This window comes from Hippichthys cyanospilos, chromosome 11 (assembly GCF_059441005.1).
Source record: "Hippichthys cyanospilos isolate Australia breed blue-spotted pipefish chromosome 11, RoL_Hcya_1.0, whole genome shotgun sequence".
In the NCBI taxonomy this organism is placed as follows: domain Eukaryota; kingdom Metazoa; phylum Chordata; class Actinopteri; order Syngnathiformes; family Syngnathidae; genus Hippichthys; species Hippichthys cyanospilos.
The window spans coordinates 13991327-14478913 of NC_142379.1; the positions used below are offsets into that span (position 1 = coordinate 13991327).

The 487587-nt window shown below is 37.6% G+C and overlaps 9 protein-coding genes across 20 annotated transcripts in view; 6 read left to right on the forward strand and 3 right to left on the reverse strand.

Annotated features, from left to right (window-relative positions):
- The window catches only part of sidt2 (SID1 transmembrane family, member 2), a 14741-nt gene extending 11606 nt beyond the window's left edge, over positions 1 to 3135 (reverse strand). Inside the window, exons 1-5 of one of the 4 annotated variants that reach the window (XM_088427506.1) lie at positions 2846 to 3135; positions 2355 to 2598; positions 2164 to 2282; positions 779 to 943; positions 393 to 438 (exon numbers count right to left, since the gene is read on the reverse strand). In XM_088427506.1, coding sequence (XP_088283632.1) covers positions 393 to 438; positions 779 to 943; positions 2164 to 2282; positions 2355 to 2597 — 573 coding nt within the window. In that variant the 5' untranslated portion in view covers position 2598; positions 2846 to 3135. Of the gene's footprint in view, positions 1 to 392; positions 439 to 778; positions 944 to 2163; positions 2283 to 2354 lie in introns of all 4 variants that reach the window. The other 3 variants (XM_088427505.1, XM_088427504.1, XM_088427507.1) reach the window with 3 other exon arrangements.
- Positions 3136 to 3211: 76 nt separating this feature from the next.
- sik3 (SIK family kinase 3) lies at positions 3212 to 37629 on the forward strand. Of its 2 annotated transcripts, XM_088427498.1 has the most exons (26): positions 3212 to 4765; positions 11746 to 11862; positions 11963 to 12026; positions 12270 to 12431; positions 12588 to 12712; positions 13084 to 13207; positions 14902 to 15020; positions 15821 to 15931; positions 16121 to 16255; positions 17481 to 17558; positions 18079 to 18188; positions 20419 to 20575; positions 20703 to 20852; positions 20932 to 21005; positions 21638 to 21772; positions 24554 to 24692; positions 27779 to 27898; positions 28162 to 28220; positions 28333 to 28442; positions 31526 to 31692; positions 32177 to 32304; positions 33001 to 33770; positions 33860 to 34014; positions 34536 to 34665; positions 34750 to 34876; positions 35034 to 37629. In XM_088427498.1, exons 1-25 carry the CDS (start codon positions 4475 to 4477, stop codon positions 34869 to 34871), a joined length of 3852 nt encoding a protein of 1283 aa, XP_088283624.1. In that variant the 5' UTR covers positions 3212 to 4474; the 3' UTR covers positions 34872 to 34876; positions 35034 to 37629. The 2 variants fall into 2 exon arrangements, with proteins under 2 accessions (XP_088283624.1, XP_088283626.1); XM_088427500.1 differs by lacking the exon at positions 21638 to 21772.
- A 2457-nt stretch (positions 37630 to 40086) lies between these two features.
- tmem25 (transmembrane protein 25) lies at positions 40087 to 48026 on the forward strand. Of its 2 annotated transcripts, XM_088428492.1 has the most exons (9): positions 40087 to 40546; positions 41655 to 41761; positions 42915 to 43256; positions 44319 to 44609; positions 44688 to 44819; positions 44887 to 44920; positions 45946 to 46046; positions 47316 to 47402; positions 47520 to 48026. In XM_088428492.1, the coding sequence occupies exons 2-9, from the start codon at positions 41680 to 41682 to the stop codon at positions 47591 to 47593; spliced, it is 1143 nt and encodes a 380-aa protein (XP_088284618.1). In that variant the 5' UTR covers positions 40087 to 40546; positions 41655 to 41679; the 3' UTR covers positions 47594 to 48026. The 2 variants fall into 2 exon arrangements, with proteins under 2 accessions (XP_088284618.1, XP_088284619.1); XM_088428493.1 differs by lacking the exon at positions 41655 to 41761.
- A 3190-nt stretch (positions 48027 to 51216) lies between these two features.
- On the forward strand, positions 51217 to 53592 carry LOC148416079 (uncharacterized). 3 transcript variants are annotated; one of them, XM_088427967.1, is made up of 7 exons: positions 51217 to 51308; positions 51568 to 51637; positions 51728 to 51760; positions 51847 to 52041; positions 52676 to 52819; positions 53102 to 53169; positions 53260 to 53592. In XM_088427967.1, the coding sequence occupies exons 1-7, from the start codon at positions 51306 to 51308 to the stop codon at positions 53311 to 53313; spliced, it is 567 nt and encodes a 188-aa protein (XP_088284093.1). In that variant the 5' UTR covers positions 51217 to 51305; the 3' UTR covers positions 53314 to 53592. The 3 variants fall into 3 exon arrangements, with proteins under 3 accessions (XP_088284093.1, XP_088284091.1, XP_088284092.1); XM_088427965.1 differs by having other exon boundaries at positions 51568 to 51760; XM_088427966.1 differs by lacking the exon at positions 51217 to 51308 and having other exon boundaries at positions 51316 to 51760.
- A 1612-nt stretch (positions 53593 to 55204) lies between these two features.
- Positions 55205 to 61855, reverse strand: cd3e (CD3 epsilon subunit of T-cell receptor complex). 2 transcript variants are annotated; one of them, XM_088427985.1, is made up of 5 exons: positions 61731 to 61855; positions 58828 to 59019; positions 58617 to 58748; positions 58049 to 58086; positions 55205 to 56935 (listed from the first exon to the last, which is right to left on the reverse strand). In XM_088427985.1, the coding sequence occupies exons 1-5, from the start codon at positions 61735 to 61737 to the stop codon at positions 56876 to 56878; spliced, it is 429 nt and encodes a 142-aa protein (XP_088284111.1). In that variant the 5' UTR covers positions 61738 to 61855; the 3' UTR covers positions 55205 to 56875. The 2 variants fall into 2 exon arrangements, with proteins under 2 accessions (XP_088284111.1, XP_088284110.1); XM_088427984.1 differs by lacking the exon at positions 61731 to 61855 and adding an exon at positions 59310 to 60456.
- Positions 60999 to 75690, forward strand: LOC148416081 (myelin protein zero-like protein 2). Its single transcript, XM_088427983.1, has 5 exons — positions 60999 to 61239; positions 72369 to 72538; positions 73323 to 73533; positions 73646 to 73814; positions 74828 to 75690. Exons 1-5 carry the CDS (start codon positions 61194 to 61196, stop codon positions 74994 to 74996), a joined length of 765 nt encoding a protein of 254 aa, XP_088284109.1. The 5' UTR covers positions 60999 to 61193; the 3' UTR covers positions 74997 to 75690.
- Positions 75691 to 80993: 5303 nt separating this feature from the next.
- mpzl3 (myelin protein zero-like 3) lies at positions 80994 to 97359 on the forward strand. Its single transcript, XM_088426793.1, has 6 exons — positions 80994 to 81245; positions 82450 to 82616; positions 94790 to 95003; positions 95782 to 95938; positions 96431 to 96500; positions 96582 to 97359. The coding sequence occupies exons 1-6, from the start codon at positions 81134 to 81136 to the stop codon at positions 96660 to 96662; spliced, it is 801 nt and encodes a 266-aa protein (XP_088282919.1). The 5' UTR covers positions 80994 to 81133; the 3' UTR covers positions 96663 to 97359.
- Positions 97360 to 102203: 4844 nt separating this feature from the next.
- Positions 102204 to 115497, forward strand: gap43 (growth associated protein 43). The gene is made up of 3 exons (XM_088428385.1): positions 102204 to 102474; positions 109045 to 109663; positions 114315 to 115497. The coding sequence occupies exons 1-3, from the start codon at positions 102445 to 102447 to the stop codon at positions 114392 to 114394; spliced, it is 729 nt and encodes a 242-aa protein (XP_088284511.1). The 5' UTR covers positions 102204 to 102444; the 3' UTR covers positions 114395 to 115497.
- Positions 115498 to 118916: 3419 nt separating this feature from the next.
- lsamp (limbic system associated membrane protein) lies at positions 118917 to 487115 on the reverse strand. 4 transcript variants are annotated; one of them, XM_088427837.1, is made up of 12 exons: positions 486977 to 487115; positions 480693 to 480779; positions 441528 to 441657; positions 323583 to 323815; positions 207483 to 207561; positions 150192 to 150336; positions 148552 to 148639; positions 141155 to 141280; positions 128707 to 128838; positions 128208 to 128328; positions 124167 to 124315; positions 118917 to 123729 (listed from the first exon to the last, which is right to left on the reverse strand). In XM_088427837.1, exons 4-12 carry the CDS (start codon positions 323644 to 323646, stop codon positions 123632 to 123634), a joined length of 1002 nt encoding a protein of 333 aa, XP_088283963.1. In that variant the 5' UTR covers positions 323647 to 323815; positions 441528 to 441657; positions 480693 to 480779; positions 486977 to 487115; the 3' UTR covers positions 118917 to 123631. The 4 variants fall into 4 exon arrangements, 3 of the variants coding, with proteins under 3 accessions (XP_088283963.1, XP_088283962.1, XP_088283964.1); XR_015867227.1 differs by lacking the exons at positions 323583 to 323815; positions 441528 to 441657; positions 480693 to 480779; positions 486977 to 487115 and having other exon boundaries at positions 118917 to 121954; positions 122057 to 123729; positions 207483 to 207825; XM_088427836.1 differs by lacking the exons at positions 323583 to 323815; positions 441528 to 441657; positions 480693 to 480779; positions 486977 to 487115 and having other exon boundaries at positions 207483 to 207825.
- Between the last annotated feature and the right edge of the window lie 472 nt (positions 487116 to 487587).

Sequence of the window (487587 nt, forward strand, 5' to 3'; positions counted from 1 at the left end):
GGAGTAAACACATAAGGGAAATGTTTTATTTAAGACTGCTATAGTGCCCTCAACCATTTATTTTTTTACCGGTACTTCTTTTATGGCTATATAGTTTGCTTCATATATTTGATAACATCAATAAGGAAGGTCAATAATTTATCAGCAAGAGAATATCTAGCATTTGGTTTCAATTTGACATGTAATAGGCATTCTAAATTACGACAATGTGTTGGTAGAAACTGCAACTAACTGCTAACATCACAACATAAGCACATATTTTGAGGAACATGATCGAACAACCATGACTTCCTGTTTTTGTGTAACATTAAATATTCCCACATCTTCTTGCTGAAACTGCACTTCCTACACTGTTTCACTTTTCTTGTAATGCTAACCAGAGCGACGTATACCTGAGGTTGGGACGGGGATGCAGTGAAGCTGAATTTAGTGTCTGTCCTAGAATCAAAAAAGAAAACAAATCAATGGCAGTTGAGCCCTCATGCCATGTTAAATTCTCACACAAAAGTAATTTCTTGTCCATCAGATGGAATTCAACAATTGACAGCCCAGAAATAACTGAAGAGATTCTCATCTGATTCATTTTGCCGTGATGGCAATGTATTTTATTCAACTCTATTTTTATGTCCAATTTGAATGCAAAAATGATTTCTACAACTGCAACTGGCACTTCAAAGAAAGTGGGACAGTAATGAACCATAGCTATGGTGTATATACAGTACAAGTATGAAAATGTATACTGGGACATCTCATATACAGTATAAAAGTGTCAACTTACTGTAATATGAAGCTTTCAACGCGACTGACCCTAAGCAGGTAGTTTGTATCCTGGCTGGAAAGTGTCGACACGTCCACAAAGAAGTACTGGGTCTCCGATGCAGCCCGTGTTGGAGGCTGGCATAAAGTGCGGCCCAAGTGATTGTATGGGTACTTCCTCTGGTACCTGGAAACAACTCAGATATGAGTATTCATGCATATCTGAATCACTGGTGAAATTTTCCATTTTCCACTCACTATAAGTAGTGTATGTGCATTTGTTTTGCTTTGCATCAACACCTCGTACACTTCCAAAATTGGGTTACGGTGATGTCATAGGAGTGGAGCAGCACAATGAAAAGAGAACATTCAAGGCTAACATCATCACTGATTTTATGAGGCAGTATAGCAAAGTAAAAAAATGGAATGTAACATGTTTACTGTTAAGTTAAATAAAGCAATGGACACGTTTTGACAACTACTTTCAAGAGTCAGATGACTTCACCAGTCATTCGTTAAATAACTTAAGACGAAAAACAAAATGTCTAGGGAATTGTGTGTGTAAATGACTTTCCCATACTCCTGACAACATGGTTCACATTAACCAAGGATGCCAGGAAGTGACAGTCCAAGGGTTCTTAATAACACGCGACACGTGGGCGTTTGGCCCAGGGCCTGGACTGGCATGACCAAGGCAAAGCCACCATGCTGTTGCACAAATCCAGAGGGTGTAGGAGACAAAGATGACGTGATGTCAGTTTTCCAACTGTCCATTGGTAATGTCACATCACCAAGGGACCTCTAACAGCTCATGAAAACCAACCTGATTATGCAAAGTCTTCTTTTACGAACTTACTTGTGCAATCATATAGTGTTGTAGTTAGAAAATGTTCATATGCTGCTCACTCAACATGTGCATTTTGAGTGGGAACTGACCTAATGCTGGCTGCATCAAAGTCAAACTAAAATGACTTCAGGTTAAATGCAAACACTTCTGTTTATATCAATAAGCATAGGCAGAGCACACAATTTACTGATATGGGAAATGTGAATATTACGGTTTACAGGTGTGCACTCCTATATTTTCTTCAAGCGCCCCAAAAATGATACATTTTGGATAATGTGCTCCTACTGCACAGTCTGAAAAGCTGCAAGGTGAGTTAAACTACAGGACTAAATACAAAGGACAACCACATCAATTTGTACATATCATAAACATGTGGAGCTGTAAACAGTGTCAGATAAAATAGAGTGACTGACCCCAACCCCCAAGAAATAAAATTTAATTTCTACTCATTTTGTAATAATTTTACAAACTTGCTTCATTGTTTGCTTTGGTTGTAATATACTTGTGTAAAGCGTGACGAGATTTTATGAGGAGTGTCTGCAAGGAAGTCCATCACTTACAGGCCTCTGAGGATGAGGGGGACCTGAAAGGACAGCACAGCTTGTTTCTGTCGCACCACAAAGAGGATTGGACTCTTGAGGTTCTGCAGTACGTCCACAGATACACGCACTCCCTCCGTCTGTGACATCAAACACAGAAAAATCAATTTTACGTACACTGACACAAACACATCTGTAAGGCGCTCTCTTGCCTTGGTTCTGGAGACGGTGTGGTTGAACGCATAGATAGTCAGATTTTCACTCGTTACTGTGTCGTTGTAGGTAACGTCGAACTCGCCATCTATCAGGATGACATTTTTGGTCTCCCCCTGGGCACCACTGCCGCAGATCAACATTGCCACACACAACCACAGCAGGATTCTAGCAGCAGCTCCAAAAGTGTTTTTATATCGCGACTTCCAGTGAGTCCCGAACAGCATTTTATCTCTCACCATCCTTGAAGTGGCGAACAGAGAAACGTTGCGTTATTAAACTGTGAAAGGAATTGTGCAAGTCCGCCCCATTGACTCGTAAACAGTTTGATGTCAAAAGTGTGTCAGCTCCAGTCTTGACCCAAAATAACGACTGCTAGCATCCGAGCACTTACAGCAGCTTTTGTCGTTATCTCGAAGATACCCTAAGCCGTCCACTCAGAAGTCACACGTTTTAAGACAACAACACCGTAAGAAAGATTTGTTCTCACAGAAAAGGGGGCGAATCCTGTCAGGCGACTATGTTGTTTTGCTAATCTTAGCATAGTTGGCTAGCTAGCAGCTCCATGTTTGGATCTGGAAGTCCAGTCCAGGGACGTCGTTTGAATAATAAAGTAGGCCAGTTCGGAGCTTTCTAAGTCCAAGTGGTGCGTCCAAGTGTGTGGGGTCGTCGTGCCTTCATGTGGGTGTTTCTGTAGTGGTATTACAGCGTGAAACCATCTTCTTTGCCTTTCCTGTGCTGTGTGGGAAAATAAATGTGCATCAACTGCGCCCTCGTCCGGACACAACCTTTTGTCTTCATCCGTATGCAAAACAGTCGATTGCGCAACTCCACCTTTCGTCTCAAAGCACTCGATGCGCATACGATGGTACTGTATTTCCTAGTGTTATCACTAATTGACCTTGAATGAAAGTCTCTTGTGCCCTATATTGTGACTGTTTTTTTTGTGTTTGCTTATTTCAGCAAAAATCATAGCATACACTTCATTAATTTAGGATTGTAAACGTTTTATACAACGAATGAATGAGAACTATTTTAGCTAGTCTGCTTTGCGATTACTACCTTACCCAACATGAAGCCGCTTTTGTTGAGAACAGATGCCCGCAGTTGTTCTTCTTATTCTTATTCTTATTCTTATTCTTATTCTTATTCTTATTCTTATTCTTATTCTTATTCTTATTCTTATTCTTATTCTTATTCTTATTCTTATTCTTATTCGTAATAGTAGTTGATGTAGTTGTTGCTTTAAATGTTAGTGATTCAAGTGGGATAGCCGTAATAAGTGCGTGCACGTACGTGTTTGTGTGTTTGTTTCTCTTCTCGAACGCAAGTACACTAATCGGAATACGAAACACATTAAATTGGATTTTGGTTGATGTTACGATACGGGTTAGGGTTATAGCACGTTGCCTTAAAATGGTATTGTATTACTTGTTATACGTTCTTGACAGGTTGTAGTATGTAATTTTACCACGGGTGATACTTTGTACAGTGTACAACTTTGATGTCCGCAAAAGAGTAGAATAAGCGTGCCTAAACTGAGACCGTGTCCTTGATTGATTGCACTTTTCGCTTTGATACTATAAATAATTTATAGGTTTTGATCTTTGTATAGTAAATCTGTGAAGAAAGTAGCTAAGATAAAATAGCTAACGTCTATTTTTTATTCCTCTTACATTTTTAGAATTGTACCATGAGTGAACCGAAATCACCCATGTACCCAGCTGCTTTGTTAAGTCACCATTTATTTTCATTGACATAACACAACTTTAGCCTTTGGACATGAAATCAAAATGGCTCCATTTCATGTCTCACTGAGTAATTAGGAGGTGTGTGCTATGAATCTCTCATATTCCTTCCATCTGCGGGACACGTCTACTCGCGGTGCTGTGCAATTGATGACTGAATCATGGGGCGCAAGAGCGATAATGCGCAGTTCTTTGTTGCCCTGGCGACCACAATACGTTTTTGTGGATGAGGTCATGAGTTACGCTGTTCGTTTCCATAGTAACAGCCTAGAGAGGGCGCTGCGAGGGAGCGCGGTACGTAAAATGACGCAGGGCGGGGGCGTGCGCGCGCTGCGCAAGGCTGCTTGTTGTTCCCGCAGAGAGGCGAGAAGATGGCGGCCGTGTCAAGCGGAGGTGCAGCTGGGACTCCCGCGGCCGGGATACCGCACTCCTCCCGACCGACCCACGCAGGCATGGGCCCCCAGAACCGAGTCACGCCTTCCGCCGGGATCAGCCACCCCGGCCGTCCAGGCGCGGCCACCGGGTGCATCCCCAATCCTGCCCAGACTTCGACCACCAGGCCCCCCCCTGCGCGAGTGGGCCACTACGAGATCGAGCGGACCATCGGCAAGGGAAATTTCGCGGTCGTTAAACTGGCCACCCACATCATTACCAAAGCAAAGGTAAGGCCGCTGCTAGCGGAGCGTTTTAGGTGACCAATGGCAAGTTGTCATTGCGAATATCTCGCGTTTTTTAGCGGAACGCTGAGGACGAATCTGGGGCCTTCAAGCTCCCAAGACACAACGGCAAACTCGCCGTGGTGACACCGCTTCTCGTTGTCCGGTCATTCAATGCAGGACGTCTTTGAAAAACAGTGACACCAAACGCCCTAAGTAGAGACGAATCAGCGATGGTTCCACGCACTTAGTCAGCGTCATTGGCCCGCGGTTAATGTATAGCTAAGCGCAGAGGACGGAGAGAAGGGTACTGGCCAAGATGCAAGAGTCACGGAATATTCCCGTTGTAGCTGTTAGCTTAGCCGCGAATTAGCTGTTTGTTTGGATGGAGCTAGTTTTCAAGAATGTCTGTGCAATGCAACCATTTCAATGCTCTAGCTTGTTCTCCCACCGAACGAAAAGCTATTTGCTCTTGCTTCAGTGGCATTGCCAACTAGGGGGCCAAAAGATAAACGTTCCGTCAATTTAAGTAATCGCCCGGAGAGAATAAAACGTTTGAGCATTTTCGATTGGACGATAAACTTTTTTTAAAAGTATTATTTTAACATCTCAACTATTGTTAAACGGTTAAGTCACGCCTGGCAAAGAACACCAATCTGTGTTGTGGGACACACAACTCTTTAAAAGTTGTTGCACATCACAATTCGGTGCATGTTACGGCCTTTGATGATTCATGCGCACATATATAACTTACTTAATTGAAAATTCAAATCGAGAATAGTAGCAAAAGTATTACTTTTGACACACTCAGTTTGTGTTAAAGTTTCATATCTGATGTGAATTTGGCAATATAACAGCGTCAAATTGAAAAAAGGTTAAATGAGCAGCAGGTGGATAAACTAATATACAGTCATTTACTCTACATCTATAAAGTAGGAGTTACATGACTTGAGATTTATTTAAATTGTGGCTAATTTGATGAGATGTTTCAGTGTCCTTAAATTATTTTGTCTCAAATAATTCCCCCCTCACCTACTTTAATAGTTTGTACCATATTGCATATCAAAGGATTCAAACAGACATCAAGGAATATTGCGCAATGGAAGCATTTTGTTCTTTTTTTTTCTTTTTTTTTTTTTTCCACCCACAGGCAACAAAAGACCATCCTGGTCCACTTGGCAATACTTAGACATCATCAGGGTAAACATCCTGTTGCCGGTAAAGGCTGCCCAAGCCAAGAACTTGTGATTAAGTTGACAGCATGCTCAAAATGTCATTGTGGTACACTAAAGTGAGACTAGTTTTTATAACCCTGGTTTCAAGGACAATTACATTATTTTATTAATTATTTTAACTTATTTTGTTCTACACTATTTCATACAACTTCTGTAACCATCGTGCGCTGGTTGTCAGTGGTGTGCTTTGGCATCTTAAAGTCTTGGCACATATTGAGAAGCACTAGTATGCATTAAGTGAGGCTGTTATTTTTAATTTATCCTGTTCATAATGGTTGTCAATTTTGTCAAGACAAAAGAGAACATAAATGTTTTTGTTTTGTTTAGAAAATCTGACAACATTCTTGAGATTCATGCATGGCTACAGCTATCTAGTATTTTGTAATTGAATAGCCTACTGAAAATTCTATTGACTTATTGAGTATTCATATAGAAAAATAGCTTGATTCAAAAACAATTATGAACACAGAAGGCCAAATAACACAATTTCACTTAATTATGAATGACCAGTTTTTATAAGGTTTTATTTTATTTGATTTTTTACTGGAATTGAGTTTAGCCACTTTCTAATTTCCTATCTAAAATCGTTAGGGAGCTGGTAAATAAATCTCTCACCATACATAAATTTTGGTCTATGAAGTGACATCAGAACCACAGGATTGATTTTGTTGACTGAAACAGCACATTTGAATCAGCCAGGTTTGTTAAAAAGTAATGACTAGGAAAACCAACTGCCAGACTCTCAGCAGCAAAGTGTGCAATCATTTATGTTCATTAAACAGCTTTTGAAAAGTAATCAACTGATCCCGCAAGCCTATATAGGGCATCTGAACGCGCATGCTAGCCGCTAATTCATGCTAGATGCTTCTATAATGCTGGAGCTAAAGTGCGCACAATACAATCACAGCGTAATAAAGTATTTTTAGCACCTTGCAATGGCGATTGATCATGATTTCAGAACGTGTTGTTCCTTTCGGGATTAATACTGACGGAAATACAAAGACGTGTTAAGGCAGTCATTACGTAGTGCCAGGAACAACTTCAAAATAAAAACACACCAAGGCGTTCGTGTCCATGGATCAATTAGAAAGGTTATTGTTGGCCTGCTTACCACATGGGTAGTATGTTTCACTCTCGTGCAGAGCATCAACAGTTGTTGCTGTGATGGGTTTGATATATGTTTCCTGACATTTGCACTAAATAAGCTGATATCCGGGCAACTAATAAAATGCAAAGTATGTTTTTTTTGCACACTGGAACTCGAATTACTCAAGGACTCGTTTCAGCCCTAGTTTCATGGTGCAGGCACAATAGAACTTGTGATGTATGTCAATTATCCAGTGAAATTATTTGACATATTGAATGCCTTCCAGTTTGTATACACACAGTTATGTGTGCTATTGTATGTTTATGGTCATGTTTATGTATACTGACAAACAGACATGATTCAGTCTGTTTTGCATCTTCTGCTTTCAAGTCCAAAGCAAGCTTCTGTAGCATCATGTCATTTAATAGTGGTGTTAGGAATTTTGTATTAAGATAGAAGATTTATTTGTGAGATTTGATGGTGAGAGGTCGTGGTGAAAGTTAGAACAGATGCATGCCTGTGACTAGAATGCTTTATTCTATGTTCACGAACAAACAAATGTTGTTGTTGTTTTTTTTTTATTCTAGTTATTTACAAGCTTGTGGATTACATTATTAATGACAGGTTCCATCTCCAAAGCTCCATCAGCTCCGCTTTGCTGTAATGCCATAAAGGTCTTTGGACTTTTTTGTTTGTTTGTTTTAAAGTGGCATCTTTTTTATTTTAGAGAATAGCTTTATAGAAAAGATAGAGGTCACACATGGTGTGTCTGCAAAAAATAAAAAAAAATTCGAGTGGAAACAAGAAAATGGCCTATCGTTGGTTCTCTAAATGCTTCAAATATGGTCTTTATAGCCTCGTCTCCATCCACGTTATCAAACTGACTCAAATCTACTTGACAAAAGCAGTTTTCACTGCGAAATATACCTGGCTCTCCTACTCTACGCTACTCACTGGTATCCGTCGTATCGTGGTTTAAAAAAAAGTAGCCTGGTTATAAAACATACATTGAAGACCATTGATTGGTCCGAAGCTGATTCAAAAATGCGTCACAAAAATCTAGACTGGCAAAACAGCCACCATTATGGGACAAAGAGAAGCAAAAGAATGAAAAATGTTTCACTTCCACAACCTTATTTTGATAAATTTGAAGTCAATATCGTCTTCTGGTTGAAATCATATGCAGTGTGCGTGCTACTGTCACCGGTAACATGATGTCACTGGTTAGTTTAGGGGGTCCCGGGGAGTGACGGTGGCTTTGGAAATCCACTGGTGTCGAGTGGACTAGATTAGCGCAGGGTAGAAACTGCCGGTGGAGACTGAGCTTAACATTGTTTATTATAGTTTATATAATTGTAGGCAGAAACTTTTGGGTTTGACTTAGCCATATATTCCCCCGACCCTTGCGGTGATCTTCAACATGGCAGTGGTGTGCAATCTATGGGAGAGCAATTTATTGTCACCCAGTGATAGAATGTGAGTCATGGGAATTTAACGTTCATTTAGCATGCAAGATTGTGGGTTAGCAAATATGTACTGTACTATTTTTTTTTTTCGTTTTATATTTGTTGGGCATTCATGTGTAAAAACAATTGCCGTAAACAACTTTTGTGAAAACGGACTTTATGAAGGTGGTAGTGAGTTGTTTCCCAGGGGTTAGCCGCCCTGACCCTCCAAAGGAAAAAACTAGTTGATGCCCGTTCTTGGGATGCATGGAATGTTCATGTGATTTTTTTTTTTCAATTTGGTTCAGGTTGAAATCCCTTTCAAATTCCTTACATCTCAGATTTTCTAATATGAATATCTTACAAAAATGCTTATTGTTTTATGTTGGTTTGTCTCAAAAGGTCCACCTTCACACTCCCTCACTTCCGCTTTCTGTCAGCAACAGGAAGTCTGTCTTGTCGGGCTGTCTTTCTTTCTTGGTTATCAGGAAAAGGGAGGTTGGGATGGCACACAACAGATTTTGACAAAGGATGCTTGTGGTGTGTGTTTAAAGTTGGACAAGGACATGCATGGAATTTTCTCACACACACTTCAGCAGATGATCATTTATTTTTAGTAGAGGGTAAAATTGTTAAACTCTCCCATCAAATTCGCTTGGTTAAATCATCAAAGGAATCCTGCCATTCTTAATTGGCAGAGAAAAGCTCTGTCACACGCCGTCATCTTCCACACTGTTGGTCCCATTGTTGCGGACTTGGTAGTTATGCAATAACCTTACTGACAATCAAAGGTCATGGTTGCGGTCAATGGGAGTCCACGTTGTTAGTTTTAAAGGTCCCATGCCATCAAAATAATATTTTTTTCAAGTGTTTTATGCGTACCATAGGGTACTGAAAATGGCATTTTTGTCCTACATTTGGTTAGGAGTGTGCTTTGGTCAAAAATTAGGTCGCCATCATTTAAGTTGCCATGGAAGTTAAAGTTAGCTGATACAAGTTCAACGTCTGTCTTTTTTTAATTGTTTGCAATAGTTGATAAAAGATGCAATACATGCAAAATGAGTGGATCAGATTTTCGCTAGTCAATGGGTGGCTGGGGTCTTGCGAAAGAGTTCGCTGATGTTGAATATTATTGTTATTTTGGTTCAACAGCTCTAAAAGGGAAGTACACTCACCAGCTACACCAACTTACAGACTCCCCATTCTCCAAGGCCACTTCTTTTTGGTTCATTGGCAGCTCCTCGTGTTGTACATGTCACCTTGGCCACAGACTGCAATGTACTGCATTTTCTTTCCTCAAGCTACTTGCACTAGACTCTCTGTCCATGTATTGTGTGTGTAACAGAGAAAGCATAATCTGAATACCATTTGGCTTTGGAGCAGACATATCCCTATCTGAATTTGTAAATTCCATTGTAATCATGTGAGGAGACTAGCTCAAGTCAATTTGACTATAGCTCTTATCCAGAGCCTTCAACGACGGCTGCCCGTTTTCCTGACGAACAATGAAAGATGAGAAACTTAGAAAAAAAAAAAAGACAAACTAATCATTGACAGACAGTGGGTTTTCATTTGTCACTGTATTTGTCACACACTGGCAGAGGTGAGTATTTCAACAGAACTGTCACTGACAGACTTCCATTTTGCCAACGAGTGATGAGCCAAGCAAATATTAGGTCAATTCCCACCTCTGGTGGTGTCAGTTATGCAGAAGTGTGGGTAAAATGAAACTATGGTCTGACAATTATGTGTTCTGCGATTGACTGGCAACCAGTCCAGGGTGACCTTTGCCTACTGCCCTGGGATAGGCTGGGATAGGGACCAGCAAGCCATGGTGATGATAAGTGGCTATGGAAAATGGATGGATGGAGGGGGCCTGACGATTAAAGTCTCTTTTGGCTTTTAAAAAAAATGGTAGATTGGCAATGGCGGAATTAAGTCTAGGGTGCTGATAAATCATGGATGTAACAGCAAACGTGAAAAGTGCCCACATCTGATTATATCCTCAAACCTCAAAGGTTTTGTGCTTAAACAACACTCCTACTTTTGCATTAGCTCAAACAACATGCCTGCCTGCTGCTTTTGCTTGTGAATGTGCTTCACTGAACTTCCACCGAGAAATGAAATCCATTGTGATGTCATTACGGCGACTTTTGCTATCCGCGGTCCTTATTAAAGTTGCCCTAAACTTCATTGAATGACACGTATGCAGATTTTTTTCAATCTAATATAATGTGTTTTTTTTTAACGTTAACCAATACACTTTTACTTTGTGATTGATGGGTGACAATGCAGATGAGAAATTTCTGCCTTCCAGTGCAAAGGTGTTCCGTTCATGCGACAAGGCTGAAAATAGATTTGCTTTTGTAGCTCAAACACACAATCGCACCATGTAATGCCTGTGGCATATATAATGTATTATTTTACAAATCAGATCACAGATTGAAATGCAAGCCATTGGCCATACCAATCTTGATGTTCAGATTGATGACTTGCTTCATCTTTATTTTTTGTTTCCTTTTCTTTAATTAGCACTAGGGCTGCGATGAACAATTATATTTATAATCTATCAACTATTATTTTTTATTTGTCGACTAATTGTCGACAAGACATCCATTTTGTTTGCAGAAAAATACGATGTTAGCGTTAGCATAGTTCTCAGCCCTCTGCGTTTCCCTCTCCTTTGTTCACGGTTTCTATGCCACTGTGACCTCTTCTGGTCGGCCAGGTACCGTAAAGCGTCAGGTGGGCTCTGTAGCTGAGGGATGAGGCCAAGATCGTGGTTAAAATGGTTGTAATTTTGCAGTCCAATGTCCAAAAACTTCTGACTGATGTTAGATACAAAAGCCAAGCTGTTTTGCATCAACAGACCTGAAATGAGCAAGAATATCACTGCTAGCTAGCAAAATCTGGACGGACACTGAGACTCATGTTGTGTGATTCTTCCTCCGGGGAGACATGAATGTAGTGAAAGAATGAGGTGAGTGAGGGAATAGACTTCAACCCGAAAAACTTCCTTTTGAACTTCCTGATGCAAGAAAGCATTCGATGAGACTGAAATGACGCCTAAAATAAATTAAACTAGTCGACGATGGCAGAACACCGTCGACTAATTAACATAATAGACAATAACATTGTCAACGTTGACTATTCGTGTCTGCCCTAAATAGGGCCTTCCTTTGTTTCTCATTTATCCCAATCTTGTTTCTTTGTTACCAGGTGGCTATAAAAATAGTGGACAAGACGCAGCTGGATGATGAAAACTTGAAAAAGATCTTTAGAGAGGTTCAAATCATGAAGTTGCTAAAGCACCCGCACATCATTCGCCTGTACCAGGTGAGTTGGCAGGGTTTGCATAATGGTTTCATTCATCGGGTTAGCAATTTGTCAATGATAGAACTTCTTGTTTGCTTATAATGCTGCTTCTTGTGTTCAGGTGATGGAGACAGAGAGAATGATTTATTTGGTAACTGAGTATGCCAGTGGTGGAGAAATCTTTGGTAAGGCTAACCCCTCCATGTAACATGTTTTAGAAGATCTTTGATCTTCTGTTTTTGTGTACATTTAAACATTTTATTAATATTTGTACTGTAATTGAAAAGACTTCACATTTCTTAAGATTTCTAACTTGTTTAAAATCATCTGTGCTCAGAATTTATTCAGGATCGATTCTGTTTTTAATTTTTTTGTTAACACATACAAGTACAGCAGAATTCTAACTCAGTTGTGCTTTGCTTTTCTAGACCACTTGGTGGCTCATGGACGTATGGCAGAAAAAGATGCCAGGAAGAAGTTTAAACAGATAGTTGCAGCAGTCCATTTTTGTCACTGCCGCAACATCGTCCACAGAGATCTGAAGGCAGAGAACCTGCTTTTAGACCACAATCTCAATATCAAAATAGCAGGTCTGTGAGCTGGTACTACACAGCCTCCCTTGCTTTATTAGTTTCAGTCTGTTTAAACAAGTGTAGGCAAGTGCCAACATGTGATGCGAGTATTTTCCATATGCCCAGGGAAGTGCCAAGGGAATTAAATTAACCTCCTCCACTCTTTCCTGTCAGACTTTGGTTTCAGTAACCTGTTTTCCCGAGGACAGCTGTTAAAGACCTGGTGTGGCAGCCCACCGTATGCAGCACCAGAACTATTTGAAGGCAAAGAGTATGACGGACCAAAAGTAGATATATGGGTGAGTACAATAACATTTGCATTTTACTACAACAGTCTTATCAAGAGATGCATGTTTTGTCAGATCGAAGATTCAAATATCTCTTTAGAAGGAAACAGTTTAGTTTATACACCATTCAATAAGATATATTAAGTATGTTATGACTATTTTGATATGGTAATAAAACATGTATATAGGAATTCTAAAGTCAAATGTTTTTGTGTTTGATGCATAAACCATATTATTCTGAAGAAAATTTGGGGGTTGACTTGCCCTTCATCTTGCAAGAGGTTTCCACAAACTACTTCTACAAACATGGAAATTGTTTTGCATATAAGTTAATTCTTTGAGTTTTAGCATTTATAGTCCTTTTCTCTCTGTTTTCTGTTTAGAGTTTAGGTGTGGTCTTGTATGTATTGGTGTGTGGTGCCCTACCATTTGATGGCAGTACTCTACAGAATTTGCGAGCACGTGTCCTAAGTGGCAAGTTCCGTATCCCCTTCTTTATGTCTACAGGTAAGTCTTATTGAACCATAATATTACTAAATAAATCTCTATTTGCACACACAGTGTTCATACGTCAACTCACAATAATCGATGGTTAAAGAATTCAATGTTGGCTGACAAGTCAAATGCAGAAGTGCAGTTGTCCCAGCAGTCAATGTGCTTGCTACATGCAGCTCACTTTTGTAGCTACACTCTAGCACAATTTATCATGAAACCAGATTCTCCTCTTTCAGAATTAAGCTTTTGAAACTGACGCACTGCTGATGTTGAGCCACATCTTCTGCTGTGTGGTCATGGTCTAAGTCCTGTTTCTCTGCACTTTGAATGACATTTGCCAGGCCATCTTGAGTTTATTTTCTATTTGTATTGTTTGAGCGAAAAAGTGAGCATGTCTTGCAGTTTTGTACGACATTCTTCCACTTAAACCATATATTCTTACAGCACCTTAAGTTTTTCCCTTGTTCTAATATGTCAGTGTTCGATACTTCAGCTTTCTTTTTGATCTTGTAGGCTAGCCAGCCCTGGCTTCATCTCCTCCGTGCTTTCCATTTCTATCCAATTTGGCATCAGTTTTGTTCATATCTGTTTTGAATCATATATTTCCAAACCACGTCGTAAGTTGGCCTGTTATACAGACACCCAGCCAGGTTGTTGTTCATTGCTGCTAGCTAATGATGCTGAACATTAGAAGGGGCGCACTGGCTCCGATTCAACATTGTTGTGCATATTTCCCTTATCTACTATGTCAGTATCTTTTTGAATTTGAGTTATAACTTTAGCTTTTTCTTGTTTGGCCATGAACTCCTCCCATTTGCTGGCATACCGGAAGTCCCCTAATTAAAATTTTCATTTGCATAAAGCTAAATACATCGTAATAGTTATGATGTTGCTGGTAAATGCTAGCTGGCATACAGAAAGTCCCCTAATTAAATTTTCATTTGTATAAAGCTAAATACGTCATAATATTTATGATGTTTCTGGTAAATTCTAGTAATTTTTACACAATAAGAATGAGAAACAGTTGTGACATTGTAATTCTTTCATAAATGTCTCTACCATGTTTTGACTAAAGATGATTAAATATTTATATGTAAAGCATTTTTATCATGGAAGTATGGATCATCAAAACACAGACATGAATTGTGAGCTGATGAGTCATACTCCACCTCGCCTCTAGTATGAATGCATGATAACAAACCTTCAATCAAACTAACAGCTCTCCTCTTTATTATTCTAAAGACAACCAATGAAATTAGCTCATCATTTGGAAATGTTCACATACACGTGAGCAAAATCGCTGTTACCAATATGTTAATTAAATAATAAGAATAACATTTTTAGAAAGTTTTAGAAATGTTAGCATTATTTTTGTTTAACCACAATCTTTTTTTTTTAGGTAGTGATTTAGCATGACAGATTTAGCTGCCGTCATGTGAGAAATTTTGTCAAAATATCCATTGACTTTTTGTTAGTCAGTGATGTAGCATGACAGATTTTGCTGTCGTCATGTGAGAAATTTTGTCAAAATATCCTTTGACGAAAGCAACACTGCTATGCTTAGGTGGCTGCATTTTCTAATCTAGGGCTACCATCATTTTTATCCCTGCCTGTGTCAAAAAATAGTGCTTCACAATCTTTCTGCCGATCTGCGTTTGAAATGTGTATGCTAGAATATGTGCGTGTGTGTGTTTGTTTGTTAACAGACTGTGAGTATTTGATCAGACATATGTTGGTGCTGGAGCCCAGCCGACGGCTGACAATGGAACAGATTTGTAAGAACAAATGGATGAGACAAGGGGACCCGGATCCTGATTTCGATAGGGTGAGTTCTCCAAAAATTATTGTGCACCTCTGGATTCAAGAAAATTCATATTATTAACTGATTTAGAGTTAGGATTCCACACTATGACAATACAGAAAAAGTAATGTGTGCCTTGTAGCCAAAAAGAAAATGAAGTTTTTAGTTTTGTACCAATATTCAAGAGAACTGGCTCTATACCCGCATTATTTTTCCCCAAATCCTGGAATTTCAAATGATGATACAGCAATCCCTTGTTTTTCACTGTTAATGGGGACCAGAAAAAAACCCAGTGAAAAAGTGAAAAATCGCAAAGCAGTGACCCCCACCCCCCACCCCCCACACCCTCCGCTCGATCTCCCCATACACCAGACTTTACCATATGTACGGGGAGTTTCGCACGTTTATCTAACAGCGCACAGTGGTGAGTCTAGTAGAGTTTTTGCCTAACGTCCTCATTTAGTGCCAGATGCACTGAAGCAGTCGTTTAGTTCTAAGCAAAAGTAACTATTCGAACAAGATTGTTCGATTTATTAGGGTTGTTAGATTGCTTCAGACTCCAAGTTAGGATTGAGCGTAGGAGTGCTGCAGTGCATTGTGCCTGCTGTGAGGTGACGAAAAAAAAAAAAAAACGATGCATTGAGGGCGCAATAGGAGTGGCACAAAATAGCGATGAATCACTATGATTGAATATTTTTTGCCAGTTGAAAATTGTATTTTGGTATTGGCACCAGTACTTGGTGCAACGCTATTATTTGTAATTACTGTATTTATTGTGAATTTAATTTTTGAATACTGATTGATTCTTTCCTTCTCTCATTCAGTTGATAGCAGAGTGTGAGCTGGTCAAGACTGAAAGAGAAACTGAGCTCATCAATGAGCAAGTGCTAATAGCTATGTCTGAGATGGGACTGGACCGAGAACGTACAATTCAGGTCAGACAAATTATAACTGAGTATGATTATTTTATTTAAGACATGATTTGTTAACCATTTATGTATTGGTTTAAATCAGACAAGTGGTCTCAATATTGTGGCTGTAATGTTTTTTGTGTGGTGAAAATGAGTTTTTAGGCTGATACAATTAACACTTCTGTTTTAAATATACCTCCTTTCCTTCTTCAGTCCCTACAAACAGATGCATATGATCACTACAGTGCCATCTACAGTTTGCTCTCTGACCGTCTCAAGAAACACAAGACATTGCGTGTTGCTCCACCCACACCACGCTCTATTAGTTATCCCATTAACACTGTACAGGTGAATGCTTTCAATTTGAATTTGCAGTGGAACCTCTAAAGCTGACCACAATCTGTTTTGTAAGGCAAGCTGCTGTAGTAATCATAAATGCCTCCAACTTACTCTATCCGCGCTTTTTGACTGTCAGTCACAAATTTGACATACTGCTGTTAGGTTTGTGACTGGATGAGCAAGTGTGTTTAAGTGAAACATACCCCTACACACTGAGTAGCCTTCTGGAATCCACTGCCAAAGATTGGTTAGATAGAAAATTGCACCGGTAGTTTGAGAGATCTGTGACTGGATTAGTAAAGTGTGTGCAAATGAAACATACCCATACACAGAGAATTATTTTGGTTTGGTTAAGTAGAAATTCGGTTTTGATAGTTTGATATGAGATGATAAAATACAATGATAGAATTATGATTGGATGAGCGAGTTGAGGGCTGGGAGTGGAGTGAGTAAGCGTGTGTAGGCGGAACTTCCGCTTTCTGCCTTTCACTGTGGACGTTTCGTTGACTACTGATTCGATGGAGAGTTTTTGGGGATTTTTTTTTTGTTTCGTTTTGTTTTTTTGCATGTTGCAGCCAACAGTAACCTTTCTTTAATGAAATGCCAAAGTATAATGAGTATACATGGCTATATTTTTTATTACTTTTTTGTGGCAGGTTGCATCACATTGATTTCTGGGTAGATTAAAAAAAAATACCTACTGGTAGTTTTGTGAATGGTAAGATGTGTATATGTCAGGAGCCCACTTATTGTCTATTGAATGCATCATGTATACTTCAGGCACAGAGACGTGCTCGTTTTGTAAGATTTATAGTATTTTGCAACATCTCACACTGACATTTCAACCTTCAATAAGTATTTGTGGGACTTAAAAGGCATATTTTTACGGCAAATCTTTCCTCGTCATTTTCTTAGAACCTGTTTCTCAACTCTAGAGGTTCCACTGTTATTTTGAACATCTTGTGAATAACTACTGTAACGAGTGTCCCCTCACCCTACCTCACTGATTTTATGAAGTGATTTTGAGCTAAAAAACAAGATAATGATTTCAGTTCTGCATCCCTTAACTATTTAATCCATGCATTTTTGTATGTATCAAATGGCAGGTGTTAAAGCCGTGATGCTAAATTGAGGTGACTGACCTTAACCAATGTGCCAATCCCACTCTTCTTAAGCGGATTGTTTTGAAAATGAGTGCAATCTTCCCCTGACCTTTGTGTGTTCACTTGCGTAGATGGATCCACAGGGTAATCCAGTTAGCATAACAGTTCCTCATGTCCAGCTTATCAACCCAGAGAACCAGATTGTTGAGGTCAGTTGAGGATGATATGTATTTACACTATTGTACATTTTATTAACATTTTGTCTCGTCAAATCTTTACTTTGTTGTAAGGCCAATTTTCCTTAGGTTATTACAAATGGGTGTAACCAAATGGAAATAAAATGAATTTATATTTAAAGCAAAATTTTAAAATGTTATATTGCATTATGTTTTCCACTGTAAACAACATGATAGCTTGACTTTAAAATGATATGAGTGTCTGACATAAATATGTACAATAAACACGAAGGCGACAAGCCCATGGCCATCCCCTCCGGATAAAAAATAGGGGATTTTACTGCTTGATTTGAATTATTAAAAGGGAATATCGATCAGAATATTATTTTACTCGCTAGACTGCATAGAACATACAGTAGTATTATAAATACATTTGTAGAGGTTGACGTCAGCTTCATAGTATACAACTTGTACAATTCAGTTGTTTTTTTCCAGAAACAACAGTGATAATGTTCAAATATGTTGTTTGTTTTGTTTTTTTTTTTTTGTTTAGCCTGACGGCAATATGGCACTTGACAGTGATGAAGGTGAAGAGCCATCTCCAGAAGCCATGGCTCGGTACCTCTCAATGAGGCGTCACACTGTGGGTGTACCAGACCAAAGGTAATGCAGTGATATTTTTTCAGTCTGCAGTTTGTCATTACAACAAATATTACGACAGGGCATTGTTGATGTTAATTCAGTCACTTGGCATGGATCCTTGTCCTTCTATAAATACATGAATTAACTACTTTAACAAATACAAGTGTATTGAAACTTTGATTTTCCTCAAAATTGTTACCAATAATTAAGCCCATTGTAAACTGTATAAAATCCTTCGGATGGTAGTACCTTATCTTTATAGACTATGACTTTTTCACCAGATAATCAAAATTTGAGCCAAACGCTCAAAATGGTAGGCTAATAAAAGACCTTAATTTATCATATTGTGAGTGTGGGTTGGTTTCCCACTATTGTGCCCTGTGAATGACTGACCTGTACCCCGCTTCTCATACATTGTCATCTGGGATTGGCTGCAGTTTATCAATGTGATGAATATTGATGGAGGGACTGATCGTTGAGGTTTTGATTTGTAAACTGGTTCATGGTAATATGTATTCACTTGTCCTGAAACTGATCTTGTCATTTACAATTTGCGATCATTGCAAACCCCTTTAGGTTTGGGCAATATCAAAATATGTAAAACGAGATAGACACTGAATCAATATCAATAGAAATTGCACTTAGTATATTACCGATTAAAAATAAATACCGTATTTTCCGGACTGTAAGGCGCACTGATATATAAGCCGCAGCAGCAAAATTTCAGCAAAAAATTTATTTTTGTCATGGATAAGCCGCCGGTAATAACATCAGATCTGTACGCAAAAAGATGGTATATGAAGTTTATAAAAAAATGTTTTAGTTATTTAATTTTTTTTGTAATTGACGCCCAACAGCATCATCCTCTCTTTAACAGACTGAACATGCTTGCATGTTTAGTCCCAACATATTTATAGAAGATGGATGGATATCTGTTAGTTAAATAGCAGTTCAAAATCAAAATCCATATTTCAATAGCATCTTTTTTTGTCTCCCTTTGTTTGATAGTTTATTTTAGTGAACATAACACATTCTACATAATTCAATTCAATTCAAAATCACATATACTGTGTACTGTATATAAAATGCACACATCACAAATTTACCCCAAATTTTATACATTCCCCTATTAAATTTAGACATATATATATATATATATATATATATATATATATATATATATATATATATATATATATGATTCACATCTTTTCTTTCTTCTTTAGTTGTTTCATAAATTGGCAGATGTACACATTTGCTTGCTGGTGGCTAGTAAAAAAAACAAAAAACAAAACATGGATAAGCCGCACTGGACTTAAAGCCGCTGGGCCCAAAACATGAGGAAAAAGTCGTGGCTTATAGTCCGAAAAATACAGTAACTGAACCAGGACGTGCCTACAGTATGTTAGGTTTGTGTTGCATTTGCAAGCACCAGGAAATTGAATCAAAAATATTTTGTTATGAGTTCATAAGAACTGTTCATGTGAACCTGGCAATGAAAACATGCCGAACAACAGAAGTGCATGCATGCATGCATATGTGTGCGTGTGGCTGTGTGTGTGTTATATGTATGAGTCATGAAATATTGGCCTAACCTTTAACTTCCTTAAAATAAATGATGAGTCGCCTCCATGCAGTTCTTGTAATAAGATTGTTTTGCATGTTAACATAGTTAAACGTCTTTCGATAGTTTTCTACACGTAAAGGACCTGCTAGCTAGGCTGTAACAAAGTTTCCCAAACACTTTGGGAAGTCTGTTTTGAACAAGATTTAACTTTTTGCCCGTAATTACAGAATGTGTGTTTGGAACAAACACAAAATAATCATCACCAAAACAACATCATATGTCTAGTGAAGCAAGGTACAGTCTTGACAGCATTATACGTTAGGATAATTTTTCTTCACCCTGAAAAGGATCCTTACACTAAATGGTTGGAACAATACAAATGTTTCAAAATAGCAGTCAGATAGCACAAAGCCTTCAAGCCTTTTTTTGAATTTTTTCCCCAAGATTTGCAAAAGTTTTCTAGAAAACATTTCTGGGTTGTATAGTGCATATGCATACTGTAGGTAACATTATTTTAACCAATGTATCTTATTTTAACCTGTTTATCCATTTTTACTGAATCCATGTATTATTATATATTTTAGGCCAATTTATGATTTCTACAAAGCCACCCAAACAGATTCTGCTTTGCCGTAATTACATTGATCAAAAAAGTTTATTTTTTTTAAATAATGTTTACTATAGGACTGAGATGCAAGAAGACCTACAGAAACTGCCACCTGGTTTCCCCCGGGGAGCAGTGGCCCAGGTCCCTTTTCCTCCACTTACTCCTACGATGGGACAAATGCACACTCTCATGCCGACACAGAGCCTACAGCCGACACAGCAGTTGGAGTACAAGGTGCAGTAATTTATGTCTTGGATGTCCCCTTAAGTCATCAGATAACTTTCAAGGATAAGAAAAGTCACATTTTTGACCCAAGATCAATTCTGTTTTATTGATGTGTCTGTGCATATTTACATTTCAGGAGCAATCGTTGCTGCAACCACCCACTCTGCAGTTACTCAATGGCATGGGGCCCCTGGGCCGAAGAGCTTCCGATGGTGGTGCCAATATTCAACTACATGCTCAACTCCTGAAAAGGCCCCGGGGGCCATCACCTCTTGTGACCAGTCCAGTGAGTAGTCAGATGATTGACAATGATGAGCTAGTTAATGGACATTATTGTTGACCTGCAAACTCATCCCCTCTCATAGCACCCTATTCCTGCTGTTGCTCCGGTGGATGAAGAGGGATCTGACGGAGAGCCAGATCAAGAAGCGGTACAAAGGTAATTGAAGCGATGGTGTTGGGTTGTGAGATAATGTTGTACAGAGAGGTGAAGTTAGAACTGGATAGTGTGAGTCCCACGTTACCGTGATAGTTGGTGCCTGATTGTTAGTGCGGGAAACTTGGTCAAGGTAAAGGCTCTTAACTAGTCATCTTTGCAGCAGCTTTCGCTGGTGGCCCGGGTTGCTGGGAGTGTGTGCATCTAGGCTGCTTTGCTTTTTCCCCACGGGTGCTGGCCACTCTGCTGTGGCGCTCACCTTTGCCTCTGCTCCCTTTACCATTGTGCAAGTGCCTTTCTTTCTGGCTACAATTCCAGCCAAACACTTAAATCACCACTTAATCTGATTCTTGTGTCAATATATGCAAAATTACACTCTTTTCCACTCTTTCTCATCCAGCTTTGCTAACTCTTAAGCTTGCAAAGCCTGTTAAAATTCATCATATGCTGTGCTCATAAACTCTTACGTCATTTTGTGGTTTAATTTTGACAAGATGATAGATACCCCCCTTTGACAGTGGTGGAATGGGTGGGCCTTCCCCCTGTCCGTAGGAGCAATCAAGGGCAGTGAGTTGACCAGCACTGCTTCCTGTCTCCCACCCTCACCCCCAACCTCCTCCCTCCCTGCGGCCCAGGTACCTGGCGAACCGCTGCAAGCGGCACACGACGCACGCTCTCATGAGCACATCGCATGGCGATCCCTTGGCAGAACCCCAGCGGTCACAGGGCCCCCGCCAGAGGGTGGGATGGGCCCCTGACACACACACCCGGTGAGGGGATGCACCCACGCTGTGCTTTCTTATGCACAAACTGACTTAGACTCTGTATCTCTGTACCTCCGCACCTTTTGTCTCAAAAGGATTTTTTTTTAATGGTGTTGATATTGCTCCAGCATAAGTGAAGTTCATTCCCGGCTGAAATCTGTTGTAGATTGTATCTGGGCCTGGTTTGTGGACATCAAGAAGCTGTTTTGAGTCAAACCAGTAATGATGTGCCTGCTTCATGACACTCCATCAGTTTTCAGTCAGAATCAGTACTTAAAAAGACAGTGTATAGAATTTAGCACCATGTATTTGGTGAACTAAAAAAGTGTCCCTTAAAAAAATTAATCCAATGTCAGGTTACTATTTCATCAACATCAAATTTCATCATTTGTTCATTTTTTAATAAGACCCTCGGTCTAGTAAGCGCTAATTGTATTGCAAAAGTTGTGCCATGCCTAACAAGAGGCAGAGCATTTGTATGGTGTGGAAAATGGACTGCAAAATAATGCATAAAGTGGAAATAGCACATTTGTATGGTGTGGGAAATTCAACTGCAAAACAATGCACAAATGTAGTATGTGAACTAAAGAATTAAATAAAGTTCCCAGACTCAGTCGATCAGATCAGGGGTCTCCAACCTTTTTATCATCACAGACCGGTCAATGCTTGTGAATTTTATTGTGGACCTGGGAGGTGCGCAAATACAAATTGCACCAAACTAATGGAAGCCCTCAGCTTGTTTCACATAGATGGGCTATCGGGGGTTTGGAACATACTTTTAAGACGAACGTCATTAGTGGATCAGATCACTTGCAAAACGTAGTTGTATAAATATGGGAAACCTCCTGGGATAATTGGCTGTATTGATGGATGTCGTGTTCCCACTGAGTGTCCTTCATCAGAAGATGCTAATCCCTCCAGGTGATTGTCATCTGGGATACCTTTCAAAGGTTGTTGGTTTTGGATTATTCCCCTCAACAAGTGTCCCAGGTCATCGGACTAACTTGGTGTCAATATCAGAACGTGCGTGTATGTATGTATGTATGCATCATTTGAGAACATACATTTCATGGTGAATGACAAGTAAACTCAAACTGACATGAAATTAAATCCTATCTGAAATAGTTGGAGAGTCCTGTTGGTAAATTCTCATTTGATTCATCCATCCATTTTCTTTATCCACGTATCCTCACCAGGGTCGCTGTTCATTCATAATCCCAATCTTTTTTTTTTTTCCTGTTAACGAATCACGATGTTGATCTTCAACTGTCGGTATTTTTAAAGGATTTCCTTCAAAAGCTTATATTTCACAAAAAAATGAAGACCTTTTATTTTCACTTTCTCAGTGCTCGATCATTGGTCCCTGAGACACTGGTCTAAAACTACTAAATTGAAACATTGCAAAAAGCATTTGATTCAAGTGAGTAAAGTTAAACCTGATTAGTCCTAGTTTTGTTCAAGGTTTGTGTAGGAAACGGAACCGTCATTTCTTGTATCAAACACACAAGTAATTAAATATTAACACTTTTAACGGCCTTTGTGGAACTTCAAATGACCATCTTGCAATTCAGCATGTAACATAATAATACAGTTGATTCATGGCTGTGCGTTTATGAGCTCAGGCTAGCTTACTAGAAATATGATGAATATGTAGTAGTAGTAGTAGAAGTTTTGAATGTGAAATGCCCTAAAATGATAACTTGGGCAGGAAAAGTAGAAGTGCTGAACTATTACATTTTTAATGAGTTAAGCATCATCCACAGGAAAAATGTTTATGACTTAAATGATCACATTAGATAATAATCTTCAGTTCAAAATTTAAAGACTTATCTAGCTCAAGTAATTAATAGGCTTAGTTAAACTTTCAGATAAATATTACTTACCGGTATTTTAAATAAGAGGAAAAAGTAGCCTAAGTTACAAAATATAACTGAGGGGTGAGAGGAGGTGATCAATACAACAAAAGTATCGATAAGAGTGGTCAGGCATTGATTGTGGACTGAAAAATGACTAGCTCCGGCCCTGTGTTAAGCCAGTGATGTCTCAAGCTGTGTGATAAGCAAAGCAGCTCTCACATATGATTCAGAAGGCATCTAGTAGCCGCAATCACTATTGTGAATTGCACAGCATGATGACCAGCATAACTTAATTTGTGGTAATTCATGGTAATGTGTTACAGTTCTGTACAATAACAGCCTCACACACAAGCAGGGCTCTCTCCTCGCATTGGAGAGGGAAATGAAGCAGCCACTTTGATGTGTTTTTTTCTTTCTTTGAAGTATTCAGAACAATCACAACATAATGGCTATAGTGAGTTAGGAATCAGGGCTTTTAGTTTTATTTGGCACGTGTGTTGTCCTACTTAAATGCCTGTTTGCACAAAATGCGATTCAAATCATTTGCCTTTTGCAATACATACATCCATTGGTTCCTATCTCTACCGTATGTGTGTTTTGGGCACGAATCAATCCAATGAAGCACGTGGCTCCATTTTAAGCATTTTTTCATGTAAAATGAGTTCAAGATAAAAAAGTACATAGGTTCTTAAATGTCACAATGTATATCATGAACTTTCGAAATGTCATTGATACTAATCTGGTTAGATGTATTGGGAATTTTACCTAATCATTTGTATTTGTCTGTCTGTGTACCTTGTCCTTGTCTATGGCTGAAAATGTTTGTGTCTTATGTTTTCTTGTCATGTTTTTCCTGTGTGGCTGGTTTCTGTGTTTGTGTGTTCCCTTTGTGTGCTTGTACGATTTTTGTGCTCTTTGTTCTACTCCTCAGATCAAGCTATAAAGACTGTAACACACTTCATCTTCCTATGGAACGCTTCTCACCTGTCAGAAGGTTCTCTGACGGTGCTGCCACCATTCAAGCCTTCAAAACACATCTAGAGAACAGCCTCATTAAGCAACTCAAACAGGTACTGCTTTTATTGTGGTGGGATTAGTTGCGTTGACATTTTAACATTACCGTAATTCCCCAAATATAAGACACACTTTTGTTTTCCAAAAAATGAAGGCCAAAAGTATGAATGCGTCCTATAAATGTAACTTAGATTTTTTTTTTTGTTTGTTTAGTTTTTTGTTTTGTGTTTTGGCGCCATTTGAGGAAGATTGATCCATCAGCCAGATGAGTTTTGATGCATGGATTTGCTTTTTTATTTTATTTTTTTGCAGCCGTATTCTTACTTACAATTACTGTAATGGGTGGATGTCAGTTGGTGTGTTAGCAGCCAGTGTCTGTTGCAGCTAACAGCAGCTCTTGTTAGCTAAGGTTGTTATGACATTCATCCCCTGAACTGGTTCCCAGCATATTGCAGGGCACACAGAGACAAACAACCATTCACGTACCCAATCACACCTAAGGACAATTTAGTATGTCCAATACACCTGCCATCCGTGTTTTTGGAATATGAGAGGAATCGGTAGTGCTTGGAGAGAACCTATACGGGCTCAGAGAGAACATGAAAACTCCACACGGGAAGGCCCGAGCAAGGTGGATTTGAACTCGGGTCCCTGAACGGTGAGGCCGACGTGCTAACCAAAGAACACAGAAATGTATTCCATTTTACTAACTTTATAATCATTAACATGGTGGAACACAGATGGTGCATAACTGAGTATTTCACCGACTGCTTATAATGTGGGAAATCTTAAACAAAGAATAATATAATAAATGAATAATTTACAAAAGAGGAGATTTATTCTGATTTGCTATAGTTTTTATATTGTCACCAAACTCTTTGTGTGTCCTATACTGTACACGGTAACATCATTTTTGATTTTACCGTGTACAGTATAACAACATTTGATTTGACCCCCAAATCAAAGGTGCATCCTATACACAGGTGCATCCTAATTTGGGGAATTATGGTACTCAGTGGCCTACAAGTTTTACGCTAAAGCTTTTATTTTGAAGCCTAAATTATGTGGCCATTGCATTTTCAGTGTATAGCAAAATTTGGTCAAATGTGTATTCAAATGGTATAGCCACACTATTGTGGTTTCGAGGTGCAATTAGGTTCAGATTTTTTATTTATTTATTTTTTTTAAATAAATGATCATATAAGAAAACCAAGTCAATTGATTTTAATACTTGCACCACACACAACGCTTTTGATGATTATGGAAGAAGGACAAAAAAATCCAGTATTTCACAGAATTTGAAAATTATGACTAAGTTGTGGTGCCCTGTGTCTCACAGAGGGGGAGTGTACCTGCAAAGGTATTATTCCTCATCCTCCGTCAATTTAAGTGGGTTTCAGAAGCACAACAGTCAAGTCATGCGACTTGACTGTTGTGCAGAAAACCACCATAATTAACAGCCTCTATAAAAAGAAAATGTCTCAAAAATAAATTGCAAAAGGAGCTAGATGTTCACAGAATGCTTTATCAAAGTGCATGTATAAGTGTTAGGAGGAAGAGGATGACTCTAGCCTTGAGAGGATGGTCAAACAATGGCCATTCAGAAAGCTGAAGGAGCATCATTAGAAGTTGACTGATGATGGTGTCAGTGCACTAACAATAACAATATTCAGATGTCTGCATGACAAAGGCTATAGCTGTAGTATTTCATGCCAAGCCACTTCTGAACCTCAATATACCATTAGAAGCATCCAGACTAGGTTGAAGAGGGAAAAAAAAGTAGTCCTCTGGTCTCAAGTCCTCATTTCAGATTAAAATAAATATTGCATTTAATTGGGAAAATAATGTCCCAGAATCTGTAGGAAACCCGGAGAAGCACAAAGGTCGAGTTAGTGGTGAAAATCCATTGTGAAAATCCAGAGTCAATGCAGCTGGTTACCAGGAAATTTAAGAGCCCTTCATTCATACTCCTCACCGCTGATGAGTATTTGAGACAATTTTATTTTCCGGTAGGATTTAGCACCTGCTCATAAAGCTGAAACTAATAACACCTGGCTTGATAGCCAATCTTTAATTATTTTTTTCCAAAATTTATAAGGTGGTGTCAAGAAGGTGAGCGTAGAGAAAGCCTGAGATACAGACGATCTAAAGCACAGGTGTCGAACTCCGGGCCTCGAGGGCCGATATCCTACATCTTTTCGAACCTTTTCCCTCAAAAACACCTGATTCAAATGATTGGGATCATTTTGAAGCTCCTGCAGAGCTTGCTAATGAGCTAATCATTTGAATCAGGTGTGTTGGGGAAAGAAAATCGGAAAACATGCAGGATGCCGGCCCTCGAGGACTGGAGTTCGACACCTATGTACCATGATGCTGTAATTAATGCAAAAACAGACCCAGCAAAACAGAGGGTGTCGTTTTTGTTGGTTACCTTAAATTTTCCTTTTTTTTTTTTTTTTATCAAACTGGATGTTTTTTATGGTTGTTTTCTGTCCTATTCATTTACAAGGAAGCACTTGAATTCTGTCTTGATACTTTTGTCTAAATGCGATGATTTTTAATTGTCTGAGGTGGGAATTTTGTGTCTTTTGCTGCTCCCCTCATTTTCAGTCAGTACATGGATAACCTTCTGTCATCAGTGGTCTTTGAATTTTGGAAATTTACCCAAACTATAATCAACGGCACTTCCATCATCACTTCTGGCATTTCCGTCGTTTTTCTTAACATCCGTCATAACCTCCTTCACCAGCATCCGTTTCATCGTTCATATCATTTAAAAATAAACAACACAAAAATCGCCTAATTCTTTACTCTAAACATTGCATTTTACTTTAGGCCTGTACAATGAGCAAGTTGAGCAAGTTTGTGTACACTGCATTACACTTTTTGTTAGCCTTGACTCTAAAAAGCAGCATAAAAATTGTTTATACCTCCATGCAAACAGTTTATACATTCCTCAAAAAATTCTAAGACTGGATTGAGTGATAAACTGTTACCAATATTATGATAGACTAAAATGACGAAATTTAATTTTCCGTTGGGCTATCATTTATAAATGGTTTTCGTCATTTGGCGGTCCATCTGCAAAACCGTCAGTACTGACAGACTGCCTACCTCTGCTAATTGTCTCCTCCTATTACAGGAGTGTGAACAACTCCAGAAAATGTATGCGGCCCAGCAGGATGAGCGATTCCTCGAGCACACCCAACAACAGCATATCCTCTACCAGCAAGAGCAACAAATCCTCCACCAGCAAATCCAAGTATGCACTGGGTTACATTCCTAAACAAAGTCACGTCTTTGTAGATAAGAGCATCATGTAATGAAGGCACACGTTTCTGAATTCCTCTGCAACCAAAAAAAAATAAAAATAAAGGTGCCTTATTTATTTTTTTGTTTTTTGGTCCACTCAATTGGATGCTGGACAACTTTTACTGCCTTACAACACCAGATTTGGCTTGCCTTGCTAAATCAAAATTGGTATATATTATCAAAATCAAATTTTGCGAATGTTATTTTCTACAGGGTCTGTCTTTAGGCCATGGAGAGAGTCATCCCAGTCACCTAACCCACCAGCTCCAGAGGTAAAGTATATAGACAAGTGCAGCTAACAGTCAACTGGAAACTGCGGTGCGCAGTTCTCAATATAAGTGTTACATAATTGTTTTATCTATATTTTCTCCAACACTCTGTCAGGTTGCGTATCCAGCCATCTAGTCCTCCGCCAACACATCCAAGCAACCACCTCTTCAGACAGCCAAATCAGAGTTCTCCGCCTGGCTCTGCAGGCATAATGCAAGGGCATGGTTAGTATTCAGAATAACATACATTGTACACATAAACTCGCCGTTCAACAGCGGTTTCTCTTTACACAGTACCTAATTCGCTGTTATCCAGGCTCAAAAATCGACGTATAATGTAGTAATATCATAGATTGTTATTTTTGGTGTTCAAACGTACGTTTTTGTGCTGTGACATTCTCTTACCTTGTTCGTGACCTGGCACATGTCATCACAAAAGAGAACAAGGTTTTAACAATCATGGCTCTTTACTTGTTCCTTCTGCCTTGTTTGAAGTCTCTAATGTGACATCACAAAAGCAAAATAGATAAAATGTCTCGAATTTGCGATAAATTGTAAATGGCTACATACGAAAAAGATTTGCCTTTAAAAACCCTTACTTGTCATCTGACAAAACTCACATCTGTATTTATGGTTCTTTACTTGGGAGTGACAGTCATAATTCTTGGTGAGCAGTGAAAATTAGGTTATTATGGTGCCGCAGAAAGGCTAGACTGTGTATGACAAGACTACTGAATGTACATCGCAAAAGAGGGCAAACTTCTCAAGGAGCATTCTGGAAGCTAGGTGTGAAACACATCTTTGAGTAATGTGAGTGCTTAATTTAAAAGAAAAAAATTAGAGGATCTTTTTTTGACCGTGGGTAAGAATTTGGTGTGTCAGGCCATCATTTAGACATGTCATGGAAGCTACAAATACTCTTTAACAGACCGCCTATGCAAAGGCTAACATCAAAAGGAAGCCTTCTATATACACATTGACGTCAATGCAATAGCCTTCGGAAGCTCTTATTTTGAAGGTGAGCGTAGCTGCGCATGATGACATGCCGGATAGCGTGACACGTCTTTCCTACATTCAGCTTGCCTTACCACTTATCATTGGCATTTCATAATTGTTATAAACATCAAAACAACACCATCCCAAAATCCTATTAATGCCAATTTAGACACAATGGTGTGTCCATTTTTAATGGAAGAGGAAATGACTTAAAGTACCAAAATCATGATATTTTTACACTTTCCACAGTTAAACTTGCATGCATACAAATTACATGTGGCGCATTTGCAATTTAATTTCTTACTAAATAAGAGTTTTATGGTACTGACATTTCTAACCAGGAAGTAAAATGTCTCGTTGGAAAGCCTTGCTTCTCACCATGTGGCTGCCATGCCCCCTCTATGATGTTGTCCGTCGCACTACAAATTACCAAAATCGCCACTACAATTAAAAAAATAAATAAATAAAATAAAAAAACACAAAACAAATCCGCTTCCTGTCGGCCTCCGTGTAACAATTTTGGAGGCGCTCTGTCATGATGTCACCACGCAGCCTATTGTGGAAAGTCAAGCTTGCGAGGCAGGACACACACAAACAATGGAGGAATTTCAACCAGCCCATCCTGTGGAAAAGGGCATGTTTCTCACAAATAGCCGCCGACGAGAATTCTCGTCACGTAAAATACTCATGTTGCCTGTCACCTACATTGTTTTTTTTCATGAATGAATTGATGACATATATATGATGACATAAGACTACTGAATGTGCCCCTTTTAGTTATAAGCCAATCGAGCACTGTAGTGACTAACTGTGACTGTTTGATGGCAGCGTTGCTGGTTTGAATGACGTGGCCTGCTTGAAGGGGAAAAAAAAATAGCAGTGGAAAGCCATGCAGTTGGAGGGGGGGCACAAGAAAACTAGACCAAACAAGATGGAAGAGCAGAAATCAAGCTTAAATTTGCTCGCAGTCCAGCAACGTTTGTCTTGTAGGCCAAAAAATGGAGATCAGACTGATGAACTGGATTCTGAATAAGTGGTGGACGATGCATGCGTCGAGGACTTTGAAATCCAACGGCATTGTTTCCGCTGTGGTTTAAAAGAATTCAACAATTTCTGATGGGGAATTCAGCAGTGCCCAGTTTGATTGCTCAGATGAGTGGATTCCGACACCAATCCATTGATATCAGCAGAGATCGATGCCAGAAACTTCTAGCAAACAGCGAATGAAGGCGCTAACAATTAGCATAGTGCTTCTGCATATCGAGCCAAACACAAACGGATTTCTCTGAAGCGCACCGAAGACAAGATGAGCTTGAGATGAGATTAGACAAGCATTTTGCAATGTCCCCTTGCATCCAGGAGAATGTGTCACTATCACACAAAAATCAAGTATTAGGTTTAAATAACACATGCAAGCACAAATGCATGGTAATGTTGTCAAATGTGAGAATTTTGCTGTTTATAATGGTAAACTATAAACTATACTATGAATTGTTATTTTGCCTTCAAAACACATTTTCATTGCATGTTTTATCAAAGGGAAGGAGGACTGCTAAGATGTTTGAGGTGCCACTAAACCGAAAATAGTCACTGTTCTGCAGAAAACAAATCTTTTCATAAAAAGCGCATTTTCTCATTATTTTGTTCATAATCGGTTGGCGTGACCCATTTTCAAACAGTGTCCATAAAAGAACGAAATAAATTAGGCTTTTACTTTCTTATTCGAGGTAAAGAGTTGAATCCAATCTTTCATCTGGTACCACCAATGTTTATATACATATAGCACACCGTATTCTGTCATCCTTGAAAGATGTGTCAAAATTCTCAAAATCGCCTGGCACTCTACGGGTTGTCTTTTAACTCTTTCAGCATTATCCAAAAACCTAATAAATGTATAAAAAGACTATCGAAAGGTGTCCATTTACACCTTCTGTTGTTATTCTGTCTTGCAAAGCAGGCTGAAGTAGCATGATGATTTTTTTGCATATTTTGGATTGAAGCAAACATCATTTATTTAATCGAATCGTTTTTAATCGAAAATCATTTTGAAGCTCATTTTTAATTGAATAGAATCATTTGAATCCAAAATCATTTTCAGTCAAAAATCGATTCTGAATTGAACCGTAGACCCAAAAATTTGAATCAAATAGATCGTGAGAGTCAAAGATGCCCTCCTGGTTTGCATTTTAATTTTTTGCAAACTTAGGGAGCCTAAGAACTGGTCTGAAAAAAATGCTTGCTTTCAACATTTTCTTCATATCTCTTTTCCGTGTTAATTTTTATTATGTAATTTGGTCCTTGCCCCTCACTAGGTCCATCACCAGTACCATATCAGCATGGTTCTCCTTCACTGTACCAGGGCCAGAGTGGCAGCCCCCCTCCCACAGGGCTTCCAAGAGTGTCTCTACCAGCCAATCAGCAGTCAACGCCAGTACACCCTTCTGTCCCATTGGCTCAAGGTGTATCTCAACAGCAACAAGTGAGTGTTTGATATACTATAGTTATGTTTTCGCAATGTTTGGACAATAAGCCGCAGCTTTCCCCATGTATCGATTTTTCCAGGTTCCAGAAAACTTCACGTTTTTGTGAGGGTTCATGATTTTTTGATCAAATTTTAAAACTAATCGTCACTCAACACTCTGAATGAAAGCTGTGACCATTTTAGAACATCAAACACCTGTCACTTCAGTCTAACCACAGCAATTGCACATACAAATACATCCATTATTTAAGCAAACTCCTGGCATGTATTCTCTCTGTTCGATGGAAACAATTGGAATTAAACAATATGTGTAATGCAGTATCAGTAGCTTCCAATTTAGTGTGTACAGTTTACTGTGTCTATGTGCTCTGTAGACACATTTTATGGTAGCAATTTTTTGTTTTGACCTTGACGTTGGAACATGATTGTTATTTCCCTTTTTACAGAAAATTCTAAAGTAACCAATGTCTGATTTGTTCAGGTGACCATTCAGGTACAGGAAGTGGAATTAGGAATTGGGCCACAGAGACAGGGTAGCTTTTTGTCTACACCCTGTGGACACAGAGTTCTTGGGAAGCAGCTGAGTGCAGACAATGCCGAATCGCACAGGTGATATGAATCTTTCGATGCCGTGACTGTCAAAAGCCTACAATGCTAAAGGCTTGGTGTCCTAAATCACGACATATAACCTTCAGGATCCTGAATCTTCTCATTTCATTTTACAGGGCCTCTGTTTGACATGCTTCGTCCTAATCATACTATAATGTCACTTAGCATAAAAGTTTGTTTATATGTGTTTATATATATATATATATATATATATATATATATATATATATATATATATATATATATATATATGATAACACACACAGGTAACGACGACATTATTTGCTAGCACTGACAAAACAGTAAGTGAAAAAGCCTCCATGGATACTAATCGGATGACAACAACAGCGCTTGCGCCACCTCCGTTTCTTTGGTGAGTGGATGTACAGTACGTGTTGTGGCCACGCACGTAGACATGTCGACAGTTTCAGTAGGAGATTTGTATTGTGTTTCAGACGTGCACACCTCTGTTCTGCCTTTCCTGAGAGAATGTGTAACTACCCTTTCCTGTCTCTCAGTAAAGTGGACCAATCAGTGAAATTATGAGTGTGGGCAAAGATCTGACCAATTTAGTTAGCCTCCCATATTGAGTGATGTTGTGACCGGCTCTACATTGTTTACCAAAGTAAAATTTTAGTGCGAACTTGGTGTGATGTTTGATTTGTTAAATTTGCCCTTTCCTGTTCTCCTTTCCAGTCGTAGCCTTGGACGTTTCACATCAACCTATGAGCAGGCTCAATTCAATCCCAACCTTTTTTCTGGTGATGTAGCCACTCGCGGTGCCCCTGGAGTGCTGAGCTCTTATAGCCCTTACCTGCAGGGGGCCTCTCTCAATGTACCCGGACTGGAAGGCTACCAGAGTGGGGCTTTGGGAACCGGCAATTACGGCACCCCATCAGCACTACAGCAAGCGTTACTCTCTCCAACTCCACTGGACTATCGTCCCCCTCAACAGCATGTTACGCCTACTCTACAGGGGCTCCTGTCCCCCCGCCACTCTTTAACAGGCCATGCAGATCCTCGGTTACCACCGCAGGACCTGGCTGCACTGTTAAAGAGGCAGAGCCCCCGCTCATGTCCTGCGCCCCCAACACCACCCACTAGTACAACACCAGAATACGGAGAGATGTTACTTCTTCGCCAGCTGAGCCAGGGTGAAAGTTTGGAACCTCAGCCCTCTCAAAGTTCCCCAGCAGGCAAACACTACCACCACCTCCTCCAGATCCGACCGCCCGAAGTCCAGCCGCAACAGCACCCTGCCCAAGCACCTTGTCCAAGCTTGCCCCACTCTGAGAGCATGGAGGAAGATGAGGTCCCACCTGGTTACCATCATACGCACGAAGGCCTGCTGGCAAAAGCGGGAGAAGGTCATGAGCTCCTGAGCCCTCCTCGGGGCAGCACTCCTCCATACAATTCCCCCACACACAGACGCGGCTTTATCAGTCTGAGTCCTCCAGCAAATAGAGGTTGGTTTTACGACCACTAACTAGAGTTCGTGGTGTAATTTCCCCATGGTTAAGGTCACGATAAGTGTGCGTACCAATTGTGTTTTCAGACTCAGAGCATGTAGAATGCAGACAGACAGGGCAAGCTATGGAGGTGCCTGATCATAACGGCTTGGGCTATTCGCGAGGCCAGCAGGGAGAAGCTTACAGGTCCCGAGGGCAACTTCAGCGTCACCACACCATTCAAACCTGTGATGATGCATATGTGAGTGACTATATACACTGCCACACAGGACAAACTAGAATTGTAATACTCAATTTTGAAATGACATCCCGTGAAATTTTAAAGGGGCAGTATGCATATTTAGCAGTTTTCAGGAGCTAAAAATGCGTAGTTTGTCTGTAATCAAGTTGACAATGTTCACTTTTTCCACTTTCTGCTGACTGAAAATGACATCACATGTGCTCAAGTCTAGTTATGACCAATCACTGCCCACGTGTTGGCCTTATGACATTCATAAGCTGAGTTGGGATTCTTTACCTCAACCTCCAGTACATGTGATGCCATTTTCAGTTAACAAGACGCAAAATGGGTTTTTAAAAGTATCAATTGTACATGAAAAAAAAGTCATCAATTTATTTATAGACAAAAGGATATTTGCTTCTGAAAATGGCAAAATGGAGGACTATCCCAACAAAGGCCTCCAAATATGCTTCATGATTTACTGTACGTTCAGTTTTGTCTTATTTCAAACACAGTTTGGTGAAATGTAAACTTCTGTCCAGGATCAAGCTGACCCCATGTCTGGGATGAGCTTGTTGGCTGGGAAGGCGCTAAGTTCTGCTCGCATGTCAGACATTCTCAGCCAAACGTCACTGTCAGGAAGCCAGCAGCTGCACCAGCGGGAAGAGTCAGGTCAGCAGTAAAAATGCAATTAGCTAAAACATTATTGACTTTAAAAAAAATCCATACCTGCAATAAAATGTCTATCTCAAGCAGTATGTGACGTTGAAGGGGACCTCCACGCGGCGACCTGCTATCCCTCTTCTTGCACCACAGATATGCTTCTAAGCTATAAGCCCCCTGACTTGCAGTACAGCATGGAGCAGGCTGGGGTCTAGCAATGGTACGTAATCCTTTCGTCGGGCCAGGCGCAATTTTGGACATGGACGATTAAAATCCCAATCCTGTTACACATATCAGAGAAAGCTAAGAAGTGGCACAATTTATGCTTTGTTTTGAAGCATGTGTAAATGATTTCCTTGTTTCTCTTTTCTTGACAGGATGCGGTGTATCCTGTGTACAGTGGTCTATGTCAAGCATCCTGACTTGTGTTGACTTGAGTTGAGCTGCATCATGCCAAACCACCATCATCCATCCTTCACCATTTGTTCGTCGGGGGAGGCGGGAGGTGGGGAGGGACGGGACGCGAGTGTTGACATAACATCACAGTTGAATCAGTCGGTGTTCAAAATGTCAACGCGCCACCATTTCCTGCACAAACATCAATCATTTGTTACCAGTGGATCATTCTTTACCATGACTGTCCCACTCTACAGCAACCTCTTCTCACCCTTCATGCGCACATTGCTTTGTGCCTCATTGGCCGCCGGGAGCCGCTTTGACTTCCAAAGACACAAAGAAATGGACACACTGCTGCAACAGATCCAAAGTATTCACAATGCGTGTGTGTGATCATTTTTGCGCACACTGCTCAATGAGAGGCGTGGAGAAAAAAAGGACTCTTAAAGCTGCACACCGCTCTGCTCCCCCCTCTACCCCTCCCACTTGCAGACTGCAGAGGCTTTTCAGACTGAACGAGAATCTCTGCATCGGTGTTTGGAGTCGGCCGCCATCGCTCCATCCAAAGACCGTGCTCGGTGTCATTTACACAGAGGACAAACCAGCTTTTTCCTTTTTTATTTTTTGGTCTCGCCGTCACCCACCTACCCCTTTTTTTTTTTTAATATATATACATTTTATTGTCAAATAGTAATGTCCATGTTAGACATAATGGTCAATATTGTTACAGTTGTTATCATGGTTTCCAGTAAAATGTTGATGACATTATAGAAAAACAGCTTTTTGTTGCAAGGATGACAACAAGAGTAAGTAACTTAATTCTGCACTTTGGAGTTACACAACCTTTTCCTTCTTCCTCTTTCATGATGTCTTGCTACTTTTTGGATTCCCCCAACACCACTCCATCCTTATTTTTTTTCTCGCCTCCTGTTGTCTTGTCTCCCAAACCTCTCTCTCATGTCTGTGACAGTGTATTACATTACATTGTGAAGCTTTACCAGATTTTTGCTCCTTGTACAGCGATGCCATGTATAGAAGAACGCTTTTACAATTTCTGCAATTTGTTTTTGTTTTTAGACGTTTGGGAGGCTTTTTTTTTTTTAATAATTTTTCAATTTTAATTTTTCAATGTTTTCAAAATGTTTACTCGTTTTGTTTTGTGACTCTTAAAATTTCCTGCCAAAAGAGGACAGAGAAGAGAGATAGAGCTCTTTCTATGTCTTAAAACGATTGTTTATGTTTATTGAAATATCATATTGAGACACTTGAATAAGAGGAGACTAATAATTTGTGTTGCTTCTGAAGTACCGGTATTTCTTTTGTTGATGTCATTTGTATTTCTGTTGCGCCTGTTTTTGTTTTGCGATAGTGGTGGCGGGCTACACAGGGTCAGGTTATCGGCTTTGTCTGGGTTGGTTTGGGTGCTACAGACTTGATACTCAAGGAAAAATACCAAGCAGAAATCTAAAGGGAGTAAATTGACATATCATCCAAAACACAGCAAATATGAAGACACCATGTTGTTGTTTTTATTTTTTTCCTCTGCTGTGATCCCTCAGCTACCTTTTACTATACCATGTCACCTGGATGGCACTGTTTGACTCTTTACTTTAAATTGTTGATAGACCTGGACGATGGACTCATTGCCAAAATGATCAAAAAGAAACATACTCGAAGATTGTCTTTAAACCTAAATTGAGTGTGTCACAGCACGTTAATTTAAGATTTATTAGGCGCGGTGATATTGAGCTCACCTTTAAGACACCAAAGTGCTGTAAGCTGTTGGCAGGCTTAAACATGCTTGATTGAAACTAACACGTGACCGCAATAGAACATTTCTTAACAAAACCTCTTATCCTGTGTTCCTGCTTGGATGTCCTATTTTCCCTTCTGTAAATCCAACTAAAAACTGTCGCAGTGAAAAGACCTTTGGATCTCCTCACAAATGTTTGTACTGGCCCAATTGCACAATACCAGGCTGCACAGTTGACATTGAAACCGCAGTCATTGGTGTCATGCTGCGCTCATGCTTTCCATTTGCACTCTGCAACGTCCTACCAAGATTCTATGAACATTTACAAAGGTTCCAATTCACCCAACTCGCCTTGATTCCTCTCTCAGATTTGTGCTGCTGGCTGCTGCACCAAGTCGGCGCCATACCCGAGAGCACTGAGGAGGAGACGAGTGGAATAAAAGACATGCAAGTTGGACATGAAATTAAACCCAGGGCTGGGGACCTATCGCAAGACTCCGTGCCAGTGAATGGGAAGCGCTGCACACGATTCAGGCAGAGTGGGGGAGAGCTGCTTCACACATCAAGACTGAATCTACGAGTTTCCTCTTTTCTGTTTTGCCTCCTTGATGCCGCCCTCTAGTGTGTGTGTACTTTTCATCTCAGCCTTTCCTTCTCTTCAAGTCGGCTCTGCTCCACTCTTATTTTTCTCTTTTCATTTTTGCCTTAGTTTTTAATTTTGAATTTATGTTGAGTACAAAAATACTAAAGTGCAACAATGTTTAAAAAGATTATCAACTAAACTAAGATAAAATATATATATAAATAAATACTTTAAAATGGCATCGATGTGTGTGTGCGTGTGTTCTGTTTTTTTATACTGTACTGTTTCAGGAATTAAGCGATAAGAAATGTTAACATTTTACTCTCAGTTATCTCTTTCATGTGGCCCCATTTACTTATATACATGTAAATATGTATGTATGTACATATACGTGCCAGATGAAGGGACCAATTAACACCGTAAGTGTGACCCTCGAGCACGACATCAAACAGAAGCCAGATGGACTTAAAGCTGTGTGAAATATAGTGTTTACTCATTTTTCGTGGTTCACGGGGATTTAACACCCCCCCCCCCCCCCCCCCCCCCCCGCAAAAAGTGAAATCTACGAAGGAGGACCTTCACTAATTTTCATGCATGTCTATGTGTGTATCAGAATTTTTCAGAAGTACAGGTACTGTATTTATAGTTTACATATTTGAGATAAAGATTATTGTAGTAAACATTCACATAAATCTTTAATCAATAAACCTAAAACAGTAACTACTGTTATCCCTTCTCGTTTCCATCCATTGGCTGTAGTCGGGGAACACAGCGGGCCGGAGTTGCGCTCAGAGTAACGACCCCTAGACGTCGACCTAGAGTGGAATCTGTAGGAGACCAATTATTATAACACGCAGATTTTAGACTCAAAATTCCAATTTATTAGAAATTGTAACATTTTCCCGATGCTCTGTTTTGTCCTCAATTTACTCCTTCCGCCTGCGTTGTATGAGTTTCACTTGGAGACTGCTGCCTTAAGGTATAGCAACAGCTTGGACAGCTTGTTCTCCCTTGAGCGTGTGAGGTGGAGACTGCTTGCTGGAGGCAGTCAACGGCTTTGATAAGATTGATTGGCCAGACAATCCATCAATTGACCATTGTTGCAACATCGACCAATGAGGGCAGGAGTTGTAATCCACTCCTGCCCTCATGGCCGATATTGTGCCGGAAGCCAATCACGTGTTTTGTAGGAGTACCCGTAAGCTGATTGACAGATTGTCAAGCCCAGTGGTCAGCAACCGGTGGCTCCAGAGCCAAAAGTGGCTCTTTCATTTTGCAGCTCTCCGTGGGTTGGGAAAAAAAAAATGCTTGGTTCACATCGACTATGTGGAGGTCATTCATCTATAGGATGTTTTTGGTGCAACGGGATACGAAATGTGATGCAACACAAACAGTTTTGGGTAAGTAAAAACAACAAACATAAATGTAGCATGGCCTTCCAGACTAAAAGTACACATTCTTAAAGTAAGATATAACTGAACATTAAAAACTAAAGAGCTTGAAGAATTCTTAACATTAAATATGAATGTAAATATATTCTTAATGCCCCTGCATGTGAACAAAGATGGCCTCAAACTTTGAGTCAATCTGCTAGTTATTTTCTTGAAATGAAAGTAACAACCTTGAACGTAACAACCTTGGCTAACACAAACACCACAAAAAACTAAACGACAAACATAACGTAAACAAGAAAAAACAGAGTGGCCTTTGAGATTAAAGCAAATATTTCAAAATAAGATAACACAGATATGAGTAAACAATACAAACTGGAGTGCTTGATGACTTCTTCACGCTGAATAAATCTCATCTTAATCTTTTGTTTGTGAACACGTATATATATATATATATATATATATATATATATATATATATATATATATATATATATATATATATATATATATATATATATATATATATATAATTATATTTAAACAAATGTTTGTGCGACATGATTGAGTTACCGCCACAAATTACCACTTTTGTGCTCGTTTATCTGCAATTGTCTGAAAACCAGTTCAGGCTGTCCCCTGCCTACTGCCCAAAGATGGCTGGGTTGAGCACCAGCAAGACAGCAACCCTAGTGAGGATAAGAGCCTGTGGATGGATGGGTGGATGGATGGATGGATGGATGGATGGATGGATGGATGGATGGATGGATGGATGGATGGAATTCATGGATGTTAATTCATTCGGAATGCCATGTAAATAAAATATAAAGTATGAAAAGATGAAACTTTAAGATAAAAATGGATAAAAATAATGTTTCAATAAATTGAAGAAAAAATAAAAACAAAACTGCGTCAAACCTTTAAAATATCATAAATATTTATTGATTTGAGCATGTATTTAATTTATTTATTATTTCTACATATACATTTATCCTCTTAATTTATATTTTGTGTAGCCAAATGGATTTTAGATAGAAAATCCATGATCAAGCTTTTTAGTCACCATTAGGCCACAACGCCAAAAGGCAAACCTATTGCAACAATTTTATGCTATAAATCCCACACATAGCAACATTAAAACAAAGAAACTTAGGCAGAAGATGCTTCAGGAATAAAATGTATATGAGCTTTTCCCGCCGGAGTTTTCTGAATGCTGCTGCTTATGTCTGTTCAACTGCATTGCAGAGACATTCCAGTCTAAAATAATGGAACACTGAACAAGTGAGTGGTGTGCATTAGTGGTAATTTGATGGTCAAAAATGCTATGTTTGTTTTATTCTGCTGTTCACCGCAGTTCAATAAGTCTCCACCTCCTTCCTTTCCTCCCACCACAGAGCAATACCTTCTTTTCGCCTCTGCTTTATTCCTCTTCCCCTTCATCCTTTCGGCTGCTTGTCTCTTCCTTCACCCTCCCGCTCTCACCTCCTCTTAGCAGCGGCGTGACTTCCTGAGTCAGCTAGCTTTACCAGTGAGTGGATGCTGCTACTGGAGATGCCATATCCCGCAGAGGAGTGCGTGCGTACTTGTCTGTGATTGTGCGTGCGTGCGTGTGTGTGTTTGTGCATGCGTGTTTGACTATGAGTGGACACAGATGGGAGAGTGGCTGAGTCAGAGAGGCTGCCTTCCTCTCATCACCATCCTTCCCTCCTCTGCTGCCATGGAGCTCCGGCAGGCGGAATCGCAGCAGAGTCTGCAAAACGGCCTGAGGTAACACCGTGTGTGAGTGTGATAGAAGATTTGGGTCGAAATGTGTTAAGCACAAACATCTGTACTAGCCTGCATGCAGCCTTTTATATCCTTGTGGGCCTTTGCAGTAATTTGCACTGCCCTTCTGGATTATTTGTGGATCAACTGCTGGAGGTCCAGTGGGTGCAGAACATTTCCTTGTTTGTCATTGTGTTTATTTTCATGATGGCATCAAAACGCCTTATAATGATCAAATGATCTAAATAGCAATGAGAGTCTCTGCATTTAAATGATACACAATCACAACAAATATGTTTTTTTTTTAAATGAAAAACCCTTTTAAAACATTCTCCTTTGTGTTTCTCACAGCAAATCATCTACTGACTTCAAATACTTTATCATAAAAGCTTGTATTATAACCACTCCGAACAAGTAGTAACTAGCAGCGTCAGTGTTTTTCAAAAGTAGTGAATGCTAACAACAAGGCTAGCAGTAAGCACTCACTCCTGTGAGATCACAGGGTCACTGTTTTTTTTTTAAGTCAATTCACGCATTTAGTTTTTAGAAAATTACCTGATGAGCGATGAGTTAACACTTGACCCTTCAAAATAGCAAAAAAAAAAAAAAAAGATTAAAAAACACTTCTTTTAAGGAAATTGGATGACCTGTAATTTTTAGGGCATGGATTCTTTGCTCTTTTTTTTTTTTTTTTTTTTTTTTGGTGCAGGTTGACATTGGCACAGGATTCGGGGAAACTCTTAAAAGAAAGGAACATTTATTTGGTACATTTCTCATGCCCTTTTTCCTTTTAGTAGCCAGTGTTGTATAGCCACAACAGAATCTAAATATTGTAACCTGTGCATCTATCCATTATTCTACATTCAACAGAATAATAACTGCTCAACCACTACCAATCTGGAACAATACCAACTGACCTACGGTAATCAATTTAGTCTTGTATACAAATGTATACATTTTTCTGAAAAACTAGATTACCTGTAGTTCATTTTTATTTCAAAAGGTGTTGCTCCAATCATTTTTTCTTATGTAAAATATCCCTTGGCTCACAAAGATTTGCGAAGTAGTGTAGTTGCCTGTATTAAATAACAAACGCAATCTCTCCCTACAGGTAGTTTTTTGTGTGTTGTACAAACATGGGTAATGTTTGCAAGAGAAGGTGGTCATCAGGCTCCCAGGCCCTGGTCTTTCTTCACACACTGGCCTTATCTTGGGCAGGTGATATATGCTCTTACTTGACTGCTGTCATGCATGTCAAACATAAATGCTCTTCCTTGATCTATATGACAAGTTAAAACATTTTGAATAATTGATTTTTTTTCTGTGTGGTTCCAAACACATGATACATAAAGTATGATGTCTTGGTGAGGCATGAAGCACATCACACATTTGTTGAATGCTTTGACTAATCCTATCATCTTTGGTTAAAGCTTTCTAAATTATTAGGATCTTTTTTCACGGGTACTAGATTTGTTTTCACAGATACTAGATTTTTTTTTTCCCCACCAGAATTAGTTTGCTACATTAATCCCTGGGTGTCTGGGCATTTTTCACTAACCTGGCCTTATCATCACCTAACTTGGACTGGACATACTTTTGACCCCTCAAAATGTTCAGTGGCATCAGCCCTATCCATACATATCTAATTTTCTTTTGGAGGGGAACGTACCTATATGTTTAAAAATGTGCTAAAAGAAAAATGAACTATACTGTATGTTTATATATTCATGACATTGGAATAGGAATATCTATTATGTCATAATTAGAGTATCATAACTTATGAAGTTTTTTTTTTTTTTTATGGCATTTTGGTAGTCCAGGCTAAGCCAATCGTCAAAGTCATTGAAAAGCTTGCAAATGTCATAAGTTGGCGCCACCCAGTTGTTTTGGGTGTCAACACAAAAATTTCTATTACGCCCAGTTCGCAAGTTGTCGTTGAAAGGATGAATGCAAAAATCGCTGGAAATGCATGATAAAGCATTGAGTTTCCAATATGTCCAAAACTGACAATATTTCCAATTTTGAATGTCAGTAAATGAGCCCACCATGGGTTAAATTTGTACCTCTCATCCTTCCATTTGCAAGCATTTAGAAGGGTGGCGTATTGAAAATCATCATGTTTTGACAATCTATGAGATATTTTAGCCTCCCAATGTTTTTTTTTGGTATGCTTTTCCTTTGATGTCACACATCAAAAACATCAAAGTTGGGTCAAAATTTCCACCGGGTGTTAATATAGCACTCAAAATTTGCATGCATAATTAAACCTTAGAGTATGTATCTAAAAATCATGAATCCATCCCTCATTGAATATTTATTTTACTTCAGATAAAAGGAAAAGGAAAAAACAATCAACTTTCTGTACCCACAGGTGCTGTTGAACCCGCCCCCACAATAAATGGACATCGTCAAACAGTGATAACATTAAGAGAAAACATGACACGCAGGTTCAACTGTCATTCAGATGGTTGGCACACACCTGTGCCTACTTTGCTTTCCTGGTACTTAAATGGCGAGCGGCAGAAGACAGTCTCTCCCAAAGGGGGGCAGGTGAGGAAGCGGCATAAAGACTCTGAGCTCACGAGATTGGGAGCCAATCACAACAGCACATTCTCACTGCGGGCCAGAAAATGGGACAGAGAGCTGGTGTGTGTGGCACTCAACCCCAAATCGGGGGAGAGCTACAATGCTACAGTCACACTCAATGTTCAATGTAAGTGTTATCTACATATTTCCTTCCTCTGCTACAATGTATTTATTTGATGTATCTATTTTAAGCATTAGAACAGCACCTCTCACATCCATTATTTCCTTCTAGACCAGGTATGAGCAAACTAAGGCCTGGGGGGCATATGCTGCCTGCTAAGCTTGAACTTTTAAGAAATTAACAATCAGAGGAGAGTCATTACAATAAATAGTTTAATACATGAGACTTGGAAAACACTGTTGTAATGCTTTTGTTCATTTTCTATTGAAATCAAAGCACATTTTTTCCAGATATCCCATTTTTTTTTCTTTTATGGGGTGGATTATCAAAACAGTCCATCCATCCCCTGCTGGTCTGGCCCTTTTTTCAAATTTTAGAACCCTTTACGGCTCTCGAGGCAAAGACTTTGCCCACTCCTGTTCTAGAATCAGCTTCAAAAGTGATCAGCAATAATAACAAAAAAAAGTTTGTTACCCCTGCCAAGCACTAAACTAGTTTGTTTTTTACTTGTCAAACTAACACAATAACAACTACAAAACAAATTCTTCTACCTCTACTGTAAAAAATTGCAGTATCCCATTCTGTGCGTACTTGGGTTGGGAGTGAAATCCCATCTGACCTTCGTGAGGTACACCATAGACAATTGTAGTCAGGACACATTTTCCCCTATGTATATACCTGTTGACAATTTAAAGGCTTCAATTAAATCTATAATGCATGAGTTTGGGATGGAAACTCCAAACAAGCATGGGGAGATTTGCAAACCACACAAGTCAGCTGAAACTTTTGAATGGCTCTTTTTCGTGAGCAGTATGCCAATGAAAAGCCTTCGAAGAGGCCCATCACCTCTCAAACACGATCAATGAAAGATACAATCATGCTTGACCAACTCCAGGAACTATTCATGAGAAGCCAAAGAACATGAAGTTGCAACTTTGGCTGATTAATACATACAGATTGGCATTGTTGCCTACTTTAGGCCCATATCTCTTCTGTTACATTATTGACTGAGGTAAAGGCTAAAGAATGCTATCGTTTCTATTTGTAACCCTTTGCTCTATTTTGTAGTTCAGCCTGAGATCGTCAGGGTCAGCGCACACTCCAGTGAAACCTCCGACCTCGGCCTTTTGTTAGTCCTCTTTGCACTGGTTCAGTCCAACCCGCCTGCTACCTTCACCTTCGCCGACCAGTCTGGTCTACTGGTCGCTAACGCTTCAGACATTCTCATCCTCGACTCGCACGGCTACCCCTGGCTGACCAATCACACACTGAAAGTCTCTGTGACTGGCCTATCAGGAAATCTCTCGCTGAATGCCAGCAACAGTGTGGGCACGACGCAAAGCAACCTCACCCTGGCAGGTCGTTGACTGGCGGTAATCGGGACCAACGTTCACTAACATAGGCGGTTTTTGAAAGTCTTTCTTGTCTCTTCTCCAGAATTGCTGCAGTCTCGTGTGGAAGTGCCGATGCTGGGGATCGTAACTGGAGGATCAATGGCCTTTATGGCCCTTCTTATCCTCAGCCTGATAGTCCTCTGCCTCATGCAAAAAACAACGAGCAAGTCCATTGGTAACAAGTCCCTTGTATGTTTGTAACAATGCTGTAGCAGTGGAACCTAATTTATTTTGTGTTACAGATGAGCCAGTGGAGATTCTGATGACTAAGAAAAGGTAACATAGACGACAGGTGTCAAACTCAAGGCCTGGGGGCCAGATCCGGCCGCCACATCATTTTATGTGGCCCACAAAATACTAATTATGGCTTCAAGTTTCTGACTAAAAAAACAAATTTGCAAGTTGTCTTCAACTTTTAAAACGTTTTGGAAACCAAGCATTTTTTGTTTCCAATACCCCTTTTAAATGTTTTTCTTCAACTGTCCTCTAATTTCAATTCTAAGTAATTTTTTAAAGATCATACTGTACTTAAAATGCATTTGACTTTACAGTCATAACAGCCCCCCGATAGAAACAGTAACCTCAATGAGGCCCACGATAAAAATGAGTTTGACACCCCTGTGCTAGCCCATCATTCCCCGCCTCAAATTTATCGTTGATAGAATATGAGCATAATGCCATTTTACAACCCTTATTAACTCATTCCATCCCAAAGACATACTTTATTTTTTTAAAAAAAAACAGACTTTCAATCCCATGTACTGCTTTACATTTCTTTGGATTTTATTCAAGTGTTAGGCTAAAGGAGGCCGCAAAATTGGCTGATACGAAAGGAAATTAAGTACTCAAATAATCCATTACTTTTGGTAATAAAGCACGAAAATAATTGATTATTTAAATTGAAATTCAAATTTAAAATACACCTGCTGGTTTCTCTGGTTGTATTAATGCAAGCTCATAAAACTTGGAAAGCATTTGATGAGACTACATGTGGACAACCACATTTGTCAGCAGGGGGCAGAGATGTGATGTGGCATAAAGTCACTATTCAAATCTGAATCAGTCTCACGTTTTTTCCAGACAATACTCATGAATTGAAGGCACTGACTGCCCTGCTGCCCACATGTTGTCTCAACAAATATGTTTCCCAGCTTTTGTAATCTTGTTTTAATACAAGTGATGCGTCTCAGCACCGCGGGTACACTTAAAAGAGATGGGCTATTCGTGTTCCTTCATGAATATGTTGTGTACTTGCATCAGACCATATGAACTACACTACATTTAGTGTATTACCTGCACAGTGAATCAACCAACCTGAAAGCAGAGCGATATTACATCCCCAGAGAGAACATGTCACTTCCTTCCAATATGCAGCTCAATGACCTCAGCACTTTAAAAAAGGGTAAGTCTTGCCTCAAGTCTCTTGGGTTCAATTCCAACTCACTCATGAACATGTTCAACAGATTAAGATGGAGAATGTTTCATTTCCAAGACTTTTGCATGGAACAGTATAAAACATTTTGGACATTATGGACTAAGGGCCCCCTTTTCATTTGATTTTGATTGGTTATTTCGGAATGCAGCCACATCCCAATAATAAGAGTGTGAACACTTGTGCAATCAAATTATTCAGCTGTAGTTTTTACTTCGCCTGCCAAAGCCATTTTTTTTTTTTTTATTATTATCATTGTTTATTGTTCAAATTTATGGTCAAAAAGTCTAAAATAATTGGTTGTTCTTTGAGCAGAGGTGTGTAAACTTTATACCTATCTTTTGGGATGTCACCTATATTTACACATTTCCTATGAAGTATAATTGAATAGTTTAAAACAGTGGTTCTTAAATGGGGGTACTTGTACCCCTGGGGCTACTTGAAGGAACGTCATGGGCTACCCCCGATTTATATAAAACAAACAAACAAACAAACACAAAAATCCTTTAAAAATAACTACAGTATTGAATACATTTTTTTCAGGAAAGTCTACGTTCATAAAACACATTTTATGTTCAGAAAGTTATTCGACTTCATTTTTGTAAAAAGCCAGATTCTCCCCCATACTATAATAGTTAGAACCTTCTTGTTAGGTGCCACCTCTCGTTACCTGTCAAGTTACTTGTTGATTTACTTTTGTGAACGCATCTCTATTATGATACCAAAAGAGGACACATTAAGTTGAATATTTTTTCTGTGGACAAATATTTATTTATAATGATTTCTTTTTGAGAACAGGTCTGACACTTTGTTGATTATTTTTTGTGGAAAAGTATTTATTTATAATTAAGTTATTTCTTTTTGACAACAGATTTCTTCTATGATACAAAAAAAAGACACTTTTTGATAATTATTTTGTGAACCAATACATATGAAGTTTCTAGGAGCCTAAAATTGAATAAATCAGACACCGATGGCATGTTTTAAGTCTTCTTTTTTATATTTTAACCGAACAATGCTTTGCACTGCTTAAAGGGGCACTTGGCTAAAAAGATATTTCACAGGCGGTACACCACTGAAAAAAGGTTGAGAACCACTGGTTTGAAATATGCAACTATACAACTGAACTATCACCATTGAGTCGATCTACTTTCACGAAAATGATTTTCCATCAAACTCTACAACTTGCTTACGCTGTTTTTTTTTTTTTGCTCCATTGCTCATACATGCTTTTCAAAGCACGAGAGAACATCCAGCAAATCAGTGTGGGTGAGAAGCAAAAAGATGAGGAGGAGGAAGATCTGTCTTTGGCCTATGCTGCCAGAGGTCAGGTGCCTCATTTGCATTTACTACGCTCATATTTCAAAGTGTGGTTGTAATATAAACAAATAGAATTATGCTAATTTCTTTAATTGTCCAGTCTTGTTCTCCTGCCACTGCTAGGCTTCGCCAGATATCCAATGGTGGGGTACATCTACAAGGTCAACAGCACGAGTAGTGAGGAGATCTGGCTCTGACTTTCAAGGGCAACTCAAGAGCTATACAACTGCATGCATGACTATTTGACCAGAGACTCTGCCATTTGTCATCAAACATTTGTCCTTGATACAGTCGTCAAGATGGCTCGCACAATTGTCCAATTGTCATTGGATCACACAAGGCTTCAACAACTGTATCGACAAAATGTGTGTGATGTCCTGAAATTATGTATTTCAACGCCATCTATAACCATTTTCTTGTAGTATTCTCTTACCTGGTCTTATAAAAGGAATGCATTTGTTCTGCTATGCACACTCCAGAATGGTAATACCGTGTGAGATTTTACAAATTGTTTCGATGCGAAAATGAATTTATTTCTAAAACCATATATAAAAATATCATGCACTGTATGACAGTTTACATGTGAATACCTATACAATATGTGTATGCATATAAAACACTCAAAGTCAACATGGGACTGTTCATTTAGACTGTGGTTCTAATCACATCCGCAGGGAGGTGCTAAAAATATTTTTCTGGTTGGGACCGTCGGTGATCTGCGCTGAAACGTTCAAGTCGAGCTTTTGAGGCTTTTGTACTGTTAAGCTTCATGATTACGTTGTGTATGAACAGCATTTCTAAAGCCAGAACAACAACTGCAGAATCATATTGCTTGTTTGATTTCCATGATATGTACATGAATGTGTGTGTGTGTGTGTGTGCGTGTGTGTGTGTGTGTGTGTGTGTGTGTGCGTGTGTGTGTGTGTGTGTGTGTGTGTGTGTGTGTGTGAGTAAAGACCACCAGGTGCTGTCTCACTGGGTTTGATGCAGCCGTTCAGACAGGAAGCTGCATTGTGCTGTGTGTGGGTGAACGTTTAAGCTTCCTGCAACATCTCTGATGCACTTGGGAGGGAAAATGCAGTTTGCCAGAGAAGCAACAGGAGAATAATATTTGAAAGTGCTTATTTGGTTTAAATTGTAAATGTGTAATTTGTAGACGGTTCCCGCCGAATGTCAAGCGACTAACCAACTTTGCCTCGCTGTTTCACAAATCAAATAAGCAGTGCTGACGCAGTAGGTTGACTCAAAAGTTACATTTAGTATTTTTTTGTTTGTTTGTTTTTTGTTTTGTTTTACTGTTCTACATTCTACATTGTAGTACTTGCTCCTGCTTCCAGACCCGAAGTCCCACCAGACCCACCGAAGTCCATAGTGACACTATCTCGTTTGCTCTTTCAGGGAGAACACAGCAAGCAGTTTAACAGGAAACCAAGCAGTCAATCAATGTACTTTTAGTACCTCTGATTGGCTGGATTTGTGGCACATTCGTAAAGTGTGTGCCACACTGAGCACGCAGAGGACACAATTCGAGGAAGCGGAGAACTAGATGTTGCGCGAAACTTATCACTATATGTGAAACTGTCAAAACTTAAAAACAAAAGGAAATTTAAAATTTTGTGTCCACAAAGTTTTATTAAGTCCACCAAGAGCAGGCAAGCTTTAACTACATTGGACGCTAAATCACAAATCGCTGATTAATATAAGAATGTCATTTTATTAATTTACCATTAATTAGGTATGAACAAAATAAAATGACAAAATCATATGAAAAAATATATCAATAAAATGCTTGCACTTCTTTCTTTCCTCAATAAGACTTCAAATGACTATTTGGCTATTACAACTGTCTATTAACTCCATGTACACTTTCACTCACAGTCAACAGACGCCCACAACTGTTGATTGTGAAGGCCTCGGACAGATTTCATACAGCCTGGCAACACAAGTTAGCTGGATTATGATTGGCTAAAAACTCTAACCTAAAACATTAACATTGGAAAGAGCTTAACTAAATGGATATAATAAGACACAAAGAGAATATATATATATATATATATATATATATATATATATATATATATATATATATATATATATATATATATATATATATAGGGAAAAAAAAGACTTTTATTGTAATTATGATAATGATGTCAGGTTATCGAGAAGGCCTTGCTGGCTCTGATGGCCCACCACTGCATTGCGTCCACCATTAAGTACTGAAGTAGAAGTGCAGAAGCGTGTGTAAAACTCTAATAAAAAAGTAAAAGTATTGGTTACACTTTTTACTTGAGTAACTGTAAAACAAAGACTAAAAAGTACAAAGATATTTTTTCACCGTCAATCATTTAAGGCCTCATTTTAGGCCTCCCTCAAAAACTGTCCACATATGTACCAGACAAAATGAAAACAAATATATCTCTTCATATAGAAACATTTCTCTCAAGTGCTCGCCCAGAGAATAAAAACACTCACTGCACACTAGGGATGTGCAAAAATATTTTGGGGAGCCAGCAGCCAGCGCGAAATTGAGTAGCAACAGTAAAAACCCATTCAGATGAAGGTTGGATGTTGTGGTAAATCAAAACAGAGAACAACGATTTGCAAATTATGTTCCGTCTATATTCAATTGAATACTCTGTGAAGGCAAAACTTTAATGATATGTATTTACTGAAAAATACATAACATTTTTTCAGTAAAAACCGAATCGTTAACTTTGAATTTTATGGCTGCAACACATTTCAAATAAGCTGAGTTAAGTTCACCAGTGTATCCCATCACCTTTCCTTTTAAAATAACAGTTCATAAATGGAAACTAAGGACACTGTTGAAGCTTTGTAGATGAAATTATGTCCTGTTTTGGCTTGATATCCAGACTCAAATATTCACCGGTCTGGTGTCTTTGTTGATGCAATTTAGGTTTCATAATGCACAAAACAATTTCAAGGGGCAGGCCAGTTTGCCTGAAGTAATGTGCAGAATGCAATTTGGCATCATCTTGCTGAAATAAGTAGGTACATCTATGATAAAGACATTGCTTGGATGGCAACATAATTATGTTTCTGTGCCTCCCAGATGTGCAAGTTACCCATTTCATTAGGGTTAGGGTTGCTGGCTTTTGAACTTTGTGTGGTTAGTTCTGTTCCACTCCGGCTCGGGGGACATGATGGCCACGCTTTAAAAGCAATTCAAAATGTGGACTCGTCAGACCACAGAACAATTTCCCACTTTGCGTCAGTTCATGTTAGATGACCTTGGCCCACAGGAGCTGGTGTTTCTGAGTGATGTTGTAAATATCTACTCAACAAAGCATTTGTTCTTGCACTTCTTGTGTGGAGCTTCAAATGTAACACTATCAGCATTGCATCGTTGTCCACTTGCTCAGGTTCTCCATTTCAACTCAACCGCTGGAGGCATATGGCCACCCACACCGAGTTGCTCAGTTGTTTGCTTCTTTAATGTGTGAGGAGTGTGGATCTCGACCTGTTCCATATGTCAAGTGTCAAGAGATAATGTCTCTTGTGAATTGGTGCTATTTGAAGGGAATAAACAACGTGAACTGAATTCCATCACAGTATACTGTAGCAGTGTATCACTGCAGTATGGTGAGTGGTAGTGTGTGTGTGTGTGTGCAATCTTTAAAGTTTTCCCTCTTAGATAAAGAACAAAATTGAAATGTATTTCAATTGCCATTGTATATTAAAACAAACAATCAAACAAACAAATAAATAAATACATACATAAATGCATGGGGTTTTGTTTTTATATTATTTGAAATGTTGAAAAACACAGTGAAGCAGAGTGAAGGAGTCACACTCACTTCCTACTCCCACTCACACAGTTCAAGACAGAGACAAGAAATAAGAAGAAAAAGTGACAGCACCAGGAGCACGACTGATTTAAATTTTATGGTCGGTATATTTATCTCGATCTTGTATTGTGTTTGCCTTACTTAGCTTTCTGTTTAGATTGGCCTTGATGTCCAGTACATGTATGCATTTCAACCAAATATTTATTCAAAATTTATATCACTTGCTTGTCCACAATTTTACTGCAAACAGTGAAGGTAGTTTTTGTAGGCTTTTTAGTTAATATTATATTTCAACACTGGGCAATGACACTTTCTTCTGTGCTCTCAATGATGAAAACATCTCACTCTTTTATAACCAGCACAACTCAGACGACACAATGAATAGCTACACCGTTATACCTTCTTTTTTGGTTGTTTGGACACTGACTGGTAAGAGTTTACTATTCTGTCATCATATGCGTTTGGAGAAAAGTAATCTTAATGAGGCACTCGGTATATTCTTTTCAAATGATCTTTCAGAGACTGTGCGGTGTGCTGAAGATACGTCTAGAGGTGAGTTTCTTTTTAACTGTCATTTAACGAAAATACACCATTTCATAACGGGTTAGGATTTCATTCATGTTTTATATTCTTCACAGGATCGACCACAGAGTTACAAGTGATACCCGGACCTGGGGAAATAACGATTTTGTGTGGTGGAAGCAAATTTGTGTCAAAAGATAGTAAAAATGTAACTTTCCCTTTAAAATACAAAGATGAGCTTTCTGGAGAATACATCTGCATGGATCAAGCGGGACAACAAACTGGAGAGAAAATCTTTGTGAAATTCAGATGTAAGTACTCACACCAGCGTCTTTGCTCCAACATTTTGATTTGTGTTTCTACTTTTTATTTTCACTTGTTTATTTTATTTCACAGTTGAAAGAAAAAAAAACTGCGAACACGCACATCCTCCGGAGCTGCTCAGCCGCAATTCATGCTCATGCATGATAACGCATGATTATTTTTGTGCATCATTATCTGTTTTAATCCAAAATATGTATTTTAAGAACAAATCAGAAAAACAAGATCATGGGAACTTTCCATTATTTCATGCAACTTAAGGAAAAATGCTATATTGTGATATATTGGGGGCTAAAAATTATGTTATTTGACTTTATCGTTTTCAATTTTCAACAATGTGTTTACTGCTATTATGAGAAACTAGGACCGGGATGGTATGCATAGCAAAAGTCTACATCTTGTTAACTGTTTCTAGGATACTAAGCATGATTTTTTTCCTAGCTGGTCCGCTTGAGGATTGATTTTCCTCCATGCAGCTCCTGAGCTAAAATGAGTTTGATACCGCTGATATAGGGCCTCTATCCATTCTTTGTTCTTCTATTTGAAATGTTCATGATGTTTTTGAAAAAGAAAAATATTAGATGAGTATTTGCATTGAACACACTTGTGTTTGGTTTTGTCCAGCCTGCGATAACTGCGTGGAGCTTGACCTGGTGTCCATATCAAGTCTAGCTGTTGGAAATTTGATGGCCACCGTTGTGCTGGGAGTGGCTGTCTATCTTGTTGCATCACAGGCTCATGCCTATGAAATCATGTCTCAACGCAGAGGTAATGTCATCAATCAGTTTTTGTTTCAAACATTTATATCGGATGGTATATATAGGATAGTATAGGATTTATAGGATGATAAATTCAGCTTTTGGGAAGTGAAAAGTGTTAATTATCTAATTTAGAAAGACTGAACACTGTTGACACCAGCAAGCCAGCAATCCTAGTGAGGATAAATGGGTATAGAAAATGGATGAATGAATGAATGGATGGATGGATAAACACCGTTGATATTCTTTGACCTTCCTGATGTATACTACTTATGTGTATTTTCTCTTTCAGGCCCAGATAGAAAACATCTTATTCAACATGAGACACCAAGGAGAGTCTTAAATGATGACTACCAAGAGGTAAACTAACTCATAAAAACTAAATAAATACACAATTTTCTTGTTACAAAATGAATAACAACTGATGTTCATGTCTCTTTCTTCCTTCAGCTAAGATACAAAAGCGGTCATAGAGAAATATACAATGCTCTCTCGGACCATTGATGGAATGCTGGCATATCCAAATAAAATTGTGGGCTTTGTTGAAACTCGGCATCAGTTCCTGAGCACATACTGTATATATGTGTCTTTCTTTTTTTGTATGTCTGTAGCAAACAGTTTCATACCTGCTTTTGCTTTTCTTGTGTAGTGATGTCAATAAACATAATAGATACAAGACTTGATGTTACAGTATAACATAATTACATAACATAACATAATAATTCACCCAAATGTGAATAAGTACTATAGAGTTCGAATGCAACATAAAAAAAAAAAAAATTATCGCTGTATTATCGCTGCTAATGTGTGTGTGTGTTGTGTGAGTGTGTGTGTGTGCTGGAGCCAGGTTTGTACCTTTATGAGTTCAATGAATGAAAATGAATGAAAATTCATTAAAAGCGTTCAAAAATGTCTGTTTCTAGTATCGATTCCAACATGCAAAAGTCTTGTGGGTTTTGTGTCTCATCCCATCCCTTGTTTCAACAAGCCAATTTTTTGGAATACTTAAAGTACCTCTCATTCTAGGTTGTACTTGATCTACATCCTTGACGTGCAAGTGAGAGGGTTTTGGCTTTTCATAGTATGATGCAAAAAAAAAAAATGTCTCATCTACCCTTCATTGAAGGATTTTTCATGAGCTAACGATTCACAGTAGAGACCTTATATTTTAAATGTCTATCGACAAGTGTAACTTATACATTTTTCAAGAAATTCTGTGATGGTCAAGTGATTTTCATAAATTTGATGAAATCACACGGAATGACCCAATAATAAGGATACATTTAATTTTTGCCATGACTCAGCAAGTTTGACAGACTCCTCTGTCATAATTTGGATGAAATATGATGACATCCAGCACACGTCTGAAAAGCTCAGAATTTGTCTGCCTGCCATTACACCAAATGTGCCAATACTTAAAATAGGCATCGGGCGCAGTTTAGTCTACTTTCAGCCACCAAATTGTCAGATGTACCAAACACACCAAAGAAAATGCTAGAACATCCACAATGGTATAAGCAGAGAGAAACCAAACAGACAAGCACATTGCGGCTTGTGTAAGCATGAAAATCTAAATGTCAGACTGTACATGGAAATAAAGCCAGTGCATGCTGTGTTTAAATGCTGTTTTGCCACAAATGTAATTAAAAGTTTGTGGAACTCTTAAAATCATTGATGAAATGATGCAACAAGACACAGTTTCTCTACAAAGGCTGTCATCATATTATGCATCATATAAAAAAAACAAAAAAACTCCACATTGAGTGCTTTCTTTTACAGTAGTCTTACGTTCTTACAAATCCCTTGCTGTGAAAAAAGAATCTGCATTTCAAGCTAGCTTTTGTTGATTGTCATCTCAGTCACTTTGACAATAGACACACAAAGAACAGGTTGGACATGGATTTACTGGTTTAGGAGAGAGAGAAATTAAACATGTATACAGTGCGGGTGCGGCATTAGTAGAAGTACATAAAGGAGAGAAAGAAAGCCAAGCCCTCTCAGGAAATCTTAGGAGTTTCAATTCTTGTATCACACCTACTCAACACACATCAAACACTTGCATGCACTTTTGCATTAAGTGTGAGTTCCTCTATTATTACTCATGGTTCATTTATAAGCCTAACATGGAAACGTGACATTGAAGTGTCGGCATATTTAAAGGAAAATGCCGTAGTGACAAAATCAATAGCCAAGCCTTTAAGCACACAAAATAGAGAATACTGCTGCATTTTTTTCCCCTCTCACACAAGCAGGTGACAGCACCACGTTTTACGTGCACATGGCAGCTGAACGGATATGAGCTGCGGCTGTGGGGCATCATCACGTGTCGAACCGCCACGCATAGCTGTATGAGTATCACAATAATGTTTCCAACCACAAACATAAAAGGAAAACACAAGAGTAACTGCCTTTATTGAAATGTCCTTCACAAGAATGTTTTGAGAGACATTTGATAGTCAAACTATCGTATAATGTACACTCTAAGCATGCTTTTATTTACATTGGAAATATACATTTAGATCAGTTGAAAATGTCAAACTTTTTGTAAAGGATAGCATTTTACGATCAAGCCTAAAGTGAACAATAAGTGGTCAATAACAATAACAAAATTGTAAAATGGTAAACCGTTTAAAAACATTCACAATGTTTGTACATTTGATAGCTACAGTACACACATCTGTTTTGATATTTTAATACACAACAGTTGACTAATTTCTCCCTCTCATCCTTGGTTAACAGGTAAGAAATGAAGTCAGCTCAGTATTGATTTCCTTTCTGTGATAGTTTAAGCTGTTAAACTATATCAAATCATTGCTAAACTCATTCAATCTCAAGGATTTCTTTAAAGTGTTTGGCAAAATCAGTGCGGAGGGGGGCAGGTTTTATTTTTGTCATGTGAAGGGTAATTGCAATAACATAAGAATGTTCTTTTTTTCAAAGTTTCGGGCACTTTGATGCACTTGGTTATTTTTTATTGTTTTCGACTGAGATGTAACCCATATAAATAGTGTAAAAAATAATTAACAATTGTTAAATGTTTACTTTTAATGTTTTTTTTTCTTTTATTACTGCTAAAAAGGGTACAAGTTTAGGTATACAGTACCCATGCATTTTTTAACAGATAATATTCTCATTTATAGTTTGTGCTTCGACTGGGGGGGGGCAAAAAGTTTGACTTTTCTTGAGGGGGCATGGCAAAATATAATTGCGTAGCATTGGGTCCAACAATGGCTGATACTAAATTAATGAGTACTAAGTTTAACCAATCACTTTATGTGATGAAGTACTTTCGTGCCTCAAGTAATTGATGACTAGTACTTAAGTACACTGATTAATAGATGATTTTTGTATTTCAGTACCTTAAGTGATTGATGAGCTTTGTAATTAATTAATTAATCATTTTATTTAATTACCTAAAATACTTTAGCACTTGATTACTTAAAGGAATTGATTACTCCAGTGCTTAGTTGCCAAAAATAATCATTTATTTGAGTACTTAATTGCCTAAAATAATTGATTACTTCAGTACTTAATTTATGTTGTACCAGCCATTTTGAGACCCTCCTTTAGCCAAACACCTGAACAACTGAAAATTTAGCTTTGGGATTGAATGAGTTAATTAAGCTTTTATAATTGCGCCAGCCTGACTGTCCCATTTCTTTCATATGTTCATTTGCGTTTTACTTTTTCAAAACATAGTCATGCAGGATCCAAGCACACATAATACATATATATTTTTAACCTTAAAAGCCCCATTGTTGAGACTTTGTAGCCTTTTATCCAGATGCATGTCGACCATATGCATTTCAACTGTGTCTGTCAGGTGTATTTTGTAAGGCATGTACACATAATCAAATGGGCCCTTGTGCTGCTGCAAAATATGCCACTTTAGTTTTAGTATTTTTTCCAATGCAACAAGTTGAGCGGGATCCAACAGTGTTGTGGTCATTCATACTCATGATGAAAAGAGTGACCAGTAAACTGTACTGTAGCAAAAACTTTGCATCCTTCTCTTCATTCTTTTAGATTGTCTTCTCTTTAAACTTGTAACCTTGCCACAGTTGCCTCATCTTGATCTGCCGCTGCCGATAAAAGAGTACTGATCCTGGGTTTGTGTTTTCAGGTGCTGTCAACAAACAATATTCAGGGTTTTAGAAATGCGTTATTGCAATTGGCAAAATAAATCACAAGCAGTTTCAAACCCACCACTCTAGTTGTGCTGCATATATAGTAGGTGATTGATTTGATTTCTGATTAAGAATATCTGAACACACGAACACACATGGCTACAGTGGAACCTGACATAATGAATGTCGGTAACATAATTTAGTGGTTCTCAACCTTTTTTCACTGAGGTACCACCTGTGAAATATGTCATCATTCAAGTACCCCTTAACCAGTGCAAAACATTTTTGGTTAAAAAAAAATACATGGATAAAAAAAAGACTCAAAACAAGCCATCAGTGACTTATTATACTTTAGAACACTTCAAACTTCATTTGTAATCGTCCATAAAAATTAATCAACATAACGTGTCCTCTTTTGGATCAGAGAAGAGCCCCGTTAATATTTAAATAAATAAATATTTGTCCATGGAATATCCAAATTAAAGTGTCCTCTTTTGGAATCATAGTAGAGATCTGTTCACAAAAATAAATCATTAACTTAACTTACTTAACAGGTATCGAGAGGTGTCAAGTGACAAGTTGGGTACAACCATTCTAGTATGGGGGGAAAGCAATTTTTAAAAACAATGAAATAGAATAATCTACTGAACATAAAATTTGTTTTATGAACTTTTCCTGAAAATGTTTAATTAACTTAAAAATTAATTTTAAAGGACTTTTTCCATCTGTGTTTGTTTTATTTAAAATCTCAAGTACCCCCTGGAGTTCCTTTAAGTACTCCTAGGGGCATCCGTACCTCAATTTGAATTATGTGGAAACGGGCTTGGAAGCTTCAATTCGCAAGCCCTGGAGTAAGACCACTCACCTTCAATGCAAGACTCCCAACAATTATTCAAAATTTTTATACAATGCTACATTTTTCCCCATTGTCAATATTTTTTTAATAGAATTTTTCTAATATCAGAGGTTAACTATAGTGCCCCTGAAATGATTTGATGTGGCCTTAGCGATTCTATTGTAGTCTACAGTTCAACATGTTGAATTCTGTGAACGGAATTCCTGTGAGAACATGTTGTCGTGGAAAATATGTTGTGACGTCATCCTGTACTTACTTCGTAGTCGGGAGAAGGAGGGGCTGGGCCTGCAGGTCCTAAAAATGATTAAGGAAACATAATTAGATCACGCCAAAAAAAAGTTGGGTTGAAAATAACACAAGCATGACTCAAAAAAAAGTCTGACCCAATATTTGGATCAATTTGACCCAAACTTCTGAGTTGCTTGAACAAAACAATCGAATTGTTGTTGTTGTCTTGTACAAAATGGCAAAACTGAGTCAAATTGGATTGGGTCCAATTGACCAAAATATTGGTTGAGTCCCACGTTTGTGATTGAAATGTTAAAAATTCAGTTGTTTTTTTTCCTCAAATTACTGTTAATAGAAATTAATACAAAAATATGTATATATTCAAAAGTGCCTTTAAAGGTAATCAAAGCTGAATGTATTGCTTCTTGCAACACATTGATACAGATTCTCTGAGCTGTTCCAAAATTGACAGCATCTTCTCTTTTGTTCAAGTTGAAGTTATTGCTTTGGGATAAAGGCTCTTTGTTTAGAACTGCATCCAAATGACATGTGTGGGCATTATTACTAAACACTCACCCTGCGACAATGTTATTTACCTTTCGTACCCGATGAACTTTTCCTCTTGGCGAACTTGTAGATGATTGCCATCAATGCAATTGTTATGCTCACGTCTGCTACAATAATCATCCCAAACAGTGTTGCGTCCAGCTCAAAACATTCAGCACAGGCTGAAGGATGGTAAAAAGCAGAACTTGACATCAACAAAAACAAACATCACATATAAACGCATATACGGCGTGCACTTACCCTTTCCTTCCACAAAGAAATAATATTTGACATTGTTATTGTTCTCTTCATATTCACAATGGTAAAGGCCTTTGCTTTTGCCATTGACAGTCAAAGAACTTTTGGAAATTTGCAGGCGTTCTCCTTTTTCGAACCAAGTCCCAGATTTGGGGCATGTCATTGTGAAAGTCTCTCTCCAGAATGACACTCCACCTTATTTAACATAAAATTTGAGATCACAACAAAACAACAAAAACACAATTCTTTATTGCGTTTGTCCACGAAACACAACACTAATCATTGCATCAAAATACATTATCAACAGGCATTCCTTGTCAACGGCAATTTCATATAATTAGGCTAGATAACTAGAATTTTAAAGACAAAAATTTTGACTCCTCGTCAACTTCTGCAATGCTGATTTCGACCAATTTTAAAATTGTGAAAACGAGACAAATTCATTTTGAACATAATTATGTAGCCTGCAAAATGCAAATATTTACCTGTACCAGCTTCCACGGCACTTATTATCAACAAGTGGCAAAAAAGCAAAGCGCCGTTGTACATATTCTTCTGAAGATTATATTGCAGTACAGTTTTTTTTTTTTCTCCTTCCAAGTAATTTTCTTCAGCAGCCAGAGCTCTCCATGCATTCACTTCAATATTCTCAGAAAGTTGTGGGAACTCGCCGCTCTCTGGCTGACTTTCTCAAGCTGACTCTCACGCACGTATGTGCCCACACGCACGTATGCGCACACGCGCATACATATAAGCAGTCGCCCTGGATACTTTTATTTAGAAAAGTTTTCATATTATATGAAATGTATAATTATCGATAAATACTCATTCAAATGAAATCCTCTACGAACTCGAACGAATTACATTATAGTGTGGTACCGCGCAGAATTGGCTGGTAACCGTAAATTCCAGTGCAGTCCTGCCCTCTTATGGCTGAACGACGGACAACACATCATATACGTCGAACTGTTTTTCCCCTCCATTTTCTATAGCCGTTTATCCTCACTAGGGTGTTTTTATTTTTTTAAATTTTCTCTGAAAAGATTTCAATTTTACTTCAATTATCAAAATCATAAGGATCTATTGCATAAGAACAAAAAAACGTTAATTAAAGGAAAATAGAAGGAATGGCCTTCCATTAAATGTCAAGCTAGGCCACGCTTTGTCCAACTTAAAACAAACAAACAAACAAACAAAAACATTTCTATTCTTTGGCGATCGACTCCGTATGGGAGTCGTCACTGTTATTTTATTGTATTCAATTAATATTGCTTTATTATTTATATTTTTGTTTCTTAATTTAATTTATGTCATAGTTTGTTATTGCATGACTAATCGTATTCACAGCAATTTGTAAGCAGCAATAAATAATATTCAATTAATGTTCTATAAATAAAGATGAGTTCGTCAAGTTTATTTGTATAGCGCAGTCTCAAAGGGCTTTACAGGTGAAAACAAAATCACAGATAAGATCACAAAAAAACATTACAATTAATCAACGACATCTACTGAACAAAGCCAGTTGAGGTGATTTGATTTGCGAAAGTATAGGCACCTTTTGGCCAAGATAATAGCTTTTCGCATCTCGGATTTTTCTCAGACAGCTATGATGTGGATGGTTGGACTCGGGGAGTTGACTTTTATTTCGCAACTGTAGGCTACATTTTCAAGAAATATTAGCTTGAATTTCATGACCTTGACTGTCGAGTAAAAAGACGCAGTTAAAACTAATTTGAAATAGTCTTAATTGGCTGAAATTCAATTTGATTTGATTGGGAACAATGCAAATCTCCAATTCATACTGGCTAATTTACTATTCGTATATGAATATTATATTTGTTGTTGTTGTCAACGTTTCTATTGCCTCTAACTTGTTGAACTAATGTAACGTGACACCAAAATCTTCCTCGTTCGGTTATTGTTTTTTGTTAAGTTTATTACAGTATCCCCCATTTATGTGCACATGTCATGGCGTCATCTTTTCTTTCAAGAAGCGTGAATGTTCAGGCGCGTGTTTGCGTAACATCCATCTACCCGACAACAGAACAGGTTAAACAACCAAACATTTTTGCATTCGGAATGGACGTTTGGCGGACACAAGAGGAGGCAGTGAGTAGATGGAGTTAATGGAGGCTTGCCACTGAGGTGGTTTTTGAGGGAGGGGGGAGGGAGGGTGCTGCATGACTTGAGAAACATCAGTGGCGAGTCAGGACGCGTCCTTCAGAAGGTGGTTAGACGAAGTTATTCGACGTGAGGGCTCCCGATTTGATTTGGCCATAAAAAAAGAAAAACACTTTTGAGCATTTAAGTTTTCAGCGTGGGATCGCCGACAAATCAGTCTTCGTCGTCTATCACTGGACAGTCTCCCAATGTGCGTAAAGGGGATTATTTTCCTGTGTGGAGTCGCAGCCTCAGGTAAGTCGTTTATGTAACGTAATACTAGTGTAAAAAATATACATTTCTGATTGTCTTTAATGATAACCATTTCGTGATTATGCGCACAAGCTGGGTTATAGTCTTGGGATCTTCCAAGTAATTTTGAAGTTAGACAATACTGATAGTGTGAAAATCCCAGAGGGAGTTAAATGTGCGTCTTGGAACGGTCGTCATGCGTCATAACCTGGCGCAGTGGCGTGGGCTGCCTCCACTTAATAGCCTTTAGGGAGGAATCAAGGGTGGCAAGAGAATGGCCTGACAGTAATTGCCAATCAGCCAATTGTCACGTCCACGTTTTGTTTTGCCTCACTCGTTTCCTCCTTTTTACTGGAATGTACATTGAATGGCACCGTTTGACGCACACACTCTCAGGATATCCAGGATGTGCCCATTGACATCACAACATCTTACACCATGCAAGTACACAATGAAAACATAATAAGTTGCTTCCGCTTGTTAAAGCCACTCACGTGTCATTGCCCAATGCAACGATGAATCTGTCAGTAACAGTTAATTAGGGTTAGAATCACTTCCAAATAAGTTGTACTAACTGTAATCGATCACTGTAGCATCTTTAAGATGAACGCTTCCAAAGAACCATGCGACCGCAGAAGGAGCAGATGACGTCAGAGCGCTGAACAAATAAGAATACGTAGATCGGAAAAAAGGTGTGTTTAAACTGATTGCAAAGCCGTGGCACTACGTCACAACAATCACATCCTAGGATTTGTCATCCTGGCAGACATTCATGCTTGAACAAGCTCACAGTTGTTTTTGTGAAGTGTTGACCTGCTGGGCATGAAATTGCAAATGTGCTTCTTACAAATGGATCAGATTATCCACAATTTTGTTGTCAATTTAGTTCATCATACAAATGAAAGCTCAATAATTTTTTTTTTTTTTCATTTTATGGCTCTTTTTTTTCTGCATTAAAATAAATGAAAACAGAATTTATGTGTTCCATCTGCACAGGAAAGGAGCAGCAGAGATCCTAATTGGGATTGTGACACTTTCCAAGACAACAGATAAAAGCATCAATTTCTAATCGACAGGAAAAACAAACAAAAAAAGAACTGAAATAAGTGATGTATGGCGTGAATAATGAAAGAAAGCATAACTGAGCATTACACAAAGATCCCAAGAGTATTCTCGAACTGAAGCGATTATCTGCATTCCATTACATTTCAAGCAAAAATATAAAGTGATATTCCTTTAATTTCAATCAAATACAATTTTGACTTATAGGTGTTTTCTCTGAAGTGTTTTTTGCTTCAGAGGCATCAACTACCACATAGTGTGCATGTGTGATGGTCTTCTCACAAAACTAGGTCTGACCAAGCCAGCTAGCAAACAAATCCAAACAGTTGAACTCAGTCAGGAGAGAGCGCAGGTGACAAAGTACTGTAATTAAAAAAACAAAACAAAACAAAAAAATCACGCATATAGGCAAGCACACAAAGACTTCAATCTGGGCATACACTGCCCTGAGTTTTTTTACGAAACCCCCAAAGTGTTGATAGGATTATTTACTACTTAATTCCTGTTAGTTAATTCATGTGCAGATGGCATGAATCCAAAGATAAAAGGAATACTAGTCATGTGACATCCCATGAGCGTGAATGGGTGGGGGTCACATGACTAAACGTGAAACAAAAGTGTTTCTATTATACGTTTAACAAATACTTCTCAAAAACATGAGTTTCTCATGAGTGCGATACGTTTATATTTTTTTATTTGATTAGTTTGATTAGTTTACCTTTTACTCATAAACTAGTATTAGAATAATTTACTAGTTCACATTACTAGTTTGCTTTTGTGCAACTTGCATTTTGCGCAAATCTGAGTGTAATATGAACACACCTTTGTCAGAAATGGAAACCAGTAAGTACTTTTCCACATGGAATCGTTGTCCCTGAAGAGTGGGCCTTTCAGGGCATTGCTTTTGGGCTTTGGATTCTTACATAGCTTGTAGATGTTGAACAAAATTTCCGTCAGTAAAAAGATACATCTATATGAGGATTTTTGTCAGTAGTTGAGTGCAATGGGTGGCAATTGGGTGGTAGGTTGGGGGTGAGGGGATAGTATTTTATTGCTTTCCCTGATGTGATGATTTTCAACAAGAAACGTTATTTGAAATCATTCAAGTCAACAATGTTGACTTGCGCCAACCTGTCCTGACTTTCTTGTTTTACTCAAGCCCTTACGCACGTACACACACACGTGCACGCACACACACGTGCATATACACACACTAGCGAGAGAGAGCAGATGGCTGTTGTTGACTGCAGCATACCGGCGATTCCATTGGTTGTTTAGGCTTCAGCTTCATTTTGTCAGCACTTGTACTGCGTTGTTTATACTCTTGGTCAGGATGTAACTGTATTACAATGTCTGTAATCTAACCACAACAGTGAATCGGTCTAACAAAGCATCACTTTGATTGACCTGCTGAGTTGTGTTGACACGACTTGGAAGGATGTCTGACCTTCATGCGGGATCGCCTCAGGGAGTGTGAGAGTCAACTACTGTTCAAGTGTAAGATGGCAGTAATCATCAGCGCAGAGGACTTAGGACACATCTGTGAAGGAAAGATGCTCCTTGTGAAGTGTTTAAGACAAAAGGCTGCGTTCGCTTCAGACAGGAATTTGGAGTACTGTATTCACTGGACACGGCGTCCTTTGATTGAATCAAGGCGCATTCGTGTATCGTGGATGATGGATCTCCTGCTTTTTGACTTTTCAAGCTAGTGTACTGTTGCAGTCTGACAAAACTAAAATCTTAAAAATTTACCTTGTGAAATAGCAGTGCATGAGGTTGAGGTTATTTTGTGCATTCATCCTGCCTAGATGTTTGAGTGTGGCTAGTCATAAAAAAACAACCTGGTAAATTTCAGGTGCAGTATGGACATGGTTTGCATTTGTTAGAAATGAAAACATTAAACTTGTGAGCAAAAATTTGAGAAAAGAACGTGGACAATTTTGCTTAATAGAGAAGTAGTTTTTCAGGTTTGCTAGGCCAGGACACAGTATTTTTTTATACACTATTGTGCTGACGAGTGCCGTGACAAATAATGTTTTTTCTTTTTTAAATTTTATTAACGGTATTCACATTGTCATTTGCATTGTAAAGCGTGATATGACTCAGACAATCAACTGGTTTGTTTAGAGCAGCTATATCGCTGCTAGCAGGTGGATATGTGCAAGGCGGGCAAGCGGTGAGGTTAGGGTCAGGGGTCAGATGAAGCAAATTTGGGATAAATCAATAATCAAAAACACAATTTAACTTTTATTGTCAGTTTAGATTGTTTTTTCTTGGAAATGTTGTTTTGGAAGGAAGGAATGCAGTAAAGGTAACTGCTGTACACCTCTAGACTTTATTTATGAAGTTATGTTACTGGGCCCAATTTTCATTTCCAGCACATGTGAAGAACAAAGGGCAATCTTCGTGTAAATTCATGGTTGGAGGTTTCTTTCTTTTGACATTACCGCAGATAGGTGCAGTCAGAAACGGGCGTTTGCGCTGTTGTGAGACTGAATACAGCTAACTTGATTCCCAGCTAATTGAAACAGCTCACCAAATCCCTTCAAATTCATCGCAGGAGAGGTGATCAGTCTATATATATGGCAAAAACTTAACACACATGCTGGAATCCGTGCAGGATCTTCTTTAGAAAAGTATGTTCATGGGGAATTGCGAGAGGACCTCAAATTAACACCTTTTTTCAAAATCTCATTAGCTGGCACACCTAATCTACCGTGGTACATTTCATACTGGCTGTTGTGTTTTCTTGTTGGGTTCATGGCGAAGGTCATTTGTAATCTGAATAGATATACTGTATACAGTACTGTCTTCATCTGCACCATGGTTGATCAGTGTGGATCCACCCAACTCGACCACTTGTCACCACAAGGACATCTAACCTTTCAGGGCTAGTTTAGTTTCAGAGTTTATACATGGGAAACTGAAGGTCTTTTGAAGGCTACATATATCAATATAGTTGAGGCCTGTAGGCTTTGTGGTTGGATCGAAATGCTTGTAATTCTGATTAGTTGTTGAGTCAGCTGTGAGGGGACAACAGAGGGGTTTTATGGATTAAAACTCGTATCTGCATTCAAACGGCTTCGTTAAGATTTTCTGGGATTTGTTTTCTTCAGAGAAACGTGTACTGTACATTAGTATTTTCATTATCAAAATCTATTCGAATCTCTTGTTTGCAATGCCATTCCCAAATGAAAATCATTGAAAAATTATGCACCCATTTTCTAAAGCACATATCCTCATTAAATCAGCTAACTTTGGGTGAGAAGCGGGGTACACTGGCCCGGTTGCCACTCAAAAACATCTGAGTGCAAAAATGGCCAAAATGCTTCATTGAGGAACATCCAAGTGCATCTCAAATGGTCAATAGTCTTTTACTGAGGTGTGTGTTGTTTAAATGGTGTACACCAACATTCATGAACAAGCCTTTCAGCATCATCATATTCTCTTTGGCCTTTACTGCCAGTTGTCATCCACATTGCATTACATTTTTGGGGTGTTTAGTATTCCTCCTGATATCATCTTAGCTCTGCAAACTGTTGTAGTCACGACAACATTTTGCGATCAAAACCTGAAGGTTTGTCATAATACAGCAGTTACTCAAACATATACGATACATGTAGCATAGGCATTTCACAAACCTCCGTCCTCCTGGTCTGGGCATTGTTACCTGAAACGGTTCTTTCCAGCTTTGAATCCTGACCATGAAAGACGTGCTTGTTCCAAAAAGGAAGGGAAAAAAAGTCTGTGAAGCCCCTCACAACAAGAAGAGGCTCTTTGTAATACACACAGCTATTCATGTTTCATCCATGTCCAAAGTGTTTCCTCCACATTTGATGTAACAGAGATTCAGGTTTCCTTCCTTTATTTCTGAGCCATGATGAAGATGAGGAGAGGCACAAAGCACACTGGAATACGGTAAAGCTGTAGAATATTTGATGTGTCCAACTGTGAAATAACATCCTTTTGCCTAATTGAGACATCAGATGTTGCATCTCTTCCGTGAATTGCATTTACACCTGTTAATGACTAAACAGGATGGAATAAGAAACCAAACAATTATATGGGACCCATGTCACATGAGAAGAAGAACTCAGAAACTGAACTCGAAAACTAGAGATTGCCCAAAAAAAAACAAACAAAAAAAACATGAAGATCACGTAACATGACAGCTTGAGAGGTTGACTTGACTTAATATTTTGACAGGGTCACATTGTGCGTCAAACTGATCCGATCAGAAAATCTATAGTTAAAAAAAAAAAGGAACAAACTAGTCAGCTTACAAATTTAGTACCTGTATCACAACCAATTTCACAACATCCTGACTTCTGAATGCCATTGTCTGTTGACCCTAAATCCACTCACACTAAGTGCCCCTTCAGCAAATTCTAATAAGATCCAATGCAGGGCAATATATCACAATCATTAAAAAAAAAAAAAAAAAAAAAAGACTAAAACTGCTTGTAATGGGACTAAGGTTACTTTTTTTTTAGCTTGTTTTCCTACATGAGCATAAATGGTAGAAACAAGACTCAGTATATTTTAAGTTTTGATCTTTTTTGGGAGGGGGGCAGCATTAATGATGCACAAACACCGGTAAATGGCAGCAATGCCCCACTGTAGGTATGAAATTAATGCAGTTTGTGAGTCCACTCAGAGAAATGTCTGCATTTCGTGAAATCTACCGTTGTTCTACCGCTGATTATGAATAAAAACGTAAAATCCAGAATCATTAAAACACAATAACCGTTTTTAATCTCCTGGTGAGTTTTTTTCTTTCATTTGGTAGGTTTGGTGTCTATAAAATAAATAGTATATAAAGTCATTTTACACACTATCTGATGGATCATAACGTTGTAAAATGGCTGGCAGTGAATGCGTTTTTAACATTTATGATGGTAATTTGATTTTTTACTGTATTAGCATGTTTCTAAGACTAACAAGAATATTTTAAATAACATTGTACATATTTCCAATATTACATGTCTTTCTTATTCCAAGCATGATAACATAAGTCTATCCCGTGGTTCAAATGTTCATCCTGGTCTTAAGGTAACATTTTGGTCAGGATTGCAGGTGAATTAACTTCAATAGTGATACTATAATAACGTCTGTGAACAGGATTGCAGGAATTTCCAAACCATTCAACTGATTTTGGATATTATTCCAGTTTTAGCTGGTGGAAAGCTGTGGCACCGACACTGGAGCTACACAACAGAAAAGCTGGTGCTGTAAAATTAAACCAACAGCATCGGTGGTGGGGTTTATGCCCTTTGAGGCTTCTATATATTATTTGGAGTTAGAGAAATATTCATTATTATATCAGCAGGCAAAATCTGACTCCCCTTTTTTTTCCAGTTTCTTTGTAAGGCTTTTATACAATCATGGGATTCCGGCCAAGGCCAGCAAACTGAATCTCCCCAAAGTGGCCATGACTTATTTTGCACTGAATAAAAGCCCTAGCTTTCTTTGAGTTCTGACCGGCTCGTAAATCACTGCATCCTTCACTGTAGACATGTGATACAAGTTTCTTGTTTGCAACTTGGCTATTATTCAATGGACAAAAGGCAACACTGGTGATTGTAATCACAAATATATATACATAATCGTGCCACAGTTCTGTAGTATGGCACATAGCTTCATCCTAAATGTTTGTCTTTCCTGCTTTTTCCCACTAGATTGGGTGTGGTTGACATTAGCCAAGCAGGATGTTCAAATTAAACAGGGGAAAGATTTAGACCAGACAGAAAGATATGGTGAGTTGGAAGAATGGCCCAACAAAGACATAAACAAATAACTCTTAAGTTCCCGCACATACTCCATCATCCTGTTCTCGTTCATCACTTGAACTCATGTTCTAATTTCACCCGCCCACCCCACCAAGCCCCTTCTTCATAACCATATACTCACAGTAATTAACAATCAATAGTTAAAGATGTGCTTCTAACTCGAAGAATCTACTCAAACAATTGCGGTAGTGAGCGTAGTAGTAGGCCCTCCGCTATTTGTTCTTAATTGAAAAAGACCTCATTAACCTGAATTCTTAATCCTCTCTGTTATACTTGAAAGTGTAGATTAGCGACGTGTGTTTGAATTGAAGCACTTATTGGTTAAATGGGATATGCGTAATTATGTGTGATAGCTTTGAAGATGTGTTCCCTCAATGTTAAGGGAAGCCTGATGACTCAAATGAGATTTTGAACAGTTTGACTGGAGGAGGAATTGCACCACTGCTCATTTTAGTGGTGACTGATTATTTCCCTTTAGGAAAGTAGACTTTGCCCTTCAGGAAAGTAGACTTCGCCCTGGAGTATTTGCCAGTCAAATACCCAATGAGAGAATGTTAAAAACAGTTGTAGAAATGTTTATTCATAGTAAATACTCCCCTGATTTTGCAAGTGTAGGGGAAAAAAGTTGCTTGTTTTTGTAGCAACTGTAGTCGCATTTGACCATGCTGGCATATTTGTGTTTTTACTCTTGCAAAACTGATGGAAATATGTCAACATTTGTCTTCTCTCACGTTTCGTCAGGCCCATTTCAAACACAATACGCTGAAATAAGGATGTCAGAACCTAATGATGAGAGAGAGGGAGAGATGCCGTTTAAATGGTGTATGTGGGCCGTCTGGGTGCGCTGCGCTCCCGTCCCGGCCCACAGGAAACATTCTCCTGCCTGATAAGAAAGAGAACGTGCTGCCTGAGCTCCCAAGCCCCCGTTGACATTTTTCTGGCTATCTGCTGGTATTAAGGAACAATATGACTCAGACTGGCCCTTCTGAAATGTTTTACTGCTGGAACAACACTTTTAGCTCAGAGATATTTTTCTGCTATAAATATATATTATCCACTAGCAGTGCAGCTGTGTTTATTGCTAGCATGTCTGCCTCACAGACAAAAGCTCTTGGTATGAATCCTCTGAGCTTGTGTTTTGTGTTTGTATGTTCTATCTCCACTTGCATATGTTTTCTCTGAATTCCTCCAGCGTTCCAAAATCGTGAATGTACCTTGAACTAAGCCATATGAAATAAGAAGGGGAATGAAATATGCTTGAGGACCGAGACTTTGTGGATCAACAAAGAGCTAGAGGGTTAATGGTGCCTTAACTGCTTTTGGGATCGCTTTGGAGATCAGTTTAGTAAAGTATATAAATAACTACCGTACATAATATTTCTAATCATAGCTTCTGGGACCCTATCCTAGTTGAGTGGGCCAGGGTCCAACGTCCAGATTTTACCCATTACACCGTGGAGTGCTCATTCACACGGTACATAAAAAGACTGACAACCATTTACAATTAAATTTACAAGGTCACTGAGTGCTAGCTGAATCCACACTGGCAGCATAGAGTGATTTATTACACTGTTAGTCAGTTAAGCCAAATCTGCTCGATTATTATCATGAGGGTTAGAAACTTGCATAAACTCATGGTGTTGAAAACAAAAACAACGCTCTGCGAACTTCGGAAAACAGAAACATTCTCGAGTGTGGATTTGTCAAAATCTGGAGTGAGTTCCCATCAGCAGTCCAGTCTTGGCGGTCATGCGCATTATACATTTTCCTTTCATTTTTCCTTTTTTATACCTTTCCTTTCAGTAGCGAATTCAGACAGTATATTCTTTTCAAGTCATCTGAGAAATCCAGTCTTAAAATTAGCCGTTTTCTAGACCATAGTCCGGATCTGAGTCACCTGTTTTCAGAATTTGCCGATTCACAGTCCTGACCCGACGCCTCGGCAATGTATTTAGTTAAAAATCAAAGTGCAGTCAATTTGTCTGTTTTTTTTTTTGGGGGGGGGGGGGAACTACATCAACATGACGGTAATGTCTGAGAGAGCAATCAAGTGAAACTTCTAAATCCTGTTTATTGCACATCGGTGGTGCAGCTCAAAATAATGTTGCTAATACATTACTTACATTTCCTGTCCGACAATAGATAATAGTATTAGGAAAAAAATACTATAAATTCCACTTGTTGCATTAACACCTCAAGTGCCAAACATACAGTAATTTCTATTGCCTCACACATGCTGCACTGGATTTGATCCTCAAAAGTGCGGTATGCAAAGGTACATGCTATAAATTAAAACTAGCATCAACTCACTTTACAGTGAGGCTAAGAAGTGACATCGGACACAGAGACAAAGTGCAAATGCCTTATCAACACCAAGGTGAGCATTTCTCATAAAACAACAAGCAGGTAGTTACATAATACCTTTGTGAAGAGTCTGATACTGTGGCTCTAGGCCGAAAGCAAATGTTTTCTACCATGGACAAAGGTTGGTCATCCAACAATATTAATTTAGCTACGTTGTCTTTTTCACTGACTTTGGGCATTTTTTTTCTGTAAAGTTTGTTTCTGTCAACGTTGATTAACGGAGTGTCTTCACCTCGGAAGCATTAAACTAGTTGTATGAAAAGCAGCTCTATCTTTTCCGCCAGATAAAATGCTGATTATGCACACTTAGTAGTTCCACACGACGGACATTATTACAAATTTTCAGTTAGCTCCCACATCACGATTGTGCGTTTACCGGTGTTCTCCAACTGGCTGTGTTAACGTCCGGTGTTTACGGCTATGTTGCAACACCATAAAATGTGTAAATATTATTTTCTTTAGGCAATACTTGGGTACCTCTGTATTATTCCATTGATTTGTGGCTCTTTATCAATAGTAGTATTAATATCAAAAGAATAAATAGACAAAAACTCAATCATTACCTCCCGATTTCAACCACCCGAAATGATGTGATCGGGCCTGATTCCTGATCATGTGATCAGGGCTTCCCTACTTGAAATGACTGAAGTTGGCACTGATTTGAATTTTTATCTCAATCTGTTTGCCTCTTGCTGACACAGCATAAACCTTTCCTGTCCTTCCTCCTCCCATGTTAAAACAAATTGTATTTTGGGGTTTCATTATATTTGAAGCTCCAAATAGACACAAGCCTAAACAAGATCAGTGGTCTGTGAGAGAGTGCAGAGAGAAGTGGAAAAAAAACAAAAACATTCTTAGTCACACAAGGAAGTGAACTCCTACAGGAAGAAAACCAGCCCTAAACACAAAGAAATATTTCTCTGCTGAACTTAATGCATTTGTCAAGGTCATCTCCTTCTACCTTCAGAAAGAATCCTCATGTACACAAGTAAAAGGGTCTTTGTTCGCTGGCAGGTGGTTACTGAAGTTTTTTTTCCATAACATAATAGTCCCCTTTTCTTTCAATCGTTCCACTCTGTATATGTTCACATTTGTCTTGTATGACTGCTCCATCTGTATTGATAGTTATACATGAACTTTATATTTGCTTATTGTTTAAGAATGTTGCTCTTGAATTGTTGACAGTCCTCTATAACCTTCGCAATGCAAAAAAAAAAGAAAGAAAGGAAAAAAAAACATGGATCAGCTATATATTTGATGGCTTCCTCTATGGACAATGCCATAACATAACCTTAACCTATATTTTTGTGGAAATATTTTTTTTTTCCTTGCAATGTTGCTCACACACCCGGAAATTGCATTCATAAATCAGGGTATGAAAACGTTTCCTCCTTTTTTACACTTGGGAGCGATAATAATGGTGACTGTAAAGTAACACGTGCATGGAGCGTCATTGTTGTTTCTCAAGTTAATTGGATTTTGTAGAGTACAGACTTTTTGTTAGGGACCTTGCAGACGTTTTGCCCTGGCATTATACTTATTCCCTCTCACTGCCATAAGGAGGTTGAGGATTTTAAATTTGCATCCACGGAAGCTGCTCCTGCTACTGCTTGTGGCTGTTGATATTCACTGTTACCAAGATTTTGGGACTCCATTGTGATGGAGAAGTCCACAGCTCCTCAGTATGCATTTCATCACTCAAGGTGCTGCATATAAAATAAATGCCATGTTTATTGTTCTGGTTTTTTTTTTTTTTGCCTCAGTCCTCTTTGTTTTGTGCAGCCACTGTTGAGGTAAATTGGTACTCTGCAAGTACTCAAAACATTTTTATTACAGTGTACTAGAATAAGACATTTCTTATTACCGTGAGTATTCTCTTTGGTGTGTTTGTCTGAGTTGCAAAATGATCTGTTTTAGGTGTGCTGCAGGTCACCGGGATCCATATATATACCAATGGAGATGTCGAGGCAGTTAACGGGACAGATATTCGACTGAAGTGTACATTTCATAGTTCCTCAACAATCAACCCCAATGCCATCATCATCTCATGGAGCTTCAGGCCTCTTAAACCAGGACGAGAAGAATCAGTAAGTTTCTTCTGTGCACCTGTAACAAAGTAGTGCAAGCGTCCATCCCCTTGGTTTATTTCAGGGACGTCAAACTCATATCAGGTATAAGCATGTTATATATCTTAAGAAGTCAGTGCCAATTGTAGATTTTTCCTATGTGTGTTAGCCTGGTCCCAATTCCTTGCGACTAGTGGGGGTCAACTGTAAATATGTTGTTCAAAAGTAAATAAAAAAAAAAGATAATGTAATAAATTCCTGTTTGATCCCCTGTGTATCACAAATTTAGCATTTTACCTTAAATTCCATGAAAAGAATGGAATTTATCGATGATCTTTTCACCATTTGTTCATAGAATACAGTACATTATTCTGTAAAGAACATAAGATGAACTAAAAATAAACAAAATAAATACAATTAAAATACAAATAAGGACACGAAGGAAACTGTCCCGATCACAATAATTGACTGTACAACCTTTTTGCAAAGAGCGCTGCAAAAAAATGAAAAGTAAAATGTTACTCTAGTGTCTCATTTTGAACACCCGCGTGATGATATATTCGACAGAAGGTGTTAAAAAACTCAGGAAGAAGAAGTCATGACGTCATGTCAACTACATTGACGCTGTGCTAACTGCTGAGCTGTGAATTTAAAAAGACACACAAGACTGATTGCTTATAGTACAACAGGGACCAAAGATGAATGTCTGGTAATGGCCCATATGGCGACTCTCACCCATGGAGAACCATTTGAGAGTCTGAAGAATATTGTGAACAAACCAGTTAATTGGCTTTTCCCTTAATAGGTGTTTCACTACCAGCAGAAGCCATACCCTCCTCAAGAGGGCATTTTTAGGAATCGCATCATCTGGGCTGGTGACATCATGGGTCAGGATGCCTCCATCATAATTCGCGAAGTGAAGTTTACCTACAACGGCACTTACACGTGCCAAGTCAAGAACCCGCCTGATGTACACGGCTCAGTTGGAGAGATTCGACTGCGTGTCGTCACTACAGGTTAGAAGCTTTATTTTCTCACGTTAGGTGAAGAATTCACGTCGCATTGTTAATTTCGCAATTACATGTTCACAGATGACATAACTTTTTTTTTTTTTTTTTTTCCCTCCAGCATCCTTCTCCGAGCTTCTGCTGCTGGCGTTCGCCATCGGGGGAGGGATCGCTGTCGTGGTTCTCCTCCTCATCATCATCGTGTCTTGCAGGAGGTGCAAGAGGAAGAGACAAAGGCGGGAAGGGGAAGTGGAAGCCCCTCGCAAAGAGAGAAAAGACCCCACAGTATGGTAAGGCCAGGAGAAACATGGAGGGAAAGGGAAGAGGGGTGCAAGAGAGAGGAACAGAAGAATCATAGACTTCCTCTCTCGCTCGCCATCTGACTGTGGGCATCGGGCTTCCTGGGGCCTTTGACTCTTTCCCGCTGGACATTAAACATCTTCCTTCCTCTCCAAGCAAAATCTTTGGATCATATTGAAGGGCAGGTTCCAGTAAGGGGAGACCATGAGAAAGGGCCCTTACTGTATATCAAATTTGCAGACACAGAGCATTCAAGCTATTATAATATCACAATGTGCCTTTCACTTGTGCAGTGTTTTTTTTTTCTTTTCTAATCACTTGATCTTTTCCCATTTACTTAAATGGAATTGATTTCCTTTATCGACGATATGTATCCGTGATGTGGCATTTGAACAACTTTTCATCCCCAATTCTGACTTGCTGGCTAATACATTTCAAACACCAGTACAGTATAAGAAAGATGTTTGATGCAATCTTGTGCAAACAAACAAAAGGAACTGTGAAAAAATGCAGTTTCATATTATGGCTTTTGCAACAATATTTTAGCTGCTTTAATTTGAGAGTCGGAGACAGCGCTAAACCTTCTCACATCACCATTTGCTGTTGTGAATGTTTGGAACAACTACCAATTTTATGAGAAATGTCTTTTCTTGCCTGGGCTCCACTTTGCACTCTTGGGTTTTCAGATCTCCCTGTGAAATTCATATCGGTGAAGGTGAAGGCATTCTTGCCTCTTGTGAACAAGTGACTTTAAATGCGGGTGGTGCTTGCTATGGTCAGAAGTAAATCTTATTCATTATGATCACATTTAGACAAGTTCTTGATACCCTGTGTGACTTTAACCCTTTGTCCCTGCTGCTGTTTGTATCATCTGCTTGTCCGCGTCCTTTCCTCTTTGCCCGTGACGTCTTCTGCACATGCATGTCCATGAAACATGCATGCATGTATTTCACTGTCTGTGTGTGTAATGTGGCTTTTGTCTCCCCCACACCGCACGTCTTAGCCACCCAATGAGGGCCATCCACCTGTACCTATCCCAGACGTCCATAGAGATTGACAGTTCAGACGGAATGATCTCAGAGGCCAGCACTAAAGATCCAAGCTCCGACTCAGGGGGCGCGAGCTCAGATGATGACGACGACGACGATGATGACGACGACTTTTCAGACTAAAGAGGTGGGAACAGACAGAGGGATTGCCCCGCGTTGTGACCCGTGGCGTCCGTGGCCAGTTGCAGAAGATTGAGTTGTTGCCAGTGAAGCCACGCACACTGTCATCGTGAATTGAAGGAAAAGCCGACGGACGTCCTGGTTGAACAATCGAGAATAGGCACGAAAAGTTTGAGTCGTCGAAAGAGAATCAAAGGTGTTTTTTTTCTGTCTCTTCAGAAATATTCACAAGACCGAACAAAGGCTGATTTATGTCAGCAGGTGATTATTATTTTCAAAACCAAATTTATATGCCATTTGCTGGAGTTGCACTGTTACATACTTGAATTAAAAAAAAGAAAAACACTTTACTGCTGATACATCTAACCTGCAAACAAACTGATTGCTGGTGTTTGAGCCTCAGTATGCTCTTGTCTCAAATATAAGGGAGTGTGCGGTTTAGATCTGAAAAACCTTTGAATGCAAACTGTCCCAGTGACCATCTGCTCTCCATTTATCACATCCACTAACACATGACTGCATAAAATGTTTTTGTGATGCAATTTTGTACTTTTGTTATACTGAGCAATATACATCATTGTCTCTAGGTTTTTACATAATGCCTAAAGTATTTCAGTCCTTTTTTTATGTAGAGTATATGTTTGACATAGAATTTTTCAAAAATGATTTTTTAATAAAAATGCCTTTAAAATATTTACTCATTTGTGTTAAGTATACTTTGAATGAGTGAATAAATGAATGAGATCGTGCCCTAGTTTTTAAATACACTCACATGATTTGACATCCTTTTATCAAATTCATCTATTATGTACGAGAGTAATCTGTTTCCCACCATTTATTATGCATCATTATCTTTAATACTGTAAAACTGATTGCGTACATATGACATATACAACCTTCATTTGTTTACCTGAAAGCTTTCATGTTGTTTAACGCTGTGGTCTGCTGCCCTGACTTGAGCTGGATGAGGCGGTTCATGACTGCAAATAAGTTACCAGTCAAAAGTCAATAGATTTTTGTGTTCATGTGCATGCTTGTCAGCATATTTGTGTGTACAGACCAAAGTCTATCCCTTTGGGTGCTATTTAAGTTACTCTGTGGCAAGACCCTGTGTGGACATGAAAGCCTAGTTAACAGCGTAGACGAAAATTGTCCGTTCATATAAACATAATCATTAGACTATCGGATATAGATAATGCACGCCTCTTTTTTTATCACTGTGTTTTAATTGCTTTTGCAGAGCTTTGATATTTGCCCACATATAATTCCATGGGATTTTTCAAAGATGTAAGGGCGGCTCTTTGTTTAGCACATCCGCCTCGAGTCCCGAGTTGAAACCCACCCTGCTCGGGCCTTCCTTGTGTGGAGTTTGCATGTTCTCCCCAAGCCCGCGTAGTTTTTCTCCCGACACTCTGGCTTCCTGCAACACACCAAAAAACATTCATGGCAGGTGCATTGGACACTCTAAATTGTCCTTAGGTGTGATTGTGTGCATGACTGGTTGTCCGTCACTGTCTGCCCTGTGATTGGCTGGCAACGAGCTCAGGGTGCCCCTTTCCTACTGTTCACAGACAGGAAGTATAGACACCAGCAAGCCAGCATCCCTTGTGAGGGTAAACGGCTATAGAAAATGGACGGATGGATGGATGGATTTTCAGGGATCTATACTACCCAAACACAGCTGGGACAAGACCTTGCGAGTACAAGCGGTGTATATGTAGTACATAACTTCTAATGAGATGCTGTGGTGTGACCTCACGGGCAGTTCATTCTCAAAAACACTTCAATATGTAAATACAACCCTACAAAGAAGTGAATCCTCCACAGTGGTGTGAAAGACTCATCACCAATTATCACATCGTTTGATTTTGGTTCTTGCTGCTAAAGGTGGTACAACTTGCTATTAGGTTCAGGGTGCAATTATATTTTCACATAGGGTCAGAGGTTTGCGTTTATTTTTGTAAAGGCTCATCAAGATGCTTTTTGGTAAATGTGAGACGAGCCCTTCTAGAGTTTTTTATTTTTTTTAATGACAGCAGTGAATTTCGCCTGGAATCCTCTCATGGAAGCCATTTTTGGCCATTTTTGTCTTTCCTATAGTGGTAATGAAAACTGACCATAAGTGAAGCCAGTGAGGCCTATGTTTTGGATGTTTTTTGGGGTTCTTTAGTAACCTCCTGGATGAATCGTCATCAAATTCATGGAGCAATTTTCATTGGTTGACCGCTTCTGGGAAGGTTTGCCACTGGTCAGTTTTCTCCATTTGTGAATAATGGCATTGCTCTCTCAGAGCCTTGGAAATGATGGTGACAATCAAGTTTGGGTATGGCATGTGAAACTAAACTGAACTTATTTATCCTTGGTTGGGTTGATGAAAAGAAACCTTTGTGAGTGACAAATCAACTAAAAAAATAGAAATTAAGGGTCAAATAATTGTTACAGCATGAGAACAAGACAGAGGTTGGAGGGAGAGAGCGAGAGATGGATGCATGGTTGTAAAACCGATTTGTCAACAGAACGTGGAAGGGCAGTGCCTTTCCCACCTCGAATCATCACGGACTACAACTGCTACTCTTACTCACTTCAATGTGGTCTGCATTCCACACCTCTGGATGGGTTGCACCTGGCAAAGATATGTCTAAATTCCATTGCACACTCACTTGTGTGTGTGAACACAGGCAAACACACAAAAGCATGGGCTTGTCATCTCAGACTGAGAGAGAAATAATCTTTGCTCAGGAAGGAATTTCAAAGTGCTGCACTCACAAACAGCTTATCATTTCGTTCAGTCGATATCTCAATAAAGATGGACTTCCCTGATATGATGTATACATTCCTATTGACTGCTGAGCAATGCTGCTATACTGGTTTGTGAGAGACATTTCAATCTTGTTTCTCAGAGTTCAGGTCACTCATCAACTATTCTTGTCCACACAGTATCAGAGTCAATAGAGACTATTGAAAAGACTCCAGGCTTTTCTTTTCAAGGTCTATGGTTGCATTTACACTGTCTGGCACCAACAATTTATCCACCCCCCCCTTCCACCAACTTCTTCACAAGTGAAGCAGTCTCTCACAGTTTGATGCCAGTTACAAAACAACATACCTGATAGGACAAAGTCTTCTTTTGCGACAAAAACGATTTTAACTGAAACCGACACCGCACTGCTAACAGCAGAGAGACAAAGAGCCCCTGTTCTCATACACAAATGCATCTCAGCACAATGCAGGGCTGGTTGTGTAAGAGGCATAGAGGATGACGCTAACAAAGTGAAGCATATTAGAGGATATAAAATAAGGGAGACAATACACGTGAATGGCAGAAGTAGTCCCCTGTTGAACAGAGAAAGCGATATACTTCTACTCAGTGGGGGAGCTGTTGCATAATGTTTTATTATGATAGTGTAGGCAGGCAATGATGAGCTTGACACACACAAACTAACATTTGTCTAATATTTCATGGTCATGTTCTTTCGTAGAAATACAAACATGTCCACATTGTAAGGGTCCCACTGTGACCTTTGGTCAGTAACTATATCACCTGATGTGGAAAAGACGGAAATTGGCAACTGATGTCTGCTGATGGAAACGCTCAGTCAAAGTAGCATAAATATGTTAGCCGCGTTAGTTAGCCGCATTTACTACAGCTGTACCAAGTTATTGGCTGCAGCGACCAAAGAGTATAAGTCACACCACTGCAGGCTACTGTGCCACTAAATTGATGCCGTGATTGTATCTCATCCTGCGGGTCAAGGGTGTGAATTAGCCACCGAAATCCACTGCCTCCCGCCATCAAAAATGGCTTCATGTGGCGTACCATGTACATACCAAAATCTCATCTCATTTTTTCATTTTTTTGGGTCCAGTGGTGTCCAGTGGTGATGCAAAAGCGTTTTCCTCAATTGGAAAATTGACATGTTGCCACACAGATGATTTAAATGTAATCGAAGCATCCTGCATTTCTCCTTTCTCCTTTTCGATTAATGGCGGATTGCAAACAACGTTTAGGGGCATACCACCACCTACTGTACGAGAGTTAGCACTCATGCCCATCCATCAACCTCAATGCCCCCCATTAAACTTCTGGCTCAAGAAGTCGGACCCTCTAAAAAAATTGAAAAGGAAATGAATCTTGTGACATCTTGTGAATCTCGTGAGATTTTGTCTCGCAAGAGCCCGTCCCATCCCTAATATATATACTGTATAATATATAATGTATATATGAACACAGAGAAAGATAAAACCTGAACAAATACACAGAACCATTAGAGACAATTAGAGTAAAGACAGGAGATTGGAGAACAGGATAGCTTAGTGGAGCCACAAATAGCAGGCTAGTCCCAGAAGAGCATTCAGAGTTTGGCTGGCAAGGGAGATAAAGGAACTAATCGGGCCTTGGTGGGATCATAGACAACTCTGAAACCACTTATGGACAGTTTGTACAAAACCATATGTGCAGATTGCTGTAACTTGACTATTTTTTTTTGTTCACAAACAGATTAAATTTATCATGATCGATTAAAAAAAATGTGAAAAAAAATCAAGCCAATGGCATGATTACATGTGTCATCAGTAACATTAAAAAAGTTTATTCAAATTACATCTAAAACATCTCAATCACCGTTTATCAAAATGTAACATCATCTGTCCTCATTTCTCTTCATTTAGTGTTTGGCTTTTCAATGTTTCCATGTTGTCTGGCTATCAGTGTGGTAGTGGCATCATCTAAATGAACTCTTATGTTTTTATCTTTTTATGGAAATAATGAGCAGCCCAACAATTTGTATACAAACAATTAACCTATTTTGTGAAACCCGTTTTGTTGTTTTAATTACGTTTTGCCCACTTTAGTATGACACGGCGACAGCAAGCTTTACCCTACGTAGCCTCGTTAAAAACAAGGTTTGTTGTAAAAATGGTGATGCTGATGTGAAATCATTTAACAGACCGCAATCACACCTAATGTCACACACTCCTTGGCTTGGGAATCCCAGTGGTGACTAGCAGCGTAGGTGTGAGGAATTACATTAACTGTGGTCCTGTTTTATTTTGGGTTACGAGAGGCATGTTTATACTCAGGGCTGATATTACTTGATTTCTGCAAATTAAAACACAGTGCTTTTTTATTTTAATTAATTTTTTTAATAAGGCCCCTGTCAGTCAAAGCATCTTAACTCCATGTGGGCACCCCGGCTTTTTCCCATACTCCAAAAAACATGGCAGATGTATTGGACACTCTAAAATGCCCTTTGGTATGATTGGGTGCGTGAATGGTTGCTCGTCCCAGTGTGCCCTGTGATTGACTGGTAACCAGTCCAGGATGTCCCGATTTGAAAGCTTTTGTCTCTCCTGTCATCTATGGGCTTGCCTGCATTTTCCTGGGAAACTTCAGCTTCCTGACAAATTTAAAAAACCTGGCTGCTGAGTTCATGGAATTAAGACTTTAAAATGTCCTTAGAAATGAATGGATTTTTTTTTTCTGTAGAGAGAACTCAAATAAAGTGGATCTGCTTTTGAAGAGAACAATTTAGAATTTTCAAGAGTCGAGTGGAATTCAGTATGTGTCAACTCTTTTATTTTGATTGGGAAATATGAATGCTGAGCTGGTCAATACTTTGTCCCTGGGCTGCACATCAAATTCCAAGCAGGGCTTTTGCAACAGTGGCCTCTAGTGTAGCAATTTGTAAAATTGATTTTTGCCGTTGAGGGAAAAAAAAATCTAAAACCTCTTATAACTTTGCATCCAAAGAAAGAATACACTTTCGTCAACATAATTATTTTGATGATACATATATTTTTTTTCTGGATGATTGAGATACGAGCACTATTGTATAACATTTTCCACAATTGCTGATTAAAACGTGTTTTCTTTTCCAATCTTTATAAACAGTAAGGGAATTATTATACACACATACATTGTGCAATCGCTATTAATATTCTACCTGTAGAAGATCGCTGTATTCGTATCAACTATTTTACTCCCACAGATGATCCATCAAGTCGCACTTCCTGATCCACCTGTTTGTCAGGTAGTTCGTTTGGCTCCGCAACGGAGACTTGAGTCACGCCAAACTGCAACCAATGGAAGGACCATTTCTTAAGCTTTGACGCAGTTTTTTTTCCCCTTTCTTTTAATCCAAATGTTGTGTCTACCACAAGTGGATGTTTCGCCAACTCCTAAAATGTGTCGACAGTGCCGCAGGAATGGTTCACCCAAAGACGTACTACTGTTCCATTTGTTCGTTTTTCTCGGTGAGTAAACAGGCCATAGTTCGGCTTTCATGTTGTTTTGTCAAGAGAATTTCATCCACGCCTAGGTTATTTGTTTAATTTTTGGCGAAATAGCTGTAATGAAATATCAAAATGATTTCTTAAAAAAATTGCGAGTGTCGGGGTGCACCAAACCTTTATTTATATTTTCATATACTCGGGTTTTGCCATTGAACAAAAAATTGTATGCTGTTTGTTCGAGCAGTAGCTACACGACCGCACAAAATCACTATTTCTTGTTTTATTTATTTTGTAAAGTTTGTATATAGGCCTATTTGTATTTTCGCGCACATGGGGCGTCCACATGAGTATGACACGTGACCCTAAATGCACCTTTACCACATGCAAATGAAGCCACGTCACAGTAGCGAATATATTTAAGCATACTCATCTATTTTAAGTTGGTAAAATATTGTTTGAATGTAATAATAATTGTGATATATTAAAAATAATTTTGATTGTGTAAACAACTAGGGCGACTTGATGTAGTCATGGTTAGCACTTCTGCCTCAGAGTTAAGGCATCCAAGTTCAAATCCACCTTGCGACCCTTGTTAGGGGAAGCAGCTCTAGAAGATGGATGGCCGTCTAATCAGACAGTCTCTAATATACTTATTTGTATATGATCTGGGTGTCTGATAAATGTTGCTGTCATCAACATTTCTTGCATGTTTCGATGTGAATTAGCACTGATTTCTGATTATAACACAGCCACATAAGACAGTATATTTTTTGTGTCCTTATTAATTTCTTGTCTTGGTTTTGTACGGCTGCATGCTGTTGATCTATGTATTGTTCTTGGTATGTGGCGATGTTTGTTTTTAAAGTGCTTATGAAATGAATTTGATTTGATACAGTCGGACTAGAAGTTTGTACTGTGTATTCATTGCGCAACTTTCCAATTTTACAAGCTTACCATTTGCTAGCCAACACAAGATACTGTAGCCATGGTCAAAAGTCATATTCTGCATACTTTTTTAAATGTCTTTGGGGGTTTCATTTGTTTTTTTTTTTGTTGTTCTTTTTTTAATGATCCATCCATGGGACAAGTTTGTGAATATATCTACTGCACTAAACCTTTTGTTTTCTTCTTACTTTGCCAAAAGACTAAAACACACCTGCACAAACTCTTACTTTTGTTTTTCCTTCCATGTTCTTTGTGTGATATCTGTGTTTTTTTTCTGCAGCTCCTTCACTTGTCACCTCAATCACAGTGAGTTCTCCAGCAGAGCTCCATGCATCCAAAGGAGACACCGTCACACTGTCCTGCACTTTCACTTCCACTAGTCGACCCACTAGCAAAATGACTATTGATTGGTCGTATAGACCCCAGTCTGGAGGTCCACCACAGACCGTAAGTGAGGATCTTGTGTGCTGAAGTAAACACTGCTAGTAAACTAAAATAATTCAAGAATAAATATTAAAAGTAGCAGTGAGTTAGTCTGAATTCAGTTTACGTAATTATTTATAGCCTTTGTCGGTAATTAATCACAATGAATCACATTTATCTCAATAACAAATGCCTTTTTTTAACAATGGACAAACAGTTTGTCAACTTGGATAACAGTTGTTGCTGTTCTATCTTGAAGTTCTTTACTCTAGGTGTCATGTGGCATGTGTGTAAATTGTTGGCTGTTGCCAAAACAAAGATTAAGACATTTCAGATGTCTGAGGATTAACATTGCAAAACATAAAAGCAGAAACAACAACAAATCACAAACACAAATCAGTGTTTTACTTATTTGTGCAGTTCATTCCCATTCATCATGGTAGGTACCAGTAGTGAATGCTGGTCATTCAATGATCGGGAGCTTTTTTTTTTCCTGGCCTACATCATAAATGTGTTTATTTGTAAACATTTATATCTACATTAAGCTATTCCAGGGAATATTTATTGAAATTTACAAACTGCAGTACACACCACCTCATTTTTGGGGAGATAAGAGGGGAGCATTTCAAGGGAAGTTGGACTTTCTTTACAGTTTTAGAGAAATCGCTACTGTCGGACATGTTCTAGGTAATATATGGAAAACATTGTTTTATAATATAACCTTTCCACAACACATTTAATATTTAAACACACATTTTTAGACATGCTGTTATTCTATTTGAAAACAAAAAATGCAAGGATAAAATGTATAGTTAATATTGAAAACTACTGTGATACCTCTTTATGTCAGTAATGCCAATGTGTAGGATAAAATAGCAGAATATGATTTCAAGAGTAGAGATCAGGTATGTTCATGTTCATGAGTCAAAAGCCAGCTGTCTCTTTTTTTGCATTCTCAATGGCCACCTAACACTTTCCTCTCCAGTTTTATTTTCTCATTTGTCAGATAGTCTTCATCTCACCTCTTCTCTTCAGCAGGACAAGTGCTAGAAAATGGATGGCTGGACGGATGGATGAACGTCTGTCCGTCCATCCATTTTCTACCACTTTTCCTAGCTGACTTTTCACGCCAATTTGTCCGATTGCGCTCTGGAAATGTGGAAGGAAGGATTTCAACGCATTGTATCATGTTTTGAGTAAATCTTAAAGATGTGTTGTTATGAAAGGTCATCCATTACTCTCAAAACCCAATCTGCAGCGGAAGTATTACGGCAAGACTTAGACAACTGCACTGTTGTTAGAGAAACAGATTGAGAACCACTTCTTTCTTGAACTAACAGAAAATGAATTGAATGAACTGAGAAGTAAAATTGAGGTACATGTAGACTTTAGAATACATTTATTTCAGCTCTTCCTAAGTGTACGTGTCTTCTATCAAAAAGAAAGATTTTGTAATATATGTAGTTGTTTCTAGATAGAAGGTCAGAGCTTACTGGAACTTGTCACACAGGCTTTTAGCTTCCTGAGCTATCATCGTTCTATATCCGCATTCTGTTTCCACTCCTATGTTTTATACATTCTATTCAAAGTAAGCGATTATTTAGACTGTTTGTTTTTTAACTTTTGGCTACTAGAATTCCTTTTAAAATTGGCCGTACTCTGTGGAAATGAAAAGTAAAACAATGACTTCACTGCTGTGTGTATTTGGCTATGTTAAGATTGACACATGACAAAGTAAATATGTTGGCACTCAAACAGGTTCCTCCTTCACCCAAAGCCCATTTGCGCCAAAATTACTTCATTTCCTAGAACACAATGTAATATATGAATCCCCTCATTTGGTGTATATCACCAATGAACATTTATGTCAATGAGGCAGAAATCCCTGCATTCAAATATAAGACCAAAACTATACAAGGATTCTATTATAGGGTTGTTCGGTTGACCAAGTCGGGTAAGTCAACAGATTTGCACAGTGTTGCAATGGTGGCCACAAGTTTGGAATAATTTCCAAATAAAAAAAAAAAAAAAAAGAAATTATAGTAATCTTCGGTAATTGCAAAGTGGATCTTGACTTTTGTCACACTTAAACACAAAATATCCTTATGCAAAGACCACCTTGATGTACAACTCGATTTGTTGGCTAATGACTTGGTACACCATGACAACGTGACACTATTTGTGTGCTTAAAAACATATATTGGTTTAGTAGCAGATTTCTTTTTCGGTATTTCACAAAACGTATGAGGAACTTATTTTTGGCAATGACAATTATGGTACAAACAGTCAAAGCTCCCCGATGAAGTTCTAGATCCAGAGTAAGGTTCCTGTATTTAAAAATAAATAATGAATACAAATCAAAAAAAGACTGAAATCTCACATATTACTTCCATGTGTTATAAAGGCGACACCAAGCATTTTAATAGACTTGCATGCAATCATTTAATATGTTTAGAAAATCTTTAGACGAGAGCAGTTTCATTTATTTCACTCTAATCATAGCGATTTATAATACAACAAATTCTCCCACTGGATTGTCGCATTAGAGCCTTGACAGAAGGTTTTTATAACGTACCAAAATGGAATTTTGCATCAACTCTGTCTGCTTTGACACATCCTATTCTGTGTTAGTGTCATTTCTGCAGTGCAGTGGTCCACAAAATAACTGGGATCCTGAGAAGAAATTTGTGTTTTGGTAAAGTCCGTTTACGTTTATTTCTTTTAATTTATAGTTACAGTCCTTTCCATTAAAAAAAAAAAAAAAAAAAAAAAAAAAAATTCACTGCATGTGCATCATCTGTATCTGCCTTATGCTCATTTCCCATTTCGGCTTAGCCTCTGTGTATTTCAGAGGGTTCCCCTGTAAGCTTTTGTGAACAGCTACATGAATTCCTTTCCTCTATGGAGGTATTGTGGTCTTGCAGAACGCCATCCGTGTTTCCATTCCAGCCCATAACAGCACTCAATCCTCTAACTGTGCTCAATCAGGGTTGAGCCTCATTGACCAGTCCACTAAAAACTACCACATGATTTAAGGATTTCCTTTTGAGCTTGAAGGGAGCCATCAAGTGTGGTTCTGTGTAATTGCATTTGGACCACTAGAATACATACTGTGGTAGTTGCAACCCTATATGCCATCATTTCCTATAGGAGCACTCAGAGTGAAGTGAAGGCTAATGTTTTGTGGCTCCTACTAATGTGGAGTATTGTTGGTTTAGTCATTAAGAGACAAAGTTGCCTAGTCTCAAAGTGCATAGGCGGATGAGAAGAAACAGACTAGGGATTGATATGTTGCACGCGCATGCATGTGTGTCCCAACATGTCATAACCTCACAAAGCTCTTGAGCTATTACAAAAAGGCGCTACACCCAATCCAAATATTTTGTTTCATTTATTACAGATAGATACGCATTGTGTAGAAGTCTTGTCAGTCTGATCTTGTCTGTGAATGCAACCCATTCTGAATGTTTACAATTTCTATTTTCTGTCCAGTATTTATTCTCCATCCAATTTCATTAGGTGATTTAGCAGGTTTATATGTCTGAGTCTCCCTGGTCGTATATCACGGTGGCCCTGACTTTGAATAAGCATGTGAAAAGCTCCATCGTAACTACAATTATTCAGCCAAAGCTATCATAGTTGCCACAGTGCTTCAGTTGTCTGCTCAGTTAATTTGGTTCAAATGAGGATTAATTTGATCGATGGCGGAAGGCGAGTTGGTTGTTCAATTACATAACAGTGGAAGCGCATTGCCAAATGGAGCAGTGACCATCTGATGTCGAAAAAATAATGCTTAAACAACTGTTACTCTTGGAAATCATTTAAAATCAATCTTTATCATACATTAGTAATCGTTAGTCTTACGGCACCATTTCCTTTCTATAATAAATAATTACTCAAATGTAATCTCTGTTTTTAGCACATAGGGGGGCTCTATTGTATATTCAAAGACAAAGCTATTTTTACTCAAGTGTTAAAAATGGTGTATGTTTTTTTTCATGCTTGCAATTTAGCCATTTATCAATTTAGCAAGTAAGAGTGTGCAGTCTGGTTCTCAGGCATACCAATGGCATTTCCTTTTACTCATCTCTGCACGTGACAGTTTGGTGGTTGAAAGTACACTAAACCTTACATGAAACACATCTAACTATAGCAGCAGGTGGTGTGGCGAATTTGATATGGGTGCAGGCAGATAGTGTGCATTCTGTGCTTGGCGGACAAGTGTGGCGGATCTATTCCTGTGCTCAATGATAAAAAAAAAATAATAATAATATTAATACATTTCAGACAAATCATATACAGTATTCAATGTGGTGTTTAAAGTATCCTTTTAATTTAACCAAAAAACCCTTCTTAGGAGTAAGAATCCTTTTTTTTCCTTTATTATTTATACCTGCACATTTATGACACTAGACCTGGTGTCCATCCTGGAGTGGAGGATTGCGAGGTATGGTCATGTTACATGGATTTGCCCAAACATGCGATTGTTGTGGCCAAGCTAAGATGTTTACTTTGAGCTCTCTATATTCTCAATGATTAAATAGAATAGAATACTTCCGTTGTCATTGTACAGGTGTACACCGGAAAAAAAAAAAAAAAAAAAAGCAAGTTTTGGGCTTGTGCTGTAATCACTGGCAGATGTTTTGGAACCACTGTGTGTGAAAGGACTAAGCCGGTGCTAGGCAACCCCATTCCTAGATAGCTGCATACCTGCATGTTTTTGATGTCTTTCTCTTACATCACACCTGATGAAAAAAATAGGTCATAAGCAAGCTCTGCAGAAGGCTGATAATGAATGATCCTGATCATTTGAATCAGGTGTGTTATCGAAGGAAGAAGTCATTGAGTACATGCAGGATAGCGGTCCCCTAGGACTGGCAGTTTTCCATCCCTGAACAAAGCTAATATTGCTAATGCTGATTTGCATGCATTCTACTTACTTATGGTACTGAGGTGTTTTGACAACTCATAATTTTAGCTCACAGGTATCCTCTTACCCAGAGGCATGATGCTATCATTCATCGCCTTCTGACAAATGGAATTGTTGCTATGTCTTTATTTTTGGGCTTGATCTCCTATTTTTTGTGTGTTTTTCTTTCTTTTTTTTTTTCCTGTTCATTTTGTCTGGCTTGATGTTTTCCATTGTTGATGACCCATCTTGGATATTGGCAGCATGTGAGAGCTTTGTTTTATGTGGATTTCCTCCACCTGTCTGTCCTTATTGTCCGTCATGATGCTGATCTGGTTGTGGAGTATTCTGATTATGAATTGGTTTTTGTTTTGTTTTGTTTTTTTTGCTGAGGGATTTCTGATGTCACTGCTCGATGTGTCTGGGTTTTTTGGGAATGGTGATTTTGATGCTGCTATCTTCGTGATGTACAATGTGATGTACTGTATGCTTAAGTGAAGGATATTTACTTATTTTGTTTCTTTTTCATGTGTGAATTGTATGTCCAGTCTGTTTTAACTGTATTTCCACAATATCATCAATTTAAAATTTTCAGAGTGTAGGTTTATATTGCAGGTGGTCTTTGAATGGCTTTGATTTCCAAGTGCTCCTTGAAAAAATTGCTCACAATTGCGGAAAGCAACAATCAATATTGTCAACAAGGTCAGAGAATTTTCCTTTTGCTGAAGAAACGCTTTGTCTGAAAATTGGAAACTTAAAACCTATTTTAAAATATAAGACAAAGAATGATTTAGCTCAATTAAAAAAAAAAAAAAAGGTTTATGTTGCTATTGTCTTCATTATGCCATCCACGGCACAGCTATTGAGGGGGAAAAATACACACGCCATACACTAGCCGGATGGAAAGTGGTCATTTAGTCACAGCAGTGATCTGTGATCACCATGGCCAGCTTGACATCATCTGCCTATACGTTTTTTTGCGCTTTGACCTCCAGCAAGTTTGTGAGAGGTAAATTGTGTGTAGCCAACTGCATGCATCTACCGAAATACCATCACTTGGGATGACACGTCTCTCTGCACAGTTAGACCTAACTTCACCCCATACTTACTCTTGCCATGGATAGAAAAGCCTATGTTTGAGAAGTCACATCATCACCTAAAGAAGAGAGACACTTTCCATACAATTTCCATACAAATCTGTACACACAATTGTAGAAGGTTAAGGTTATATCAATGAGTATATTTACATTTGATTGCTTTGTCTGAACTTTTACAGGGGGGATATAAACTGTTGAAATTGCTTGCATTGTACCAAGTCTGAAATACCAATGCACATGTTTGCACTGCTTGGATTAGTGGTGCAAGGCTTAAATTATTGGCTGAGGTAAATTCATTGATGATGTTGCAGCATGTAGTACATTCAATTTAGTTGTTTTTTTTTCTCATTATATAAGTACAGTACTGATTTTTGGGTATAGAGCAGGGGTGCCAAACTTGCCAAAATTTTAGTTCAGGGACTACATGGAGGTAATTTTTCTCTCCAATGGGCTGGACTGGTAAAATAATGGTACACCGTATAACTTAAACGATTATAGCTTCGCATATATGTGGATTTTTTGGGGGCGGCACAGTGGAATAGCAGTTAGCATGTCGGCCTCACAGTTCAGGGTCCCAAGATGAAATCCAGTTTGTGTCGGCCTTCCCGTGTGGAGCTTTCCTGTCCTTTCCGGCTTCCTCCCACATTCCGAAAACATTCATGCTAGGTGTATCAGATATTCTAAATTGACCATAAAAGTGCCCAAAATAATTTCCATTCTCTGACCGTTGTTACTGACCATTCTACTGTATTGTAATGTTGGAAAAGCTGTGCACTTTCCAGCAGGCTCGACAGCACTCTGTAAATACTGTAGCGGGTGTTGCTCTTTATTTGCATTTGTTTCTGTCGCTTTAAGTGGGGAGACTCGGTGTGGGTGTTGGCCTCTAGCAATTCTTAAATGAATATGCATTCTGTTACCGCTTGTGGGAATAGAGTGACTGAAGAGCGTCAGCGATTGTGTCATACTGTCACCATACACGCAGGCATTAAAATATTTGTTAACCTCATCATAGTGCAATTTCCAGACAGCACATACCTTTGTAATGTTTCCTACTTGTAAGATCTGTTTCAACTTATGTAGTTCTTATCACACCTCCTATATTAGTCTTGTGTTGGTATCACAAAAAACACCAAAATGAAAGAGCAAAAGTTAGATGAGGTATGAAATCTCGTGTGCTTGTTTTGCAATCTGTTTAACATATGTAAAGTATCAAATGTTTTGAACATGGCATTTGGAAGTAATTGATGGAATGAGCACTTTTGTGTCAACCTGATAACTGATGACTTCCCCTCTGCCGCCAATGTCTTCAAATGAGCTTATGGAACATTGATCATTATATGTCCTGTTGACATGTATGCCTTTATGCTTCTAGCATTTTTTTTTTTTTTTGTGAAATGTAAGACAAGTATTGAAATTGGCTGGAAATCAATAAGATCCTGTCTAAGCTGCTTTGAGAGTACAGATGATGGCTCTTGGGAGTAAATCTTATTTGGCGAATAATACAAAAGCGTTTCAGTTTCCCATCTTGCTGATCATGTTGCCAGTTGGTAAGAAAGTTTGATGTCCCATGTTTTATAGAGTACATTCTGTCAATTGCAGTCAAATGTTTTTCATTGGTTCTTGACAAGATGGACTTGGTTGATGAAATGTCCCTAATAGTGTTGCTCCAGGTAATGGCAGTGGCGGGCCGTGAGTTTTGGACTTAGGCCTTCAGTGGGTTTTTAAGCTGGGGTGAGAATACGTGACTGTCTTGCGATTCAAATTGTCTCCGATTTCTTGTTTGTTTTTTGTTTTTTTTGGCTCTACTTTTTGATGCAGAATTGATTTTTGATTAAGAATGATTTGAATCGATTCAATTAATGATTTCTGCTTCAATCTATAGATGTACAAAGAATCATCCTCCTACTTTCATCTACTTTGCAAGACAGAATAACAAAAGGAGACAAAAGTGGTTTTTTTTTTTTTTAAACTTATTAGTTTTTGATTTGTATTTGTGTCCCTTTTCCCACAAAAACAAAATATGGACCACAACGGCTAATCTTTAAAGATAGTTATACATGTTCTAGGCTTTTATTTAAGATGTAACACATTTTTATAATATCCATTTTGCGACATTTAAAATTGAGTCAGAGTCTTTGTTGACGAGAATCTGTTTGAGAATTTTATGTGAGGGAGCTCAGTTGGGCCCCCCCCTTAGTATTTAGTGACCTAATCAACCTCTTAAAACAATGCCTTCATGTCACAGAATAATGTAAAAAAGAAAGAAAAAAGGCTAAATAACTGGCTAAATTGAGACTTAACTGCTGAAAACCACTTTGCAGACTCACAAACAATTGCCGGTAGAATCTTCTTTCCAAGAACTCCCGCAGCACCAGCCGAGAGGCCAAGGTGGCATTAAAAAAGAAAAGTTGAAATTGATCAATTTGAAAATCTCCACTCCTACCTACAGTAACTATCTTAAGTGCCAAAAACACATTTCTGGATTCAACTACTCCAACCAGAAACTGTGTTGGTTGACTTAGCCTCACAAACTCCAGTTTCCCTTGAAAAGGAAACCTTAAAAATACGTTTTCAATCATGGTGTATTTCTGCACTACACCGTTAATCCAACGGTGATGGATGCAGAGTTCAACCAAATCTGAATCTATACATTGCTGGACCACACAAGCAGCTCGGGACAACCTTATATTTTGTCATTAGCAAAGCATTGAAGAGATTTGCTTGACGTGATCAGCAGGAATGTATGTTTACAATGCAATAAAAAGAAGTCAATACATATAGTGGCATCTAGCATGTAAATTGAATACATGTATAGTAACATTTTAGAGGCTAGTCACGGTCAAAGTTTGGTCCATTATTCATGCTCCCTCTAGGTCTTTGTCAAAGATTAACTGTATTGAATGATTAAACTGTCTGAGATAGATGTGCAAGGTTATTATTATATAATAATAGTGAATATTTTTTCTTGAAAAATTGCCATATTGAAAATATAACAGGTGATTGAATATTTGTTGAGGAAACTGAAATATGGCCCCGTTAATATATAATCAAATCAATAATAATAATATAACACAACATAAAAGGAAATTGTAATTGTGGAGAACAGAAAGACAAAAAAATCCTTTTTTGTTTTCTTGTTTTGAGTTAAAATTTGTTTTGTTTTGGATATGTAACTTTTTTTTAATGTTGTTTCATCAAAGAATTATGACCCGCTACTTCAAAAATACATTTTAATCTGGCTCTTCATGGAAAAAAAGGTTGCAATGCCAGGCAACTAACAGTGATTCATTACTTTAATGAAATTGTACAATTACATTTATACTGAAAAAGATGTATAGAAAGTACAGTTGTCTCTTTAAAATGACAAGCAGTTGGGGCACAGGCCTATAGTGTTTCAATACCACAGTGGCATGATCAATTACTGCATTGTATAGTCTTTCAGATCTTAATGTGCGACTGTGAATAGTTACGACTCTTCTCATCATTTATGTGAGGCTATCTCTATAGTATGAGTTAATATTATGTATTACATTATTCAATATTGTTACATTTACTGTGAGTAAACCCAAACCCAGATATGATGACACAAAAGTGCTAACATGTTTTTCCCCTTCCTTTTACCAGTTTCTATTGAGATCAGATTTGTGTCCATGTTTCTTTCTGAACATTGGTCTCTTTACTGAGCTTGTCCCACCACCATCTGTTTCACCACCGGCTGCCAGACACTTTCTTTAGATGAAAATGTGTTGTTCATTAATTTAGAGTTATGGACAAATTTTCTTTTCTGATCATCAATGCAATAAAACTGCCCGTCACATAAAATTACTGGTCAATGTTGTGTGCCATTTCTTGTTTCGAGGTTTTTGAAACATTAACTTTAATCTAGCTATTCTCACAAGTAAGATTACAATAACTTTTATGATTGCTTTTATTGTTTTTCTTTTGTACTTTGAGATTTGCTTTTAAAATAAGTTGCTTTATAAGTGTGCAACACCATAAGGGTTTATGCAAAGCCAAGTTTAAGATATTCAGACAGATCTGCATTTAATTGACCATTTGTTAGCAACTTCCCGTTAAACATTTTCTTTATATGCCTCTCAGAGGAAATCACACCACGAAATTCTGGATCTACAGTACATGAAACTTTATCTCCCTTTTAGCTATTCGATCTTCACCATTTTTTCATTGATTTCCTAGGTGACATGTTTATTTATCTTGGCGTAGGTCTAAGTGCTCTTGTTGAAAAATAATATACTGTGGTGAATACAAATCAATGGCATGAATCTGGTTTTGTTTATGAATAGATTTGGGATCATCAACTTACTGTGCGGGGGCACCTAAGTTTACGGCAGAGTTCCATTTGCCTATTACTGACTTAAGCCAATTTTGTATATTGGTTGGAAGACACATTGCTCAGTAACAAAGTCATAATTATTGTCGATGTTTGTATGACAAACAACAAAAATTAGAAATGAAAAAAAGACTACTTTTGTGGTTGCCGCCCACAGTCAAAGGTGCGCAACTGTATTCATTTTGCACTGTTGTTGCTAAAATGCGGCCCTCATGTACTTATTGTTGCGTTTTAACATTTGAAAGCCTATTTTTGTGCCTTGTGTAAATCTATCATAAAATAAGGTCTAGCGCGCATGGATTAAGTTTTCTTCACTATTTCCGCAGATTAACTTGCTCGTCAAGCTGCTGATACCCCTCTACACCCCATAGCTGTGCTGCAGCCCAGAGAGTGGAGTGGAATGGGTGATTTCAAAACATATTGAAATCATGTTTTCAGTGATACAAAAAGTTTGAAGCATACTGTACTTTATTGATGAATAAAATACACTTATCTATCACATGTGCCCAGAGGGCAGAATCTTCATCACCATCAAATGCACTGGAATTGGGTTTTAGTACCTGGGTCACAAGCAGGGTAGTTTACTACTACTCTTAGCCACCAAATTTTCAAGTACACGGGAAGGTCCACTCGAATGCCATGCGGTCTGCAAAATACAGAAACACGCTAAGTGTGGCTTGCACCTGCTTAATAATCAAGATGGCGAGCTGGTGCTTCTCCAAGGAGTCTTCAGGCAGTAAGCGGGGGACACCCCGGTCTGGATACCAGCCAATTGCAGAGATGAATGACCACTCAAACTTCCATACACACCTAAAAGCAATTTGTATTGTCCAATACAGCCACTATGCATGTTTTTGGGTTTGTGTGAGGAAGCCAGACTACTCAATGTGAACCCACACAGGCACTGGGATATCATGAAATTTCCACACAGGAAGGCCAAAGCCCCAATCAAACCCAGAACTTCTGGACTTTGAGTCAGACGTGCTAACCAGTCTTCCACTATGCCTCCCGCCATTGTATACAGCCTCATTAAATTTCAATCAGTCAGCTGAGCTTTAAAGAGTTTCCATACGCTCCCTGCAATGTTCTCAAACCTAGTTGGGAAACAATGACATGAGAACCTAATTCGAGTAAACGAATAATTACTTCGCTTGGCAGACAGTTGAGCTTTAGTTTTTGAAAGGGAAAGAAGTGGCATCACAGTAAGAGCTGCAGCCTCTCCATTGAACAAAATAATATTGACGTTAACAAACCCTTTTTGCCTCCTCTTTTAAAGTCATTTGAAATAATTGACCTGTTTAGCCAGCCATTGCTTGGTGTAGAAAGTTCAGCTTTCGTGTAAAGTATTTTGCAAATATGATATCATAAGGCACTGTCAATCATTACATCATATGAAACTACATTATGCGAATTGAAGACAACTATACATCAGAATAATGGTCCTGCTGTCCTTCCTTGAAAAAGCACGTGAACAAGTATTTTGCTGTATAACCAACAAAAAAAAGTTGCTAGCACCATTGCCACTAGCGCAAAAATTAGAGCCATTTTAGTGTGGGGGTAAAAAAAAAAAATGTCTGCCCATCTTGCTGACACTGACGTACCATGTTAGGCATCCCTGCTTGTCCACCAATATATGAACCTCTAATATACTGCCGTTGCTTTGGCAATGGCAGACAGACTATTCTGTTTTTATGAACCAGTGGACCATCAAAATGGTTTTACTATTGTTGTGTGACAGAATTACAAGACAGTGTTGCCTATATATTTACCGCTCTTGACCACACCCCTTACCACTGTATGGAGGCATATTGATTGTTAATTCCTTTTCTGCTTTCCTCAGTTCTTCCACTTCTCCTCCCGTGCCTTCCCTCCTCTGGAAGGCCAGTTCAGGGAGCGCATTCAGTGGCGTGGAAGCCCGGCAAAGGGGGAAGCCTCCATCGCTTTGATCAATTCAACGCTGAATGATAATGGGACCTACACATGCTCAGTCCGAAATCCCCCAGATGTCCACGGAAACCCAAACTCGCATACAGTACTCACTGTCACGCCAAAGGGTAAGCTGTTCATGGATCTGCTTCAAATTACAACATCCATCCATCCATTTTCCATAGCCGCTTAGCCTCACGAGGGTCGCTGGCTTGTTGGTGCCTATCCCAGCTGTCTGCGGGCAGTAGACGGAGGACACCTTCAACTGGTTGCCAGCCAATTGCAGGGCACACAGGGACGAACAACCATTCAGGCACGCAATCACACCGAGGGACAATTTAGACTGTCCAATACAATACAATCCCAGGTAGAACCCACGCAGGCACGGGGAGAACATGCAAACTCCACACAGAGAGCCCGGAGTGAGCTCGACTTGAACTCGGGACTCTGAACTGTAAAGCGGACGTGCCAATCACTCCTCCACCGTGCCACCTCAAAAGATAACAAAGCAGAAATTTTGTTTTGTGCTCACACATTCAGATTGTAGCTGTCAAATCAGAACTCTTGCTCCCAAATGCACATTTGACATGAGCTTGAAGGTGGCTGTGTTTGCATGCAAACTATACATCAGAACGTGACACTCGGGCACGGCAGAGTGGAAACGTAACATTCCTTTGCCAACATGTATTTAGTGCAGCTGACTCATAAACAATTACTGTATTTGTGCATGTTTTTTTTTTTTAATTGACTCATACTATCAGCCTACCTACTGGAATACAAAAGAGTGTATTATCATAAAAATCCTAGTTGTGTAATAGATCACTCTGCGGTGGTGTGAAGAGGGTGTTTACTCTAAAACAGCTTGTTGATATGTATCTAAGTAGTTCTAATTCTCCTCCTCCTCAGCACCCAGTGTTCACTTCTCAGATATTGCAGTCCTCCTCTTTTTGGTCCTTATCCCTTCCACCATCATTGCCCTTATTCTGACTGGTCAGATGCTCTGCCCCGAGAGAGAGCGCAGCCAATCCAAGGGCTACAGATCAGCCATAGAGGTCGCAGATGGGTGAGTAGATTTGTTCAACCAATCATAGAAGTGAGTCCCTTGGGGTTTACCCAGCCTCGGGTTGGTATGGATTCACCTCTAAATTGCTTATTTTCACATAGGTTAAAGAATAATTAAGTTTGAGACAGGGATGGGATTTGAGGCAAGTTTCCTTGATAACACTGGCAGAATGAATGACCAATTAGCATTTAACTGCTTATTGCTATTAATCTCATGCTATAGGTTTCAGAGGCTGTTGGTGTTTAACAATAAATAGCCTCCAGATAAATAGCCTCAACTATTTTACATGGCAAGGCCACGGAATGAAGTGCCATGGTGACTTTATTCACCGAACTGGTCAGTTAAACGTGTATAATTGATCTTACGGTAGTTTACAACAAACCTGATTATTTCCTCGTCTCAAACAGTTCTTTACCAACATTTGCTTTCACTTTTTTTGACCTTTGCATTATACTGCAGTAATGTTCTCCGTGTCTTTTCTGTATTTAACAGAGAAGAGTATGACAATGACCAAGTGAGGGACAAATTCAGGGGGGCCACATGCTGTGACTTGGTTCTAACGGTAAAGTTACATCTGTTTCTCAGGCAAAAAATTTGCATTCGTCATTTACATGTCTTGTTTTCTCATTGTTTGTGTGCCCAGGACTCTGAGAGTGAGTATGATTACAGCCACGTGAAACAGAACATTCCTGGTACTGAAGGTTATGCTGAGTCCCAGTGCTAGAGTCCCTGGATTTGCTCTTTTGTAGATGTTTACACCTTCCAGTGCCTTTTACATGGTTTGTGCTGAATGGAAATCAATGTTGAATTAATGTACGTGTCAACATCTCAGGAGGTCACTTTGGTAAAGAGGTGCACGTGACGTTATGAAGGAAACCTATTTTGTTTAATTTATTGCCTGTGTTATAGCTGCTAACGTCTTATTGAGTTGTCACTTGTCACATCTCATGTCATTGTTTGATCTTGAAATAAATACTTCACTGAATGCCACTTAAAATTACTATTACTGTACATAATTTGTATATAGGATGTTGCTTTAGTTTTGTGAAATTATGATTTATTTTTTTTATGCAGTTGAACTATTCAGATTTGTTTTTGAGAAGCTTTCGCTACAGTACGTTTTAATGAACACATTATTTTCATTAATGAAGAACCATCCCTGACCTTTGAGTGAGATGCCTAGTCAGAATAAGATTCCTAGGGCAAACTAGTCTGTTGGTAAAGTTAATAGCATACGGCTGCAGTTTCCTCCTCGTTCTGTTTGTTCTGTTGAAGTATTCATGAATGGAAATGCTTTCGATCTTCATAACTGTTTGTGAGGATTCCTTTAAAAACTCTCAAGGACAGACTGGAGTTGTATGACATAAGAGTGATTACAAAAGGTCCAAATAAACTGCAAGAAAAGAACATGCACAAAGCAATGCTGTCTCATTTATTTTCACTTTCTTTTTCAGCTCGTTCTCAACCCCCAAGTGTTTAATAATTCAAGCACTGCCATGCGGTAATAATTATCATTCCTACTTCATCTGAACTACCATGGCAACAGCTTACTCACGCCAGGCAGAAATAATATTTTGGAAAATAATTCAATAAATAAACTATTACAAGGTCTGCTTAATTGTGTTAGTACAGTAGGTTATTTCACGGATCTATCATTCTGGATATGCGATCATTAAGTCAGATGAACAAATTAACATCTAAGCTCCTCAAATGACATGTTGCGTATGCAATATTTATGCACTCAAGTGTTTGGCCCAATTTGTTGCACTTAATTGGTATGTAGCAGGATGTGAAAGATGTAACCCAGACTGATCACCTTTCAGTCACAGCACTCGTACATTCAAATTCACAATGAGGGACTATTTGGAATCTTTAGTGGGGGGCAAACAAAAAATGAGAGAGAATCAGTCCACATGGGCACTACGGAAACACATGAACAGTGCCTACATTCAAGTTCAGTATCTGAAAGCCGATTGCGCTTACAGTATTGCACAATAAGAACAGATCATAAAGGCGCTATGTAAAGAGGAACATAGGTGGGACCTTGAACATGATTGATTGCAAGTCTTGCACAAACTGTAAATTAGCAAAGGTAATGCTGTGTAAATTAAGGTTGAACAATTGCTGAGTCAGCGGACTGACTTCTTGAGTTTCGCCAGACTGACACAGTGCAAGTGTACTTGTGTCAGGTGTAATGTCCTGTCTTGTCCATTGTCATTGACTTGAGGATGGCAGCAAAATTGATGTTGATCTCCTGAGTAATTGTCCTCTAAGATCAAACACAAACTATGGGTGGCACAAATAAAATGCACAATACGGATGACAAATTAGTGAATCTTTGTACGGATCAACAATAAATGTTAGAGAAAAGGATATATATATATATATATATATATATATATATATATATATATATATATATATATATATATATATATATATTAAATCGAATAGTTGACACACATTGTGCTGTTAGCCTACTAGTTAGCTAGCATGTCTTGGTGGCTAGCTAATGTGTCTCCCTTACACCATGCAACTTCATTACATTACTTCAGTACTGTAAAAGGAACTTCTATACTGTGGAATTATTGCTACAAATAAACGGAATGCTTGGAGTTACATTGTGCTGTCTTCCCTTTATTTTGTCTGTAGTATATTTTCAAAGTGTTCATGTGTTCACAGTGAATCACAGTGGATGAAAAATAAAACCTTTTTTGAACTATATATTTTGTTTTCAAGCAGCAAAATGCAAATGAGATAACATGTATATTAGTACAAATTCTTGTCACTTCACAGGCCATACCATGTACCCCAAAAAGTTTAAATTGATACAAACTTATTAATCCAATTTCCTTCCCGCAATTGACCTCATTAAAAATATACCACAAATGGCAACATAATAACACAATCAACTCTTGTCTGATGATGTATCAGTAAATGAATTGTAAACCTTTAAAGGGCTAAAATCTCATGATGTTCTGATCTGTTATTGGAGTATTTAAATCAAAAAGAAAAAATGAAGCAGTAATGAGGTCCCAGTAATGTCATTTATGAAAATGAAACGTAACATTTCAGTGCATTCAAGGTGTAATCGCCCTTTTCCCTCTGCAAGAGAATACTTTATGCCTGTTATATCCAGGCCTACTGAAGAAATGTAAACCAGTCAGTTATTAATAAAACTGTATTCATCCCAACAGCATCCGAGATGTGCAACACATCGCTGCATTAATTTCAAATTCCTGACAAAAAGTAGGGCGAATGCGAAAGCACACTCAGATAAACTGAAACTATTCTGTTTGCAAATGATGAAAGAAGCTTTTGCGGGTAAAGATAGAAAAGGAAATGGGATTGCATTGAGAGAAGTTGGTGTTCCAATTCTTAAATTTTTGAATAATAAAATGACCGATGAATGCTGGTATGAAAATAGATGGTTACATTTTGTATTTGGTCAAAGCAGTGGATTACAAATGTATCAGTTGGATCCTTTTCAAATGACCATCCCACAGATGCTTTTTTTGGGGGGGTCTAGTATCCTCCGACAAGCCTTGTTTCATGACTGTGAGATTTTCTTGAATGAACTCTGCCTCCACGTGATCTTAAGTGTTTTGCTATTTGCTGATGCCACAAACGCAGCAGAAAGTGCCAAGCAGGCATGATGAATAGTTTCTAGATGCTACCTAAAAAAAAACCTACATTTGGTGATAAAGGGTCAATGTGATTGAGTACTGAGCGAACTCAAATGATTTATTATTAAATTATTAAAATGTAAATGTACAACCAGAGTTGCTACATTCTTTCCTGATAGATTTCTCCAATGTCATATGAAAATTATACAACTCTACATTGTGATGATTTTTGACTAATTTTCTTATTTTCCGTTGAAGGCAATCAATGAAACAAGATTTATAACACCATGCTATAAAACTATCCTTGAAATAAATATTTCCCCTATATGGCAAGTTTCACATTCACATTATAATACAGGGAGCCAATCACTACCTTTTTGTTTTAATTAAAGAGTCAGTAGGTCATCATACACCAGCAGAGTTTTATGAAGTAAATCATCCTATTTTATTCTATGAATGTAAATATGAAATTAATATAAACAATTTGTGATGGGTATTAGAAGATCCAAGAGGAGCGCATGCATACAAAATGGAAGAAAAATCCCAGATATCAAGATTTCCCTTTGGGCGTGGGTGTGGCCAAGAGAGTGGTCAGATGGTGATAAGGGGTAGCCATGGCCAGTCCTGGCTACCATATAGCTCTGCCCTGACTCATTTAGTCACTAGATGATGTTTTCAATCATGCGGATTTCAAAGCGGAATAAAAAGACACACAAAATCACATATTTGCAAAAGCAACTTGTGGATAGAGACAAAATGAACAACCACTTTACGTCTTTTTCTTTTTTCCTTCTTTCTTTCTTTTTTTTGTAATCATTACAATTACAGTTTTTTTTGTTTTCTTTTTAATTGCCTACCTTATTATTTGCTTGATAATGAAATGTAGTTTGCTCCAGGAAGTGAACAGAACAAGAATTTCATTGTGTGGTTACTATGCATTTGACAATAAAACCTTTGAATCTCTTAAATCTTTAATCTTAAAAACAAGTTGCCTTTTTACACCAAACTTTAATTTTTCTCACTTGTCTGTCTGGCTGAGTCATATTACATGGGAGGCATTCCACATTTGGTTGCAATTGGTCGATGTATTTCATTTTTTTCTGCATTCATTTAATGTAATAACCAGAAAAGATGACTGTTATGTAAATCTTGTGCCTGTGTAAAAAGATGTGGATGCCTGTACTTTTACTTGTGTCTGCTAACTGAAATCTCGTACCTCATAGACTTTGTGTCACCTGACTGGTTCCTCATGATGTTACAAAATATTATAATGTTTATAATCACCTTGATTTTGTCTTGTACACAAGTTGTTGAAGGTACATTCGAATGCACAGAGCCTTAAAAAGTCAGTTGAAGCAGTCTGTGGCGTGTAAAAAAAAAGAGTGCTGGGAAAGATGACGCATGACACATAATGGTGATGCAGAAGAGCAATGTGATAGTGGCAGACATGTGTGGCAGTGCTGGCAACAAGCGGGAAGACTGTGGCTCAGGGGTGTAGGTCAATACTTTCCCCTCAGTGACGTGCATTGTGAAAAATCCCGTAAAAGAGAAGGCGAGTAGTACAACTTGTTCTTGTCTCTCTCCTCATTTTGTGTCCGTAGCATCTGCTGGAACTCAATAGTGTCAGAGCGGGGGTGGGGAAGTCTTGTGGCACTACAGTGCATGTTTGTGCTGTTATGAAAGGCAAACACAAGCATGGGTGTTTGCACACCTTCCTGCTTAGTGATGATTGCAAATGGTCGTAAATGCGGGGACAAATGAATACAAATAAAATGAGACTTGTGTTAAAAATGTGACAAGAGAGGTAAGGAGAAGTCTGCCACACCCGGCTCTCCTACCTTCATCTCTCTCGCTCTCTCTCTCTCCCTCTCTCTCTCTCCTTCTATCTCTCTCTCTCTCTTTCACACACACGCACACACACAAACTCACTCCTCCTCCTCTGCTCTCCAAGTCTATCTGCTAGTGTTTCCATGAGAACAGCGCACTGGGCATGGGGGGTGGGCTGGTGGGATGCTGGTGCGGGTGACGTGTCCTAAGAGCGCTGCGTGTATGCGTGCATGCATGCGCTATCATCTCTGCTCACTTTCACATTTCTCGACTGGCAAAAGTATGGCTGCTGGCAGTTCCAGAAAACATGCTTTGGGCATTGACTTGGCAATTTGCATGTTGAGTTAACACTAAATGGAGATCCACAGAGTCCATTGTACAGTCTGTGAGGTAGCCAGCAAGAAAAAAAAAAAAAGGTCCAAAACAGTCCATTTGCAAAAGCATCTATTAAATGAACAAATAAACTTAGCGTGTGAAAAGGTGGAGGAGTGTAACGATTGTTAAAGGAGGGCCTAATACAAAATACGGCCCTGTATTTTGGCCTTAGTATTATGAGTGGGGTGCGAGTTTTTGCAGTGGCATGACTAGAAGGTGGAGGAAATAAAGTAAAAAGGGGAATGCTGATGTGAAATTGGTGGTGGTGGTGTTGGGGGGGGTCTTTATGTGTGAGAAGAAGGGAATAGGGAAGTGGTGGATAAGGAAGGACAGTGGGATGGATGGGGCGAGGCAAAGGGTGGGGTTTTAAAGGGCGGTCTTGTAGTCATTGTCAGGCAAAGGGGGGGTAAGAGAGAGAGAGGTGCAACCAAGCAGACTGACTGAGGAGAGCGTGCATGTGCAGACTGGTAAGAGTAAATGCACAGGGCAGCATAGCTGTTGATACGGCCAGAGAGAGAGAGAAAGTGTGTGCGTGTGTGTGTGTGTGTGCACCAAAGCGAGCAAGTGTGTGCACGCAAAAGGGAGGGAGAGAGAGAGAGGGGTGAGAGAAGAAGAGAAAAGAAGGAAAAAGGAAAGAAAGAAGCCAAGAAGAAAAGGGAGGATACTACGATAACAACTATGCTGTGCTGCATAAGAAGAACCAAACCGGTAAACTGTTCTGATTCTTCATCCGTTGCATTTTTTCAGCTCTATTATGTGACTAAATGCTGCATCTCAACTTTGCTCTCAGTCAGACGTGGTAGAAGATGTTGATGTAAATGACTTGGACTTGGGGGCCCGGTTTGTCTTCGTGGTGGTTTCTCTACAGAGAGAGCAGGCACGCCTTGTGGTTGTTAATCTCCTCAATGAATGGATGTTGCAACCATGCTTCTCACCTAATCACGTATTTGCAGCCTGACTGTAATTTGATCTGGAGCGGCATCTCCTCCTATTGATCATGCACTTGTTAAAAGTGAAAGGATATCGGGATCCACTCGATAGGTTCTGTTTCGTCAAACGCTTATTTGTTAATATTAATTGCCGCTGAACTTTAAAGCCTTCCTGATACCTGGAGAGGACCATTAAATCATACTTTTTATTGTCATGAGAGTCGTGGGTAACACCCAAAAAAAGTACGTTTCCATAGTGAGGAGGAGAAAAAAATGGGTGGGGTGCAGAGTGAGTGAGCAGCACCATCATGTCAGCGGCCTCGGGGGATTACAATGGGAATAAATGACTCTAAATAGATTATCATAGCCCTCCAGCTCTATGAGTGGGTATTGCCAAAGGAGGGTACAATGAAGTGTGCACTCATTTAAAGGGTGTGAAAGGGTGGCGTTAGGTAGTTAGCTGAGAATACAAAAAAAAAAAAACGACAGACAAGGTGCTGCATGGAAATGGGTGGATCCAAATAGTGGAGGAGAAAGAAGAAGTGCTCATCACCGGATTAGCCTTCATGGGCATATTTTCAGTTTTGAGTGACAAAAATCATTTCCCCTCCACCCTCGTCAATCAAACGTGAACGTGAGCTTATCGGAGTCGTGGCATGTTAGATTTTCATGACACTTGATTGCTTCATTAATTTCTGGAGGAGTCTTATTGACTGTGGCAGGCAGAAAGAAATTAAGTAAGGCATGACATCTGAAGCAAGAGCAGAAAAAGCAGACGGCTCGTAAGAAACAGTCGCCGGAATGTAATATAACTGTGGAAGCATTGCTAGGGAGGGGGCAAAGAAGTGCTGCAGGTAAAATAATGATTTAAATGAGACTTAATGATGAAGTGGGTGCAGGAAAGCAGAAAGGAAACGCGAGTGGATGGTGGCAGATCGAGGGATGATGTTAGGAGGAGGTGGGGAAGAAGGGGCGGAAACATGGTTGAGGAAAAAAAGCCGGCATGCTGCTCATGCAGCCATGTGGTGGGTGAGGCACCGGCTTTTAGCGAGCTTTCCCCACTCCGACGGCCGTTTCGAGCATGCGGTGAGCATCCGTGTTCGTCTTTGACGGATCCTCGTTTTTCTTGTGAAAAATGTTGCGATGGGTGCTGCTATCATGAAGCATGATGTGATTAGGGAGTGGCTGTGAACTCCAGGTTGGTCTTTTGTCTTTGGACACAAATCAAACCAAGCATAATTCACAGGGCAGCCTTTCTTTTCGGCCGGGATAAGTAGGATTAAGTTATTATGTCCAGGAGCTGACTTTTAAGAAACTGAATTAAATTCAACCTTATAGCTTCTTCTCAGCTCCGCCCTGCCACCATTTGTGGAGTGAATCTTTATACTATCAAAACTAAACCTGCCTGTCATGTCTGCCTCCACCTTCCAATCCTCCCACTCAACCTCCTAAATCAAAAGCCACCCACCATTAATGATTCTTCACTCCACTTATACTCAGATTTAGCGGTAGCCACAGCCCACATTGCCTGTTCTGGTAATCTCTTGTGGCCACCACATCATGTCCAGCCATCCTTTTCCTCCATCTTCTCTCCTCCCCCACCTGCAGCTCTCCTCATCCCTTGCTCCCTTGTCAGATCACTGGCGATTGCAGAGCCTTTGTTCAGACAGCGAGTCAGTGTAATTGAATTAAAGGCTGCTCCAGAGGATGTAATGATGCTAACATATGGTCACATATAATTCTTTGCGAAGCGTTTGCCGTAAAGGAAGGCGCGCATCCTGTAACATCCCTTACTGACTGATGGCCAAAAAGGGGGGATGGCATGGGGATGGCGGCCAAGAGCTGTGGCCGTCGCCACCTGAGCCGCCCTACGCTCATCTGCAGGAGATAGTTGGCTACAAGGGTGTGGTGCTACGCTGAGTCTGCCTGGGCGAGCGAGACAGGGGGAGGAGAGAGAGTGTGCGTGAGAGAGAGAGAGAGAGAGAGAGAAAGAGAGAGAGAGAGAGAGAGAGAGAGAGAATGAGAGGATAGCTGCCTCGGTCAGAAACAAAGTGAAGACAGCACAGACAGCATCGGGCAGATGTTCAGCAGTACCGCTTGGTGTCTGGATCATTTCACCATCACTGACTAAAATCACTCTGGCGCTTTGATATTGTAACCAATTTCACTGTTCCAGAAAGGACGTGACAAGTCTGACTATTAATTCACTACCGAATCAAATTGTTTCCGTTACACTGGACTGGATGTTGTGTTGGAAAAAACAAATCACGTACCCTGACGTGTTAATTTTTGTGACAAATGGTTCCATGGCACATCACTCAGCTGGACGCTTAAATGTCCCATCCTTTCCTTCCTCCTTCTGAAATAAGTCCCTAATGGCAGGGGCAACGCTGCACGGAGGTGGCGGATTGCTACTAAGTCACTGTTGGGGGATGGGTCGGCTGTGTGTATGTATGTGTGTGTGGTCATCTATAGCCTATGATTCTGGGTGTGGTTCTCACGACAGCTGGTGCCCACCCAAGGGCAGAGGCAGACGGAGAGCGCAACAGACTGCAGATGTAAAAGACAATTCCAGTGGTCAGATTATGTGCTGAATACATTCAAACTCCGAATAATATGGTTAATTTGATCAATGTTTTGCATTTAGAGTCTTAACATGGGGTTGACGTCCATTCATAATTCATAATCATTTTGTAATCTTGTGTATCAGATCTTGTATGCAGATTATTGTTATTAAAAGCAATTCATGCCGCAAAAATTATGGATGAAACAGCTAACTGGTAGCAAGTTTGAACATTTCCTTCTCTTACGGCTAAGAAATCCATGTAAAATGATGATCTAGTATGAACTGATGGGAGTGGTCTGCTTGTGCCTGTGGGCCGTGCAGCTGGATTTTTGAATGAATGTGTGGCGCACAGATTCTGAGGGGAATAACGCCTGCAGCGGGGCTACGTGACCGGGGTTCAATTCTCAGTTAAAAGAAAGCAGACTTGCTGTGAGTGCTGTTTGAGGTGTTATTTAATAAACAATGAATGAGGACATTTTTTAGTTCTGACATATACATATTTTTTTAAGGTAGTATGCTTATTTTGAAAAATTGTCATTCTAGCAAAAGTAAAATATTGAATATGTGTGTAAAGTACAAACAAACAAACAATGAATAAATAAATAACATTGTATAAAAATAATTGTTAAACAAAATATTTAATATTTGTGTATAGCACAAACAAACAACTAAATAGATAAACAAAAACATTGTTCTTTTTTTTTAAAATTGTTCCTAGCATTTTACAGGGGTACTGGTAAAATATTACTGGTAAGATATTTTAAAGGGTATAGCTCTCCTCCTTATCATCCATGTATGCCAAGAAGGTTAAAAAAAAAACAAAAACTAATAAAACAAAGCGACTGCCACCAAATTATTCTCAGAGGTGGCTTATCGCGTCAACCCTGCAACAATAGTGATACAATATCACCGAATTACAGTGTCAGGCACATTAGACATAAAATATATACATACATATATATCCTTGAAAATAATTATGTGATTTGCTTTCAAAATAAATTCCAATATTATAACCTGTAACCTTTAGAATTACAGCATAAAGAATGGAAGTTTGAAAGTTAAATTTACTCTTGCTAAAATAAAAATGAGCACATAAGTTTGCCTTTTTTAAGTTTTTTAAGTACGTGCCAAACGTCATAATTTAATTGGTTTTATTGGTAAAGCTTATTCCAACCATCTCCCGGAAGTGGGTGACATCATCAAATTTCAACATATTCACTGGTTTAGACGCAGAAACATTTCATGTCCTTCAGCATGATGCTTTGGTCTGAAGAGGTTAAGACAGGCCTTATTGACAATATGATTGGAATCTAATTATTTTGAAAGAGGCTATTTGTTGAGTCAACTCTGCAAGCAACACATCATATTCAGCTCAGTTTAAACGCCCCCTTTATTAGATACGTAACAAGAAAAGCGCTCATTACTGGATACAGACAATATTAGCTGTTATCGAAACCTTTACTTTTTAACAGCGCGGTAAACAATCAACCCGGTTATCGGGCCATGCTAGTCCATAGTAAGGAGAAGTGCTGGCAAGCTGAGCATTTTAGAACGGAAACAACAAAATCAGTATCAATAATGCAAATGATGACGCTACAAATGCGGTCAAACCACGATGATGATCTTCCCCTTCATCCTCATAAACTCATATGAGATCACTGCTGGCACGTTATTACATTTGCACTCACACACCCTAATCTCTAAAGTAGCTGACAACCCCCCTGATCCAATAATGATGTCATACCACAATATTCCCAGACACCCTCGTCCATTGCTGTCTCCTTCTCTCCCTCTCTGATTCATTGTATGCAGCCAGTAAGTAATTCTATTTAGAGTTAAGTGCTTGGGTCAAATTTTGGCAATTGTAAGCACCAATGAGATCAGTCGTGATAAAAGGTCCAATAAGTCACCTGGGACCTCGCATATTACACGCAGGGTATGATGCTGGTTAGTACCGCTCAGTTTTAACACAAAGTAATGTACATACTGTACATACAATCACGATCCTAAACTTTGCCTTGTCTTGTTAATAGTATTGAGCTAAATATGGTAAGATATCAAATATTAGGACCTAAGGCAGGATTTACACCCATTGAACCCTTGGACCCGACCGTGACTATAGTTGCGCCTTGTTGTCACTGCTGCAATGTTGAGCTGACACGGGGACCCTGAAAATGACATGGTAGTTTTAGGGCCTGCAGCTACTCAATCATTTCACAGCGATGTGCTAGCATGCTGACAGATACAGACATACGTATATGGACGGAATCCTCATTCTTCCACAACTATCATGTTCAACCATTACCAGTCAAAAAAAGCAGGCTATTTTATACACTCAATAATTTGTAAAAGAACCCAAATCTGTATTGACCAACAGTACAGATTAAAAAAAAAAAAAAAAAACATTTATCAATTTTGATATGTACACATTATTCCTAGTTATTGGCCTCAACCAATAACATCCAATACAACATTGCGTCTGTAGACTTATGGAAGTGTTTGAAAAAAAAAAAAAAATCTCCCTCCCTCTCTTGACCCCTTCAACTTCCCAACTGCACTTTGACACTATCTCACACCCCCACTTAGGTCAGCTGATTCCAACCTCTGATTTATGAGCTCCGACTGGCTGGCAAGGGGTCAGGTACACTGCCGATCAGGAAAGTCTTTCACTGCACCAACCAGCAGACAGCACTGTGATGAGTTAGCACTTTGGTTGCCAAGGTAACCTTTGATAGTTGGAAGGGACATGGTAGTGAATGCTGAGGAAATTGAAGCAGGCGCCCAGTTCCCTTGCAGTTAAATGAAACTGAAGCTCATTTTTACAAAGCTCGACCCCATATTTTGGGAAACGACTTTTATGTCGGATTTTCTTTTCAATTAATAGGACAATAATGAGATATAGCGCACATTGTAACAATTGCCTTTCTCAATCGGCGTTTGACTATTTACTAAATTATTTTTTTATGTAGCATTATAACAACAATTTGTCATTTCCAGATTTTTTATGAGTCTAAATGGCACAGAACAGAACATGGAATTGAATAAAATCAGCCTACAATTTGTTGCTAAAAAAACAAAACACCCACATTAAGTTGATTCCGCAGCTTTATTGTTTGGCCTAATTTACGTTCTACTGCTTGCATGCACAATTTGCGTTGGCTTGATGTTGCTTATTCATATTTTTTTTCAATGGGTACATTAGATGTTTTGATTGGTTGAAAGAATATTTGACCTAAATTTGTTTGCTTATTTATTTTGAATATGTTGTAACATTTTGTTTGCATTTTCAGTGCTCATCATTCTTTCCTTTATTTGATTTGATTTCTTTTCATTAGATGATTAAATGACTCATAACACAACCCACTATTTGATGGACAGCTTTGGATCCAGTAACCAAAGGTAATATAATGGTGCCCTTTTAATAACTCCATGTCTTTTGCCTAACCATGGTCCTCATTCCGCCTTACGCCTACATCTTTCTCCCAAAACGTTGACCCCAACCTGTCCAGTACTTCTACTACAGACTTTTTCGAGTTCACTAACACCTGTCCTTTTTCATTTTTTTAAAACATTTACTTCTAGCCTTTTGTCTCCTCTGAACTTTCAACTAAATCTATTATTTACCTGTAAGGTAAATAAGGTATGCCGGCATGACAGCTTGAGATGATCATTCTCAAGCAATGTACTTCACCATTGTATAAGAAAACCTATGTTTACATTCATGGTGGTCACCTTTATGGTTTTCCCTGTTTATATTGATGTAACTCCTTCCTTGGTGATCAGGTGGAGAAAAATGAGGATGTGGACCAGAAGATTGAGCAAGACGGCACCACCAACAAACCCGAAGACAAGGCTCATAAGGCTGCAACCAAAATACAGGCCAGCTTCCGTGGACACATAACTCGGAAAAAGATGAAAGATGGAGAGGAAGAGAAAGAAGGAGACAATCCTGCTGCTGCAGAAGAAGCAACAGAGGGTGGCGAGGAGGTGAAGAAAGCAGAAGGATCCCCCGCTGAGGAGGGAGACGCCGCAGAAGAGAAGGGAAAAAAGGAAGAAGAAACGAGCCAAGCCAAAAGCCCAGCGGCGGAAAAGCCTGCTAACTCACCAGCAGCCGCGGCTCCCTCTCCTGCAGGGGCGGCGACATCACCTGTAGGGGCGGCGCCCGCCGCTGTCTCTCCCGCATCTTCCGAGCCCCCCAAAGAGGAGCCGAAGGCCGAGGGGAAAGATGAAGAGAAGTCCAAAGATGAGGAGGCCCCAGCTGTAGGGGTCAAGAGCCCCACCACGGCCACAGCTGATATGGTGGAGCAGGGTGAAGAGAAAAAGGAGGAGGCCAGACAAGCCGATGTGCCTGCTGTCAGCCCGGCAGCCGAAAAGGAGGAGCTTGACCAAACGAAAGATAAAGGTACGGATTAATGCTGTAAATGCTCATGTTTTTAAGATCAAAAACACGCGTATCCAAACCAAAAGACACAAAACATGAACAATCACGCGGTTCCTTGGCTTGGAGGAACCATATATGGTTCCTTACATAACGGAGGGAAAGGGGAATGAGTTTACGGACTAATATGATTATTGACACCCCACAATTAAAATGCCCAATAAAAATAATTGATGGGCTTTCCTTTCATCCACTTGGCAAGCAGCTCAGGAACTCTCTGCTTGCCATGTCTTCAAGATTTAAAGATTTCACTCTGTGGTTAGCACTGACATTGGCGCGCCACCTTTGATCAAACAAACTGTAAGAGATAAATCCATGCAGGAGACAGATAGATGTTGAGGTGATATAGATAATGTGCAGACTTCTAAGCACAATTTAAAAATATCAGCAAACTTCCAAATGCTGAGTTTTGAATGTAATGTGTACTATGAAACCACAAGGCAGAAACACTTTTCTTTCATTAATATTCTAAGGCCAGATGGAAAATGTCAAGTCCTGCAAGATTAAGCAGGAATTCAATGTAAACAAACATACTGGATGAAGAGAAAGCAATTACAGTAATTTTGATTTGCTTTTAGCAGAAAAATAGCAAATAAAAAGAAAAGACTTTGGTTAATGATGTGGAGAACACCCACCGCCTATTCATGCACTTCACATTCTGATTGGTTGCATGTCACTGTTTGTCCTTGGGGCAAAGCTCAAATGGTGAGAAGTCAGGCCAAAAGACTCCAGCATCTTTAATCTTCCCCATTTGAGGTCAGAAACATCCTTCCAAGTGGTCAAAATACATCTGAGCTCTCCACCAACCGCAGGAATATCTGTTGAGCTTATCTTTAGAACCATAACGTGAATCAGAGCTTCTGTCAGATTGTCGGGACCGTAGAAACGGGAATAAAATTGAGCTATTTATCCTGCTGGGTGAACCAGGCTTCACTATACATGGTCGATTTTTTTTTTCTTTGAAAAAAAAAAGCCCTGATCCCTTAATGATGTGACATCGGCAAATGAAACGAGCCTTTGGAACGGCTTTTCACTGTGAACGATGGGACGTGTGTAGTTGTGAAGAGCCGCTAATAATGGATCAGGGTCCGAAAAGGAGCCTTACCAGCACACAGTTGACAATTCAAAGATTTAAATATATGACAGAGGGAGCAATCAAGTCGACATTGCTTGAAAAAGTTAACAAACGTGAAGTTTCTATGCTGGATTATAACGAACAATAATATGCAAATAAGCATGTCATCATTTTCTAAGTTACATAGGCCCAAGTGGTAACTGCACAATATATTTGGTTGTGGCTTTTTTTTTTTTTAATCTCGAGAGCTTCAATCCCAATTTTTTTTTTTATTTATCAAGTGTTTGGCTGAGGTTCTAAGGTAATCAATTACTTTTGGCAAATGAGTACAAAAGTAGTCAACTACTTTGAGAAACTATGTATGATTAAGTCCTAAAGTAATTGATTATTTTGGGTAATTAGTACAAAAATAGTCATTGACTACTTTAGGACATAAAGTAATTCAGTACTTCAGTCAATTACTTTAGTACTTAGTCACATAAAGTAAATTATAACTTTCATACTTCATTACAAAGTTATTTAGTGCATTACCTAATGTAATTGACTACTTGAGCATTTAATTGCACAAAAGAATCACTCACTTAAAAACTTAATTCGTATGCAACTGCATAAAGTAATTGTTTGCTTTAGTACTTACTGACCCAAACTAATTGATTACTTTAGTATTGTCATTTCAGACCCTCCTTTAGCCAAATATCACATATCAAATGTCTGGACTCAAAAAAAGTTTGAGGTCCGCACTTGATAGAGCATCAATACTGGGGACCATGTGCCCCAGAAAAAGGGGTCTGGTGCCGCTGCATGAAAGGCACTTTGAAAAGAAAGAAAAGCAGTATTTCTGAAAATTATTCAGAGCTGCTATTTGTGGTCCAAGGGTTGTCCGGTCTGGGTCGGACAGGTACAGTACACTTTTAATGGAATTCTCAGTCTGGAATAGGTGGAGACTTGAGACACACATCCACAAACACGCACACCAACTGGAGTGCTACACTGAATCTAGGTCACCAAGCAGCACTGTCTCTGTGTTGTCATAGTTACCACCTCGATGGGATAGCTGGCCTTCATAGAGTAAAGAACAGATAACAGGTGTTCCGATTTAGATGAATGATTAATGATCCTTAGCGGTCACGATCCGCAATGGGGATGTCTGTCACACGCTAGGATCTGCTGGCCTCCATCTGCTTGAATAACAAACCTTTAGTCCTGGTGCATGTATTAAGACAATCGGGTTGTTTTGTGAGAGAGTGAAAAGGCTTTGTAAATGTAAAATGTCTGAAATGTCTTTTTTCTTCCTGATATGCTTGGAAATCAGTTGACAATTGTAATTACACAGTAACTATGGTCAATAATTATGAGATGTGGCATATTGTGTTGGCCATTTCCAAGTACACTGCACACAATTAGAACGACACATAATTAGAACGAAAATAACACTCTATTTTTATTGTAATGTGTGGTGTCCCTCACGATTTTAAAAATCTGTTTGTTTTCTTATTTTTTGTGGAGTTATATGGAAGAGGTCCGTTCTCTTATAGCAGGTAGTTGACCTCCATTGAATAGCTTATGTGGGCCATCCACATTACCTGGCATTATTAGTAGGGGGAAAAAAAGATCATTTGGACCAGCAGTTCTCACACATATGTTATTTTAAATGGGCCTCGTGTCCTCCAGGCCGAAGTGGAAACAGACCATCCCAACTGCAACCAACACAAAATTCAAAAGTTGGTTCTGATGGTTGTTTTAGGGACCATGACATGAGTAACTTGCATATCAGTCAATGCAGAAAGCTGGATCTTTTTTAGTCTCTGCTTATGTTAGGAAGCCAATCCACATTCTCCAAGTGTTACAACAGTAGGGCTTTTTAGTAAGAGTGTGAGACTGCCCTACCAGCAGTACAGACCCTTCTCCCATTGAACATTGAGCAATTGAGGTTGAAAATCAAACACAAATGCAAAATTATTTCACCTACATAGCTTCACCAATAAGTGTACTCTTTAACCAAGTGCTTACTGAGTGTTATATTGAAACGTGATGTAAAACAGTGGTAAATGCCCTTGTCCCAGCATTTTGGAATGTGGAGCAGGTATCAAATTTAAAAGGATTTAAATGAAAATTTGTAAAAAAAAAAAAGTTCATCAGTTTAAACATTAATTATGGACTAATAGTCAATTAAGTTGACTATATGTTGACACTGATTAGCAAATTATTGTATTGTTTTTAATTGTTTTACTCAGCAAATCAACCAATAGAATTCTGGCTTAGAGAAGCCGAAGCAGTGACCACACAATAAATGCTGTGAGCTTTTTTGAGTGACTTTTTTGTCCGGCAAAATGAGTGTATCATAAAGAATGTTCAATTCTCCTTACAGCTGTGTAGACCTCAAGAGCTCATGTCATTTACATTTAGAAACTATAGTCTGACAGTTGCAATTAATGCGTTAAGGAATTAGGTGTCAACAGCAAAACATGAACAAGCTAAGCTCTGCATATGCTACAACATAAACTGACAAACATACAGAGCCAATAGAGCTTTGAAGGACTCCATCCATCCATCCATCCATCCATCCATCCATCCATCCATCCATCCCTATCTATCACACTTTGCGCCCATTAGGGTCAAAAATATCTGTAACATCAAGACTGCCCCAAGAAAATAATGATGATGATGTGCAGGCACAGGATCTTTATACATTATGGTGAACTGTGCTCATATGTTAATTATACTGGACCTGAAAGTTCTGGGTAAATGACTCATAATGTCTTGAATCCTAGCCACATTTAAACTTTAATGTATAAGCACTTAGATATGATCAATCCGCTTCTCTTGGTCCAAATCCTCCTTCACACGAACTCTGAAGGGGACAGACACACGTCATCTTCACAGTTTCTATTACGATGATGTCACCTTTGGATCTTCTATTAAAAGCAAGTGATCTCATTGTTGAGAAGCCTATGACATCATCAGTTAGTTTTCGGGAGTTGAATAAGCTAGGGTGTGTCGTGAGAAACTAGTGAGATTTGCTAGTTTTACTGTAATACACAGATCAACATGATTTTAATCGTAAGGAAAAAATAACATGCTTTGCCATGAATCATTATTATATGTAAAATTCTCAAACTCTTTAAATGTTATGCCAGTGGTTTATACCGAGGCCATCACACAATATTAGATATGACAGGTTGGAGTACTTTCACTTTAAATATTTAACGGATCCATTAGGAGTATGCGCCCTGCTTATTATTTACAGCCTGTATCATATCTCTGACATGGGCAACTTCTGGCTTACACTCTTGAGCACTTATGTGTGAGAAATATCAGCTCACTCTTTAACTCAGTGTATAACAGTATATTCTTCGCAATGGCGTTTGAATCAATGGTCTTTGACACAAATCTTTGATGCTCCGAATCTCTAAGGGCCACATGGTCTTTTAACTTATTCTAGGCCTTGATGTGATCAAACCTTTATTCTCTGGCTCATTTTGGGGTTCCTTTAAAGCCCTCATCTGAATTTTATTTCTTTTCATTCCCTCCTTTACCCAGATGCTACAGAGGAGTCAAAAGCAGAGGGGGATGCCCCAGCAGATGCAGCCGCAGAGGCCACTGAGTCCAAGGATGACTGAGGCAAAGTCTAACCTCCAAACGAATTAAGAGAATGAAGAAAAACAAAAATCTAAAAAGGTTGCTCTTTGTCTTCCCAGTGCAAAGGCAGTCCGTTTTTATTTGTTTGTCATTTTTTGTGTGGCAATGATTTTCTCATGTTGGGGGAGTTTCCAGCGTGAAGTTTTTTGGCTCAAGCTAATATTATGATGATGTGGTGATGATGTTGTTGTTCTTGATGATTCTGAAATGATTGTTATGCTGATGAGGAGAAAGATTTGATTTCTAGCATCTTTTGCTATGTATTGTAGAAGGTTTGGCAGTGGATTGTGAAACCCCCAACTGGAAAAGTACACATTTAATATGTAAAGCAATTAGACACAACTGAATTTGCTTTGCAATGTCCTTTCTCACACAATGCAAATTAAATCCGTGCTTTTGCCAGTGCACACACAAAAAAAGCTGGATTTAATGTGTAACTAATTTTCCTACCTAATTTTTAATGAAATACAAAAATGAAAAGAATGTATTCTTAAATGTGTATCATTTCCAGTTGGAGAGCTGTAAACTACAGTATAGGACAAAACTATTACTCTTGTTACTACTCTGCTTGAGTCATTCAAGCTTGAATAACATCCCTTTTACAAACTGTCTTTACTCTCATTTGCAGAAAAGGACCTGTTGCCATCAATATACCATGATCGTATAATACACTTTGGAAATATGCTTTAGTATTATTACACGGAAACCTATATTCTGCCAAGCAAATTTGAGAGCAGTAGCATGAACCATCGAACCAGATGCATGATGGGAACTCTCCCTCTGAGAGGAACTTTTTCGCATTTAATGAAACTTAAGAGGTGTGGCGGCTTCTTTTTGATGTCTTTGGTGTTGTTATGACAGTTTATATGAATTGGGATAATCCTCTTGCACAGGTGTTAATAAAAACAAATAAAAAGGTGAAAATACAAATGAGCAAACAAACAAAAAAAACCCCTTTTCCTATGTTCCTGTGAGTGCAATGTCCAGTTTCAACTTCACAAAGAGTTACAACTTGAGAGGAAAAAAAAGACAAGTGGTTTCAATGTCTGTTTTCAAAATAAAGCAAATGTGCCAATTATCATCATTAATTGTGGTATTTGTTTCAAAAGTTTGTACAATGAGATGGATTTAGGAGAGAGGGGACGGAAGCCAAAATACTTCAATGATTGGCTCAGTTAAATGAGTTCAGCAGGAATACACAGTATGAAGTTTGCCCTGAAAAAAAATTGACTGGCAACAATTTGTGTGTGTTCCCTGCCTTACCTGCCACGCCTATTTAAGACGAGCGGTACAATATTATTTGGGAAGAGGACTTCCACATTCTTTTCTAGGTAAAATGATGCCAGCACAATGACACTTGCACAGTTGATCTCGTTTCACAAACTATAGCGTCACTATTCAAAAGTCTGTAGAAGAATAGCCCAGTGCTTCTCAAGTATTATTTGTGCAAAGCGCCTCCAAGGAAAAAGAAAATATTTTGCGACCCACACGCCCCCCTCCCTCCATTTGCTGCAGTAACTATAAATGAGATCATTACCTATGAAAATTATAGAAGTATACCTTAAATTGTATTGTTCTTTAACAATAACTAAAATTTTTAAATAGTCTTTCAGGAAATGCTATCTTCTTACAGGGGTTGTGCAGGTTACAGCTGGTTCGGAATCTTAAAAAAGAGCTTAAGTGCGCATCAGAGTCTGAAAAAATAAATGGAAATCCTTACCAAACTAGAACCATTTTTGATCAACTGAACGGTTTGATGCTGAAAAAAATAAAGGAATAAATAACAATAAATGTAAATTCACCACACACCAATATCTTCAACATTGTACCCTAAAGAAAATGGTGTGAAACACTGTGTTTAATTTTTCCTCTGAATCGAAGTAATTATTCATTAAATATGGAAAAAAATAATGTTGACAGAAATTGTAAAAGTTAAGCGCTCCTGCACACTTTGACTATGACAGCGCCACTGCACCACCTGGTGCCCTGCTCGGGCAGCGAACGGAAAAAGAAATTCACTTAGTGTTGTAGTACTATACAAGTGACAATAAACAAACAAATAAATAAACGATCTCTTTAAATTCACAGATAATGAAATTACACTACACAGCGAAGGAAAAACCCGTTTCCCTAATTTGCTCAGGACCAAAATAGGTGGTGGTTTTCAGTCGACAGCAAGTGGCAAAATGGCCGCCCCTTGAGATGGATAAAACATGTGGATTTTGATAATCACTATACTAACTAACTAACTACTTCCACTTATGTTTTATTAATATGATGACCAAGCACCATATACTACATAACCTAGACTTTTGCTGAGTTGAAATAATATTGCATCTCATTCTAACTGCTAGTCAAAGCAGCATGCCTTTAGTTATATAGGTATCCAAATTCTTTCTGCAAAACAGTTGAAATTAGATTTTTTTTGCTGGTTAAATAAAAAAGTCAATTGATTATTCCACAATTAAACTACCACTATCATAAAACCAACAGGCAATTTTAAACAAAAAGCAACAAAGGATGGGGTTACATGGTTTCACCTTGAGACTGATTTTTCTGCTAATTTAATATGGCTGCAGAATTCCGAGACAATTGACTATCCCGCCATAATACATTTAACATTAATTGCATATTTTCCCATGTAAAATTGATGAAAAAAGTATGAATCGGTTTTAAATAAAAAAGTACAGGTACATATAATTCTTAAAACCAACATCAATCAGTTTTTACTTGCACACCACAGGAAGTAAATGACAAAACAACATGGACAAGTCATTGTTTCATCACGTTCATGCAATATAGTTTTATACACAAAAATGAACACCCTACATAAGGCTTCCACAAACCCTCGTAGTAGAAGCAGTAACTTGAGTAAAAATGGAAGTAAAAAGCAACATTTAGAATATACGAGACAGCTTTCATTGTGCAGTTAGTTATGTGCGGTGGCTATTGGTCTGTTTGTTATTCTTTTAAGTGCTACTCAGCCATCTAGTGGTGTCTTCTATACAGTACATGTACTCTGCAGTATATACATTCAGACACGCTTGTGTCTCGTCTGTTGACTATCAGAGTTCTTATAGCATTAAGAACTATGATAACGTTTTCCACGATTGTGAAGAATTAAAAAAAAAAAAAAACTTGAATCGCGGATTGATTAGTTCATTCATATGGATTCATCTGCTTTGGATATAATTTATGACTTTTGGTTATAGAGAGTTGCTAGTCATCATCATTCTTGTGATAGGTGTGGATGTACTGGCAGGGGGATCCCTTCTCGTTTTACACAGACCACAAAACAGAGCCACACACCCCTGCAGAATTCCCATTTGGCGCTTATATCACCCGTTTCGATTTCTCCATCCAGAACGTCGGGCCAGGTGCACTAGGTAGGATTTACGGTCATTCCACTGAACAAATCTATTGAATAGATGATCATAGCTGTGTCTAAGATTGCGAGGGCTCACCAGTTGGAATCGGAGAAAAGGGCGATTGACCCCAATCAAATGTGATGTCATTTGGGAGTCAGCTGGACTCAATTTCTGATTGCTCAGAGGTTTTGGTAGCCAGGATTCAATCATTCAATCGTTCCATTCTTGGCCCCTCACGGTTCTGGACTTCACCGCTATGTGTGCAATCACATTTTCCAAGATGATTCACCTCCAGGTTGCCTACTCCCCTAAAGACTGTGACTTTAAATCCAGCACATTTTATGACTCAATGACATCCTCTCCAACCTGCTCTCAGACGATGGACCTCAGTTCATTTTGCAGGTCTGATGGTGTTCTGCTAAGAACACCCTGAGACCTATGAAATGAATACTGTAGGCTCCAAACTCACTCATCTGTTTTTATTTCCCGATAGTTCAATAGAGAACATTATACAATTACTGAAAAAGGACCTTTTGGGGATTGTTGATGCTATGAGTCCATCTGACCACACGATTAGACCAGGGTGACCAGGGTGAATTTTACAAGTTGATGAGTCATTGACTCTTTTTCCAAATCAATATCTCTAACCCCAGTTGCTTGCTGAATAAAAAGAATGGTGTTATTCACTGACATTGTGGTCAAGGTACATCAGATTTTTCAACCTGCATTAGAAGGTTTAAAAAAACAACAACAACCTAAAATAATGTTTTTTTTGGTCAAATTACGCCCAGATTGGCTTGCAACGCTTACTAGTCCTACTAGTATGTCACAGTGATCTAAGTACTGAGCAAAAATATGTAAAAAAAGTGAAAGGCCGTGTCGGAAAAAAGCTATTCTTGAAACACAGCCTAGTACAGATTAGACCAACTAACTAGTGAACAATTCTTAGTGTGCTCAGAATTGTTTTACTGGTGAGGACAAAAATTGTACTAGTACTTTTAGTACATGAATAGATGTCAGAGCCAACGAATGAATAAATGCTTAATCAGCTTTCCATACTGACAGTGTATATGCATGGTGGTGTGTGAAGTGATTGAAGAGCAGGTTTTCACAATATACAAAAGTGCCTGTCAGAGAGGTTGTAACAATACATATATTCTTTTATTAGCATGTTACATAGGAATAAACACAACAGTTTCAGTTCAGATTCCGTGTGTCTACCTCCAAAAGTTACACGACATCGCTAGTCACATTCAAATACATAACACTGATTTCAAACAACTTTTATTCTCTTTTATGAACATAATCTCGTTTACTTTTATTACATACCTTTTTTTTCAGAAACAGCAATTTTCTTATGCCATAATAAAGGTAAGTAAAATAGACAAAAGTGGGACATTGCTGTTCCTTAATGCTTGATTGATTTTTTTTTTTTTTAAGTACAAATGCAATAGTTACATTTTCAGATTGAGGTTTTGCAGCGTTTGGCTTTGCTTGAATTTATAACATTCTACCGTAGAAACATCACACTGTATATACACACACAGAGGACATAAAGAAAGAATTAGAAATGTTTGTCACCCTTGAACATTTGCTCGCCACTTGCCTCGTGTCTAGTTCAGCAGTGGTGAGATGTAAAACACGAACCAGGTGCTGACTGCTAACTGCAGGGACACAATTGAGGGAAAATAAAAGACTGATTGATTGAGTGTGCATGTCGTAAAGTTTCCTGTTTTGAGTAGCATCTATCTACAAACATGCATGATAGGCTAGTTGAGCATTTTCAATTCCACGTAGTAGTTTTGAATATCGTTTTTGTCTAAAGTGTACGTGCCCTGTAATTGACCAATGACCAGTCTTGGGTCAACCCTGTCTCGAGCGCACAGTCAACTGGTGCGTGGCTCACCCGCAACCCTGAACAGGATGCTCGGCAGAAATTCATTGGATGGATTGAGGTGCGTAATGCACCGAATGTCAACGTGGCGTTTGGCTCAGATAGCGTCATCATCTTAATACCTTGATGATTTAGAAACACCTAACGGAGGTAAAATGACATTTCCATGATGAATATATATCGGTTCCTGCGGCACAAAAAGAAAAACAACAGTTCGGAATAACTATCAGTGCATAATGAAAGCATTACAACCTATTAGCACATCACTTTGTGAATTACTCAAATGGAAATACATTTACCAGCCACAATATCATTACCGCTTCTAATGAGATCCAACCAGGGTTTTATCAAATAACTGACAATAATAAAAATAGCAATGCTTGATTTTGATTAAGGGTTGGAAAAGTATTAACTGATATGTTTATTTTTGTGGTTTGCTTTTTAAGCTTATGGAAGTGTACTACATCATAACGGCAGATGAGCTCATAATGTCGAATGCCATGTAGCTAAATGAGGTAACCACGTAGAACCGTTAAATGTTAGCATCAACTTTCAATATGATGTAGTGCCATTCTCCACCACTGCAAACTTTAGGCACAATAATAAACACATAGTTCACTTAATGAAGTACGTAAACGCGACCGTATTGTGAACAATCAAATAATATTTTCTTTGTTTATGTACAATTTGTGGTAGATATCTTGTAAAAGATTGTGAAAGTGGTTGTCATGGTCATCTTGGCATTATACTAGAATGGCACGTAGGGTGGTGGTCTGACTCTAAAATGACCTGTGAAAGCATCCTTCAGGAAGTTACATGGGGTCGTTTCTGATTTTGTTCAAGAAGCAGTTGCTTAGTGAAAATTCATCTTTGGTTGTCCATGTGGTCGATTAATGAAAGGACAAATATTCTGTCATGCGATTCTTACTCAGTGACTGACATAGGTCGGCTTACCTTGGTCAAAGTGGGGAGTTGAATGGATGGACACGTGCAACGCCTCAGTAACAGTCGCCAGAATTATCAATGAAGCATATTTTTTTCAAAATGAAACGTCTCACTATACAGAATTCCAGTTACTTAACATGAGCGTGCTTATGTTAGTTAAAATTAATTTGCTTAATTTGAGAGATGATGAACACATTTAGAAAGAAAAAGCTTCCGTTTAGAACGGTATTTCGCTGATATTTTCACTTACAAGGTGTGAATTATCGCTTAAATGTTTTTGTACACAACGAGCTTTTATCGCTTAAAATGAAAACCGGATCCGACAGTTTTACACGGCTCACTTTCATGACAGTGTAAATACACAAAAGTACAGTACTTGGAGTAGTCACAACATTGGGAATGTGACCAAACAGCATGCAAGTGACTTGAGGAAAACTCAAGACTTGGTGAAATAAATGAGGACCACAACAGCAACTGTTGTTACCTGTGGAAATACACATGTTGAAAGCATTGTAGCAGTTGCGTGGAGGGGATGTGCTGGACTAGCATGATGTGAATAAACATTCTGTTTTGCTGCCCCCATTTTGAATTCCCAAAAGTATGAATTGACATTCCACTGCCCATGTAAAAAAGGCCCAGTGTAACAATTACTTGGGGGGGGGGATGGATACATAATTGGATTACATTTTATATATAGTATAACGAATGGGTTACACTAGAGAAAATACAAAAAAAGATTTCAGTATTACAACATATCTGAGGTGGAATTTTCCAGATTTCTTTGAAGAAGAAAAATGGCAACAAAAGTCATTCTTTGAGTCATACATTTTGATCTGTTAGAGTACAGAAGAAAAGTCATGAGCTAAAAGCAGGTGGAGTAGTTTACTGCATGGAGCATAAAGTGGTTCAAGCTGCCTGGAAGTGAAGGCCACTGGCCATTGGCCAGTATGGATGCTCTTCAAACAGAAACAATGCAACGAGTTTCTCTGGTTGCCTCATCACAGAGGAATACAAAATGTTACTATGTACATAAAAATTACATTTAGAGTATTATTTTCAACCTTTTCCCATGAGAATCTTTGAAGATTTAGTCTAAAATTCCATTTAGTGGATTTACACATTCATTGTTACTCATTTGTGTAAATAAATCATAAACATGAAGGACACAAAAAACCTTTATGCGCACACACGCATTTATGCGGCAGGGGAGTTTTTTGAAGATGGACGAGCAGATTTGCACATGTACAGTACATACCGGTCCCAAGACATTTGAATGTTGACGAACAGTCCATTTGTAAATATTTCCATGAACCTCTGTAATGTCTTCACATACCCTAAGATGTAAGAGTACCCATGGTTAGAAAACACTGCTGAGGAGACCAAAATTCTTGTAGAGTGAATTTAGTTTTTTAATATGTCAATATCAAGCAACGTACATTAATGTATTATTGTCGACTTTCAGCGCGATCTCTCTTCCTCAACTCCAGAACCAAAACGAAACTAAAAGACGTGGATGAGGTCAGCGTGTATTTATTCTTGCGCAGGCAGTGCGCGGGCGGTGTAGGGGAGGTGTGAACTTCTTCTGTCCTCGTTAGTTTTTCTCAAGTCAGTTTATCGGCTCGGGTGGGGCTGCAAAAACAAGGACTGCTTAGAAATGCAAAAAAGTTGACTTTTCTTGAAAGGGTCCTTTTAACCGTCTTGTTCTCATGATTGTCACGGGTGTGCCGGAGCCTATCGCAGCAGGCTTTGGGCAGATGACAGGATACATCCTGACCTGGGTGCCAGCCAATCACAGCTACAATAATGCATGTTTTAATTTTATTTCTGTGTGTTCCTGCCAATTATGAATATCGAAACAAATAATGACTTGAAACACTTCATTTGGTGCTCGGTGAACTAATATGTATATATGTTTCAAAAATGTTTTTGAATTGAATGAACTTTGCTTCAATATTCTCATTTTGCCATTTACCAAATATAGTACATTGATAGAATTTGGATTTGGAGAAAATTGCAATGTTTCTTGGAATGTACAGGTGGCAACATTGTCAAGACAAAGGGGTATTTACGTGGGCCTAGTGAAAACTTCATTGCCTCATGTGCTTGACTTGCACTATTTGTATTTTGGTTATAAAATACTTGCGCAAGCACATGTGCACATCTTCCGTTTAGATGTCTGTATTTTTTGCGCTCACATGTATATGATAAATTAAAAACCAAAACGTTTCATTACCTTAAACCAATTTTCGTTTTAACTTAAAACAGGAAAAAATAACTAACACTTCTGTTACGAGATATTACACTTGCTTGACATTTGATCCAACGCCCTAAACAATTCTCATGAGAAAAGGCTGATTCAGGTGATTACAAGAGTATTGTAGCAAAAACCTGAAGTTGGAAAAAAAAAGGTTACGAAAGTAATAACATGTTGTATATGCAATATGTTGGTATCCATTTATCTGAATGGTGTCTAATTGATCTCCATATGACAACACAAATTCTGCATCTCGAAACTATTCCTACTTTCACTAGCTCATCATGTAAAATTTGGCAGATAATTCCAACTCATTAATGCACTCAATAAGCACTCGGTAATATCCGAGCTCTTCAATTCTTCTGGGGACCAACAATTGTTGGCGTCCTCCTAAGTGGAATATCTTTGTTTAATTCAATGAAGACACAAATACACCAGATTCTAAACCAGCTGCAGAAAGCATGAACAAAGAAGTGTGCACATATGTAAAAAGAGCAACAAAATTCATTAAAAGAGCACTGTTTACTTGTTCTGTCCTTTATATCTTTTTTTTTTCTTTTTAACTTTGCGTCTATGGCATCATATTCGTAACCAGACGCTTGACATAATATTTGAAAGCAGTGCTTGACACCACATAAGGTGTTGCTAATGATGCAAGCAGTCTGGGTGCGGTAAGGTCGTGTAGTAATAAGGATGTCGGTGAGAAAGTGAATGAGAAGGTCAAAGGCCAAGTGGGAAAAGAAGAAGAGGAGAAGTATTAACACTTGAAGAAAAGGCAAACGATGCAGGCCAGAAGGAGCCACAGTGATTGAGATACGCAAGCTGAGCCGCTGATATCTCGGGCCGTTCCAGGTCCTGTGCACACACAGACAAGGAGACCAAGAAAATTACTATAATGCATTTTTATTATTTGAGTGTGATTCGTTGATATATTTTTTTTTTTAAATCAAACTGGAATACTACTTTCTCCAAGCCGCGCTAGAAAGGATGGTAGTGAAAAAGATGGACTGCGTTGACAGTATTGTTCCACCAAGTGGCGTCAAAGGTGCAGCGATTTCAGCTCAAGTTAAAAGACGGCACGTCATTGTTCCTTACATGTCACATTCACAGCAATATGATGATACTGCATTGAAAATCTAGGACTCGGTGTTAAATCTCATGAGACAACGATAGCGTATTACGTTTACTCATCAAGTTGAATGACTGAGGCATAATCATAGCACGGTGAGAGCTTAATGACCTACTTCTGTGCAATTACTGTCAGAAAATAAAAGAATGGCCTTCATACTCACTGTAGAGAAAGACGCTGGAGTTTTGGACACCCAGTCGGTTTGAGGCCACGCAGGTATACTTCCCATAATCGTCTTCAGTGACACTAGTAATCGTGAGAATAGTATAGGTGCCAAGGACTTGGATATTCATGCCCTCGGCATTGGACAGCCTGCAGTAGGAAAACATTTTAAGTGAACCTAGACTGGAGTAGAACTCAAAAACAACGTTTTAAGCATGTGAGGAGACGATATGATGCCATTTTAAACTGTGACTTACACACTTTCAACACTTGTTAAAACCACTGTAATTGGCAAGCATTACCATGCTACTATCACTCCCCCCACTCATACTTAATGGATCCTAAATATCCTTTATATGATTAGGAAGATTTTATTTAAGGTGTGAGAACTTCATCCTGCTCATGTGTGGCTACTTCAAGCAGGGGTGGCGGAAGTTTATGCTGACACATACTGAGCATTAACATAAAAAAAGAAAATGAAACCCATAAACCTGGGATCACTCCCGCTGGGGCACCTTGGAAGGAGAGTGTGATGATGAGTGCATGCGAATGAGAAAGTGTAAGGATAAGCACAGTGCTTTTTCTTCTCAATCTAAAAGCTGCTGTCGTTGCCTTATCTTCATGACGAGAGAAAAACAAGCAAAAAAAAAAAAAAATGCTTAGAGACCCAAAAAATGCACAGCACTACAATTGACTGATGTCAATGCGATTTAAAAGGGATTTTACAGTTACTCTCACTTCAAACTTTGTTTGCCATGTTTGTACACTCTTATAATTAATTAACAACTTACATATTTCTGCATTTTCAAAATTAATGCTCAGGTTGACTCTGAAATAGCAATGACAACTTTTAGCAATCCATATCTCTTGGAGACACGCGTAGACACTTTCATAATGTTACGCTTCATTTTTATCTTTGCAAAACAGAGACTGAGTCAAAACGATCATAACACTGGCAAATATAGAACAGTAAACTGGACTTACATGAGAATCATGAAACAAGACTTTTGTTGGAGAAAATCCTTGCTGCAACAATTCTAGTTGCCACATATTCTTTTACTGTTTCATATATTTAGTTGCCAAATATTCTTTTACCGTTTCATATATTTAGAAAGAATGCATTCATTGGATCAATAGCACAACTGAGTAAACTGTGCCGAATATTCATTTCTTATGCTAAACACCTTCTTCCCAGGTGTAATCTTCCAAACACATAATGAGGTTTTATGTTAATTTATCAAGCTCAATTCTTTCTCCGCTTCTGAACATACAAACAATTCAAAATTTTGCTTGGAATACAGAATTGAACTTAAACTGACGAGGGAAGTTAAATATTTTAATCGTTGTTTTCTGGAAAAGGTTTGGCATGTTGTGTTTCACTAATTTCAATTTCATACACGTCTGGCTATTTTCAGGAGCATCTGTAATTACAGCACACTCTGCAGTATTCTAGTAAAAATGGGAATTGGACATCTTTGCGTTTTAAGTATGTGTTTATTTCAATTTTAAAAATAGGACTAAAGATGTCAACTATTATGAATACTTAAAATACATAGTCAACAGAAAATTGGACATGGTTTATTGATCTTACAGGCATTTCTTCCTCATCCACAGTATGCAAATAATGGTGTATTATCCAAGTCCCTCTTTTCTCTTTTAATTAGTGTTCTAAAATGAGTCACCCCAAAACAAATATATGGGCACTACCATAAAATTGGAGTTAATATTGTACAGGCTGGAGCACATTTGCTTCCATTCCTGAGCAGTAAAGTGTAAAATCAACTAACCAGGCATTGATAAATGGTATTACTATTGTGCATTACTATTAATATCCAAGGAGAAACTGCAGCGCCAATTGCAGTTCCTCTCAGTGAGGTAGGGCTGTGAAAAAGCACATTGCCAAATTCTTGCAGGGGACAAACCCACTTAGATCTCCGAAAGTTGACAACAGCAGATAATACGAAATATTTGAATGACCATAAATCTTTCTTACACTTGTGTGATAGGTCTATTATTTTTGAGACTTTATCTGTGATAACATTCATGCCGGCTACGCCAGCCTCGTTCCCATCTTTGTCTATTGCAAGCTGCTGGTGCAGTACTTGGGGTGCAGCATTAAGATGGAACATTCGCAACCTGAGAGGAGGGAATTTGGGGTTACTCCACATTGAAATAGCATGTCCCAGCTGTCATCATCCAGGAAAGTCGTTACACTTCAGTCCTTCACACTTGCATTACACTTGAACATCTGCTTCTCCGGCACAATTTGCACGTTCACAAAGGGAGTGTGTAGCAGAGTGTCAATTCTGCTTTCCACTGCGGCGAAATCACTTCCATGCTTCAGAAGCTTCCTTTTTACATTGTTAGGTCAATAGGACAGTACAATATAGAAGTGGGAAAAAGTGACATACTCTGTGAGAGGCAAGCAAGTCCCAAGATACAGTGAAGAAACACCAAGCAAGTCGAGTTGCCACCAAATTTCCAACAAGTCGGGTCAAATCACTATTTGGTTGAAACAAGTCATAAGTCAAATTATGCAATCTTGCTCATTTCCCCAAAAAATTACACTTATGCACTTTTGTACTAGTCCCTATATAAACAGGATATTTACACCTTCAAAAGTAACTGAGCTCATAAATGATTTAATTGATGACTGTAAATAGCTTAGACGTTGTTTTTACTGGACCAAAGAAGCCTTTATTTTGCTAGCTAAACTGTGACGTTAGTTAACTTGTCTTTGTGGGTATTTTAGTGGCGAATGTTGTCATTGCTGTGTTTTCATTTTGTAGGTGTCAAGTCATGCACTTTACCATGCTATTTTTACTATTATTAACAGGATAATCAACAAATGATCTTCAGTAATCTTTGTTTATTTCTTAAAAAGGCAAGCTGTGCTAAAATGGAGATTTCTATCTATAAACAAGATGATTTGTAGTTCACGTAGTTCAAGACAAGTCAAGCCTCTCAGATACCAAGTCAAAGTCAAGTCTTTACCAGAAGCTCTAAAAATTGCAACTCAAGTCTAATTTGAGTCAAGTCATATCGCTTGAGTTCCCCATCTTTTATAATACGATATACTCGTCATTACAAGATGTTGTTCAAAAAACAAAAGATTAAATTAATATCAAATTATTTATAATAAACCTATGAGAACACATTTGGCATAGGGAGTTTTGGATCATTTGCAATTATTGAACTTATTCTATTGAAATTATTGAAGAACTGTGTATTTAAATCAGTACTTACTCAAGAAACGAACTTACAATGTGGACAACAAGGTGCCAGCACCGGATCGGGCAAAAGACTCTCAAGTGACATTTTCCAATTTCAAACGTAGTCGCGCATCAAACAACTGTGCAGTGTATGGGGGAATCAAGGAATGATGAGCTGCTTATGACCAACTGTGAAGCGCTCAAAGGTTTCTTTATATGAGGAAGAGAATATTTTCTACGCAGGAAGCATTAGATGAGATCGCTGACTAATAACATCCTCCCTCCTGGCTTCTTGTTATATGTGTGATAAACGGTCGTAATCACTTGTGCTATAATTAAGTGTGTTTGATTTTGTGCAACTTGTATCTTTTGGAGTAATCTCTTAGGCAATGGATAATTGACCCAGTTTACGAGCCATCTTACATCAGGATGTGTGATTGGATGTGATTTTGAAGTGAAACGGTGTCGTAACTTATCCTTTCTTCTCACACCAAAAAAAACAAAAAAACAAAAAAAAAAAAAACAGTAGCTGTTGTTTCATAGTACGATGGTTCTTGGTTTGAATCTGTTCACTTGAACGTTGTCCGTGCATCTAGTCCTTGTATATATTTTGTATAAATATTCTCTTAGAGTCAACAAAATAGATAACCATCAGAACTGTTAACGTCACTATAGGGGAACTGTTAACCATAACATCATCAGAGACTAGTATAGGGTACAGTCTAGCAGCAAAGAGACACACATTTGAATAAAGTAGATCAATTCCACACTAGGCAACATGGGTGCTCTTTGAACACTCAGGTGAGAGTTTGAATGGAAACAAATGTTACCTTTTTTCATCCCTGTACCATTCAAATTCAGGTGTGGGCACAGCAGTGGCTTCACATCCCAACGTCCCCATGCGGCCCAGCTGAGCCTCCAAGCTCTGGGTTTTCTTTATAGTTGGAGGGTCTGCACAGTTACAGGATATTAATGTCAGTTACATTTAGCCTTCAACTGAACTCACAAGACTGCAACTATAGTAGCCAATTAATGTTGTTTGAGGCTTGTTTTGAAAAGGCCTATTCGTCAAAATATCAATGTGAATGATAATGCGCGGAAAATAAGTCACCAAAAGTACATTGCAATCAGTGTCAACTTTTGATTGACAGTACTGAAGAGTGCTTCAAAGTGCTCATGCTGCAGACATCACAGCCTCGCACGCAACCGTCTATACGTCTAAGTCTTTCCCTCTTGACTTTTACGGTTTCTGCTCCGTATTATATGACATGAAGTATGATGAGAATACTGCTTCCAAATGGCACTGAGCTGCAGTCTGTCATTACTTACAGTTCACGATCACGTTGACGTATTTGACATCAGGCGTGGCAACATCATTGCTGGCCTTGCATTCGTAACGACCTGCTTGTGTTCGTGTTATTCCAATGATGTCCAGGTACTCCTCTCCGTCCAGAGGCTCGGCTGTAAAGAAAGAGAAGCAGCAGATGCCATGATTGAGATTTGTTGACATTTACTTGTTTTAAACCACAACTGGTGACAGAATGATGGACATTGTTAATAAATGAAAGATTGTGATTATCCTTAGGGTTATTATGTAAAAATTCCCTTGTGTCAAGAGCAAAGTAAAACAAACGAAACAAAAAAAAAAACAACATTACAATTGTTGGCAAATGTTTGGCAAACTCTGGCAAAATTTTGGTGAAAATTAGTGACGTTGAACATAGAAATCGAAGGCGACGCGTGCCATCGTTTGCCCCTCAGTGAGATAGGAGCTTTACTATATTCTACCGTTTTGTTGATAAACAGATTATGTGAAAACAGAGAACAGTGATAGCAGCGTACGATCCTTTGGCCTCAACATCAAAACAACGTTTCCATTAAGCTTACAATTCATTCATGAGACATCATCAGCCAGAGTTTTCAGTTTTAATTTTGCTACATATGTGTGTGGTTTTTAAAGTCAAATTATCACAATGGGAACTTGGATTTAAAATATTTGTGTCAATTAGAACATGATTTGCTATTTGGTGTGACCAATTGGTGAGGAGAACGTTTTATCATGGATTGTAACATCAGAGGCATTGTAACATTACAATATTAATTTTATTATCACAATACATTATTGCAGTACACGAACACTGTAAAGGCACTTTATGTTCACTTTTAAAAAAATAAAGTGTGTTTTCCCTGGTGGGTGAGGCACACTAATCATGTCAACAAAACCTCAAACGCTGTCATGATAACTCTCTTGCACATATTAAAGCATTCATTTAAAAGTAGAAAAAGACTTGTTAAAAAAAAGGCACCCCAGAACTTTTACATTTACAATTACATTTGGATTATTCAACAAAGTTTGAATGACTTAACGATCTGTCACGAGGTAAAGAAGAGCATGTACAGTTATTTCGCATATCATATGTACACACATGTATACCCGTGTTACTATTCTACACACTGTTGTAAGTGTGTCTGGCTTCTGTTGGATGTCGTGCTGGATGGTCTAATCATGGTGTTTTCCACATTTATCGGTCAGTTTGTCCATTCACACAACTCATTCATGAAGGATGTTAGTGGTAAGGGTCTCTGGCTTACTTGTTTACAGCTTCACAGGGACAAACGAGCTTCACAGGGATGTGCTACCTGCCTTGTCGGATTACTTTTCTTTTCTTTCTTTTTTTTTTTTTTGTTAGGTCCATAACACTTTAACACAATCACACACCTATATATATATATATATATATATATATATATATATATATATATATATATATATATATATATATATATATATATATATATATATATATGTGTGTGTGTGTGTGTGTTTGTGTGGTAGTATTTGTTTCAACTAATAAATGATATTTACAAACGTTATAAGAAGCATAACCATCTGCTTTCTATTCTAATACAAGTCACGCACGGGCTAGAGCTTATACTCACAGACAGTGGGTAAGAGGTGAGGTACATCTGCGACTCGGCACGCATATTAACAAAAACGCACCCATAATCCATATTCTTATATGTGACTGCAAGCAACTGTTGCACTTGTGATGTCAGAAATGCACAGTAATTTGTGTCATCTGCTTAGTCGTAGTCGTTGGGCATTCACTGCCAATTTCAACTGTTATAAAGGTCAAAAATTACAAACATGTAAAATATTATTCTTTCTAAAACATTAAGCATCTAATCCATTGGGATGTTATATAACGAGTAGCTCAAATAAACTGAACATGAGGTACAAAAGTGAGACAGATAAACACCATCAGGTAACCCTTGTCAATATGAACAAACTTCAATGTCATGATTTTAAGTTAGTATGTGGGGTTCTGCCTCTTTTTTTTAGGAGCGACAAATAGCTAGTCTCTGATTTTGGTTCTGTTAAAAGTTGGAAATTCCAGTGAAGAGCATCACAAATTTGCAGCACACTTTCACGAAAAAAGACAAAAGAAAATTTGTCTGACACCTGGACATATTTCATCATTTCAATGGACCTTCAGCTATAAAGCAAAGGGTGAACAGTCTCTGTCAAGTGGAATATGTGAAGATTATCCTTCAAAATCTACTCCTTCTATAACAATTGTCCCAAGTATTTATCATTCAAAAAGAAAAACAATACCAGACAGTATATTGCATGTGGATCCTCAAAACCCAACATATTAATAAAGACACACAGTGTGGGGAAAAGCATTGTTGTTGTTGTTTTTGTTTGTTTTGTTTTGATTTAACACAAGCCGGAGGAATACAGTTATTATAAAATCGATTGTGAGTTAATCAGAGGTAGTTTTGCATGTGAGAGGTGAGGGATCAATATCCACATTTTATGTGATCCGTCTGAAGGAATAATTGAAAATGTTGTCAGTGACCAAAGGTTCTGTCTGATTCTAATGACTACCAGCATAACATATCCTTGATGCATTAATGGTTGAGGCCTATTATTAAGTATTGAAGACTAACTTGCCCTACTGCCAGTATTCTAGCCCAGTGTGTTTGCAGTATTTATGACTGTGTGGAGTTCAAAACAAAACTTAAAATCATGATTGTTGGTTATTAAAATGAACCTCAATGTGTTTGTGAGCAATGCCTCAACCAGACAATACACAGATCTGCCTTGATATTGCCAAATAGAATGAACGGAGTGGAGGAATGTAATGCAACCCAATTCTGGGATGTAGGGAAGAGAGACTGACAGCAAATGAAAATAAAGACACCTAAGCAAAGAAGAGAATGTCATTGAGATGCGTGTAAACAACATGTTTTTTTCATTAAGAGCTAATTGAACTTTGATTAGTCTCACCTAGTGTGTTAAGAAAGTAAAATCATTCAAGCATGAATGCATTTGATTTACAGTCTAAAGAAATTTTTAATGACCGTGAAGCATTTCCAAATCTTTGACCATATGCAGTAGGTTCAAATGCAACATCCTGCGTGAATGTGTATCATCTATTTAATGAAGCATAATGAAGATAGATTGTGTAATCATGTCCAAAGGGAACTATGTGTGAGTATTACAGGGGTGTATGTGTTTATGCGCCCAGGCTTGGTATGAGGAGACTTAAGGTCTCTATGATGAGTTTAGAACACGTATGCATGAATGGGCATGAAGACACCTTGAAGGTTTCTAGGGGAAATTAAGACTAATTCAAAGTGTGCACAGAAGAGGCTCATGAAGCCTGGAATTACACTGCATCAGATCGATATTTCACCGCTAATCTGGCGAAAGGAGCAAGTGTTTGTGACGGCGATGGAGGATGAAGATGCTGGGGTATTAGCGCGAACTAAAACTGAATTATTTGATGGTAATGTATGGTAAGATTTTATATTACAGGTAGCGAAAAGACATGGACGTGGATGTCAGCAGGTGGAGGGGTAAAGAAGGCTTCAGCAAAACATTTCTGGAGACTTCTATTTGAAACATTAGTTTCAGCATTTGCGGACGCTCATTGCCTTTCACTTATCTCGTTTCTGCCCCACCAACTCCCCTCTATAACTGCTACAGTATGTTATTTGATATACGATGTAGAAATGCGTCTAAAAATTCCGTAATTTTGTAATTTTAACAACATACACCATGTGTTTTAATTGGTCAGCCATGGTGTGTGTAACCACTAATGTGAGGGGTAGACTTATACCTTAAAATTCGCCCAAATTGAAGTTAAACAAAAAAAAGTGTGTGTGTGTGTGTGTGTGGGGGGGGGGGGGGGGTCAACCTATGCATGACGTCGACTTGTACATGGAAACATATAGTACCACACGTGTTGTTCGACAAACCAAAATGTTCAAAGTAAACAGCACTGCTACAGAATTACAAAGAAACAGATAAATAAAACGGACCTGCCTTCAGCTCTCAAAGTGAAAGTTGCTGAAACTAACGTATCCTCCAGTTCTCAGTACGACACATAATTGTATGCTTCAAGCAAGCACCAGACAGGTGACAAATTGACTGAGTGAAGCACATTAGGCAGCTTGTCTCGAGTACCATTATTTGAAAACAGTGGCCCATGATCAGGTGTCATGTTCAACTCGTCTATCCCCTCTATCATGTCTACTTTAGCTGATTTTTCTGCCAGTCTTGAATTTGTTTCCAGGCTTGATGTGAGCAAAGCTACAAAGACATTTCCTAGTTGTCTTTCTCCTCACATGAAACTGCAGAAAGCCAAGGGCTTACCTATGGGGATATGCAAAGTGAAAGAGAACGCGGATTAATTTAGACTCTTGAAAGAATTACACTTATTCTAAATGGCTGGTGGGTCCTTATTAGCAGCGCATAGCTAGGTTTCGATTGGTGTGCAAGATTTCCATGTCACTTTTTAACGCAGTTCATGTGCCCTGCCGCCCGAATCAATAAAAAGCATGGAAGCAGGGCTGAGTGCCCGTAGTGGAAGCGTGACGATTGTGAAACACAAACCAGAAACTTCAGCTTGGAAATAGATGCGCATCATTTGCATATCCTCATGCATCTTTCATCTACAGGAGTTTACCACTTGAGTAAAAGATTGCTTTTTTTTTTTTTTGACGCAAATGTTAATTTATGTTAAACAGCTTATTTGAGTCATTTTGCATAAGGACTTTTTTGCATGTTACGATGACTGCAGTGCTGTTTCTTCATAGGTATCCTATATATGTATATTTTTGTGTTTTTTCTTCATACATATTCACAAATATGTATTCGCGTCCCCTTGAAACTTCATGTAATACATTCAAAAAAACATTTATCTGTCGTCAGTAGGACTGAAAAGATGGGTTATCACTTACCGTATTAACAGTTTGCGTGAACACCTGCATCACTGTGGTGATAATGATACAATCAGCTAAATTACTAAATTAAATGCTTAAATATTAGTCATTGCATGCCTGTGTCCTGAGGTGAGAATGCCATGGAATATAAATAAATGCCTTACAACATTCACAGAAACTGTGTGTCATATTTGATATGCCAAACATCACACATAGAAGTTATCCCAAAATTAATGCATGCACTCCTTGTATGTCACACTTGGCATTTTGATGTGCTTTTAAGTCGTAATACAGTAGGCAATCGTAGCCTACTATATATGCGCAGGAGGAACAACCCTTCTCTACGTCTTTCTAGCAGTCAGACAACAAAACATTGTCAACTTCTTTTCCATAAACAACTTGCTTCTACTGCTGTGCTGCTGACAGTGCAAACGTAGCAGGAGAAGAGGCAGACAAAATTCTCCCTTTTTGAACTGGAGTTTTGAACTTTTTGAACATACTGCAGTCATCTAAAACAACTTGGTGGAATGTTAAATTTGGGCTGTATTGAAAAAGAAACACATTTAATATGATTGCTTTTTAAAGTACAGTATCAATATGTCCAGACCCTGATTATAATCTGGAGGTGAACAATTTGTCAAAGAGTTGAAAAGAATACCAGGCAAACGTGAATAGCGCAATCAAAAAGTGTTGTAGGTAGAAATTGTATATTAACATCTGAAATTGTACTTCCCAAAAGCACCAGTAAGCAAGCAGTAGTGGTAAAAAGAATTTAAGTTTTGGAGTGGTCAGGTCAATTTCGGACTTCGATCAGATAGAAAATGTGTTAGCTGCCATCCAAAGAAGAAGAAGACGAAAAAAAAAATCTGTTTTTGAGGCACAATTAAACCCAGTTGTGGGTCAAAAACAACCAGTCTAATATTTGTTTGACCTAACGTTCTGATTTGTTCTGCACATAACCCCAAATAACGGTTATTTGTGTAATACAACCTAAAAAAATGGATTGTTTTGTATACAACACCAAGGATATATAATACTATAATACTTATATTATCATTGCATTGTACCAGCCATGTGGTGATATTTTTGCTGAATATATCTCCTCATTCTTTTTTTTTTTTTTTTTTTTTTTTTTTTACATGGGCCACAGTCAGGATTTGAACCACGAATGTCATATTGTCAAATTTAGTAAATACATAAGTGCCAAATCATGAATGTTCTTCTTGAGATAGGATTATTATCTTTCTTACTGATTCTGACTTTTCTTTGTGTATCAACCATGGGCGGAAAGATGTTTCCGGTTATAACTGTATTATTTATTCATTACCTTAGCTAAATTTGACTGTTGTATGCATGAGAAAAGTACTGTTGACTAGAAAGTGACCTTTTGTCTCACCGTGCACAATGGCCATATCGCAGTTCCTCCAGGCTACAGCAACGCTAACTAAGGTTTTTCATGACTCCAGGCTTAACAAAATGCTTAAAGACTGCAGTAGAAAATGCTGAGATTGTGTATACTCATGACTTCAAACAACAGTGAGCTTCACTGCTCAGCCAGACCCAGTGGTGAATAACCAGGAAACAAGCCATGCTGTGCTCATTATTTTCATGGAGTGTCAGTTATATAGTGCTCATATAGTGCTCATTGTAAATTATTTAGGAAAGTGATAAGCTGATCTCAGATCTGCTGCAAGTCCTATCACCCAAGTATCATCAAAAGCATCATTTGAATAACCAAGCCAACAATTTACCATTGACAATAGTATACTGAGCCAAATATGTGGCAAATACAGCTGATAAAACAGCAAATACAAATGATATGGCCAAACCATGATGTGCTAACAGGCAAATTTTCAGAAACATTTTCTTGGCACTTCTAGATGGTTGTTTTCTTCCGTGCCTGGCTCATTAGGCTTGTGGGTGAACTAGAGCCAATCCTAGTTGACTTGGACGAGACGCAAAGTATGTCATGAACAAGTAGGGTACGTGACATCAATTCCCAAGCATGATACACACTTGGATTAAATACCACGTCTTCAGAATTAAATTTTTGCTTTGAAAATTGATAATGTTTATATGCTCCCTCAATTTTCTCATGAATTACACAATTACCATCAGAATAATTTGATCTGTCTCGTGTTCAGGTTTATTTACTATTATTATTATGTTATTTTTGTGTGTGTGTGTGTGTGTGTGTGTAAAGAGAGGTTCTATTACCTATATAGAACCCTTATCTATAAGGGAGAGTGATGAAGTGTCTACCCCAGAAGTTCCTTTTTTAGTAATACATGACAAAAAAGTGACAAACAATTACACAGACAATTGAGTTGAACATTTTTGTTTTTAGAATTGAGGTAGAAGCCAGAGAGCTTGAGGCAGGATGGCCTGAACCCAGATTGTAACCCAATAACCTCTGCGTGGCGGAGACCACTGCACCACCATGTGCCTCGGGCTGTTAAAACAACAACTTATTATCCAGCAGGGAAATCAATGTGCTGTTGCCTCTTTTAGCATGCCAGTGGTCTACCATCTCCAAGTGCATGTTGTGCACTAGTGTTAATGGCTATGTACTGGCAATTATGGCACAAATATGTCCCAGGCCTTAATTTAAACACAGCAGCAATACAACTATTTCTATACACATTCAGCCTTAGTCCTACTGGGAGTGGTCTGACCCAGATCACTCTTGTTCGCTCAAGCCCTTTTCACTGCCTCAATCAGAAGGCTATTCCATCACTGCAGCTTTTAAACAAAACCATGCGGGTATACCCATACGCCACTTAGACCAGTGAGCATGCAGAATATCTCAACAATGCCTCTTGTCTCATTCCCTTCTGGGAGCCATATAGTGTACTGTATATGAGTATAGAGTGTGTAAACGGTGTGTTTGGGATTGTGTTTGAAAGTGAAACGAGAATCCGAAAGTACACAATATCCTATTGAGATAGGATCTGACTACTATGGCCAAATGACAAATGGATGAAAAAACAATTTACTGAGTTATTCATTCATCTGATTTTTACTCAGTGGCAGATTGAATGTGACTGTGGATGGTTGTCTCTATCTACAGTATTGTATGCACTTTTTGCCTGACTGGTTACGAATCCAACCATAAACAACATAAGTAGTAGAAAAAAGAATAATGAATGTGCAATTAGAACATCGGATGAAGATATTATTTTATTTTATTTTTTTTTAATTGAAGTAATGATTCAGGGGAGAATTCTTCTAAACTCTCTCTTGGAATATGACCAATACTACTGCGGTTTGGCTTTGAAGGGCATTCCGCATCAAAACTCAAAAAGTATGCCCAGCCAAGAAATATTCTAAAAACGTTTCGACTTTCATATTCAGCTGTACGTATCGTAGGGCACAAGGGTTTGGGCAGTGGTCCAGATCAGTTATTCTGGGCAGATGTCAGTTTTGCCGTGATGTAGGTAGCTTGTTTAGGCATAGACTCGAAAGACCTTGAGGGCTACAGGACTTGTGCAAGGGCGTTGGATGAGCAAACATTGCTACTGGCCGTCACTTAAAAAGTGGTAAGCGACTGCAAACGCTTTGCAGAAGTGTTGTGCTTTGAGAATCATGATGAAGTGAGTGTTTATGACCGGAATTTAAATGGTCTCTGACTCAGTTTTCTCTAAAAGCTGCTGACATGTCCAGATGTGTCTTTGCCTGAGTGGATCAAAGGATCAGTGTTCTTGTCTCCCCTGCTGCACTAGATAACTGACACACTTGATTACACCAGAGAGGCAAAGATGTATAATTGAATAGTACGGTAACTTTGAGGATTTCTATAAGTAATGATAATATGGCTGCACATCTAACAACACTCCTCATTAGCATTCTGAAATGCTGTTACCATCCAACTTTTTATTTTTAATCACAAACCTCAATTCCACTGGGACATTAGTTAAAATGTAAATAAATAAATAACATTATTTAAAATAAAATGAGCCAAGATCTGACCAATTACAGGGAAAAGGAGCAAAACAAACAAAACAAGAAGAAGCTCATTCTTCACTTAAACTTGATTCAACTTAAACCTGCTACTCATTAGATAAACACCAATGTCTCTTGTCCGAATCTGGACTGAGGATCCATCCCGCTAATTGACATTTACTGTACTGAACACCTTTTGCATTGTGAGCAATGCCTCAACCAGACAATACTAGGCTCAATACTAGGCAATCCCTTTGCATTTGTTGTATGAAAAAGAATGGGAATGGGCCAGTTTGTGCTCGTATAAAAATTATAGCTAATATATTGGATAAAGCAAGCTTATCACTTAGCTTATACATATTATCCTTTCAATTTATGATGCTAGCGTTGCACTATTAGGAGTAAAAGCAGCAGCCTAGGATTTGCATTATAATCTAAGCATTAAATATTATTGTCATATCAAAAGCTGTAGTATTTGAATGTTTATTACTATGCAGTAAAGCTACACGGTATTCATATCTCTGTATTGACCTCAACACTTCCTGTTTCAATAGTTAAAATTCAGAAGCTTTCAAAAGTCAAGACTTACTTCCACTCATCAAGAACACTGAAGGAGTTTGGCGATCATATTTATCAGTTATGACATTACACAAAATTTGTCATACCTATACTTATAGATGGCTAAATTTGCATTGGCTACAAATACACAGTAGTGTTTGTATGCAAAAGGCACACTTGTGTTAAATTTAGATTAGTCTATTGTAAAATAGATGGCTCCATCGCCAGTTTCTTTGTGTGTCATTCACATGGTGTTTTTATCTATTGCTGACATTTCATATTCTTGTTCTGAGTTTAAATCCGGCATGTCATGGAAACAAGCAAACTCTATTTATTGGTTCAGTGAATTAGGGCGGACCTATTTTTTGTCAGTTGCTGACTGGCGGTTGTGTTCTGTCAGTGGATGCGTAGCGTGCCGACTGACCATTATTTATAAACAAATTTAGAGACTAGGCCAAGGCTACTTAAATATTTGATCTGATCTTTTGGACTTTTGAGTCAAATTTTTTTCTCCGGCTGGAATTTTATAAATTTTAGTTCAATACTACTGTTAAAGGAGCACAGGCAAAGTTAATATTAGCGTTGCTTGATAACCGGTAGTGTTGAACACTTGTGGACATAATGTAGCCTAGATTTACATGTGCATAGGATTCATTTACTTTGAAAAAGGTTGGTCGTCTACCGCAAACAGACATTGGCATTCCAACTACAATTCAAATATGTCAGCTGTGGTGAATTGTTTGCCACAAAGGGATTGCAGCTCAAGTCATCAACTGGCAGAGAAAATAAGAAAACAAAATGTTTGCTTCTCATTGTGAACAGACTGAGCTTGAGAGAACGTGGCAAGAGACTGAGACCACTTTTTTTGTATTTGCTGTTCACTACGGTGAAGGACCAAACGCAGCTGACAAATTTCATTAATGTGAATATGTCCAAAACAGTATTCTTCTTTTCCATAATATTAGTCAATGACTCTGGAAAACACTTTATCCTTCTGTGATTTAGTGTGAAATTATAATTGCAGAACTGTTGAGTCCAAGAAGTAGAAATTCCATAAAGGATTTTACCCACAGTCTTGGGTCTGCTATTGGCAAAAAGTACTGTGATTAACACAGAAAATATTAACTCACCAAATGATAAAGGAAACGGAGTTCTGCACTCCAAAAACGTTTCGAGGTGTTTAATAATGTTAATAATGTGTAAATTATCACTAGACTCATGTATTCAACTTTTCCAGTCCATGCCACGTTTTTCCACAACATTTGACAGCCACTCAAATTTGAGGGCCTTGTTAGCTGAGTAGGGCTTGTTATTTCTCAGGCAGACAATGCTGCGGTGAAACCACAGACTACCAGGCATCGTTATCAGCATCCTAACATGCTCTCACGCTGAATTCGACACATGGACGCCGGGGAGACACGCCAAGTGTGACTGCAGTGTTTGCAAGTTGTTAGCAACCCCAATTGCAATGCCCCCTTTGCCTCCCATCCTACCAAGAAACAGACATCATTTCCAAACCAAGATCCAATCACAATCAGCTGTAAAAAAAAAAGTTAAACGTGGTTACCATGTTAATTTAGCGAGGCACTTGATCTCTCCCTTGTAGAAACGTTATACTTTCTTTATAGTATATAAAAAGTTTCCAACCTTCCTATTTTAATTTGATTAATTAAGAATTCTTACATTTTGAATGCAGTAAGGATAGGCTACAATATAACACTAGATTTGTACTTCAATTACAAGCACCTAAGAGATCATTTGGAGAAGAAAAGTGCAGGGTATGAGGGCACAAGAATCATTTTTGTGAGTCTTGTTTGCCAACTCAGCGATGTGGGCACACTAGCATGTGGAATACAACTGATTATTCCAACTCTTGCATTAAGATGATCCTGTTTTATCAGCTCTGACGGTAGCCAGCTTCAACCTTCAGCATTGCATTTCACGATGATGAGGCAACTAAAATGATAGAGCAGTCAACGGTTGGTTGACGGTAATTCTTACTCAACACATTTACATTATATGAGCATCATATGAAGGTAATTTAACTGAATCAACAATAATACTTTTTTACTATACTAATACTAATTTACTGTACTATGCAATGCAGAACATGGACGTCAACAACACTGGCATTTACACTACATTATAATGTTCAGAAAATGTGTGCATTCATTCCTTGAATATTTATTCCAATCAAATATTTTTAATGGTATTTTTTGTATTGATAGTTTAATTCAATATTAATTTTAATCAATGTATTTTTTTTTTGTCTTTACTGTATCTTTCAATATCTTATTTGAAATAGATTTAAAAACTCAATATCCATCTGATATAAAATGCATACATGGTGATTTGCCCAGCTCTACAAAGCACATTTGGTTAAAAGAGGTGTTCATTATATCTTAATATTGTCCATTGAATTTGACTTTTGACATTTTTGTTGACTACTTATAAAAGGATTAATATTATATATTAAGAAGCAGTCAATCCCATGATAGTGAATAGTTAAAAAATACAATTTAATTAGTAATTAGTAATTAATTATGGACATGGATGGAAATATTATACTTATATAGTGATGTGCATTCCAGCCATATCACCTAGCCCTACCATGGATCTAATACCATGACTTGAAACAAAATGTCTATTGTTATTCCAATATTCCATTCGATTCACTTTTTTGCCTCGACTTGAAAAACGTTGTATTGTGTGAACAAAAAATATCACTGGGGTCTTTGGGCACTGTTATGTATTAAAATATGTTGTGAATGCATCATTTTCAAAGTGCATACCATGCTTTAGGTTTGAGCAATATCAAAAAATGTTGCTTAAAACAGCAATATACTCATCCTCATCTGAAATTAAATTTATACAACCATCTTTTTTACAGAACTTTAACTTGTCAGAATAAAATTATGTTTTAACATCTGTGTACTCCCTGTGCTTATTTATTTAATTTGAATGCTGAAAAAATAATGATCATATTGGGGAAGGCATCCAGATTGGCTCACTGAAGAATCTGTGTTGAACCAAGTCATTTTACCTGAGGGGTTGAGTAGCCGCCAGGTAATAAGCGGGTCTGGCCTGCCACTAGCCAAGCAGCTGAGCGTAACATTGCTCCCCTCATTTACCGTCATGTCTTCTGACATCTTGTAGATGTTGGCTGGAACTGCAGAAAGAAAAAAATATATATATTTTCATGTAAACATGTAATTTCAAAATGCCTTTTGGACACTTTCCCAAAATGCTTTCACGAGAAGACATCTCCATTATAGCTCATAATTTTTTTTTTTTTTTTGAATCAGCTACTTTGAGTCTTTGAGTTCAGGCAGAAGCACTTATCCATTAACATGAAGAAAAAAGCTGACCTTGTTTGTGTCTTTTTGTGAAAGGAAGGTTTCCAGGGTAATTGTTTATTTTTACCTTTTCAAAGGTTTTTGTGGTACAGAACTTCAACTTTACAATACGATTAATTTTCTGTTTCAGGACTCAGGAATACAGGCAAATGATTTTGTAGATTCTTAGTTCAGACATTCACAGTAGATTAAATATGTGTTTAAAATGACCTAAGATTACAGTCAGTTATACGGATCAATTAAAAAGGTGCAGTTTTTTTCTATTTTTAGTTTATCATTCAATGAGGAATGTAAGGGAAATATATCAAGGTTGTAACACCTTTTGTCGGGGACTGGGTGAGGAATATAATGTATTTCAGGTCAGACCTGCAAACTTTAAATTATCATTTTTGGAGTTTGATAAATTGAAACATATAAACACTATAAAAAGTTAAGATGAAGTTGGATATATTTGTTTTTACCTCATAGCTTTGTTATTATGTGCCTTGAAGTAGCTATAAATTATTCTAACACTGTTGGTGGGGTGGAGGGGTGCATTAATCACACACTAGTGATGATCAAAGGCAGTCTCCATTCGACAAAAGCATGAAAAAATCTTCCCAAATTATTGTACAAACCATACAGTGAAGTTATCTGTTCTCTCAGATCAATTAGTCAAAATTACAGTATGTTTAAAATCCTTTGGTTCCATTGGATTGACTGAATCATACATGTGCGTCTGTTATACACGAATCATATATATATATATATATATATATATATATATATATATATATATATATATATATATATATATATATATATATATATATATATGTATATATATATATATATATATATATATGGCCAGTATTTTATATCCTTCAAGTCATTGTTATTTGTCTCACTATGCACTGCATGTACCGCAGTGATCGTCTTAAAGACGTTATAAGTAATGGTTGATGTTAAGTGTTTTATTTTTTCAGTACAGCGTAAGCTAATTTATCACTTTTCAATCATGAAAATGCTGATGCTATTACTTCCAAATTATTATTAGTATTATTACTTTTAAGCAAAAGTATAGTAGCTAATCAAAGTAGAGCTTGGTGCATGTTGTTGACCCCAACAGGAGTAGGGATGGTTGCACGGAGGCAAAATTGACGAGTCCGCACTAGTGAGTTGCGTGGGATGAGGAAATAATAAACAGGGTTAGATATCCCAGTTAAATCTCCAGGTAATGCCGCCTTAATTAAAAGGAAATATTAATTTTGCATGAATGAAATGAAGAGAAATAATTAGTCAAGTGCAAATGCCATGCCGTGAACTCAAGTGCTTCCTCGCGTCAATTCAGCCTGATGAAACACCTGCACTTAGTTCTACCAAGTTCTACCATTAATGCTGTAGAGATGAGCCAAGACAAATGAAAATAGACTTTTCACCCATTTGGTCTCAGACAGAGCTTAACAAACTGCCAGCTTCTTATAATGTGGGGTGACCAGGGGTGGGTAAAACTCATTATAAGCACTAAATGCCAAAATACCAGTATGAGTAGAAGTACGGATGCAATGCAAAAAGACACTTCAATCGCGATCACAATATTGGCGCCCACAATTAATTAAGCTGATCCTTGGCGATATTAACAGTAAAAAGCCGGCTACCATACACGTCAAATCAAGCACTTTGTCATCCTACCACCAGGGGGCAATGTTTCAAACATTTGCATGACATAAGCGTCTGCTTTTCTCAACCTAATGTGTAATTTAAAAATGGCCTTGAGTTTCTCACCTGATTTCTAATACATACCGTGCTAGCTGTCAATTGAGAATCATTTTGAAAAATCCGATGGGCAAAAAATTGGAATAAATTCAGTTTGAAATGACTGAAAATGACACTTTGACTACTAATTGATTCAAATTTGTTCAAAAGTAAATAATGTGCTTGGTTCTATGTAACTAGGCTTCAATTTTTTCATTGATTTGTACTCAGCAAGTAAGTTAGCTGTGTTGCACTGTGTGCCAAGTTTTTGCTATGTCTTGGGTGAATTTGTTTTACTTATTAATTACTTAATTTATTTATTTTAGTTTATTCTTATAATTATTTGTCAGTATCAAGCCTTGAAGCCTTGTTTATAAATTGCTTGTTTAAAAAAAGGCCAATAAACATTTGACCAAACGATGAATAATCATGATTAATAATCGTTATTACAATCTTGACCAAAATAATCCCAATTATTCTTTTGGACATAATCGTACAGCCCTACCCTCCAAAGATTTATGACATTTGATATTTGTTTGGAGATGAGGCTCACTTAGTCTCACTGAGTGGCCTGCATATAAAAAACATACTCAGAAGTACACATTTTAAAAAAAAAAGATTCTGTTATTCAATTCGTGACAGTCAAACCCTCAAGTAACTGACATGATATTTACAATTTAACTTCACATGTCTACATATTGCAGCACTCCCTCTAGAGTTGCAGGTGTGGACAGTCTTAAATATGCCTCTCCATATAATGTTTAGAGATAGTCAGAAAGGTAACATACAGGAAAGATAAAAGACCCAGGCGAAGGATGCTGGGCGAGTTCACAAAAAGCTTGGCTATAAAAACGCAAACTGCAGTCATCTGTATAAAGATTAAACCAAGATTGTGCTAGCCAGTAATGATGATCACTCTTTCACTCAAGCTTACAAATATGACCAGAGTGGTTCACCTACAGCCATAGTCATTCCCCTGTTGTCATATGTGTCAATGAAATGGCCCCATTTAAATGCATGAGAGGACATCTTGCGAACAGCATAAAAAAAGATGAAAGGGGATTGCAGTTTTATTTTCAAGTGATTCGGTCTATGCTTGAGGATGAAAAAAGGGGAAAAGTGAATTGTTACTTTCATTAAACTTCAAGGGGTTTCATTATGATGGTTCAATAACAGGACAAATGTGTGCAAACTTCTCCCTCGAGGCCTTATGACAATGGTTGTACTTGGCTTTTGTATTACAATCATAGTCATTTTAGTCATTTTTTGTAATACAAAAGGAATTGCTCACTTTAGACGCAAAACTTGATTGATATTTATTACACACGTAATAGTGTGTTCATGTCTTTTTGTCTTTGCTTCTTTTTCACCAACTTTGGATTTTTTTTTTTAACTCACTCTGCTTCATCGCATTTTGGCTCCATATCCCTACACCTCTCCCCATTATGCCTCGGGGACGTAAAAGCAACTTGCAATTACAAATGTAATAAATGAATAAAACACAAGTATAGTGAATTTAAATAAATTATTCTATAGTCTATATCTAAAACTGGTCCACATAGATGGCCTTGAATGGGCCGCCCATTTTTTTTTAACCCATCTGACTCCTTATCTGACTGATTGAAATCAATCTCCGCTGTATGGCTGCATGCTTGGCGTCTTGACAAATAGGCTCTGCAAGCTTATTATAAGCTTTCTTTAAGACAACCAGCAAAACCAAACATGTTTCTTTGGAGTTTTTCTTGATAAACAATATGTTTTTTTCCTTCTGAGCACCAATGGTAAAGTTTAAATAGTACATAACTAAACAACCTTCTCCAATATAGTTGTGTAAACCATTTGCAAACCTTATTCAAAATATGCACATTCACAGCGGAAATTGTGACATTGTAATAATGCAGAGTATAATAGCCTCACGCTAACTCCTGTTCAAGACCTACTGAAGTGCCATGGTACATTTTATGTGAGGACTAATAGTTGGAATGTCCTTGTCCTCAATAATTAAGTTAACTTCTGTGAAGGACTGGTGACAGCTCTTTTACTGAGTAATGGCTATTGTGGCTTAATGTTTGTAGAAGGAAGCAGATTTTGCCGATAGCAAAATGTGCAAGCAATAATGTGTATGATCATACAACAGTGGAACTGCTCTTATCGAGGCAGTCAAACCATGTTCACATAATCACAAACAAAAAGGCCAGCACTTGTAAGAGCACAAAAACATGGTGGGCTTGGAAGAACATGCATTAGGAAGAAGAGGTCAAGATGGAATATGATGGAAGGAGGGAAGTGGCTTCAAAAGCTTCACTCTAAAGGTTCCCTTGTCCCATGATAATTCATAAAAGGTCACATTACTTCCTGTGCCAGACTGCCGAGTAGAAGAGACAGAGAGACACTTGTGCACACAAGCAATGCAATCCACCCGCCTGGATCATCCTAAGTGGTACTTAACAGAGTTATGTCGATTAGGTCCATAAATACCACAAAGGGGTAGAACTAAAGAAAAAGAGTGAAGAAGCATGTTTGCTTGTGTCCTTACGTCTGAATTTTTATAATGTCAATATTAAGAAAATATATTGAAAACATTTGGACGGTTATGGTGATACCAACTTAAGTCAAAATGAATAATTATTTACTAATGATATTGATTGGATGTAAAGGTCTGATTGGGCAGTGGCCAAATCAACTGTTGCAGTTTTTCATTCAAGAGGAAGTGACAAACACATTTAAACACGACATACCAGGGGACAAAACATATTGGAAACGGGTCACAACAGGCAAGGAACAGTTTTTAAGGGGGTAGCCAAAGTGTCTGCTACTTTATAGTCACTATGATCCTGTGACATTTATGAATGTTTAATGCCAATCCGCCACCAAAACGAAAAGGTGTATATCACTGGCATTGGGCTGAAAAGTCAGATCTTGGAAGTTCAAATGGTTCAAAAAATCTATACTATTGGTCTGTCCAGACATGAGGGTGTTTCATTTTTTATTTATATACATATATTTACGTATACATACACACGCTAATAGTTGAAAAATACTTGCCATCATTGGGGTCTTCAGACAAGTGACAAGTGATAACTTTGGAAATTCGAGGATTCTGCTGAACACCAATGATATGAGTGCGCGAGTCGAAAAAAATTTGTAGACATGTTTAGATAATATGAAAAAAAAAAAAGCAAAAAACAAGAAACCATTTGATAAGTGTCCACGTTAAGTATAGCCTTATTAATGGAAATACCAACTCAACATGGAAAAAAAGGAAAAACCCTCTCTCCCTCACAATCGCTCACACAGATCATTGCCCGTCTCTGAATATTACCCTACATTTCATTGATATCTAATTGGATTGGTCTGAACACAGCCCGTTAAATCAAGATTCGTGTCATGCGTAGTGCCCCCTGGTGCTTTGTCGTCTGAGCCCTGCTCAGTTCACCTCTTTTTCCGTGCACAGCAAATTTGCTTTGTCTGATCATTTGTTTTCCAATTATTTTGCCATGCCTGCAAGCAGAAAATTGTCAATTTTGGTTATGTGGTGCTCTACTTGGGTCTGTTACTGGGGACTATGTTTGGCGCCAAGGAGCTGTGGCACCTTTTGATATAGGTGGCTCCGACAGTTAGTTTTTCTCACCTGGCTCCTCGTGCCTTATCATGTCTTTATTCTATCAGTTGTTGGGAGTGTGGGTATATCTATGAGTGTGTCTGTGTGTGGCGATTGGTAAAAAAGGGGTCACGTATATTTGTTACCATTTTGATTTTGTACTGCATGGCATGCGTTAGCCTGGGTTCTGAAATTGGAAGTGGCATTAAAAAAGGGCAGTTTGTGTTGTTGTGGGTGTCAACACAACAACTGCATTTGTTCCTATTCGAAATGATTCCTTTCAATCCATTTAATTGTGGCATACTCACATCTGGTGGTTTGTGATGTGCACGGACTTCATGTTTCTATGGATTTTCAATCACCTACTGTTTTTTATTATTAGATCAGACAAGCAATGCTCGATTGTCATTATTCATTTCAAGTTTCTTTTTAAATTGTGTCATTATTTTTGTCTGTTATTTCACTGACCATTGTGGGTTTTACTCTTCTTTATCTCATGCTTTTCCAGACTAACAAAAGAAAACATACAAATATTATACACGTGCCTAACTTAATGTTACCTTTATTAAGACAAGGCATTCAATTTACATGACATACATCTTATGGCACAACACCAAATATAAATGCCAAATATAATCTTGTTTCAATCTACTCACAATTTGGTTTACATAGAGTGACATTTGATTCAAACACAAGGCTGATCCACTCGCAGTAGGCCTAAAATAATAATAAAGATAACAACAACATACTAATTTAATTGTAGAATTGGTAACAGAGGCCCATAATAATAGTAATAATAACATACTAATTTAATTGTAGAATTGGCAACAGAAAAACGTGCTTGTTAGTAATTCATAATAATTCTGAATAAAATTAAGTAAAATTGTACGATTTTTCACAGCACCTCTAATGACTGACAGCAAACTGGTTGGGAATCAGTGGTCTCAAATGGTCATTTTTGGAAAGTGAGAAGAAATCTGAAAGAACCATTGCAAGCATATAGACGTCACATCAATTGCAAATATCTTTACAGTACTTACTTAGTGATATGTTTGAGACAAAAGCCACAAAGCGTGGAAATGCAACTGATGGACATCACTACAAAAGTAAAATTGAATGGGACTTTGAGAGACAGCGCAGAGGATAAATAGCAAGGAATTAAGGAGAAAGAATCAATGTTTGGTTATAGCTGTCGCATTAGCTGAGATAAATGAGGCTCCTGGCACAGTGTGGCGATAGACACAGGGCATTCAATGATCAAGCAGTTAATAATCCAGCACAATGGATTAAATGAAAACAGGGCAATTTGTTGCCATGGATCTCACAGAAAAGCATTGATTCACATATTGACCTTTATATACAAAACTAAAGGTTCATAAAAATGTACTGTAGGTTCTAAGGTTCAACTGTTGTGTGTCTTGAATTTACACTGTGGATCTTATCTGCCGGTGTTTACTGTGAGTCACCATTCTATCGTTTAAATGTTTTAACTTGGCAGTATGAAAAAGTATTGATGTTGTTAGTGTGTGTATATATATATATATATATATATATATATATATATATATATATATATATATATATATATATATATATATATATATATATATATATATATATATATATATATATATATATATATATTAATTAACAGAAAATAAAGTCTAATTATTTCTGTTTGGGCAAATGAGGCATGTTTTATGCATTCATTGAGTTCAATTTTTTGCTTTTCATCTTGATATAGCTTACCTTGTACAATGAGATAGATCAAGGATGGCTTAGACTGCAGCTTTGTCTGTATGGAGCAAGTGTATGACCCTTCATCATAAACATCCACCTACACAAGAATGCATAATGTTAGTTTCATATTATTATGATTACATACGCACAAATGCCAACATGACATTAACGTCCATCTATAAATCGAATTGAAATAACCACAAACAATGAATACTTGTATTAAATTATTTATGTTTTAAAAAAGTGTTTGTAAGACTGTATCTCTTTCGCAGTGACTGTATCTCTTTCACAGTGGCAAGTGTGGCACAGTAGTTACACAAAATACCATCACAATTGAATTAATTACTTTTACAGCAAGATTTGACAACAATTGAACAATGAAAACAAGGTTAATTATGGGTACTTCTTTGTCCTCATTTGAATACAGTTTGTTGACCAGTAAAAGTTGTTTAGTCTATTTTAATTGAAGCACATTTATTAAGTACTGTATATTTACGTGTCAAGGTTCCATTCGTTTGCCTCATTGGTTGTTGTCAAGTGAAGATAGTAAAGTGCTGTCTTTATTTAATGACAAAGAAAAAGTGGGGCTTGGAGGAACAACTTTTCTGACAATGCTCACCCTTGATTTTGTAATGCTTTCATAATTGTGATCAAGAGCACCCAAGTAGAATGAAAGAAAAACAAACAACACTTTTTGTCCAACTACAGACGACAAAAACTCATTTGTTGCCATCTATGGAATACATGCATCAGAGATTTTTAGGCCCTACTGATTTAACAACTGAAATAGGTATAATATGTGGCACTAGAGTTTTTTTAACAAAATATTCACCTTGCATATGACTATTTCAGAAGGCTGTAGGTTGAAAATGGTTAGTGATAAAGGGATACTGTAAAAGTTGCTTGATGCAATGTTGCTCCTTTGGTGTTTAAAGGGTTAAGTTGCCAGTACAATGACAAAAATACTAAATAAAATAATTCATGAAGCCTATGGCACACAGAAATCTTCTACTTTTTAGAAGTTGCGAAGCAGTGCAGTGAGTTATCCTGGTCGTAAACGTATATGGGCCTACTAACCATCCAAAAAAAAAAAAAATGGTGAAAACAAGAGAAGCACTCTCTCAGTCCTTGCAATTGTAAAAAATACTCTCAAACTACAATCCGTTTACACTTTACTTGCCCTTCACAAACGGTACTGTTGTAAATGGGCGGTGCACAGTTGACAACTTATTCAAAAAGTACTATGGTGCACTTGCTTTGAGCTGTTCATTGAAAAAAACTAATAAAGCAAACAAAATAGGGATAATAAGGATAAGAAAAACTGTTTTTCTTTTAAATATAGAACACAATATCTGCAGTACCCTGCCAAGACAAAGGCAGTGCATTAAGGATACTGTTTTAAACATACAGAAAATGTACCAATGAAGCCTCCATATAGGCTATTATTGCTTTTTGAATGTGCAGTAGTAAGTGATCACTAAACTTGCATCACATAACTCTATTGTTTTAAATTTTGATAATAATGCTGTGTTATAAAGAAGCACGTGGGGCACATTCAAATCCTGACAGGGTATGCAAGCAGCAAGAAGCACACAGTCTTTTTTTCTTCACAGTCTTCTCTAGATTGTCACCTCTTGGGTCATTATTACCTTCTGTATGCGTAGGCTGTACTCAAGTTGTCCTTTGGTAACCAGATCGACTCTGGGGTCCAGAGACCACTTGTCCTCACCGGCAAAGATAATGTTTGATCGATTAAGCCAGGCCACCCTGGAGGCTTTGTCATCAACATAACATCTGTGGGCACAAGAGAAAGGAAGGGGAGGGGAAAGAAACAGAAGGCTTAGTTTTTGGTCTTTTGTGAATTTAGGGATTTGTGTAGTTTACAACAAAGGATACGACAAATAACCCCTGCTTTTGGTAAATTTCCCACAATGAAGCATTGCCATTGATCGGAGCCAAGAGGCAGAAAAAAATATTATTAGAGGATGATAAAGAATCATGAAGAGACGACATCTCTACTTAACACAAGTGTTACAAAGAGAATTGTTTGAACTTTAAATCAAACCTTAAAATTCATATTCTAAAATATGTGATGTCTGTTAGTTTAAATGTGTGTGCTTGTGTGTGTGTATGTGTGTATGTAGGGGGCCCCAAAAATGAGAACATTTACATTATAAAATGAGAAAAAGTGAGGTAAAGCAACCTGGTGCTAAATCCTTACACAGACATTTCCATAGACAGAACTATGCATCCATTCATTTTCTAGAGCCGCTTATCTTCACAATGAGCAGGTTTGCTGGTGCCTATCCTAGCTAACTTTGGGCACCCTGAACTGGTTGCCAGCAGGGCACACAGAGACGGATAACCATTCACGCACCCAATCACACCTAAGGACATACAGTATTAGTATGTCCAATCCACTTGCCATGTTTTTGGAGTATGGGTGGAAGCCGGAGTGCCCGGAGAGAACGGGCTCAGGGAGAATATGCAAACTCCACACAGGCAGGCGGGAGCGTGGATTTGAACTCGGGTCCCTGAACTGTGAGCTGCCCAGACAAGAACTGATTATATTGAGTGACTTTACATTACTGAACCTCGAGCGGAAATTCCCTATTACACTGTGCAAGGATGTTTGTCCAACTGCGATTTGAGATATCTGGGGTTTGCTGGCTATGTCAAACAACATAAGCAGTCGAGCACCTTTGTTAAATTTGCTGTAATGATCGTGACCTGTAAAAAGTAAAAAGCCCCCCCCCAAAAAAAACAAAAAACAAAAACAGGTTAGATAAGGGTTGTCATATTATATTTATGCTTCACTGGATTTTGACAGCCTTATAATGCGAAAAATGACCATGAGAATATGTGTGATTATCCTAAACAGATTACGGGCTCACCTATCAGATAATAAATCACATATAATAGTTCTGCATTTCACCTGTCAATATCCTATTGATTATTTCATTTTATTTACCTAACCATTCACTTACAGTGGCTCACTTAGTATTTAACCACTCTATTTTATTTACTCACCCGTTCACTCACAGTGGCTCACTCAGTATCTAACAACTCTTATCTTTTCCCCTCTGATTAATATATTTTTAATAACCGAGCCTATTTCTCTGCATGGGAAAGGAAATGCATTTTAGTGTACTCCCTGTTTTGCACTCACAGTGCATTGTCAAGGAAGAATGAGTTTATGTTTTAAATGGATGTAATTGTCTGATTAAGAAAAAAAATACTGAGATGTCACAAACAATGAGACAGTGGATATTCAGGCAAATGTCAGCGGTGACCTGTTTTTCATGGGAGAGGTACAGCTGCCTCAACCTGTTACACAGTGTGTGTTGTGCACAATTTTTGATCACAGCATGAGTCTCTGTTAAGCTATCATTTCTTTGAGGAAGTCTAAAAAGTTGAAAATCTAGTACAACCAAGGTTGATCTACATTGTTTTCTAGACTCTGTTATTTATTTTTGTTAGTAAGCATATGAATGGTGCTGTGCAGCACATTTCAGGGTGGAGCCTATAGATCAGCAAATTCAGGAAGCAAAAATACCCTGCCTCATATTATCTTGGGAAAGTTTTATGCACAAAGTCTGGAACCTTGTGTATTGCCTTGATAGGCCGTCTGCAAGAAAACAAACAAGAACAATTAGTTTTTTCACTGTGGGTGCATCCACTGTGTCAACAGCTAATGAGCTGCTTTCCCCTGCACTCACAGGATCATTTAGAATGAATCGTAGATAGCCTTGCGGTTCATTTTGTTTTGTTCCGAGTTGTAATAAACACAATGATACTGCAGTCGGAATAGTATTTTACTGTCTTATTTTTCTTACAAATATTTTCTCTTCTTCATTTATGTGTGATTTCTAACTAGAGTAGAGTCATTCAAACCTGTCTGTTAACAGGAGCATGGAACAGAAATTAACCTAGTCATAGAAATCAAATGAAATTCATTGAGGCTTCTTCGTGCATCAGAGGTCTCCCTCGCACCTGCCGTCTTGTTTGAATGTGTGATTTCAAAGATATAACCCACAGGGGGATCAGCTCAGAGTGCAGAATATAAGCACTAGAATTCCTTACTTCTTGCACTCGATAATAAGGAACCTGTAGGGAAGTAGAGAACTTCATAACCTTTGTTAGATAGTGTGAGGCAGTTTCTTCAAACAGACGAACAGTAAAGGTGTGTCACAGTGAGGCTGGCTCTCTAAGGCTGTGGCAGCGACTTGTCAGACGAAAATGAAAAAAAAAAGCTTGACATGATCAGAATGTTGGTTTTTTTTTTTATCATTTTTTAAATATTCAAGTTACTCAAGATGCTTATTTGCAGGCATGTGACAACCCTTTGCCTGGAGTTAAAAGGAGTTCAGTATCTTATTAAAGAATATTTTGACAGCGCTAAGGGAGAACATAATCTGATTCCTCTATCTTGCGTATATGGAGCACTTGGCTAATTTATGCTAAATGCCGCTATTAATGACAGAGCCACTTCGAAAAAGCTGGCAATAGGCGACATACAATACAATATCGACATAATTAAGTTGTTTTTTTTTTTTTGGTGCTCTTAATGCCATAAATGATGTTTGATCGCCAGAGATCATTGCAGAATGATGATGGGCAAACTGCAAATCACCAATCCAAAAACGAGTCAAAGCAATCATTCACCATTCCTGGACTTACTTTAAAACACTGTAAACACATTCCGAGGCAGTTATGTACATATAGTTTTTTGTAAAGTTGCTGGGGTTCTTTTTTGGCTTCCTTACGGAATTTCTGGCAGCATTACCAAATGTTGCTGCGAGTGGCTTGAATTTTTTTTTCTGAAAGGTACATTAATAAGCACGTAAACATGGCAACAAAAAGTGCCTTGAGCATTTCATATCCATCCATCCATATACCTATCTATCTAATGATAAACCACAAAGTAAAACTTACATATGCCTCTCACATCCACCACTACCAATGCTAAAAGCACATCTCTGCTTTGAGAAAGTTCAGTCAATATTCATATTAAAGTATCACAATGAGATATATTTTTATATTGAGCTTTTTGTGAAATAAATTGCTTTTAAGCTGCTTCCGTTATCGTTTCCAAATTATGAGCTTTTATTTTTATACCTCTTTGCCGCACTCATTAGCAAATTTCCCCAGTGGGCTCATTTTCTACATCTTATTAATTGGGTTCATAATGATTCCATTTGATGCTACAGCCACTAATTAGAGCATTTTAGTTTTGTTGTTGGACTTGAAAGGTTAATTGATGGAAGCGCCAGCATATCAAATATGAGACTGACAGGCATCAGGTCAAATAAAAGGTCAGAATGTTCCTCTGTGATTTTCTGGGAGCGAAAGGTCCAATGGTACTAACACACTTGCAGCCGTGCACTTCACACAAAATACTGTATATAATTACTTTTAAACAAATGTTAGAGTTTCAATTGTGGAAGCATAATGCATTTATTGTGGCCAATATGTTTTAGTAAGCGCTATGCCAAGCAGAAAACCTCTTTTGTGTCTTAAGAGATGCTTTTACTGTTTCACAAAATGTAACTGTAGAACCAACAATTTCAATGTGGTTGAAAACTACATGACCTCAATAAGACTTATAGTTGCTGCAGTTTCTCTCATTGCAATTAGTGTAGACGATAACAAAAGCACTTAATGCCTTGTGTGTGTAGAGGGCTAAATCAAGTTATATTTTTACCTTTTTTTTTAATACAGACCATGTTAAATTGGAACAATGAGGTGTAAAACTATGAATAGTTGAATAACTAATTTATTCACTCAATGCACTACAATGATCTCATCAAGAATTTAATTCATAATAATTTCATTCATTTCAATCATAATTTAAGTCTGTGTTATGAATTCTGAATTCTTATTTTAGACGTGATCACATACGTTTTGGTTTCAGGAATGAATACAGACACGAGGGACACCAGATAAATGTAAGTGTACCCCATTTGTAGTTTTATTATTTGCTATTTATTGGATTTTTGTCATGAAAATGCATTGATGATACAATTACATTTATCTTGTTATTGTAGGTCCTACATTGTTCTTACCCTACCCATGTTTTAGACATTTTATATCAATTTAACTATATTATCATTTCTCATTTATTTAATTAAAGAAAGACATGCCAGATTAGGCATTCAGAGTAATGAAAAAAAAAATCTTGTACAGAGTGGAATATAAAGTTCCCATCGGAATTGAAGTTTGAGACTTTCAATATCCATTTCATTCTTCGGTCAGGGCAGCACTGAGGTGAGTCAATCCCAGATTATGAACACTTGAAAGATTTTCCTCTGACCCTGAATCAATATACAGTGGGCTCGGTGTTTCTTCTGATGAGGCCTTGGGCATGTAAGTCCATCTGTAATGTTGTTTATCAACCGTGGCTTTAGCTTCGAGGCAACCAGCCAAAATGAGATTCTATCCCTCTCTGATAGTCGAGAAGACTGTGCCTTTCCAAGCACACCAACAGCTGCTCATTAAAGGAAAGACGAATGTTATTTTGTTTATTTTGGATATGACATGTTATTTCCAATAGATGCGTGTGCTTTCAGGCTCTGAAAATGGTAAATCGTACCAATGAGCATTTTAGCTTACGTTGGCTGTGTTGCTGATTCCAGGGATATAGACTGTAGTCCTGTTTACCAAATTACAAGAAGTTTGTCAATTGCAATGTTCTGAGTCATTAGCATGCATGTGTACTTGTCAATAACAATCTTTTGAGTCATTAACACACATGTCCGTAACATGCACATGTAAGTGATTGCAACCAAACATTGAGCAGAAAATCAAATACTATGACAATGTTTGAACAACTGGGATTATGTTGTACTATTACAATGTAAAGAAATTACATAATAGAACATGTATACATGTGTGTACACACATACATGCATTCAAACAAACACACACAAACAACACTGACCTGTGGCTCAGATTTGAACATAATTACTTAACTAAGAGCACTCTGACTGAGGATTTAATGTGTGACTAAGTACTAAAATCTTTGATCGGTTGTTAAAAGACCAATAAATACAGATTAAACCTTCATTTCAATTCATTTGATGAAGATTTTCTAAAATACAATCACTGCACTAGGCACTGATTACAATTACTTGAAAATATTGAAAGATGGTCCGCCATTATACTTTATTTGACACAGTGTTATACTGTATATTATACTGTATATAACAGTGCATGAAATAATGAGATTGTTTTGGGAGATTTTTTTTTACCTTGTCATAGTGACTAGACTACATGTTGAAATGTTTGGTGAATTGTGACTAATTTAAATATATGAACCAGCTGTCTTAGATGTTTTGTGTATTTAATTTACATTTTGTTGTTAAAGAATATTTATTTATTTATTTTTATTTCCACAAACCACAAGGGGGGAAAAAGGTACTGGAAAGTGGTACTGTTGAGTGCCGGTTTCGAGTTTAAGGTACAGAGAATCTGAACAGAACCAGTTAAAAAATGAAACCTACCAATCTTCAATAACATATAAGACTAAATAACTTAATTCTGATGTTCTTAATTGTAATACGGCTTGATTTATTGATTGTGTTTGTTTATATTAATACACAATGAATCAACTAGGAACATCTCCAGGTTCTGCACGGAAAACTTAATCCATCGATGCGTTAGCACATTTTTTTTTTACATAAAACTCTCCAAATTATGAGAAATATATTCCTCACATATCGAAGCACAGATGGTCCAGGAGAGAAATGGAAGCATTTGGGTAATTATCCCTCCGGTATCGCTTCCTGTCAGCTTTTCCTTGGTCCTTCATTGATCGAGTGCCTCACACATTGTCTTATATATTGTATGTAAAACTGCCTCATTATGCAGAAAGCTTACAAACCACTAACTAATGAATCTTATCTAAGGTCATATCTTAACAAAGATCATTTCAACTCACTTGTAAAAGCTACCCTTCACATGAACCGTGAATTTGTGTTATAAAATCTGTCAATTCATCTATCATTTCATCTGACCATTCATATATCCACTCACCCATCCATCTATCTAGTCACTAAAGTGTGTTTGCTATGTTTAAAACATATTATTATACAGTATGCAATACATCTGCACAAATAAATTTATGCATGGAAATGATTATGGGATATGTTAACTAAAACAGAGCGATTTTCCTTTTATTGGAGGAGTGACTGTTGATTGCACGAGGCATGATTGTTGAATATTTAGTTTTGACATGTATTCCCTTTAATGCAGAATAACACAGGCCTAATTTGGCTCATGCTGAGGATGTGTTTTCATACAATAAAAGACCCCCTGGTCTAAAAGAAAAAGTACTTATGTGGTCACAAAGAAGAAGGTAGCTGTTTTTCTTCAGCTTCTTGGATTAAATTAACTCGTCTGCAGAAATGCTTACAACAAATGTAGACATGAAAATTGCAAGGATGCATCAATGTGTGCCATCCCCATTTAAAGACATTAGGGGCAGCCTGTACAAAGAGGTATGCTCACACACATTTCTTCATCGATCATGCATTGTGCAGACTAAAGGTGCCATGAAACAAATGAAGTAGACTTATCTGCCTAACCCGATTCAACTAATATGTGCACCAAGGGTGTCAAATGAAAAGAACGCCAAGTCAAAGCAAGAGAATGGTCAGAAGCTAACAGCCAAGCTCAAGTCACCTATATTTGCTCATTTAACTTTACATACCCATCGCATAGCTGTAAAAATTCCACCGGAGGCCTAATATAGCATAATATTGTGTATTTGGTTTTAATTGTTTGTTCACATAGTATCTTTAATACATTTCTGTTTCACTGATAACATAGTGCCATGCATTTCTACACATTAATATTGGGTCAATGGCAAACCTGTGTCAAGTTGTACTCTTTTGGCATAATTTGTGCAGGCGGAGGCACATTTTCAAACATGTACATCGTGAATCTGTGCAGCCAATAGTGTTGGGTACCGAGATTCATGTATTGGAAAATATCCATACAACATTTTGGGCCCTATTTGCTGTGCGGCTGAAACAAAGGATCATGAGGCATCATTCATTCATTAGTGGGTCATTCACACAAGCAAAGTAGAAACAGTAGGTAACATGTACTCTGTGCTGGTGCGCCACAACACACCATGCCAAGCGGCAAAGAAAATACAAATCATAGAAGTTCGACAGAGATCGACATTGTTGTGTCACTTTCAATCTGCTGAGTGCATCAAATATAAAACACGAATATTGTACTAAGGAGGTTGCACGTCAAATATGAGTAAATCCCAGTTTCCATGGAATACAAGTGCCAGTGTCCAGTCTTCCTGGGCTGCTTCGAAATGTCCACCAAAAATCCCGAATATTATTGTTTTTTCTATGTATGGTAAAAAGATGTGCAAGGTGTCACATCATGTGGATCTCAGGGAGCCTGTGTTCTCAACTGCTGGAGAGACTTTCTGTCCAGTGTTCACGCATGTGGCCTGAAAAGGCAGATGTGATTCTTTGAATGAACAGAAACAGTTTTTGAGTTCAACTTTACCGACTAGCACTTTGAACTTTTTTTTTTTGGACACTTGGCTAGTCCATTAATCGGTGTTAACTGTTAAGTACTGTAGCCAAAAGCTGTGTTGCATAGTTTGTTGTATTTTCTGGAAAATAAAGATGCCTTGTGGATGATTCAAGCTCATAGGCTGGATAGTAAAAGACTTAAAGAATATCTGTTGAGAAATTCAAATGAAAGGTCATGGGAAAAAAAAAAACAAGGAAATAAAAGACAAACAAAAAAATAAACAAACAAAAATAGGTACTGGAATCCAGAACCGTTAGGCCACGCTATCGAACCAAAGAACCGGAATCCAAATTCAAACAAAACCAAACGCTAACTGCCAATGTCAATTGTAGCTTTAGATCTATTTTCTTTTTTTTTATGCCACCATTTTTTAATGGAGTTGTACTTTGTTGTTACCTCCATTTGCAAACTGTCATTTACTCACTCCGCAAGATTCTTATTTTCGCGCCTTGCGATATTCTTGCATGACCTTGATTCCGTCTGCTAAAGCTGATTTCTGATCACGTGACACACGCGCTACAAATACATTGTAAGATAATATCCAGACATTTTAAGGCAATTTACAACTTTGGTGAGATATTAGTACATGCCAGGGTTTACAAATATGCAGTCGATGAAGTCAACAAATATTGATAACGGCAACTTTGGAGGCAAATCGGTTTCAAAATTTGGTTTCTTATTGAGTACATCCACAAGTGTTGCTTTTGAGCCATAAAATTCTGCCACTTTCTCTTACTATAAGTGTTCTGCTGTCTTTATTCTCAGTGTTTCAATCCAATACTCACCTTGCCTTCCACTCTCTCGAGCCCTCATTGTGACTTTAGGGTTGTCAACCATGAACCTATTGGGATGTGTGAAAGGAAGGAGCTTTTTCAGTCCCACTTTTGCACAGAGCTTGATAACGGAAAGGAATTTGCTGGTGGCAAGGGAATGTGGTTGTGGGGTGCATAACTGGACAGTATAGCAAATGATTCCTGTAGGGAATCTGTTTCCAAACAGTAATCTCCCATACTTCCTGTTATTCATCCATTTTGTTAGCCGTTCATTCCCTCATACCAAACCTCTGAAATTGTACGTACCAAACAGTTTAGCTTTTTATATAACAAAAACATTTTGTGTAACACATGCCAATGAGGCTACCCTTAAGGGAGACAGGAAAGTGTCTGCGATGACAAGAGCTGGATGTGACAGAAGAGGTGGATAGAGAGGGAGGGAGAGAGAGAGAACAGGAGAGAGAGAAAGAGAGAGAGAGATGTTTAAGTTGCTGTCAGTCTTGCAGTGCCTTGCGGCAATGTAAACCACAGAAGGGAATTTGAGATTGAAAGGCGTGAGACATGAAGTGGAGTGTGACACATGGTCAAAAAGAGAATGATGGCAAGAAGCTCAAATAAATACCATAGATGTAAAAACAATCCTCTGAATTTAACATTGACTTCACAAATCCTTAGGTAATGAAGACATTTCTTGAAACTGAGCATGTAGAAATCTGATGAGTTGCACCTCTTTTTTATATATTAATAGTAAATGCATAGAAAAAGAGCTGACATCCCTGACATGGGCCAAGACAGCCTTGGATTCCACTCAGTATATATCTTTATATAAGTGGATAAAAATAAATAATTCAATCAATAAACAAACAAATAAATGACTAAATAAATAAATGTTTCAATATTCAAAGTAATCTTCCCAAAGACTGAAGGATGGCATGTAATTCCAGTAAGATCTCTCTCTCTCTCTCTCTCTCTCTCTCTCTCTCTCTCTCTCTCTCTCTCTCTCTCTCTCTCTCTCTCTCTCTATATATATATATATATATATATATATATATATATATATATATATATATATATATATATATACAAAACAGGTCTCCTGCTCTAGTTCTTGTTTCCTTTGTCTAGATACCGAATACTACTTGGTAGCAAAGTTAAGCAGTGGTACTTACTTTTTCCTGTCACCTAGGCAACTGTGCAGTCATACAGAATTAGGCTGTATTAAAAAATGAGGCCTTCAAGTCTCTGTTCTCTCTGTGAGTCTTTTCTTTCATGCAATACTCCAGAATTACATTCGTCAGAAGCCTCTTTTAGGCATTTTTTCTGACCACCTATGTGTATTCACAGTTTTAAAACAAGGAGGACAAAGTTTTCCAACATATTGTATAGTGTGCGCTCTGCGGTGGTGTCAAAGCAGGACTAGTGGAATCACAGGCACAGCATAAAGAGTAGGGAAGCTAAAAAAATTACAGGTATTTTCACAAAATGGCACACTAATGGTATCTCATCACAAGATTATAAAATGAGATTTGTAAAATGTGCTCTCCACAGCATTGCATTCAAATATAATAATGATTTGCAAACCATCTGCAATTAATTGAATACAGTAAAAAGCTTTGAAAAACCTAGCAAACCTAATAAAAAACCTAATAAAAATGAACTAAGTACAAGCAACATGGTGGGCAGACCTGACATTTTTGTTTACCCTATTTTCCGCACTATGAGGTGGACCTAAAAACCTTAAACTTCCTGACAGTGCGCCTTAAAATCAAGTGCGCTTTATACATCACATAAACCTGGAGTTTTCATTTGGGGGGACGAAAAAAATAAAATAACTTATTCACCATGTAAATCCGTCCGTTCTTACTTTTTTTAACTCTTGATTGGTCTTGGCATTGATCGAAACAGTCTTTTAATGTAACCAAGAGTTTTTTTGTTTTTTTAACCATTTTTCAGTATATTTCCACTAATCATCTTTATTCTTAATTTCTGATTGTCTTCATCTTAAATAATTATGTCTTTGGCTGATTTATCAGATTATTTTGTTGACATTCCCTTTAGTGTAGCTCCATCTAAATGATGCTATGACTGAAGCTTCTATTCTATGTGCCTTATAATGAGTTACGCCTTATATATGAAGACATTTTTAAAATAGGCCATTCCAAAGAATATGCTACGTTCCCTGATGATGGAGGTGGATGCCATTTAAATGATTCCACAGGCTTAGGGATTAGTAATATTTGGCAAAGACTGCGAGAGACAGCGGGTTTGTCACGTCCAACACCAGCTAGGTCATTTTATTAAAAAAAAAATGAGAGGGTAGAATCTCTGAAAAAACACTGTTCACTGTGATTCGCCATTAATTACACTAATTTTAAGCCGAATGCAGTGGAGGATGTCTAAAGTATGAGCATGACATAAGTAGGATAATCCATAAAAAAGAGTGCTTAAAAACACTGATTTTTTCGGTAAGACTCTTTTCTCTATGTTTTGGGTTAGAAGCAAGAATATCTCTTTACATGGCTGTCAAGCAGTAAGAAAACATCTCATAATGATGTTATATATAAATACTAAGAAAGCCTAAAACTTACCTTGTTAACTTGTTTCAAACATATAAATGGGGTCTTGAATTAATTGTGTGAATTTCTCACTTAATGCTCCACCAAATGTACATAAAATAATCTTAGCCCTTTTCTACGTATTTGGATTGACTCCAAACTGCAACATTCACACAAAAGTCTGGGGCAAGATCTTTCTGTAGGTGCTAAATAGAAAATGACTTTTGTGCTTCTCACATCATCCTCTAGAAAATGGGAGGTCACAAGCTGAATATTTTACACAGACATTTTAAGGATAACTCAGACATAATAACCATAAAAATGTTCCCTTTTGCATTTTGTGTATTTTTAAAGCATAATGCCAAGTAAGACAGTTCTGATGTCATTCTGCATGCTACCTATGTTAAATTCTGTTATGTAAGATTAAATGAGACAAAACCCCATTCCCAATGAAAATGGAATGTGTCAAATAGCAACAAAAATTAATAATGGAACCCAATAATTCGCAAAACTTTTCAACCTTCAAAGTACAATGGATATTTCTTTTTATTTATAGAATACTATAATTAAAAAGAATAGTCTTTTGTTCTTTTTTAAATGAAATGTAATCATGCACCATGTAAAAATTAAGTTGCCTTGCCTATCATTTTTAATTCAGTATTATGACCATTTTTAATCTTTAAGAAGATATTAAAATATATGCTTTGTTACAATGGCTTTACTAGAAAAAAAATAAAACAAAAAATAGTTAAAAAAAATCCTTCACAGCCAGTATTGAGGCTTCAATGAATTGAAACATATTCAATTGGGCATAACACCAGTTGAACATTTGTGAATTGATTGTAGCCTGAATATTTACTATGATGTGTAACTTCAACACTTTTAAATTGAACTCCTGTATGCCCTTTTTCAGCGAACTTTGAATGACTTTGTAAGCAAATGATCAAAGCGATTAGGAGCAACGAATCTCAATGTACAATTGCAAGGACCTTCAGGATTTCATCTTCTACTCCCCGTAATTTAATCTCCAGATTAAACAAATGGATTGTTAGGAGTGCAACGTTCAAAATCCAGAATCCGATGGTATGGGGTCGTGTTAGCGTCCATGGCATCTGGAACCTGTCACATCACATTTTCCAGTGTGACGTCACAGTAAAAGAAAAATAACTTGCAAATCATTGTATTTTGTTTTAATTTATGATTAAAACAACGTTACTCAAATCATTTTACGTTGGTTTAATATATTATTAACACAATGTAACAACATTGCCCTTCGCATTTTGGAATGGGAGACATGTACGTATGCAAATATGCAATGCAGGCTCCATCTGATCTCTTCTGTCAACTTTCTGAATGTGCTTTGTAGAATATATAAAGCAGCAGTTTGTGTGGATGCATCTCCTTCTCTGCTCTGCATACTCTCAATATGAAGTGACAGCTCCCTCTTAGGCATTTCAATATGACTAAAGTGACCACAAATGCAGAAACTCACAGACAAATAGAGCTTGTAATACAATAGATCAGTGGGCAAAGTCGACTTCAATTATTCATCTCCAGTTCTCAAATACCTTGAAGTCATGTATTCGGATGTTTAAAAAGTTGAACTTCTAGAACGAGGGAGTTTGTCATTGTCATAATCTGTTCATTTTTCTTTTTTAGTTCTGTTTAAAACAAAACAATATTAACTCATTAACATGTTCTATTGATATAATAAGATGTCGTTTGTTTCAAGCTCCGTCAATAAGAAACTTTTTGATTTCTCTATCTCTCTCTTTTTCTTTTTTTTTTCTTGGCTGGAAAAAACAAACAAACAAAAAACTTTCCAATAAATGTTGCTAGTAAAGGCTGAAGAAACGTTTGAAGAAACATCTATCTAGAGTCTACAAGGTCACTATTTTGGTTAAGTGGTGTAGGCGCTGTTCCTAGAGCACTGCAGCCCTGCATCTTTTTGTCTCTCTCCTACGTCACACCTAATTCAAATAATCAGCTCATGATCAAGCTCTGCAGAAGCCTGATAACGATCCTGATTTTTTGGATCAAATGTGTTATAGAAGTGAGACATCCAATACATGCAAGATAACGGCTCTCTAGGACTGCAGTTGCCTACCTCTACCCTAAAAAATGCACTGGATTCAAGTTGATCTTACTGTTGTGAACAACATAATGAAGAAGTGCTAAGATTTTGGTAGAAATGCCATATTCCACTGTTGCATGCTTTCAAAATATAATCCACGTGTGATCTGAGGTTGATACCAAGGCAGCAGACCCATATATATATATATATATATATATATATATATATATATATATATATATATATATATATATATATATATATATATATATATGCCCTTGTGCCATAGACATTTTGTTGCTCATCGGCCGCCAACACAAATTTATTCAAACCACATTTAATTGCAGTGATTTTCTCAAAATCTCATGTAATATCCTTCTCCCTCCCAGAAAGGATTAGTATTAAAGTTATCACATTTTATAGTCATGGCCTGATGTTGTTATTTATTTATTTACTTTTAAACATCCCTAAACTGTATTTGTAAGAAGAGTTCTGTAATGACCATTAATCCTGAATTAATGTTTCCCACTCCAGCCACAATGCATGAAACATTGGTTTCTTGTCAGTCCCAAAGCAATTTTCTTCAGGGAGAGTTTAGGAAACAGTCACAGGAGTACAATATTGTCAACATTGTGTCCATGAATTATTCATAGAAATGAAGGGCAGTAATATCACCAAACTTTGCCGGCTTATTCTTAATCATTTTCTCCGTAGAAATTTTCAGAAATGATGTCCAAACGCATCACTGTAGGCTTAGAACGGGCTTGAGAACTTGGCTGAGATAGCTTTTGTTTTTCGTTCTCCGTTCCCAAGGAAGCGTCTTACTCTTTAGCTACCTTGAGGATTTGTCAGAATTATTCATATTCATTTGGAGGACATTAAGGGTAGCTTTTCATCAGATCTGATTCCAGAGAACCAAACACACCATCAAAGCATTATTTTTATATCAATCTGGCAAACACATTTATTTTAATAAAATGCAAGGATGCATACAAATTAAATCATTGATCAGCATCACACATATAAGATAAGGGCCATTCGTGTTTCATTTGTAAATGATCTACAGCTCATCAGACAACAATTTAAATACAGAGCTAAAAATGAAATTACTTTACAACAGAGTACTGGTTAATGTGACACAAAAAAGTCTAAAAGAAAGTATAAAAGGTGAAATTAGCAGTGAGGTATTGAAGGTATGTTTTCTGGTGTTTTTATTCTATGACGAATAAAATTCTGGACAGCACCGAATCATTGCTAGGGCCTTATTGGACATAATCTGGAAAGGAAACGAGAATTTGTATCGCCGCCCTAGTGCCATACTGACATTTTGTTGCTCATCGGCCGCCAACACAAATTTATTTAGGTGAGCGGTAATTGAAGATCGCCTCATGTTGTTAAATTATGGCTAATATCAGACTGTGAAAGGTCCCGCTATTCTCCAACCGTGCTTAAGTAAGCAATCCTTTACTGGCATGTGCCGGAACAATGACGCTATATCTACATAGCCGTGCTGTCAAACAAAAATAGGGATCATCAGCCAACTAATTAAGCTTGTTTTAAATTTATTTGTACAATCCCACCCATTATTTTGCCAACAATCCACAACAACTAGTTAATGCCATAATTGATTAGTGGTCGGTTAATTCTATAACAAAACACGGATGATCCCTAATATTTGGCAGTTCTGGTAAAATAATTAAGGCTTATTTCTTCGTGTCCTTTAAATGGTATTTGGGGACTTTCACAATTCACAGTTCCCAATATTTTTCTTTCTTTCAATAGCACTCTTGAGAACATAGCTGCACTGATAGGCTTACCACACGTCAGTAGGAGTAAAGCTCTATAAGCATCTTTTGTATGCTTTGTTTGAAGGAGAAAAAGGTCCCACTGCCTGGCAGTTAGGATGTTGTATTAAAAAAAAAGGCAAATTGTAAGAATGTCTTGTTTTGTGCTGTTTTCACTGAAGAGCTTTAAAAATATATCAGAGTTGGTACTCTAAATTGCTCCCGGGAACCTGTGCAAGCTTGGTAATACAGCAGTGGTTTAAAACAACAAACACTTCATGCAGCATCTGTGAATGTTAAACATTTAATCTACTGCATATTTAAAATAGCGAACCAAAAATGCACCAAAACAAAATAAAGTATCATAAAAGAATCCGATATTAAAAAAAAAAGAAATATATATAATTGCAATCATTGTCTTGACAAATGATCCTACTTTCATTCATTTAAAAAAAATGGCTGTGGCCGAAAGATTTTCATCCAAGGTTCCGAACAATCATCGAGTTCATCATCAGCCCACTGGAAGATCGATTGGGTCTTCACAATGTAAAGAAATGAATGGTTCTGGAAGAAGAACCACTGTTTGATGTATTGCAATTAATATGTTATAATATACTAAGAAGGGATTGCTCATGTCACAGTCTAAATATTTCTCAAAAATGTTCTTGCAGAGACTTGCTAGCTTGCTAACTGAACAATTCATATAAACCTTTTGCAAGGTCAGATACAGATAAAATAGGACAGCAAATGAATATCTTCTGGACAATGGAGTTTTATGGGTGACATTGACAGAATGGTGTTAAGAGGTTTTGTCTCAACTCAGAAATGTGAAACAATGAAAAAATATGACATGTTTTAAAGACATTCAATGTCTCCTGGAGACGGTGTAAAATGTCTTTAAACCCCAAAACACTAGTCTTGGTTCGTCCTGTATTTTCTGATCCAATTCCTTAGTGAAAAAACAGATTTTGGTTTTATTTCAAGTTTTGTGTCTTGCCATCTCATCTGACAGGCTTCATCAGCCCATGTCCTAAGGAGCCTGTTGTGTTGCATGAACTACATAATGAAGTCTGATTGGAAGAGATATAAAAGGCCCTATTTTAAATATGTGTCAGGGTGGAGTTTTCAATGTTTTGGTAATTTGCCAGACTTTACGTATGCCAGAAGTGGATGTAATGGGGTATTTGCAAAGCTGTGCGCCATGGTGGAATAGAACCAGTCGCGTTCCAGTCAATCCTGGCTTTATCCCTCATTTGTATGAGGAATCTGGGCGTGGGAAGCACGCGGCAAGTTTGACTTTGTGCAAAAAGGTAGACTTGCTGGTCAGCGCATGATGCCATAGCCTAAGTTGACACTCTTTGTGGATGATGACTGTGCATTTGACATTTACATTCTTTGAAGACTGCCTTGCAAACACAAGCATGCGACCATGGCCCCACCCAATAGTTGTGTTGTGCCGAATAGAAAATATTTCTGAGGTTAATCAACTATTTATGCATATTGGTTTTGTTTTTTTCGGTCGATTGCCAAGCAGACCTTCCAACATAAGGATGAAAAAGTCAAATGCGACTCCTGAGCCACGGGTCGCTGACCCTCACAAACTTGCTTGACCATTAGTCCCACGGGCCAAAGACACACATTTAATTGTCCAGTCACACACTCTTGGCCGTGTGAACTATTGGAAAAGAAGCAGTGTTCCTCAATAGAAAACCAGTGGGTAAAATATGACAAACACTGAGGACATTCCTCATATCGACAATATGGAGACAGCTTTATTTCACAGTTGAATCACTATTCTGTATTATAAATCAACTACGGGGGAAAAAGAAAAACAAACAAATGGCTGGTGATGCTGGATAGAAGAGGAGGATCCAGGACTGCAAACTAAACACTAAACAAAACAAATGAACCTGCAAATTCAAGCTCATTTAAAAATCAATCAGAGCATCACCTCAGCGACTCCCCTTGACACTTCGCTTCATCTCTCTTTTGGTTCTCAATTCACCGCTGCTGCCTCAGCCTCAAATGATTGGAACTTCTGAGCCACAACAGCAAGTCAGTGAAATGGAGGGATAAGAACTGCACTGAATAAGCAAATGTACACACATTTTTCTTCAATTCCATTTTTCATTGAGCACATAAGAATGCCATTGAATTCAATGTGGCGATACAGGCGAGAAATACAGCCAGGATGACGAGCTTCTGGGTGGAGCCAAAAACTCACAGATCCACTACTCACTCACTCTCAGTTACATGTTGCACTTTGGTAGGGAGTGCAGGGTAATGATGGTTTGTATCAATACACTGTGAAGCATTCACTGATGATGATTGTGGTCGGCAGTGGAATTCTTCATTATTGTGGGATGTTCTTCAATAACAAAATAATAATGTTGCAACCTCCAATTTGTCCCATCCTCAATTTCCATAGTGTGTGAGTCACATGACATCTAATGCCCTTCTTAGGCAACCCACTCTCTTTGTCCAAAATCAGGTTTGCGACCACAGCGGATTAGGAAGCTCGACGGGGATCAAAGCTATCTATTTACCTGTCTGTGATAAATGTATGTTCAAGTATGCTCAAACCGTGCATTAATACATCTATTAGTAACTTGCCAAATTTAAAGCTAACAAAGATGATGCTTAAAACCACAGTGTTTAATATTTAGACAGTTGTTATTTTAAAACCCCATTCTAAATTTTATCCATCTACCCATCCATTTTCCATAGACCGCTTATCCTCATTATATATATATATATATATATATATATATATATATATATACACACACACACACATTCATCAAATCAAGTATGTCACCCCTTGGTGCTTTGCTTTCGATAAAGAGTGAAATACTGGATGCCAGATCTAGGTCAAGTGGATTCTATACTCAAGGTGCACCTCGTTCATGCTCAACAAACATTTCTTATAAACAGAAAAGTCACAATACTAAGAAATATGGATGAATTCTTGTGTTACAGTCTGTGTTGGGTGATGGACTCTAAAATAGGTTAATTGTTGAGGAAAACTGTTACAGTTTTTTTTTTGGCTTTCAAGCAAGTCAAACTAAGCTTCTATTACAGTTCGACCTGATGTCAGGCCAGACAAAGTATCACACCAACATTGAGGTGATTACTGTAAATATGCATGCCACATAACAGCAATGTTGACTTGGAATAAATGACTGAAATTCATGTTAGCAACATGACAGAAGTCCACTATATGAAACATTTAAATGGGTACTTCGAGTTTTTAGCTGTTTTCAGCAGTGGAAAATACATATTTTATGTGGAATGAATATGAAGTTTTATTTTCATGTACAATTAATGCCATTAAAAACTCATTTAGTCACTTGCTGTAGACTGAAAATGACCGCATGTTTAGAGCTCAGGTGTGTAGTGGGGATTGGGAAATTCAGAAAAATGTTAAGGATTTTTCTAAAAGGCTAAAGGGCTTTACCCAGTGCAAGTACCACCTCCAGCCCACAGCAGTTTATGTATGAAGGGTAAGCATTTTATTTTACATTAGATGTTATTCATTGCGCCCTCTCTCATACCGTACTTGTCACTCAGAGTACAATACGCCACCTTATGGCAAAAAAAACTCTTTAATGATAACTAGACCTACAATTATGTTTAAAACATACTGTTAGTCGACAAATATGCATTTACTTGTAAGCTTTTAAAATGTATTATAATTTGATGTATTAATTTTTGATGAAAAATGGTCTAAATCTTACACATTGTCACTTTAAAGATTAGAATTGTTTTATTCAATAACATTCAAGGAAGATTGCATCAGCCAGCCATATAAAGTCAAGTTTTGAAAACAGATGTGCATTTTTATATCAGCGGTATTCTTACTTAAATAATTTATGGTGATAGGACAAGCTAGAGGTCAGAGGTCAGTCGGCTGCTAGCAGCCATTGCTTGAGAGACAGCTAACAACAGTTCCTGTTATATCCGGTTATTATGGCAGTATTGTAAATAAAAGAAGCAAGCAGACTGAACCAACGTCCAAGTCCATCCTTGTTCACACAGGAACATTACAGTAGCTTTCAAGAAGAAAGTGTATTGCACATTGAAAATCATAAGGCTGCAACAAGGTTTGGGCTAACAAGCTAACCGTCCTCTCACATTGGTAGAGTGGAGCCAGTTGCTGACCAAACAGGACAACGATCAGGTGTAATCAGCATTGTTGATCATCATATCTTGCTGCCAAATTATTGGTGCTTCCTATACTTGGTAACATAAGGAATACCACAATTTGACCCTAAAATTAAGGATGTATACTATGTATGGGTCCGTCCTTTATTTGGGGAATTATGGGTTAGCTTATGAAAGCAATATTTGCAGCAGTAGCTTCTCAGACACATGCACGCATGCATACCATAATTAGAAAATACGATGACACTGAACTATTTTCTAATCGGATCTCCAGGATTCATGTAGATCACATAAATTTTTTCCAAAATGCCATCTTTTACCAAAAAGTTTGTGATTTTCATGCCTGTCAATGTTTAACGTTGTTACACCTTACCGATGAGCTTCAGCCAAATTAGCTAAGATTCAACCTCTCGCCTTCCACCAGGAAATCATGTGCATTGTGATTGACAAAACATCATGCATATTCAATTAACACTTCTTGTGGCACCTGCAAAAAACAAACAAAAAAACAAACAAACAAAAAAACAAAACAAAACAAAGGTCCCTACATATTCCAGCCCTCAGGACAGCTTTATTGTGATGAGCTGAGTAGCTATAGCAACAATGCATGCAACTGCGTGCATATGACATTTTCATGTGTCAAAGTGTTCACACTGGTTTTATTTTCCTTCTTAATTGCTTTTCCAAATGATGGAAATCATTAACCCATGGCCTACATGTAGCTGGCCAAGACTAGAGAACTGCCCGCATCCTGAAAGCGGCTGCAGCACGATGGCCAAGACAAATTCCACTCAAAACAGGTCTGTGTGTGCATGCGCCCAGGATAATATCCAAAAAGCTGTCTTGGGAAAACAGACTTTATGAGTACTGCCAGCATCAGCACAGAAATTGAATGGGTGCTAGGCTCAGCCTGTCAGTACTCCGACCATATGCCGCACGCTTGTTGCTGGTCTCAGAATGAAGCCTCTTCTGGATAATGCACAAGAAACCCTGCATGCAGTTTGTTGAAGACAGGCTGACTGGAATCATGTGAAATGATTGGATGATGAGAGTAAGGAACTTATTTGGTTCGGATGGTGTCGAGCATTTGCGACAGTCACCATGAAAACAACCCCAAATACACTTTCATGATGAGTAGTATCTTGGTAAAAATTCATTCTTTGGGAACAAGTTGGACATTTTCCATTCGTAGTGCAGTTACTTTTAGGACTATTATACATTCAGGTGTTATTTATTCAATATTATTCCATGAAAAGTAAAATATAAAAATATATTTCCCAAAGCTGGCTCATACAATCAAATCATTTTCTACAGTAAAGTAGTGCCAGTGTGAACTGTGACAGAACATTCCATTAGGTTTGCTTGCTTTAAGGCAGTACTTCTCAAATAGTGAGAGCGAGGTGATACCAGTGGACTTTGATGCACTTGGTTATTTTTTTGTTTGTTTTTTTGTTTTAGACTAAGCTATAACCCATAAAGTTGAAAGTTGATTTACATTGCTATATTCCTTTGTTAAGGGTAAAAAGGATATAGGTTTAGGAATACTTAAACAATTGTATACATAAAAACCATATTTATAGTCAGCACGTCGAGTGGGGGGTGGTCGCAAAAAAAAAATCTCTTTCGTAGGGGGGCTTGGAAAATAGAATTGAGAAGCGCTGCTTCAAGGATACAGATGTCTATTCCTCCAAGAGACTATTAAAATCAAATGTAGCACACATCTGGAAAGAATGAGCCATTTTTGTCAGACCTTCCCACCATTGCCGCATATATTTTAAGGACATTCCTCCACTTCTCTTTTGAGCTATCCACTTCCTCGACCAGGCTCTGAAGTGCCCGTGGAAACTACAAATCTTGTTTTGTGTAAATATATCTGAGTGTGTGCAGGGGCTCCGGGGTGGCAAAATGTTCAGCAGATTGCTAATGGACCATGTTACAGTGTCTCGTTGAGCAAACAACAGATGGGGACATCTGGGCTCAAGATTTCAGTTATTACATCTTTTATAAAATTCTTCTCTCTCTCTCTCTCTCTGCTTTCATCCTCTTTTCCACTTCTATAATACAGTGTGGCCGTTGTGAAAATTCACATCTGGTATCTTGGAGTACAAGGATATGGCCTTTACCACATCTCTTTACGGTCCACGTGGCTAAATTTCAAGAAGAATGTAGCAATCCCCAATGCGCACTCACATCCACAAAAAAAAAATAAAAAAAATCTGTGTTTAAATACGATGAATATGAAACCTGACATCGACATTTCAGGTTTGGTTAACAGGCATATTTACAGTACATCAGGACATAACAGTAAAAATTGAAAGCAGCACCTTTTGTGTAAAATAACATAAGTATTGCAGCATTAGGTTGTCCAATCACAAATATTTTACAAAGAAGTAAATGTAAATGCTCAGTTTTGAAATTGTGTTGACATTGATGCTACATTTACTTGCGTTATTGAAAATTGGAGTAGCAGGTATATGTTGTTACCATATTGTTTAGGTAACAAGAGAAGACACACATTTCTCATTTGCAAGAAGATTTGAATGTCAGGATGGAGTTTGTCTTTTAAAAAGAAAAACGTCAACAAGGTTCAACAAACAAGCTTTAGTTGGATTGTCAATCTTTACCAAAGAGATGGAAATGCTAAAGCTTGGAGAAAGAAAATATCATTTCATAATTCCAAATTCATATGTGAAACCCATCGCATGCTCTTCCCTTGAAATCACAGTAAACCATTTCAGAAGAAGAATAAAGGAATCAGCCTCACAATGGTCAATACAATAGAGAGGAATGTAGGTTTTATCAATTGTTATTCTACAGTCATATGTTAAAGGAGTCATATGTTATAGGATTTAAACCACATTAAAACATTTCAAGATTAAAATGACTTTTCTTAATAATTGATTTATGTTCATTTCTCTCAAGAGTGATACAAACTATTCTCAGTCTTAACATAAAAAAACCCTATTGATGTCACAGTTAATTGCCTACAATAACTTGCATGTAGCCTTATCACTCAACATGCAGCAAATAATTAATTCAATCAGTTTGCTATCAAAGTGGTTTACATATTTGATATTTTGGCTTTAGGAGTACAGGCGAGGCCCTGGAGAGATTCAGACATGACAAGCCCCAGCTCCACATGGCTGCATTTAATTAGGAAGGGAACTAGATAGGATGTGGGGGTGGTGCTTATGTTAACTGATTTCCCTGTTTAATCAAGGCTAATCTGCAGTCATTTCCACATCACAATTCAAGGTTAATAATTCCAGAAAGCGTAGCGGATCAACTGGGCATTCCATGACAGTAACTCTCAGCTACTATAATGAAGGGAATAACATTTTTAAAGAAATAATCACAAAATGTAATTCTTCAGACAAATCGATTGCTCTTCTAACCCCTTTAGAACACCCAGGTTTTGAGTTAGCATAGGGTGCATGCAGTTTCTTATAAACAGCAGTCTATTGAATGTGTGCCTTTTTGTTTGTGTCTGGGTTTTATCCGCGGTATGTGTGTTCCTTTTAGTGATGGCTTCAGGACTGAAATGAATACATCTTTTTCTTTCTTTCTGGATTATAGGTCATAGGTAGGTCACCACACTTTAAACAGAAAAAAAAACAACAACAAAAAAAACACTTGTCTGCTGTGAGATAAAAGAATGCATTCTGCTTCTCTTTTAAACTGCACATGGATTTTTACCAGGGTCAATAAAATATAAAGTGTACATAAATGTGCAGGGGAAAAATAATACATATTTTATAACAGTGGGTTGTATGAAGTCTTGCATGTAAAAATCAAGACAGTGGCATAAAGCAAGGAAAAAAAAACAAGCATAAGGCAATTTTGTTTTTGCTAGTACTGGATACTGTGTTAGTTCATATAATGCTGTATACAATCCTGTGCCTCTTTTTTCCTTGCTGCCCTCTAAACATGTTACATTTGACTGTATGCACGTCTCCTTATCAGTGGCAAAATGGATCTGGTGGAAAGTAACTCCGCCTCAAAGGATGGTTGCTGTTTGTTTCTTTTAAAGAACACTTTATTTTCCACTGCAAAGTAGTATTGAGTAATAGAGGAGAAATGTGACGTGAACCCAATATCATTATGCTAATATATTTTGGTTTTAGAATGAATCGTGGATAATAGTTTTTGTCTTACGTTATAAATTGCAGAGAGAGAGAACTTCATAAAGAACAAAGGACAACAATTACACAAAATTACACATTATAGGAGGAGTATAAATACAGTATGTGGCCTACATAAGGGCTAGGATCTTCACAATGTTGTTGGGATTGTTTTGTTTCATTTTATTTATTTATGCATGTCATTACTTTTTTAGATTTGAACTGTCTATTTCTAAATGAGGCAGAGTGTGATATGATTCTCATCTGATTTACATGAACAAGAGAGAGAGACAGACAAACAGAGAGAGAGAGAGAGAGAGAGAGAGAGAGAGAGAGAGAGAGAGAGAGAGAGAGAGAGAGAGAGAGAGAAGGAGAGAGCATGAACTAGCATTGCTGATTGGTGGCAATCTGCGGGATTATAACAGGGTACAGTTGGGATTGTTGGGATTATTACAGGGAACAATGGCAGGTTAAATGAGCCAGAACATTTGTTGGCACATCTTATGTAACACTGCCCATTTGCAGATGCAAGAATTGTCTCTTACTATTCCTGTAGATGGCAACAAACACAGTCATTACGGGCATTAATCCACAGGGAGAAAAGGATGGATAGGGGGGCAGATGAGACTGTTAGTGAAGGTAGCAAATGCACGTCAGAAATGCTCGCCAATTATTCTCAAGACATTCTTAAATTCCTAAAATGTTTCAATGCACTCTAAAAAAATATATGTATATACTTGGTTAGAAGGTTAAAAGATTGGCTAGACCACTCAAGTTAATTATGAGACTAGGTGGCTAACTCCATCCTGCGATGATGATTTTGTGAAGCATTGCAAAATGAGTCATTAGTTCTGCCCATAATAAAAACACAAAAATTCTTACTTTTGCAAGCAAAAGCCAGATAAGCACTCGTGAGGGTCTTCAGTGCCTTCTCAGAAGGCCTAAACATCATCAAATCATTATAAAATATTGCATAATGTTATTAACAACATTATTTTTTCTTTATTTAAAAGTGTCTGAGTTGCTTTGTGACCTACAGTCATTTGTGGAATACGTATTTATTTATTTTGTCCAATGAGATATCACCTTCCTTGTGTTGCCATTGCAGCATCAAATTCAGAAGGGCTTTCAGACTCAGGTTTGCAGGCCCCATACAATTGAAACAACACAAGACATATTTAGTTTTTTAAGAATTTGAAACGATCAGATTTCAGTTTATAACCTGTGCATCCTCTTTTTGGACAACGCTTGTAGCTGGCTTGCCACTTGTGAACCGGGTTAAGGATTTATTCGCCACTTTCACAGTGGAAACAACTAACTATGACGCTAGCAACCATGAATTGAGTTTGTCTACAAATAAGCATCTCTATTTTTTAATATTTTAAGTTTCGAATAACATGTTATTAGATAAAGCGATGGCAAAATATTATACTGTTGTGAAGAGATTTGGAGTCGCAACTGCTGTCACGTCGTGGCATGGCGACGTGAGGAGGTGGAGGGAAAGGGACTCAAAAACGCAGGAGGACGGAGAGGGTGTGCTCAAACAAAAATGCTCATTTCATAATAAAACAAGGCAGGAAAAGCAGAAGACAAAAACTAGACAAAGTAGCAAAATAAATGAGGAACGGAATAACTCACGAGACTTAATTCGGACGACGGGGAGGAGTGGAGGGCGAGTACAGCGGGACAGGGAACACGAATTGACGATATATACAGGTACAATAATCCGACGACTAACATAGAAAAGGCTGCAACTTAAATACACGAGGCTACTAACAAGACAACGCGAAACAGCTGGGAGAGACAAGAGGCACGGGAAGCTGATTGGGTGACACGCAGGGGCAGGAACGCACAGGCGACAGGTGGACAAGATAAAACTAATGGACAGAAAGGTGAGGCAGACGCGGGGAAGAAACGATACAAACTAAATGGCTAAAGAAACAACCCAAAATCTCTACAACAAAACCCATAGCAGAACGTAACTCAGGCAGAACGTGACAACTGCATGTGATTGATGAGTAGAAATTGGATAGAAAGCTATAGGTCTTCATTTATTGTGTAAATTGTTAAAGGTCTATTTCATAATACTCATGTATAACATTTGAGTAAGTGCTAATAAGGATTGTCTTTAAATAGACAGCTCCTGAAGCAACATTCAAGACTTACTGTTAATACCCCTATAATCTTGTTGTGTGTCTTAGCATGTGTAAAGGTGAATTAAACTGTTTTCTGTTGACTGTAAGAAGTAATCGCCACCACTTTGTGTCTCCCTGATCAACTGTCGTGTGCGTTAAATACAGCACCTGTGTATGGGAGCCCAAGTCATTTCACTTATCTACACCAATTGTTTGAAATTCCAGTCACACTTTTCTTACGCTTATCAAACCACAAGGGTGTTTATAAAGAAGCCATCTTTTACCAATAATTCTTTGGTGTTGAGGTGGACAGTAAAATAGCCCTTAATCATTCTACCTGCAACTTTATAAAAAGGATTAAACCCAGTTTCACCAGTGAATTCCTTCAGAAATAGTGGCAAACCAGGGCTACTCACTGATCCACTCGTATTGCCCTAACCCTCTGTTTCATGTCCTGAATAAACCGCTGCGCTTATCTAAATGAGCTGCTCTGGTTTGGTGGTGAAGCACTTCCATTCTAGACGTATCTGCTCGTCAGCACGCAGCCAAGTGTAGAGAAAAGCTGTTGCGAATACTATACATGCATGGGTGCTGAGCACACGGCACAAATCCATCTCTGTCCACAATCCCCGCTTGCTGGGCCTAACACAAATAACATTTTCAGTTGAAGGATAACTTTTAAGCACAACAATGTGTGCATAGTGTTGAGCCCAATTCTACCAACTTAAACTTGTTTACCAGTTCGTCACTGCGCTGTCTTCTTTGGACCCACTAGATCTCAAATTAATCTCTACATTTTCTCTGACCTGAATTCAATCAAAGAAAATACATACAATCTTGCATTCACTCACAGAGAATTACAAGTTTTTTTGGCAAGTTTTCCAAAATGTGCTTCATTCACCCAACTGTTCTCATGGTAATGTTCAAAACTTCCTGTTGAAAGGATTTTTGGACACTCTCCAAACAAGTTTCTCACCTTGTCTTGTAACCAACTTGGCAATGTCCAAGACTTCACTAATAATCACATTGTTTGATATTCACCTGATAATGGTCTTTACATGAACCATGGTTTCTCAAAATGATTATAGAATATGTGAAAATGTTCACATGGTTGATGACTTCTGTTCATTGTGGACCATGGTTGTGGGTCTAAAATGCAACTAAATAATGACGTATATATGGAGATTGTTTGGCATGAATCAATCTTTTGAGACCTCTAAATAGTAGAACAATGTAATAATCCGTCATTGTCACAAATGTTAAAAAAAAAAAAGGAAGCATGTTTTAACATAAGGTCCTATTGTATAGTTTACGGATATGGTATAGTTGTGCGTGTGTGTGTGTTGTGTGTGCATATGTGTATGGATGAAGGCAATGTAGACTACAACTGTGATAAAAGCATCATCAATAGGTAAAATTACTCTATGATTCATGGGTTGTTACACTCACATAGCTGAATTTCTGATGCAATGCTTTCAGGCAAGTATGAAGACTGAACAAAAGCCTGCACACTTCCGAACAACATATTAAATGCACATCCATCTTAAAGCTATAGCACATACTGGCCATTTATAAAAATATCAGTTTTAGATAGTTGGGGAATAGGTGCTATTATTAAAGGATAAACATACAAAAAAACAGTTGGATTGTAGAGTGGAGTTTACCTGTGGTGAGGCATTGAAGTGCAATGTTTAGACCAGTCATGTGGATGATGTATGATCCCCAGTGCGCATAAAAAAAAAAGAAAAAAAAGAGACGGAGACTGTTAGGAGTCATTAATTGTTAGGAGTCATTAAAGTCAGGCAATTAAAAAAAATATACAGTTATTGGTAGTTGAATTACAATGCAGTAATACACACACACACACGCACACAATTTTTTTCTCACATGCAAATTTGCACAAGAAAAAACACCAAAACTTATTAGAACTCAAACTTGAAAAAAAAAGTCTCTATACAATAACATTGCAAAACATGAAAGTGGCTTGTTTTAGAGGCAGATCTTTTTCAAACAGAGAGCATCCAAAACTCATCAAATACCCTATACGACTGGGTCAATGTCAAGGTAGTCTTGGTAGAATAACAACCAGTCATGTGAATATCGGACATCCAGACATCTGCTGATCTGTTTCACTCAGTAGCGAGTGGTCATGACGGGTAGCTGTTTGCTTCTACTAGTGGAAGCAGAGAAGGAAAACATTGCAGTTGGAGTGTGGGATTAGTGAGTGGGTCATGTTGATGTTCTCTGAGCTCAGCAAGGGTGCTTCCTTCCTGATCCATATCCACTGCCTCATTTAGGTCTTTGTAGACTTATTTGGACTCAGGCAGAACCTGTCCATGGATACCAATAATTTTCAAAAGCCTAGTGATTGAATGAGCAGCAAAACCTTATGCATCCTGCCTCAACCATACAGAGTTACAGATTGTATCCACATTTTCAAGCATTTGCAGCCAGTTCTGTATTTTAGTCATCATCATCTGAAATCCCCCATCGGACTGTAAGCTCTGTCGTGTCAACAGACTTCGGTGATGGGGACCGAGTTTGGCATAAGGCTTTACAGTTACAAATGATAGTATCTTTTCTCTTAGATATCAGGTGATTTGATGCAGTGACAGATAGGCTTGCCACACAACCAGGATAACATACAAAGTGATTGCAAAATTGGTCAAACACAAGTAAAATGACCCCCCCCCTAAGTATAACTGTCCTGAAAATTTCATCCTCAACATGGCTCCCACATACCCTGGGGGAGCTGGCCCGATTTTGCAAACTGCAAATCTATTCAACGTGAGGGAATTCTCTGACAGGCAGTAGAGCAGAGGTTGTCCAAAGTCAATCCTAGAGGGCCGGTATCCTGCATGTTTTCCACATTTCTTTCCCTGTCACACCTGATTCAAATTATCAGCTCATCAGCAAGCTCAGCAGAAGCCTGATAACGACGGAAAATATGCAAGATACTGGCCTTTGAGGACTTTCTACAACAGGGGGGGTCCAAATTCTTCAAGTCTTAGTTGCAGGGATTATGCCAACAAGTAACAATTTATTTTATTAATTTATTGATTCAGACTTTTTGTCTTGTACTGCCAAAAAGCTCATGACTATCTCATCTAAAATCTTAGATTCTACTAGACATAACTCAACTCCACTTTCCTGGAGGGGCGGACTGCTCACTTGGAGTCAAGCTATCCAGTGACCACTCATTCTCAGTCATAGCCATATGAAAATTTTGAAGCTAATTGTAATGCCTCCTCTACTGCCTTGTTTTTTTTTTTTTTTTTGTAATCTTAAATGGCATACAGCTGTATTAATCAACACAATAAAGCAACTGGACCCAAGCAAACACCTAAACCACAACGTAGGAAAAAGAGTTTAATAACTAAACATAACACGCGATCCGAACTGAGGAACAAGTGAACGAAAAACAAACTTTACCTCGCCGTAGCCATTTCCTTGCTGTCGCCTGATCCCTCCATCTGAGTTTCCCCTGTCTACCGGTCATTGCCTCCCTTGCTGTGCCCCGTGAGTCTGTTTCAGTTTCAAGTTTCGGTTGTCACTCTGTGTTATTTTTTGTTCCCGTTTTCCCTTGCACTTGTTTATTATGAAATCAACCATTCGTCAAGCCACGGACATCTTTTGGGTCCCTCTCCTTTCACACATCCCCCAGCCATGCTGTGTCATGACAGTTAACAGGTGTGCAGCCGGCGATACCAGCCCCTGGACTTGGACAGACTTGTTTCACAATGATGGGAAAACCCCCACCAGGGGGAGAAAGACAGAACAACACAAAAGCAATGTTCCTTTTCTCAAAAATCAATGGCAAAATATAGCGGCAATAGCTAGAGGAACAAAAAACTGTATATTGTAAATTAGTAGTCTGGCTGCTGTAGTTGAGGGAGTTACTTGTAAATATTTGTATATTTCTTTTTCATTACTATAATTGTTGCACGGGACAAATAAAAAAAAAAATCTAGGAACAAAGCTAAAGCTACAAAAACAAAGCACTAATAATAAATTAAAGATAGAGAAACGTCAAAATGACTTTTTGGGAAGTTCTAATGATATCTGTCAGAAATGTGTCAGGTCAGTAAGTATCTTTTTGTATTCCATCTGCAGAATGTGTTTGATTTTGATTTAGATCGCCTGTGGCATTTTGTTCAAGTGCCTGAATGGGATGACTATTAAATTTCATTCAATATAAAATGCTTCTGTGTTGCAATCTCCAGCCAACTGTTACACAACAGCACAAAACACACACACAAGCAATCACTCTCACTGACAACTTCTATTGGGCATTATTGGAAGAAGAATTTGACGGGGAAAAATCAATAGGCCAGCAACCAACTTGAAATAGCTGTTGATATGCTGCCACATGTCATTTCCCACACATGCGCCATTCTGACATTGGACCAGGGAAAGAAAGAAAATAACAGCAGGATTTGTCTGAGTTAGGGGAGGAAGGATTATTAAGAAGAAAGTGCCAAGCTAAAGGTGACAAAGAAGTGTAAATTTGTCTGTGTACATGTTCGTCTGTGTACAGTGTGTGAAAGCAAGGATAATTTACATCAAGGTGAGTCACTCGGCAGATTGAGTGGTTATGCCATTCCTCCACTTTTTTCCAATGAAAGACTAAAAGCACACTTTAATTTGAAGCATTAAGTGAAGAAGAAAATGCAGGGAGGAAATAATAGGCGATGAAGTAGAAAAATGAGATTTTGATGTCAAGTCTGGCTGAGCATGACAAGAGGCTGACTCGAACAGGTCAAGTCCACCTTTGTGATTGGTTCTTTCCCATCAGCATCACCCTCTTCACCTATTATCCTACGTATCCCCTCCTCATTGTGTAACACATATTTCTTCACATTTTCTCCTCACTGACCTTCAAAAGGCCAAATTGGGAGATAACAAAAGACAGAAGAAATAATGTACTTTCAAAAGGCCAAATTGGAAGATAACAAAAGACAGGAAAAATAATGTAAGTTTAAAGGAAAAAAAATGAGTTATGATTGATCTAGAAACAAATGTGGTTCGTTGTGAAACCATGTGACACTGAGAAGAGACAAAAAAAAACGTTTCCAAGATTCACTTTAGTGACTAATGTTGTTCTGTGCAGGGACCACACTCTCTCAAGAGTAAAGTAAGGTGAGAAGTAAAGTGTGGCTGTAGTCATGTATCATTATGAATTATAATGTCCACCAAGGTGCACGCTGGGAAAAGAAAAATCCACCAGAATTTTTTTTTATGTCTTAAGTTGAATGAGAAATGAGAAACAACTTGGAAAAAATGAGAAAAATGATTTTATAACAGTGATTTTATAACAGAATTTTAGAATTTATAGAAGCTTATAAGCCGACGCAGATGCAGAAGCACATACTTCACTCTAGTGATGGTTCATGAATGCTGCAGAGGTAATCAGTCCATCCATCATGTCATGTTTAATGTCAGCATTTCCTATAATGACAAATCTTAATCAAACTAGCAATGTTCACGTCTCCAGAAAACATTGCACTCCTTATTGCCATATGGTGGATGTACATTAGCTGAGCTGCTGCACCTGTATTCCCCTAATTGTTTTCTCAGGTCAGCTGACCAACTGCTCCTGAGAGTGCCTAAAACTAGGCTTAAACTCAGAGGCGATTGAGCATTCGCCGTCGCAGCTCCAAAACTTTGGAATGATCTGCCGCTGAATGTTAGACAGGCCTCCACTTTATTTGTTTTTGAAACTCTTTTAAAACCCACCTTTTCTCTATGGCTTTCGACACCTTGCAGAGTATTGACTGATTGTACTTGATCTTATTTTATTTATTTTACTTGATTTTACTGTTTTATTGTGTTTTTATTGCGTTAACAATTTATTGTGTTTTATTTTTCCTTGACTTAAGTTGTGTGTAATGCAGATGCAACCTAATGTGGTTATATTGTTGACAGCCCCCCTCCCCCCCATGAATAAATGAATACATAAATAAATAAATAAAGGAGGGTGCTGTCTCGTATGAAACAAACTTGTATAAGCGAGATTGGATAAATAAAATAATACAGAACTAGCAACAAGAAAAACAATCACCAACCAAAACCTTTAGTTAACCAGAAAATATACCCATTAAGACAGGGGTCTTTGTTTCAAGTGTGACCTGGCCAAGAAGGTGGAGTGCCCGAAGAAATACCAACACCCAATCTAAAATTAAAAATTGTATATATTCATATTTTAATGTTATAACATGAATTACGTGCAACTTTTCAACCTTATATTTCTTTGTCTGTGTAGATGCTCGAGCATTCATTCTAAAACAAATAAATATAGCCTCTATTCAGCTCAAAAATGGCCATAATGCTTATCCAGCCAAGTTAATACAGTGAAGTTCTCATCTCATGACCCTGAATGCAGCATCTGTCTATATATTTTTAATCTCCTCAGTACTATGATGAAACGAAATCAATACAAATAAACTGGGTGAGTGCACTGCTCTGGAGACAATGCTGAAGAGAACAAAACAAATAATGCTGAGTGAAGATTTTGTGGGCTGTCTAAGTCTGCATTTACAATTTAAGTCTTATATAATACAATAAACGGAAATCGAAAAGAAACCTTAAGTGTATTATTTTTTTTTACCGTTAAACTTTTAGATAAAGACGGTGAGACTACAATTGTAAACCAAGTTAATCTTGCATTCACTTCTTTCTTCATCAACTATGAGATGGATTTCATTACGTGTGTACACTCTATGGATTTTTGTGTCAACAGCGACTATTTACGTACATCACAGGAGGACTGCGGATTGACAAGGATATACGTAGGTTAAAAGAAGTCATTATTTTAATTATTTTTTTTCTGCTTGGCACTTGGCGGAGGTGGATGCTTTTTGCTCTGCTCCTTACCTTTCTACTTTGCTGCTTTTGTCTTGTGGATCAGGGGTGAAGGTGGGGGGTTAGGGATCTATTCACAAGGTCGACTTGTACTTGGAGAAGTACAGTAATTCTTTGCTAATTCGGCTAATTGAAGGCCCATTCCAAGTGTCATGGTATGGACGCAAGGTTGATCACATTGTTTTGGTCTGCTACCTCCACAAGGGGAACAGTCCAGTTCAAAATGCTACCTCCAGTAATGAGCATTAACATATGAGCATCTATTTTGATACGGCTTATTACATTGGCTTTGGTATTGTAAAACTGTCCCCATGAAAGTCAGTGGATGTACATGGGTAATGACTACGAGTCCCCAGCAGGAGCGCTCTCCATCACCTCCTTGTTAGGATTCCAAGATAGCGGGGTATTCTGAACTGCTGTTTAGTGCATAGTCACAAACATTAGCCAAGGCCAGAATGGAGTCCATCCAGGTGATACATGCATGGGAAATACAATTATAAGGAACTGCAAGAGGCTCTTCACTCCTGTCCACTTGATGTCAAGTTGGCCAGACAGATCACAAATCACTGCTGTGAAGTGAGCACTTGCCAGCCTTTCATCACAAACATTTGTGTATCTGTGTGAAAAAAGAGCTTCAGCACAGCCCAGGGTTTGATGGGAAAACTCTGTTACAGATAATGATAGTAGCAATGCATTTTATTCTGATAATTAATTTATTATTGAAATGCCGGGGCATCTACCACACACTTCCAGCAGGTGTAAAATTTAGTGTAGTTTCAGCCAACAAATTGTCAGGTGCAAAGGTGGCATGTAAAAGTACCTTTGGTCTGCCCAACGTGGTACAGCATGCTCGGTCAAATTAAAACTAAATGAGGCTCATTGGAGAGAGAAGCTCACCCAATGCCTGGAGTGAATGACTGTTATCAATGCCTGATAGAATTTTATTGAATAGGGATGGGGGCAGTGGGTACGATTGGACATTTATCATTTATATCAAAGTTCATGACACCCTAATGACAAATAACTGCCCTTCGGAGGCCTGTTTAACATGCACATTTATCTGTTGTTGATTGTGATTGTGTTGAAGTGTGTGTGTGTGTGTGTGTGTGTGTGTGTGGGGGGGGGGGGGGGGGGGCACTCTGTAATCGCCTGTCAGGGAATGATGAGATCAAGCATTCATTGGAAGATCCAACACATTAACAAACACTTTCACTTATACTGTTATCTCAGTCGTGACACTCATTTTTATTTACTTCTAATCTCAGATCATAATCCACTCTGTGCTCCATATTGCTCTCTTTCTGGTTCATGCTGTGATGTTTGCTCATTTTTCAGACTCACAACCAGCACAGCCAGCCCAATATCCGGAAAGAGCCATGTAATACCAACAGAAAAACAAACTACCCGAAAACAAGAATTGCTCTCAGTGGTGCACAAACCTTTTTATCCAAGGATTAGCAGTTCTGATTTGAATGCATCATGACGTGATAAGTGAACTTTTTTGGAGCTTCTAACCTCGTTCCAATGTTGGATTCTCACCCTAAACTCTCCCAAAGTGTTATTTTCCTTCAATGATGCATTTTGAAGCATTCATTGAGTTTTCTGTGCTCTCGCACTGGCCCCGCCCTTGCAGACAAAAACCGTTTGAACTGCACTTATGGGGATGGGCAAATAGGAGTAATTCGTACATCCCCTACACCCCCCTGCATCTCCTGCACAAGAGAAAATAATCGCCGACTTTATCCACATCTTTCGGTTTCGTTTTAGTTCCGGAGCTGAGGAGGAAAGATTTTGCACCGAGTCGGCAAAGTAAACAGCAGTTTTTCATTCATTACTGTAGCCACAAAGTTTTACTGTAGAAAATGCTGAAGCGGCCAAAATGTGTATTTGGGAGCACACAGCCGGACAATCAACGTCAGTAGTAAAACATCAACCTGTGGGCGTAACTATTGTTATGAGTACTAGGTTCCCACTGAGACCGATTTGATAAAGCATGTTAGTGAGAGCGGTGTATTGACGCAGTTTTGCATTTTAATGGTAGTTAACATCTGTTTTTGGCCCTTTATTTACACTGTTGAAATATTCTCCATCAGTCGTGAGCCACGTGACGATGATCGGTCTACATCATAGGTGTGAAACTCCAGTCCCTGAGGGCCGGGATCCGTCATGTTTTCAATCCTTCTCTCTCATTTAGAGCTTGCTGGTGAGCTAATCATTAGAATCAGGTGTTTGGGGGCGAGAAACCTGAAAAGCATGCATGATACCAGCCCTCGAGGGCTGGAGTTTGACATATGTGGTCTAGATGATGATGGATGCATGTTGTGTGATCCGCTGGCATTGAGTGATGTCACGAAGGAGGCAAGGCAGCCACACGGTAAGAGGCGCGGTCTCTCTAAACAAGGTGATTTACTTCCTGGTAAGAAAAATTCCTGTACCATAAAACTCGTTATATTATACGTATTTCGTCAGAAATTAAATCGGCAATGTGCTAAATGTGATTTATGTGCACATCTTACACAGGAAAGAATAAAAAAAATCGTGTTGCAGGACCTTTAACAAAGCTAATCACTGGTTTAGAAACAAGCACATAGTGATGCAGCAAGTTTAAATGTTTGCATAATAGTGGGGGTCAGAAAAGAAACCCAACAGATTACCCTATTTACTTCTTTCGATCAAGAAAGCATTTTCTACCTCAATTCTCATGGTTTGTCAGTAGGCTTTAATCCACTAAGCAAAGGAAAGACGGCTCTGCATTAAAAAAAAAGAAAAAAAGATTTAAGGGTGGCAAATTGCAGTTCCTGGGGTGCAGTTAGTTTTAAAAGAGCATCTTTGATTAGGACGTTCCTCTAACACTGCGGCCACATGCTGAAGCTCATGGTTACTTCCTGGTATTAACTTTATTGACAGTGATTGAACATAGCCCCGGGAGAGCTATGAGTAATGGAGTTGTATTAGGGTGCACACTTGCACACAATAGCGCACGGATATTCCTGTAGTCCTATCCAGAAACCCAAACCACACAATTACACCATACAAAGACTTTGAATTCTGACAGTACACATATATCTTTGTGTCAAGCAAAGGGCTTGCCTGACATAATCAATAAAACAGAGAACCATAGTGAATGCACAGCCTTGTCTAGCCAGCCCACCCCAGGGTGACATGACCAACATAGTACAGTCGATACAATCATTCACTGGGTTGCCCGCGAGCACTCTTTCTGTTCCCTTAATGTTGTTGATTAATACAATAAAGGAGGCCTGTTCATCTTTGTGTTTCATGTATGTATGCACTTTTTTTTTTTTTTAATATAATGTGTTGCTGTTTTATTTGCAAATTCTTGATGGTAAAAAAAGAAGCATGACCATGGCAACTTGAGATAATACTAAGAACCTGACTTACAAACCTCACATCAAATCATGTCCGGATATTGTGTAGTGGAGAATTAAAAAACAAAATACACAGCTTTGCAACTCCTAGTGCGTTTGTGTCTGTGTGTGTATAGTATGTGCAACGATACAAGAAAGGGAAAGAGAAACAAAATTGGTGGCTGTTATTGCTTCTTTGTCTACTTTATCTCCTTCAAAACTACTATCAGATTCCTCACAGTTATTGATACATTCCTCCCCTAAGAGGATAATTGGAGGTGTGCCCAAGTAGCTGATTCCTGCTTTTGTAAGCTTCGCAAAACCGCAAAATCACCTGCCACTTTTCCATCGGCCTGGACTGGAATGACTGAGACCATGATTAGATTATGCATTTAAATCCAAGATGAAGAGGATCAGTCAGCTTTTCCATCCTTAATTACACAGTACTTTTACTACTCCACCTCTACTTGATTTGTAAACAATGTTGAAATACTGTGTTTTGTGGAAATGATCCAACATATCTGTTGTTGGACTCTCTGTTTGGAGAGGGGACATAATGGCGATGGACTGAATTGGATGCTGCTGTGCAGATTTGCACCGACCAACCAGAACACGATCTGTGGGGGTTAGGGTTACTTGAGCTACTTCTACAGAGGTGCTGCTATGATGGAACAACCGGCCCAGGTTAAGAAATTTGGATATTAATGTCAGACTAAGAAAAGGCACTGCATGAATTACAGAGCATGCGAGCCACTGGAACAAACATTTCACCCCCCTTGAGCTTCTACCCTCCTAAAAGATTTGTGTATTTTAATAAATCCATGAAAAATAACCTGGATGCCCCCAGTCAGGTGGGCTTGCCTACCACATTGTTTCTCTCTTCCAAAGACTTTGTTATGGGGCATTAAGGAAAGGACGTAAAAAGAAACAGCAGCCTTTCGACTTAGCTCCATGATCATTTACCTCTTTAGTTTGCATGGCTAGACTTGAAGAGACTGCAGTGCAGCCGTAAAATGCTAAGATAGTCCAAAGAAAACTCAGTAGAGGAAAGGTCCTCTGTTGGGGGAACTGCAGCCATCTGTGGAAAATGCTCAAGGGGCCTCTTGCGTTGGTTTGATACATAAGCTAGCGTTTGCATATGCCATTCGCACTTAAAATGAGCGGTTGTTAATGGATTCTAAAACATTGTCATTGCTTATTTGATGCCAAATGTGTTTCTGAATGGCAAGCTGTCCTTGAAGAGAAAGTGAAACCACCACACTTAATATATTATCCAAAAAAAAACATTAAATTGAAAGAAATTATCTCCTAGAACCTATTATATGAAAACACCAAAAGTTATTTTCATTTTCACAATAGATCATTTCAATAATATCATACAAAGATGAACATATGTAATCCAACTTTTTTTCTTGTTTCAGTGTTGAATGGTGTTGTAGTCACGATCGCAATAACCAAGATGAAGACATTACCAAGACAAGAGAATATCAAGAGTATATCCAGAGACAAGACCAAGTATTTTGGAGGCTAAGACTGACACTCCTTATATCAAAGAAAACTTATGAAAAAAACAAGATGACATAATCATACAGTATGTATTTTTGTACAATGAATCAATTCACAGACCTTGGAAAACATATTTTTTTGACTAGTTCTACAAATTACACAATCCGTATTAAATACTTATTAAATACTTATTAAAAACAAATTGAAAACGACGAAGGCACCTGGATTCCACATTTTATGATCACCATAGTACTGGCCAGGTTTCCATAATTACAATACCTTTTGATTATCTGTTATTTGGTGCATGTTTAAACACAAAAAAAATCTGGATTCATAAAAGAGTTTTATTTTTATCATGATGCATACTGACACACAGAAATGTAAATGTTGACAGCTTTGGTATATCCATCCTGCTCTGTCAGTATGCAAATATACACTTAAAAAATGTTATTGTTTTTTATGGTTAGTAGTTAGTAGTGAAATTGAAAATCAAAGACTCCAGGAAGTAATATTTATTTCAGAGCTGCGTAACTGCATATATTGTTCATAAGGACAACTGATCTGATGCGGTTCTGTAGCAAAAGAGACTGACAGTCCCAAATCCATTCTTGTGAACAAAAGAGACGTAAACTCAGATATGGTTCAAGCGAATATTTGATGAATTACGATGAGAGGTGATTGAGTTACAGGTTGTAAAAATTACTCTAAATATTTTGAATGAAAGGTGAATCATGTCGCGGTTAACAAACCTTAGTAATTGGTCCCTGAAATGAGGTGCAACATCAATATCACACAAAATCCAAATTTGGAATACAAGTACTGTACCCTTCAGTATCTTAAATGTTGATTCCATTGCTAAAGTGTTCATATGGTAAGGTTCATATCACCAATTTGATTCATAAAATTCTAGCTAGTATGGGCCATATCCATATAATATACTGATACTCGGTACAAGTACGTCTATTATGTCTGGTAAAGCTAAAATAAAATACTGCCTTTCAAAACATAACTTTATAAAAATAAAAAAAACACTAAACAAGTAGATGCTGTACAAGTATGTATCTATTTCATTATTTTAAACTTAAGTATATTGAATTTTTTTGCAGATGTCGTCATTTTCCTTTTTTTTTTTTCCCTTGATCCCTCGTTAATAGTCCCATCAGTTCGTGGACCCCTTCCATCGCCGTGCGCCTATCTTTTTTGGTCGTTAACCCAAACTAATTGCCAGTCCGTGGCCACCCTCAATAGAAAACCTCACTCCAAAAATCTCTGCAAGCTGCAAACAAAAGCCAAATCGAAGCCGTACAATCACAATCATTCATATAAGGTAGACATCAAATGACCCCAAAAAAATGTTAACATTGTGTTCCCTCAGCACCAGACTGCAATAAACAATCACATCCACTGAGGAGAACACACAAAGTTGTAATTTAGGCACCTTACAACCTCTGAAGTGATTTTTTTCAAAGCCATTTAAAGAAACGGTTATATACATCAAAATTTAGATGAGAACATATAATCATTTGTCAAATATCCCACAAGTATAAGTTAAGTATAAGCTATAAGTTGAGCTTGATTTACTAGATAATGACTTTAAAGGGGAATGTGTTTAAGCTTTTAATTTTCAGTTCCTGGCTAGAAGCCAATCTTGGTATGATTGTCCCTTGAATGACATCTGCAGAAAGGCATGCTGGAATGCTTTGCAAGCAACTGCAACTCCATGCAAGTAATTGATTTGTTCAAATCATATTTAAAAAGCAAAATAACAGAAAAATCTCTCAACACTTTATTATGAATATTACTTTTTAATTTAGGCCTGTACAATGAATGTGTTGAGCAGGATTATGTATAGTATGCATTTGAGTTCATGAAACCATGACTCTGAAACAGCACAAATATTGACTTCTGAATGCTTTCAGTGTCATGAACGAGGATTCTCATCTTTTAAAATAGTAATAACAATATTGAATAATAAAATTTTCAACATTTTTTTTTTTTTTTTTAATGGAGGGTAGCTGAAACTCTTGACTAATACTTAACTAATATAAGCTAATTGAGCACTGTACTGATAACTGTGACCATTGGATGGCAGTGTTTCCACACATATTACATAGCTATAACCTACATGCAATTCAAAATAAGGAATGGAAATTAATCTTTCATGATACCACCCATATTTACAAAGACATAGCATACAATATTCTGTTGGCCTTGAAAGATGAGTGAGAATGCTAAATATACTGACCTTCTTTGCTTTTCCGGTAACGGTTGGGACTAAAAGAATTAATTAAAAGCAAGTGTTGCACAGTGCAATACATTATAATACACTTTCTCTCGTAAAAGTAATTCTGGAGTCTTTATGCATAGGGCTACGCTTACGTTCTTCACACATTCAAAAGCATTCATATTAATAAGATGTAAGTATTGTGGGTTTTTTTTGGTTTTATTTTAACTTGACATATACTTACTCGAACATTATTGTTTTGATTATGTTTACTGGATATGTGTTATCAAATTATTGTTGTCACTGTTTATTATTGCATGAGTGATCATAACCAGTGTACTTTTTTCCTCTTTTATATTTTTCAAATGTACATTTCATTTAAGTAAGTGCCAGAAATAATTATGTTGAGTTGAGTGCTCTTATGTAACTTCTTTTTAATGTATACATAATCGCTTGAATGACTATACTACCAAAAGTATGACATTTTGATTTGAGGACCGTCTTATGAACAAAAACATCTGGTATTAGTGATTGCACCGCTTCTGTATCCATCCACACATCTCTAACATGTAGTTTGAAGCAAAGAAAAACATTCGGTTCCCTGCTGTTGTTTTGAATCACTCTATAGCATACTGCTTCTTTGCTACAAGAGAGACGTTCTTTGTGAATCTCTGAGCACATGCACACACACACGCACACACTATGAACGACTGCTTTTCCTTCTAAGCTTGGCTTTGAGAGGACATTCCATTCCTTGCATATTAATCACCTCATTCATGAGGTGAGCAGGGTTTTGCTCTCCAGCCAACAATTAGTCTCTTCCTTCCTCTACTGCTACTCTTTCTCCCATTCCCAAAGAAAAACACAAGCTTGGGTCGAGCAGCATATAATCAGATGTTCAGTAATAGTGAAGCTCAGTACTTTCAAGACAAGGCTGAACTCTAAAACCATTGCAATGAGCAAGGGATAGGGCATACATCAAATCTTTATACAGTATGTAAAAAGAAAATTATTTAAAGCTCATTCAGGAAAATAAAATTGGGACACTAACATATACCATTTTATAACATCAAATGTGGCTAGACGTTATTTTTCTTTTTGAGTGTCAGATTCATCATTTGCCACTTACACAAGCATAATTCTGGTTTTGCTACAGTATCCTCATTTTATGTTAAGTGCTGTTTGTATAGAATGGTAAACTGGGAAAATTACAATTCAGAATGAACTTAACTGATATAAATAGTTCTATGTGTGTAGTATGGTGTTTGTAGAGTATCTTCCAAATATTTCACTCCAGAACTAACGTTAGTCAGGATTAAGATCCAGACAGGAAAAGTCACCATATTCCTTCAAGAGAGAACGTTGTCATTTTACTTGTCTGTCGTGGCTATAATGGTCTCAATTGTGAGTAGGGACAAGGACACAGAACCAGCGATAAATCTTCAATACATGTGATGGAACATGGACCCGATTGTCCATTGATGATAAAGCCTTTATTTCACAGCGAAGACGGGGACTTTAATGACTTGGGGGGAGATGAGCCAAACACTAAGATGGTCAGACAGTGGGACAGCATGGCACCACTTAGTCCTTGCCACAAATGGCTCGGACATGGCCATCCTTCTCTGTCACAAGGGTCAGGCTCTGTCATGCCTCCTTTTCCAGAATATGTCTATTTCCCACACAAATACTTCTATAGTGCGAGAGAGTCCATTGAAAGGAGGGGTGCCAATTGGAGGACGTAAAGAATGGGGTGAAAGGCTACACGGCCAAGAATGTAGAGGCACATTTAATGGAGAGGGAGGATTGTGGTTGAGGCTCAACAGAGAGACGAGAAAAAGGCTCCGGGCTAAGGCCATTTACCCACAAAGACAAAAGATAACAAAAACAATACATATTATGGCTTTGTATGGGTTTCAAACAACTGGAAACTAAAAGTAACCGTTTATGATGTTGTTTCATGTTTTAGTTGTAGAGCAAACTTGCTCTACTTATCACCATCATTTTGATGACCCATTTTAACCATAAAACCCGCAATTGATCCATACTGACCCCCAATTTGTGAGAAAGCACAAAATAACCGCCAAACTACTACCTCACAACACAACCTTGTCCAACCAGTGCACTTGTGTACATGGCCAATGCACAGCACAGTCATGTGCAAATTGTCCTGCAAACCAGATTTTTGCACATGTACTGTTGTGTAACAACTTGCCTGCTGTGTATGTTGCCTGCTGAGCTATAACAGTTTTATTTCCTACCTTGTGTGATTTGCGGATGCACAGTCACATAGGCACAGAGAACATATCACACCTGCTCTAAAATCACTGCACTGGCTATTTGTCAAAAAGTGATTTGATTTCAAATTTCTCCTCTTGATTAATATAGCTTCACATGACCAAGCTCTTCAGTACAGCGTCAACATGCTCATCAAGTGCACTCCATCAGGAACACTCAGATCAAGTAGCTATTGCAGTCTAATTATTATTCACAGATAACTTTAGGCAAGGGGGGACAGCTTTTGCAACTATGGCCCATGTAGTTGAAACAACATGTCTCAGACAGTCAAACGGGCAAACACAGTGTCTGCTTTCAAAAACAAATGAACAACTTTCAACTTTACTTTTGAAGCATGTGTGTTCTGAGTATACGCGTAAAATAACGTGAGATATTTTTAGATTATTTTCTGTCTTTTAAAAGATGTACTGAACTTTTGTTATTTGCTCTATTGTTGCTTGGAACATTACTAAAAACATCATTATTTTTGAAAGTTATCACATGATTACAGCAGTGACGGGTCGTTGGGCTCTTTAAAGGAAACCATTCATTCACTTACTGTTCATTTAAAAGAGCCATTCAAAAGACTCTTAAGATTTCTAGATTACAAAACATTAATATTTTACTCATAAAATAAACACTGAGATTAGTTATGGGACGACAAGTCATGTCATACTTTAACTGTTTACTTGATGGGACATTTAATATTGTAGTCATCAAAGATATTTTAAGTAGTAAGCACATGTACGTAGGTGTTTTGGGGATTGTGGCAAACTTTGCTCAGATTGCTGCTTGAGGTACAACAACAGCTTGGACAAGACTGCTCAGACAGTCAGTTAATCAGCTGACAGGCACTCCTACAAAAAAAGTGATTGGTGCGACATCCACTAATGAAGGCAGGAATCCATTCCTGCCCAGGAGTTGTAATCCACTGACCTTTCAATAATGCATACTGTCCACAAAAACCTGTGGTCGCACATAGTTTTAGATAGAGGCCAGGACCCCGAACAAGCGACCCCAAACATTTCAGTGATCATACCAAAAACATTTTCAAGGATCAAAATAAAAACAAGTGATTAAAATGATCAACAAAGAAAAACTATTAAACCCCTCTGACTGAGTGATTGTGATAATGGAACCAAAATGAGTTCAAAGTGATCTTGATCCTACTATAACTCTCAGAGATGTTTAATATGGTAGTAACAATTACTTCTATAACACAAATAAAATAGAATTAAAAAAACACAATCTACATTTAACAGTGTACTTTACCGGAGGGCAGTATTAAAAAAAATAGAAAAGGCAGATTATTCAAAAAAGGGACTTTTTTTTAAATAATGCTGCAAACATGTTTAGTATAGTCTTTGCAGGTCTCATTTGTTAATGAGGGCAATCTATGAAGCGAACCAGGGCCAAGCCAACCATATGCCCCAATAAGTCAACCCTTGATCTATTTCAGCTAATGAATCATCTAATCAATATTAGCTCACTGTCACACAGATACACACACACACACACACACACACACACACACACACACACACACACACACACACACCCACGCACACACATAAACCTAACATTACCATTCCCCTATCTCTCTCACCTTTTGCTTGTGTTTTCGCTTGTCTGTCCTAATTTTGTGGTCCACTATGCCTGCAGCTCAGCAATCTGTCTCCTTTTCAATTGGTCATATTTATTCATGGCTTTTTTTTTCTGTAAAACAAAAATAGGAATTCTGTGCCAGATTTTATACATTTGATTAATTAAGGTCAGTACTGAAGGACAAATACTTTTGTATTTCAGTATCCTCTTATTTGACTTGCCCATTTAAATGACCATTTAATCTTAAACATAAATCAGGTGTACGTTTTAAATCACTGAGGTCATTGAAATGAATTGAAATGGGAGAAAGATAAACAAGGGTATATTTACATATTCACTGCATTTTTTACAAGGGTCTGATACAGAAGCAATTATGAAAATTGTGCAGGCAGAAAGCAACAACACTCTTGTTGTGGATTTAGTCATAATCTCAATTGAAGGGCATAGCCAAGCAAAAAAGGGAGAAGCAGTCAATGTGAAGAACTGTAGTTTAAAGGTTGTTATTGATATATACATCATTTTCTTATTTTGGCATGGATTGGTGAATAAGCAAACTAATGTATGAGTAAGGATGATTAAACACAATGTGAACTGTTTTGCTACATTAGCAAGTTTGGTTTAGTCACCCATGTGGAAAAGAGGGCAGCATACAGAGAAGTGAACATTGGTATATGTAGGCCTGTTTTCAGCCTGGTCAAAGCATTAGGTAATAATTGAGTACATTGTGAGGATATTTAAAGATTTTCGCACCAAGAAATCCCCAGTGAAAGTTTAATCAATTTGGTCTCATTTCAATAAAGGAGTAAATACTGTAAAATGTATTAGACTCTAATCAAGCAACCAGAGACCAAGCTGTCCTCTGTGCAAGATTTCTCTTGTATGTTAGCTTACCCTTTGCAAACCCAAAGCATGGTGTCCATTGAGAAAGCAAGGACATTTAAAAAAGCGGTAAGAGTCAACTACAGTACATTCTCAAGTTATTGTAGTTCAGAGAAATAAAATGACAAATGTATAACACTGTGTAGTCTTGATTACCGCGTATCTTTACCACAGATACTATATTTCCAAACATTCTGCAATAGAATGTTATATAGAGTTATATTGTTATTGGACTGTACTGCAAAATTAGAATGATACTCTTTAATATGATGCAAAAAAAAAAAAAGAGGTAAACACTGAATAGGAGAAGCTACCAATATATATTACATTATATATCTCCAGAGAAAATTAACAAAAGCTTCATTATCATATATAAAATTACATAAATCCCTTCGACACAAACAAGGACAGTGTAAAAATTAAAATAATGCTGAGATATATTACACTAATATACATGGTGGTAATATTGCATTTTGTAAATATGCAAATACTGCAAAAATTGCTCTTGAGGCATCACACTTGAAATATGGTTACAGGGATATGGATAACATCTAAATATGAGTAATGAGCTTGAGTAGTATTGCACTTGAATAATGTAAGACTTGCCAAATAAAGTGTGCGTGAATTATGTTGGGGTTCTAGATGTTGTGTGCGTTTATGCCTTAGGGATAAATCATGTCACTGAATCTTTTGATGGAGCGTGTGTGTGCTCTGTAGTACCTGCCTGAGGGCAGCAGTTCAAACAAGTGGTTACCAGGGTGTGAATTGTCTTTGATGATGTTTTTAGCTTTGCTGAGGTAGCGAGAGCTGGCAATGACCTCTTAACTGGACAGAGACCAGCCTGTGATTTTTTTTTGACCTGCGTTTATTACTCTCTGCAGCGCTCAGCTGTTACCTGCCTCCTACCGAGCAACGCACACTTACATCCACCACAGTAATATTAGGATGCTCTCAACTGCTGCTCGGTAGAAGGTAAATAGCAGCTTCACATTCAGACAGAGTGTCCTTCGTGGAGTGCTTTACCCGGTAGACAAACTGGAGAAATGGGGGCAGAGAATACCTAATGAATGTGCTGTGAGACTTTTTGCTCAAAACACTTTTATGATCACAGGAATGAGGGCAACCGGTCTTTTGTCTTAGAGGCTGACTGCTACTGGCTTTTGGAGGACCAAGATGGCAGCTGAGTGCACATTTAGTGTGACTCCGTGCTGTCTTTCTTTTCTGCCGTTTCAAGACACTGGTGTGTTTTGTTGATGTCATTCACTTCAATTTGTCAATTATACAAGCCATGCAGAGTCTTGTCTTTTGATGACAGTCCATCTGGCTCCTTCTTCTTACTGGGCTTCTGTCACCTGAGCCTTTCACTTAACAATTCCACCCAGAGGGCCATCATCTTGATGTATTCTTGGAGGTCTGTTGTTTTGTCCTGGACAGTGTCATCCATGCAAAGGTTGCGGCTCATTGTTTTTGACAGTTCTTGTTTGTGATCTGACCGAGTCAGGCCGACAGTAGGAATATGCTACACTTGATTTTTACCTTTCCAATTGGCTTTGAGTAGGCTTTGAGTTAAAGGAGGTCTTGATGAAGGTTCTTAAGATCCTGTTGTTGCGACACAGTTCTAGGTACTCCTGTAGTTAGTCAATATAGAGAGTGCATGAGTTGGTTTTCTAGTCATTGGATGTGTGCCATGTCAAGCATATTTTGGAAGGGGGGGGGGGGGGGGGGGGGCTCTGTTTTCTCCTCATGTATTGATCCATAGGCCAACTCATTTTAGCTGCTATGATGCCACGCAGAGGTTTCCATGTGGTGCTGAGGCATACATGGAGAGAATGTAAGAGACATGGAATTTTTGGAATCCTACGTCCATTTGACTGCAGCACCTATGGCCTCAGTCTTCAAACATCAGTTATAGGATGACGTACAACTATGTACCAGCCAGTATCTGCAGATAAAAACATGCGTCATGTTTTCAAATGATCACTTATCTCTACAAAGTAGTTTGACTAATTTTGAACACGTTTGAGCAACAAGACCCAGGATTTAGTTTTTTTTTTTTTTTTTTTCAAACAAAAGGAATATTCTCTGTTACAGAGTAACACAACTAGCATTCAGTGATTGCTATATTAAAATACTACTGCATTTTGAAGCATTGTTTGAATGTGTAGTGATTACCTCCTATGGAGTACCTCAGTGTATCTGAAAATTATTCTGTAAAAATAGTGAACTACCCATCAATGGTCATTAGAAAAGTCCCATGTTGCATTACGGACCAAAGAAAACGCAAAACAACACGGAGGGACAACATGCTTTTGTGTAATATTGTTGCTATTATGTTGTACAAAGTGAAAAGCACTCATCTGAAAACATGCATAATTTAAACTGTGACATCAAATAAAGAATTTGCCTTCATGCTATTAAAGTGGCAGTAGCACCAACACATACGGATAGCCAGCGCGCAAAACCATCATGAACCAGTTTACCCATCACTAAATGAAGCTTTCAGACTCATGCTGCTTCAACAGAATTTGGACAATGATAGTTTTAAGAGAAAAATACAACATGCAAGAAACACCGACCTCATTCAACCACCCACACAACACACAGATGGTATGAACTTTAAACTATCTTTACTCAATTCTGAGCTCTAAAAATTCTGTCTGAAACAAAAAAAAAAAGACAATCAAAACAGTATGCAACAAAGGGTGTGCGAGGGAGGAAAGGATGTGCAAACAACTACAGAAAAATATAAAAGGTTTCATATGATCAAAAACCTGAAAAATAAATGACTCGGCAGCCCTTGAAAAATAAATTAAACGGATACACATCTTAAGTTGAGCAAAATATTTTTGACGACATTTACACGTAAACATTCCCAGAATGATTACAGTTCATCGACAGCAAGGTAGAGGTTGCAAACATTTGCTGGCCACTCAAACTCAGTAGGTCTATATTGAATTAGCGCACAAGAGCAACAAGAAAAAAAGCATGCAAAAGTGTTGTACTGTGACAGATGATAACTGGGTAGAGGAAGCAATATTTGAGTTATAAGACGGAAAACATACACATGCACACACATGCACACGCCAACAGAGACTAGTACACACTCCCTGACAATGCTTGGGGCTTGCAGTTGATTAGCAATAACCTAGTTCAATAATATCCACTCCATGTAGGTCACAATAATGTAGGACCTGGCTGATAATGTGTGATCACATTAGTGGTAGCAGTCAACCTGCTGCATTGCAAACAGCTGCAAGGCTGCCAGACATTTGGCTTGTAGTGATTAAGAAATAATTGTATTAACTCATATGTATCCCGCTAATAAATCATTTGCAGCAGCACCCTCTATCATGTCAGCCATGCTAAGTAAAAGACCATTAGGATGAATTAACACATATCTTATACCTAATTTAATGTTAATATGGTAAATATGTTGTTGATCAATTTTTTTGTTTTGTAACTTCATTTGTTGTGAGAAAGCAAAGCAGATGTAACACTCCAATAATTATGAGTCATGTCCAGCTAAAAGACATGAGAGCATATCTTGGTATAAATTCATTATTCACACTCAATTACTTTGTGCCATTTCACAGACACAATTCATTTTGTTCAATCTGTGAGTGACACCACTTTAATATTAAAAAGAGGGAAAACGTAATACTGATTATTATTGAATAGTCCATGGCCTTGTAGTTCATTACAGGAATGTAGCTCAGTTTCACAGCATTTGACAAAGTTCAACTCATTTTAATCTGATTGGAGGCCACATGGTTCCTCTTCCATCTGTATTCTGACTTGAGCACAACACAGTGTCAATTAGGACATGTGGACTTAATTTAAAAACAACAACTGGTAGAAAGTAGAGGAGTACACACCGTGTAATTTTGCCAGCAAAACAAACCATGCTTAAAAGTGAATGTGTTAAATTAAAGTATAAAGAAATTTTCTCAAAAAGAAACTGGTTATCTAAAAGGGCAAATGCATATGCAACTGTGGCTTAACTTATGTTCGTGACATAACATTTTTCCTGACTAGTTTTGGTGTGATGTGCAAAATGGTCATGTTGGAAGGGGCGACATTTCCATGAGATGGAATGAATGGACATATGTACTGTATGTCGCAGTCAATCAAAGGTAATAAGACAGTCATGAAGCTCATAAGGGGCATTTCAAATCTTATTCAAATGTTTGGCTGTCTAATATAGCGAACTCTTGTAATATAGTATGTTTAAGGTGTATAACACAACAATTGAAATAGAAAATTGAGATTTTATTAAAATAGCTTTTGTCACTATAAGTTTTTCATATGCTTTAACTTGATTATCTTAGCATGATTTGTGGCACAAACATTTATAAAGTATAAAAGACCAGATGTGTATTGGGGGTGTATTCATTGAAATTAATAATTTTGCATTAAAGGACCAAATTTATGCACTCAAATGCTTGTTGTGAAGGGAAAACTCAAATCTTACCAGTCAAATAATGGTCAATCCCAATTTGAAGTATCATATTCTGACTAACAAAGCTTTTTAAGGCACAAAATAAAGCACATGATGTAAAATGCTGTGTGTCCCACAAGCTTAATCTAATCTTTGTGAAACTACATCCCGGCCCGTACATCTGGCAGTAAGCTCAGCCTGTAAGGCATGCACTGAAATCACAGTAAAAAGATCATAAATAGGTTTGGCTGGAACCTATCATCTGTGTAACCACAATAAATGAGAGAAATATTCTGTATGCGTGTGCTCTCTTATTGGGTTATTTTTAAGAGTCAAAAAAAAAAAAACCATGATGCAAGAGACACTTGCATAAGAACCTTTTTATGTAAGATGGAGCAATGAATTGTGTTTGTTCTGGAAACAAGCAGGGATCTAGTCTCCATTTTATTCTCATTGACTTGCATGTTGGTTGACTGGGAGACATCAAATGATTCTACTGCCAATCTAATTTTGATCATTGTCACAACAATGAACTTCATTTTCCTAACTTTTACCATAAAACAATAACATGTTTTCATATACAGTATTCAATGAAAACAACATGTAATTATCCACAGTCGGCGGGAAAAGTATGTGAACCTTTGGATTTTGACCGAGGATGTCACTGATCATTGTGAATAGTGGGCCTGCAAAGGCCTTTGAGATCTTCTATGATTAAAGCTGTGAACATAACTTGACTCTAATAACAAAGAAAGCCTAATTTGGCAGCAATAACTTTAATTAAGCATTTACTGTTAACCTAGATCAAATTTGCCCGATAGTCACGCTATTGAGGTCACGCCACAGCATCCCATTTGGGTTGAGGTCAGAACTGTGCAGTGAAAGTGGCAGTTGCAAATGATGCAAAGACTTCCACATTGTCAAGTGAGCGTTATGGGACTTCCAAGTTCAGAGGCCTCTATAGTAGTTCTCAGGTTCCTTAATGAACCTGAGCATCTCGTATCCCGGTCATCACTGTAGTATTTGAACATAAAAAATCTACATGGGTATAGAGCAAGTAAATTAAATAAACCCAATATTGTCCAACAACAGCACTAACATGGGTCCTATAAAATGTTCCTCCATATTGACTTAATATCAGCACTTTTAGAATGAATGGCAACCTCAAGACACCTCAACTCTAATGGCGGCAGAAGCCAAAAAAAAAACACTTGCCAGTGCGCTGTTGCCCTAATGACAAGAAGTAAAATGACAAAAAAAAAACAAAAAAAAACTTGTTTGCTTTTTAAATGAAAAAAAAAGTATTACTATTGTCTATTTCCCCAGGTCTTTTGACCCACTCGCACATATCGGCTGCTCTATTGACAAACCCGGCTGAAATAAGTGACTTCCAGCGTGTTTGCTGCCAGCTGAATTTATGTGATGATGTTTTGGTTACGGCCTGGAGGACACTCAGCAACAACTGTGACTAAACTGTGTTTTAACAGCGTTGGTTTGAGAGGTCTAAATTCGTTGGATGTCATGACATAAAGTGTGCTCGATGATTGTTTATTTTTTTACAACAAGGTTGAAAGTGAAGTAAAATGCTGTAATTAAATCTGACAATGTAATGAATAAAAATTTGCTCTAATTTTGGACACAAAACATACAAAGTGATGGTATATATCACTAATTATCACAAATGATAAAATTGATTTACCTGGTTGAGGGAGTATTTTTTAGAAAGGGCTTTATGCCTACATAAGTCAATGATTAGGTCTTATTTCTCTTAAAAAAGAAAGTCATAAAGTAATGTGGAGAGTTGTGGTGTGTACTACAATTATGGCATAATTAAATTGCATCAAAAAAAAAACCAAACATCTTTTTTGGGGGGTTGGGATGAGTAGTCAAAGCACTGAAAGAAGTCCTCCATGCCACTGACACACTTACAGCACTGCTGACCAATATATGTTTTGTTTTTTGTTTTTTTTCCAGAAATTAGGAAGGAGACAAAAGTGATGTGTATTCACAAAAACAAGGCTTATGTAAGATGCCAAGATGATCTCAGTCTCTAATGCTCGGCATCAGACATCCCGACCTTCAATATTCGTCATTGAATGCCACCAGCAAACACACATAAAAAAAAAATGTATTTATTTGAAGAACAAAAAACAAATCAGCAGCACTGGTTGGACAAATCAGTGCATCAACCCTATCAACCCTAAACCTTGTGCCAAATCGACCCAAAAATCCCAACCTCAGCAAATCTAATTGGCCCAGTCACAGTCCTTTGTAATATAGTAATTAGATTAGAGTTTTTAATTTAAGTACCAGGACAGTGTTTTTAGGCAATTATCGTACAGTACATCCAATTTATGACGTTACATTTATGTGTATTACCCAACCCTTTAATATCATTATGCTGGATGTTTTTGCGCACACTGAGCTCTTCCACTTCATTGCCACTGTCTGCTGGCCCGCACTCTGAGGAATTGCTGAACAGTTGAAATACTCTGTCTGCACTAAGCGTCTTTCTTGCTTGCACAACAAAAGAGGGAAATGGAGTGGATTTGCTTTTAGGTAAGACTGATGTTTCAATATTCATGTGTGCGAAAACATCTGATCTAGGCCGCTTTACAGTGGTATTTGTAAGAAAAAAATATGTTAAGGCAGATTGTGTGCATTTCCTTGATAGTGAACATTCATGCCAAAATATAGTACAAGCACCGGATCTTTTGAAGAGCCTATTGTACCGTGGTGGGCTGTAGACCTGGAAGGAGAGTTCTTTGGTCTGTAGAAAGCATACTTCTGTCAGCTGAGAAAAAAAATCAAGTACGGTATTTGGAAGTGAAAACACAAAGCTACATGAAAAGATTTCATTAAACTTTGCACGGTTGGCAAATTATTCAGACAAAAACTAATCCTGAGCACTCTTCCTTTGCTACGTCTCTGTCCCAAAACAAAATTAGGACAAGAACGATAATGACTCCACTGGCAGCCACTCAGCACACGGGTTGTGGGATAAGCAAAAATGAAATTTATTTGAAAATCCTGCATTGGCCTAGACTAGAGGAGAAGGGATTATGGCGCTGATTGTACTAACACTGTGTCCCTTCCATGTTCTTCTAATGCCAAATTGAACCACCCTAGCCATTCATTTGTTTGCACATTTGTTTGAGTGGCTTGTACTCCATTCAAAATGAAGTTTATTTATTCTTGATCCTTGCTGTTACCTCAAATTTCTTATCATGGTTTACTGTTAAAAAAAAGAAAGGGGAGAGAGAGAGAGAGAGAGAGAGAGAGAGAGAGAGAGAGAGAGATGGTTATCTTCGACACATCTGAGTGGTCGAGCATGGGACTGCTAACTTCTGCCTGAAAATCCAGAAACTGATTTTTTTTTTCCATCACAACTGCCAGAAACAGCAAAAGTAAACATAGTCAGTGGGGAACCTTCTGGTGGTTATCGTGAAAAGCTAAAGTGAAGGTAGTCATGCAAGAATTATTTTATCTGTAATCTGGATATTTGAACGTGGAAAGCAATGGAAAAGCCACAGCAACTTGTGAGCAAATTAAGCATTTCACATGGCAGACATGATAGAGCTGAGTTTTAAACAACACATTAATGCATCTAATGTAATAAGTACAGTAAATGAATAGACAAATCACTTGAAATAATTCACTGGTCTAGCAGCCGTATAAAAAAGGTCTTATGTTGGGGATGTTTTTGTTTTAAAAAAAAAGAAGAAAAAAATAAGTCCAAATAATAAGACTAAAGACTAAATTTGGATGCGCTTCTTTTTGTTCTTTCGTCCATGTCGTATCAGAACTCAGTAGTGTCGATCCGAAAAACCAGGTGACAGAGACATGTGCAAAAAATAAGAAAATGTGATCGGGACACCCCTGAACTAAAATGGATAAACTAAACACAAACTGACCACAAAATTAAGTACCCAGTACATTGTCCGGTCCGCTGATAGCAAAAACAAGTCATTATATCTACTTAAATTGATAACATTTCAGTTTTATTTTCTTTTGTACTACTTTCAATGTGTGTATTTTTAAACTGTAAATGAGCTGCAACAGTACACCCTTTGAAATAAATATCGTCTCAAAAAACTCACTATTCACAATTTGACCTTCGCGCAGGACCTTTTCCTGTTTCAGTGAGTCTCAAGCTCTGCTGAAATTTCACTAATGTAAGCAGAATCTACTGTTCGACATGTGGCCCAACCAGTCTCACTACCTACTGTATGTGAAGTGTCTTTCATCACTCTGGAAAGTACCTCTAAAATAAAGCTGCAGTATTTTGCTAGTTAGTTTTTTGAAAATTATAATAGTTATTATGCACAATTATGACATCTGTTTTTCAAACATTATGTAAACAGATTTCATAACAAAATCCATCCATCCATCCATTCATTTTCTTATCATCACAAGGGTCGCAGGCTTGCTGGTGCGTGTCCCAGCTGACTGGGCAGTAGTCGGGGAAACCCTGAGCTGGTTGCCAGCCAATTGTAGGTGCAATATGATTTATTTATTTTTTATTAAATAAATTAACTAATAAGACAAGATATTAAAATTTACAATTTCTTATCCGTAAACATCAGCATAATACTGTAAATATATTTTAAAAAACGGTGGTCCAAGTATGGTTCTGATGCATGCTCTAATTTCGCAAGGCAGACGTTATATTTCAGAAGTACAAACAATCCAACCAATGTCGAATTCATTGCTTTAGCAGACAGTTAAAACTGTAGTTGCTTCAATATTTTTCAATATTTCAATCATATTGTTATTTCACTTGCTGGCACCATCCTTTTGAAATGTACAGCCTATGTTATACTTCCCCCACAAATTAAAACAATTTCTCTGGTCAACAAATATAAGGATAAAGCATTACGTTAATATCTGTTCGCAAGTTCAGTTATGTTGCTTGTTTTAATTGATGGTCGACCATGTCGACAGCTTCTCTGAACATCTAATTTGCGCTAAGGCTGGTGACACTGTTAGCAAATGCTAATCTGTGCTTACACCGAAGCTCTGCTTGAGTCCAGTGGCTTGAGTCCAGCTGTTGCTAGGAAATGGTGAATCTTTGTGTCAATCAAGCTCCCAAGTTGTGGACAGAAAAACGTCGTATGGGGGTCTTATTATGCATCTTGGGCACAAATTATGTCACAATCATGAAACGTTCAAAACGCATAAAGCAAAGAAAAGATTTTGTGAGTTGATTCATTTCCCACTTTGGAGGTACGAAATAGGCCAGAAAGACGACTATTTGTAAACAAGCAATTTAAAAGTACACTTATCATCACACCTCACCTTTAAAACAACAGGTCAAGCCGCAATAAAATTGCTGTGAAGAGTCGAGTGTTTCTCGTGACCCACGTCTTGAAACTGAAGAAATGCATGTCCCACGATAGATTGAAAAAACTCAGGCTTGTGCCCTTTCTACCATGGGTCAGTTATCACTATAAGAAGATTCAAACGTTAAAGCAGATTGTAGACAAATAGAAGACTCTCAGTAATCTTTTAACTCAGACACCAATCCTTCATTCAAAGAGTTACATAATCCCCATAAACTGTGGCCGTCCATACGCACATGGCGTGTGAAAATGTTAATCAGTTCCACTTGTGTATGAATTCTCCCCGCAAAATCATTCGCCGTTGCTCAATTAGTCTACTGACAGCCAGTTCAGAGGTTAAGAATTCCTTAATCTTGACATTTGAGGTTCATTTACATAGAATTTGAGGGAAAATGAAACAAAAAATGAAATAAATAAAATTACGCAGCATATACTAAGATGTAAAAAATGTGGAAACAGTCACTTTACAGTATACAGGCAGCATCTGAATTTACATGCAAGACAAAGATTTGTAACAATTGCTTGCTCCATCTAAAATCACAAAAAAAAACAAAAACATAAGATTTGAAATACATTTTGCCTGTTATATCTCATACATGTAAATATATACGCACAGTGGTCACTTGAAATAATGTCATGGTTGGTGAAGAAAAAATAAGTCGCCACTTGGTTGCTGCAACATAATATGCATACTTTGATATGCATATATATATATATATATATATATATTATATATATATATATATATATATATATATATATATATATATATATATATATATATATATATATATATATATATATGTGTGTGTGTGTGTATAACATGCACCATAATGTGCATGCTTTTACAAATTTAAATTTTGCTTAAATTACCCAGTAGTAGTTTGCTTTATTTGGTCTTAAATTTGTGATAGTACGTTTACTAAAATGATTAATCCCTCCAATTTCTATACTATTTTTCCTCCTAAGGATCATGGATGAGCTCATTTTGGACAACAGGTGGAATACACTTCATTGGTCAATTACCGGGCATTGCCAAAATGCAATAATCAAATGCAAAGGCTATTGTGAATAATATGATGAGTAATGTATCCTGTCTTATGATTATATAAAAAAAAAATCTTTAGAGAACAACTGTAATCCTGATGACGAGGGTAAAGATTAGTTTGACATCGATGATTAATACATTACTGTTCCTTCTGCATGTTAAATGGTCTTATACTGACAAATCCCCAAATCACTGACAACCTAATGAATCATTTTTTCCTTGCTTTTATTCTGTTTGTTATCTTTTACAGTTGTGAATCTGTTTCCAGAAAAAAAAAATGACAGCAGTCCCAATGTTTCACCTCTGCTTTGTATTAAGTGAAACGGTATGCCTGTGTTGGCTCTGTTTCTGTATTGAAAGCTCAGCTGGCCGTGTTGGGTAGCTCTGGGTATCCGCAAACCGGCCACCATGGTTCATTCCTGCACCAAGTGAGACATTGAATGTTACAGTGCTAGAAAACTTAAAAGTTTTTTTAACACTTTGCAACCAGGCAAAATGAGCAGAATTTTGTGATGTTTTCCATCTCGCTTCGCTCCATACGCATCCTTCGCGTCGCCCAATACTTCTCCATGCCATGTTGTGCGAACTACATTGACCCCAATTCAAAATGTGCAGTTTCTTCGCCTTTTATTCATTCGCTGGGAAGGCAGAATTAAACGTGCATCCTCCTCACCACCCACTACGCAATCGCACCCAGCTGCACAAACTATATTGACTTAAAATCGAATGTTCCTGTCCAGTTTAGCCTTCGATGCAGTTGGTGAAGATGTAACATTGGAGCTAGAAAGCATGCTACCTTCCAGGGCAGGGGTGCTCAGTGCGTCAACTGCGGGCGACTGGTTTACTGCTGTGGTAGTGTTGAGTGACTGCATGACATTGCATTACATGGGGAAAAAAAAGTAAACTGAAAAACAGAACATCAATTCAAGATAAGGGCGCTTATGGCAATATTGCCGTGAGAACGCCACGGTTACAGAAGCTAAGCATGGTTGGTCCTGCTTAGTATTTGTATAGCAGACCGAATGGAATACCTGGCGCTGCAAGCTTTTAGGTGGAGTCCACCTCAGATCACCCAATTGCCTTAAACTCCAAATGGCAACGGAAACAGAGATAGAAGCAACATCAACTCCCTTCGCTATACCTCACCTGAGGCAAAGAGGATCCTAACGAAAAAGAAATATTGAAAAAAAAAATCTCACACTAACTACATTGCAAGCTGATTTATGACCATTTTTTTGAAAAACCTCTAAGTCCATAATTCCAACATATGTTCTCGTCTTGAAAGATGTTTGACTTCCTTGAATTGAAGATGAAGACAAAACTATATCTACGATATCTGTAGGTGATATTCTGTGCATCTAAATCAAAAGCACCTCATCGTTTGAGACACCACAAAAAAAACAAATACATTTTACTCATCAATCATCATACACTATTTATCCTGGTGCATCTGAATTAAATTTCATTTTCATTATTTTATTTTTGTGCCATGGGTGAGAGGGAGGCACACTAGCGTCCTCTATTGACGAACAGTCAATTCAGTGTGCCAGAGGAAAAAAAAAAAATCATCATTCATAATCTGCCACAAACGCATGGCTTACGTCACGTGGTCACTGACATCTGCCCAGCAGAGTTAACAGATTTGTCTAGTATGTGATTAGGATAGAGGCCGTTGCTGCCTGCAAGGATATTAAAGGGGAAAAGAAGAATCACTGTTACTAACAAACTGAATTAAAAATAAAATACTCTAGACGTATAAAAATAATTCGATTTTTTCTTGTACCGGTTAGCACACGCTGCATGTTTTAATGTCAACCGTGCATCCAAAACAGTCACAATTTGGCAATCACAAGAACATCTCACTTTGCCGCACTTTGCTTATGATGATAAGAGGCACTGACTGGACTACATTGAACTGAAGCGGCACAATTCCGAGCTCGCGCCGCTTCTCTAAACAAATCATTCTCCTCAAACACAAATAAACTCCTGTACAAAACTCGAACTGAAGTGACAAGTCATTCGATTCAAACCTTCACTGAACACTTGTCAAATACGATGAAAAGAGGGGGGGGGGGGGGGGGGGGGCACTGAGTGGTTAACTCATCGGTAGGAACTGTTACACATCCAAAAGCTTACACTGCTCACTTGCACTTCCATCCAATTTGCAGCGATACATGACAGACAAGTGAGACACCGCCAAAGTTATGAAAAAGAGCTTTGTTTACCTTATAACGGCTGTGTCACCCTGGCGGACCGTGATGTTGTCGGTGGCCCGCTGCATATCCACACTCCGGACGGGGAATCCTGTAGGAATAAGACACAGCAGTCTGAAAAAAGACGCCTGCAACTTCCTCCAAAATGATTTGCGTCCTACGAGCATTTTTTAAAGCTCTGTAGTGCACGTTTGGACAGCAATAAATCCAAGGGATAGAATGAAACAAAATAAGAGGTAGTTGTCGAGAAGTCTTAAATACACAATCTGATCCAGTACAGTCCAGTAAAGTACTTGGGGTTGAAAACATGCAGCGAGGTCCTCGCACGATAAACCAGTGATGTGCAACGCTACTCTCAGCAACCCCCACCACAGCTCTCTCTCTCTCTCTCTCTCTCTCGCTCTTTCTCTCTCTCTCTCCCTCCCTCTCTCTTTCTCTCTCTCTCTCTCTCTCTGGTTATCCTGACTGTGATGCTCCCTGTTGGTTGTCAGGACAACAGCACCCCCAGAAGTCCCTTTAAGTGGCACACAGAGCAAGAAGTGGGCAAGAAGAGAGAAGAGTTTTAAAAAGAGACAGGGGTCTTTTTTCGTTTACCCTGGAAGGTGAAATCAATCAATTTATTTTCGTTTACCCTGGAGGGTGAAATCAATCAATCAATCAATCAATCAATCAATCAATCAATCAATCAATCAATCACGTGTTCCTAAATATTTTATGGGTGTTTCAAAATAGCTGCAGAGAACATGCAAAGACTTAGAGTTATGCAAAAAAAAAAAAAAAAAAACTGGAAAAGCTTTTATATTTACCTTTTTTGTGTGGTGGGGTGGTAGTGATACCTTAAGTCAGTCCTCCACCACTTATTGGTGATGGGACTTCTGCCTTTATTAAAAGGAAACGTTCATTCACGGACGTTCATTAAAAAACAAGTAAAAAAAAGTCTCTTTTAGTTTTTTTTTTAGTTTATTTTAAAACATCAAGGTTTCACTCTTAAAATAGGCACTGAGATTAGTGATAAATTGCCATTGATTTCATACTTTGAGTGTTTAAGTGATGGCTCATTTATTATTGGATTCTTCTAAAGTATTGTAAGAAGTAAGCGCGTGCATTTAGGCATGTTAAGAATTGTGCCAAACATTGCTACATTTAGTCATATGGAAAAGTCTAAAAAATCAAGAATCAATAGCTTCTTATTCTTTAATAAGTAATATTGATAATGTAAACATGCACACATGACACACATTGGCAAGAATACATGTATACTGTACTAGGGGAGGGAATCTTTGACCGTCTCACGATTCGATTGCATTTTTAGGGTCTCATATTCGATTCAGAATCTATTTTCGATTCAAAACAATTTTTGATTCAAAACGATACGATTCGATTCAATTATATATTCTGCCTATCTATAGATGTGCAAAGAATCATAATACTACTTGAGCCTACATTGAGAGAAAGTGTCTTTTCTTTTCTTTTTTTTTACATTTTTTTATCTATTTTTCAGCAAATTTATGACAAACGATATATGAAAAGATTTTTCAAGAGAGAGCAGCTAAATTAGCATGGGCAAAGCATGAGCCAGTTTGTTCATCTCAGAGCATATCAGAAGCATTTTCAGTCACAATTGTAATATATTATTGAGTACAGTATAGACAGTGTTTTAGTTCATTTATTCCATAATGTGTTTGTAAATTCATTTAGAGTTTGTATGCATTGTTTAGTATTTTATCCTGTTTTGTTCTATTTAGTTGAAAGTTGTGTGTTCTTTCTTTTCTTTTCTCTATGTTCTGTATAAATATTTGTTCCTAGTTAGCTCATTTAATTCACATGAACGAGGATAGTCATGTTGTCATTGTTGATCTATTAAATCGATCAAAAATGACATCCGTCTTCCTATTAAATAGATTCTGTTTAGCACTAAACCTTTTTTTTTTAGTTTTATTTAGTAGGAAGGCACCAGCAAATAATTATAGCGACTTCAATATGATTAGAACCTAGAGATAGAGAAAAGACACTTTTATGCTTACACAATCACCACATCAATCACCACATCCATTGTAGTCAAACCCCGTTACATGTTGCACTTACATTTGCGGATGTGTGGCTTGCCATACACGACAAGACAGCTTTCAATGAGGATGAGATGGTTGAATTTCCTCCATTGTTTATTATTGGGCGTCGTGTGAGCAGGTTTGACTACCCAGAATCGGCTGAGCGGTCACAACATGGCATTCTGACGTAGTATAGAAGCGAACAGGAGCGGATCGTATTGATTTTATACATGACGTTGATTTAGGGATATATTACATCAATTTGTATCATGCTAAATTAGAATCTTGATTCTTACAAAAGCTCTCACACCTATCAAATCTAACCTGTAGCAACAAATGTCTACACAACATCTTCGGCAGCTTCTTCACTCCACCTCTGTTCATCCCTTCCCTCACTCTGCACTGGGTCACTGTGAGAACTTTTTTCTTTTATTTTTTTGGTGCTTACAAAAAAAACAAAACAAAAACAAACAACCCCCCCACACACACACTCCCACGTACAACTGGGATAATATGCTAAAATGACACGTTCTGCAAAAATCACGCTCTGTACAAATGAGTGGTGGAGGGGGGTCTGAACGGCTCCTTGTGAAGATTGATAAAAGCTCGAGTTTCATTGTTCACAGTGAGGAGCCGTTTGTTTGTGACATTGCTAGCACTTGCGAAAGACCTTTAGCTCCAGTATGACATATTTAGTTTACTAGTCAGTAAAAAAATGTTTACTATGGCCAAAGATACTGTATTTTGTTTAGCAGGCTCTCGCTAGCTGGGACGGCTATTCTCTTTTGTTAAGGCGAGCGAACAAAGCCACTTAGCCACACTAGCTCTTGTAAGCAGTCTTCCTGATGCCTCAATTGGACTCTGCAATGTAGTTCGAGGCATGGTGGCTTTTGGAAAAATGGGGAAAAACTCCTTGTGAGTCTTGTTCAGTCCAAAATGGGCATGTATGAGCTGCAGCCGAAGAAAACCTGGTTGTCTGGATGCACTTGGCCGGGATAATATTGTAATGTCCATGTATTGTTGCGAATGGATGGGGAGGAGTTACCGTTGCTTGGGAGGTCACGTGAGGTAGGAGGGAAAAGGGACGAGGATGAGAGGAAGAACTCGCCGGTTGACGAGTTAGTTAGAGTCGGCGTGAGTTGTGGCCAACAGCAGCTCGTTCTAGGAATTCGTTATGACATTGTTCTGTTGAAATAAAGTGTTAGAGCCACGCTGACGACTGAGTGCATCCTTACTCGCTTCCGGGGCATTACAATATTGTGTTGCGGTCACTTTCTATTCAACTATATGTGTAATTCAGTGCCTTTACTGCTGCGATACATGACCAAGCATTGCGAATGAGATACAATTGTCAAACACGGAAGGTCACACAAGAATGCACGTGTGTGTGCATCATTCTTTGTCATACTATCCACAGTTTTATGAAATAAAGTAATTAAATATATTTCATTATAGTAAGCCTGGGAGTTTAATTTCATTTAATTTTTAGATTAAATAGAATGTTTTGTTATGGACAATCTTAATAATAATACAATCAATATTTTCCTCTCTGTTGCTGCTGTGAGTTTCGCACCTATGAGCTTCAGTAGTCACAAATGTTAATTAGTAGGCTAGTGAAACATGGCTAAGGAAAATGAACCGTTTATTATTAAGACTGGAGCTCGTTCGATTGTCAGTGGTTTGGGTTTGCGACGACAGCCGTGGAAAAAGTAACACTAAGCTGCGACGTTTGTTTAAAGCCCTTTGCAACAAAAGCAGCAGCACAACAAAGTTATTTTAGCGACTAAAACAGAAGCACCCACCCGAATGTGTAAAATGTCAAGCTTCCCAAAAAGAAAAACAACCGACAAACGCTTGCTCAAAACAGCTTACTGCGAGGAGCCTTTTACACAAGGAAGCACATATGATAAGAAAGGGGCACGATGGAGAGCGATCACTGAAGGAGTCACAAAAGATCAAGCAACCATATATACAATGCAAACGACTGGGGTGGAATTGTTACATGCAGCAGGGCTTGATTCCAGCCAGAGGCAGTGGACCGGCTAGCTGGTGAAAACTTTATTTAAAAAAGGGAGGGTGGGCACACACCTCAGGTCTTGCATAGAATAGAATAGAATAGAATAGAATAGAATAGAATAGAATAGAATAGAATAGGCTTATTTCTTTGTATGGCTCTCCATTAGTTGATACCAAGGGAGGTCTTCCACTGTACATATGAGGTTAAACAAAGACAATGATCTTAAACAATAACGTTACAGATTAAAAATAAAACAATATAGGCTGCATACAGTTATAAATACTCAATGCCACAATTGAGTGAAAAGAATAAAATGTTTTTATTGTCATTGTATAGCTTTATCAATCTCATACAATGTGTTACCACACTGCATTTGTTTACAGAAATATCTCATGCAAGGCAGACCTTTTACACTTTAATTCTAAGAGGGAGTTATGTATGTTAAATGCTAGCTAAAATTAAAGCAACATTTATTTTGAAATTGAATTAAATTGAAGAACGAAGTCACACCTGGAAGATTTGCAAATGAGGAGGTCACACAGATGGATTTTTTACAACTTTCATTTGCTGCAGATATGGCTGTACTGTTTTTATGTCACTCGTTTCTCATGTTCCTTTAACTCAACTCAAGAGGCTTATATTGACCAGACACAATCCTGAAAAAGCTGTGTGCACACTTCCACATTACCCGCAATGACTCATGAATATTTATTATTTGGGCGGATTCAAACTATTTCATTATCATGTTTCATCATTATTATCATCTTTATCGATCTGAAATAACAAGGGTGTGGGAATATCATTTAACCACGAGAATCTTGTCAGTAAAAATATCAAAATAAAGTTGAAAAAAGTTTCAATTAGGGTTTAAAATGCAGGGGAAAGCATTTTTGTTTTACAGAAAATATTGTATGTATTTATGATGCTGAAATTATGTACTGTGATGTTTAATTAAGAAAGATACTACCACTATTTTAAGTTTAGGGTAAACCCAATATTGTCAGTTTGCAATAAAAACTGAAGTTTATGTACAATTAGCTGTTAATTTTACAATTAAATAATGTCTTGAAAACTGCTTTTATGGTTATTTTCATGGTAACTTTTATTAAAAAATAATTTAATTAACATTTCAGTGACTTTTTGAACAAGTAACGAGTAACTATAACAAATAACCTTTGTGTACAAAGTTTGTAACGTTCCTAACATTGATCACTGCAAACCGTTTTGTCAACTGAATTTTTTTTTTTGGTTAACAAAGCTGTGTTAGGGAGTAGCATAGCAGTGCTTTTTTTAGTATATATATATATATATATATATATATATATATATATATATATATATATATATATATATATATATATATATATATATATATATATATATTACAAACAATATTCTGACTTTGACATACATTTCTCCATATATTATTTTCAGTCATATATCTTTATTTCTCTCCCTTATATCCTTGTATATGCTTGAAATATGATGATGGGTTGAAAACCAGTGGATGGACGGATTGATGGATAGATTTTATTATTTTATTATTTGATTTTTTTTTTTTTACATTTAAAGGGGCTGCTACTAACCACATTTTGAAAAGAAAAATGTAATTAAAAAAAAAGAACATTTTAATTGGGGTGATGCGTGATCCAAGCAGCCGCTGAAAACTTTGAAGTATTTTTGGCCTCATTATCTGCACTGTATATTTAAACATTATTTTCTGCCGACCTACTTGTTTTCTTCTCCAGCATTCAACGCAGGGATTTTACTAAGCCAAAACAGGACAGCAATAAGTGGAAGCAAGAGCACAACCAAGGTTGTACACAGTGTCCTGTGGTAGAAAGTTGAAATTGCCAACAATGATGACTGTGTAAGTCATCAGTGAGTCCGTTCTCACCTCCTCCATCACCAGCTGGCATATCGCGGCAAGTCACCCTCTGTGCAGTGAGAATAATGAGCTGTACTCCTATACGTCTGCAAGGCCTTAGGGCGAGCAGTAAAATTTGTAGTACCCCTACACAGCCCTCTGGCATAAAACTGAAGAAAGTCAAGACACACGATTCACACTAGTATCTCCCTGTGACCTAAAATGCAGTGATCACCTAATGATAAATGCACGAACAACATAACAATACATTGTTTTTAAAACTTTGCCTTGTTTTATCTTTGGGGAATATGAAATGCTTTACGTTTTATTCAATTTACGACTTGATCTGCGATGTTTTTTCGCCCCCTCTTTACGGTATTTTTCCCGCTTTACGACAAAACATACTTTCATGTTCCAAGGGGTTGGCTGTATTTGTGTTGTTTTTTCTCCATCTTCAGGGCTTTTTAGGTAACTGGTCTAATTTTCTGGACCCATCAAACTACCTGCGCTGCAATGCGTCGCTCAGATGCTGGTCTGCTACTGGTCTTTGTCACGACTCCCTAAGATACTGGTCTGCTATTGGTCGGCGTCACTGTCAAAATGGTGGCATGCTACGGACCGGATCGCGTCTGAGTGCTTAAAATAACTATTCATTGTGCATTTTACTGCTTAATTCAAACTTCAATGGGTGAGCCATGGGTCACAAGATTGCTAGTTATGTTGAAGAGAGAAGTAAGAGGATCATGTATATGGAAACGAAGCTGGAGATAATCAAGAAATATGAAGAAGGCTAGGCTACCCTCACTAGGGAATATGGCCTTAACAAGCTTGGTAAATAAATCCTTTTTATATTTTTTATTTATGATGTTTTTTAATTGTATACATGTATATTATATACTTACTATACTATACTGTTGATTTTTTTACCTGGGGTTTTACATGCATTAGCGAATTAACACAGGTTTGGACTGCCTGCCTTACTGTGAATTTGTGTTACAATCTCATAAACCGGGGTCCATTGTACATACACGTATATATACTGTATATGCATGTCGTGACATTAGCTTCATACTGCACGACCTGTTGCTGCTGAGGAGTCACAACAACAGCACAGCTGTGTTCTTAAATCACATTCAGTCGCCAATTCAGGGTGCTAAAAATGACTTCATTAGGCTGTCATTGTATTATACAGTGCCTGTTTTCAGCAGTTGGCGCATCTTCTAGCTAGCTACCAGCTCTTGAGTGCTTTAAATCTCCTGGTGAATGCATTCACATTACTTTTCAAAGGCAAATTAATTGTTGAAAATTATTCTTTTAGTTCTGACAGCCTGATAATTGCCATTCATAAAAACCTGGTAGACTCAAATTTGGGTTCTTTGGTTCTGACGTCATTTTCATCCAGACACTTATCCTCACAAGGGTCGCAGGCTTGCTGTTGCCTATCCCATCTAAAAATTCTAAATCTTATCTGATTTATCAGAATGCCCCCCTTATGTTTGTATCTGAATGTTCCCTTATGTTTGTTTGTTTGCTTATTTCTTTCTGTTTTTTTTTCTTTCTACCTGCCTTCCTTCCATCTGGATTCTGCTAGGCAGTTGAAACATATCTCACCCAACACACACTCACACACACACAGGTTTCCTGTGAACCCTTCTTATTGCATCACAATGCTTGTGAACCTTTACGTATCAAAGAACACATAAAGCAGCCAAAGCACTCAAAGTCATCTTTTACATGGACAACTAACTGACTTTTTTCAGATGGCCTTTGAGCAAGTCAAGATGGAAGCAGATGTGCAACTGAACTGCAGTTGTTATTTTGACTTTTTAATAAGACGCAAGATGTTTGTGAATCAAACACATCTGGCAGTTCAGGAGTGATCTCCGTGTATCTATGTCTTGTGTTTGTTCCCCACATCTTTGGGATTGTGTGTAAACCACACCTGTTATTTCATCTTAGGGAATTGAACAGATTTTTTTCTTTTTTTTGTCCTATGTTTCAATTACATTTTTATATTCACACATACAGTATAGCCAAAGCAATACATCACACTGTTATGCATTTATGTGATGCAAGAACCTCCCTGCCTGCCCAAGACCAAATAATCGCACAGTATCTTTAAATTGCTAAACGTTTTACCTCTGCTTTCTGCACCTAACATTTTTTGTCTCAACAGCCCAAATAGACTGCGCAGAGGCGCTACCCACTCGAACAACATCTCCTCAATCTTCTTGGAAAAGGATTGCTTTGAGCTGGCCGCTTAAGGTCATCTCTTCCTTTTCCATGCACTTCTATCAGAGTGTTAACACACTTTGCAAGGAAGAATTGCTTTGGCTAGAGTAGAAAAATGTTCAAGGTGAAATCCTTGGAGGTAACAAGTACCATTCCAAGAATGCTGTAATAATTCCCACATAGATACCCTTGACCAAAAGGAAATGCACATTTACGAAACCAAAATAACACACACAAATATATATATATATATATATATATATATATATATATATATATATATATGTATGTATAAAGAAAGCCAGGTTTGCTTTCCATGACTGTAACTGACAAAATGCCCATCCATTTGTTTTTTCTTGATTTTATACTCATATAAATCTCAATTTGTCTTCTGTTCTTCTATTGAGGTCCTTCAACTCAAATTTAAACAAACAAATGCATAAAACAATATAATTTGCTAAATTGAGTAACTGCAGGCATATATTAAGGGGCACATGCATGAATTCAAATGCTTTATCATCCATGAAATTGCAAAATGGAAATCTGTCTATGGCTGATGCTCTGATTATTACCCAGGGCAGAAGCAAGTGTGTTTTCATATGTGTGTGCGCGTGTATGTGTGTGTGTGTGTGTGTGTTTTAGCGGTATTGGATGTGATATTGTGTGGACTGGGGAGTTGGATGCCAGGTCTATATGCTGGAACATAGTGTGTCTGGCAAGCTAGGGGACTATTTCCATCCAGACGGAGGCAGGCATGAAGGAGGGCTCCTTGATTGTTTACAAGCCATACTACGTAATCTGAAAATGAGACTTTTATTTGATCAAAGTGATTCGAAAAACAAAACTGTGATCGATGTTTTCATTTACACATAAATATTGAGCAGCCAGGCAAATAATGAGACCACCGAAATGATTCATTCTTTTGCCCAAGTTATATACCTCATCCCATCTTCCACAATTCATAACTCTGTTCAAAGTTTAATCTCCCACTACTCCTTTTTAGCTGAAGTGGCACAACTATACAGCAACTCCATGGCGACCCAATCAAAGCCTCCCTCGCATCCAAGCAGCCAGATCGCTCAGCCAGTTCCGTGGCTCAGCTTCATTTATTTATGACTTCCCCCAAGCTCCCATTCTCTGGCTTTTTCAAGCTGCTCACCACCTTTGCCACACACTCACACGCTTTTCAATGCTCAGCTATTTCCCAACTTTTTAAGTGTTTCCCCTAGTCTGCTGGACAGCATCAAGTTAAGCCACAGTCCCATTTGGCATTACCATTTCAATACCAGGAGGTTTGGGAATTTGTGATATCTAGAAAGATACACTATGGTGAAAGTGATTGGTGAACTGGCTAGTCAGAGTTTCATATGCATTCTTTATATTATACAAACAGGTCCTGAACGTCAGAACTTCTATGAATAGTTTTACTTCAGACATACACATGTCTTTGTAAATGAACAAACAAATGATGTTCACATTAGGTGTATCTGTTCCAGCCTGTATGAATAAGCCTCAAGTTCTGTATAGCAGCAACCTTATGTTAAACATGTTGTTTGAGTATGTTTTTTTTTTTTTTTTTTTTAGGATAACCATGATGGCCTAAGAGAATACAATATACAGTATTTACTGGTCTTGCAGGTCTATAGCTGTCAAGATTTTGAGGCATGGTGGTGAGGGGTGTGGGAAAGTGGATCCAAAATGCAGGGAAGCTGGGATGAGATGTGCTCAACAAAAGGAATTTATTTATTCACAGAAGCTGGGCAAAACATGAAAAACACAGGATCAAAAGTAACAACAGGAGTAAAAACCAAAACCAAACTCACGAGGAAAACAACAACAGGGAGACAGGGAATACACAGATTTGGAAAATGTAGACGGCAAAAACAACGAAATATGACAATGACCCGGCGCCTAACAGTAACTAAACTGGGACTTAAATACTCTGGACAATAAATAGGCAGACATAAAACAGCTGAAAGAGAACAAGAGGCAGGGGAATCTGATTGGTTGAAACACGGGAGCTGGAACACACGGGCAACAGGTGGAACAAATCACACAAAGAAGAAAGACGCAAGGGAAACAACATGAAAGGAAACTTTTCGAAAATAGTAGGCAAACCCATAGCAGGCTGTGGATGGGCTCAAGCTGTGCTGCAAAAATAAGGAAAAACATTAAAAATGCTCTATCACATTGGTGGTAAAAGGGTCCCTCAAATAAACCTTTTTTTTTTTTTTTTTTTTGCTAATAAACTGCTTGGTTTTTAAGTACAATTAGGATTTAAAGTAAGGTTTCAAACTTGGTTAGGTTTTTAATATTGGGTTTTAAACTTGGGTTAGGGTTTCCAAACAATATTTTAAAAAGAGTCATCTAAGCTGTAAACTCTCGAACATATGTCAACAATAAAGATGATAATTTGGGTGCAAAACAAAAAATATATTTCCTATGCATATAACACCTAATTGAGAACATGACTCCAACTCAAATTATTTCTGCTGCATATTATGTTTGCTTCAGAGCAAAAATAAAAATTGGTCTTAAAAGGGAGGCAAAACCAAGACACTGATAAAGACACTACTGTTAAAACGGACAGTAAAAACAGCATGATAAACAGTGCCACATGGAGTTTACAGTGTGCAAAAACATGAGGAGAAACAATAACATTTAAATAACAAACTTAGAAACCCCTGCTTTTGTGGATCAAAAATGGTACTCCGTTATGAATAGTATATCACAAAATCTACTGTGGTAAAATACAAGAGATGTATGAAAAAAATTGATGACAACAGAGAGCAGGATAATTTATATAAAAAAAAATACTACCACTAACACACACAATAACACTATTAAGAATAACATTCTATAGGTCAAGACAGATGTTCTTTTCATTTTTGAAATCCTCTTCCTCTCCTCATTGTCATATGTTAATAACAGCACCAGAGTTAATGCCTTGGTGGCATTAAGGCAAGTGTGTGAACGCTTCAGGAGAACCTAAACCTTTGTTCTTCATCAAACAACTAGTAAATAGATTCAAGTTATGAAGATGAATTTGGCCCATTATATTGATTTTTTTCCATACCAAACTACATTTTTCTCGGAAAGAAACAAGTGCAGCAATGATGTTGAAAATGTTGCATTGACATCCTCTCGAAGCTTCTACAAAGCACACATTCTGATTGCTATGAAATGTTACATGCTTGCAATTCCTAAAGACTATGTTTACAGTATATTCTATTTTGTTGAACATTTATTCTCAACAAATACTCATTTTTTTCCTCAAATCCCCAAACTGCCATTATTGACATAATTACAGTTCAATTTTAAGTCTACATTTCAGAGACTCGTGAATATGAGCGTGAATGGATGTTTGCCCTGTATGTCTTCTGCGGTTTATCGGTGACTGGTTCAGGTTGTTCCCAGTATTCTCGCCAAGTTAGTCGAAACTGTCTATAATTTCCTGTGACACAAAAAAGTGGTAAAGGACATAGAAGGATGGATATTGTGATTTACAAGAGATGGAGCCATCACTTCATTTTACTTTTGTGTTTTGGCTCAGTGACAACACCACTCAGCTTTTACTTTCAAGTCCGAATCGGAATGTCATGGTTTGCATTGTTGTTTCATCATGTGGCTCTGGTTTGTACACACAAAGATTTTGGTTTCCTCACTATATACAAGTCAAAAATATAGCAAAGGCTTTTTTAGCATGATATCAGGGCTCATGAGCAGTTAAAGACATCCAACCCCCTTAAGCATTTTTTTTTACAACATGCAGCCAGCCCTTAGAGATGATTTTGATTGTACAGATGTGGCAGCTGTGAATAAATTTAATTTCTATAGAACTGATAAATGGTTTCCCACATAGGCACAGAATGGAAACAGATCCAAGGTCAATGGGCAACATTGTAATGCACAAGAAAAGTAAATAAATATTGGGACACAGATTGACAAGAGTGATGGGGGAGGAGGGAGTTGTCCATCTCCATCACCAACCATCTTTAGGCAGGGACTTAAAGTATGTCCACATTTTTCAGGTTACACAATCTTTCCAAGAGTAAGGAAATGAATCAAAGACAAGGCTTGCTTCGGCTTGTCCTACTTTAGGAAACAATGGGGATGCACAGGCTGAAGCACAGTTAACTAATTTAAAAATAAATAAATAAATAAAACCTTTTAATCAAATCATATTTCTGTGAGCTAAAGTTGTCAGGTTCCCTGAAATCTGCCAGAGCCTTCAGAACAAAAGGAGAAGGCCCTGCCTGCTGTAAGTTAATGGACACAGTCCATTCAGTTTCCGGGACTCGGACCAATCATAATGCAAGGCTATGACCACAGTGTAGTCATGTGATTGGATAAGCTCTCTTGGGAGTCCAACAGTGTCATTTTGGTGCAAAGTGACGTACATTTGGACAAGAAGATTTGGTTGCTACTGACAAATTGTTTCTTTTTTTTTTTTTAACTTACAAAGACAGAAGGGGGGAGAAGAGGTGCATCTTGTTGCAGTTTTACTTGAAACAGCACTTTCATGATGAACCTCCCACGAAAAACTGGATATTGTGAGCAGAGGTTGGCCGTCTTCCTCGCTAGCTTATCAGTCCCGGCAGGGAATAGGTCATTTTCATTTAGGCGACTGTGAACATTACCCGTGGCTAAAAGCTTCTGAGAAATGCGGCAAATTCTATTTCTGGGAATGCCTGTTGTTTGTATCTAAGCGGTTTGCTATTTGAAACTACGCTGGGTTTGTCAACTTGAATAATTTCATGAAAAGAGCAAGAAGATTCCAAATATCGGCCAAACACCTAAAAGTTACATAGTTTTAAAAATGTTTGGGGGCACCTTTTTAATGCTCATTCTCAACACATTAAAGTGTCTTTAAACGTATGCCAGAAACATAGGCCAACAGACACGACTTTCAACATTAGCTTCCGTGTCCATAGAAATAGACTTGCTGATGGACCTTAAACACACAGAAGAATTGCTATCACAGCTGTCTATCGGCAGTCGGCGGGGGAAACTCTGCATGGTTGCTAGCCAATTGCCAGACGAACAGGGACAAACAACCATTGACACACTCAATCACACCTAAGGACAATTTAGCATGTCAAATACACTTATCATGCATGTTTTTGGGGTGTGGGAGGAAGCCGGAGTGCCCGGAGAGAACCCACACGGGCATGAGGAGAACATGTAAACTCCACACAGGAAGGCCAGGGCGAGCAGGAATTGAACTCGGGACTCTGAATTGTGAGGCAAACATATTAAACACTCTTCCGCCGTTGGACATTTTTATTCTTCTTTATTCTTCCAATGCATTTTTATTCTTTATTTTTATCCAAAGACACCATATTTCTTTTATTTACAATATGTTAAAGAATAATCAAAACTTAAACTGACAAATTCTGTCTCAAATTTTGTTTTCCATTTAATTTAATCTTCACTGACAATAAAATGATACTTCATTTATTCATTTGGCTATGATAGAGCCTTCCTTGCTAAGGTGGTCATGCACAGTCTGTTGTGTAGCAAGTGACTGCTAGCATCAATCATTTTTTGGCCTCATTAAAAACTTTGGCCTGCCCACATGGCAGAATGTTCATGGTCACTGCCTCTCAGAGGACAAGATTGGCTCTCTTCTTGTTTCACAGATGTTCAGCACTGGTCTAGCTGATTCTATTACAACAATGAGAGGGCATCCCTGCACACAAACGCAGTAGTACACTCAACCCATCTGGTGATCTGACGAAGGAAATCAGTATAAACCAGCCAAACACCGTGAGGTGCGGTACACCCAGGGCTAAACACCAGTGCTTAAAATATAGAGAAAATATACAGCCATCAAGGTTATTGCCCAACACATAATCTTTATGGATACATTTAAATGTGTCCAATGTGGATCTGGCGCTTTTGCAACAGCCGTGCATCCGTCACTGGGTTATACAGTTGGGTTGGTAGATGTGTGATGCCCACCAATTTGCAAGAATTATTAGTCAATGTAATGTACTGTGTACACATCTTTTTTTGACTCATGTATGCATGTACGTAATTTACAGTTAAACAAACCCAAGCATTTTAATCTAACGGATCTGTCTGTCTTTCTGCCTGTCTGTCAGTCTGTCTACACTATGTGTACATATTGCTAAACTAATGATTGTGGATCCTTAGTTTAGCAGGATGTACTAAATGTACTTAGGATGTACTAAATCGAAGATACATATTAGTAAATTGAAGGTATAGGATAGTAAACAGAGGGCACATATTACCAAATTTAGTGTACACGTTAATAAATTTAGGGTCTAGTACATATTACTAAACTTAGGGTACAGATTACTAAATTGAGGGTACATATTAGTAAAATGAGGGTACATAGCGCTAAACAGAAGCTGCAGATTAGTAAATTGAAGGAACATATTAGCAACAAAATAAATACAATTCTCATATCCGGGCACCAGGGGCGCTTTGTAATTATATGATGGAGAATAGTGATATTACGATGAGTAGCTGTGAGCATTTACTTGGCAACCATTCAAATTCTACCTCTTCCTGTGCTACTTGGATTTGCGAGTAGGGAGGTAAATAGAATAGAAAAGTTGTACTTTTGAGAAAAAAATACGTATATTTTTTGGCTCAACGTCCTTTATCGTTTGAAAATATTTACTTCATTTGTTAATAAAATGTTTTATTCTAGAAATTTCAGTACAGGTGTTTAAAAACTGTCGATTTGAAAACAATGTAAAGTGATTTTTCTCAATTTTCAAATGTATTTGTGAGCGCATGGATGTGTGTGCGTGTTTAAGTGTGCGTGTGATTCTGAGCGTGCACAGGCACCTAAAATAAAAGTAATAATGTATAGGGTGAAGCAGGATAGGTGTGCCCAGAAGAAAAAACAAAACAAAAAACAAACAAAAAAAACCTTAGGACAAGACAAGCAAGTGAACACAAAGGAAAAATTGCTTGGAGCTTTTTCCCATCAGACATCAAACAAAACGTGCAAAAGGAGAAAAAGAAAGAGGGAAAAAATACTGTATATTCCAGACCCTTTAATGAAGATGAACTTACATTCACACACTTGAACAACTCATTTACTTTCCCATGTGTTTTCAATGTACTTTGCATATCTTGACATTTCCTCATCTTTGCCAATGGAAGACTTCGATGAAATTTCGCTTTGAGGCACGGACTGTGATTTGGATATGCCTCAAGGGAAAACTTTCTATCCTAACCATCAACCATCCAATATCTCCCTCACTAAAACATGATATTTCATGTCCTGTTTTCATACTGGTTGCGTTTTTGTGTGTGTGTGTGTGTGTGTGTGTGTGTGTGTGTGTGTGTGTGTGTCTTCTGTATAAATCTTTTGTCAAGATCCAAATGTGAGATCTGACAAGAACATTTAGTCTGCTCAATGTCTTCTGCCAGTAAAATCTTACAACATAATGCTACATTATAATTATTATTTTTAATTCTTATAATTTTGTTCTTGGATTTCTCATTGCATACTAGACCCAGCTATAATCATTATACTGGAGCAGCGCTGGGACAAGGCACACCTTGATAGCATTTTTTCTACTTGACTTTTAAAACCAGCGAAAATAAAGGCTTAAAAGTATAAACATGATATATTTAGACCCCCCCCCCCTTCCCTTTCTCAATGATGTATTCATCTATGATTGTGCATGACTGCTGCATTTTCATTAGCATGGGAAGGTGACAGTAGATGATCGTAAATCTCCAGTGATGGCTTACTATGGAAAAACTTAAATACATTTATCATCTACGCCCGTCTATATTTTTCATTCAATTTACTTATCATCCCTAATCCATCCATTTTATACAGTGACCGACTCTCAGCTATGTCAACTGAATTTTAGCCATCACTTTGTACTCTCAATATCTCCTTGTGTCCCAAAAGCCACCCTGAAAATCCGCTTATTCATTTTCAAAATGGGCGAGTGTCCTGCCAGCATCCCCCCAAAAGACCGGGCATCATTGAATGAAATGCAATAAATGTCAGAGCTGTGGAAATTGATTGCCATGTTGCATCACTATAACTCTTCATCTTCTCCTATGTGTTTGGCCCAGCTGTGAAAGCTGAAGATCATTTTTGTTCAGGTGCCGGTCTAACAAAATGCGCCTTATATATGGAAAACGTTTTAAAATATGTCATTAATTGAGGGTGTGCCTGATAATAAAAATACGGTAAATATGAGAAAATGAATACATTGCATGTATTTTGTTGGGAAACGTGTTCCAAAATACAATACACCCTTAATTCCATTGTTTTCAGACTTTCTATCAAGTGCCATATTTCAGAGTGCAAGCTATTTCCCACATGTTCTATTCAAGACATTCTTGCAGCATCAGCTGCAGGAAGGAAACCAAGAGCGCTTAAAGTGTCCTGATTTGAACAGTATTTAGACATCTTTTTGGTTCTTCTGTGCTGAGCTCATCCTCAACTAGCTTTGCTTTGATTAGAATATCAAACGCTGTATGTTCGTACAGTATGGGTGTTGGGGTGTGTGTATATGTCCACACATACATGAGTGTCTGATTTTAATGAAGCAAAGCCTATCATCATTGGCTCAAGGACACTTAAACACCAAGTCAAAATAATTATTGACTCGATTGAAATAGATGAAATGAAATGAAATTTCTTGGTGTTAAATTTGATGCAAAAGTTGGTTGGAAACCACAAATAGAAAATGTTAAAGGAGGAATATCCAAAACCAAACAAATTCTATATAAAAACTAAGGATCTTTTGAATATAGTATCAAAATATACTGCAATGGATATGTAATTATTATTATTATTATTTCCATACCTGACTTACTGTGTGGCAATATGGGACGATAAAAATAAAACAAACACACAGTATGTCTTTAAGCTACAAAAAAGCTATACAAATGATCAATTATTAATTAAAATAGGCAGACTCAAATACTATGACTTAGTCAAATTCAAAGCAACACAAATAATGTATAAAGCATGTTCTGAAATCAAAGGGGGTTGTTTTAGTTTAATAAGGGGCACATGTGATTTAAAAGCAATCTATGAACAAATAAAAAAAACACATGTGTTTCTGTAGAAATGTGTTCATCTATACAACAATTATGGAATTGATCTGAAAAATGTGACTCATTTACCGTGTTCAAAGAGTGATTAAAAAAAAAGTTACAAAATAATATGAATCAGACATTCCCTGTGGAAATTTCTGAACAGTTAAGGTGTGTGTTTTCTGGTTAATTTTATTTTGGGATACATTACATTATATTAGTGTATACAAATAACCTAGGGTCCAAATAGGACTTGCCTAATAATATATCTACAAGTGGTAGGATGGTAGGAGGTTTTTGTTTTTATGTCTTCTGACTCTCTTTGAACATTTGCTGTACATTTTGTTGAACTGTGATACCTACTGATGCCCTTTTTTTGTTTTTTCTCCCTGGTATAGAAGCTGTGTATCAGCTTCAAACGTATGCATGCTTGTGCCAAGAGCCATGCTATTTGTTATACTTACATACATTTCCCCTTTGAGATTTGTACTTTTTATCTTTAAAAAGTCTAGTTGCCTTTGAGATCTTCTTGACATCAAAAGCAGGAACACATTCATATTTAATCACCTCTTTTTTTATCAGTCTTATTGCGGTGTTATTTTATAATTCATTTTTAATGAGAATACTTGACACTGGCAAAGTTAATGAAGATGTGCCTAATGTACAGATTTTGTCAGGACATCTAAAAAGAAACATCTTCATACTGTGCTGGCACACATAAACCAGCATGAAGAGATTTGAATTGGGTTAAATAAAATTGAAGCTGAAGAGTTTAGTCCTTTAATTTATAGAGGAGCTTTGCTTCGATTTATTTATTTATTTAGGTTTTGGTGGGGATCAAATGTTATCGCCAGTCCACAAGAGTCAATTATCTACTTGCCTTGTTCAAGTATATCCTGGCTTTTCACATTAACTCGAACCAGCCGCAGTCTCTGTGAAGTCTTATCTTGGCTGTCAAAGGCTGATGTTTCTGTGTTTTTTCTTTCTCTCCCCTCTGTAAGACCCCGTTTGGAGTGTTATGTTTTCTTTTTTTTTTTTTTTATTTATTTATGTATTTAAGAGTTGCTGGCACAAGACAAAAAAAAAACTTCCAGAATTTGTTTTCAAGCACATTTTAATGGCAGAAGAGAAAACAAATATATTGTTTAAATTCAGCAATTAAAAATGTATTAGTTCAATTGTTTAACTAATTAATTACATTATATAATAATATTTCAATCTTTTGCACACATCAATAAAGAATGCATATGAAAAGAAAACAGACTCTAAGCATATCTAAAAATACAGTCTGCATTCTTATTTTGATTTATGGTAGTATATGGTCTTTATTGGCAGTGGAGTCTTTAGATTGCACTTTTGTGTCATTTGATTGGAGAAGCCTACACTGAACCTTAAAGCCCAGCTGAAGCACTTAAGGCATCATTTTCAAGTCTATATTTATAGTACAAGCCTCGCCAGTGCTGTATGTGTTAGCTTTGAAATTACTGTAAATATGTGCGATTGTATGTAATGCAAAAGACAGATTGCTGCCACCGTTATCTTGTGTTTGATCACTCAATATCAAAGTTATTTCTTTTGTATCATTTAAAGTCTACTGCTGCTTGAACATGACATTGTAAAACATTGTACCGGTATAGTAAAAATCACCTGATCACCAATCAAATATACTTCAGACATTTCACATCAAACTTACCAGGGTTTTTTCAGGGTTTCACTTCTTTGCATGACTGTGTTTGTTGATGTCAGGTTTTTAGTTGTTTTGTTTCTTTTCGCTTGTGTGGCATTTTAAATTCAACTGAATGTTAAGTGCTTTATAAATGAAATCCAGTATTATTATCATTATTATTATTATTAAGGGTTGTTCAACTGGTAGAATTGTTGGATTGAGGTCTTAAGTGTCCCTTGAATATTGTCCAATTCTGCGCTGTGTTTCACGTGTTTCTCTATAATGACCAAAGGTAAGTCTCCATGTTTGAAACAGTAAACTAGATTATTTTAATTCCAAAATCCGTTCTTTAATGCTCTCAATAAATTTATGTAATTAATCTATGGTGGTTATCCAAACATCATTCCTTGAATTGCAAAGATATAACAGAAGACTTATAGGTCCGTCAAATCCTATCCAGTTTTTGCTATATTCCATGAACTTTCCGACCCCTTTATTAACTATTCATACCAAAAACAAACTAGCACAATTTAAAACAATGGTAACTATAACTATGTTATGTTAGCAACATTCATATACCCTACATGTTTTTCCACAAAAAAAAAAAAAAAATACACATGCTTTTTTCTGGGGGGGGCAACTTCACATAATGTTACAGTGGCTTAGAACATTATTAAATATATTTTTTTTTGGCTAAAACATGAAAATATTTTTTGGTTGAACAAGTTGGTCTCCTATGTTACTGTATTTTACTGATGGTCAATTAAGTGATACTTGAAGAGTAAAGTATTTTATGAGGTGGTACGCAGTAAATTTCATAGAGTATCTTAAGAAGACCATATGTGGTCCCAGGCCCAGTCTTGATTTGAGTAAATTAAGTGCAAAGAAAGTATTTTTACAGTAAAATGTTATCTCGAAACTCACCCTGTATAAAATAGAAAGAAAGAAAGAAAGAAAGAAAGAAAGAAAGAAAGAAAGAAAGAAAGAAAGAAAGAAAGAAAGAAAGAAAGAAAGAAAGAAAGAAAGAAGAAATGACAAGTGCAGTAGATTATTGTACTTGCCTCACTCTCTTCAAGTTTGAAATATCCTGTTTGTGCTTGGAAGACGTCAACAGAGCTGTGGTACTGAGATCTGAGTAACATGCACACGATAAATAAGTAACGTCAAGTGCATACATGTTTAACTTTAATGGTCATTGTCTGAAACGTTTACAGCTTTGGAGGAAAATCGTTACAGCGGCCATGTTACGAGGGTACATAAACTGTGGGCTGCAGCTCCCTCAAGCTTATAAAAGAGTGCTGTGCCATAAAGGAGCCAGGTCAAGGATTTAAACCACAAATGAAAGTAGCTGCAAATTTCGGACATACCAGTGGAAGAATTTAGTCATTATCAATTTCTATTGGATATCAGTCATGCATATAACTCTTTTAATGTGTATTGGTTCATCTATTTTGGCCAAGAGACATAGACTAAGAAAATATATTTCAGAACATTTTCCAAATGTATTGTTGGTATCCAAGAAACTTTTCAGCTAGATGGTGCATTGCCAAGGAAGAAGAGATTTTGTAAGGCTCTTGTTTAATGAATACAGTCGTTCACTTTCACCTATTGAGTCATTGTGAATTCAGTCAAACCAAAATCCTTATCTGTTCTTCGATCCTCTTAAACCAAGACGTAAGCTTCTGGCTAATGAACACCAGGACAGATATGACCAGTCACATAGCAAGAGACAACCATTCATACACAAACTCACAAGTGTGTAAGTAAGCAGTAATCGATAGGACCATGTGTGTGCCTTTACATCATTTGTGATATTTAGGTAAACTCAACACACAAAGCAACATTATTTAAACATGATTTACAAAACACGACTGGGTGTGACAGAAATGAGGTGCTATTCAATTACCAAATTAATCATAGACACGTCTGCAAAAGAAGCATTAATCCTTGTTAATTACATGGCAAGTGCTTTAAGCCTCTCTATTAGTTATGTCACCCAAATAAATGCACTTAATACTTTAATGCACTACCCACTCCAGTTCATTAAAATGATAAAAAAATACTAGGTCTGCATTGTCTATCATTATTGCCGGTGATCGATGTGAATGTTTTTGTGTAGGGTTGGAACATTGCTCACATTCAAACAAATATATGCACAGTAAACACAGAGAATTATACATACAATCACCAAGTTATATAAGAGGCAAACAGGGACCATATTAACTGGGTTTACACTCAGGATGAAAAAAGATTTGCATATCAGTAATGCACTAATCCAACCAATGTATATGTACCTACAAAAGAATCCAATATTTTACAGCGTGACAAACTCACATGAATAATAAATACAAAGTGCTCTTAAGCTAAAATCTGAATTAAAAAAAAAAAAAAAGTCCATCTATGTAGCCTGGGTATTTCATTTGCATTATTGCTGTGCTAGAGGAACTGTGAAGAGAAAAAAGAACAAATTAGAGGCCACAGAGATGTTGTAGGAATGGAAATCAACTGGCGAACAGTCCCGAGTGATGCCCACCATTTGCCCAAATAACCTGCAACACTGAACTGGAAAAGCAGTATCAAAATGGATGGATGGAGGAATAAAACAAAGAGGAAAACTGTGTGGTAAATATACTGAAGAGAATGAGCATCTACACAATTCAAGGATATATTTACAAATGATTTTCTGGGGCCACAGCAAATGAATCCACTTGTTTTATGAAACATTGTTTGTTTAAAAATGGAGCTATTAAAATAATACTAACAGAGTTGGACATCTTTTTTTTTTCTTTGTTTTTCTTTTCGGTTCAGGGACCCTTTCCGTCATCACTGGTCCGTCGTATTTGGAAGTTTATTCAAACTGGAATCATTGGTCCGTCAGCCATTTATCAGCACTCCCATCATTACTTCCAGCACTTCTGTCATTATTTGGGCACTACTACTTGCCCAAGAAAATACCTATCGATCATCCATCTATCAAAACAAAAAGTCTTCCCTTCAACTCTAAATGATCCAAATAAGGTAGACAAAATTATGACAAAAAAACACTGAAACAAACCATAATGTCCAGCATACATGCAACAAGTATGCTGCATATTGTTGGAATGTGTAACTCTGTTGGTAAGCTAAAATAAGCAATCATATCCATAAGGAGGCATGCACGACATTGTGTTTCAACCTCTGGAGAATTAAGAAAAAGAAAAAAAAATACTTTTGCAGAGACGGTTACATAAAACAAAATTTGCACACAAGTCATTTGTCAACATACACTACAGGTAAAAAGCAATGTTTTGCTGAACTTAATTTACTTGATGATGGCTTTTGCACAAAACAATATTTCGATCCATGCTCTATTTTAAAGGAACAACGGAGAGAATTTCGTGATGAACAAAAACAAAAAAATCATTAAATGAAAAACCTAGTATGAATGTCAGTAACAGAAATAAATGGTTTCTATCAAGTCAACATTTGTTTTTTATATAACTAGGTCTAGTAGTCGATGAGTATATTATGTTTTGTTTTTGAATTGTGGAAAATAAAGAGTAATGCTGTTCTACTGGAACAAATAACACTGGAAAAGGTGAAAGTAAAACGAACTTTTGCTCTTTAACTTCAATCAGTATCTATTGTGTGAGTCAAGTCAAGTATTTTCAAGGCTCCAAATTGGAACCAGTAGTAAAAGACATTGGGTCTGCTTTACTCGGCTGACACACAAAAAAACTTGCACAAACTCACGAGGGTTCTCTCCAGGAACTTCAGCTTTCTCCCACACTCCAAAAACATGCATGGCAGTTATATTGGACACACTAAACTGTTCTGAGGTGGGATTGCGTGCATGAATGTTGTAATCAACCTAAACTGCACTTCACCAACTAAAAAAAGCCACCTTTTAGGAAGTCTTGAATCTGGTCTTTTTTTTTTTTTTTTATAACCAAATAAGCAGTTGAGCCACGGAGCGAGTCACGTCTACCTGTGTGACACCAATAATTGAAAACCACAGTAGAAAAAACTTGAATTATAGATGATGAATGATTGAATTGTAAAGTGATTACATATTTTTAATTTTTAATTAATATAGGCAGCTGTATAATAAAGAAAACAATTGTATGATGATGAAATAAAATTTTAAAAATGACATCTCTGGCCAGCTATACAATAATGTTTCACAAAAAATATCTGAACGCTATATTTTTATTAATTACATAAATCTCAATTAATGTTTTAATAATATGCAATATTCCTATACCTTGAGTTCTTGTGCTCGATAACCCTCCAGAGTTTCTGAAATTAAAGTAATTATTTAAAGAAGAACTCACCAACATATCTCCACAGGGATGTGACACTCACTGAGAAAACATTTGATTTCAGTTATTGCTGCAGAGGGTGGTCCAACCAGTTATTGGGTTTAGTGGGTGAGTATTTTTCATCCGGAGCCTGGGTGCTCGGAATAATTTTGTTTTTTCCCCAAACAAACAAACAAACAAACAAAAAATACCATTTAAAAAATGCATTAAGTTTTATATACTGTATGCTGGATATTTACATTAATTTTTGATGATCTTTAACATAAAAGAAGGAAAACTAAGCAAAAAGGAAAGGGCCAAAACTTGATTCAAGACACTGTAATTCTCACAAAATGATGGAAAACATAACAACACAGATGAATACCTCTCTAATTCTGACTTCTTGACTTTGAATCTTTGAATTTTTTTTTTCCAATCCACCTCAATAATTTTCTTAGATTTGTCAAATGAGGGCCATGATCGCTGTCATTTTCAATAAATGAAATTATATGGTTTCATTTTACAGATGACAAAGCTGCATATCCTCTCTCCTTCACTTACTCTGCTCTCCATTCATGTGCTTGGATAATTTTTTTATTTTTTTTTCTCAGAAGTATGTTGACGTCCCGTGGCCCGCAATCTCACACCACACAAGTGGCAAACGTTTCTTCTCTCCCATGCACACAGCCACGGGCTGACAAGGCCAATTTGTCTCGGGTCAAATTGAGCTTTTCATCACATCATCGCCAAAGGACACGTTCCAAGCCCAAACACAAACTTATTTCAGTTGCTAGAGCGGGGAAGTGTTTTCACCTCTGCATTAAGCTGAAAAACAAATAAAATAAAGGAATAAAGCTGATTGATGGATGAGTTTGGGGCTTTCAGTGCATTTGTAGAGATTCAAGACATACATTAGTGTTATTTTCCCTAATTTATTGGCCAGAACATAAAACAAACAAGTCCGTCGGCTACACAGTATATGATTTTTTTTTTAAGGCAGTAAAAGGCTTGTGGCTCATTAATTTAGAGCAATATTAGAGGTAAACAAACAAGGCTTAGTAGTGTGTTGTCACTGTTCTCTAACTGGTCACAAAATTTAAACTCAAATAAATGTGAAATGAAATGTGAATAAAGTAGCAGACTAAACAAGAACACACACACACACACACACACACACACACACACATACATCTATATATATATATATATATATATATATATATATATATATATATATATATATATATATATATATATATATATATATATATATATATAATTTTAAAATTAAAATGATTAAAAAGCATTATTAAATATTAAAATGTTTTTTTAAAACATATTAATCAACCTTAAAAGATAAATAGCGTGTTTCTGTAGTGTTGTACTGCCAGATCAAATTCTAGTAATTTGTGTTGTGCTATCCACTACAATAGAGCCACAAAGCACCACTGTACATCGTTATCTGCCAGGCTGAAAAAAAAAGATTGTCTTGTCTTCTCTTCGCCTCACAAAGGCAATTCACAAGCAAGAAGACGTTATATAATTAGTTTGACCTGGTGTGTGAGAAAACATCAGAGACATGGATGACCTGATTACAAATTCCACTGCCAATCTCATTCATGAGGAGATTTGTAAGAAGCTCCGTTCATCAAATTTGACTCTCTCTATCCAAGTCCAGGGAGATAATACATATCTGCTCATAATCATCAGCATCTCTTTTCACAGAAAAGATCATGGACGCGGAAGGCATTACTTATTTCTGGTAAAGGGGAGACATCTGCTGGCCATTAGATACCCTACAACTCTGCATTGCCACTAGAAATCATTTGAATCAAGGCAACTATCACAAATACTTTGCCTGTGTTTGTTTTAATCATTTTTTTTTTAAAGTAATCACAGTCATCCATTAAGCTATAATGTTTGCTCACAGTATTACTAAGAGTTATATGTCTCAATACCGCATACAATAATTGCATGAATTCCTCAGTTGAAGCCTAGTTTGAATTTGATTGGATATAACCGTGTGGTATATGAAATGTTTTGATTAGGGGCTGTATTCTGGTGAATGGAGTGACCTTACATAGCGCTTTCAACACCGCATGGCGCTCAAGGCTTTTTACAAAGGCTCACATTCATCTAATAATACACATTTATTCACCGATGGCGGTTGCTACCACGCAGTGCAATTTTGGGTTCAGGGTCTTGCTCAAAGATACTTCGACATGGTCCCCACTGTCTGGGGTCAATCTCACAAGCTTCCGGTGGGAAAACATGCACTTCACTGATGAGCCACGCCACACTGGTCGTTCTTGATGACACACATGATCAATTAAATTAGACCAACAGGTTGGACTAACGTCTCCATTATGCCAACATTTGCCTGTGTCTTATGTCATTGTATAAACAGCTTTCCCCAACCATATGGTGACATCATAAATATTTTAGGGACTTTTCCAAGCGTAAAGTTGTTGTGACAGTCAAAGCTCCTGTGCAATTATATATGCATATACTGCCATCTGCCACACCACCGTTTTATGATTTTCGTTGACATTTGTTTAAAAAAACGAAACAACTTAATGGTAGTCATTTGCCAAGAAAAGCGACTGAGTGAAATTATACCATCTCGGTTGACATTTAACAGGTGTACAGTTCAATATGAATTGTATTTTTAATGAATCTCCTACTATTTCAATGTACTATTTAGCAATAAATGTTCTTACATATAGCACATTCTAATGTGAAAAAGCGTCGTTGTATGAGCATATGTGGAAATCACATCAACATTCTGCGCTTGTATTGTGGCTTCGTTCCTTCTGTGTGGCGTTTGCATTTTCCCTTCAAGCATGTCTGAGCTTTCTCAGAATGTACATGATTAAATTAATACTCTACCTCGTGAATGTTTTATTTTATTTGCTATGATTTAGCACCAGGTAAGTGGTCACTCAAAACATTAACATGTTGAAAGAAGTCAATGTATAATTCCGGAGACACAGTATGCACTTTTTTTGGGGGGGTTAGCGACCATTCTATTTTGTTGTTATCAACGTATCCAAAAAGGATTGGTCTTTTCAATACACATTCCACCCAATTTTCTGAGCCTGACTGAAATCATTCTGTTTGGAGAGGCCAGTAGTGTTTTATTAATTTTTTTATGCAGTGGCTTTAAGCTTTGGTTACAATGATGCCCTCGTTTGATATTGTCAATACACATAATATTCTTGTTAGTCCATGGATGTTCATTGTATGTTCTCGTGCTGTACAGATAAAATATTTGACCAAAGTAATAATTAAAGTTGCCCATACCTGACTTAACATCTGTAATTGGCTTGGCATGCATGTTTGGAATGTGATTGGAAAGTAGAGTAGCCTTTTGTAGCCTATAACCTTCTTTTTATTCTATTGGTGATCCATTTTTCATATTATCTTTCCATCTGCTATTCTGCTTGTTATTATGAGGAGGTGATCTGCAGTCTATCAAAACTGATTTGAGGCGAGATGTGGCTTATAACCTGGGACTGCTCAACAACCAATCACAGTGCAGCAAATAGGCATACTTGCATTCACTTCTGCAAACAGTTTAGTCTTCGATCAATATTACTTTCATGTGTCTTGAGAATTAACCAACATGGGGAAAACGTGCAAATTCAGCAGAGTAGCCCTCATTTGTTAGGCAGGCGTTCTAACATTGATGACACAGACATTAGAATAATCATCCATGCCTATTTTTATACCAGATAACAGTTTAGAAACATCCTCTAAAATTCAGGGGGATACATTATGTAAGAATATTAAATGATTAAAAATAATTTAAAAAATGCTGAATTATTATTTGTAAGTCATTGATGGATTAATTTGGTCAAGAAAAGTATATAAAGAGAGAGTTTTTTCACATTTACATTTTCAAAGTAAGATCTTTTGTTCTTTTTTTAATCAGCTTTGCGATGTGAATGGTGCTTTATGTCATGGAATGCCATTCAGCTCATATCTGCACATTTTAGAGAGATAAGACGATGAAAATCCTTACTGTTGAAAACGTTAGGTTACCTTTGAATATGAAGGTGTTTCCAAACTTTTGATTGGTATTGTAAATTAGAAACACTCTCCCATGATTATCTTTGAGATAAAGCGACTTAGATAGTGGGCTCTTAATGTGACTGCTTCTTCCCTCACTTCTGAGCCTTTCTCCTGTTGCTATAGAAACATCAGAGAAAAAGAAAGCGAAATTATCTGCTTCGCAGAAGTGTGCATATGAGCAAGTGTGCGTGTCCATGTGCAAGAGGGACTTCAAAGAGAACTGTTGAGCTGTGCGTAACGAGTACAATGTCGTGACTGGAGAAGCCGGCAACAAGTCACCCCCGAGTGAGTGTAAATGACACAGGGACGCAGGGGGAGAGAAGTGAAGACGAGTCTGAGTGACTTGGGCTCGAGAAAATAGTCAATTCAGTATTCAATTTGTTGCACTGAAGGAATGGAAATGTGACTTTTTTTCCCCGAAATTATTCATGGGCCCAGAATTCTGCCTGTACTCGTTTGTCAAAGACCACAACGTGCAACCGACTATATCAATCATTCAGAAATATAAATATACACAATATACACAATAATATTCCAATACGTCCCAATATGCCAATATTTATATTTTGATGTAAAGGACTGCTGTGAGGAGATTTTACTCATGCCATAATATGTAGTTTTGACCGAAAATTAACTCTGTAGGTTAAATCTGTGCATGCATTATATAAACGGACTTATTCTGTTTAGAGTTGTGGGTCCTAGCTGACTTCAGGAAAATTATACTGGACTGTTCATCAGTCAATCACAGAGCACACACACAGGGGCAGAAAACCACTCACACCAGTGTTCACAATGGGAACTGAACCCCTGCTGCCCAAATGGAAGTCAAGCCAATGAACCACTGCACCATCATCGACCTGGGAGTAAGCCACATGCTGATTTTCTTTTCCCAATGATTTTCTTGTGTTATGACGACTATCAACTAGGCGAGCATGACCTTCATTCCTAATAAGGGATGAGAGCCATCCGCTCTCGAGCCAGCCCAAAAGAATTTTTGGAGGAATTCAAGCATGGCATTGAAAAATAAATAAATACCACCAGGCTAAGGATATGTTGCTTGAAATTTTACAGTATAGCCTTTCTGTGTAATGATTAAGAATACTTTCAAAGAATGGTACATTTTCTTTGCTCTGGCACCATACACAGTCATTTTTTAATAGATAAGATAAGTAAAGTGCAGGGTACATAAAACAAACAAAAATATGTTTGAAAAAGATTGTTTTAGAAACCTTTAACAATAAAGATCATGTCACAATGTCCATTTTTAAAGCCTATCTGCGCATGTAGTGAAACCCAATACCCACTGGATGTCACTAGATCCTCCTATGTTATTCTCATCTTTTGACAATCTACCATTCACAATCTAGTGAGAGCAACAGTTCACACCAAAATGTGCCTGATGCATGACCGTAACATCATGATATCGCTTAGTAAATACTGTTCGGTGATTTTTCTGTAAAGCACGGGTCCAAGGTGTGTGTTTTGATATGAGTTTATGTCTGAGTGTGGACAGAAGCCCCCCCCCCCCAAAAAAAAAAAAAAAAAAAAAAAAAAAACAATAAAAAAAAAAATCAGCTGCAACAAAGGGAGGAAATAAACACTTTCTGAAGTAGTAAATGCAATCAATGTGTACAGTAAAAAAAAAAAGAAAGTAAAATACATCCCCATGTGTGTCATTCTGCAATACACATGACCACCAAACTTCACAGCCCACGAATTTTTGATGTTGACTTGGGGTGGAGACACATGAGCCGAAAGGGATAATTGCCGACGGTTCGGGGTGGGGGAGACAACCTGTGCACAGAATTGCCAGTAGGCACTGAGCTCTGATTGTATTGTATTCTGATAGATACTGAAACGCAACCATTCCATTCCTTTGAGGATTTCCACCTTCAGTATTTTCAGCATGCAGCATCAAAATTTGGATCAGAAAAGATACTATTGTCATTGTCAGCGAAGGATACAGTAGCAAACAGCACCCTCTCTAATAATCGAACACAAACAGATGGTAAACAGTAATAAATACTACAAAAAAATGCAAAGAACTTCGAAAAGAGTATATAAACAATGTGTAATAAGTATAATGCATTTCAATCAACATCAGACATGAGGATTTAAGTGATACTGGCATGTTTAGCGTTCATGAGTCTGAGAGAGGGAAGAAGCTGTTCATTTCTATGAAGTTTCTGGTCCAAATGAACTGTAGCCCCCTGCTTGAGGGTAGATGTCCAAACAGGCTGTGATCAGGGTAGGGAGGGTCAGCTGCAATCCAACCAACACGCCCCTGGGCCTTGAATGGACAGGAGGTTACAAGCAATCACCATCTCAACAGTGCAGTGCAGTCCATGCCTGTCCTGGCAGCGGCACCAATGAATCACATGGTGAGGATGGACTCAATGGCCTTGTAGAGCTGCATGATAGCTGGCAGCTTGAGATTTTTCCAGAAAGAACATTCTCTGTTGTGTCTTTTTGATGAGGGAGCTGATGATCATTTCATATTAAAGGATCTGGATGATGGTGATGTCCAAAATGCAGAAGAGAGACAGGACATAATCATATCCTTTCTTTTCTCTACTTGGACCAGGACACTCGCCAGTGTAGAAGGTTTGAATAGCTGTCCACTTAATTTCTGTTCAGGCTTGAATGTTGTTCAAAATCATCTTCCTTTCATTTTTGATTAATGCCGATCAGCGCCAGAGATTTACGTCACACATGCGACATTGACGATTACGAATCAACATAGATCATGGCGGGGAGAAAGCGATTTCTGTGGAAGCAATGTGGATTTTACAAGAAAAGAAATCATCTTGACAAGACCGCCGTAGTGTAAAATGAAAAATACCGTGAAAGCGACAATATATCGATGTGTCTCAGCTGTCACCATGACATCACAGAACAGCAATGAAAAGAAGGACTCAACAGGGGAGGCCCCTGTGCATGTACAGTAAGGGGGACACCAAAAAGGTGTCGATGCCTTTTTTTATTCAAAAACTCCCTAAATCATAAATCTCCTCATGCACAAATTGGAAAATATCCACGCTTAGCAAATATGTTCTGTTGAAAGCATGCAGAGAAGTGTCCTGCTGCTTGACAACCTGTAGACATGCTGATATTTTTGGAAAACCATATGTAGGCCGTTAGCAAAATTGTTTACAACAACACACAGATTTTCTTTATATAGCGTAATCCCAGCAGCAGGTTAATTGAGTAAGAGTGACAACTCCAACCAACAAGCACCAAACAGCCCCATAAAGAGGGAAACAACCGGGCAGAATGACAAGAAGAAAGGAACCAGCACATGGCCCGACTGTACAATACTAGAAATTAATTTTCAAGGTGGACTTAAAAAAAAAAATAAAAAAAAGAAAAGAAAGAAAGACAGGGTGAAGTTGACTTGACCAATGGTTGTAGCTAGCTGGTCTCTCGTTTACCTAGTAAAAGGATTTATTTGCCGCTTTCACAATGGCAAACACTAATTACGCTTCTCGGAAACATGAATAGAGTTTGTCTATAAAGGGGCATCTCCAGTGAGTCCAAAGTATTGTGTTCAATTTTTGTATTTGTATGTGTTATTAGGTAAAACTGGCTTATTATAATAGGAGAAAGAAGTGATTTAGAGCTAATAATAGCAGAGAAGTAATTTCTCCTGCTTTGATAGAACATAGTGTGGGTTCAATTCTTACTCAAGTCAGTGATAGTAATTGCTAATCATTGTTTGTCTCAATGTGCCCAGCACTGACTGCATTAACGATAAGCTCAGGTTGCAGGCAGCCTCTTTCGTGAAACAGCATGATTTTGAGTCAGTGGTCAGCAGAAAAGATATAAAATGCATGAGCACATGTTGGTGCTAGTTTGGAAGGGAACCCTGATGTGACTAAATGCTTGCCAAATCAGTTTAAAAAAAAAAAGTGCATATATATATATATATATATATATATATATATATATATATATATATATATATATATATATATATATATATATATATATATATATATATATATAAATATTTTTTTTTGTAAAAAAAATGATGCTCATCTTAAAAACACAAAGAGCTGGACCATGTTCATTACCACTTATGCATATTATGTCTGCAGATTACAAAGGCTTATCCCTGATTTAATACTTTGGCCAAGAGTTGAAGATTCAAAACCTGTTTTGTTGCCAGGGGAGGAGGATTTGCTAACAACTATTCCACAATGCTGTCTCAAAATAAAGTGTGATTTCTGAGCCATTATGTACAGTAATTCGTATACAGTAAATATCCCAGTGGTGGGTTACCAGGGCAGACAAAGCCTTCTCTGCTGGCCTAATATAACCTGAAATGATTGTAGCTATAATAAACTATAATAATTCTTCTAACTATAATAAAAGTCAATTTGGTTAGCTTGTGTTGTTGTGGGGTTTTGTTCATGTTTCTGTTCCACTCGCGTCTGCCTTTATTGTCTGCGTTCTTGTTAGTTTTATGTGGTCCACTTGTCCAGCCTCATTTCCTTGTTAAAACTTTCATTCTGAGCCATATATTTCTCAGTTTTCCTGGATTGTTGGGGTCCCGTTCCTTCCTCCTCCCAACTCAACTCAGCATGCCCATGCAGACGTGACACTTATTTTAAATTGCCATTTGTAATTTAGCGTCCAATCTTGTTAAAGCTTACCTGCTCTTGGTGGATTTAATAAAACTTCGTGGACAAATAATTTGAAATTATTATGACTTATTATAAGTTTTGCCACGTACAATGATAAGCTTTAATTGCTGATGAGGGATTATTGATGTTTAAATGCTCTGAAAAAAAGCCTGTGTACGTGCGCATGAGGGGTCCATTCACTGATGGCCTATGTGTGAAACACACAACCCGCCACCAAAATACCCCCCCCCCACACACACACACACACACACACACAATAATAGTACATGCACTCGCACTTACTGTATGCTACACTTGGTAAAGCTCAAACAAACTGTCATGCAAATGTCCTGCCGAACAGACGGTCACACGAATTGCTCTATAAATGGGCACATGCCTACAACCACGCTAATCTACAAGTCCCATGGCCATAAACTCATTTCTTTCATTCCTTTCTTTCACCCACACACACGCACCATGACAAGTGAAGTTTTTAATGCTGAATGATTTCCATGGTGAGCTCTATTGTTTAATGTAGTTTAAAAAAAATGGTCCAAATAACTAAAGAAGAAAAAAAAAACTGAATACATTGCTGAAGGTGTTAGTGTCAAAAGTAACAAGCGTATGAGACAGACTGACAGTAAGACTTACTGAAACAACTGGCTTAAAATTTGTAGGAGCACAAAGTAGGGCTGTTGGAAATACAGTGATCACTTGCTACTTCGCGCCTCACCTATCGCACCCTACTTCATAGTTTTCACTTATCGTCGGGAGGGTTCCGGTCCCAATAACCGCGAAAAATGAGAGATCACTCTAAGACAAATTCCTTGTGTCCTAACTATTAAAGGCGTGTTAATTGCAATCATTTGACAAACGATAACTGGCCCACATTGCAATTCAGAAAGTCTGATAATGAGGCAGCAGACCCATCCAAGTACGAATTACCCTCAAGAACAACCACTGCCGCCAATTTACATAACTTGAATAAAGAGGAGAAAGCTAAAATGGAAGATCTACTGGGATTGACAGGAACACGCGCTGCGACCTTTTCCCTGCTTCAAGCGGTGCACACTTGGTAGTAAAAGCCTGCGCTGCCAGTTTTTGGTAGGCAACTTGTGTTTTCTTTGCTTTGCTTCTGAATGTCATTTGCTGGTGTGCTTGTAAATGCTTTTAGGTGTTGTTTCTTTGCTTACGTGAAGCATATTGGGTTGCCTTGTGTATAAAATGTGCTATAAAAATATAGCTGCCTTGCCTGGCCTTACTTTAATTTTTCAAACGCACTGTCTAGCTTGCTCCCTCCCTCAAGTCATTACCGTGATCAATTTTATATGGATTATTTAAAATATGGCTTTGGAATTGCCTGACAGCGCATCAATCATCACAGCAAAAAATGCAAGCCATTTGCAGTAAATTTATTTCCACATGATAATGAAATACCAGTTCAAACATCATGAAAATCACTCTCCTGACGATAGTATTAGAGCAGAAAATCTCATTTTAACTCACAACTCTTACTTCCTGTGTAAATACGTTTATACATAAAACGAAAATGTAATAGGAATTCATCAAAACCGTGGCCCACATCTCTCTTCCCCTTTTTGTTGTTTTTCAACACAGGCAGTCCTGCTCTGTAAAGCTTTTCCAAAACACAAAGCTCAAAAGCAGCAGGATTTCTACAGTAAAAGCTCATCTCTTTGATCACTTTCGGTAAGGCTACGCTTACAACATGTTTGTAGCAGCCACAGCAGCTGCTTTCAGACCACCGTGGTGGTGGGGGCAGAATGAGCAAACGCGACAGACTGTGATTGCTGTCATATCGGGCTCTTTAGTATGTTTTGAACAAGAGGTGGCTTCATGAATTAGTTGTTAGCAGCCATGTAACGCCACAGTCCTTCCTTGGTAATTTGATAAATGTGAGAAAACTTCACAAGACTTTAAACAAGTAGTGGGGAAAAAATGTTCCAAAATCCACAGCACAGCAATAGTTTAAACAAAGTTCGAACGACACAGCGTGTTTCATTAGCTCCGAGCAGCAATTTTGAAACCCAATAAAATCCACAAGTTGCATTTATCCTGCAATGTTTAAAACATCCGAGCTGTGAAAATACATTGAAACGTGATTGCTGAGTGTCACTGTTAGTAAAATAATCTTGGCCATCTGTAATGGGCCATTTGAGGCAAGGTTTCAACAAGTGCCTCATCTCTTTGTTCAAACACCTGAAGAAGCACAGACAGCCAAGCACATGGACCATGCAAAGCAAATCCAGCCAATGGTTACTTGTTATTCTGTACCAGCTGCGACAGCATGCTGCTGTTGTTTTCACCTTGGGAGTTTGTGTGTTTGTGCCAATATAACTATATCAGGCAGATACCAACTACGAAGCTGTTCCCGGTTTCAGTAAGCCCCCCCCCCCCCCCCCCCCCCCCCTTAAGTTTAACATTCTATGCATAGAGATGTACACCTTTAGCAACGTATATGGTGACATATGGTTTGTGCTTGCATTCGTATATTTATGAAACTAAACAATTGTTAAGATTTAGTCATAAATTCAGTTTATTGGATGATATTGCTAGAGGGTCCAATGTAAAAACATTTACTAAAAATCAATTAATAACCAAGCGAATACATTCATGATTCGAGAGTTTTATTATAATGCATAGTAATACCACACCCAATATTTTGGATTTATTGTGTTTTCCACTCCATTAAAAAAACAAAAAACTAAAATTTAACAGCATTCCATCTTTACCAAAATCTATTTAGACAAACTGCCTGTAGTCAGAACCATCTCTGAAAACATTAAAACATTAACTAACATCTTCTTCTCCATAGGTGCTCACTTCAGTTTAATGTTATTAAACCTTTTTTTATCCATTATAACTACACTAAAAAGCTGCTTAAATTGATTTGATGGGCCAACCTCTGTAATACATGCCAAACACAGCACATCAGACTCATTTCTGAGCGTCAGGCTATCACAGCATGTAGTCCAAAAACTGGCACCCAAACAAACCCACTACAGGTGCAGTACAGTAGAATGAGAAATTTGGCAAGAGCAATTCACATCTACAAAGGCACTAAAAGTGCATCCTGTCATTAGTAACGTTAAATATAATGTTTAAAACTGTAGGTTTAGCTTTAGATCTACGATAGAGATTAAAGACTAAAATCTTTGTTTAAACATTGTTTCTTATCACTAACAGATAGCAGTGCAATTATTGTGAAGAAGTAACATTATTTTTGTAAAAAGTTATATACATGCTTATAGAGCAACGTTGCCCTTTTGTGGAGTGATTTCCAGGAGTTTTATATACTGTATTTATTCTTTATGTGGTACTGCAAGTGTGTGTGGCATCCCTTCCTGTTTGTCTGAGATGATTCGAGTTTTTTACATGTATACATTAAATATACTCTGGTGTTTTAACATTAACAAAATACCGTAATAAATTAGGAACATGCATCATCTGGAAAAATATGCATGATGGAGAGAACATCAAAGTAGCCAGTGTGTTTCACACTAATTAGCTCTTTGCTCACATGGAGGCTGACAGGATGTTATCTATGCCAGGTTGAGGTTGGCCCGCTGTTGAATCTGAGATGAGGAGAGCACACAGGAAACTTGACAAAAAGCACCTTGATGCTTGTGGACAAGAAGAGCGTGGAATATTTCAAATGCTTTTTTTTTCTTTTTTTCCACAGTCAGACAAATCAACAGAAACTATAGAAAACTGAAATAAATGAAATTAACTGTAGGAGAGGTGGTCATTCCAATCTTGCCATAATAGACATTTCAAACTTTCAAACAAGTACTAAACATATACAATAAAATAATTTGTTTCAGGAGGTTAAAATAGTATAAACAACTCAGTACGGTGCAGTGCACCTGCAGACCCCTTTAAAAAAAATAAGATAATACATAATAATAATGTTGATCAAATGTGAACATTGTTTGTTTTCTTTGTGACTCGCATTGTTTAAAGCATGATGGTGTGAATAGGTGAGTGTTTCAAGTGTGACTTTATTAGTCATATTTTTCCCTCAAAACCATAAAGAGTGAAACCTTCCGGGAGAATGTGTGCACAAGTGTGTGCGTAGTCCAAGGAGACACATAGAATGACTTTGTGATGAGCAGAAAAAGAACAAATGTGGGAGGAGGACAGAAGAGAAACAGCAGACAGCAGCAGTTGGAGATGCTGGTGACTGTGTGTTTATGGAGGCTGAGAAAAAAGAAAGAAAGAGGGGAAACAACAACAGCTTTGAAATTGAAGGTAATACAGTGAGAGACAAAGAGCAGAGGAGAAGACGGAGCATATCTAAACACCCACTGGCAGTTCAGCATGAATAGAAAACATCTCTGCTTTGAAACCTGCTAGTATCAGAGGAGAGACTCTTCCCCTGAAAACCTTTAAATCCTCCTCGCTACTTTGGGAGTACAGATTTTGGAAGCCTGTGTAACACATTTTCTCTGTGTATTTGCATTTGTGATGGATTTTTGGAGTACATTTGTCTTTCCAGTATGCAATGGTAATGCTGCCTAATACCCAGCAAACACAGATGCCAAGCCCAATTACTAATGGGTAGCTTATGTTAGAAAGAGCATCCGATGTAAGACAAATTCAGTAGAATTGACTTCATAAAAAACATAATCATGCCTGGGTTGCCACTTTCTTTACATGTATGCCTTCACAATCTCGAGTGTAGGCGTCAACGCAAACCCGTTGAAATTGCTGGAGGTTCTTTTAGCCAATCAGAGTTCAGATTCACCTCTCCCTTAATTGTGGTTCAGCTATGTGTAATTTCGGATGAATTAAATCCTGTAAGCAACAAAGCTTGATTTACGATCGAGAACATTGTCAGACAACTTGCAAGGTACACTTCAAGAAAAATTGGACTCTATGAGACTGGGTCAAACCATCATTGTTGCTGTCTGGCTTGTTCCAACCCAGAAATGAATCTTTTAGAGCGAGTGAATCTGTTAACTTACACAGACTGGAAGAGGGCTCTGTTTTAGCAATCTCTGGTGAGTAGATTTTTAAAGAGGTTGTATTGGAAGATAAACATTGCTGTGTGTGTGTCTTAGCCCCCTTTTTTTTTTTTTGCAATTGCTTTCTTTGTATTGTCATTGGATGTCTTTACTTATAATGGGAATCATCAGAGGAGGGAATCTTTGATAAACTCACAATTTTGATTTTGTTTGAGTTTTCTTGTCTTGTTAACAATGTGTATAAAGTATTAGAGTATGTTTGCGTGTGTGCGCATGTGTGTGTGTGTTGATTAGATTAAGAGTTTTGGCTCTACGAATCAATCCTGATTTTCAATTCAAAAGTCTTTGACAGATTTCTGCTTCAGTCTATAGATGTGAAAAGAATTGTCACGATTTACTCCAGTCAGGATGACAAACGGAGACATTGAAGTATCATTTTGACATACCGACCTTTAGAATGGAAAATTGAAGCCTTGTTATTTCATAAAGTATTTAAACCAAAGTGACGTCGTGGACCATTTGTTGGAATTTAGTTAAAAATGAATTTCATCCTGATGGTTCTTCTTGAAAGATGTCAGCAGTTAAAGATTGATAGAAAGCCATCAGTTCAGATATACAAAGAGATCATGCTATTGCTAATATTAGAAATGTTTGCCGTATCATACAACAACAGCGTAATTGATTAGCGGTTTGTTAATCAGTGATTGAATATAATTTTTTAAATGGTGGTGTGTTGATGCTGATAGACGTGATGTGATGGCAAAAAAAAAACAAAAAACAGAGTCACATGGAGAAGCAACCACCTCTGTGGAGGTCAAATTCAAAATAAAAGCATGCCGTCCATGAATTGTTTCGTGAGGCACGCTGTTAGAATTGTTGTTGCTTCATTTGCAGTGTGCGTCCGGCGTAGTTACACGAAGCCTGACACAAAGCAGATTTGTTTTATTTCTTTTACATTCTAAACTTGATTTTGGCAAATTTTTGTTGATTATGAATCATATTGAATGAGACTACTGATTCTTTTCTGTATCCATTTTTTGGCACACCTCTACAAAATGTAAAATATTTCCATTGTTTTTTAATGTCACATGTTGGCCTATTTTGTATTTGCTGTAGAGCTCAATTGGATATGTATAAGACATGTCTGCAGTATGATCGTATACATGTAACCAGTCAAAGTAAATGGTCTCATTCAAACATGGCCTTCTGACAAATATTCGGTTTTTGGAATATTAACCAAGCAGCAAAATCGATTCATTTTCTACATCTCACCGGGCAGCCATTTTGTCACTTGCTATCCACTGAACAAAGCATCTTTTAATTCACATTCCACAAGCGCAATAAAGACAATTATACAATTTTTAGACAGTGAACCTGCATAGAAATGATTGCAAATAAAATTTCTGACTTGACTTCGCATTGGACCTTGGGAGAAAAATGTTATGAAGGTAAATCATGCGTTCTCTGCTGATATTTTGATCAGATCGTTACAAACCCACTGAATTTGCGTATTGTCAAATATTTGAACTTACCTGAGTTTAATACAGACTTTGCAAAAACCACAAGTGATCATGCCTTTAATTTGAATACACACACACACACACACAAGACAGTATGACACAAAATAAACAGTGGCCTTTGTATATATTCGCATGTGTTTGCTTTATATTTGCAAGAACCGACAAGCAAACTATTAAACAAAGTATATCATTTGCTGTTATGGAAATGACACATTTAAATCTTGATAAAACAAAACAAACATTGGCATCTAATTTGAGTTTCTAGGAATGAGTTGATTTGCAACGTTTGAATTTTTTGCTATCTCATTTGCTTCCCTGATGTGTATATTAACTGACAGGCCGCTGTCAATAATCATCATTCTGAGTGACGACTTGATGGGTACTAATATTCACCACATAGCATGCTGTTCATCACCATTTGTCAGGTTCATTACTTTCGACGAAATTAAAAAGAAATGGAATATCTGTATTAATAAAAACAACATGACAGTTAAAGTTGAGGAATTTAATGTTTCAGATATCCATCTTAATTTTCCGCTGTCATAAATCTGAAATGCCAAGATCCATCCCCACACAAAAATCATTTCAAGGCAAGTTCCGATAATTATATTTGATTGTATGTGTATGAAGAGCTGAGCTGCATATTTGAATATCAGCTGTCCAAATGAGAGAATATATCATAGCCTTGACGATATAATAAAACAATACTTAAATCAGATAAATGTGGAATAAAATCAATCTGAATGACTCATACACCCTGTACAATAACTGCAATTAGTCGGTCTGACTATCAGACTCAAGAAAAGGACAGTAAGGCAACAACTGGTAGTTTCAACATATAATGAACAGGGCACCACTGAGCTGGACTCATAAAAAATGGTTTTCCTAACATGACGGTGAGTTTATGGTGAGTCGGGGAGTATTGTTTTTAACTTGTTTGCATTATTAAATGGCTCAGGTGTCAAGTATGATTCATTTGCACATCCATGTTGTTTTTCAGGAACAAAAAGAACCCTGCCAGTGATTGACTTCTCTGTTTACTTGTCTCTAACTCCTCATGAGAAAGTGTGGGAGGTTAGAGATCTATTTACGCAAGCCAGATGCTTTAATGGAGCACGCTGTGACAATGTGAAGCATGGAGCTGATGGAGGAGATTGTTAACAAGCCGAGCCAGCTGCAAGTTGTGGGCAGGATTTTCAAAACTCTAACTAAAAGAAGTCAGCAGGCAGGGTAATAAAGCTGTGTGCTTCTCAAAAGTACGTCCTTCAGAAGCTTCTATGTAGAGGTTTGAGGGAATGTGAGAGGGTTCGTTATGACCCGACAAGAACAGAAATACCCTTCACTGTCATTTCAGCCAGCAGACAAACACTCAGCTGAAGGCCTCTTCACCTCTCTCTAACAAAGAAATGCATCAGGCCACACTGAATTGCGGCAATTAATGACTGGAATAAATGACTCCTGCTACGGTGAAAGTGGAACCAAAGACGTTCCCCTTACCTCACATATGTCAAAGTCACAGCCCGGATCCGGCCCGCGAGAAGGTTTTCTATGCTCCCAGGGTGATATTGATGTATTACTCGAACCGGCCCGCAGGCCTACTGCGACTTTTGCGCACGCCGATACAACATTTCCCGCAATGCAACGTTGGCACACCCGAGCGGGAGGCAGCTTCATTTCATTATTCAGCAGGTCATTAGCTAACATAACAGCAAAAGTCAACTTTCGGGTACCCAGTGAAAGTGGCAAAACCGAAGATGGACACTGACAACAGGAGGTTTCAAACAAGGTGGGAGTCCAATTACATGTTCATGGAGGTGCCTGGAAAACCCGTGTGTATTCTGTGTGAAGGAAGCGTGGCAGTAATGAAACAGTATAATATGCAATGAACGATCGATCAGTCTTTTCATTTGGGCCCCTGTCCATTTGACTTTCCTGATTAACTGTTTTCTGTGAAGCAGCTAATCTGAAGGCTAAACCGCGGACTGGACTTTTTGGTGAACAGCTGTACTTTACAGTCGAGTAATTGACTGTAACAGCTTGGTTCAAAAACATGCTCGATAATACGATGAATTTTCGTGCATATTTTATCATCTTTCGTGCATATTTTATCATCTTTGCTTGCTTGTAGGTCCCACACAAAACTGAGCATCTCACTTTATATGAATTTCTGTTTCAAGATAAACTGCTCTCTGTTATTTCTCTGAATTCTCATCTCATATTTGTCAGTGTGGTACCTCAATTGCAGTATCTTCCAGACAAAAAAAAACCCCAAAAAACTGTAACCGTTGAAGATAGTAGATTCTTTCTTGTTGTACAGCGTTGAATATTTCTTTCCTGTTGCAGTGATGTGTTCACTTACCTAGAAAAAAGAAAATACAAAAGACACACACAAATTTGGTACTTTTATTATAGGCTTTACTGACATAAGAATAGTGGTTGGTTACCACTACATTCTAAAAAAAATAATGTAGTAATTGGAAGAAGATCAACTGAGGAGACACGGTATTTTAATACCTGTTGGCCTAAATGTACCTGTATATATATATGTACAGTAAATAATGATACACGCTGTCCAATTCTCCAATGTATCCCAACCATGGAACTATAACAGTGAAGGAAATTCACAATAACCTGGAGTGAGACTGATAAATGAGTAATTTGATATAATTTCTTACTTGAGTGCACCAGGAAATGGTAGATAAAGAATTAATTTCACAGTTCATACGACATATCATCTACTTATCACTTCCAAGTAGTGGCTCACAGGGCTTAAACCTATCAGATGTAATTTATGTGCTGATTCAAAAATTTATAGCACTTTGTCAATGGGCAATGAATGAATTGAATTTATTATTCTTGTTTGTACTGTATTTTTTTAAATCCCAATGCATGATGGTGAGTAGGCTTTAATAAAACCTTCTTTTCTCTTCTGTGTTTGCTACCAACACAGTTTAATTAATTATTTTGGTTTAGTTTGATTTGGAGGACTATTATGCAAAGGTTAATTTATGTTTGCATGTATATGTGTTTACATTAAAGTTACAAAGCTACGGTACTTGGTTCCATGAATCTGTTTTAACCTGAAAACATCATCAAAAGGAGGGTATGTATTCCATTGAATTGAATGGAAATGCCCCAAAACCAAGTTCTATCTACATCTTTTCAGTTAAAATTAAAAACAATATTGAATAAATTCTGTTTAAAAAAAACACTAATTTCAAGAAATAATACACCTGTGTATTGCTCATTTACTGCACATAGTATTGGGGGTGACAAGTTACAAAAGGAACAGCTTACAGTAAAGAAGTTCATGAAGTAAAAAAGCAAAACATTCAACATAAAAACATTAACAAACTGAGCAAAAGAACTCTGGTGGCTAATGATGTCAGGCGACGGAAATTCCAAGTCGACAAACTACATCAGGTTCATTAAATGTGTCTGATGTGCTCATTCGCTCAATTGACCTTGAATGTTTGTCTCCTTTTTTTAGAAGCTGACAACCACCACATTTGAATCCGAAAAAAAATCATAGATGAATCTGGATCAATATATCATTTTTTTTCATGATAGACATAACCTTAATTTTCCCTTCCAGATAATTAAGCCTGAGGGATGTAAGAGAAAAAATTGAGACCGTCTCTCTCCTTCGTAAATACAGTATGTCATTTATACCTTGTGGAGAATGTTTGATTTTCACAGTTTATTTTTTTCTTAAGTATTTACATACAGTATTTCGGTAGAATTTGGAAATTCTAATATTCTGAAGTGTCCTATGTCCAGGAACGATGATTATACATGATTTCAACCAAGAAACATATTGTATATGTTGGACATTCTTTCCCAGCAAGCCTTACATTGTACACATATTGGGTCTGTAGAGTCTATGAAATGGATTCTAATTTGCATTTAGAATGCCCCATGTGGCCAATTTCTTTTGGATGATGGGAAGCAAGCAAAGGCAAAAAAGGCATTTTACCTCCTGAATAGTGACCAAGATTCCAAATGGAACAAATGTTCACCCAGAGGATTTCATTGAAATAAGAGCAAGAACTTGGAAAAAAAAAAAAAAAAAAACATGTCAAGCCTGTCAATAACCTTGACAGAGACACATCTGCACTTACTACATACAAACAGGAACACGTGCACACACACACACACACACACACACACACACACACACTCTAATACTTCATACACATTGTTAACAAGACAAGAGGTTTTTCCTATCTTCAAATGTTGAAGCCAGCAAGTACTGTGCACAGAAATAGAGATGGGGATTATGATTCGTCATTTTAGAGAAAGTATTTTTAAGTGACATGGGATTTAGAAGAGGTTTGAGACTTTTATCAAGATATATTTCAGTGTGATGTCCGTGTTAAATATTTTACTTTTGTCGTGAATTCATTTGAATATAAGTTGGAAAGGATTTGCAAATTATAGTGGTCCCTTTATATATACATTTTGCACAAAATCTCAATTCCACGAAAATTGGGATTATTAATTAATAAAGTGATATATATATATATATATATATATATATATATATATATATATATATATATATATATATATATATATATATAGATAGATAGATAGATAGATAGATAGATAGATAGATAGATAGATAGATAGATAGATAGATAGATAGATAGATAGATAGATAGATAGATAGATAGATAGATAGATAGATAGATAGATAGATAGATAGATGGATAGATAGATAGATATTTTGCTTGCCTGTTAGCCTTTCTTGTAATTGTGACCATTGCGTGAGTGTGTGTTTGTGTGTGTTTCACTTTCTTAAATGAATAAAATTCTTTAAAGATTTAATTTCTCATTGAGGACTAGCGCTCTAGAAGTGATAATACTTTCTTGATATACTACAACAGATTAGTTCTCAGTCATTATTCAGCCCTGAAACTTGGAAAAAAAAAAAGTATTATGGATTTTGGACTTTCCCCCCTAGAGATAGCAAGCCATTGTTGTAACTACCTTGGTTCCACTGGCATCTATTCTGTGTTCCCTGTGTTCTCCTCTATTCATTCAACGTTGTTTCTTCCTTTCTTCTCATTGTGTCTGCTCCAGATGATAAAGAAAATGGATTTAGCTTCTCTCCGAAGGTTGGGACAAGGACATAAATTCAGTGTCTAGCACGGTGGTCAATCTGATGCAGCTTTAAATAACTCATTATGCAGAGTGCATTGTTTTGAGACATACTTTCTTCCCCACAAAAGATGGAGATAAAGTGAAGAAGCAAATGCCTCATTTCTATTCAGGTGACAATACCTAATAAAGCTCTCCTTTTCTCTTTCCTCTTGTAACGCTGCCGTGGCCTGCCCTTTATATATGGACAAATGGGACTAAAAAGTACTGAAAAACAAAAAGTCAAACAATGTGATGCACAACAGCATGTGATGCACATCAGTTTCCATTTCAAAAACTGCTAAAGATCTGTTGCTTTTTTATGCTTTTGTAGCATTATTTTTATTTTTGACTTGGCGGAAAAAAAGATAGAAAAAAATATCTGGGGCTGCATATTAAAAAAAATGTTTTGAAATATTACTTTTGTTGGTGGTGCAAATTTGTATTAAGAGTATAAGTCATTGTCCAACTTTCAAAAATACTGATAACATGTTGCTGGATATAAGAACATGCTTTTTTATGATTGTGATCAGGAAAACCCCAAATATTAGTAACACACATAAATATAGCATGTGATTGATTATTTACAACCCATGCAGATACCTTGACCTTGGGTCACTAAATCAAATCATCTGAGTCTGCTGTCTCATTTGCTTTGCGAACTTATCGACAGCTAGAAGGTTTGTATGCTCACGATGCAGGTCAGCTTTTATATTTAAACAGGAGGATAAGACATCATTTAAAGGCTAAAAGTAATTCCCCCAAAACTTAAAAAAAAGATATAAAAGGTAATGCCATACTTCCTACTGCATACGGATATGCAAATAAGCAATTGCACCTGAGAAAAAGAGAAATCTATGGGCTAGTTGCTATTAGGTAAATAAATTGAACCTTTTTGTCCTCCACCTAATCTGACCGCCTGCCTGAGGGCCAAAGCTCAAACTCATTTTGGAGGGGACGATTAGGACAATTCAGATAGTGCTATCCTTTCTCAGGACCTGCTTACAGATTGACATGCGTCGATTGCTGACGATCTGCTGACTGATATTTTTCATGCAGGTTTGACAGAATTACAGAGGCAACTCTTTAAAGAAAAGATCATGTTTCCAAACCGTTCAAAAATGACTCTATGAAGGTTCTGTCTTGAATATTTTAATTTTCTAATATCTATGACATGAAAACATGAATAAATGAGGTTGAAGAAACAAGATCGCTGACACCATCAGGGTTTGCAACAAAGTGAGGGATGATTCTCTATGGATGGATGGATGGATGGCAAACGCCAGATTAGCCACCATTTCTGATTGAGTAAATGCACTCACAACTTGAGCTGGTCACATTATGTGAAGAATATCATTAACACCTATCCCTAGTAGGAGTGCCCCTCGTGAGGTAATCAATGGGTTAGGGGTGGTGAGAGTTGATGTACTGCATGTATTTCTTCTTTTTTTTCTACTCAATGTCATTGTGTGATCTCTATGCCCACAAATTTTGCATATTTTTCCAGTGTGAGAAGGTCACTAGGTTTAGTGGAAATTGTCTTTGGTAATTACAAAATCTCATTCGCAGTTAAAAACATGTCCCTTGTCTTTTTCAATTTCAGATACTAGCAATACTTGCTATTCAGATGTCGTATCAACTAATTTCCCTGACCATGGTTGTGGGATTAGAAGGCCGCCACTAGCTTCTCTTGCACAGCCCAACTGAGACCTCAGCATTAATATTTATAAAGTAATTTGAATAATGTGAATTCAAATGACAAAATGTAGTTTTGAAAACAGAGTGGTGGAAGTGACAAGGATGTTAGAAATAGAAACTTCACCTAAAGCCAACCCTTAACAAATAGCCAACAGAAGAGAGTTAAAAAAAAGAAAAAAAGAATATACTGCACACTTAATTAATTGAAAATTGATCTGGGATCAAATTAAGTGTATGACAAGCATTCATGGGATATTGGTTATCAGTGCCTGATGTTCTGTACCTCATTTCACCCTTGTACCTTCCCACTGCACTCAGGGTGAGGCCACAGCAACAATAGAATCTGTACTATACACAATTCCTTACAAAGCATAAAAGGATGTGGGTGAGTGGAGCAATAGAGTTGCAGACCCAATGGATCAGGGAAAAGAAAATTAGATTAGGCGCCACTAAGGTTAGTGTTGCTCTAAAAAAGCAGGCAAGGAGAAAGAAAAAATAAAAAGAGACCTGTGAAGTGAGTAAATGATCTCTCTTGGGATAAAATGTGAGATGAGAAAGAAGACTGTGTTCTCTGTAAGGTGTTACTGCCATTCGACAGCAGAAGGCCACTTTAAAACTGTGGAAGAGTACAATGGCAGTTTTTTGTTGTTGGGGGTGTTTTTTTTTATTTTTTATTTTTTGGGTTTTGGCTTAGTGTAATGTTCTTCCCGGAAAAAAAAAGACTTTTTTCCATTTTGGCACATGAACTTCTTGCACCGCAAACGTTAGAGGGAACAGAAGAAATCATTTTTAATGAGGTTGTGTAGAAAATGTGACTTTATTCTGTACGCTCAACCAACCTGTAACCAGCGACTGTCACAGCCTGTCCACCATACTCTTTCTCCCTCACCAATCCGGGTGACCACATTTCATTCAATCAGCCCATCAACACCAGATTGTGTTATCAACTGAATAAATACATTTATTGCACATTGCAATTCTATTCATAACATAGAGAACACAATCCCCTCTTGGTTGAATTTCTCAAACTTTGCTAGGGATGAATTTGATTGAAAACTGTCACACCTTGAGAGACAAACTGCAGTTGAAAGGAATGACTATATATACAGTATATATATATATATATATATATATATATATATATATATATATATATATATATATATATATATATATATATATATATATATACAGTATATATACAGTATATATATATATATATATATATATATATATATATATATATATATATATATATATATATATATATATAGGTGTGTGTGCTGCAATTTTTTGGCGCAATTGTGTTGTAAATATACAAACTGGGATGAGCAACCCCAATCCAGAAATTATTTTTTGAAGGCGTCAAAGTTGTCCCGTTTCCTCAAACCTTCAATGTGTTTTGATTGTTAGTAGAGGCACATTGCGAAATATGAAAGTGGCAACAAAAGACTTTTGAATGTTTTTGTGGCAAAAATTCAGGTTGACTCAAAACTCAATAAATTGATTTTGTGTTTCAAAGGTTCTATTTGAACCCCAAATCATGGATCTATGTGGCATCACTAAAAACCGTCAATCAACAATGCTGCATTTGTATTTATTTTGTAAATGGCATAGTTGAACCATAGCTGCTTGCATTAAACTCAAGACTGCTAGATATAGTGATGGATTTGTTTCGGGACAAATCTGGCTGGATCACCATATATGCCCCCAGCTGGGGGAAAAAAGAAGCTAATATGCTAATATAAAATGAAAGTGGATGCCTGCAGGGTTTCCTTTTTTGTTTCATTTTAACCTCATTAAATATTTGTAAGCTTATTGTCAGTCAACTATCTGTTAGAAAAAAATAAAAAATAAAACATGGACAATGCCCTAAAAGTATTTGCCCGCTTTTCATTCTTACGTTTGTTCTCACTTTTTAAATTCAGGAAAACATCTTAAGAACTGCAGACCTCGCTCGCCACAGTTAAGGCAAGTGTTTATTAAACAACGACAAGGAGAAGACTTTGTGAAAACGCCATCACTAGCAGAGTTTCAAGGTGAAAACCAGTATTGAAAAAGAAGGAGGCAAATGATTTTTCCAAACCAACTGCCTTGTGTAATCTTGAAGACACATATCTCAAAGTGCCCACCTTTATTTCATTTATTAGAACAGAACAGCAGCTTAAACACCACAAATGCGGTGAACTACTCACGTCCATCTACTTTATGCATGAGGGTATCCTTGCTAGGGTTGTTGATGAGCTAGAGTTTATCCCAGTTAGCATTGTGTGGGAGAAACACTGAACCAGTCTCAATAACAACATTTATAGTCAGCATCACAGCTGAGTACAATTTACTTCCTTAATCTAAGATACCAGTTTCTTTGGGTACATACGGAAGCGAGAGTCTCTGAGGAAAACCAATGTGATCATTGTGCGGACATGCCAACTGTTTATAGGAAGACGGGAACCCAGATTCATACCCCAAACTCAGAACTGTGAGGCATATGCGCTAACCAGACATTGACTTTACGACACATGTTATGCTCCTGTTTTAACATAATAAATGTCTAAACAATATATTGTGGCTTTAGAATAATCTCTTTGATAAATCAGATTCAGAACAAATTATCATGCTGACATGACAACAGCAATGATATTCCTTGAGGATTTACCTCTGACCCTGTACAGCAGAATGTACTTTGTATGAATTCGGATCCATCCATCCATCCATCCATCCATCCATCCATCCATCCATCCATCCATCCATCCATCCATCCATCCATCCATCTTAAGTATAGCCAAATTTCCCTTCCATGCAGGAGAGGCAACACCTTGCTGTGCAGCTCAACAGATGATATGATCCCTCACAAACTATGCAATGCTAGCAGTCCTCTATTAGCCCTCTTCATATTGCAGATAAAATGATTTCAAACTCTCGTTATATGTTCTGTCTTTCCTTAATCATAATGATGGTTGCAATATATTTCTGTAATGTGTTTAGGCTTGCAGTGTAATTATAAAACCTCAGTAAAAAAAAGTCACTGGTTATGGCAAACAGTACACAGTTCTCATGAGAGAGGGCACCTGTAAGGCCCAGACTTTTGTACCACTGCCGCCATGCCTCGAAACCACAACAAATTATTGACCTTCAAAATTTACAGTGAAGAACCAGTCGACATGAGCAGCTAGTCGTCCAAAGCCAGAAGGGCGCTAAAAAAAACTTTCGGAATGTCAAAGATTGGCTTTGTACAAACAACGAAGACTAAACAGCATCCGAAATGCTAAGAAAAATGAGAACCTGCTTTCTCGCCAAACAGAATACGAATTTTGAATATGAGTGTACAATGTCTCATGCACATAAAATTACAATAAATTTTGCCCAAATGGCTCAAATGTCTCATGCACATAAAATTACAATAAATTTTGATAAAAACATTTTTAAATTTTAATAAATTCAAATGGAAAAGTCTGGCCTAGTAACACTGCCTGGACTGTCAATTGTGCAAATAATATCCCTATAATCATCGAACATATTTGTACACCCATCCTTGCATTTGTTTATTTGTTCCAATGGTCAGTGGCATACACATATTCATTTGTTTTAAAAAAGGAAATATATATATATATATATATATATATATATATATGTATATATATATATATATATATATATATATATATATATATATATATATATATATATATATATATATATATATATATATATATATAATCATTGAACTTGATGACATCTAGTGATGAACAAGTACGTTATTTATTTGAAAAACCTACTATAAAATTCAATAATATACAGTGGTGGACTGTCAGGGCCAGCTTTTCCTTCTCTGCTGGCCTAACATAACCTGACATCATTATCATAACTGTAATAAACTACAACAATTATAATAACTGTAATGAAAGTCAATTTCTTTTTTTGATCTATTATGTGTATTTTATATATGTTCTATGTGTAAAATTCCATATTCTGTTCTGTGTCTTATTATTTCCATTTGATTACGCTCCTGCTAGTGTTGTAGTTTTAAGTTGGAGTTTTTAGCCAATTAGAATTCAGCTAACTTGTGTTGCCAGGCAGTGTGACATCGTCTTGAAACCAGTCAGAGGCTTGGGCATTCACAGCAAAAAGTGCAGGCTTCCTCGCGTGCGCAAATGGATATGTGAAGGTTAATAGACAGCTGCAATAGCCAATCCAGTCATAAGATCGGCATCCAGAGGCCTCACTTTGAACTCGACGTGACTGAATGCTTACTGTAAGGTCGTGCTACACTCAGCAACCAAGCTACGCGGTGTGGGCTTGTGACTCGGCTCATCTGCCTTAAAGGCGTAGCGTGTTTTGTCCGCCACTTCCAATCAACGAACTATGAGCTGCCATTTTTTTGGCTCGGCAACCAGGGGCGTGAGCTCGTCTTTGACGTTTTTCTGGCTGGGCCAACAGGGGTGTGAGGTGGACTTTTTCTGGCTGGCTGGATGGGCTACCAGGGATGCTAACCCTGGCAAATTGTTCGGCTGGGAATGCCTTTTGTTTGCAGGACCAATCTGGTGTGTGGAGCTACAATGAATTTACAAAGTTTGATTGTTTAACCAAGGCAGCAACGAGACACAAAAATGATGTACTTCTTATATTAAACTGTGATTTGTAATTTGGAACTCATATAATTTCATGGATTAAATTATTATTAATTATTTTAAGTTTTGACAGCACCACGTATAATGATGCAAGTTTTAATGAGACAAGTTTTAGTTGCCAATGCAGGTTTATTGACGTTTAAATGCTCCAGTAAATAGTCTGTGTAGCTCAGTAATGCTTATGTGTGTGCATGAGAGGTATTTATTCAAGACTCACATCACTGAAGGCATATATATATATATATATATATATATATATATATATATATATATATATATATATATATATATATATATATATATATATATATATATATATATACACACATATATATATATACATATATACATATATACATATATATATATATATATATATATATATATATATATATATATATATATATATATATATATATATATATATATATATATATATATATATATATAGATATATAGATATATATAGATATATGGGCCCGCAGTATGTTTTTCTATTATTTGACCTAACCCTAACCCTAAAATATAAAAGTGGAATAGTTAGGGTAATCTCATTTAATTATTGGAAGTCTGCAATGCCTGCCAGGGGAGGGTTGGTCGAAACAAAAATCCTAAATCCTAAATTACACACCCATTTCCAACTAAACAAACAACATATCTACAAAAAAAAAAAAAAAAAATGTTGACAAGCACAATTGCCGTTTGGGCTATCCTTGCACTAGGCACAAAACTAGAGCCAATTAACTCTAATGGGCATGTATGGTTGATTACTCTTTTGGTTAAGTGAACGTAAATCACCGTATTCTATCGATTATCTGGTTGCCATGTCAGGACTGCAGTATAGATGGGTTAAAAGGTTTTTAATTCAATTAAACCCTGAGTCTACAGTGACAGACTTTATTTTGGTTCCTAAAACACTCCATAGATCAGTGATTTCATCCCATAGTGCCATAAAAAATCATTTGGTATCCTGTGGGAAATGATCCAATTCCACTCAATTTGTTTGAAAATGAACCCTTTGTTCATCTATCTATGCTAGTGAAGTATCGGGGGGAGCAGAACAATCAAATGCTCTTCTTTTCGTTGGCAGAGGCTGCAGCACACCTTTGTAGTCTCCTGTTGTCATGGATCCCCAACAAGTCATGGCTTTCTGTGTGTTATCAACATTGATATCAATTAAGCAAGGCCTGATTTCACAGAGTGAATAAATCTGTGAGCGAATTGAGACAATATTATAATTTTTCAATATTCATGATTAACGTGACATTTTTGAGGTTGAACATCTATCATCTGTTTAAAGTGAATGACATTTTGTATGAGCAGCTGGCCCTATGGAATTTTGCTCTCGGGGCAGTTTCATTCCACATCCTCCAGATGGGCGATTTAATCAAAGAGATTCAATTGCAATTTATTTGTATGGATTAACATGTAACTGTTTAGGTAATTCACTGTGTGCAGTGTGTTGGTGTCTATCTTTTTCATTAAATGCAGTATAGAGGATGTGTCCTTTCTCAATCCATTAGGACATAGCTACAAGGATGGCATCATGCAGCCACTTGACTTGCCAACACACTGGGGAAATGAGCTTGAGTACCAAAGATAAAGAGCAATACGATTAGCACATCCTGCAACACTGCGTTGTTTTAACTTGGTCGGCAGGATGAAGGCTGAGCTCCTCTGCTGCCTTGCTGCAGACTGGAATTAGCAGCACCAATTCAATAGAGGCTTTGAAGTCGGAAACACTTCACCCTTCGGAAGTGATCTAAATCAGCGGAACTCTCACTAAGGGATTTCCTCATACTCATAGCATCACTTCACAAATCTCACTTCATTCTTGTTCAATTGTGATGCATCTATTAGTCCCCTGGCGTTTACATGTTTTTGCATCTAAAATATGAAATACTAAAATATTTCCACCCCAAAATATGACGAGAGTTTAATTTATATTAAGGAATGTCTCACAAGAATAGAGATTTCATTTAGATATATTTGCATTATAGAATTAGGTCCTTTGGAAAATATAATATGACAAATGTTAATGCGGCTCTGACCAAACTATTTTAATAATTACTTTTTGACATTTGACCACAAAAATCAGAGCGCCCCAGGCACTGTGTTCCTCCTGGCTAGTGTGCATGTAAACCCATTGGATCTCTTCTGATATCTCCAAGCCCATTGGCTCCATCGTAATACAAGTTAAACTTAAACTCTAAAACCAAAAAAAAAAAAAAACAACAAAGTGATGATAATATTTCCAAAAGCACAAACAGAACCCTGAGGGGTTGTCTCAGTGTTATGGTTGTCTCAAGATGCCGTTACTGATTTGTTGGCAGATGAAGTCTGTGTATTGGATCTAAAAAATATTTATGCAGATGCAAGGTTCATGTGAAAGCACAACGGTGTTGCTGTCTGTGTCTGCGCTGCACTTTTGGAAAATGCATAAGTGCTTCACTCCTCTGACCTTCTGCCCACTGCATCTCTCTTAACCTTGTTGTGACAAACATTCCCTCCTTAAACCGTTCGTGACACAAGGCAAAAGCCAAACAGGCCAGATGACCCTTATTTTCACAACAGTACATGCTGCACACATCTGTGGAATATAATGCATTTCCATTAGCCAGTTTGCAATATGGAAAATGCAATTATCATCATGCTACAGCTGCTCAGGTAATGAACTGTGAAACAAATGAGAGAAGACAACAGACACAACAGTGTGTTTTTCTGTCTTTTAGTTGAGTCACGATTCAATTTGTAATTGTCTCAAATAAAAAGACTGAATTGAAGGTACTTTTTTCTTTTCCCTTTTTTTTTAAAATGCATTAATACACTGGCGTGTTCAATGTAGCTACTTGAGCCGATGAATATGAAGAGAAATCTTGTCACTGCTAAGGGACTGCTATTATATATCTCTATCTATCGATCTACCTAACATATATATATATATATATATATATATATATATATATATATATATATATATATACACACACACACACACACACACACACACACACACACACACACACACACACACACAATGCAATGCAGGGCAGGGATTACAACAGTGACACATGCTCAGTCACACAAACTTAATCAAGCTGCCAAACAGAAACAAAGTCAAGGTGACAGAAATGAGAACTTTATGAGAAATGAGAAATTTAATGAATTACGACAGAAAAATGAAGTTGCCTCATCTTAATTCTATAAAGTAGTGACAACATAAAATATATTAGAGCACCTGTATTGCAATCTCCCACATACTGTGTACTAAGTGGTGTCTGCCTTTAGTTGGTTTCATTCATTTGTCTTGAAAACCTTACATTAGAGAAACACCGGTAGTAGGTTGGCAATATTGGTCTTCAATTATTGCAAATGCACTCATTGCTTTACCTTTTAATTTAAAAAAAAAGCTGTGTTGGTATGATATTAATCAGAGGTTTGCAACATAGCAAACCAGTTTGCATATGCCCGTACTGGAATTTGCAGTAATGTAAATAATAATAATAATAATAATCCATCCATTATATTTTGGGGCTTATCCTCACAAAGGTCGCAGGCTTGATGATGCATTTCCCAACTGACTTTGGGCAGTAAGAAGGGGCACACGCTGAACTAGTTGCCTGCCAACTGCAGGGCACGCAGAGATGAACGACCATTCACGCACCCAATCACACCTAAAGACAATTTGGGATGTCCAATAATAATAATAATAATAATAATAATAATAGTAATAATAATAATAATAATAATAATAATTTAAAGTAATATATGTAAAAGAAACTGTATATTTTAAACTGATTGTTTCATTGAAGAAAATATATCACACACTTGACATATTTGGGTTACAAATGCTTTTCTCATAAAATATTCAACTATATTAACTGAAATAACAAAATGAAGCAACACAACTTCATTTCTCCATCAGATCAACAGCACCAAAACAGTGTTGTAATTTTACTGTATATCTATGGTTCATGTGATAAATTTCATATAGCTGCATACTTAGAGTTTTATACCCTTTATTTGGATGGCACTTTCACCAGCTGAATTGTTTCCAGAATGAATCATCGATTCTTAAGGGTTTACTTAGCCGATGCACGGGCCAGTGTTCTGCACTTCAGCAAAGACATAAATTACTTAAGTGAGTGGTCACACCATATGAGGGCAATTTTCTTTTTAACAGAAGTAAACAAAGGTGGTAAGAGAATGAAGATGAATGAAGTTAGGCTTCAACAGTTGTAAATAAAGTTGTTAGAAAGAAATTGCAATCACTTTCAACATAAAAACTACAACAATACAATATAACAGAATAGCAATCGTCTATTTAGGCATGCAAAGTTGCATTTTATTCTGCTTTTGCTATATATTTTCATGTATATAAAAAAAATACAGATCATTACATTTAAAGACATCTCGTGATGAACAAATACATTATTTATTTTAAAAAAACGACTATAAAATTCAATAACATGCAAATACATGTGTTATCCTGTCCAGCTCTGACAGGAGGCCGCTTTGTTTTGCCACCATCTTCAATTAATTCAAATGTAATGACGGTTTACGTCTCGTGTGCAGTTAACTAGGTGAAAACGGAGGAAGTTCGCAGAAAAAGCACTGAAAAGCATCTTAACACAGAGCATGACAATAAGAGTTTATTTGATCTCTAAACACTTATTCAATGCATTTGAAGTCACCCATTAGACACAAAAAAAAACACATACTATACATATATTGCAATACAGTACAGTGCAAACCAAAATGTACCTTGCTGGTGTTGCTAGGTGGACAGAGCTGGTGAAAAAATGTGGTTTAAAAAGTAATGTTGCCCGCGCCTGCTTTTTACTTGACTGGTAGGAGTGTGGTAGGTATTAGTACTTAGAAATAATAAAATATGGTCCCAAAAAGAGTACAGTATGCCCCTTTCTTATCCTTGTTCTGTTTGTCAAAAAGAGTGTCCTTGCAGTACAGCGGGAATTCCTTGTCAGCAGGAAGTCACTTTTTGGCACTACAGCTGATCAACACAGAATATGTGGCCCCACCTGATCTCGAGCCCTTGCTGACATATATTTGTCCAGGTTTTGAAGATTCTGTGTTTATTGTAACTGAAAGCAATGGCGGACTGCATCTCTCTGTCTCTTAAAAAACATGTTGCATGAAATGTTTGTCTTTCATGTAGCACTTCTGTATTTTTGTTTTAAAAGACAGTAAAATGCAGCTACTGGCAAAGTAGAAAAAAACATCTTCTCATCAACAGGGCTGTGTCTTCCCTCCATTCCTTTATGTGGGTGTTGCATCATTCATGTGCGTTCCATATGCAACTCTCATTCCTGCTTTTCTGACTTTCTGTGGAAGCACAAGTAGTGAAACAGCCATTACTGCTCTGAACTTTTCTGAGCCCAAACTTTCACTTTGCTTTACTGTCACCTTTGCTGTCAGAGCCTATCATGTAGCTTATACATGCACTCACTTCTTACTATTATCACTATTTCCTATCAAATATTATCAGCAACCTTTTTTAAGTGGTTAATCTTATCTTCAGTGCCACGTGGGTAGCGGGAAAAAAAATAGCAGCATTAAATTGGATATTAGCCTGCAAACTAACAATTGTCTGTAAGTAGGGGTTAGCCTCAAGGCAGGGCAGCTTTATAAAATATATGTAGTAATCCAAATAATTTAATGTACTTTACATTATTACAAGTAAAATGGTGGTAAATTCAAGCAATTAATACTACAAACATTTCTGAAGGGACTGTGTTATCTGTTGATGTAGCGTGAATGGGATCAGGTATTTTACAAGGACATGTAGGTTGTAGAAGATTGGGATTTATTAGGATTTAGGTAAACCTATAGCCTTGACTTCCCTTCATAAATTATATCTGCCATCTACATTTGGAAACGTTTTTACCGTTCCTCCTACCTTAAAGCTGATTGGTTGTTACCCACTGCAGGCAAAAATGGGCAAAAATCCAAAATGCCAACTATGAACCTCCATAATCAACCTGGGTAGCAAACTATTTGTTCACAAGACTGGAGAACTATTAACAAATTAACTTTAATTGTTTATAACCAAATAAGCCTTGCCAGGCTTCATATGGCCCATTCCTGTCAGAAACAGAATAGTCAATCCTTATTTTGTTCCATTAACACTAATTGACTTATCAATCTTCACAAAATACACATAACGTTGTTGTTGAAATATGGATTTGACAACTAGTTGAATGGATTTTTTTGGGACGTAAGGGGTCTTTATCATTTGTGCTGACACCTAGCAACTTTGAGGAGGGTGGCACACACACACAAAAAAAAAAAAAACTATAAACATATTGACTGCTTTTCAAGATGTCAGGTCACCCATTAACCCATTTGTTACAAAAACGGGAGTCAATTTTAATGTCTGCACATGATTATTGATGTCATTGCAAAAAGTGTGGAGAAAAAAGTAAATAAGAAAAATGTCTGAGGAGACTAAAATAAAGAAAAAGAGAGGCTGCGTGGACAATCAAGGATCAACACTGGCCCGCCATCCAATGCCGGAATGAGCTCAAAGATGAGGAGAGATTTCCGACAGAAGCTGCCCTGCTACTTATTACATTATTAAATTCATGCCTGAAGCTGCCAGTGCAAATTCGAACACAGGCTGCATTTTGCCTCAGGGCCAGAATTTGGACATCTCTTTCATAGATGTGATGACTGGCAAGTAGCACAATAAGAGGAGTCACTCACAAATATTCACACCGTATGATAGTAAATGTAATAAAAAACAAACAAAATAATTAAATACAAAATTGACGAGTTTGGGCAGATAATGGCATTGATGAAAATTTAAAAAAAAAAATGTAATTGGGCATTGAAATTCTAACGTATACTTTAATTAAATGGATGAACAAAATACAAACATAACAACAACCAAATCTCAAAAATGCTCTTGAGCTTCTCTAAATTGGTTTAAACCTGGCATACTCATAGGGGTTTTACTTAGTCCAAAAAAAATAGTTACATGTATTTTAATTTCAAGACATCATCAGTTGGACCAATAAAAACTGGATGTTTTACCTGGCACCATTGGAAAAACGCAAATCTATGAAAATTTATGATTACCGTAACAGTCCGAATATAGGACAAACCTGTGTAAAGGACGCACCAACAGCTTGGTGACATGTAAAAACTCTAGCAAAAAGAATACATCTCATATTTGTAAATTCTTCATTTTTTTTTTTGTTTAAATCGGCAGATTATTAAATAGTTGCGGGTTAAGTGTTTCAGATTTCCCATATTGTGAGTGGTTAGTGCAATGTTAGATGCGCTCGAATCCGTTGATTTTACATTTCCACGCAACGCAGCTCAAATTCCTACTGCTATCAATACTCGAAGTTGCGCACCATCCGTGTTCCACAGATTTTGTAGCTCAGTAATGCAATCAACTTGCCACTCTTAATTGAATCAGCTGGCACCATAACCTTTACATTATCCTCTCAATTTTAGTGATAATTATGTGTGTGAAGAAGGATAGACTTTGACTTTGGTTCAGTCTGCTCGCTTCTTTTATTGAAAACAATGCCGTAACAACTTCAACTAACATGAGCAGCGGTTAGCTGCAACCAACACTGGCTGCTAATAGGCAACTGACTTCCACCTTCAAGCTCATTCGCTTAATTATTGTAAGTAAGAATACAGCTGATACAAAAATGCACAGCTGTGCTTCAAAATTCAGCGTATGTGGCTGACGGATCAAAAGGTGTTTAATACAAAATTCTCATCTTTAAGTTACCGTTTACAGGACACGCATTTTGGTCTTCATTTTGGGGGGAAAAAAGTGTCATATTTGGGGAATTACAGTATCTACTCTACACATACATAGTCGACAGTGGGGATTGAAAGCCTGGGAGCGCAGGTAAAAATGTGTGTTAATGTACATAAGGAAGCCCGGGGATGAAAGACAAATCTCCAAAAGGCATTATATTACACATGAGACATTCATATATTTGCCCAAAAAATTATATATTAAAAAAATTAAAAAAAAACTGAAAAATGGTCATATTTTTTGTGCCGCCATTGACAAGTACCATACCTTGTAAAAGCTTTTTGCAACTCACCACTTCTTGCTTGAGGAATCTTTGGCCATTCTTCCAATAAAAGTCTCCCATTTCTTAGAGATTCCTGGGCTATCTGTTATGCATTGCTCTTTTAAGGTCTACCCACAGAGCTGCAATTATTGTATATTGAGGTCAGGAGATTGTGAAGACCGTGGCAAAACCTTCATTTTACGCTCCTTGATGTAATCTTCCGTGGCTTTTGAGGCGTGTTTATAATCATTATCCATTTGTAGAAGCCATCCTCTTACCTTCAACTTTCATCAAGTTAGCGTCCAAAATTTGTTGAATTTTTATTAAATCCATTTTTCCTTCTTCTTGTGAAATGTTCCCTGTGCCACTGGCTGCAATATAACTCCAAAGCATGATTGATCCAACCCCTGCTTAACAGCTGGACAGAGGATTTTTTTTTGTTTCCATTCAATTCAGTGTCCTTTCTTCTGTAAATGTGCCATTGCTCATTCTAGCCATGAAGTTCTATTGTAACCTCATCGGCCCACAAACATTGTTTCTAAAATGTAATAGAATTGTCCATACGTTGTTGTGCAACCTTCACATGCTTATTTTGTGGTGGAGATGTAGAAGAGTTCATTGTCTGATAACTCCTCAATCAAAATCATATTGGGACAAGTGTCTCTTGTGATTTGGTTTTCTCACAAGCTTGGGGGCAGTTATGTCTGATATTTTTCACCATTTTTCACCATGTTCTTGCTTAAATTTCCATTGTTCTAGTACATTGCCATTTTTTGAATTATATTCCAAACAGAGGATATTCACATTTGATAATGTTTTCCTGTTTTCCTATAGCCTTCTCCTCCTGCTTTATGGGAATTACTTATTTTCATTTTAGACAACTACTTAGAAGAGCCCATGGCACTGATTATTGGGGAAAGGTAGATTAGATTGGGCATTTAAAACTTTTGAGAGTCGCATCACCTGATACTTTCAGGCGATGATTATGAACAATCCATGGCACTCTCAGTGAGAGGCGCATGCCAAAAAATCTACAGGGTGCTCAAAGTTGAAAGTATAAATCAGGGAAATAAAATCAAACGTTTTCGACATATTATAAGATAGTTTCATCTGGAACGTCTTTGGAATATCTCATCTACATGTCTTTGGAGAAGTTCAAATAATTTTTTGGCACATGAATTGCACCCAAATCTTTGATCCCCTCCTGTATGCAAGTTTAGGAAGGTGTCATCACAGACGTACAGTATAGACATGCAACTGAATAACAAACCATTAAGAATAAGTAGCAGATGAATATGTATAACATGAGTTACAGGGCAAATAGAATGATCATATTGGGGTAGATGTCTTGAGAGCGCACAGTTGAATTACTCTGCTTGTGTGGCGTTCCAACATGCAGTTTCCTTTGAATTTAGAGTTTATTGGAAATCAGGCTTCGGGCAAATTTGTTTTGCATTCTGCACTTTGCATTGGGAAAAAAAAAAAAAAAAAAAACATGGCTGCAACTACTGTATTAATTTTGAGAAGGGGAACAAATCGGAGAAGAAGAAGAGGAAACATTTTCATATAAGATCTTAAGGCAGTCACTCGGAGTGAAGCTATTTCACAACTTTCAGTCAGTTAGACTAATGATGTAACTGAATGATGTGAATTTCCATTTCTCCGTCCCCTAAAATAAGGACAAGTGGGGTGATCGTTCAATAACGTAAGATATCTGCAAGTCAGAGTGACACAGAAAGGTCATACCAATATGTCTTTGTTTTCACAGAGCAAGAGCAAGAAGATGTACTGTGGACACTACAATCATGTTGGACTATTTAAACCTTTTCCAAGAGGACGCCATGGCCCACAGTAATGGCCCTGATGCTGCCTTTCTTCCATGAGATATGACTGTAACTTCAAGATGAAAAATAGGCTTCACAGTGCCCCATTTGTAAAACAGATGGCACATTCTGTCTTTGGTGCTTATCTTGTGCAACAGGAGTCACCTTCTATTAAATTACATGCTCACGGTATCTGAAAACATTCAAGATGTTTTTATGCTTTTGCACACATTATAGGTGTGTGTGTGTGTGTGTGTGTGTGTGTGTGTGTCCTTGTTTTTTTGGACTGGGTTATATTTTCCTTGTGGGGACCACCTGCCCTTGGTGGACCCCACTAATTCAGACCTCTGTTTGGGAGTCAAGAGTTGCTTTTAGAATATGGGTTTGAATTGCATTGATTGAACTAAGAGTAAGTGTCAGGGCTAGTCAATCTGTTGTGATGGATAAGGTTAGGGGCGAGGAAATACATTATGTCAATGTGATGTCCACTGTACTAGGTCAGTCATTTGCATGGTCAAGGTGGATACTTCTGCAATGTTGTTTCTTTGCTATGTGTCGTTGCACTATAGAAAAAATTAGAAATATATTACACAAAACCTTGTGGAGGGGATATACTCACTGATGTGCAGTGAGCTTCATATGTGGTGAGGTACAGTATCTAATAATAATAATAATAATAATAATAATAATAATAATAATAATAATAATAATAATAATAATAATAATAAATACATTGATTTATAAAGCACTTTTCATTAAAGTGCTGGAGAAATCACAAAAAAGTAAAAACTTCAAACCCACATTAGAAGATTAGCCTTTATTTTAGGTTTGGTATTAATTGGAACATACAATACAATCAAAATCAACACTGCGTATACTGCTTTTTTTCTTTTTTTTTTTTTTTTTTTACGAATGATTTCATTAACTCCAGATTGTTTCAGTGAGAAAAATGTGAAGAGAATTTTCCAGCGGAACTTTCTTAAAAGGAACTTTTTTAAAAGGAATACCTTTTAAGCAGAGTGTATTTATTTTCTATTGTCCACCCCCAAGATATGACTTATAACACAATTACATTGATAGTAATGACACAACTCCAATCAAGCCAAATATGTCTGAACTACATTCAAAGTTAGTTGACTTGAGAAATGAGGAGGAAAGAAGCTCACATCTCTCCTATTTATCTGGGGTTCACAAAAGCTTCCTACAACCCAATGGAGTGAATCATTGTAACTGATTCACACTCCACAAGCTCCGTTGCATCACTTGCCATCATATACCCAAGTTGAATTTCAGAAAGGAGAAAAAAAAATCTTTGTGAAAGATGGTATATATCACTACCAGACACATACTTAGCAAGGCAGAAAATTGGGACGGTGAGCAAAAAAAGACAGCATTGAGGAGAAGGAATTGTTTGAAAATTTTTTCAATGATAACAGGAGTCAAAAAAGAAAAAAGGAGGCCCTTTAAAATCGTACATTTGGCCATTAATTTTAGTGAATTTAGATAACTAATAACTAATCGATCATGGGCTGACAATGGATGTATTGCACTCTCTTCCACCTTGCCTCAACCGCACTTCATTTGGAAGAGATGGGTACACAGACATTTGATTGTAAAACTTAGCCGTAAAAGGGAAAGGGCAAACGGCTTCCCCCAAAATGGGATATTTCGAGGGATCATTTTAAATGAAATAAAATACAAAATAAACAAATGTTCAATTATTCCAAAGTGTAAATGGCATAAAACAGGAGGACCTGTGTGTATATAGTTCCCACAAGACAAGATATCTCATGAGACTGAGTCCATGAGAACAAGATATGATGAGATTTTTGCAACGTTTTCTAAATTAAAAAAAAATAATAAAATGCTACAATAAACTTTTCATTATCAAAATGAATTATTTTTTATTGAGCAGGCTGCAATAAATCTATCTACAGTTTTTCCATATGCTGATGCAATAACAACGGATGCAACTGAGAACTTTCAGACTATTTTAACATGAACAAAATAAAATACAGTACTTCCTTTTCACTCGTTGCTACAAGAAAAACTGAGGACTTTCATAGTTGAACATAAAAAAAATAGATATACATTATGATTTAAGTGCCGAACATAAAATAAACATGAATACAAATAGTAACTAGAATAGTGAGTAACCACAAGTTAGCTAGTTTGCTCATCATAAAGGAGACTAAGAAGAAGAAAAAGAACAGGAAGTTACTGACCTCATAGTAGGTACTCTCACTCTCGTTTACTTTTTATTTCTAAGTTCAAAATATATATTTTTTTTTTGAAAAATTGAGAGGCTCTTTAAACATTCTATGTTTATAACTCACAAATTCCAAAATGAAGTGGCCATAGGAATGCAGGATCATGTTTAAGGGTTGCTTTTGCCCTTGCTATGTAATGCATAGATTCACAAGAACAGCAGGGCTCCCTTGAAAATGAGATGAGGTCTCATTTAATACAATAAACAAAAAAATTGAAAACAATGGTGATTACCACTTATACTACCATTGCTGCCATATTTGACAAAGAACGGTGCACCTACACAGCAGGCCCATGTTTTCTCATTTGAGCATTCATTGTTGTGTAAAAGGCAGACCTTTGGCATGGAGGCAAACGATGAAAGTGGAAAGCTTCATCTTCATTGATCATCAATATTGATTTATTTTTATAACCTTAGAGTTAATGAGAAAAAATAGCAACCAGCGTGTTCCCATCACACTTTTTCTTCATAAAATATATAGCAAAAATGCTCCAACGCAGCAGTTGTTTTTGGACAGAAGTCCACATCGATGCAGCAATCTGACATGACTCCCCACAGATAAGAAATCCTCAGCTATTTTAGTCAAATAAACTTATCATTACACCAGCTTTGAAAATAATGTATCTGTACATATGAAGGAGGGAAGATTCAGTGAAGGAGTATCACACTGCAGAGGCAACTAATTGGATCAGCGATACAGGCTTGAAATTTCAAAATAATACAAACAAATTTATTGAAATAAAGGAATGGCAAGTGACTACTGACAATGACCTGTGATTTTTTTTTTTTTTTAAAGCCACAATTCTCAACAGCTGAGGTATGTTGCATTTCTAAAAGCAGATCATGGCAGAGCTTGTCGATGATAGGCTATGGCAGCAAAGACCCGAGTATAATGCTGCTCCTGTCAGCTAAGAACAGAAAATTGAAGCAATTGATAATTGGAAAATTGCCTAGTCTGAAGAGGCTGCTGCAACATTTGAATTGTATGGTAGGGTCAGAAGAGAACACATCATGAAAGCATCAGACTATCAGGCTTTGCGTCAAAGGTAAAAGCATCTGGTAGTATCGTAATGTTGTGGGATATATTACCTTGACGTACTTTATGGCTCATAATACCCTGCTAAGCATTGTTCACATACTGTTGCTCTCTAATCCCTTTACGACAATGCTGTCTCATCTTAATGCACTTCTTGTCACGAAGCACAAATAAAGTTAAAAGTACAGTAGTTTCCTCGACACATGTTCATTGTACACAAATGGCCATCTGCAGTGATCATATCTCAACCCAGTATGACACCTTATGGATGTGGCGCATGAATGATTCTCATAATAAATGAGTGTCTTATAACACAAAAGGCACGATAGTTCCAGAGGGCCAAAAGTGAACCCAAGCCATGAAAATAAATTAACAAGCAAGCTAATTACTATATGAGCATTTCACACAACACACTTTGGATTCGTTTTTTTTTTCCATGCCAGTTGAAAGTGTGATTAATAAAAAAGGAATAAAAAGAAAATCACACTGAAATCATTATTTTAAGCACCTAGACTTTTTCACAGATTCCGCCAAGCAGACCTCAGACAAATTCACGCTGTATAAGGTTGTGAACGAAAACAGTCTCACCAAGGAGGCATGATTCGTTTTCTAAAATGCAGGGTGTCTTGAAGTATTAAGATTAGTAAATATAATTCAAATCTGTGAAAACAATTTATAAAAGGCCTTATATGTTGAACGCTGAATGGTGATTCAGCATCATTAGGTTGTGCTCGTTTAATGTTTTTCCACTCACCCCGTCACTAGGTTAGCCACCCACGAATTTAAGGCTCTATGACAAAATTGTTTGCTGTGTGGCCCTGCAAGACTCTCGAACTTTTTTACAGTGGGTTGATTTACTGTTAACCACCTTGTCTGCACTTACTTCCCTGCTTTCTTCTGAGAAATTCCTTACTTTTTCCATACAACTACAAGTTCTGACTTAGCTTAGTTTAATTCCAGAAATTTTTTGGTGCTTTTCTATAATGGGATTGAAAAATGAGTTTTCTGAGCATTCCGATCATCATTATTATGCATGAGATGAATCCATTAATAGTAATACAGTGGACCCCCATGTTACAATGTCCCTGACTTATGTTATTTTGATGTTGTGAGATGGAATACTGAGTTTTTTCATCCCCTCTTTATGATATGTTCCTGGTTTTGCGACCAAAACAGCAGTCATGACCCTAGGGGCTTGGCTGTATTTGTGTTGCTTCGTCTCCATCTGCAGGCGTTTTCAGGTAATTACACATATTTTCTGTTGCCGTCCCTGCAATGCATCACTACAATTCTAGTCTACAGGCTTTGTTTTGTACGGAGATGGTGGTCTGCTATTGGTCGGCCTCACTTGTTTTAAAATGGCAGAACAGTCAAGCTATTGTGAGTGGTTACAAAACTGTATTTATAGCGCATTTTACTACTTAATTCAAACTTGAAAGGGTTAGCCACGGGTCCCAAGATTCCCAGTAATGTTAAAGAGACAAGTGAGAAGATGATTTACATGGAAACGATGCTGGAGATAACCCTTATTAGGGTATATGGGCATAACAAACAGCACTCAAAGGTAAATAAATCCTTTCTATATTTTTTATTTATTGTTTTCTGATTGCATACATGTATATTATATGTACGTAGCACTTACTATACTATTTTGGTACCAATTTTTAATATATATGTGCAAATTTGATGTTTTTACCTGGGGTTCTAAACGCATTAGCTATTTAACATAGGTTTGGATTGCCAGTCATGGATTAATCAATTAGTCAATGGATTAATCTCATAACAAGGGGGCTAACTGAACATTACAGTATGAGTGAAAACATATTTGGGGGTTCATCAATGAAAGAAAACAAGTGTGCCTTCCATGCTGTTGTATTGCTGAGCAAAGGTCAATGTCCTTAAACCGCCTTCTGCAATTTCTATAGGTACCGTACATCACACGGTTGAACACAATAATATGTTTTTTTTGCTTCCTACACATACTGTAAGTTACAGTTAAATGATTCCAAACATTGTCTGGCAAGCTCCATGAACATGTACTTAGAGATGGCTTGTTAGTGTATTTCTTTTGCTCTTGTGTTGAACCAAATTGTTGGATGCCTCCAACTGAAAGTCCAGATCAGAGAAACAGTTGATCATTGGAGCTTTAAATTCTAAATATCAGATACATCACAGATGTGTATCCTGATTGCTAGCTAAGCAACATAAAGCACAGCCTGACTGCGAGTACAACATGTTCCCTGTTGTAGCATTGGTTTTATGTAGCCAAATAAAAAAGTACTTAATGAACCAGCGCGGAGGCTTAGAGCCACAGTAGACAGCTAAAAAATAAAGGCAAGGCGGAAAGGACTGGCAATGTGTTCAAAGCAGACCAAAGAGGGACAAGGCTGGACTCTCATGTGAGGATTAGTCAGGGCTGAAAAGAGCATGAATGCCTTTTTGTCACTCGAAACCGGCATGATTTTCAAGACTGTTCCTGCAGTGAAAATGCGGTGGGGCAAAAAAAAGGTGAGACAATTTAGCTGGTGAATTGCAGCATACCATGAGCTTAGAAACAGACAAGAAAGGGGAAAGAAAAGGAGAAAGATAAGATGGAAAGAGGATGGAAAAAAAATGATGCAGAGAGAGGATGAAAATGAGGAGCCCACAAAGAAAAAAAACCTATGTTTTATTTTTCAGCGTGGTATCTCGTCAACCTTTTGAAATAAATCTACCAATTCAGCAGACAAAAACATGTGACAAGAACAAATCCATAAAAATACATCATCGCCCACCAAAAAAAAAAAAATCTTTAAATAAACTTGTCCTGAAGGGGTAAAGTTCAGTCCTGCTAATTCTATTCTTGATGATGCCACAAAATGTTCTTGGTGAGGTTAGAAAGTTCCGGTAACACTGCACTACACATAGCTGTAAACTTTTCAAACTATACCATCATTTTTATTTCTACACAGGGCACTCTTCTGGAAATACTATGCTAGCTAGCTTAAAACAATGTATGTGCATAGGTCTCGACCTAATAATTTTTTTTTGCTAACAATTTTCATGGACTAGTTATATTTGTAAACAGTTTTTAAATGTATTGCAGAAAATATATGCACCAAGAAAAAGGGGTGGGGGATTCAGCTGACTACACTATGGTGTCTGTTTGGTAGTACTGTTATCCACTTACAATGTGCTTCATGCAGCATCACACACACACAACTCAGAGCAACTTATTTCAGCTAAAATCCCAATTGTCATGTTTACATTGATTTCCTGGAGTATGTTTTGAAAAGAAAAAATAAGGTAGATATGGTAGGAAATGTGTAATTCCTTAAATGTGACGTTCACACAAACCATGTGTATTACTGTTTGCTGATTGCTTATCACTGTAAAAGCCTTCCTTCTTCTGGCTTTTGATGTGCATGTGGTTTGCGTTATTCCAAGCTATTTGATTGGGAGTCCAATTAAATCAGCATCAAATCAAAGCGATTTCACTTGTGGCAGGAATATTTGGGGGACATTTGTTTTCACATGTTTCGGGAATTGTGGGCAACATACAGATGGCAGGGGAGCACCTATGCAGTAATAGCTCCATCTGTACTAACACATCAAAGTTTGTTTACAGGTCCTTGGGAATCTACTACATACAGTGTTATTGCAAAGCAAAAAGTTCAATGGTCTGTTGTATCTCAAGACATTTCATTCTATAGAAATAATTAATTGAGTTTACCAACTAAGGGATACCAATAAATGAACATAATTGGCTAAAACTAAGAGAAATGTTGGCTTCAGGCTGTAATATAGTTCCTTTAAAGCAGTGTTGGGGTATAATAAGTTAGTCATCATTATACTGTTGTAATATTATTCCAGTTACTGAGCCTCACAACATGTTACAAATATGGGAACACACGTCAAAATTAAAGATCAAATATAAACAAGAAACTGCTCAATGGAAGAGTGGTTTGCAAGTCCGCCTCACACTTCAGAATCCGGGGATTAATTCCTACTTTTCTGGCCTTCCTGTGTGTTGTTTGCATGTTCTCTCTGTGCCTGCGTTGGTGCACTTATGATACTCGGTTGGGATCGTATCGCGAATTCGGCGTCGGTTAAAAAATTGTAAATACGTAACAATTGTTATCAAAATAGTATAGTAAGTTCATCTTTTATATAATATTCATGCATACAATTAAATAATATAGTAAATATATAAAGGATTTATTTACCTTTGAGTGACAATTGTTGAGGCCATATTCCCTCGTAAGGGTAGCCAGTATTTCCAGCTTCGTTTCCATATAAATCATCTTCTTGCTTCTCTCTTTAACATCACTAGCAATCTTGAGACTCATGGTTAACCAATTCAAGTTTGAATTGGTTTGAACTAAAATGCATAATAAATATGATATTGAGAGCGCTCTCACACGTGATCAACGCTTTATGCAGCCATCTTTGTGACCCCGCGCCCCGACCAACAGCAGACCAGCATCTTAGGAAGTTGAGATTAGCAGTCTTGTAGTGACAAGTTACAAGTTGCAGCGTAGGCAGTTTGACGCCAACAGAAAATTTTATATATATATATATATATATATATATATATATATATATATATATATATATAGATAGATATAGATATATATATATATATATATATATATATATATATATATATATATATATATATATATATATATAAATTTTTTTTTTTTTTAAGACATTTTTTTTTTTTTTTTTTTCTATACTTCTTATTTGCTGCGGCACATCTTGTCCTCATTAGCTTTCCTCGTGTGCGCATATCTCTTATTTCCTTCATTCCTTCACATTCACCAACCAAAAGCTAGCGCAGTATGTCTACAGCCAAAGAAAGTGAACCGTTTGTTGTACAATACTAATTGTATCAGGAGTTGTATCACCAGTGCAAGTCGTTTGGGTTTACGTCAGACGTGGAGCAATTACTCCTGCAAAGTCTGTTCAAAGTCCATTGCAACAAAAGGCAAAAAGTTAATTTTACAAGGGATGGTTGTACCTTTTTGCAATTGTCTTTAAAATGTTTAAATTATATTTCAAAATGTTGTTCCCAAAAGAAAAAGTAACTCAAATTTGAGTAACTAATTTTTCTTCACGGACATTATATTGTAAAGAAACATATTAATTTCATATGTAAATTAAGTAACAAAAAATATATATATATTACATTTTTGAAGGAACTTGGCCAACACTGTTCAAGATGACACTGATTCTAACTTTGTCACCGCAAAAACCTATTACAGTATAACAGGATTAGTAATTGTAATACAATTTAACTAATACGGTTACAGGCAAATAGATACTCTGCTCTAAGAACTATTGTACATTTTGAATTGACGCTTACAGATTCCCTTGCTCCCTTTGGAGGTGTTTACTCCTTTTTGTACTTGGCGAAATCATTCACTGCTTCAGGGTGTTCAAAATGCGGGAAAATGGAGTGGATGAAAATCTATTCTGTATCTGACCACTATGGGAAAGTAATTGATCTCTGAAAGGCGATGCTGTAAGGCCTCAAGCTTCTTTATGCATCATGTTCCAGTGTATTATGGTTGGAGTATTATTGAAGCAAAATGAGCACTGCACAACGGTATTGCATGTAATGCATGGTATTGAATTTAATAAAATGTATATCACTGTGCACAATTAATCCAGTGTTTCTTTCACATACCACTAAAAGAAGGTGGTGTATCAAGCAGATCCACACTTTGAGAGAAACTAAAACTCTTTTAGCCAAGTACCCCCTAAATAGTGCAAAGCAAGTTCAGATTTAAAAAGAAAAAGTAGAATTAAAACAGAATGCTGTGCCATCCATGTCTGACTCGATGAGATTTGGAACTCTCCTTGAGAGATTGTTGTGACATTATCTGTTTCATTTCTGGCTCATCTGCCAGAAAATCACTTTAATCATGTTCATCCAAATAAATCTTATAGAAATATGAATATAGACACTGAACATTATGCATAAGAGTCACCATAACACAGTAATGTAGCAATATGTTGATTCATGATCCAATTCATTTGCTCTTAGTTTGAAAAGAAAGCAGTACCTCATAAGTGCCTTTACATGACCCCAAGAGTACTCATATCCCAGTTTAAGAACCATAGTACGCAAGCGTTCCAATACACATTATGTTTCTTCTTGAAACCAATGTTCTAATAATCCATGAGGATGGAATATATACTACCAAGACTTTTTCATGCCTTAAAGAGAGACATTATCTTCCAAGGAAACTCAGTAGCCAACCGGGGCTCCCCTCAGCTGACAGCTCGGCAGGGGGTAGGGAGGTCCACAGTATCACCTTGTATGTTGCTGCTGTGTTGATGTGACGGTCCACATAATGAGATACAACAGAGACACTTTAGGGAAAGTTAAGCGTTCATTAAACACTGTGGCACATTTCATTTAGCCATTGGCTAACACTTGACATTTGAGCATATGCTCCCCGCTGGTGATATACCCACTAAGGTTTATTGTTCAACATATGATGGGACTGAAACACAAGAAATTAACATATGATTGTTGTCTGAAAAATGCTAAATTAATAACAATTAGGAATATAAATCAAGGTTCACAATACTAAAACTATAGAAAGTAATAGAGCCAAAAAGTTTGCAGATGGTGGTCTGGTAATGTTGGTGTGTGGTTTAATTTGGAGAGCAAACATGCCCAAAAAATAGATAAAAGAAATTAAAAAAAATACTTCTTAAATTGTTAAAATAGAGAGCAGGGAGGAGTAGTAGTCAATAAAATTGATTAAATCAACTCTGGAAGAGAAAATCGGAGCTGTCGCTGTAAGTGAGGTTAACATCACAATGAATCTGCACCCCCCACTCCCTAAAAAATACCTCCAGATATTAGACCTTGCAGAGGTAAGATTCCTCAACTAAAATTTGGGTAAATTTAATTCTTTATTATAATAATTATGTGTTATACAGTACTTCCCTTTTCAAGAAATGTGTAAGTTGTGATGGCGGTTCAGTGTATGAGTGGTGAGCGTGTCCGCCTCAAATTTAAGAGACCCGAGTTCAATACCAGCCGGCACCGACCTTTCTCTGTGGGGTTGGCATGTTCTCCCCCAATCCACTCTGGCTTCCCCCCACACTCGAAAAGAATGCATGGTGGGTGTATGAGACACGCTAATTTGCCCTTAGGTGTGATTGGATGCATGAATGGTTGTTTGTCTCTGTGTGCCCTGCAATTGGCTGGCAACCGGTCCAGAATGTCCTTTGCCTAATGCCCGAAGCCTGCTGGGATAGGCACCAGCAAGTCTGCAACCCTTTTGAAGATGAGCGGCTACAGAAAATGGATGGATGGATGATTAAAACTAGGATATTTTCTATATCGTAGTGGTGTATAGAGGTAAGATAAATAATGTAAAGACAATGAAACACAGAAAACTGTTGCTTCTGGATCATAGTGATAGAACAATAAAACATTTTTTTAATGTTACTGCCAGAGAAAGGTGTACATTCAACTCCATACTCAGATTTACACTTACAGTAATCCCATTAGCTTTATGCATAGTTTGCTAGACACGCGTGCATGTGTGTGTGTGTTTTAACAAAGGAGAATGTGAAATCTGTACCCCCTGTCGACTTATGCTGTATGATGTTTACATTACTGCATGCATTGCATGCCTGCATTGAATAACTAAATATAGACCTGGAAGAGCTATTTCTAGATCCCACAAAAAGTAAGGTAAAAACCATCAAGTACTTAGGAAACATGTTGACATGTGATCTGAACTGGCCCCAAATCACAATGCATATAAATGATGAAAATACTCTCAAGGCTTGCAATAAGTGTTTTGAGGGGCAAAACCCACTGAATAGTAAAACTGAGAATCCGCCACCAATACAGTCGCAAAAAGTTGGTGAGGCCGAGGGTAGCTCACGTCGCAGCTTACAGCAACTGTAGCAATGAGCTTCGGTTGGCTACAAGTTCGGCCCAACGCATTGCAGAGTCTCTCTTAAATCAGTAATCATAGCCTCAATGGTAGCGAATCAGACTGTAGAGTACAGTGTCATTCTCACAAAGGGATGTTGCACGCAGGAACCGGAGCCGGACGCAAAATCTCGACCTCTGCATTGTCAGTCAGATGTGCTAACCCGTGCCAACATTTTGCAAAATTATTCATGTTTGCACTGCTCCCATTGAATTAAAATTTTCATACAATGAGATAAGAATATACAACTCGCAAAATATCATAAGATTAAAAACAGAAGTAGATCATTTGTCCAAAGATGACACAATTCACCTACGAGTTCACAATATATACAATGACAAACATAATAAAAATATTTTATGGTAATTTGTCTTCTTCGACTTTTGCCTTTTTGCACTCATAAGTGGTCCACTTCGAAAATCCTGCTTTAAATCGTCGTTATTTAGTGATTTAATACTAAGGTATTCACAGTCTTTTTGGTATTATTATGTTTTGTTGTTTTCATCTTTTGTAAAATTATCATGTTTTATAGCCTGTATATTTGGAGCCAATTTTCCAACACTTGGGTCCATGCTTTAGTTTTTAAAACTTCTCTATACATTCATTTGGATTGGACCGGTCTCCTTCGACTGAACAAACAAAAACATATCATTCATTCATTCACTGTGGTTTCCTTAAATCTAATCCTAGAAATATAAACTTTGCCCTGACCTTGAGTAATATTAGCAGTACTCAATGGCATTTCTGTCTGAAAGCAATCCAACCACCAATTTAAAAAGACACATTATAATCCAGTATTTGATGTTGTACCTTGAAGATTGGACCAAACAGCTTTCAATAAATGAGATACAAAGAGTATATTGCTGCATTTCTATCCCTCTGTCTGCCTGTCTCTCCTATTCAAGACCATCTCCTTTACAGTCCTAAAGAAGTGAATGTGAAACACCTACCATGTTCTGCTGTAGGAGAGCAAATATATGGCGGAAGAATTAGTCAAAAACTTTCAAAAAATAACATCATGGAGTGGGCAACAATTTTTCAAGTGTTTGCAGGGTAGCGCCACATGCCTCAATAAATGCATAAAAGACCCACTCTTCAATAACAAAGAGTGAGAAACAAACAGCAGAAAATCACATGCTGTGATTCCACCACCCTGTGCAAAGGTCTCGTGTGCATACAAATTCATGTGCATACAGATTCCCTCTAAAAAATGGCACAACTGTTGCTGCACCAGAAAATCAACATTAAGTTCAAGAATCAATCTGCATTATGGAGTGCAGACTAGGGCAGCAGTTCAATCGAAGCTACTGATTGGAGCCCTGCGACACAGTTGCCGCATTCGTAACAGCCGCTTGGTCACTATACGTGATTGTATCGCTATTAATGGAGTTGGATATGTATTTGAAGGACACAAATTAGAGTAACTCACGCATGTCGAATTGTGAATGTTTTTTGAAAAAAAAAAAAAAAGAGCTGGCTGACATCAAGCATATTTAACGTTCTACGAGACTTAGCATAACTTTGTTGCAGTTATGTAGTATATAAAATGCTTGATTCTTCATCCACATAATTGTGAATGTCAAAAGTTTTACGAGTCTGTAACAAAACACAGAAACCATATGAAAATTATTAGACCAGACTGGGATCAACAAAATCCCTGGTCATTTCTATGGCGCACGTCTGGATAATTTTGGGCTTTACTTGAACAAGCTAAAGTACAAAAACACGAATTGCAGCGCACACACTCACCTGGGTAGTTGTGACAAAAAAAAATACATTTTATTTGTGATCAGCTAGGAGAGGTTGAAATACTTCATGGCTGATGGTGTTTTTAAGATAATCAGGTATATTTGGTAAAAATACAATCAGCCTGCGATTGTCTCGAATGAGACGATCTAGTTTACTGTTGATGCTGATTTTTTTGGCAGCACTGAATCCATTGTAATATTATTGATGTCCATATTCACCCCATACCCTCTAGACCAGAAGTCCGCAACCACAGGTCCGCAGCCAAATCCCGGTCCTTGGATCAACTGGTACCGGGCCACACCAAAATTTATTTTCTGAGTGCAAGATATTTTATTTTGAAAAACCTTTTATTTTGAAAATTCACTGTGGCGAACCCTGAAGGAAAAAGCCAAAAGTAGAAGTAGACTAACAATTTTTTTAATAACTAACTTGGAAGAGAGCCCCCTACCACTCCCAACATGTAATAAGCTATTACAAAACTTAACTTTCTGCAATAACCTGTGAAAACACAAACGTACAATCAATCAAACCACTCTCGAAAGAAAATAACACGTTGTAATTCAAAGATGCGGCTCTTCTTCATCCTAGCTAATTAACCTAGATAATGCAAATTGAATAATTATACACAGCTATGAAACACATTCTCAATTTTTCATAGTGTAAAGATGGGTATTTCCAAATAGAGGAGGTTTCAAGATTTATTGTTGCAACACATAAGAAAACGTCTTTCAGTTCTCAGTCAAAGAATTCCCTCAAATGTTTGCACATGAAAATGGAGAAGGGGGCATCTCCACTTTGGAGATTAAATAATCTCCCCCACTTTGGTCCTGAGATGGCTGAAATCTCCTACCGATACAAGACATTAAATGCCAATATATTTGTGTACATATTTTTCTTTTTTCAAAGAAGAATCACGAAGAGACCCGATAAAGGATTTGGTCATTAAACAATCAAAAATGGAATCACAAAAATCTTAGACATTCCATTTTACATACTGTACGAGCTAAAACAATTCAAATCTAAAAATAAATGCATGTCTTTAAAAGGTAAGTGAATGGCATCAACTCTACTACAGATAGAATGTGATGTGAGTGCCAGAGACAAGGGGCTGCACGGCTGAATGCAAAAATGAAATGACAAAGGAATTAGACAGGCTCGAAATAGTTGAGGAGCATGAAGTGAGCAGCGACTTCTCTGCTGCTGCTTCCAGGAAATGTGTTATGAGTGGCCAAGTTGATGAATTGCTGTAGTCCCAAAGAGCCAAGGCAGGATGTAAAGCCCTGAGTGATTCGGGGTGTACAGTATATTGTAATCACCCCAGAGTTGTTTAAAGGCTTCTGCCCCAGCCTCTCATACAAACCTCTTGGAGAAGTAGCATTTTCAAACGGTAACCCTCAATAAATCTCCATGGTCACTTAATAAAGCGAGACAGTAGATACTGTATATCGTATGCAGGCCAAAACTGACGAATAGGAAAAGACAATTTAGTATGAGTTGCTAGAGTTCCAGGTTTGACTACATTGGTTTCACATTTAAAGTGGAAGATCTGTGGATAAAGAAAAAGTGAAAGGGTGAAGGGGTTAAAGAGGGGAAGCTCAGGCTGCGACTGACTGATTAAAATGACATTTTATGTGTCAGATGTGGTGCTGTAGAGATATTTCATATCTTCTCCTCCACACTCACCCACCACCTCTAATCGACAGGATTTATCAGCCTAATGTAGTTCACTAGACCTCCAAAATGGCACTGGAGATGGCTCAGCTAAAGTGCATGTAAAGCAGAATGAAAGAAGTAATGAGCTGAAGGATTGTGTGCAGTGCTCCTCCATAAGATTGAATATGATTATCATATTCCCCCCAAACATTTTGGACAGTTCTCCATTGACTGAAATAATAGACCAAAACACTTACTTTAAAATGCAAGACAGGACTGCAAACAATGAGAGGACACATACTAAGTTGATGTTTCAATACGATAAAGTGGCATCTTATAGATGAACAAAAAACGTCTGTCATTCATCTGGACGTACGCACAATACCTGCTAATCCTCATCTAGTTTATACGCTACAGTGGCAGCTACAGAGGAACAAGCAGGGCATCAGACTTGAATTCAAAATATGAATCAAAAATATTTGACTGAGGGGTGTGTTTAGGAGAGAACACAGACATGCACACCAGTACACAGTACACACAGAAACACACATGCACACACACACAGATGTGCATGCACCAACACACACACTCGCACACGTACATACACTCATGTTAATCCTGAGCTGTATGTCAGCTGGCATTTCCTATGCTAGTGGGAAATGAGCTGTGACAGACATTACTGCAGCACACACACGGAATAAGAAAGCAGTCCCTGCTTTTATGCTCAGAACACTCAAGGTTACACTTCTTTGTGCTCTGAAAACAGGGGGTAAATGCAGAAAATTATAGGTATACTGTACTGTAGGTGGACAGACAGACAGACAGACAGATAAATACTGTAGATAGATAGATAGATAGATAGATAGATAGATAGATAGATAGATAGATAGATAGATAGATAGATAGATAGATAGATAGATAGATAGAAAACACATGACTGAAATATTGTGCAGCTGAATGACTGCTAATCAGTAGATTTCCGTCTATTGCATAAGATGAGTAGGAGTTTTTGGCAAGGGAACACTTCCTACTCATGATAACATGCAGTGCATTCTAATGGGAACAACTGAAGCTGTAGCTCTATCAGTCCTTCATTAACTGACAGAGCAGCACAACCTGTAAATCTTAATACAGACCATGGTTTTTCATTTATAGGGGACCCAGTTTACAAGTGACACCAGAGACACATGCATCAGTCAACATGCACACCAGCGTGAGCCTATGTAGCAATTAAAATGTAATAAGTGCAAAATGAGAAAAATCTACTATTTTCACCAAGGGATGAGAAGAGCACATTAAAACTGCTGGGCACGGCCAAACATGTCACTGCGAGAGAATGACAATGCTGTACCCTTATGAATATGTCACATTAATAACATATATAAAACATATTGTATATTCTCAGCCTCACGTGGTCTTTTCTCAGGCAGGAAACATATTAGGTTTCGGACTTTGAACTACAAACTGGCATGTTTATGAAAAGGTGATTACTTTTACATTTTAGTGCCTTGCTCTGGATTGACATTATTTATGTGTGTGTAGCATGTGAGTGTTATTTATTGTTCCATGACACCTACATATGGTATAAACACTATAAAATATAAAGTGTAAGTCTGGCACAAGCCAAGGTCTAAATCTGCATAGGGAGGACTGTACCATGTATTGGTAATTTCACAAACCTGTGTAAACTTAATTCGCAGCCAATCAAAAGTGGCTTCCTTCATTGCCCTCATATGCATGCTGATGATCTTTAACATGACGGGAGATAGAGAATTGATTTGCTTTAGTCTTTAGCAAGGGTCAGCAGTGCAAACTAAAAGATCTAAGGGTAGATGATAAGCTTGGGTTGGGACAAAAATCAGGGTAATCTATTTTTTAACCGCACGCGCTTCTCTGCTGTTCATTCATCTACTTTTTTAAATTAATGAGTTAGCATTTGTGGTTAGCACGTCTACCTCACAGTGCCGGGTTTAAAGAGCTGGGACATCGCTGTGAGAAGTTTTAATGTCACAGTGCTGGTATTGCTTTCCCAGGTTTCCAGTCTCATTCAGGGGGGGGGGGGGGGGGGGGGGGGGATGCTATACTTCTAAGGTTAATTGAGGGACTTAGAGTTGAAGGTATGTGTGAATGGGAGTGTGAAGGGTTGTTTATATGTGCCCGGCAATTCACTGGCGCCAAGTGCAAGCTTTATTCCTCTAGCCCGGGGGTCAGCAACCTGCGGCTCTTTCATCCTTATGTTGCAGCTCTCCGTGGTTTGGAAAAATAAATAAGGCTTGGTTCAGATCGACTACGTCGACGGAGTAACAAGCGACGCATTTGAATTGCGGTCAAAGAAGTTTGCGTGATTGGGTGATAGGGCGACATCTATAGGACGTGTTTTATGCGACGGGACAGAAAACGTGACTCGAGACAGCCAACAGTTTTGGGAAGGCAAAAACAGGAAACATAAATATAATGCGGCCCTACTGAATAAAAGCACACGTTTTCAAAGTAAGCTATAACTGAACTTTCAAACTAAAGCGCTTGAAGAAATCTTAATACTAAATGAATGTCATCATAATGCCCCTGCGTGTGCACAAGGATGGAGTCAAATGCTGGGTCAGTCTGCTAGTACTTTTCTTGAAACCAAGAATGTAACAACATTGGCTATATATTGGCAATATATTGTGGTTTTAAAAGTCATAGTTATTTAAAACAATCTAAGTCGTCCGAACTGGTAACTTGGCTGCACCTGAAATAATGTTTTGGAGATGATTTAGTTTAATGGAGTTCGCGTGACTGGGCGCGAAGGCACGTTGGGCGACGCGATGGAAGCGAATGGAGCGACGCAAATGGCCGTGCGCGGTCACGAGAAGATAAATGTCACCTTTTGCATGAAGTAATTTTTTATGTACTTCCGCGTTTCGAGTCGCCACAGCCAATCAACTTCGGGAACATTCAACGGCTCACGCAGGGGGCAGGAATGAATCATGGTGACCGCTTTGCGGTCACCGGGAGCGATCCAAACACAGCCAGCTGAGCTTTCAATACGAAACAGAGCCAAGCAAGAGCCCTCACCTGGCTTGTTGAAAGGCGGAAGCGAGAACTTGGGACAACTGGTATGTGCAGCGTTTGTTTCACTTAACAGCTGTTGAACCGTAGTTACTGTGCTAAGCTAACGATAGCGCAGCATTGTCAGCACAAACTTTAGCACGGTCTCGGCCACTCGATTGCGACATTGAAACTTTTATTTTTTGCAGACGAGTATTGCCGCAAAGAATAAAGGTGCTGTCGGTGAAAATATTGGCTCTGTCACATCCCAGAAAAGTGAAAGTTCTCAGCAATGCTCTTCCTTCCGGATCTAACGTAAAGTGCACAGCAAGCTCTCTCCACTCCCCTCCCCTCTCCTCGCGCAATAAAAAAAGTGGACAAAAAGTGCAACAGCGACAGAAAGCCCCGTCCATACGTTTGTGATCATCCCCCCAGTGATCAAAAGGTTGGGGACCACTGTTTTACACCACCAAACATGAAATTTCAAAATAAAATAGCACAGATTAATAATACAAGTATGAGATGAGTAATACAAATTGAGCGCTTGAAGAATTCTTAACACTGCATAAATCTCATCGTCATGCCCTGTTTGTGAAAATAGATGGATTTATTGCAGAATAAATTCCTGGCATGGGTTTAGACAACTATGTTTGCTGCCAATCTGTTTACGAAACAAAAGAAATGTTTGAGGTAGCCACTCACACGATACGATGTCATTCTAAGAAACATGTTCCTGGTGGCTGGGGCAAAGTCTTGCAACTAAAATTGAGTCACCATGGATACAAGTCTCAAAGTCACAGTGTAGTTAAACAGCACTTGGCAATTTCACACTACATAGCTCCGTATTTGTAAAAGAGTGTGTGTGAAATGGCCTGCAGTCCCTATTGCTCAATGCACGTCAAACATTCTCCTCATGTCTAAATACTAATGCGGACTGCAAGCAGAAGTCGTAACAATTGTGAGATTCTCTTATTCATGTGAGATCAAGATCGCATGAACTTTCTGAACAAGCGATGTTTTTCAAGCGATCGGAATTTCAACAACAACAAAAAAATACAGGGGCATTTCGTCAACCTTAGCTTTCAGCAGCAACTTTAATCAATCTTTCAATCAATCAAATTTTCCTGACATTTTTACTTAATCATGTCACTGACGGTGACATTTGTGTGACATTGTGCCTACATCAGCTGTTTCTTCCTCTGCATGACCACCAAATGCTGATTGGTCATTCACAAACGTCTCTTTGCCTTCACATCATCATCATCATCATCACGCCTTCATAACTCCTTACTACCAGTTATAACAAGCCTTATTCAAGCTGTCAAGGGTCCTATGTTTGTGTAATTACACAGCACTCCAGTATAAAGAAGGTGTGTGCAGGCAAGTGTGTCAGTGCTTCTACAAGACTGTCAGTGCACATAAACAGCTGCTCTAGCCAGAGCCCATGTGGGAAATCTGGCATCATTAAGCAGCTGAGCAATATCCATCTGGGACGTGGGGACAGGTGAACCAACTATAATAAAAGAAGACATCTCCAACCAGACACAGTATTGTACAGTATGTGTGTAATCAGATTGCTAAATCCAATCATTCACAATCAGGAATACAAAAAAATCACCTCCAAATATACAAATATATACACTCTCCTACCCATGTCTCATTCTACATCCAAGCCGTCTATACTTTCAGAAAGCATGGACAAATATTTAGGTGTCTGTCACTGAGAAGACATTGTAACCCAGAAACACTACCCTGACACATTTTAGTCAGTCATTGAGCACTGAACAAATACCGAAAATACTCAAGGGGGGTATAAAACCCAGAAACTCCCTCAATGGAGCCTAGCTGGCACAGGGGAGGGATTCTCCCCCCAAAAAACAAAATAAGCCACACACGGAATAGAATAATTTCTTCATACATGAGAGAACTTAAATATATATTTTTTTCTGTACAGTATTTCAATGTGTCTATCCTGCCTGGTTCATTTTAGTCTTTATTTAGCGATATCACAACAAAAAAGCTGAGCTTGACTGGGCACCCCTGCGCTACGCTACCAGTGAAGGTAAAGATGTACTGAGCAGAAGGCGTGTTCACGATGGTAGCACCGCCGTTGGTATCACCAAAAATGTGCTAAATTCAAAATAAGGCAACTCTGCTCATATCTCTGAATGTTTGTAAGTCAAATGTTAGTATTTAGAGGCGCGACTGTAGAGTAAAACATTGTGGTTCTGCTATTTCGTGGATTTTTTTTTCGTTGTGATAACTCGATTTTTTTTCCTGAGGATCAGCCTCGTCATGCTGATAAGGAGGGGATTACGCAATGTCGCAATGTCTCCATCCTTTACTATGCGTCGTGTTTATGTCAAAGTTGTTGAGTGCGATAGTTTTATTATTTTTTTTAGGATTTGTTATTTAACGCAGGGAAATGCATACATTTGCACTTTCATTATTGCGAGCATTGTTTGAAAACTACAAAATTAAAAAAAAAGAAAACAACAAATCAAACAAGCTTGACCAGTTTAAAAATCCAGATACACATCTCCAGTAGCACAGCAAGTACAGAAAACATAGCATTCTGGTTTGATGCGTAATATACAAAAAAATATTGTGAAATGTGAATCCCCACTGATTTATAACAGGGTATACTTCTTAGGAGTGTCAGATTAACAGATTAACACCTGAGTGTCAATGGTAAAACGGTCAAATTTTTCCATCAAACAAATTCCATTTGCAAGCATTTAGGAATGAAGAAATTGTGCTATTTTGAAACTCTACCTGTTTTGACAATCTATAGTAATCTTTAGCCTCCTAGGTATTTTTTTTTAGATGTTTATAGATCGAAATTGAGAAATGAGAGGCTAATTGTGATCAATTCAGTAGTTAAAGCATTCTTTTAATTATGTTTATCTCATATTTATTCTCAAACTTTATGCTTTCTGAATGCTAATTAGATCTTTTTTTATGCATCTGGCTTCTTGTGCTTAAGTTGTTTGGTTGTTGGAAAACCAAGGTCAGTCCTACCCTGAAGTGCATATAAACTGATAGGCCTGTGTTTTAGGTGTCAGGAGTCAGGAGGGGAAGAAAGACATGAAAATAGAGGCGCACATGTGGGATTTTGATTGTTAATTTCTGATTATTTTGGCATTGACAAAATACAAACAACACAAAAAGAACACCATTATTTATGATGGTCAGAACTAAGGGTTGCAGTGAGAACAGGAATAGTCTCAAATATAGAGAATATATATACAGTTTAGCAGAAAATAAATGACCTTTTTTTATTGTTGTTGTTGTTGTAGTAAATCAATATTTTGCTTTGGTTCAATAAGACCATATATCTTGCTGGTGAAATTGAAAAATAAAGATTAATACGGTCAATTAACCACACATCTTAATTAACTAATCATTTTGCGTTTTATCTTTTGACAACGCTAATACTTCAATCAGCATGGCACCCTGCTCCAATACAAAATATGATAGCTATGACACCTTTTCAGGAACAACCCACAGATGCAGTTGTTCCCATGAAAATCAAGGCCATGAACTCATTACTTGTATACTAATTGAGTGTGGAGAATGGAAGGTTGTATAAAAGCAACAAGCCTACGCTAAGAAGACCCAGTGTGCCTTCTCCACTATCACCTTCTACATTGCATTGTGGTCAACAAAAAGAGAATGATTTTATCTTATTTTGATTTATTGGCATATAACCCCCATTTTTAAAAGGCAACTTTCCTACCAGTGTCACGCAATCCAATTCCGTAATACGTTGTTTATACCGCTTCAGTGCTTTTTGGAAATACTTCAATGTGCTTTCTGTGAATGTTGGGGTGTGTGTGTGTGAGTGTTTGTTTGTGTGCGCGTGCAACGCCACAAGCTTGGATCTGTGGAGACGATTAGTGATTTATGTAACAATTTCAAGAGCAAGTTTGTATCTTGCAATGCATCACCAGTGGATTTATATGAAGAAATTAAGCATTGACGTCTGCCAGGCTTGCAGTAATATTTGACTGATTAGTAAAGTAAATGCCGTGAGCAGTGATTTACGATCAATGACAGCACAATCTCCATGTCATCCAATGCGCAAACTGTTAATCATCTTTATTCTGGTTTATTAATCTTCCTAATCTTATCCTAAACTAATATTCTTCTTGTTCAAGAGAAACATCATTTGTCATAAAATGTGTCATTGTTGAATTGTTTCCCAAAAGTCATTATACACTTTTTTTTTTTCTCTTTCGATTTATTTCAGGTAAACTATAATTAGGAAAGATACAGTTTTTTGGAAGCGAATCACCCTAGCCCCTGGCTCATCATTTAATAAAAGTATTTATCGAAATGAGTAAAAGTGATTACATTCATTGAACGCTAAATAAAAAGGGCACTTTTCACAATGTCGTGCTCTTGTGTGAATAGGAACTAACCCCCCCCAAAAGAAAAGAAAAAATGTTATTCCTTATCGTTGCCAGGCCTTCATTGAATATGAGGTCTACAAGGTTAGCCTTCCGAGCCGAGCATCAATTGACATACTTTTTGCTTCCAAAAGCGCAAGTGGCACCATGGAACATGCCTGCTGTCCCCGTGCAAGCAAGTCCCAAGGGCACATGACTGTGTGCGAATGAGTGTGTGTGTGACAGTGCGATGAAGAGAAGAGTGCATTTTTGTTCCTTTGAGACAGACAGCGAGTGAATTCGAATGTATAAAGAGCATTACATCAGCCAGAACGAGACAATATGATGAAGTACTGGATATTGTATGTCTAGGTAGAAATATGAAAAGCTGATAATTATTAAATTCAGACAAATATGTCAGCAGAGGGATTATTAAGTAGACAGTACTTCACCCTAGTCCATATTTATTTGACCACCTAAAAACAACGGAAATGGAATTTTTCTTTATTAGTAAAATTGTTAAATCGCTCAGTGGCATGTTCTCAGGTGTTATTACCAAAGCAATAATACACGTTAGCATGTTAAGTGTAGCGCTTCATGAACTATAACAATAATGCACAAGGTGCACGCTGCCAGAAAGGCAATTCTGCTTCTGCAACACTTGAGTTCTATGATTTTTTATTTGATCTAAAGCAAGCAGTAATTAAGTCCCAGGGTCCACATAAATTGACCAATTTAGAATAGAATAGATTGCTTTTATTGTCATTGTACCAGGAAATATACAACAAAATTGAGAGCACTGCTCAGATTTGTGCATATGAACAATGAATAGTAATGAACAGAAATCATAGTTTCACAGGATTGTTACATTCAGTGTGTTCTTGTTCTGTTGTTACTCAGGGGGTTTAAAAGCTCTGGGGGAAAAAGCTGTCCCTGAGTCTGTTTGAACGATTTTTATGAACATTGTAGCACCAACCAGAGGGCGACAGTTTGAAAGCATGATGATGAAGGGGAGTTGTGTCTGACAATTGTCTTCACTCTGCTCAGGTAGCGAGAGCTGGCAATGTCATCTGGGGAGGGCAACGGTGGTTCAAATTGGGTGAGAGGTGGGTAACAACCTGGCCTGATCAACAGCCAATCAGATAGTTAAGTCATGAGGACACAAACCAATTTAAACTCAAATTCATAACATACAATTGGATCAATCAAATGTATAATATTGTTTTGTATTCTAAAAAAAAAAAAAACACTTATTCATAGTCCACTTTTTTAGACTTTTTCATGTATCAAAACAAACCAGTTTAGTGCAAATATCTTAGAAAACTGTATTTACTGGTAATAATATTTACTGTCCCACCACTTTAAGTATGACATTAATTGTAATGCACCACTAAAACTAAAATGTTCAAAATAACGCTAAAACTCTTTTGAACAGTTCTTTCTACTAAACAACTCCTGGGATACTTTAAAGAGCCAAAGTATACGTAGAAATACCCACGTCTTAATTTCTTCTGCTATGACTAGAAATGTAATTTACTGAAATATGTCGAATCTGGGCTGTCCACAATAAATTTGTAAGTAAACTTCCATCCATTTTCTCGAGTCCTCACAAGGTTCGCAGGCTTGCTGGTGCCTATCCCTCAAATGATTGCCAAATATTTGCAGGCACACAGAGACAAATAACCATTCATGCACCCAAACAATGAAGAATGTCCAATACACCTGCCGTGCTTTTTTTTGGAGTGTGGGAGGAAACCAGAGTGCTCGGGGAGAACACACGCAGGCTTGGGGAGAAAAAGCAAACTCCACACAGGAAGGCAGGAGCCAGGTAGATTTGAATTCAGGTCCTAAACTGACAGGCGGACATGCTAACAACTGCTTCACTGAGCCAGCTTGTAAGTAAACGTTCAATTGAATTTATGTTATTGTCTAGTACTTAGTAGTTAGTGTCTAGTGGGTTGTAAGGTCGTAGTCTGAATGAGGCGAAGGGAACATTTTTGAAAACTGAAAAGGAAAGACAGCAAATGATTTCCCTCTTTTATGTGAGTTAAAAGCAGTGCTATGAATAATTAAATCCACATCCATACCAAGAGATAAGGTATCCAAGATTGACAATGTGTTAATCTGAGTGGACAAACAACCTTCTACTGCTTGCTAAGTTCCTTTGCAATTCTCTCGTTGTTGCTTTCACACCTGGAGCCATTTGGAGCAGACACATAATTACATTTATCAGAATGCGGATTGTGATTGTTTTCTTCAACAAGGCTGTGGGATGTCGAAATCTAAGAGAAGAATTTGAGTAAGCTTCGCTGACTGATTACAAAAACCTTGAAAATGCATCTTGTTTATAGTGAATATTTATAAGTATTATCAGAAAATCTCATCTTTGCTTCATTATTTATTCTGCCTTTGATTTGAATATATGATAATATACTACCTTCCTCCATTTCCTCGAGCAAATACATGGATAGAAAACTGATATCTTCAACCTACCTGATGAGAAAAAAAAATGCTGCTTCTTCCCAAATACCTTTACATTTTTCTGTTTCAGTTTAAAAACACACATTACGTGACACGAGGATCGGTTTAATTATTTGTGGCAGCCAACATTGTGATGGCAAATAAAATTTGATTATTTTTTCAGCCCTAATTGATGTAGTTATGTTTTAAATCGTTGCAAATGAAAATCCCTATTATTATGTGAAACATTTTTTGGCACACTCCTACAAAAAAAAAAAAAAGTTGCATCCGGAGGACGCACGTTGATTTGAAAGTTTGCCCCCGTCAGCTTCAGGCGGCTTCCTTCAATTTGCATTTGCATTTTTGTCCTACCTGAATCCATTGACCTTCTGTCTTAGGCGTTACTTTTATGTTATTTGGTCGGGTTTTGTTGATACTTGTAGTGTTTATATTTTCAAGATTATTTGTGCTCTTGTGTTTAATAAAATGATCTATTATTCCAGTCTGCTCAGGGTCCTTTGTAATCTTATCACTCACCAATAGATCTGCAAGGACTGCAAGGTGATAATCAACATATCCCATCTAGTCAAAGCATTGTGGAGATGCACACGCTACTATTCAATTAAACCCAGTGCAGAAGAGCTAAACACGGTATTCTATTCATAACTAAAAGGCAATCTTAGTTCAACACTTTGATATGGATTGTGTTTTATACCTTATACAACTCAGGGGAACCTCTGCAGGGCAAGGGAGATGTCTGAATGATGTGGTGCAATAGCTTCAATACACCCACACAAACCGTGTGTAAAATTTGTATCTATCTAACAATATATAAAAAGGTCTTTTGTTTTTGGACGTTTACACAATCTGTAGTCATCGGTCTGTTAGCCAAATGTAAACGCCACTTCCTGTCATCACTTCCAGCACTTCAGTCGCCAAAGTCCTGTCTTCCTGAAACAAGAGCCACTACTGAGCCAAATCACTCCTAATAAAGGAGGGGAAACTTACGACTATGCATTACACACACACACACACACACACACACACACACACACACACACACACACACACACACACACACACACACACACCACAATGCCTAGCGTGCGTGCAACAACATGTAATCTGTACATTGAATTCATTCGGTCTCTGACACTAGACTGCAATAAGCAATCATATCCACGATGGAGCATTGTGTTTCAGACAATGTATAACCTCTGGAGCCACTTCTTTGAAAATAACATTTACAGAGATGATTATACAATATAAAATAAATTCACAATTAACCACATGCCCTCTGTCAGACACACTACAAGTAAAAAGAGGGTTTTGCTGACCTTAATTTACTATATAACTTTTTTTTTTTTGTGGTGGTTTGGGTAAACATCTTGCATTTCCTGGCAAGATTGTCACTTTGCAATGTTCCAATTGGTTACTTCATTGCCATCACTCTTTTGCCTGCAAAAAGGGATCCCAGAATGCTTCGCTCAATTATGTGCTAGCAAATTATTAATTCAAATCATAAAAAATAAAATAACACACCTTTTCTTAATAGTATTTGTAAGCGTTGCTTTTTACTTTAAGTCTGCACCAACAATGTGTTGAGCAAGATTGTGCTGTGTCAAAGAGACATGGTTTTATGAATACAAATGCATACTGTACAAAATCATTGACCACCCAGCCATTCTCAGATCCCTCAATGAGAGGAGTGTTGCAAAGTGCAACACATTGAGGACATTTTCTAATTTCATCTGCGGCATGCTAATACCGCAGTTATTTCTAGATGCCTGCATGTATGTCTGCTGCATATTTTTATTTATTGTGTTTGTACTTTCATTCCCCCAAGTATATGGCAGTTTAAAAATTTCTCACAAATTTGGAAGATTCGACTGAGTGAGGTGACAGATCATTACAATGGTGACAGGTGACGCAGGTGCTGATGATTACAACAATGGATTAAAATGACGGATGAAACACACTGTGCTTTTAAAATCTTTTCGTCATTGGGGGTCGCTCTGCAAAACAACGATCCATCATTGACGGACTGCCCACATCTGCCTTTACCATTTGTTTAACTTGAACTTTGGATTTGGAATCCAAAAGTCATACCTTGTGTGTTAGATACAGGTTGATCTAAGTGACTGAAAATTGAGTATGCACTGCATGGACAAAGTGGCAAAAAAAAAGAGAAAAAAAAGGTTGGCTTTGGCTACTCATCTTAATATTGCAGAAGTAAACTGCTTTGTTTCTCTGTGCACAAACTGTACAACACACTGGCATCTCCTCCAACCTCAATCTCTAAAGATGCAACTGTGATGGATATCTGATCATGAAGGGATTCAGTGTTTGAATCTTCACAGCAGAAGCCTTTTAACTTTATTAAAAGCGTCACACTATCATTTTTCATGCAATGAGGATGTAACCACGGAGTAAGAGAAAAGGAGGCGCAAGCGCAGGATGAACTGTTTACCACTTTCCAACTTCCCTTTAGTTATGTTTTTCTGTTTAAAGTTGCCTTTTAAAAGCTGTTACTGATATGAGATCTTATCCTCGTCAACATAAATTGGTGGTATAATGACTCCGTGACACCACAGTTGGTGATCATCATACTCAAATTCAATAAATGCCTTTGTTGTTACAATTACATAACAATGACAGCCTAGTCAACTTGTAATAGATAACCTTTTTTAAATTATACATTTGTGGCACCTGAACTGAACGGCTCAGCTGGCCGTGTCGGATAGCTCCGGGTGACCACAAAACTGTCATCATGATTCTTTCTTGCCTCTGCTGAGAAGTTGAACATCCCTGAAGCTGATTGGCTGCCGCGACGCGAAGAGCGACCGGAGTCGCACCAAGCTCATTTGTCACTACATCGTCACTGCATACGTAACTAAGATCCTGGTCTGCTATTAGTTGGCTCAAGTCACGTCACTCCAAAGGTGAATACAATTTCATTTTTCCTGTATACATATATATATATATTTTTTTTTTATTTATGATGTTATTTAATTATATGCATGTATATTGTATATAAGTAGTACTTACTAAACTATGTTGTTACTCATTTTTTCATATTTATATACAATTTTGATGTTTTTACCTGGGGTTCTGCATGCATTAGCTATTTAGCATAGGTTTGTATTGCCCGCCATATGACGATTTTGCCTTACGATCCCAACTCTGGAACGAATTAATTTCGTATGGCGGGGGTCCACTGTACCAGCATTAATTTGGACACCATTTGCACTCACTTGGACAAAACGGGATAAATGGGAGACATATTTGAGAGTCAGTGAAGGGGCTCCACACCGAAGCAGCATATAGAATTGGAGGTTGATGGAGCTTGAGAAGCTATTTCCTGCAACCAGTGCAAATTTCCATATTTTATATATGTATTCAACCTGACATTTTATCGTAACCAATACAAGGGCTTACAGACTTTACCGAAACTACTACTTGATCAATGTTTCAGTTTACCACTTTACAAAAGAGTTTCCCACATGTTTCTTCTATTACTTGTTCCAACAAAGATGCAGTGAATTCTCGTTTAGCTAAAACAGGAAAATGAGTGAAATTGTGACAATGACTGATCCAGCCAAAAGTCTGTGTGGAAGTCACCTTAAAGCAGTGCTTCTCAATTATATGTATACCTAAACCTGTATACTTTTAAATAAGAAAAGGAAAAACTATATCCATCGACTTTGAACTTTTGAAGTATTATTTACAGCCTTTGTATGGGTTACAGCTTAGTCTAAAACAGATCAAAATAACCAAGTGTATCAATGTGCCTGAAACTTAAAAAAAATAAAAAAATATTTGACTGTTTCACTATTTGAGAAGCACTGCCTTAAAGAAACAACGTAATATAAGTTGGCAAACCTAAGCAGATGGTCTCAGTGGGTTGGGAGTAGGGATACGGTATTGGTCCTGGGATTTTAACCAAATAAATGGCGGGAAAATCACACTCTTAATCAATGACGACCTTACTCACCGTTCAATTGCACTTATTTCCTGACACATTCTAAAATTGCAAGTCAATAAAAGGCAGTCTAGATATTCTTTTGAATATTGATTCTATTAAAAACACATTTTGAGATGAGTATAACTCAACCATGCCATCGTCATTTCATCCAAAATTCTTGTTTTTCCTGTATTTAGTGGTTTCATTTCAAATGTAGAATTCCTTAAAAGACAAAACAGCAAAGAAGAAATGTCGGGCACTCTCCAGATGTATGCAAGAGGAGTCTCTGCAGATCTATTAGCATGTTACATGTCAACACTGCCTTGTCAGTCCAAGTACTTCCTCCAGACTAAGATAAGTGACCATGTTGAACATGTCACTCCATGCATATATTCATATTCATATCTATATATACACAGGCTTTATTTTATGCATGAGGTTTGCTGCTGTAACAAATTGATTCACAATCTTGACCAACATTAAAAAAAAGCCTCAGCAGGGTGCAAACAACTCTGACTGATGACAACCATGCAGGAAACACTTCCCCTTTGTACCACATGCAGCAGGGACTTCCCACACACTTTTTGTATTCTGAAACCAGATGCTAAACAAATATGGATACCCACTGCATGGGAAGAAAAAAATAATTTCATCTAACATATCAAAAGGGTGAAGCTCAACACCACACAAAGTACAAATAGGATTCTGCTCAAAATGGGATCCCTATGTTATTCGGATAACATGTGTTTTACCTGTGTGTTCAGATCCATTCGCAAATCCGTAGATTGGGAACAGAGAAAGACAGAGAAAAGAAGAAAAATTATAGTCAGCTGTTTAACACATACATGCAATGTTCAATGAAAATTAACTGTCATTTCAGACTATGAATCATTATTACTCATCCATCAGGTTCAGTAATGTATGAAATCATTACATAACTATACTCTATAGCTTGGCATTAATCAAAAAAGCAAAAGCTAAACTTTGCTCAGTCTTAATTTCTATCATCAAAATTAAGTTAACGATCTTAAAACAAAGCAATCAATTGGCAACCACACCCTACAGCACCAAGTGTGCTTTCCCTCGGCACTACAGTAGACTGCAAAAAGTAATTGGGTTCATTAGGGAGCTTAAACCTCAAATAGCATGTATGGTCATTGTGTACCGTCAGGATTAGTCTGCAATTAGCAATCATGTCAACTAAGGAGCAATATTGTGCTTCAAATAATGTCTAACCTCTGCAGAATGTCAATTTAATCATTCATTTTACTAACCGCTTGGAAAAAAAGACAAAAACATTTTAGGTAACGGTTTAATTAATCAAAATTCATATTCGACCACGTCATCTGTTACATTCACAAGTAAAATGCAAGCAAGGTTTTGCTTCCTCATATGTATACAGTGTTTTCACTCAATCTACTCCATAATACGCTCAGAATGTAAGTCTAATCCTCTATTAGTGGTTTATTTTTATTGTCCTTATTGCTCTATTACAGTTTTTTTGCATATATGTCTATTCCTCTATTAGTGGTTCATTTTTACTGTTCTTATTGCTCTATTACAGTTTTTTTTTAATTGCATACCTTATTATTTCCTCGATTATGGAATGTATTGTTGCATTTGCTGATTAAGAGCCAATTAGAGTGGGATTGTTACTTCAGTAATGCCCATTGGTTACTTGGACGCTGTCAACTCTTTGCCTGTCAAAAAGGCATCCCAGAATTTTCTGCTCAATTACATTCGAGCAATTTATTCATTTGTCATATTTAAAAAGCCAAATAGCACAAAAATATCTCACAATATTAAATTTAAAACATTGCTTTTTACTTTGGGTTACGGTTAGGGTTAGTGCAAAAATTGACTTCCCAGCCATAATGGCCATCTTCAAAAAGGAGAAAGTGTTGCTCAGTGCAAAGCATTAAAGAGACTTTCTCCCTTAATAGCAGCTGTTGCATACTAATGTTTTAGCGTTCAGCTAGTTGTTCCTGTGTGCATGTTTGTATGCTTGCTGACATTTACTGTAGACTGTTTACATTTCCTTGCCCTGCTTGCTGTTTAAACATTATCAGAAATTCGGAAGATTTTACTGGGTGAAATGACAAACCATTACCAACAGTGACAGGTGACACATGTAGTGACGATTACAACAGGTTAAAAAGTTGGGTGAGACCTATGTTTCCGTTGATCTTTTTTAGAGCGTTTCTGTCATTCGGCGATCTGTCAGCAAAATGTCTGTCTGGTAATTGGTTATGCATCACTGACAGACCCTTTGACGGTTTGTCAGTAACAGCAAAGTGCCCAACTCTGCTAATGTACATATACACAAACATTCTCTCATCCAGGTACAACTAACAATCAAGCCATAATAGGTCTGAACAACCAAAAGTACCATTTTGATATTGTACCACAAAGGAATCAATAATGATTTTCATGGGACATGCTACTGATCATGATCACAAAATGGGCTCTATTTCGTGATAGGACTTTTGGCTCTTTAAAGTAGCCCGTTTATTCACGAATCCTTCACTAAAAAGGTCGTTATAATATTTTACTTAAAATAAATTAAACACAAGGGTTAATGATACATCAGTTATTTCATTCATGTCACACTTCAATTGTTTAAGTGATGGGACAGATAATATTGTCTTCTTCTTCCCATATATTGTTGGTAGTCAGTACATTGACGGTACAGTATGTTAATTTTGTTAGAAGTGCACCAAGACATTCGCCGTATTTTGGAGTTTCTGCTTCAAGCAGCTCAAAGGTCACAATAAAAGGTGTGGGTAATTCATTGCAGTTCCTTTGTAAAATTTAATTTAAAAGTTGGCATAAATAATTATTCTCCACTTGCCTGGTGTTTTAACACAAAATTAATAAAAGATAAAGACATGTTCTTCAAGCATTACAAGTTTTATTCTAATATAGAAATGAAAATAATGGGTTCTGAAAAAAATTACTTACTCAATCAGTCAAACAAATAAATCAGCCTTGCTTTATAAATATATTAATTATGACTAAAAATGGAAAAAAGTCAAATGTGTAAAAAGATCTGCTGTTTTATCAAATGATTTGTGAAACCACCTTGACAGCAATTGTAGCCTCAGGTTTTCTCCAGTATAATGCTAAAGCTTGACGCCATCTATCAAATAGATTATAACTACTGAGAAGGATGAGCTCGACTCACGCAGCTAAGTTTGTGTATCCTTGGAGTGATGGATGACAGACTAAGAGCATCATCTACCGGCCCTGTACGTAATATTTGTTGTTGTCAGAGCATAAAATTCTTATTCAGTGAAATAGTTAAAGGAAACAATACTTTTATGGTCTAAGCTGCCTGTTTATGTGAGTAATGTGAGTGGGAGTGCTTTAAATGGGAATTAAACCTGCTTGAATCTAGCCATCAGTATCATTGGGTAACTCCTATAGAGTTGCTTCTCAGCCCTTACTCCATAAAAGCTTGTAATGAGGATTTTTTTTTCTTTTTTTGAGGGGGGGATAGGCTCTAGCAAACCTGGGACCCTAAGTCAAATTAAATGAGGACAGAAAGAATGGAAGAAGGAAGGAAGGAAGGAAGGAAGGAAGGAAGGAAGGAAGGAAGGAAGGAAGAAAAGAAGCAAGAAAGGAGAGGAGGAACGCAATAAATACCCAGGAAGTCAGTAAAAGTAGTGTATTCCTCAGAGTACAAGTCGACCTTGCTTATAAGTCGACCCCCCCTCGTTTTTTTTTTTTTTTTTACTTCAATTTGGTTGAATGTTTCAAAAATGTGTAAAAAAAAAAAGTCTACCCCTGACTTCAATGGTTACATATATGCATTAAAATGCATGGGGTGTGTTATTAAAATAACAAAATTGTGTATTAAAATGAAGAAATTTCGGTACTTTTAGAAAGGTGAAAACGAGACAAGATGGTGTGGTAATATACACATGCTCGTAGATGCAAATGCTGTAACTAATCTAAAGTTTCATGCTCTATTTTGTTTACTTCAATTTGGTTGAATGTTTCAAAAATGTGTAAAAAAAAAAAGTCTACCCCTGACTTCAATGGTTACATATATGCATTAAAATGCATGGGGTGTGTTATTAAAATAACAAAATTGTGTATTAAAATGAAGAAATTTCGGTACTTTTAGAAAGGTGAAAACGAGACAAGATGGTGTGGTAATATACACATGCTCGTAGATGCAAATGCTGTAACTAATCTAAAGTTTCATGCTCTATTTTTTTTTTTTTTTTTACACCAATGAATATTACTATGTCTTAAAGTCCTAAAAGTCTTCATCACTATATGACACGCCAAATAGCTCCTCCCATTTAACACCCGGCCATTTGTTCAATCCACCTTGTTACTCTTCCATGGGTAGTCATCTTTGGACCTGTCCAAAATGTTTGAAATGGAGGTCTTGGAGGTTATTTGCTGATCATCTTAGTTGAGATATTATCCCTAACCCTTTACCCAAGTGTCGACTGTTGTGAGATCAGAACGTGGAAGGTTGCTCTTTGCTGTCCCCATGCCGACATCCATGCTGGCTGTTCAAGAACACATCCAAGAGCTGAAGGAGACAAATCAAGCCTTCTTTTCCTTTTCATAATGCGTCAAAATAAAGAGGCAAGAGTGGACTTCTGCAATGTTGAGAGTAAATACTCTAAAATGGATGCATACTACATATAATTAAAGGTACATAAAATCATTTTAAAACTTGTAACTGACATGATATTACTTATTTCAAATTCAAATTAATGTCATTCAAACACAGATGTGCGGAGGAAAAAAATGGTCTGTTTTGAGTTATGCGGTTATAACTCGACACCTCTAATATGGGGGTTGAAAATGACAAATATTTTTTTTTTAAAAACTCGACTCGTACATGGGAAATTACCTTAAGTCTGTCTGAGTCACCCTCATGTTGAGCTGCACTAGTAGGGACAGGTCCACTTCCACAGTGCTGGGACCAAAATTCAGTAATATGTATATATAACATGATGTAGGTGTGAACTAATTAGTAGTTAGTACGTAATTAGTTAATGTTTGTTGAATGTAAATGGGAATCACTTGTGCGCTAATGCTAATCAAGATGGCTAACCATTAGCATTGGGAAATGTTGTAGGTGTCTTATAATTCTTTTAAGATAATAACCAATGAGTATTTATATCTGCTCACTTAAACTCACATTGCACTATAGAAAACCATTAACAAAATAAAAACAAATAAACAAAATATTGTTTATATTTTGAAGTTGGGCTAGTCGATGACTTAATTATTGGATGGAATAATCGATAGGATAATCAAATTGAAAACGATAGTGGCAGCTCTAATTGCTGCACATTCAATTAATGAGCTAGGTTGTACAATCCGGAAAGCCTCTTTATTGAAGTTTTATTTAATTCCACTCTCTTAAACACATACCCTTGGGCTCTGTTGGATTACATGCATTTAGACCAGATCTATAAGCATTTACACAACAGATTCAGTGGAAGAACCTGGCCTACATATCTGCGTACTGTATGTCTCCATAATGTTGGTAATTTTAGATATCTATGTGGAAAATGTTTTTCTGTCTAATTTTCCCATTTTTTTATGGATGCTATGTTGTACACAAGTATTCACTTAAAAGGCCTTCATTTTCTCGTTTTCTTTGTCAATTATTGTCAATTATTTATTTATTCCGTAACCTAAATCATAATGGAGGCATCAACGTACAAAGCTGATGCATTCAGGCCAAAAGAAATTTGCAGGAAAAGTTGTAAAATATCACATAAAAGTAACTCACACATCATACCACAATATCTTGTTTCCAGTGGCAAAAACAACAAACATGCATCCATCCATACATTATCTTCTGTTTTATCAAAGGTTGAGTCACGAGGGCAGCAGTCTCAGCAGGAAAGCCCAGACTTCCCTCTCCCTGGCCAACTTATTTAGAATGCTTCTATCTGGGATCTCGTTCTTTCGGTCACGACCCACAGCTCGTGACCATAGGTGAGGGCAGGAATGTAGATCGACAACAAAGATATTTTTTATTTGCCAAAAGCAGTAGGACAGCTATGTAGCCTTAATACTCAAAGAAAAAAAATACAAAAGGTTTCTACACGAAACAAATGAATTAATAAAAAAAGAATGAAAACAATTTTTCAATCATTTTGAATGTTATGGATGGGAAAGGTAGAATAATGGGAAGTCAAGTCAAAAACATAGCTTTACAGTAATACGTTTCATGTGCCCCCACTACCTGAAATGCAGCATTCTGATTTATACTGTTTTTTGCAGAATATGACTTAAGCAGTATTTTCCATTAACCAATAAATATCCTAATTTTGTATTTGATTCATTTCTTATTATTTGAATGATATTCAATATCACACAGACTACCGCAGCCCATTAAAGATGGATCTCTAACACGTACACAATGCAAGCAACTTCAATTCTTACCGAAAGAAAATGAAACAAGAGAGCCATTAAGAACGCCGTGCTAGAATCCAAAAGGTGACCATTAAAATGATCGATGTATCTTTGATGTACCTAATTACGGATTGCACAAAACAGAGGAGATGGTCTTTCCTCTATGTTTTGATGTAAACGGCGATCAAAGAATCAGGATCTTGCTGCTGTTACCGTATGATGAAGCATCTCTTGGATCACTGCACTGAATTTGTGTAGTCCAATCTGTTAAGTCAGTATTTTAACTCATTCTTTGAAAAAAAATGAAGCATTGTTAAGATATGATCAAAAGAACAATGAAAATTCAAATTATACTCTAATACTATCCATGAAATAGAATGTCAGCTTTGAAATGTATCATTGAAAAAAATCTCTTTGACCTTACTTTTATCATGTGCGCCATTTCTCTGCCAAAAGCCCAGCGATACACATGTGCTGCCTTGTCATTTTGAATTGCGATCACAGTCCCGTCTTTTATTTTCCCTTTTGGGGAAGATTATGACACTTTATTTCCAACTCAGTTGCGGCCCTGGCTTCTCCTGTTGTAGCAGGCTGGTTCTTGTCATTCGCCATTGCTAGAGGCTTTTAATGTCAAGCAGCTGGTTCAATGATGGGGGTTCTCCTGACAGATGTGTAACTCCTGGCAATGTGTTGCCGTGTTGATGTGCAATCTTTTAAGGAGATGTTGTGTTTCTCCTAGTCGACTTCCTGATGTATTTCTTAACATACTGTGGCTCACATCTCCCAGGGTAGCCTCTCCTGACTCCTCACACCTGAATTAATAACAACAAGCTGACGCCGTGAAGTATGAGCATAGAGTGTCTGCAGACACAGTGCTTATATGTAACATGCCTTCAAGTGATCAAATAATGGAATTTTGAATCATTGACACATTTTACACAGCAATATCAATACATTATTCAAACTTTCACCTCTCTTGTTTTTAGGCTGCTGCAAACTACCAATGAGACAGGAAAAATATGTTCGTAGATGCCTCTGAATTAATATATTTGTATTTCAAATGAAGCTGTTTTATCTACTCCCACTTCTTATCCATCTATTGTCCATGCAGGCTTCTACCTCCCACAGGTTCTCTCTGACTGTTAACCTGCCCATGAGGGAGCTGGCAGCACTCATCAGATGACGCTAGACTGATTTCCTCAAGAAATCAATGTCCACGTTTAATCAACAAGCAGGATGGCGATGGTTTTAAAAGAGCTCCATCAGAGCTTTGACTTTGGTCACAATCAAACAGCAATGATCTAAGCTGTATGCTCACAACATTTCAAGGGAAAATAGACAGAATTTATGTCTACTAGTGTTAGTCGAGATAATGATGCCAACATCTCCCGGTAAATCAATGAATAGATGCTCAATTGTTCAGTGCGAGCACAACCAAGGTTTCCACCAGCATATGTCAAGTTAAATACGAGAGGGTTTTTTTTTTAAACACTTTTACTGCCAGCCAATTTGGACATTTAAAAAACCCGTATATTATGCTCGTTGATTGCACACACTGAATGCAGGCCTTTTTCTTCTAGTGGACTTTAAAACTGTTGAGTTCACACTAAAATGGGGCATTGTTGTCATCCACCCACATCGGTCCACATGAGATTGTTACAGTGGAGTACAATTAAATACTCCCTCATCCAAACTGTTAAACTGTTAAAACATAATGATAAGAATTGAAAAGTATACTTGACAATGACATTAAAAGAGTTAAGGCTGGAAAATTCCACTCAAAATAAACTTTAATAGCCACTTGAAAATCTGTCACTCTTTTGTTAATCCCACTTCATTTTTGCATGGTCACCACAATAGTTATGTGGTAAATATTATTTTAATCATCTTAATTTATTTTGAAATTTGAGACTATTTAAAATAATACAATCCATTGGTTTCCAAACCTAATCTTAAGGCATCACAGGTAAAGTTACTTTATCCACTACTAGGGCTACCGGAAGTGAGGTTAGAATAGCTAAAAAGCAGGTATAGAGCACCATAGCACCATAGAGATACTGCACACTTCCTTCCATGCGTTACATGGAATGCTAATTGGCGAGCAATGTTTTTTAATTCAAAGAGAAGATTTTTAAGAGAGGAGCTAACATAAACCCTCACGCCTTCACAAGCAAAAGGTGCCGACACATGATGAAACACCAGTGAAATTCCTATTCATATGGTTTTCATGGTTTAACTACTAGGTTTTCCAAATGCTTTTTACAAAATATATAATGGCTTTATTTAGGATTTGGCAGGAACTAACCATCACCTCAATGATGTCATAAAATATTGTATTTTTTCCATGAGCTGTTGGATTTACCTCAAGAGAAAGTCAAGGCAATATTGTCACAAATAAAGAGCTGTTTTTGTTCATAGTTAACAGAAGATGCGTATGAATATTGTGTGAACGTTACATTTCAATACTAAACATATTGATGTTCATACCACTTAACAGATGCAACAGTGCAAAACATCTCTTGGAATAATCGCTCACATAAGCATTAAATGTGTCTTTTACCAAGGCTATCACAGGTCCCAATCATATTGAAGCCATGATAACTATTTCTGCTTCTTTCTTACTAGATATTTCAACAGCTGCGAACAATGGAGGTCAGTCCCTGCCAGTACACAAAGCAAAATAAAATACAATGATGATATATCTACACTTTACTTTTGTTTCATTGTATTTTATACAATAAAAAATGCACAATTTATAGGTAGCTTCAAAGTAGCAGATCACATGTGTTTTTTTGGGGAAAAAATGCATGTTCCTTAAAGATAAAACTTAATAAATGTATAAAAAATACACTGCCTCCTTTTGTTATTCTATCTAGCAAAGACGACTGGAGAAATGTGACGATTCTTTGCACATTTATAGATTGAAGCAGAAATCATTTTGAATTGAATTGAATCGTCTTGAATCCAAACTCCATCGTGATTGGAATCAGAAACCAAAAAAATCAAGTTTGAATCAAAGACATTCAAATACAAGGAATAAAAGACAAGGAATTGAAGACATTCAATGATTGCCACCGCTAATTTATATATCTTTTGACAATATTGTATCATAAAATAATTCAAGGAGGTTGTCAGCTGTCAAACGTAGAACATCATCTGGCACGAGAAGACAGAAAAGAAGAAAAGCTAACGGTAAGCACAGGAAATGTGCAGAAGAACACACAGGTATGATAACCAATGAGGGAACAGTTCTCGCTTGCTGTTCATTTTGTCTTTCATGGATTCATGCAGCTATCTGTTAAATGTCAGGATATTTGGACTTCAATTCAAATATCGGTGAAAAAATGACAGAATATGTTACATCAAAATAATATATCAAAGTTTTATATTGGCTATACTGGCACATCACATGGAATTTCAGCATATCTTAGTACATTGAAAATGAATTTCGTCTTGGAGTTTTTGTGAGTCATTCTTAAAGAATACCAAGTGTTGTTAAAGGAAGACTGCATAGTGAGCTTCTTTGCTGCCTCCCATTCAAAGTTCTAAGACTCCAGTGGTGCCTCAAACTTTGGTTGAATAATTTTGAATTATACATAAAATCTCACTTTTGGGCTTGATGACTACTCTAGCTGCTCATTGAAGGTTTCTCGCGGCCTACTCGATATGTGTTTCACTGCTATCAAAAGGCAATGCGCTTGTATGCGTTAAGGTTCACTATTACAGACACAGTGAGAATGATGCACCAGTTAAAATCATGAGAATAGTATGTTCAAATGTAGGACACCAAATATGAATTTCATAATTTAGCAGTTACAATGGGAATTAACATTGCATGAATCTTACATGTTCAAAACTAAGCATCTACATCTACAGCCTGCACCTTTTGTCCATTTTCTTCAGTTCCCGGCAGTACACGTCTCATTTTCAGTGGCCAGTAGTGCTGCAGCCTCCACCTACACAAAAACCTTTTGACCCACATCCTGCTTCAAAGCGGGCGATGCCTGAGCTGCGGCCACCTGCCCGCTTACCAGAGCATTGTTGCCTCCTGCCTGCCCTTCACTCAGAATATTCTCTGGAGGTGTTTCTGTTCCTGCTGGGCCTTCAGTTCTTGCTAGCTTCAACCATATGTGGGTGCATCTGTACCTCACAACACACACCAAAACAGAATTTTAGACAAAGGTCCAGAATGTCAGAGGAAGATCTCAATATGATGATTTTGGAAACCAGGAATACATTTCAAACTGTATGTGCAGGATACATTATATAAATCATATCAGAATAAGCAATACATTTTTGGTTAACTATCATTAATTGCTGAGACTTCCTTAGAAGTGGTGTTGAGTTGAGATGAATTGTTGTTTGTCTTTGTGTGCCCTGCGATTGGCTGGCAACCAGTTCACAGTGCACCCCGCCCACTGCTCAGAGACAGCTGGGATGGACTCCAGCAAATCCGCAACCCTCATAAAGAAAAGCGGTTAAGATAATGGATGGATGTTTAGTGGGCACCCTACGGCACCCTATAAAAAAAGGCCGAGGATACGGACCTCTTAAAATCGCACTTTAGGGTTCGTAAGGTCATGTTACTTTTGAAAATATATCCTTTTTTTCACAGACACAATTAAAATATATAACTGTGGATGTGAATCTGTTATTTTTCTTTCATAAGAGTATCACTAGAAAAAAAAAAATCATTGAGCAGAATCCAAAAAGGAAGCAGAATCATAAAACTATTTATTTCCATCCACGGTCTACAATGACAAAACAACACTGTTTAGCATTCATATAGAGTTAAGAATGCAAAAGGATTGCACGATACATAATGTAAGCTTGAGAGGATGATAATTTCATTCCTTAGTTCTGCCTAAAATAAAAGGTTCAATTGTGTATAATAAATGCTCATATGGCACTGTAAAATGATCTACTGTGTGCACATCATGTGAGAGAAGCTGACAAATTATTTCGTTCTTATGTGATTGACATTTATTTACATTTCCATTTGCAAGTCGGCTACAATTTATAAAAGTCCATATTTCAACATAACCACAGCTATTACAATGGAAAGACATTCACTCCATCCGCCCTTTCAAAATTGCAGAAGTACAGAATCAAATGCAGGTGAAAAAAACGCAAACCAATTCATGGTTATACAGCAGCAAAGTGCACAGCGCTTCAGCTTGTTCACAGCATCGCTTTACACTATTGATCTCGTTTTTGTCATCATTTGTTCAAACTAACTCATCAGATGCGCCTGGATCAAGTCAGCTCTGGTGTCTTCAAAAGTACTCCTCTATAAAAGCTGTTTGTGTACTTGTGGTTTAGGACACTCTTGTGAAAAATCATTCTGTCTGGCCAAGCGCTGCTCTTTGGTTAAACCAACTGTCTCTCCGGTTCGCTAGTCTTTCAAAGCAGCCATTAAAAAAATAAAAAATAAAAAGCGTTCATTAAATTTAGGTGAAAAAAAACACGTCAACATTTCATACGCATTCATGACCGCAGTTTCACATTTGCAACAATTATTAGACAGCTCTTGATAACCCAGGATAGGGAGGGCTTCAATCTCTCTGTCACGCTTCATTAGTCTTGTTAATTAAAGCCTAATTTGCAGTTTGCAGAATGACAGTGCTCTATGATTTCACTTTCTTTTTTTCTCTTTTAGAAAACAACCAGCAACAAAATGTTTGCAGTAGGGTTATTACAATAAAAAAAAACAAAAAAACATTTTGATTGTTCTGATAAGGAAATTGTGGTTAATACAAAAGATCATTTACTCATTACAAATATACTCAGCTACCAAAACTGCTCAGGTGCCATTATCTCATCCTGTGCACTGAACACTATACTTCAACACTATTGTTTTGTCAAATACAAAATAATCTTGCAAATACCATGTCAAATTCAAGCCTCTCACGTCTGCAATCTCATCTTGCTGCATTGCATATTTGCATACATTCAAAAATGATGAATACACGGCTCCCCTGTTTCTTTATCATTTGTATTTCATCTCATTTTATTTTTTTTAGTTTTACAAATGTTGGTACTTACTGGGCTAAACCCGGGGCCTCAGGTATCTGACGTTTTCCCATAATTTTAAATATAAACTAAAAGAACAACTTGAAACAATAAAATAGTTACTGTAAGTAAATCTACCATACTATAATCGCAGTAAAAAGCATGAATAGAACTCGTTTTTTTCTATAATGTAGGAAGGATAAATACCATTGAGTAATTGTATATCGCCAGTCTATATGTGTTCCGGCAGCATTTGTGTGTGAACATTCGAATATTTAAATGTATTTTTTCCTCCATTGAGAGAGCTAAACATTGGCAAAATGGCTGGAAATTGTTTCAATTGATGCTTATTAAGCAGTACACGTTTACCTGAACAAGCTACTAAGTGACTACAGATAGAATTTAGCCAAAGGCTATAATCTGTCATATTTACATTTCATATAAATGTTCCTTAATATTATTACATTGCCCCCTAAAAATAAATAAATACACCATTTCTCATTTTCTCTCTTTTTAGATAGATAGATGGATAATGTGTATGTATATGAGAGCTGATCAAATAAAATCCAATCCATGTTTTTGTTCACAAGTTTAAAGCTCTCAATGCCCTATATTAAATATTCAAATGCAAAGTTGTCATACAATTGTAATTAGAAAATGTCATTAAAAAACATGACTGCAGGTGGGACAATGACCTCTTGATTAACGCACTCAAACAGAAACTACAGCATTGACTGAGTGGTTTCAGATATTACAATTACACAATGCAGTAGAACCTGGAAAGCCTGCATTTTTTCTTCAACATTTCGAATCAAACAATAGCAAATCCAATTACGTATTGGTAAATAGTGCATGTGTAATGCATTGCACCGACAGCATTGTTTGAAGTCTTCATTGAAAGCAGCATAGAGCGGATTGAGAAATGAAGACAACAAATTGCTCAAGTTTACCCAGGATCTATTTTTCTTTACGAGAATGAAAGTGAGTCATGAAGAGGGATGGCAGTTTCCTACATACTGGAGATACTCAGACGGATAAAAGCTCCCGGAATGTACTTCTCACTTGTGTTTCTCACCTCTTTTATCAGTGAAGACTGTGTTCCAAGTCATTCACAAAGATAGCATCAAGTCACAAATGCAAAAAGCCTTGAGCAAGTCAAAACTAGCAACCTCCAAGTTTCAAGAATGTCATTTTACTTTGTCAAGTCCCAAGTCAAGGTGCCTTCATGATGCAATTCTAAATGCAGTTTCTGCTTCCGATATGCCACATAAACTGGGAATTTCAAAAGGGGATGTAGACTTTGTATATCCTCTATGTATGTATGGCTGCCTGTCCCTGTCATTCTATTTATTAAATGTGTGTTTTCTAACATTATTGAGAATTAAATCTAATTAATCTGGAGATTAATTCAGATAATTAGTGAAAAGCCATAATCTCTGTTACAGTTTCTTGATTAGAGTTTCTTCTCCTTCTGATTTAAAATTGGTGTCAAGTATATAGTGAAACAAGACTTTGTTTGTCCCATCCGTATTATTGCAGTAAGCAGTAATTCATCATCCCACTGGCCTCAAGAGCGGCAGCTTCTGGTTAGAGGTGTGTGACGTCATGTTAAACCAATATCATATAAATGAAATAAATTAAATTTATTTGCTAATTTAACTAATCTTTGTGGATGTGTTGATTAATTTTAAAGTGTTTTTGTTATATGAATCGTGAAAAAAAAACATGTAAAAACCTCATATTCCATGTCCAATTTTGCTCTTGATTTTACCTATTCGACAAAAGACATCATACCATGTACTATTTTTAAATCAAAATTTCAGACGAATTATTTGGCGATATGTGCCAACGTACATTTTATTATGTTTTTTTTTTTTTACAATAAGGGCCCTCTGGGCTATAAGAGACAGGTTATAGTGTGTTACATTGCTAGCTAACTACTGTACTTGTAATGAGAACAAACAGTGTACTGTACTGTGAACGATATATTGATTGATCCTACACTCATGTGTCAATATTGTTAGATAGATAGATAGATAGATAGATAGATAGATAGATAGATAGATAGATAGATAGACAGACAGACAGACAGACAGACAGACAGACAGACAGACCAGGAAAAATGATTGTGTTTACAATATAATTTGTTAAAAAAGAAAAAAGAAATATATCCAAAATGCCTCATATGCCCCATGTTAGATTCAGTTCTGGAAGAAAATGTTTACGTCAAGTGTAAGAGGAAATGTTGAGTGGCATGCAGGCGGTGGATTGACAGCTTTTATTACAGTGTGTTTCCAAATGGCCACATTTCTACAATTACAGCTGTGTGTGCGGGTGTGTGCATGTGGTGTGTGCGTGTGTGTGTGTGTGTGTGTGTGTGTGTGTGTGTGTGTGTGTGTGTGTGTGTGTGTGTGTGTGTGTGTGTGTGTGAGTGTTAGATACAGAGAGTATTGACAGAGAAGGAGCAGAAGAAATTGACAGATGAAAATACAGTTATGGACTGACAGCTCATGGAAGATCTGCCAGACGTGAGATTGACCCTTTCACAACTCGGGAACTAAACAAACTAATTACCCTCAGCTTGCGTTAAAGAGCCGTCGATCCAAATGCAGCAAGTCAGGATGTAACGCATGAAAGAAAGAAGAGGAGTCAAGAGATTAAGACTACTTGCATTTAGACTTTATGAATACATACTATAGACAAATGCCTCTTCGTTCTGATGTTCATACCGATATAAATAATTAGGTTTGTTTAACATGTTTATGGTATGTGCGAGGAAACATGGCCGCCTGCTCAACACAAAATGTTAACCAGTCACACACACATTCACATCATCACTCAATAGAAACTGAACCAATGCTGCCAGAATATCGAGTGAGCCACTACACCAGGGGTGCTCAATGAGTCGACCACCATCGACCGCCGAGCTATTGTTGGTTGCCCAAATGACATCGCACTGCATGGAGAAAAAAAACTCAAGAGGAAAAGAAAAACAAAACAAAAAAAAAACACACTATTGCTCACATCGGAAGCTTCCCACACTAGGAGGTAAACATCAAGTAGTTGACTATTATCTCCACTATGCTTCCGAGGGTAACTTCAAAATAAAAGCAGTCTAAGGTCACTTGTGTCAGAAATCACTTGTTATCCATTACATACCATACACACATTACTTATTATACGATTTATTTTCTCATTCCATAGTTGCCGTCTGGGTCATTTGACTCTTCCCTGCCTGAATGGAGAAGCGATGTGTACTGAAACCTAAGTAAGATGAGGGAGTCAGACCATGTCCCTCACTGCAGGTGGACGAATCTACATATTTGAGTAACACAGCCCTGTATTATTATGCATATTTTTTATTTATTTTATTTTTTCACGAAACTGTGATATCACTAAACACTTTTTGGTGATATCACTGCAAAAAAGGAAATATTAATTCAGGTAATGTTGCTGAACTGTATTTGCAGTCCATCGTGTGTGTGTGTGTGTGTGGCGAGGTTTTACAAGAAGAGTTACTTGACAGTGGTGTTTATTTTGTGCAACTACTTTATGACAGTATTTGACCTGGAAATTCAACTTCACGTTCACAATGTCACAGATCAGTGTACTACTCCATTTTAGAGGATTTAGATGTATGCTTGGTTGAGCGAGGTAAAAAGTATGTGAGTGCTGGTCTCAAGCCATTTTAAAAACAAAACATCGAGATGTGCAGAATAAAAGTTGATTATATGCTTATTTTTTTTTAATTAATTAAAACAAGAAAAATAAAATAACGATGTAGAAGAAAAATACCATTGAAAATGCAGTTTACATCCATGCTTCTAAAACAAGAAGGGCCACCATAAATGCTTACTTGCAGATGATGCAATACCCTATCATTGATACAGTATATTAACTTTTATTGGCTGTTCATACGATGTACAGTAAGTGCAGTGGGCTAATTCTCTCTTGGAGTGCATGCATAACAACTTAGTGCAACTTCAACTTGTTAGTGGGCTTATTATTTCCATAGGACACTTTACTGTTTTATGTGGTGATGCTGAAGGTCAGAGACAACTAAGAAATAATGAAGCAAATATATCAAAGCCATGAAACTCCTTGCATTCTAGTCAATGTAACTACCCAGAGGTGTGAGTTTTCACAGAATAATCTTGAGAGATTGCCCTGAAGCCCCCACCATTTATTTGGAGAAAACTAAGGCACGTTTTCTTTTGGCGTGTGCAATGTCTGTCTGTAAGAACTTTGTTGGTGAATGTGACTTCTTCAGGTGAAGAAGCAATAATATATCGTATTTTCCACACTATAAGGCGGACCAGATTATAAGGCGCACCTTCAATGAATGGGTCTTTTTAAAAATGTTTTAGCATATTGGGCGCACCGCATTATAAGGTACATAGAATAGTAGTGTCTGAGTTTGCCTTATGCATCCACTAGAGGGAGCTGCGCTAAAGGGAATGTCAACAAAACAATCAGATAAGTCAGTCAAAACTTTCAATCAGAACTCAAGAACAAAGATGATTTGTGGAAACGACTATTTGAACAATTGGGGGAAATACCTAATGATTACATGTAAAAACTGTTTGGATCAATGCCAAGACAAATCAAGCGTTTACAAGAATATAATTATGATTCAAATAAATATAAAACTTCATTTTATTAATCCAATTGCAACCAAAAACCTTCAAATACATATATTGTTTTCTTGATTTAAAAATAGTTTGTGGTTTTTATGCCTTGTCCCCATATAAATCGCTTCGAAATATTCAGTGCATTTTTCCTCCAGGCATGGTTCCCTTGAAAAGGGCTAAGGACATACATGTTCGAGCTATCCAACAGGAACATACTTAAATTAGAAAAATACAAATGAATCATGAATGACCCGCTGTCATAGCGTGGATTCTGAAGAGCACAGAACACATAATAAGAAATAGCAGAGTATCAGTACAGAACATTCTATACTCTTCTCCCGCTACAGATGTGCTCAGGTTCTACACACAAGGCACGTATCTAATGATGCCACTGATAACCCCCTCTAGATTCAGTTTAAGGAATGAGCAGTTGTTGCACACAAAGAAAGAGAGAGAGCAAGACAGAGAGAGACAAAGGCAGAGAGACAGAGTCAGACAGAGACACTCAAAAACAAAGACCTCAGTCGAAATGTTTCGGAATCCCCTGGCCATGCATTATTTTTCCCAAACATCAGCATGTTCGGAAAACACTGACTGAGACTGTATATAAATGTCAGAGTCTTTAAACTGTTTTTATTACTACAGCCCGCACCTTTTGTTAAAATTGCTTAAGACATTCCCCAGGCCTGAGTTTGAAAGTGCTTTTTGTCAAAGGATGGAGGATTTGAGTTTTATTATCCATATCAGCAACTTTCAGTAACGATGCAGCTATCTTTGAGTGGCTCACAATTGAATTTTTATTTTGGGGTTCAGGAGTCGATGCAGAATCGATTTTCATTTCAAAATGGCTTGAATGACAATGATTTCTGGTATGAATGTGTAAAAGAATAATCATGATCTTCTTCTGTCTGCTTTACACACACAATGAAAAATTGAGACAAAGAGTCCTCTTTTTTGTTTTTACTTGTATTAAATTTCAAACTGTAAGGGCTCTTTTCTAATGTTTTTTCACAAAAGAAAACTTTTTTTAGACCACAAATCCTACTTTCTTTTTTGTTGTGATTAATTGACATTCCAACCACTCCAATGGAAGATGGGAGATGTGTTATTTAGTTAGATATTGTGTAGACATATATGGTATAGACTTCTAAATCTACAATTCACTATGAATTAAAGTTTAATAATTTAGTGCGTTGACATTTCTAAAGCATCTGTAGAAGATCGATTGATGTACAGCAGTTTAATGTTCTCTGGGTTGATCAATTTCCGACATTTGTGTTCAATCCTGGTGCTGAAAGGTGTGTTTATCCACAGAATACAATCCACATTGCTCCTATTTCCAGCAAATCAGATTCAATGTTGAATGTTTTGAGAAGCAAATTAGAGGTATCATTACTGGATTTTCTTATTTTATGATGATTGTATTGTGTGCCGCCTGTCCAGCTGTCCAGAAATTTGCACACAGGATTTATTCACCGTCACTTGACTATCGGTTTGCTAAATGGAATTGCTGCTGAGTGTTAATCAGGTACCTTTGAGTTTTTTGTTTCTTTTTTTTCTTTTACATAAAAGTCACACTGGTCCATTCTTTTCTCAGATATGGACTAAAATGAGAGTCCATAAGTCTGAGCCAGTTGTATTAGATGCTGGAATGACATTAATAGAATCCAGATACTATACAGTATATGAGGTGTATTTAATGGTTGAATGCACACAAACTATTAAATACCTTTAATCCTATAATCCCTTTTAACAACCCTGGGTCCTCAGAACTTCATCGTCTGATTACTCTACAATACTCAGTCGAAATTCATTTGTATGTATTTCATTATGTGAATATGTTGGGGAGGACCCAAAAACTAGTCACTTACACACACAATCTGGTTGAACAAACGAGAGAGAGCCCCCCCCCCCCCCCCCCCCCCCCCCCCCCCCCCCCTTTATCGTTGAAAGATTGCTTTATGTTGTTTTGGTTACACATCAATATTGGTCAGAACTTTCCATTATCCTGATAAGACATCGGCAAATAGTGAAATTTAACCGTATTAGGAGAACCCTCTGCCACTTGCTTCACATTAAGTACTCATGGCAGTCAGCCTGACCGTTCAACACTCCAGGGCGTCCATAGTTTAATACCTCTGTCTGTTAAATGTTTAACAAGGATTTAGAAGAATCAGCTGGATACTTAAAAATACAAAAATATTATACAAAAGCATTGGTTCAATTATGTTTTAAAAGAAATTATTATATATATATATATATATATATATATATATATATATATATATATATATATATATATATATATATATATATATATAGTGTACTTTTTTTACGTTGATGTAATGCAGGGTATCAAATAAATTCATTTCATGTGGACCTTCTATTTTTTTCCCCTCGATTTTGCACATGCAGAGTAGTTAAAATCTCTAAAAATTCCCTCACTCGATGGCCAGCCACCATTAAAGATTAGACTTGAGTTGAGTGGATTTGAGTTGTGACAAATGTTCAATATATCGATAAGAAAAATAATTAAAGCTACAGTTTTATCATTTTGATAATATTCATGACTTGTGTATAACAGGACTGCAGCAAATGTCAAATGTAAGAATACATCCAATCAGGAGGACCAGTGTTTATAGATCACACATGTACAGATTTATGTACACATTCAATCATGTGTTTATGCATACAAATCAGTGTACACGTTTGCAGATTTCCGTCACACATTTGTGAGTCTCATCACGCATTTGTGGCTTCAGCTGTGCATTTGAGGATTTCCTTTACACATTTGTGATTTCAGCCACACCTTTGTGGATTCTCGTTACATTTTTGTGATTGAGCCACGAATTTGTTGATTCCCATGGTACATTTTTTACTGTGATTATGGATATGGATTTTTTGTTTACATATTTGCGCATAAAAATACTAATTTTTAAATACTGTATGTTTGCTACAATAACGTCCCCATACTTATGCATTGTGTGAAGCCTGTGTGATTGTGTGCATGTAAACAAGACTGAAATTAGCTGTTGTGTGCTTAGATTTGAAGTAGTGCTGTGAAGTAGTGTGAGTGATAAGTTAATAAGAACAAACATTTTGAGAGAATGTGAAAGAACGAATAAATTCCTGGAATGAATTATTCTTCTCTCAGTCATGACCAATCAGCAGCCAGCATCAGTTGGGAGAGCAACTTTAATTAATTTATTGCCATGCTATTGGCAACGAGTCATTTCCTGTTCAAAACGAATAAGTCAAAGAAACATACATAAAGTTGACGTTCAGAAAAAGTCATTGAATGAAAAAACTGCTGTTCTTTGATTAGTCTGAATCTGGCAAACATATCAGTGAAGAGCGTACTGTAGGGCTGCCAGGAATAGTCGACATCGACAACATCGATAAGTGCCCTATTTATTTAGCAACATATTCAATTGAACAACAAGTATATGTGTTATTTTTCAGCTATATTGAAGTTTAGAAAATAAAAATTCAACCCCCCTCCAAAATGTTGCTGCCAATTATTCAATCAAAAAAAGCATTAGAAAATGCCACTTTAGCTTTGCTGGGTTCATCACACCTCATTAGCAAGCAATTTCGTCCAAGTTTAAAAATCACATATAAATTTAATTTATATTTTTTCACAATATTTGTCATGACCAACACTGACAAGAGAAGCTCAGATAAAAATGTCAATGGCTACTAGAAGGCATTCAAAAACTGGCCACTCATACAATGAAATGTTTAGTCATGTAAAGCAAAAGCAACTTGAAACAGAAATAATACAACACTTACTTACTGTCAATAAATTAAGACATAAATCCTTTTCTTCATGAAATTGCAATGTATTTTCGCACATACTTTGAATTAAAAAGTGGATCATTTTGTGGGGGTACACAAAATGACATTTTGTTGTCCCTATAATAGGAATCCGACAGACAGACATTGATGGTGTGTGTGTGTGTGTAAGAGAGAGAGAGAAAGAGAGAGAGAGAGAGAGAGAGAGAGAGAGAGAGAGAGAGAGAGAGAGAGAGAGAGAGAGAGAGAAAGAGAGTTTAGTCTAGCTCTTTTTGCTAGTGGTATTTATATAACATCCCAGATGTTCCTTCTTATTCAATTTCATTTTCTGATTGACACTATTTCTCAATGTTGAGGTTGTTTGTGTTCTATCTTTGCATTCCAAAAAAGACAAAATAAATAGTTTAAAAAAAGACCAAGAGAGAGAGAAAGAACAATGACAAACTTGAAATCCATGCATTCACTTTTTTAATTCAATATGATGATTAGAGATGTATCTAAATAACATGTACAGTATCTAAAATATGGGAAAAATACACTAGAAACACAACAGGCTCATTTATCAGATGAGCCCAGTTTAATACTGTGGCGCTAATAAGCACCATAAAAGCCACTCAACAAAGACTTGAAGGCATTCTAAGCAGACGCATACTCATTAACATTCATCAGAAGCTAGATGTTCTGTCAGATTGTTTCTACTTCAGAGTAGCTGAGCTCATCTGAAGTAACGACCTATTTTCCTCCTACATTGCCAATGTGACAAGTGTCATTGTGTGAAAAATTCAATGACTATTTTACATTCAAATCACAAATGTGCACACCGTCCAATCTATGAGTTAAGATACTGGAGGTGAACAATCAAGCAGTCTTCAGGAAAGAATGTGTCTAACAATGCAGAAAAAAAGAGTAAAAAGAAACCTAAAAAAAATAACCTGTTGGTTGTCTGCCAGAAGTGAACAGCAGTGGAACAGCAGAGATTGTATTTGTTTTTTTATTAATGAAAGAAACAAAGACATCAGAAAAAAAGAGACCTTCCTTATTTGAAATATCAACTAAAATGTTTGTTATCTTTTAGAATAGCAAGCAGTGGTGGCTCATCATTAGAGGGCACTCATACACCACCCTCCTGCCCAACTTAGTCACATTGAAAGGGACATAAATAAAAAAATGAAAATTATAATACAGTACATATACCTCAAAATATAATGAGATGTCTTATTCGATGAGAAAGAAAATTATTACACCCATACTGATGAGTAAAATTGTCACTTATTTGAGGCATGGTGGTGAGAGGTGTAGGAAAGATGAACCCAAAAAAATGCAAGAACTGAGATGACGGGCTCAAACAAAAGAAGATTTCGTGAAAACTGAAGCAGGATCAAACAGGAACAAAAACAATACAAAGTAAAACTAAAAGCTAAAAACAGAAACAAACTCACAAGAGGCTACAGGGAAAGGAGACAGGAAGGTCGACGCTACGCGGAGAAGATGGTGTACTCGGACGGAATGACAGCAAGACACTAGGGAAAAGACAATGACCCGGCAAATAGCTGGACAAAAACTGGGGCTTAAAACCATGTTCAATGAGATGCGCAACACCTGAGACGAAACGGATAGGCTGAGACACAGGGGGCTGGAATACGCGGATGACAGGAGAAACAAATCACACTAATGACAGACGTCGGGGGAAACGCAACATGAACCTACAACCGAATAGAACAGAGACTTTACAAAAATAAACCCACAACAGAAAAGACCAGACAGAACGCGACAAAAACTCCTGTACAACGAAACCTGGATGTGCAAAAAAAAAAATCACCCAATGCGGAAAAAAAAAAAAATCCCATGCATTGAAGCATTTCACTCTTTCTTACTTCCTCATACAAAGAAAAATCCCAGTGGCACAATACGGAATGTGTTTTTTTTTCCTGCATTTGCATTGCACTGAAATTCACTACGGTGAAAACCAGCATGGAGGAAAAGTCTAGCTTGGTTTATACTTGACGAGCCGGCATGCATTTTGTCACCAGAAACTTTCCTGAATGGAAAAACTGTGTTCATGGACTCCTACAAAACAATGGACCAGACCCAACTAAACCAAAATGTACAGGTGGAAACAGGACTCACAATATAATGTTAAGACAGTGGCCGTGAGAGAAACCATTAATTTATGCAGACCATCAACATGCATCGCTGTATCTATGCAGTAAAAAGAGACATGAAGACGGGGATGCGTCGAGGCAATGCACCTCACCAATAACAATAGGAAAACGTAATACGGCATTTGCTAGTCTTACTGTAACGTATTAAAGGCAACCAACCGTGAAAATTATAACAAGTATGCAAATTGGACTTGTACGAAGAAAAATGTTTTCTCATAAAATGCCTTCCCACATTTTTATAGTTAACAGAATCAAATACAAATTGTCCAAAGCATTGCAGTATATGAGCTAGAGAATCCACAAGCAATGTAGCTGAGACAAGATCAATAGAGAATGGAATTGCAAATTGTGACAATTTTGTCTGAAGTGACTGTGAACCAAAGCAAACTGTCTCGCATGACATGTCTTCTTCATGGATCATCAATCGGACAAGGAAAAAAAATAACAAAAGGCATACAGGATGAATCCTGTCTCGTTTTCTGCTGTGTTCTATTTGATACACTCACTGAGTGATCATGATAAATGCTTTTGATCTGCTCAATATTCATTTTTCGAGAATAATTTGGATCTTTTTCATTCTAGATGTTGAGTATTCAAGATGGCTTTATACTATTGCATTCTATATAGAAAAATATTTATTTTATAAGGAATTAACATAGTCAAACAATGAATACAAGTGTGGCAGTCTTTGGTCCCATGAAGCCAATCAATGATTAGCTGGGAAGAAATTAAACACACAAATATAACCAGGGATCCCTCCTATCCCAAAAATCTTCTACAAGACAATATGGTGGAATTCATACATAAAAATAATCCACTCAGTTTTCTTGATTTTTTTTTTTTTTAGTGGGGTATATACACTGGGATGGGACCCCTCCCTTGATTATATAAGAACTCACCCACCATGGTTAGTTTTCTGGCTTACTTGCAACATGCAAGCTAGCGACAGTATACCGAGATAGCACATGCATCTTTCATAAGATTGTCTGATATCGCGGATGCTCGTTTTCTGCAGTGAGTGCACATGCCACGGTCAAAAAGGCAGTAGCAGAGGGAGACTTTTTTGTTTCTAAAAGTCTAACTTGACAGTCAGTGTTTGGGATCAGGTCTTCAAGGTGGTGTGGCCACTGGAGAGCGCCTTGTCGGCCATGAGTGCGCACACAACTGTGAGAAAAGCGGAAGCGTCAGGAGAGGTGATTCCCCCCGCCTTCTTTTTCATTGCACTTGACAGCCAACATGTGGACTTGGGATTTGGGATGGCATGGCCAAGTTATGACATATGGAAAAATCGGATGACCCAGTGGGAATTATTCCAGCCACACAGGTTTTAAGCATTTCAAATTTGGTGACATTTTTATTTTTTTGTACATAGGCAAAGAAAATATGCTAGAAAGAGTAGTTTCGACTTTTGTTTTTTTTTGTTTTTAAATCTGTGATTGATACAGACCAGACACCACGGTTCAGGCCCCACATGATCCACGGATTGGTTGAGAGGGCCTCGGGAAAGAGTATAATGTCTGCGCTCTGTCATTTGAATATGTAAAGTAAGCTCCAAACACACTCATAACTCAACACATAAGCAAAGGCCAACTTCAAAATAATGCATACCATATAACCATTGATGCCAATGCAATAGCCTTAGCAGGTTTTTAATTTTGAAGGAAAGCCTGGCATGACGAGTAGCTTGAGGTGTCTTTCAGACTTTCAGCTTGCCTTATCACATCACTCTCACTACATAGTTGCTATTAACATCAACACAACTCCATCCTAATATCCGAGTCAATCACCAATTCAGACACACATTGGTGATTATTGTCACTTCTCTGGTACATGTTTTTTTAGTACAAGTGTTGTGGTCCATGGGATATGCAGTACCAAATGTATTCCTTGGTTGGAGAAAGGATCCCAGTGGTATGTATACGTACATATTTTTTGTAGAAGTATCAAAATCTATGGGATCTACAGTTCCAGCCATATGTTCATGTATATTGATAAACTATTCTCGACCTAATCTATGAGGGATTTTTTAAACTATTTTTCCAAGTATCCTGGACTTATAAATACATGTCATAAGATTTATTTAAAAAAAGAATTAGTAGTGAAAGGGTTACATTGAACTTTGATAAGTGATAGGTGTGGTGTGATCACCAGACTGTTAACCGCTAACACATATTAGACATTCCACAATGAGTGGGTTTTTTTTCTAAAATGGAGACCAGAGCCTGCATTATTGCTTTTGTTTTTTGAAAAATAGTTTCTACAAGGGTAGTAGAGATGGCTCAAAAAAAAAAAAAAAATCACTGACAACATATTTTGTACTTTGCAAGGGCCAATTAGAGACTGTGGATGGGCCAGATGAGATCCACAAGCTGCAAGCCATAATTTGTCCACACATGGATGTCTGATTTGTTAAAACTCCAAGCACTTGGATGCTGCTGGTAATTCTTTGCTGTGGGCTATTCAAGTGATATATGATATGGTCTTGAGGAAAGTATTGATTATTGAGTTCCTATCACATCCACACCCCTTTTTAGTCGACATTAATTTATTAAGTCTAAAGTCCGGATACTATCCATCAGTGTGTGTTGCCTGCACTACTGCATTACTCAAATGATGCATTCGAATGCAAAATTGTTGGCATTTAATTATACAAATAAAGACCTTTAAAACAATCTGGCACTAAGCATATGATCATTTTCTGCACATTGACTTTGACTTACTTGCTTTCCAAATTGGTATTATATTAGCAAAACTGTTTTCAATTTGCATTTTGTTGGTTGTCTATTTTTCAGTTACTCAAGAGACCGAAAATGTTGTGCCCAAATGGCAAAACATAGAGTGTAGACAAGACTCATTGTGATAAAAAGATTGGTAATTTAGGCTGAGGTTATTTGCCTTGCGTTTTTGTTTGGAATCTTATCCCATACCCTGCTCTAAATTAGGCATGATGAGATGACCTACTGGTCCTCTTTTTGTACTTTGCAAGGACCGGACAGAGACTGTGCATGGGCTAGATGAGACCTGCATGCCCGACAGAGTGGAAACGTGATAGTTCAGTCACACTCTTTGCTTGCATGCTGTTCATCTAGCGACAAAAAAAACATATAATAGTACAGTCAATACCAGAGCTGGGCAAAACTGTCTTAAAATGAACCATTTTTATGAAGATGCCTACCTTTCAGGAACTACTTTCACAATTACCCGGGTTGAGCCAATCCAAAAGTCCTTCTTCATTCATGTATTTTCCCAAGGCTTCACTTTCTGAAGCGCTTTCCAAAAAGTGCGGAAGCACTCATTCAAACGTGGCTGACCATCAACAACAGGCAGAAAGTACCGAGCTTTGATCAACATACAAATTCTCCCATTAAAATGTTCCTGATGAAGTGTTTGTTAAAAAAAAATAAATAAAACACCTCCATAATGGTGTGAAATGCAGTCGCTTTGCAAGAAGAATCTGGCCAATTAGCATTCACTATTCTTATCATTTGGCCAATCAAACAACTGTTGGGTTTGATGTGAACAATGCCTCGCCACACAGTGAATAACAATGGCAAAGACTAGTACAATTAATGACTTTCGACTCAGCTCTCATGGACCATATGCCATCACCAAAAATCTCTAACGATTGCAATGTCTTTTCGTTACTGAGTACGCTGTTATGAGTCGAATTAAAAACATGTATGAGCTGCGTTAAAAAAGCAGCCGCAAAAGTAAGCTTGAAACAGCTTCAGCTATTAATATTACTCAAAAGATATGTACGTCATATTTCCACTTCAAACCTAAATGTTTCTGTCAAGATTGTCCTCATTTAGGATAGGATGTAGTAGGAATTACAATATTTAATATTTTATTATACTCATTAATCAGTAGGGTTAACCATGAATCATGTCACATTTTCTTATTAACATGCATAAAGTCTCTTCTGGACAAGAGTTTAGAAGCTAACACCTCATCATGTATGCATCATTTTGAAAGAGAACAAACACCGTGTGGAACGGGTTAAACATTGGCTTACATATAGAGGCTTCAAAGTGTGCAGAAAGGAAGTAGTTTGAGTAGAAAGGTAAGATTTATTTTATGATAGCATTCACTCAGGCGTGGTCCAGCTAACGAATATAGTGTTGCACATTTTCACAAAAACTAAACACATAAAAGTCATGATTTCCCTTAGATGTAATTATACCTTTCATCATGGTCAGAAACCAACATTAAGGTTTTTGGGTGATGGCCCAGTTGGACCACTATATGAGCCAGGTTCTGGTGGTCCTGATTTAAACCAATACTTGACATCATTATAAGTTTAGGCCTATCTGTGGATAAAATCATTTAGTATCGAGTCAAAGGAGAAAACAATCATGCAGGTATGGTGGGTCAGGGCAGCTGCTTAAACAGTTTGCCACCCTGAAATTCGGAGAACCACCAGTGCATATCTTGTACCTGAAGCATTCATCACGCATTGCAAGTGCTCGCTCTCTCTCTCTCTCTCTCTCTCTCTCTCTCTCTCTCTCTCTCTCTCTCAGACATTTTAAGCGAGTGAGAATGCACATCAATCCGCAAGTATACTTGATTAGTACAAATTATAGGGAGGCGGGAAAGCTCACATTCAAATGTATACTCAAGCACGCGCACATATGCACGCGTACGTGTGCAACTTTGTTTTGCAGTCGGCCTGCAGCTCATGCGCTCTTGAAGCAGGATAAAGTCAGCGGTTCCAACACCGGCACTTTCTGACAGGTGTTTTTACGTGAACCGAACTCACTTACATGCACCTCACCTACTCGAGTCATAAGCAAGACACAACAAACAATCCCGGCGGTAATTTTCTCCCAGATAAACATCATCCCCCTGTGAAAAACGGTAGGAAATAAAATGTACATTAACAGCAAAACGTTTTCTTGCCTTGAAATCCAAAGAGGAAAGCGACCCCGGAAAGCCATACGGTGTGTATCCACATGTAAGTCATGATGTCAACTGGTCCGGTTTGATAGCTCCGCGCTCCGTCTGAAGATGTTCCGTCTTCCGTGGCTAATTTCCAGCAGAGAAAAAAGCGCTGCGACCGTGGATGAGAGCAGCAGAGACGAAAAGCCCAACTGGACGGAGTCTGTCACTTCTTCCTCTGACGCCTTCACACACTTATACAAACACACACACACACACACACACACACACACACACACACACACACACTGAGATGTTAGCGACCTCTATCGGAACTCGACTCGATTTCGTGCTTGTGCGCGTGCACGTTCGTGTGTGTACTGTACTCACTTCAATTGTTCCTCGTCGAGCATCATGAGTCTGACAGTATCGCCATGTCTCAGATATATAGGCGACAGTAACAAGTCTTAGCCAACGGCGTTTTGAATACGTCCTAACCACACGCGCACTGCACTGCCCTAATAAAATACCATTATGAATAAACCATGAGTTTAAATCTCATGTTATTCATTTCAAGTAGATACAGAAAGTAGTGCCAAAGTTTTAGTTGGACTGTGTGGCGAATATTTTCAGTTTATGAATTCATCTGTCTATTTGGTTCTTGGTACGTAGAATTTACTGGGAAATGTCTTTACAATTTTTTTTCTTTTATATTGGCCACAATGATTAAACTAAATTATATTAGATTATATTGAATGGTTATTTATTTTTCATTACTATTTCATTTTATTACATGATGGAATGCTGTTTAGCTCGTCCACCTCGCATTCGAAAGTTGTGGGTTTGATTCCGGCTTCTGCCTTCCTGCGTGACAATTGCATCTGTCCCAATGTGGGTTTTCTCCGGGTACTCCAGTTTTCTTCCACATTTTCAAAACATGCATGGTAGTTATGTTGGAAACACTAAATATCCCTTAGGTGTGTTTGTGAGAGTGAATGGTTGTTTGTCTCAGTGTACGCTGTGATTGGCTCAGCGTATACCCTGCCTACCATTGAAAAAGAGCAGCAAGTGGAATATCTAGCAACTATTTTTGTCCAGACTGCAAGTCAATCAAGCGAACCCTCGAACCACTTCTCGGACAAGAACCTGCTTCCGTAACTTGCTCAAGGTTACGAAAATAGAAATAATAGATCATACTGTCAACATGTTGAGGCCCTATGTTTGTGAAGGGTACAAGACTTGAACAAAGTACAGTCTAAATGTGCAAATGGGTGGTGTTTTCTCTCTTTTGTGTTTTTGCTATCAACTTTGGACATTTTAGATTTGACCGTAACTTTGTGTTTGCAAAATTGTAATTCTCCACCCCAAGTCATTCTTGGGAATAGCAAAAAATAAATGAATTAAAAAAAAAAAACAGGCTCTGCTCAAAACACTGGTAGAGAAAGTCACTGTTTGAGTTATCTTGATGTAGTATTTGCTTAATCCTACATGGTCTCTTTATAGATCAATTTAGGTGATAAATGAAAAAAAAACTTCCAAAATCTGTGAGTTCACATGTATTTTGGTCCTTTCTTTCTCTGATTTTCTCTGCAAATCATTTGCATGAAGACTGTAACAGATGCAAAAAAGACAATCATAGCTCTCTTGAGGTAGATTCTTTAATATGCAATACTTTCTGCTGATGATTGTGTGTAATGAGGAATTCTATTGTTGGCAGATGGCAAATTTAATGCATTTGTACAAAAATGGTTCCTCATTAGCTTGTGCCACTAATAGTTTTGCCAGAAACAATGAGACATATGCAAATGTCGGAGAAAATTAACATGATGAAAGGAAGGAAGAAAAGCTGTTCTTGTCGATCTGGGTATTTTAGATATTTCTCTTGGAGTGTGTACATTGGTGTTCAGGTAAAATCCTTCACGTTCTTACTTATATTAAAGAGAAATATTGTCATTCATTTCACAGAATGGAGCACATCCAAGTCTTATACTAATACTGTACACCAAAGCTCAAAGCTGCTGACCGCTACATGTCTTGATTCATTATTAATTGTGCTCTTACTGTGTTTCGGTCCTCCAGCAAAACCTTATGTGTCAGTGTGAAGCCTCAAGCGGGCGAATGTGGTTAAGGATTGGAGAATATGTGGATACACTCTACTACAGCCATTCCAAATTAGCGGCCCACGGGCCAAATCTTGCCTGCGAGAGCAAGAAGTGGGGCCATGCCAACTCAGTGGCGCTACAGCCTACTACATATAATGTTGATAAAGTGCTTTTGGCTCCATTGTTGGCCGAATCGCTCACTGCACTCTTGACCTTGATTGCCCTTTCACACATGCGCAGAGAAAATTCACATGCACAGCATCTTAGTACTCAACTCTATCTGTCACCTGCTAGTCGACTGCCTCAGCAGAGAAAAAAAAACACTTAGTCAATGTACATAAGTGGCTTGAATCAAATTTGAAATAATCAGATCTGTGTTGTTCACACAGCCATTAAATGATCAGATACAGGTTGCATAGGGGCAGAAGAAGAATTGGGCCACTTGAGTCTGCAGTGTGAACTTAATCTAACATTGAAAAGGGAGATTTTGTGGAGAGCTGCTTTGTTTGATTCCGCACACTAACCCCTTAATTGGCCTGACTTTTTTTTTTTTTTTTTTTTTAAGAAGGATGTCTTGGATTTGATGGAAAAAAAAAAACATGTCAATGGTGACAGATGGTGCTTAATTTATGGTTGGACACCATAAGGACTTGATGAACAGGCTTTTTGCCATTTCCTCCATGCTGCTGACACCTCACTGCATTACACACAAAATAATGCTGTGCGCTGAACTAAAGAGAGAAAGAAATGCAATGGGTGATGAATACTGTGACAAGACTTGTTAACTTCACTCGTGGTATTCAGTCAGCAACATTGTGATTTGAAGTATTACTGGAGTCAAGAAAGGCAATAATATTTTGCTGCATGCTGACGTTTGCTGGATGAGCCAAGGCCATAGTGTCTGACCTGCAGGATGATCTTTCATAATCATTGACAAATCTGAAGAGTCAAAAATTGCAAGAATGTTTTGGATTTTTTGATGATAGCAGACATAATTGTCTAAAATCATGCCCCATCAAACTTACCAATATGCAATTTGCAATTTCTACACCTGTGGGAGCATTGTGAAAGGCACCACATGCAGAAACAAACAGCAATAAATTATTTTGTTGAGTCTGGCAGAGAATTTCAAGGAAGTATTCGAAAGCCCCAATAAATTCTCATGTAACATCCTACTCTTCTTGAGACAGCTGCCCTTTGTTCCAACCGATGGTGAGTGGACTGCACGGGCCAAAATACTGATTCCTTCTGTTAATGAGGCAGCTCTTCTCACAGAAGTCTCAGATATGGAAAAATCTGGGTTGCTCAAAGCACAGCACATGGATGTAGGGCTGAGTGACTTTTGGACCAACATTGGCTTGATTCAAAAACACCAGAGCTGTTGCAATGCTATTATTCATCATGTCACCCTCCATATATTCAGTAACAATCAAATGTGAATCATCATTTTCAAAATTCAGGACAGAAACAACTTGCCACGATCATCTTGGACAGCGCCTCAGAATTGCGACAAAAGAAGCTAGGCACTATGTTAGAAAAAGTGCCTCTTCTCATCCTGTCCCTCTCACATCAAGAATACATTGTTGAGTAAACATTACTCTTTCCTATTTGTCTCAATCTAAAAAGTAAAATAATGAAGTGACTGAATAAAATCACTTTAAAACCATCAACATGTCAAAAAAAATAATTGAAACATTTATTGTAAACTAAATTTATCTATACATCAATTTTCAATAGCTGCTTTTCCTCGATGGGGTCGCAAGTTTGCTGGTGCCTATTCCAGCAGAAGGCACCGACACCTTGAACCGTTTTTTTATGCAAGAAGAAAAACCAAGAATATTGTTTATGCCTCAACATCATTGGGTACACTTATTTCAACATGGTCTCGCATGACTCTTGTTGAAAGGAATGCCAGTGTACTTGTAGAAATGCACATGAAACAATATTGACTCCCTATTACCCACTAATTGGAGAAATATCTGTTTGGAATCATTTTTACAATGAAAATTAAAACAGTTCACTTGTCCACAAAATAAAATGGAAACTAATAAATACATAAATCTAACCAAGCGTACTGTAATAGTATTTTTGTAATAATTTGATCTCAAAATTGTTCCACTACTCTCAATTATCCATGGTAGCCACGCTTAGTGTCGACAGCTTTGTTGCACACCGTCAGGACCATGGACAGAGGCAGTAGCTAGCAGTAATTTCCACTGAGACGTTGTGAGGTTTAGGGGTCTCAAATTCATTCTGCGGAACGGATCTCGTGACATGGGGGCCCACTGTGTGTGTGTGTGTGTGTGTGTGTGTGTGTGTGTGTGTGTGTGTATATATATATATATATATATATATATATTTTTTTTTTTTTTTTTTTTTTCCCCCTTACTGTCGCTTATCCTCACAAGGGTCGCAGGCTTGCTGGTGCCTATCCCAACCGACTATGGGCAGTAGGCGGGGAACACCCTGAACTGGTTGCTTATCAATTGTAGGGCGCGCACAGGGACGAACAACGATTCACACACCTAATCACACCTAAGGACGATCTAGTGTGTCCGATTTACCTGCCAAGCATGCTTTTGGAGTGTGGGAGGAAGCCAGAGTGCCGAGAGAGACCCATGTGGGCTCACTGTTTTATTTTTGTTTAATTTTCCGATTTCCCCTTGTTTTATACCTTTTACATACTCCATGTAACCTGTAAATATTAAACACACACACGAAGACAGGTGAATGACATTTAGAGACACCCAAGGAGGTCACAAATAGCGTTAAGTCCACCCGCTAGAGAGTGGGAGGAACTTGAGACCTCGAAAATGACTACTCCCTTTGTAAACAGCTCTGCCAGTCAAGTTCAGGAACTAAATTATATTTATGCTTGGTTTGATTGAGAATATCGGGTTCAAGTGCTGAGGTCACTTTCCTCAAATAATGTACACACCCCAAGCTCACGTGACACTCAGCCCCAGTAGGGCAGTCACATCAATTGTTTGATGAGCACTTCTCCTTAGACATACTCGAGAGATATATGTAATATGTCTGGCTCTCCTACATGGAATTTGTTCATAAACCAGCTCCATCTGTACACAGTATTAAAATAAGATTATTGTGATGCTCTTGCATATGGTATTCAGCACAACGTTCTTTCATCTCTAATGTTACCTCAAAATTGGATCATACTTAAAAGTTTCTGAGCTAAGACAGTTCTGTTACTCTGCTAATGAGTGTTGCAGCTCTAGTTTTTGCCATTACACTCTGTCCTGAATAACAATTTTTCTGTCTATTTCTAGTGGCTCCCTCCCAAAGGTTTGTGTCCCACCTGACCCATAGCTGATTACCTTAGACTCTACTGAGAGAGTTTGATTTATGACTGTTTTCCTCATTATGCTTACGCGCTTAGAACCAACACAGGAACTCTCATCTGTAAAAAACTAGGGATGTTTCCCGAATGAATGTGTCTTAATAAACAACTAAAAAAGTCCCCATAGTGACCCAAATGACATGATGTTTGCAGCTTTGCAGTGCAAGTGCAAGATTTTGGCCTGTTTTACTGGGTATATTTTTCACAAAGAATAATATATTGTAGTAAGCAGTGATTTTAGAATTCAAGAAAGAGATGAAAATGATGATGAAACCAAAATACATCAAGTTATTACGGATAATGCAGCCGAATGGTCTCTTTAGCCCTCCATTTGATCATCTGTTCCACTTTTCCTTCTTATTATTGTGGGTAATCTAAACCTAACCCATCTGATGCCTGTCTGGGTATACTTTGGACTCACATTAATATATATGGACAATTGAATTTTCAATTTACCCCTGAGTTTGAATAATTTGATTTGGGTTGTAGGAAGAAACCGAAGACAGTTAGGAAATGAGAATTTGAACCTACAGCTCCTGACTTCAACAAAATAGTGATCTAGCATGCAAATGTATCGTAAATATGAAAAAAGAAAACGGCTCATTTTTCAGCTACAGCTGAGATCTTTCCTAATATGTACTAGATTGTTTAACAAAGCTATTGCTAGACTAAGCTAAGTAAACCACATGCTTCTGTGATACTATTTTTTTAAGACAATCTATTTCTGGTACAAGCTATGCTTAAAGTATGTGAATGTGTGCATGCAGCATGCCAACTGTCTTAGGTGAGAAGAATGTCCTGTTGAGAGGTTTTTCATATTTATTATTATTATTATTATTATTATTATTATTATTTTTATTAGTAGTAGTAGTAGTAGTAGTAGTAGTAGTAGTAGTAGTAGTAGTCGTAGTAGTAGTAGTAGTAGTATCATCACTTGGTTTTCTTTCTACAGTATTTGGTTTGACTTGGAAAAGAAGGAAATCTGTCCTAAGGATTTTTCGTTAGGTCTCAGCTGACATGTTAGCTCTTTTCCTTCCGTAGATCCTGCTAGTTTAAAGCTACAACACATATCAAAATGACCGATATTGCGCAGTCTGTTTTGGTGAAGTATACTGAAATGCTTGTGGTCCAATTACACTAGTTATTTTTCATCCAATTTTCATTGTTTGCTATAATTTGATATTTAAATCTTGTGGGAGTTATTGACCCATTCTTGTCTTCCATACAGGTTCAGTACATATGTCTTTTCTGCAGTTGTGTGAAAAATGACTGGAAAAATTCTATTCTTGAAAGTTAAATCTCTAAGTTACAACATTACACAATTGCTGTACATTTGTCACTTGGACATCTCTGATATAAATGTACACTACCACTACGTCCCAATGGAACTCTGTTGGTTTAAGAATTAATGAGTTTTTTTTGTTGTTGTTTTTTTTATAGGATTTTTTCACATTTAAAGCAATATGTACATAGACTTCGCAGCATTTGAACTTCTCTTTTTTGCATTTATGGAATATCCCCCTGAACTAGTGAAGTTTGATACGACTTTTTCAAAAAGAGATTTTTTTTCATTATGAGTATTTACTCTTGGAGTGCTCACCAATATAAAGTACCAATATCTTTTTGCTAAAGTGTTTGTTTAACACAAGTACAAAATAGTGGGAAGAAATGGGGTTCTTTCTGTGGTAGATGATGATTTGCTGATGTGTGACAAACAGCAGCAGTATGACAGCAAATACTCAAGAAGAGGACTTACTCAATGCCATCGTTTTTGGGGGGTTTCCTTGCCTTAAGTCAGTGCTTCTCAATTATATGTTGCAAAGCCTCCCCCCAGGAAAGAGCAAACATTTAGCGTCTCCCCACTTGCCACGGCAATCATAAATAAGATTGTTATCTGTTTAAATTGAATCATACCTGAAACTGTACCCTTTTTAACATTGACAAAAGGGTACATTTATTTAACTTTTTACATTTAACAACCGTTTACTACTTTTTTACAGCGATCACACAGGTTAATGGTTTGGCTAAGAAGAAAAAATCCCCAAGAGCATCAACGTGCCTGAAAAAAAATAAAAAGATGTCAATCCTCATTTTATCACAATTACACTTCACGTGGCAAAAACAAATCATTTTCCCTGAAGTCATCCACATCCCCCTGGCATCATTTCGTGCCGCCCCAGTGGGGTCCGCCTCACTTATTTGAGAAGCACTGCCTTAAGTACCGGTGGCTGGTACCGGCAGCATCCATGAGTCCTTCATACTTTAAAAAAAACAAGGTCATACTGGCCCATATTGACTCTTGTACCTGGTATCGATACTGACCAATCCCTAATTCCATATGTCTTGCTAGAGTTCAGAAATTAGCCATACAGTGGTACCTCGGTACTCGACCGCCTCTATACTCGACCAAATCGGTGCTCGACCAAAAAATTCAAGTAGGTAATGCATCGGACCTCAAACAGATTTTCGGTTCTCGACTAGCCGAGCCGAGCCGAGCCGAGCCGAGCCGACCCGAACGCGCTCCTCGGCCCTTCTCGGCCAGCGGGTAAGCGCCAGTTCAACTCAGACCGCCAGCGGAGTAAGACGTTTGTTCGAGTATTTCTTCCCGGATTTAAACTTTTTCGTGTTGCTCTAGCCCTTAATAATGGGTCCAAAGAAAGACAGTGATAAGGGGAAGGCAAAGAGGAAAACAATGAGGACCACTATTGAACCGAAGAAGGAAATTATAGCAAAATATGAACGCGGTGTACCTCGCGTCGCAGTTAGCTAGCGTCATCATGGAAGGAGTAACTCCCTCCCGTCCTCTCCACATCCATTCCTGTATGCCATCAACCACTCTCCAAAACGTAAGTAAATTATACAAAATGGTTTATAATGCTTTATTTATCTTTATCTTTATCATGTACTGCTTGTGCACATTTACTTGTGCACACATACTTTCCATTATTTCTTATGGGAAAATTGCTTTCGGTGTTCGAACAAATCGGTGCTCGACCACCACCTCAGAACGGATTATGGTCGAGTACCGAGGTACCACTGTATTTGCATGTTCTCTCCGAGCCCGTGTGGATTCTGTCTGGGCACTCAGGCTTCTTCCTACACTCTAGAAACATGCATGGCAGGTGTATTGGACATACTAAATTGTCCTTAGTTGTGATTGAGTGCATGAATGGTTGTTTGTCTCTGCGTGTCCTGCATTTGGCTGGCGACCGGTTTTGGGTGTCCTCCACCTACTGCCCAGAGTCAGCTGGGATAGGCACCAGCAAGCCTTCGACCCTTGTGAGGATAAGCGGCTCTAGAAATCGGATTGATGTATGGATGGATGGATGCATTATTTATTTTCCAGTTTTAATGTATTTTACCCATTGAACTTGATACCTTGTTTTTTTTTATCTTTTTTTTTGTCTCTGAAATATGGTATGATAGTGTCTAAAAATCCAACTTTATTGAAAAAAAATCAGGCTGTCTAGAACTTTAAAATTTCTTACATCGGTTTTCATCTTGAACAGCTGTACCTGCTGAGAATGTGTGCTCTGTGTTGTCAGTACACAACAAAAAAATGTTTCACTTGATTGAATAACATGGGTGAAATGAACTTGAAAGTGGCACAAGAGACTATTGTTCTCTTGTTGACAAATGTAGGCTGTACTAATTAAAGCATAATTGCTCAGAGATTCACAGAAACTGCACTAATTGTTTGACATATTTTTTTTTATCACATCACCCACCTCCAGTCATTTACTGAGCTAAATAGCAAAGAAGATTAAGAAGAAGACTTTATTGATTCCATGGTGAGAAAATTCACTGGTTACATGGACAAATAAAATGAAGATAAGCACTTTCATAATACATCTGGCATTAAGACAAAATAATGTAGTTTGCAAAAAGCCTCAAGCTCAATAAAAAAAAACACTGTAAGATGTATTATGCCTTGTGTGTGTTCACTGCACTGTGTTATAACTGTTTCACTGGTTTTATGCCTTATTCAATCCGACTTTGGTAGCTACAAAAAGCAGCTACAAAAAATACAGTGTGGGCACCAACCATCTTATCTTTGCTCTCCCACTCACTGTTAATTACAAATATAACACATGTAAATATAAGTGCAAATTATTGTTTTTCTATGTGTGCCCTGTGACAGACTTGTAACCAGTTCAGTTTGTTTGCCGTCTCTCATACAAAGTCAATTATGGTTGGCTGCAGCACACCCAAGACCCCTGTTTACTTAAGTGGCCCAGAAAATAACTGGACGAATGCATCATTCATACTGTAGTCATTATTTAACAGTGACGAAAGAAAATCACAAACTGTTACATTTTCTGATTTTAAGATACAATCGAGTACCAAAATAAAGAATCACACAGATGAATGTAAGACTGCCAAATTCAATTGAATTTGCCATATTTTCAGGCGAATCAACTGATCAGCTTTCTCAGTACGGTATTGACCGCAGCAGTTGGAAATCATTTTTTAATTAAATACATTCAAACACATTTGCGGTGTGGGAAATGTACTTTCCCTCTAAAGCCCCCTTCATCTAACTAACTCCACCTCATTTAGTGCTACAATTTCCCTTTCTATCATTCTTAAATCACAAAGGACATCAGAAAAGCAACTCACATCAGCTGCAGTCAATAAGAGACAAAGCTCTGCCTGGTAGAGCACGTCCTTATTTGCTCCGATTGCTTTTTCCTACAATGGTTTGTCTGTTATGCTCTTCAAGCCAGCAGACCGCAATTTACTGCAGAGCACTAGTTTACTGGAGAAAAAAAGACCAGCACCTTCTGTAGTCCTTAACACATTTACTTGACCGAGGATTATTCTTCAGTCACATTGAATACATCCAGGCTTAGCAGGGGAAAAAATAAAAGGTGAGAGAGTAGGTAGCATTTAAAGTGGATAGGGTGGCTATATGAACGTGTCAAGTCTATGCTCTTTTAACCATCATTTACTGTCATACAATTGTAAAACTCTGTTGTACAGTGTATTCAAATTAAATACATTGTGTACTACTATTCACCATTAACTATGATGACTTGATCTGACTTTGATCAGATACCAACGGAAGGTCTGTCTGCCAATTGCCGAAGGCTTTTTGTTTTGCTGGTGGACTAACAACTTTTGTTTCACCAAAACATGCCTCATGTGTTTGTATGCGAGGGTGACCACACCAGGTGGCTTTGAGCCAAGTAGATGAAGGGCTCATCCACCTACAAAAAAAGTGTTTGTGTAAGCTGCTAAATATTGGTTCGCTTTCCCTGTGTCTATTCCTTCCTTAAGTTAGAATATATATATATATATATATATATATATATATATATATATATATATATATATATATATATATATATATATATATATATATATATATATATATATATAATGTCAGATGCTAAATTCAGCATTTAAAAACAAATGAAATAGGTTATTTGCACATGCACACGTAAGAACAAAAAAGACACACTTGTAGCATTTGGCCTTCAGTACACTATGTTTGAAAGTTAAAAAGGTAAACAAATTTGATTTGTAATATTTTAGTAAAACAAATGAAATTAGCAATTGAATAACTTGATGTTTATATAGTATATCAACAAAAAAGACATGACAGAAGGAAGGGCACCATATTGTATTTTCTGCCATTTTGGATTTTAGATGAGAATTCTAAAAAACTAAATATGATTTTAGCTCCCCCACAAACAAGATTTAAAAATAAAATGATTCAATAATTTTAGGAGTTATCAGTGAACAATTTACCAGATTGGGGTGCCATTTTTAACGATAATTGTATCATGAAAGCTTTACTTTTGACAAGTTTAAGAAAATACAATAACACAGTAGTTAAAGCATGCTAGTGATATTCGATAAGTTGATCTGCTAAATGTATTCTTTTTAAAAAAAAACAAAAAAACAAAAACATGACAAACACAGAGCTGCATTTGCAGGGCAAGAAAGAAATGTAATTCACCCAAGCAGTCTTACTATGGTTAACAACACTTGTACTCTATGTCCGTATGCTGCATCTGTGTATGCCATAATCTAAATTTTACTTGTGTATATGCACTCCTGTGTTGACTTATTGTTTTCATTCCTGCTACACTTAAATGTACTTTGCTGATTCTAACTTGGGGTCTAGATGCGCAGCAGTTGCGCTTGTCACCGGTCGAGGCCACCCGTCAGCCTGGCAAGATCACCGATTCCGCGAAAGCTGACGACCACCACAGTGGATAAGGGTGGGCGACATTGCTGTGGAAATGCCTGGGAAGGCCCCCACGCAAGTTGCTGCTGCGGTATACATTTTCCCGCCGCCGGTGCCCAATGGAGTGCGGGCAGCGAGGCTGAGCGGGAGAAGTGGCAAGCGAGGACAAGCTGCAGTGCAGCCGCATGACAGATTCGGCAGCAGAATAGGCTATGTGCCGCACGCACACAGTCTCTCTTCTTTCTTTCTTCTACCTAAGAACCGAAACTTAGCACCGACATTTTAAAATCTGTAACGATTCCGTGAGAACTGGATTTATGGTCTCAAAGCTCAATTGTCATTGCCCAACCCTATGCAGTACATAATAGCATTTTACATACATTCTGATCCTTCATGCTCACATGGTTTCTGTCAAAAGCACTGATCAGGCTCATCCAAATGGCTGAGCTGTGAAGATGGGATGACTGAATGCATTTTGTCCTACTGTAATTAAAAGAATAGTTGATTGAGGTCAGTTAGTTTGTGGGTTGTCCACAAAGGAGAAACTTTATCTACATGTGTCTGATAGATGAAGAAACCAAAGTAGAATTATAGCTTTAATACGATCATTATAGAATTATTTGAGAGGTCATGGACCAAATAAAGAGAATTCTAATCACTGCTCGATTTCACCATATGAACGAATACTATTTGTAACTTTGCATTTCTGCAGAGTAGTGGTTTTGACTTTTGACTTTGGCAAACCCAAATTCTCTGTAAACTATAAATAAAAGACACAAAGTAATGATATACAAAAACAGTACTTTCAAACCTATATTCAATTGCTCACTACAGAAATAGGTTTATGCTAAACCCGATGACTCTTGTTTTTTGTTTGTGTTTTTTGCAATTTTTTGTTCACTTTGCATTAGACTTGTGTCACACTTAAAAAAAAAAAACATGTTGAAACATGTTTACCACTGTGCTATATCATCTTTTTTTCATCAACGCTCAATAAGTGTTTAAGTGTATTGAAGTACTAATTGTTGAAGCTATGTAGATGATCTTTTGTTTCCCCAGCCCATTCTTGTTCTGTTGAGGTATCTTTTTGCTCCATAACATCACACACATTTTCATGGAGAGGGAGACAAGTCGAGTGCTCGTCACAGCTCGTCACATGTACATTTTAATTATCAAGTCGTGATTGTGTGTGTTTTTTTTTCTTAATAAACTATACTTGAACCCAAATTCAAATTAATATTTGACGAGCATTAAGTCAGTCCCTCAAGATTTGATTAACATTTTACGACTTTTATGCAAATATCAAAATCGTGACATTGTATCATAAGTCATTATTCAAATGTGTGTCCACTTTGTAGCAACAGATGTGCTCAGCTCAGGAATGAACACCGGTGACAATGCACAGCAGCTAAATGTTTTGTTTGCATTACTGCCAATCTCAGAGGAGTTGAGCAATAAACTGCTTCATTTCATTTTTAAAGAAACTCCTCAGCACTCCTGTCGGAAACTCCAAAGTAAACAACAAATGGAAATATACAGAAAAATCGAAATGAAGCATCACCCATATGTTGCAAATGAATGCCTTTCTACAGCCCTCAAAAAACATTGATGCAAAAAAAGCACATGTTTTGATTCTCCCTCATTCAGATTTGGTCTGTCACAGCTGCATGTGTCAGTGGGATCTCTCTGTGCTGCTTTGTTTGCCCAAACAGAACAGTGATAATTAGATTCTGTCAAGTGATTCGTCTGCAGACTGGCATGCACCCTGACACACATTGTGTAGGACATCTCTCACCTACTTTGCACTTGTGTAAGACCTGAATAAAGTGAAGGGAAGACTCAAAACATTGATTAACTCCTTCGTTCTGCCTGGTTCCACTGCGCAGGTTATCATCAACTCATAAGAAAGTGTCAACATTTCCTCAATCTATCTGAAGCTGACGCTTTAGCAGGCCACACTGAAATAAACAGACATACTTTACACGCGTAATACCACCACAAAATAAATGTTTTTGAGTGAGCCAGACAGGTAAAATCATGGTTTACATCTGCAAAAAAATTAGTGTTAATTACATGTAGATTTTTGCTCTGCACACTGGCCTTGTTCGAATTAGCCTCCAGCAAGTGTCATATGTAAGTTGTTGTGGGGGGGATTAAAGATAAATATACCGGTAACTCCCTTTCAAGTCACCTATATATAATCGCATAGCATTTTTCCTCAAGTGTATGACACAAATGGGAATTTAAGATACAGTCAGCCCCCGGCTTACGAACACCCTGATTTGCGAATTGGAACACCCTGATTTGCGAACAATTCGCCTTACGAGCGTGGATCAGGGAGATTTTTGTCCTCCGCTTACGAGCAAACCTCTCGCCTTACGAGCATTCCGACAAACCAGCCATTGAGTATGTAGAAATGTTCTCGCCTAACTGCGTCAACATATTCAGCAGTTGCGTCATCTACAATCATTAACAGATACTTGTGGCGGTAACGTGAACGCTATTGGTCTTACAACCTCACACTGACTGTCTCACTCACGGTGTCTAAATATATATTACCATTTAAGTGTAGTGTTTGTACAGCTAAAGGGAAAAAGAGCTGACATGAAATTAAATGTGCCGATTGCAGGACAAAGAATTGTCATTGGTTTAAATGTGTGTGTTTTTTTTAATTAATTGTCAATACATTCCAACCGTTTAAAAAAAAGTGCGAATAATTATCAGTCAGTCAAGGAGACGCCAATATGCTATTGGTCGATTAAGGTCACCCGGTCTCACTCACGGAGATGCTATTGGCCGGCGTCACACGTCAATCACAGAAATGCCGATATGCTATTGGCCGAACGCCTTTATCTAGCTTGATGGGACAGGATGGAAGGAGGTAGAGAAAATGAGTGAAAAACGGAATGTTTTGAAGACTTTGCAAACTTTATCTGTTAGACATAGCTTCTAAAATTACTAGCAGCGGTAAAGGAAGAAATAAGAGGATGATGTTTTAGTATCTCCGTGATTTGCACCATGACTGAAAGCGTTACTGTAACACTGTAAGACCAATAACCCATCTGCGTTGCCGTAATAACTCAAGACATTAAACTCTGCACCCTATTACGGGTAGTATTACAGTGCTATTTAATGATTGCTTGACAAAACTGCATGTCATGTTAGTCGGCGACCTCCCGACATGCTTTGGGACAGCGCCATTGTCGCAATTCTGTGAGTTGAAACCAACAGTGAACTGACGTTCGAACAAGCTATAAGTGTGGTGCCTAGTTAATACAACACACACAACCTCCCCTCCGCCTCCACCCAGCTCAATTCACGTCGGGAAAAACAGCTGACATGAAATTAAGTGTGCCGATTGCAGGACAAAAAACCGTCACAGGTTTAAATGTGTTTTAATCAATAAGATGTCAATACATTCCAACCGTTTAAAAATAAAGTGCGAATAATTATCAGTCAGTCAAGGAGACGCCAATATGCTATTGGTCGATTAAGGTCACGCGGTCTCACTCACGGAGATGCTATTGGCCGGCGTCACACGTCAATCACAGAAGTGCCGATATGCTATTGGCCGAACGCCTTTATCTAGCTTGATGGCACAGCTGGTTGGGATGGAAGGAAGTAGAGAAAACCCTGACTGAAAAAGTTACTATGACACTGTAAGACCAATAGCATATCTGACTTACCGTATTGACTTCGAGCATTCATCTCTGCTCATCTCTGCTTATCTCAGCCCAAGTCACGTCTTTCCAAAGGTAAAAGTCATTATTCCTTTGTATTTGTTATTTAACGCTACTGCACAGTAGATTATGTCACTCAATATTAATATATGTATACAGCGTGATGATTTTACCTAAGGCTTCTGCACGCGTTGCACGCATTCACGAATTAACATGGGTTTGGATTGCCCGCTATACGAGCAATTCGAGATACGAGCGTAGCCGCTGAACGGATTAAGTTCGTAACCCGGGGGCCCACTGTATATGTTTTTTTTTTCATTTGCTTGAAAAAAGAAAAAACATATTTTGTATATAACATATAACAAATAAACAAATACAATACAAGTCAAATATCCAGAGGAAGAAACATGTCCCAAAGTCATTGGTTATACAACTGCGAGGAGTGCTGTGAACTGCAAAGACTTGAGACAGAAAAAAATGGAGTTACATTGTCTCAATTTTGGATACTGGCTGTCACTCATGTAATGCTGTACGTTATAAAACTCACACAGAAGTGGAAATCATGATGTCATCTCAAATAGTTGCCGTCATGAACTAACAGTTGAGCTGCAAATAAATTTGAAGCGATCAGCAAATTATTTGGTACAATCAAAACAACTGGTCACTTCGGCCTGCTACATTTCTTTCATTATTCTTCGTGCGTCCATGAGAATGCAAGTAAATGTCGAAAATGTTGTCTATTTGTGGTTTGAAGTATTTGTTTACATTTACACTGCTTTCACTTGTCTATCAATGTCTAAAGTTAACTTAAGTTGAGTATAATTGCTAATATATCTTAATTTACATCGTTTATATATATTATTCATAAGTTAGAGTTTCCGTCCGCATGACATACAAAAGTATTTCTCTCATATCGTCGCTTGTGCCCATGTGTTTCTCACTCACTTCGCCAGTGAATGACATCACTATTGACGTCACCATCAGCACAAATCTCTTCGGTTTTATTAACTCCTTCCTACCTGAAGCACATCCTTGGACATTTGGGTTGCATTCATTATACATATATTTTTACTTTAATTATACAGGATGTTTACATTTGTTGTTTATATTGTTCCAATCTAGAGGAATACAGTCCTACTGTGAGGTCACAGGTTTGGGTCTCTATCCTGACGCCTCTGTTACAGGTTTAGTCCGATTCTTTTTTTTTTCCCCCCAAATGCTTCATGGAATCGTCTTGAGGACTGGATTAAACCTCATCGCGGGGAGGCCATAGAATTGACACCCCTGATCTCAACAAAACAAATCTTGAAATGTAGACAGTAGTAGTAGTAGTTGGAGGCAAAGTCTCTTGATACGGAAAATTTTGCCATGCGGTTTGAAAACTTGTCGGTTGTCATTTGAGTTTGAAATATTTTACATCTTTTGTGATCAGTCCTTAAACGTTTCTGACACCTTTTAGCCCTAATAGCAGAGTGCAGCTCTGCATTGCATTCAGTTTCACATAGTTTCACTGGCAGCAAGCGGCAATCTTTGCTTTAGGTGTCATAAGTTATTTAGAGATCAAATCTCCTCCACCTGCAGCTGGTATTTCAATGAAAGGTCTATATCAGCCATAGCCATAGCCAGCTATATTATTAGGTCTCTGAGGTCGAGAATTCAGTAATCGTATTCCTCCTCTCAGAACGATGTTTGGATTGGTACATGATGCAACAAACTTGGGATGTGACGTTCACATACGGACCAAGTTTTTGAAGAGCTCCTCGCTGTGAGGGATGGAACTCGAAACTTTGTAAGAAGCCATTCACCTTCCTATGTATGCATGTTTATATTTACTCATATCTTAAAGAGAATACAAATTTATTGATTGTTTATTTTTAAATACTTCTCCAAATGTCTAAATAAAGCCTTGACAAATTTCCCTACATGCCTAAATGTGATTAGTACTGACCGTATTATAGAAGAACAAAACATTATATGAAACGCTGAAAACTATGACAAAGCTTGTTACTATGTATTACTAATTCCATCGTTTATTTTTAGGGTAAAACATTGATATTTTAACATAAAGAAAAAACAGGGTAAAAAAAAAAGCCATTCTTTTGAATGGCCTTATTTTATACAGTTCATGAATGGTTTGTTCTCTTCAAAGAGCCAAATATCCCACCACTACAGCAAACCGATGTGATGTTTGTCATACCAACATTTTTATCCTTGTTCTAGGGCATTGCAGAATCCGAAAGAAACACAGAAGAAGTAATTTACTTATTAAATGGATGAATACTGTAGATGCTAAGGTATGTAAGGTCAAACAAGAAAGCAAAGCCTCTAATGTATGCCTAAAACCTTGAAGCTTTATCAAAAACCCGAACTCTGTTGAGTCCATTGTGTACCAAACCACTCACACAAAAGTCAGCAAGGACAAACACCGTGGAAAATGGACGTCTGGATTATCTGGCCAGTTAAATAATGATTTGTGATTTGAACACGAACCATTTTATACTTGTACTAAAGTTATTACATGAAAGTTTGTAGAGCTACAGTAATAAGGACTTGGTGTTTCTTCAATTGAAACAAAGGATTTAACTCAATTGTGTCAACTCACTGAGCATTCATAGTACTTATTTTATGAGTGGAGGGGCCTGTGTGTCCCAGTGATCCTAAGACCTACGCTGTCTGGGGCTTCATACCAATGGAAAGGTCAACCATGGCAAACAGGTCCTAAGTGCGAGCCCAGAGAAAGCACAGCTCGCAGATGATGGAAAATAATTTGAGACCAGGACAGCCCTCTGGACCAAGATCAGGGGTGTGGTTTTACGGCAAGTAGGTGGTGGCCAAGAGCAGCCCAAAAAGATAATGTGACTCCTTGCTGCCATGGGCTCTTCAGCAGAACATAGAGCACATCCCAGACAGCTCGAGACAGAATGTCTCACAACTGATATTGGCCTTTCAGAACGAGAATAGCCGAAATGCTTTAAAACAGAATGACATTGGCCCCCATTTATTATTATTATTATTATTATTATTATTATTATGCATCAAACGGAGCAACACTCCAAATTCCATTGTATACCAGCCATACAATGACAATAAAGGGATTTTATTCTATTCTATTCTAAGTCAGATCAGTAGATCAAGATTAGCCTCCTTCAATATTGTATCCTTCGATATTGAATCTGTGTCGGCCTAAAAGGTAATATTATTCAATTTCTAAATACTTACTTTTTACTGGCTCGTGATGTAAAGTTCATGAAATGAGTCTTTAAAATGTAAAATGGCACTCGAGTCTTTGTATTGAACTGTTCACCCCTCTTCCCATCATCTTTCACTGTTCCACTCGTTAGTACCCTACGGTGATAAATGTATCTTTAGCGCTGAAAAAAGCACCAAAAACACACTTTATTGGCATGCTCCCAAAACAACCACCACCTGGACTCTCTTTCCCAGGAGGACAAGTAATTCTCCGGATACGACAATCTTTCTTCTCCTTCCTATGAGATGTCCTTAAGATTGTTGGTTGGACTGGACTGGCACACATTCATAGACATCAATAAATAGACAACACAAGTTTCAACGTCACCGCTGGTCCTAATCTCCACCCATGTAACGTAACTGTGCTGTGAAAGTGCTAGAACTGTTGCTATGTGCTACGTCATGGCACCCCCTACTCCCACTGTCTCTCCCCCAGCCATCCGCATGCTTGTGCGAGAAATGGTGTAGTGCCTTTTTTTTTGTTGGAGGATAAGCAGGGATTTTTTTTTCCCCCCAGACTTGCCATGCCCTTCATTTGGGGAATTGGCGAAAACTCTTTGTTTTTCCTGCTGTTAGCGGAGAGCGCTATTGTGGCGAATACTACCAGGTTATGCTGTCTGCCCCCCTGTCAGTCACGGTTCCAGCTTGTGAAGTCAAAACTTCGTTGCCTTGTACTTGTGCAGGTGAAATGATAATAAATGCTATCTATCTATCTATCTATCTATCTATCTATCTATCTATCTATCTATCTATCTATCTATCTATCTATCTATCTATCTATCTATCTATCTATCTATCTATCTATCTATCTATCTATCTATCTATCTATCATAGTATAGCAGCAGGTTTAAGTGTAAAAATAGTTTGTAAATAATCTAAGGAATCATAAGGTTACTTTTATCAGCACCAAAGATTTTTCTCATTATAATATCCACATAAAGATAAATTAGATTAAGTTCAGGAAGAGACTCAACAATGATGTGCTTTTTTTTTTCCATTTCTTAGCAAAGCAAAGCTGAAAAGGCACCACTGAAAAACAGATTTCTGGTGCATTATTCATGGTGACAGAAACACAATAAGATTTAAAGAGAGCTCATTCCCATCACTGAGTTCAATCTAATGTGAAGTGCAATTCAGCTCAAGCTCTGCAGGTAACCCTTCAGTGACACCCCCATGACGGGGCCCTTTTCTATCCTCATAGTCTAAAAGGATTATGAATGCAGATGCTTTGAATGAGAATCGTATTAACTGTCACAGGAATAAAGACACATCAGCATCGTGATAATATTACCTTCGGGTACATCTTCATTATGTTTAAATATATCCAGCAACAATGCACTTCATTTACTATTTTAACCAACAATTTTTTTCAAACTAAAAACCTCTTTATATTTGTTATAAGCAAGACTGATAACTCAAACCGTGTTCAGGTCTTTAGACTTTATTAAACTCCCAAACTGATAACTGAAGGGACTTGAACATTTATACAAATGAACACATGCTCAGAATATTTCCTTCCTGGTGACTTTCCACGTTGATGTGTCCTGGTAGAGTTCATAGAAATCGATCTTAAAAATAAATAAATGAATACTAATAATACTCTGCTGGGTGAAAAAGTAAAGAGACAATTTCACTTGTGGATCACTACACTCTAAATAAATGACATACATATTTGAGAGACAAAAAATATATATACATATACAGTATATACTGTCTGGTGCGTCACTGATGTCTAGCTAGATGACAGTTGCCACTATGCCTTTAACCAACACATTTATACATAGAGTACAGTAATGATGCAGAGCAAGATCAAATGTGTTAAATCCACTGGCACCAGGTCTAACTACAGCCATGTTTAATATATTGCTAAAGGTTAACTCTATACACATTCTATCGTGAGCGAATCTTGAACCAAGACCCCCCCCCACCCACACACACACACACACACACACACACACACACACACGCACACCACATTAAAGAACACTATCCAAGTGACCACACCTCAATATAACAATTTAATGCTTGTACACACACTGAATTTGGTGCAACTTAGTTGGGTTAAATGGTGTAATCATTCCATTTGAATCGCCAGACAAGTTTCTGAACAGTGTTGACAGCTTAAAACTGTTAACAGGGTAAAGGAATGTCTCTCTTTACACACAAAAATAAAGTCAGAGCACTGAAGCAATGCAAATTTTGAGATTAGGTACCGCCAAATTTGGGAAGTGTGAAACACATGATTGCTTACAAAAATCAGATTTTGAAGGTTGGCTTTCAGAGTGTATGCAGTAAACCAGTACATGATGTACATTATGGACATATTTTGTTGGAAAATATAAACCAGCTCTAGTTTAAAATTTTCAGATAGGATTTTAGGCTTTGTCCTATGCATGCCTCCCAAAAGACGCTAAATGCCTGAAATATATAAATAAATAAAAATACAAATTTATTTTCAGCTAAAAAGGCTGTGCGTCACAGTTCACCTTTACTAATCATGTTTAATTCATGAACAGGGTTAATTATGTGTGGCAATTTTAACCGAGAGTGTGGCAGGTGTCATGCTTTTTCTTCCCCTTGGTTTTTGCGTTACGTCTGCATAATTGGTGTCACAAAGCACACAAATCAAATTCATACACACCCGTCTAATATCTCAGGCCATTCAACAACCAAGATTCTTTATACACTAACTTCAATTTGCATTTGCACCTGGAGATGCATTTTTCGTTTCCTAGCCAATGGGAAATGACATGAACTGATACTTTCCCAAATAAGATGGGATGATGGATATTCTTTAAGATGAATTTCAATTACATTACTGTATATTTAAATGCAAAGTGGCTCATTCAAGAGCTTGTGGTTAAAACTGAGTATGTGTTTTTTGCTTGAATGAGGCAACCTGCAATTTTTTTTAATATGTTTCATTTTGGTAGCCTACGAACGCATGGAATTGCTAATGTGGAGTAAATATTTGTGACAACCAAGCTTGTTTGAGCATATTTGCAAGTATGTTCAAATGTATTCAATAATATATATAATAATATTATATTTAAATGTATTTGTATATAAGTATTCTAATCCAAGTGTTGGACAGTCCATTCAATGCCGATGGGCCTTCCAGCTTGGGTGTGCCAGGCGATGGCGTATATATATATATATATATATATATATATATATATATATATATATATATATATATATATATATATTTTTTTTTTTTTTTCCGTCTAGCTATTAAAATCAGTGGTACTCATTCAGTAGTTGCCTTGTGGCGATATAGGTGAAAAAGTAATATGCCAGGAAAGCCATTGTTCTAATTAAGTTAATTACAAATTAATGTGCAGAATTTCTGCTGGAGAGCTGGATTGATGAAACTAGATGTATTTTCTTGGATATATTGAAATGTATGATCACTGGAATGTGTGTTTTTTTTTCATGTCTTGGGTTTGAGTTTGTGTTTAGTTGTTCACATTTTGGTCCTCTTTAGTCAGTGTCTTGTTAGGGTGATTGCATTCATTCACCCGTCCTTGTCGTTCTGCTTCCCTTGTATGTACCAATCAGCCAGGTGTTCATTGTTATCTCGTCAGTTTTGAGTGTATTTAGTTTTCTGTTTCCTTTCAATTTTTTTTTTTTTTTTTTTTTGTCAGGTCATTATTATCAGCTGTTTGTTGTCCTTGTGAGTTTTTTTTCCTGCGTTTTCCCGAGTGTGTAGTCAAGTGTGAGTTTTTAAGTTTATTTCTGGGACTTTGTGTTTGTTACTTTTTAAGCAGTTTTAAACCTTATTTTATTTTTTGTCATCTATATATGAAATGATTATTTTGAACACACCCAGCCTGTCTGCCTCTCTGCATTTCGGGTACACACCCTCTCCCAACTTGTCCACATATGAAAATCATGACGATTTTTAAGGTTTAAAACATGCAATTGCTCAAAAGTAACTTTATGCCGCTGCAAAACATCTCAAACTGCATTAAGTTGTTTGGCCAAATATATTGTGTTTCTTGGTGATAATGAAAGGCTCTAGGGCTGGAACAAATGTACTAATGAAATTGTTTTGTTGTGATCTTATAATCTCATTTTGTCCTCCACTTGTGCTGGCAAAAGTGATTCAAGCAGTGAGACTACAGACCATGCAGCTTTTTGTGTGATATTTACCTAAGAGTTACATAAACGCGTTTGCTGTTGTTCCATGATAAATTTTGACCACATCATATTATGACATTTGGGACATCATAAGATTGTTCTCATGCATGTACTGCTGACACTGTTTAGCTAAAGAACCGCTGAAAACAAAACATACCTCCACTGGCTGCCTGAACCACCCTAACACGCAATTCCACTTAAGGCTGCACTTTGCCCCATTCACTGTTTAAACGACTCTCAAAATGTTAAAGAGGACAAGATCAAAATGCTCCACATTTGTTTTGTCAAAATATGATGTGTATATTAAATAAGTACTTCCATGTAAAATAGCAGGGTTTTTCCTGACTGAAACTGAAGCAGAGCTAGTGCCTTTGATCATTCGCACATGTGTTTGGCTCCAGCGAACAGTTTTTCTTGTTTAGTACAGTGGTTCTTAATCTGGGTTTGATGGCATACTAATTTGGGTCAGCGCATGATGAAAAAACCCCTAGTTTTTTTTCCTTTACCTTTACCTTTTTTTTCATGGCGCAAATAAAACGTGATGTAAATGATTACACATACTAATAAGTATGTGTCTGCATCATAGTCACAAAATAAAGGTTGAGACTGGCTGAGATTTTGACTGCATGCAACAAGAATTATGTAGTAAACAGTAAATAAGAGGGAGCAAAATGTCCAATTAGTGCTGCAGAACTTGTTATACATTATTAAGGTCTATGTCACACGCAAAGCTGATTTATTTCAATTCTGTGAACACATTTTGTAAACAAATCACTTTTATGCTTGTTCCTGATTTGTGCTCCTTAAACAACAATAAAAAGGAGACTGAAACTAACAATTGCAATAGAACACCATCTTGGGCAATATTAGTTTACTAATGCTGTACAAACTGCAGATGTTGGAACATTTACACCAGGTTGCATTTTCTCTGGTCAGATAATGTTCTCTCCCTCTTTGCTGACCTCAGCCACACTCAGATCTCCTTTTGTGTTTAATGTTCAGCATTAGCTTTACTCTACTAGGCTCCTTTCTTGAGACAAAAAGAGGGATTCAAAAGTCAGCAGTTATAAAAAGACTGCAAAGCAAATCCTGTAGATATGTTGAAAACAATGATCAGAAATTGAAAATGATTTGGTGTGTTTCTCTATTATAATCGTAACAGTAATTTAAAAAAAAAGACCCTGAATGAGATGCTTTCTTGTTGGTCATATATTCTGCATATATTTAATAAAACTAAATAACATTTCACGTTTACGCTCAAAACATTTCTGAGACTGTAGTGCTTCCTGACAAGAACATCATTTTAGTTTTCAGATTAAGGTGATAGTTTCGACTACAGATTGCATTTGCTGGCCTCGACGCAACCGTCTCAGCAGATAATCGATCTTGAAGCAGCATGCGCCACCACTCCATTAACACACTTTCACAAGTGCTATTTAGAACTGATGCACTTACAGTCTGGAGCACATCATTACTTACTGCTGACATTTAATTAGAAAGGAAGGCTTGAAAAAAAATGTACGGAGAGTAAGACTATTACTGAGTAAGACCCATTCATTTTTCAGCCTCAAAACCCTTCCTTTAAATTATTATTGGCTTTTTTATTTTTCTGTCACAATGTGAGATGTGTAAATGTGTACTTGCTGCAAGCTTTTAGTTAATTGCCCAAGTGTTGGTGTTATAACTCAATTTGTTAAATAATGTTTTAGGAGGTATCAGATGACATTCAATTGACTGCCAATTGTCAAGTCTAAATATGTATCTGGACTCATGCCATATGCATTGGTTTTCTTTACAATAATTCAAGAAATCTAATGCATTCTTTATAACACTAACAATGTGATCATTGAAACGTATAGGGAACCAATATTACACTTAAACTTTCTGCTATACTATCATGGATGGATGGATGGATGGATGGATGGATGGATGGATGGATGGATGGATGGATGGATGGATGGATGGATGGATGGATGGATGGATGGATGGATGGATGGATGGATGGATGGATGGATGGATGGATGGATGGATGGATGGATGGATGGATGGATGGATGGATGGATGGATGGATGGATGGATGGAGTACTACATATGTTTCCAGCAACAATATCTATTTTACTTGATGAAAGCTCAGTTTCAAGCATAAACCTAATCGCTTTTTTTTGGTATCTACTGCTTTGTGGTTCTAGAAAAGGTAGCCTGATTCCAAAATGTGCTGTAAATACTTTTGGTTCAAGACAGTTGAATATGCAGCAGCACAAACCACCCAGGGAAAAACACCCACCATTTATGACAAAGGGAAGAATAACAATAAAAAAGCTTTTGCTTCCACAGCCTTCCTTTTATTGGTTTAGAGTGAATACCGTCTTCTGGTTGTTATATTATTCCAAAACAGCCACGAACCATGCCCCTGGTAAAATAATCTTTCAGCACTCTCCATCGTTTTGGTTCTTGTGTGTAGTGCATGTTTGACAGTCACTGTTAACATGATGTCAGTTGCAAAGTGAGGAGGGACTCCCAGGCAATGGGGTTGGCAGTGGAGACAATGTTCTTTGGTGTAGATCTGAGTAGATAGATACCATCAGTAGAAATATGGCTACGGTTCTCAATGTTTTACACTGTTTTGTTTTTTGTTTTTTTTCTATACAATTTGCAGAGTTGAAAGGTATTTTAGGGACTATAAATACTTTGTATAAAAAGTCTCATGTAAAAAAAAAAAAAAAAAAACATTACTCATTTGCACAACCTATAAACTTCTCAATGACGCAAAAGTGATCTATTACTTTTTAGCTTATAAAAACTACACTAGAATATGAGACAGTATTTTATTCATCTGTGTTAATGTATGGTAAACTAGAAAAAGTATTTTATACCTGATCTTAAAAGCCTAACCTGTAAATGATCTTGTTTTTGGTTAATTCCACAGCTTGCAATATGTACAATACTCTATTTGATTCATGACATCTTAAGTATGATTTTTTTTTATCCTGACTTGCCAAATAAACTCTTGAATTAATATTTAACAGAAATAAATCTCTGTATGCTCAAAAACCTAATAAAGTCAAGCATACATACAGAACGAATTGATGGATTTTTTTTTTTTTTTTAAGAGGGAAAACAAACTTCATTTTTTACAGTCATACATAGGGGGACATGTTTCTATATTACTTTGTTTTTTAATCCTGTCACATTTAACTTAATTCCCTGATCCCTTCGTATTACATACACTGTGAGAAAACTCATTGTTTCATTCCTTTTTCTCTTTGCCCAGTCATCTTTCGGGCCATGCGCTAAGAGCCGATTAGCCTCAAGATTTAATCTGAAATATAAATACATTATGCCTGCATAACAATTTCTAAAACCCTAATTTATTTTCCCAAAAGTATTTGAGTGCCTCGTCTTCTCTTGTATCCCGCATGAAAATCAATTTGGATTCTGTTCTGCATTGAGATATGTAACCCAAACAATACTTGCTTTTCTGTTGTTGCTAGCTCCCTCTTGGTCTCTATTCACAAATCATCGTATTTAATCTTTATTTATACCATTATAGTTTACATAATCTGGATTCAACATTTACTTATCTTTTTTCCCTCAGCCGAGCATGTCACGCTTTGAAACATATTCATTTTGTTTTATGATGTTTCCCATTTAAAAATGCATTTCCATACCCAACACTAAAATAAAATCATGAATAGAATGAAGATGTGATGAACTACACAAAGCTGACCCTAATCCTACAACGAATTGGGTGACAGAATGCGGGTTCCATCAACACACATTTTCATGTTAGGCTGTATGTGCAAGTGCTGGCAAGTCTGTGTCTTTTTTTTTTTTTTTTTTTTTTTAATAGTGTGTGTTTTGGATTTTTAGGCTCATGGCATAGAGGACCGATTGAAGGGAATCTTGATTCTTCGTTGACATAAAAGTGGAGCCACAGGCTACAGACAGGACAGTCAGAGAACAGTATTAAGTTTATCAGGAATCTGAATAGGAATTTGAGAGGTTAGGGTCCTAGGTCTGTACGGCACTACATGATGATGAGTTGTGCACACTATACTCTCTCACACACGCACACATTGTGTGTGTGCGTGTGTGAGAGAGTATGTGTGCACAACTATCTTGTGTGCGTTAGACTTGGCCAATCAAATTTATTCTGATTTTGATAACACTTAATATGTTTTGCTGTTGTTGTAGCTGTGGCTACATTTTCTGTCAACGAAGAATCAAGATTCCCCTTCAATCCGATCTATATGCATGAAGATAAAAATGCAGACACACACGAACCTGGTTGATATAAGTATTCTAGTCAATGTGGGGAGCTTTTGAAATGTTTTATGCAAAAGCAAATGGACAGTATCGTTGAGCACAGAATATGGAGACAAAGTAAATTCTCAGAGTTAAAATTCCTGTATATCCACGTTTTGTTCAAGGCAGACTGAAGTCATCAAACCCTTTTGTAATTCTAAATGTACATTTGATCATTGATGCAAGCATTGAGGTTTACAATCCTTAAAACGATTAAAAAAGTTTATGGTCCAGAAGAAGAACATAAAAAAGTACTTTGAGGCTCTCATTGAAGTTCAGCTGTTCTTTATGTTTCCCAAATGTGTCCTTACATGGCTGCAGAGGGACAATAACTTCAGTTGTGTACTTTAGAATTCAAACTACATGAATATATTCAGCCAATTTTAAAGGGACGCTGTGTAAGATTTAGACTGTTTTTCATCAAAAACGAATCAATTAAATGGTTATACATTTCATTAACTTGCAAATAAATGTGTTCTTGAAGACCAACATGTTTTAAATATAATCTAAGGTCGAGTTATCATTAAATTATATTACATGTTGGTGGCAATTCTCCGGCGGCTGCCATGTTTGTTAGAGCTACGGCCAATGGTAAATGCAGCCCCTCCTGCTGTCCATAATGAAAAACTGTCAAATCGTACACAGTGTCCCTTTAGGACTACATTATTTGCCTTTGAAATAGAAGTGCCATTGTATCAAGTACCTTTGTTTCATTATGAAGATGTTGGTGTCACCGCATAAACATTTTTCATTCTGTCATGATTAGACCTAAGACTGGAAGTCTTAGTTTTAGCAGTTTTACAGGTGTATCAAGCGAGCTCCTGTCATCCTAATCGTTTTAGTGTAAGATGATAATCTCTGATATTTATGGTCAGTCTTTCAAGACGATATCAATTGTTTTTGATATATTACGTTTTTCAGTCTTTGCAGTGACCCATTCATAGGAAACTTTGTAAATATTAATACATAAATTGCAGAAGTTTGAATTGTTTTGCTTGTGACTGTAAATCTCTTTTTAGTACAACTCTCACTTATTACAGAGCTTCACAACACACGACCAAGTCTGTGCATGATTCTTTCATGTGGATTGCCACCTGTGGGTACGGATCTCTTCTGTGGATTGCCTCCTGTGAGTACGAGTCGCGATATGCAAATTGGGCAGGCAGTTTAATGCATCTTGCTTCATTGGATTGGCACAAGAGAGGAAGACTGAAATTAAAAGACAATGTCAGATAGTGTGCAAATTAACAATGTTATGTTTTCTCTTGTGTTACTCCGAGATTTGTAGTTTTGAGGTCAGATATTCAGATATATCTGAGGTCACTACACCCAGTTTTTTTCTCCAAGAGGAATGGTCATCCGAATTAAGTGCTGGGTTAGCGTTCCATTGTTTCTGGAGCGTGTTGAAAGTGTTGAAATACAGTATAGAAATAAGAAAACAATCCTGACACTGCACATTTATTTAATCCCGGTGGACCCCGCTCTTGAAGCGGTCATTATCTATTTTAATAGCAAATGCGTGATCACTGCTGCAGTCAAACTTTGGCTGAATTAACTTTTAATGAGCATGAGGTGTCTTTGACTGTAGTGTGTTTCCTCATCACAGGAGCTGAATAAGAAAGCAGAGACAAAAGGCTATGAAAGTATTGACAAGTCTTCTCCTGTGGGTACCTCATAAATAGATGACCAATTACAACTCAATACTGATGTTGCAAAAATAATTCAAAATGTAAGGGTGAACTACCTTGATAATATCTGACACTTCCTTGAAATCTAAACACACTCAACTGTAGTTATGTCAGCTTCCAAAAGTCTCCTCCACAAACCTGACAACAATAACCAACTGCCATTCAGTTTTGTCATTTTTATTCTCCCTCTTCACCTGTAGACAAAGCCACTGGTCCATATTTATCTATGCCTGGCAAAACCTGACCGTACCTTTGGACTGCTCACAATACATACCACCAGCCATGCTGTTTTGACAGTTAATTGTATTAACCTCTCTGTTCCCAGTTGGAATTATTTTCTTATGGACTTCAGATATGGAAGTAGGGACCTTAATTACTTTGAGTTAATTCAGCAACCAGGGGCTCAATTCCCTCTCCAACTTGAAAATGAGAATGAAGCTGGAATAGTGTGGAGCTGTGCAATTTGACAATGTGCCGTTTTTTTTTTCTTCTTTTTTAGAAATACTAATTCTAACATTAGAGGAAGGGGCTCTGCTTCAACGTGAGGTGTGACTTTGTGGAGTGGGTCACTGATGAATTGATGGATGACTTTTTGAGTGTGGTGTTGAACGATAGTGAAAAAGACGCTATAAGAAATGAGTACGTTACCCGCAGAAATACTGAGCAAGTACTAATCGATACAATAATAAGGAAAGGATCCGGAGCCTTGAAGAAGAGCCTAACCCCTGAGTGTAAGGTGTGATGGACTCCCTTTTCGCAGGTTTTTTTCATCTTTTTTTTTTTTTAAACTAATAATCAATATGGTACAAAATACACCTGCCATTTTGTCACTTAATACTTTTAATTAATTTTAAATGATGCCTGCAAGCTTTAAGGGCTACCATTAAGCACACTCTTTTGTAGTATTATACAATTTCAATGACTGTGCATTGGTTTGTCATTGGTTTTCTTAAATGGCTCATGCATGAGCAAATGTGATCAGTCAACAATTACAGCTGCAGCTGCCAGCTTCAGTTCGCTGAAGAAAACTGAAACTGTGTGGTGCTGGACATGCAAGATCCTGACTTGGTATCAAGTCGGTATGGGTTGATGAAACCATGTGAAACTTTTGAGGTCTTACCATATTGATTCGGTGTATGGGTCATTGTCTAAAAGTCTTATACAATAGCCACACTGGTGACGCTTGCTAGATACTGTAAGCCAGTGCTTCTTAATTATATTTTGCTGAGCCCCCCAGGAAAGAGAAAACATTTTGCGCTTCCTGCTCAATGCGCGGACTATAAATAAGATTATTATCTATAAAAATTGTTTCCCTAAACCTGTATCCTTTTAACATTGACAAAACAAAACAATTGAATCGATCACTGTGCGTGCAAACATGTACTGGATATTCTACACAGGCTTGTGCATGATTGGAATTTTCAATGCTTGGATCTCATCTGAACTAAATGAAACATTAGAATGAATGAAACAAAGATGTTCCAAAGCAATTGTAACATCTTTGGAGGACTCCTCAGATGAAATATCACCACAGCAGGTATAGTTAATGTCATGTTCAGGCATGGTGGGTGAAGAAGAGGAGGGTTGTGGACCCAAAAATGCGGGGAAGCAGGCAGGCAGGGGGCTATCAGAGGAAAAATAACAAAAAAAAAAAAGGAAAAGAAAATGTGTATTCAATTTGAAGAAGCAAATGGAACACAATGTTGGCTACTGTATACAAAGTAACAAATGAAAAACTCAGAAACAGACTTTAAAGGACAATTAACTTTAGAACTCACAGTAATTATTCACAACAAGAAACTAACAGATTGATGATATACTTTGACAACAACAGTAGACAATAAATAGCTCTACAAGAACTGAAAGGAGACTAGATACACTCACAACTAACGGGGGTGGGGGGTGGGGGGTGTCATTTGGTCAGTTAATGTCACACCTTTGTCAAATAAATACACTTGTTCAAAATCTGTTACAATGCCCTCATCTTTTATGCATGTATTTCTCTATCCATTCACTTTGCCCTGCTTATTGTTAAACTGATAAGGAAAGGGGATTTGGCATTTAAAAAAAATGTGAGCTTTTGTGACAAATATGAGTCTGAAAAGTATGTCAAGGGAGAAATATTGATGCAGACGCATTTGAATTCTAGTGAATGAAGAAAAAAGGGCAATTACTCACATAGCTAGGAATTAATTGCAAATGTTCTATCTGTTCTAAAAGTACAATCAAATATTTTACAATTCAAGTTGTTAACAACCTTCACGTTAAAACAAAATTAGATAAATATATTTGCCACATGCAAATCTATTTTTTAGTTCACTAAAACAGTGATTTAATGGCAATTCTTTTTAGGTGAATCACACGTTAACAGTCAAAGGTTTGCCAACGCCTTCAAATTCAATTGGCCTGAAAGATTTTAGGAAATTCAGTTTATTACGGCTTGATAATCCACATATGTGGATTGAAAGCAATTCCAAGTCATCAAGTTTTATTCTCTGCGGAAAATTGGCTGAGAAAATATCAACATGTGCAAAGCGCTCATCTGGAAAAAAGGTGCCTACTTAGAGTTCAAATGTAATGGTGTAATGAAATGTAATAGAATGTAAAATAATAAAATAGAAAATTAAGATGAACCCCCAGAGGAAATCTGATTTTTCTACAAAGAAAGGCATCCCTCAAGGAAAGAGTCAAACCTAATTATTTTGGAATGCAGAAATTAAACTTTGGTCAAGTTGTGGAAGACAGTCTAACTGCAATAACACAATTTAGAAAACATTTCATGTTATTTTGGATGACCTTTCACCAGACTGTTTTTCATAACGTGGAGGCGTTTACAACATAACTTGATACATGATGGCCGCCAAATTTTTGCATGCACAATGGATTATGGGATGATGATGCGGCATTGTTGCTGCCCACTTTACTGCCCTCTGCTGAGCAACAAGGAGTCATGCCACACTGCACAGCTTTTGAGTGTGATTTTGTCTGAAAGTGTAATTGTGTGTAATTTTTTTGTGAAAGTGAGAAAGAAAGTGAGGGAGGCTGCCACCTACACACGCGCTCGCAAATACGCAAGCATGTTTTCACTCTCACACACAGACAAAGAAAAGATGTTATTTACATCGCAAGTAGGCTATGTGTAATGTGTTTCATCTGCGAATTACCATATAAATAAGAGCCACTGCTTATCAAGCTTTATATAAGAAGACCAAAGAATGATAGTGAGAGACTAAAAATGAATATACGAGACTAAGAAATAGATTTTTTGATGTCCCCTGTGCTTTTGCACTCTGTCTATGAATCTCCATAAAGAAATTCATCAACGATAACTATATATATCATACTCATGCAGGATGACCCCATTGCAGCAGCCGTGAATAAAAATGTTTTCAAATGGTGTTTATGTATTGATACATCTTCGACTTAAAGTCAGTAAATTCACAGGTGTGCTAAAGCCTGTCTTTGGGCAATAAATAGGATGCACCCAACGTTGTTGCCAGCCAATCGCAGAGTACTGATCACATCTTTTGATTCTAAAGATAATCAGGGGCTGGCTCTTAGTGAATGATTTTATCAATTAGGAATTGTGTATAATTAGTAAAGGACCCTAAATCAACTTCCCGCGTGAAACTAGGTCCTAGCGTGTTTGTTTTTGTTGAAAGATTACATATACCACGACATAGTGAAACAATTGATTTAATCTAGACAGGGCAAGTGGGCAAAAGTACACGAGCTCTTGGATCACTGTTACTACCACTAGTTGCAGCAACAGTGACAAGGTTTCATCTTTTACATCCAGTTCTTATACCTTTTTGGGGGATGTGGTCTCACTGAGGAATGCAAGTGTGTGTGTGTGTGTGTGTGTGTGTGTGTGTGTGTGTGTGTGTGCGTGCGTGTGTGCATATTCAAAGGCCCTTTGCTCGTGGACCATTCTTTGATAAAGGGGGAGCAGCCATCAATCTTGACTGACCACTTCTTCTGATATCAACAGCTGGCTTTTTATACAGTCAGGTGCTGATTCTCTTTTGGAGAAAGTGTTTTGTTACTTCTGTAGGAGACAACCGGTCTCAACGTCTCCTGGATTCCTGCTTTTACACTGACCTCACGTCGTGTCCATTTGTATTAGATTAGCAGAGTTTAATGAACACACTATTTTACTGACACATTGCATTTATAAAAACACATACAGTAATTCCTTGTTTATCGAGGTGGTTACGTTCCAAAAATAACATGCGCAAAGTGAAATCTGTGAAGTAGACAGCCTTATTATTTATTTTTTTTATTATTATTTCACATTGCAATACTAAACTATAGAATAAAACCCCAAATCAAAAACTGATTTAAAGTCCCAAATTTGTTTAAAACAATCATTTTAATATAGTAATACAAAGTTGGCAACATTGTCACTTGCGTATTTCACAGTCCTAGCTATGCCTCTTTGTCCTGAACCCGCACATTGTTATGAGTAGTTGTTGAGCTCTTTCTCTTTCTGAGCAAGAAGATTTTTATAAACGGATATGCCCGGACATCGAATTAAAGTGAAGCCTCTTATATATATATACACTTGAAATTTCAATTTATTACAAAAGAAATCTAGGTAAAAGTCAGATTTGGCACGACACTTCTCTTTTATTGTCTGTTGGGCAACAAACATCTTCAAGCGAAGCTGCAAAACATTGTTTTCATTTGCTTGTCTACGGATTGTTAGGTTTCTACAGCAACTGCTAAACCATCTCATGTAAAGTTACACAACCAAGAATTCCTTAAAATTTTTGTGAGATGCCAAGAATGTTTATGTGAAGGAACCATTCTTTACATTAATCAGATTTAGATGGAAGGCTTGTGATAGTTTTGACCTGTTTGGTCATGTGACATTTGCAAGCTCAGCTATCATTGTTTGTTACCTGAGTCTTGTGCATGTGTGAGACCATTTGTAGTCAACAACATATGGACCCGAACACATGATTTTATTGAATATTTTTTTTTCTTTTTCAAATACAGTGGACCCACATGTTACAGCGTCCCTGGCTTACATTTTTTTCATGTTGTGATGTGGAATACTGAGCTTTTTTGTCCCCTCTTTAGGGCATTTTCCCAGCTTTGCGACAAAAACAACTGTTATATCCCTTAGGGGTTTGGCTGTTTTTAGGTAATTGCACGTATTTACTATTGCCGTCAACCTGCTTCCATGCAACACGTCACTACAATGCTAGTCTGATATTGGTCGGCGTCTCCTCACGGAGATGGTGGTCTGCTATTGGTCGGCCTCACTTGTTTAAAAAATGTGGGAACGGTAAAGCTTTGTTCGATTGTGAGTGGTTACAAAGCCATATTTATAGTGCATTTTACTGCTTAATTCAATGTTCAAAGGGTTAGCCATGGGTCCCAAGATTGCTAGTGATGTTAAAGAGAGAAGTAAAATGATGATTTATATGGAAACAAACCTGGAGATAATCAAAAAATACGAAGCTAGCCTGGCCTAGGCTACCCGTACGAGGGAATATGGGCATAACAAGTGCCTCTCAAAGGTAAATAAGTCCTTTCTATATTTTTCATTTATGTATCAGAATCAGAATCAGAATCGCCTTTATTGTCATTGTATAGCATACAACGAAATTTGGGTGCTACTCCTTAGTGCATTTCGTTAAAAAACTGAATAAATAGAGTAAAATATAACAGTATATAAATACAATGTTTAAAACACACTGTTTAAAACACACACAACAACAGCATATGTAGTGGTAGTTTGGTCTGAGGCTTTTCTCGCACGCAGTACACATATTGCACATGGATGAATGGCTCAGATAATGCTCATTATTGCACATGTATGTTATAAAAATGTGGCACTTACCAATTTTTAATATGTATGTACAATTTTGATGTTTTTACCTGGGGTTCTAAACGCATTAGCTATTTAACATGGGTTTGGTTTGCCCGCCATACGGTGAATTTGTTGAGCCCAAACGCGGAACGGATTCATCTCGAAATACAGAGGCCCATTGTACAGTGCTACAAAGTCACAAAATAATCCGGAGTTACATGCACAAATTCTCTCAACTAATAATTTCAAACAGCCATTTTTAACTCACTTGAATACAACCAGAGAGAAAATAAATTAATTACTTTGATGCAGTTTAACCCTGACACTTGACTCAAAGTGCTAATGTTCCAAAACACAGAGCCGCCTTTTCCTTGGATCGATTAATATTTTCTTGTCAAATGCATTGTCAGATTGCCTGATGCTCTGGGCTTAGTCAGAGTGGCCAAAGGGGGCTCTCTTTGTCACGCTACACCTATGTGTCACTCACCAACATAGCAATGCACAATTACTCACTCAATTTTATTTGAACAAGAAGGAAACATGTTTTGCAGGTCTCTTCTTTCTAGCTTGTGTGTGCATATGCACACACGCACGCAGGCACGCAAGCACACACACAGACACACACATCCGCGCACGCACACACAGCTTAAAGTCATTTAAAGTTGTAAGAGGAGAAAGGAAACTCATCTACTTCCCATCAACTGTCTAATTAATGAGTTATCAATGCCCCCTAATCTAATTCTGAAGTGTCTTTCTAGATTCTGCTGGAGTAAGAAGTTGTGATGTCAGAAATCTGAGGCTTGAGTGTAGAAAGCAGGGTTAGTTTGACGAGAGGCTAACATTTTGGCTCATCAAAATATAAGCAATATCTATAAATCCATCCATTATTTTAAGTGATTCTCCTCACAAGAGCCACGGGCATGCTGGAGCCTCTCCCAGCTGTCTCCGTGCAGTAGGCGGGGCCCAATTGCAGATATTATGAGCAATACAGATATCATTTTAAGGAATAGTAATACCTGTATTATAATCAAGTTGAATATCTCAGAGTACATTCCCCTGCTGAATCAGCTGTTCTCTTAGTAAAACCTAACTATAAATGTTTCTCTGTGGTGAACAGGTTAAAAAAAAAAAAAAAAATCAAACATATGTGTGTGTGTTCTCGGTTTCACTGGATATATTAAATCAGTGCTTCTCATTTATTTTTTGCCCAGCCCCCCAAGAGAAGTGAAAACATTTTATGCGACCCTCACTCACTGTGATGACTATAAATGAGATCGTTATTTTTGAAAATTGAAGTATGCCTGAAATTTGATTCGTTTTAAAATGAACAAAAGACATATCAATTTAAATCAGCTTTCAGCTTTCAGTTAAGATGATTTATTAAAACGGTTTATACATGTTACAACGGACTCTAAATCAGAAGAAAATTACGGTAAGTGCATCAAAGTGACTGGAATAATATATATATATATATATACAGTATATATATATATATATATATATATATATATATATATATATATATATATATATATATATATATATATATATATATATATATATCAATCCATACTCAAACTAGAAACATTTTAGGGCAGCTGAAAAAATAAATGAATGAATAATAATAGCTCATGTCAATACTCCATGCTCACCACCATATTTTCCTGCACTGGGCGGCGACGTGATGTGGCGGTGTTGACAGCCATCTTGTCAGCCACACTCCCATTTACCATGTACCATTTTCTTGGTCAGATTTTGTAATCTGAGACAGTCTTGCAATTTTCCAGAGTCAATACTGACAGATTGACAGACCTTTCGTCAGTATTGACTCTGGACATCTCGCCTCTGCACCTTGCAAGCGAGTAAGGCAGCACACATTTACGGCCATGGCGTCTCAACAAATGGGTTCCACAAGCCACTATGAGCTTGCTTTAATACAGCAAGCAGTTAAATTATGGTAGCTACAGTTTTCAACCATTTAAAGATTGTAGAAGGGCAAAAGGATTCCCAAGCATTCACCCTGTCCTTTGTGTGTCATTTATTGAGAATTGGCAGATGTGCTCCTGTTTGTTAGGCTGATTTGAACTTACTAAGACACATATGGCAGAAAATCTCAGTGTGGTAAGAAAGCTGGAGAGTTGACCAAAAAAAGAAAAAAAAATGCCTGCTGCCTCAGTCACAATGCTACCAATATTACAAGGAACCATCTTTCTTTCCCCGTACATACGATACACTAAATCTCATTGTAAAATATGCCCTCAAAAGTGCAGAGCCACACATTAAGAAAGTTTGAGAGTGGGTCCATCTCCTAGAAGAACAATGGGAGCTGGTCAGACGATGAAAGAAACGCAGCTCTTAATGAAGATGAAGGAGCTTTGTCACAAACAAGACCGTGCCACAAGATGGAATGCCATATACTACATGTTACAAAGGGACCCCACAAGTAAAAACCCTATTTTCTCCACACTTGCCATGAAAAATGCCCCTGTCATTGCTTAAACACAACAAGAATGTGCGGATGTGGTTGTTTTTAAACCTTTCGTAAAGGTCAATGTACAGATCAGTGGAGAAAGCTTCTTAAGCCTTTCATAAGATTATTGTATTCTGCTTGACAGCCATTCGTTCATTGAAAGCCATTCATTTTTTTGGAGATTGCTCATTCCTCAAAAAAATGTCATATCTGATGAAAAATACAAGACAAAAGACACTCAAAATTATGAATAATACAAACATGATAAGCAGCTGTGTGATAATGTAATATCCAAATTATATCACAAAGAAATACTACTTCCAGCCAAGATAAAAGATGAATCTTCATGCAGAGCCAACATCTTTGACCTTCTTGAAAAATGTTTGAGAGGTAAAACGGTGCTTGGGCCAAAAAGACCACTCAAGTGTTTCTGTCTACTCTCTATCACAGTGAGTGGAAGTACTATACACCCTTTTAAGAGTCACATTCAGTACGGGTTCCTCTATTGATTATTGTTACACTCACTGGTTAGAGAGGTAAAAACTGCTGAGCCATTTTGCTCTTCTGTCACAAATGTCTGAGCGTATAAATATTTTGACTGACTGCGTGTGTCTGTGCATATATACTTTTTCAAGCTCACATGATCCACAAGGTTAATTACAGGTTAGTTACAAAAATATGTGCTAAAGATGTAAAGATAAAGATGTAAAAGCAACAATTAAACTCGTTTTGTTAAGACCTTTTAATTTTAGGTGTATTTTTGACTTGTTGCAGCAGATTACTAGGCATGACTTCATATCACCATTAAACCATAGGAATGAATCATAGATACAACAACTCTTCACACTCTCATTTCTGTATTAACCTCTTGTTCAGTCAACCTAAGCATACAGCCCTTTTGACTTGATTGTGGAAGTGTGAATACATGAAGGTAACAATGCACCCAGAATGGCAACTTGCAAAAATAACCAAAGACATCAATGTCATTATAACCATTTGTTATTTAATTTCTATAATAAAGTCTAGTATCTTAATAGCAATTTGATCAGCTTTTTGGATTGTGGCCAACAACATTTTGACAATAATTAAGTTAAAACTTGGAGATTGGTTTAGGATCAAATCAGTGCTTGAAGCCCATTATTTCTAAGGAGAGGCAAACACCTTTTAATTTTCCTACTTCATTTGCAAAAGCTACTCACAGGGGAAGGACTTCCCTATAAAGATATTGAAGTGAACAACTAATAACTTTATGCATAGGCACACGAAGGAATTCCCTCGCCCATGTAATTGCCAGCCATTGAAGTGTTTAAGCCACATGATTTGTGATTTAAAAAAGATTCGGAATGTGTAGGAAATTTAGAAACATTTGATGAGCAAATATTTTTGAATTTGTATCCTTTTAAAATTATGTGAGTTTGTTGAATTTGCGATATATGGTCAAATGTAGTCAGTAGGTCAGTCTTGCTACTGTATGTTGGACCTTCTTCCAGCCTACTGTCAAACATTCCTTAATCTTTTTTAGTAGAACTCCCACAAAAATAGGATGAAAAGCACAATAGTAGATGCAAGTACTTCCCGCAACTTTGACATTTCAAGTTTAAATTAATATTTTCTATCGATGGACAAAAAAAACCTGCATCTTTACAGTACTGAATAGCTGAACAATGATTACTATGCCATTGTCATCATATCCTCACCCTTAAAATTGTTGGAAAGACCTGACACTGTTAGTATTCAGTGGCTACTCCATGGATCCGACAAGAGATTTCCACATCCGACTAACTAATCCCCTCTTCCAGCAGAAAGTTCAAGATTTCAAGAGAACAGCCAGTGGAATGATACCTTATCGCGCTTCCTTTTGTTGTTTGCTCAGATGACGAAATCAATGTTTCAAATGTTGAGGGCTCAAACACTGTCCATCACGTTCAGCTTCACTCAATGGAGTGTTTTAAGTATGAGGGATGTTGGATTTGGCAAAGGGTGCGGCTTTGTTTCTTACTTCATTATCATTCTACGCAGTCATCAAAGTGGTGCATGCTTACATTATGAATTAAAAATACCCGTACCTTTTCATGGGAGCTTAACCCAACCATTTTCTTTCAAATCCATGTTTAATACAGGCTCACTAGCCTAAACCCTGGAATTGTGATTACTATTGCTTTGGTAAACTATAAATTAGCTTAGAAATTTACGTACCTCGGGGGTGAGCATTTAGAGGCCCACAAAAGGTGTGATTTTTGCACCCATCTCAATTTGCTTGGTGGAGAATTTGTAGACAAAGACATGTGTCAACTAAGTAAATAATTGAGAGCTCAGGACACATCCGTGTAGAACAGTTTTTACTGTGCGTGATGACACCGGAGGTGTTCTTTCCAAACTCCACTACCTGTGATCAGAAAGGGAGGTCAGCAGCCACTCCGGCTTCCTCCCACACTCCAAAAAATATGCATGGCACGTATTGTACTTTTTAAGTTGTCTTTACCACGTGATTGGGTGCATGGATGGTTGTCCGCCCCTGTGTACCCTGCAATTGGCTGGCAACCAGTTTAGGGCGTCACCCGCCTGCTGCCCGAAGACAGCTGGGATAGGCTACAGCAATCCTGCAACCTAATGAGGATAATCGGCTATTGAAAATCGATGGATGGATGGATGTTCTCTGTGGTTCCTGGCCACCAGACTTGAAAAAGTGCAACCCACAACAAAAACATTACCTCAGCAAAGCGTAACATCAAGTTCACATGAAACATAAGTTGCCTTTTTGTACTGCGTTAAAGCGTTTGATGAAGTCGTGAAAGTCACAGTGACATCAAGATTATGTGCAATACTGCCAATGACAACAAGCTGCATTTCATAGATTGTTGTCTATTTGTCCACAGTGGAGAAAGCTGAGGTGTTTATTGGGTTTTATTTATAACCGCCACATTGACCAAGACCACTACCAACTGGAATATACTGTACACAGCTCACAAACCAAAGACAAAGAGCATAGTCATGTGGTAAGCCCAGCTGGTCTTCTATGAACAGTAAAGATTCCTTTAGAAAGGTGGATGAGGAAGGAAAGACTGACAGACTGAACAATCTTGTCATTCCATTTGAATCAGGTCATGACTTTTTGATAGACTTTAAACCTAGTAACTTACATATTATTGTCAGAGAAGACTGAGGCCATTTATGAGTTGCAAAGACCATCTGTTAACTGAGAAGGAGACTTATGACATGACCTACCCTCCACATACTGTATAGTACATTGCCACTCATTCCATTACTACATACAGTTAGTGTCAAAGACATTGCCTTCAATAAACAATGAGAGCAAAGCCTACTCAGATGAGTGCTGAAACAGCTCGTAAGACAAACAAAACAGTTCAGTCGCAATCGATTTGATGCTCTGGGAATGTAGCAGTTCATTCAACAAATTCTGGAAGGATCATATTAAGTTTTTTATATATATATAGTTTTTTTTTTTATATATAGAGTGCTGAAACAGCTCATAAGACAAACAGAACAGTTCAGTCACAATCGATTTAATGCTCTGTGAATGTAGCAGTTCATTCAACAAATTCTGGAAGGTTCATATTAAGTTTATATATATATATATATATATATATATATATATATATACCGCCTGTTGGGAGGAAAAACGTTTGCACTGATGTATTTATTTTTTAAATTCCAGAAACAAATACATCATCTATTTAACTATAAAGATTTAAAAAAGTGATCAAAATATTGAATTAGAATCAGTCATGTCATTTCATATGGCATTTCATACAGTGGGCAGATACATCCAAATGTCACGCAGACCTTGTGGTTGATGGCTTTCCCAATATGTTTGTTTCACTCTTTACTAACTTTTCCAATTACATCACGTCAATATTTATTTTGTGCTTGTGGTGCTCCTCCAAATACTCCTTGGTGAAAAAGGTTACATAAAATGCAAAGCCCTTTTTAAATGCATCTGGCTCCATCATTATTAAACCTGTTCCCAAAGGTGTGTGCAATCTTTTAGACTGAGCGAGTGTACATGCAATCTAGCCCCAGCTATTCACATTCTTTGTTTAAGATCGCAAGCGAAACCCACTAACAGCAGGTTACAACTCCAACCCATCTGTTGGCAATATATCACATCTAGGAATCTGATTTCAGTGTTGCACATATTGGAGCACAAAATAAGACTCAAGAGTGCTCCTAAGTAAATTCAAATGTTGATTTCAGTCACCAACAACTTGATTTTTCATCATGCTGAAATAACAGAAATATTCTGCTGAAATGAGGAAGGAAGAGGCAACGTGCTGTTTGCCTCTACTTTTGTGGAATATTGTCAAAGTATGGACTTCCTACCTCATCTACAGTCATGAAGGGTTAGGTAACGATCCAAAAAATGAGACTGCAAATCCAAACAGACAGCTTCCTCTGTAGGAAGGCTCAACAGGGAGGTCAGATTTATGTTCATGCATTTGTAAACATGTTCGTGTGTACATGTTGGGTGGTGAACTGTCACTCTAAAAGGATTCCCGGAGGACAGCAAGATGATGCTGTACTGTATATCGAACACTGAGACACATCAAGAGTGACATGCCAGTCCCAACATCGCCTTTATCACTTTCCTTGAAGGACTGATGTTGCATTCATTTCCAGGAACTAAGCATGTATACTGTATGTTTTTTGTTTGCTATATAAAGTGTCTCCCTTTTGCTCCATTTATTTTTAGTTATAAAAATACAAAAGTCTGGTGGTTTTCACCAGGTGTGTGATCGAAAAAAGGTGAGATAATTAGACCACATTTATGTTCCTGAATGTATAAACTTGACCGATATACCAAAATTTCAACAGATTTTCACTAAAAAGGACATAAGATTTTTTATGAGAGAACACGTGTCGGTGGGAATTATGCTTTGGGATTAAAATTGTAGACAATGGTGTCATAGAGGTGATATGCACAGGATGAGGAAGGGATGGCTAATAACTCATCTTTGGGGTACACCTTTGGAAAGGGAGGAGATGAGTCATTTGCATCATTGACTGAGATAAAATTATAGCATGATATTGACCTGAAATTGTGTGTGTTTGAAATTTGGCAGGTTTAAATCACAGAGGAATGATGGTAGTGCCACTATATAGTTTACTGTGCATTGTAATTTTAGTTAAAGGACAAGTAAAAAAAAGATCCAATGCAGTGGTGCAGAACTGAGGTCTAGTTGACCAGTGTTAAAAGTGGAAAAACTCATTGCTTTTTAATTTTTCACATTATCGAAGATCACTTTAAAGGAAGTCTGTAGTTGTTATTTGTTGAGTTCCTGTGGATGTTATAACTGCAGAGAAGTATGGTTGAGGGTAGAAAAGATAACTGTGTCAGAAAGTTTAATCAGGTGTCAGAAGCTGTACACAACTGATGTCACTTAATAAAATGTTTAGCCAAAATAACTGAATACAAAACATTCATATAAAGGGACATTTAGAATGCTGATTTATTTTTAGTGCATTTAGAGTTGCACTAATTCGATTTCAAAGCTGAACAAAAGGATGGTGTGTAACGGAATTTGGTCTGATCAGATTGAGAAAGCTAACTGGTGGCTTGTTGCTATCTTTGTTATAAGAATGAAATCTAGCTGACTATCCTGAATGAACTCATCTGGAATATGTCTGTGTGTGTGCGGGTGTGTGGGCGCGCAAGGTACAATTAATGGACAAACATGCTGTTTCCAAGACGTTCAGACTCAGAATGCGGATACAACAGTGTGTATTGTTTTTAGAATGCAAGATTCGCAGAATGACCAGTGTAGGAAGAAATTGTCCTGCTCTATCATGAAGACACATTTTCCAACATGTCACATGCATGATGATATGTCTTAGCATACGGTGATGCAAACCTTGCTGTTTCCTGTCGATGATTAATAATTAGAGTGTTTCGTATATTGGAAATATTTTTTATTATTGTGAGATGGAGTATCTCAAAGACTATGAAGCAGAGAGGATAGAGACATGCTTTTTTCAGGATAATAGCAGAAAGGCAGGAAACATGCTGACAAAAGGTGCACAGCTATCTTTTCAGGTAATCCACCAGGGATTACGCGAAACTAGCAAAAGGCTTTTCACATGTTGATTGAGATGTCCAGGTATGTGTTGCAGGCAGATGCTTGGAAAAGTGCCAAAAAGCACAGCAGGTAACGAAAACTGTGTTTCAAGTGTGTCAATACTAAGGTTTAAATGGACCCATGCATCCTAACGGTTCGGCGCCTATAGATTCACCTATTCATGGGTAGTGTGGGTACAATGTACCAGGGAAGGAATAATCCATGCAGCAGTTGGTAAAAAACAATGAATATATTTTTTAAACAAAAACCATTGTATTGGGCAGAGATGGGCAGTTTAAAGCCTGTTTGCCATTTCTGTCATGCTTTCATTTTGTACCATCTGTGTATTTTTATCTGTATATTCATCGACACAGAATCAGAAATCAGATTTTTTTTTTTCCCAACTCAATGATCTGCTGCCAAATTTGTGTCTCAAACTTGCAGCCCAGGGGCCACTTGAGATGCAGAATGTTATTTTGTAGCCCCCTACTTCACATCAAAGCTTAATGTTTTTGCTGCCCCCACATTTTTACCATATCATTGCCCTCAGCTTTATATTTTCTTGTTGTTTTGTTCAGGCTCATGACAGCTTTCAGCAACATGACATTCTGAAGTGACATCAAGGCAAATAGAAGATCATCTGTCACCCAGTCCAACTCATGTGTTTTTTAAAATTTGACAGAGGGAAAAGTTGGCGACAACAGGACCCATTTTCAAGAAAAACAGGAGATCCAATGTTATTTTTCTTGAGCAAAGAGGCACCCACACATAATTTCAACGCACAGATGAAGTTGTAGTATGCAAGAAACCAGACAGCATCACTAGACAGGCAGATGAGTATGTAACGTACCAGAGAGATGAAAGAGAACCGGTTCAGCAATTTTGTTCAAGTTCTGAGAAACTGTTAATGTTCTGAACTGTTCTTAAAAATAGATTGATCCGTTAATACTTTTAAGAAGATTGGATTTTTTGTACCTTTTTTAATACTTGCAAACTTTTTTTGTGGAAACTCGATGTGGCTCAGACCCACTTCTAGCTCATCTTCCGCGACCCTTACCAAAGTTCAGTTAGAGATCCCTGCAATAAAGACAACACACCAGATTAAAAAAATAAATAAAAAAAACACTTTATGTTGAAGGAAGGAGGTGGAGTGACCTGTTAAACTACCTACCTACTAAACTACTAACTCTCAAGTTGAGAGGAAGTGCAGCAGAAGCCAAAAGCAGTCATTCTTTGTGAAGCTCAAACACAGTAAGTGTAAGCTATATGACTGTGAAAAATATGTTTTATCACGAAAAACTACTAAAAAAAAAACACCTTTTATTTGACTCATTGTTAAAGCAAACTTTTAATAAGTTGGGTAACCTATTTGTTGAAACAATTTGCATCGCTGTTTTTGCCTACAAGGGGTGGAGACATGACATGGCATTGTTGAAAGCTTATTTTTCCATCCATTGTCTCCCATTCAATGAGCAGCATTTTCATTTCCAACGAATCTGATTCAGTCACAGCCAATGCACTGTGAAAGCCTTCAAATTCCTTAGCACCTACATCAGCAGGATCTCATCTGGTCCACAACACTCACAGATCATCAAGAAGTCCCAACAGAGACTGTACTTTCTGTGGAGACTACAGAAATTTGGCATGTCAGCAAAGATTCTCAACAATTTCTACAGACGTACAATCCAAAGTGTCTTCACCTCCATCACAGTCTGGTACGGCAACTGCACAGCACAAGACAAGAAGGCTCTCCAGCGTGTGATCATGTCCTCACAGCACAGCTGTGGTGCAGACTTACCCTCACTGCAGGACATTAACCGTACCAGGGTTCTACGGAGGACACGCAACATCATCAAGGACAAGACACAGCCACAAAAGGATCTGTTTGAATTGATGCCAACAGGCAAATGCTACAGGAGCATGAGGGCCGGGACCGCCAGGCTGGCAAACAGCTTCTACCCACAAGCTGTCCGGATTCTCAACAAATCCCTCACGCACTAATCTGCCTCTTACTGCATAAACAAATAATATTTTGCACTACATGATATTTTGGACCCTATCATTAGCACCACTGATTCTCTGTTTGTTTTTTTAGTGCTATTTATTGCTATTGTTTTTAATGCTATTTATTTATTTTCTGACCGTCGAATGTAGTCTGCTGCTTGGGAGGTGAATGGAAAAAGAATTTCATTGTGTGGTATAATAATACTATACATATGACAATAAAACTCTTTGAAAATGTGTGAGGCTGACTCAGAGAAGTCAGACTCGATCAAGAAAATGACACACATTGAATGGAAGCCAGACTGACTGTCAATGATTCTGTGTCACGTCTCCACTCCCTGCTGGCCGGTATAGCTATGTGCATGTTATGTCGAGAAATACAGTAGGTTATAAACTTGCTTTGATATAATCAGAGAAACCAAAAGTGTGTTAGTGTCAGGTCTTGACGTGGGTGTGAGGGTTGTGGACCCAAATGCAGGTAAGCCGGGAGACAGGGTGTGCTCAAAAATAATGGTTTAATAAGGCAAGGATGGAATAAATCAACAGAGTCAACAAACCCAAACAACTCGAAATCCAGGAATCATATGCTTACTACAAAAAAATGAAATAAAACTTGGACACTGGACTCAGAAAAGCAGGCATAGAAACAACCAAAACAGGTGCCATCGACAGACTATGCGGGAGACAACAACACAACAATAACCCTACAAGAACTAAAAAGAAACAAGAAAACAAATATATTCCCAACTGATGAGAACAACGAACAACACCTGAACAACACACAAGTGTTGCAGGGAGCTGATTGGCGGACACAAGAGAAGCAGGTTGACAAGAACAGGTGGATTCGATCACATTAACAAGATACTGATGCAAGGGACAGGAAAACCATGAACTAGGAGCAAAACCAAAATCAACACAAACCCTGAACATGAAATTGAACACAACTAAATCAACTCAAAATGACCCCAATTCACAACAATTAGGATGCACTGTTTCCTTGATAAACCATGTATATTTTTGCCGCCCGGCACCAGAGGTAGACTTTAGTTTTCATGTGCTATACAAAGCAACCATAGGTAATTGGCATCACTGAAGTTATGCTGATGCAGAATCTTCTGAAAATATTGTAAAAATAGGTGTTATTGGAATACTGTATGGACAAAAGTCTCAAAATAATGTTCTCTCTTTGTATACACCAGGAAGAAGTTGACGAATAATATTTATTTATTTATTTACTTTCATTTTTACTTTCATTTTTTTTTAAACCTACATATGAGGTTTTACATCTTGACGAAATGTTTCACTTAAATACATGTTCCTTGGAAAAATTGCTTTCTAAAAGGGGTCCGTGACTCCAAAATGTTTGAGAACCCTTGCAATAGATAATACAGAATTAAAAACAGTGGGCCTATTTTCTGTAGGCAGCACGTGTGCACTCTTTGAGCACCTTTGGGAAATTGGGGAGTGCTGCACTTGAATGAAAAGCAACCTACCATTTAGACCAGGTAAAATCTGATCAATGTTGTCACACAGGCAGACAAATTCTGCACTCCAGTTTTTGACATAGCATGACTCAAATCCATTAGATCATTATAGAATTCAAATCATTGAACACATCATTATTACCATAATCTTCATTATACTGTATTTTTAAAAAAACACCCTCTGAGCCACAGCCCAGAGGGATGGACACAAGCGATCAGCATGGAAGGCCATCTCCAATTGCCGACTTCACAGTGGTGATCTATAATCAACCTGGCCAAATTTGCATTATCTACTCACGGAAATCTGCTTGTATATTCTGAAGAATATATTTTGCGTGCCTCAATCTTTCGTTTGGACTTCAGCGAGTCTACTTTTGCTTACTACTTATTAATTGCTTGCGTCCCTGCAGTAAAATCTAATTTCGACCTTAGTGCATCGCAGATTTTTTGGGAAAAAAAAGCTATATTGCAGAGAGATGTGCCGTGAAGGCAGACAGACAAATTAACTCTGAATGCACTTGCCACGGGCACTCCTTGGACGATGAACTGCTGCGGTGCACATATTTACAGTTGCAGTTATTCCTTTTCATCCTATGTAGTCTTGCGGAGAGCTTCGGTTATATTAGCGGCACACGGAAGCCTAAAGTAAGCCTGTATGCTGACCCAACATGATAACAATGAGATCTTACACTTGAAATTTCAACTTATTACAGAAGAAATCTCGGTAAGAGATTTATAATGACCTACAGGGGCTCCATCCCGAGTCTCTGTCAGAGTGTGTGTGACTTTGGGAGGCACAGCCCTAGAGCACGCCTACAAGTCATGTGACTGGCTTCCGGTACTACCATGGGAGTTGGGGCGGGAGTAGATTACAACTCCTGCCCTCATTGGTCGATGGCAGGAGGGCAGAAGTTGTAAACTGTCATTTACCTATACCCCATTTCAAGAAATGTACCTTTCCGTGTAATGTATAAATAAAAACGAAACATTTTAAGTCCGAAAAAGATCAATGACTTAGGTCCATAAGGGTTAGGGTTAGGGTTAGAGCTTGAGAATTGTTAAAGCTTGGTATATGCAGTTATTTATTTATTTATGTATTTATTTGTTTAATTTAAGTCTTGTGTTCCACAACCACTCTCAAATTGCCACTGTGTTGACTGTGCAGTTTTGAGCATGACTGAATTTCTGACATGCCAAAAAAATCATCCAAAGGCCCCACAAATCTCTTGGAACTTGTACATCAGTGCTACTGTAAATAACTGTTGTAAGCTGGGCAGTCAGTGATGCGCACTGGGAATTTAAAGGGGCTGTGAGTCAAGGGTGGGTTACCATGAGATAAGGCTTGAAAGGGGCTCAACATATGCATAATTCATTAATAGTGTACTGCTTCACATAGTGGTCTTAAATAGTTGATGTTCTATTCAGATTCACCCTCACAATGGTGATCAGTCAGGGGTGTCAGAATAGTCTTCATGATTTCCAGTGTGTGACCCTGAATAGAAAGAGCATGATAGAAATCAGTGACTGGGCGATTTTGGTTTTGGTCACTATTTAGGCCCAAATAAGCACATCTGATTTGCATATGATGCTTTTCAAGTAGAATATCAGATATGGGTCTTAATGGAATAATTTAATGGCCTGCCTGTCTTGTTGAGATCTTGCATTTCCTGGAAGATGTTGCACACAGTGCTTGCCTTTTAGCAGACTATGATTACCAATGGTTTCTTTCAGTTCACAAGAAAACGGAGTCATTAGCACCATGCATTTTTATTACGCTATTCAGTAGTGTGCAGAAGAGGTTATTAGTGACAATGCAGAAAATAGTTATTCTAAAAGTGAATAAGAGAGCTTGATGGCAATAGTTAATATAGCCTCTTGCCTTTTTTGTGTGTGTATGTGTGAATCTATCATCTGCCATTCACAGCATTGTATAAATAGGCAAGGAAACGTTACACTTGCTGTACATCACTGTGGTCCATTAGAGGACGGTGTTGTATGATATTTTTGCAAGGACGTGTCAATAAATTTCCCTCAAATTAAATTTCCCTCACTTGTGGACAAGACCTCAACCTTGAGGAGGATCTCCTTAGCAACTCAAAGAGATCACTCCTCCTTTTCTGGCTGAGGACTATGGATTTCGAAGCGTCAATTCTGATTCTTGACAAATTATCAGCCACTCAGGTGTGAACGTTCCGTGAGGGTTCAACTAACATTGAGGGGCAGTTCTAACTGCCCAGTTCAGTTTAGCGTCTCCCCATTGCATCCGACACCTCTTGGAATGGAAACAATGCATTGGGATGTGCTGCACAGCCAAGCGGACAAGGGAAGTGTGGGGCTGTTTGGGGCTAATGAAAAAGTGGCATTAGGGCTCTTAGTTGTGTTAGGACTTTTTAATTAACCGTGGAGTTTATTTTGAGACACTATCAAGTTACTGTGCTTTCTTCTTTTTTTTAGGTTTCACTGAACTCCTGAAACACTGTCCCTGTTTCTATATGCATTGGTAGCCCATACGCCTGCCACTGCCCAAGAAGTCTGAATTACACAGTCAAGTCATAACCTTTTGTCTGACAGCTTTTTTGTGCTTGGCTTAAGTAATTACAGTGCACATTGAAGAGATACACAGATAGAATGTTTAATCAAGATTGTTTCATTATCATATAAATGAGAATTAGCAATTAGAGGCATTATTTTGAGTCATATCCGTATGCATACTGTATCTTCTTCTCCTTTTGGCTTTTCAACTCAGGGGTCTCTACGGCGAATCAATAGCCTCCATCTAAGCCTGCCTAAGGCATCCTCTTCTCTTGCGTACAGACCTTCCTCCTCTCCTTTTTTCACGAAGAGAAGCCAAATTTCCACCAGCACCCTGTCGGTACATCGCACCAGTGGCAGTCATTGTTCCCCTGAGCATTGACTGATCGGTATAGAAGTCATAGGTTTGATTCACATTTTTGATTTGGCAGATGTTTTACGCCAGCCCTTCCTGACACAAACCGCTATGTTTATCCTATTTTGGCACTGACCCAAAAAGAATTAACCCCATTGCAGCCACATTCTCATATGTATACTTTATATTGTTGATAAGTCACAATGCGGTACATTTTGTATTTCTTTTTTCCCAAAAATATACTATTTGTCTGTCCACACGTGTAGGTGTAATGTAAATATTATTCATCATGTTAAAGTGTTGAAATTGACTTTCTCTCTGAAAATGCATGTTTTAGGCTCCCCTGAAAAGTCAGTCTTTTAGACGGTTTCAGCCTAACGCCATACAGTAAATCTCTTTCTACTGGCGTAACAAGCTCAAGTTCTTTTACATGGGAAGGACATCCGCTATAGCATCTATAGTTCAGCTGGGAGGCAAAACTAAAAGAAACAATGTGACCAAGGACGGATCACAGACATGAGACTTGAGGCGGTTCAATTGGAGGAACAGAGAGAGCGAAGTGAGCCAAGTGAGCAAAGTTCACGTACGAGGATGAGACCGTCATATTAAGTTAAGGCTGCAGGGTACTGTCCGATACTATGATCTAACTTTAGATTTTCAAAAATGTTGCATTCAAAGATGTACGTTTTCTTTTGACAATTTGTAAAAAGGTACATAGGTGTGTGGAAATTACATGAAAGCAGAAAAAGACATGACTAAAAACCCCTATAGTACTTTAGTATATTAGCTCAAGTTCTTTTAATCGTAATCTGTATGTCCACCTTCTACTTAGTTCACACAAAACAATTGTGAAGAGCCTCATTAGCGTGTTTCAATAGTTACATGTGCAACAGTGGTCAGCATGTGGACATTTTGTAACAACAAATATGAGGTATTCGATTTTGAGGAAAATAATATTCATGTTATTGTTCTGTTCATAGAATTTGTCTGTTTCTAATGACTCAATTTCAGAAGAAAACACACATTTGCTTGTACAGCATTGCTCATTAAGTCCATTTTTAACCCTATTAATTTTTTACATTGTTACCCACTCAGAAATATACTGTGCGTTGAATACTCAACAGCCATCATTGTAAATCACAAATAATCAGATCAGTAAAGTGCATTATATTTTAAGAAACAGCTACATACAGTTTACAAAGTTTCATTTTAAAAAGACAGATATTATGTGTGTCTTTAGAGATGAATATTGGAGTCAGATTAAATGCATTTTATTTCAGCATTTGCAATTAAATAGTATTTTTTTTATGGTCGACATAAACACCATGCACTGTAAATTTTAGGCATTTTGATGGTCAAATAATACACGTACATAGATGCAAACACCAATTTTCTTTCAATAATCATTCAATAATCATTCCATTCCATTCCATTCAATCCAATGTTCTTGCTTACAAAACATTGCATGTGAGCTATTGAGAATTTGGCAAAAAACTGTCTCAATAAGCCTCAGTGACTCTCTCATAAATGTATCAAGTATTTTTCAGGCAGGGGCATTGGGGACTTTGCGAGAGTCACGGGTGTCACAGTATCAAACCAGGTGTGAATTGGATAGGTGTGCAAATATGTATGGGTGTCTGTTCCTATTTGTCCAGACAATGTCAGAGTTTATCGCTCTAGTCAGGTCATTCGATTTCTTTGCAACATTGAGAATATACAAAGCCAGAAAGATTCCAGCAAATCCCATTTGCTATCAAAGAAATACTCTTTTTGAGTAAAAAAAAAAAAAAGTGGCATCTGGGGCAGTGAATGCGTGTGACTGCGTGTAAAAAAGATAGAGGGCAAGTGTCTTAAGGTCTTCCCAAAGAATTGCTAGTTTGCAATATATGACATAAATAATACATGCAACCTCCAAGCACCTCTGTGTCCTTGAGTTCACTCTGATATTTACTAGACAATACATTAACGTGGAAATGGAGATTATGCTATTTACTGCTTCATCGACCACCCAGGGCATCATGAGCAAAGGGAGGTCCGACGAATTCTGGTTTGCCCACTAATTATAAGACTGAACTAAAGGACAATTTGCTTATTAATACTATATTTTTCATACTAACAGTACTGATTAAGAAAACCTCTTGACAGTTGTGTTTTGGGAATCAAAATGCACATACAACAACTAGTACAACTCCACACTTAACCTAAATCTTAAGATTAAGTGTGCTAATGCTGAGCTGCCTACAGAATGTACGATAAATTAACTCAGCACTTCTCTCTTTAGTACAGCCACACTCACACACACACTCTGCATTTTACCTATCTAAGGATCATGTCCAAGTGATCTACTTACCTAATTAATCTAATTAATCTATTTCTTAATTTGTTTATGCATTTATTTATTTTGTTTGGTAAACATACACTTAGAATTTGGTGTATGTAAAATATATTCATTAATATTGTAACTTGCTGTTCCTATGAAGAAAATATATTGCTTTTAAAAAAGCACTTGTTTTCAAGTAATATTGTTTCCATTTATTTGTGCTGGGACCGGCCACCATTGTTTAGCATCTACACGGTCCCGCTTGATGATATTATACGTAAATATAATATTAGCTTTCATTGCTATGCTGACGATCCCCAACCCTATATGCCTTTAGAAATAACAAATCTGCATAATTGCTGCAACTTGGAGACCTGCCTTTCTGAGATTTAACAATGAATGGATTCCAATTTTCTGCTTCTCGACCCCAGTGAAATAGAGGTGTTGATTATTGGCACCGCTTATCATCGGCACCTGTTTAAGAACACCACTCTGAGTCTTGATGAATGTACTGTTACCCAAATGACTCTGCAAAAAACCTTGGCGTGATATTCAATTCAATTCTCTATTTTCAAATGTATATCAGGAACATTACAAGAACTGCATTTTTTCACCTTCACAACATTGCTAAGATCTTCCCTATCCTTCCGATGCGAAGACACTAATTCATGTGTGTGTCACGTCCTGCCTTGACTACTATAACGTATTGTTTGCTGGTCTTCCTATATCTAGCGTCAGAAGTCTCCTCTCAGTATAAAATGCTGCAACAAGACTCCTTATGAGGACAAGTGAGTTCAATTATATTACCCCAATACTAGCCAACTTGCATTGGCTACTGTACACTTAAGGTGCGATTTCAGGGTTTAGTTAATTCTTATAAAATGATATGAAACTGATTGATTGTGATGAAACCTGCTCAATATGTTGCTTATATTTAGGTCTGGATGATCTGCCAGTCAAAAATCATATGCAATGCAGCTATTAGCGTCTTGAAATATTATTTTATATTGTGACACAAAACTTGATCAAATTCTAAAGTAATCAGTAATTGACTCATCGGTAAATGCTCAAAATTTCAATGAAAAACTAAGCACATATTTCAATTTGGTTACTGTCAGGTCTTTCTAACCAACTGGAAAACAAAAAACATGAACATGCCGAGCAGAGTGCAAGCTGAATGCAAATGTAACAACTTTCAAATAAGAAATACTGTTGCCGACTGAAAAAAAAATCTTCACAAAATCAATACATAAATCAATGCAAGTAATCACAATCTCTTTTTCTGTTTCGGGCTGGATATCAGTTCTCTCCACCCCAATGAGGAATATAATATCAATTGCTTCTGAAATTATGGCACAGAATGGTGGAAAAAGATGTAATTTATATTTATAGAGGAGAGCATGTGTTTCATCACAGTACTGCTGAAAAAAAAACAGACTGGATATAAACAGCTTATCTTATTAGGATTCCTGATTTGACTACAAATTCAGTCAGCTGAATGCGGAAAAGCTATGGTTGAGTCATTTTGGATAATTTCACTCCTTTATAACATTAACAGGTTGACATCTGGTCTGCTCCATACTGTCCAAACTTGCTTTGTTGTCATGTATTTAAAAAAAAACTAAAATCCTATAACATCCACTGCACAAATCATGTTCAACAAGTAATCTCTCAAGTATGAGTATGTGACAAATATTTTAAGCAGTTTTGGGCAGCGCGTTTCAGACCTGGGCCTTGAGTGGAGACTCATAGTAAGTGATCTATAAATCACCCTTTATTGCCACCATAACTATTTGCAAAACAATATGCAAAAATACAATGTAACTACACGTGGCATTAAATCGATTTCAAAATATTTCTTTATATGTGAAAACTCTTCATGCTAGACATATTATTTAAGAAAAATATTACTGCAGTACACATATTTACTTAAATCTTAAATCATTGCTTATTGAACCCCCCCCCCACCCAAAAAAAAACCACGAAGTAGCAAGGGATCACTGTTTAGCTGTTCAATCAATATTCATCTAAAAGCAAGACAAAAACACAAATATTTAAATTAAATACTTGCTAGTTTTCTTTCTTTGCTCCTGCTAGCCTTTGTAAACTAGTCTGTGTTGATTCATCCTACTCTGAAAGTGTCCTTTTTTTTCATTTAAACAAAGCCATCAAGCAAAGGTGTTGGTTGACCTATCCTCACAATGTTGAATTTTTCTTGCCAAGTGAACCTTGAAAGTGAAATTTTAATCATGCTTAACATAATCATCATATATTCAGCGTACATCTTTAGCTGAAGCAGAGAATATAAGAATACCTATGACACTTAGCTTAGATCAGTGCTTCTCAATTGTATTTTGCAAAGCCCCCCCTAGGAAAGAGAAAACATTTCATGACCCCCCCAATTGCCACGCCGTTCATAAATAAGATTATTATATATAAAAATGGGATAAGTATACCTAAAACTGTACCCTTTTTTATCATTGGCCCATGGAAAAAGGAAAAGGACAAATTAAACTTTCAACAACTGCTAACTACATTTTTAGAGCATTTAAACAGGTTAAAGTGTTTTCTAAGCAGAAAAAAAACCCAAGTGCATCAAAGCGCCTACAAAAAGATGCCAATTTGTATTTTATCTCAATTACACTTCACGTGGTAAAAACAAATCCTTTACACTGGGGTCATCCGTACCTCCCCTAGCATCACCTTGCGCCCACCCAGGGCGGCCCGCCCCACTATTTGAGAAACACTGGCTTAGACAAAGGTAACGATTGTGTATTCTAAGCCTTAGTTAAAAAAAAAAAAAAGAAACCAACATTTCCAAAGTGTGTATGTGTGTGTGTGTGTGTGGGTTTGTGGGTGTGGGATTAATAATAACTAATATTCTGAAGTCTTTGGGCAAATTGTATTTACATAACAACACACAGAAGGTGAAAAATGATGACGCCAATAAATAAAATAAATTAAAAAAACCAGCTATGATGCCATGACACACGCTAAAGTGAAGAAAAAAAAGACAGAATGAAATAAATTCCTACAATTTCACTTAAATTACAAATGTTCCCTTCTGCTTCTGATAGTGCTATTGCCTGCAAAGTAGACCTTGAAAGACCTGCTTGTCTCCACTGCGTTTTAGTGATCACTATGTGACAGTTTTCATTGAAAAAAAAAAGGTCACTAATGTACACTCAGTATATTTTGATTATACCTTGAGACATTGTTCCATTATACCAACGTACTGCAGCAATAGCTTTTTTCTAAGATTTAACAGATTAAAATCAGGGCACGGTTTAGACTGGGTTCCTAAGGGAAACATTATTATCATTAGTTGAAAAGTGAATCATAATCATGATAACAACCAAAAGGGCAAAATAAGCACAAAATATTCTCTCTCTCCTGAGAAGACCTTCCCTTGAAAGTTGAGTTTATTTACACTAAAGTTCACTGTATGTTTTTCCAGAAGATGCTATTATTGTATTCTATTTTATTCTAACCAAATGGAATTGAGCTGGAGGATGAATGTGATCCCTATCTATCTATCTATCTATCTATCTATCTATCTATCTATCTATCTATCTATCTATCTATCTATCTATCTATCTATCTATCTATCTATCTATCTATCTATCTATCTATCTATCTATCTATCTGTCTGTCTGTCTGTCTGTCTGTCTGTCTGTCTGTCGATCTATCTATCCTGGTTGAAGTGTTAAAAATAGGTTGTAATAAGATATCAAAAGTTTACTTTTACCAGCATGAAAGATTTTCTTATCATCCATCATCCATCCATTCATTCATCCATCCATCCAATGTAGCTCAAAGATTTGAAGGAATCAACCTTTCTTCGACTGTGAGTTTTCCTTTCACTGCAGGTGAAACTCAGCAGCATCAGCATAATTGTTTACAAATAGCAAAAATATGTTTTCCTTACATTGTAATGTATTTGTGTTAACTGTCAGAAATAAAACAAGTAAATACAAGTGTAATAAAATGATAAGTGAAGCAAGACACACTAACTTAGGCCTTCCAAAAATCCCCAATCTGCCGAGCTGCATGTTAAAACCCTGGACAGCTGTGAGCCGCGTAATACTCAGTGACATTTTGACAATTTAATACAGTTAAAGGAGTTTTTCTGTGGCACTCTAGATATTTTAGACTGTCAATGGTTGGACGTCTGACTGAGCTTTATAGGACATAGAGGAGGAAAAAAGAGTTAAAGACAAATAAACAATGACATGTGTCATGAATGTGAAACATTTACAGCAGTGGTCCCTAACCACCGGTCCTGTACCGGTTCGTGGATCAACTGGTACCGGGCCGCACCCAAAATAATGTTTTGGAACTGATTTAGTTTAACAGTTTGTTCATTTGTGCTTTGTTTGACTTGATCTTTGTTTTTAGGGCCACCTCTGGCCGCTGTTAATATTACATTTGTAGTGAGAAGGATGTCGTTTTGAGAGCAGTCAGTCAGTGACGCACACATTGTTTTGTTTTATCATTGGCTGGAGGTAATTTGATTACATTTTAGTACATTTTTTTAAGCTAACTCTTTTAAGCCATTAAAACTCTATGAATACAATATATGCCCTATTTTTGTAAACTTCACAGTACATTCGATTAGGGCTGCTATCAACAATATAAGTGTTACAAATCACACAAGTGCATGCAATAAATAGGTAAGGAAATAACTTTCACATTCTAGTTAATTTCAAGATTTGTTTAAGAAAGAGCAACACAAGTATGCCTCTAACGTTTATGTTTTATTGTTAAGGTACAGTACTGCAGGTTGTGACATTTGTCGTCCTTGTTGTACATTCATTCAAGCCACAAACAATTCCTCACACAATCATCAGAAGCTGTCATTAAACGTGATGGATCACATTAAGCTCTCCTATAAATCTGAAAGTAGCTCGACAGAAAGTACCAATGATAAGTTGTACGTGTTTTGTTCTGCTTTGAAGGGCATTAAGATGTAGGTTAAAATTTGAGTGGTTGCTCTACCAGGGGAGCCAGTTGGTAAAGGAGCTGAGGTCCAACCATTGACCAGACATGGGGGAGCAAATTCAGGCCTCTGGCATTGCAGCTATGTACCAGCTATAGAAGGACACCGTCCCTCTGACTCAGACTACAAATACTGCCCTCTCCCTCCCTCCCAAAAGGAAAAAGTGCATGAAATACATTTTCATACAGCTACAAAAAATTAGGCAGTTCAAATTTCTACTGATAATTGTCATTTATTGCTACTACATTGCAGTGGAATCCATCAATCCCTTGAAAACAATTGTAACGTGTTATTTCACCTTTATTTTCATGTTTGAATGTATACCATCCTCTGAGTTTGTAGTCACATAATCAAAGATGTCATCTTGTGCTGTCCTCTGCATAGCCGACTTTAGGATTTGTGTAATTCAGTTAGGCATGTTATTGATGTTTATGTACGTGATGTTTTATAGAAAATTAACTGGTTTCTGAGCAGATGTGGAATCACTATTGTTCTGTTTGTGTGTATATTAACAATAAAGACTCTGAACTGCCATTTATACCCCTAGTTATTTGGGAGGCCTAAGTGCTGATTGCAAAACCCTCTAGAATGTGGTCAAAACAAGAACATAAACAACAACAGGAAGCAGAAGTTGACATGATATAAATTTTCCTGGTTTGTCATTCATATTCTGTCAGCACACTTGGCCCCCCCTCCATCATCGTCAGTACACTACTTTATCAAGCCAAACCAAATTGTAAACATCAATACAGCATTTTATTTTACCCAAGCTTCTGTCATCACTGTCACTGCCAGAGGTGAGTAGTTTCCAAATTTTTGCTGGTCTGTGATTTGAACTGATGGGCAGTCAGACTCCAATGTGCAGCAAGGAATAAGTCAAATTGTATGAACATGCTAGCGTGTACCCCGTTTCGTTTCCATACTTCATATAGTCCTGGACTCACTACAAAACAGCACATTGGATACGTAATATTCTAACAAAGTATTTATAAAATATCAAGCTTTTACAGCAATCTACCAGTGTACCATGTACTTATCTGGTCCTACTAACAAAAGACTTTGTGGGATAATGAAGAGAAGTAAACAATCATCAGAATTTTCTGCAGAAGGTTGGATAAACAGAAAACAATGCAATGCTGTACCTACAGTATATGCTTATCTGCAATTTCACACAAACGCTCTCACACCCGGCCTCTTCTATACGCTTCAACATGTGGCTCGCAGCCCAGCTGATATCTGAGCTAGCTGTAGATTGTGAGGCACCATCAGACTTGAAGAGATGAAATCAAGTGTAAATGCATTTCACACAGCAGTGGTTACGCAAGAGTGTCCAAGCAAAGTCATGTTAAAAGAAACCCCCTTTTCTTGACTACAAAAGAAGAATTATTTATTGTAAGACACGTTAAACCAGAATTGCTGCTGTCCAGTGACAACTATGTAGGTCTCTTCTTTAAATTGTAAATAAATAGAGAAAACATTTGCAAATCTTTTTATAGATACAGTCTATTCAACTGAATACCTCACAAGATAAAGAATCATCCGGCCGGGATTTTTTTTCCCCCAGTTAAAGAGTGTTCGAGTATTTTTTGATCAAAATAATCATACTCATTTGCATCAATGTGATTTGGGAAATTAATTAATTTACTACTCCCAAATTACCTCTATTCAGCATGACTGCACCCAGTTCCCTCTTTCCATCTATGGTGGGAGTCAAGGGAGCAACCATCCACAATTCCTCAATACAGAATAGGGGTGAGAATCTTTGTTTTTTTTTTGTGTGATTCTATTGTAGGATTAAGGTTGGCAATTGGTTTATAAAATAATTATTGAAACGTGGTCATATATTTTTTTGTTTATTTTCTTTAAAATAGTAAACAGTAAAAAAAAGTTTAGTTCATGTCATCATGTTTTTTTAAAATATAAAACTGTCATTGCATGATTCAGACTTTCAATAGTACACTGCCCATCAAATGCACAGAAATTTTCACAAAAAAATCCATATTTGTGGTTAAGCTATCGAGACACAGCCGCACGCCACACTGGCCGCCATCAAGAGGAAAATGCAACACACACAATGCAACATAACTTTCCACTTTACATCAATCCATTTTAAATGGGCTCAGGTCTGGAATAATTGGCTGCATTTCTGGGTGTTGTCAAATTCATTTCACCTCTTGACCATTTTTCACCATTTTGACTTGCATTTGTACATTAGATGTAGCAACAAACTGTTTTAATGGAGTATTTATTTTTTTTTGCCGTGATCCAGACCCTACATGACACTATCCTTCACGCAGTGATTCTGGTTTCTAATGCATTGACTCTGGAAGTTAGAGGTTGAATTACCAACGAGTGTCACACACACCTTAGTGCGATGAAATTTGTTCTCTGCATTTGAGTCATCCTCTAAGGGAGCGCTGAGCAGCAGTGGTGCTGTGCACCGATTCATTTTGTAATCTAACCCCCAAGTCCAACACTTGTTGCTTAGTGTCAAGCAAGGAGGCAATGTGTTTCATTCTTGTAATCTTTCGTATGATCCAGCCGAGGAGTGGCCCCCGTCGTCCCATTCTCAGGGCGGACACTTTAACCATTAGGACTGGAGGGATTGAAGGTCGCAGGCAGTCAATGTTTGCAGCCTTGCAGTTTTTGTGGACAAATTTGACTAGATTTTCTGAATCTTTTAAGTTTATTGTGGAAGAATGATGAGGCATCTTTTTATAAATAATTTTGGTACATTATCTATCATAAGTCCTGTAAAATTGACATCCTTTGAAGAAGTCAGGGTCTTGCAGAAAATGTGTTTATTTTTTAAGTTAGATTTTCTTATTCTCAATAATTTTGTGTTTATTCTTAATTTTTGCAGTGGCCTCTGTCCATGGCTGTTCAACTTGGTGTTGAAGAGACATTCAGTGCAGGCCAAACATATTTCTCATTAATTTGTTGTTGCCAGGTTCTGCTTGTTGTCTACCGTCCCATATCTGTCAGCTTTGCTCCCAGCAAATTCCACGGAGAGCTCTCGAATGATTTACTGTCGTTTCCACAGGCTACATTCATCTTCTTTGTGGAGCTAACTAGCCGTCTGGTCACATGTTCCTGTCCACTGTTTTGAGACATCAGTAAAATGGTTTCTTTCCCTGACTGTCCCTTTACACCGCAACATACACCCCGAGGTGGTGCATTTTTGTCACAATCTCTTTCATCTTCTAAAAATGTTATAATGATTGTCTTCAGTGGAAAAGGGAGGCATCTTATTCTAGTCTTGCTGCTAATGCCAACATTGCGCATTATCACTTTTTTTAATGTGCTTTTTCTTTTCCTTCATCTTGGCTCTCTTTGTCCAGGGCGACACTGCCAGGAGCATAAAGCTCCTGACAGCTTATCTCCTCAGATCATTGGGATACACAAACCCTGTCACCTTTATAATGTGGCACATCAAAGAGTGTTTAACTTCAGTGATTCAAATGTTTTTAAGTGGCTTTGCTAGTGGTGCTGGTCTTCCTTTGTTAAATTGCCATGTTCTCCCTGTGCCGGTGTGGGGTTTCTACAGTACTTTCAGCATTCCAAAAATAGGCATTGTAGGTATATGGGACACTCTGAATTGTCTTTAAGTTTGTTTGTGAGTGTGAAAGGTTGTATGTTTTTGTGTGCTCTGTGATTGGCTGATCACCAATCGGGACACTTTAGGGTGTCCACCATCCAGTGTCTGAAGAAAGCTGGGAATTGATAAAAAGATAATGGACGGACGGACAGACAGAAATCTATCAATACGTATGCTTGAAAGGATCTTTGTTTTTCAATTTAGAATGTTTTCAATCACTAATCTTTTTCATTTGTGATTAATCACTAAGATAGCAGCATCCACTGAGAAATTTTGTGACTGACAAACTATACCTTCTTATTCTCATTGTATTATTTTCTACTTGGCTGTGTGTGTGTTTTTTTTTAATGTTTCTTTTTAAATGTTTTTGTAACATTGTCCATCTGTGTGATTTAGTGGTGAGCTTTATCTAAGAAAGAGTCCATCAACTGGAACAGATAACATCCAAAATACACTGTCTTATCTACTACAGTGTGAAGCCCTTCCACACAGACTGCAGTGTGCTCTATCTTTAAGTGAGCCCCATTAAAGTAGTTAGCTTCCTGTCAGTTTGTTAACTGTAGCAATACAGCAGTGTTGTTTGTATGACAGCAAGATGTCAAGAAATACATCAGCACAATCCATTAGGAACACACTGATACATAGCTAGAGGTGACTATCCTGGCTGGCATGAAGATTATCGCTATCATGCCATGCAGCTTGCACTGAGAGCCTCTAGCCATGGTCAAGGACAAGGAGCAGCCTGTCACAGCAGGATTGGAACAAGTTGCCAAAAGTGGGGTAGAAAAGAGGATTTTTTTTCCCAAAGGTAAGCAGCAATGGTGACATGAGCAACGATAGACAACTTGGCACACTGACTGGGACTTAACTTGCCCTTAAAGGGACTGCACACAGGAGCTTTTAAACACAGTTCTTGAGCAACCAAATAATTCTTTGACTACCTTATCTCTTTTCAAAATCATCCCTTAGAGAATGGTATCAAACTCATTTCATTTCAAGGGCCACATGGATGAAAATCTACTCTCAAGCGGGCCGGATAGGTATACTCAAGGTGTATATCTTTAAAACAGTAAGTGTCAATTACATGCAGATTTTGGCTATGCGTGCTGGTCTGGTCTCAAATCCTCATGGATAGTGAGGTTCTACTGTAAATATATTGTGGAAGACTAGATTTGAAAAAATAAAGTAAAATACTGTAACTTCCTTTTGTCCCCCTATGTAGAATCTTTCTTTAAATTGCATGAAATGAATGGAGTTTTTTTTTTAGTTTTTTGAGTTTGATTAGTTTTTTTTTTAACTATAAATAAATCCATCAATCAATAAATACAACGAAACATTAATATCTATCCATCCATAAGGAAAATACCTCAAATAAAATACAGTATGTGGTTGTTCAACTTGTTTGCAAGGAGTGGAGTGCAAAGTATTGAACAGCATAAAATTGTGCTTTCATGTCTCATTTTGGACACTGCGTAGCACCCATGTAATGATATACAGTGGTACCTCGGTACTCGACCGCCTCTATACTCGACCAAATCGGTGCTCGACCAAAAAATTCAAGTAGATAATGCATCGGACCTCGAACAGATTTTCGGTTCTCGACTAGCCGAGCCGAGCCGACCCGAACGCGCTCCTCGGCCCTTCTCGGCCAGCGGGTAAGCGCCAGTTCAACTCAGACCCCCAGCGGAGTAAGACGTCTTCCTGGATTTAAACTTTTTCGTGTTGCTCTAGCCCTTAATAATGGATCCAAAGAAAGACCGTGATAAGGGGAAGGCAAAGAGGAAAACAATGAGGACCACTATTGAACCGAAGAAGGAAATTATAGCAAAATATGAACGTGGTGTACGAGTGTCCGACCTCGCGTCGCAGTTAGCTAGCGTCATCATGGAAGGAGTAACTCCCTCCCGTCCTCTCCACATCCATTCCTGTATGCCATCAACCACTCTCCAAAACGTAAGTAAATTATACAAAATGGTTTATAATGCTTTATTTATCTTTATCTTTATCATGTACTGCTTGTGCACTTTTACTTGTGCACACATACTTTCCATTATTTCTTATGGGAAAATTGGTTTCGGTGTTCGAACAAATCGGTGCTCGACCACCACCTCAGAACGGATTATGGTCGAGTACCGAGGTACCACTGTATATGACAAAGACGTTAAAAAAAATCACAAAGAAGTCTTAAGGCCTCCTCAAATACCAATCTGCTGTTTGCTAACTGCTGAGCTGTAAATAAAGTAAATTTTAAAAGAAATACAAGACCGATTGTTTAAAAAACAATATGGACCAAAGCCGAATGTCTGATAATGGCCCAAATGGCGGACCCCGCCCATTGTGAATCGAATGCTCGTCCAGTGTTAAGCTTTACACCACTGAAGCGATACGAAAGCTACTTTGCATGACCATCGTAGCTAGTCACTTGCACTTGTAGTCATTTGGGCATTGCTTGTAAAAGTAAGAATTTTATGTGTATTATCAAGTTCGTTGTTGTCAGGCACCAAGGAGACTGTGGAGGAGGGCTGACAGCAGCTCAGGATGACGTGCTTGTTAACCGTTTTTTCATTTCTGTCATTAAAATAAGCGATTGGTCAGAACCATGTCCGAGTGAATCCATTAACACATACAAGGGTATTTTCAATTTCGTGTACAAGCATGCCAAGTCGCTAGGCGGCAGTAATGTCGCAAATTCTGTGTAATAAGAAAGAACTTCCGCCTCTGACGTGTCCAATTAGAAAGAACCTCCACGAAACCAGAGGCTTGGACAAACCTCCACTCTGGCCGGAGTTTTTGAAACATTCGACTTTGATGAAAAAGAAAAAAAAAGACAAGCAAATATGGCAACATTTACTGCCCGTTTGCAAGAACCCCGGCCAGCTGTGGACAAGCCCTTAAGCACCTATTTGATCTGACCATTGCTCATAACAAAAAGATATCCAATACAGGTCCTTCCCTTGCCTGGCTGCTCAAGTTATCAGATTAGCACAAGGATGTGGATGCGATGCTTAGGCTCCAGAACTAATCCTCTTGCGAGAGGTTGCACTCTTCCATTTGATATATGTCTCCCGTAAGAGGCATCAAGCAGATGTGGCCCTAGTTATTACTCCCTGGCTGAGGGCCTTTATTGTGGGGTTTGCCATTGTGGTGGTGTGGACCGCCATCATAACCATTCTGGTGGTGGTATGTGTCCTGACTGTTGTTTGAGCATATTCAATAGATGGAAGCTGGAGTCATTGAAGGTGGTGCTTGGGAGCGCTCCCACTGCGGACTTCTTCATTCTGCTGGGGTCCCAAAAATTTTGCGAGGATCTGCTATTAACCTTCAACCCCAACTACGTCTACAGAGAGAAGGCCCAAGACATTTTGAGTACATGTTGGACCTGTTCTATAGCAGTATTATAGAGGTGGCCATCTGCCAATTTGGGGGCTGGCAGTGGTAACTGAAGAAGGAATCCGATTGGGCATGCTTTGCCTGTGGGACCCTTTAGGCAGCTGATGGGAAGTTGCTGCTCTGCCTAAATTCAGGTCTGCATATATGATCACCCCGTTGTATCAACAATCACTGCTCTGCACTCACAATTCAACTTTAGGTAATGTATGTCTTCCAATAACTTCCAAATACAATACCATATTACTGCAACTTTCCTTAATTGTGGCATATATTGATTTTCCCTGTTTTTTTTTTTGTTTGTTTTTTTTTACCCTCATGGGATATGGCCTTTATTAATACCACCAGGCAACACGATGTCTACACATTTACAACAGCTATTCACATAACCTGGCACACAGTTTCGGAAGAACACACTGAGCTTTTACTCAGGTTCTCATGAAGTGCATTGGATAAATGTTTCCCAGATTTGATTTTCAATCAAAATGAATAAAACAAGGCATATCTACAGCTTTCCATCTCTGTAAATCAAGATGAAAAATCTTTTACCAAACGAGTAATGTATTTGAACTGAAATGTCCAAAAATTATGTTCTCAGCACATTGCAAAATATTGGAGCAGAGCGCTCTGAGCATTTTACGTTGAGTGGTTGTTTACTTTTGAGCTTTTTTTTCATCTTTCTGTAGAAAAGCATTTGACTTCAATGTCAGCCTTTACTCTTTGATTTTTGTTTTCTTTTTTACCCAAAGGGACTTCTGTTATGTTTTAATGGGCATTTGCACATTAAAATATCATTTTAATGAATGATAAAATTGCATTATACTTTTTTAAAATTATTATTTTTATATAATAAAATCATGTACCACAAATACCAGTCATTAAAATGTTGAGAAATGGGAAGTCACAGGCAATTAATCAATACATTACCTGATCACAAGACCTTCAGAAGTAGCCAGAACCATTCCTGTTAGAGCACATCACTTATTCTATTCAATAGATGGATACTATGGTCAAAGTCTCCCAAACAGATTGGGTGAGGCAGATTACCCATAGGTATTTAACATTTACTATCAAAAGAGGCATAGTTTCTCTCTTCAGCCAATTAAAACTTGCCTCTAGGCACATTCTTACTAAATTGAAGATAATATGCACATATAATTGATCTTGCACACACATGTGCCCAACATATATTTCTCACACAGTCAGGAGGGAAGTGAGCTCATTCACACTGCACTTAACACAGCACAGCACCTCTCAAACCAACCAATGCATCATGTATGAGTTGCACAAGAGTGCAATGCCATGTCGCAGAAGTTGGTGGGGAAAGGAGTGAACGACATTCTATTCCGGTGCGGCACATTGTTGCAATATTTCAGCATATCTAACAGGAGACATTGCGGTGGAGTGATTTTGGACTGACAAAAGCAAGAAATGTTGGCAGAGTTCTACAGTACTAGTGAAGAAAATGAAGCAATCAATTTTGAATGCAGTTCCGGTGTCCCATGCAATTACTGGAGAATTGAATGGACTCATATGCTTATTTTACTTTGCTACTCGTCTCCTTCTCATGATAAGCAATGTGCTTTTTGTAGAAATAGTGGCATATATATATATATATATATATATATATATATATATATATATATAGTTGGAAATTCGCAATCTAAAATTGGGTCTAATGCAGTCTGGCATGTGGGCCCCTCGCAGTTGCTTCTATATGTTTCTTATTTTACCCAGATGTTTTTTTGGTTTTGTTTTGTTTTTCGTTCCTCTTCTGAGAGCTTCGAAGGATGCTGTTGTGTATCTGTGATGCTCTGTGTGTCGCTATCTGTGATTTTCCTTCGCCTGTGAAGCCCTTGGAGACTAAGGTGAGTCAGGGCTATATAAATAAACTTAACTTCATTTGACAAATTTATAAAAAAAAAATATCTTCAAATTGCTGCTACATGAAGCCACATAATCTGTTTCATTCATTTACAAACAAGCCAAACCACTTGGCAGCAGTAGTTTCATCAAATTCTGAACTTCCATTGCTTAATGTTAGCAGCGTCGGCAGCTTTGGTGGAAAATAGAGTAGTTTTATGACCTAAAACTCAAATCAAAACAAAAAAATCAAAGCAAATCTCCACTTTGGCCGGAGTTTTTAAGACCTTCGGTTTTAATTATAAAAAATAACAAAATATATACAGGCACGTATAGCAGATAGGCCAAACCGGAGACATTTACCGCCTGTTTGCAAGAACTCCGGATTTGTGTACTGTAGACTATTTAAGCTACATCTATTTTTTTGCAGACTCTTTTTGAGGCATATTTAAACATTTGCTTTCATTCATAGTAACTAATCACTTTGGAATGATTACCAGTTTAGAATTTTCTGTGCCAACGAAAAAAAAAAGAGCAGGATAAACTATAGCAGAGGAAGTGTCAAATTTGGATTGCTGAAAACAGCATTAGAGTTAGTGATCATCGAATTGTTGACTGTAACACTCTGAGAGTTTCCTAGAATAATCATCAGTAAACTGATGTTTATTCAATGTTTTTTCAAATCAATTATGAACTCTAACCTTGAATAGAAATCAGATGAGGCATTTAAGTAGCAAGTTTGAAAAGTCCAGGTAGAAAAACAGGAAAATATATTCCGTAACATTGCTGTACTTAATAACATACTGTCTCTAGTAGAACTCTAGCTTATGCGGACAAAGGTTTAATAGGTTGTAATACCAAATGAAAGTAGAAAATGAAAGGGAAAAAGAGAAGGAAAAAAGACATTGAACAGTGGGAGTTCTGGATAGCAGAATTTTCTGGTTTCCTCTGTTACGTATGTACCTGTAGAACAAACAAACAAAAACTTTGCAACACAACATCAACGGTGAAATATAAAAACGTGAAACAAATGAATAGGAAAAAAACATAAGTGAGGGGAAAGTAGCCCTGAAGTACAAATCTAAAAAAAAAAAACAACATTCAATATGCTGTGTAAAAGTAAATCACCCCGGCAATTGAGTCAGGCGCAAGACGTTTAAATGGGGGCACTCTGATTGCACGATGGGAGGCGACTACTTTGACCAACGCATTCATCTCTGTCTATCTGCGCCTGTCTACCAAATTGACAAATCTCAGTCTGGACCCACCCTGACCACATCTGTGCCTCGCTGATCACCAGACCTGCGCCTGATCACAAAAATAGGGCCTGGAATGTTCACAAAAATAAATACATAAATAAATAAATGAAATAAAAAAAACGGAATTGCTTTTGACATTGCATCTTCTCCTTCAAGTAAAATAAAGCTGACCTTTTGAGTTGAATGAAAACATTTTCTAAATAGGCCTACATGTTTTTGTCATATTTGAAAATGCAGGACAAGCATTTTCACCTTCAATTCGCAAAGGTATGGCCGTCCAGTTTTCATTACTATTTCTGACTGACAGAGCGAGTCTGAGTTCCCCCCCTCCGCTTCATCTGGTTGCTGGATTTAGTTGTGTTTGGATTTCCTGGCACAGCCTCTCTGGAGAGTGCTTCTTAAAGAATTGCTGCAGACTTCTGAGTTTAAGCACTTGACTTTGTATGATTGTATTCCCTTGCCATGACCATATCTCTTGTTAGAAAAAAAGACCCCCACCCAGTTTAAAAAGAGTCGAGACAGACATTCAGGCGTACTTTTCTTTTTTGCGTCACCTCTAAAACACAAGACAATCTTTCTTTAAAGGTGATAGGAACAACTTGAGGCTTGCTCTATATCTATGGCAAAAACACAGATATGCCCAGTTTGAAATTGAGGGCCAGTGTCCTTGGACCCATACTTCTGATCTTTAGATTAAACATGCAAGATGCAAGCAGTGTTGTGAACAAGGAAGCCGCTACTGAGAAATGCAGTTCATCAGACGAGTTGACCATATTCTCAAAGTTCAGGGTGACGTAATAAGAACGTTTATAACCAACCCACACTTTCAAACCAAAGTAAACAAAATGTGACAAGCTTGTTGCAAGGTAAACACACACTTGCATATTAATCACATTACAGTATTCCCTCACCATTTCATGCTTCACTTTTTGCAACTTCAGTGCTTTGCGTTTTGTTTTTCACCCCAAAAGACTGTCAATTTACAGCACCGCCTACACGACGTACAGCAAGCAACGTACAGTGTCACAGCATTACATAAGGGTGGCGCGTTTACGGCTGTGAGTGAGAACTGTACAGAGATATACATGTAGAGCAGGGGCGAGGTATGAGAGGATGCATGAGGGAATAATAAGGAATGAGAAAGAACGACAGCACAGGCTGAGCCTGGCCCTTTAAGAACCGTTGCATTGTGGGTAATGGGTGATAGAGGTCAAGGCTCCCGGCAGATTAAGAATTAATTAAGTAATTATGACATCAACAAAACCTTAAGAATAACACCAAATGTTGCAATTTAAAGTGAAGATTGCTATTGAGTTGTCTTTGTTGTGCATAAAATGACAGATAAAATGACAGATGCCAACGTGAAACAAAATACAGTTGTGTCGGCTAAACCTTTAGAATTTGCAATGGGAATAAGGTGAATCTGTTGAATGTGTCGAGAATGTGTTGAGAATGAAAAGGGATTTATTTTTTTTTCGGGGAACTTTTTTGTGAAAATTGAATTTTTGCTAAATCTGAATTTTGGGAATATAAATGAAATAAGACGATTTGTTTTAAGCATTAACTTACTAGGGCACGGTCACTTCAAATAAGATTGAACATGATCATGACAAGAAAAGTACTTAAAATTAATTATATTTATAGGTGCCTATGCTTAAACAAAATCACATTTTAAAGGCACAGTTACAAGATTACACTCCCCATAATGGCTAAAATATTTTTAAAATGCATACCTGAAATCATGTTTAGACCATATTTGTGGTTTGAGCAGCTTTTGTTGAGCGAGCTGAGGGAAGCTTGCTATCTTTCCTGCAACTGACAAATTTAAGTAAAGATGCTGCTGATGCTCTTTCTCTTACCTTTGAGTGTCCAACCTTCCTTTTATTTTTGAGTGTCCAATTTTACATGTCGCTATTGTCTTTTGTTAGTTTAATCAAAAATAGCCTTCTTTGGTGCTCCACACTCCAGTAAAATATGGCTACCCCAAAATATCTATTTAAATAAAGTAAAAAATAAAATAAAAACACGTCTGTTCCTGGCTGTATTTTTAGTGTAAGGCTGATTTTTCACTTGATTGCCATTCTATCAGTCACAGCTTAGAATTTTGAAAGCAATTCAAGCACCAAGCTTACTTTGACACAGCAGGCGCTGGCTTTTTACTCTGAGAAACTTGAACTTCAATATGAGCTAAAGATGGCAGAGTTCGAATAACTACTGCTGCACTTAATGGGTAATGCACTCTTCCTATCAAGCCATGAAGAAGCTCACACCCTAAGTCCGCTACCGAAACTGCGGTAAATGTCACTAATGACACAGGTGGCCCCTAAACAGTCATCAGAAAAGTTAGTAGAAACAATATCTACCCTCATACCATTCGCTACACCATGAGGTAGGGGCCTTAGAGAATACAATGATGATGTATTTTTTTCATCAATATTAATCAATAGTCAAACATTCATCAGAAAACTTAAATGGCTTTCAAAGAAATTTGGATACATTGCCATGTGTTCATGCATTTTGTGTAAATAGAAAAAATGTGGATTTTGAATGACAAGAAGTATTGTCTTTTGAGTCAGGTAAAAGACAAAACAATAGTAAAAGTATCCCTTCAGATGTTTCCTCTGTGCTTGTTTTGTCTGACAGGCATTAAAAACTGCACTACACTACTGCAATACACATCAACTTTAATTTGCCCTCAATTCTATTAATCATAGTATTCCACGAAACTTCATACATTATCATCATATTTGAAGTGCATATGTTGCACAAGCACAACACCCTTAATAATATAAATTGCTATTAAGCAAGAGAATAACAAGGTGTTTTTTGTGTGTGTGACACAAATGCATTACTGCAGTGTGAAGGCTTTCAGAGACCACATCCTTTAAGTGATTAAAAAGAGAGTAATGTACAAATGGATGACAACAGGAGCAGTTAGTAGGTGCCCGAAAAACGCAAAGAGGTAACTATTGGGCTTTTTTGGCCCAATTGACGGTCACCAACGTAAAAACACGGGTGTGTAAGGACTTAGGTGAGGCCATGGAAGCATTGCACCATTAATACTGTGTACAGTGGAGCTAGGGAGCGGCTGAGCTCGCAACTACGGACGTCATGAGCTGGTGGGCAGAATATTTCAAAGACCTCCTAAACTCAACTGACATGTATTTTTCTGATAACGCAGAGTCTGGAATCTCCAAGATGGGCTCTTCTATCACTTGGTGGTCATCAAGGTGGTCAGAATACTTCTTAAAGACGCCCGAGTGGGTGGATGAGATCCGCCTGGAGTTCCTAAAGGCTTTGGATGTTGTTGGGCTGTCCTAATTGACATGCCTCTACAACATTGCATGGCCATTAGGGACAGTGCCTCTGGATTGGCAGTGAGGTAATCTCCCTATTTAAGTGGGACTAGAGGATGTGTTCCAACTATAGAGGAATCACACTCCTCAGCCTCCTTCTACAAGTTCTAATATCTTGGCTTGATTACTACTCAGGTATCTCATATGGAATTGTCTGCTACAGCTACCACCACATCTTTGTGATGCACTGAAACCCGGACTGCTCAGAGCTTCCATAAAAGCTCAACCTCTTTAATCTGGCAAATCACCAAATGCATGCACAGGAGATCCTTACTGTGCAAGTGTACTTCTCCTAAAAATCAGTTTACAATGCATATACTTTGTATGTTCTTCAATGCAAATGGTTGAGAAAGGCTCCATTTGGTGGAAGCCCATTTGTGTGTAACAGATCAAAGTAGACATTCATGTACTTGCTCCCAGTTCATATAACATTGAATATGACAGCATTCACACTTGACAAGATAGGATATAATGTGTTATATTTAAAAGGATGATTATTTAGCTACATTCCACTCTTCACGTTCTTGTTAGCATAGTTCTTCAATCAATGGGAAAACGAACAGACGGACAGGTGTCACACGCCTCCTAAATGAGGAAACAAAAGTGGAGGCAAGAAAGTCAAGAGAGAAAAAAAATCTCTGTGAGCCTCCCGCAGCGTTTTTGGTCCATTAGAGTTCAAATGAAAGCCTTTTCACTCTGTCCACGCAGGCACTGACATTTTAGAAATTTAAAATCACTCTTTGAACATGATTATTATCTAGACGAAAAAAAAGAGTGTTAAGTGTATTTGTGACATTTAACTTTATAAAACAGTGATTTTACTCCCAAAAAGTAGAATTGGGAAATTTGTCAAAACCTTGTCAAATCTGTTATCAAAAATGCCAATTCTTCCATCCATCCATCCGACCAACTGACCGACCACTTGCTTAGTTTGCAGGGAATACAGGGTAAATAGAGAACTCTAATTTTCCTCCCACACCCAATTTACATCAAACACATTTCACATCAAAGAGAAAAAATTTTTTTAAAGACTTTAGGGAACTGAAATTTCAACATATATCTGCCACTGATGGGAGAACAAATTTGGGAGCACAGACCTGCACAACCAGTAAATGAACATATCAGTCAATCATCAGCTGTAATAATGTATAATTTATTATCTGAAATCTGTGTCTATCCAACGCACCCTCAAGACTTCAAAGGTCTCCTTATTCACTCTGCTTTTAATAATTAAACTGTGTGAGTTTATTGGAATAATGTAAACTTGTTTTCTTGGTCATTGGACCCCCCAAAAAGCACTCAATTTGAGTTTGAAGGATTGATTTTAAAAATGTAAATTCAAGCATCCCATAAAGACCAAGGGATATGGGGGGAATCTGGGCTGAAAAACATACCCAGGAATTATACGCGTCTTTTTGGAAGTAAACCAAATGCTGTTGGATTTCACAGGCTAATGCTTTTGAATTACATATCATCGATAATAAGGTTTTTGTCATACTATAACTGTCACAATGTGCAAAGGGAAATAGTGTTCATCCGCTTCTCCGTGGCCCTCATAACAAATGCATCAACATGTTCACTCACCCCTTTTTTCTTGAACACACGCGTTATTCCATCTTGTTTTGCCCCAACAGAAGACTTCATTCTATTTCAGGAAAAGTTGCTAAGTTTAAAACTGCCAATTTCAAAATCAAAACTAAAAAAGTGTCATTGCATCTCAGTGCAACAAAGGTAATGGAATACTCAGTAAAAAAGGAAGGCATATAAAGTATCTCTGAAAGAGTAAAAAGCTTCATATATACATTAATTAGGCAAAAATAATAAAGTGTCAAGTCAGTGTGCATAATATAGTGTCAGCTTGTCACATGCAATTACATGCTGCATGTGAAGGTAAACGCAGAGAATCATTCTCACCAAGTCACAGGCGTTCATAATTATTGTCAATTCAACAGGAGTTTTATTTTAGCAGATTGGCTATCCTATGTGTAATGGAAATTGAATGCAGCCTGGAGATTCTGCTGTCATCTCATTGGAGGGCTTCTCTTCTCTCTGTCACTCACACTCCTAGAAAATGACACCTCATTGATAATTCCCTGATATATCTTTTAAACATTAAGTGTATGTCAGTATGGGCTTGTAAAATGTAAGTATTCAGCCAAGTTAGCTTGTTCTGAACTTTAAACAGTTGTTATCCAATTTCATAAATAATTAACATGTTGAAGTTGAGTATGAACAAGTACATAGAAATATTAAAGCAGCCCATTTTCTTACTACACATACCCAGAATGATTGATTTTAGTATATTGGACTCAATCACAGATTTATGGTTGCATATGTACTTTATGTTATTATTTTTTTCATTCATTCCCATAGGAGTATGTTATTTATTACGTATTAGCATGGCCTAAAATGCTCATATAATATCTTATCCCATGTTATTACTTCTTTATATGCCATCTTATTTTGAATAATCAAAAGCAGCTTGAATTGAAACCTGGGCTGAAAAAAGACGAATTCATTATTTTTATGGCTACAACTCTGGGGGATAGTGGTGCAGATTCCAAAAGTGTTCCACTGTCTCTTATGAACATGCCTCACGTTTACATATTGCTTGAGCTCATTGTGCACACATAACATTATGTAACTCACTTGTACATTCTTTCTCTATTTACTCAATAGATGATAATTCACTATTTTCTCCTTCCTAACAGATTTTCATTTCCCATCTCTCTCCGTGCATCTTGACTATTGAACATTCTTCACCAATTCACTTGTGACATTCAGGCGGGTACTAGGACCATGTTTCTCACCCAGTAGGCATGTTGCAATGAACCTTTGATCCTTTGAACCTGTTTGGTTTGTCTTTGCTGATTTGGACAGTGTTGCAAGAGTTTTGTAATGGCTTGCGAAAAGTAAAGATGTACACTAGCACATCAAGGTGTGATTTCTTCGTCTTGCCACATCAGTGACCCCAGACGTTAGAATGGGTGACCCCTGGATGGGTCATCTTGCCACAATACCCCAAATTTTGCTAAAGAACATACATTAAGTCAGATCCTGAAGAGAATTACAATTGTAATTCCTGCTTAACAATGTTGGAAGTCTCAAATTGATAATAGCAAAAGAAAATTGTTAAAAAAAAAAAATATATATATATATATATATATATATATATATATATATATATATATATATTACAGTGGGCACTCGGTTTACAAACCCCCTGTTTGCGTATTTTTCATCTTACGACGTTTTTTTGTCCCCCCCTTATACAAAAACCTTTCGTCTTACGAACCATCCAACATGCATCTGCACTATTTTTTTCGCTTTGCTGCATCAACAAAAATAACTTTTCTCTCTAAGGCAGTCACGGAGATGCCGATATGCTATTGGCCAGCGTCACGTCAATCACAGAAATGAAGATATGCTTTTGGCCGAACGCCCTCATCTTGCTTGATGGCACGAGCTGGTCGGTGTGTTGTGAGGACTTTGCAAACTTTTATCCATTAGACATGGCTTTTAAAATTGCAAGTGGCGGTAAAGGAAGAAGTAAGAGAATGATGACAATAGAAACAAAGCAGGAGATAATAAAAAAATACGAAGGAGGCGCACGCATAGTTAACCTTGCTAGTGAGTATGGCCGTAACCGCTCGACAATCGGTACAATTCTCAAGAACCATAAAGCTATTAAAGCAAGCAAGTCTTCTAAGGGCATGACTTTCCTTGCCTGGGGATGGACCTCGGTCAACAACAAAATGGAGAGGCTCGTTTAAAAAAAGTTCTCATTTAAAAATAAGTTCTTGTTTAAACAAAAAAAGTTCATTGTTTAAAAAAAGTTCTCATTTAAGAAAAAAAAAATCTGCGGGTTCATCTCTTATCCCCTCCGCCTCCACCAGCTCAAGTCACGTCGCGCCAAAGGTAAATGTCACTTTTCCTTTGTAAATTTATCTGTACAGTAAATTATGTTGCTAATTTTTAATATGTGTATAAAGTCGTGATGCTTTTACCTAAGGTTTTTGCACCCGTTGCACGCATTCACAAATTAACATAGGTTTGGATTGCCCGTCATATGGCGAATTTGAGTTACGAGCCTAGCTGCTGAACGGATTAAGCCCTATGATATATATATATATATATATATATATATATATATATATATATATATATATATATATATATATATATATATATATATAATATCATAGGGCTCCTCTACCAATAAGATGTGATTATGTGTAATATACTGCGACCTATTACGTAGAAATATGGAGAATTACCTGGAAAACATTCACTTGTCCTGTTTTTTTTTAATGTTTCCTGTTTAGGAAATACAAAAATAGCAATAATATTAATCAAAATACATGGCAACAAAACCACTATTTAATCAGATACCATTTTATGACCTGCAGATAAATTACAAAGTGCACAATAACCTTTTCTGACACCATATCCAACAGTTGTTTGAAATCAACGATAGTCGCTATGACTTAAGGGTTAAAAGAGGAAGAAGTCTTTCATAAATTTATAAACGAGAACAAATATTATGCAAGGATGTGGAGTTTTGATAATTTGTGGAACAATTTGGAGGGGTGATTAAAAAGTTGTAAATGACTTTCTGTGATAAGAATGAGGTTTAAAGGTAATATACAAACTAACTGTAGATCAACTATATGTTGGCAAACTGCTTAATACTGTGGACTTCTGAAATGTTTTAGTTCAACACGTGCGGTATTTTGTCCAATCCTTTGAGCTTTACATCAAAGGCATTTCACATGAAAGGAAAAGCATTGAAAGAAGACACTAGGGAGCTGTCATGTCAAAGTTCAACATGGTACTTCCACTTAGTTATCGCACTACCAGGAGTGTGCCATCCCTTGGCTATAATACTGTGAGAAAGATGTGGAAGAAAATGACCGTAAAATGGTCAAAAGTTCTGCAAAAGGGTTGAAAGGAAAATTGCGTGTGAGTAGAGGAGAAAAATGAAAATACAGAATCACAAGAAGACATTTTTTTTCTTCTTGCCACTTACATTTGAGTATCTAGATTTTGTTTAATGACATCTTTTTATGTTGACTACTCTTTGACTTCTCCGGAAACATTTGGTTAAAGCCAGCAATAGCATAAAAATAATGTTTCATTTTAGTGCAGAATGAGGGGAAAAAGCAGTGTATTCCTCCTTGCAGAGCGTATTGGATGGAAAAGGGCAATATGATTTGGTGACCCTGAACAGGAAAAGCCAAAAGGAAAAGAAGAAGAGAAAGGACACACGGCTGCCGTGTCCTTGAGCAAGACCCAAACACCCCAACAGCTCCCATGGTGCTTAAGCACTCCCCTGCTCCAGTGGGTGCCGCTAACAGTGTTCGCTGCCATGGGTCAAATGCAGAGAGCAAATTTTGTCTGCATGGAAAAAAAACCCAAGAGAATCCTCATTTTCTATTCCTAGGCAAAGCTTACTGAACATCTCTTGTAATTGTATTTATGGGATGTGTTGAGTTGAAGAGTAATAAGAAACAGTGAAATGGTTTTCTCTTTCCTTTGCAAAAAAATAATTGTGAAGCACTGCATTAGGTGGTCTACACACTCCAAGACTTTTTTTATATAAAAGAAACACATTTTTTGTGCAAAATGTCAAATTGCCAATGTTGTTTTTTGCTCCCTATACCTCAGTATATTATGCTAAAATTGCATTTACACATCGCATGACTTCTGCAGTTTGTAGACCATTCTCTAACAACTCTCAATGTTCGCCTTCTTGTGCATTTACATTCGCAATGCATTTCCACCAGACTGTGTCAACGTGGAATAGTGCTGCTTGGGAATATTGTTCTGTTTATGAATGCTTACCTATGGAATTATTTAGACAATCGCATTCAGTGACTGCAAATATATATGGGCCACTATTACATCAGTCGTTTTAACAATGACATCATAATTATAACAGCAACTGGGTTGAAATATAATTGGTTGTTGAAATACATATTGGATTTCCTTCATGCAGCATTCCTCCACCAAGTTTTGTCCACATTGGCTTCATTTGTGTGAAAACGTTATGTCCTGTTAGTTTAGTTTAGTGCATGTTTTACCAGTCATATTGACTGCTGTGAAATAGGGTCATCATAAACATGCTTTCTGGTGATATCAGACTCCTAAGCAATGGTGTGAATATAATGAATTTACCTCTATATATTACCACAATGGATGAAAAATAAAACAATCAATATGTGCTTAAAATGAGGTGCAGAATACTATTGATCCCATGCAAATGGGGACTTTGAAAAATGCCTGTTGTATTAGAACACAAGACTACAGTATATTGCTATTTTTATTTATTTATTTTTTAAAATAAAAGCTTGTTTCAGTGCGGCGGGGTGGAAGAGTGCTTAGCACGTCGCCTCACAGTTCAGAGACCCGGTTTCAATTCCAGCTGCCAGCTCCCTGAGCCCACATGGGTTGTCTCCGAGAACTCTGGCTTCCTCTCACACTCCAAAAATATGCATGCATGTATTGGAAATTCTAAAATGTACTTGGGTGTGATTGGGTGTGTGAATGGTTGTTTATGCCTGTGTGCCCTGCAATTGGCATATGCTGTCCGATGACAGCTGGGGTAGGCACCAGCAAACCAGTAACCCTAACGTGGATAAGTGGCTATGGAAAATGGATGGATGGATGGATGGATGGATGAAACCTAGTTTCTTTCCTTTAAGTGCACATTGTTTTATTCCAAAAACATGGTGGAGAGTAACCAAATTATTAAAAATTGTTTAAGCTACAGTATGTGAGTTAGACACAATATATGCCTTAAAATGTTGGGCATAGTGAGGTAGACTGCCAGCTGGAGGGACTTTGGCTGGTTGGCTCAAACTTTGGTGATTTTGTGTTTGTGTTTTATTTTATTTATTTATGTTTTTGTTTTTGTTTTTTGGGAGGGGGGGTTAGATAGCTGCTCCAGTGTTCACTTTGCTCAGTGGTCCCTGCGTATAATAGCTGCAATTATGTGACTGCAGTTCCTCCTTACCCACAAAGAGTTTACACTAAGTATATATTTAAATACAATTATGAATTAAATGCTACATTTCTGGGGTGAATTATCTGTAATATTGTAATATAGTGGGACCGGAATGGGAAAACTGTGCAAAATGTTGTAAAATGATCATTTCAACTATCATATTTTCCGAATTATAAGATGCACTGGTATATAAGCCACAGCAGCAAAATATGAGCAAAAAATGTATTTTTGTCACGGATAAGCCGCACTGGACTATAAGCCGCAGGTAATAACATCAGATCTTTATGCAAAAAGAAGGTATATGAAGTTTATAATTTTTTTTTTTTTTTTTTTTTTTTTGTAATTGTCTGCCAACAACAACATCCTCTCTTTAAGAGACTGAACATGCCTGCACGTTTAGTCCTAACATATTTATAGAAAATGAGTGAATGGAGAGATATCAGTTAGTTAAATAGCAGTTCAAAATTGAAATCAAATACTTCAGTCACATCTTTTTTTGTCTCCCTTTGTTTGGTAGTTTATTTTTGTGAACATAATAACACATTTTACATGATTCATATACAATCATAAATACATGAATAAAATCACATATACTGTGTACTGTATATAAATTTCCACATCACAAATTTACCCAAAATTGTATACATTCTCTTATTAAATTTAGATGTATTTTTTTTAATAATATATTGTTTCAAATCTTTTTGTGCACAGCCATTGATTCACATCTTTTCAATTCTATTTGATAGTTGTTCCATAAATTGACACCTCAAACAGATACACACATTTCCTTGATGGTGGCTAGCAAAAAAACAACAAAAAAAGACCAAAAAAAAAACAGATAAGACGCACTGGACTATAAGCCGCAGGGCTCAAAACATGAGGAAAAAGTTACGACTTATAGTCCGAAAAATACGGTACAAAGCGCCAAATTATATATGCTGCAATTACAGCAATTGAATGTTGCCTTTTTTTGTTGCCTTTTTTTTTTTTAACCCACACAGGAAAACATGTCAAAAGCATAAATGACCAAATATACTGACCAAAATATTCTCCACTACTGATAAATCAGTAGGGTGTCTGGTCATAGGCTCTTTTCTCACATGAAAAGTGTAAAATGACTTGATATTAAATGCGATGCATCCCACACAGACAGGCGTGTTATGCAGCAATCAGCATAGTGATGACTGCCCAGCAGAGAAGTGTGGGCTACACTGAACTTGCTCATGCATCAGAAGCATTAGTTCTACCTCCATGCCGAGTTCTCCACACAGCTGCTCACCACCTGATGTGATTCAATGCATGCCAACTAATCCCCAGTTGAAGGATTTGTCACCAATCTCCGACGCTTTAGTGCAGAGAGTTTCTAATACCAAAGCCCCGGTTGTTGTTTTCTTCCTGGGAAGCACGTACACCTTGTGAATGCATGTGCATCCTACCTTGTGTGACCACATGAAATGTTCAGCTATAGAGTTTATGCTGTGAGGACAAATCGATGTGTTGTTCAAATCATATTTACCGGTGTTTATCATTTTATTTTTGTGCTCTGCAATTAGTATAATTTGTATGCATTATGCCGTTTTGCATCAAAACACTCAGTAGCTGTGACATCAATGATGTTTGACACACATTCTAATAAAAGTTAGGCAGGCGCAAATGCCTTGCAGTTTTTTTTTTTTTTTTTTTTTTGAAAGTCAAAAGAGTGTAATGGTAAAATCTGAAAAAAAAAATAATGTCTTTTGACTTGGTCAAGCAGCATGTGGCTAATGTTGCACTACTGTGCACATGATGCATCCCATAATACAACAAAGAGCCTTCAGGGCTATTTGGGATAAACGATAATATACCATATGCTGGGTGTACTAAACCAAGGTTGTGTGAAGTCACTTTGCATACCAATGACCCTGGACTGTGGTTGGGACAATCTCTGACTGCAACAAAACAAAGGCCGTTTACGGCATTCAAAAACTGTTACAACTCTCAAAAAAAACTAAACAAAACCATAAGTTCAAGCTCTTTTTATATTCATGTTTATGCATTTTCACACATTTTACGAAATTTTTAATTCTTTGTATTTCACTGTATGTTGTCTTGCATCACAAAAGTCAAAGCTTAATAAATATTGCAGGAAAAACTGCACCTTCAAAACCTCCAAAAACATACAAAAACAACTGCTTGAATATTCAATTAGGTCAAACTTAGTGTGAATTTTTGTCTCAGCTATGACATTATTATATGAGTGGCTACAGACTACATTTGATATATGTGATAGCTAATACATTATGTAATAGCTGAGAGACCCTCACACTAAGTTTACCTGAACACGTAACACCTGCTTTGAAAACCAGCGTTTTGTCTGTGTGTATATATATATATATATATATATATATATATATATATATATATATATATATATATATATATATATATATATTAATTAGTTCAAACTTCTCTTTTTTTTTCCGGTTGACAGTTAGTTCCTTTTCTGTTTGAGACGCAATGTTGATAGCTAAATGCGGACCAGAACACAATGCTGTATTTTGCAGTCACTGTTGCTGTCAGAATACAAGTATTTTGTGATATTTTCACTTCTTTAAAATTCCGGCGGAGCGCTGCAGTGTTACAGTTGAGTGTTCAAGTACATTAACAGCAAAACAGTCATATATCAAATCCTCTCACGAGGGTCACAAGTAATTCAGCTGAGGGTAATCAGGCGAGACATAAACCAGAGGGATAAAGTCACTAGAAAAAGAGTATATTCCTTAAATTTGGGACTGAGACCAAAACAAATAAAAATGGAGCACCATCCATCATTAGCTGCAAAGTGTAAGATCACTGCAGACTCACTGTAATTCTACTCTAGTGTCATTCTAACGGATGCATAAGTCAACCTCGGAAGGTCAAAGGCATAGGGTGACCAGATGCACTATTTTCTCATGTTCTATTTTGGGGCTCTAAAAATACATCCGTCAAAATTCGATGTGCCTCCGTCAGCATGTATTCTACAGCATTTCTCTCTGTTAGGCCTTTTGAATTTGAAAAACTGTCATTGGCTCCAGCATTTAATGTGACAGTTACCGCTGAGCCTGATGGCCTAATGAACCCAGGTATCAAGTGGCACACCTGACGTGAGTGCAAATATGTCTCAACCATCTTGAGCTCTATGCTGATTCTTTTTTCACAGTATAATTTTAGTTCAGTTGCATAGTGTTAAAATCAAATGTAGACTCTATACAGGCAACTGGTGTAAATTGTGTTGCCTACAATTACATTACATATTAATCACCACCAAATATCATCCATCTGTTTTCTTAACCGCTCCCCATAAGGGTTGCAGGCTAGCTGGCGCCTATCCTAGTTGTCTTTGAGCAGTAGATGGGATATATCTTGAAATGGTTGGCAGTTAATTTTGAGGGCACAGAGATTAATGGCAACACACACCCACAAAAACACCTAAGGTCAATATGGAGTGTCCATTACCTAACATGCAAGGAAAACATAGTACCCAGAGAAAAACCACTTGAGCATGGGAAGAAGATGCAGACTGCACATAGGAAGGGCAGGAGCCGAAAGCAAACCAGGGACCTCCAAACTGTCCCAGAGGAGGACACGTTATGTTTAATATTTTATTGTGGAAAAATATGTATTTATAATAATTTCTTTTTGAGAAAATGTCTGACACTGATTATTTTTGTAGACAAATATTCATTAATAATTAAGTTATTAATTTATTTGTGTGAATATACTTTACTGTCATCACAAAAGATGACGCTTTTTGTTGAATATTTTCTATGGACAAGTATCTATTTATAATTATTTATTTTTGAGAACAGGTCTGACACTGTTGACTTGTTGATTATTTTTTTGTGAACAAATATTTATTGATAATTTCTTTTTGATAACAGTGCTCTTCTCCGATTCAAAAGATGACACTTTATGATTTTTTTTTTTTAACCCAAAAATGCTTTGGGCTAAAGGGTACTTGGCTGAAAAAATACTTCACAAGGAGTACATCATTGAAAAAAGGTTTTGAAGTGTCTCTCGGATTTTGACGTGAAGTGAATGCACCTGTGATGTTAAAGTCTCCTTACTCTGCCACTGTCGCGTGTGTTGCTGCTCCTCTCCATTTTTTGAAGCAGAAAACGCCATAACCTACACACATACTTTTACTTTCGATTCTTCATTTGAGAAGTTGCTCTTGAAATTTGTTGAACATCCTTTTTTCCTCTTGATTCAAAGATCAATCTTGTGTTATTTCCGTTGCAAAAACGTCAACCATAACAATGAAAGGTGGCCATCTGTGTGGACAAAACGCATGCTGCTGGTGACGTTCTCATCCGTTGCCATGACTGTTTCAGATTCATATTCATGTGAAGAACTCCTTTGAATGAGTCACATTATTAGTAGCGCTCTTGCCAGGGCAGCAGACTTCCAAAAGATATCATTGGCGTAAGCTTTCCACCCAGCTGGGCAGCACAGAAAAGCTCTGTGTAGCTGTCAGGTCTCCCACATTTACAGTATCTTATAATGTATGTATTGGTTCCCTTACAAGTCATTATTGTATCAATATACAGAACCCTTAATGATATTCTACTTCCTAATTAATATTTGAGATTCTATACTAGGAACAGCTAAAAGGAATTGGCAATTATTGCATCAAATTACTGTCGACATTAAAGCTACAATTTTGCATTTCCAAACTACAACATTTATATTTATCTACACTCATGGCAACAAGATATGATTCTTCTAAATATATTAAAAATAATACAATAATGATGTGAGCATATTGGATTGACCCTTAGCAAGCATTCCAGTTTATCCTGTGGCCCCTTTGTGAATTTAATTGCCGCTCCTTGTCTAGCAGAACTAGATTTTGGGAGATGTAAGTTTGGAAACAATCATAATGGCTTTGGAGAAGCTCACCCTTTTTGCGGAAATATAATTAAAGTGGCCGAGAATAGTGAACACATACAGCTGTTATCCTCACAAGCCCTAAGGCTGCCATATTTGTACCGGTGCCAATTAATCATGTTTTTCTCACTATCAGCCAGCAGCACATTCATGCCAGCGCACTGATGGTAAATTTCAGAGCGTAATAACCACAGAGCTTACAGACCTGATCAGGAACAGCAGGCAGGTTGAGGCAAATATACCAATATGTTTAGTGTCCATAAGAGGAGACTGCTTATTGTCAAGTCAGGTCAAGTCAAATTTACTTCATAAAGCAGATTTAAAAAGAAAGACCATGGTCAACCAAAGTGTTGTGCAATAAATGTTTTAGATAAAAACATAAAACAAGCTAAAACACAGATAAGACAGCTGTGCAACAGAGATGTCAGCTTTCAAGGGGTATTAAAAGCAGAAGAAGTAGTTGGTTTTTAAGAGGGATTTAAAAGAAAAGAGGGTCTGGGAGGATTTAACAGACAGAGGCAGACTACTCCAGAGACTTGGCGCGGCTGCTGCAAAGGCTCGGTCGCCACGAGTCCTTATCCTGTTCTTAGGCGGAGACAGCAGTTGCTGGTTAGCAGACCGGAGGGTTTGGACTGGGGTGTGGTAATGCAGGAGTTCAGCTAAGTAAGGGGAGACAAGGCCATTTAGGGCTTGAAAGGTGATCAAGAGTATTTTAAAGTTTATTCTGAAGGACATGGGTTAACAGTACAAAGAGGCCAGCACTGGAGTGAAGTGCATGTGTCTCTTGGTGTGAGTGAGGGGACAACAGCTGGATTTTCCAGGAGCACACCAAGGTTTTGAAAAGTTGCACATGTTTTTACACCAAGGGGACCCAGGATGTTAGTTATGGTTGCCTGGGGTGACATGGATGAAAGTCATGACTTCTGTCTTGCTGGGATGGAGGTTGAAGAAATTGGCCTCCACCCAGGCTTTGAGGTACTCAAGCAGGCAAATAAAGACTGCATCGAGCCCTGGGTGGGTTTGGACATCAACTGCAAAACAGTGGAAAGAAATGTTGTGCTTGAAAAAAAAAAAAAAAAAATATATATATATATATATATATATATATATATATATATATATATATATATATACAGTATATATATATATATATATATATACAGTGGGCCCCCGGGTTACGAACTTAATCCGTTCAGCGGCTACGCTCGTATCTCGGATTGCTCGTATAGCGGGCAATCCAAACCCATGTTAATTCGTGAATGCATGCAACGCGCGCAGAAGCCTTAGGTGAGAACATCACGCTGTATACATATGTTAATATTGAATCACATAATCTACTGTACAGTTTCATTGAATAACAAATACAAAGGACTAACGACTTTTTCCTTTGGTAAGATGTGACTTGAGCTGAGACAAGCAGAAGTCAACACTATAAACCAGACATGCTATTGGTCTTACAGTGTCACAGTAACTTTTTCAGTCAGGGTTTTCTCTACTTCCTTCCATCCCAACCAGCTGTGCCATCAAGCTAGATAAAGGCGTTCGGCTAATAGCATATCGGCACTTCTGTGATTGACGTGTGATGCCGGCCAATAGCATCTCCGTGAGTGAGACCAGGTGACCTTAATCGACCAATAGCATATTGGCGTCTGACTGATACTGACTGATACTTATTGGCACGTTTTTTTAAACGGTTGGAATGTATTGACATCTAATTGATTAAAACACATTTAAACCTGTGACGATTCTTTGTCCTGCAATCGGCACACTTAATTTCATGTCAGCTGTTTTTCCCGACGTGAATTGAGCTGAGTGGAGGCGGGGGGGAGAGTGTGTGTTGTATTAATTAGGCACCATACTTATAGCTTATTCGAACATTAGTTCACTCTTGGTTCAACTCACAGTATTGCAACAAGGGCGCTGTCCCAAAGCATGTCGGGAGATCGCCGACTAACATGACATGCAGTTTAGTCTTGCAACCATTATTTAGCACTGTGATACCACCCGTAACAGGGTGTAGAGATTAACGTCTTGAGTTAATATGGCAACGCAGATAGGCTATTGGTCTTACAGTGTTACCGTAAGTCTTTCAGTCATGGTGCAAATCACGGAGATACTAAAACATCATCCTCTTATTTCTTCCTTTACCGCTGCTAGTAATTTTAGAAGCTATGTCTAACAGATAAAGTTTGCAAAGTCTTCAAAACATTCCGTTTTTCTCTACTTCCTTCCATCCTGTCCCATCAAGCGAGATAAAGGCGTTCGGCCAATAGCATATCGGCATTTCTGTGATTGACGTGTGACGCCGGCCAATAGCATCTCCGTGAGTGAGACCAGGTGACCTTAATCGACCAATAGCATATTGGCGTCTCCTTGACTGACTGATAATTATTCGCACTTTTTTTAAACGGTTGGAATGTATTGACAATTAATTAAAAAAAAACACACATTTAAACCAATGACAATTCTTTGTCCTGCAATCGGCACATTTAATTTCATGTCAGCTGTTTTTTCCTTTAGCTGTACAAACACTACACTTAAATGGTAATATATTTAGACACCGTGAGTGAGACAGTCAGTGTGACGTTGTAAGACCAATAGCGTTCACGTTACCGTCATAAGTACCTGTTGATGATTGTAGATGACGCAACTGCTGAATATGATAACGCAGTTAGGCGAGAACATTTCTTCATATTCAATGGCTGGTTTGTCGGAATGCTCGCAAGACGAATGGTTGCTCGTAAGCGGAGGACAAAAATCTCCCTGATCCACGCTCGTAAGGCGAATTGTTCGCAAATCAGGATGCTCGTAAGCCGGGGGCTGACTGTATATATATATATAAAACCGGGCAGTAAGATGTACCAACCGAAAAGAGGGGGCAAAGAATAGAACCTTGGGGGACTAAGAGGGGGAGATAGGATCTCTCTGACTGGTGGGACTTTGAACCAAGTAAGAGCAGTGCCTTTATGGCATGGTTTTGAAGCCTTGCAGGATGGTATGGGCTACAGTGTCAAATGTAGCTGTTAGTCAAGGAGGACCAGAACACAGACCAGCCAGAGTCAACAATTTAAAAAAGATCATTCAGAACTATAAGGAAGGCCATTTCTGTGCTATGGCTTGGTCTGAAGCCATACCAAAACTTATCATGGATGCCATGTTCAGATTAAAAAAATAAATAAAAAAATCCTGCAACAGGTTATTGACAAATTTCGCTAAAACCTTAGATAAAAAGGGTAGCTAGGATAGGATGGAGTAGTGTAGATAGTTGGATAGAGAAGAGAGATCAAGGTTTTTTTTTTTTTTTTAAATCAGAGGCCGTGGCGTGTTCAAAGGCAGCCCGGACACAACCAGAGATGAGACATGTATTAATTAGCAGTAGCACAGCTGGGCCCACAGAAAGAAGAAGATCCTTGAGTAATAGAGAGGGGGTAGAGTCTGAGGGGCAATTTGTTGTTCGTAAGTGCTTGATCACATCAATAAGAGCAGCAAGTGATGTAGGCTTGAAAGAGTTAATGGTGGTGTGTCGCAAGGGAGGACCTGTGTCACAGTCTGCCAGTCCATCCACCTCATTCTGTCTTCCACTAACCAGTTCAACCACTTTCCAGCCAAACTGCACTAATTACCAACAGCTGCTACAAATTGCCCTGCACTGCATAAAACCTCTTCTTACCAGTACTCACCAGATTGACTTGATGTCATATGCCAATCATTGCAGCAATCTACTTTGCCTGCCTGCGAACCAGGCTGTATCTCACCACTCGCTTGCATGCCGACTACACTTGCCTGTCCATGTTCCAACCCGGTCTGTATCCAACCACTTGCCAGCCTGCCGACCACTTTTACCTGTTCGTGTACCAACCCAGCCTGTATCTGACCACTCGCCAGCCTGTATCTGACCACTCGCCAGCCCGCCGACTATTCTTGCCTGTCCGTGTATTGATTCCGCCTGGCCCCGACTGCCCACCACAGCTGCTTCTCTCCCTTCAGTCTTCAAGCCAGCAAATATTTGACAATAAATAAAGAGGCTCAGTCAAACATCTACCTTTCTGCGCGTGCTCCTGGGTCTGCTCGTGACCTGGGTCTAGTGTGTGAGCACAAGTTTTGGCTGGCCTAAGAATGGAGATCTTATCCACAAAAAAATTGAAGAAATTGCTCACAGAGAGCAGGCAAATACACAACAGGAGAAGCAGTTGATCACAGAGTTAAGCATATTGAAAACAATCTGGCAGTCTGTCGTTAGAAGATTACGTATATGCTGAGCTTTGGCAACTTTTGCTGCACACTTATAGTCAGCTAAGCATCTGCAGAGGATGTCCAAAAAGACAAGGAGACTGTTCTTCCTCAACTTCTTCTTCTACACAAGCGCCTGAGTGATGTCATTATTGTGGTTGAATACATCTACTTCACACAATTCCTTTCTTTCCATCAACTAAAGCAAATAATTAAAAAAAACACATTTTGCAGTGAAACAGCTAACAACTTTCATGCAAGGTACAGTATTTTTCTCTACTTGGCAGGAAATATGACTTCATAAAGTCAATTAACTGAATCTGCAAGAACGTCAACCCACATGTCAGAACACTGACTGTTCAGTTTGGCTCACAACTCTTCCATATATAACTGCTCTTTATAATGTGCTTTATATTTCCTGGTCATTTTGGTTTCAACAAAAGATCAGACATCTCTGTTTAATCAAAGGGGACAAAAAACAACACACACAATGCCAGACATTTTGAGCATTAACCGGAAAACAGTCAAATAAATATCTACTGCCAATTCTGCAGAAACCAAATCTAAAATGGTGTTTTTGTAAATTCTCCAATTATTAAATTAAGTGATTTGTTATTTGTACATTATTGATAATACTATTTTTTTTTTCTATTAGGGATTAAAACCTAAAAATTCTAATGCAAGACTTTACATTACTTTTACAACCTGTGGTATTATCCTGTGATAGCCACCAGAATATTACCGACTAACATTGATTTCTACTATTTGAATAAGTTTTCATTAATGAAATCTGTGAGGTATGATTGTGTTTCTGTCCATCTAAGTCCTGATACAAATTTTAAGGAAGCGTATGCAAAGTCCCTGTCAAAATGGATTGCTTTACAACCTATTCTAGTGAGGCCTGTGCCTCTCTGAGGGTACATGTGGCTAAGCTCTGTGTGGTCAAAGTAGTTAGTGAGAAGCAATTCTTTGCTGTCAGCAGTCTTGCCGTGTAGTTGGAATGTGTGTCAGAGAGAAGAGAAGAGTCCTCGAATATGATGACAGTTTAACTGACAGCAAAGCCTCCAGGCAGCACAAAGGCATTACAGTTCCGAGTTGCATTACTCGAAAAACATTCGAACAAAAAGTAAAGTAAAACTTGTTGCATGGATGACAATTATAAATGCTTATATCTTGGTGAGAATGATTCTATGAATTTTATTCTAGCATGCACCATGTAATTACCTGTTCCAAGTAAGGACTAAACATACTTCTTAACTTTTGGCCACCACTACATGGATAATAATCTTGGTAGAGTTATCAGAACAAAAGGCAAAAATGTTGATCAGTGTTCTGAGGTCCAAGCTGATGTCCATGAATATTTTATTTTGCCTAAAAACATGGGCAATCTGTCCTCTTTCATGACAGATTCAGGAAGTCAGGAAATGTTATCATTTGGGAAGCTGAAATGTAGTATTTGGGTTTCTTTTATTGATGGTTTAAACATTTTTAACATCCTTTCCATTTATGCCTCTTTCAATCTGCTTGGAAAACAATATTGTACTGAATTGTTGAGCAGCTATACGGTATAGTTATGGTCCATTTGCCTGACTTCTGTAAAGGCAGCATTAGTTCAGTTCCCTATCAGTGATGCTGTGGATGTAAATTGAAATTATGCCTCAACGACTGAATGGCAACCTGTCCATGGTGCAGACTGCCCTGAATCAGCTGGGATATATCTCAGCTCCTTGTGACCCTAAACTGAATAATCGGTAGACTGTTGACTGTATGCACATACAATTTGAACTCTGACTAAGAACCATTCCAGTTGTATGAATTGAAGTAGAGATTTCAATCATGACCACAGTCACAGATTCATTTAAAATGTAATATGCTCTCCCAAAACGCCAAACGAATGCAAATGATATCAACATAGGAATGCTTCAAATGTATTAACTATCTTAAAAAAAAAAGACTTTCTGGTGGATGTAAGCACATCCCTGTGATTGAATAAAGGATTGGTACAGCGTCAACTTTAGAATCAGTTCAAGTGCTCTTGTAGCATCGACTATTTACTTCAGGACAGAAAGCTCACTGACAAAGCAGAGAAAGCAATGTTCCTTTCACAGGGAAAGGGTACTTATCGGAACAACTTCCATAAGCTCTATTGAGCGGGGGTTATAACCTGAGATTTGTGGCAGTCTACAATTAAGGCTGTGCACGTACTGTAGATTAGATAGATGTGCACACAAATGCACACACAAAAGACAAAAATGTGATGTTCTAAAATGTTCATCGTACTGCAGATAAAGAGGACCACATGGGCGTGCCATCCCCCACAAATGAAAATAGAACATCTCATTAACATGAATATTATTTGTACATGGTAAATGCAATTGGTCTGGAAAAAAAAGTTTACCATGTAAAAGGATCCCATATAAGAACTATGATATGTTTTGAGGGGGCTCAGCTCTCAATGTTTCTAATATGAACATCAGACCGAAGAACGCACAGTTGCTAATAAACATTAGCTGACTGAGGAAGGCGATCAATTGAGGCGCTTTTTCAAGTGATTTGTTTATATGATGAGATATTTATCTATTTCAAAAACCTTGGGAAAAAGTTACATCTGATTTATGTTTTCAGTGTTGTTTGATTGTAGGCCTTGTATTCTGTTCTATAACGTCTGTGTTATTTTCTCAAATCGATCTCCTGCCTTTGCCATCTTCATCTTATCGAGTTTTTGTTTTTAAATTAAATTATTCTTCCATATTCTAATTTTATTCTTTAGAGATTGCACTTAGATGGAGCCTATAACACTGGACATGGCACATATGGTATACGCAGCACTAGCTGCCAGTCACCAGAATCAGTTTCTTCATACAACATAGAAAAGGCCTAATAAGAGAAAAAAAAACAAACAGAATTATTGTTTTTTATTTGTATAAGCTTGGGGTAGCACAATGTAGTCGTGTGCAATATGCATCTCTTAGTTCTGAGGGTTAGGGTTTAAAGAGTTGACCTATAAAGAATGCAGCTCCACTGTACATAGAACGTAAAAAGTGTGATATCTGCAGTAAAGAAATGGGCTAGGCACAACCCAAACAACACATCCTGCAAATCCCTCTTAGTCCTAAAATTACGGAGAGTCTGGGTGTATTTTGTGAGCTGATTGAGATTAGCAGTTTGTCTTTAGTCAACACAGACAGCTGATTGTTGGAAAACGATTGAGAATCCAAGAAAATGAAAACATTCTGATGGAAGGAATAGATGAACAGAGGTTCAACGACAACCATGCAAAGCAGTAAGCACCACAGATTTTACCTTTCACTCAACTTGCCAACCTTTTAGATGAGCATATGGAGATGGTTGGAAATGAAACAGAAATTATGCTGAAACTCTGACTTGGGTGATTTTTTCGACATAAAAAAGAGATTTGATGTCATGGATTGAATTGGTCTTGTTTTGAGAAAAAAAATGTTACAACAAGGACACTGCAGTCTGTCTCACCCCTCTGGAACACAAGATGTGTGACTTTTGTGTGGAAATCATGGAAAAACGAGGGAGAGCCATCACCATGCTTCTAAAACAATTGATGGTTTCATGCAGACCCATCCTCATATGTGAGTCTTTAAGAGGACACATGAAATGAATGAATGAGGGGGCCAAGTAATTACCATATTTTCCGCACTATAAGGTGCACCTAAAAGCTTTCATTTAAAAAAAAAAAAAGCTAAAGGTGCGCCTTATAATCCAGTGCGCCTGATATATGAATCAATATTGAGATTGGGATTCGTAGATGGGGAATGAACTGATGAAGTAAGTTTTACCTGTTTCTTTTGTGTGTTTGCATTTGAACAAGGTTGGTCATATTGACATTGATATTGAGAGTTTAGAATTATTATTTGAGTTATTATTGTTATTACTTTGAGTATTACTACATTGTGATTGAAAACGTTTTAAAATATGTCACTAATTGAGAGAGCGCTTTATAATACGGTGTGCATTAAATGTGGAACAAGTTTTAAAATATGTCATTAATTGAGGATGCACCTTATAATCCGGTGCGCCTTATAGTGCAGAAAATATGGTTCTTACCTTTCTGATGGTTCACTTTGCTTTATATTTTGATGAGCTCACACTGTACCCTCATGGCACAAAACTGCTTCACAGTCAATAGGCTTGTATGAAATCCTGTGCACAACATTGGCTATTATTCAACTTGGAAACATTTGCTCCATTGGATGTGGTACAGTGAAGAGTTATGTGAAGAAACCATTTGTTATACTCAAAGCAGGCATTTATAGGATTACTAGGACTGTACTCTTAAGCTTCATTGTATTAGGCTATTCTAGTACCATTTTATGAATCTAATTAGCATATTTTGTGGCTAGTAGGATGGTTTGTTTTAGTGGACATGAAAATGTTTGTCGCTACATCTAATTTGCAACATCTGTGTACTGATATTCATACCACAGTACAAATGATGAAATAATTGTGCTTACAAGCCCAAACAGCATGTTTTTTTTTTTAATTTCATACAAAGACGGTTTGCTTCATTTTTCTTGTATTCAAAATTGAAGTAAAATGATTAAGTTTTAGCCTTGAGGGATATATATTTTTGGTGCATATGCAAGCAGAGTTTCTGAGCCCCTCTGGATTCAAGAGTTTTTTGATGCTCCGTTTATTATAAGTAATGAGTGTTGCTACCTGTACAAAAAAAAAAAAAAAAAACGTCTTGCAGTGGAGCAACGAACACTCTCCTTTTCTAAAGGTCAAAGCCTTAACAACATTTAATTTGATGCCTCAAAGGTGGGTACTAGAAACACTGTTACTGTGTATAATGTCTGTATATTGGTATGTATGATGTTTTGTAAGTGTATTGAAAAGCAATGTGTATTGTTTTTTGTAACAAAGTCAATCACAACATTTTACACAATTAATGAGTTTTTTTGCTCATCTCACATATTAACAGCTCAGTTTGTTTACTTAAACTTGCAGCGACAAAATGTGTTAACCAAGGTTTTTTTGAAATGTTTCTGAGTCCTTGTGCGCAATATCCTTTAGACTACAAAGCCACTTTTTAATGCAGTGCCGCCTTAGGGATCAAAGTTGATGGCCATTCAATGTTGGTTTTCAGCAATAACTCTTATGCGCAGAGATTTCTCTGTTATCATGTTTTTATGATATTAGGAACTGTATATAGATGGCCTTAATGATTTAAAATTGTACGTTGAGAAATGATATTGGTGTGTGTGTGCGTGTGTGTGTGTGTGTGTGTGTGTGTGTGTGTGCGTGGGGGGAGTGCGTGTGTGTGTTAATGACAATCATTTGTTTTCCCCACTGACCATTTACAAAGCTCTTAGACGAGAGGAGGTGTCCAATGACAGATAGAATCAGGGCCGCTTTGGACGACTGTAATATATCTGGTTCTATATCTGGACATTTACTGTAAACGCCGAAAACCAACGAATCAAGCAAAACCTGATTAGGAAAAAGCGTACTCGGACATTTACTGTAACACTGAGAACCAACAAACTAAGTAAAACTTGGATCAGGATAAATGCTGTTGTCCTTTTCCGTGAAAGACAGTTATCACAGAGTCAAAAGACCTTCACGTCAAACCATAGACTGAACAATGCTAAGGTTATAAAATATGAGACCTTTAAAGTGATTGTAATATTTAGACTGTCATTCATATTAAAAACCAACTATAAATGTCAATAAGGCATAAATAAATGTGTTCCATCAAACCAACATATTTTTTTTTTCTATAAATTCGTAGGTCAAGTAATCGCTGTTTATCTTGGAAAGTGCCGCTCAAATGGGGGCAGTCATGTTTCTTTTCACTACTCAAAGCAATGTAGGAAAACCTTTGCCAGCATAGTTCAAATCATGTTTTGGAAGTCAGTTTGTGTCTTGCTGAGCAAGATTCTGGTTTGTATGTCACCCGCATATAAAAAAGTGAGAAAAAAAGGAAATAGATGGTTTGTTTGACAATCGTACATAAAAGAAGTGGAAGCAAGTGAGGAGGGTGTTTCATGACGATGCACAAGGATTGTTTTGGGAGTTATGATGACTAGTTCTTCTCCACATTTGAGTTCACCCACCAAACATAAAACACTAGCAAAGACATTGCGATATAGTCAGAATTTACCATTACTGTTGTGTTGTTGCCTGTTGTTAATCCTCTTGTGTCTGGACCGATTTCCTGCATTCTACTTAAGTGGTAAGAGTCCTGTTTTCATTTCCTTTATGTCCGCGGAAGCCTGAGGTAGCAAACCGTTGTTGACATATTTGCCCAAGTTTTGTAGGTGCCGTGCTATTGCACTGCTATGCACTGAACCCAATAGTAAATTGCATTTGTATCCACTCGCTCTCTCTCTCTCTCTCTCTCTCTTGCTTGACCTATGTTTCCAAAGTATGATCTGTGTGACCCCTTATGCCCATGTTGCATTCACGTAACACCAGTAAATGGCAACTCGAAATTCTACACCATGCGTCTCTATATTACAAAGTCAGTGGTTGCCATTGTTACAGTAAGGTTGCAGATTTGAGGCTATGATGAAGCCTTTCTATATGCAGTTCCAACTTTTCAGTTGCTGTGCTCACCACAAGGAAAAATGAGTACTGGGCAGCATGTTAGTTAAGTCAAAGAGCTCTCTGTCCTGTCAATGGCTAAATTGGTCAACTAGTTTATCATGTGCATCTTCATCAAACTCTATACCATTGATTACTATATTTTCATCGTGCAGGGGCATATTCTCTAGTGTGCTTGAGTCAGACTGCTGCACAAATTTTGGCTGCACAGATTCTCCAATCAACTTAGTGTAAGTGTGCCACTTAAGCACCTCCATGTTATGTATGCACTCAGGGTGGAGCAACTTTCAGATAAAGTGTGTTCTCTGAAAAATGTGTCTGCGTGTGCCTTTTCCCAGAGGCTTAAGTGTGTTTTGGACATTTTGAGTCATTTCACTGTCGCTGGTGGAAACTGATGAAAGCCATTTCATCATCATCAGATACAGTGGGCCCCCGTGTTACGAGATTAATCCGTTCCGCGGTTAGGGTCGTAAGGCGAATTCACCGTATGACAGGCAATCCAAACCTATGTTAAATAGCTAATGCGTTTAGAACCCCAGGTAAAAAAGTCAAAATTGTACATACATATTAAAATTTGGTACCAAAATAGTATAGTAAGTGTGACGTATATATAATATACATGAATACAATCAGAAAACATCATAAATAAAAAATATAGAAAGATTTATTTATCTTTGACTGCTGCTTGTTATGCCCATAATTTATTCCTATTTATTCCTAATAAAGGTTATCTCCAGCATCGTTTCCATATATATCATCATCTTACTTCTCTCTTTAACATCACTAGCAATATTGCGACACATGGCTCACCCTTTCAACTTTGAATTAAGCATCAAAATGCACTACTTTAAACAGGTGAGGCAGACCAATAGCAGACTACCATCTCCGTGAAGAGACACCGGCCAATAGCAGACCAGCATTGTAGTCACATGTTGCAGGGATGGCAACTAAAAATAAGACAAATACAGCCAAGCCCCTAGGGTCATGACAGTTGTTTTGGGCGCAAAACCGGGAAAATACTATAAAGAGGGGATGAAAAAACTCACTTTTCCATGTCGGAACATTAAAGTAACTTAAGTCAGGGACGTTGTAACACGGAGGTCCACTGTACTTCCGCAGACACTAATGTTAAGCACACCCATTGTGTGTGACATCACAGTGTCCTCAATGCACATGTGGGGCAGTTTCGGGACTTGTAGTGTTCACACACAGGTCACATACAGTCTATAATTTTTGGAAATGTGAATGACATCACAAAAAAAAAAAAAAAATCTGAATTGGGCATTCCGCCCTAAGTATTTATGTCTAATACCAACTCGAATCCCAATGTAAACGTAGAGTTTATTACGAAATGCACAGCACAATGAGAGGGAGCAAGAAATCTGAAAAAAATTACAAAAACAAACTAAAAACGGACAGATTCATATGTGTCTGCCGGATGAAGGCCATGGAATACTTGATAGACTACATGCGAAAAGCAAATGTTCTTCTCCAACTTTTGCGGTGTCGTCTTCACTCTTTACAAAATGGATTCTGCTTGGGTAGTTACTGGGCTGTGCGTCAGCTTCAACAATGCAGAGCTCCTGGCTATATCTTCATTTCATCCTCTTTATTCATCCTGTTGCCTAGTTTATCGGTCAAGCATGCCTATTCATCACTGCAAAAGTTTTCCTTGGAGGTGTTCAGTAGGCTATTGAGTATTCAAGAGGCAGTAAGACATTCATACCTTTGAGGGCACTGAAGAGATTGTATACATTTGAACACTGAATACACTTAAGAATTGTATCATGTTTCTAAAACCTACAACTTGTCACAACCAATTCCCTAATAGTCCATACTGAGATAACCCTGACCTTTTACACATAGACATGTTATAAGCAGTCCTAACTCTGAATTGTTAAATATCCAATGTTACGGAATGGGAACGGGTAATGGGAATTTGTGACAAACTTGAACAGTCAAGATATTTAACTTGCATCCCATGTAAGGTGTATTCACAAACATAGTTTTTAAATAAGTGTATCAAAAATGTTACTACTCGGGGTTTAACTGTACAGACATATTGCTATTGAGATCTGTGCAGGAGGCCTACAAAACATTACCAAGGCCACATTAGGTAAGGGGCAGAAAGGATTACTACTTTGTGCTCTATCCATGTCTACTTCATGAACAAATACAATGCCACTCAGGATAGTGGATACCATGGTTAATAATGTACTTTTGATAGCGTGTTAAATTTAATTGAATATAAATGTTAGTGCAGCATAAAAAATAAAATATGCAGAGTAAACTGTAGTCTTAAAATTGAGCCAAAGACAAACTGACATCATTGCACTTTGTCTACATTATTTGTTTTAAAACGACTGATGCCAAGATGTACAAAAATATGCAACCATATTTCAAATTCCGTTACCTTATTTTATTGCACTACCTTACATACCAATTTTTTACTCTCAAGTTCAATTTGAACATCCATCCATCCATATTGTTAACCGCTTGTCATCACTAGGGTCGCAGGCATGCTAAAGTACTTTCTCAGCTCTCGCCGAGCTTATAAATCTGATGTATAATACCTATGTTTGAAAAAGAAAGGTTTTAACAGAAGGTGTCAATTAATATTACACACTACGTAGCTGTACAAGTCATACAATATTGTTTAAATTCACAAGCTCCAAAGCTATTGAAAATCACTGATAATCTATTGTTACTGAATCAATCATGGCTCCTTTTGTTTTTCTGGAGTGAGCTCAAAGGGTTGACTGGCTCTCTGAAAGCCTGTATGACAGGTGCCGATTTGATGTTTCATCCAGGAGAATTGGATACTTTCCTTCTCAATCTTGGGATCCAAATACCACCATGTTCCTTTCCAAGACACTTATCCAACTTTACTCTCAGTATCTATGTCTACTGACATCTGAAAATTCTGTATCGGACCCATAAGACCGGCATCAATCCAGAAATGTATCACGGTCAAAAGGTTGTAGTACTGTACAGATGGGCTGTTTACGGAAAGGCAAACAGATGGCTGTCTGGTTGATTCACCATGAACATGAAAAATGAAGATACAGGGTGGACTGCAAAACCTTGAAGTAAAAGAGAAATGGAGACCAAGGTGTATCAAGCCATCACTTGACTCTATAACCCCTGTACATTTACATGTAAATATACAAATAGTGCATACAGTACATTTGTGAGAACTGAGCAGCACGGTGACTTAGTGGATAGCATATCTGCCTCAAAGCTCCATGGTTCAAATCCAAGCTCAGGACCTCCCATGTATAGTTTAAGTGCACACCCATATAAACACACACATACACTTTTACCCTCATTGTGTATGCTAGTCTAAGTGTCTCTTTGTCCTTCAAAAGGAAAAATGTTCACTACTTTGTGATGGTCATTTAGGGCAACAGAGTTATTCACACCCCATTTTCCAAAATACAAAGTTAATAGTGTGTGAACTGCATCATCATCGTAGTATAATTTGGCTCAGACTCCCTGTATCATCAGCTAATATTACTCATTGAATCCACCCCATTTCATAATGATATACAGTAGTTGCCTATTTTTATTTTCCTCACATTGGCTCGAGTATGCAGTCCCAAGGTGAATCTTAGCTTGAACTTTCAGAGGGTTTCATTGCATCCCTTTCAACAAGCAGCACCACATCAACATAATGCCTATTGTTTGTAAATATGTTCTATTCATCTTTTTATTTTATTGTGTCACAGATGTACTTGGTACAGGACCCAAAAGACTGAAAGAAGCTGGATTCTCTTTTCATGCACGTATATATACAGAACAGTAGCGGCTGCTGGTCATCCAGGACGGAGAAGCCATTTTTTAAACTGACAAATAAATGTGCTTATATGAAAAACAAAACTGCTTGGGGGCTAATAGTTTTCACTTTGGCCCTTAAACCATTGAGAGAAGTATCCATGTTAGCAGCCCCATCATTCATTTGTGTCACAAATGTCTCCCTAAAATTGTAGCTATGATGTTCTTGTTTACGACTCGAAAACACATTGAGCATCTCTTCCCTCAGTAATTTAAAAATATCCAATAAAGCACTCCTGAACTTCACCTACATAATCCACAAAGATGACAGTTGGGCACAACAACCTGCATCGCTTATGTCATTCACCTGCCATGCAAAAAAAAAAAAAGAGGCATCAGCCTGAACCCCAAGAGGACAGAGCCATGATTTCCTAATGTTTACATTAAACGCCCTGTAATTCCCCTTTCTGAATGATTTATCACTCTCATCATGCCCCCTAAATGATACCTCTTGAAGCACAAGCAAGTCATTCACATTAATAAGGCATTTAGGAAAGCCCCATTTTATTTGACTGTTTGACTATTATTTCATTATCTGCATGTTCAACAGTGACTCTGCCCAGGAAACTTAACCTTGCACATGCACTCACATTTTTTTCTGTATTAATTTTTAATACCTTGCCAAAGTTTGACACATGCCCAAAACGTACTGTCAAGCAGATAACACATTCATCAAGAGGCATGGCCAGCAGTACATTTAATTTGTGACTGCACCTCCAGACAGCCGGTCATCTCATCATACCAGGACAGCTGAAAAGCCCGCTTTTACCCACTTTTTGCACTGAATCAATTTTCGGATCTCCCCTGTTGTTTTGTTTTATATTTTTTCTTTGAAAACAATTCTGTCAAAAGGTGTTGCTAAAATCTGGTTGAGAACACCATTACCTACCTTGATGTGCAGCTTGCTAGCTAGCAGCTGAAGCTGCTGCACACAAGGCTACTTAGACTGGATGCGAGTGTGACGCCACCTTCACAGCAACTGCGGGGCGAGCGTTCCGCTTTGCTTAGTTTGCTGGCATTGCACTGCGGGAGTGTACAGGACACTGGCCGCTTCATTAGCATGCACCGGCGAAAAAGAGGGACGCCGCTTGGTCGACAGCTATTCAGTAAATCAGTGGATCGAGAAAAGGGAGCACCGCCATGCACTTTCACTTCTTTCCTATAACTGAGGTCGAGCCACTCTTTTTCTCCAACCGTCATGCTTTATAATTTGAATTTTGTGTCCCTCAAGCCCGCACGGTAGCAAAACTCCTGACACCTGAATAAAAAAAAAAAAGAATCAATCTGAGTGGTTGATTCTGTACTAAAAACTGCATTTGAATTTGTTTAAAAAACGAAATGAAAAGTCGACTGTGCATACCAAGTATCCCAAGTTGCTCGCTCATCATTTCATTAGACATGTCTGCTCTCTTTCGGCTCTATCCCCGTATTTGAAGCTGGCCGCAAACCATTACTGTTTTATGTCTGTACAGTATGATCCTGTGTGAGATGAACACTCCCGGAAGCTGACTCGCTGCCGCAAGTAGAAGAGAGAAAAACTTTTAATGTATTTAACTTTGGCGAATAGGTGATATGAGCGTATTTTTGGGGGGCGCCCCCACGTCCCACTGCTGCAAACGCATCCTCCGTGTGCATCCGTGCTCCACCGCACGAACTAAATAGACTGTAATTGAATCGCGCCGCCGGAAGTGCTCTCCCTGGAGTTGGTGTGAATGTAGCATGAAACAGTGTGAGTGATGAGGAGAGAAGCTCCACAGCTGCGGTTGAAAAAGACAATGCTAGTTATTTTCAACAGACAAAGTTGCTAGAAAACTTTACGGATCTGTTCAGAACATTACTTGAAAAATACTCAGATGGAAGTCATTAACAACATGCTGTCAATCAAATAGGGGGTCGGCCTCAGATATATCATCCAGTCATCATGCAGAACCCCTGCATCCAGGGTAGCCCGCTGCCTGATAAACAGCCAGACACCTGGCGTCCAGTGGCCGGGATAAAACCAGAATTTATTCGATGACCGTCCTGTTTCGCCCACTGGAACAACCCACTTTAATGCTTCCCAGTAAAACTAACAGACACTGACTGTGTAAATAGCTCCATGGAGCTGCGGGATGAACAAGAAGAAGATTGTGTCATTAACCTGTGAAAAGTAGCTGATTCTGAACAAATCATGAAGGTAATTCAGTTCATATTTATTCAATTAAATATACACACAGCTTTACATATTTCACCACTTTTGGGAACGAGAGAATTTCAAGAGGAGCTTGTCTTCTTTGCAGTCTACATTCACACTGCAGCCAGAATTGATCCAATTCCGATTACTTTTTGCCCCTACATGACCTGATCGTTTAATGGCGATGTGGAGAACACATCCAATTTTTTCAAATGCGAACCAGGCCCTTTGGGTATGTGGTGATGAATCTCAGCCAATCGTTTGTAATGCGCCTTCATTCTGAATGGCCAGGTAGCTGTGGTGAATTTCTTTAACACTTATAGTGGTAGTTGTGGTGAATTTCTTTAACACTTATAGTGGTTCTGGCCTATGTTAGCTGTTTAACTGTTAGGTGGGGTCAGGTGATCATAGGTCCAGTAACCTCCAGCCCCAGGGCTGCCCCGGGAGAGAGGAATGTCTTTCTTCTCTCTTATCTGACTTATCTGATGTTACCCTGACAAAACTACCACAATGACATTTAAGTAAAATACTTAAGAAATAAATAAAAAGAAAATGAAGGCTCAATGGTCACATCCCAAATATACTACATAGTGATCATCAGACCTGCACGTAACCAACAAGTGACAGACGATAATTCTGCACTCTAAAAAGAGGAAGCCAAAAAAACAAAACAAAAATACAACAAAACAAGTCAACAAGACACAACTCAATGGAGGGAGAGCAAGAAGTATTAAGCTCGCTCGCTCGCTCTCTCTCTTGCTCTCTATTATGGTACTTCACAACCAACAGACATATTTCATTTTAAACTTTAAGAAATACTTTTTTCTGGAGACAATGTTTTGTTTCTTGGTGAAATTCAAATGGCTCATTAAATGACAGTTGAAGTTAAATATAACCAAGGGTCCCATTTTTTTTTTTTAGAATAGTTCAGCTTAATCACACCCGAATGTAAATGATGCACATCTGTGTGGATTGTGTCTTCCACTAAAACAAAGCAGGGAAAATATGTAATTAGTGCTTTGGGGCATTGAGATCCATTAAAGAAGATGTGACTCGATTAAGAATCCAACAAAGCCTCATTTTGTTGACAATCACTCTTCTGCCTTCAATCTCATTGTTTCATTGTCCCACATGGTGAATTCAATCATTTCAACAAATCACTCGGTAATTTTACAAAATTTTTTCCTTAATTATTTAAATAAGGCCTTCCGGAGAGGACGTTTATGTGTCCCGTGACAAACATCAAGATGCCAGATTGCATGCATCAATCTTTTGCAAGACGCGCCTACAAAAAAAAAAAACAACAACAAAAAAACTTTTAAAATGTTATCCAATTAGGTTAGGGCTAATTAATATTTCCACGACACAGACCATACAAATGTGTGAAAATGCACCAACACAAACTGTCAGAAAAAATCCAGAACCCATGTCCCAATCATTACATTTCATACCAGATATATCCAGATATAGTCAGTATAGTGAGTCGGTGCATATTTTTACATTTTCCTTTAGGTCTGCGATTTTCACAAACGAAACATACCTTGGAATCTCGGTCCAAATTTCTGGGAATTCAGCTTTAAATTCATGGACACAAACACCACAGTAGACTTCCCCTTACTTCAGTTCATCCGTCTCATCATGATTTGACACACTGATTATCCCACTTGCATTTCTACCTTAAGCAATGTGAATGTGAATATTTCATGCAAATTATTAAATAGTAATGACACGCTAAGTTAGTGGCTCTTCAGAGTGATATAAAATCTAATAGAGCCTAACAGCTCACAAGGGCGGGAGGATGGTGAAACTTTTCATTCAATAGAGTTAATGAATGCAGTTATCTTATGAGAATTTTAATGACCTAATGGCTTCCATATTTCCAACCAAGCCTATCTGATGAGCAAAGGCACTCCTCTGTGTACTTTGTGCATCGCTTCTGTGAATCATCACCTCCAAGTTCAGTTTTGTTAAAAATATCTCTGTACAATCATAAAATGTATGTATTGTCATGGAAATTTAGAAAACATCTTATAAAGTCATCATTTCTCTTCTATACAGACAAAATAATAATAACTGAATGGGATTAACACTCTACACGTGGACTGACTCCTGAGAATATCGAGTCATTCACGTCTGGGGATTATCAGAGAGCTTTCCTTTTGTGCACCCAGAACAACATTGTGCTGTTTTACTTATTCATACCATCGCTAAGCCTGAGGTGCTTTGTTGAAATTGATAGCCATATACCGAACTCAGAAATTCATGACGTAATTGCACAAACAAGACGAGCTTTCATTGCGGTCATTTTTACCATGACATCCTTTTTCACATTAAAACGAATGAGTTTTAGCACAGAAAGACAAATAGTTCTGATAACTACAGAAATACTTGCAGGACAGGAGAATAATAATTGAACATTGTTTTGTATTATTTATGAGGGTGAGTTTAGGGGGTGTTTGTGAGTGGACCTTGTGTTAGTGTCATCTCAATGCCCGGTCAGAGTATAAAAACATGCACATATGGTATTTAGTCACAATGTGATAATAAGTTCACTCTAACATATTCATGTACTGCACAGGTAAAAGAAGAAAAATAAACAATTTACATTCATTTTCTACGACACCATGGTCGAAAGTAGTGGAGCATGTCTTAGCAGAACTTAGGGTGACTCGCAAGTCATGTCCAGTCTCTTTTGAGTTGCAAGTAAGACAGGTAAATCAGTAAACATAACACTAACTAGTATAGTTACACATTTAAAAGGTACTTAAAGAACAATTTAGATTATGATAGATTCAAATCTCACAATGGATTGTTGAATTGAATTTCAAATGAGTAGAATTTCACACTCATTTCAAGTCAGCTTTGGGTCCCTTTGGATATATTTTTTTTAATACATGAATGTATAAAACAACAGGTAATGAGATTCGGAAAAAAAAGCAGATGTACAAAGGATAAGTGGCCCCCAAGTTTTCTTTGATGAAACTGGTTCAAATGGCTCTTTAGTTGCAAACCCCAATGCAATGGGCCTCATCTTACTTTACCATACTCTACACCAGAGACAGTCTAATCATTTCCATTTTGGTTTAGATTTTTGCATGGTCTTGTCAATTTAAATAAAAGGGCAATTTAACCATGGGACTGCCTATTTTGGTTAGCCCCGCAGAATAAAAACAGATAATAGGCTTAACACTGCAAATACAGCATAAGTAAGAGATTTTCTCTAATAAAATGTTAATGATATATATATATATATATATATATATATATATATATATATATATATATATATATATATATATATATATATATAGTATAAAAGAGTATAATATTGTCAATCCAGTTGCAAAGATCGAACCCACTAAATCAGGGTGCTCAAACGTTTTTTTACTGAGATGTATTTTTCTTGCAGCCAATTGGATCTACAGGAGGGTGGCAGGGTAAGGTTGGAGGGGCCAATACAGCAAAGCACAAATATAATACATCAGTAGCTACTGTTTTGCAGGGAAATCACTAAATTAGTCAAATGACCCAGGCAGAATAATTTAGCAGGCAGTAACTAATAGGCAAATCTAATCGGGCAAGATCTTAAAAAATAAAAAAATAAAAAAATAATAAAAAAAGCCAAATGTTGTAAGACGGCCAGTCGATACTTAAAAAAAAAACGGAGGATAACAACTACAGCCTTAGTACAATTTTATTTGTAAGTTCCTCTCAAAAGCATGGTCAACTTGATCATCTTTGATTTGCAGAGAGTGAAAAGCTTCCGATTGTAAATAACAGTTGTTTTTTTTTTCTATTAGTTAGTTCCTCTTCACCTAGGGTGAGGCATAAGGCAGGAGTAGTTGCAATTGCTTCTATCTTTGTTTTCTTCATGACTTGGGGTGTAAGGCGATTGGGTGGTTGTCCCGGTGCACCAGAGACCTGGTCCCCGCAGGCCAAAGTCCTGAAAGACCTGAGGTGGACTCCATCTGGAAGATTACAGCACCAGGTATTCCCAGGCCATCTACCATTCAAATACTAGCCAAGCATGACACTGCTTAGCTTCCCAAATGGGGGAGTTCTCAGGGTTGTATGGCCGTAAACTTGACCCCCCCCCCTTCAAATTGGATTTTTTTTCCTCCATGTAGTATGAGGTTATGCAGTTGACCAACACTTCGTTGGTCAATACCTTGAGCACCCCTGCAGTAAAACACTACAAGCACCAAACCAGCATTTTTTTTTCTGACACAGTGGCTCTCTAACTCTCCAACTAACATGAGGCTCACAACAAACAGACAGGTGTCGCAAAGGTCTCAGGTGTCATTGTAAAGTAATAATATGTGGAATGAACAAATGACATCATTTTGCACAATCCGAGTTTTCATTTCTCATTGGTCATGTGTCTTGGCACACACACCCTTCCTCAATACACACGCTGAGGCCTTGCACATTTCATAATGTCACAACTCATGCTAAAGCATGAAGAAAAAATGTGTAATATACACACATTTTTACATGATCAAATGTCCCAAAATGACATCCATTCATCACCAAAATGTGCCTGTCTCTACTTAGAACCACATAAACCTCTGAAAATATTTGAGCCATCTGCTCAATATCACAAATGCAGCTATAGCTTTTTCCTTTCCATAGAGGTCATCACAAGAAGAATATCTTGCTTTAGTGAGAAAAATGAGGTAAATACACATACATTTTTTAGACAAGTGATTGAAGGTTTCTGACAATTTAAGTGACAGATTCTGGGATTGTTTCATACTTAGAGTTTTAGACTTTCCCATGTACCAGTCTCCCGCAGTGTCCTTGGTTCTTGTTTACAAGTATGTACATATTTTAAAGACAAGTCATGCCACATTACACACTGCCACACAAACTTGCAGATTCACTTTGAAAAATGTGCAGTACTCTTGCACACCAACATTGATTTATAGGCCTCTGCACCTAACATCATTGTCAGGATTGTGATAGGCTGTAGTAGATATGACTATGGCAATCAATCAGACAAAACCACACCATTATTTCTTTGAATTTTTAGAGCCTTGGTTTTGATAAAGAACTCAACTCGCCATAGCTTAATCATAAAAATAGCTACAATGCTAAAGTAAAATCAGAATCTATTTTTTTAAGAAAAACAAAGGGGGTCAAAAGCATGCCCCACATTGGTGGCACAAGCATCGTGAAGGAAGGGCATGGGTCATCGATGAAATTTGTGCAAGCCCAAGAGCATAAAAAGAAAACTAAAAGGCAAACTGAATGATCTAAAATCTGAATTTATTTAATGTGTATCAGTTGTCAAAATTGTTAGCTTTTGTTAACTAAGGTTGTAAAGACGTTTTTTTCTTGTTTTCTCCCCTTTTCCATCTGAGCTTCAAACAGTAGTCCCTCCAAAAATGTAATGCATTCATTATCTCCATGAACACATTTGCAGCCACAGTGTTTTATAATTGCAAATATCTGGAGCCTTTCTTTTGAGTTGTCCTTTTATTCATTTATTCAACAGTCAAAATGTGGGACTTTTTCCTTTCTTTTCTGAAATAAACATGGTGTTCCACACCTTGTTTACTGATTTTGCATTTTGAAAAAAAAATAAACACGAGAATTATTCAGTATTCATGAGACATTTTGAGTTATGTGTAATACTCTCGAAATGTGTGTGCAGATTTTAATAAATCCTGCACCCAAAGAAAAGAAGGGATGCACCACAATTATATCAATGAAGAACTGCAATCAAAATTATGGGTAGAGTAAATCAGTCATGGAACAATGTAATATTACTTCGGGCCACCTGCATATACTCTCAATTGCTGAGAAGTCCTTTTTTATGTGCTTAGGTTTGTCTTCTTGGCTGAGTTTGGTTTTAATCAGCTTACATTCTCCCATCCAGAAATATGACGCACCCACTTTGCATAAACATAGTTAAAAACAGCCGACACTGCCTTCAACTTGGGGAAATGTGGACTTTTCTAGAAAATGTTGAAAGTCTTTTGTGATATATTATCATATGGCATAGCTAACCCTTTATGGACTCTGTCTAATAATTACGAAAGAAATGGGTGCTGAATATATATTGTATTTGCGTGATCTGTACAGGCCGAGGGGAGTGTTGAGATATCAAAAATGAGAGCGACAAAGGAGCGATATAGTGGTCATTCCAAGGAGTAATTTAAAACTTGTGTATGTCCCCTTAGTGTAAAGCAGAGGGTCAGCACAAGAACATTTCTTTTTCATTGCCCTGTAGAATGGCTATCTGGAGGCTTGGGAGAGAACAAAGGTAGAGGTCATTTGAGTATTCCCAAACATTGGCAATGAGTACTGTACTTTTGAATATACTGCAAAATTTAAATAACGTTTGAGCAACTCAAATATGTATATATATTTTTTTCAAATTCATTAAATGGTAGCACGTTTGTCAGCCCATGAAACTTACACATTACCCATCAAGCTTACGTTGCAACTCTTAACTCTTTCAGTGCCAAGTGTTATCGGAAAAGGCAACCCCCTGAACTCATCTTTCGTAGCTATCGAGAGCAACACTCCCATCAAACGGTCACACTTAATCACTACAGTGCTCAATAAGCTTAAAGAGGATAGCTGGCCATGAGTGTCATTACGCTGTTCTATGAGCAAAATGCATTTTTGTTTGATATGCTTTTAAAATAGAAACTTTGACGTGGGGGGAATCAATGAGGACATTATTGCATGTTTTACGATGTGTTGATAGGCTGCATACAGTCAAATTCAAACACGAGCTTGTCCAAACTCTTTTAGTCCTCGCTGCATGGCATGACAGAGAAGTTGGTAAGCTTTTGCAGCATTGTACAGATGTTTTTGCAGATTGCTGAATGATTATGAGACCAGACATCTGTGGGATTGCCAATTTTAACACCACTAACAATGACGACCGCCGGTCCAAGACGACCATGGCACGCCATCACTACGGAATAATTCCCCACCGTGTAGCCATTGAAGAGGGTTAGCAACCGCCCTGCCTAATGTGTACACCTACAGCGTTAGAGGCTCAATTCAAATGTGGCCGTGCCCCGCAAAGTCGATGCTTTCTCAAATACATATTATGTTGCCAAACCCACCCTTTGTTGAACAACTAACTGAGGTGAGAGGATATCTTCAACGGCTTTTTGTTGCTGTCCTGACACCGCACGCAATTGCAGCAGAAAAATATGCAATTCTGAGCCTGGGAAATGAGTGCACGCTTTGATGAAGTTAAAAATGGAGGAAGTTAAAAATGGAGAGAGAAACTAATGTTCGTGAAACCAATTTAGCTCGGACCAGACTCAGACATAGCCTTGAGGATAGCCTGTGGCTGTACGAAAGCAGAAGTTATTGTCACAGATGAGCTTGCCCCTGTCGCCGTCAAAGATTGCCTAAAGCCCTGAAAAAAAAGAACACAGAATGGGCAACGAGTGGCAGCAGCTAAATGTAACGTTAGGTTGTATTAGATAAACATGTGCATCGATAGCTCGTTCCAAATGAACATTTGTGTATCAGTGGATTCATTACGCTTCTGATGATGAGAATTATGCTTAATATGTTTTATTTTATTTATTTTATCTTCTGGTCCAGGTCTGTTGAGTAGTGAATGCCCAGACTCACTTTTTTCAACCTACTGTATACACTTTAATCATATTCATTATTCCTATACACTGCTAGTGAGTCTGCCTGCAGGATGGGGGGTTCCATGCTAAGCAGTGTCCCACATTATGCCTTGGAAACGTCCCCCCTGCGCTTCCTTGAGCTTTTTAGCAGGTGGTCACCTTAACATTGGAAGGGCTTGGCAGAAAATTGCATAATGCTTTGGAATCAGTCAAAGAACCCTTAATAAACATAGACGAAGACTGGGATTTAAGCCAAATACGTATTCTGCATGGCCCAATCAAGATCTGGACCGAGTGGTAAATTATCTCCTCTTGAACACTCCAAGTGTTGGGGAAGTATACGATTGGTCTGTGTCCTGATAAACGTATTATGGACCATTAGTTGCACAGAGTCAAACCTGCCCTCAACCATGCCACATAGTGGGAAGTTGTGCATTCATAAATGCAAGGGATTTTCGGTTTATGTCGAACAAAAGTGAGTATAATCACACCATCATTCAGGATGGATACCTGTTTGGTAGCAGAGAATTTAAATGGAACTTTACATCATCTACTTTTGGTAATTTCATATAGAACTGAGCAGAATTAATGTTAAAATGTAAGCAGTGACTAAAAAAAGCAGCAACATGAACAGCAATGACTTGGCGTTATACTGTACTTCCAATTTGAAGCTGGTTAAACACACATACACACACACACACACACACACACACACACACACACACACACACACGCGCACACGCACGCACACATGCATACATACATATCAGCACTGATCTACAGAGGCAGGAAGTTATCAGTTATTGGTATCTGAGTAAAAAAGGTTACAGTATATTGCATCCCTTGCATATATCATTCAAAACATCTTCATCCAACATTTTGAACAGAGTAGCATTCAGTCCGTGCATACAATTAAAATGGCCGTGTGACAATTTGTTATTGTGTTTAGTTAGTTGCCCTATTCTGAAGTAACTATTATGGCAATTATCCTACAATTGCCTACTAAATAATCTGCTTTTGTGAAATGTGCAATGAAACAATATGAATGCCAGAGGCTGTTAATAACTGTGTTCACTTTAGCAAACAAAATTAGTATAATAAAAGTAAATGTATGAATAATGAATGTGACTAATACAGTGAAAAACGAGAAGGCATAAAGATGCTGATGATAAATATATTACATTTTCTAATAAACATATTTAGTTTTGTGTGATATTGTACAATTGACTTTTGTATTATTATTAGCACTTGTCAATGGCAGTATTAGTTTGCACAGCCTTCTCACAGGGGTCTTACAGAGTTTGCGGTGTCAAACTTGATACTACCGGAGAAGAGTATCATTGACACATATCAGTACAATTTAGTAAAGAGGAGTTCTGCAAGAAAGTGGGTTTTGGTGGGATTGTTTGCAAGAACATAGTTCAAGGAATGGTAGAGTTATGCCCAGAGTTGAAGTTATCTGACATGTCTATGACGTGTTTTTTTTCTCAAAATAACTGAATGCATAATAATTTTGAGAAGGCTATTAGTCACAATTTCATTTCACTGAAATAGAAGTGATGATCTCAAATTACAAATTGACTGCTGTCATCGAAACAACTGATTGTTTGGTAGATACTTTGCAAATATTCAGTGGTCCTTTGTAGGGAGTCAAGCATGAAGACGTTTGTTTTTTTTTACATTTCAGATTACCTGGGCTGGTTTAAAACATATTCTCATAAAAAAAGAGTGATTACACATAGCCCTCTTCGCTTGGGAACAAAACATACAACCACAATGCACAAATGACTGTAGCCGAGAAGCAACATTTGCTTACATGAAGTAAGTTTGCAGCTCATGTTGTCCTGGAGAACACTTAATGGAAATCGAGACAGAAGGGTTTGGCAATCGAAGGGTTTTTCCCACACTTCCCTGAACAGAAACTCTGATGGAAGCTTCAAAATTCTATCCATTTTTAAATTAGCAAGGAAGGTTTTCCGGACTGTTGCACAAAAGCACAGTGACACTCATTGGTGGTATGTCACTGAGCAATAAATGCTTGTGAATGTTGGCAAATGCATTGAAGGTTGACTTTCTTCAGAGCTTGTTATAGATTGCAAAGACCTTTTACTTGACCCGAAGAGTTTTTATTGTTGCCAAGAAATTTTGAACATAGTGAACTGTTTTGCAAATATCTATGGAATCCTTAAAGAACCCTTACATTTTTAAGGCCTTTCATCACACTTAACAAATAGTTCAAGCACATTTAAATTCAGTATATTATATTGATCAAAAGCAATATATAATTGTATTGTCATGACCAGCAAGGTTGCGGACCCAAATGAAGGGATACAGGTGAAAATATGTAGGAGTGCAGAGTTTTTTTGTACAAAATGTATAATCTTAAAGCCCCAAAACTAATAATAATCACAAGCGTATACTGAAATCATTTTAACAAGGGCAGGTGACAGTGACAGTGAATCTACAGACTGAAAGAAAGGTTACAAAATATGAGCAAAGTAACGAGAAACACCAGGATAAGACGCTAGTGGCTGAGGAAGCTGAAACAGGGGCAGGACAAACTATGAATCACAATAAAACAAGATACAAAACCTAATACAAATCTAAACAGAAAACGGACCATGACATGGCTAATACAAGGTGTTCCAGAAGCACTTTCAAACTTTCTTATCTAATGAACTGGGAATGGTAAGAAGATGAAACTGAAACCCTTTTAAATCTCAAATCATTATTTTGTAATGCTAAGGATTTTTTTAATCAGTAATTGACGATTCAGTCCTGGAAGTTGTTTGGCATCAATTAGACAATTTGGCTTGATGTTTGCCACGTGGTCAAAGGTGGTCACATTAAACATCATTAATTATTGCATGCAAAACATGAGTTTGAATATATATTTTTTGAATATTTAATGGGAAAATGTGCTCAAGACTTTCGTAACCCTTTACTGTATTTTGTACAAGCAGTAATTTAAGAAACAAAAAAGGTAACAACTGTCATAACACTTGTATGATCACAGAAGTTGAATCATCATCGATGCATGCTATAGCAATAGGTTTTACCAGCACAATAACAAGAGCATAGAGGAGGTACTAGAGAGACTGGACAAACTGTGAAGAAACCTGTCTGGGGACAACAGCCCAGAAGCACAAAAGTTATCTGCCTTATTGTACCCGGAGGAACATTAGGAGAGTTGCGTAGAAAAAAATTAGAATGTGTATAAGAGCAAGTGCATCAATATCCATAAGTGTGCTCATAACCCAACACCATGCAGCCATAGTGCTCTTCACAGATAGCAGGTTCATATTGAGTACATGTGACAGAGAGGGGGGACTCCATGGAAAAGGTTTTGCTTCTTGCAACATCCTCCCGTATGACAAGTTTGGCAGTGTGTCAAAGATGGTCCAGTAGAACATATCCCGGAAGGGCTGCTTAGACCTCCATGACTTTAGTTATCAGAATGATTCCTTGAGCAGTTGTCAGACAATATGCCTTGGTTCCTTTTGAAGCATGGCAATGCTTCGCCTCATGTGGCTTGACTGTATCAGCAGCCGTGCATGACAAATAGGCCGCCTTTTCCAATCAAGCACCTCTGAGATATTGTGCCTTGTTCTGTTCACCGCGGAAAAAAGTGTGAAAATAAATTTGCCGTCTTTTTTTTTTTTTTATCTGCATCTGTGGTTGTTTACATTACGCCTTCGACTCCTAACAATAAGACTGAGAACTGTTTTATAAGTTAAAATGAAATGTGATGGATTAGACGATAAAAGACACAGCGGCATGTAGGCTAGTTTAATAAGCCACTGATGTCCACTCAGCAGTTTCCTCTCAGCACCACTCAGGCCTGCTATTAAAACTTTGAATAAGGGGAGTCTCCTCGCAGTATATTGAGTATGTACATATGGGCACAGATAATAATATCCAGAAGCCTTACTCGCCCTGGTGAATGAAAGTATATATGGCAACTCAGCATCTATAATAAGCACATAATCTAACAGAACCCTTAGATGAGAGATGTGATTGTAATTAACCTGGCGCGTTGTAATATTCTGAAAGAGCACATTGTAAATAGTTCATCACCTAGCGGGAATGTGCTAAAGTATGTGTATTTTCAATTATGTGGAACAAATACACTGCGGGGCATGGGAGGGCAGGCGGGTAACTTACGAACAGTCGGCTGCTTTGTTCAGCCAAACAATTACAATAAAAAGAAAATCCAATCAGTTGTTCACAAAGAAATGCCACTTCTGGAGTTGTTAAGACAAGAAACCTGTCAAAATACAGTGCAAGACCATGAAAAAAATATAATTAACCAACCATTCAAAAAGAAACAGCTTACATTATGTAACATTGAAAAAAAACAAAGTACACTTCCAATTTATCTACATTCATTTAAATAGTACAGACATCACCATTTCAAAACAATAGCACTGTCTCTTCTTGTTCGCATTGTTCGCTAAGGTGTTAAAATGCAGCTATTAAAATTAATAAACAAAACGTGCTGACATGGAACAAGCCAACTTGTTTCTTGGACATTTGATCCCCTCCCCCATTATATGGTCCACATTTCTCAACGCCAATGTGGTCAACTCATCCAACTGAAAGTGTCCTCCCCAAGGAACTAATAAGGGCTTTTCAGAAAGGGATTGTTGCTTGGCAGGCATTTTTAGACTCTAGTCATACAAAAACACACATGATGTTTTTCAAGAAACCACATAGACCAGGAAAAGCATTACTGAAAGTGTCTCCTTAAAACGCAAAACAAAATATTTTCCATTACTTTGGAATATGTTCCTCTTATTTTCATTTCTACATTAGGATCGACCATTCACAGGGTGCCCTGCTAAAAGTGTTAAAAATAAGACTCATTTTGTAACACAGTGTTTTTGGCAAAGGTCTCACTCTATTCATATACTGTCATTTCAAACATGGTGAAAAAAATGCATCATCTCTTCAGTGAGGCTCCAGCTAATCCAATCCATTTTATCTGTTCCTGATATTATGGGTAATAATGTCTCGCCGGGGTCCAATTGAGTGGCTAGTTTCCTGTCATCAAATGCAAATCAATTGCGAGCACTTAGTTTTGATCTGAGCTCATTGAATTCTCCCTACACTACATACATCATGGACTGAAACATGAAATCAATCCAACTGTAAGAATTGCTGTCTAATTCATAATGGGGGGTGGGGGTGGGGGGGTTTGTAATTGTATTTTCACAAACAATAAATAGCTATTTACTGCAACCACTCATTTAACACCCATTTACTATTACGCTATCCCTGTACTGCAATTCTATTGCACATCTCAATCATGTCTAGGAACACAATATGAGTTGGCAGTTTGTACACAAAACTAATAATATAATTTTAAAGTGATTCTAATTATGGCAATATCTACAATATAGACATAATTTCTGGAATCAAGACAATGTCATTCAGAACAGGATGAATATTTACAGCAAAGACAAAGTTGAGTTTTGCATGTAGGTTTGCCCCTGAGCCTGTGACCCTTTCGCAAAAGTAATTGTCCACCCCTGATCTGGACCCTTGGATGAAATTCACAGACTGCTTGTATTGAAGTGCAAGGATTTTTCAGACAGCAGAAAGACACTAATGCCAATTGCTCATGCATGAAAGCCTCCATGGCAGAGAGAATGATACGATCATTTACTCCAATGACAATCCGTCACGCAGCAAGATGGTTTAGTTTTGAATATAAAATCTTTTCTATCGCGGCTTCCCCTCATCAATCATCAATTGTGAACTTCATCTCAGAGAAAAAAATAGATTCAATGGCGGTACTGTTTCTGTCCTTGTATGATTTGATTCCACTCTCCAGTGAGACTTACTGTTTCTTTTCAGAGGTTTACAGCTACCAAACAGCTGCCATTTCTTTTTATTGGCTCTCATTTGCCTTATCCCCCGCAGCAGGTGCCAAATCACATTCCTCAGATCTGCTGTTGCATGTCTACAGAATCCCAAGAAATGAATGTAATGTGTCCCAGTGTTACGAATAATAACCTTTTCTATAGCCGGTGGGACTAAGGCTGGGATGAAAAATCTGACTCTGAGGCATGGTTCTTAAAATGCGATAAGAGATGTGCTGCACTATACTTTATTTATTTTGACAGGCGCAGTATTGAAGACCCCTTGACCAGGAGCGAAATTAAACCTGCATCTAAAGGGTCAGCTCATAATGTAACAGGGTCAGAACATCATTAGCAAATGTCACAACTCTGATTCACACCGTAGCATAAATGTGACATCAAGGCACCCTATTCACCAGAAATCTACCTATTAGTATTCAACAGTCTTACAGATACAACCCATGGAATTTCTAATGTAGCATAAAGTCCACCCTGGATGAAGGATTTTGATTTTTTTTTTTTTTTTGTGGTAAAGGTCACTCTGAACCCAAGATACAGTCTGACAGTCATATTGACTATATGACACTGTTTCAGAGGGACACTTGTAAGTTATTAACAATCTTTTAAAGTCATTTGCAGTAAAAATGCAACAGTCACATACACATACACTATATATACTGTGTATATATATGTATATATACACATATATATATATATATATGTATATATACACACATATACATATATATATATATATATATATATATACATATATATATATATATATATATATATATATATATATATATACACGAATCAACTCTGAAAAACATACCAGAGCAAGCATTTGCAGAATTTGAATGTTTTAAATAAAAATGGGTCTATCACCCTGCTCTTTATGCTTCTGTTCAAGTGATGAAAACACAGGCACATGGCAAACATAGTGACAGCTCGTCTGTGCTGTGGCATGTTGAGTAAAGTTGAAGAGATGTGATCTAGTTTTGTCTTATGGATTGGATGAGACTGGTTCTGGCAAAAACAATCCGATACTCATACTAATTTAAATAAACACTGATAATGATCTTGTAAGCACATTCAATTGTAATTTTGATTTTCAAATACAAAATGAATTTTGTTGGTTGGCTTCATCAAATTAAGCCATATAAGACAACTCAGATGCTTATCGCTATGACAACATGAGAAATACTTCCCAGTCACTGTCTAAGCATGGTTGAGTGAGGAGCTCAATATGTTGCAATTAAGAGAAATGCCGTCCAGTCATGTAGACATGAGACCTGTGATGATAACTGGCTGCAAGGCCTTTAATAAATCGCTGTACAAGGTGCCAGAAGCTTTGTCAGACCAGACATAAATCTTCATCAGTAAACAATCAATTTCATTAGGTACCATTAATCATGTTGATGTGTGAAAATTAGTTCCCTTGGCAATGCAATCTTAAATGACAGCATCAGAAAACCATTTATACCTTCTGCACTCTAATCCACAAGGGGGACGGATTTAAAAATGTGCCAATAAAAGATTTAGAAGGCAACTTCCTATTGAATAACCAATGAAGAAAAATTCAGACTTGCTGTAGAACAGTGTTTCTCAACTATATTTTGCCAGGCCCCCCCTAGACAAGGGAAAACTTTTTGTCCCCCCCCCGCCCGTCGATGCCATGTATTCTTTTTAACATTGACAAAAGAAAAACACAATATAAATCAACTTTCAACAACTGTTAATTATTTTTATCGCGTTTATACGGGTTACAGTGCACCAAAGTGCCTGAAACTAAAAGAAAATGATGAAAATTATTACTTTATTGCAATTACATTCCACATGACAAAAGCAAAGCATTTTTCCTGGGATCATCCACGGTCCCCCCTGGCATCACCTCGCGCTCCCCCAGGGGGGCCCGCCCCACTATTTGAGAAGCACTGCAGTAGAATAACTTAAATTCTCTTGGTCCAAATATATAGACACACACACACAGTATGGCATGTCCGTCTTATAACATAGACGCAGGTTTCAAGTTGTTTATCAGTAATGGCTAAATAATTATTTGAAAATTCTTGCAGTTATGCCCATGCTCTCTGGTCGCAAAGAATAGAAGATTGAATATGATTTTATATTTGATAATCTTTATATTGTGGGTGTTCATTTTTATTCAAGCAGCAATATGCACACAAAAACAAACTTTTTGACATCAGTCAGGATTGACAGGCCATCACTGGAGGATAAAGTACATTGAAAACCACCAACTTCTCACTTGTTTTTTTTTTCCCAACACAATTGTGCCCATCTTCCTCTTGACTGACACAGTCAGTGTTGACCATTTTCTCCACTATTATCCAATTCTTTTCTCACTCCTCTCCATCTGTCTTGTCTATTATCAGCTGGCAGCTGTTGTCTCCAGACAGTAGACTAATGGCTATGTGCGTGTTCATATAACACTGGAACTGCTGGGGCTGCTGAACCGACTCTCAAGGAGTCCAACCAGGCCGAATAGTAGTACTATCTTTTTTATTCAACTTGACTTTATTGGGTGATGTTTAAACTATCTAAACTCTTGAACCACAAGCCGTTTCTATAACATATATAGCATCAGAGGTAATCAAAGCTTTTGAACACTTGGAAAAGTACAAATTGTTGCCTTAGGGAGTGGAAACTAGTTCATGGTGTACTCCATCTCCTGCTCAAAGGCAGCAGGGATAGGCTCTTGCACACCTGCCACACTGTGGATATACGTGAGGATATACTGGATGAATGTTGAAATCCACATCACACCACACACACATCAATGTAAATTAAGGCGAGGGATAGTGGGACTTGATCACAGATACGTTGTGAAGGTAAAATACTCTGTGGGAAACTCTTTTTTGGCAAATTCAGTGGGACATTTAACATGCAAGACGGGCAGTGCAATCCTGTTGAAATGTCTCTGAGGGCACCATGTAGAGCTTGTCCAAAATTTTGAAAACTCGTTACCGTCCGGTAAATGTCTCTGTCCTGCTTGGGTCAGTTTACTCTTCCCCACCCCTGTGAAAGAAGCAGCGATAATGCGGACTCCAAGCCTGTGTGTGTGTTAAATAGCATAATAACAATACAGCAATATGTAATAATGGTAACCTTGAACAACCCCTCCGGCTGCTGGAAAAGTTGATCTCGGAGCAAAACGTTTGGATACCTCTGAGCTGCTGGGTTAAGGGGTTGCAAAATACAATGTGCCCTTAATTGAGGACTGTATTGAAGTGTCGTCGGGTGACACTGAGGAGTTGGAGTTTCCCTTATATCATTTGCTTTTTAAAAGTGCTTTAAAAACACTTCATGATTTAATTAGTAACGTTGCCTTGAGGTGCAGACCTAACCGTTGGGCAATCTTTACACAATAGAGCTTCTTATATACTGTTGTTACTTTCTCACTAGACTTTAAGATACAGAAAGTTTGATTCAGTGGTCAGATACACACTTTTCATTTTGGGAGTTTTCTTTCAAAACATACCATTGCTGTATTGCTAATTACAAATAAAAGGGAGATTAGACGAACGCGCAGAGATTGGTTTGGTGACAAGGTAAACACTTAATTTTTACATTCCAACAACCACAAGAATCTCTGCTTGAATGTATTACATAGATATTAGTAAAGTCTGGAAGAACTTGCGAAGGGCAGCAGCCTCAAAGTGATTTTCGATCGAATCGCATCTGTATGAAGAGAGAAATAAGATGAGGCCCCCCATTAGTTTGGCATTAATGGTGAATTCATATTTTATGTGCACTTTATATTTGCACCCCATGTGCAGACTGCCCCTCCCCCCAACCCCGGGGACCCCTGCCATAAATGCCTTTCTGTAAAAAGAAAGAAAAATGAAGAGAGAAATAAGATGAGGCCCCCCATTAGTTTTGTATTAATGGTAAGTTCATATTCTATGCGCACTTTATATTTGCACCTCAAGTGTAGACTGCCTCCCCCCGACCCCCTGGCCCCAGGGGATCCCTGCCATAAATGCCTTACCGTAAAAAGAAATTACTATTTTCGATTCTTTGGTTTTGAAACGTAAAATGCTGGAGAATCTATTCTATATTATTTGACAATTATTTAATCTGTAGGGTTTGCACATACAAATGAAATGAACTGAATAACACTGATTATGTTTCATTTACAGGATGGAAGATCCAAACTAGAGAAGATATTTGCTTTTACAACATAATTTGGTGTGTTACCTTTTGTCAGTTCCTTAGTCCAGTTAAAGTACATGTATGGTAAGCAATCGGAAAGTTCAGCTTTAAATTAAAAGTAGCTTCACACACAGAAATAAAATATAAAGTACACATAAAATACGAGCTCACCATTAACGACAAACTAATGGGAGCCCTCAGCTTGTGTCTCTCTTTACACAGATGGTCTGTCGGGAATCTCAAACATAATTTTGAGGCTGCCGTCATTTGTGAGCTCATCTGGTTATGTGACTAAAATGTAACCTTTGGCGCTCAAGTGACTAAAAAGAGTCTAAGAAACTCTGGTTAGTTTTCAAAATAAAAGGTTTTTAGACTTGGATAATACATAAAATGGGAAGAATTATTTCGGGTGCAGTCCATGCGGCCTGCTATCAGTTGAGAGTTGCGTGGCTAGGGACCTCTGCACTGGAGCATTGTATGAGTGAACAAAAATCTCAATGGTAGACTGACAGTTTTTTTTTTTTTTTTGACTTGTGTATGCGAGCACGAACAACAAAATCACAACAAATGCTATACTATTTCCCTTATGCTGATGTGGAAGGAGCAAAGCATATTTGCGATCAGATGCAAATTGTCCTGCCACGTTTGCTCCAAGCAGAGTTCAATCTTATCTAAGGCTGGGGCAATTTGAAAGATGTTCCAGGGTTGACATTTAATTTTGCAAGTGTGGTAGCATTATACCGCCTCCATGAGCTATCACCTTATCATTTTGGAGGAGTTTGTGTGTTTCATTGATTCTAGGAGATAACTTTCTTGGGGCTTTATGCCTCAGCAGGATCATCCATAGTATAGTGGTCTTAGGAGAGGGCCTGCATGAGTCTTTCTCAAATAGTGGGGACGCGAAGCAATGCAGGGGGTGACCCCAGGGAAAAGGATTTGGTTTTGCCATGTGAAGTTTAATTGTGATAAAATATGTATTGGTGGATTGGCATCTTTCTTTCAGGCACTTTGATGCACTTTTTTCTGCTTAGACAAGCGTTGAACCTGTATAAATGCTGTTACAAAAAGTAGTAAAGTTGTTGAAAGCTGGTTTATATTGCTTTTTCATTTTGTCAAAGTTAAAAAAAGGAGACAGTTTTAGGTATACCTATACATTTTTTATAGATAATAATCTTATTTATGGACAGTGTGGGTGCAAAATGTTTTTTCTTTTCTAAATATAATTGAGAAGCACTAGCCTAGACAAAGAAAGCTTCACAGGGCTCGTAAAGTGATTAACATGTATGGGAATCGTTTACACAGGTCTGGTAAAGTGATTAACATGTATGGAAATCGTTTACCCTTGACTGGTCATGGGTCAAACCCCAGCCTGGCAGTCATACTTCAGCTGGGCTCAGCCCGAAAGGACAGCACAGGTCCCTCTTTCCATAGGCTCACCACTTGTGGAAAAGGCCAAGAAGGTCCAGTGCACTGTGAATCGCAAAGAGGGTTATATTAATTGTGCTACTCTGATTAAGACCGTGACATGACCTCATAATGCAAATATATATCACTTCCAATTCTTATTTTCTTCCTTCCATAAAATATGTTCTGTTCAAGTCATTCACCACAATAATAAAGCAAATGAATTCCCCCTCACTCCAAAAATGTGACACTTTGATTTGTCTGAGTTTTGCTCTATTTGTTTATTTCACAAAGGAGAATTTAATGTATTCAAATTAGGCTCCGCAGTAAGTAACAATGTAACGAGGTGTCTCTTTGTTCCCCCCTTGCTTCAGCAAATAAAGAGTATCAAGGTGTATGTTATAAGTCCTTCTGAATTGAAAAGACCTAGATTCCTTGTGAAAAGGGCATGCGGAGGAAAAAACAATGTCCGGTTCAATTGAGATAACCTGGATGTACTTGCATGATCACTCGATTGCATGAAATTTAAAAACCAGAATGTTGCCTATTTGGGGGGATTAAAAAGCTTATTGACTGCATGTAAATGTCGTCAACAGCTTCGGCTTTCTGTTAAAGGTGATAAGGCAAATAGCTCTGTCTGTCGGTGTTTTTAGGTTTTGCTCCACTGAACAGAAGCTGAAACCCATTTCAACATTCAAAACCAAAACAAGAGCAATCTGGACTAAGTTGACTGTACACGAGAACAACATGTGAATTATCTTAATTCACTAGTGTTATGAAGAGAAATTGTGTTACTATTACAGCTACAGGTATAATAGATGTAGCACCTGTGACATGTTGACATAAATACAACACAATTATCTGCCAAGTATTCTTGTTAATTGTATACTTGTTTGAGAAATGTGAGCCCTTATTTATTTATTTTAAAAATCCATACCATTCACTACTGCAGATATAATGAGGCAGCATTCAGCCATTTCCAGAAGAAACATACAGACTTAACATAACCATTGGTCGCAGTGCATTTTGATAAAATCATAATATTTAGAATTATGATAATAATACATTAATAGATGAGCTTAAGTACAGAGCAAAAGTTGACAGAGTACTTTTCTTATAATTATTTACGGGTGCATTTCAAATTTACAGATCCAGAAGCAGCACCTTTCTGTATTGACAAAAGAGTTTGGTTCATCTAATTATTTCATTTGACCTATACATTAAAATCATGGGGGAGGAAACTAGCAAATTAAAAGCAAATTAAGTCCAATTTGAAGCTGTAGCTCATCTCCAGTTTAAATTGAGCTGAATGGGAATATCAGATCATTTGATTGTTCGATTGGAGAAAGTACTCTCATGAAATGACTTTTCAGTTTTTCTGACCAATACACAGTATATCTTGTGGCCAATCATCAAAACCATAGTTGCAGAAGTGAAACTCCATCACTTTGCAGCGCCGGTCTTAAATCTCATGACACATTATTCATTGGAACTCTATCAGCGACCACGTTGATCTAAGCTGAGGCAGAACGCATCACAGATAAAGGTGCAAAGCATTTAATGTGTCAGAATGCGCTGTACGTGACAGAAAAGTAAATGCTACACTACACTTTTTTCAATATATGTTAGTTGTATCACAATTCTATTACAAATTTAAAAAAAAACACATAAACCTACTGTGATAACCATACTCTAGATATTAATAATAACAAAGCAGCGGGGCGGCATGGCTTAGTGGTAGAGTGGTCGTCTCCCAGCCGAAAGGCCGTGGGTTCGATCCCCCGACCATCAAGACCATGTCTAAGTGTCCTTGAGCAAGACACTGAACCCCCAGTTGCTCCTGATGCTGCGTCATCAGTAGGTAAATGACTAGTTAGTGTAAAGCGCTTTGAGTACCTAAGGTAGAAAAGCGCTATATAAGTGAAAGTCCAAGTCCAGTATATTATTGATACTATGCTATTTTATGTAATGTACAGTCATAAGTCATAAAACGACCTATAAACAAATTCTTTTCTAACCATTACTCACCTAAAACTTACAACAGTTTTTTTTTCTAGGCCTCCTTGTTTTCAATAAAATCTTATGCACTATCCATCAAATAGTGTCATAGGCGATATATATTTGAGACAGCAAACGCTCTATAAGAAGCCTCTGCCAAATCTAATACTGCTGTGTATGTGAGTTTGTTTGAGGAAGCATTAAAAAAACAAAACAAAAAAAATCTGATAAATTTGAGCGCTCGCCCTTCCCCGCTCCAGATGGCAGTAAATGATCATAGGTCTGGTGGTTTTATAGATTTTAGAGCATAAGGAAATAAAAGCCTCGCATAATTAAACCTTTATAGGATGCTACCGAACAAAAAGCTTATCCTTTGTTTTTTTTTTGTTTTTTTTTATTCTCAATACATTGAAACTTGCACATTCTGTGTAGTATGTCTACTACTAATGGCCCTACTGTAGTTTCACAATTTACAATAAGCAGCTCTGTTTATGTAAATACAGTATTTATATGTAAATATCAACCCAAGTGAAACTGACTCAGTGATGTTATTGAGGATGTTATTATTGGTTTTCTTCTTAGTAAATTAAAAAGCAACAAAGTTGGTGCACTGAACGGCAAAATTGTTCAGAGTTTTGTGAGCCAAATTCATTAAAGGATTGCATGGCTTTTGTGCGGCTCTAATTGGTAAGAATGGAGCAAATAGATACTGTTGAATTCATAAAGCATGGTGGAGATGGTGAAATGCGTCACTAATTATGATGCCAAGGAGAATGCTATTTGCACACATTTAAATGAAGTCATGCATATATTAGCTGTGGATATTACCCCCTCTATGAGCCTAATTGATAAACATCTAATTTAGGGTGATCAGACATCCAAATTTAACTGGATAGTCACAATTTTGAGTCTTGAGTCTCAAGTACCTCAAACCTCAAAATAATTACAAATTATATGCACCAAACAGCAATAACCAGTCCATGTGCAGATTGCAGTGGTTATTTGGAGAAATATTATTAGAGTGATCCCTATATCGCTATATTGCGGTTAAACTTCACAACGTTCCTTTTTTTTTTTTTTTTTTTTTTAATGCATATGTAGACTGCCATATATTGATAATAGCATTGATGCAGAGTTTATTTTGCGTTAATGCTTTATGGGAGCGCCTACTCGATGTACTTAAATAACACTCCAAAGCTCAAGTTAACGAGGAGTCTGAATCAGTTTAACTATTATTTGGTCTTGTTCAGCTGCAAATAAAGGCACGTTTACTTAAAACTAAACCAATGCTCATCATTATATATCAACTGAGTCATGGCATTATGACCCCAAACAAACAAAAAAATGTGGCAACAACTCCTTTTCACAATTCTTATAGGTGTCTGAATGTGACTGAGAGCTGTGCTTGATGTACATGTGGGTTGGGGAGTAAGACAACTACCACCCCAGCAAGGATCTCTGCTGTGTCTCCCAACTAAGATCAAACCCTTTTAAGAAAACCATCCATTGTGGGGAAATGGCTTTCGGTTGAGTACGGTGGCGTGGGTGAGGCTCGGTGTTGCGGGTAGAGTTAGTGGGCAATCGCAATGCTCTGAACTGTAAGTTGTGTGCAATAAAAGTTGGTGTCCAAAAAGAGACACATACTTGTCCAGCCACAGTTACAGGGACGAGGCCAAAAATGTTGAATATGGTGAGTGCATTGCTGCTCCTGCGACCCGAACCCGAATGAAGCAGTGGATAATGGATAGGTGGCTAGATGGATGATTTTCAGTGAACTTGTTGTGTCCCAGATCTTGTTTTGAAAATCTGGTCCCCCTAGTCGAATTTGCTAACATGTCTACTTTGCTGGAAGCCACCCACAGTTTTTGATGAGCAAACAATGTCTACAACATGCTGATAACAAATTGGCACTTCTCAGTCGAAGACCCTTTTTGCCCGAGTAATGTGATGACATGTGAGAAATGATCAGGAGAGAGACTTGCTTGATGATGTGATGAAATTGCCTGAATCTACATCATGTTAAACCTTCATAACAATCCCTAAATCACAAAATGTTTAATGTGGCTCGCAATAAACCTAAATGGAAAAAAAAAGGAGCATATCAGACTCACTTGCAGATAAAATCTGATCTGGCATTAAACTTTTACTTTATTCCTCTAGAACATTTCTGCTCATTAGGCGGTTAAAGGGTCTAGAGCTTGGTATTTTTCCACTTTCCACAGTTAAATATATCATATTAATTACATTTCAGGAATGACCAATTTAAGTTCTTAAGTATGAGTTTAATGGTACTAATATTTCTAACGAGGAAGTAAAACCCCTTGATTGTAGAGGTCGCACCTCTTATCGTGTGCTTGCCTCACCCCCTTCAAGACATCATTCAATGTCAGCCAGCCACGAAACATGCATCCATCCGTCATCTTGGCTGCTAATCTTCATGAGGCTCGAGGCTATTGGAGACTATTCAAACGTATGAATAATGAGGCCAAAAACAGACATTTTACTGATATTTACATTTACTGACAAACCAAAAGAGCATCAATGCACTGCTCTCACCCATTCCTCCTATCAAATCAATCCCTGTGGGAACCCATATTCATATAAATAGCTCTGTCCACAGTAAATTATTTACTACTGACGTTGATTGTCCGGCTATGTGCACTCAAATGAACATTTTCTCCACTTTAGCACGTTCTACAGTTAAATGTTGTAGCTAATAAGAGACATTGCTGTTTACATGGCCAAGTCATTGCAAAAACTTGCCTCTGCAACTCTGGAATCAAAATGAAACTAAAAGACGAGTGGTAAAGGTTTGGCATGTATTTGCGCTTCAAGATTCAAGTTTTATTGTCATATGAATAGTAATACTACACAATGAAATTCTTATTCTGTTCCCTGCTCCAAGCAGACTACATTCCGCAATCAAGCAAAGAACAAAGTAGGCAATAAAACCAAAACAGAAAAAAAAACAACAATCGAGCAATAAGGGCTGTAGTAATGAACTACTAATAAATGAATAGGCTTACTTACAAGAATAATATTGAGTAGATTGAGTGAAAGAAATTGTATACAAAAGAGGATGACAGTGGAAAATATCATGTAGTGCAAAATATTGTGTATTTAGCAGCTTTCCTGCACTGTGCAGGATTTGTAAGGTGTATGTGTGCATGCAGGAAAGTGACTAGTGATGAAGCAGATTACTGCGGGAGGGAGTTTTTTCAGAATCTGGATGGCCTGTCCTTAGGAGCTGTTTGCCAGCCTGGCAGTCCTGGCCCTCAGGCTTCTGTAGTGTCTGCCTGATGGCAGCAGCTCAAACAGGTTGTTGGGACAGCCTTGTAAGCACCTTTCACGATGCTGTCTACTGACTATGTCCAGGGTGTTATTTTCCCTTGTTGGAAAGCGTACGTGCTAATAGTAGTGGTGGTTGTAAAAAGCTGTTATAAACACCGCCTTAAACTCACAAGGCAGGTAGAAGGGCCTGCATTTCACAATCAGTAATTTCACTACTACACTGGTGGTGTACGGTAGGTAAGAAATTATTCTGTCATCATAAGTTTTCTCTAAGCCAAGTATTTTTCTGCTGAATAACTAAATCATATTACACAAAAAATAAACAAAGGCACCATGGATCTCACTTGCCCTAACTCGATGATTTCCTTTTCTTGTTCCTTAATAATTATGAAACTAAGACAAATACACTCAACTTTCTCAGCTGTGACACTGACATTTTGATAGTATTGCGATGATACTTCAAATAGAGTGGTTGGGATTTTGGTTTTATTGGAATGTCACAATGATAGACAGTTATGGACACGCCAGTTATTTGGTCACTTTAGAGAGATCAGGAAATTGATGAGAACCACTTGACACTAATTGAATTCCGATTTTTTTCCCAGATTACTTAAAAAGTGTCCCTTTACAAAGTGACAGACAAAAAAAAAAAAAATGTGGCAAGTGCTTTGTCAATGAATGCGCCAAAGGTTTACTTCTATTTAGGATTAAGGGTATGTGAGAAAGTGATTATAAAAACCAATGAGCTTTGTGTTTCAATCATAAGCAATCGCCTCAGAAGTCATGTAAAATGCACCAATTGTCACAAATACATGTGAAATTTATGGAAGTGGCATGTGTCCCAAATTACTCTTGTCACACATCAGAGATTTGGGGATTTGCTTTGGCAAGGAACCATCATCCACCTTCAAACAGCCTGTTACATTGCAAGGTCCCAAAAATCCCACCATGCCCACTTGACCATAAACAGATGGCTCCTTAATAGAAGACAATGTTGCAACTTCTGACTTGTCCCAAAAGGGGTCGCTACAACAGGTTGCTCACAACATGACTTGTTTAGCATTGTTTTTACTCCAGATGCCTGTCCTGATGCAACCCCCCAACCCCCCACAATTTTCTTTTTCAGGCTTGGTGCCAACAGTGGCGGCATATTGGGTGTCTGTGCAGGAACTAGCACTATCTGCATGTACACTACCTTTTCAGAAAACAATACCTTTTACTATTACAGATTTTTCTTACGGTAGATTTTCGGACCAATCCATTTCATAATTATCTACACTACATTTTGCTGACCTGCGTATGCCTCAAGTAAAAAAGAAAAGTTCACAAATTATTCAGTCTGCTGACTAGAATAAAAAGCAGGAAGATGGCATGTAATTATAGACCAGAATAAAACATCTCTGTAGCCACTAAGCAAACGCAGCCATTTAATGGAAAAAGAAAGTGATTTAGAAGTTGGCATGGCTGGCTCTTTTGTGGACTTGCAATACATAGAGATATCAGCGACAGCTGCTTGAGTTTTCTTCAATATGCTGTGCAGCAAAAAAGTATTTGTTCTTCTCAAATGTGTACTTTTTTTCATAGAATTCCAACTTTATTTTTAAGTTCATCTAACAAATATGAATACAAAACGATGACAACTCGAGTAAACATAAATAGCATTTTTCAAATAGTGATTGTATTCATTAAGGAAAATAAAAAACCTTCAAATCTACTTGCCCCATAAAACCTAATGTAATCTTGAAATCAAATAATATATATATATATATATATATATATATATATATATATATATATATATATATATATATATATACATACAGTGGGCCCCCAGTTTACGAACTCCCTCTTTTACGAACTTTTCGAGTTACGAGCGTGGACCGCGGCGTTATTTGTCCCCCTCTTACGCACAAACCTTTGGTCATACGAACAATCAGACATGCCGGTCAATGTGTTGGTACAATTATTTTCGCTTTGCTGTATCAGCAAAATCAAATATTCACCCTTGTCACGGTAACACTGAACGCTATTGCTCTTACAATGTCACAGTCACTGTCTCAGTCACGGTGTCAGTCATGGAGTCAGTCACGGAGATGCCGATATACTATTGGTCGATTAAGGTCACAGTCCCGGTCTCACTCACGGAGATGCGGATATGCTATTGGCCGGCGTCACGTCAATCACAGAATTGCCGATATGCTATTGGCCGAACGCCTTTATCTAGCTTGATGGCACAGCTGGTCGGGATGGAAGGAAGGAGAGAAAATGAGTGAAAAACGGAAGGAAGGAATGTTGTGGAGACTGCAAACTTTATCTGTTAGACATGGCTTCTAAAATTGCAAGTGGCGGGAAGAGGAAGAAGTAAGAGGAAAATGACAATAAAAACGAAGCAGGAGATAATTAAAAAATACGAAGGAGGCGCACGCATAGTTAACCTTGCTCGTGAGTATGGCCATAACCGCTCGGCAATCTTCTAAGGGCAAGACTTTCCTTGCCGGGGGACGGACCTCGGTCGACAACAAAATGGAGAGGCATCTTTTATTATGGATTAAAGAGAAGGAAATCGCCGGTGATATGTTCTAGTTTGAGAAAAGTTCCCGTTTAAGAAAAAAAATCAATAAATTCTGCAGGTTGGTCTCCCCTCCACCTCCACCCAGCTCAAGTCACGTCGCCCCAAAGGTAAATGTCATTTTCCTTTGTATATTTATGTTATTTAATTGTACAGTAGATTATGTTACTAATATTTAATATGTCTTTAAAGTCGTGATGTTTTTACCTAAGGTTTTTGCACACATTGCACGCATTCACTAATTAACATAGGTTTGGATTGCCCGTCATACGAGCAATTCGAGTTACGAGTGTAGCCGCTGAACGAATTAAGTTTGTTACATGGGGGCCCACTGTATATATATATATATATATATATATATATATATATATAAGAACCCATGTGTGCTTTACAACCATGCAACATGAAAACAAGTTAATTATACTTTTTTTTTCACATTTACTCACTAGTCACAAAGAACATCACAAAGAACTGTTGTTCCAATTAAAATAAAAAAGCTTATACAGTAAAAAGCTTTAATGTGAAAGCCATCCAGTCCTGCTTTAAGATCTGGCATCAGTCTTCAATGAGACTAATTTACTTGGTGAGACAAGGGATTGATAGTTTGCACGATTTCTTATTCAGTTAACAGAAGGTCTCATTGTGTCATAACTCTAATTAAACCACAACAAGGTTTCAAAGGAACATAAAGATTAATACTGTCATTTATATTTCCATAAGTTACATTTATATCTGCTACTTGGATGAGCACCCATTTCCTGAAACAAAGGGCTGCATCCTATTGATCATACAGATCAATTCTCACTTTGTCTTTGGTCAGAGCAATTTGAAAATAATACTATCGAGCCACCGCCATCATTCAGCGTACTGCTTGGAAAGGCTCATGAATTGGAAGGAGATTACATTTTGATACAGATATTGCGTATTTTAGTCGATCAATAAAATGTTAATTGATCAACTAATTAATTATTAAAAGAAAAATATAGATATTTTAATTCATTGTACAACGCACCATTTACAAGTTAGATCTCAAAGTCCATCATCCGCAGATGCACGCACGGTTGTGTGTGAGTGGACATTTATTTTGCGTCATAGGTGAAGGAATTCAGAACAGCTTGCAAGTGACAAATTGACAGAAAATGCAGATTAAAGATTTACTTGGTTGTTTAATTTCAAACTCAAACTGTGAACGTTTGCCTGAAACCAACTATTGTATGTAAGTGATAAAAATGATTATGTTCCTTAAATGCGCCTCTTGTCAGGTTTTGTGTGTATGTGTGTGTTTCTTTTTTTTCATGCAATTTGGTTATGTAATTTGGGTTTAACTTTATTGTCAAGTCTTGCCATTGCTTGGTGAAGACAAACTGTGTGTCATGTTTGACTAACAATTGCGAAAGTGATTAGTGACACGCTACGCCAAACATTGTATGCTATATGGCAGAGTACGAAATGATGATGGATGACACATTCTATGGTACAGTGAGCTTCCTTGCTGTACCGCTTGGGTAATTTAGGATGTGTAAAGCTGTACGCACAGGGACCACTTCCCCATGTAGGTAAAGGCTAAGTACACCAAGATTTTATTGACATTAAATGTGAAATCCTGTAAGGAAAAGCCATGATAACGTCCCCAAAATTGAAATGATAATGATGATAGATTTTATGTTTGTTACAGGTTACAGACATGATTAGGGATGTGCAGAAGAATTTTGGTCATATTTTTCAAACATTTAGCGATGCTAAAGCATTTTTAGACATACAGCAAGCCGAACCGTGGCAGAGACAATTGCTCCAGCAGCCCCACGGTCAAGGATGTACGAATAACTGAGATATCATCTGGGCTGTCGCATTATGCCCATTAATGTATCTGTGATTGTGGCTGGCCAAGAATTAATGTAAAATGTGGGCTGCAACATCCTCATGAAATAAGCTCGCCAAGAAGCAGTGTAATATGTGTGGAATGTAACATGTCCCCTAGGTATGGTTATGATCCTTTGACTGAAGCCATATATGTTTTTTTTTTGTTTTTTTTTGGGGATTGGGAGGAGTGAACAAACACCTTTCCCTTTAAGGGCAGGTTAGCTAATAGCAACGCTAGGTCATTAATGTAGATCAGCCAAGCTAACACTAATGCGTAGCTTGGTTGCTGAGGATAGCACCGCCTTCCTGAAGTGAGCATTCAATCACGTCGCGTTCAACGTGAGGCCACTAGATGGCGATCTTGTGACTCGATTGGCTATTGCAGGAGTCTATTAAAAATACGGGACTGTGTACTTGTGTCTTTGCACATGGCACAGATGGCCCGTAACTTTTGAAGTGAATGCCCTAGCGCTTAGGGTGACAGGCAGATTTCTTACAGCCTGGCGACACAAGTTAGCTGAATTCTAATTGGCTAAAAACTCCAACATAAAATTACAGAACTTGAAGGATCATAACCAAATGGATATAATATGACATAAAAACATTGGAATATGGAGATATTTAGTAAAATTACAATAAAAAAATTGACTTTTATTATAGTTATTATAATTATTACAGTTTAATGTAGTTATGATATTGTCAGGTTATATTAGGCCATCAGAGGGCCTTGCTAGCGGTGGTGGCCCACCACCAATACGTGTATATATATATATATATATATATATATATATATATATATATATATATATATATATGTGTGTGTAAAATGTACAGTGGACTCCCGCCATACGAAATTAATCCTTTCCGAAACTGACGTATGGCGGGCAATCGAAACCTACGGTAAAAAGCTAATGCACGTAAAACCCCAGGTAAAGAATATTAAAATTGTATATTGTACATATTAAAAATTGGTAACAAAATAGTATAGTAAGTGCTACTTACAGATAATATACATGTATACATGAATTAAGCTCTAAAATCCACAGTAAATCTGATGTAAGCACTCACACGAGAAAAAATCTTTAACATGCTGCCATTTTGACACTGTGACGCCGACCAATAGCAGACCAGTATTGTAGTTACGTAGGCAGTGACGCGTGTAGTGACGTTTGAGCGAGAAACGACTAACAGAGTCGTGCACGTACACTGGATGCCATGTTTGAGAAGAAAATGTGTTGTTTTTGATGTCTTAAGGTGAAAAAAATGTCATAAAGATTGGACAAAATGACGTTGCGGTCCACGTCGTAAGATGAAAAAACTTAGGCAGGGATGTCGTAAACTGGGGCTCCACTGTATGTGTACAATATGGCCAGTCAGGGTGTGGAAGAGCGGTGTTCCCTGAACTTAGAAAAAGGACAAAAAAACAACAAGATTTCAATCATAAAACGCAACTACTTGCTTTGCTATGATTGACCAATAAATTTAATATTCTTTTTTAATGCATCAAGTCTATTTAAGTTACATTTAAGCAACACAGCCAATAGATAAGTGGAGAGGGAGGTAAGGGTCCACAAGTGATCATTTTCAAATCCAAACTAGCCAAGAAGAGGCAGGGAGAGAGGAGGAATAGATCAAACATACAACGAAAAGTGGTACTTCAGCTAGAATAAAGCAAGAATCATTCTGCATGAGAATCTCTTTAAAACCCCAATACCGCTTATTTCTTATTCATCTAGATCCTCGTAACTGTTTTTGAAAACTCTTCTTGGTAGACTTTAGATGACTGTAAACAATTTTTGCAAAAAAATCAAAGTGATTTTATCTTTGAGGTGCAAATTATTAACGTTTACTTCACCTCACAGGAGAATCAAACCTTACGCAATCACTTCACAAATCAAAGCAATGGAGGTCAACAATCACAAAGTGCTCTTTGAGCTGAAATGAATAAATCAGATTTTCTGATATGTGTCCAAGGACCAGGAATGTAAATGTATGTTTGTGTAAATGTATGTTTGTGTTAGAAAAAAATGGTGTTAGGGAAAATAGTCGGTTGTGTTCCTTTAACTAACAAAAAACAAAGAAACAAACATAACAAATTGCATCATGTATCATTAGTTACAGTAAAACGATAATAATAATGCCATAAACTGCACAAATTCCATATTTAGGAAGGTATCGTACATTGTGATAATAATGTGTGAAATAATGCCTTCCTTAGGCTTTTTCTGATTCCCTGTGTTGTGGGGTAGAGGGTCAGTACATTTTCAATGAGCTACTCAAGGTGATTTTATGCAGTCTTGCTTTTAGAAATGCACAATATAACAATATGGTGCAACATTTTGATTCAAGTCAGTCACTAGAATGGTTAGTCTCAGTCAATGTTCTATTATCTGTTCTTTGTTCTTTCACATCCTTTTCATTCTGCCCTCAGTCTCCAATTACTCTTTTTTTAGTCTACCCTTCATGTCTCATCACTTTTATGCTTCTTTCACACAGATAACACTATAAAATGATGTAAACTATAAAAGCTCTGTAAGGAAATTGAGAATCCAGGTTGAGTTCTAAAATGTATATAGATTCTTAACCCCATCACGTTAATCTGCAAAGGCTGAATCAACACAACTTGCCTATGTGGGAGTCTCCTGGTGGTGGCCACAATAAGGTTAGGGTTATTAGTGACTCATATTGCTGATGAACAACTGTTCTGCATACCAATAATCAGTTGCTTACTCACCTGATGTCAAACTTGTTTGGACCACTCTTACTCTGGTGCAAGACAATCTATTGTGCACAGACAACAAATAATACCTAAATATTCTTTAGCTTTAGCCTTAATTGGAGACTGCCTTGCACCCCAATTGTTCTATGAATTGATTTCTACAATGATTCATAGGAATTGTCTTTAACACATGTATGAAATATGATAACATCACCCATATGTCCGTTGTGCACCATATCTTTCTGTATGCACCTTGAAGCCACCAAAATTGTGCTGCACCACAAGTTACACCCAGATGTTACCAAGTATATACTCTAGTCCACTATCTACCTATCTAGCTAGAATACCAAGAGGGACATAACACATTCACAAACAATGCTAAACTAGACTTACACTGATACAAAAATAAAGATGTGCCCGCTTTTACGTCATTTTTACTTTCTGTTATCAAACTGTTAGGTGACTCAGGGATTGGCATGATAGCTCTCTGTAACACCTTGAGAGGTGCAAAATGGTCTGCAACAGAATAAACTAGAGATGTGCTGGCAGGTTACAGAAGACGTGAATGATTAGGGATGTGCAGAAGAATTTTGGTCATCGTGCAGAAGTCCCTAACTAACGATAAATTGTGATCTCAGATGATGCAATTTTGGGATTGACATAGCTGTGTAGGGTTTTTTTTTGTTTGTTTGTTTGTTTTTTTTTGGGGGGGGGGGTCATCCCCTGAGCTCACCAAATAGTGGTATGGATTGGTACCACTAACCAACTCTGATTTGACAAAAAATAAAAAATTTGCAAGTCATTCTGTGGCCCGCACACTCAAAGTCAGCCTAGTTTTAGTCGCAGCGGCACGGACATGTCCTCAAAAGTCACAAGTACGTCCATGCACATGTTAAAAGCAGTTAGGAAATAAGGGCTCAGAGGTAAAGCAGACTTTCTTCAGAAGTCTGGATAAACAGTATTAAGATGGAGAGCCAACAGCTATAAGCAGCAAATTTGTGTTGCAATTAATATTATTCAATACATAAAATAAGGTGACTACTACATTAGCATATAATCACATGCACAAACGGAATTCGGTAACGAATGATGCCAGCCATGACAAAGAACTTGTGGTCAAAAGTAAGTTGATGCCAACAAATTTTACAACACTGTTTTGACTAAATAATTCAAATGCTTACCTTTTCACATTTAAATAATGCAATCCCTCCGTTATGATTTTTACACTAGATGATTTTGACACAAAGTTCATATAATTTAAAATAATACTAATGATGAAAATAATAATAATACTACTACTAATAATAATAAGAAGAAGAATAATAGTACAGTAATAATAATAATAAGAAGAAAAAATCTATTTTGACATTACGCATAATTGCATGTTTATACATTACGGCAAGTAGTACAGTACTCTTTGCCTTATTTTTTTTTTAAAACAACGGCAGCTGGCATAGAAAAATCGATGGATGGCTAAAAAGCACATATTGTATACTGTATTTCTCTAGTGTCTTTGCATTTCTTTGCATTACAGCACTGTACAGTGATGGCTCATAATGTTTTGATGGTATGATGTCACATTCGGTCATGTTAGAAATGTTTCAAAAGGACAATGTGATGATTGCACTCAAGTGAAAAAAAAAATCACAAATTATAGAGAAATAGTAGTATCTGTCAGAAAAATTGCAACTCAATATTTTCATTGACAACATCATTCCGCCTTAGAGGTGGTAGCAGTCGTAGTATTTGTAGTGATAAAGTCATACACATCTTTAATAGAATTGAATGGGATATTTGCTGGTTTCTTTAAACCACAATATAGTTAGATATAGTATTAGTGGTAGTCGCAGTGGCGGGATCAGTAGTAGTATTTGTAGTTGTAATAATAACATAAATAACTTAATAGAACTATAATGGATTTGTTTTCTTTAGGTTTAAGCCACTATAATAGTGTGGTACAACTGGAGAATTTAACTCTGTTTTTTTTTTCTTTGTACCCCTGAGGGGAGCCTCATTCCCTGAGAGTCACTGAGTTTGATCCTATTACTTTGTTATTTCAAAGTTTCATTTAACTTGCACACTTTTCAGTGCTGCTGGTTACACACCGCACTGGCTCTAACATTTTACATTTGAACAATCTGCTCGTGCACCAAATTAGTTATATGAATTTCAACATTAGTTGTCTGAATTTCAACACTTGAGATTTTCACTGTATTTTGTGGAACATGGCAGAATTTTGTTCTTGTCGTTTATAAAAATGCCATTAGTTATTCAATTCAGAATGGTGCACCGTGCATCTGCATTCAGATCTCCCTCGCTGTGTTTTTTATTGCTCTTTGCAGTAGTGTAGAAGTGGACTGTTTGTTCCCTTTCCCTCTTATGTTGCTTATCAATGTAAACATCACTACAAATGTGGAAATATCTTAGCAACAATGTTGTGTTTCGACTGTGGGCATGACAAATAAACATCTTGAATGTTAATATATGTATTTATTTATTTATTTATTTATTTTCAAAAAAATATGTTGGAAATATGTTTTTAGCCAAGTACCCCTTTACAAGTGCAAAATATTTTGGAGTTTAAGAAAAAAAAAAGACTTAAAATATGCCATCAGTGTCTGATTTGTATTGGTATGCAAAAAAATAATAATAATTATGAAGTGTCCTCTTTTGGATCATAGAAGAGTTCTGATATCAGAAATAAAAAATGTAATTATCAATAATTATTTGTCCACAAAAAAAAAATCAACATAACGTGCTAGATCCACTCAAAAAGAAATAACTAATAAATATTTGTTCACAGAAAAATATTAAACATAAAGTGTTCTTTTTTGAATTACAGAAGAGACCTGTTCACAAAATTAAATCATTAACTTAACTTTAATAGATATTGGTCCACAAAAAATAATCAACAAAAAGTGCCAGACCTATTCTTCAAAAGAAATAATTATGAATAAATTATAGTGAACAGAAAACTGTTATATATAAAGCACCTTGTTTTGGGGTAACGAGAGGTGGCGCATGACAAGACGGATCGAACCATTCTAGTATTAAAGCGAATCTGACTTTTTACAATAAAGAAATTGAATAACCTACTGAACATAAAATGTGTTTTATGAACTCATATTTTGCTGAAACAATTACTTAATTCAATAAATATTTTTAAATGATGTTTACATGTTTGTTTTATAGAGTACCCCCTAGAGTTCCTTTAAGTACCCCCAGGGGTATTAGTACCCCATTTGAGAACCACTGGTCTGGTAAATCTACACAATTGGGGTTGCATCCAGGATTTGGGAATTATTGAAATATAGTTGCTAGAACAAGAGATGGAAGTTGAACTTTTTTGCCCACATCCAGGACCTGAGAGTTTTTCCAGATAAGAACTAAAAACCATTAACATCAACATCAACACACTACCTGGGTAGTCACCCCCTGGGACTATTTTCAATTTCAACAATCACTCCACAGCAGGATGCTGATGGTGAAAATTGAAAGTGTCTTCCTGCGTGATACCACTGACAATGAAAAGAGTTTTAACGTTCCGCTTGGAGAAATGTGACTCTGAGGAAAGAACCACATTATAATATAGACACAATTGGAGCTGATATGGAGAAACTCCTGGGATGGGATGCATGAATTTATAAAAGGGCTTTTTTTTTTTCCTGACCGGATTAGCATCTTGCTTAACAAACATTATTAAGATGTTTAAAATGTTTAAAAATATTTATTCTTTCCATTTGAATTCTTTTGGAGGACGTGACTTTTAAACTCAGTTGTTGTTCACAGTCACATAGTGTTTTAGCATAATAAATCCGAAATAAAGAAAATGAAATGTCCAGCCCCCAAAATGACAAAAGTGGTAATATTTTGAAAGCAATGTGATGATTTTTAAGTACAAATAAGTAACTCAGATGTCCAACTGATCGAGTGTCAAACAGGAAGACAAATGACTCCACCTTTTGGATTATTCACACAAATTAAGGTTTACACAAATTGAAATTAATTGAACAATTTCTAATTTATTTCAGCAAAACACTCAAGGGTTCTTTTCTTAATCCTCCAAGACCAAGGATGGGCAAATTGTGTCCCTAAAATCCCCAATCCAGCTTGTTTTTGAGTTTTCTCTTCAACCAACATGCCTGATGTTGTCCTTTGACATATGAGTTCATTTGCTGGCTATATTTCTAAGCCGGAAGAAAACTCACATGTAGCTAATGTTCCCCTTTCATGACATCCCCTTGCACCGCTGACTACTGGAAGGATGTGGCCATGAGTTTAGTCCACATGGGCGGTATGGGGCCTCGCTGAGTGACGTGATGTACTGAGTGCCCTGTTGTTTTCTAGTAATGAGAAAGCAGCAATGAAAAGGACTGCTCAGCGATATGTAAATGGAGACTGGACTGGATTGGAATGAAAAACAGCACTTTGAGGGCGATTTTGGTGAAAAAATTGCATTCTAACTTAAAAGCTACAAAAAGTTTCATTTGCATGCATGATGGGGGCGGGGGGACCCCAGGTTAAAGGATTTGTTTTTACCATGATAACTATAATTGTGATCAAAAGTCGCATCTCTTGTTTCAGCCATTTTAATGCACGTGGGCTTTTCTCTGTTTAGATCACGGGTATCAAATTCAAGGCCCAGTGGACAGATCAGGCCTACCACATCATTTTAATGCTGACTTCACGTTTCTGGCAAAAATACAAAATCTGCAAGTTTTCATCAACTTTCAAACATAAAAAAAAAAAGAAAACAGATTCTCCTGGCTTTTGGGGGGGGGGGGGGGGGTCGTTTTCTCTTTCTTTGTGGAGGCTTTGCAAAATATAATTGAGAAGCATTGGTTGAGGTAATGTTACACAAGTCTGGCTTTGTGGAAACTAAATAAACCGCTCTCTCTCTCTCTCTCTATGTAAATATATAAATATGTATATACACTGTATATAGTACATACAATTATGAACCGGTTTGATATAGCAATGTAACTTTATGAAGTGTAGATCACTACAACACTTTTCAAAATCAATGCTTAAGTCATTAATACCTGATTTAAAAGGATGATTTTATCTTCTAGCTTCAGAGCCACAGAATTAGTGCAGTTTCATGATTGGAAATGATTTCCTTCCTGCTTTTCGTAATTACGCCCTACAGGGGGGAACATCTCAAAAGCCTGACAGCCTTTTCAGCAAAGTTAATATAGTGGAAACAAGCTGTTTTATCATTTGCATCGCCTGTAGCTGCACAGTGTGGAATAATAAGAACAAATCACAGACAAACAGGTCCCTCATTCATTGTTCTGGTTCAAGCCCAAATATTTAAACATTTTAAAATTTGCCTTAACAAAATATTCAGGTCTTTTTTCTTAAACTTTACAAAACCTGAAATCAAGAACAGTAGAGCACACACTTGGTTCAAAATTTCAGAGATTGTGCATGTATTTGAAAGTACTTCAAAGAGAAACCCATTGGTTGAAACTGAGATGAGCTATTTTGAGATGCTGATTGCTTTTAACATTAACAATAAGCCGTATATAAATGCACATGGATCACAGATCTCTTGAAACATGTACATACGTAAACACTGCATTGAGGCAACAGTAAGTTTCACAATGAAAAAACATTTATTTTTACGGCCGATTAAAAAAATGGCTCACCTTAACTAATCTCCCGTGCCACATTTTGGCCAAAGCACAGTCTTATATGAATTTATATTCTAGCAGCGTCGCTTACCCATTCTAACAACAGGTGATGCAAGCGGCAGCCATTTTACGCTGCCAGTGTTCAGTTTAATACTGTAAGTGATTCTGAAGGATAGATGAAACAGTTATGTGTTCTTTGAGAGGCTCTCATTAGTTCATACAGGCATTCAAGTGTAAAACACACTGAAAAGTGTTTAAGAAAAAACCCTGAAATTTCCAGCTACCACTGGTAGTTTTACTTCTCATGACAGTGAGTAATCCGCATTGTTAGTCCATTTGTGACACCGTGGGCCTTATTGTAGTGGGTGGGTTTGTGTGTCGCAATGATCCTAAGGGCTAATTTGTCAGGTGATTTATGCCATTGGTACGTTCACCCTTGACGAACAGGTCCTAGATGAGTGACCAGATCAAGCACGCTTCATATGACCCCCAGTGCTCTTGTTTGCATAAGTGTGCGTCTATTGGACACTTTTTTTTTTTTTTTAATTGAGCAAAACAACCAGTTTCGAACAATTTTGACAACGTCCGCCAAGTTTGTCTTCGGTCTCGCAGTTTTTTTTTTTTTTTTTTCAACCTGTCATCGTACCCCAGCAGTGCCCAGTACAGTATTAGTTCTACTGACAGCCTGCTTACAACGTGTGGCTGCTTGACGAAATTAGACTGGTCTTTTTTATGTGAGCCGCAGACCCCCTACAGTTTGCATATCATTCGAACCGGTCCACTGATGATGCAGTCAACACCGCCATCCACACAGCACTTAGACAGCAAGGACACGTATCTAAGAACGCTCTTCGTCGATACAGCTCAGCATTCAACACAGTCATCCTACACAAACTGACAGAGAAACTCTTGACACTAGGTCTGAAACCCTGCAACCCCTCTGCAACAGGAACTTTCTCATAGGCAGACCCCAACTAGTGAGATTCCACAACCGCACATCCAGCATCAGAACTCTAGGCACAGGGACACCCCAGGGCTGTGTGCTGAGCCCCTTGTGTTACACACTCTTCACTTATGACTGTGTCACCTCCCAGAACACCAGCATAATTAAGTATGCGGATGACACTACACTCATTAGGCTGACCGCTGGTGGGGTCGAGATAGCATACAGGAAATAGGTGGCAGACCTTGTGGCCTGGTGTCGCTGCAACGATGTCCATCTCATCGCAGACAAGACCAAAGAGCTGATCATTGACCCAAGGCGGCAGATGGAGCCACAAAAACCACCACTATTCATCAATGGGACAGACTTGGAGAGGAGGAAGGACTTCACATTCCTTGGTACCTACATCACAAAGGATCTCAACTGGTCCCACAATACCCGACAGATCATCAAAAAGTCCCAACCGAGACTATTTTCTGAGGAGACTGAAGAAATTTGGCATGTCAGCAGTGTGGAATCAAGGCCTCACAGCACATCTGTGCAGCAGCTTTCCTCTCACTGCAGGACATTTACCACACGAGAGTTCTGCGGAGGACACACAACCGCATTAGGGACCATACTCACCCACAACGCAACCTGTTAGAAGTGCTGCTATCAGCCAGACGCTACGGCCTACAGCTTCTACCCATAGGCTAGAAGGATTCTAAACAAATCCCTCACACACTAATCTGCCTCATCACCAGTCACTTTACCGGATGTACACATGCAGCTTACAAATCCTGCACAGTGCAGGAAATCTGCTAAATACATAATATTTTGCCCTATCAACCTCATATGTATGTAGTTTATTCCACTCCATCTACTCCATAATATTTTCAGAATTTGTCTATTACTTTATTAGTTCTTCATTGTCACTTCCCTTGTTGCCATATTACTATTTTTTTTAATTGCCTCCATTATTTTTTTTATTGTGTGGAATGTAAGTCTGTTCGGGGAAGTGAAGTGAATAAGAATTTTATTCTGTAGTGTTATGATGCATATCACAATAAAATTCTTGAATCTTGAAAAACTACAATGAAGAAATTCTTAACATCTATAAAGAGGAAACTTATTGTTTTGTAAAATGAGCATTGTACCACTACTGGCTTCTAAGACCTTTTTTTTTAAAACAGGAATATGTTTCCACTTCTGTCCACAGCAATTTAAATATACGCTACTGAACACTGTAAGTTAGCAGAGCTATGACACATTGGAACTAAACATTCAGAAAGGTATTTTGCAAACATGAGAATTCCTGATGCAAATCTCATTGCAGCTATCATGGTCACACACATTGCCAGTAAGCTATGGCAATGAAGAGTATTACATAAATCTCCAGTACACCCACACCATATGTTCTGGTTTTACATGATACTGCTGAATCTTGCAATCATGCAGGACACAATCTGGCATTATATGTCAAAGGGGGGAAGACAGCGTGTTATATTGCATTTTGAAATTCCATCCAACCTCTTCACATTATCAGCTCCTCATGGGCCATTGAACCCCTGTAATAAGCAACACCAGAGGTTTCATCTGTCACCTTAGCAAAGCCATTGAGGGTTGAGGATAAAGTCTTAAACATCTTTTCCCAGCCTTTGAAATATAATTTTGGGTTCTTTCACAAAGAGCCTTTCACCCCAGCAATAAAAGCTCTATTGGAGAAGATATGATGTATTTACAGCAATATAAATACAACTTTTTGTGCTGACGTTAGTTTGAATTCATTGATTGAGCCATTTAAGGGATAACGTGGTCTGAAAAATGATGCTGCCCTTGCCTGCTTTCTACTGTACTTGAGTTGCAAGAGTGCATGTGTGTGTTCGTTTTGAAATGATTGATTTGATTGAGTTGAAGTGTGGCTCCAAAAAGAGTATGCCTCTTTCTTAACCTTGTCATTCATCTATCCATTTAATTAACCACTTGTGTTCGTTGAAAATGTCCTTGCATCACAGTAGAATTAATCGTCGACAGAGAGTCACATTTCTGCACAACAGCCGGGCAAACGCCAAATATGTGGCTCCATCCTGGGTCCTGACCTTTTTGACATACATTTGCCAAAAGCAGTGTAGCTTTTGCACTATTGTCCACTGAAACCAGTAGTGGATTGGATTTTAATTTTTTTTTTTTCCTGACTGAGGAAAATGGTCGTAGGCTTGCAAAACATGGTCTCTGAGACACTGTAGTGTGTGTCCTTCAAAATCACTAGACTACTTAGGAATTGGCCAATACTGATACTATTCATCCATTCATCCAATTATATTAGCCGCCAATCCACACTAAGGTCACTGGCTTGCTGGTACCTATCCCATTCCTCTCTGGGCAGTATGTGGGGGACACCACCTGAACCATTTGTCAGCCAATCGCAGGGCACACAGAAGAAAACTACCATTCACACTCATAATCATACTTAAGACCAATTTGGACTGTCCAATATACCTACCACGCATGTTTTAGGAATGTGGAAGGAGACCAGAGTGCCCAGAGAAGATAAATGCGGGCACAGGAAGAACATGCATGTCTGTGCTATGGCGTGTCTCACAAATGAAGTTGAGGATGAATGAAATACTGAGTAGATTGAATTTATCTAAGTACATTGGATTTATGGATCGGATCAGTCTGATCCTGCTAAAAAAAAAATTGGCCGGTATCAATCCTGGTATTTTGGCGGACTTGAGGAGGACAACCCAAATCAGGACCGCTGATTAGCAATACATGACACATACACATTATTGTTGTTTCTTTTAACAATGTATTGCATTGCTGAGATAAAAAAAAAAAGAAGGGGGGGTGGATATGGCTGTTTTCTCTACTTAGTGTTCTAAAAGCTGTGTTGCAAAACTAATCTGGGAGTAGGACAGCGCAAACAAATGCATTCTTCACACATTCGCTGCATCCAAACTGCCCTTAGTATTGGAGAACGTTTCACCAAAATCTAAGCAAAGCTTGGCAGAAGCTTACGAATCCCACAACAAATCTTACCCTAATAATATCAGAAATACACTCATTATTACGTAAACTCTCACATATTGACTAGACATTTCTGAACTACTGAGAACATAAACATGCATTAACTTGTATTCATTAACATTACATTTAAAATTTTATTTCAGTGGATAAGATTGCATCTGAATTTAAATGTGAGCAAGCTGCAGAGAATGCTCGGAGGATTCGAAGGGTACAAGTTCTTCTGGCAGATAAAATGTGAAATATTATTAATAGTCTCCAGCTCATCTTCTGCAATGGCAAAAGGGAGTTTGAGCTTTAATTATATACGTATAAGCATTACAAATGCAAATCTCTTAACACATGTATATATAAACGTGAATGTTTAAAAAGAAGATGACTATGAAGTTGGAGTGTAAAAATGAATTCTTACGCAAGATTCCATTGATTCAGCATATTTCTAATATATACGAAAATTCAGACAATCCTTTCATTTCACTACAACCAAAATATATGATATACATCTCAGGATACTTAAGCCTTTCAATTAGTCTGTTTTAACGATTAGTTCAAGGTTATTTATAATGACCATTCATTTATTTATTGTGACTTGGCACTTATTTACACAATCATGCCAAACTAGTGATCTGTTTTTTCTGTTAGTTCTGTTTTATTTTATTTTTTTGTAAGCCTTATGGAAACTACTTTTCAAGATAAATCAGCATTGATGCTGGAGGCTCGACAATCTCAGTTTAGTGAAGGACTTTTAGAAGTGGCATTAAAATATTCAAACAAGGAGGGCAGCTGCATTAAGATGTAAGAGATGTTTCGCAGTGTCAAACAAAACCAACAACACCCACAAATTAGTTACTGCGACTAATGGTAATGGACCTGATGCAGTCTAGCTGTTTTTGTGCCAAACAGATATTTTCTAAACATTTTATGAATGACCAACAAAACATTTTCTGAGAACAAACAATTGTAATCTCTTGAACTAGTCAGTAATACACTGAACGGAAATTGTCGTTTGAACCACTAGTCTTGTGTGATTTTTGTTTTTATATAAATCTTTTTTCGCTTTTTGTTTTTCAAAATTCAATTTTAGGCTTTAGAATAGAATGCTAGTTATTAGTTTTTATTTTTTTAATGGTACTTTTTAAAATGTTGTTTTTAATCACTGAGTAATGCTTTTAGTTGGGTCTTCATTCATGACAAAGTTGAAAAGCAAAAACGTTTTTGCCTTAATTAAACAAGTAATTTAGTCTGATGATTACACTATAAGATGTAACTTCATTTATTCGTACGGGTGTTCGGGGATAACCCTTTTTTTTCAAGATGTGTTGTGCTTTCATTTTTTTAAGAACAACATTTTCAGTTTTTCAAGTTTTTTATTGGCAATCAATAATTAATTCACCACAATAAAAAGACAATTCTAAAACGTTAATTAAAGAAACCATACAAAAATAGTACCTGAGAATCTTTGTTTAGTTTTCTTTCTGTCAGTGTAATTGATGTGATTACTATTTTATGTATTTATATTTTTGGTATTCTGATCAAGGACAACAAATGTATTCCATCATTCCACAAACCTGAGGACACATCGCGACTGTGTGGAATCATTATCCCGGGTAAAGTATTGCATTTCTACTTCCTGAAATGTCACCCGCTTCTCCTGGGGCCAATACTGCACTACAACCCAACCAACTGAAGAGGAAATGTACAATATGTACATCACACACGGTCAGAAAATGCACGATTTCTCCCCCAAAATTGAAATATGTTCATATACATGTCAGGCCACAACACACTTGTCCACTCAGTCCATCTCACATCTCTCAAGCGCAGGGAAGCCAAAAGACGTCACCATACTGTTGGTGACCCCATTGCAAACATGTTCAAGGTGATGGAGCATAGCTCAAATGTCATGACACCAGTAATGTCACATTTTCACATTTAGAATGTTTTATAAGGGTGTTTTTTTTTCTTCTTTTTGAATTCCACAACTTTCTCAGTCGTGTCACATCCTAGCACTTTTGGGATATGTTCCAGGCATTAAATTCACAGACCATGTTATTGGAGAGAAATTTCTGGTTTTGATTTCCTCCCTTAATCCTCCAGTGAGGGAGCTTCACATTTGTTTAAAAAAAAAAATGTCCTTGATGTATACAGCCTTAAAAAAAAATAAAAGCATGTCCTTGATGGATACAGCCACTAAATTTATACTTCCACAGTGTCTACACAAATATGTGCCATATTTTCAAAGAAATGAGAAAAAAAGAGTTACGACATGGAAGAAAACCTTCATTCATCAAATGTCTGCATGACCTCTGGTAGCTCATTCAAATAAACACAAACTGGCATTCTCATCTCTCAAATACAGTATGGTGAAAAGTCTCCCCGTATAGAGTGCTGTGAAATGTATTTGCCCCCTTCTACATTTCTGTGATTTTTGCATATTTATCAAAGCTATGCAAAGGTTTAATTTCATGAAACCAATGTTAATATTGCACTGAAACAACCCAACAATATATAAACTGCAGTTCCTAAATGATGATTTCATTTACCAAGAGGGGTAATAATAAGAGGCTATATGACCCCACGAGAAAAAGTAATTGTCCCCCTGAACCTAATAGCTAGTTGTGCGGTTGTGAGCCACCTTTGGCAACAATAAATGAAATCAAACATTTGCTATAATTGGTGATGAGTTTTTCACGTCACTGTGGAGGAATTTTGGACCTTTCTTTTTTGCAGAATTGTTTAAACTCTGCCATACTGGAGTGTTTTATAGCATGAATTGGCCATTAAAGGTCACGCCACTTCAGGATTTTCTTTGGACTGTGGCATTACCTGTATGTTGTTACGATTTTGCAGCCTACCTCAATTTAGCTAGCAGATTCCAATCAATTTTGGGTTTCGCCTGTGACATTGAACTCAGCTGCCCCAAAATAGCGGTTAGTCACAGTTGTTTAGGGATTGGGTTACTTGTTCACATAGGGCCAGTTAGTATTGCATTTTTCCCCATTTGGTAATTAAAATCATAATTTAGAAATTCCAGCTTGCATATACATGTCATATATAAATTATAAAATCATCATTTTAAATCAGGTATTAATGACTTACGCGTTGATTTTGAAAAGTGTTGTAGTGATCTCCACTTCATAGAGTTACATTGCTGTATCAAACTGGTCCATAAATGTATGTACTATATACAGTATATACAGTATATACAATATATACATATATATATATATATATATATATATATATATATATATATACACATTCCAGTCAATTATCATATGGTTGTCAATGTGATCAACATTCAATACCCAGGCACCATTGTTTTCCTTCAAATGTTTAGGTAAGCTGCCCTCGGTTGATGTATGTTTCTCTTTTTCAGCCAGAATTGATGGAACCGTTAAAGCAAATGGTTTGAATCGAATGCCCCACCTGTATCCTGAGGACAAAGCAAGGGTACCACTAAAAGATTACTGAACACCTATATCTATCAAAGCTGCACGGTTTCCTGCTTTAAACAATATTAATGATAGCGCTGAAATAGCTGCCTACCATCTCACTTCTGGGTTGGTTCCAACCAGAATTATTTTGTTGGCATTCTTGTGGTGGTTATTTGTTTCTCAGTGGGGTGCATTCATATTAGCTACAATAAACACAGCTGCCAAATTCTTGTTATACCAACTGATTCACTGTTTTTAAATGAAACTTTAATACAGCAGCAGCATGTATTATTATTGCGCAGCGTGGGATATTAGTCACTAAACAAAAGCTGCAAATACAGTCAATCACAACTGTTTTGATGAACTGGAAAGATCCCAATTGGGTGAAAACAAATGAGAGAAAAGAATTTAGCATGATTCATATGACAAACAGTCTAGTTTAGTCTGTGGAAACCTGTTACCATGGTTGTTTAATGCAACATATCAGGGATGAGAATAACAATTTAGGAAAAAAAAATGTTTGGGGACCACAGGCCATTGGTGCATGGGAATCTGAAGTTCCTGGTGGGTGGCAGTGCCTCCAAGTGATTGTAGGAGTTTGATAACCCCCATCACTGCATTTTAACTATTTATGGAAATATATTGCCCCATATTTTGTGGCTGCAAAAGTTAGATTTCAATGTTTGCCTTGCTGAAATACATTTTCAGTGCACATTTTTAGGGAACAATTCATGCAAGAGTTTCACAATTTACCACACTTACAAATGAATTTTCACTTATTCACTTGTGTTTTTTATTTTTTTTAGAAGTGCTACAAGGCATATGGGATGATGTGCTGCCTGTCAGGCCACTATTTCACAGTATCGTAGCAAAGATATAAAAAACAAAATCATTTCAAGGAAGCTTATCCTTCTCAATAAACTGTATTTACAAGTAATGTATGACACGAACAGCCTTGGTGCCTTTTTTTTTAAATTCTGGAAGCAAAGTCACAAATAACTCTCATCCAACTTCATAATCTTTGGTTCCTAGAGAGAGTAGTCTCTGAGGTGAACCATACAGTGCTGTTCTGAAATCACATTCACACAGTATCGATCTGAAATGAAATTCAAACAAAATCAAGCGCTGACTAATGTTCATTTTTTTCAAGTGAAGTTCTTTTATTTTTTACCTTGATTGTTTTTTTTTTTTTTTTTTAATAATAATGTTATATCATGTGGGCAACCAAAATACAGAGGCGGTCAACTGGTCTCGACTGCGAGCAATGAATTGGGCACCCCTGATTACATACATACATACATACATACATACATACATACATACATACATACATACATACATACATACATATGTACATTTTTAGAAAAATACTGTATGTGCAATAACAGAAATCTTTGGAATCATTAACATGTTTATATTTACACCACGGTGCAGTTTTTAGTGAGAAGTGCCAGTTTGAATTATCAACTCAATATCAACAATTTCAATGATCAACCACCTATTCATTCATTTTCTGAATTGCTTATCTTCACTTGAGCGTTAATCATGTTCATACAGTATTGCTTAAGTTAAATGTTTTGTATTTAAATTTCAAGGTTGAAAGTAATTGTGTATATATTTTGAAAATATTAGTTACTTCATCTGTCTCTTCTTAGTCTTTAGCCCCTTATTTGAATTGCTTTGTTTAGCTCCTAGTTAAAATAAGTGAGTCACAAGTCACAACACTATACTTTGCTGAAAATCTGCCATTGCAACTTGCAGCTGTTTAGTTTCATTGTTTTGGGACTGCCAAAGGTAGCCTTATAATCTCACTGGTAGAGTCTCTTTACATTTTGTTTTCTGCTCAGCTCTTGGGTACATTTCACTCAACGATATTAGCGTGCAGTGCAAACATAATGTGCAACACTACCAGGACAGTGATAAGGAAACAAAATAGTGGCACCTTTTCAAATTCTGCTTAAAAAATATTATGGTCTTTGTTTCAAGCATTCGTGTGTCACCACATCCCTTTTTTATAATACAGGATTTTTAATTTATTTATTTGCAGATGGATGATGGATAAACTCTAGAATACTGTAGACACAAAAATACTCCTGCTAAGTAGGTATGGACCTCAGATGTTGGCTTTTTTGAGTGGAACTTCGATTTAATGTCTGAATTGTAATGTGTGTGTGTGTGTGTGTGTGTGTGTGTGTGTGTGTGTGTGTGTGTGTGTGTGTGTGTGGGTGGCGTGTGTGTGTGTGTGCGCGTGTGTGTGTGTGTGCGTGTGTGTGGGTGTTGGGGGGGGGGGGGGGGGGGGGTTGTGCTTGAAAAAAAGTGAAATTAAGTTAAATTACTATTATCTACTACCATTGCCTGACAACTAGTGCAGGGTGTCCCCACCTACTGCCTGTTGACATTACTATTAAATAGTGGAAGGAAGCATTGCGTCACATTAATGAATTCATATTTGTATTCACCCCTATTTGTTACAGTAATCCTTTTATAATGTATTACGTAATTGGAAGGGTTTTTTGTTTTGTTTTAATCCCTAGGAAGAAAAAAAAACTCATTATCACTGCAGGGGCTGAGGCGACAGTTTTTGCAATAAACACTCAAAGCAGCTGTTTCATAAATACATCATTCTCAGGAGGATGTTTATAATCTCCAAGATATGAATTATACATTTCTAGATGAGTTCTGCCTATCACAGATGAGTGAAGAAAAAAAAAAAAATCAGGGTTTCGCAAGCAAGCACAGCGGTTTCCGCCTGGTGTATCATGCAAAACAATAATTTATAAAGTTTGCACTGTCCTTTATTCAGAAGCAGCTCGCATGGCAATTTTATATTCAAGAATACACAGAAGAGGACAACAAGTGACTCCTATCAAATCAGATAACTGTTGAACGTGCTGCTTGGAAAACGAACAGTGGCATGGTCCACTGTAGCATCAGAACACACAGCAAACAGGGAAGGGACAAAAACTGTATTTTTGTACTTCTGTTGTTTCTTTTTCCACTTTTGGTTATTGTTTTGCAAATCACAGATCAGATGTCACTTAGACATTTCTAATATTACAACAACATTGGAAGTGAAACTTAAGACAGGTATCTTCGGAAGAAAAAAAAACAATACGCGTGAGTAAATACAGTTTTCACCTTGCAAACTGTGACTATAAAAATATAAACAATCCTGTTCAAATTCTTTTTTTTTTTTGGTCTAAAAATGACACCAAGAAATATAATTGTGAAATTTTATCTACCATATTTTGGCCAAAAATGTGTACAATCAATCACTTCAATAGGGTACGCACCAAAAATAATGAAACAATAAAATAAATGGGAGCCAACCCACATTTGTCACCATATAAAGTGTCCTCATATTTACCTGGATTAATTGTTTTAGCAGGGTTTTCCAGAATGTATTTATTCATTCGTTGCTTTCTAACAGATGTCTGGTTTTGTGTTAATACAGACTATTTTGATCTGTTTATAATCCCTGCACCGTGTCTTGGACCTCATGTCCAGTAAAAGTCCCAAAGCATGATGTGGCTACCGTATGGCGTTCTTTTGGGTAAGATTACTTTTGACTAATTCCAACTCGGTTTATTGTTTACAAATGATGAATTGCAAGTAAGGTGAATATTTTGCATTACAATAGAAGTATCAATTGTTTTCAATTGGAAACTCCTTTTCAAACGGTGTAAGCTACATTGTTTCTCCTTGATTTTTTATTTCATGATCATGTTCAAAATATATATTCATTCGTCCTTTCATTCAAACATACCTTTTGGATTTATTGTTGAAATGCTCAGCCTTAGTTTCATGACTATAACACAGTTTGCCAAAAAAAAATGTGATATTGTGGCTCATTTTGTAAAGTTTATTTCATTAGTTAATAATTTTAAATAAATGTTATGTCACGTTGGAGGGAATAATGAACAGTTTGAGATAACAATTGCTGTTATAATGCTGCTATAATCTTTTATGCTTCTTCTGGGTGAAAAGCTGTCAAGATAAGCCTACTAAAATATCGGAACTTTGTTTGGGCTTATTCAGGTGCAATGCAAATTATGGATAGGTGTGATGACTCCCATTTAAAATACTGTAACTACTATGTACATTCTCAACATGTGTTTCCAGTCATAGACTTATTTTTTTTTTTGTTTAATATTGGTATATTTTTTTAGTTAATTTTTAATCATTTAAATGGTACAAGTTAGAAAGCAATTCCTGGTGGAAAAAAAGGTTTGGAAATGGTCAACATACCTCTAGAACAGGGATGTCCAAACTCGGTCCTCGAGGCCCGCTGTCCTGCATGTTTTCTAGGTTTCTTCAGCAAGCTAAGCAGAAGCCTCATGATGATCTTGATCATTTGAATCAGGTGTGTCAGTGAAAGAAACCTGGAAAACACGCAGGACAGCGGCCCTCAAGGACCGAGTTAGGACACCCCTGCTCTAGAAAGACAACCTTAAAAAATATCCTAATGTCAATTTCCATTTTAGCTTCAACTTTCAAATTACATTTTTTTTTTACATGAATAAATGCAAGATAAAGAGAATTTGGAGTGGTGACAGCTGGTCTTGTTTTTGTTTTGATGCCCCATTAAAAGAGGCCATTTAAGTCACAAGTTTTTGTTCAAGTTTTTGACACTGAAAAGTCAAAGTTGTTGCTGTCTTCTAGTGAGGACTGAATGGGTGGCAACAATTGGAAAATTCTATAAGTTTCAGGGTCGTTGTGCATTAGTTACAGAAAATTGTGATCCCAGATAATTTTCTGCTTTCTGTTTTGTTATTTATTTATTTCTTTAATCTATCTGTATGGCCCATCACCGAACGTTCTACTTTCCAGAACGAGGCCCCTTAGTTAGGAACCTGGTGTAAAGGTTAACTTATTCATTCAACTCGAAATTTGCATTTCAAGAATCCTACTGTAGTGCCCTGTCACAGAATATTCAAAGAAATTCCTTCATTAAAATGAACAATGGTTTTGAAATTTCATACTCCACTTTGGTAAAACTGTATGGTTGCCTTAGGGGAACTGTAATGGACTTAACGACCCATGAAATATCAATAATAAACCAAGCTATACACTTTACGCGTCTAAAGTCACTGATCCCAGAGGACAAAACAAAACACATAACAATGCAATATTAATTACACCAATATTAATTCCGAACAATCCCAATGCTATCATATGCCCTATTTTATGCCACAGGGAAAACTGTCACAAAGGAACTAAAAGTAGATTTAAAATATTTTACAATAAATCTAAAAGTAGTTCTCATTACAAGACTGTCCCAATCAAACTTTTAAACCTCAGCTCTCACCATTTTCTGAGATGTTTACATCTTCACCTGGGCTTTCCTAGGAACTCCACTTTCTCCCACAGGTTCTAAAACATAATAGGTTCTCCGAACGTACAAACTTCTCTATATGTGTTCATAATTATTATCTATGTGTAACCTTCACTAATATCAGTCATACGATGTTCACTAGGATAACTGCAGTTACGATTCTTGAATCAGTACGGTATAAAAAATGCAGTGGTGACATATTATGATTTATGGGCGACGGTACCTGACTTTCTCATTTCTTTGGGACCAATTACTCCATTCATTTGGATAGATGTACACGAACAGAAGAAGAGAAAAATAAAGAAGGAAGGGAAAAATGAGGACGGAAGGTTGTATGTGCTGATGAAACAGAAATTCTGAGCTTTTTCATACAGTATGTTTATGTATGTATGAAGGAGCATGTACTGTATGAGTATAGTAGCGTTGACCACTTTATACTGTATATACTGTAGTATTAAACAACTATCGACCGCATGTTATTCATAGCGCATAAAAACAATAGGATTTAAGGTACATTTTGGCTAAGGTTTGCATTAGTAAAATAAAATTGTACCTGAAGTCTTCAAGTCCTCTTATTTGATTCTCATAATACAGAAACTAAGGATATATAATGACACACTTTTTTTTCCTTAATTTCGATGAACCATTTAAAACGAAGCACACGATGTGTATAAAAAAATGCCACCTGCAAAATGACAATAATGCTCTTGCCTTTTGGTTTGAAAAACATGTCACAAAGGAATCTGATTCAAGTAAGAGATACAACCAAGACACAAAGGCCGAAAGCCTGCAAATGGGTGTGATTTAGTGGCCAATTATTCTGCGCCCGAGTGAATGGCACTGTTTCAACTGCTCAAGGCTTGTGCTGAATACCAAAGAGGAGAGAAGCAATAGGAGAGACAAGCACACAATGCAGGGAAGCAGCAGTCCTGCAGTGAATAAGTGACTTACTATCGCATTACGGAAAAATGTGACCTTTTTAGTCAGGCAAAAATTAGGGATTCAAAAGGTGAGGTCAGTAATAAATCACAATATTTTCAGTCTTTTATATGCACCACAGACCATGTTATCTATATAGTAAATATTTATGTTCCAGTGAGGAAATCTGTTTACCAAGTTGCCAGACCGCTGAATATATTATCCCCTACTCATTGGTGCCAGCATGGGGATATATTACATCATGCAAAATTGTTTAATTGACACCCTTTGAAGAAGAAAAAGAAAAAGGAAAAAAAAAGGTGCGTATTTTTTTTTAGATACTTTGTGAAAATTGGGCCTTTAATTACGCAAACTTTGTAACGCAACACAATTTAGTAACATAATACAGTAATCAACGCATGCCCTGCCATTGACGCCTGTTCATGTTTGTTAGAACAAGCGTGTTCACTGCTTCTGATATTGGGACATGCATAATACTTTTTTGTCATTTTTTTTTCTTACTGTGAACGGATGGTAGGTGATTTCAAACTGCTCGTTAGTGAATTTCAGACTTGTAAACAATACTATGTAATGTGAAACAATAGGAACATTTTAGGATGGTAGAAGCTCCCCATTAGCGCCATTGTGTCAGGCTAGTGCATAGCATCTCAGTGGTAATCCCTATTGTGTTTACAACCTTACATTGAATGTTATTTTGTTTTGGAAAATGTCATTTTTCTCTACCATTACTTAAAGAAGACATATGTGACAAGTTTAGATCACTGTTTCAACCTTTTTGAGCCCCTTTTTTCCCCTGAAAAATATTGAGGAAAACAAGCAGCCAAAAATTTTAAAATGTGAATTTCTATGGGCTTTATGAACAATTTAAAATAATTGTAATTATAGTTGTATCACAAGGAATCAAATAAAAGCAGATTTAGCTTGTTTGGTACCTAAGAACTAGAGATGGTGTTTAAGTACAATCGGGACCATACAGCAATTGGATAACTTTTCACCACACACCAGGGACAATGATAACAGCCCTGGTGAAAGTAAATACAAAATGAAAGATAGCTTTAGTGGTATTGCTTCGGGCCAGAGGATTGTACAGTGATCCCTTGCTATGTTGTGCCTCTCCTATCGCACCCTTGGTGTATCACTTTTTTTTTTTTAAAGGACAGTCACCTCACAGCAGGCATAATGCACTGCAGCAGTCCCACGCTCAATACTAATGTGGAGTCTGACGCGATCTAACAGCCCTAAAAGGAAATGGATGGTTTGTTGGACAATCGTACATGAGAGAGAGAGAGAGGGGGGGGGGGGGGGGGAGGGGGGGGGGGGTCATGCAGCAAGATATTCTACAGTACATACTTGAGTTCACCCACCAAACACAAAAGAAGACCTGTCTGTTAATATTCAAACAATACTTTCAGACAAGGTGATTGATGGCACAGGTGCCAATGATGAACAAGACTGACATCTCTGTTCCTCTTAAAGTACTGTGCTGCACATTATGTTAAAAAAAAAAAAAAATTGGACAATTATGTTACCAAAAAAAGATACATTGGATCATTATCCACGGCACACCTGACTATATCTGACAAAACACTACCGTGCCACAGCAGAGTGGTTGAAAAAGTTTTTTTCCAGGTTTCCAAGCTGTACAATGATATTCATGTAAAAAAGAAAATGAAGGATGTACAATTTTCAAGACAGTCCAGTAAGTCTTCATTACGGCTGGAATCGGTAATGCCAATTAGTGAGCTCCTGTCTAACAGCAGAGTGTAAGTCTAAAGGATTTCACAGAAAAATTCATTTGTGATGCAGACTGGCGAGGAACAATATGCCCTTCACTCAACATGGATATGAGCATGAAACATTTCAGCCAGGAGAGTTGCATTATATATGTTAGACTTGTTTTACTTGAAACTTTAATTCGGAAAGTAATTACCAGAATGTAGAGTGATCCCAGCGATAAAATTAAAGAAGACTGTCAAGACTGCAACTTTAATAATACTGATTTGAGGAATGTTTTTTTTTCATCATTCTGGCACATGCATCAAAATGTAATCCCTACAGCTTCCAAACTATTTTAGAGCAAACACATATTGTGCTGTGGACCAAAGTGTCATTAAATCTCATTAGATTCCATGCACAGAGTAATGGCAAGTGTGATCAACCAATTTGCCTGTTAAAAGCATGCTGCAGTCTTTGATGCCTCCACCCACCAGTAGCTGTATTTGCAGTTGCTAGTTTTTATTTAGCCCTAGAAGGTATCTTTTTTTTTTCTTTTTTCATTTGTTTTTGTTGAATAATCTTTTTTGCATAGAGTTTTGCATTCATTGAGTATTATTTTTGAGGGGTCATGAATGCAGACAAATATGTTCACTATGTTTATTTACATTAAAAATTGATTAACGAGAAATGTATAATCGTATGCATGCAATGGTACAAATTTAATCTGTTCACAATATCCGCCTGCCTGACTTTGTAGTTGTTCCTGTCCTGTTTTCCCCGCATCCTGGTTCAGTTACACTTTTTTGCGATTTAAAAACAGACTTCTGCCTCTACTCCTTGCCTCTTAGCTTTCCTGCACTTGGCTCCACAAAGCCAACAACCATGCCAGCTTTTGAGCCAGCCATGCTGGCCGCTGACAGTTAGCTACTTGTAAAATGGTGTGCTCATGCATTGAATTTGTTCACATCCTCTACATTTCCTGGGACTAAACCCCCTCTCTCCATAAAACCTGGTGGCACCCCTGCTGTAATGAAATGTCACTGAACCAATTCCTGACTTTTTAGACTTGATTCACTTTGAAGACCCTAAGTGTGTCTGAGAATGTGAAAAATGATGAGTTGTGGAAACTTGGGTTATGATTCCAGAAAGCATACCAGCCCAGCACTTTCTTTTAGCTTTTAAAGAAAGCATGCTACTTTTCAAGGAAGAATAAAAAATATGCGGCTACAATGAGTGAAATCATCACACGAAGGTCCAAGAGGTATGGACACGCACTTGAAAATGCCCCCAACTCTTCCAGAATTTTTTTTTTCTGACAATTTTTTGACAAACTTGATGATAAAGAGATTCTCCTTTTTCTTGTCAAGTACACTTATAAACAACATTTAAATTCTGCATTTGTAACAGAGGGCAGTTTAAGGGCTTGGAAAGCCTGGTACATACAACCTGGTATTACATGATGATTTGAATCACTTGGCCAGGGCTGGTTGCACTCAGTTCTCTTAGTGGAGCACCCAAAACATAGAGGAACCTACAAGACAGTGTTGAACTGATGAAAGAAATCATTGAATGAAATTTAGAATAAACCAGGAACACATCATTGTAAAGTGGTACCTGTACAATGCAAATTGGTGTTGAAGGGATCTTGTTGAGGTAATTGTTGAGAAAATGTGCTTACAATAATATATTAATTAATATATAAATTAAAAAAAAAATAAAAATCTCAACGAGAGCTTTCCACAATTTGGAATATCTTCACCATGCAAATGCACTTTTTTTTTTTTTACCCTTTTTTTCCATTAAATGCAAAACTATACAACTAATCTACACCTTAAGACATGGACTATTTCTGGGTAATATCCTGAATATGTTTTCGGAAGGAGTGTAGCTATAATCTAAACAAAAATTGCTCACTGATGACAAATAAAGGTTTTGTGCTCCTACAGGTGCAGTCAAATTAGGAAAAGCCAGAAAACTCAGCTAAGGCAATGTCCAAACTTTTAAACTTTAAAGATCAAAAATGTTCAAATATACAAGTTTAAAATAAATGTAAACATTTTTGAGAGCTACGTGCATGAGGAAGGGCTTGACAACGCATTGTAGAATTCAGACTCGACTTTGAAAAAATGAAGTTGAAGGAAAAGTACCAAGCACTTGAGTCCACATGCTAAAAGCAGAGTTGTTACATATCAAATTATTGTAGCAGTCTTTCAGTTGGGTCACCCACCAAGCCTGTGCGCTCAAAAATGATGAATGTCTTTACATCATAGTGCGAAGTGAAATATCACAACACCTTCTGATGAGATCACTTTTAAATGATGATGAGAGCAGATGATGAGATAAGAAATGATAAATTGTACACAGAGCTGAAAAGGAGGATAGGAGTAAACAACAGATGAGCTAAACGACTGCCTATCCCACTTTAATTCATCATGGAAAATTAAGCACATGGTGTTCATGGAGATCTCAAGGGCGTTGCTCGTTTTTTATGACTGGTGTGGGTTGAATATCAAATAACTAATAGTCTCGCACTGCCTAAAAAGAAGGAAGCTCATTCAACTGTGCTTTTGCAAAATATGTTTTTGACTGCTTGTGGACACTTTGCCAACATCTATACATCAGTACGAGGGGGCATTTGAATTCTTGGATTTCAACTCAAAAGTATTTTGCGCAATTACAATGCATATTTGCAGAATGTCACTTTAGGTGACCTTAATTTCCCTTTCACTAGCAGAAAAATAGAGCAGTTGCCCAGAGCATGCACTTGCATGAGCAAAACCTTCTAGTAGGTCATTCCACACATAAAAGATACTTACTGATGCCAGATTTCAATCATGGGGGAGCAGCGGGGGTACTTCTTATTAACCAAACATTGCAGTCTGTATTTCTGATTTCCTACACCAGTCGTAAAGCATTGATGCACGTCGTTATGTTGAATTTAAGCGACATTATTTTTTCTTTCATGAATTAATATTTTCCTTAGATCTTCTGTGTCCATAAATCCATGTTCCTAAGTACTCACTGTAAGGGTCATTAGTGAGCCTTGAATGAAATAAACTCTTCTCAAGTCCATTTTCCTCGGTCATTAAATGAGGTAGAGAAGATCGTTTAATTCCGGCGCCTCTCCTGATATGTCTCAGATAATTCCGTACTTGAGGTTTGATCAGAAAATAAGACTAATGGTAATGTGCATCAGTGAGCGCAACAGTTTTATCTCCATCTTACTTGCTGGCTATGCTGCACCCCCACCACTTCCATTCCAAAACTCCCACAGTTATGAGCAAGAGGTTATTATGCCCTCTCCCAGACCGTGATCACATCACCAATCCAATCTACTTGACATTGTCAAGAAAGATGACAGTTACGGAGAGAAGGATATTGATGCAGTTCCTTGGGAAAAACCATTAGAAGTGACATACACATGTACAGAGGTTCAGAACGCTCATAATTTCTTTTCAGGTAACTAAGCAAGAAATATATTAATTTAGATTCTCTGATTACATAAATCATAGCTGTGTAGAATAAATCAAAGTTCAGTGATACAATAAGTGCAAACTGCAAATGGTGTATTGTGGACCAGATTACAAATAGCCTAATTTGTGATCTGTGGTTAGAATATGCAGTAGATTAAGTGAAAACTGAGACATAAAGAATCCACAATGTGTCTTCGGGGTGGGATGGATTCCATTGATAGTGCACAACTGTGCCTGGGCATTACTTATTCAAATTAGTCTGTATCACTGGTTTCTCAAGATAACACTATCTGCTTAAACAAGTGTGTCATTACAGAAATTATGCATACAGTATTCAGCAACAAAATGTGCAAGCCCTGCAGGAATGCAATAAATGGCATCTTGAGACCTTCAATGATTGTGTATGTGGACCTAAAACTGGGGAAGAATTGAAAATATGAATTTCACAAAATATAACTTTTGACTACAAATTAAGAGCACCATATGAGCAAAGGTGTATGAGCAAAAGTAAGGCATTGGAATTCCACTCTAATGAGAATACTGAAATTGTGGGTTCTCCATGTGTCCATCTAATGTGTCCATTAATCCAACAGAATGTGAGATTAAGTCACCACGACAGCAAACCGGAGTTTCATTCAAAGTTGCAGAAATGGTAGAATACCTATTTACATATATTTTTGTTAGACCTCATACCGAGCTTAAAAACCGATGATTGACTGTTATGTTTTAATTTGCCATTGATTAGTTCCACGTATTATACGTTGTTTTAATTGTTTGAGGGGTAACATGCCGGGGTGACTAAACTTGGGCGTCAGGGTTTTTTTTTTTTTTTTTTACCCAATAACCTGATTCATATGACCAGCTTGTTAGTGAGATCAGCAAAAGCCTGAACATGATTTTGATCATTTGAATCAGGTGAGTCAGGAGAAGAACCTGGAAAAAAGCAGAACAGCGGCCCACCGGGACTGGACACCCATCCACTAATGTGATCATCTTTTTCTTTAAAACAGATAATGTATACTTTTTTTGCTGTTGTATTACTTCCCTGTTTCGTTAAGTAATTACATTTCACCATGGTAATGGTAATTTAATTATAATAAATATTCATATAAAATATTTCTGACTGAAGTTGGTTTTGCTTTATTGACTGAACTTGAATGCTGTCTAAAGGTCATTGATATATTTACTTGTGCATCTCAGTTTTGGGGATGGTAAACAGCTTTATTTTATCATTTTCAGAAGTGTACATTTTCCAAATTTAACTGGTCCATCATTCGTCATTCATTGTCAGTCTATTATTGTATTTCACCCATGCTTTCGTCGTCACTTGATCTCGACCAGAGGTGGGCATTTCACAAATATGTGCTGGTCCGTCATTTGTCGACAAAACCAGCCAAGACAGCCAAGGCCAACAAAGAGTCCTAATAATGCTCATATAATGTCCTATTCTTAGTATTCAATTTTCTTTTTCAATGTTTGTCGCTTTCAGGGGCTCAGCTGGGCTGGGGGTTGCCAGCCTAGCACTCTCTGTTGACAAGCTGCCGCTGTTCTGAAGCTTGTTATGAAACGATTATGGTGGCAGCTTAGAAGTAGTCTAAGTAGAGTGAAAAGTAATAAATAAAAGAGATTTATACACGGGCATTTGTTGTTCAGCTTTCTGCCTTGTTTTCAAATGAATCCCTTCTGGGACAATGTTTGGTGGACATTTTAATTTTCCATCTGTGATTGTGTGTGACATAAAACAGATTCAGCACCTCTTATTCTACCCAAAATAAGTGCAAACAGTAAAGCAGAACATTAGAGAAAGGTCTATGTCTATAGCAAAACATTAATGACAGACTGAAAAAATAAAGATGAATGAAATGAATATATTATAATGCAATTTTTGTCCTTTGTCTTCTTGAAAAATAATTCATTTAAAATTCAAATATTAATATGAACATGCCTCTTTTAACTAAGCTCTAGAATAGTATTTACGGCTTAAGAAGGACTTCGGTGGCTGGAGCTGCTAGTGAGATAGGCCAAATGTGTACGGCTCATCAACCAGGACGGAGAGCAAATTGCCCCATCTCACCCTTTCTTGATAGAACAAGCTTCTGCCGGTCCTGAGCCAATACCTAGATGATGTTAATGTCAGTTGAGCGTTTCACTGCTGGGATCTTCCAGACACCTTACTAACCTCTGGAAGTGTGACAGAATACGCAGGTGCTTCATAAAGGTCTGCAGCCTTGACGGTTGTCGTCTCCTGTCAGCTGTGTCTCGCTGTCTATCACACACATTATATACTTTAAATTAAAATGGACCTTTTTGTCACACAACGTGTTAAGCATGACACCTTAACAAGACTTGTGATATTACCTTTCACTGAGTTAATTGCAGTTTTACTGTACTGTATGGCACATTGAGACATAAAAGCAAACACTTCCATACATGTGAGTCTGATATGCAATTAACTTGTAAAAGAACAACGCGTTTTTTGCGTGAGGTATTAAAGTTATCATAAATAAATTTGGTATTCAGTTTAATTTAGGATGTCTAAATACATGAATCAAGCATGACTCTTGATAATCTAGAATTTTTTTTAATAAGACGTGTGTGTATTTATGTTTCGTTGTACTGATGATACATTGCATTATTTGACTGTATACAATTTATCTACAATTTGAATATCATGTAATAACTTAGCGAAAACAAGGGGTAGGACTCGAAAAGTATTTGAACTTCTTCCTACTCCTTTTGAATACGTAAACTACTTAAGGCTGTATTCATTGTTGATGTTTTTTCTTTTTAATCTTAGTTTATTCTTATTTTATGACTTACATTTCATTTTGTATTGTGTTTATATGTTCAATAAATCAAATAAAAAAGGTGCAATTTGGTCAGCGTGAAACTTCTTAAAGCAACAGTATAGTGTTGTTTTGGCTCTCACAATCAACTTATTTTTAAATAATTTAAATATACACCAGAAACAATCTTTCTGTAAGGCATCTGAGTTGATTTTGCTGCATCAAAGAACAGTAACGAGCATGCCTGCACCAAAGGAAGCAGTGCAAGCGCAAGCCATGCCCCACTGTTTTGCAAATGAACGTGCATGTTTACATTCATTAGATATTTTCTTTCTTCAAACCTCAGCCTTTCCACTACTTTGGTCAACTGAAAAAATGGTCTTATCAGGCCATATGACAATATGTTCTGGGCAGCCTCAGGCTGAAAAAGTATATGTTGTGGGAATTTTAACAATTTTCTCCATAATCCAGTCATTTTTATTTTACGATTTGTCACAATATTCGTGACGGGCAGTAGGGGGAAGGGGACGCTCAGTCCTAGAGGCTCAAAGGTGCATTACAGTCTAGCTTTTGGTCTACCACAGATGCCCACACCTTCCGTCCCGTCCTGCCATTGTGTGATGGCTCCCTCTTGTTTCTCATGTTTTGATCAAGGTCTGACATGCTTTTCATGTTTTGTCAAGGCTTTCTGCAGATGAAAAATAGCAGTGAAGGACATTTGTGGCTCATTCAAATGAAACTCCTCTGCCGGGCTGGGCTTTATTCTCCCTCTAAAGTCATCATAACCAAGGGGCATTCAGTCGGTGCAGGGGTGAGTGCATATTATATACGGCAGCAAAATGAATGTTTTATCATATTAGTTTGAAAAACAGCTGCTTATTCATACACACACTGCACTGTGTGTATGTCATTGGCAGAAAATATGAGCACGTGTGCTCTGTCCCTTTCTCGCTTACACACACAAATATTAAACAGGTACGTCACAGTACGCATTACATTATACAGTTGAACTCCTCTACAACAAAATCATGTTTGCAGCCAGAATGTTTTCGCAGCAGGGGACTTTTCATTATAGCAAATCTACTGTATATCTCGGACATAAACGTAAAAAAATATGTTGTGCAATCTACAATCTGACTGAAGTTAAAATCAAAACAACCCAACATTGAAAAAAGAAAGAAATGGCCAAATCTACAATAAGCATTCAATGTCATACTTACATCAACTCCGCGCAGTTCCATGTGTCAAAATGAGGTTATTTCGGCAACCAAGCCACTCCACGTGAGCCAGATTTTCCGCAAAGCGTACCTTCCGAAATTTCTTTGCGAGAGGAAAACATGGCAGAAGAACTATCGCTTATGGAAGGTCGCCGGTACAAACACCTTCATGATTTGGCTGAAAAGGACTTGCGGGATCTAAATACCGTAAACAACTCCTGGCAAGCACCACAATGAGGAGGGATGAGGAGTCTTTGAAAATGTTTTATAGCTTGATCTACTAGGATTCGCTACCTCTGTTATAGTGTGATTTGTATGCTGCAGACTCCATTTACTGCCACCTATAGTTTGGGAGAATATCTTCTGACTGCGGGGTAAAGCCGCACTGACTATAAAGTGCTGCAAAATGCATGTTGGCGTGTCAAGCATACACCAAGCTAGACTTTTGCTGCAGGCTTGTTTTCGCCAAAGTGAATTTCAGTGCAAGACAAATGCAGGAAAAAAAACAACATTTTGTATTATGCAACGGGGGAATTTCATTGTATGGGAAGTAAGAAAGAGGGAAAGGTGTCAATGCATGGATTTCTTTTCACGCTGGAGGGTATATTTGCACATGCACGTTTAGTTGTAGAGGAGTTTTACTGTATATGAAGATGAGGCTTAGCTTTAGAATAGTGTGGTAAAAGGTTGTGAGCATGTCTCAAACCATGAGCCCGATGCCAGACAATCATGAAACATTGCACCAATCCACGTCAGACCCGCTGAGTACCACATATAGGGAAGTGTCATAATTGACAAAAATGAAAAAGCAGATATACCTTAAGGAAATACAGTACATAAATTGGATGTCTCTCTTCCCGATTTTGTAGCATTCACCATACAGTCAAATGTGTGTCACATCACATCATAATGACGTGGAATTTTTTCTAATTTAAAATCCTTTCAGCCATCCATGGCAATCATGGCTAATCACTTTAGCTTATGCCGTAACCCCATCTCGTCTCATTTCCTGTTATGGTTGATACATGGTTTGAAGCTTCAAAGTATATGTAAGTTAATAGCATCACTATCAACAGATATCAAAGCCAAGTGATGGTTTTCAGTTTCTGGCAAAAATGCATTAAAGGAATGGTCAAACAGTTTGAAGATTTCCAGGAAGTATGAATGTCATTAAAAGTGCTGCACCCAGATGATACAGTACATAGTTTGCAAACTACAATAATTAGCTAGCTCCCCAACTGTGTGTGCCAAAGGGAGAAATGAGAAAAATGCATCTCATATTGAGTCCAAACAACAACGACAAAAAAAAAAAAAAACATACAAGAAGGAATTTTGTGATAAGTAACATGACCGAAAGCCGTACAGAACCTCATAGGGACAGGCACAGTTGCAAATCTTTTCAAATTACATGGTGTTCCTTCAAGCAGACATCACTTGGGGCATGTACTGTGAAGTGAGCACAACAGATCTCGGCAATCCTTTTGTTCACTTGCTTGATAAACACACGCATGCCCAGTAGCACACTCCCAAATGCACACACAAACACACTCTTAGAGCTTCAGTCATATTTCGTCATTTTGTTTTCTTCATCAACAGTTTCATGTTTTCCTTTTATGAAGTAGTATCGTGATACTAAATAGATACATTCAAATTACATTTGAGTAGAAAATGGTGACAATTGGCTCAACTTATTCTAAATCTAAAATTTAACAAAAGCCATTTCATCTTCTGGGAATAAAATAAATAACAGATATAGTTGTTGTTTTTTTGTTTAAATCTTTTATCTGATACGCACTGACCAGGAACACATCCATGTCAGTATTAAAATTAAACCATTGGTTCAGCAGGCTACTCTATAATACTGTTCAGAATTAACTAATAATGTTTCTATTAAATGTTTTTTACTCATGCCTATGTCATTATAAAACTGCACCACACCCTTTATACTGTTTGCAATATATATCCTCTGATGATTTGTGTTGAAATGACAATTTTTAACAAGGCCAGTGCTTGGTCTCACAGTTTTCTAGAGGAAACGGGTCGCAGGAAAGAGGATCATCAATGATTTTTCTTCCCCACTTTACATATCTGTAAACATATGAATATGAACACTTTTATGCAAACTGTAACTCTACATTGGTGGTGTCCAAACAACAGTTCTGTGACCATATGCGGCCCACCCTCCACTTTATGGTGGCCTGTGACACTGAGTAATGCTAAATATGTTTGCAGCCAGAAAATTTTCACAACAGGGTACTTACATATAAAGAGATATTCAAAGACACAATTCAATTTGAAGCTAATACAGTGACATAATCCATTCATTACCATTACAACCCTGTGGAAACTCAAGGTAATTCAGACAAAAATATGTTTTTTGCTTTATCACCCTTAACAGAAAGACATTGGTTGGTTTATCATCTTTTCGTATGATAAAATAAAAATAAAACGTCACATTCTATTTTCTGTATACAGCCCTTGGGGAAAAAACATTTACACACCCCTGATCTACGTATTTGTAAGACGAATGTTTCGCAATAAAAATACACAGCATCATTATTTGTCAAATCTATCTTGGGCAAACAAAAATGGTGGCGTTTTAAGTCTGCCAAACACAAATCATGTGTTAGTCATCATTGTAAAAGAAGTATTTTCAGTTCATGTTTATGTTTGCTACAAACCCCCAGGATGACAGAAGAATATAGATGGAACAACACTACTCTTAAATCAAGACGCTTCAGAAATATTCATTAGCTTTTGCTGCAGGTCAACTGCATTATTCTCTGAAACTAAGTGCATACATTTGTTACCTAACAGCTTAATGAAAACATACAATCCTCACTGAGATTGTAAAATAAAAAAAGTCATATTGTCAAATCTCCATTTCGCCAGCACTCATTTTACTCTTTCTTTTTGTCATCTTCAGCAATGTCAACACAACACAGCTGCATGCATAAAAGTGCTAAGCAAACATATCATATCAACATATCTGGATCAAGAACTTAATCTCCTGGGGATTCCACTGATAGATATCATTCCCGGTGACTTTTTGCTCCATCGCCTGCTCCCACTTCATCCGGGCACCCTGCTTCCGGATGGCCACTGCCCTGCTGGTTTGATCTTCTTTGGCTGAAGCTCCCACCTCGTTCTGCACCAACCTATGCCTCTCTCTTTCACTGACGTAGTCTGGTAGCTGGTTGGCTCCCAAGTCCCGCTCTGCCTTGCACCACTGTCCCCAGGGTAGCCTTATGCTTCAGCCGTGACTCTGCTTGCTGAACCGCGTCGGCTGCCCTCACAAGAATCCCTGACCCGGACACTTTGGTATCTCTGGATCCAGAGTACTGCAGGTGTTCCCGTACCCATGTCACGATGAACTCCTCCTTGACTGAACTTGTTGGCGTTGGCATACAAACCAATGCTGCTCAGGCTACGTAGTAATCTCAACCATCTTCACAGATAACTGCTCGACTGTACTTACATTAAGTCTCTCGCTGAAAAGTAAAATGACAAGAATCTAGAAACAAAGTATAGAATTGTGTAACCAGGGTGACTTGTTGTTTTTAATAAGTGCCAAAATTGACCTGAACACTGTAAATCTTTGGCCTTGAGACCTGTCAACCTCTCAAGTAATGTTTTATACCATTTTTGTGCAGCTCCATCTTCTCTCTACTATAATAGTCGATTGTAAAAGAAAAAAAATACAATCTAACGGTTTTCTATTTTCTCCTCTAATGCAACATTTGTTGATCAAAATGCTCTTCTGCCGTCCCTATATTGAGCACATGCTGTTAAATCCCCTCCATCTTATTTAGCATAGGGTCAGAAACTGAAATTTACATTTCAAGGAAAAATAAAACGGCATTTAATGTGATGTTTTTCTGCTATTTGTGTTTTTAGTAAAACACTAATCTTAGTAGGTCATGTGCAATCTACAAGCATATCCCTCTGCAATGCAAATGTGTCGCCAAAGCTCGCAGCTCTTTTGACAACGGGCACCGTGTTGTGTGTTGATGAGTACTGTTTTGCTAGAACAGAGATGATCATAAACGGAGAGGTTCGGGTATGATTATGATGTCTCCAGCTAAGTGCTTTTAAAGTGGCAAGGTATGGATGTATGTGCTCCAGTTAGAGAACACGGACGGTTGTTCCATTCAGCACGTTTATCAACTGTGCTATGCAATAGTACAGGTAAATAATAACAAATATTAACATACATACATACATAAATAAACAATTTAATACACCACACAGCAAACAACATAACACTCTAAACTTCTCAATTCGCGCAATTCAGCGCTAATCAAACACAAATAAATAGTTTGTCATAATGACGAAACTCCGTTAGCATAATTAGCATGCTAGCCGAAAGTTCGAAACAACATAATTGCAGGTGACGTCACACACAAGTTTAAAACATACAACAAGCACTAAAATCGAACATTATAAGCGAATAAACTCACCTTTGGGCGCATGCAAGCAATCACAAACGGTCTCGAACACGAATTGAGAGAAACTTTGACGATCGTGTCACGGACTCAAACTGTGTAGCGGATAAAGAAGAGGAAACGATTGAGAGCGCATTCAAGGTGCTGCGTTCATTGAATGCTTACAACGTGGGAAATTTGAAACACAGAAATCAAAAGCACGTCAAACGAAACTACAACTAGTCAAAACAATGTGTGCTTTACAACAATAACAGCTCTTTTGATCTCATCAGATTTCGCCCAAAATCTCAGTCATTCACCAGTCATTTAGGTCCCATGTATCATCCACAACCAGGCTGTCTTCACATAACGCATTCCAACGTTAAAACTACATTGTTGCAATGTTTTGCTTGCTTGTAAATTTGTCTTTACATATTGTTATTCATATTTACTAATATGATAAACAAAAAAGAAATAGTAGTAATGTTGGTCAGGATAATCATGATTTGTAATTCCATTTCAGCTCAACATATTCATCTGTCTTCTTTGTTACTTTGTAATTTATATCTGAACAAAAGTTGACCCTGGGAGGAAAGAAAATTCGTGGTTGAACTCCTTTTATGACTGTGTTTCAGTTGTGAATCCGA

Bases quoted from the DNA above. Each gene is read 5' to 3' on its own strand.
- sik3 (XM_088427498.1), top strand. From the start codon at position 4,475: ATGGCGGCCGTGTCAAGCGGAGGTGCAGCTGGGACTCCCGCGGCCGGG. The intron at 12,027-12,269 runs GTAAGGCTAACC...TTGCTTTTCTAG, and splicing joins CAGTGGTGGAGAAATCTTTG to ACCACTTGGTGGCTCATGGA. The intron at 21,006-21,637 runs GTAATTGAAGCG...CCTGCGGCCCAG, and splicing joins GATCAAGAAGCGGTACAAAG to GTACCTGGCGAACCGCTGCA.
- tmem25 (XM_088428492.1), top strand. From the start codon at position 41,680: ATGGGTAATGTTTGCAAGAGAAGGTGGTCATCAGGCTCCCAGGCCCTG. The intron at 44,820-44,886 runs GTAACAAGTCCC...TTTGTGTTACAG, and splicing joins AACAACGAGCAAGTCCATTG to ATGAGCCAGTGGAGATTCTG. The intron at 44,921-45,945 runs GTAACATAGACG...TTACCTGCACAG, and splicing joins ATTCTGATGACTAAGAAAAG to TGAATCAACCAACCTGAAAG.
- LOC148416079 (XM_088427965.1), top strand. The intron at 52,820-53,101 runs GTAATGTCATCA...TTTCTCTTTCAG, and splicing joins AATCATGTCTCAACGCAGAG to GCCCAGATAGAAAACATCTT. The intron at 53,170-53,259 runs GTAAACTAACTC...TTCTTCCTTCAG, and splicing joins TAAATGATGACTACCAAGAG to CTAAGATACAAAAGCGGTCA.
- cd3e (XM_088427984.1), bottom strand. From the start codon at position 59,373: ATGTACAACGGCGCTTTGCTTTTTTGCCACTTGTTGATAATAAGTGCC. The intron at 59,020-59,309 runs GTAAATATTTGC...ATGTTAAATAAG, and splicing joins TGCCGTGGAAGCTGGTACAG to GTGGAGTGTCATTCTGGAGA. The intron at 58,087-58,616 runs GTAAATAACATT...AATCATTTTTAG, and splicing joins AAGTTCATCGGGTACGAAAG to GACCTGCAGGCCCAGCCCCT.
- LOC148416081 (XM_088427983.1), top strand. From the start codon at position 61,194: ATGTGCGTAAAGGGGATTATTTTCCTGTGTGGAGTCGCAGCCTCAG. The intron at 61,240-72,368 runs GTAAGTCGTTTA...GATCTGTTTTAG, and splicing joins GTGTGGAGTCGCAGCCTCAG to GTGTGCTGCAGGTCACCGGG. The intron at 72,539-73,322 runs GTAAGTTTCTTC...TTCCCTTAATAG, and splicing joins AACCAGGACGAGAAGAATCA to GTGTTTCACTACCAGCAGAA.
- mpzl3 (XM_088426793.1), top strand. From the start codon at position 81,134: ATGTTGTGTCTACCACAAGTGGATGTTTCGCCAACTCCTAAAATGTGT. The intron at 95,004-95,781 runs GTAAGCTGTTCA...CCTCCTCCTCAG, and splicing joins ACTCACTGTCACGCCAAAGG to CACCCAGTGTTCACTTCTCA. The intron at 95,939-96,430 runs GTGAGTAGATTT...TGTATTTAACAG, and splicing joins GCCATAGAGGTCGCAGATGG to AGAAGAGTATGACAATGACC.
- gap43 (XM_088428385.1), top strand. From the start codon at position 102,445: ATGCTGTGCTGCATAAGAAGAACCAAACCG. The intron at 102,475-109,044 runs GTAAACTGTTCT...CTTGGTGATCAG, and splicing joins GCATAAGAAGAACCAAACCG to GTGGAGAAAAATGAGGATGT. The intron at 109,664-114,314 runs GTACGGATTAAT...TCCTTTACCCAG, and splicing joins TGACCAAACGAAAGATAAAG to ATGCTACAGAGGAGTCAAAA.
- lsamp (XM_088427836.1), bottom strand. From the start codon at position 207,637: ATGCTCGTAGGACGCAAATCATTTTGGAGGAAGTTGCAGGCGTCTTTT. The intron at 128,329-128,706 runs GTAAGTAATGAC...GTAACTGTGCAG, and splicing joins CGTCAACGTGATCGTGAACT to ACCCTCCAACTATAAAGAAA. The intron at 123,730-124,166 runs GTGAGTATGAAG...GTGTGTGCACAG, and splicing joins CTCCAGCGTCTTTCTCTACA to GACCTGGAACGGCCCGAGAT.